The sequence below is a fragment of the Excalfactoria chinensis genome, chromosome 1, assembly GCF_039878825.1.
Source record: "Excalfactoria chinensis isolate bCotChi1 chromosome 1, bCotChi1.hap2, whole genome shotgun sequence".
NCBI classification, from domain to species: Eukaryota; Metazoa; Chordata; class Aves; order Galliformes; family Phasianidae; genus Excalfactoria; species Excalfactoria chinensis.
This window is the reverse complement of record NC_092825.1, coordinates 61,590,200-62,113,266: the sequence shown is the minus strand read 5'-3', so window position 1 is coordinate 62,113,266 and position 523,067 is coordinate 61,590,200. Positions and strand designations below refer to the sequence as shown.

The following is a 523,067-nucleotide window of genomic DNA, read 5'->3' as shown; positions in this document are numbered from 1 at the left end:
GAGCTTCTTAAGCCATTTGATTACAGCTGCTGGAAGCACAAAAACCAAATCAACCAACCAACCAAAAACAACAAATAAACCCCAGCCCTGATTACTATTCCGTACTGCACAGGGCATGAAGGGAGTTTCTTGATATGTATTCTATGCTATAGGTCAACTGGTCTATACCATACACTAAAATTGCAGTAGTTGCAAATGTTTCCTGTGCATTTAGTCTATGTGACATGGATTCACTGCCATTTTATCCATCTGGGACCTTCTGAAGCCACAGGATAGCAGGAAGTACATTTTCTAAAGGTAGTTATGTCAGTTTATATTCTGTTTTGCCTTGGGGTATCTTATTAACTCTCTGTGCATATGTGCTTGGAATTTTGCCTGTCCCTCACAGAATCAAAGACAGAAGATCAATTTATTTGCATAGAGCAGGAGTTTATCTCCAGAGTTTAAAGTTTCTTTAACTGTGCTACTTCCTTACAATTAATTATTTTGGAAAGATGGGTCACAGCCCCTGTCTGCGTCAATTAATGGAGCTGAAAAGGTATGGAATCATAGAATCATAGCATTACTCAGGTTGGAAAAGACCTAAAAGATCATCAAGTCCAACTGCAGCCTAACCATAGTACCCTAACAACCCTCTGCTAAATCATATCTCTGAACAACACAGGCAAGAACAGTGACTCAACCATCTCCCTGGGGAGCCTATGAATAGAATAGCCATCAAACATTATCAAGTCACACTGCAGTTTAGGGCTAGCCTAAATCTGGCATTATCCAAATACCTCTTAAGCACTGACAGGCATTGGGCATCAACCACCTCTCTGGGGAACCTGTTCTGCTGTTTGACTGCCCTCATAGTAAAGAACATTCTCCCTTACATACAGTCTGACTGTCTTGCAAGGCAGCTTTGTGCTGTTCCCTTCCTGTCATCAGTAGCAGGAGCAGAGCCTGGAACCTCTCTCTACTTCCCCTTCTCAGGGAACTGCAGAGCAATGAGATTGCTCCCAGTTCTCTGGACTGGATAACCCCAACAGGGTAACTTGATGAAGGGTTGTACAGTGACAATAGTATAAAGATAGTAGTAAATATCCAAAAGGTTATTTACAGGAAAAACTCAACTATATGGAAGCCTTCAGTCAGCTGAGAAATGCTGAGACAATCTCCACCAAGGAGCAATCTCCAAAAAATGCTGCCTTAGTGGTGGTCAGCCCTTAAATGAGGTCTAGGAGAGGTGGAATCAAGCTCCACCCCTTCCGTGAGCACAGCTAAATTACTCTCACCTGTGCTCCCACAGCTGACCCAACACTCGTCTCAGATGATTAATCAGAGGTTCAGGCTGTGATTGCTAATTTCTCATACAAGGGAAATAGAATGAAAAAGAAAAATGTGATACAGTTTGTGACAGAGCAAAGAGTGTAGACCTTGGTTATGCCCAGGACCTTCAGAGGCCTCTTGAGCACAGCTGATTTTAAGCATTGCTCTTGCTGCTCTGGGGAATTCACTGAAAGCCATAATTCAGTTCATATTAGGTATTATATTCTCTCAAATCTGCAGTTAAAAGTATTTTGCAGGCATTGGCATGGTTTGGTGCCAAGGTAACCTGGGAAACTGGAAAGATACAATGCACTGAGGTTTCACAGCTGTAGCAAACAAAAGGGCTTTGTTAGGTAGACAAACCTGTGCCATTGAAATGGAAGGCTGCCAAAGAGTCAGGCCTAGTTAACTCACTGTGCTTTGAAATGGAAGGAAGCAGATAAGAAAGTCTCCAATTTAGTCTTTCAGTACATGCATTTATTTTCCTTTTAATTGTTCCAGTTCATTTGCCTGAGAACATGGCAGTGTTACAAGCCACCTTCCCCAGGTGCTTTGAAATCATTAGCCTGCTATTCGATCTGTTTATCAGCTCAGCAGATGCTGGCTGAGTGATGGCATGGCAGAGAGGTTTCTTAGAGTAAGTGAAGGGTGGGAGCATCATTTCTGCAGGGCAAAACCAGGAAATGGAGAGTACAGGACGTTCCAAAGCAATTGTAATAAAACCTTTATGATACACTGTATCTGGTGCAACAGATATTCCTAGGATTAGATCAGGAGGTTAGAAGAATAATCTTGGAGCTATTCCTTCAAATTTAAATCCAAAACTTAGGCTTGATCCTTCCAAGTTCTGAGCATGCTGACCTTGTTCAGGAAGCAAATTTGTGTGTGTTTGATACAAAAATGAATGGCTTCATTAAGATTTATTGTTTAAGTAGGCAACTTTGGAGATTTAAAGACTGACCCCCAGCTGCCATTGTTGTGATGCTCCTCTGAACAGAAGCTACTTACTCTGAGGGCTGCAATAGGAATTCAGATGGTATACTCTCTTCTTGTACGTTTGGGCACTATGGGTAACACAAGCCACAAATAACAATAATGCCAATAAAAGGCTGTGTGAAGTTAATTTTTGTGTGCATGTTTGCTATTTTGTTTTGTCTTGTTGTTTATAAAATAGTAGCATATGAAAGTTGGAGCTGATCAAGTCCCCTATCAAATTAATGAAAATAGACAGTATGTTTCTTTTCCAAGTGCCTGGGAACTGGGAAAGTGCTTTTCACAGCCAACAAAGTTTCAGCTCAGTGAAGAGTGCCTAGGAGGAGATTTTTGTCCTTATACCCATCGGGTGGAAGACGAGGTGCTGGCTACAGATGCTACTAGACTCTGAAAAACATATGCTTGATGTTTTTTCTGGCACTATGACCAATGCAATCATCTTGGAGATATTTTAAAGACAATGGTACAGAAACTGTATGCGTATCAGATATTTGTCTAGCATTTTGCACTCAATGCATTTTGTAATTCCTGATGTTCAATTGCTTACATCTTTTGGATCATGACTGGGTACTCTGATGATGTTTTTAAAAAGGAAACCACAAAGTTGCCAGTGTCTCATTGAAAAATGTCAACCACAGCACACCTCTGTGCTTGTGTAGGGTATGCCATTGTTTGGCTTTTTCATTTTTGGGTTTTCTTTTTGTCTTTCATGTTGATGTTATTCTGTCAGCTATTTTATTTCCAACTTTCAGTATTTTACAAGACATTATTAAGTTTTATATACGTTTTGGAAAATGGTATGCTGCATCTTCACACAATAATTTTGTTAAGGATGTGGCCTTCCAGTTTATGGTATGAATGTTGGCTTTGTGCTTGTGATGTAAGCATACTACGTTAACATGCATTGCTTCTAAATATACAAGCATTACAGTTCTGGATAAGTCTTGCTGGCAGATCAAATTCACTTTGTTTTTTCAGGCATTTAATCCACAGCAAATGGTAGGTTGCTTCTTTATTCTTTCTACATCAGGTTGAGTTTTAGCAGATAGCTCCTCCCTACAGATTCTTTTAATCCAAGTAAACCTCCCAGAACCCAGGACTAATTCAGTCTGTGGAGGTGGAGAAAGGAACACTCTGGTTACTTACAGTGTGATTTGGAACACAAAAACTCTAAATTACTTTTTATTTTATTTAAATGTGGTCGCATGATAAAAACTGGATCTATCCAGCAGGTTCTTAGTTACCATAGCTTTTTTATTTCAACAGAATTTTGTTAGTTTCTTCCATTCTTAATTAGGTATAAAGTGTTCCCAGTTAATGCTGGTTAGGATTTTGAACTTTCATTGTGTTTAGGACTTTCTTTGAGAATGTGAAAAATTACCAGGTAATTGCCTCTCTCTTGCTTTGTTCAGTGAGGCAGTGCCATAGATTGCTTATAAGGGATTTAAAGAACAACAGGAGAAAAAATCAGTAGATCCCATTCAAAGGTGAAATTTTAGGCATTGCAATGTCTAATGTCACCTGAGGATGAGCCTGTGCTTTAAGTGTGATATATGACTGCTCATTTCCAAGAGAGGTGCTTAGGGAATGCAAACAGCAGATGGTAGGACACAAGTAGATGTGTCTGCATGTGCTATAGCTGGCATCTTGCTGGATCCTTACAGCCTGGACAGTATGGGGGGAAGGTCCACACCTATGGGGCACAAAGTTCAATATGGTCGTACAAAAGAAAAAGTCAAGTACAGAGGCTTGTTTTCATGTGAGGTATTTCACAAAGGCTGCCTACCTTCATAATGTTATCATTTAAACAGCTCCAAGATGGGTTTGGAAAAAAAACAAAGATGAATGGAAAACACAGTGGTCCAGTTCATTCTGTACCTTTGTTGTTACCATTGTTTCAAGGCAGCCCGGTGGAAGGCCAGAGTGCAGGCAGCTGCATGCTGTCTGGCACAAAATTTTTCTTTCTTCTGTAGGTAGTAAACTGATCTCAAGAAAACTTTATGGAATTAAGACAGAGGCAGATTTTAAAAAAAAATCTCAAGTTTCAGAAGAAATTCCTGGAATTTCAGAAGTTTGTTAATTAGGCACAATCCCTGCTTTTGATTTATTTATTTATGTATATTTGCTTTGGTTTTCAACCTAGTACTGTGTTGTAACTCTCAACATTCCTTCTGGTGGATCTGAATCATCAGATGCTGGAAAAGAAAGTGCAGTGAGTGCCCAGCCTCAGTGTGTTTATTTGCACAAATAATTCCATTAAGGAAAAAACAAAACAAAACAAAACAAAAAGGTGGTGAGGGGGAATAGGAGAGAAAGGAGTACTGAATTTACACTGCAGGACCAGGCCCAGTGCTTTGGCTTCCTATGGTGAATTACACTGGATATGATTGATTGTTACGGAGAAAAGTTAATATTTAAGGTCCCAGATCTCTAATTGGTGAATGCACCATATTCAATTTGTGTCTTGTGCCTGCAGTATCAGATAGTGAGCACAGTGATTGTGGGAAAGTAGCCCTGTCTGAGTTGTTTCATCCATCCGGAGAGCTGGATGGCTGGGGAAGTGCTTGTGTGGAAGAGTTAATGTTTCTGCGTAGTGTGGTAAGCCAGTGCTAATCATAGCAGGCTGCTCAGATACAGAGCTGCTGTTCTGACACTGGCATGGGATGCACAGAGCAGCAGCGCTCTTCCTGCTTGTGTGAATTTTCAGTGTACTGTGCCCAGTTCTGTGCAGGTTTCTCTCAGAATGCAACAAAAAAGCCTCTAGATAAATCAGGCAGAAGTCGGGTACAACCTCCAAAGGAGAAAAACACTGCAGATAAAAGCTTCTTTCTGCCTTGGATTATGTAAGTTGTGAATCAAGTTTGCTTTTTCAGATGAGCCTGGAAGGAACAGGCTATCTATTCAAACTTCCATAGAAATATATGTACTATTTGGAATCAAAACCAAACATAGAAATCTTTAGGTTTGGCATGCAGTTGGCACCGAGAAGCACGAAGAACTCTACATTTTTCCATCCTCGGTCATGTCAGCACAGGATTCACACTGAATTAGGCACTCAGATTGAAAGCAGTTTTCTTGACACTCCTGCTCTTTTGTTAGGTATTGCCTGACCCTGTGTCAGCATCTTCTGGTAGGTTGCCAGCTTCTGTGCACAGGGAGAAGTCAACGGGAGAATAGCATGCTCAGCACTTGTTGACTTCCTTGCTGGCAATTCAAGTACCTTCCACATAGCTGTTTTTCGGAACCAGTTTTGATGCTCCCATGTGAATAACATTCTGCAAGTACTGCTGCTGAACTGAACTTTGCACAAAGAGAATAGTATAAAGTAAAGTCAGTATATCAGAGTCTGACCAACAATGACTTATTTTCCAAGATATTTTTCATCCAAATGAAGACTCGATGCTTCATACTTGTCTCCTTTGTTCTCTTTCATTCCTACAAAACCTCTGCAGACCAGAGTATGCCTGTATAGCAGATGCAGTTCTAGAAATGATACCTACTGTGCCCTGTGTCTCGTGTTCCATATGAACACGAGAAAAAATTTCTTTAATGTGAGGATTACAGAACAGTAGAAGAGGCTGTCCAGAGAGGCTGTGGGGTTGTCTCCTTCCCTGGAGATACTCAGAACTCGCATGGACATCTTCCTGTGTAACCGACATTGGGAAACCTCAGTTAGGATGGGGGTGGGTTTGAATATGATGATAATCTCTATAGAGGACCCTTGCAACCCATAAAATCCGGAGGCACTGTGTAATATTTTTTCCAACTTTATTTTTTTAATATAAGAGAAGTGCCATCCCTGCTAGTGCTTCCGAGGGGGCGGCTTCTTGCAGGGCTGCTGTGGGTCCAGGTCACTGCCAGCCCTCCTCTTACGGGGCCGCCGGTCCCTCCCAGCTGAGCGGCCAGGAGCGGAGGGGCTGCTGCCCTGAGCAGAGGGATCTGCTGCTGCCAGCTGCTCCGTCTCCGCCTGGGGCTCCTCCCGTTGACTTGGGATGTGCACAGCAGGGATGTGACTGGGATCCACACGGAGAACAGCCTGTGATGTGCTGGGCTGCTCCTCTCCGTTGGGACTTCCGGTGATGCCGTTGGGTCCAGGCGTTGCTGTAAGGGTTCCTCGTTGGGAGGCTGCGGGGCCAGGGGCGGCCACAGAGCTGTCCTCCTGCCCGCTGGCTGCAGGGCCCTCCTCCTGCCCTCCGGACACGTGGGTGCCCTGGAGACCCAGCTGCCCGTGGGCCTCCTCGCCCCACCGGCTCACAACGGCGTCCACAAGGCCCTGGATGAGCGTCTCCGCTCTGTCCCCCAGGGCAGGCCGCAGCAGCCGGATCAGGGCCTCGCCGTCCAGCCCGATGTTACACAGGGCGGTGAGGATGTGGTTCTCCACCGCCATTGCCTGCCACCACTGCGTCCCAAGGATGGCTCGCAGCTCCTGGCGCAGCCATGGCAGCACAGGGTCGAGGATCTCCCGGTGCTGCCTGAACAGGGCTGCCCAGACCTCCAGCAGCAGGCCGCCCACCATACGCCCCTCCTGCGCCTCCACAGCCTCCTGCTCCTCCGGCAGCATCAGAAGGGCTGGAGGGGATGGCGCATCGTCCTGGGGGCTGTAGGTGCGGGCGATGGCTGCCTGGAAGCAGGCAGGAACTGGTGGTGCTGGGGGACAGATGATGAAATCCAGGTCGTCGTCGTCCCACGCAGCAACCTTGACGACTTCCATGGCTCTCCTGCAGAGCGGGCAGGTCTCTTTCTGCTTGGCCCAGCGCAGGATGCAGCCGAGGCAGAACTCGTGACGGCACGGCACTGCGTAGGCAATGTCCTTTTGCACGTCACGGCAGATGGGACATGTCCACGCCTCCTCTGCTGCCATGGTCTTCACGCTGTGGCCTGATGGGGAGTGAAGATGAATTGCTCTCCCTCGACAGCGCCTCAGCGGTGAAAGTTGTGCACTGCAAGAGGGAGAGAGGCCGTGGTCATTCTCTGTCTCTGGGACAGGCAGAAGAAACGTCCTGCTCCCTCAGCAGGAAACCCTCCTAACCCCACACCTGTGCCACCAATGCCCCACGCCCTCACAGGGTCAGACTGCTGCCCCGGTCCTGGCAGCTCCCCCATCCCAGAGCTCACCCCCTTACCACCCTGAGGGACACCTCCCCACCCAGCTCACCTGTGCTGCTGCACGTGCACCCCGTGGGACCCCGGCTGCCTGAACCAGGCAGGCCAGGGGATTACAGGTGATGGCTGTAGGGATGGGCACTGAGAGCAGCTGCCAGCAGTCCCCAAAGCACAGCCCACCACACAAGAAAAATTCTCGCTCCACCTCCAAGCCGCACACACTCGCTCGGCAGGAGTCCAGGCTCGAGACTGACTGGGCCAGGCCCTGCCAGCGCCCAAAGCTGGGTGGCATCACAGCCTGTTGCTCAGTGATGTCATCGCAGTCCTTGTGCCATCACAGCACTCACCCCAGCAGCACTGCATTCATGTGTCTGCACATGGAGCATTGCTCTTATGAGTAAAGGATAAGGGACCTGGGACTCTTTAGCACTGAGAAGATCGAGGGGGGATCTTATTAATGCTTATAAATACCGAATGAAAGAGAGTCAAGTGGGTGTGGCCAGATTTTTTTTCAGCAGTTCCCAATGCCAGAACAAGGGGCAGTGGGGAGAAACTGGAGCATGAGAAGTTCCATTGGAACATGAGGAAAAATTTCCCTCATTTGAGGAAAACAGAACAATAGAACAGGCTGCAGAGAGGTTGTGGGATTGTGTTTTCTCCTTCTCCGGTGATATTCAGAGCCCACCCGATCAGCGTCCTGTGAAACCTACTGTGGAGAACCTGTTTTAGTCAGTGGGGGTTAAATGTGGTGGTCTCTGTAGACGTCCCTTCCAGCCCATATTGAAAATGACAGTGGATTTGTCTCTTTAGTCTTATCTAATTTATACTTTGCTAACGACTGTGACACATTTTCTTCAAAGATATAAATAAATAACAGGTTGAATGCTTAAACTGTTATGGCACTGAAATATCAGGGTTTTCCTGAAAGTAAATGCAAGCGTGACTCGTTCCAGTAATGTATGTGATAGCCTACTCTTAGCTACTGGGTTTCTTTTTCCGTTTGGGGTTAACTGTAAGTTCTCAAGGCTGATGCTAGAGAAACGTAATTAGAATCATAGAATCACCAAGGTTGGAAAAGACCTAAAAGATCATCCAGTCCAACCGTCCACCCATCACCAATAAGCTTCCACTAAACCATTTCCCTCAACACAACATCCAGTCGTTCCTTGAACACCCCCATGGTCGGTGACTCCACCACCTCCCGGGGGACCTTTTTAATGCAAATTAAGATATTAAATAAATCCCCTGGATATTTTTAATGAAATATCACTATGTATTTTGAAGATAAAAACTGGCAATAGTTTGTTGTTTGTTTTTTTTTTTCTCCCATGAGTTTGAATCTTGCGATCCTAGAATTCTGTTGCCATTACTAGTTTTCAAACACAACAGAGAATACTTACAGTGAGCTTTCCATGTGAAGGCTTGGGGGCTCCTGATATATCATATACATATAACACAAAATAAAGCATTCAGTGAAATTTCAGAATGCTTTTGTGGAAGAAAACTGAAGGTTTTTTTATGATTCAGGACAGCAGACCAGGAGGTGATGACTTGAATCTTGCAGGAAGTTTCCCAAAGGAAATGAAATGCAGCAAGAGGACAAACAGGGTATTTTAGATCAGAGAATGTACGCGTATGGAAATCTGTAAGCATGTGAAAGCATGCAGGGCTATCCTTAGCTTAAATGTAAAACACAAAACTCTTGCAAGTGCACAGACTGTGTTATAAATGATATATTATACAATATTCTGTCCCCTTCTGTTGCAGTTGGGAATTTTTTTCCTGTGGTATCTTCTGTCCTGCCTGTGGTCCTCCCAGCTTTAGTCGGACTGAGCTCTGCTCCTTCCTGTGTAACCGACAGTGGGAAACCTCCTTTAGGATAGGGGAGGGTTTGAACTTGATGATCTCTGTAGAGGACCCTTGCAACCCATAAAATCCGGAGGCACTGTGTAATATTTTTTCCAACTTTATTTTTTTAATATAAGAGAAGTGCCATCCCTGCTAGTGCTTCCGAGGGGGCGGCTTCTTGCAGGGCTGCTGTGGGTCCAGGTCACTGCCAGCCCTCCTCTTACGGGGCCGCCGGTCCCTCCCAGCTGAGCGGCCAGGAGCGGAGGGGCTGCTGCCCTGAGCAGAGGGATCTGCTGCTGCCAGCTGCTCCGTCTCCGCCTGGGGCTCCTCCCGTTGACTTGGGATGTGCACAGCAGGGATGTGACTGGGATCCACACGGAGAACAGCCTGTGATGTGCTGGGCTGCTCCTCTCCGTTGGGACTTCCGGTGATGCCGTTGGGTCCAGGCGTTGCTGTAAGGGTTCCTCGTTGGGAGGCTGCGGGGCCAGGGGCGGCCACAGAGCTGTCCTCCTGCCCGCTGGCTGCAGGGCCCTCCTCCTGCCCTCCGGACACGTGGGTGCCCTGGAGACCCAGCTGCCCGTGGGCCTCCTCGCCCCACCGGCTCACAACGGCGTCCACAAGGCCCTGGATGAGCGTCTCCGCTCTGTCCCCCAGGGCAGGCCGCAGCAGCCGGATCAGGGCCTCGCCGTCCAGCCCGATGTTACACAGGGCGGTGAGGATGTGGTTCTCCACCGCCATTGCCTGCCACCACTGCGTCCCAAGGATGGCTCGCAGCTCCTGGCGCAGCCATGGCAGCACAGGGTCGAGGATCTCCCGGTGCTGCCTGAACAGGGCTGCCCAGACCTCCAGCAGCAGGCCGCCCACCATACGCCCCTCCTGCGCCTCCACAGCCTCCTGCTCCTCCGGCAGCATCAGAAGGGCTGGAGGGGATGGCGCATCGTCCTGGGGGCTGTAGGTGCGGGCGATGGCTGCCTGGAAGCAGGCAGGAACTGGTGGTGCTGGGGGACAGATGATGAAATCCAGGTCGTCGTCGTCCCACGCAGCAACCTTGACGACTTCCATGGCTCTCCTGCAGAGCGGGCAGGTCTCTTTCTGCTTGGCCCAGCGCAGGATGCAGCCGAGGCAGAACTCGTGACGGCACGGCACTGCGTAGGCAATGTCCTTTTGCACGTCACGGCAGATGGGACATGTCCACGCCTCCTCTGCTGCCATGGTCTTCACGCTGTGGCCTGATGGGGAGTGAAGATGAATTGCTCTCCCTCGACAGCGCCTCAGCGGTGAAAGTTGTGCACTGCAAGAGGGAGAGAGGCCGTGGTCATTCTCTGTCTCTGGGACAGGCAGAAGAAACGTCCTGCTCCCTCAGCAGGAAACCCTCCTAACCCCACACCTGTGCCACCAATGCCCCACGCCCTCACAGGGTCAGACTGCTGCCCCGGTCCTGGCAGCTCCCCCATCCCAGAGCTCACCCCCTTACCACCCTGAGGGACACCTCCCCACCCAGCTCACCTGTGCTGCTGCACGTGCACCCCGTGGGACCCCGGCTGCCTGAACCAGGCAGGCCAGGGGATTACAGGTGATGGCTGTAGGGATGGGCACTGAGAGCAGCTGCCAGCAGTCCCCAAAGCACAGCCCACCACACAAGAAAAATTCTCGCTCCACCTCCAAGCCGCACACACTCGCTCGGCAGGAGTCCAGGCTCGAGACTGACTGGGCCAGGCCCTGCCAGCGCCCAAAGCTGGGTGGCATCACAGCCTGTTGCTCAGTGATGTCATCGCAGTCCTTGTGCCATCACAGCACTCACCCCAGCAGCACTGCATTCATGTGTCTGCACATGGAGCATTGCTCTTATGAGTAAAGGATAAGGGACCTGGGACTCTTTAGCACTGAGAAGATCGAGGGGGGATCTTATTAATGCTTATAAATACCGAATGAAAGAGAGTCAAGTGGGTGTGGCCAGATTTTTTTTCAGCAGTTCCCAATGCCAGAACAAGGGGCAGTGGGGAGAAACTGGAGCATGAGAAGTTCCATTGGAACATGAGGAAAAATTTCCCTCATTTGAGGAAAACAGAACAATAGAACAGGCTGCAGAGAGGTTGTGGGATTGTGTTTTCTCCTTCTCCGGTGATATTCAGAGCCCACCCGATCAGCGTCCTGTGAAACCTACTGTGGAGAACCTGTTTTAGTCAGTGGGGGTTAAATGTGGTGGTCTCTGTAGACGTCCCTTCCAGCCCATATTGAAAATGACAGTGGATTTGTCTCTTTAGTCTTATCTAATTTATACTTTGCTAACGACTGTGACACATTTTCTTCAAAGATATAAATAAATAACAGGTTGAATGCTTAAACTGTTATGGCACTGAAATATCAGGGTTTTCCTGAAAGTAAATGCAAGCGTGACTCGTTCCAGTAATGTATGTGATAGCCTACTCTTAGCTACTGGGTTTCTTTTTCTGTTTGGGGTTAACTGTAAGTTCTCAAGGCTGATGCTAGAGAAACGTAATTAGAATCATAGAATCACCAAGGTTGGAAAAGACCTAAAAGATCATCCAGTCCAACCGTCCACCCATCACCAATAAGCTTCCACTAAACCATTTCCCTCAACACAACATCCAGTCGTTCCTTGAACACCCCCATGGTCGGTGACTCCACCACCTCCCGGGGGACCTTTTTAATGCAAATTAAGATATTAAATAAATCCCCTGGATATTTTTAATGAAATATCACTATGTATTTTGAAGATAAAAACTGGCAATAGTTTGTTGTTTGTTTTTTTTTTTCTCCCATGAGTTTGAATCTTGCGATCCTAGAATTCTGTTGCCATTACTAGTTTTCAAACACAACAGAGAATACTTACAGTGAGCTTTCCATGTGAAGGCTTGGGGGCTCCTGATATATCATATACATATAACACAAAATAAAGCATTCAGTGAAATTTCAGAATGCTTTTGTGGAAGAAAACTGAAGGTTTTTTTATGATTCAGGACAGCAGACCAGGAGGTGATGACTTGAATCTTGCAGGAAGTTTCCCAAAGGAAATGAAATGCAGCAAGAGGACAAACAGGGTATTTTAGATCAGAGAATGTACGCGTATGGAAATCTGTAAGCATGTGAAAGCATGCAGGGCTATCCTTAGCTTAAATGTAAAACACAAAACTCTTGCAAGTGCACAGACTGTGTTATAAATGATATATTATACAATATTCTGTCCCCTTCTGTTGCAGTTGGGAATTTTTTTCCTGTGGTATCTTCTGTCCTGCCTGTGGTCCTCCCAGCTTTAGTCGGACTGAGCTCTGCTCCTTCCTGTGTAACCGACAGTGGGAAACCTCCTTTAGGATAGGGGAGGGTTTGAACTTGATGATCTCTGTAGAGGACCCTTGCAACCCATAAAATCCGGAGGCACTGTGTAATATTTTTTCCAACTTTATTTTTTTAATATAAGAGAAGTGCCATCCCTGCTAGTGCTTCCGAGGGGGCGGCTTCTTGCAGGGCTGCTGTGGGTCCAGGTCACTGCCAGCCCTCCTCTTACGGGGCCGCCGGTCCCTCCCAGCTGAGCGGCCAGGAGCGGAGGGGCTGCTGCCCTGAGCAGAGGGATCTGCTGCTGCCAGCTGCTCCGTCTCCGCCTGGGGCTCCTCCCGTTGACTTGGGATGTGCACAGCAGGGATGTGACTGGGATCCACACGGAGAACAGCCTGTGATGTGCTGGGCTGCTCCTCTCCGTTGGGACTTCCGGTGATGCCGTTGGGTCCAGGCGTTGCTGTAAGGGTTCCTCGTTGGGAGGCTGCGGGGCCAGGGGCGGCCACAGAGCTGTCCTCCTGCCCGCTGGCTGCAGGGCCCTCCTCCTGCCCTCCGGACACGTGGGTGCCCTGGAGACCCAGCTGCCCGTGGGCCTCCTCGCCCCACCGGCTCACAACGGCGTCCACAAGGCCCTGGATGAGCGTCTCCGCTCTGTCCCCCAGGGCAGGCCGCAGCAGCCGGATCAGGGCCTCGCCGTCCAGCCCGATGTTACACAGGGCGGTGAGGATGTGGTTCTCCACCGCCATTGCCTGCCACCACTGCGTCCCAAGGATGGCTCGCAGCTCCTGGCGCAGCCATGGCAGCACAGGGTCGAGGATCTCCCGGTGCTGCCTGAACAGGGCTGCCCAGACCTCCAGCAGCAGGCCGCCCACCATACGCCCCTCCTGCGCCTCCACAGCCTCCTGCTCCTCCGGCAGCATCAGAAGGGCTGGAGGGGATGGCGCATCGTCCTGGGGGCTGTAGGTGCGGGCGATGGCTGCCTGGAAGCAGGCAGGAACTGGTGGTGCTGGGGGACAGATGATGAAATCCAGGTCGTCGTCGTCCCACGCAGCAACCTTGACGACTTCCATGGCTCTCCTGCAGAGCGGGCAGGTCTCTTTCTGCTTGGCCCAGCGCAGGATGCAGCCGAGGCAGAACTCGTGACGGCACGGCACTGCGTAGGCAATGTCCTTTTGCACGTCACGGCAGATGGGACATGTCCACGCCTCCTCTGCTGCCATGGTCTTCACGCTGTGGCCTGATGGGGAGTGAAGATGAATTGCTCTCCCTCGACAGCGCCTCAGCGGTGAAAGTTGTGCACTGCAAGAGGGAGAGAGGCCGTGGTCATTCTCTGTCTCTGGGACAGGCAGAAGAAACGTCCTGCTCCCTCAGCAGGAAACCCTCCTAACCCCACACCTGTGCCACCAATGCCCCACGCCCTCACAGGGTCAGACTGCTGCCCCGGTCCTGGCAGCTCCCCCATCCCAGAGCTCACCCCCTTACCACCCTGAGGGACACCTCCCCACCCAGCTCACCTGTGCTGCTGCACGTGCACCCCGTGGGACCCCGGCTGCCTGAACCAGGCAGGCCAGGGGATTACAGGTGATGGCTGTAGGGATGGGCACTGAGAGCAGCTGCCAGCAGTCCCCAAAGCACAGCCCACCACACAAGAAAAATTCTCGCTCCACCTCCAAGCCGCACACACTCGCTCGGCAGGAGTCCAGGCTCGAGACTGACTGGGCCAGGCCCTGCCAGCGCCCAAAGCTGGGTGGCATCACAGCCTGTTGCTCAGTGATGTCATCGCAGTCCTTGTGCCATCACAGCACTCACCCCAGCAGCACTGCATTCATGTGTCTGCACATGGGGCATTGCTCTTATGAGTAAAGGATAAGGGACCTGGGACTCTTTAGCACTGAGAAGATCGAGGGGGGATCTTATTAATGCTTATAAATACCGAATGAAAGAGAGTCAAGTGGGTGTGGCCAGATTTTTTTTCAGCAGTTCCCAATGCCAGAACAAGGGGCAGTGGGGAGAAACTGGAGCATGAGAAGTTCCATTGGAACATGAGGAAAAATTTCCCTCATTTGAGGAAAACAGAACAATAGAACAGGCTGCAGAGAGGTTGTGGGATTGTGTTTTCTCCTTCTCCGGTGATATTCAGAGCCCACCCGATCAGCGTCCTGTGAAACCTACTGTGGAGAACCTGTTTTAGTCAGTGGGGGTTAAATGTGGTGGTCTCTGTAGACGTCCCTTCCAGCCCATATTGAAAATGACAGTGGATTTGTCTCTTTAGTCTTATCTAATTTATACTTTGCTAACGACTGTGACACATTTTCTTCAAAGATATAAATAAATAACAGGTTGAATGCTTAAACTGTTATGGCACTGAAATATCAGGGTTTTCCTGAAAGTAAATGCAAGCGTGACTCGTTCCAGTAATGTATGTGATAGCCTACTCTTAGCTACTGGGTTTCTTTTTCCGTTTGGGGTTAACTGTAAGTTCTCAAGGCTGATGCTAGAGAAACGTAATTAGAATCATAGAATCACCAAGGTTGGAAAAGACCTAAAAGATCATCCAGTCCAACCGTCCACCCATCACCAATAAGCTTCCACTAAACCATTTCCCTCAACACAACATCCAGTCGTTCCTTGAACACCCCCATGGTCGGTGACTCCACCACCTCCCGGGGGACCTTTTTAATGCAAATTAAGATATTAAATAAATCCCCTGGATATTTTTAATGAAATATCACTATGTATTTTGAAGATAAAAACTGGCAATAGTTTGTTGTTTGTTTTTTTTTTTCTCCCATGAGTTTGAATCTTGCGATCCTAGAATTCTGTTGCCATTACTAGTTTTCAAACACAACAGAGAATACTTACAGTGAGCTTTCCATGTGAAGGCTTGGGGGCTCCTGATATATCATATACATATAACACAAAATAAAGCATTCAGTGAAATTTCAGAATGCTTTTGTGGAAGAAAACTGAAGGTTTTTTTATGATTCAGGACAGCAGACCAGGAGGTGATGACTTGAATCTTGCAGGAAGTTTCCCAAAGGAAATGAAATGCAGCAAGAGGACAAACAGGGTATTTTAGATCAGAGAATGTACGCGTATGGAAATCTGTAAGCATGTGAAAGCATGCAGGGCTATCCTTAGCTTAAATGTAAAACACAAAACTCTTGCAAGTGCACAGACTGTGTTATAAATGATATATTATACAATATTCTGTCCCCTTCTGTTGCAGTTGGGAATTTTTTTCCTGTGGTATCTTCTGTCCTGCCTGTGGTCCTCCCAGCTTTAGTCGGACTGAGCTCTGCTCCTTCCTGTGTAACCGACAGTGGGAAACCTCCTTTAGGATAGGGGAGGGTTTGAACTTGATGATCTCTGTAGAGGACCCTTGCAACCCATAAAATCCGGAGGCACTGTGTAATATTTTTTCCAACTTTATTTTTTTAATATAAGAGAAGTGCCATCCCTGCTAGTGCTTCCGAGGGGGCGGCTTCTTGCAGGGCTGCTGTGGGTCCAGGTCACTGCCAGCCCTCCTCTTACGGGGCCGCCGGTCCCTCCCAGCTGAGCGGCCAGGAGCGGAGGGGCTGCTGCCCTGAGCAGAGGGATCTGCTGCTGCCAGCTGCTCCGTCTCCGCCTGGGGCTCCTCCCGTTGACTTGGGATGTGCACAGCAGGGATGTGACTGGGATCCACACGGAGAACAGCCTGTGATGTGCTGGGCTGCTCCTCTCCGTTGGGACTTCCGGTGATGCCGTTGGGTCCAGGCGTTGCTGTAAGGGTTCCTCGTTGGGAGGCTGCGGGGTCAGGGGCGACCACAGAGCTGTCCTCCTGCCCGCTGGCTGCAGGGCCCTCCTCCTGCCCTCCGGACACGTGGGTGCCCTGGAGACCCAGCTGCCCGTGGGCCTCCTCGCCCCACCGGCTCACAACGGCGTCCACAAGGCCCTGGATGAGCGTCTCCGCTCTGTCCCCCAGGGCAGGCCGCAGCAGCCGGATCAGGGCCTCGCCGTCCAGCCCGATGTTACACAGGGCAGTGAGGATGTGGTTCTCCACCGCCATTGCCTGCCACCACTGCGTCCCAAGGATGGCTCGCAGCTCCTGGCGCAGCCATGGCAGCACAGGGTCGAGGATCTCCCGGTGCTGCCTGAACAGGGCTGCCCAGACCTCCAGCAGCAGGCCGCCCACCATACGCCCCTCCTGCGCCTCCACAGCCTCCTGCTCCTCCGGCAGCATCAGAAGGGCTGGAGGGGATGGCGCATCGTCCTGGGGGCTGTAGGTGCGGGCGATGGCTGCCTGGAAGCAGGCAGGAACTGGTGGTGCTGGGGGACAGATGATGAAATCCAGGTCGTCGTCGTCCCACGCAGCAACCTTGACGACTTCCATGGCTCTCCTGCAGAGCGGGCAGGTCTCTTTCTGCTTGGCCCAGCGCAGGATGCAGCCGAGGCAGAACTCGTGATGGCACGGCACTGCGTAGGCAATGTCCTTTTGCACGTCACGGCAGATGGGACATGTCCACGCCTCCTCTGCTGCCATGGTCTTCACGCTGTGGCCTGATGGGGAGTGAAGATGAATTGCTCTCCCTCGACAGCGCCTCAGCGGTGAAAGTTGTGCACTGCAAGAGGGAGAGAGGCCGTGGTCATTCTCTGTCTCTGGGACAGGCAGAAGAAACGTCCTGCTCCCTCAGCAGGAAACCCTCCTAACCCCACACCTGTGCCACCAATGCCCCACGCCCTCACAGGGTCAGACTGCTGCCCCGGTCCTGGCAGCTCCCCCATCCCAGAGCTCACCCCCTTACCACCCTGGGGGACACCTCCCCACCCAGCTCACCTGTGCTGCTGCACGTGCACCCCGTGGGACCCCGGCTGCCTGAACCAGGCAGGCCAGGGGATTACAGGTGATGGCTGTAGGGATGGGCACTGAGAGCAGCTGCCAGCAGTCCCCAAAGCACAGCCCACCACACAAGAAAAATTCTCGCTCCACCTCCAAGCCGCACACACTCGCTCGGCAGGAGTCCAGGCTCGAGACTGACTGGGCCAGGCCCTGCCAGCGCCCAAAGCTGGGTGGCATCACAGCCTGTTGCTCAGTGATGTCATCGCAGTCCTTGTGCCATCACAGCACTCACCCCAGCAGCACTGCATTCATGTGTCTGCACATGGAGCATTGCTCTTATGAGTAAAGGATAAGGGACCTGGGACTCTTTAGCACTGAGAAGATCGAGGGGGGATCTTATTAATGCTTATAAATACCGAATGAAAGAGAGTCAAGTGGGTGTGGCCAGATTTTTTTTCAGCAGTTCCCAATGCCAGAACAAGGGGCAGTGGGGAGAAACTGGAGCATGAGAAGTTCCATTGGAACATGAGGAAAAATTTCCCTCATTTGAGGAAAACAGAACAATAGAACAGGCTGCAGAGAGGTTGTGGGATTGTGTTTTCTCCTTCTCCGGTGATATTCAGAGCCCACCCGATCAGCGTCCTGTGAAACCTACTGTGGAGAACCTGTTTTAGTCAGTGGGGGTTAAATGTGGTGGTCTCTGTAGACGTCCCTTCCAGCCCATATTGAAAATGACAGTGGATTTGTCTCTTTAGTCTTATCTAATTTATACTTTGCTAACGACTGTGACACATTTTCTTCAAAGATATAAATAAATAACAGGTTGAATGCTTAAACTGTTATGGCACTGAAATATCAGGGTTTTCCTGAAAGTAAATGCAAGCGTGACTCGTTCCAGTAATGTATGTGATAGCCTACTCTTAGCTACTGGGTTTCTTTTTCCGTTTGGGGTTAACTGTAAGTTCTCAAGGCTGATGCTAGAGAAACGTAATTAGAATCATAGAATCACCAAGGTTGGAAAAGACCTAAAAGATCATCCAGTCCAACCGTCCACCCATCACCAATAAGCTTCCACTAAACCATTTCCCTCAACACAACATCCAGTCGTTCCTTGAACACCCCCATGGTCGGTGACTCCACCACCTCCCGGGGGACCTTTTTAATGCAAATTAAGATATTAAATAAATCCCCTGGATATTTTTAATGAAATATCACTATGTATTTTGAAGATAAAAACTGGCAATAGTTTGTTGTTTGTTTTTTTTTTTCTCCCATGAGTTTGAATCTTGCGATCCTAGAATTCTGTTGCCATTACTAGTTTTCAAACACAACAGAGAATACTTACAGTGAGCTTTCCATGTGAAGGCTTGGGGGCTCCTGATATATCATATACATATAACACAAAATAAAGCATTCAGTGAAATTTCAGAATGCTTTTGTGGAAGAAAACTGAAGGTTTTTTTATGATTCAGGACAGCAGACCAGGAGGTGATGACTTGAATCTTGCAGGAAGTTTCCCAAAGGAAATGAAATGCAGCAAGAGGACAAACAGGGTATTTTAGATCAGAGAATGTACGCGTATGGAAATCTGTAAGCATGTGAAAGCATGCAGGGCTATCCTTAGCTTAAATGTAAAACACAAAACTCTTGCAAGTGCACAGACTGTGTTATAAATGATATATTATACAATATTCTGTCCCCTTCTGTTGCAGTTGGGAATTTTTTTCCTGTGGTATCTTCTGTCCTGCCTGTGGTCCTCCCAGCTTTAGTCGGACTGAGCTCTGCTCCTTCCTGTGTAACCGACAGTGGGAAACCTCCTTTAGGATAGGGGAGGGTTTGAACTTGATGATCTCTGTAGAGGACCCTTGCAACCCATAAAATCCGGAGGCACTGTGTAATATTTTTTCCAACTTTATTTTTTTAATATAAGAGAAGTGCCATCCCTGCTAGTGCTTCCGAGGGGGCGGCTTCTTGCAGGGCTGCTGTGGGTCCAGGTCACTGCCAGCCCTCCTCTTACGGGGCCGCCGGTCCCTCCCAGCTGAGCGGCCAGGAGCGGAGGGGCTGCTGCCCTGAGCAGAGGGATCTGCTGCTGCCAGCTGCTCCGTCTCCGCCTGGGGCTCCTCCCGTTGACTTGGGATGTGCACAGCAGGGATGTGACTGGGATCCACACGGAGAACAGCCTGTGATGTGCTGGGCTGCTCCTCTCCGTTGGGACTTCCGGTGATGCCGTTGGGTCCAGGCGTTGCTGTAAGGGTTCCTCGTTGGGAGGCTGCGGGGCCAGGGGCGGCCACAGAGCTGTCCTCCTGCCCGCTGGCTGCAGGGCCCTCCTCCTGCCCTCCGGACACGTGGGTGCCCTGGAGACCCAGCTGCCCGTGGGCCTCCTCGCCCCACCGGCTCACAACGGCGTCCACAAGGCCCTGGATGAGCGTCTCCGCTCTGTCCCCCAGGGCAGGCCGCAGCAGCCGGATCAGGGCCTCGCCGTCCAGCCCGATGTTACACAGGGCGGTGAGGATGTGGTTCTCCACCGCCATTGCCTGCCACCACTGCGTCCCAAGGATGGCTCGCAGCTCCTGGCGCAGCCATGGCAGCACAGGGTCGAGGATCTCCCGGTGCTGCCTGAACAGGGCTGCCCAGACCTCCAGCAGCAGGCCGCCCACCATACGCCCCTCCTGCGCCTCCACAGCCTCCTGCTCCTCCGGCAGCATCAGAAGGGCTGGAGGGGATGGCGCATCGTCCTGGGGGCTGTAGGTGCGGGCGATGGCTGCCTGGAAGCAGGCAGGAACTGGTGGTGCTGGGGGACAGATGATGAAATCCAGGTCGTCGTCGTCCCACGCAGCAACCTTGACGACTTCCATGGCTCTCCTGCAGAGCGGGCAGGTCTCTTTCTGCTTGGCCCAGCGCAGGATGCAGCCGAGGCAGAACTCGTGACGGCACGGCACTGCGTAGGCAATGTCCTTTTGCACGTCACGGCAGATGGGACATGTCCACGCCTCCTCTGCTGCCATGGTCTTCACGCTGTGGCCTGATGGGGAGTGAAGATGAATTGCTCTCCCTCGACAGCGCCTCAGCGGTGAAAGTTGTGCACTGCAAGAGGGAGAGAGGCCGTGGTCATTCTCTGTCTCTGGGACAGGCAGAAGAAACGTCCTGCTCCCTCAGCAGGAAACCCTCCTAACCCCACACCTGTGCCACCAATGCCCCACGCCCTCACAGGGTCAGACTGCTGCCCCGGTCCTGGCAGCTCCCCCATCCCAGAGCTCACCCCCTTACCACCCTGAGGGACACCTCCCCACCCAGCTCACCTGTGCTGCTGCACGTGCACCCCGTGGGACCCCGGCTGCCTGAACCAGGCAGGCCAGGGGATTACAGGTGATGGCTGTAGGGATGGGCACTGAGAGCAGCTGCCAGCAGTCCCCAAAGCACAGCCCACCACACAAGAAAAATTCTCGCTCCACCTCCAAGCCGCACACACTCGCTCGGCAGGAGTCCAGGCTCGAGACTGACTGGGCCAGGCCCTGCCAGCGCCCAAAGCTGGGTGGCATCACAGCCTGTTGCTCAGTGATGTCATCGCAGTCCTTGTGCCATCACAGCACTCACCCCAGCAGCACTGCATTCATGTGTCTGCACATGGAGCATTGCTCTTATGAGTAAAGGATAAGGGACCTGGGACTCTTTAGCACTGAGAAGATCGAGGGGGGATCTTATTAATGCTTATAAATACCGAATGAAAGAGAGTCAAGTGGGTGTGGCCAGATTTTTTTTCAGCAGTTCCCAATGCCAGAACAAGGGGCAGTGGGGAGAAACTGGAGCATGAGAAGTTCCATTGGAACATGAGGAAAAATTTCCCTCATTTGAGGAAAACAGAACAATAGAACAGGCTGCAGAGAGGTTGTGGGATTGTGTTTTCTCCTTCTCCGGTGATATTCAGAGCCCACCCGATCAGCGTCCTGTGAAACCTACTGTGGAGAACCTGTTTTAGTCAGTGGGGGTTAAATGTGGTGGTCTCTGTAGACGTCCCTTCCAGCCCATATTGAAAATGACAGTGGATTTGTCTCTTTAGTCTTATCTAATTTATACTTTGCTAACGACTGTGACACATTTTCTTCAAAGATATAAATAAATAACAGGTTGAATGCTTAAACTGTTATGGCACTGAAATATCAGGGTTTTCCTGAAAGTAAATGCAAGCGTGACTCGTTCCAGTAATGTATGTGATAGCCTACTCTTAGCTACTGGGTTTCTTTTTCTGTTTGGGGTTAACTGTAAGTTCTCAAGGCTGATGCTAGAGAAACGTAATTAGAATCATAGAATCACCAAGGTTGGAAAAGACCTAAAAGATCATCCAGTCCAACCGTCCACCCATCACCAATAAGCTTCCACTAAACCATTTCCCTCAACACAACATCCAGTCGTTCCTTGAACACCCCCATGGTCGGTGACTCCACCACCTCCCGGGGGACCTTTTTAATGCAAATTAAGATATTAAATAAATCCCCTGGATATTTTTAATGAAATATCACTATGTATTTTGAAGATAAAAACTGGCAATAGTTTGTTGTTTGTTTTTTTTTTTCTCCCATGAGTTTGAATCTTGCGATCCTAGAATTCTGTTGCCATTACTAGTTTTCAAACACAACAGAGAATACTTACAGTGAGCTTTCCATGTGAAGGCTTGGGGGCTCCTGATATATCATATACATATAACACAAAATAAAGCATTCAGTGAAATTTCAGAATGCTTTTGTGGAAGAAAACTGAAGGTTTTTTTATGATTCAGGACAGCAGACCAGGAGGTGATGACTTGAATCTTGCAGGAAGTTTCCCAAAGGAAATGAAATGCAGCAAGAGGACAAACAGGGTATTTTAGATCAGAGAATGTACGCGTATGGAAATCTGTAAGCATGTGAAAGCATGCAGGGCTATCCTTAGCTTAAATGTAAAACACAAAACTCTTGCAAGTGCACAGACTGTGTTATAAATGATATATTATACAATATTCTGTCCCCTTCTGTTGCAGTTGGGAATTTTTTTCCTGTGGTATCTTCTGTCCTGCCTGTGGTCCTCCCAGCTTTAGTCGGACTGAGCTCTGCTCCTTCCTGTGTAACCGACAGTGGGAAACCTCCTTTAGGATAGGGGAGGGTTTGAACTTGATGATCTCTGTAGAGGACCCTTGCAACCCATAAAATCCGGAGGCACTGTGTAATATTTTTTCCAACTTTATTTTTTTAATATAAGAGAAGTGCCATCCCTGCTAGTGCTTCCGAGGGGGCGGCTTCTTGCAGGGCTGCTGTGGGTCCAGGTCACTGCCAGCCCTCCTCTTACGGGGCCGCCGGTCCCTCCCAGCTGAGCGGCCAGGAGCGGAGGGGCTGCTGCCCTGAGCAGAGGGATCTGCTGCTGCCAGCTGCTCCGTCTCCGCCTGGGGCTCCTCCCGTTGACTTGGGATGTGCACAGCAGGGATGTGACTGGGATCCACACGGAGAACAGCCTGTGATGTGCTGGGCTGCTCCTCTCCGTTGGGACTTCCGGTGATGCCGTTGGGTCCAGGCGTTGCTGTAAGGGTTCCTCGTTGGGAGGCTGCGGGGCCAGGGGCGGCCACAGAGCTGTCCTCCTGCCCGCTGGCTGCAGGGCCCTCCTCCTGCCCTCCGGACACGTGGGTGCCCTGGAGACCCAGCTGCCCGTGGGCCTCCTCGCCCCACCGGCTCACAACGGCGTCCACAAGGCCCTGGATGAGCGTCTCCGCTCTGTCCCCCAGGGCAGGCCGCAGCAGCCGGATCAGGGCCTCGCCGTCCAGCCCGATGTTACACAGGGCGGTGAGGATGTGGTTCTCCACCGCCATTGCCTGCCACCACTGCGTCCCAAGGATGGCTCGCAGCTCCTGGCGCAGCCATGGCAGCACAGGGTCGAGGATCTCCCGGTGCTGCCTGAACAGGGCTGCCCAGACCTCCAGCAGCAGGCCGCCCACCATACGCCCCTCCTGCGCCTCCACAGCCTCCTGCTCCTCCGGCAGCATCAGAAGGGCTGGAGGGGATGGCGCATCGTCCTGGGGGCTGTAGGTGCGGGCGATGGCTGCCTGGAAGCAGGCAGGAACTGGTGGTGCTGGGGGACAGATGATGAAATCCAGGTCGTCGTCGTCCCACGCAGCAACCTTGACGACTTCCATGGCTCTCCTGCAGAGCGGGCAGGTCTCTTTCTGCTTGGCCCAGCGCAGGATGCAGCCGAGGCAGAACTCGTGACGGCACGGCACTGCGTAGGCAATGTCCTTTTGCACGTCACGGCAGATGGGACATGTCCACGCCTCCTCTGCTGCCATGGTCTTCACGCTGTGGCCTGATGGGGAGTGAAGATGAATTGCTCTCCCTCGACAGCGCCTCAGCGGTGAAAGTTGTGCACTGCAAGAGGGAGAGAGGCCGTGGTCATTCTCTGTCTCTGGGACAGGCAGAAGAAACGTCCTGCTCCCTCAGCAGGAAACCCTCCTAACCCCACACCTGTGCCACCAATGCCCCACGCCCTCACAGGGTCAGACTGCTGCCCCGGTCCTGGCAGCTCCCCCATCCCAGAGCTCACCCCCTTACCACCCTGGGGGACACCTCCCCACCCAGCTCACCTGTGCTGCTGCACGTGCACCCCGTGGGACCCCGGCTGCCTGAACCAGGCAGGCCAGGGGATTACAGGTGATGGCTGTAGGGATGGGCACTGAGAGCAGCTGCCAGCAGTCCCCAAAGCACAGCCCACCACACAAGAAAAATTCTCGCTCCACCTCCAAGCCGCACACACTCGCTCGGCAGGAGTCCAGGCTCGAGACTGACTGGGCCAGGCCCTGCCAGCGCCCAAAGCTGGGTGGCATCACAGCCTGTTGCTCAGTGATGTCATCGCAGTCCTTGTGCCATCACAGCACTCACCCCAGCAGCACTGCATTCATGTGTCTGCACATGGGGCATTGCTCTTATGAGTAAAGGATAAGGGACCTGGGACTCTTTAGCACTGAGAAGATCGAGGGGGGATCTTATTAATGCTTATAAATACCGAATGAAAGAGAGTCAAGTGGGTGTGGCCAGATTTTTTTTCAGCAGTTCCCAATGCCAGAACAAGGGGCAGTGGGGAGAAACTGGAGCATGAGAAGTTCCATTGGAACATGAGGAAAAATTTCCCTCATTTGAGGAAAACAGAACAATAGAACAGGCTGCAGAGAGGTTGTGGGATTGTGTTTTCTCCTTCTCCGGTGATATTCAGAGCCCACCCGATCAGCGTCCTGTGAAACCTACTGTGGAGAACCTGTTTTAGTCAGTGGGGGTTAAATGTGGTGGTCTCTGTAGACGTCCCTTCCAGCCCATATTGAAAATGACAGTGGATTTGTCTCTTTAGTCTTATCTAATTTATACTTTGCTAACGACTGTGACACATTTTCTTCAAAGATATAAATAAATAACAGGTTGAATGCTTAAACTGTTATGGCACTGAAATATCAGGGTTTTCCTGAAAGTAAATGCAAGCGTGACTCGTTCCAGTAATGTATGTGATAGCCTACTCTTAGCTACTGGGTTTCTTTTTCCGTTTGGGGTTAACTGTAAGTTCTCAAGGCTGATGCTAGAGAAACGTAATTAGAATCATAGAATCACCAAGGTTGGAAAAGACCTAAAAGATCATCCAGTCCAACCGTCCACCCATCACCAATAAGCTTCCACTAAACCATTTCCCTCAACACAACATCCAGTCGTTCCTTGAACACCCCCATGGTCGGTGACTCCACCACCTCCCGGGGGACCTTTTTAATGCAAATTAAGATATTAAATAAATCCCCTGGATATTTTTAATGAAATATCACTATGTATTTTGAAGATAAAAACTGGCAATAGTTTGTTGTTTGTTTTTTTTTTTCTCCCATGAGTTTGAATCTTGCGATCCTAGAATTCTGTTGCCATTACTAGTTTTCAAACACAACAGAGAATACTTACAGTGAGCTTTCCATGTGAAGGCTTGGGGGCTCCTGATATATCATATACATATAACACAAAATAAAGCATTCAGTGAAATTTCAGAATGCTTTTGTGGAAGAAAACTGAAGGTTTTTTTATGATTCAGGACAGCAGACCAGGAGGTGATGACTTGAATCTTGCAGGAAGTTTCCCAAAGGAAATGAAATGCAGCAAGAGGACAAACAGGGTATTTTAGATCAGAGAATGTACGCGTATGGAAATCTGTAAGCATGTGAAAGCATGCAGGGCTATCCTTAGCTTAAATGTAAAACACAAAACTCTTGCAAGTGCACAGACTGTGTTATAAATGATATATTATACAATATTCTGTCCCCTTCTGTTGCAGTTGGGAATTTTTTTCCTGTGGTATCTTCTGTCCTGCCTGTGGTCCTCCCAGCTTTAGTCGGACTGAGCTCTGCTCCTTCCTGTGTAACCGACAGTGGGAAACCTCCTTTAGGATAGGGGAGGGTTTGAACTTGATGATCTCTGTAGAGGACCCTTGCAACCCATAAAATCCGGAGGCACTGTGTAATATTTTTTCCAACTTTATTTTTTTAATATAAGAGAAGTGCCATCCCTGCTAGTGCTTCCGAGGGGGCGGCTTCTTGCAGGGCTGCTGTGGGTCCAGGTCACTGCCAGCCCTCCTCTTACGGGGCCGCCGGTCCCTCCCAGCTGAGCGGCCAGGAGCGGAGGGGCTGCTGCCCTGAGCAGAGGGATCTGCTGCTGCCAGCTGCTCCGTCTCCGCCTGGGGCTCCTCCCGTTGACTTGGGATGTGCACAGCAGGGATGTGACTGGGATCCACACGGAGAACAGCCTGTGATGTGCTGGGCTGCTCCTCTCCGTTGGGACTTCCGGTGATGCCGTTGGGTCCAGGCGTTGCTGTAAGGGTTCCTCGTTGGGAGGCTGCGGGGTCAGGGGCGGCCACAGAGCTGTCCTCCTGCCCGCTGGCTGCAGGGCCCTCCTCCTGCCCTCCGGACACGTGGGTGCCCTGGAGACCCAGCTGCCCGTGGGCCTCCTCGCCCCACCGGCTCACAACGGCGTCCACAAGGCCCTGGATGAGCGTCTCCGCTCTGTCCCCCAGGGCAGGCCGCAGCAGCCGGATCAGGGCCTCGCCGTCCAGCCCGATGTTACACAGGGCAGTGAGGATGTGGTTCTCCACCGCCATTGCCTGCCACCACTGCGTCCCAAGGATGGCTCGCAGCTCCTGGCGCAGCCATGGCAGCACAGGGTCGAGGATCTCCCGGTGCTGCCTGAACAGGGCTGCCCAGACCTCCAGCAGCAGGCCGCCCACCATACGCCCCTCCTGCGCCTCCACAGCCTCCTGCTCCTCCGGCAGCATCAGAAGGGCTGGAGGGGATGGCGCATCGTCCTGGGGGCTGTAGGTGCGGGCGATGGCTGCCTGGAAGCAGGCAGGAACTGGTGGTGCTGGGGGACAGATGATGAAATCCAGGTCGTCGTCGTCCCACGCAGCAACCTTGACGACTTCCATGGCTCTCCTGCAGAGCGGGCAGGTCTCTTTCTGCTTGGCCCAGCGCAGGATGCAGCCGAGGCAGAACTCGTGATGGCACGGCACTGCGTAGGCAATGTCCTTTTGCACGTCACGGCAGATGGGACATGTCCACGCCTCCTCTGCTGCCATGGTCTTCACGCTGTGGCCTGATGGGGAGTGAAGATGAATTGCTCTCCCTCGACAGCGCCTCAGCGGTGAAAGTTGTGCACTGCAAGAGGGAGAGAGGCCGTGGTCATTCTCTGTCTCTGGGACAGGCAGAAGAAACGTCCTGCTCCCTCAGCAGGAAACCCTCCTAACCCCACACCTGTGCCACCAATGCCCCACGCCCTCACAGGGTCAGACTGCTGCCCCGGTCCTGGCAGCTCCCCCATCCCAGAGCTCACCCCCTTACCACCCTGGGGGACACCTCCCCACCCAGCTCACCTGTGCTGCTGCACGTGCACCCCGTGGGACCCCGGCTGCCTGAACCAGGCAGGCCAGGGGATTACAGGTGATGGCTGTAGGGATGGGCACTGAGAGCAGCTGCCAGCAGTCCCCAAAGCACAGCCCACCACACAAGAAAAATTCTCGCTCCACCTCCAAGCCGCACACACTCGCTCGGCAGGAGTCCAGGCTCGAGACTGACTGGGCCAGGCCCTGCCAGCGCCCAAAGCTGGGTGGCATCACAGCCTGTTGCTCAGTGATGTCATCGCAGTCCTTGTGCCATCACAGCACTCACCCCAGCAGCACTGCATTCATGTGTCTGCACATGGAGCATTGCTCTTATGAGTAAAGGATAAGGGACCTGGGACTCTTTAGCACTGAGAAGATCGAGGGGGGATCTTATTAATGCTTATAAATACCGAATGAAAGAGAGTCAAGTGGGTGTGGCCAGATTTTTTTTCAGCAGTTCCCAATGCCAGAACAAGGGGCAGTGGGGAGAAACTGGAGCATGAGAAGTTCCATTGGAACATGAGGAAAAATTTCCCTCATTTGAGGAAAACAGAACAATAGAACAGGCTGCAGAGAGGTTGTGGGATTGTGTTTTCTCCTTCTCCGGTGATATTCAGAGCCCACCCGATCAGCGTCCTGTGAAACCTACTGTGGAGAACCTGTTTTAGTCAGTGGGGGTTAAATGTGGTGGTCTCTGTAGACGTCCCTTCCAGCCCATATTGAAAATGACAGTGGATTTGTCTCTTTAGTCTTATCTAATTTATACTTTGCTAACGACTGTGACACATTTTCTTCAAAGATATAAATAAATAACAGGTTGAATGCTTAAACTGTTATGGCACTGAAATATCAGGGTTTTCCTGAAAGTAAATGCAAGCGTGACTCGTTCCAGTAATGTATGTGATAGCCTACTCTTAGCTACTGGGTTTCTTTTTCCGTTTGGGGTTAACTGTAAGTTCTCAAGGCTGATGCTAGAGAAACGTAATTAGAATCATAGAATCACCAAGGTTGGAAAAGACCTAAAAGATCATCCAGTCCAACCGTCCACCCATCACCAATAAGCTTCCACTAAACCATTTCCCTCAACACAACATCCAGTCGTTCCTTGAACACCCCCATGGTCGGTGACTCCACCACCTCCCGGGGGACCTTTTTAATGCAAATTAAGATATTAAATAAATCCCCTGGATATTTTTAATGAAATATCACTATGTATTTTGAAGATAAAAACTGGCAATAGTTTGTTGTTTGTTTTTTTTTTTCTCCCATGAGTTTGAATCTTGCGATCCTAGAATTCTGTTGCCATTACTAGTTTTCAAACACAACAGAGAATACTTACAGTGAGCTTTCCATGTGAAGGCTTGGGGGCTCCTGATATATCATATACATATAACACAAAATAAAGCATTCAGTGAAATTTCAGAATGCTTTTGTGGAAGAAAACTGAAGGTTTTTTTATGATTCAGGACAGCAGACCAGGAGGTGATGACTTGAATCTTGCAGGAAGTTTCCCAAAGGAAATGAAATGCAGCAAGAGGACAAACAGGGTATTTTAGATCAGAGAATGTACGCGTATGGAAATCTGTAAGCATGTGAAAGCATGCAGGGCTATCCTTAGCTTAAATGTAAAACACAAAACTCTTGCAAGTGCACAGACTGTGTTATAAATGATATATTATACAATATTCTGTCCCCTTCTGTTGCAGTTGGGAATTTTTTTCCTGTGGTATCTTCTGTCCTGCCTGTGGTCCTCCCAGCTTTAGTCGGACTGAGCTCTGCTCCTTCCTGTGTAACCGACAGTGGGAAACCTCCTTTAGGATAGGGGAGGGTTTGAACTTGATGATCTCTGTAGAGGACCCTTGCAACCCATAAAATCCGGAGGCACTGTGTAATATTTTTTCCAACTTTATTTTTTTAATATAAGAGAAGTGCCATCCCTGCTAGTGCTTCCGAGGGGGCGGCTTCTTGCAGGGCTGCTGTGGGTCCAGGTCACTGCCAGCCCTCCTCTTACGGGGCCGCCGGTCCCTCCCAGCTGAGCGGCCAGGAGCGGAGGGGCTGCTGCCCTGAGCAGAGGGATCTGCTGCTGCCAGCTGCTCCGTCTCCGCCTGGGGCTCCTCCCGTTGACTTGGGATGTGCACAGCAGGGATGTGACTGGGATCCACACGGAGAACAGCCTGTGATGTGCTGGGCTGCTCCTCTCCGTTGGGACTTCCGGTGATGCCGTTGGGTCCAGGCGTTGCTGTAAGGGTTCCTCGTTGGGAGGCTGCGGGGCCAGGGGCGGCCACAGAGCTGTCCTCCTGCCCGCTGGCTGCAGGGCCCTCCTCCTGCCCTCCGGACACGTGGGTGCCCTGGAGACCCAGCTGCCCGTGGGCCTCCTCGCCCCACCGGCTCACAACGGCGTCCACAAGGCCCTGGATGAGCGTCTCCGCTCTGTCCCCCAGGGCAGGCCGCAGCAGCCGGATCAGGGCCTCGCCGTCCAGCCCGATGTTACACAGGGCGGTGAGGATGTGGTTCTCCACCGCCATTGCCTGCCACCACTGCGTCCCAAGGATGGCTCGCAGCTCCTGGCGCAGCCATGGCAGCACAGGGTCGAGGATCTCCCGGTGCTGCCTGAACAGGGCTGCCCAGACCTCCAGCAGCAGGCCGCCCACCATACGCCCCTCCTGCGCCTCCACAGCCTCCTGCTCCTCCGGCAGCATCAGAAGGGCTGGAGGGGATGGCGCATCGTCCTGGGGGCTGTAGGTGCGGGCGATGGCTGCCTGGAAGCAGGCAGGAACTGGTGGTGCTGGGGGACAGATGATGAAATCCAGGTCGTCGTCGTCCCACGCAGCAACCTTGACGACTTCCATGGCTCTCCTGCAGAGCGGGCAGGTCTCTTTCTGCTTGGCCCAGCGCAGGATGCAGCCGAGGCAGAACTCGTGACGGCACGGCACTGCGTAGGCAATGTCCTTTTGCACGTCACGGCAGATGGGACATGTCCACGCCTCCTCTGCTGCCATGGTCTTCACGCTGTGGCCTGATGGGGAGTGAAGATGAATTGCTCTCCCTCGACAGCGCCTCAGCGGTGAAAGTTGTGCACTGCAAGAGGGAGAGAGGCCGTGGTCATTCTCTGTCTCTGGGACAGGCAGAAGAAACGTCCTGCTCCCTCAGCAGGAAACCCTCCTAACCCCACACCTGTGCCACCAATGCCCCACGCCCTCACAGGGTCAGACTGCTGCCCCGGTCCTGGCAGCTCCCCCATCCCAGAGCTCACCCCCTTACCACCCTGGGGGACACCTCCCCACCCAGCTCACCTGTGCTGCTGCACGTGCACCCCGTGGGACCCCGGCTGCCTGAACCAGGCAGGCCAGGGGATTACAGGTGATGGCTGTAGGGATGGGCACTGAGAGCAGCTGCCAGCAGTCCCCAAAGCACAGCCCACCACACAAGAAAAATTCTCGCTCCACCTCCAAGCCGCACACACTCGCTCGGCAGGAGTCCAGGCTCGAGACTGACTGGGCCAGGCCCTGCCAGCGCCCAAAGCTGGGTGGCATCACAGCCTGTTGCTCAGTGATGTCATCGCAGTCCTTGTGCCATCACAGCACTCACCCCAGCAGCACTGCATTCATGTGTCTGCACATGGGGCATTGCTCTTATGAGTAAAGGATAAGGGACCTGGGACTCTTTAGCACTGAGAAGATCGAGGGGGGATCTTATTAATGCTTATAAATACCGAATGAAAGAGAGTCAAGTGGGTGTGGCCAGATTTTTTTTCAGCAGTTCCCAATGCCAGAACAAGGGGCAGTGGGGAGAAACTGGAGCATGAGAAGTTCCATTGGAACATGAGGAAAAATTTCCCTCATTTGAGGAAAACAGAACAATAGAACAGGCTGCAGAGAGGTTGTGGGATTGTGTTTTCTCCTTCTCCGGTGATATTCAGAGCCCACCCGATCAGCGTCCTGTGAAACCTACTGTGGAGAACCTGTTTTAGTCAGTGGGGGTTAAATGTGGTGGTCTCTGTAGACGTCCCTTCCAGCCCATATTGAAAATGACAGTGGATTTGTCTCTTTAGTCTTATCTAATTTATACTTTGCTAACGACTGTGACACATTTTCTTCAAAGATATAAATAAATAACAGGTTGAATGCTTAAACTGTTATGGCACTGAAATATCAGGGTTTTCCTGAAAGTAAATGCAAGCGTGACTCGTTCCAGTAATGTATGTGATAGCCTACTCTTAGCTACTGGGTTTCTTTTTCCGTTTGGGGTTAACTGTAAGTTCTCAAGGCTGATGCTAGAGAAACGTAATTAGAATCATAGAATCACCAAGGTTGGAAAAGACCTAAAAGATCATCCAGTCCAACCGTCCACCCATCACCAATAAGCTTCCACTAAACCATTTCCCTCAACACAACATCCAGTCGTTCCTTGAACACCCCCATGGTCGGTGACTCCACCACCTCCCGGGGGACCTTTTTAATGCAAATTAAGATATTAAATAAATCCCCTGGATATTTTTAATGAAATATCACTATGTATTTTGAAGATAAAAACTGGCAATAGTTTGTTGTTTGTTTTTTTTTTTCTCCCATGAGTTTGAATCTTGCGATCCTAGAATTCTGTTGCCATTACTAGTTTTCAAACACAACAGAGAATACTTACAGTGAGCTTTCCATGTGAAGGCTTGGGGGCTCCTGATATATCATATACATATAACACAAAATAAAGCATTCAGTGAAATTTCAGAATGCTTTTGTGGAAGAAAACTGAAGGTTTTTTTATGATTCAGGACAGCAGACCAGGAGGTGATGACTTGAATCTTGCAGGAAGTTTCCCAAAGGAAATGAAATGCAGCAAGAGGACAAACAGGGTATTTTAGATCAGAGAATGTACGCGTATGGAAATCTGTAAGCATGTGAAAGCATGCAGGGCTATCCTTAGCTTAAATGTAAAACACAAAACTCTTGCAAGTGCACAGACTGTGTTATAAATGATATATTATACAATATTCTGTCCCCTTCTGTTGCAGTTGGGAATTTTTTTCCTGTGGTATCTTCTGTCCTGCCTGTGGTCCTCCCAGCTTTAGTCGGACTGAGCTCTGCTCCTTCCTGTGTAACCGACAGTGGGAAACCTCCTTTAGGATAGGGGAGGGTTTGAACTTGATGATCTCTGTAGAGGACCCTTGCAACCCATAAAATCCGGAGGCACTGTGTAATATTTTTTCCAACTTTATTTTTTTAATATAAGAGAAGTGCCATCCCTGCTAGTGCTTCCGAGGGGGCGGCTTCTTGCAGGGCTGCTGTGGGTCCAGGTCACTGCCAGCCCTCCTCTTACGGGGCCGCCGGTCCCTCCCAGCTGAGCGGCCAGGAGCGGAGGGGCTGCTGCCCTGAGCAGAGGGATCTGCTGCTGCCAGCTGCTCCGTCTCCGCCTGGGGCTCCTCCCGTTGACTTGGGATGTGCACAGCAGGGATGTGACTGGGATCCACACGGAGAACAGCCTGTGATGTGCTGGGCTGCTCCTCTCCGCTGGGACTTCCGGTGATGCCGTTGGGTCCAGGCGTTGCTGTAAGGGTTCCTCGTTGGGAGGCTGCGGGGTCAGGGGCGGCCACAGAGCTGTCCTCCTGCCCGCTGGCTGCAGGGCCCTCCTCCTGCCCTCCGGACACGTGGGTGCCCTGGAGACCCAGCTGCCCGTGGGCCTCCTCGCCCCACCGGCTCACAACGGCGTCCACAAGGCCCTGGATGAGCGTCTCCGCTCTGTCCCCCAGGGCAGGCCGCAGCAGCCGGATCAGGGCCTCGCCGTCCAGCCCGATGTTACACAGGGCGGTGAGGATGTGGTTCTCCACCGCCATTGCCTGCCACCACTGCGTCCCAAGGATGGCTCGCAGCTCCTGGCGCAGCCATGGCAGCACAGGGTCGAGGATCTCCCGGTGCTGCCTGAACAGGGCTGCCCAGACCTCCAGCAGCAGGCCGCCCACCATACGCCCCTCCTGCGCCTCCACAGCCTCCTGCTCCTCCGGCAGCATCAGAAGGGCTGGAGGGGATGGCGCATCGTCCTGGGGGCTGTAGGTGCGGGCGATGGCTGCCTGGAAGCAGGCAGGAACTGGTGGTGCTGGGGGACAGATGATGAAATCCAGGTCGTCGTCGTCCCACGCAGCAACCTTGACGACTTCCATGGCTCTCCTGCAGAGCGGGCAGGTCTCTTTCTGCTTGGCCCAGCGCAGGATGCAGCCGAGGCAGAACTCGTGACGGCACGGCACTGCGTAGGCAATGTCCTTTTGCACGTCACGGCAGATGGGACATGTCCACGCCTCCTCTGCTGCCATGGTCTTCACGCTGTGGCCTGATGGGGAGTGAAGATGAATTGCTCTCCCTCGACAGCGCCTCAGCGGTGAAAGTTGTGCACTGCAAGAGGGAGAGAGGCCGTGGTCATTCTCTGTCTCTGGGACAGGCAGAAGAAACGTCCTGCTCCCTCAGCAGGAAACCCTCCTAACCCCACACCTGTGCCACCAATGCCCCACGCCCTCACAGGGTCAGACTGCTGCCCCGGTCCTGGCAGCTCCCCCATCCCAGAGCTCACCCCCTTACCACCCTGGGGGACACCTCCCCACCCAGCTCACCTGTGCTGCTGCACGTGCACCCCGTGGGACCCCGGCTGCCTGAACCAGGCAGGCCAGGGGATTACAGGTGATGGCTGTAGGGATGGGCACTGAGAGCAGCTGCCAGCAGTCCCCAAAGCACAGCCCACCACACAAGAAAAATTCTCGCTCCACCTCCAAGCCGCACACACTCGCTCGGCAGGAGTCCAGGCTCGAGACTGACTGGGCCAGGCCCTGCCAGCGCCCAAAGCTGGGTGGCATCACAGCCTGTTGCTCAGTGATGTCATCGCAGTCCTTGTGCCATCACAGCACTCACCCCAGCAGCACTGCATTCATGTGTCTGCACATGGGGCATTGCTCTTATGAGTAAAGGATAAGGGACCTGGGACTCTTTAGCACTGAGAAGATCGAGGGGGGATCTTATTAATGCTTATAAATACCGAATGAAAGAGAGTCAAGTGGGTGTGGCCAGATTTTTTTTCAGCAGTTCCCAATGCCAGAACAAGGGGCAGTGGGGAGAAACTGGAGCATGAGAAGTTCCATTGGAACATGAGGAAAAATTTCCCTCATTTGAGGAAAACAGAACAATAGAACAGGCTGCAGAGAGGTTGTGGGATTGTGTTTTCTCCTTCTCCGGTGATATTCAGAGCCCACCCGATCAGCGTCCTGTGAAACCTACTGTGGAGAACCTGTTTTAGTCAGTGGGGGTTAAATGTGGTGGTCTCTGTAGACGTCCCTTCCAGCCCATATTGAAAATGACAGTGGATTTGTCTCTTTAGTCTTATCTAATTTATACTTTGCTAACGACTGTGACACATTTTCTTCAAAGATATAAATAAATAACAGGTTGAATGCTTAAACTGTTATGGCACTGAAATATCAGGGTTTTCCTGAAAGTAAATGCAAGCGTGACTCGTTCCAGTAATGTATGTGATAGCCTACTCTTAGCTACTGGGTTTCTTTTTCTGTTTGGGGTTAACTGTAAGTTCTCAAGGCTGATGCTAGAGAAACGTAATTAGAATCATAGAATCACCAAGGTTGGAAAAGACCTAAAAGATCATCCAGTCCAACCGTCCACCCATCACCAATAAGCTTCCACTAAACCATTTCCCTCAACACAACATCCAGTCGTTCCTTGAACACCCCCATGGTCGGTGACTCCACCACCTCCCGGGGGACCTTTTTAATGCAAATTAAGATATTAAATAAATCCCCTGGATATTTTTAATGAAATATCACTATGTATTTTGAAGATAAAAACTGGCAATAGTTTGTTGTTTGTTTTTTTTTTTCTCCCATGAGTTTGAATCTTGCGATCCTAGAATTCTGTTGCCATTACTAGTTTTCAAACACAACAGAGAATACTTACAGTGAGCTTTCCATGTGAAGGCTTGGGGGCTCCTGATATATCATATACATATAACACAAAATAAAGCATTCAGTGAAATTTCAGAATGCTTTTGTGGAAGAAAACTGAAGGTTTTTTTATGATTCAGGACAGCAGACCAGGAGGTGATGACTTGAATCTTGCAGGAAGTTTCCCAAAGGAAATGAAATGCAGCAAGAGGACAAACAGGGTATTTTAGATCAGAGAATGTACGCGTATGGAAATCTGTAAGCATGTGAAAGCATGCAGGGCTATCCTTAGCTTAAATGTAAAACACAAAACTCTTGCAAGTGCACAGACTGTGTTATAAATGATATATTATACAATATTCTGTCCCCTTCTGTTGCAGTTGGGAATTTTTTTCCTGTGGTATCTTCTGTCCTGCCTGTGGTCCTCCCAGCTTTAGTCGGACTGAGCTCTGCTCCTTCCTGTGTAACCGACAGTGGGAAACCTCCTTTAGGATAGGGGAGGGTTTGAACTTGATGATCTCTGTAGAGGACCCTTGCAACCCATAAAATCCGGAGGCACTGTGTAATATTTTTTCCAACTTTATTTTTTTAATATAAGAGAAGTGCCATCCCTGCTAGTGCTTCCGAGGGGGCGGCTTCTTGCAGGGCTGCTGTGGGTCCAGGTCACTGCCAGCCCTCCTCTTACGGGGCCGCCGGTCCCTCCCAGCTGAGCGGCCAGGAGCGGAGGGGCTGCTGCCCTGAGCAGAGGGATCTGCTGCTGCCAGCTGCTCCGTCTCCGCCTGGGGCTCCTCCCGTTGACTTGGGATGTGCACAGCAGGGATGTGACTGGGATCCACACGGAGAACAGCCTGTGATGTGCTGGGCTGCTCCTCTCCGTTGGGACTTCCGGTGATGCCGTTGGGTCCAGGCGTTGCTGTAAGGGTTCCTCGTTGGGAGGCTGCGGGGCCAGGGGCGGCCACAGAGCTGTCCTCCTGCCCGCTGGCTGCAGGGCCCTCCTCCTGCCCTCCGGACACGTGGGTGCCCTGGAGACCCAGCTGCCCGTGGGCCTCCTCGCCCCACCGGCTCACAACGGCGTCCACAAGGCCCTGGATGAGCGTCTCCGCTCTGTCCCCCAGGGCAGGCCGCAGCAGCCGGATCAGGGCCTCGCCGTCCAGCCCGATGTTACACAGGGCGGTGAGGATGTGGTTCTCCACCGCCATTGCCTGCCACCACTGCGTCCCAAGGATGGCTCGCAGCTCCTGGCGCAGCCATGGCAGCACAGGGTCGAGGATCTCCCGGTGCTGCCTGAACAGGGCTGCCCAGACCTCCAGCAGCAGGCCGCCCACCATACGCCCCTCCTGCGCCTCCACAGCCTCCTGCTCCTCCGGCAGCATCAGAAGGGCTGGAGGGGATGGCGCATCGTCCTGGGGGCTGTAGGTGCGGGCGATGGCTGCCTGGAAGCAGGCAGGAACTGGTGGTGCTGGGGGACAGATGATGAAATCCAGGTCGTCGTCGTCCCACGCAGCAACCTTGACGACTTCCATGGCTCTCCTGCAGAGCGGGCAGGTCTCTTTCTGCTTGGCCCAGCGCAGGATGCAGCCGAGGCAGAACTCGTGACGGCACGGCACTGCGTAGGCAATGTCCTTTTGCACGTCACGGCAGATGGGACATGTCCACGCCTCCTCTGCTGCCATGGTCTTCACGCTGTGGCCTGATGGGGAGTGAAGATGAATTGCTCTCCCTCGACAGCGCCTCAGCGGTGAAAGTTGTGCACTGCAAGAGGGAGAGAGGCCGTGGTCATTCTCTGTCTCTGGGACAGGCAGAAGAAACGTCCTGCTCCCTCAGCAGGAAACCCTCCTAACCCCACACCTGTGCCACCAATGCCCCACGCCCTCACAGGGTCAGACTGCTGCCCCGGTCCTGGCAGCTCCCCCATCCCAGAGCTCACCCCCTTACCACCCTGGGGGACACCTCCCCACCCAGCTCACCTGTGCTGCTGCACGTGCACCCCGTGGGACCCCGGCTGCCTGAACCAGGCAGGCCAGGGGATTACAGGTGATGGCTGTAGGGATGGGCACTGAGAGCAGCTGCCAGCAGTCCCCAAAGCACAGCCCACCACACAAGAAAAATTCTCGCTCCACCTCCAAGCCGCACACACTCGCTCGGCAGGAGTCCAGGCTCGAGACTGACTGGGCCAGGCCCTGCCAGCGCCCAAAGCTGGGTGGCATCACAGCCTGTTGCTCAGTGATGTCATCGCAGTCCTTGTGCCATCACAGCACTCACCCCAGCAGCACTGCATTCATGTGTCTGCACATGGGGCATTGCTCTTATGAGTAAAGGATAAGGGACCTGGGACTCTTTAGCACTGAGAAGATCGAGGGGGGATCTTATTAATGCTTATAAATACCGAATGAAAGAGAGTCAAGTGGGTGTGGCCAGATTTTTTTTCAGCAGTTCCCAATGCCAGAACAAGGGGCAGTGGGGAGAAACTGGAGCATGAGAAGTTCCATTGGAACATGAGGAAAAATTTCCCTCATTTGAGGAAAACAGAACAATAGAACAGGCTGCAGAGAGGTTGTGGGATTGTGTTTTCTCCTTCTCCGGTGATATTCAGAGCCCACCCGATCAGCGTCCTGTGAAACCTACTGTGGAGAACCTGTTTTAGTCAGTGGGGGTTAAATGTGGTGGTCTCTGTAGACGTCCCTTCCAGCCCATATTGAAAATGACAGTGGATTTGTCTCTTTAGTCTTATCTAATTTATACTTTGCTAACGACTGTGACACATTTTCTTCAAAGATATAAATAAATAACAGGTTGAATGCTTAAACTGTTATGGCACTGAAATATCAGGGTTTTCCTGAAAGTAAATGCAAGCGTGACTCGTTCCAGTAATGTATGTGATAGCCTACTCTTAGCTACTGGGTTTCTTTTTCTGTTTGGGGTTAACTGTAAGTTCTCAAGGCTGATGCTAGAGAAACGTAATTAGAATCATAGAATCACCAAGGTTGGAAAAGACCTAAAAGATCATCCAGTCCAACCGTCCACCCATCACCAATAAGCTTCCACTAAACCATTTCCCTCAACACAACATCCAGTCGTTCCTTGAACACCCCCATGGTCGGTGACTCCACCACCTCCCGGGGGACCTTTTTAATGCAAATTAAGATATTAAATAAATCCCCTGGATATTTTTAATGAAATATCACTATGTATTTTGAAGATAAAAACTGGCAATAGTTTGTTGTTTGTTTTTTTTTTTCTCCCATGAGTTTGAATCTTGCGATCCTAGAATTCTGTTGCCATTACTAGTTTTCAAACACAACAGAGAATACTTACAGTGAGCTTTCCATGTGAAGGCTTGGGGGCTCCTGATATATCATATACATATAACACAAAATAAAGCATTCAGTGAAATTTCAGAATGCTTTTGTGGAAGAAAACTGAAGGTTTTTTTATGATTCAGGACAGCAGACCAGGAGGTGATGACTTGAATCTTGCAGGAAGTTTCCCAAAGGAAATGAAATGCAGCAAGAGGACAAACAGGGTATTTTAGATCAGAGAATGTACGCGTATGGAAATCTGTAAGCATGTGAAAGCATGCAGGGCTATCCTTAGCTTAAATGTAAAACACAAAACTCTTGCAAGTGCACAGACTGTGTTATAAATGATATATTATACAATATTCTGTCCCCTTCTGTTGCAGTTGGGAATTTTTTTCCTGTGGTATCTTCTGTCCTGCCTGTGGTCCTCCCAGCTTTAGTCGGACTGAGCTCTGCTCCTTCCTGTGTAACCGACAGTGGGAAACCTCCTTTAGGATAGGGGAGGGTTTGAACTTGATGATCTCTGTAGAGGACCCTTGCAACCCATAAAATCCGGAGGCACTGTGTAATATTTTTTCCAACTTTATTTTTTTAATATAAGAGAAGTGCCATCCCTGCTAGTGCTTCCGAGGGGGCGGCTTCTTGCAGGGCTGCTGTGGGTCCAGGTCACTGCCAGCCCTCCTCTTACGGGGCCGCCGGTCCCTCCCAGCTGAGCGGCCAGGAGCGGAGGGGCTGCTGCCCTGAGCAGAGGGATCTGCTGCTGCCAGCTGCTCCGTCTCCGCCTGGGGCTCCTCCCGTTGACTTGGGATGTGCACAGCAGGGATGTGACTGGGATCCACACGGAGAACAGCCTGTGATGTGCTGGGCTGCTCCTCTCCGTTGGGACTTCCGGTGATGCCGTTGGGTCCAGGCGTTGCTGTAAGGGTTCCTCGTTGGGAGGCTGCGGGGCCAGGGGCGGCCACAGAGCTGTCCTCCTGCCCGCTGGCTGCAGGGCCCTCCTCCTGCCCTCCGGACACGTGGGTGCCCTGGAGACCCAGCTGCCCGTGGGCCTCCTCGCCCCACCGGCTCACAACGGCGTCCACAAGGCCCTGGATGAGCGTCTCCGCTCTGTCCCCCAGGGCAGGCCGCAGCAGCCGGATCAGGGCCTCGCCGTCCAGCCCGATGTTACACAGGGCGGTGAGGATGTGGTTCTCCACCGCCATTGCCTGCCACCACTGCGTCCCAAGGATGGCTCGCAGCTCCTGGCGCAGCCATGGCAGCACAGGGTCGAGGATCTCCCGGTGCTGCCTGAACAGGGCTGCCCAGACCTCCAGCAGCAGGCCGCCCACCATACGCCCCTCCTGCGCCTCCACAGCCTCCTGCTCCTCCGGCAGCATCAGAAGGGCTGGAGGGGATGGCGCATCGTCCTGGGGGCTGTAGGTGCGGGCGATGGCTGCCTGGAAGCAGGCAGGAACTGGTGGTGCTGGGGGACAGATGATGAAATCCAGGTCGTCGTCGTCCCACGCAGCAACCTTGACGACTTCCATGGCTCTCCTGCAGAGCGGGCAGGTCTCTTTCTGCTTGGCCCAGCGCAGGATGCAGCCGAGGCAGAACTCGTGACGGCACGGCACTGCGTAGGCAATGTCCTTTTGCACGTCACGGCAGATGGGACATGTCCACGCCTCCTCTGCTGCCATGGTCTTCACGCTGTGGCCTGATGGGGAGTGAAGATGAATTGCTCTCCCTCGACAGCGCCTCAGCGGTGAAAGTTGTGCACTGCAAGAGGGAGAGAGGCCGTGGTCATTCTCTGTCTCTGGGACAGGCAGAAGAAACGTCCTGCTCCCTCAGCAGGAAACCCTCCTAACCCCACACCTGTGCCACCAATGCCCCACGCCCTCACAGGGTCAGACTGCTGCCCCGGTCCTGGCAGCTCCCCCATCCCAGAGCTCACCCCCTTACCACCCTGGGGGACACCTCCCCACCCAGCTCACCTGTGCTGCTGCACGTGCACCCCGTGGGACCCCGGCTGCCTGAACCAGGCAGGCCAGGGGATTACAGGTGATGGCTGTAGGGATGGGCACTGAGAGCAGCTGCCAGCAGTCCCCAAAGCACAGCCCACCACACAAGAAAAATTCTCGCTCCACCTCCAAGCCGCACACACTCGCTCGGCAGGAGTCCAGGCTCGAGACTGACTGGGCCAGGCCCTGCCAGCGCCCAAAGCTGGGTGGCATCACAGCCTGTTGCTCAGTGATGTCATCGCAGTCCTTGTGCCATCACAGCACTCACCCCAGCAGCACTGCATTCATGTGTCTGCACATGGGGCATTGCTCTTACGAGTAAAGGATAAGGGACTTGGGACTCTTTAGCACTGAGAAGATCGAGGGGGGATCTTATTAATGCTTATAAATACCGAATGAAAGAGAGTCAAGTGGGTGTGGCCAGATTTTTTTTCAGCAGTTCCCAATGCCAGAACAAGGGGCAGTGGGGAGAAACTGGAGCATGAGAAGTTCCATTGGAACATGAGGAAAAATTTCCCTCATTTGAGGAAAACAGAACAATAGAACAGGCTGCAGAGAGGTTGTGGGATTGTGTTTTCTCCTTCTCCGGTGATATTCAGAGCCCACCCGATCAGCGTCCTGTGAAACCTACTGTGGAGAACCTGTTTTAGTCAGTGGGGGTTAAATGTGGTGGTCTCTGTAGACGTCCCTTCCAGCCCATATTGAAAATGACAGTGGATTTGTCTCTTTAGTCTTATCTAATTTATACTTTGCTAACAACTGTGACACATTTTCTTCAAAGATATAAATAAATAACAGGTTGAATGCTTAAACTGTTATGGCACTGAAATATCAGGGTTTTCCTGAAAGTAAATGCAAGCGTGACTCGTTCCAGTAATGTATGTGATAGCCTACTCTTAGCTACTGGGTTTCTTTTTCCGTTTGGGGTTAACTGTAAGTTCTCAAGGCTGATGCTAGAGAAACGTAATTAGAATCATAGAATCACCAAGGTTGGAAAAGACCTAAAAGATCATCCAGTCCAACCGTCCACCCATCACCAATAAGCTTCCACTAAACCATTTCCCTCAACACAACATCCAGTCGTTCCTTGAACACCCCCATGGTCGGTGACTCCACCACCTCCCGGGGGACCTTTTTAATGCAAATTAAGATATTAAATAAATCCCCTGGATATTTTTAATGAAATATCACTATGTATTTTGAAGATAAAAACTGGCAATAGTTTGTTGTTTGTTTTTTTTTTTCTCCCATGAGTTTGAATCTTGCGATCCTAGAATTCTGTTGCCATTACTAGTTTTCAAACACAACAGAGAATACTTACAGTGAGCTTTCCATGTGAAGGCTTGGGGGCTCCTGATATATCATATACATATAACACAAAATAAAGCATTCAGTGAAATTTCAGAATGCTTTTGTGGAAGAAAACTGAAGGTTTTTTTTATGATTCAGGACAGCAGACCAGGAGGTGATGACTTGAATCTTGCAGGAAGTTTCCCAAAGGAAATGAAATGCAGCAAGAGGACAAACAGGGTATTTTAGATCAGAGAATGTACGCGTATGGAAATCTGTAAGCATGTGAAAGCATGCAGGGCTATCCTTAGCTTAAATGTAAAACACAAAACTCTTGCAAGTGCACAGACTGTGTTATAAATGATATATTATACAATATTCTGTCCCCTTCTGTTGCAGTTGGGAATTTTTTTCCTGTGGTATCTTCTGTCCTGCCTGTGGTCCTCCCAGCTTTAGTCGGACTGAGCTCTGCTCCTTCCTGTGTAACCGACAGTGGGAAACCTCCTTTAGGATAGGGGAGGGTTTGAACTTGATGATCTCTGTAGAGGACCCTTGCAACCCATAAAATCCGGAGGCACTGTGTAATATTTTTTCCAACTTTATTTTTTTAATATAAGAGAAGTGCCATCCCTGCTAGTGCTTCCGAGGGGGCGGCTTCTTGCAGGGCTGCTGTGGGTCCAGGTCACTGCCAGCCCTCCTCTTACGGGGCCGCCGGTCCCTCCCAGCTGAGCGGCCAGGAGCGGAGGGGCTGCTGCCCTGAGCAGAGGGATCTGCTGCTGCCAGCTGCTCCGTCTCCGCCTGGGGCTCCTCCCGTTGACTTGGGATGTGCACAGCAGGGATGTGACTGGGATCCACATGGAGAACAGCCTGTGGTGTGCTGGGCTGCTCCTCTCCGTTGGGACTTCCGGTGATGCCGTTGGGTCCAGGCGTTGCTGTAAGGGTTCCTCGTTGGGAGGCTGCGGGGCCAGGGGCGGCCACAGAGCTGTCCTCCTGCCCGCTGGCTGCAGGGCCCTCCTCCTGCCCTCCGGACACGTGGGTGCCCTGGAGACCCAGCTGCCCGTGGGCCTCCTCGCCCCACCGGCTCACAACGGCGTCCACAAGGCCCTGGATGAGCGTCTCCGCTCTGTCCCCCAGGGCAGGCCGCAGCAGCCGGATCAGGGCCTCGCCGTCCAGCCCGATGTTACACAGGGCGGTGAGGATGTGGTTCTCCACCGCCATTGCCTGCCACCACTGCGTCCCAAGGATGGCTCGCAGCTCCTGGCGCAGCCATGGCAGCACAGGGTCGAGGATCTCCCGGTGCTGCCTGAACAGGGCTGCCCAGACCTCCAGCAGCAGGCCGCCCACCATACGCCCCTCCTGCGCCTCCACAGCCTCCTGCTCCTCCGGCAGCATCAGAAGGGCTGGAGGGGATGGCGCATCGTCCTGGGGGCTGTAGGTGCGGGCGATGGCTGCCTGGAAGCAGGCAGGAACTGGTGGTGCTGGGGGACAGATGATGAAATCCAGGTCGTCTTCGTCCCACGCAGCAACCTTGACGACTTCCATGGCTCTCCTGCAGAGCGGGCAGGTCTCTTTCTGCTTGGCCCAGCGCAGGATGCAGCCGAGGCAGAACTTGTGACGGCACGGCACTGCGTAGGCAATGTCCTTTTGCACGTCACGGCAGATGGGACATGTCCACGCCTCCTCTGCTGCCATGGTCTTCACGCTGTGGCCTGATGGGGAGTGAAGATGAATTGCTCTCCCTCGACAGCGCCTCAGCGGTGAAAGTTGTGCACTGCAAGAGGGAGAGAGGCCGTGGTCATTCTCTGTCTCTGGGACAGGCAGAAGAAACGTCCTGCTCCCTCAGCAGGAAACCCTCCTAACCCCACACCTGTGCCACCAATGCCCCACGCCCTCACAGGGTCAGACTGCTGCCCCGGTCCTGGCAGCTCCCCCATCCCAGAGCTCACCCCCTTACCACCCTGGGGGACACCTCCCCACCCAGCTCACCTGTGCTGCTGCACGTGCACCCCGTGGGACCCCGGCTGCCTGAACCAGGCAGGCCAGGGGATTACAGGTGATGGCTGTAGGGATGGGCACTGAGAGCAGCTGCCAGCAGTCCCCAAAGCACAGCCCACCACACAAGTAAAATTCTCGCTCCACCTCCAAGCCGCACACACTCGCTCGGCAGGAGTCCAGGCTCGAGACTGACTGGGCCAGGCCCTGCCAGCGCCCAAAGCTGGGTGGCATCACAGCCTGTTGCTCAGTGATGTCATTGCAGTCCTTGTGCCATCACGGCACTCACTCATATGTTTACTCATGGAGCACTGATTTTCTTCCTTCCTTCCTTTTACCAGAGTACTCATTTTATATTAATGCACCGGTCTTATTTTTTCCTTTATTAAATTATCTCAAAATTTTTTTTGAGTTTATAGTTCCTCAGCTTTTGCGTGTGGAGATTGTAAACTTTTCACTGACATCTTGTACAGATGCAGTATCCTCTCTTCTATATATTTTTGTGTTCTTGCTTCTGGAATGCTTGGTCACTTCTTTTATCATGCTCTGATACGTCAGTCTTGCATATGAGAATTGTACTGCAAGCGGCAGAGCACCCCAGATGCCAAAGGTCGCAGATACTTCTGTCTTTTTGTAAGATGCTCACACTGCATAATGCAGGCAGTGGTGATGTTAGCAATATAGTTCCTGGACTCCATATTTCACTCTGATTGCATTGGTGTAGCTCCTCTTAGTTTATAAATTGAGAATATGCAATCAATTACATTCTCAACAGACAATATAAGAATATTTCTTGGCAAATATTTAGTAGAGTTTGTCAAATCAAATTTAATAATGTTGGTGGTATGACTTCCACTGCTTCTCTAGAAATCTGTTTATAGTCCGTTAATTTTATTATGTTGGATCTTTTCCTACGTCACAGCCACCCTGTTGTGTTCTTTTTATTACTTAATACAGATTTTTCCACCCAATTTAATAAAGAGTTTTTTGTTTGTTTGTTTGTTTAGTTTTTCATTTTTAACGTGCTTCACGTATTTTATTTATTTTTGCCTGGTGGAGGGTTTATCTCTTGAGCTCCCTGGAATTGTCTGCCTTTTGTTGACTAGGGCACTACAGCACATGGCAGTTATGCTTCCTTCTTACAGAAAGGTCACTCACCCACTCTCTGGCTCAGGCATATTTTTCCTTCCCACTGAGGGTGCATGCAGTAGGCTGATGGTCACATGCTGAGCTGAAGCTTAGAGAGATCTCAGCTTGATGCATGCATTGCTACTGATGGATTTTGTCATGATCTTCCATAGATTTACTTTATTTTCTTCATAATACTTCCTACTGGAAAAAAAAAATTAAAATAAAATAAAATAAAAAAATAAATAAATAAAATAACGGGGGAGGGGTGGGGGGATAATTTTCAAAGGCTAATTTTTCCCCTTAGTTTATTAGGCTTATTTTTAATATAGAAATATACTTGTAAAAGGTGATTTCCAGTGGCATACACTGATGTTGTGCATCCTTCTTTTGGAGGCTGTCAGTGGTTGTATTCTACTTCAGGAATTTTGAAAGCATCCCCAATGCACTTTTTGGGATTGTCCTAAAGCCATGATATTTGTTTGTACTTATGGAATACAAAAGATGAGTGATTCCCTTACTGAAGTTAAAGCCGTGATCCAGCAGCTGCTAGAGGCCTAGTCTAGAAGTCATGCATTTACAGTGACTAGTCTGACAAAACATTGACAATAACCTTATTTTTTTTTTAAATAACCTCTTATTTTTCAGAAGACAAAATAATTCAAGTACAGCTAATGACACAAGTTACATCTAAATTCAAAGGCACACACAGCACATATTACTATAAATTTTATGACTTGACGTGATTTTTTGTGTCTGTTCCTCCAAAATTAATACTTTTATTTCCAGCACGATCACACACATAATATCTGTCATAATTTGAACTGATCGGTAATGCTACCCTTCCACTTCTATTGTGTGGATGCTCTGAAAGTAGTGTCTCATATTTTATGATGCTGGCACGCAACATCAGAGGAAGGTTTTTTATGAGGGTTAGGGAGAAAATTCTTTGTCTGCATTATTCGTTGCACTAATTTTACAGGAGGCCTGAGAACAGGATAATTGCAGACTACAGGATAATATTATCATAGAAGAGCATTTTGAAATGGTTTTCCCACTTGAATCTTTGTCTTCTATTAATTCTCTCCAGCCATAAAGGAGCTAGAGTTACTAAAATAATATCATACAATATCTTATCAAGCCCAAATACTCTGTGCACATTTCTGGAAATAAAAAATTAACATCAAGAGGGAGACTGCACACTTCACACAGAACTGTAGGGGTTGGAGGTTACCTAGTCCAAATCCCTGCTAAAGCAGATTCCCTACTATAGGCTGCAAAGGAAAGTGTTCAGCCGTGTCCTGAATATCTCCAGAGAAGGAGACTCCACAACCTCTCTGGGCAGCCTGTTCCAGTGCTCTGTCACCTTCACAGTAAAGAAGTCCTCCTTTATGTTCAGATGAAACTTCCTGTGTTGCAGTTTGTGCCTGTGCAGGGGCTTCATAGAATCACAGAATCACAGAATCACAGAATCACAGGGTTGGAAAGGACCTACAAGATTATCTAGTCCAACCATCCTCCCATTACTGCAGCTACAGCAAACCACTAAACCGTATCTTGTAGCTCCTCATCCAGATGCCTCTTGAACACTGCCAGGGACGGCAACTCCACCACCTCCCTGGTCGACCTAACCTTATCTCTGTGTTCTTTTCACCCACTGTTTTGGTATTTTATTTTATTTTTTCCTTCTCACCTGATTGGTCACATCAAGTCCTGCAGGTGTCATGTAGTGCAGTTGGTTCTGTACATGAAATGCATGGAGACCTGAAGAGATCAAAATGAACTGGAGAGCCAGGACAGTACAGTGCGGTCCTTTAGGCCAGATCTGGACATTTTCAAGGGCAAAGTGCTGGCAGACATTCTCCCTGGTACATGAATGTTTGGCATGTTGTTTGGTATGTTCTTCAAGGATTGTGAATGTAGTAACTTTTTAAACCTTTCTGTAAATGCTCAAACCAGACTCTCTGGATTCTGTACTGTAAAGTATTATGTTGGATGGATACTTAATTACTTTGTTTTTCTTCTGCTGTTTCCCCCACACTATGTGCTGCACTCATGTTCTTTAATATCCTGATGATGACTTGAAAGTACTGAGACTTTAAAATGAACTGCTTTCCAAATTATAATTTTAGATCTCATTGGTTTGGGGTTTGTAAAATGAATCATGCTGCTAAAGTCAGAATTACTTTATATTTGTTTTTTATTTTAATTATCTAGATATACAGCTTTTAGGACATTTTTCTTCTTTTTTTTTTTCTTTTTTTCTTTTCTTTTATGTCAAGTGTTTTTCATAGGGTCATAAAATGGATGAACCTTTTCATTTCAACCTTGTATAATAGCTAGGAAGTCTGTCTGTACCCTGGGGTGCATCAGGCCCAGCACTGACACCAGGCAAAGAATGGAGCTCTGTTAGGGGAGAGTCAGGTGGATGTCAGGAATAAACTCTTCAACAGAGCGTGGTGGGCATGGAACAGGCTGCCCAGGGCAATGATCATGGTCCCAGGCTGCCAGAGTTCAAGCAGCATTTAGACAGTGCTCTCAGAAATATGGTCTGATTTTTGGGTGGTCCTGTGTGGAGACAGGAGTTGGAGCTGATGATCCTTATTGGTCCCTTCCAACAATTCTATGGTTACCCCTTGTCTTCTCGCTAAGTACACTGAAAGGAACCTAACCCCATCCCGTCTGGCTTGTGGGCTGAGCTGAGCTCTTTAAGTCTGAGCCTTGCAGCCATGTCAACCCAGAGATGGCATCAACACACCATCTCTTAGCTGTTAGCCTGGCTCCTGGCTCATGCCACTTCAGTCCAAAGCTGTTCTGGCAATCTATCTCAGTCAGTGCTTCTGGGTGCACATAACATGGTGACAAGCAGTGTCTGCTCACACTATGCTTTCCTGGTGATAGGCAAGGTGCAGCTTTGAACCTGAAGCCTCCTGAGTGGGGCTGTCATCTAGTTCAGCTCTGCATGGCAAGAGGCCAACCTCTACACTTCTGCAGGTTTGTGCATGATTGCCCACAAACCAGCCTCCTAGGGAAACCTGCCAGCTGAACCTGGGAATGTACACACACCTGATCTCAATGTCCTTTCTTGTGCTCAGCCCTAGAATATCTTGCTCCCATAGTCGCGGTTCACAACACACCAAGGGTATCAATGTGCAGCTTCGTTCAGCCAGGCACATTATGCCACGAATACCATGTCCTACTCTGGGATGATGGCAGGTGGATTTAGTCAGTGTAGCACCCTGGGGCTAAGTGAGCAGCTCCCACTGCTAAAGCCACACCTTGAACTGAGTGTTGGGGACACCTTTACCCACCTCTGATGCCCACCGTTCAGATGGTTGCTGTCATTCAGCCTGTCGTAGCTGGCTGTCACTGGGTCAGGCAGTGAGCAGATGCTGTTCACAGAATCACAGAATCACAGAATGACCTGGGTTGGAAGGTACCTCAAGGATCATGAAGTTCCAACCCCCCTGCCTGGCAGGGCCAACAAACTTCCACAATTACTAGATCAGGTTGCCCAGGGCCCCATCCAACCTGGCTTTGAACACGTCCAAGGACGGGGCATTCACAATCTCCCTGGGCAGCCTGTTCCAGGACCTCACCACTCTCCTAGTAAAGAACTTTCCCCTAACATCCAACTTAAATCTACCCTCTTTCAACTGAAATCCATTTCCCCTTGTCCTGCTATTATCAGCCCTTTTGAAGAGTTTATTCCCCTCCTGGATATAGGTTCCCTTCAGGTACTGAAAGGCTGCAATAAGGTCACCCCACAGCCTTCTTTTCTCCAGGCTGAACAAGCCCAGCTTCTTCAGCCTGTCTTCATAGGGGAGGTGCTCCAGCCCCCAGTCATCCTCATCGCTCTCCTCTGGACCCTTTCCAACAGCTCCACGTCTTTCTTGTACTGAGGGCTCCATACCTGGACACAGTACTCCATCCAGATGGGGCCTCACTGTTGTGTTCCTGTGTCACTGTGGGCCTTGCCAAACAGGTTCCCAGGGCTGGACTGAGGTGCAGGCAGCTGTCAAGCTGGTGTCTGGCTTAACAGCCCACATCAGGGCTGCTGTGTACTGCTGGTGTGCTCTGCCAGCACGTGCAGTGGGCTGGCCAGGGCCCAGTGTCTGTGGCTCACCTCACCAAACTGCCTGTCTGTAACAAGGGGCCAGGTCCTCCCATGTCTCTTAGCAGCTACTGCCTCAGGACAGAGCTGTGCTGACAGGCATGATGACAAATGGTGTCTCAGGCACCAAAGTTCAGTTTGCAAAAGCCACAGAAGACAATTTCTACAGCAGTGCTGAAATTTCCTACGGTGGGATTCATCTCTCCTGGCTCTCTGCTGTCAAAAGCTGATCTTGCTGCCTTGCTTCACAGCCACATCTGGAGTTCATTTCATCTCACTCTGAAGTAAGTATCTAAAACAGAGCAAAGAATTCAGCTTTGGAAATACTTCTTTTTCCTCTTGAGACTGTCTCATCCCAAGGGTTCTGCATTGAATTCATGTGGTGCTGCCACTTTGTTGGTTCCTATAATTTGTGTGTGACAATCACAAGAAATGACATTCCCTCTATAGATAAAACTCTTTGTATTCAATTTTAAAATGCATTTACAGAAGCACTGATGGGAAATTTCTGTGTGTCTCACTTTAAGAAATGTGCTCTGCTTTCTCTCCACATATACAAAGGGCTTGCAATTGCATTTCCAACAGACCTCTGTTCGTCAAGCTGATGGTAATGAAAATAGGGAACCACTGCTAATGTTTATATATGGTTTTCCTCAAACCTTGCAGTGTGCTGGTAGTTAAAGGCTGTCTAAATGTAGATTACAATATGTGTAGCTTTGAATTCTGATTTATTCAGATGAAGAATTCTAAGAAATTGGGGTTTTTTTTGTTTGTTTGTTTTGTTTTTGTTTTTATTTATTTTTTTTTTTTAGATAATTAAAGCACAAAGCACAAAGAAAAGATAACTCTTAATCTAAATGAATGTATGATATTAGTTTATCCGCAGTCTAGGTTTGATTGCATTTCCTGTATTCCATCCTTTTTTAGGAGAAGAAGAAATTTCAATTTATACATTCTTTCCTCATGTTAAAATTGAGTTAATTGTATGAGAAATTTATTGTTAAGAGCCTAATGAGGAAGCACTGCAATTGAAATTACTGTAAGTAACATTTTCTGTGTTGCATATCTTATAACTCAAAGGTAGAAGTAGGCTGAGTTTTAATCTGTTAATTATCTGGGACATGCTAAAGGGCAGAGTCCCACTGACAAAGTGGGAAAGTCAAAACTTTAAATGAACAAAACCAAGACCCATGATAAATCAATAAATATAAAATTATCCCCGTAAGTGCCAGAGAATGATACTAATTTATTCAGTAGCAAGTGTGAATATATCAGTTAAGGTGATTGTCTTCATTTAACTACTAAGCTTCAGGGGAAAACAAAACCTTGTGCATTTATGGGTTCTTGAGAATGTGCTGCTAAAGCTTGGAAAGACTACCTAGATCAGATTTTTTCCTTTGTGCTGTACAGTTCTGCTTTAATGAAGAACATGATGTGACAGTTTTGCACTTTGTATGAGCTCTGTTAGTCATGAGAACTGATTTCCTGTGTGTGGTTGGTTAGCAGTTGCGAGTTGGGCTAGCTCATCTTTCCTGTGTGGTCAGTCTGCAGCCAGTTTGTCATCCTACATTTCCTGTGGGCACCTGCAGGAACTACCTATAGCTACATCAGATATTCTTGATTTCTAATAGGCAGGCAGTCTACAATGGGAAGCTGCAATTTACTGAGGGCATTCACCTCTCTTTCAGACACCATGAGGGCAGCCCTCTTGCACTTCTGCATCAGGGTCATGACAATCAAGGGCCCATACCAAAAGCTGTCTGATGTAAATCTACAAATCATGTCCTCTTGAAGAGCTAATTAATCACAGTATCTCTCAAAAGCACCAATAGCTGCATGTCCCTGAGGTTGCAAGAAACAGCCTGCCTTCTCAGAGCAGCTCTGTATGAGCTGAGCCATTCCATGGTGGTAGAGAGTCACCTTTGGAGAGGTGCTTCAGCAGAGTTATTGTTTAGGCTTTTAAATTAAAATAAATAAATAAATAAATAAAAAGTGAGAAAACCAGTTGTTCCTCCTGGTAGAGGCTGGCACGACTAGCATGCAGGCGGGTAGGCTGCCAAAGGAATGGTAGCACGAGAAACCTGCTTTCTTTTGCAAAGCTGCAGGAAAATTTTGCAATCACCTTAAGAAGGAAATCCAAGGTTTAAAAAAAATGTGTTGGAGGGCTCCATTCCTCTGAGTAGGCAGCGCTTTTGCTGTGACGTTGCACTGGCTTCCAGCCTGAGAGCCCTAGGGCGCAGGAAAGAAACAGCCTGACGCAGAAGTGACACACAGTAAGTTCTCTCTCTGCCTCTCCCTCTCTCTGTCTCTCTTGCTGTGTCTCCTCTCTCTCATTTCCTTCTTCTGTTTGTTTGCTTGCTTAATTGCTAAGCACCAATGCACTGCAGACAAACTAGGATTTGTGTACATCTTGGAGTCACTAGGCTTGAAAGAGATTACATAAAGTGCAACAAAGGAACTCTGCAAATTAGACTTTTTAAAAGGATAAACTTGGTGGACTGCAGGTTGCTTTATCCCTTTGTAATAAAATTCTTCATTACAATTAATTGTTATTTTAAAACAGCTATTTCTATCATTCTTCTGGCCTCATTTAATTTTAAACAATGCTAGTGTCAATGATTCACTCTTTTGCCAAAGTTCAAGTTTTTCTTGAGTGGGCATGGAAACTGTTCTTTCATTAGGCATAAGAGAAGATGTGTTTATGCAGTTTAAGATTTGCTTAAAGTAGATTACTAGCTGGCAGTATGACATCAAATATTGTGAAAATAAAACCACGTCACTGATTTAAATGTTGTTTATTTAATGGAGGCAGGTATTTCACAAAGTTAATCATCAGCAAAATATAAGTCAATAAAGAATGTGTTTGGTATAGAGAACCTTGTCTTTCAGCTATCACCCTCTAACAATTGAATTAAGGCTGAATTCACCCTACGTAAATTATATAAAACCTTTTTTTTTTTTTTTTCAGTGCTTCTTGATTTGCAAGCTAAGATCATCTTTCATATCAATGATCCCTCCTTTCATATAATGTGGATCATTCTGAAATTTACGTGTTTGATATCTACAGTCAAATGACTGTGGAAATCAGTCATATTGGTCAAATATCAGTCAGGATCAATCAGGAAATCAGTCAAATTGGTGGATCCTACTGGATTAGGATTTAGAATTGAAAGCTGCAAAATTGAAACAAGAATGCTCCTGAGGCTTTATATCTCTGTATCAGACAATAGTGCCTATTATTTGCTATCAGTTAGTGCCTATTCGTTATAAGTAGGAGTAATTTTGGCGGAGAATTGTTACTTTTCTGGGCATCTGTGGATTTTCTCATGGAGTCCAAACTACTCCTCGATGTCTCATCTGGGAAAACTGCACACACCAGAGAAGTAATTTTTGTAGGCCGGCTCCAGGAAAACTGCCATGGCCCTGCAGCCCACAGAGTCTAAAAGCCCTTAGTTTGCCCACTCAGGGCTCAGCTGGCCTCCAGGACATGCAGGAGGAGAGCTCTGATAAGTTCCTAGAGGAATTAGACTGGAATATCTAAGGTGTCAGTGTCCAAGGTATCATAGTGATATTTTTCCAAACAGGAAGAACAAGAGATCGGATCTACAGGAGGAAAACCATGGACAAGATAATCACCACTGGCAAACTTCAGGACAAGCCACCTTTCCAGGACAGCAATAGTGCTGAGGTTACTGCCAAGGTTATGTGCCATAACTGTTCAAAACTAAAGGTATGGAAAGGAACCCTCACTATGTATTTTCTTTAGAATACTGATATTACCAAAGTTCAATAAATTCAGTACAGTAATGTTTTATACTACATGATTTGGAAACAATGCTCTATAATGTGATTCCTCAGTACAGGAGAGACACAGAACTTTTGGAGCACATACGGAGGAGGGCCACAAAAGTGATCCCAGGGATGGAATACCTTTCCTATGAGGACAGGCTGAAAATACTGTGGCTGTTCAGCCTGGAGAAGAGAAGGCTGCGAGGCGACATGATAGCAGCCTTTCCTTATTCAAAGGGGAGCTACAGGAAACAAGGGGACAGACTCTTTAACAGGGTCTGTGGTGATGGAACAAGGGAAAATGGCTTCAAGCTTAATGTGGGTAGATTCAGGTTGGATACAAGAAGTTTTTAACAGTGAGGGTGGCGAGGCACTGTAACATGTTGCCTAGAAATGTGGTTGATGCCCTGTCCCTGGAGACTTTCAAGGCAAGGCTGGATAAAGCCCTGGGCAACCTGATCTAGCTGTGTGTACCCATTTATTGCATGGAAGGTGGACTAGATGAGCTTTAAAAGTCCCTTACAACTCTAAGGATTCTATGATTCCAGGCATATAGAAATCAATAAATGTTTTCAACAGTTAAAAGATAAGGTCATGTTTTACTAGCAAATCAATTAAATGTGTGCTATAAGCAAAACTTAGTAGCTACTTATGCATCGTTTTGTACATATTTTTCAGAATAGGAGAAGTACGGCTAATTAAAACATTCCACAATCACAATACCAATAATAAACAGCTTTTTGCTGTAAGTTTTCCCTAAGGAAGGAAATGCCTAAAAGAGTATGTGGTAAAAACATAGAAGGTGCATGTCAACTTTTATTTTCATTGCAGTTGAAGAGGGTTTTCAAGCAGCCCTGAAGATGAAAGTAAAATCTTCTGTTTTAATTAAAAAAAAAAAAAAAATGGCAAGGACTTTTCCATGCAAAATTAAAAAGCAATGCACTTGATTTTTCTGCTGCTGAGGAATTCAGCCATGAAGAAAAATGTATTGTTTTCTAAACTCTATTATTTTCTCTCTTCAGATATTTCTTGGAGCTCTAGCTTTTTCCTTTTTTGCAAAAGGATTTTCTGGAAGCTACATGAAGAGCATGTCCAGTCAAATTGAAAGGAGATTTGAAATCTCATCATCAATATTTGGCATTATTGATGGCAGCTTTGAGTTAGGTATGTGTACTCTTTTTGAAAATGTAAAAATAGTACTTCTTAATATATCTTAACCCTACAAATCCTTTTTTTTTTCCTCTCATAATATTACTGATGATCTCTCCTGACGATGCAGGTAACTTAATGGTAATGGTACTGGTGAGCTATCTTGGTCCAAGAGTTCATCGACCGAAAGTAATTGCTGTTGGATGTCTCATCATGTCATTAGGAGCGTTTTTGTCAGTGATGCCTCAGTTCCTAATGGGACGGTAAATATGGAGAGTTTTCATATTGTGTATGAATTCACCTCAACCATATAAAGGGTTTGCTAATCACACATCTGAGCTGAGAATTGTGGTTTCTTCCAGATGCGTTAGTGTATTGTGGTGAGATCTTAGTGGAAGAGGTTTGTTTCTTCCTCCATGACAGCTCTTCATGCTAAGCTTTTTGAAATTATGAAGGTGTTCATTATTCTCCGCTGAATTCAGGGAGATTAAATATCTAAATACCCTTTCAGATCTAAGCAGTTGTACTTACACAGCTATCAAAACCAGTTCATACCTCTAATCCTTCAGCATCCTCTGAGAATAGTGGTTGAAAATATAGCTTCTCTGTCCCTCAAATAAAATCATTTTCCTGTGCTTTTAATATATATGTTCTTTAGCTCCAAGACCCTTATCTGTTATAAGGAGGTCATGAAAAGAATTGTATCTTGGGAGCATTGTTCGGAAAGAAGACACAGTCACTACTCTGTGAAGTAGCCAGGAAGCTGCACTGCAAGGGATAGCATGGGCCAGAACCAGATCAAAGGAAATTTCTGATTTAACCCAAACCTGTAATCAAACTCTGAAGACTGCCCATTCTCCACAACACTGAGCAAAACACGATGGCCATGGAGACCTAGCTGTCATCTGTCAAAATATTAAAGCTTAGAACTCAATTGCACAGCCAGATAGAATATCAACTCCTCATTTATCCCAGTGCAGCGTGAATATACTCAAGCTGGTTTCAATTTAATTAATTTCCTCTAGTAGAGACTACTTAAATACAAACTTGCACATTGGTTTTGAGGCCTGCATTAATCTCTTTATAAACAAAGACTGGTCAGTATTACATCCTGAACCTGCTAGTTTTAAACAAACACAGATATCTCTATGTTACCCATCTGTCACATAGGTAAGAAACCCAGGTGCCAGTATGGAAACAGTAGACTGATGTGAACAGACTCTGACTGTCCTTCAGGAAGAAGAATGATCGTTTAAGCCCAGGAAGAAGCTCTTTAACTTAATACTGGTATTAGAATGGTCACAGTATTCTGAAAAAGGTGCTAAGATAGATACCCTTTCTATTTTCAGTGAAAGTGCTAGAAGTGGGCGGCCCCTCCACTCTGCCTCTGTGTGGCAGGAACCCCATGAACACAAGGCTTATACATGCTTTCTGCAAAACATAGTCTTTGATATGTCAGTTGTATTTTACACAGTTGTTTTCCAGTTATAATTATGAAAGGATAGCTGTTACTGTGGACAACTCATCTACAAGTGTATCAGCTTGCTCCCCTGCATCCTCTGAGGGCCATCCAGTATCAGATGCTACAGAAACACCCAGCACAATGAAAAATTCAGGTAAGCTAAAGCTCTGGTGTTGGATTCCCCATTTTATGTCCCCTCTTTTTTTTTTTTTTTTTTTAATTCCCTTCCTGTACTTGTCCCCACTACAATTTATTTATTTATTTATTTTTAATTAAAAAATGTAATAGCAAATCCCTTACTAGAAATCATGACATATACAAACCCACACAATTATGAATGCATGTGAATATGAAAAACATAGTGATGTTATCTTTCTGTTGCAATAATGTACTTTCAGAATTATGCTCACAGAAATGTAAATATTTATGGCCTGCAGGATGTGAAAAAACATCGAATTCCTATCTTTGGCTCTTCGTGTTGGTGGGGAACCTTTTACGTGGAATTGGGGAAGCACCAGTTATGCCACTGGGGGTTTCATACATTGATGATTTTTCTAAAGAGGAAAACTCAGCATTTTACATAGGTAATATATGCATGAATTATTTTTATGCTCAGTATTCTTTTCTCTAACATTTTCAGCAAAAAAAAAAAAAAAAAAAAAAAGCTCTTACAAAGAAAATCTATCTTTCTGATGTGTGCTGGATAATTCGTGCTGTAGAGACAAAGAAGCAGTGAAAAAGTGATCTCATCTTTATCTTTGCAGAATATTTATCAAACTGTCCTTTTGCTTTCCTTGAGTGGCTGCTGCTACGTGTACTAATTTTGTCTGTGATGAAAAGAAACACAGTCAAATACTCTTTTCTCCAAAGTGAAATCATGCCTTCCTTCGCTAGCACATAATTTTCAGCACCACAGCTCAGAAAGTAAATTCTTCCTAGTGATGAATTATCTTTCATCACAGTAATGAAAGCATGTGTTTCAGAAGTTTTTATTTGACTTTTTAAAACTGACAAGGAGTTTTCCTAATGAAAGCCTTTAATAGTCACTAGTTACCCGAGGAAAAAATAAAACCTTTGAGAGGGTGTTGTAACAGGTTCCTTCTAATGAACATTTTGTTGTTGTTTTGATGAAAGATAATTTATTGCTCAAGACAGAACTACTTACACCCGACCTAATTTATTTATTGCCAAATTGATTTAATACCTTGGTATTTGCATGTGATGGAGGGAGCACAAAACTGTGGCCTGAAATAAGCTTGGTGAAGCTGGACCAGTCATAGAGATAACAAGACAGTTTCAGGAAGAGCTCAGTGAGAAGTACTACTGGGTTAGGCCACTGCAGATGTTTTGAGAGGGAGAGGTTACCCAAGGAGGCTGTGGCAGTAAAATTGGTTTACTTTATTCAGAGCATCACTTTTGGTGGTGTGATCTTTTAGGACAACTGCTCTGATGGAGAGGTTGCTTCATAAATACGCCCACACAATACGCATCTAATTTATTCAAGTATTTTATGATTTTTTGATATTTCGCTTCTGTTTAGGTCTATAGACTTGCCAATATATATGTATGAAGATAAGATCTGGCCTATACCACTAAAGATTCAAAAGCCATTTTTATAAATTAATTTTGAGTTTATTTGAAACTCAATGTTAATATAATTAATCAAGGGTAGTAGAGGTGTTCAAGCTAAAAATATAGTCAAGTTATTTCATTGATTTCTCACTGACACAGAAGGTTTGACTGAAGGAAATTTCATCAGTGAGTTGAGAACTAGTATATAAGCCTGTATCTGTTGAGTCTATGATTTCAATAAAATTATATATGAGGCTAAGTATATGCTACAAATTTTAAAGCTGGTTATATTACTCATTAATAGAAGGACTTGACTAAGCTGTTTAAATATACAGGGAATGACTAACTGATATGTCTGAGTGATTTACAGTTTATTTAGTCTGTTTATTAATTATAAAGGGTAAATACAAAACTGTGATAGGAGAATATCTCAGTGAACTAATTTGGCTTTGTGTTATCATAGTACAAGCATATTAACTTAGTGAAGTTCTTCTTGAATTTAAAGATTATGCAAGAGTGTAAATAATCTAAAAGCTTCATACTTATGCAGAATTACTGCATATACACCTCTTAGTTTACCTGTTAGCTTATAGTATCTTAATGAAATACGCTTACACTGCACAACACCTGGCCAGACCATTGGTATGGATGTACTGGTTTTTTAATCTGTTTATTTTAGAAATTTGTCACTGAGTTTTTGAATGTTGGAGATAGCTTAAATACTTCTGAATAGTAAGATCTGGCTTAGACTAGTGGATAAACCTAAAGAGCTAACTCCAGGCTTCTGCTCTCATATTCTTTTTTCTACTGAAGTCAGTAACTTTGTTTGCACCAGAATTTAATCTAAAAGGCAAGATCGTCCAGTGAAGTTAAATGAGAGATGTAAATGAAAACAGTTTGCAATTGGAGCAATGAAGCAAAGAGGAAATATTGTACAGTTAAATTATATACTAAGAGTTTATTATCCAAGTCCTCCATCACAAGCTGAGCAATCACTGCATTCAGAAGAGAGTTTGCAAAACAGGAGAAAAGTCTCTGCAGTAGAAAACATTAGGATTTACAAGGCATGTTGCCAACCATGGGCAAGAGCTAACAAGCAGGTCAAGAGTTCCTTTTTTTTTCAGAATAAGATTAAGCCTTCTGAAACTCCAAACATCTCCCAGGTGGCAATGCTACTCTAGAACTCAGAAATCTGAATAACTGACTGTTTTTTGAAACCATTACCACCTCATAGCTAGGTAATCTTCAACTGATCAAAATAAGTGGTGAGGACCTATGCATAAATTGTTTTGAGGACGTTTTTATCTTCTCCTGAATGCCTTGGTGGCCATATCCCAGATTACTCATATACTGTATCTGCAAAATACAAACCCAGCTTCATAGGTGTGTGCTAACCTTTGCAGATGATTCAGTTGCTTCTAGGTGCAACAGTCTTCTTCTGACCCTGTGATAAGCAGAGGCAGAGGGGGAAATGGGAGCCCCAGTGAGGCCAGCAGCAACACTGAAAGCTGATTTTAAAGAGGTCATGGCCTGATCACTAGATTTTGTGATATTTATAGAGCTGCATAAGCACCTATTAACACAGCTGCTAGCTGATTTGTTCATTCTGGTGCTTCATGAATCAACAAAGATGATGCCTAATGAATTTTGTTGAAATGCTGATATTTCCTTGTTGTGTTGCCTGATGAAAATTTTCTCAGGGTCCTGTGCCTAATCCCATGCTCATACACTTGTAGCATCCCTCCCATGCAAATGTGACTCCCAACTGCAAAAATTAGTGCCTTGTACACACATAATCAGAGCAACTACTGTTATTTAAAATTAAGCCAAGGACCAGAACAAAGAGAACAGGAAAAAGTCTTGAATTCTGCAATGAAAGAACGTCATGCAGATTGCAAATGTAGTTGCGAATATGCTTATGATACCTCTGGCAGGCCTAGAGTTGCATGTTCATTCATTAAAAGTCATAAATTGAATGATGCCACAATGAAAATCTGAAATTAGAGAGGAATAGGGATAAGTGTGATGTTCTCTTTCTTCCTGTTTCTTCTACAACCCTCACCTTGCCTGCTTCTTCAATGCAGCTTGTGGGTTTGGCCACTAACAGTTTATTTTCCTACCTGCCACTTAGCATTTTACAGTGAGTTGTCCCCTCACAACCTGTGCCTGCCTCTTTTGCCTCTCTTCTCTCTTTGTTTTTGCCAAGTGTTCTCCTCACTCTCCTACACTGTTCTTTTCTGTTGCAGGACTGGTGAGGTCCTCAGGAATGTTTGGGCCAACTCTGGGCTTCCTGCTTGGATCTTTCTGTGCCAGCCTCTGGGTAGATATTGGCATTGTGGATATCGGTAAGAAATGGTGAGGTGGTGCATTAGATGTATGCAGGAACCCGTGTGCTAGGAAGCATGTTCCCAGCTTACTGCTTCAAAAAGGGGAGCTCTTTGGAGAGATTTTCTATTCAAAAACTCATGTTATTTCCATTTTAATATATAAAGAACTGCAGTGTGACTGGAATAGCCCTTACTTTAAGCCCCTTACCCCCACTGTAGAAACATTTTGGGCCTCTTTATAGGCTTGTTAAAGCCCTTGGAGCACTCTTGTTGCACAACTGAGAACAAATGGGCAAATGCTCTCTGCGCTAGGAAAACAGTGCTTACATTTTTGATGGCAAAAAGTATGTTCTCCTAAAAAACACAGAATAGAAATTAATATGAAAACTCATTTCTTTTTCTAAATCACTTTCAAGTCCCTAATCCTGGTGAAAATTTGAGGAACTTCAAGGAAAGCTATTAAGCTTGGGAATGGAAGAAGGAGGAAACAGAAGGAGACTGAGAAAAGGAGGTTCTCTTTTGAATGTGAGGGTCCCTATTGCTGTCACTTGTCCCACAGAAAGTACTCAAAACATCTGTACTTGCACAAGCACATAGAGTGAAGCAAAAAAATGCCACCATGTGTTTAGATGAAGATATTGGCATGTCTAATGTCTGTCTGAAACTGATTTGATACAAGCTACATTCCAGTTCCTCATGTTCTTTGTGTATAACACAAATGACTTTGTTTTTAAATAGCGTATAAAAGGATGTGTATAAACAGTTTAATTATCTGCATAATATTTAATCTCTTTTTTCCTGTCTTCCCACACTTTACAGATGCTATTAACATAAATCCCAAGGATACTCGATGGGTTGGCGCCTGGTGGCTTGGATTGCTCATCTGTGGAGCAGTGAACTTCATTGCTTCATTGCCTTTCTTTTTTCTGCCTTACTCCTTAACAAAAGAAGGAGAGGATGAGAATCCAAAGAAAATCAGTCATCTGCCTGTTCAAGGAGATCACTGTAAAACAGACCCCCCAGCTCAGCCACAGTTAAAGTTCTCTGAGGCGGTAAAAGGTGAAAGATTATTGCCCAAATGTCTGCATGTGAATTCTCTCTCAGGGGTCCATTTTGCGCTAAGCATAAGTTTGCAAAACCTCCGCAAAATGCAAATTTTTGTAATGCAAATGGTGGACAAGAATGACTTCTCTCAATTGTTATGTTATTGCAATATTAATTATTAATAATATTAATTGCTAAAGATATGTTTCAGTCACAGATGAAATCTGTTCTTACATCAGACAGCTAGAAGAAGCTCATACTGTTGCTTTGAGCATAGCTATCATACAGATATAAGAATGACAAAGTGAAAAACAACCTATCTGTCATTTATGAGCTAGCAGGTTGTTGTTTACCTGTGGCCAACATATGGGAGGGAAACAAAGGAGGATAACCAGGTGGTCAGGCCCAGCCAGCATGGATTCATAAAAGGCAGGTCCTGCCTGATCAGCATCATCTCCTTCTATGACCAGGTGACCTGACTGGGAATGGCTGTTGACATAGTCTATGAGACTTCAGCAAAGCTTTTGACATTGTCTCTCCCATAGTATTCTCCTGGGGAAGCTGGCAGCTTGAGGCTTGAACAAGTACACACTTTGTTGGGTAAAGAAATGGCTGGCAGGCCAGGCCCACAGTGGTGGTGACTGGTCACAAGTGGTGTTCCCCAGGGGTCAGTACTGGAACTGGCCCTGTTTGATATCTTTATTGGTGATTTGGATGAGGGGAGTTGAGTGCACCCTCAGTAAGTTTGCAGATGTTACCAAGCTGGGAGAAGATGTTGATCTGTCTGAGGATGGAAGGGCCCTACAGAGGGACCTGGACAGGCTGGATCAGTGAATGGAGGCCAATGGGATGAGCTTCAACAAGACTAAGTATTGCATCCTGCACTTTAGTCACAACATTCCCATGGTAAGAAAGAGTGGCTGGAAAGTTGTGTGGAGGAAGAACATTTAGGGGTGTTGGTTGATGCTCTGCTGAATGTAAGCCAGCAGTGTGGTGAGGTAACAAGAAGGCCAATACCATCCTGGCTTGAATCAGAAATAGTGTATCCATCAGGACCAGGGAGATGGTCATTCCCCTGCAACACAGCCAGCTCTGGTGCAGCCATACCTTGAGTACTATGTTCAATCTTGGGCACCTCACTACAAGAAAGATGAGGAGACCCTGACCTATTTCCAGAGAAAGGCAACAAAGTTGATGAAGGGTCTGGAACACAAGTCTTAAGGGGAGTGGCTGAAGAAACTGAGATTGTTCAGTCTAGAGAAGAGGCTCAAAGGTGGCCTTATTGCTCTCTACAGCTCCCCTATATGATGTTGTGTTGAGGTAGGGTTGGTCTCTTCTCCCAGGTGTCAGTGATAAGATGGGAGGTAGTAGTCTTGAGTTGTGCCAGGGGAAGTTCAGGTTACATATTATGGAAAATATCTTAAAAAAAAGAATGGTTAGGAATTCGAACAGGCTGTCCAAGGAAATGGTGGAGCCACCATCCCTGTAGGTGTTTGAGGAAAGGGTAGATATAGTACTTAGGGACATTGTTTAGCAGGCAATATTGGCAGTAAGTGGATGGTTAGAATAGATAATCTTAGAGATTATCCTTAAGTATTCTATGATTCTAAAGGTGTTAGTACTACAGTTGGAGGAATTTCACTGAATTCATGGTTTCTATGTATGACCTCAGTGATGCTGAGTTAATTTAGTACATGCCAGATCAAGACCAAACTACTCATGGCTGTACTTAGTCCCCTGTGGCTTTAATTGGATGCATGCATGTGTAAGCGACGGGCAGGACATTGCCTGGTGAAGTACTTTTAAATTTGATTTGCAGTTGATAGACTATAAGCTCAGTGCAGGTTTTTGTCTTCACTGTCTTAATGTTATTGGTACGAGTGCTCCAGTCAAGGATCTCAGGAAATGTTCTAGCCTTTGCTTGGGCCATGTACTCCCCCCTTTTTCTGAATATCGACTGTTTGCAGGGCTTGTTTGTGGTTTGTCAAACTCCTGCCCTTAGGCACCAAAATTTTCAATTTGTATGTAATCAAGTCTTAAGGCTCTTCTCGGGGCACTGTCCTCTACACTGTTGCAAGTTTTAGTGCTGTATGCTGTCATATACAAGATAATGGGTGTGATGAGGCACATCCCAGAGTCCTGAGGGAACTGGCTGATGCAGTCACCAAGCTTCTCTCAATGATTTATGAAAAGTCATGTTACACCCATTTTTAAGAAGGGTAGAAAGGGTAGAAAGGACAACCCAGCTACCAACCTGTTAGCATGATTTCTTTGCTGGGGACCATAAGAAAGAAGAGGACAGACTCTTTAGCAGGATCTGTTATGATAAGGGTAAATGACTTCATACTAAAATATGGGAAATTTAAGCTGGATATAAGGAAGAAGCTTTTTACCATAAGGTTGGTAAAGTGCTAGAACAGGTTGCCCAGAAATATGGTGGAAGTACCGTCCCTGGAGAAATTCAAGAACAACCTGATCTAGCTGTAGATGTTACAGTTCATTGCAGGGGAGTTGGACTAGATGACCTTTGAAGGTACCTTCCAACTCTAAGGATCATGTGATTCTATAATCTAGGATTTCTCTTGCTCAATCCAGCATCCACTGTATCATTAGGCCTTGATGTGTCATGCAGTAATAGCTCTGTAGGTTGAGTGCTGGCAAAGGGAAACTCTCACTTGAACCATTGTATGTTTTGATTGCGAAAGAATTATGTCCTACAGTACAGACATTAATTAAATCAAGCTTAGTTTTACAGTCTAAAGGATGCCAAAACAACTCTTTGTGTTTAGCAGGGTGTACAGCATGTACCTCTCCATTGCAGATTTCCTACCAACTTTGAAGAAATTGTTTGGAAATCCAGTTTTCCTGGTGTATGTCTTCCTCACCATTCTGCAGTATAATTCTCTTGTTGGACTAATAACATATGAGACAAAGTTTATGGAGCAGCAATTTAATGTATCAGTAGCAAAAGCCATCTTTCTAGTTGGTAGGTACATGTCCTTATTTTAAATTCAAGTTTTGGAAAGGAGGTTTTCTTTTTATCCTTTTCTATGATGATCTTCTGTGAAGTTTTTGGTAATATATATATATATATATTAAAAAATGTAGAGATTTATTATTTTTCCACCATTTATTAAAACTGATATTAATTAGTTTTTAATTTAGTTTAGTTAAATAATGATGTTCATTTTCCCAGTCTACCTAATTTAGACAACTAGAGGGTTATTAGCACTGGATGGATGTTTTTGGCTGAAGCTTTTTTAAAAGACTGAGATTGGGATTATGTCTGTGTTTGTGAACAAAAAAATCCCACACAAACTACAACGAAGTAAGAACTAAAAGACCAAAACTGAGAAAATATCTAATGACATGTTTGATTTTCCTTTACAGAATAAAGCTCTACTATAAGTATTCTCCAGTTTTGATGACAAATGCAGATTTTATATGCAATGAGAAACTGAAAAGTAAAATACGAAGTCACTTCTTTCAGCTCAAAGTTCTTTCTCTGTTTGCTGGTTTCCTCAAAAATAAGTTCTTTGTAGTCTTTTTAAAACAAAACAAAACAAAAACCAGTGCTGAAGTGATATTAATCTTACAGTGATGAATTAATATGGTTTTATAATCTGGCAATAAGATCAGGGTATTTGAAGACACTGCAGAATTTGTATTCCATTACTTTAATTTGAAGGCAGTTTCCTTCACTGTTGGTCAGATACAAAAGTAGGAAGAACTTCCTTTTTCCTATCATTTTTGGATTACATAAACAAACCTCTCACAATTAAACCTTGCAAAAGCTCTATATTTTGCATGTGAGTATCAGGACTGGAGTTTGTGAAGTGCTGAATTGATTAGATCTAAATGCAAATCTTTAGATAATTCGCATTATTCACTCTTGAAACAAAATGGAACCCAAAGCAAAATGAGACAGAGTTTTCTTTCTTTTGTGTGTGTGTGTGTGTTGTTCCCCCCCCCCCCCCCTCCCAACTGTTAGAAAGTATGTTGCTTTAGATGAAGAAATGCCCATAAGCTAAGACACTTCTCTCATTTACTCAAGTTTCTAATAGACACCTGTTTTGGTATTCTTGCTTCAGTATGCATGCAAATGACAATGTAATTAAAAGGTAGGAAATGCTGAGGAGAAAAAAAAAAAAATTGAGCCTTAACAGGACTTGAATGAAAATGAAGAAGTAAACTAAATTATTTAAAGGTTATAAAAATTCTTAGAACCTGAAACGATCTGTCCAGAAAAGGTCTCTGATATTTTAGAAAGTACTAATACTACATATTTCTTCTAAAAAAACAGGTCTGTTCAAGCAGCAGCAGCAGTTAACACCTTTTTGTTACCTTTTATTTGCAGGTGTGATACTTTTACCCATTACAATCCTGGGGATGTTTCTAGGAGGCTATCTGATCAAGAAATTCAAACTTCACATAACTGGAATGGCAAAGTTTGCATGCATCTCCTTTATAGTAGCATACCTGTTAAACCTCTTGTACTTCATGTGCAATTGTGAGGTGCTCCAGCTGGCTGGTCTTACAGTGCCTTACTCTGGGTTTGTATACCCCTGGATTTGTGTTTGTTGCTCCTTGTGTCATGCAGAACATGGGACATGTCTTCCTCTGCTCTCATAAACTAATCTGAGTTTGTAGTCTCATCTGGACTATAAATCTTATAATCTAGGAAAAAAATTGAATTTGGGTGAGTTCCAAAACATTACCTTGCTGCTGATTTACTGCGTATATATATACAAATACGTCTGTTTAAGAGAATGTATTTTCATTCTAACTGAAGTGTATTAGGTCTTCCACATGTGTCAACCAGTGTGTTTTCTGCTGCAGTGTAGCTGCTGTGATTATACCACTCTATTGTTCCTTTGCAGGTTATATGAGAAAATCCTAGATAGTGAAATAGACTTGTCAGGATGGTAGATGCCTAGTGCTGGCACTGTGCAGAGTGATCTGATTTTGTTTTTCAAATTTAATTAGAGTCAGACAATTCCTTTTCCAAATTGTTTATTGCCAGATACTGGCAGTACGGAAAACACAGAAGACACAGAATTGTAGGGGTTGGAAGGGACCTTTGGAGATCATCAGGTCCAACCCCCCTGCAAAGCAGTCTCCCTGCAGCAGGTTGCAAAGGTAGACGTCCAGGCAGGTCTTGAATATCTCCAGAGAAGGAGAATCCGCCACCTCCCTGGGCAGCCTGTTCCAGTGCTCCGTCACCCTTACTGTGAAGAAGTTCCTTCACGTATTGGTGCAGAACTTCCTTGCTCCAGTTTATGGCTGTTCCCCACAAACCACTGAGAAGAGGTTGGCCATGTCCCTTTGACTCCCACACAACATATTTGGAAACATTAATAAGATCACCTCTCAGTCTTCTTTTCTTGAGGCCTAACAGACCCAGGTCGCCTAGACTTTCCTCATAGGGGAGGTGTTCCAGGCCTTTTTATCATCTTTGTGGCCCTCTACTGGACTCTCTCCAGGAAATCCCTGTCTTCTTTTGTACCAGAAAGCCCAGAAGTGGGTTCCAGGCGTGCCCAGGTGTGATACTCCAGGTGAGGCCTGACCAGGGCAGAGTAGAGGGGGAGGATCACCTCCCTTGACCTGCTGGCCATGCTCCTTTTAATGCACCCCAGGATCCTATTGGCCTTCTTGGACACCAGGGCAAACTGTTAGCTCATGGACAACTTGTTGTCCACCAAGACACCCAGATCCTTCTCCGCAGAGCTCCTTTCCAGCTGGTCAAGTTCCAACCTCTACTGATGCTTGCAGTTATTCCTTCCCAGGTGCAAGACAATGCACTTACTTTTGTTAAACCTCATCTGGTTTCTAGCTGTCCAGCTCTCCAGTCTGTCCAGGTCTTGCTGAATGGCAGAATCAGCCTTCCAGTGTGTCAGCCACTCCTCCCAATATACTCTTGTATGCTAACAGATGACTAATTAAATTCATCATAGACCGCTGAAATCTTTATACTCTATTTCAAAGCTTTAATTTAAAGTTTGTCCCTACTTCTACACAGGGAGTAGGAGATAAAAACATTGTGCAAAGTGGCTTTTCCAATATCCCCTCTAGTAGCTATGCCTCTAGAATGCACTGTCCTCTAGATGAGCAGTTGCCAGCCTGCATGGGTAGTTAGTTACCAGCCTCTCTAGGTACTTGGAGTTGCTGACCTGCCTCAGTCCATCTTTTCATCAGGGAAGTGGGAAGTGATGCTGCCAGGACAATGTGGTGAGCATGTAAATATTTCCCCTCCCTTACCAGGACCATGGCTGTGCATCCTGCATTTTGCTGACTCTAGCAGCCTGCCACAATTGCCTACTGTTTAAAGTTAGTTCAGTCAGGTCCAACAAATTTCAAGGGATTTAAAAGGATTAAACTGAATCCAGCAGGGCTTGCTAGATTTTCAGTACAGACAGAAGCTCAGGCCTGTGTTTTGTTTAGTTTTGTTTTTGAAGTGGAGTCTATGTTCAGAATATCTAGGTATTTGGAAAACCTGAAACCCAGTTCAGCTCTGAGGCTAGTTACATAAAAGATGTTGGATATTTGTCCAGTGGAGATACCTGTGCTTGAACACATAATCCAGTCTCGATATTTTACTTTCCAAAACTTTTAGGATAAATGTTGCCCACTTGAAAAGTGTTTTGGATAGAGGGGCAGGTAGAAAGAAAAGGCAAAAGGCAAAGAAACAGTGTTGAAACTTTTTCTTTAACTGGGGAAACTCTTCAAAGCAGAGGTGATTTGTGGGTAGTGAGCTCCTAATGCTTTCTGAAAATCAAGCCCTTCTACCATGTTCTTAGTATTTTGCTTTTTACGTTCTTGGTTCTAGTTGTCTTCCTATTAGTTTGGGTTGATCCAGATGCAAGGCTTCTGCTGAACAAAGTCAGAGCTGAGATGGAAGTAGCTATTCTCTTTCAGACTAGTGCAACTAGTCCGTATTGATTGTTTCACATTCTCATCATCTTTCCAGCCTACTCTCTTGTATTTTGTTTAAATATTTAATTTTACTATATAATTATTTTGTTTCTTGCTCTTTTTCTCCAGGTTTAAACAGCTTTCCTCCCCTAAAAACAGTTTCATGGCCAGTTGCAATGCTGACTGCAGCTGCAAGGTGGATCAGTGGGATCCTGTATGTGGGGACAATGGGATCACGTACATGACAGCCTGCTTTGCGGGATGTAAATCATCAACTGGGATGGGAAAGAATATGGTAAATGTGAAGTAAATGATTGTGTAGACAATTAGATTTCTCAGTACATTGTGTTTTTTTGGCCTTGCGATTAAGAAATTGCATGTCCATGTTTTACTGTTTAATTTGGTAGTAGAAACAGAATGAATTGTTGCAAGTTTTTAACAGAGTTTTGGTGAGGTAAATGAGCTACTCAGGCACGACATGAAACATAAGGCTTTTTCCTTACATTTCTTGATTTTTTTAAAAACTAGTTTTCTTTTCTGCAGTATAACTGTGAATTTGGCTTTATGTTTCTCACTAGGTCTTTTACTATGTCCATGTCTTCTGGCAGAAGCAGAATTGTCTTCATATAACAACACTGAAAAGACAGGCCGTATTTTCAAACTCATACTGTTGCATCAGTAGCTATATTCTCTTGCTTCATTCACTTCAGGGGATTTGTCTTTCAAACTCATGTCTCTTGCTAACTTCAAAAGCTATGAAACAGCTCACACTCAATTCAGCACTAAATGCTATTTTGGATGCATAGGTACCCTGATTTTTAGCATTCATTTCTGTGTTCATATCTACATATTTTTTATTTTTACTTGCGTACTTCATAGAATCCCTGAGAAAAATAACAGTTCACATCTGAATTTTATAGCTTTTACCTGCCTTCACTTTACACAGAGCACCATCATTCCTCGCAATGGCATGGCTGAAACTAGAATTACAGTTGCTTTGTGTCTCTGGAGCAGTGCAAAGCGACTGGAGCATACTAATGAACTTGGCCATCAGTCTGCAAAGATTACTAGGGAGGTCCTCTCACTGTAAACAACAGTCTGCCTGTTAAGGAGAGTGAAAAATCTAGCTACTAAAATCATCTTGAGTTACTGAATTCTGATTAAATGACTTCTCATCTTCACCTTTCAGGTGTTTCACAATTGCAGCTGTGTGGAAGGACAAGAGCATGGACACGGCAATGCATCTGCAGTTTTGGGACAGTGCCAAAGAGAGAGCTGTACCAAAGCATTTCCCTATTTTTTAGCATTACAGACTGCATGTGCATTTATTTTAGCCTTAGGAGGCACTCCTACATACATGATTATGTTTAGGTGAAATACTTTACCTTACCTTGACCATAAAACTTGGGGAAAGAGAAAAGGAATTTACCATTTGATTCAAAAAAGGAAAATACCATTTGATTCCTATTGTGAGGAATCTGACCACATTTGACCAAGTTGACCACACTGGGGCTTTGTACCTTTCCCTAATTCCAATTTAAGGCTGAGTTGGTACTTTGGTAAGGAGTGGGTAAGCCTTATGCTGACATTTCACTTCCAATGACAGAGATATGTTTAATAGAGCAATGAACTCAAAATGAGTGTGGTGCTATGTCCAAGGTGACTATGCTGTTCATGTTACCACAGAGAAAAGCATTCACCTTTGTAAAGCCTTGTTGGCTCAGAATGTTTTGTGTGTTCTGAGAAACTCACTACTCCCATTTTATACCAAGATAGACATGAACAGATTACAAACAGAACAATGTCAGCAGCAATAATTTTTTATTTTTATTCCTTTGGTTGTAATGCTATTTTGCTCTCAGAAGAAAAGACCGTGTTCTGTACCTTTTGCAGACACTTTCTTTCCAGTTATGCATATGGGTGAATTGCAATCATCAGCAGTCTGTGCACATGGCTAGTTAACTGTCTTCCCTAAGCTGCTCACTCTTTTGCAGTACTTCTGGGTTCAGACACTCTTGCCTGGATTATGGACAAGGATGGGCAAGGTTTCCAGAATACTAATGTGTATAATGAGTAGCCATTAAGGTTATTGCTGAAAAGATGATGATCTGGTGAAGTGTAGTGTAAATTCCTGTTCAGTCTGGCCACAGCAGGCCCCCTGCCTGCTCCTGTGCCAGCTCAGTATTCTGCTGCTTTTTGTGAATTCTTCTAGTTCCTCTGATGGACACAGGCTGTTTCTCCACTTGTAGGAATGAAATGGTTTTATAGCCAGGTAACTAAATTCCTCTGTTCCTGTGTAAAATGCTAGAGACAGAGGTGAGTTTTTTTTATCTCTATGTAGCTCTCAGGCATTTCCCAACCTCATTACTGCTCTCTGTTCACCACTCCTTGGCACAGCCCCTTCAGAAGAAAAGGCAGCTTCTTGGAGCTGAACTTATGGAACAAACTAACTACTTCTAGTTAGTTCACTTCAGTTTTCCTGTGCATTCTCTCCCAAAAATCGTTGCAATTTTCTCTTCTTTGTTTTAAGAGTAGTTTCTGTAAATACTCCCAACAATTTTGATGGGAGTTTATCCACTGAAATCAACAGAAGGAGGCTCAGCATCTGATTTATACCTTTGGTGAATATTTTCAATTGGTGTTAAGTGAGCTCTGCTAAGTTATCCACATTACTCTTTCAGTGCCATCAGCTATTAGCTGTCTTACTCTGTTGCTCCTCAAAATGTCAAAACAATGTGTTATTTTTGTTTCCTTTTTAGATCTGTTTCACCAGATCTGAAATCCTTTGCTGTTGGGATCGAAACTTTAGGTGGTAGAATACTAGGTAAAGCTTTATTTCCTTGTGTCATTCAAGTAGGCAATCCAAGAGATAGACCAAAACTAGGCAGTGCAAATTCCTTGCTCTGAGAGAGAAAATTTGGAGGAACTTTAATCATAAGCAGAAAATACATTTCAGAATGTTTGGAAGAGGTAGCTATATGTTTCCTGGTATGCAGTTTCTTATGATTATCTCCTCAGATTTTTTTCTGTGCAGTGAAGGGATTAGTCAAAGAAACAAAAGCGTATTGTACTCTTATTTGTTTTGTTTTTGGATGCATCTATCTAAGCATGGTTAGTTTGGATATCCTGGCTTTTGAAATCTCCCCAGCGAAGAAACACCCAAATAGTTATTTGGATCTTTCAGCTGAATGCTGCAGGGAATCAATCTCATGCTAACGATATTGCTAAAAGTTTTCATACCAAAATCACATAATAACTGAAACCTTACTAATATTATTAAAGCATCATAGCTATCTCATGGGAATCTTTCAGTACTCCATTAGTAACACATGCTGGGTGGTTGGTTTTGATTGAGAGTAAAATTGGAGCCCCTGGCATCATGCTAAACATTTTTTTACTTGCAAACTGACTGAACAGGTACATTTGTGTACATAGATATTAATATATGATGACATTTAATTTCCATACTGGGGACTGAAAATTTACTTATATTCATAGTATCATAGTATCATAGTATCATAGTATCGTGCGAGTTGGAAGGGACCTTAGAGATCATCGAGTCCAACTCCCGGGTTTCGAGCCCCCTGTGTAGCGAAGCGGCACTTCTACCCCTGCGCCACAGGGGGGATTCGAACCCAGACCCTCCAGTGCCGCAAGCAGCAGCTTATACCACTGCGCCACTGGGGGCACACATATTATTTCTTTATAGAAAAAATCAGAATTCTACTAAAATACCATTAAAGTGGAATTAGCAACATTCTCCCCCTCTCCCTTTCACCCTTGTATATGATCTTCTTTAGATACCTGTTTAAAAATTTTCACAAGTCTTTTGCTCTCAAAGCCAGTGCAGGATTTTTCATCCCATTCTAGGTAGCTATAATTCAGAAACTCTGCTTTTAATTTTATCCTTTTTCCACCATAATGTTAAACTCTGAGATCTGCATATATGAGATCACATAATAAGAATTTTCTTTGCAGGTGGACTCCCAGCCCCTATTTATTTTGGTGCCTTGATAGATGAGACCTGCTTGAAATGGGGGACAAAAAGCTGTGGGGGATCTGGGTCTTGCCGAATATATGACACAAAAGCATTCAGGTAAGCTAAAGTCTTCAGTAAGTGATTGGGAATTTGGCTTCTGAGACAACTTTGACCAGTAAGAACTGCAATACATTCTGCCCACAAGAATTTTTTAAGAAGTAGATTAGTAGGTACCGAAGCACCAAAATTATGTATTTTAACTAATCACTGATAGATCAAATAAGCCATATACTTTTAAAAAACAGTAGAATCACAGAATGGCCTGGGTTGAAAAGGACCATAAACGATCACCTAGTTTCAACTTCCCTGCCATGTGCAGGGTCACCAACCAGCAGACCAGGCTGCCCAGAGCCACACCCGGCCTTGCAAGTCTGATGTATGACATTGCTCTGCACTCCCTTATGTCACCAGAAACAGTTCCTTCAATGAAGACCTAGTGCACTGAATAATTCTGCAGTGCTTTGAGTTTGTGAGAGACCAAGGAACAGTAGAATAGTTATAGCACCAAGGATACTTTTCTTCAGCAGTCATTTCTCTGCTTCCTCACATGTAAGAAACTTCACCAGATTCACTTGGGGATGGGTGAAGGTGAAGGTTGGGTGAGCAGGCAAAGCCCTCCATCTGCTGAACTCTTCAGACAGGAGACATTTCCTTAAGGAGCATAGGACCAGATTAGGACCTGTCTGAGACTGAAAACTATGAGATTGATTGTTTTCTGCTTGTCATTTCCCAAAAGATGGAAAGATACCTTGCTAGGAATAAATGATTTTGGTATCATTCTTTTGGATGGTTAATTTATTTATTTATTTATTTATTTATTCCCACTCAGAAGTGGCAAATATTAATATAAATGTATTTTGTCATTCTTTTTAAATTTTTTTTATTTTTTTTTCCCCTAGAAATGTCTATCTTGGCCTCATTGCAGGACTACGGGCAGGGTGCTGTGTCTTGTACATGGTGCTCTGTGTTTTAATCATGAGACGCTTCAAAACAGATGGCAAAGATATGACAGATATTAAAAATGCAGAAGAAACAATCAACAAAGAATCAGTTATGGTGAACAAAAAAGATGCTCTTCCTGGTGCAAAAACCTCAGAAGAAAGTGAAGAAACTTGTATGTAAAAAGGAAACAAGGCTTTTTCTTAACTTTGTCTAGTTTCCAGTTTTTTCTAAGCACAACAGGGGTCTACCTGACTTCAACAGCTGGTTTACATTTGGAGGTTCAAAAAATACCTTTGACACACTGACTTTGAAGCTGCTTCACCCTATTCTCTTCTTCTCCTTATCTGAACAAAATAGAGGGAAAAGGTTTTCAAAATTTGGGGGGACTCTTCCATCCTCATATTCCCCGTCCTTTTCTAGTTTGCCTATAGGACTGATCAGGTTTTTTTTCAGTGTCATCATTTTGATTATAACTTAAAAATTAAAAAGATGAAATCTACAATAAGCTTATTTTCCATTTTTACCATCTTTATTCCGAGTCCAAGGTCTCTGTTGGCTTCTATGGTGTGGTTCCTTGTTACAAACTTGGTCCTATGGTATTTGCTCAGGTGAGAGCCGTAGGGCTGCCAGTGGTCATATGAACAAGGACTGTACAGAAACGCTAGGGTTTGGCTTGAACACATTTACAATCAAAATGGACTGCAAATAAAAGAAAATAGCATATTAATTTTGCAGCACTTCTCAGTTCTGAGTTTGAGTAAACATACTGTGAACTGAAGCAATAAATTGATAGATATTAAAGTTATGTTTCTTTTACTGGTTGTTTTTTGTTGTTGTTTTTCCCAATAGCCACTTCATTTATACCAAAGGTACATAGAACTCATTCCTTGTTTAAGGAACTACCAGCAAGACTTGAAATACAGTGCTGAAAGCTTGCAGTTTCACAGAATGCAGTAGGTAGATTAGTCCAGGGATGCTTCAGGTGACATGACTATCTCATCTTTCATGAACCACCAGCCCTGCATAGGTGCAAGCATGGAAATAGGGGAATGCTGATGTGGTACTTGCTGAAAGCAAGTTCTTCAGATCTTGTCCCTGCAGTTGAAGTTGCATGCACTTTTTTGCTAAAAGACAATGACCAGCACATTTAGCCCTTGTGTCTTTTGTAATCAGAACTCTGATTACAAACTGCCAAAAACAATAGAGAAGTAGTGTGCGTTTTAAGGAAGCGGGAATGAAAACTTATATAGTATAGATGATACAAACACTCTGTTTCAGTTTGGAAATAATTAAAGAAAAATCTAAGTTCCAGAAACCCCAGGAATTTTTCAGACAGAAAATAGTTGTGTGTCTCTCTCTTTCTACAAACAATGTTTTAACACAGAACAAATATATTGGCAGTTCCAGAAATACTCCTGACCTGCACTAGGCAAATAGACTCAGTCAGGTGACTCATACTAACATCATCTTCTCTGTACTTTTTGTTGTTTGGATATTTATTTTTGTACACAGTTTTGTTGTTGTTCTTTTGTTTGTTTGTTTTATTACAGTCATTTATTTATTTATTTATTTTTATGAAAGCATTTTTGCACCTATTGCTTGATTTTGCCAGTAAGAAATGCTTTGGCAAGCATGCACTGATAATTGATGTCAGACTAGAAATGAGATTCTGCTGATGCTGTGGCTTTTTTAGATAAATGAGACTTAACATTATTGTCCATAACAATCCCTACCATCAATAATAGCATAAATGCTGCCACTGGTAGTATTAAATGAGCCTCTGGCTCATTATGCTCTCAACTCCAAGGCTGTATCCCTTGCCTACTTTCTGATATACACTGATGTCTAAGTGCTACTGTAAGCCCTCCACTGTGAAGAGCAGGCAGAAGTTTCTTCAGGGGAAGACTTTGTTCTTCAATATGCAGCTTGCATAGAACATGTGAAAATTATGTAGGAGCTCAACTGTGTGGCGTTTTCTACAAGCATTTTTTCCACTTGCCTCTCACTTTTGGGGAGAAATAAGGGCACTCTCCATTTTAAGTCTTCCTGCTCCAAAGGGAAGGAATAGAGCACTGTGAAGATGGATTGAATGGAGAAGTGAAGAAGTCCTTGATAAACTCGACTTGAGTGAAAAGCTCTATTACCGATGCTAGAATCTCCCTGCTAATTTGCTGTTGGCTGTCCATCATGTAGTGAGGTATCGGCCTCTGTCATGCTAAGGAATGGACTGGTCCTTCATTTTGGTAAATTGTCACCTTTTGATTTTCACCACTGTTCTTAGCTATAGGTTGGTCAGCAGTTACAGTTCTCATTGCGCTTTCCCATTTTTTATTCTAGGCAGTTTAATCTCATGTTCTTCAAAGCTCAACAAGAGGTGGCTTTTTTTGTTACTGTTGTTTTGTGGGTTTTGTGTTGTTGTTGTTTTTCTCCACGATGTCACACAGCCATACTGTAGCAAAACTTATCAGTTTTGCTGGAACACAGTCAGCTGAGCCCTGGGTCTCAGGGTTTTATGTCACTGACCTTATCCTCAAATGGCCTCTTCAAAAAGCTAACACTGGGGCAAGCCCAAGAGTGAGGAATGCTGGACCTCCATCTGTGGGGGCATTCAAGGCCAAGCTGTATCCTGAGCAGCCTGATCTAGTGGTTGGCAACGCTGTCTGTGGTCTGGCAAACTCATCTCTCATGGCTGAGTGCTCTCAGGTGTGATCAGATATGCTTTCATGCCATGTATGCCTCTCCTCAGAAAATTGAATTGTCAGAGGTTAATTGATGACTGGACAGGTTATCTTCCTTGCTGACAAAATCTCCCTGCTGCTCTCTAAAAAGAAAGAGGAAACATTATATGCAGTAAGATAAATTGTTTAACATGAAAACTGCTCTAGAGGCATTTCAGTTTGCAGCTACAGGCATGGTTTTGAGTAGATACCACAAATCAGGTAGATAAGAGACCATTACAGACAGCTAGGTGGGCTGCCAGTTACAGTAGTTCTACTGAAATCAATGAGGAGTTAACTGAACAGGTGGATTTTTATCGGACTGTGAAGAGTTTAAGGGCATGAGCCTGGAGTTTACTCAACTCTTGTTTGAGTTTATCATGAAGCCCTTTACTGGCATTATCAAAGTCCTTCTGTCAGAATAGTTACAGAAGATAGAGCCTTATCTTAGAAGCTAATGCATTTATTTGGTGTTTCCTTACTTTTAGGTACATAATCAACTAGACACAATGACCTATGGCTTCTTCTTTTATGATATTCTTAAGTTGTTTGTCAAAGAAAAATACCCCACCAGAACCACAACAAACCAGCAGCCCTACACTCAGACTTTTCTGTATGCATTAGGATCATGTACCCTACAAAGAGCAAACCCTCCTACGGGTTTTGTGTCCTCATTTTCAAGAAGGCTTGTCTATCCTGGCACAAAAATAAATTGGGGCTACAGTACTAGCTGTCACAAAATAAACAGAAAATGCTTCAAACTGTCAAAATAAGTTTAAAGCATTTCAAATATTTTAACAAAAAAAACCAAAACAGCCGAAGAGTAATGTTAGAGTTAGTCTATCCATTTTTCACTGTGGAATATATTGTCATTTTGCTTGCAATATGGTCAAAATTCTTTCTAGCTTAAACTGTAAATACAGCTCTGAATCATACGTTATTTTCTCCATTGATGCATATATATCTTACTTTCTAATTAAATCATAGCTTTATTCCATGCTACTAAAGTGCAATTCACAGTTCAAGTCAGACAAAAAGTAAAAATAAAAATTCTTACTACAGATAAATCTGAATTTTGAGGCTGAACAGTCTCCTCCAGGAGACCCCTCTGCCCCAATATTAGATTGGTCTATAAGGCCAGAGATATTGTTTTTTTTAAAGAAAGTAATGATACCTTTATGTGTGGCCATGAATGAGGTGGAGAGCAAGTGGACAGAGGAAGAATGAAAGACAATGAAAATATACAGGTATGCTATGTGTAACATAAGAAGGTGTTTGTCCATCTCTTTGACCAGATCTACGTTGTGGTTTGGCTGGATCATTGAGACAGGGTCTTGCCTAATGCATTGGCAAAGCCCCATAGGAGGCTGTGACCCTCATCTTAGGTCTAACTGACACACGGTTGTGTGTCAGTGTCTCTAGTTCACAAAGTAAGAACACGGTTTCTCCCCTGTGTGGGCAGGACTCTTAAGGATCGAGTAAAAGCCAGGCTTTGCATGCATGACATGACCAGGAGCAGCACAATGTAGTTGTTCTGTGGATTCAAATTCACATGGAGTGAATTTGGTCTCCTCTGAGACCACCACGATATCATTACACTTATGTTCCTCCGTCAATTCCTGGGACTTGGCCATCCATCTTGGAATGAGCTGCTTGCGGCAGATGGGGATTTCCACTATCAGAGGTAGAGCAAAGAAAGACGGGTAATACTGGAAAGCCCATAAGGTTGAAGCTGATGGTTAAGAGCTTTCTTCACAGCCACACACCCATGCTTGGTGCTGGGAGTGTCCCTGCCCAACCCACCTGTTGTACACAGCAGCTTGTCACTACAGAGTAGAGAGAAAACAAGCGCTTGCCCAACTGCTGTCTGAGCCAGCCTCTCCATGGAGCTCAGGTGGCCTATCCCAGTTATCATCTGTGGCCTCTCACCTGAGATGCCTGCACAGGCCTGCAGTCATCCATGAGAAGCAGCCATACACCAGAATGTTGGTACAAGTAAAGCCCTGGGTTAGGCTTATGGCAGACATGCTTTAGGCACATAGCCTAGTAGGAATGAAGTGCGTTTTTTTTACCTAGATCTTCTAGACATGACATAATGTGATTGTCACATATAGTGAAAAATGAGGCAATAGGTCTCGAGTGATCAAGATTATCAGGATTCATCAGATTTCAGAAGCAAATTAAAATTGTGAGGCCTTATATAGAAATGGTTATGAAAAAATACATCTGGACAAAATGTATTCAAGAGGAAACCTAGAGATTTGTCAGAAAAAAAGAACTTACATAGTGCAATCTGAGAAGTATTTCTAGAACTACTGTAACAGGTATACATCTTAAGACAGAGACATTCTGAGTCATTGTTTATCATATCTAAATAATTCATCTCTTCAGCTGCATTACACTATAAGGGCATTCAAATAAAAATGGAGTATTTTCTTTTCTAAAATCAACAAGAAATCATCACAAGAGTGAAACTGTTTCTCAGTTGGACACTTGCTGAAAAGAATAAGTTATATAAGTTATATAAGAATTAGTTTATCTCACTTGAATGCATATTTATTATGTTATCATCTCATCAAGGGGATGCTAATGCCATGTGTTTGTATCTACTACATTTGCATTATACTCTGTCTCATGCTTGAATTTCATATTAGCAAATTCTGCCACTTCCGTAGTTCAGAAGGCATTTCCAGAGGAGGGATTTAATGTAGCCTCAGACAAGGCCAGAAGGCATGCTCAAAGGATACCCTTCTAGGTGTCTCAGTAGATCTTCTGGCACAGTTATTAAGCTACCTTATGGAGGGGTTATATGCAGCTCTTTGGGAGGGAGCTTTTCCCTTGTGGCCTGATTGGCTGAGAACCACAGTTTGTGCCCTTGATAGAAGAATTGGGTTGTTGCTTTGACTTACTTACACAGAGTTGCTGCTGTCTGCTATTACAGTGTGAGGTGGCCCTATCATATAATCATAGAATCACAGAATGGCCTGGATTGAAAAGGAACTCCAAGATGAGCTAGTTTCAAACACCCTGCCACAGGCAGGGTCACCAACCATTATAATGGTCAACAACCACTATGTTTTCTGCTCACTCACACCAAGAAGTAAGCGAGTGTGGCTCTGCTGACCCTTCTGCTGAGATGGTCACTCCTCTTTCCCACATCCTGTGGACTCCCTGCCGTTGCTGTGAGTCATGGCTAGAGCTGTTTGTGTCTGTATGGGTTTTCACAACAGGGCCTCAGGATGAGCCAGCTCCACCACTGCTGGAGTGCCCTTCCCAAAAGAAGTAGGCAGTTGCGATCTATCAGACTAGAACAAGGGCAAGACATATTAGTGATGTATTGTCATACAGTTTGTGCTCCAGTCCAGACCTCACATGGTTAGACCAAGGAAACCTAAAATATCACTCTAGTGCTACTAATAGGTTATTATTTTAATAGTGGTGAAGTTACCTGAAATACCTGAGCGATCCTACTGGGTAGCAGCTCACCCAATGGCAGCTCTCCCAGCCTTGCTAATATTTGGACCGTCCAAAGAACTAGATGAAAAGTGATGATGCCATCATTGTAGCGTCCATTCTAGACCATATGTGGAATATAAAGAGGAGTCAAAAGTTGGAGTAAAGGCAGTTATGAGCCCTGGCAGGCAAAAGCATTTCTTATTCTCCATAATGTTTCTGCTCAACAAACTCAATGCATTCCTAAAGTCAATGAAAAAAACAATTTAAATCCCTGGTATTCAAATGAGGATTAAAAAAAAAAAAATACTAGTGGGCTGAAATTAATGATGACTCATAAATGAATCAGCTACTGAACGCTCATTCAAAATCTGTTTTCAAGAAGGAAAAAATAGTATGAATAATTGGAAATTAAGGAGATTTTGCAAGCAAACTCTCGCAGATATTTAGTAAGTGTAAGTAAGGAATTCCAGAAAGTATGAAAGAGAGAGTGCACCAAGAAAATCAGCTAGTGATGTTACTGACCACTAGCATGGGCCTTTGAAAAAAGATATCAATGTAGCAAAGAATTTGACATTCACTTTTTGAAAGTCTTGAGAAAACCAACTGGGTATGAGACACTTGTCCTTGAAGTGAGTAGAACACATCAGTGGTCCGCTGCTGGTCAGGTTTGTGACCCTAATCCAACTGGTCACTCACTGTATGCATGCATTGTCCCGTATAGCATCCTTTTTGTTTTCACAGTACTCAAGGATATTTTACACGGATACATTAAATGCTTCTCATGCACCAAGGGCTCTCAGGACACAATATGTACAGAGCAGAGTTTTATCATAAGGTGAAATAAAGTGTCTGATTTGCTTTGATTTCACCTTTGGTCCATGACCTACTTCTGCTTTTTTTTTTTTTTTTTTTTTTTTTTTTTTTCCCCAATGATGGAGGAAAGAAGACCAAAGCTAGCACCAAAACAGAGTGTTACTGTCTCTGTCTCTCCATCACCTGCAGATCACCTGCAGATGCTAAGCCACAGTAGCACTCAAAGGCAGAGTGGAATAGCAGCTTCTCTCTAGCTAGAGCCATTTTTTCCCTTGTAAAGGGGAAGAAAACCCCAACAATTAAGCAGACTGTTATCTTCCTGTACAAGCCTTTGTTTATGCATCCAAAGAGGTGAGTCAATTGACACCCTCATAATCTCATAATCTACCATCTGAAGTTAGCCCTTCTTCCCAATTCATATCAATACTGGTATGCTTTTTCATATATAATATGTTTTCAGCGGTTTCAGATTTGGAGTTAAAAGTGCCTCACCCCAAACTCTGGCCATAGTCACCACAGGAAATCATATGCACCAAGACACATGAATAAAATATAATCTGGACAAAGCAACTGAAAGAAAAGCAGAAGTAAGCAGTTGCATTAATTTTCCTTGCCAAAACTCACTTCCAATTTCAGCAACCAGATAAGGTGGTTCATTCATTCGGGTCCCACAAAGTCATTCCTATGACTTTACCTGGATGAATTTAACGTCTGCAAATGCAGTTTGACCGAGTGAAGAGTCACATCAGTTCTGCTAGACAGCGAATCACTGCACCCGGTAAGTATCACTGAAATTTATAAACAAAAGTCCCTTCCTTTTCCCTTTAGCTGCTACATGCCAGACACCAAAGAACAGCTCAGCATTTCACTCAACATGCCTTTTTAGCTAACATGCATATTATCCGTATCCCACTGGACATTAAGCATCTGGTTTGAAGTATCAGCCGGAGAATTCAATCACTGCTGTGACGTGGTACACAAATATACATCTTTTTATTTGAAGTAGTAACAGGTGCCAAACTCTGAGGGATGCAAATACAATGAACTCAAACCAAGAGACAAGTGACTTTGAAAAGAGGAGCTAAAGTCTTGGTCTGAAAAAGTTTTAAGGTGCATGAGGACACAGCTGAATGTTTTGCCTACCTGACGATGAACTTCTCCCTAAAACATAAGGCCTGAACATGACCGATGCACTCCATGCAGTAGTCAGAGGTGTACTGCTATTGTTTGAGTGTCCTCTGCTGGACATATTGCTGCATAGCAATAAAGCCACGAACACGCATTGAATTTTGCTTAGAAAACAACGTAACTACAAAATTCAAAATAGTTCCTATGTTTCACACTCGCTTAGCTTTTAATAAAATGCTACAACTTTTGAGATTTAAAAAAAAAAAAAAATCATTTACAGTATAATTTTCTTTCTGCTGAACTAAGAGAAAAATGCCTACTGGAAAAATTCTGCTTTTGTCAATTTTGCAGTGGCAAAGGGTTGCAGTGGCTTGCTCAGATAAGGAGGAATAATTTGTCTCAAGGGCCTTGTTTTTCTTTTGAATTCCAATTGAACTTGATGAAATCAGAGCGCCGTTGTGAGACTTCTGCTTGCCATTCCGGCACGCATCCGCACATGGAATCAGCCTCACGTTTGGTGGGACTTTGGGATGTGGCTGTTCTGTCAGCACTCATCTTTGAGCCCATCCAAAAACTGTTGACCAGCTCTGCTGAGAACACCACAGGAAACGTTTCTTTACTTTTTGAGAACTTGGTTAGGTTCAAGTAGTTTATTTGGTCTGTTAAGCATAGCCAAGTACACGTGAGGTACTTTCACACCTGACTGTAAGATCTCCTTTTTGTTGACCATAGGTTTACTGTTCCTTTGCCTTTCTGAATTTTCTAAGCTATTAGTTAGTTATTCATGACATCATTAAAGTTGTTTTTAAAAGAAGCTGTCCTGATTCATGTTACACTGTTCCAGACAGCTTTCTAAGTATGTGACTCCTTTTCTGCCTCAGAAGGACTTGTCAAATGTTCACTGTTTTTGCAGTTGTCGTCTTTATTCATAGGAACATCTTCTCTTCCTCCATTTTCTGCAAGCCTGGAGTTCTTATTTTCAATGTTTTTCTTTAACAATATGAAGAAAAGGATCGCAAGCAAGTAGGAAGGAGCTCTCAACACTGCTGATAAACCAAGGTAGATATACCTGTCAGATAGAGAATAAAAGACAGTGTCCTTTTTTTCAAGTCAAAGAAAATAGCTTTTAAATACTTTCAAGGCTCACAGGGGTATAAAAGTCAGATAGATAGAAGCTCAGGGGAAGGCAACTCTGAAGCTCACTCTTTGTGGATGGTACCACAAAGTAAGCATTTTGACAACTATAATCATCTGCTAAAAAAATTAAAGATTTCTATTTGCTTATCAAAGATGTTACAGAGCTAGATTTGTGTACCTTCCCTCTCATTGGTAAATCATGCAGCCCTTGGTTCTTTAAACTGATTCAAAGGATATTAGAACAAACATTCCATTCCAAAAAGTTCCTATCCTTTATACTAAAGGACTTTTTGCACAATGTAAAAACTGAGTGAAGATCCAAGAATTTAAGATTTGATCTTAAAATTTCTCAATTTCAGGAATTCTGGTTTAACCAAAATCTGAGTTGAGACCATTATGTTTGATCAGTGGCCTCACACATTACAATATGACAGCTCAAGGAGGATCTGTACAGACAAAATGTTTGGTTCTTCTGGTGTGATACTTTGCCTTACCTGAATGCATTGGAGTCGTATAGCCTGCAAGCTCCTCGCTGCCCACATCTAGTGCTTGCCCATTTCAAGCACGTCTTATCAATTAGTGCCCCAAAATAAACTGGTGCAGGGATCCCAGCTAGAAGGGAATAAGTAAAAAATGTCTCAAGATAACAGAGGAAAAGACATTTTTTTTAAAGTTAGCATTATATTTACTTAGAAGCTAATCATCTGCTTTGAGGACCTTCCCTATATCAGAATAACATTAAGCTGGGACACTCTCTCTGTGCCATAGGGTTTGTCAGCCTCAAGGAATGTGGTCTGATGGTGGAGGTTTGGCTAGGCTTGTCGCATGCATGCTGCTTCTTCCATTATAATGGTTTCTCAAGCATGGCATCCAGTGCACACTAAGATGATATGGAGGAGAGCTGGACCGACTGCAGCACTGAACAGATGCAGAGGTCACATTTCCACATATAGCTTAAATTAACCATTCTGGCTCTTCATCTCTGTCAGACAGCAGCTGATAGATAGTATCTTCCATCTGGAGGGACACCACCAGGTATACATGACTAGAGATACTGAATATGCTTTTCAAAAATGTCTATGAGTGTAGAGCAACCAAAATCCTTAGCATGACTTGGCCAGATATGAGCTTATGCTTTACTGGAAAAAATGGCAGATGTGAGACAGAACCCTACCCTCAGTGAAACAAAAGTGAGTATTCAGATAAATGCAAGTTTCAATGTGGACAGGACCACATTTCACATTACCTTTGCTTCTACATGGGTATCTTGCATTCGTACATGGGAAATAATTTATGTTGTAGGAACGGGTATGTTCTCAGCCTGTTGTACCCTAGGTTTCTTGTGACAGTGTGAACACAATAAGCTGCCTATTGGTTTAGCTAGTCCCGAGTGATGGAGAAATTCTGCCCAAACACTGTATGGCAAGGAAAATGAAAAAGGACAAAACATTTGTACACCTTGCTGTCTCCAAACGTCTCATCACAATCATGACTAGAGACTACAGCCCAAATCTGTAAGCTGCTGTCAATTTTTTAGGCATCGTAGCAAATCCATGTAGCTTGATTCTTCACACACATTTCTCTATACCTTTGAAAAACTATTCCTATTGTGTCGAAAAAGAGAACAAAACACAGAGGTGCTTTCTTGCCTGTCTAGGCACCTTAATCAACTGTCTCATTAACAACTCTCAAATAAAAAAGGAAGAAAAGAAGAACATTGTCTCATGCTTAAAGGGAAATGAGATCCAATCTGTTGTGTCCCAGGAAAGCAAAATCACAGTGTGGAGAAAACAATCTGCTACAAGCAGAGATGTATTAGTGTTGAATGAAGAGCGTTTCTAGTTGGTCTTACATCATTGTGTCTCAGTTATCCATCAGGTGAATGATAAGTTTGAGACTTTACAGAATTATTTAGAAATCTTAGGCAGTATTTTAATTTTGCTGAGAATCTCTGCCTGTTTTGAAATGGAAGGCTCCCAGAGTGCACTATCATTTAATCAGCAAGTCAGAGCTTTTCAAAATTGTGTTAACTGACTTCTCAGTGAACTCTACACTGTATTTTAGACCTCCAGAAACAGAATTTTGGGGTATTTCAAGTATACATCTGGTTTACACAAGGTTGTTGCATTCATGTAATTTAAAGCCAAGCAAGAAAGCACCTTTGTTAGTCAGAAGGAAGTCTCTTACCTAGCACTCTCATAACAAGTGTGTACAGACCAACTGCAAGAGATTTCAACTCTGGCTGAACGCATCTGAAAGAGAGATGAACGAGTAAGAGGAATTTGCCTATTAAGTGTTTAGACATGCCTATTAAATTGATGTTAATTTAACCTATCATCTAAACACAATGACAGAAAACTAAGCTTTGGAAGGAGAGTGCTTCCTATGTCTGCTGATATGGTACAAAGTGGTATGAAAATGGGGAATTAATCTGTTGTTTTCTATCATGTATCTCCTGGGAAGTCCATTCACTGAGTATAGTGAAGTAAGAATTTTTAAAGGCATAATCATGGTCTGAACTAGTGTAATGAAATGGGTTTTTCAACTTCCTTAATTCCCTGGTATACACGTTCTTTACCTGATAGGAACAGAAAATACCATATAGTCCTAGGACAAACATTTTGCAAGTAGCAGAGGTGGTGCAGCACCTTTTTATGCACAAATGACATTCCTCTGTGTAACAACCCATCCTGAAGTATGCAATGCCCACCTGTTTCATGGGGAATCACATTTCAAACATCCAGACTGTTCACTGATCTTGAATCCATTGCATATCCAGTCTCTGATATCTCCTAACAAATATTAATGTGGTCAACGCTCAGAAAAATGTCACAGAGGTGAGTTCACCTTCCGTTTTCCATATTCATTAAGAATGACATAATGCCCTTAGGACTTCCACTAAGTTTGCCACTGATTGAAATTTCTCTTTTGGTTACTGAAAAGCATTTTCTAATTTGTAAACGTTGTTCTGAATCACATCCTGGTATGCCTGCACCTTTATACATCAACAGACATGAGAAACAAAGCTTCAAACTGAACTGTCAGATGTTCTGAATACCCTAACATCTGAGGAGCCCAATGTCAAACAACTCCACATCCAGAAACCCCAAAAAATACACACTATTTTAATTTTACATACAAAATATCCAAGCAGGGAAAGAGGGTATGTTTTGGAAAGCTAGTCATAAGAAAAAACATTATGTGGTATTTGGAAGAAACACACTAGAATCAACTTATTGGCAGTGGCCAAGTAAAGTTTGATATTAACAGCTGCAAATATAAGCAGAATGACAAAACACATTAGATAAATCATTTTATTCTGCAAGAGAGTTGTCTTCTCTCAAAGGAAAGAGAAAAAAGACTAGATATGACTTTGATCACCTCACTGTAAAGCCTGAGCCATCTTTGTACAGTTTAACTTACCTGTACATAATCAAGTATGCTGGAGTGCCTCCCAGTGCATAGCAAAAGCCACTTAAGACTTGTATTACTGTATAGTAAATAAACATCATTGAACAATCATCACTTTTTGGACATTGCCCCAAGGTGACAGTGTTATTTCCTGACCATGAACTGCTGGCTTCAAGACAGCTGCAGTTACGGAAGACCTGGAAGACACAAAACAGATTTGCTAGGACATTTCTCAGGCAATGAGGAATCCTGCCTTCATACATAGGCAGAGTCTGAAGCCTTACTCTTTTCTTGCTTGCCTCTCCTTGAGACAGCTTCTTTTCTTTACTACAAATTATGCTCAGATTAGAAAGGGATATTCAAGTATGTTCTTAACAGTGGACACAACATCAATTTTTGGAAGATGTATGGAGTATCTGCAGGACTATTTGTGTCCCTGAGGGGATGCTAGAAGGGATAGGGGTGTGCCTTTTGTTGCTAGTTGTTTTTGCCTGTTAATGGCTTCTTCTATGGACAGCACCTGGATCCCAGGTCCCCCTCTTCCAAAGCTGATCCACCAGCTGATCCACTAGAGGTACCTCAAAGCTGAAAGCAGCAGCACCTGTCAAGATGCAGCTTATACAGACTGCCTGAGAGCAGCAGCAGGTACAGATGTATATTTCATACAGATAGCATGAAAGCAATAGCTCTTAATTCACTTGAAGGCAAGAGAATCTACTAATATAAGGGGAATGGTGGTCCATGAACCTCAACCTCTACAGAGAAAGACTTCTATGCTGGCGCACAGTCTTAGTCTCACAGACCCTTAGAAACACCTATTAAAATGCTATCACATTAATGATGTGCATCATGGAGGATGGTATGACATGTTAGTGTCCTTCAACACTTGGCTAAAAACTTCAGGGCAGCCAAATTGTGGCTTATAAAAGGCAGACCACAAATAAACTTCAGAAAGAATGTAAATATTTTGAACTGTTATTTTCCCCCACTTATGTTCAATCCACAAAATTCTGTAGCCAGAAAGCATAAATACCTTAGTGACAGTTCCCCAGTCACTTTTCTATTAAGCACATTGTACTACTGAAAATCCCTGATGCTAAATAGAAAGCAAGCTAGTAAAAAGCTACAGAAACTTGAGCAGGCTCTTACCGTGTTCTTCCCATGCCCCTCTGAAATCGTGCATCCAGCCAGACATGCTGAAATGTATGTCAGTCCATTGCCTCCACACACAGGATCCCACACATTGGTGGCACATTTGCAGCCAGAATTGCAGTCAGTAAATATGGAATTTTCATGATATGGAATGGGTTTGCTTAGAAGTTGAGTTGAGACAGGAGTAAGAACAACTTTAATTCAGCAATGAGATCAGTGTAGTCCCTTCTGTGTGACAGTGACTTTGTTCCCATAAGACCAGAGCATACATTTTAATATTTGAATGTCTGAAGCACTGATCTTTTTGCTTCACATTTCATCTCACTCATGCTGATATTCAAGTGATCTAATAATTAATACTAATAATATTACTAATAATGCTATGACAAAAATTGCTGCTACTGATTTTAACTCCCAGGTATATACAGAAAAGAAAAAAAACTGAAAGTATTTGAGAGGTCAGCTGTACTTACAGCTAGGAACAGACAACACAGCCTCATCAGGTACCTCTTCAGCTGTTGGTAAAAATGCACCAGTGATAGAAACTACACTTCTGAGAGCATATGCCAATCCAAATGCTAGTGTTTTTCTGCGTGCCTTGGAAAACCACCTCCTAATGCACAACCCCTGTTCTAGCATCTTTGTTTGCTCAAAGAACTGATAATAACTTCTAACTTGTGAACATTTATTCTATCTTGACAGGAGAGAACATCTCCATTAGGCATAAAAGCTTCATTTTGTTTATCAGCAGGCTGGGAGTCTGATTTGTTGCAGTCTTTCCATATCCGTGCAGGATGTGCTACCGATGTATGATGAACATATTTTTCATCTTTTTACTGGGTCTGAATAAACTTTGCAAGAAACTGATTTCTGATGTAGAGATGTCTCAGTGTGAAACAGAAATATCACTCCCACATCAGCCAAAATTCCTGCATTAGTAATGATGTAATTTTGATAACGTGATTCTGACTGAACTTTTGCCTGTGCTGCACATTGTCAAGCTACCCTCTGCTGATCAACAGAACTATGACAATGACACTTGGTATTCTGTGCTCCCTCTAAGCATTGCAAAAGCATGTTTGTCTTTTATCTCTTATGTCCTTGTACAGTATTTGAACTATTGCTGCTGTAGAGAAAAACCTTCTCTTCATTTTATACTCACCCATCATATGATGCTGTAATTCCTGCTACCACCTGGTTCTCACAGCCAACAAAAAAATGCAAGAGAGTGAAGGAATAGGCAAAAAAAGACATGGTAAATGCAAACTTGGTTGCTGTGGTGATACTCATTTTATACTTTTTCATTATTATTCCTCCCAGGAAAATTCCTATTCCAACAGGTGGTAAAGTTGTCAGTCCTGAAAGGGATTATTGAAGAGGAATGTTAAAATAAGTTAGCCACATTGGGTTTAAGAGTCAAAATCCTTTCTTGAGTTGATGTCCCTGGCAGCGATATGTTGTATGACTGTAGGTGGCTTTCTGCTCAGCCTAATCTTTGGGTTGCATATACTATTTTGAAGTTCTTACATTTCAAAACAGACAGTATGTCTAGCAATGTCAACGATTTGTTCTCTCTTCAGTAGCAAGGTATCCCTCAATCAGATGTTAGAGAACTTAAAACTCCCCCAATTCCATTAATTGTGTATTTTGAGTACTCTTGCTAGAATATAATGCTACTGATACTATGCGATATAAAGATCATAATGTAGTATTTTAATCACAATTAAACATAAACATAAATAACCTAGTAGTCCCCATATACACTTATATGCTGCCTTCATATCATTCAAGTTCAGGAGTGTTCAGTCCCAGAAGAAGATGCCAGAACTTCTCCCAGTGCAACCATCATAACAAAAATTGTTATTGCAGTGTAACTCACCTATTAGGAAGTTAGATTTAGATGCAGATTGTCCATACTGTTGTTCCATGTACTTTGGCTTGTAAGTCAAGAAACCGATAAAGCTACTAAACTGTAACAGTGAGCAACACAAAAATGTAACGTACATTCGATTACTCAGTATTTTTTTCAGAGAGGTACAGAAATCTGAAAGAAAAGAGATAAATGAGTTGGCTTTAAAGCTGTATGAAATAATTACAGGTGAGTAGTTAATGAAATTTAGGGCAAAATCCCTCTTTTAACTGTCCAAGGTCAAATTGTACTGATCTTCATTTGCGTACCTGAAAGCAAAACCAGGCTATTGGAAAACTCTAGGTGTTGAGGTAAGTGGAGAGAACCTTAACAGAAGAGTGAACTTCAGGTTAGGGCCTGAGTTCTGTGCATGTGAAGACACAAGGGCTCCAACTCAGAAAAGACGTAATTCAGCTTACAAGTTTCAAGGCTAAGTGACTGGCGCCTTTTTAGAGAAGCATGTCTTTCATTGGGATCTGAACTTAGACTGGAGGAATTTCTGGTGACAGAAAGCACCTCTTCCTTTCATACCGTAAGGTCTGCACAATCAGAATTCAAGCCTGCCATGTTTTCCTCAGGCAGTAATGAGCTTCAGAGTCTTCGCAAGCTCTGTGATGACCAGAAAAATGATTTGGCTTTTCATAACACAAAAGGAGACTTCTAATATTTTCTTCAAGTCTTGATGCAGAAACAGTGTTTCCTCTACTCCAATTTCTATTGCTGAATTTGTGAAGTAGGTGCCATGCAGGCATACATGCACAGCCTCACAGTCATGAGGAAGCTCTTTGTCTTCTCGTATTTATTGGATAACTCCTTTCCTGGGGTTAGTTAACTCATTTACTCATTTAAGTGTAGGGCAGGTAAAATATTGTGCAGAAGTATCACATTTTTACTGTACATTTGCATTCCATAAATACCTCACACAAAACACACTTGCCTTTCAGCATTGTTGACCACTTTGTTGGCTTAGATTTTGCAGGAGGAAGTGTCTTTTTCGTGGCTCCTGTATCTTCCAGGAGACCAGGTGAAGTTTTGTCCTTACTGGTTTTCAGAGGCTTTTTCAGACTCTTTGGCAGGAAGCAAAATGGAATAGCAGCTAGAAAACTGATTGCTCCACCTATTAAAAAACCAAGCCACCAGGCACCCACCCAGCGAGAGTCCTGAGGAGTGATAGCAATTTTTCCTAGAATCCAATGAAACAGAACCGAGTTAACTGAGAGGATGGAACTTCCCACACTTAATTTGCTAAAATAGCCATATTTGTATAGTGCTTGAATTTCAGCAGTAACAATGAACACCCACTAAGAGACCTTTTATGCAGTGAAGGTATTAAAACTCATATCCTTTGCTGTGAGGGGATCATCTAGTTGGAAACTAGACATTTTAATGTCTCTTCCAACCCAAGTCAGTCTATGATTTTATGATCCATAAAAACTGTAAAACTAATGTACTAGCAGAATCTTCTCATTAAGACTGCAACTTAGAAAAATTTCTTTAGTCTCTGAGCATTCTTGTTATTAAATTCTAAGATTAAACATATATTTTATTATATTGTTAATGCCTAGAAGAATGTTCTAAAATGTCCCTTGTCTAATTAGACAGCCTTCAAACCAAAAGCTTCCAGTAATTTAATAAAATCATAACAAAGTATACAATACAATTAATAAAAATGATATAATTGAGGTAAATTAAATTCTATCAAATTAATACAAATAGTATTTAAAATACTCTTGTGCAAATATGTAGATGAATAGGTATTAACTTACTTTCACTTTGCCTATTTTGCTTACCTAAATCCACAAATCCAACATCCACGTAGAGTCTGGCACATAAGGATCCCAGCAGGAAACCAAACATTGGGCCCAACATGGCTATTGTGTGCAAACATGCTGAAAATATAACAAAGCAGATTATTTTAATGGGTGAATGTTTTCTCCTGCAGAGGATAATCAACCTCTTATGTTAAGAACCTCTCAGTTTATTTTATGTTGACATTACCTACATATACAGGAACATTCTCTTCTTTTGCAAAATCGTCAAGATAAGAGATGCCCAGTGGTGTTATTGGAGTCTCACCGATTCCACGTAACAGGTTTCCCAGTAAGATATATATCCACATATATGATGATGGTTCTTTCTCACAGGCTGTAGATAATGAGATGTTACATTTTCATTATAGAAGAGTTTAAGGGGAGAAATAGTGACAAATCACAGAAAATTCAACACATGGTTATAACTTAGCATTTAAGATTTGAACAGCATTCTCCTTATAGAGGATTAATGAAGGGCTGTCAACTTTGTTATATCTTTTAATAATCTTTATAAATCATATTTCTCCACCTTCACTGTATTTGATTTCTAAAGGTACAGGTAGGCATCACCCACCAGAAAAAAAAAGTCCATGTGGAGAAAAAAAACAACAACCAATAAAAGGCAGACTGATGCTATCATTACAATGTTACCTGGCATATAAAATGAGAAGTTTGAGATGGTTAGTGTGTATAGTTTGACTCCATCTCTACCCATTTCCCATGCAAAGCAATTCATATAACATCTGTATTCCATGTTGTAAGTAAGATCAGAGAAATCTAAACTTCCAGTTGACTCTGTACAACTTCTCTTCCCCTCTTGCCATCTCTTCCCCCAAAGCTGAGTAACTGAAACCCATAGAAATCTCTTTGCAAACAGACTCAGCATCTCCTTCATAGTTAGGGTCATTTTATAGAAATTTGGAAGTGTGAATATAGGAAAACTGTGACCTGTGTCCTAGCAATTTGTATTTGCTGGATGTTTCTTTTCCAGACAAAATGCATGAAGTGCACTGAAATATTAGTAATAGTCGCAGGAAGGTAGAGATTGAAGTTAGAAACCTATTTGATCATCTTGCACTGGGAAGTGATTTATTCCACATGTAACGAAAGGAAAAACTAACTCCTATATTGATGTTTACACAGGTCCTTACCAGACTGGGAGGTGTCCAAAAAGGTTTCATTCAAATCTTGATATGGAGAGCAGGGATTTATGCTTGAAGTTGAGTTGGCAGAAGATCTTGTGTCTGATGCTGTCTCATACTTATAACTGAAAACATTTAACAGTAACTTTAGAAGCAAGGTTCAGTATGGAAATGCTAGTATAGTAGGCTAGGAGTTGCTTGAGTGTTATTTCTGTGCAGATATTTTTGTTTAAGTACCAATCCAAAATGTGTTACTGAAGGAGTAAGAAGAAAATCTACTTAAGTATATTTTTAAAGCATGGAATATAAGAAATGAGCAGCAAATAAAATACTCATCTGGAAGATATAAGATTTTAAGCTGGAAATTACTTTTGAAAGTGATTCAGGCAGGACAGAGTAGGTGCTGTCAACTTTTAGGGTCTGTTCCAAGTTATATCCCTATGCTGACTGTACTAGCAGGGAGAAAAAGAACAATCTCTGGAGTCTGTGTCTCCCCTTCTCTCTTGGATATATATTTCTTGAAGATAGGAAAGAAGCAAGGAAGGTAGATGTAAGCCTAGCTGAGGAGCAAGTGCAATGAATTTATGCAGAACCACATGGTAAAGCACACAGTCTACTTCTAGGAACTAGGCTGTCTCTATTTGATAGGAAGTCTTATTTTTCAGGTTGAAACAAAAGGTGTCCATCACAGGAAAAAGTGAAGAATAGTTTCCTTATAAAAATTCAGGCTGAGATCCATCAGTTTCACTTAAGCAGTGAAAAATACAAGTCTGATGGCAAAACCTACCAACATAAAAAAATATTTAAGTTCCTCTAGAGCTTAGAGAAGATGAAGATAAATTAGTTTTAGCAGACATGGACATTCAAGGATGCAACAAGGAAGGCTAAGGCCCAATAGGAATTAAATCTAGTGAGGGAGGATAAGGAATGGAGGGAGGATTCCTTTAAGTGTATCAAAAGCAAAAGAGAGACTAGGGAAAATGTAGGCCCACTGCTGAACGAAGTATGTGCTCTGATAATGGGAGACACTGAGAAGATGGAGTTACTGAATGCCTTGCCTTCTTTGTTTCAGTCTTTAGTCGTAAGGCTGCCCCTCAGAAATCCCAGACTCTGGAATTAGGAGAGTCTGGTGGAAGGAAGACTCCCCCTTGGTCAAAAAGGATCTGGTCTGAGATCGTCTAGGCAAATTTAATGCACACAAATCCATGGGCCCCAATGTTATGTACCCATGAGTATAGAGAGAGCTGACATACATGACTTCCAAACTGCTCTCTATCATCTATAAAAGATCATGGAGAATGGGAAAGGTGCCTGAATACTAGAGGAAATCCAGTGTCACTCCAGTCTTCAATGGGGGTGAGAAGGAGGAAGCAGGAAACCATAGCTCAGTCAGCCTTGTCTCTGTCCTTGAGGAAGTGATGGAAAAGCTTATTCTAAATTTCATCCTTAAGCACATGGAAGAAAAGGAGGTTATCAAAAGGAGTCAGCATGCATGATTAATCAGGTAGCTATGAGTGGTTTGGCAGATGAGGGGAGAGCAATAGATATTGTCTATGTTCATTTCAGAAAAGCTTTTGTTACCCTCAACATCCTTGTAGTGAAGCTTAAGAAGAAAGGGCAGTGAGGTAGTCTGAGAACTGGCCAACTGGCAGAGCTCAGAGACTTGTGATCAGCATCTAGTCAGAGGCCTGTAATTAGTGGTGTTATACAGGGGTTGGTACTGGGTGTGGTCCTGTTGAATATCTTCATCAGTGACCTGGATGAACGTACAGAGCCCTCCTGTAGCAAGTTTGCTGATGATATGGAACGAGGAAGAGTGGCTGACATGCCTGAAGGCTGTGTTGCCATTCAGGAAGATCTGGATAGTCTGGAGAGCTGAGTGGAGAGGAAACTTGCTAGGTTCAACAAAGGCAAGTGTAGGGTCCTACATGTGGGAAGGAAAAACGGTATGCATCTACAGGTTTGGGGGTGACCTGCTGGAGAGAAGCACTGAAAAGAAAGAGATGAGTGCCTACTAGACAGTAGGTTGACTGTGCGCTGTTGTGGTCGAGAAGACTAATGGTATCCTGGGGTGCATTAAAAAGAGCATCTAGGCAGGTGATTTTTCACCTCTACTCTGCCCTGGTGAGGCCACATAACCACTTAACTTTGAGGTGACAGAGAACTGGAACAGGCCGCCCAAAGATGTTCTGGAGTCTCTTTCTCTGGAGACATTCAGAACCAGTCTGGACACTTTCCTGTGCAACCTACTCAAAAGGATCTACTTCAGCAGAAGATTGGACTACATGATCTCCAGAGATCCCTTGCAACACCTATGACTTTGTGATTCTGTGATTTGGAAGAGAAAATGAGCTGGGAACGATTCCATGAGCACCTGTAAATCTGCTGGCTCTGAAGCTGAAAGCTGCCTTCTGTAAGGATATGCTACAGGAAAGCACAGTCTGCTTCACAAATACTCCATCTTACACAAGGCTCTAGTTCCCTCAAGTCCAATATTATGTTACTCTAATCAGTCTTGATTTGTACTTACTATCCCATGAAGAAATGAGGCAATGCTGTTAAAACACTTCCCAAAGCCATAGTAAAGCATCCAACAGCAATTACTTTGGGCCTATGAAGTTTAGCTCCAAAGTAGCTCACAAATGCAATCACCAGTAAATTACCTGGAAAGTAACGAAGAAAATTAATACTTGACACCATGTCTCATATTCTTCTGAACAGTTTTCTGTATATTATAGAGTATTATTACCCATCTCAAAGCTTCCATCGATGAAACCAACAGTAGAGGATGGAAGGTCAAATCTTCGTTCAATTTGTGTGATGGAACTTTTCATAATTGTACCCGACAAAGCTTTACTGAAGTAGCTGAATGATAAAGCAGCAAGAAACACCTGAGGGAAGATGGAGATAGATAGGAAATGGTAGGTAGGAGTGAGGGAAGACGTCACGTAGAAGTCAAAGTATTTTTAAAACTATGTGGAGCAAATATCATGGTGTAAGCTTGTTACTCAAATTACACTGACAACACTGTGTTTGAATTTTCTGTACTCTTGTTATGAGAGTGGTGCCAGAATGTAATCAGTGATGTTTGTTTACCGCTCAGCTTTCTCCTGCTGGTGCTAGGTGTTGCACAGAAAGCTCTCACTTGCATTACTTATGTTCAGGGTTGCAACAGCCATCTTAGTGACCAGAAAGCCTGATCTGACCTGTGTTGTAAGCCAGAGGTGTTCCAAAGCAGAAATCCTGAGGCCTGTAGAACTTAATGGCAGTAAAAAAACTGGGGACCACTTGCTTTGCTGACATCCTGTGGTCACAGCTGAGGCCCATGCTGGGCAATAAAAAGAGTGAGATTTCTAGATGTTGCAGAAATGTAGATTTTGCCGCAGATGGCGTTCCTCATCAAGACTGATTTAATGAAACTAGTCTCACCTACAGTTAATCTCATCTCCAATTGTTTGCTGTTTGGGCCGCATGACACGTATTTTATGCCAGTTCATAACTGGTTCTAACTTAAGCATATAGCTAGCCATGGCAACAAAATAAAGCCTTTGCACAAGATGTTTCTGGAAATAATACAGGCTGGTTTGTGTTCACCATTGTCTAAAATATATTGATATATGTGGATTTTGTCTATGTCACTTTTATACCAAATATCTGACAACAAAAAGCTTGACATTCTTTGTAATTTTATAGTTGCTCCCACTAACACACATTTTGACTTTTGCAAATAAAAATGTATTTGATAAGAAGTTAAACTAAGTTTGTTTAAAGATTGTTTAACTATTTCAACATAATCTAAAAACAAATAGACTTACTGCTCAGTGGGTAAAAGTTCCAATACAACACAAGTAAAGTAAACAGAAGTAAATATAGGTTTAGACTTTGCAATTCTATCTGTCAATGTAAGAAATGCAGTCAACAACACGTTTGAAAATAGGTATATTTGTTTTCTATTGGTCTAGGAATGAAGATAAAATCTCACAAGTACAGACTTTGTCCTAATGTTTTAGATCTCCTGAGCATAACTGGCAAAAAAAAAAAAAAAAAAAGTCTGTAAGAATCAACTTTTTTTGCCTTGCACTGAGAGCAATGCTCTCCTAGATGTTTTGGCTGAAATCACAAACTGCTGATAAGCATGAAAATGCAAACAATGACTTAGATATTAAAGGTTTGAAGGTGCAGTTCCCATGTAAGCATAAAATATTTGACAAGATGAAGAGGTTGAAGAACAGTTTGTCTTGTACCACCAAAAGACTGTGTTCACTGAAGCCTAATTGCCGTAAAGTCATTCACAGAAACATACAGACATAGACCCACAGGCTTTCAGTGCTGCCTATGCATGCAATAGTGAAGTTAGTTTTGTGAGTCTTCCAGTGAGCTCAGATTCTGTATCTGTGGTGTATATGGGTGGCATCTCAGAGTCAGATAAAATAAATAATACAACAAACTTCACCTGATACTCAGTCCAAACCACTCCAGAAGTATAAGAAGTTTGCAACTGCCTATTTTTTTCCATTAATCTTTATTTCACAGAACTTTTTATAGAGGTGAACACATCCTAGCTCCACTGAGTCTATGGAATTTAATCTGAGATAAAGATGGCTGAAGAACTAGTTGAATTGGACAGTGGGAAGGTGACCAATGTCATTTACCTGGGCTTGAGCAAGGCCTTTGACATGGTCCCTCACCATATCTTTATCCCCAAATTGGAGGCATGTGGATTTGATGGATGGACCACCTGATGGATAAGGAATTGGCTGAAAGGCCGCAGAAAGAGGGTGGTGATCAATGGCTCTATGCCCAGGTGGAGGCCAGTAATGAGCAGTGTCCCCCAGGGGAATGTCTTGGGTCCAGTGCTCTTTAACATCTTTATCAATGACATTGATGATGGAATTGAGTGCACCCTCAGCAAGTTTGCTGATGACACCAAGCTGAGTGGTGCAGTTGACATGTTAGAAGAAAGGGAATCCATTCAGAGGCACTGTAGCAGACTTGAAAGGTGGGCTCGGGTGAATCTAATGAGGTTCAACACAGCAAAGTGCAAAGTTTTGCACTTGGGTCAGAGGAATCCCAGGCATATTTACAGACTGGGAGGAGCAGTCCTTGAGAGCAGCCCTGAAGAGAAGGACTTGGGGGTCCTGGTGGATGAAAACCTTAACATGGGTCGACAGTGTGCTCTTGCAGCTCATAAAACAAATGGTATCCTGGACTCCATCTAAAGAGGGGTGGCCAGTAGGGACAGGAAGGTGATTGACCCTCTCTACTCTTCCATTGTGAGGCCCCATCTGGAATACAGGACTGGAGCCCCCAATACAAAAAAGACAGAGAGTTGGAGAGGGTCCAGAGGAGGGCCACAGTGGTGATAAGAAGGTTGGAGCACCTCCCCTGCGAAGACAGGATGACAGAGCTGGGCTCGTACAACCTGGAGAAAAGAAAGCTGTGGGGAAACCTCACTGTAGCCTTTCAGTATCTAAAGGGGGCCTATGAACAGGAGAGGAGTCAACTCTTTGAAAGAGTAGATAATAGCAGCACAAATGGAAATTGTTTTAAGTTGAAGGAGGGAAGATTTAGGTTGGATATCAGGGGGAAGTTCTTTACCAAGAGAGTGGAGAGGTGCTGGAACAAGCTGTCCAGTGAGGTTGTGGATGCCCCATGCCTGGAGGTAATCAAGGCTAGGTTGGATGGGGCCCTGAGCAGCCTGGTCTAGTATTAGATGTGGAGGTTGATGGCCCTGCCTGTGGAGGGGGGTTGGAGATTCATGATCTTTCAGGTCCCTTCCAACCTGAGTCATTCTGTGATTCTATAAACCCAAACACATTGGTATCACAAGAAATCTTGCCCATGTAGTATTTATACCTCAGACAGAACCAATGAATATTAAAGGCTTTAACATGAAAGCATCATTCTCTTTGTTTTACTAGCTCTGTTCAATAAATTCTTCCTGTGCATCCCATCTTGGCCCTAAAAATGAGCTTTGAGAGCAAGCTCCAGACATCAGTGTATAATAGCCACCAGTTTTAGGATGCTTCATGTCCTCCATTGGAGACTGCTACCTCCGTTCAGTAACAAAAATGAGGACCTAACTGTGAGTAACTTGAGAGGAAGTACATTAGGTCTGCACTTCTTTTTGTTAGGTAAAAGATAAGATCCAACCATCCCCTGCACTCCTGGTTTATATTTAGATCCAGAGGAGATACATGGGAAAAAAAAAAAAAAAAAAAAAAAAAAAAAAAAAAAAAAAAAAAAAAAAAAAAAAAAGGAGGTAATCTATAATGTCAGACACCAAACAGCATTCCTTAACATAAAAAAGTGGCAATTTGTAGTGATAATAGTAAGCACCAAACCTTCAAGCCTGTGCAACAGGAGGCCTTCTTTTTGACTGGCAGATTTTCACTTGTCTCGTAGTCCAAAAGCTGGGAAGGTTCTTCTTCCTGGTTTGAGTCATCGATATTGCTGGATTCAGTTTCTGCTGTCATGGTTGATTTCTCTGCTGAGGGATCTGAACCCAAGAGAAAATGATAACAGATATAAAAACAACCATGCCCAAATGGAGTTGTTTGAGAATATCTCTGATGAAACAGTAGTCATGGGAAAGCACTGAGATGATGAAACTGAATTTTCCATTGGAAATATTTTGGTTTAATGACTTAGGTATTTCAAAGTGTGTACTTGTTTAAATTCTGGATTACTTTGTTTGGACATCTCAATTTTTAAAAAATGAAATATTTCTTCACTCTTCCCAATGCCCCCATCCCTCAGCAACATGTTTTTTTTTATGCCTAGAGTGATTTTTAATACTAAAAAGACTATTTCCACAAAAGCATAAGAGAAAAATTAAACCAGAGGGGTCAGTATGACATCAATACTGAAACATGGGGAGTACTAGGGAAACTCTGTGTTTGTGGGCCATGTTGCTTAAGACTCAATCAGAATTTTGGGAAGTCTTGTGTAATAATACATCCAACCTGCCCTTTTGCACCAATTTGCTGGCAACAACTCCTGGCAACAAAGAATTAGTTACTTTATCTATCTGACCTCCTTTAGGGAGTTTGTACTTTTTTTTTCTTCTTGCAGTGTTACACAAGGTGTCCCCTTCTGTCTGCAGAGTTCTAACTATATTCACTGATGCTTGAAAACCTTTGGAAATCAGGAATTTGGGAGAACTGCACTAGTTCCACTGGGAAGAGCACACCTTGTATTCAAATTATTTTCTCCTGTGAATTTTTTTTTTTTTTATGTTGAATGATTTGTTGCATGATTAAGTTGAATTTGGTTTTATTGCAATGAATACTACAGACTTCACTATTCTCTTTTCTCATTTCTTTCTTTTTTTTTTTTTATTTTATTTTATTTTTTTTTTAAATATATATATATATTTGAGAGATGTAAGTAATTAGAAAGGAGAATACTTCAGTGAAAGGCTACAAGGGAACTCTACATATCTATTCGCAGAATTTATTTAAAGAAGGAAAGCACTTGCCCGTTTGTGCATCTCCAACTACAAACAGAAAAGGTTTCTGAAGAAAGATCCAGATGACACTGAAGAGCCTCGTGGGAACAACAACAACAACAAAAAAAAGAATCACTTGAAAGGGAGCCTTCTTCAGATCCACAGATTTTGACACTCAGAGGAGATAAGAGTATTGGTAATAATGACCCCAAATCATAGCTGACTGGAACTGATTTATTTCACCTTTCACAGTACCCTCCTCATTTCAGAAAAGAGTGAGAATGATAGAGAGGGGAGGAAACTCATACAGAGAGAGATTTTCCACGGTTGAATGGAGCTGAAAAAAGTTGGATGAACTTTTTCAGTGCTGGAAAATGTCCATCTGCATTTGCAAATTGCTCTGCTGCAGTTCACATGGCAGAGTAAGGCTTTTCAGATCATTTAAAGGGTAGGCATTTCTTTAATGCACGATGGTGAAGAATGTTTCCTTACATTTAGATGGGGCAGGGTTAAGACCAAAGGATATTTAAAACAAGTACACACAAAGAGATTTGAATAATTTGGAGTTGTCCTTGCTTATGTTCATGTGTGTATCCTTAGATACTAATGCTGGCATAAGCAATACCTTTCCTTTCCCACTGTGTCCCACACTCTTGACTCATGCAAATACCACTGCTTCTGTGGCTGTGCTGTAAATATGGATGAGAACACAGGTCCACAAAGACTCATAACTTTTCTTTCTCCTTGGCTCCTCATACAGGTAGGATCAAGAAACAGAGGAAAGGATTTCCTCAGATCTGCACAACTACCAGCAGAAATGACTATGAAATAAAACTCTTAGTGTTCGGGGAGTTGGTAAATACTTATGAGCACCTTGTCCTCTGAAATTTAGCTTTTTCTGTGTATCATGACAATATTAGCTTCTCCCTCTCATAAAGACAGGCAAAGGACTACTTTGCAAGGGTAGTACTGGAAAAGGTGCTGCTTTTGCTGGAGAAGAGTGGGAGCATGGGAAAGAAGTGAAAAGGTGGTGCAGCTTGTGCTGGAGAGATGTCAGAGCGAGCTGTGTGCAAAGAGCAGCAGTTGGAGATGCTGGCAACATCTAATGCTGTCCTCAGTTGACCCTGACCTACATGGAAATTTATGAAAGACTGAAGAGAGAAGGGGTGGGAAAATGCCATGCCACAAGATAAGAAAATATGTGTATACATAAAAGGCTAATTTGTTATTGATATCAACACAAATTAGCTGTTTAGCCTAACAGCTTCAAGTATTGATGAAGTTCATGTTCTAGATTTATTTGATTAGTGTTCTTTATTTATTTTTTCTAATTTTAATTGATAGAGAAACTTGTTACAAGCAAGGATAAGAATGAAGCCTTCTGCAAAAAATATATTCATTCAGTTATATGATTTCTGTATAACTATTACACTTCCCTTGCACAAGCCATTCTGCTGTAGTACTAGCTTGAGACATATGCATTTGCAGAAGGGCAAGATCAGTCAAACAGTGTTTTAGGTTAGTTAGGTGGTCTTTCAGCCTAAATGAAAATCACCCTGGCTTCCATCATCAAGGAAGAAATCAATACTCAAATCAAAAGCAACCATAATAGAAGTAGCGAGCCATATTCTGAGAATGAACATTAACACTCTTCTAGTTCAGTTTTCAGTTGTATACAAACAACATTGGACTTATTTGGTCTTGTGCTCAATGCAGTGTTTCTCTTCTGAGAAACACTTCAGGTAAGGGAAGATCAACCGTCTTAATTACTAATCAGTGTGTATCAGATGTGTTGGTGAGAGCTGAGAGATTTCATGGCATGGCGGGAAGTACAAAGCATCCCTTGCAAACCGATTCCACAGGACAGCCGTCCTCTGGAGAAAAGAACAGCCACAGGATTCTTCAGTACTTTAGTGTATACAGTCTGATAGCGACTGTGGCCTAGCTCTCTTCCTGTAAGGTAAATCTGTTCCTTAATGAATATTTAAAAAGAAAAATTGACCTTGGTTTTCTACTTTCTAATTATATGCAAATTAAAGTAAATAAACATCTTAGCACAAACAACAGATAATTAGTTTAAAAAGATCAAGACAGTATTTTGCTATGGATTTTTACAGTTGTTATGAATCAAAAGTAAAATGATTAAGAGGAATTTTCAGGATCCACCAAGAACATTAAGTCCTTGGGCTGTGTCTCACTGCGGCTGCATTCTCAGCACCTGTACCACCATAGACATTACCACATTAAAAATAATACGATCAAGATTTCATCTAATCGCTTATGGAACTGAATTGATTTACACTAACTGCAATGTTAATCCAATTGCCTTGTTGATTCTTAAAGACATTATGGTTTGATAATAATACCTTTCAAGTCAAGGTAATATGACAAATGAACATCATAGTGCCATGCAGTTCTAAAGCTACTTGCATTGTTTATGATATATGATGTTTACTTTTCAGAAAGACACATAGGAATTCTAACACCATCACTAAAATGTTAATATTTACAACGTGAATGTTAGCAGTGTAGTTGTTCAAAGGAAACAGAGACAGTACCACACAGGCAATGTTCATTAGCTACAAACACTAAAGGACATTTTGAGATTAAGACAAACAAAAAGAATATTAAAGAGGTTCCTACCTAGGTTCTGTATCCACAACAACAGAAGTTATACTACCACACAAATGCTCAAAATCGGGAATATTCTCTCCTTAAGCAAGGCTGTGTTGGTACTTGGTAGAGGAATCATTAACTTCTAACACAAACTATGGTTTAAGCAGTTTTAATCCTGTCTCCTCCCAGTTCTGCCCTCTGTTAAAGGTCCCAAAATACATGTTTATCTACAGTGGTCAAAAATTAATTGGGTAGAAAATGTGCAAGTGTGTTCTATTTGTACACCCTTTTGTGAAATACCTGCTTTCCCAAGCTTATTCAGTTTATAAATTCAAGTCATTCAGACCTTCCTAATGTTTAAAAATGGGGTGTCTTGACTTCAGAGGTGTTCCTGATCATTAATAACTAAAATATATTTGAATAAGATGTTTATTTTCCTTTTCTGTGTCTAATATCCATCCATCTAAGACTGGCAGAGCCAGACAAGGACATGCAGGAGGAGAAAATGCCATGAATTAGGTGTATTGAACGAAGTGGTTGTTCAAGAAACAGTAAAGCTTTCAAGAATGCTCAGATTTATAACTTTAGTGTTACTGACAACACAGGCAAACCCAACCTGAAAGTGCACTGGGCTATGTGTACTTTGGATCAGCCCTTTGTCTGCTTACAGCTCTAGTTCAAGGAATCCTGTACTGGGTTTCTGACAAGTATTTTATTTGATCATGCTGTTATTATGAATGGCGATTTATCCCTAAGAGTAATTATAGTTAAAAGAGAGACTTCACAGCATGTGAACAATGACTGCTGCCTGCCTAGATGTTACACCAAAATGTGTCATTCCTTGCAGCTTGTGTACTCTGTACTGCTCTGGCAATCACCTCACCCATTCTTTTACCTGCTATGAACAACTATAGACTACTTAATAATGCTGACCTTTGGATAGCACTATTATCAGAGATATGTTGCACTGCTCTTTGCTTTTATTTCTGATGCTTAGTTACAGTTTCCATTTCTAGAATAAGAGACAACAATATCAAGGAAATGGTAGTGACCTCAAAGTTAAATGGTATGGCAATTCAAATGCCAACATTCTTAAAATTATAAAACAAGACCTCAAAGGGAATTGTATGTCACAAATACAGCTCACGAACTCCAGATCACTCTCTGTGACAAGATCGCAGCCTGCCTTGAAAACAATAAGAATTGTTTTCCTATTGACTTATAAGCTTACTGCAAAACATCGCTTCTCCGTTAAAAAAAGAAACATTTTAATTTCCAGAGTATTCATGATCAAATTAAGTCCTGGCTTTGCTCTAGCAAAAAGGGTTGTTTAACAGTAAAAGTTTTTCCATTCCATCTGATACTTAGCACTTAATCATAAATTAAGAATGCACAGATTTTCAAGTTGTTTTACTGCATGTACAAGCTAATCATGCTCAATCCCTTCCCCAAAATCAGACTTTCTTGATTCTGCAAGCACAACCTTGAAGCCCTTGACTACAACGCTTTCTGACTGCATCTGTATTTCATCAATGGCCACAGCGAAAAAATGTATGAATATTCCAGGAGTAATCTCACCAATGCTACATTCTGAGATACTATTTCTTATCTCAGGCCTTGCCTGATATATACTAAGGCTACAGAAAAAACTTTCAGAAAAACACTTTTTTTCAGATTGGCTCTTAGTTGTCTACAATTAAGAGATGCAATCAGGGCCTTCTAAATATTTCCAGCCTAGAAGCTCCTACCTTGGAGAAGAAATTCTTGTCACTGGCCACCAAGTGTGCCACTTTCTATGTAACACTGTATTCCACTCATCTTTCTCCATTCTCAGGTTCATTCCTCTCTTTTTTCCCCCTCTATGATATCCACGTTCTCCTGTTTTCAACTTTGTCATCCATATTTGTGTCTGTATTGTTGTTTCAAAAAATGAAGCTGGAACGTCATACATAATATATTTAGAAATCAATAATGAAAACTGAAAAGGCAGACTTGTGCTTAGCTAAGAACACTAAAATTAATGGGTCTTAATTGTTGTCTTCACTGAAGTTTGGGATGCTCTCCAAAATAAATAAATAAATATATAAATAAATAAAAAACATTAGAAAAAAGTGTTAAAGCACAATTTAGATCAGAACAAACCTCTGAAGCTCACCTCATTCGATTCTCCGTGCTAAAAGTAGGAATAACTTCAAAGCTTGATAAGATTGATCACATCTTGTCAAGTCAAGATTTGGATGGAAGTTCCACAGCATACCTCAGTACCTGGTTCAGTGTTTGACCTCTCTCATCTGTATATATGTGCATATGTGTATATATAACCAAAATCTTCTTTCTTGCAACTTCTGTCTATTGCATCTCACCTTATTGTGCAAGAGAGTGTTTGGAATTGTTTTCTGCATAAGCTCTTATTGGATAGCTAGAGAAAGCAATCAAATGCATCATCCACTCCCCTTGACTCAGTTTGCCAATGTCTTTCTTGTTTTGGACAGACTCAAATAAAATACAATATTCCAACTGCAGTTTATCAAATGATGAACAGGCAGAATCACTTCCTCAGACTTTTGTATCTTTTGTAACCATAACCCAATATGCAGTTAGTCGTGTAAGCTCAGAGGTGCACTGCTGTCTTGCTTTTAACTCACTGTCCACAAGGACACAAAGGTTTGTTTCTGTAAAGCTGCTTCCAGTATAGCTGGCTGGTATATTCCCAGTATACTCCCTTGTGTGGCTTTTTCCTATCCAATTACTATTCTAATACCACTCCACTGTGTGCCTATCAGTGGCTTCAAGGATAACTTGGTCCCTTGGTCCATAATCTTCCATAAATCTCCCTTGGTATTTTATGGATTTCTTTTAATTGTAGCCAAATCTCTTAAATACCTCTAGGGATGGCAACTCTGCCACTTCCCCAGACAACCTGTTCCAATGCTTGTCCCTTTTCATGAAGAAATTCTTCTTGATATCCAGTCTAAACTTCCCCGGCACAACGTGAGGCCATTTCCTATGTCCTACCACTTCTCACCAAAGTGAAAAGACACCCTCCACATTGCAGCCTCCTTTCAAGTAGTTGCATAGAGAGCTGAGGTCTCCCCTTGTCTTGCTCCCTTTTACAGGAGGGAGAGGAGGTTCTTTGATACCTGGCATGAGATTAAGAAACAACAGTTCAAATGTTGGTCCGACCGGTTTATTACAAATCTTAATCAGGGAGATGGGGAAGGGAAGGATGGAAATTATTATGATTTAGGGTGATGGGGAAGGGAAGGAAGGTGATAGAAAGGATAGGAAAGAAGCAAGAATTGTGTAAAGCGGGGATAGTCACCACCAGGATCCAGCAGCGGTCCCTGTGCATGCTTTTCTGATGGTCCGAGACGAAAGAACAGCAGGAGAGCAGCAGCAGCATGGCTGGTCTTGGTCAGCAAGCACGTACCAGGAAGAAGAGGCAGGGTAAGTCCAGGAAAAAGCAGCAGGTCTCAGGTAGCAGGCCCAGGAGAGAGTCCGTCAGCGTGCAGGCATCATGTCGTGAGGAATCTGATGTCAGACACTCCTTCTTCAGCATGCAGGTCTCAGGTCGTGAGAAATCTGTTGTCAGAAAACCCCAACTTCATGGTTATTGGTCCCCTTTTTTATCCTTCTTCTTCTGCCAACGTGGCATTCCTGTACACTTGGGTAAGAACCATCTGCTGCACCCCCTGAGATGGCCATTTTCCTTGAGATAAGCCTGCATAAAAGACTGCTTCCTGGCCATTAATTTCTCTCTCTCTCTCGTTGCCCCTGGCCTTGTCCATCAGTGTCCCTCAGACAAAGGATTTCTCAACCTTTGCCCAGGACTTGCCTGGACTTGTCCATCTTTGTCCTCAGCAAGCTTTGAGAAATGGTGCAAAAGAAAAATCTTCTTATACCTCTCAATTTACTTTTCTCCAGACTGAACAACTCCATTTCCCTCAGCCGCTTGTCACGTCCTTTCCTAGTCCTTTTGTCAGCTTCCTTGATCTTCCCCAAATACGTTCCAGCAACTCAAAATCTTTCTGTTAGCAGGTGACACAGAATAGAGACCCATACTTGAGGTGTAGTCTCACCACTGCCCACTACATGTACTGTCATAGTCTTGCTGGCCACACCATTTCTGTTGCAGACAAGGAAGCCTTTGGTCTTCTCGGCCATGCTGCTGGATTGTGCTCAGTGCTGTCATCCAGCATCTCCAGATCCTTTTCTGACAGGCAACTTTCTAGCCTCTCTTCCCATGTCTGCACCACTGCGTGGAGCTGTTATAATCTGAGCACAGCACCCAGCAAGCCTTGTTGAATGCCATGTGATTGAAGCCAGCCTGTTGATTCAGTCTTCCTACCTTCAAGCAGATCAGCACTCTCACCTGACTGGGTGTCATCTGCAAACTTAGTGAGTGTGCACCTCATCCACCCATCAACATGGAGAGCACCACTTTTGACCAGTCACTAACCAGGTTTAACTCCATTCATCAATAGCAGATATTTTCTATTCACAATGCATCTTGGCCCTGGTCTATTATCTTAATTAAAAGACCTATGGCAACTGTTGTACGGCACACAAACACTAACAATTGTTTCCTCATCTTTCATTGATACTGAGTCACAAGCTGTTATTATGCTCCTACCATGTCAAGATAAGTATGAAGAAATGGTATTTTTCAATGGAGTCTTCTGTTCCCATGGTTTTATTTCCGGGCTGCCTTCAAATGTATTAACAGACCCACTCAAAGCTATACATATTTTTGCCTTTTCATTTTAAAAGTATAAAAAAAAGTACTGAGTTAAACCCATTGTTGACCAAAATACCAGAATTGGAAATGGTAAAGTATTGAATGTGGGCCCAAGACTATGGCCTCATACCTGAAAAAAAGCATATCTCATCCTCTTTTTATTTTCCATCCAAACCCTCCCATACAACTTTAACTTATGCTCACGGGTAATAATTGGATTATGATAGCAAAATACCCTTAATAAAAACACCAATATATCAGTAATCACTGATTACTCTCCAGAATAGAAGCAATCCGTACAGAAGCCACACTAAACATCACCTTTACAGCAGGAGCAGGTTACGTGTCCTCCAGGCAGAGGATGGCAGCAGACTCCCAGCAGAAGTAGCCACTAAGCCACCCATTTGCAAGGCGTGAGCTGGCAGTAGCTGGGAGCAGTCAGCCAAGCAGGGGCCAACTGCAGTGGATAACTCGATTAGAGGCCTTTTTAATCTTGGGGCACTAATCACTTAATAAAGAAAACTGTTGGATTTTACATTTTAACTCTTACCTAACCAACTAGGTAAAAGGGATGGCATGCAGCTCAGAAAATATGTAAGCTGCTACAGAATTCCTGAGAATGTGAAAACCTTTATAATAACAAAAAGAGTTTCTGGAGTTCCTGTTCCAGTGCATCTCATTGCAGCTTGTTGCTGTAAAGCTATCAAGAAACAAAAACATACTATCAAGCTGATTTGGTGTTATCAAAATCTGTCTCCATTTTATCTGCTGTGTGAGACTTGTTCCTTCTGCTACACTGTGGGACTTTTGTTTTCATAAGGACTCAAAGATAATTTTGTCATTGATTTGTATCATATACCTTTCTGTATAAAGTAGAACTCTATTTTAGCACTATTATTTTTCCACTTGAAAGAAATAGGGTAGTTAGTCAGATTGATTGTACATCTTCTCTTTGCATTCAGTCTTCACCTGTATCTTGTTTTTTATCTCATTCAATTTCACCTTGCTCTGCAGCCATGAAAGAAAGCTTACTGACCTGGTTACCATCACGCTGTGCTAATGTGCTCTGTTTACTCTTTAAACCTTCTCCTTACTTGACAATTCAATGAATTCTTAATCTGTGATACACCATTAGTTAACACACCTCCTGGAGATATTAATCACAAGTTGCTTAATGAGCAGACTTAATCATCATTGAAAGACCCCACCTTTAAACTACTTCTATCATTTTTGTTTCAGAGACATATTAGCACCAGTGAGGAAGGATTTCTTCTGCAACTTGGTTAGCAATGACTCCAGGTTACTAGAAGAGGGGATCAACCTGAGGCAGACCTGTAAGTCCTCCAGCCTAAAGGCTCATGCTGAGTGGGGCTACTCCATGAGAAGGAAAAAGCTGAAAGCTGAGGATAAGCCTGTCATGACCTGTACTCCCACCACCTGATTAGGGTGAGCTGCAGCAGTCACTGGTCACAGTCTCAGTTCAGTGACAACCAACTGAAGGCAAGGTAGGAAGTCAGGCCCTAAAAAAATACTGGAAACCCAGACAATAACTCAAGCAAGTGGGAGGGCAGAATACTGGCACACATCTGAAATGGCTCAGGCTAGGACCAGTGCTTTTTATGAGATGAAGATGTATTAATAATGTTTTTACATGGCAGATAGCCCGTAAGTGCTTCTTAACAAGGCAATGAGTTACACTCTGTCCTCAGAGATTGACAACAGTGCTTAGGAAATCTGAGGAAATTATTTTAACAATCTCACCCTTGGAAATGAAAGGTATTTGCTTTCTTGCAGTCTTTCAAGCATGCTTTGATGCTGCTAATTCAAAAAAGTAATAATAACAAAATCCCTACATTTGTTGACCTTTGTGATACATTACTAGTTGTAGATTTAGTTTAAGGCAAGGAATTATGGTAGGAGGAATCTGGAGGGCTCAATTTAGTAATGAAACTATTTTTTCATCAATCATAACCAATCCAGAACCCGAATCTCTGATCAGACACCCATCTATCTGTGTTTCCACTTCTTAAATACCTAAAACACTGAAGTAAAGTAGCAGACTTGGAAATATTTCAAAGTAAAAATGGAGTATATCTGCTCGGTAACTTACAGTATGATCTTTACTGAAGAGTGAGAGGAAAAGAGTGCTCATTTTTAAACCACAACGAAAATGAGAGTTGCTGAAGTAAATTACTTTATATTACCATTTTTCCTTTTACATGTAAAGAAAGTGACTCATACAAGTAAAACCCATCCTTCAAAAGAATTATCCACTAAGTACAGCCTTTCGTACATAAACTTAGATCATAACTCAAAATGCTTTTTTTCACCATTTCTTTCTGAATTAGAGTAGGATACATTTATTTCTCTTAATTTATTTTCTTTCTCTGCTCATGTAATATTATGATTTCTTCCCTTTCCTTCAATTTTCTTTAAATTTCTGGAAATGTACTGATTTCTGATTGGCATTAAGTTTTGTAAGTAAGCAAAAGCTGCTGAAGCTTGCATTGTCTGAGACTGGGAATAAACCAATATTAAGTTTTAGTTAGCTTGAGACCTGATGATGTGAAGTATCTCTCTTAATCCTGGATACTAATACAGTTGGGTATTTTAGTTTGTTTATATATTGTGAATAAGATCTGAGATTAGGATGCCAATCTTTGTGATTCACCTTAGCCAGAATGCTTCAGGTAGTCCCATACTCCAAAAGCTTTCTCATTATTTTGTTTGTTTGGTTCCATACCCAGCCATGCAGGTCTGAGTGACCAGACACAGACCTACAGTGCTTTGTCACCTGGAGCCACTGATGCTCATTTGGCAGGACACCTGAGAGTCCCTGTCTCAACTCTCCAGTATCCAGAGTCACTACCTAAAAGACTCAATCACATGGAAAACAGTGGGCTACATCAGTTCTTCCTCTATCAACTGCATCTTCTGAGGAAATGGGTTTAAATCCTTACCAACTGCTGAAATAGGTGCTTAAGCAACACCCCTCTTCTAATTATATTTTTGTGTGAAAAGATCAGGTAGTTCCCTAAATAGCATGCTGTCAATATGTATCATCAATAAAGCTCAATAAGGCCTATTCTTCTGCCTCTGCCCCCTCCCATGCATCATGCAGAAGAGACTCAGCAAACTAAGTTGATCCGCAAACTAAGCAAGGCAGTGTGGTACTTGCAGTCACTGCTGAGATGCAAGTGATGCAGTACAAGATTGTTTTGATGATATTATGATGAAGTGTAAAACCTGCCTTTCATCACACACACCAAAGTATTAATTGCTTTAACAGATGTAATCTGTAGTGGTGCTGTCATCATCTTGTTCAGTGCAAGCATTCTTGAGATTTTGTTCCATACTAAGTAATCCATCATTGTACTCTCCACCTTAAATTCATTTAATACCAAAGATTGTCAAACTGCAAAATGTATGTACAAAAGAGTAATATGACACGTCTTAGTTTCAGCTAGCAAATGTAATAAATTAGAAAGGAAAGCCCCCACACACTCTGTCTTTAAATTCATTTTATTCTTCTGAAGCTGTCTTGTCATAGCTTTTTAAAAAATTAATCATATGTATCTCATATCAGGATGTTATTACACTGCATAGAATGCATGGAATTATTCAGTACACTGAGTACTAGCTAGAGACAAGAAACTGCTGGAGACTAAAGAAGCTTGATTTTGCAGTTTCCTTTGGATAATGCTCCTGTGGAATTGTCAACTGAAATGACCATGTTTCTTGCTGTTATTGCTATGCTGTAGCAGATTCTATTTGAAAAGAAATTCCTAACCTCAACATCTGATGGCTGAAGTGCTGTGGATTGTATGCAAGGGATGCCTAGAGTCTGTAGTTGATTTGTCCTTCCAGCAAACCCCTGTTCTCCTGGCCCACACTGGAGACCTTGCAAGGGTGAGCTATGTGCAACAATGGATGCAGAATACCCCTGTACTTTGCAGGCTGCCATTTCAGGCTAGTACTATGGCTGAAAGCTGCATTTCAGTCACCCTTGTACACAGAAGCTAGAAAAGGGGCAGCAGCAGCTGTTGCAGCTTGGCAAGGAGGCATGGAACTCTCATCAGCCACAAAACATGCCTGTAGAAATCTGCATCTCCTCAGCCATAGCAAGTCCCCCCACTTGAGTGCTTCTGACTCAACAGGACAAATGGTGAGTGGTGTTTTCAGAGTGTGACATGTGAAATACCTGTATCCTTCATTTTCATATTTACAGTGAAAATTACATGAAGGTCAACATTATTCAGGGTGAATACTAAAATACTGCTTCACTGTTGATGACTTTTTTCTTGAAACACCACTCACTGGATAACATTACATTGGAGATCTGCCTTCCTAAAGCCTAGTCTCCTTTTCTGGCCAGTAAGTTGTCTGAATTAAATGGTCACTATTGACAAAGTTATCTTTCCTGCTCTTTGTCACACAGGTGTCTCTTTCCCCGTTGGCCGAGAGGCTTTCATCTTGCAGAGCAGACCTCTTCCGGAGAACCCACAGGACAGCAGTACTGAAGAAAATGGACACAGTGCCCAATACCAGTGTCAGCCCCAGGTACACGTATCTGAGAGAGAAACAAACTGTCAGAGCCTATCTCCAAAGCAAGGCACAACTAGAAGGCAGTAATTTATATTTTCACATGATAAGGGTAAGTGAGGAACGTATTCAAGAAAAGTGGTAAGGAGATGACACTGCAGCTCACCCAGTTCACTTCATAGGCTATGGCCAAAAAGGGTCTCAGTCATTGTCTGACTTCTTCCTTTTTGACGTACATCAGTAAGCATACTAACATTTCCCGGGCAATTAATTTTTTGCTTGTCTCTTAAACATTTGGTAGGATTTTTGCTTCACCAACACAATGACAGTTGCAATATCAACAGCAATAATAGTATCGTTATTTTTTTTGTTAGGAATGAGTCCTAAATGAGTTTTTGTTCTTTTCTTAAAATTTCCAAAGCATGATGTACTCCTCTTTGTTTCTGTTTATTTGTTTGTTTTCCTGGCATTTGAACCTCAGCGGCTGACTTGTTCTCACTTTTCCCTTTTATCATTGCTGTTCCATTCTCAGTTTCTGCTAATGTCTTTCAGAAACACAGTTGAGACAATTGCTTTTCTCTAGCAATAAATCAACAGAGTTAGCAGCTCATTTTAAGACTTTTGATTATCTAGGTATGATGTGAAGCATCCTTCCCTTACTTTTCTTGGCCCATCTCCAGGAGGGAGCAGCAATGAGGTTTAACAGCCCTTCCACACATACACACAGAAGACTTGAGAAGAAAATTTGGGGAAGATTCAGTAGAAGATCGAGATTTTAACTGATTTTTTTTTTTTTCCTGAATATTTAGTGACTTCCATTACTATTGATATAGCATGGACTAATAAAAGTCTAAACTAGAAGACAATGCTAAAAACTAAGCATTTTTGCTATTTCTGCTAGCCAAATTCTTTCATTCAAGATCATTTTTCTTACCCAAATTTTCTGATAGAAATTCTACCAGTGCTGGCTGTATGTGTACTTAAAGAAAGCAAATTAAAGAATGAATGGAGAAGAGCAGTTACCTGAGTGCACTGGAGTCATAGAGTCTGCATGCTCCTCTTCCCCCACATCTTTTGCTTCCCCATTTCAGGCAAGTAGTATCTATTGCCACTCCAAAATATACTGGGGCTGGAATCCCAGCTGTGTGTATTTAACAAAAAAAACAGAGGCAAGATTACTTTTCATGGTGACCTTTTCTGATCTAGACACACACTAGCATAGAACATTAAGTTATATATTCAAATAGCAATGACACTTTCACCCTTTTGCTAATTAAAGAAGAACACGACTTGTGTTGCCCAAATGAACACTTTCCTCCCTATGAGAAATCAGGATGGGGTTGGAAATGAAGCTGATCATCAGAAAGCCTGCTGAAGTCAGCAAGCATCTTTACCAAAGGTGGTAGTGAACTCTGACCTCCAGTAAAACTCAGATTAATTCCCTCAGTAACTCATAAAAATATACCTGAAAAATTAATATGAATTCTAAGATTTATCTGTTCCGTTACGCTTGATGTTGAATAAAGAAAGAAAGGAAGTAGTTTTTGTGTTGGTTTCATAGTACAAAGGATCACTTGCCACCTCTGTATGTGTTAGCAGGGTACATTTTTTCTATAACTATGACACAGCAATAGGATTTACAAAGTCACAGTATTACAGCATGATTAATGCTGGTAGGGACCTCTGGGTCCATCTGCTCCAACTTCTGCTCATTCAGAGACACCCAGAGCAGGGTGCTCAAGACACATCCTGGAGGCTTTTGAAGATCTCCAGAAAAGACACTCCATAGCCTCTCCGGGCAACCTGTGCACAGATGTTTTCCATGATATTCTGAGGGACCCTCCTGTGCTCCAGTTTTTGCCCTTTGCCTCTGGTCTTGGCACTGGGCACCACTGAAAAGAGCCTAGCTCTTTGCAACCTCCCTTCAGGTATTTATACACATCAGTGAGATACCTCCTGAACACCTCTGAATGGAACAGTTCCAGCTCTCTCAACCTCTCCTCATACAAGAGATGCCCCAGTTATACAAAACTTGCACTCCCTCTCCAATCCTTTTCCTATATTTTTAAAAGTCATATAATATTAACTTGTTGATTAGAAGTTGTTCTTTCAGACAATCCAAGTTGAATTCTAGGATAAGTCATTAGTGAAGAATACATTAAAATACATCCAAGAATATGTCGGGACTTACCAAGTACTCTTATTGCCAATGTATAGATACCAAGTGCAAATGATTTCAAGTGCGGTTTAATGCATCTAAAAACAAAATGTTAAGTAGAAATATAGAATTGATTCTAAATAATTTGAACCAAATTAGAAATCATGAGGGAGGAAATAAATGTTACTTTTCTTTCCTTGATGGGTATTGACTTCAACAGAATCACAGAAATACATAGATAATGTGATGAAATCATAACAGCAGCAAGGAATTCTAAACAGCTATATTCAGTACCACATTTCAAGGTGTGATCTTTTCAGATAAGACCAACATTTTGCAGTTTCTAATACCAGACAAGAACACTGTAAAATCACACATCATTGGATAATCCTTTTCAGTTAAACACAACTGTGTTTAATGACCTGAACTCATAAAAGGCATTTAGGCACAATATTGCCCTTACCCTGTGTCCAGGAGCAAGATCAAACTTCCTGTAAAGGTAAATCATTCAAACCACTGTCTGACAGAACAGGCCATTTGCAGCTGGACATTTCTGAGTTGGTACAGGGGCCCAGCACAGATGTAAATGTTTCTTGCTTGAGAATAACCCTGCTCCAGCCTTGGGCATGTGGTTCACCCAGAAAAGCAGTAGTGGTAGGGCTGAGGACAGCTACTCTTCCTGTCCATGCTAGCAGTAAGGTGCACATGGAACCAATCTGAGTGTCCTGTTTCACCCAGTTTGCCTATTGCAAAACCTAATCCAGCTGGAGTCCATGTACATTGATGGTCGCAGTCACCTGGCTGAAATGGCATGTGCTTAATGTGTGTGGTGACTAACAGAGGTCCCTCATTATGCTATCTGATAAAATTCCCTACTGTTTCAGTCATTTCTTTCACTGTGAAACATAAGCTGAAATTCAATCACTACTTAGGAGGTCTGGTCTATGTGCTCTGAAAGAGGTAGGCTCAGCTTTCATAGAAATTCATGAAGTCAGGAACACCCTTCAAAATAAAGACACTGCAGAACTAGCTCTTTTGCTCCCCATCAGTTTTCTTTTGTTTTGTTTCTTCCCAGTGTAGTTGCCTGGACAGCAATAAGAACCCATATTATAGATTGTACTTGGGTCATTGTTCCTTTAATTTAGTGAAATAGCAAAATAGCATGAAGGTTATGCATGGAAGACAAAATTAAAGTACAGACAGTGAAAACAAACAAACAAACAAACACAAAAGAACAATACAACATTGTATGCGTCTCTTGTGATTCATGTGTTTTGTTCTCTGATGACCTGATCATGGTTTACCATCATACTGTCTGTTACTCAGGGTTTATATAGGCACTGACATCTATGCAGAACTGAATGCAATATGACAGTAATCTTTGTCCTCAATGGATATATGCTACACTAGCAAGCTTTAGTCTAGAAGTACTTCTAATCAAGTATAAGGACATGGAAAGCCAAGGATGGAAGATAAAAACTTCAATATTTATTATGTATTCTGTTGGATTTATATCCTTCTCTTTCAGATAGAAAAAAAAAAAATAATTGTTTGAGCATCTGTAATGCCTTTTCCACAGAGACTGTAGTTATGTGAGATCGTGAAGGCCAAATCTTTCAGGAGACCTGAGACTTCTTTTTCACTGCCTAATCACATTCTATTAATAGCTTGTGCTTAAACAACTGCTATCTGAAGAACAGGGTTTATTTCCTCCACAAGTTCAGGGCTTTCCCAAGTTCCCTGGCAATTGTAATTAGCTTAATACCTCTAAAAAAGACATTTCAGCAAATGACTCTGTCACCAGCTGCAAGTGTATTTCAATCATTTCAGTCTTGTAAACCCCTGAAGTAAATGTCACTAAATCTTACAGGCTTTTGGGGATTTAGCGGTATTTGTGTTCCATGGCGGCTGCAACAATGGCTGCTCATCTAAAACCATAAAACTGCTTGAGCTCTGGAACTGCAATACTGAATGACAATACTGAATAATTTTACAAACACTTGTAAAAAAAAAAAAAAACACAAAAAAACAATCCCAAAAAACCCACAACAAGCAAACCAAAACACCAAACTTAAATGAAGTCTGCAGCTTGACCTTGGGATTGCTTCCAAAGAGCATTTGGTGCTGTTTTTTTTTTATTTTCTGGGAACAAGAGCACACTTTTGGTTCAGACACATTTTCAGGGAAAGTGGTCAGTGATGGATTTCAGAAAAGTAAGCATGAGCTTAAAGTGGAATTGTGCCCACAGGTCACTTGCAGGGAACAAAGGAAGGGGACTGAACTTACTGAATTCTGTTTCATTTAGCTGCGGATTCTGACACCTTCAGTTCAGCAGAAAACCACTCAACTCCTCAGTTTCAATTAAGTGTATCTCAAAGTAAAATAATTTTCAACAGAAGCAAAAGGTACTGGAGCAGAACCAATAAAGCTGTTTTTTTTTCTGCTTTCATATAAAATATTTTAGGATTGTTACTGAAAAACCTCTCCAAGATTTTCTAAATACATCCACTAAGCAGTAAATCCCCTGGGAGCAAGTGGTTGGGGCTGCAAGGTGCAGGCATCTCTGTGCAATTCAAGCTCAGTTTCAGCTTAGTGCATCACCTTCCAACCATTTACGTGGTGGAGATGAGATGGATAGATGGAGGCTGAGCATTACAGAGATTGTGCAAAGGCCCTGTGATACCACAGCTGTACATTTTCACCCACTTGCTTCATGAATATAAGGTAAAAAAACATGTGGAGGGATATGGGAAGGAAACTGTATCCTAAGCACGTTTTACTCAACAGAAAATCCTGCTTTACTTGGAGCAACACAACAACTGAACTTGCCAGTTATCCTCTTCTTGGTGCATAGATTGTTTCATCAGTTCATAAGCTTCAGTAGGAAAGAAAAAAAAAAAAAGAAAAAGAAGATTTAAATATGATTTTTCTTCCTGCAGTTATTTCTTGGACAGACACCATCTGTTTTTGCAGTGATCAGTGTAACACCCTTCATGGTAAGTGGGGAAAGCTATGCAGTATGTGTGGGTTAAGGTGTAGACCTCACTGTCAGTGCCTGTGGAGATCAGTGGAGAAGCATCCTCACCTCAACCATTTCTGTAAGCCTCTGTATGAGCATTACTTCTGGCTCAAGTGTTGTGCTGGAACCAAAGCTGAAGTTACATTTCCTTATTTAGGCTTTTCCATGTAGTCTATATACAGCCAGTTCTAGCACTGGCTTTTTCCATGTGGTATAAAGACACTGTCTCTTTCCAGAAAAATTCATTCAAAAGCAAAGAAAATTTGGGTGTAAGAACAAACAAAAATAATAAATCTCAGTTAGAGAGTATTTCGTGTTGCTTTGTTTGCGAAGTAGAATGTACACGTCTGGAAATAATTTGGAAAAAGGAAGTGAGAAAGAAAGCCTTCCAAGGCAGAGTGAAGCAGCACTTAACTTAGAATCCAAAAATTGCAAGAAGCTGACAAAAAAAAAACCCAACAGATTAATCACTGTAAGTATTATGTTCCTTTTGCACTTTCTAAAATTAGTTTAGAAGCTTATACTTGGTGATGGCCAAACAGTCCTAGCAGTTAAATACATAGTGGAACAATCCTTTGGGACTAACTGTTAATAAACTCAGGATTGTTACAACAGAATAAAACTCCAAAACAAAAAGCCAGCTCATGCTAAATCTATCTTTCTTTTCTTTTCTTTTCTTTTCTTTTCTTTTCTTTTCTTTTCTTTTCTTTTCTTTTCTTTTCTTTTCTTTTCTTTTCTTTTCTTTTCTTTTCTTTTCTTTTCTTTTCTCTTCTCTTCTCTTCTCTTCTCTTCTCTTCTCTTCTCTTCTCTTCTCTTCTCTTCTCTTCTCTTCTCTTCTCTTCTCTTCTCTTCTCTTCTCTTCTCTTCTCTTTTTTTCATTTAAAGAGGGAAATGTAGGACGTAACAATGATATGGAACAATACAACAGACTTGAAGAGCTGAGTGTGTGTAGATGGTTTGGGTTAGGTCATGTCTGTGTACATGTATGCTTGGCATACATAGGAAGCAGGGAAAGCTAACTACCTATAAGCATATATATGCACACATTGTTGTGTGTAAAGCTCATTTCCATTCATGCCATGGCTGTATAACACTGTTCTGGTGGAGTAAAAGGTATGAAGTAGAACTTGACATAAATGATAGCTGGGCATCCTATATCACATTTAAAATCAGAAACATATAGCATGTATCTGTAACTATAAACATGCTCTTGTGTCAGGGGTAGAATAAAATAATTTAAAAGCAACCTCACGACTGACGACATTTCACAGTATTAGGGAAAGGAAGGAGACACAGTTGCATACATCAAAACACCTTGTAAACATTTGCCAATGTTAGCAGAAATAATGATTGCTTACCTTAGAAGAAGTATGTATCCTGGTGTGCCACCTACTGACAAAGTATATGAAGTGATAACTGATATTACCAGAAAATACAGAAACATTTTTGGACACTCATTTCCTTTTTGACATGGTCCCATCACAGCTGAGGAGCTTCTCGATGGAGATTCCAGAATCTCTACACAGCTGCAGTTAAAGAACACCTGTAAAGACAGCAGTTGAAAGCGTGTGATAACCAGAGTAGCAAGAAAGTGCTCAGGAATTGCTCATCGTGCTTTTTTGGTTAGCCAGAATTTTAAATCCCTACAGAAAAAGGCTTTCCAACAGGAAAAGGCTTCTTAGTTGAGGAAAAATTTATAAAGAAAATAGCTGCTTTTAATAAATGCATTTTCATATTTTATTTTATTTTATTTTTTAAAAAAATTTCAATATTTTTTTAAACTTATTTATTTTTTAATAGTTTTGTAGCCAGCAGCTAAAATAACTCCTACATTCTCTTCTTGGAATTTATACTGGTTGAGCAGTTGAGAAAGTTTTAAACATGGATGGCGGATCACTAAGAACCTCAGGAGTTTCTGTTTGGAGAGGACGTGCCTTACTCATCTCACAGAACTGGGCTATTAGGAAAGCTACTACATTGTGTATAGAAATGAAAGGCTCTCACAGTGTTTTTCCCACTGCCGTTGGATGCCTGGCACCCAGCAAGGCATGCAGAAATGTAGGTGATGCCATTCTCTCCACAGATAGGATCCCAGTCATTCTGGGAGCACGTGCAGCCCAAGTTGCACTCTGAGAACAGGCCTTGCTCATAACCAACCTTCTGCTTGGTCCTGCAGGAAAAAGAGTAATCATAGTGATGTTTTCTGGTACATGTGGAAGAAATTATCAGCTCATGGGGCTTTTGCCATTAAGGTGTAGTCTTTTCCTATCAGTACAGCAGGGTAGATTCTTATTTTTCTGTTGTCACAAGGATTTCACAATATCAGATGCCCACCGTGAAAGAGTAGTTACTTAATTAAGTGAGACTGCTAATGATTCTATTCAAGCATTTTCTCACATTTTGTAATATTATATTAGTCTGGATGCAGGCATAACAAAACTGGCCAAAAGAAGCTTAAAACTACTCCATTGACAAGGAGGGGAGTGAGTTATTCGTGGGAAACTGTCACTGCAAGATCCGAGGGGAAAAGATCAGAAAGGGATTTCAGAGAATCATAGAATGGCCTGGGTTGAAATGACTACAATTATCACTAGTTTCAATCCCCCTGCTATGTGCAGGGTCACCAACCACCAGACCAGGCTGCCCAGAGCCACATCCAGCCTGGCCTTAAATCCCTGCAGGGATGGGGCATCCACAACTTCTCTGGGCAACCTGTTCCAGTGTGTCATCACCCTCTGTGTGAAAATGCTGCTCCCAAGGGATTCTTCATTCAGTCTGTATAAATGTCTGGGACTGCCCCGACCCAAGTGCATTTATCCAAACTGAGGATACTACCTTTCATGACAACTCTATCTGTGCCTTCATCTAGCTGCTGATAAACACAGCCATCACACAGCTCCTGGGGCTGTAATAGTAAGGCTTGGTCCAAGTGTACCTCAGAGCTAACACCATGGTTAACTCATGGTTAATTCATTAAACCTTCAGTTTTGGGTTCAGAGGCTATTAAACAGCATGAGTTGCTCAGCAGCACACAGAGACAAGGAACAATTAATTGAATCTCACTCCCCTACTGAACTCTTCACATTTCCTGGAACCTTTTTGTTCAAAGCATGGGTCCCATGGCAATAATAATTAAAAAGTAATCAGAAAAATAATCTGCACTTGTGACACAAAACCCCGAGAGCTGAAGGCAGTAGTCACAAACAGGTTCTGACACAATCCCCACTGGAATAGATAGAATGGTTTCCACTGCTTTGAATCACACTTCTGAGAAGCATATTTAGGTAATTCATTTTTTCAACAACATATGCTTTGTGGAATACAACAATCATGGAGTTTTTTTTCACAATAGCACTTTATACTCAAGTTTGCCCTTCCTGGCATACCCATGGTAAGATATGGTCAGTCCAGCTACATCTGAGTTCTCACAGCCCATAGCAAACAATGAAAGCAACAGCAGGTAACCAAAAAAAGACGATGCTAGGGAGATTTTTGCAGCCCCTAAAACACTGATTCTGAATTTCTTCATGATCAGTCCCCCAGAGAATATGCCAAAGGCCACAGCAGGAATGTTGATAAGACCTGAAATCAAACAGAAAAATTGGCATTATTCAAAACTCTAGCTCAGTGGACTATCCTCCTCAGCAAATAAAGCAGCAACACTGATAAAATGAAGCAGTAAAATATGAATCTTCTTCAAGTTGGGCATTTTATTTGTCCAAATTTGGAGTGTTCCTGTGAATGTGCTGAGACTGTTTTTAGCTTGCTCCTAGGGAAATGCTTCATTGCTAGGTCTTTGAGAGGTTAGTGTCAGTGACATTTTATTTAAGGTCTAGATAACAACGTTCTAATTTCTTAAGCTAGGTGGTTTTCTGCACTGTAAGCTTGTCAGAGGAGGGATCATTGTAGTGTTGATTCAAATATTCCTAGTGCTGTTCCTCATGAATGGTGCTCTAGGCTCGGAGAAATTGCCTAGGACATTGTGCTGCTATGGACAACCAAGGTCCTGTGGGGATCTGGCACAGATCCTCCCTGTGGCTCTATTCATGTCCTTCACCACAGAGCAACAGCAGGAGCAGCAGGAGCCATGCTCCAGGGCTGTGCTGCCCAAAAAATCATAGAATCATAAAATGGCTTGGGTTGGAAGGGACCTTAATGGTCATCCAGTTCCAACTCCCTGCCATGGGCAGGGCTGTTACCCTCTAAATCAGCCTGCCCAGGGCATCAACCTGGCTCTGAACATCCCTTCAGGGATGGGGCACTAGAAGGATGTTCCCTTTCGTACTTGCAAGAGCACAAACTGTAATTCTCAGGGGCATATTCAGTTTTGCCTAATGTTACAAAGCCTGGAGAAAGATTTCTCCTTCTGTCTTTATTGAACCATAAAACTAATGATTCCCCAAAGAAGCCTCAGACAGGGAGAGAGCAAGCGATATGCCATGACCTTCACACAAAGGTGATTTATGTAGTTTCTCCAGTTTTGGTTGTTGGAAATGCTCCCCTAGCTGAGTTTTGCATCCCAAGAAGATACATATAACCCATGGGCACTCTTCTGGTAATAGGCTTCAGGCAAACAAGTGGAAGAGCAGTGAAGGAAATATGTAATATTGTGTGACTATCGACTTTTACTGGAACAGTTCTGCTCAAAGGCATCTCCATACTGATAGATATGGACAAGATAAAAAAAAAATAAATCCTTCTCACTACCGACCTATTTACATCAAAAAGATGTAAATAGAGACTACCATAAAAGAATCTGCACAATCAAGCAAGGTACACTTTTCTGAATTTCACAGTTACTGAAACTGATTTTCCTAGCTTTACTAGCTAGTTTTGGCACATTACGTTCTGGTTTGCACAGAGATCTGCATTTGTTTTGCAGCTTTTATTTCATGCTGACATCTAGCGGTGCTGAGCTGAGCGAGCGTACAAAACAAAAGCAAGTACAAAAGCATCTATGCCTTCAAATATATGATGAAGTTTCTGAAGTTTATTCAGATTTCAAGCGACTTGATGAAAAATACATATTCATGTTGGCATCTGATCTCCTCACTAGGAAGCGCACGGGGATCTCTTGAATCTCTGGCTTGAGTAAGTGTTAAATCTATTTGCATGCATGGAAAAAACAGTGCTGAGCATTGATGCTAGAAGTATGGTTGATGTTAGAAAGATAACTATTCCATCTGACAAAAGCATAAGTCAGTACTTTGGCAAGTATGAGAGCCCCATTCAATTACTGCTGACTTTCAGTAGACTTCACTGGGTGGCATTTTTCATCTGCATTCATGTGAAAATTGTATTTCAGGGGATTTCAGAAGTAGCATCCAAAGCGCAGCATACGTAAATGTAGAGTCATGACATAAGCTCTTGTGGGGGGCCCTGTTCAAACACTCTGAAGCTGCAGCTTTTCCTATTTGCTTTTTCTTGTAAGGGGATATAGAGACTTAGAATGGGAGCTGCACGTGAACCAGAAAGCACACACACCATGCTTGCCCATTCCTATGCACCTCTCTTGTTCATACATACGTTTTATGGCCTTACAGACCAACCTATTGCTTGATACTGGCATGATGGAAAACAACATTGTGCATACATTTACCGAAAACAATACAAATACCCTCTTTTTCTCTCTAGCACATTCCTTAGTTTGTGACTACTGAAAAATATCCTCTTTCAGCCTCCAGCATGCTTTGTTATTGATGTGCTTCAAATTGCTCTGACAATTCAGATGTCCTTCACATATATGGCAATAGAAATATATGATAATAGAAATTTAAAAAAAAAAAAAAAAAAAAGAAATAGAAAAAAAGGAAAGAGGAAGGGAAAGTGAAATAGGCACTGTTAGAACAAGCAAGGCCTCAAATTTCTTAGCAAGAGAAGATTGAAAGAGGAAGGAAATGAAGAAAGGGGAAAACCCCTTGTTTTAGAGATGATCACTTGGCCAGGAACCTTCCCCAGCCAAGCTGTCACATTTTCCCTGGTGGATATAGTCTGTATGCTTTGTGAAATCAGATGGATCTTAATCCTCACTCAGTTTGCACATACCTGAAAGCTTAGCTCCAGAAAATCTGTAAATACAATGAGAAGTACTGTGCTCAATGTAGGGATTGTTTTCAGGACTTTCTCTGGCCATTGCCTATGCCTGAAGATTTCTCCTTGCTTGTAGGGGTGTCGTGCCAGGAAATTCCAGCCTCTATCTTTAAGGAATTAACATAGCACAATGGATCACTACAGCTTTTCTGCATATATATACTTCGTTGCTGTGCAACTAATGCTGCTCTGAAATATGGCAGATCCCTCTGTATTCAACAGATGTAAACCTCTTTGCTGTCTAATACTGTTGAGTCACTGGACCTCAGAAACTGAGGCTGAGCCTGTAGGTTCAACAAAGTGGACAGTGAAGTTCATCAACCTGAAGGCATCCTCCAAAAGCAGCCATCTCAATACTCAACGCTGCCTCTGCAGCTAGATGAGAAAGGTATCTATCTTCTTCCTGTAGGGTCTGGCAGAGCAGAAGCTCAGTGATGCCAGCAGAAGCAACACTGCCCACTCAAGCTGTCCATACAGACAGGGGTGACTAACCTTACTATATAAAAAGGTTCTTCGGTAGAGTTAGGGCAGAAATATTTGATTTTCTTTCACCTGCATCACACTGAAATAATGTTAATTTTAATTAATATGTTACACAATCATTTATATGACTTTAACTTCCTTTTACTCAACACCAACCTCTCTGGAAAGTAAGAAAGCACTGGCAATATCACTGCTACTTTATGGTCAGTTCTTTAGCATGCACTGAGTTGACCTTCATTTTGTTGAAATCAGTGGGAAGCAACAAGGAAACCGATCTGTCTGATCAAATTATGTCAAATTTATGTCAAGTGTTTTGAAATTAATTGCTTTTCAATTTTTCTAGAAGAATTGGAAATGAAGAATCAAATTGTGCAATCTTTTTACAGTAACTCTTACTGTACAGATAAACTATGAGCTAACAAGTGCTAAAGCAGAAATAAAGTAACTTATCTTCTATGAGCTACTACTTAAAAGCCAGATAAGGAAGGAAGAGAAAAAAAACATAGCCTCAAGAGCAATTTTCCCTTTATGTATGCGTACGCCACTCCTAAAATGTCCATTTTTTAAGGAATCAAGAAGCAGATATAGCATTACCTATAACAAAATTAGTTTTTGAAGATGTTTGCCCATACTGTTGTTCAATATATTTTGGCTTATATGTCACCATGCCAATTAAAGAATTGAAGTGAAGGATACTTGCACACAAATACAGACTATAAACTGGATTTCCAAAGAGGTTCTTCAGCGATGGCAAGAAGTCTGTAAGACAAAACAGCAGAAATGACAACCAGACCAGAGAGAGAACAACTGCTGTGAATAATATTTTGTCATCTGTGTCTTCCAGAGGAGAAATGCAGGACATTTAGCGGGGGGATAGAGTCCCACTATGTTTGTAAGAAATGCGCTCCTGGATGGTGGGAGTAGTAGACTAGAATACTAAGAATCAGTTTTCCAGAACAGCCATCTTGATTTAGGTACCTTCTTTTGATCAGAAAACAGGACTGAGCTGTGTGTCCTCAACAGCCACAGCATCTTTCAGCTGAAATTAGGAGCAGAGGGTAATATGCACACCTGACAGTCAGCACACACACTGAGTTACAGATTGAAGTATTGAGGGAAAATACTTTTGGCAAATTAGGGCCAAGGAAATGCAGTTGTACAAAAAAAGCTTTTGTTAAAATAGAGATAGTCTCCTAAAGTACCGTACCTGGTATGTTCCTATCCTTATTCTGATCAGCCATTGTATGCATTTTATGAATGGATGACTATAAAGAAAAAGAAGGTTTACTAGAAACTGAGATTGTTAGTTTTTGACACCCCACATCTGCAACAGCCAAATTCTGGGAATGATAAACTTTTACAGTTTTGTGATATTTGCTGCAGCACTAGCATAATTTAAAAACTCTCAGCTGGATAAACTCTACATGCAAGAGCAGGTCTACAGAACAATTAAGAGGCCCTTTTTGTGCATACAAATTAGGTGGAAACTGACATCTGAGGGAAAAAAATAATTCTGAGGTCGTTAAGAAGCTTGAAAGCTAGTGAGAGAAAGACTCAGCAGTCAGGACAGAAGCTCCGACAACTTGCCTTTTGCCATCTCAGCAACCTTCATTTGCGGCTGATAAGATTTTTGTTGCTCTTTGTTATCCTGAGTGATGAACTTGGACTGCTCAGAAGATGTGCTGGAGTCCTTTCTGCTCTCTGGTTTTGGGAGGTGCTTGGGCAGGAACCAGAAGGGGATGCCAGCCAGAACACTGATCACACCTGCTATCAGGTAACCCAGCCACCAGGCTCCCACCCATTGCACATCCTTGTGAGTTATTGTTATGCTGTCTGGAGAAAGTCAAGAAAGAAAAAAAAAAAAAAAAAGACAGAAAGTTGGTTAAGGAAAGTTTGCTAACAGCAAGGAAGATGAATTGAATTGTGCCATTTGTCTCTATGGACATTATAAGAGCAATCTAGAAATTTCAGGGAGGTGACAAGGCATGCTGATTCCTGTGTCACACTGGTGTCCTTTCCCAAAACACTGCTCACACATTCCCAAAGAGACTGCGAGGATCAGGCCACAGAGTGGTCCAGTTAAGACCATCTGTTCTGTTCTGTTTAAGGGTCACAAGCCCAGCCAGAAGAAAGGTGTTCTATGAGGAGGAAGTTAGTTAAGAGCTCTTGCATGCACTGCAAGACCTGTTTTCTAGGCAATGGTGGTACACTGGAAAATGAAAAAGGAATTCTCTTGGCAGGAGCTTCAGTCCTGTCTCCTCCTGGTGACTACTGTCTGCCCATATCTCCTCACCAGAACAACTCCTGAGGGCACCAGATGAAGCTGTGCTGGGGCTGAAGGAGTATTGAGCCTCCTATTTCTTCCATACTTGGCGCTGTGGATAGACTTTACAGTATGAGGCACTGCATTTCAGTCATCCAGTTTATCTCAGAGAGTAGCTGCTCTGCCCTCATTAGCCTTTTACCTATAGAAGCTTACTTAATAGTTTTTTTAACTGGAATATATGCCTGATTGTTTTAAACTTGAATTTTTTGACTTACCAAGGTCTACAAAGCCAATGTCAACATAAAGTTTGGCACACAGAGATCCAAGAAGAAAGCCAAATACTGGACCTATAATTGCAAGTGTCTGTACGCAGCCTGTAATAGAAACCAGGGGATTGTTACTCTTGTGAGTGAAAATAAACACCAGCTCTTGCCGCACAAAGGAACAGACTACAGCATGATAGGTAACAAGTGACACAGTCTTAAAATACTAACCCACCTTTACTCTCTTGCACATCAGTTACTGAAACTAGCGTTTTTGCAAGAAGGAAAAATCAATAAAATTTCACCTACTTCACTGTCACATTGATATTTTGTTGTTAAAGAACAACTAAAGAACAAAATTCAGCCTAACATAATAAATCAGGGAACTAGATAGCCTAAACTTAATAATAGCACCAATCTATAATTACTATAAATGCTTCAGCCAGCTAGACTCAAGTAATTAGAAAACAAATACTGAAATAAACTTTAAATTGTGGTAGACAGTGAGCAGGCAGAAAAAACACTTTGGTTCAGTATCCAATCCTAACATATTTCAAAACTCCTTGAGCCAAACATTCCATATTTTGAATGTTCAAAACTGTTCTGGAAATCTGGGAAGACTGAATCTTTTAAGCAGAGATCCTGAGGTTTTCCCAAGATGGAAACTTAGTGAGATGAGACGCTGATGGAGACAGACCTTTTGGTAACATTCTGGGTGAATACACAGAGCTCTTCACACAATGAATAAAAGAAGAAAAAGGTGATATCTACTTTTTCATGCTTCAGGTACTATTGGTTGTGAACCTGTTTCAGTCTGAAGGGAAAGTCATGAGTGCCCACTGAAATTCTATTTTAAGTGCTTAAAATAACACGTTTTTATCACTTTCCAGAGAACTGAATGTGCACGGAGGCTCAGCAGTCTGCATTCAGAAGAATTAGGAAGATTAGGGTAACAGCAGGAACCTAAGGTCAAATTCTTTCCTCAAATTAAGATAATGGAACTGTGCTAGTACAATTAAAAGGGAACTTGGAACCTTTAATATATATGACTGTTAGATAAACTTTAATATTGGAAATAAAGCAAGTAAAACAATCAGTGCAAGTTAATTCAACAACAGTCACTCCATTAGTAAAAATGACTGTATTTACTCTAGGGAAAAATCCATTAGGAAAAAAAACCAATGAATTATTGACTTTACCAATGTATAAGGCAGCATTCTCTTCAATGGCATAATCATCAATGTATGTAATTCCCAGAGGCTGGATAGGAGTTTCACCTATTCCACGCAAAAGATTTCCCAGTAAGACATAGATCCACATGGAAGAGCCTGCTTCTTTTTCGCATCCTGGATATATCACAAGAGAGACAACAATGTGTTTTTACCACAACATTTTTACAACGAATGCGTGGGACTTCTAAAATGCTTTTAATGTGGGAAAAGCAGCAGGAAAACTGAAAAATATTCTGGGGCTAGAGGTGGTAGCAGTTTAAATCCCACTAGACTGAGGTGGACATTTGTCTAGCAAGAACTACTTCAGGTAAATAGTAAAACATGTTACAAGTTGGCTGGTTTTTAAAATATCTTAGCACTGCAGAACATTCAAAGTTGGACCTGCAAGGATCTTCAAGTCTACCTCCTGGCTGCATGCAGGACCACCCAAAATCCAAACCCCATGTTTGAGAGCGCTGTCCAAATGCTCCTTGAACTCCAGCACTTCGTGCCATGCCCACAGCCCTGTGCATCCCGTTCCATGCTCACTGCCCTGTGGTGCAGCCCCTTTCCCTGTCCCCCAGCTGTCCCTCCCCTGGCACAGCTCCATGCCGTTCCCTCGGGCCCTGTCGCTGTCACACAGAGCAGAGCTCAGCGCTGCCTTTCTGCTCCCTGTGAGGAGCTGCAGCCACCATCAGGCCTCCCCTCAGCTCCACTGCTATGCGCTGAGCACACCTCAGTGGGTTGAAAGCTTCCTGCTGTGCAAAACAGAGGGCAGTGTGCAGGAAGAGAAATGATGAAGTGGGTCTGCAGTCTGGAAGACCTAATCTGCTATTTCCAGCAAGACGAGGACCCTAAGGCTCATTTCCTGACAGAGGGAAGGCCAAAGCTTTCTAAGGGCCCTGTGAAAGTTTGGTGTTTCTGCAAGCCATGATGCTGCAGAAAGTTGCCAGAGAAGAGGTGCCATCCTGAAAAGACATCTTGTCTATGAGTAGTGGTAGATATTCATTTACTTTTAATAAATTAGTCTCATTAGGAAGATCTGGCTTTTTTCTGGGATAGATCCTTCTGATTCCAGTTTTGTTCATTCTAATAAAGTCAGCATTTGAGAGCCTTCTGATATGTTCTAGGGTGCTCCCCGCAATAAGTAAAATAGATTGCTCTCACCTGCATTTATTTTGGCTTGAGATTTTTCCAAGGCTGAGAGTGGAGTTTGGCTTTTCTCCTGCAGACATGGAGAGATGCTAACAGTTGAATTGATGGTGGAAGGAAATCTTTCATACTGATATCTGTTTACAAACCAAAGTTGTTTTTTACTCTCCCAACTTAGAAGAAAAAAGAAGCAAACACATCTCCTGCTACCATGGAGGAGAGCACTTAAACACAGCACTTGAATGCAGATTTTATCTGCATTTAGTATTACAAATGATCTGTTTGTAGTGAATAAATGACACTTGGTTTACACTGTAGTAGGGTATGAATATTCCCCATTTGATTCTCTTTGCGTCACGGTGATGCATTTCAGTTTAACAGGAAATCTACTCTACTGTGATATGTGAATCTGTACTAAAGAGTATCAGACAGTGGACACACTGGCTCTTGTTTGATACTCATATTTTCTTCATTACTTTAGTCATCACTTCACCAAATCTTCAAACATTTTTGAATCATGTCAAAACATGGCTGATATTTGATCTCATAGTCTAATAAAACTTAAGTTGATTAAAACTCAGAATAGCATATGTGTTAAGATATCAGCTCTGCTGTATTAAAATAAGTCTTTGTGATAAATATTAGATTAAGTATCCACACCTGTGCACAACTGTTTTTGAGGACCTTTTCACAGTCAGTGCTTACATATCTCAGTGAACTAGCATCCAGCATGCATCGCCCAGTTGGAAAATACCAACCACTTTGAGCTTACCGTCCCATGAAGAACTGGGGCATTGCAATTAGGAATGTTCCAGCTGACATAATTAAGCAGCCTGCTCCAATTATTCTTGGCCTGTGAAGCTTCGCTCCAAAGTAGCTTACAAAAACTATGATTAGGAGGTTCCCTTAGAGAGTACAAAACGAAAAGTAAGTTTTATGGCTTGTTGATAAAACACTCCCTAGCAAAATTATTCACAGTGTATGCAGCCATTTCAAGGGAGAGGGCTGACTGCATGTGGTTGGTACTTCAACCTCTTTCCAGGTATCTTTACAGGAGCCCAGTACCTTTCATGATAAGAAAACCAAAAACACTTGGAAAAAAACCTGAAAAGAAAGCTGTGTAAGATGATAGAGCAACAACACTTTATGTTCCAACTAAGATTTTATTCCCATGAATGCCACAGCTCACTGAACAGCCAAGAGACAAAATCAGTAATTTGAAATAGCAAGAGATGATGATGTCACACTCCTAACCTTAGCGTAACGCTGGACAATGAACACAGACTACATAGTTATGAACCCCTACTGAAGAAGAGAGAAGGATAAAATCTTTGCAAGTTGTCAAATTCTCATTTATCAGTTAACATGTCTATTAGTATTAATTAACTAGCAGATAAGCATATCAAAGCATAAAATATGTTGATTTTCTTGTGTTAGCAACCATATCCTGTCCAGTGTAATCATACTGATAGTCATACTGATTACTACTAAGTAAACCTTGCTCAGTTTTAATGGTCAGAGAAGAATCATGCAATCATTTTTTCACAACAGATTGCATCACTGTATTTTTTTTCTGAAAACAAAAATGAATTTATGCAGCACGTACCAATTTCAAAACTTCCATCAATAATGCCAACCAAAGAGGAAGGGATATCAAATCTTCTTTCTATTTGCGTGATGGTACTTTTTAGATAACTTCCTGACAGTGCTTTAGCAAAATAAACAAAAGACAGTGCACCAAGAAATATCTGTGAAAGAAATTGACAGTGATTAAAATCAGGCAGATTGTTTTACTCTGTTAGTTATTTCTAAGCTGCTTCACATCTGCTTTAATGTCCTAGTCTGACTCAGGATTGGGCTTTGGAAATGAAATTCTTGGCCCCAGTGGTTCACACTACAAACAAGCAGAATAAATTCCTTCCAAAATAGTTAAAGTACTCCAGAAAGGCACTTTAACAACTAAGGGCTCTTCAGTCTGTGGGACAGGATTATATCAAGCCTGAAATAACTCCCCACACTGAAATGCATGTAGGGTGAACACAGGGTCCTCAGCTGTTCCACTCCCACAGTGCTATTGCCTAATGTAAACACACCTTTACTAAGTTTACTAGTTCCAGGGATACACTCACACCATGCAGTTGGTGTTGCAAACCACAAATCTTCTACCTTCAAATACGAGCTGCATTAATTGAATATATATGTCTGCTCTTTGCAAAAAGTGTCAAGAACTGTAAACAAATAACTAGAAGACACAGTTTTGTGTGATGTACAGAGAGACCCAAACTCTTGTGCTACTCCTTGTGCCTGACCTCTGAGCAATCAGGCTGGAAGCTTTTCCAGCATGCTGGAACCCTGCCAGTGCAACGCTCCTTACAACATCACTTCTGACAAAGCACATTAGTAGCAATATTGACATCACTGTGGGATGCCAGTTCTCATGTCAAGGTTCAAAAATAGCTCTGTGTCACATTCAATGCATTTTTTCTTCATACAGGGCTGGTTATTTCTCTTTCAGAAGCACCTGTGTGTAAACAAGCAGCATCTTATTTCCCATGGTGAAGGCTCTCAAAAAGCTCTCTATTAAAAATACTGCCTTAATATTTTACATTTTCTGTGTTCACGCTCTTGGATTTTAAATAGCAATGTGAAAGCAAGTATGGTTTTCCACAAGAAAATCATACAGGTGAAATTAGAACTTCAAACTTCTCCATCTCTCTGGTACACAATTTTCCAGTGGGTTTGGAGCTGATCCCACAGAGAGATGTAGAACATGTGCAACAGTGGAAAAATGCTCCTGATTTAGATCAAGGACAGGAAGGTGCACAGGATTTCACTTTCTTCAGTGGTCTGTGAATGACTAAGTAAAACATCTAAACCTATCTTTTCTGTTTATGAAGGTAATTTTAAAACACAGGAATGCTGGTAATTAGTTAAAAAACAACAATACAAAACAAAACAAAAAGAAACAAATCACCACCAACAACAACTTATTGTTTTGGTTTGGTTTGGGTTTTTTTGTTTTTGTTTTTGTTTTTGTTTTTTTAGTCTAAAGGTTAATCACAACATTTTGGTTCTCAAAAGCAAAAAAATCTGGAACAGAAAATATCTGAGCTGAAATATTATTTATTTTCTATTCTTGGATCTCATAAGCTGATTCCTAACTGGCTAATCTATGACTGGAGTTTTATTCAGTGAGGGTATTGGATTATTTTAGAACAAATAGAAGAACAATGAAAAAATTATGATTATGCTACAAATTTAATTAATACAACTTATTTTCTGTTTCAAGATAGGATTCCAATTCTGGGCCTTTACAGGAGCAGGTAAAATCAGGAAGAATACTGAGGAAATAAAACGTTGATAGCAGTTATTAGACTTCATTAACATGAGTATATATTTATTGCTTTGCATGATTTGTAGACTTCAGTTAAATAGCCGTTGGTCTTGATGACTTAACTGGAAGATGAATCAGGATCTGTGAATAAATTGCCAGTTATCTTGGTTCACTTGGAAGAAACACAAAAATAATTGGGAAAAAAAAAAAATGCAGTCTGTAAAGAACTAGGCAAGACTGATGAATCGTTTTCTATCGAACTCAAATTATCTTTCTCACTGTTGTGTGCTGATTTACTGAGACCTCACCCAGGAGTCTCAGCATTTCACAGCTTGGCTTTGGAAAGTGGGTAGAGATGACATGCAAAGCATCATACTGTCTTCTGTACCCCAGTCTCCCAGAAAGTGGGGAATCCTCCTCCAAGGGCAATGGTCTGAGGTATAGCCTTGTTATAAGGGTAAAGCAGGGGGCTTCCATTGCATCACTAAAGTGCTGTGGGTACCAGGAATGCTGATAAAGCAGATACTTCAATTCAAAGTGCTTTCATACAGAACTCTCTTGAATGAAGAACGTTACAACAACACTGGACTCAGAACACACAGATAATAATACAAATAATATTTCCCAGAGCTTGGGAGGTTACAGTCTTTAAAATGCCATCTGTACTAACATCTGTCTGTCTGAATGTAGTATCTGGCTTCTTATACTCTGTTCTTAGCTTCACGAAAATAGCATGGTGCAATAAGGAGGATATTACTGACCTTTCAGGATGAAGATCTTGTAATATACAAGCATCAATCAGCATGTCATACTTGAATATTGCCAAGTGTTAGGCAAACACAGATCAGAGGCAGATATTTTTCTGGCTTTGAAGTATCTTTAATAATTTCGTACCGACTCACCAACACATCATCACAACTTACAAAGGGTTAGTTTACAGAAAAAAAAAAAAAAAAGAAAAAAAAAGAAAAAAAAAGAAGCTTTCTAAGTCTCTACCAGAATATTCAGAAGTTCTTACTCTACCTTTATACCTCCACAACACGATTGCTTTTCCTTGGAAGTAGAAGATTCAGATTTGAATGAAGATCGGTCAGCAGGCAGGATTGTGTTGTTGGAGAATAACTGAGCATTTTCTTTTGAAGAAATCTCCATGATGATATCCCCTGCCTCTAAACCAGAAAACACAAAGAACATTTTTAAAGGGCATCCTTTCAGCTCAGCCTCAAAAGTTTGTCATGTGACAGCAACACCCTCTTGTACTGTTTTCCCTACAACAGCAATTATCAAACTTTACAACAGAATCTGACCAGTGCACTGGATGTTTAATTAAGGAAAATTGCAATCCACTTGACTATAATAATGAAGATTAAATCGTACTCAGTAAACAATCTTCATCTTCATTCTCGTGCTATCATCATCAATGTGATTTCATTGAACATTTGGCCAAGCATCATCAGAAGACTAAGAGAGTCTCATTAACATTTTAAATCACATTTCTGGAACCTATACGTAAGTTTGCATTTCTAGATGTGACCATGTCTGCAGAGATTTCTCAGAGCTGATCTCTGAATTTCCCACATATGTGGGACATTGAGTAATTAGATCAAAGGAAATCTAGTCTTGTTAATGAGGGACTTGAATTGTTTTAGATTGAAACATTAGCTCTAATCGCCTGATGTTAGCTAATGAGTTACACAAGAATAAAGAGGTTTAGCTCCCTTTACCATATCAGATAGGGCCTTAGGGCTCAGTGGTTTTGTCATTTGTTAGAGGAAAAATGTGAATTTGCTTCTTTGCAGGTAAATACAATGAAGTAAAGAAAACCTAAATGCTGCACTTTGGGAACAAAAGGTATCAGTAATTCTTAAATCTCTACTTACATAGTACGGTACTTGGTTCTTAGTTTCAATCTCTCTAAATCAGATCTGAAAATATTTATGAAATCAGCTTCTGTGCTCACATCTGAGCAGCACTGTTTTATAGAACCATTGGCCGAAAATAGAAGTTCTTAGTCTTTTATGTTTGCCTAAATAACAGATCTTACACAAATAAAAGACATCAAAGGTTTTTAGAATATGTATGCTTGTATGTATATCCACTCATATTTGTGACTTCCAAGGATCTTGCGCTTGCAGGAAACTTACAGCCTTTTCCTTCTTTGTTGTGGTCTTGGGAAATGTCACACTGCATGCCACACTCCCAAACTTGTACAGTGGGGAATGACTGCATGTACCTCACAGCGCTCACATGGGGGTAAATTCATTCAAACTTATGAGTATGGGTGTGACTTGCATGACTGTGCACTGCCATGTAAGCACATTAAATAAGCCTTTATTTTAAAGAAACTGAAAGGATAACATTTGAAACGTGGATTAAGATAATTTTCCTTATTTTTGAGCAAAGCAAGGTCCAGTTTGGGAAGGTCCAGCAGGGCAGCAGGGACATGCATGGTCTCCTCCACTGCATCCCATATACAGGGCTGACGAAAAATGTGCCATGAAGCTGCTGAGATGGAATATAACACAAAAGTGCTTAACTGCATCACACAAGTTAATGCATGGTGCTTGAATGCATCATGCCACACTGAATACAATTTGTGAAAGGATGGTGGAGGATCAACAGCAGCGCTCAAACAACTCTTCTACTTGTCAGTACAAGCACATATCTTCAGATGTGCTGGTCGTGTCTCTGATGGAAGCTATTGAGACAGAGATATAACACTGTGCCCAGGGTACCATAAAATGATCCATTGTTAACTCCAGTCTTCCCTTTTTTGTTCAACAAGTAAAATATGGGTGTTTCTCTGACCACGAACTACTGCTGCTCAAAGGACTTTCTGGTTCCATTGATGCTATACTGGGAAAATTTGTAATGCAATCCCAGCTGCACCAGGGCGTCAGAGATATCAGACCAGGGAGTTACCCATGGAGTCTGACCTGGTTGGTTGCGGACCTGGGTGTAGCTTTTTGCCGTGTCATCCTGCATACCACATTTCTCCAGTTTGCCATGAAACATGAGGACAGATAGCCCATATTGGCTCTTCCATCCCAGACGTGGCAGGAATGTTGTCAAAGAATAACCCAAAGCAGAGGCACAATATTTCCCTGAGGCCAGGTTACTAGACCAGGTAAGCTGATAACTGTAACAAAAAATTAGAGTTCTGTCAACATGTGTGTGACTGCAGAAGGGATTAGGCATGGATGCATATACACATAAACAAAAATTTCTTAAGGTTGTGTCTTTTAGATAACAAACCCCTAACTGCACTAACAACTTGACACAAGATTTAGATTTGCATGCTGTTTTAAGGACATATCCTTTCCATGTAATATTTACAATAATAAAAACGCATTTCTTGATTTTAGCAGTCCTTATTGCTGTGCCTGTATACAATGCAGGTTTTCTGGCAGTAAAGATATTCAGTTCTTACATAAACAAGTAAACATACGGTGAGAAAAAAAAACAAGTATACTAAAGCATTAGCAGCTAAACGTGTACACACAGACAACACATTTTCTCTTCCTTCAATCAAACGCCATCTAAGCAGAATTTCCTAATTACAAGTAGTATCTACAGAAGCTTACTTAGCACTCTGAAGATATTCAGACATCTTCCATGGGTCTTTCTAAATCCATTTTGTAACTTTTATTAGAAATTAAGAAAGCACTGTATAAGGCTGTTTTCTGTCTTAAAAAAAAAAAAAAAAAAAAAAAAATCTTCCCCTATTTAAAACTGCTTTTTTCCATAATAGTCAAGAAAGAATAGGTGCCAAAGTGAGAGGACTGCCTAATTTGGCCGATACATTCTGTAATACTAATTGTGAAAAAGAAGAAGTGCTCTTGAACGTAGCTAAGCAGGAGCCATCATAACCAAGGACATTCTCATATCTGTGAGGATAGAAAAGGGAAGAGTGTGGTGCTTTACCACACTTATGAAGAATAAAATCAAACCCAATTCTACTTTAACATTGCCTTTTGAGGGAGTACTGAAATAAATAAAATGGGCAGAATACAAAAGTTACCACATCCATTCCACCTATGCACATCTGGGCTGGCGACACTGCCTGGAAAACAGTGACTGGCCATGGTCACAGCATCTCCTTGACCATCGCCAGGTCCCTCAGCCAGGTACCAGCCCCTGCTAACAGGACTGTCTCTGTCCCATTGTGAATTGGCCCCCCTGCTCACCTGTGGCACTGCGGGAGCAGCAGCAGTGTGTGCCCTCCCCAGGGCTGGCATGTGGGGCCAGCCAGGTGGTCAGGTCCAGGGAAGGGCCCGTCTCCGAACATGCATGCGGTGGGCTGAGGCTCCACCAGGCAGCTCCCGGAGTGCCTCTCTGTTCATTCAAAGCCCAGGCAATGAAAAAGTCCTTCCCCCAGTGGAAACACGTCTGCTCTGCAATAAGCCTCCTTAGACATGCCTTTGTTATGTGGCAGCCCACAGGCGTGGAAGCTGCACTTGCTAGACTAAGAGGAAACAGCAGACCAGGACAGAAACATCGTTTTGAAATGACAACTCAACAAGGAGAAGAAGACCCAACTCTTACCTGGCAGCGGAAAACCCCCCCAGATGGTGCCTACCTGTTGGTAAGCTCCCTCTATCGTTTATGCTTACCCATAAATGCACGCACGGTCTCTGGTCCCAACATAGAAGAGGGAAAAGTTGGAGGGGAACACCACCTCTTAGAAAGTACCCAGCCTAGGGATGTTCCATCTTATACTGGAGGTAGAGAAAGGAATAAACATATGGGTGGAGGAACTGCTGTCCCTTGTTCTGCCTGAACACTTGGTATTCGTCTCCCCCATCCTCCTCCCACACCTCCTCACTTTTTTCTTCCTTTCTCCCCTCCTATCAACTGTAGGTATATGGGCATGCTATGACACTGGGTGCCCTAGCTACAAAGTCTGAAGAGCACCTAAGCCCTCCCAGGGGTATTTTACTTTGCAATATGCTGCAAGTTTGATGGAGCACGTGACAAAGATTTTTTTTGAGACAAAAAATAATCCTCATCTTCTTAATTGCTCATTCTCAGGAAACAAAAGACTTAAGGGGGAAATGGGCCAGACAAGGGAAAGAGAGAGTGGTTGGGAGAAGATAGATAGGATGTGAGGTGAAGAGATTCTGCACTGAGCTTTCCAAACCTTTTCACTATGCCCAGTGCTCCCTGTTCCCCCAAAGCCCCGGGGCAAAGTCCCTGATGAAGTGATGGTAAACCAGTAGGAAAAGAAGTATTAAAGGAGAGAACAGAGATATGTGGGAGAATCACTCAAGTTGTTTTTTTTTGTTGGTTTTTTTTTTTTTTTCCAAATTCAAAGGAAAATCATGCAAACTTCATTCCAGCCCTGTGTTTCTGCTGCACAAGTTCTATGGCTGTTGAAATGGCAACTTTAATTATCAATTTTGTGTAATGGCAAGGGACGCAGCTAATTCTCAGCGCAGTCACTTGAAGTGAGGAATGTTACAGTGCCTGTGTTCTGCTAACCTGTGCGATTTCATTACACAGGGAGAGAAGGCACTAACACAAATTCTTCTTCCTTCCCCTACCTGCCCTCCCCCACCCTCTGCATAGGGTCTGTTGTCATGGCAGCTAAAACCCCACTGGTACTCCAAAGTGGGAGGTGCCAAACACCAACACTTGGAGCAAATTCCTGCTTTCCTAGGTTTACTACAAATTATTGCCTGTTACTTCATTATATCTCCATTTTGGGTTCTTAACACGGCTGGGATTTTATTATACTGCATGTAATTCACATTCTGTACTTTAATACATCTTATGTCCTTATTTGGCTGGTTTGGAAATCTCTTTTCCTCTTTTCTACAAGATATCAGGGTGCCTAGTAGTCTGCAGGAATTAATGATTAGGAGAATTAAGAGTTCTTTCAGCCTCTTTCTGAGAGCAGCTTCCAGCCTGTTTCCTTCAATTATTAGGAAAGCTGAGTTTACACAATACAGGATCTGTATTAGTTGTGCCTGATCTTAAATCTTTCTTGCTAGCCTTGTCTCCTCCAGTGATTTCTGACAAACTCCAGCTTTTCTGTTACTGCTAGCTTTCACCACACTGTCCTTTGAAATAGGTGAGGTTCCTATTCAGAATCCCAGATTTGTTGTAGAACTCTCTTTCACATAACTCATCCAAGCCTTCATTATGCTACAGATTGTATTGATGAACACTGAGGCATAGTCCTCAGAGGCAAAAATACCTAAAGAAAGGTTTGAGATGGAGTAATACTTTGACGAATGAGGTCTGCCAGGGTTATTGCAATATTCTCATTGTTTCTGGATTTCAGTTCACTGTAAATCCTCAACATCAGCTTTTTATCACAGGTATGCTTTTACTGGAATTTCATTATAGACCTTTCTCTGACTTTCTTATAGGTGTAGATAACATCTTAACTGGAACTTTAGCCAGACAACCCTGAGGGAGATATTTTCCATTATGGAAAGTTTTCTTACATCTTCCAAATGAGTATCACCATTCCACCACGAGCTAATTATAGCAGTTCCTCAGAAACAGTCATATTTATGTCCTGTACTTGGAGGACTGGGAGATGCTTGGAAAAAATGAACAAAAGATCCTCATTAAAACTAACTCAGTGAGTTCATCTGACAGAGAAGAAATTCTCGTCTAGGCAGGAACATATCAGTCTAACAGGCCTTCCATGCTATGGATGTTGCATAGGAATTCAGTTTACTGACAAGAACTGGGACATGGCAGACAAATCACTACCAGTCATGAAGCAGGACATGCCACCTCCTGAGGCAATGACCACCTTGATTTCTTTTTTCATTGCCTCCCACAGCAGAGCACTGCCTAAGTGCAGTGACACAAAACCCGCTGGAAGCTTGCTAGGCAGTCTATCAAAGAGAGGTTTTGCTTTCCCATAGTCCTAGAAGAAATTACTTACTTATATATACTTATTTTATAATAGAAACAAAGCCTTGGAAGCAGATACAGGACAAAGGACCAGACTAAAAGTTGTTCCTTGAGGTTAGTTTCCATTTTCTTTGCATTCCTAACTTGTATTAGTTACAGGAAATTAGAAGCCCGACCACCTTCATTTCTAAAGAACAGGGTTAAATTAATTACATTTACAAAGCCTAGTCTAGCCATAGTGAATAGCTGGGACAAGAGCAATGTTAATTCATAGCCATATCAATACACCCATCACACAGTGGGTTTGTGGGTCAGTCTTTAAATCATCTGACAACAGCAGGTCTCTGAGGTACAGCTCCAGGGAGCTGGCTGCTGCTTCTTCAAGTGCACGTCATGAACAAACACTAACCTTGCAAAGTCTCAAAGAAACAGTGCTGAGAAGCATGAAGCTTTTAAGAGACTTTTTGTTAAAACATATTCTAACAGGCATTTAAATCATAAGGTCTTGCCTGCAAATGTAAACTTCACACTGCAGCCTGAAGACAAACAAGAACACTACAAAGAAACTTTTTTTTTTCTGATAGAAGGAAAGTTTTGATTTTTTCTAAAAAAGAAAACATACATATATATAAAATAAGGATTTTAATAGACCACGTTTTCTTATAATTTCTATGATCTGACAGAAAACACATCCCCAAGCCTTACTATTTCACTGGAAAATAAAGCTGTGTACAGACTTTCAGTTGAATGAATCCTTAACTGCTTAGCTTGACACTTGGCCAGCTATTATTGTATCTATGCTAAAATGTAAATACTGACTCTGAGCTGCGTTGCTGTGCCTGGAACAACTCATGAAGAAGGACAAAGAGGTACAGCCCAAAGTCCTCTTACTGCAGTGATCTCCTAAATCTTCAGCGAGGGCAGTGCTGAAGAGAAGATGCAGTGGGCAAGACCCAGAAAACAGGCTAGTAAGTGATAATCACTTTTGAAGGAGATGATTTGCAGTCATTTATGTTTGCTGAAGGCCATGCAGGAAGCCTGTACATTGCTCAGGATAAAAACTCAAAAAGATCCATCTCTCTTGAATCCTCGTCCAGAGAGCAGTGAGCTCAAGGCATCCTGCCATTGTTGAGTCTGGAAAAACAGCTGCCAGAATAAAAGTAGCAGCATGATGATAGTCTGGAAGCAGCTGTTTGTTTCCACTGAATGTCTCTAAGTACTTAAACTTTAGAATAATTTAACATTATTAAATTATATTTTCTCTTTCTGTGATACTTAGGAAAACAGCCTGGAGTCAGCAACAAGCAGATACAACAAAGATGCTTATAGTTAACAAATAAAGCAATACAGTGTCACTGCCTGCATAATTTCTATTGCTTTAGCCACGCTCATCTATTGCTATGGATTCACTTTTTCTCCATATCAGCTTTCCTTTTCATTGCAGTCAAAAGAACATTCTTGTTAGGTGCATAAGTGAATAGGAAAACCACTCTCAGAAGAAACCTTACCCATCCCTTTCCCATCAGAGAACTAGAGACAAATACACATTTGTTGTTAGAAGCACTCAGAGAAATAGCAGTTAGGGTGCAGTTTAGTACTTCCTGCAGCCTTACCATGGAATGATACCACCTTTACACATATGTTCTCCATGCTTGGTGCCTAGGATAACATACAGGAAGAGTGTGTACTCAGTGGTTCTAGTTTATCTTGAAAGCAGCTGCAGAAGGTAACCCAGTAAAATATCAGGTAAAAGAGGCAGGAGGTTGTCCTTGAATGATGAGTAAAACCAAATGTTATCAACCCTTATATATACCTATGTAGAACCAAGTTTCGCAAAGATCCCAGCTCTGACACAGGCAGAAAGAGAGATCCAGCAACATGACACAGCTGTCAAGGCAGGAAGCATTTTTACCCATCAGAGCTCTGGGAAGAATTTTAGTTTGGAAGAACAGAATAAGAGAATCTGGAATTTGGCCAGCCACTAAAGATTAACACCATCAATCTTAATAAAATCCCAGAGCACTTTCTGTAATGCAAATTCTCTGAACTAGCTTTAAACACAAAGATTTGGGCTAAAAATGTGGGAAGAAAATGTGTAAAGAATTTAACAGAGGAGTTGATTACACTGAAGGTGCTGAGTTTGTTAAATACAATGCCTTTGGCAAGCACAGTAATAAACAACTGCCATGTGCAAAAGCTTGTGAAGGGAAGTAATTTACCAGCAACGACAACAAAAATCATTGTAAGTGAAGTCATCATGCAGATCAAACAGGACTTTCCTGCTTTGTTCTTCCTGGCTGCGGACAAGCAGATGTTGCAGCAACCTTTTATCCACATCAGACTTCCAAATCACTACAGCTGTGTCTGTCCCACATTATTTGGAGATGACAACCAGCAGGCTGGCCTGAGTGCAACACAAATCATCAAAGCCTTAGGTACAACTTTAAACTTGCATGTTTTCTTTCATGGCTCATGAACAAAGGCGGTGTTGGGGTATCAGCTTCTGACTGTGAGGCTGCCCAACAAAGCAGCTGACTTTAATGTTTTCTTTTTTTATTATTGGTTTTGTTGTTTTTTTTTTTTGTTTGTTTGTTTTTTTAACTGAACATACCACTTTTTGGGATCCCAGTGCAGAGTGTTGAGTGTTTAAAACCTTCCCTGAGATGGTGTGAGGTGCCTGTCCCGGAGCTACTCACTGCATCAGCCAAGGCAGCACCCAGAAGTTGGGCAGCTGACCATTAGTGTCCTTTGCTGCTATTACCTCTACATGAAGAGCCAATGAAATCCAGTGAGCCCAGGGTGGCACGAGGGATAATGCCTCTTGCCACAGGATTTGGGTCTGAGAACTGAAGGGAGGAAAAAAATAAAGAAAGCACTGTTAAGCAGAGTGCCAACAGTTCCCTGAGCTTTCTATTTATAGTGAAACACTTTAAGTGGGTTTTAGGAAAGTGGATTTGCTTGAGCAATTGAGAGTAATTTGAACACCTGGAAAACGCAGCATTTAATTGAGCTTCTACTGACTGTGCGTCATGGTCTCCTTTATGTTTTATCAGAGCAGTGGGAGAGCCATGCTCATGTGTGGTCTCATTAGCAGATTGACTGCTTCTGCTCTGTGTTTTGTTGCTCATCCCTTCCCATGGGAACCTCTTGCTGTTTGAAGAGGTCCAGAGAGAGTTCTGTGATTTCTAAAGACAAGTGCATTCTTACCTTGGTAGGCTCGTCTTTGTGATGAGGAGCACTGAATGAAAAGAGCTTTTCTTCTGTCACTCCAGCAGTGTGCTTTTCAGTCAGCAGCTGTGAATCTCTGGATTAAATAATTCCATATCGTGAAGTTATTAAATGCCTGAGACAGACCAGCTGCAGCCTTATGAGCATTTCGGTTAAAGTAGGGATAACTATTTTTCTTTCATATCAGGACCTTTCCCAACTAATACCTTCCTAATCATTGCCTGGTGCACATTTCCTTACATTTTTGCTGTTTCAAATTTAATCCAGAGGACAAATAAGCTGGTGGGCCTTAAAATCTGGCAGCCAGGTTTGTGGCTGATATTTTTTCCATATTTTGAAAATGGGAATTCTTACGCTATAGGAAAAGAGGCTTTGACTACATAACTGATCCAGAAAATCTGTATGCAGCCATTTCCAACAACTTGACTGAAAAGCTCTCCAGATCTTTGATTAAAGTAGGTAATAAGACTTAAGATAAAAAATAGGAAAAGTTTTAGATAGCTGTAAGATGGGTGGGTTTTGTTGTTTTTTTTTTTTTTATTATTTTTTTAAATTATAAACAGTGATTCAAGAAACCAGCTAGATATCAGTGGTAATATGTGCCATGGACTACCAAAATCTTTCACTCAAGGATGATGTTGTATTTGTCAATACAAGAGCATGAAAATTGATTTCACTTACTGATTTTGCTTTTGTGATTAATAAGGGAAATATTGTTAAGATAACACATTTCGTTTTCTCTGAAAGCCTCAGCTACCCTGCATTACTATGGCTAAATAGTTCCATACCCTGTAGAGTGCATTCAATCAATATGGTCCATATTGTATTGAAAAGCAGTCAGATGACAGATATTGAAATACTGGTCTTCATCAAAGAAGGATGTTTATAATGAGGCCTTCCACAGATTAGTTGAGTCACACAGCAGTTAACATGGGATTTATTAGTGAAATATAGCACAGAATTCTGCTGGTGAAGTTACAGATAATCAGGTACCAGTAAATGTGAACATGGGGCACAAACACACACAAAAGAAAACTGGCAGATTAAATGGCAATTAAACATATATCTGCTTTATGGTACAGACAGACAGTTCAGAAGAAGGACTGTATGATACATGTGCACCCACACAGCCCTGCCATACCCCAAAAATGAGCTGGAGAAAAGGTAAAATACCTCTTCCACATTGGCAGTTCACAGAGTGGCTGCATTTCCAAGCAGGTGCTGGCCAGCTGGTGGGACCCGCTACAAACCATGCTCAAGTCCTCCCACAGCCTGAGTGGGTGAGTGTCTGGAGAGGTAACAGGTCACCCCTCCTGGGCCCATCAGCAAAAAGCTGAACACCGAGAGCGAGTTTGTTTGATAAAGGAAAAAGAAACACAGCAAACAGGATACCACAGAATTATATTTATGTTGTACGTTTGTCTTCACATTGCAACATCCACATTGTTCATTTTGTGACAAGTATTTCTAATAATTTTGAATACATATTTACTGTATAATACATTTTACCAAGAGGCACTTCCAGTAATTCTGGCAAAAAAAGGAGCTTCATTATAGTGTCTAACTTACAAAACAGTAAAAATAAATAATGTTTATCTAAAAGATTTTTTTTTCCTGTACAGAATCTATTTTGTACAAAACATTGATCAGCCATTAACTAAATCACTTAACAAATACTTGTGAAGAGAATATATTAAGTATTGCTACATGTATTGAGTGCAAGATACTAGTGAAAGGAAAAGAATTATTCCATTTATGAAAATCACCTAAAAATACAAGGCCTTGTTCCTGAAGTGTTTAAAAAGGAGAAGCTCGGTTACAACAATATTGACAAGATATAAATATAAATTAACGTATGCAGTACTTAGTGAAAGGAACACTGTGTTAAAAACTGGCGTGTACAAATCCTGAACGAGATGGCACTTCTCTGCATTGCCACTTTGGTCGGCAGTTCTTTGTCAAAATATTGCTGCAAAGGAATTACAAAGGTACCCAAAGCCTCTTCAAATACAGCCGTATATAAAAGCCATATATGTAAATAGACGTATTTCCCCCCTCTTTCTCTCACCTTCCGAAGTGAACGATCCTGGGAGGGATTCATTTGGAGCTATGCTGGATCTGAGTGAGCATCACAAAGCCTGCCTGTGTCCCAGCACCCAGGGAAGCAGTGTAGTAGCCAAAGCCTGTGGGTTGGGACAGGAGAGGGTCGAATCCCTTGGGGCTTCATCAACTCAAAGGCCTTGGTAGGCCTCTGAGGAATTCAGAAATACAAGGCTTGAATGGCCAGCCCCAATGTTTACTGGGGCATTGACTACTTCATGCACATTTTCATTCAAAAAGTGTTTTGACCTTGCTGTACTGATTTCTTCACTACTTTGATTTCTTTCTTTCTTTATTTCTTTCTTTCTTTTTTTGGAAGTATAGCTTGTATGTGCTGTACATACTCGCACGTTTTTACCCCAGATGGCAAAACTGTGTTGGAAAGCTGTTGTTTTTGAAAGGTCCCACTCCTGCTGCAGTTGCTGAAGAAAAGGTTTCAGAATGTGATTCTGATGGAAAATGCCCCTGGTGTTCTACTGAAACCACTCACAAACAATAAACTGCCACCCCTCCATAAAAATGTTATCTGTTGAACAAACGTAGCCTACAGCACGAGTTGCATCTTTAAAAAAAGTGAACTTGAATTGCTTTCCGTCATGCAGACATCTTACATCGATTACTCAAGAAAAGCGCACTTACTTAACTTTAGAAAACTAACAACCAAACATATGCTGACATGGCTGAAATATTAGAAACACCACCAATGCCACAGAGCAGCTCTAAATGTCGCCTTTGATCTTTTCGATACCATCTGCAGTACTGTGTTCGGGCTTATAGACATCCAAAATGAAAACTTTGCATTCAAATACAGCTTCTCATTGATTGTCAGAATCAGGAAGGAACTTCAGAAAGGAAAGGCAGCTTGAAGAGACAGCAGGCTTCTACCTACAGAAGTATGGACGGGCATGGTGATCCCCAACTGTTTTCTCTCTGCTCACATCACGGAACTATTTGTATAAAAGCATGGGGGGAAAAATATTGGGAAATAGTGGGAAAATGAAAACAAACCTCTTTTAAATAAATATTTTAAAGCAATGAGCATGGTCTCTTTCTAAGTATTTGCTGTGGTGAAGAAAGACAGTGTTGGAAAGCAAAGCTTCTAAGCCCACAGTGCTGAGCCAGCTACGGCCAGGTGGGCAAGGGGTGGGATAGCATCACCGCAGGCATTTCTCCAGCTGCTCTGACAACAGCCTGCTGACACCCAACATTTGCTCCTCACTGTGCCTCATAACCATGCCACTCACCCTCCATGAAGCAGAGGATGCAACAGCATCCTCACACCTGCCTTGCTGGCATGACTCATGCTGCTCCTTGCCTGTTTGAGCTGATTTCTGCAACTCTTCAGCCAGCCCTGGGGATTTCAGTCATAAAGGATACACAGCTCATGGTTGTGACAAAGTCTTTTTTCTCTGCTCTATGCTTCCACACAGCTGGAAAGAAGAAATGCTTGCACTTTCCCACTCAGTTCACTGCTGGGAACACCACTTCCCAAGCCTGCAAATTCCAGCTTGCTCCTCAGCGCCCAGATCTCACACGCCACCATAACCAGCACAGGTCTCACCTCTTGTCCAGTTGACTGGACTGGATTTGCACGCTCTAGCAACCTGAAAATCTCAATTGAAATAAATACTATAACTGCTCCCCCCCCCCCCCCCCCCCCCCAGCACTAAGAAAAATGTTCTTAGATGACAGAAAACTGAAAAACTAAAACCCTCCTTGGCTTACTTCATACTTCAGCTCAACAGCCTGCCAACACAGCCCACTGGTTACACCCAACCCCATCACCTTGATGAAAGGATCCTTTCACATGTGCAAGCACTCAGGACTTGCTGCACACATCTCACGTGCTGCTGGCAGGCTTTCAACCTGCACAGTGCTTACTGTTGCTTCAGATTTATCAAAGAAGTACTGTGAGTGGCTCAAGCTTTTGCCCTGTTGTCACTGTGGGAAAGGGTTCTCCAGAAATATGCCAGCACTCTGCTGCCTGCTGGCTCCGAGGAGCTTCCATAGCCCCAAGGCTTTAGGCAGGGCTTCACACGGGTGACATGTGCACCCTGCTGAGGAGGCGTGATGTGTTTTTCATCAAAAATCACCTGCCTGCCAGGCAAATCACACTAAAAGCCTCTGAATAAATCATAATTGGGAAGTAAATGGAGGCAAACTCTAGCACTGCTGCCTCTGACGCTGGGATTCAATAACCACCACAGCATGAGCTAAAGCCCTGCTTTGATTTACTTTCAGAGGAATGTTGTTTTGCTGAATGAAAGCGATGAAATTCAAAGAAAGATTTATCATGTTCAGTTGTTCTCAAATGCACTGGTGCTATTTTGCCCTAATTCAAGGTTTGCCTTTAATAATCAATATTTTTTCTAACTCTTCCACTGATTGCTTAAGATAGCTGTCACCTCAATTTCAATTATTGCCCCATACATTCAGTAACACTTAACAGGTGTGCTTTCCTCAGGAGGCCTGGAAACTGAGAATGCATTCAAAGACACATTTCCTCCTTCCTTTCATATTTCCAGGCTTGAACTCCTACTAACGTTAGAAAATAATAAACAAATAAAAGCCATTCAGATGTCAAAGGATGGTTTGTTTGTTGAGCTACTTAAACACATATATATATATGAAAATTAATCTGCCCTAATTACTGGGAACAGTTCCCTTTAATGCTGCCACCAATTTGACTAATGCTGCAACACCAAACTGATTAAAACCCCAGGAAACCTAGGCTTACTCCAGTCCAATGGGGCTACATTTGATTTTGAAACAAAAGTTAGCGTGTTGCACAAAGTTCGTTTCATAGCGTATTACATTTTTCTTTTCTCTTTCCCATGAATGGCCACTCTGACTCCATTTGCCACAACTCAAGGACTAATTACAGAAGTGCTGAGCTGAGGAACACCCATATTCTCAGACCAATATCCAGTTCAGAGCCTTGCACTGCCTATCAGCTGCAGCAGATAGGAGATGCAGGCATCTGATTTCATCTGCCTGTATAACAGAGGGATGCTTGAGATTCTCTTGCTCATGCTTATATTGAACCTTTTCTGCTTTAAACAGTGATGCAGGAACATTTCAACCATAACAGTACTTGAAAAAGCAATTGAAACTATTATATCTTTTATGAATCATAGATTTTCCAGCAGGCAAAAGCCTCTGCTTTCTGAGAAGAAAAACCCACAAACTCATTGCTGCCATTCCAACCTACTGAGCACTGTTTCTCTTAGATGGTTCCTCTCCAGTATGAGCTGGAACTCTCCCACATGCGGACCATTGGGCGATGATTGATCAAGCACCTGGTGGTTTCTGTGGGTCCCAGCCATTTGGCTCATTCAAAATCAGGTTCATTTTGAAAATGGACAAAACTCTCTAAAATCCCAAGTCCTATCAAGTATCTAAACTGACAGCCACCTCACAGCTATTCAGTTCATAGCTCAGCATGGATGCAGTATTGGATGCGGAGGTGCCCAGGCTGGGGCATTGGCTGGACAACCCTCATGAACTGTACCACAAACCAGTGCTCACTTACGCAGGAACAGAAGGACGGAAGGACGGAAGGACGGAAGGACGGACGGAAGGGAGGAAGGGAGGAAGGGAGGAAGGGAGGAAGGGAGGAAGGGAGGAAGGGAGGAAGGGAGGAAGGGAGGAAGGGAGGAAGGAAGGAAGGAAGGAAGGAAGGAAGGAAGGAAGGAAGGAAGGAAGGAAGGAAGGAAGGAAGGAAGGAAGGAAGGAAGGAAGGAAGGAAGGAAGGAAGGAAGGAAGGAAGGAAGGAAGGAAGGAAGGAAGGAAGGGCCAGACTCTATCTACAATGGCAGACAGGACTTGAGAACTTGCTAAAGAAAACAAATGATCTTAAAGTCGAGAATGGAAAGCATGAGAAAGGATTTGGGAATGGAACTTGATTAGATCCCGGATGACATTTTTAGAAGTACCTATCTGAAATATTACAGACTTAGCTTCCTTCCTCATTCAGACAGAATGTTCAGAACTTCTAATAGTAGAACATTAAGAGCATAAGCCCCCAAACCACCAGTCAGAAGGTTCTGAGCAAATTCTCCTGTGATCTGGGATTATAACTTGATGATGTAGAGATGTTTACACATGATACCGGGGTAAAAACCAATGACTAACTATACCTGCATTGGTGAAAAACACATCCTTTGATCACAACTGCCTGGGAACCACCCACAACCTGAACGTGACAGGCATTTACTCTGAGAGCCAGCATTAGGTTGCAGGTATTGGTGATGCATAGCCATTTCTCCAGCTTTCTGTGGGGGACTTTGTTCACAGAATAAGCAAAATAAAAATGCTCCAAGGAGAACTGGAGAATTCCTTCGTCATAGTAAATTATTTTCTTATTTCTCAGGTATGGGTATATTTTTTAACTGCAAAACACTAGATAGGGCTTTCTCTAGCATTTAACCAACCCTTTTGCATAACATACATACAGAAACACATATTAACACTTAAAATACCCTACCTGAGATATGAATGCTTTGATGAAAGAATACAATTTTCTTTTCCAAAAATATTGCACAGGTTGTCGTTTATTTGGGGTTTGCACTACTGAAGGACTGCACAAAGTGGGAAACCATCAAGGTCTGGCCTCAGGAACATTGCTGCAACTGCAGCTCGAAAGTTTTGCCTCCTTTGGACTAGAAATCAGTACATAAAAAAAACAACCCAAAATTCCAACCACTGAAAAACAGCCTGCTCCGCTAGCTACTAACAACAAAAACCAACCAAAGAAAAAACTGTATTCACACATTTGATACAAAATCTCTCTGGCATTTCTTTGTGTCATATGTAAATCAACCTTGGGAATTCCCTGATTGTTTCCCGCCAGAAATGCAGATTGATAAGGAGTGCAGAAATTGGATTCTACCAGTAACTACATGGAGTGTAAAAAAATGTTGCTTCCTACCCAGTTAACCAGTCCCAGCTACTTCTGATTCCTTGCAGGCACTGCTTCCAGCTGGGATAAAATCAAAGATTATCTGATTTTAAACCTGTCAGCAATCCTTCACTGTATAAGACCTGAGTTAATAAAACTGCACTGTGAAATAGTGCAAGCTGGAAATGGGAGAGATTTGCTGGGATCTTGGAGAACACGTGAGATGTCTCTTTCTTTTGAATGAATTCTATCCTTTCAATTGAAAATAATAGATCAGTTTGGACCTTTACTTTTTGGATATCATTGAAAACCACTGTCTAAATCTTTCTGCTGCTAAGAGCATTCAGACCTAGAGTCATTCTGTCCAAATGCAAACATCTCTACTGATGAGAAACCAAACTCCTTCCTTCCAGCAAATCTCACTCTATCAGAAATGCAAAGCAGAGAGATTCTCTGTGACAACAGAGTGACAACATACTTTGGCTTTGACAGAGAATGCTTTGGGGAAAGATATCAATAGGACCATAAAGTACAGTGAATGCATAGCAACAGCAAAAAGTGATGGATGCAATGTCAGCTATTTAACATTGAAAGGACTTCTCCTACAAACTCTTCCTTTCACAAGCCTTCTTACTCCCACAGGCAATCCTCGTCTTGGCAAGGGGCTGCAGGATTAGGATAAAAAAAAATACGTAGCCTAATCATTTTTGAGAGATACTGAGCTTTACATATATGTATATATACACATATATAGCTCTTCTTGTGGGGAAAAAAAGCGCTCTAGATGTTGTGGTACTGGATGGTGTTGCCAGTCCCAAAGCGCATTAATATGTAAAAGCCATGACCCTGCAGACCAATGGCTCCCAAGGAGGGTCTGTATATATTCCTTAAGACCTTTTTGTAGGGTTTGAAAATGGCTACACTATATAAAAATGCCTTTGAATTTATTTTTAAAAAATTAGCTTTACAAAAAAAACCTTTTCCCTTTTTTTCTTTTTTTCTTTTTTTTTTTTTTTTTTTTTTTTTTTTCTTAAAGATATCATTATCTACAGGAACCCATAAAAATTTTTCCATATTTACATCTAGATAGCTAATCATTGACAAATATAATATCGTGAAATAAAATATTGAAAGTGAATATCCAACCTTTTAAATAGACATTTGGCTCACAGCATCAACAACAGAGAAAAAAAACAAACAGAACAAAACAAAAAGATCTGCTCTTCTACAGGACCGATCTTTTCCTCTCAATTGAAAAAGAAAAGTAAAAAGAAAAAAAAAAACAAAACCATTAAGTATACTGGTGGGATCAAACACGCTGCTTCTAGGCAGAACACCAGCAACAAACTGCTCCCAGCCAGCACCTTGCACTGAAATCCAAGCTCTCCGAATCTCCTGTGAGTGGTTGCTGAGACATCCGCAGGACTGGCACCGTTCTCCATCCCTTCTCCTAATGCATCGTTTGCATTTTATTCTGAGAAGGGGCATGATCTCCACGCTTCCCTTACTTTGCTCTCAAGAGATGGTGCTTAGCTTCACTCTTATACAGTATATTTGGCCACTGGTGAGTGGAGGCATAAGGTCTGGGTGGAAAGATGGCAGTGTTGCCTCTAGTTTCTGCACACGCGCACGTTTGCTCTTTTCTGCCTCCTGCTCAAACATATATGCCATTCTTGCACTCGGAGGCAGACAGAGGGTCAGGGCCTTTCACAGGCAGCATGCTGCACAACCCCTTGTAACCCTCCTGGAATAAGTACCCCGGCACATCCCTTTGCCAGCAGTTCAGGAGGTGCTGGAGGAGGAGGAGGAGAAGGAGGAAGATGAGCTGGAGTCACACAGCCAGCATGCAGCTTGGTCCTCAGAGGAGGATGTGAATGCAGAGCTCCTCACAAAGGGCTCCAGCCTCCTCATGGGCACAAATTCTTAAGATTTAGGCCTCCTGTTCATTGTCGTGTGTTGGGATGTGCTACAGCTAGTCTCAAACTCTGCTATATGACATTACATCAACCCATACACATGAGCAACCCTCTCACACACATATATGTTGGCAGGATATAAGTAAAGCTTTGGAACTTTTATCCCTCAGTATTAAGAGCAAAAGCTACTTAACTGGTACCTCACTGTTAACTGCAAATGAGCTTTAGAAACAGCATTTCTTCAGATAACTTCCTTCTGTAAATATCACAGTGACCATAATATATCATTAAATGTATTTTGCTGAAGTGCGCAGCCAAAAATCCTGGCTATATATATACATATATATATATGTATGTATATATATATATATATTTATATAATTTCACTCCCCACCCCCACCCCAAATCTCTTTAAAGAAAGTCTGTAAAAGCCGGTGTAGCAGTGTGAAAAGCTTCCTTGAGCACAGGAGTTTAAACAATGTACCTCACCATAAAAAGGAAAGAGAAACAAATTAAACAGATGTAGGCGCAATAATCCCATACTTCTACAGTGTGGTGTCTAAATGCTGTGCTGGCTTGAGAAAGAGTCTGTGCACGAGTCAATCTGTCTTAAAATACTGCTGTAAATATTGTCATTGGTTCCGTTCTACAGTTGTGTTCTCTTCTTCATCTCTTTTGGGTTTCCCCTTCTCCTCCTCCTCTTCCCTGATGGCCTGAATTTGTTCTGAAGATGGGTGCAGTGTGGATTGCTCCGTGCCTTGCTTCTCTGTCCCAGCTAACCTCTCCTCATCCTCGATTACTTTCTTCCACATTTTATGGTTCTGAAGCAGGTGCTGAGTGATCTGACAGTAGATTTTCCTTCTCTTGAACTTCTTCTTTCCTGCAAAATACCATGTGATATTAGTGTACTGATTTCTGTGAGGGAAGGAGAATGGACTGAAGGTGCAGGAGGTAGACAGGGTGCACGATGACAAACAGGGACTGCACTGATAGATTTTTAAAAGCATGAACTTAAACACTCCTAAAAACTCAGACAGTCATGTCTTCCCAGACCTCTGAGAAAGAACACTGACTTCCTGCATTATTTGAACCCCAACCTACTCCTGCCATAGTCTGCATACCATCCCTGACCATTCAGCTCACAGAAACATCTAGTGCCTGAATGCCTGTACACAACAAAGGTTTCTGAACTGTTTCCACCCATTTTCTTGGAATCAAGTGCTTCAAGGCAATGGGCAACTTGCTCTATACACCCACATTAATCCCTCATCCCCAATTGGATCTCTGCTCACCACTCTGAAAAAATAACCTTGATTTTGTTTTCTCACATTTTACCTTAGTTCTGAGCAGGAGGAAAACTAATGTGCATTAGTAATCAATGGATGGAACATGTTCTTGTGTTGCCTTTTCAAAGACAGAGATCTACTGCTGCAACACTGCAATAAAGATTACCTTACAGCTTTTGCACAACACTGCTCCAGTGGCAGTTTGACCACTGATGAAGTTGTCATGCAGCTAAATACTAGCAGGGAACTTGCTTATCACCGGTTTTGAAGCAGTCTTCTGTTAATTTACAGAAGGTTTTAGCCACTGTTAGTTCTCGAGAATCCCGACACAACTGCATCACAAGTGTTTTGCTGTCTGAAGTGTTTTCATAGCCTGTCCAACACAAAGTACCTCACCACAAAAAGAGAAGTGTCTTTTTTCCAGCGTCTCTATAGCTTGTCCAACATAATGCGCCACAAAAATGAGAGAGAAGATTCTTAGTTCAAACTACAAAGCTCGAAGTTTTCCTGATCATTAACATTGGCAACGGTGGTCACAGAACTGAAATAATAACCTCTCCAAAGACAACTGCTGATTTCTGTTTTTAAAGAAGGTGACGTAGAGGAATGTTTTGTACCAAATAAATTTGCGTGGATTAGTATTTGCAGGTTGCCTGAAGTATGTCTGTGTCAGGGTCCAAAACGTTTAGCCCTTGAAGCTTTTGAACTGGAAACAAAGAGCTTTTCACTGAGCACAGACCAAATCCAACTCAATCCTTCATTAGAAAGCCCTTGGTTCCCTGTAGGAAACCTTCAGGTTTAGCACTAATAAGAAGCCCCTGCTCTGCCAATGCCACAGCAGGACATTCTCTCCTTCGTTTCCCGGGTGACCCTGCATCTTGCTGCTCCCTCAGAGACCAGTGAGCACTTGCTTGTGGTGTTAAAATTTGCCTGAATAACCAAAGAATGTGTCTGTTTAATTTGCATCCTTGCAACAAAAAATTGGGAAAATCAGATGTTCCTTTATAGTGATAAAAGCAAGAACTGACTTTAAGCTACCTTCAGTTTCATAACTCTAAATTTAACTCAGCTTCTGCAGAGAATTACCAGGGCCTACGTTTTCTGCAAAAACTATATTTCCATCTACCTAAATGGCATCTCCATCAAGAAAAAGATCTCCACCAAAACAACACTTAATATCTACACAGCTTACATCTCAACCTTTTATTTTGTTTCATAGAGAAAAACTTATAACGTCCAAAACTTTGTTGATCATAGGATAAAATTTCCAATGACTGTACCCACACAACAGATCCTGCAGATATGTAATTAACATTCACACAGAAAATGCAGGGAGTCAGAGGAAAGCAGATTTTAACATGTATGTATGACTGAGATCAGCACCACACTTTCAGAAAGAAGAAAGGAGGAAGAAATTGTTTGGATATTTCAAATCTTTTGATACATTTATTTTTAGGCTTTTGAAAAAGATACAGAGCCTAAAAGCAACAGCATGAATAATAAATATTATCACAGGGTAGAACGTGAAAAAGAAAACAGAAGATGACTAAAAAATGGTCTGTTTTCAAAGTGACAAGCGTTAATGCTCTGTGCTTTTAACTTAAAAGCAGCATTGTTTAACTCGTAGATACAAAAGAGAATACAACAATGAGGCAAATGGTAACTAAGGATTTAAAAGTAAGGCAAGACCTTAGAATGGATAAGTGAGGAGAATTTTCTTAATCTTCCTTTTAATATGGCAACATTAATTCCAGTTCTCTGGGGTCTCAGTTGGTTACCAGCCTCATAGCTTTCCCCCAATTAGCAAAGAAGCCTGAATCTGCCATGGAAATGTGTAGTTCTGCCTGCTATTACAAAGATTATCCTGAAGATCTGGTAGATCACAAGGTGTTAAAATAAACCAATGCATGCTTATTTAATGCCTGTTGTCCTCAACAACATTTTTGGGCACGTTATCCGGCTAAACTTAAAATGTGTGTGTGTGTTAACAAGAGCAACGTTAAACTAAGTGTTCCTGAATCTTACTAGAGAATAAAGGTCATTTCTGCACATCAGGAGACCAATATTTTAGCTCTAGGCCCTAATATGACTTATAGTAATTACTTTTTTTTTTTTTTTTTTCACTTCTCATCTTTCCCAACAGAAAATGGATATGAGATTCAGTAGGCCATGGAAGGGTGTAGGGAAGAAGAGAAAAGGTGAGGTTGTTAAAGAAAAGGCTGCATATCAGTGTTTCATTAGAGCAATGAAGTCTAATGCTTTTTAGACATGAGATGAGATATAGGGGAGGGAGTGCCAATGCAACCGACCCTGTGATGATTTCACCACACCGGACAGCACTGAATCACTTTGGTTCACCTTGAACCTGATCTGTGCTTCTATATTTTGACTGTTTAGTTTTTGGCCACAGTATGGAACTTCTTCTGCTGGAAAAAAATAAAAAATTAAATAATAAAATAGAAAAAGTGTGAGCAACTTACTGGATTCAGCATTTTCACAAGTTTCCATTTCTGCTGTTTCTTCCTCTTCGTGCTCATCAGTGTCTCCCGATTCATCACTATCTTCTATCCATTTTCCTGGCATCAACCCAGCTGAGTCATAGGAGTTACATAGTGGTCCCACAATGTGAGTGATGAAGGATTCCTGGAGGTGTGCCAGCTGAGGAGCAGAGCGATCCATGAAAGGGCTGATAGGCAGGCCCAGGCTGGCCTCTTCATCACCCTGGAGATGAAAAATAGCGGTAATTTCTCTGAAGTGAATGGAAGAAAAAATGTGACACAAAAAGGAGCAATGCACATCAAACCAATTAAAAATGATGAAAGAAAAATACTCCTACGGGAATGCCACTTCTATAGCATGCCAGCACGACATTATGACAGTACCATTACATCAAATGCGTAATTGAATTACAGCTCTTCTCTTGCAAGAAGATCTGCTACCAATAGCATGAATTTAACAAAGTTACTTGGTAACTATTCAAAATGATGTCCACTACCATTGACCTGCACTTTACACTGAATGTGAAAGTTGGAAAACCAATGTTTACTTTCTTTCTTCACATTATTTTCAGAAATGTTTTCTGATTTTGATTCTTAGCTCATTCTCCTTGTACTCAGCCATCTGTTTGCAGTGGATGAGACTGAACTGCTACAAGCCCCAGCCATCTCACTGACCTAGTTCCCTTATGGATTTTGTCCTTATTACACATATCTGTAAACAAAGAACTACTTTTGGTTTTTGGTCATAATTAACTGTTTCCTGGGAATACCAGAATGATCCTCATCAAAGCAGGCATTACTCAGAAGCAATAAATCTTTCCCAGAAAGCTTTTTGGTAGCTTTTCTTGGGGAGAGAGGGCAAAGGGGAGGAGAGGTATATGGAGACTTTTATCTCCTTCTTCCTATGACACAAAAGAAAACTGAACTTTCCTGCAGTACAAAGTCTGCTACTCTTTCTCACCCCTATAACAGCAAAGCTTCTGGTAATACCAGTGAGCATTCAGCTGAGTAGACACGTCAAGATTAAATGTCACCTCCATTAAAAAAAATCTCCTTAACCAATCTTGTTATGCAAATCAATGCATTAATGCAACACAGGTATCTATATTTGAGAGCACAGATTAGAATCTGGACAGTTTCAGTTTCCATGAAGTTACGTATTGTCTGAGTTTACCTCCTGGCAACCTCAATTTTCCAAAAGCCAAAGACAGAAAATGTTACCTGATCAAAAACCCGCTGGTATCTTGAAAGGTCAATGAATGAAAGTTCAGTGTTGGAGCACAGACCGAAGATAGCTCACTTCCATGTATAGTTTTCATTTTATTTATTTTTATAATAATCTTCACCAAAATGTTATACTTTGCGGACACATCAGAAGCTTCAGTGCCAAATACCACTGAAGGTCACTGGTCCAGCGAAAGGATGGACTAGTTGAAATCTAGGCAACTCCATCAGCCCTGTTCTCCGCGATTTTCACTCAGCACTAGCACTAGCATATTGTAGGACTGTTTCATACACAACATGCAACCACAAGATATTATTTTGAACATTCATTTATTTACCTGTTCATAAAACTCATTGACAATGCCTTCTGTCCACTGTAGATGTAAATCTTTGCATTTTGCAGGCCCATTTATGTCAGCAAGTTTGATACACATTTGGCAAACCAGTAAGCGGTCATTCTCATTAGTCCAGTCAATCCCAACATCATCATTCACCTAGCAGATAGAGGAAGGAAAACTATGACAGTAATCATGGGTAAAAATGCATTCACAGATAAAATTCTGCTCTGGGATATCTTGCTTTTCATCTGCTTAACACAGTCATGAGTGTGAGCAGATAAGCTAAGCTGAGACTGGACTTAACAGTCATCTGTACAATGATCTGTAGATCAATCTATAAAAAGAAAAATAAGTGAAAAACGATGAATGTTGAGATGTATTATGATAAACCAATATTTAGCAAATAATGTCTCAGTCTGAAAGCATTACTAGGAAAATAGGCAAACACAACCTTTCCCTGACATTTTCCCAAAAGCTGCTAGCTAATTAGTGTACAAAGATAAATTACCATCAAATGCCACAGTGATTTTGTTACAGCATGAAGATGGATCTAACAGACCTACTTCCCTGTTAAATTTTTTCTGATGGATTCACTTCTTTATCCATCTTACTTTCTCCTATACCTCCCACAATAAAATGCGCTGTGTGCTTTAAACTTCTCTAAAGCCAAAGGGTCACCTTGAAAGAGTCACAGAAAGGTTGAAGTTGGAAAGCACCTCTGGAATTTATACTGTCCATTCCTCTTGCACAAACATGGGCCAGTCAAAGTAGGCTATTCACGACTGTGTCCAGTTGGGTTTTGAATATCTCCAACCATCTCTCTGAGTAACTTTTTACCAGTATATGATCCCTTCCACAAGAAGCAAATCCATTCTGCTCTTAAACAGAAATTCCTGCATTTCAGTTTTGACCTTTGTCACTCATCCCCTCACAAGACAACAATAAAGTAGGCTCCACCTACTTTACTCCCTCCACCAAGCAGCTATGCACATGGCTGCATCCTATCAAATCCTATGAACTCTTGTATGCCAGTTTGTTTAACCCGATCCCCTTCCCTGAGGACAAGCCTTCATTGCTCCAGACTTTCTTGCACATCTCAGGGATATGGGATTCCCGAAGCTACATTTTACACAAAAAGACTGGCAAAAAAAAGCAGTGAACACTTCAGCCTTTTCCATCTCCAAACAATCAGTGAAATCAACCTTTGCTGCTGTTAGCCACATTTTCCCACCTCAGCTTTTTCATCTAGATAATTGGGATTTATCTTACTATCTATTTATCTATTGGGAGGGATTTATCTTACTATCAACTTAGTTTTTTAAACTCAAATCCCTCCTTGCAACATAGCTTTAATTTTCAAGCTTGTAATAGTTGAAAACAGATAGAAAGTTGTGCTATGACTAAATGAAACTTAAGTGTTCTCAGTCACCAGGTCCTCTGCTCCATGCAGCAGTGGGTTCACAATGGTGAGGGTTTTGCTATTAATATATATGATCTAATATAACTAGTGTCAGAGAGTAACTGCTCCAGTACATTAATATCACCAAAGTGACAGACAGCGAACTTCCTTCATTATTTCTTGTTGGTATTTTCCAGATTGCAAGCATTTATGGTAGAAGGATGCTTACATTACATGAGTTTACATTGACTTCTACAGTCTCTCTGGCTGTGGTCCCAGTACAATGAACTGCAGTTCAGCTACTCAATCAATAACACGATAACTTTGAGCTCAATTTATCAGAGTTACAACATGTCCACCCAAAGAAACATGTGAGGTCTCCTGTCTGAGAACACTCTGGTCCAAAAGAGCTTTTTCTAACAAACCACAAATAACCTCTTTCAAGGCAGTATTACTCAGGGAAAGCTAGGGTTGACCACAAACACTTGTTAGTATTGAACCTTCTCCTCCACTTTTTATTCCAAGCATGGCCAATTGGTTATTCAAGCAATCAGGACAAAGAAGGAGGTAAATATCTTTCCTTACAAATCTATAGTGAATTAACACGACGTGATACAGCAACCTGTTCTCTTATTTACCTTCAGTGTCTCAGGTATCACCATGCTTGATTACAGAGTGATCGCGTCTACTGTTGTCCTGATAGATTTACGACAAATACAGTTTTCAACAGTTGTAATTAATGTTTATTACTCTGTATTTACTGCTGGTCAAGCTTGTTCTCTTCTACAGTCAAGACAGTTTATACCGCTGTCAAGGTTTGACTTATTTGTTGTATTTTCTTTGTTGTTGTTATTGTTTTTTGTTTGTTTTGTTTTCATACCTTACTTATGTTCACAGAAATGAATTATTTTGTCCAAACTGTCATAACCAAAGGGTATATCCAGACAGCCTAAATTCTCTGTGCTCAATATTGAAAGACAAAGTTAGTCTCATTATATGAAAATGGCCCTGGGGTTTAAAAGACAAAGAGAATCCCCTCTAATATCACCAAGGGAATCTGGAACATGAGTAACAGAAGTGAGGAGTGAATTAACATGTTTATGGATCTGCAAATAAGTTTTCTCTCTACCCTGAACCATAATTTAAGGCCTTTTTTTACACCTTGGAGCCTAACAAAGAGAAATGTTACAGGATAATGGAAAACAAAACCGATTTGTAGGCTTCTAACTTTCAACGTACAGATCCAGACTAAGCAATACCATAAGAAAACATTATAGGTATGTCACTAAATCAGCTAGGAGGTCCTAGCTGGGGACAGGAAACACACTGTGCTTGGTTTTATTCAGGGAATGAGAAGGCAATACTACAGCTCCCAAACAGATATTATTTAGGTAATTTACTTACAGTTTTGATGGGCAACAGAGTTTATTAAAGTAACCTGACAAGTGGCAACTTCCATAAACTGAAACTAGATTGAAACTGTACAATAATTTTTAAGGTATACTCCCAGAGTTGTGATTTTATATTCCCTGAACAGAGTGTAAAGGAAAGATGTCTAGTGATCTCTTTCTCAGGGGGATACCCATTTAGAATAAAGCAGGAGAGAAGGACCATCCTTCCACTACATTCAAATTAGAATTTCAAAATCTTTATGATTTCTGTGCTTTGCTAAGGGAACAGTATGATTAAACAGGTAAAAAGTCACATTAATATTCAGATGCTATGGAAACTTGGTAATACCTCTGTTTATTTTCCCTGAGTGCTCTGCTAATACATCTAAAATGTCAGAGAACAAGCAAAAAATGCTGAAAAGTGGAACTTAAGTGGGATTTTCATGAAATTGTCTCATATTGCATAATATCTTCATCAACAGGGTACGTTAGCCTTTCATAATGTCCTTATGTATGTTACCAACAAGACAACAGAGCCTACCTTAAACCAACTTCTGGAAAAACAACAGCAACAACAAAAAACCAAACAACCATATGAAGGAAGCTAAGGTACTAAACTGAAATAATTTAAAAATGACAACATAAGTGCTAAATTAATATTCATCGGAATGGCTTGTAGCAGCTGAAAGGAAATTCAGAAGAAAAAGCAACACAGCACGGTTTTTGAGTCATTTCAACTGTGATGCTAACAAGCCTCAGAAACTTTTCTGACCACCCACCAGAAATCCAAATGGATCTTGTTACCTTGGCATTGAATTTGGTAACAAAATCAAAGTGTTTCTTCAGGTCAGTAGCCAAAATTGCCTCGATGACAAGGAAGCGGAAATGCTTGAACTCCACGTGGTCGAGGTTGACCAAGAAGTTGTATTCTGGCCTCGACATGAAAAGGTTCCAGGCAGCAGCAGCATGATGGTTCTCCAGGACAGAGCGGTCGTTGTACAGCACTGCCTGTGAAAGCAATATGGGAAACTGCTCAGAAAAATAACACTGCAATTACAGAAATAAAAATGATGTGCGTGTAATGAATGAAGGATGTTCTGGTTTGGTTGATTAATTTTGTAAGGAATATCCTGAGTTTTCATGATATGATTTAGGCAGAAATAGAAGCAGACAGATGATCTGCTGTGACAGTTAAGATCCATTTTAAAATCTATTTTTTGTGCTTAAGGGTCTTTGGTTCCATGCTAAACCACATCACCTGACAATGGATATCTAATATAATTGTGGCACATTTTTTCATTTATTTGTTTTTGTTTTCAACACATATAAGCCTGATCAGTATTATCACATTGCACTTCCCTGTTTTCCAGAGCCAGCCTTAGTACTAACAGAAATTACTGCCTTTTGTGTTTGTATCTGACAATTTTGTCAATATTAGACTTATTCCAGACTCAAGGGAAAAAAAAAAGAAAAAGAAAAAGAAAAAGAAAAGAAATTCCACTTTGAAACTCAACAATGCACAACAATCCAAAATTGGTTAAATATATACGAAGCCAAGATGCAATAACTTATTGTGACAGCAATTCCATTCAGAAATGTAACAAGAAAAAGAGGTAGAAAATGGACTTGGTAGGACAAGAACAATCTAAGAAGAATTCACTTCAGCCACTGCAGCAGCATGCAGTCTCTTGATTATTTCCTCTGTGGAAACATGTTTCTGTGTAAAGTTTTGTATATTTTTTACAGAAATATAAACACATTTCTTCCAGCGTTAAGACTTCCTTCAATATTTTCCACTCCAATTATGTATTGCCATTGAGAAGTAAAAAATTCTGCCTTATCCGGAAGAACAGAATCTATTATTTCTCGCAGAGATACGTTAGCTGAAGTAATGCAGGTTTGCAGTCTATCTTGTTTAATTGCACAGTAAGAGTTTAACGTAGAAATATTTTGCTGCCCAGACCTCACTCAAGGCATATTTTTTGTCCACCAGCACTTTAGCTTTATTGAAAGCTCATACAGCTTGTGGTGAAAAAGTACAGATGTATATTTATAAATTATATGTACACATATATGTACAAAACAGATTCTGAATACAACTGTCCAAAATTTCAGGTGACGCTAGATTAAAAAAAAAGCAACATGAAACAAGAAAACAACAAAAGGACACAAACAAAACCAAGAAGAATTCAAACTTTGTCCATCAACTTCTTCTCAAACTATAGGCAATACATCAAAGCTAATTAGCTAAATTTGTTGACTTTAAAAAATGGGCTTAAGAATAGCATGTTTCCCATCAGGCCATTTATCTCTCAAGACTGTCAGTTATTGATCACAAAAACATGTTGCGAAGACGAGGAGCATTACTATCAGTTTATAGACAGAAACTGGCACAGAGCATGGCCAGATGATTTGCTCTTGGTGAGAAAGAGGTCTGAATCCAAGTTAGTGAGCAGATAAAGAATTTCTGCATCCCCAACCAACTTTGCACCATCACATCACCTTTCTTTGTTTCTTTGTGCACAAAACTACCTTTCTGCATGGCATGCTGAAGCCAAGCAGGTTGGCTATGTAAAGTAAATAAAGATGATCTCATAATTAAGCCAATAAACAGTGACTCAGAATTGCTGAATTTCACTGCCAGCACTGGCAGCAACTTCCATGTAAACCTTAGGTAAGTCTCAGTTACTCATTTGTAAAACTAAGATGATTTTTTTCCCTGATAGAGCCAGAGTATAAAGATACATTCATAAAAGACTGCAGCTGTTCATATTCTGCAGGAGCAACAGAAAATATTCATTATGGTTATGCAGAATCTTACTTGCCTGGTGCACACGGCAACTAGGCAGGTGGTGGTATATTTTTGCCAGCATGGTTTTATTGGATTTTTTGTTTGTTTGTTTCTTTTTATCTTTCTGTGCCTTACTGTGCAGAATAAAATCCCCTTTATTTTCCAGTTACAAATTGTGTCAGTCTTCTCCTTCACCATGACATTTTATCTACTGCTTTGTTAGCAGTACAAGTAATAGAATGCGGTAAGGGTGTGTAAGGAGGCTTACTGGCAATCCCCAAGGTAAGTGATTATTTCTGTCATCTTGATAAGTTACTTCAAAATGTTCAGTAGAATTGTGCTTAATGCAAGATGCAGGCACCAGTGGCAACTGAAATATGTTACATTCCAAACTTAACAGTGATGTCTTAATTACCTGAGGAGCACTTGTTGCTACCAAAAAGGCATTAGTCCTTCCTGGATGATCATAATCATGCATGGCTGCAGCTACATAAAGAGCCATCAACTCAAGAGCTGGGATGTTGCCAGCAAGGCATCCGTAGCTGTCATCTGTAGGCGTGTATGTCTTCGAAAACACATAACCCATATGGCCGTGAGTGATTCCACTGTCAGAATCTGAAAAGAAATAAATATATTTAGAAAATTCCTTACACTTTTTTATTTTATTTTTTATTTTTTCAGTGACTTACTGAAACATATGGGAGCAGCAGAGCAGAAGGAACGGAGAATACACAGTAGCTAACTGAAGAGTAAACATGTTCTGACCTGAATGCTTTCCGATGCATACCTGACCTGGTGCAATAAGGCAAGCAATTGGAAAGGTACAATTTCAGATCCCCCCAGGGATGTTCTCGCCATCCAGCAGTCTGGTCTCAAACTACAAAAGGTACTGACAATAAGATACGACCATGATGGAGCTTTGTGGGTAACTCGATCTTTCCAACACCTTCATCTAATTGCTTTACCATACAGATTAGTCTATGAAATACTATCAGTTCTTAAAGTTGTGGAATAGTATTTATGAATTCATTTGCTATAGTCAAAGGTCTAGACTTTTACTTCTTTGCTGCTAATCCTTTCACCAGCCTCTTTTAGAATTAGCTTGAATGTGTCTCTGTCAGTGGCAGATTTTGAATGAGATGCATTGAATGAATTTACATGCAGCTGAACAAACTGTGGGGTGACCTCACCGCAGCCTTCCAGTACCTAAAGGGAGCCTACAGACAGGAGGGGAGTCAACTATTTACAAGGGTAGATAATGGCAGGACAAGGGGGAATGGTTTTAAGTTGAAGGAGGGAAGATTTAGGTTGGATATCAGTGGGAGGTTCTTTACCAAGAGAGTAGTGAGGTGCTGTAACAGGCTGCCCAGAGAGGCTGTGGATGCCCCATCCCTGGAGGTGCTCAAGGCCAGGTTGGATGGTAGTCTTGGCAGTCTGGTATAGTATTAGATGTGGAGGTTGGCCGACCTACCTGTGGCAGGAGGAGCTGGAGCTTGATGGTACTTGAGGTCCCTTCCGACCCAAGCCATTCTATGATTCTATGAACATATTTCAAATAACACCAATATCCCCCAAATTCAATCTCTTTCATTTGACCCATTTCCTCTGATCTACAATTGGAGGCTGGTATGATATCCCCCACTGTTGTGATCACTGTCAAATTTTCCAGGAATGTTTCCAGGAACCCTTTCCACCACCAAAACATCCTGAAGAGTTTCACAAATGGCATGTGTGTGCCACAAAAACACCAGCAAGTAGAAATGTTCCCTGTGGAATAAACCCCTGCTTTAACAGCAAATCTCTCAGAATGCCCACAAAATACAGACAGGCTCCCTAGTTGCTACACCTCAAGCTGGGTAAGTTAAAACAAAGGTGCAATAAGAAAATCAGCCTGTAAGTAGCAATCATAAGACGGCAGTATTGCAGGGTAGTAGCAAGTCTCTTTGGAGACAGTGAGGAATGGCAAAGAGGCGCTTCACAACCACCAAGCAGCAGCAGTGCATGCCTCCTCCACTTGTCTGTTCCTGTGCCTTCATAATAGCAAAATAATGCAGGGTTTGAAGACTTAGAAGTTTACATTTCTTGTAGGAGCAATAAAAAACACTGCTAAAACAGTTTCTTAGAAGAAAACCTATTGTAAAATTCAAATGGTACTAAACACCTGTTACTGAGGATGACCACAGAGGTTTGCATTCACACACTGAATATAAAATATTAGGTTTTGCAAGACCAATTCTATTCTCTTCTAGGTTAGATAAACATACATTCAGCATCCAATGTGCTACTCAACTTAGAAGTCTTTATAACAACAAGTACTGCACTCACTCCTCAGCTGTTGGCTTCCTTTCAGCAAATTTTGTCAAAAGCTTTAAAAAGCACAACATATATACTTGTGTATTTAAATATACCTGAATCACTTGCTGACCCATGATCATTAATCACAGTTGGGAGTCCTGGAATGGGCTGAGTAGTAAGGTACCACACGGCATGCAGAACATCAGTTGCGTGGATTCGATTGTGATCTGTGATACAAAACAAGTGACTTTGCCATTAAACATGAATATTTCCGACAGAGGGAAATCAGCACCATCTAGTGGGTACTGCATGGCAGTCAGCTGAGCCAGAGACAAATCCAGTGTTATCACATGAAAAACAGCTGTATTTTGTAAATGCTCAGCCTTTCTTTTACCATACATGAAGCAAATTCAAATCTAAGTTTTCATATCAGTCCAGAAAGAGAAAAATAGCAACAGAGCAGTTGTATTTGTACCGTAGGAAACTATGCAAAGAAAGTATTAAACATTGTGTCTCCTAACTCTATTCCTTTACTCCAGAGGCTGCCTTTTACTAGTTAAATGCCACTGAGTTGAATATTCATTGTTAATCTCTGATTCTAATCAAATCAGTTGAAAATGGTTATCCTCTTCAATAGCCAGATTTCAACCAACTTGCTAATGGTAGCTCCACAAAATCAAGCTCAGGATATGTGCATATTGCACAGTTATATCAGGTTGTTTCTGTGGTTTTGTGACCAAAGCTTAAGAGTTCAGGCCTCAGCTCCTGTAATCTGACTTGCTACAAGTTCTCTCTGCAGAAATGAGAGACAAGTCATGTCAAGGCTTTTCCCACAAATCCTTCACAGCCAGATAAACAATCCTACAATCAACACAAGTAATTGTACACTAGTTCACTGCAGAGCATCACTTAAATATACACTGGCAAGAGCAAACCTGATGCTCGAAGAGGAGCAATACTGCTGCACCACAACCATAGCTTACATCTGGGGTAGAATCATCCAAAGACAAGTATTTCAACTTGTGATTTAGGCTAATTTGGGGCAGCATAGCGATAACACTCACAGAAATCTGCTTCTCTGAATTATGATCTGTGGTTATGCTACTTCTGTTGGACTTCTGGAAAAGTCCATCCCAGGGAGCAAAGCAGAAATATATGGGATTCCACTGGAAGGCCACCCCCATCCCTATAGCTCAGAGGAGCTGGCTATATCTCTACGCAGTTGTTCACTTTAGAGGGAGACGCCTTGATAACGCTAATCAGCCATATGTGTCTCATAATCAAACTAAATGCTGGAACAGTCTTCATGGGAACAGAATTATATTACAGTAAGAAGGTAATAATCAAGAGTTGGTATAGCACTGGAGATGCCATATATCTATCATTAGGAAGAACTACCAACACAAGTTCAGAACTCCTTTCAATGAAGCAGTAAGTAAAGTTGATTGCATTAATTAGAGGTGGAAAAAAACTCTGTACTCTGTGGGAGTAGAAGATGGTAGCATGACATATAAGCAGCCTGATTTTATATCTGTGACACCCCCATCTCAAGCATATGGGAAGCACAGAAAGACTTCACCTTCTTTGTGTATGCCTAAAGTCAGCCTAAAATTCTACCTGCCAAGGGCAGATGGATGTAACACACAAACGTTTACTATATTTACAGTTTGCAGTCACTTTGTCTGCTCATTAAAAGTGAGCATAATGTCATTGCCACTTGACCCTAGTATTTACCCCTCACTCTCCTCTCTTGCCCTCCTGTGACCCTCCCCTTTAAATATTTGTTAGTGATCATTAGCTACAATTCTTTAATTATGTATTTTTAAACAATAAAAGAGTAAGCAGTGTAGGAATGGATCTATTTTGGAAATAAAAAAAAGAAAATAAAGAAGAGATCTCCTTCCTGTCTTTCTTGAAGTACTAATTTCCTCATGAAGAACTGAGTTCTGGACAGGGCTCTAAAGCTTTTCAATGGGATAAAAGCTGGATGAACATCTTGGGAAACGTGTGCTAATTTAATCCAACTGGAATAGTCATCATCTTTCAGTTCAGCAACCAGACAAAAATATTGGTTCAGTCAAAGCAAGTTGATTTGTTTTCTACTCCTTCAGAGAAGTGAAAAATTGAAAGATAAATCAGTTATGTATTAAACAAAATATTCCACTTGGCTATAAAATGGAACACACGTAAGAAAAGCCACAGTAACGGAGGGCTAGATCCACAAAAATTCCTGGGCTCCTACAAGTAGAGGAGTGTTGAAAACAAAGAGGAAAGACTGCCAGACATTCATATACAGCTATAATATGCTGTTTATAATCCCTCTCAGATTCAAACACACGGAAAGACTTGAAATTTGTTCTCCTGCTTTCCCAGCAGAGTCCAAACAGCTGGCTGGAGGGCATTCTGAGGTAGCTTGCTTTCAGTTCCTCACAGTCTAGCTGTTCCTATTTGTATTTAATATTTTAAGAGTGAGATTATCTGACTTATTATAGCAATACTTCAGATATTTTTTTTTCTGGGAGGTGGGAGTAAACAGGGTGTCCTGTATTTCTCAGCACAGAGTTTATTTGCCAGCTAGCAGAGGGGTAACTCCCTCTCTTCTCCAGAGAAAAGAACAGTCCTTCGCAGTTGAAGTGGTTTGTTAAGTTTGATTTGAATTAGTGAATACTTAGGGGATGGCTGAAAGCAGGTTTTTCAGTAAATAAATGATTCGCACTGAAAAATATCAGCCTAGCTGTAGTTATGGAAGAGCAGGAGGCACCCAACTGCTTTGTCTATCTTTTCTGCTTTACAAAGCATGTCTGTTTTGGTAACAGTGCTATTTCTGTGTAAAAAATACAAATCTCTCACAAGGGGGGAATGTTTCAATGAACTCCAGCTAGGACAGGAGTATGCTTGCATCATCAGAAAACATGTCATCAGGAAACTGTTCTTTGTACATATGGTAGTTCCATGTGGTTGCAGGCTTGCAAAAAAAAATTCCCATGAATTATTATTAAACAATGTGAAACAGCAAATGCAGTGAAAGGGGATGAGTGAGGCTATGGAGTAAAACCAGCCTCTGACTAAAGAGCTGCCCATTTGTCAGTGATGCAGCAGAAGTCAGAAAAAATATTCCTTTCTTAGTAATCAAGAAAGCATGAATGATTTCATGCATGCAGTACGGTCATCTATTGCTACCGACCCTTTTCTGTTATTTGAGTTAGACAATGCACAACTGACTTCTGAAACAATATGCAGTGGTACCTGTAATATAAGAGTGGAGAATGTATGGTCTCAGTCAACATATATGAAGTTTTAATGAAAAAGGGCATCTTAGTTAAAAAAAAGAAGCACCTGGTGTAATAAGAGAATAAAAGCTTCAATAAAGTGTATGGAAAATACCCAGTGCTTTAAAGAAGCACTATTATCAGCTGGGAATGTTTACTTACAAGGTATCTCTCGGTATCCACATTCCAAGGCATGGAAGTAGTTCATAAATTCCCTCACTGGAATTTTAAAGGTTTCGAACAACCCCATGTCTTCAAAAAGCCTGTATGATACCTGAAAACAAAACAAAAAAACAGCATTCTGCTAAGTCACCTGGAAAGAATTTAAAAATTACATATAAAAATCATTCTGTCAAATCATCCCACAAAAATCTGCTTTCTTGGTAGTATTTTCTCAAGCACATCATCCGATCCAGCCACAGCAGCAGCTACTTGCATTTCCGAAGTGATGTGGTTACACAAACAGACAACATACCAAACTGTTCTCCTCATTCCTTCAATACATCCTTCTAGATGTTCTTCTCTTCCTTTCAGGCACATAGATGTCCCACATTCTGCAAGCACCTCAGAAGCATACACGCAGGTAGACAGCCAGAGCTCCTTAGTGTCTTAGGGAAAATTTCCTCACAAACTCCTTCAAGAAGCATTCGTGAGTCAATTCATTTCCCAGAAAATGGGGGAGTAAGTGAAGGAATGAGAAAAAGGACAGAACGATTCGGATCCTCAGCATTACCTCCTTCCTTTAATTCCCATTTTGGTAATAAAATGGGAAAAATGACTTTAGGATTTCAGAGGCAGCAAGCAGCTTAGAGTCACTGTAGACATTCAAGAGAAGATAGATCAAAAAGGAGAATGTGCTGGCTGAGTGAGGGGGGTGTTTGGAAAGAGACAAGAGTTCAGAGATGCAGACAGGAGCAGTTACAAAATGGAAATGATGCACAATAAGCTTGAACACACAAAATAATGATACATTTTAAAATTACTGTATCACTTCTTCACTTCTTTCTCAGATCAGGCCCTGAAGGCTTCTTTATTTATTTACTGCTGTTGGCAAAATATTGTCCTTTTAATGCCATTTATCAGGTAACTGTCTAGAGCTAAACAATTTAAGACACATTTGAAAGCATGAGTGCTAGACTGATAAGAAATTATTACCAATCTTGCTCTGTGCTTCACACCCTAACGTAAACCAAATGGCTATCCGCAGCTATTTTCTACTGTAAACTTTGAGCAGTGCCTTCCAAAAGTTTAAGGAATGGATCTTCCCCCTCTACTCTGTGCTGGTGAGGCCACATCTGGAATACTGTACCCAGTTCTGCGCTCCTCAGTTCAGAAAATAAGGATCTCCTAGAAAAAATCCTGCAAAGGTCTACAAGGATGATTAAGGGCCTGCAGCATCTCCCAAGTGAGAAAAGGGGAAGAGACCCAGGACGCTTCAATCTGGAGAAGAGAGGGCTGAGAGAGGATCTCATCACTGTTTCTAAATATCTGAAATGCAGGAGTCAAGTTGATGGGGACAGACCTTTTGGATGTGAGCAACAATGGCACAAAGGGGCAATGGGCACACACCGGAACACAGAAAGTTCCAGACAAACACAAGGAAGAACTTCTTCATTTTGAGGGGGACAGCACTGGAACAGGCTGCCCATAGAGGCTGTGATGTCTCCCCCTCTGGAGATATTCAAGACCCACCAGCACACTATCCTGTGTGACCTGCAGTAGGGAACATACTTTAGCAGGAGGCTGGACTTGATGATGTCTAGAGGTCCCTTCCAACCCATACGATTCTGTGATTTCCAATGTTCTGTATTTTAAATGGATTCAGTCTACAAAGGAGGGAGACAGCCCAGGTGAAAACCAGTAATGTCATTTCACAAAAGGAAAATAAAATGTATGGTTGAGGAAGGCAAAACTGGGATCCTGCTCTCCTGAGGCTGAACAAAGAGACTGTCTTTATGCATAATTTGGATTAGAAGGTACAAACAATACTGCTTATCTATCTGGAATGGTGGTTGAAGTAAATTAGTCTAAATTCAGTCTTTCGCATACACAGAGATTATGTATTTCACACAACAGTCCTAGATCTCTGAATGATGAGCTCCATATTTCCAGCTAAATGCCTCTGTCCTCAAAGAGAAAGCATAAAGAAATATTAACCTACAAGAACAAACCTTACAGGGCTACACTACCAACACTGATCAGGCATCTTAAGTACAACATGCAATAAAAGCATGTTTTTCTATCCCTTTGGATTTTCTGGGGAAAACTGGGCAGCTGGTGAGAAAAGAAGCTGGCTGAGATGGATATGAATAATAGCTCTTCTCCATGACTTAGAATGAAATGGTATTATTTTCTCTGGTCATCAGAGAAACAGCCACGCAAGATGTTTAATCATTCAGCCTCACAGCTGTGGTGCAGTCCCCACATTCTAGGACAAGCCTTGAGGAAGCTGTGACAGTGTCCAGCCACTTGGTGCTGCCTGCTCTCATGGCCTCCTCCCTCCTGCCTCTATCTTCTGTTTGTCTCTGCTACAGCTGCTAATGCCTGGGTGAATCATTTATAACACGGCAACCCCTCATGCTGCTGCCTGAACAGGAACAAGTGATTTTCCCTTGTGATTTCTAATGGAAGTTTTTTTATAAGTGGAGATCGTCATTCACACGTACCTCCTCTCCCAGAATCTATGGGGCACACACTGAAGTCTCAGAGAACTAGTACAAGGTTTAAGTTAGCATTTCCCTACTCCCTCATATAATTTTTGCAGTTTCTCTCTTCAGAAGTTATGCACGATCATGAGATAGCCAAATATTCCTCTTGGCACCATCTAGAGACCAACCTATGTGCACTGCAATGATAGCACTCCATCTCAATGCTGCTGATGTACAAAAATTGCAGGAGTACCACCTATGTTCTGTATTTCTCGGGGGCTTGCAATAAAAGCTGGAGAGAGAGCTTGACTTCAGCCTATCCTTTAACACATTCTTTATTTGCTTTATGGCCTGTTGTGAAGCATCAGCTCAGTTGGAAGCTTTGCTGTTCCTTTCTGAAATGAGAATGGTATGCAAATTCTTCCCTATCCCCTATGATGCATATTGGCTAGTGTCACATTTAGGGTGCTTTCCACTGTATTTTGCATAGATGCCTCTATGGCCACTGACTGGTTCAGGGTCTTTTTATATGCCTAAATAAATTTAACATTACTAAAAGGAGAAACAGACATCTTGAGCAGCTTTAAAGATGCTATGCCAGCATTTGCTTTCTAAACCGAATGCCTCCCTCGAGGCACATGTCAACTCCACTTTATTCCATCTCATAAATTTAACCTAGCAAGACAAACATAGTTAATTCAACTTGTTAATTTACTTATTTTTTAATGGATGAGTCCACTTAATGGCAAAAAGCAGAGAATAAATCATTAGGGCTTTTGTTTTCCTTTGTTGACCCTATCCCAGCATTTTGAAATCATACGAGAAAAAGACAATATGTTTTATCTGCAGAAAACAGATTACTTATTTTGGATCTCTTACTTCTGAAAATAATTTTGTTCAGAACATCTTAGTAGGCGGGGGAAAAAGCTATAGGAATTATCTTTATTTTAAGAACAAGGTTGAACTTGCTACATTTTGCTCAAAGAAGGTGAGAGTTATTGTGAACAGCTGCTACAGAGGATGGTGAAGTTTCACTAATATTACTTATTTAAGCTTCACTATAATATTTCACAGGCCTCATTTTGTGATGCTGCAACAGTGAGAATGTGCACAGAATAATGTGCTCAGGAAGCAAATGTTGAGAAACATAGTATGACACTAGAAATGTTCTACCTTTCCTTATGTATCACTTATGAGTCTGTAAAACCCTCAGCTGCTAAACAAAACCATGATGAAAAACTTGTAGAAGAGAGTGTTAATCACATGCCTACTGTGTATTACAAGGTTGTCTGAATAAACGGTGAATAAATACCAATACCCATATCCAGCCACAGTTTGCCTGTTTCTCCAAAGCTAGCCTAGAGATGGCAGACACATATGGTTACTTGCTAACTACAAAATGATTAAAGGCAGACCATGCTCTCAGATCTGATTGACTAGCCACTGTGTTTGAGTGTGGGTATTAATTTTCCCACATACCAATAAACATAAATACTTCTTTCCAGTGTTAATCACTGCATAATACCTTGTAAAGTGATACTATATCAATCTCCTCTGTTGTTGTTGTTTTGTTTTTTTTTTTTTCCTCACAATCCTAAATATAATTACTTGATTTTCCATTTAATAAACTTTAATACCTCCAGAAGAGAAACAATGTCTGATTTGTCAGTATGCTAGGAAAAGGGGAACTACAAGGCAGAGCTCAGCCAAGAAGGTGATTATGGAACTGATATCAGGGCTGTGTCAGTACCTGCATTCAACATATAGAAAGGAATGAAAAATCAACAGCTGAAAAGAAAGAGCAGAAGGCTCTCACATCCCCATTCATAGAAAATTAGTCTTTACAGAATAACAATCTCAATTTACTATCAAAATGCTCATTCTTTAAAGGTGAGGAAAGACTATCTTCTTTCCACTTCTTGAAACCTTACTTTCTTGAACTGCCTGACCTAAAACTCCAATTTAAAAAATAATTTCCTGCATTACACCGAGTATTTTACTGTTTAGCACTCCCACAGTGGACCCCATGAGAAATCCTTTCACAAAATACTTGGTAAGGGATGAAAGCAGATCCTGCAGATAGGAAAGGATATTTGAAAGGGTTTATGCAAATTCTTTTGTGGACAGAAGCAGGCAAAATAGGTATCTATCTTTTTTTCTTTCACGTTGTTAAATTACAAGAGATGAGAATTTAAAAGTAAGGAATTTATTGACAAGGAGTTCATGTTGTCAGCTCTGATTTACATGTCAGGGATCATCATTTATTGGATAACCAGCTTATGGGTCTTAGCACTATTTCAGATAGATCGTATCTTAAAAAATAGCCAGTCATCACAGATGAGCTGTCATTCTTACCTGACTGAGAATCCGACCACATTTCTTTCCAATTTTTTCCACCAAATCAAAGATTGGGAAGTTCCAGCTGTTGAGCTGCTCCATTAGAGGATCCAAGTTGTCCATAACCAGAGGCTCAGGAGCAAGAACAGGCTTGTCCTGTGCCAGAAATTAGAATAAAATTAATATCAGTTCTGTGGAGCAACTCATGTAAAAGATTTATGTTCTGAAAAACTAAGGTCATGTTAGAATCATTTCTAAGCCAATGGTGTTTTATTCAGCTCAGCAGAGCTGTCCTCATTTCTACCAGCCCTGCAGCCAGACATTCCTTTATAATTTGTTTCGCTCATATTAATAGGAAATTCTGCATTATGAAAAATCAGTCTCTGAACTTATCCATGACATTCATTCATTCATTCATTCATGGGAATCATTCATCATTTCCAAGTGAGCCTTCTTCATTGTAAAATTTGTTGCAGTACAGAGAGGAAAATGTTCAGTTTCTCCTTCTGCATCAGGATACATCCGTTACAGTCTATCCTGGTTAATGGAGCATGTTGTGAGGGAAGACTTGTCAAATCAAGACCTACCGCCTTTCCAGGCCTGCAAACAAAAGATGGGGTGTTCCCCTGCTATCACATTTCTCCTGAACTCTTCTTTGTATTTTTTTACTTCTATGAAACTGTAAATGAGTAAATATCTCAGAAAAAATGCTTCTTTTCAGCATGTCCAACTCCAGTTCAACAGATTAGAATAATTTTTTCAAGAGCTCAAGCCAACTTAAATTTGTTAATCCAGTTGTACAGCAGACTGTAAAAAATAACTGAACTTAACCTCTGAATCAAATTCACAGCTGAATACAGAAGTTGTGAGAAGATCAACACTTGTCAGTGTCCTTATATTCAGGACATATGATGATGATAATATCATGCAGTAACCTCAGGAAAGTGTTTACTTATTTTAAACTAATGCTTGCTATATATTAGTCGAGATTGCAAGGCCATTGAGAAGCTAAAGTGGCTGAGCAGGAAGACAGTACATCATGCTGGTAGTCTGAGATGATCATTTCTTTTCCTTCCAATCTATTCCCTTTAAAGGCAACACTAACACAAAAGCCAAACTTTTCACAAGTGCCAAATGACAGATCCATCAGCTTATACTAATTCATCAAAATATATGGTTAGCATCTTAGAAGTTGCCAGTGCTTAGAAGTTACTAAAAGGTATGAGCCTGATGATTTTTTATATGTTTTTTTGCTTAAAACCATGAACTTAATCTTTAGATTGTCCAAGAGGGTTGTCTATTTTTTTTCTTTCTTTCTTCTTTTTTTGAGATTCTGCATGCATTCAGTCTGTGTTGACAACAAAATTTAAACAAGCTACCTCAGGTGGTATCAAAGGATGCAGAATGATGGTCTCAGGTGCATATGTCCTACAGACAGATCCCTTCCGTGCCTTTTCTTTGGAGCAATCTGTCTCATCATCATTTTGTACAATATCACTGCTGTCACTGTTGTTGGTCTCATAGTCAGAAGTGGCTTGCGCAGGATCATCTAGAAAACAAGTAACGAAGCTGGTTGTATGAACAGCAAGGGCTGCAAGAACGTCATCCTGTGACCTTCTGAATATTAACAACAGGATCTCTGACTCATAATACATATGTGCTGCTTGGCTGGGTCTAAAGTTGAACAAGCTGTCCAAAGGTATTAAGCATATATCCTGCAGAGTGTAAAAAATTGGAACAGAGACTGAAAACCAGGAAAAATGTTGATGGCCATTATTTGTGCTGGCGAGGTTAGATTAAACTATATGGGAAACAATGTTTATTTTTGCAATGTATCTGTATTCTTCATGAGACTTTTCCAGATGTTGAAAGGAAAGAAGTCTCAAAGGCAGTTTGTATGGTTTCACCTTCATATGTTTTCTTTCTGTGAGACTGAGGCATACCTGCCCTTTCAGTGAATTACTATTACATTTTAAAGGATGAGGAGCATTTGTTCAACAAATAATTACCTGTTCTATTTAGGGTGTGGGTGGTACCATCGCTTCTATCTAGTGTACCATCACCAGCTTCTATTTGGTTATAGGGTCTGCCGCAGCTGAAACAACATCAAGAAACATACACAGTATAAATACCATGCACATTGGATAGTCTTATGCAAAAAGAATTCCTGCTGGCAGCATATGACTATGTCATATACTGCAAACTATAGCATTGACTGTTTTCTAAAGAGAAAATTACAAGAGTGAGCTGAAATATTATTGGAAGACAGAGATGGAAAAGGACAGGTTTATACCCTATATTGTCTGATCAATGCAATGAATTTGTGTTAAACTAAATGACACCTTCTTTTAATTTTCTAAATTTATCAGTATAAAACACAAAACAAACAAAACCTCTATTTGTACCACAGCTGCACTACGAGCATGGATTAAAGAAAACAGTGAAAATTTGCCAGAGTGCCATACAATGCTATATAATGCAATTTCAACATCACTATTTTGTGGCTTTCTTGCTTAAAACTTGAATACGTTTCTCTGTAATAATGCAAAAAGTTGTTTTGCCATTACTGCAGTGACAACAAAACAACTACAGCAGAATGAAGGGGGAGTTTGGGATAGAACACAAGGTGACTGATTTGGCATTCAGACATTTAGCAGAAAATCAAATGCAACAGAGTTTGCTTCATCACTGCCAGAACAGACACTGTGGGAAGGACTGCAATAGTAAGACTTTTCCAAATGCCTGGCTCTTTATTTCCACTAAAATGCTTTACTCCTTCTATGTGATTCCCTTTAAGCAGGAATACAGTGTTATCTGGAACATCTCAGGTAACAATGTTCCAATATCAGTGTATCTCAGACCTGATGGAAGACTGTTTAGAAGCATTATAACAAATCTTCCTGTGAATAACTGACATTTTAACATCTTTCTCTGGTTGGACTTCATATTTTGTGGCACAAATAGTCTTTGCAAAGAGAAAATTAAAAAAAGGGTTTAAATTGGTCAAACTTTGGACAAGAAGCTTTACATCATTGTAAGTGCACCATACAAAAACGGCTGAAACCCTATTAGTCAGAGTCATCAAAAACATATTCTGGAATTTGGTATGCCCTGCAATCATGAATATCTGAAAGAATTTAAAATAAAACTACAAATCCATATATTATGATATGCACGGCATAATTTCCACAAGGTCAATGAAAACAAGCCAAAATGTACATAAGAGGAACAGAGCCTTTGACTGTGTCATAAGGCTTCTGTGTTAATATGAGTGCACCTCTTTACCTTCAGGTGACGCACAAATTCACACTTTTTAGTATGTGTGACCCAAATAAAACACTAAGAACCAATCCCCTTTATTTGTAGGGATTATAATGTAGTTCTTAATCACAGGTTTGTTAACATTATTTCACTGGATACCTGCCTTACCCACTACACAAAATTAAGAGACACAAATTAAATGTTATTTTAACAGCACTGCCTAGTACACACTCATGTTTAATAATACCTTCACACTCGGTTGTCCTGTCATATTTCACTTTGTGTGAAAGCAAAACTGCTGTCTTGATGCCATTGCCTGGATGGATCTGATTTAAAACACAGAATCCATTGAGAGTTTATTACCTCTATTGTTGTTGTTTGGGAAGGGAGCTGGTTTGTTGGTTACAGTGGTTTCCTGAGTTGCTACTATTCTGTGGCAAGGCAAGTTTTTTTCAGTAACTATAGAGCAACATGTACCACAAATACAGCAATCTACATTGCTCAAACATGGTGCCTGCTGGCTAGCCAATACTCACAAACAACTTACTACTATATTAAAAGTAACAACTAATAGATAAGATCATCCTGAAATTGTACTGGAGCCAGCTTCTAAATACCAGTGTTTACAGCTATTCTGAGCTGGACATATACTGAAAGCTCCAGTAGCCTAATTTGACAAATCTAATAATTAGATGCATTAAAGTGTGAAATTAAACAGTTACTGTAACTCATGGCAGTAAGAGGAACTCGGCAGCAGCTGAAAAAAAATCCCAGTGCCACACAGACTGACTCTACTTCAGGAAAGACGAGTTCCACTCCTTCTGAGCCAGCCCTCAAAACTCCTTACTCTTCAGGCACTGCTGGAACACTTCTATCAGACACTAAGCAGAGGCTTATAGGCCAGAAGATTTTAAACCCTAGAAGTTATGTATTTTTGTATCTAACCTCAGGTGCCTGTTTTGAAAGACTTGGCCTATGATCTCAAAGTGACTGCTCATGTTGGCGGCATGGCGTGAGAAACTCAAGCTGTTAACACAAAATCCAACTTTCAGGTCTGAACGCTGCTGATGAAGCATTTGCTCGTGAAGCAGACATGTAAAAGCTGTAAATGCAGCTAACAGTCTTGCACTATAAAATCACTTTGTAGCAGCAACCTAACAATTATATACTGAGAATTGCTTAAATGTGGTAAAATATCAATATTGGAGCAGAGTACAAGAACTTGTACATGTGTGAAGTTTGTGAGGACAATGTGAAATGATCCAACATATGTCAAACTACTATCTTACCTGCTGCAAATAACAGAGGGGCTGATGTTAGGTTCTGACAGACTAGGTGCGCTCTGAGTAGCAGTTAAGACTTTGTGTGGCTTTAAACCTTGCTTGGTGTCAGTATCTGTAGAGTCTGGAAATGACACAGAAGATGTTTTTCCGGTAGGACTTGTAGCAGGCGTCCCTTGAAGAGGTGAATGGCATGGCGAGGTGAGTGGTGAAATATTTGGTGGGATACCTGGCAAGAGGAGAGTCTTGTCAATTAACAGTAAATGGTTGTTGGAGTTCTCTGGGTGCACAGATAGTCCTCTCTTAACACACAGGCAGAAGTATAGCTTCCAAAATGAAAAACAGAGAGAAAACTTTTCTCTACTCTGAGCCAATCTCATGGCCGTGACAGAATGATGAAGCTTCATTACTATCAGCTGCTTCCACCTGCTGAAGATCTTGCTCAAAGCATGGAATGTATTCTCCCTGTTGAGTAGGATGCATTAACTAGAAGGCATGAAATGAAAAGCATGCATTGGAGACATCAGTATTGGTATCAGTATCTTCCAGTGTCAGAGGCACCAAACTCCAACAAGCCAGTTCTAAGACTTATCTACAGATTCTCCTTGCTGTACTGTCTTCATCTGTACAAAAGGGACAAGAACGGCTGACTCACATTCCCAGCAAATTTGGATTTCTACACATGAAATTATTAGCAATATATAAAAATAATACTAATAAAGCAATTCTTTGTAATTATACATTATGTTAATATAAAATATTGAACTTATGGTGCCATTTCTGCATTTCTTCCTGATTCTAGCTTTTATTTGATGCAGTCTGAACTTATTTTCAATTATGTCTTCCTCACAATGGGAAACTTATATCCATTACCTGTACCACAAGGTATTTTACTTCTGAGCCACAATCTAGTAATATTCACATGTGCAAATATTAGCATGACATTGTTCTTCCTTTCCTCAATTCTATCTGCGCACGACTCCCAAGATGAAATGCATCAGTGAACCCAGTGTGTGATATAAAGTGTTGCTGTTTCTTCAAATCTCCCTTACATTTTCTAGTCTCAGGCAAAAAGGTTCCATTATAATAAAGCACGGGAGTGCAAACAGTATCTCTTTTTAATGGAAATGCATTTAAACAGGCATACCTCCTGAGCTTGGCTATAAAGTCTATAGGAACTCAGTCCCAGCTCATTTACCAGGTTCATCTCAGAGCTGAATGATGTAAAGAGCTCTAACTGGTTATATGCTTGAATTGTGTAAGCTATCTAAATGCATTCCAGATACAATTAACTTAGAATGAGCCCATATGTTGACCAAAGTTTATGAAATACTAATCCTGCGGGATAAATGTCTTTAGTTCCAATGCTTTTTCCTGATAGCTTACTGTGATGTGAGGTTAAAATATGATTACTGTTGCACATCCATGAGTAATAAATAAACTTCGACAGTTGCTATACCGCAATTTTGAGATATTCAACATCACTTAAGTTTTAGATTATGGAATTTCCTTGGAAAACATGATTCATGCTGCTGTCTTAATTCAGTGATTTCCACTCAGATAATACACTAGTTTTGAGATCAGAAAGCTACAGCCTATGGAGCAGTTAAAAAGTCATCAGATGGCCACGACGTGGAAATTCAATTAAAGAAATGCTCTGTTCTACAGATACTAATCCAATGAGAAATCTGCTTTCTATCCAACAAAAATATGTTTTAAAAATATTTCTAAGTCTTCTAGTTGAACAAGGGATTGAGTTGGATTATTAACTATCTTTGAGGTAGAAGCTATCAGGTAATTTTTATGATTGCCACAGAATGCAACAGAATGCAACACAGAATGCAACAACTTAAAGCAAGTTTCAGAATTCATACAATGACTTTCACGGCAACATTTCTAATCAATGCTGGCTTTCTTTTGCTAGTCCAGACTTCTATTTTTTGAACATTTTCCTACTAGGGTAGGTTAAAAAAAACCCCAAAAACTAAAACCAAGAACAAACAGAAAAATGTAAACTATTTGATATAATCTGACATATAAGCATTTATTGCCAGAAGTGAAAGCATGTTTTGCTACCAGAAGGAGTTTTAACAAAGAGAAAATGACTGACACAAACTTTTTTTTTTTTTTAAGTGTATCCATCTGCAGAAATTTTTAACATTCAGGGTTGAAAAAATAAAACAGTAACTTTGATGCAACGTGAAATTATACTTGAGAGCTTTGCCAAAACAAATACAGCTAGCAGTACTTCAAAATGCTATGCTTCCAAGCATAATTTAAGACACATTTTGTAAATTAATAGGGTTACAAATTTATCTAGAGCAACTCCGAGCAAGAATTGTTACGCATTGCCAATGGAGCCAATATACAAAAGACTAATTGGTAATAATTACTGCAAATTGAAACAATTCGTTATTCAGAACACAAAAGCAAATCATAATTAAAAATCCATCATTTTAAACAGTTTAAAGCATCAAAGTATCGATCTTGAGCGTCAAAAATTGCTTGTGATGGAACAGAGCTCTCCTTTACCAGTAGGGAGCTCATGTCTTTGGGCAATCAGATTACTACTAATGCTTTCTGGAAGCAGAACGCATGAATGTAAAAGTGAATGATAGGAGTGCTAGGTCTTGTTTTCTCAGTACAAAATATTAACTATGCATTTTCAAGTTAATGTGCTCATCTCTGAAAATCTTAAGTCTAAATTGGATTTGTTACGTTCCACAGTAAACCCCTGGACCCTTGGTGCTACATCTCCATTATATTTAAATGTTTCTAATTTGCTGGTTTGCTATTCTTGTAAGACAATATTCTGTTAGTGAATCTTCATTATGGTGTAACAAGTCTTCTGTACAAAAGGAGATTAAATAGACTTCCCAGTTTGAAAAAGAGATGTGATGTGACAGAGCTAGATATGCAGAATAATTGCACAGCTATATATTCAAACTCTAAGTTTGGATTCCTTGACTTTTTTAATGCCGAGCCTCAGGCATCTATCAATATCCACCTGGTGTCTGGCTGGACAGTACCTCTAAACAACATTATCTTAACATTACTCCATGTTTGGGAAAACAAACAAACAAACAAACATGGGGAGATTAAAAAAAAAAAAAAAAAAAAAAAAAAAAAGCATTGTGATCAACTGTAATTTAAAATATGGGTAAATGTTATCTCCCATTTGTACAGGGAAGAGGACCACACTACTGTGGATTAAGACTGCTTCCTATCTGTTAAACTGCACATTCCATGATCAGTTAAGAAGTCGTCTATGCTAAATCAGTCTCAGTTGTTACAAAAATCATTTCTTTAAAGGTCCCATGTGCCAAGTAAAGAACAACAATAAAAACAACATATTCTTCTTCTCTAAACATCAGTAAGAGCTACAAGGACTTTCTCGACAAAGAACATAGACAGACCTCTGAGAGAGAAATCTTTTTTGTCTTGGATATGGCTGCAGTAAGAAGGGTCAGCTGCTGCCTGTAACTCCAAATGGCATTATGCAGATCTTGTTTCAGAAAATCTCAGTCAGGCAATTTACAGAAACATTTAATTGAACAAATGTTACAGAAAACACACTCTTCTCAGCCCCACTGTAGTCAAGTGAATTTCATCGATCAAAACACACTTCAGTATAGCAGTTGCTTTATCATGTCATGACTAGCCTCTATAAATTATAAAGTCAAAACATTTACAATGGCATCATTGTGAGTTTTAGTTTCTTAAGCCACTGCTTTTTTAAAATAAAGTAAATGAATATATTCATATTGATGGAAAAATAACAAAATATACAGATTGGGCAGAGAATAAAAGCAGCTGCATGTTCTAGTCACTGAGTTCTCAGGAAGAAGTTGATTGAGTTCAACAAGACCATGGGTAACCACTCACCTTGGCGGCCCTGCCTTTTGGCATTCAGGTGGTTGGTAGGAGACATGGCATAAGACGTAGAGAAGGACCTGCTCTTTGTGATTGTCATCAGAAGGGAGCTGTTCCAAGAATCAGTGCTGTGAAGTGAGAGAGCAAACAAGCCTTTTTCAACACAGTATAACCTACGAGGAAAATCTGAAGATAACAGAAGACAGAGCAAGAACTTTTTGGTACTGAGATGGCACAAAATCTCTGATGAGGAAAACAACACCTGTCTGCTAGCTGGATTACTATTTGTGACAAATACTGTATTTAGCAAACATATCTTCAACGAAGGTACTCCTGGACATACTTCAGTGCTCATTCCCATTCACTTTACTCACACAAAGATGTCTTTAGTATATTGTTCTGACAGTTAAAAAGAGGCTTCAAAATTGGCCTGAAATATATTAAATTCATATGGTCTTTTAGCGTCACTTTACAACAAACAGAAGTGTCAGAAATTCTCAGTGTAAATGAAATATCAGTCTCCTTGATATCTCTGCTGTAATTGTGAAGACAGATACCCATTAACACTTTGGGCAATAGAACAGACTTCAGGAGACCAGAAGAGGCTTAGCAGAGCACTGCCTCACTGCTGCTGTTGGTGTGCCTCTTCTCTGGGTGGAGCACTTTGTGCTCTGGGTAACTAGTGCTGCATCTCAGAAGTAAATCCTACTGACAGATCCAGAGAACACTGATTACTGATCCAAGTAAAAAGATGTGTATTTTGCAGGGTGTGGTAAAGCAACAACGTTTGTCACCTACACAAGAAAGGGGACACTTTTTTTCCTGAAGGGCATTCATCAAAAGTCAGCTTCTTGCAGTGATGCAGCACTGGCTTTTATTACTAAGACAAAGACTTCTCTGAACAGATCCACTAGGTCTCTCAGTCTTCACAATTCTCAAAGCCTCATGTTCACATTCTTCCCACACCAAGTGATGAAAAGACATACAAGGCAGAAGACTGGCTTTTAAAGCAGCTTAGTCTCAGCCAAACTTGTGGAAAAGAAAAAAAAGAAGCATAAATGTGTCTTAATTCCAATAACACTTTACTTCGATGGACAAGCAAGCGCTGCCTTGTCAATAACATTTGCCAGTTGTCTTAATTGGTTCAAATTTCTGCAATATGTAATGATGCAGAAAGAAAGAAACAAGCTCATTTATTTATTTATTTGCTTTGTTATGGAGTGGTGGAGGGTTGTCAGTTGGCAGAAAGAATGTAAAACACTGGTCCACCATAAAGAAAAACAAAAAAAGGCAAAGAAGTAAACCATCACAACTCTTATTATTTGACTTCTTAAGGAAGATTCACTGGATAGCAATATGACTGAGAGCAGGAATAGGGAAGATGTTTTTCCCCAAATCATTTAAAGCTAAAAGAGGACTATGAATTCACTGTTTTTGTGACAAAGGGATCTAGGAATATGACTCCTAATCTTAAACAGATATTTAAGGGGGATTTTTGCAAATCTGTGACTATGGAAATCTAGTGCATAGGGAACAAGTTGAAGAGTTTCTTATTGCAGAAACAACCACAGACCAACTGCACTGTCACTCCTTCTCTTCTCCAATTCATGAAACAATCCCTTTTTTATGATCTTTGGCATGCTTGCTTTTGGTAAAGGGGAAGTGGCAGATAATCAGGATTTTCTTTTTCCCCTTCAGTTCAAAATTGTTTTCCTTGAAAGTAAATCTGTACTGCTCTGCCAACATTTTTAAAGCTAGACTTACTTATGGCCTTCATTTTTCCCCCTTCTGGAATACACATTCTTTCTCCTACTGTAAAAGAAGAACTGCAAACAGTAGGCTAGGAGGCTTGACGGAGCTATAATTACACAATTGGCGACATTAAATGCAGGAAGAATTGATATCCTGCTCAGTTGGCTCATCAAGCACAGTTATATAACAACTGTAGAAAAGGACCAACAATAATATTTAATTGCTGTCCTTCTCCCTCTTATTCCCATCTTAGGATGCTTAAATAGTGTGTGAGAATTTGGGATCAACAGTATAAATCAAATGCACCCTGCAAACCACAGACTGATGACTGGAATAATATTTCCATTTGATTACAGCTTCTTTGTATTTACTTTTACTGAGATACATGGGACTCCTTATAAAGGGAAGTTTGGCTAACCATGTATTTTTGTTGCACCAGACATTCAGTGTACTCTGCAAGCTGCCTTGAGTACCTAGGCTCCCTGTATGATAGAAAGGCTGATAAAAGCAGTGCTCTGGGGCTATATTCAACCAAACTATCCATCTGTGGATGTTGGGCCTTCTCAGGTCCTGTCTTCTCTGTTACTGCCAACAAATTTTGAAATGCAGAAGAAACACTCAATTTTTATGAAACCTCTGCTTTGCAAGAATAAACAGTTTGTTTTTTGTAGTCGTTTTTCATTTTGCTTCCTGGTAATAGTAATAGTTACAGCGTGACCTGACTAAAATTGGGAATGACGCTTCCTTGGTAACCTGACTTACTGCGATATGTAGAAGCTGTTCTAACACAGTTTGGAGTTATAACTTTTAAATGATGGACATCATCACACTGAACCAAAGAAATGTCATCAAAGATGGGCATAAAAGAGAGATGAAGTAGTATGTAACCTGGATGAAGACGATTCGTGAGGTTTGATGCTGGCACTGCGATCTCTTCTCACTGGGGCTGGCTCCAGTGTGGGTAAACCTGTGGCTGATGTTGTTGTGGTCCAAGTGGAGGACACTCGTCTCAGCAGTCCTGGAGGTAAACTTCTCCGTAAGCGCTAGAGAAAAATCAGTTGCTTAGAGTATATACAGGCTTCTGAAAACTTTAAACATGCAGAAGAAAAACATTTTATGGCATTTAATTCTACCTGGCAGTACCTGGTAAAGCACTTTTGTTCTGAATTTGTACATATAATATGGTGCCTGTCTTCTACTGAACTCAGCAAGGTCTGTCTCTCTCGGTGCTTGGAGGGTATAGGATTTCCTCCCTATTCAAGTTTAAGGGAAGCTATACATTCACAGCCCCACAGCCATAAGTGTTCAGCACTTGGGAGTTCAGTGGAGACAGACAACATCAATGGTGTTCTTTGGAAATGTTAATCTTATACAATAAGGCCAAAGGCACTTAAACAAGTCATCAGGTCTATAAAAATGAGTGAGGGATTGGGGAACTTGCCATAAAACAACAGGCTGAGAGAGCCATGATTGTTCAGTCTGGAGAAGTCTCAAAGGGAGATCCTATCAATGTGAATAAATACATGAATGCAAGAAGAGGGAGGATGATGGATCAGCTCTTTGAAGTGGCACCCAGTGACAAGAGACAGTGGGCACAAATGGAAATACACAAAATTTCATTCAAATGTAAAACAGACAAAGAAACAAACAAATAAATAAATACAGTGTGGGTGATCAAATACTGGAAATTGTTCCCAGAGGAGTTGTAGAGTCTGCAATTATGGAGATCTAAAACACTCAACTGGAAAATGCTTCTGAAAAGCTTCATGAGAGCATCATCCTTTACATAAGATTTTTCTTGACCACCCTGCATTTGTCTTTCACCTGACTCCTCTCTAATATGACATGATTCATGGTCACTGATAATAAGAGATGACAACAGAGACCCTCTGCAGTGGGTACTACCACTATCTATTGTAAGATGTTTCTCTTATAGTTATACTGTAGTTTTTATAGTTAAGAACTAAAATAAACATGTTGCTGTGATGAAGAACTTTGACTTTGCCAGAGGGTTGAGAAAGTTAAGATGGAAGATATTCTTAGGTCTGAAGCTCAAGCACACACACAAATATGTTAAGCATGTTAACTTCTTACCCCAAATACTCTGTGTCAGATGCTTAAGGTAAAGACTCTAAATCTATATTTAGACACATAAATAAATGACTGCAAACTATTAGTTTTATGAACCATGATTCATTCAGGTCAGTGATTTCTTCAGTCAAATTACTCCTCTGTAACATTAACTTATTTCTTCATCCTTCATTTCTCTGCTCCACACTAGGTACTATGCAACTACAAACGGACATCTGTTCACTGTGTCTGCTCATGTGATGGCAGTGTTCTTCCACGTAATCTTTCCTCTAAGAGTCTAGAGTACAGTCACTGCACAGACATGCACTAAACTCAACTAGAACACGTGCTTCAAGACCTGCAAACACCCATTCCATATATGCAGCTGTTACACTGGCAAGCAGGGTAATAATTATCATAATACTAAAATAAATTAAAAAGAATCAAAAGTGTTGCAGTTCAGATGCCAGAAAATTCTAGAATGAATGCTGGCTGTGTCATTTCAGCTGTTAAAAGTTAAAAGCATTCACTAGGCAATATACTCTGACTATATTTAATTTTACAAGTGAGATTGCACGGCAAAAGTATTTTGGTTTGGCTTTGAAAGTGAAATGCAGTCTTTGCAGGACAGTTAATCAGCACTGAGCATACAATTCATAGTACTTCAAAGCTGATCTGTTTTTTCTAGCTGCTAACTTCCTAAACATCGACAGTTAACAGTGATTACATCCCTGTTGAACTCCCAAGCATTCATAAAGCCATCTGTCAAGGCAGTAATATATTTTTCTGGTCGCCCCACATGCAGTGTCAAAAATCTTTGTAGTGGGAGGGTAAACTCCTTGTGAGAACTAATGAGTCAGACTTGTGAGTCTGGTTGTTGGAAGGCTTTTGCTTGCCCTACTCCTGATCATTTCTTCTCTCTTAAGATCCATCATGGAAACATGTGAATCTACGTGAAATTTTTGTGTCAAAAATCATCTTCTAAAGATGCCTGAACAAAGGTTTAGCTGGCCACGTGTTGTAGAATATGCAGGGATTGTTTTACTGTGAAATAAGCAGTCTATTTAATTTTCTTTTTATAAAAAACTATGATTAATACATAAAATGGCAATCTGAATCAAACAAGGAAAAAGCTCAGTGAGATTTCCCACTAGCATAATGCTGTTCCTTAGGGGAGAGCCAAGTCATAAGATGACAGATGGAGTTACTGTCCAGTACTCACCTTGGGAATAGCCAGTTTTTCTCCTTTCTCTGGACATTCCTCTGAGTCAGAGCATGTGTAATTCTCACTGAAGGAGACCAAAGGGTTCACCCTTGGCTTGTGGATGGCCTGGAAGGTTAACTGTGTATTAAGCAGGTTGCTCACTGTTCTCAGCGAAGTACATACGTTGGGAGGCAGTGAAGGATCTGCCAGAAGGTCTGTAATGAGCCCATGTGCTTCTCCCATGACTGCAATATCCACTGTGATACTGGTACCAGAGGACTGAAGAAGACAAGAAATAAGAAGTAAAGGTAAGAGAGCAGAAGTTTGCAACCTCTTGGAGCAGTATCTGAGGCAATGGTGAACTTTCTCAGCAACGTCTATTAAAGCAGTTATCAACAGAATGGAAAAATAATAACATGAAATAATTATTTAAATAAGGAGAATCATGCTGAGTAGATTGAGCATCATGCATCAGAGTATGCAAAGAGTCCAGAAACTCGTTATATCTAATTTCTTGGCTTTTGGCATCTGAAGTTGACTTAATCCATTTGAATGAATTGCTCAGGCTTCCCTAAAGAGACACATTCAATGGCTTAGGGGTTATTTGGTCAAATAAATTTCATTGCATAACTTAGGATGGGAAGAGTCCCTCTTGCATGATGCCTTTCTTCTGTCCACAGAGGGATCTGGGACAACTAATTTTTGTTCAGTACTTATGCTTAGATGAATGGAATGAATCCCAGGTATATATTGAGATTTTTAAAATATTGCCATGATGTTAAAATACAGCATTCTGGTGCAGTGGTAACAACTTTCAACTTTAAGCAATACTGCAGTTAAAACAAAAGCAAAATAGAGAAAAAAAAAAGCACAAAATGTGTCATATCTGTGAAATGACAACTATACGATACAATTGCAAAAGACTGAAGATCTTTGAAGTGTGCTGAGAGAGAGACTGGATGTGTGTAGAAGCAGCAGGCACATCTGTCAGTGCTGAACTTTGAATACAGAAGTGACATTTCAGCCACAATAGGTGGTGTTCTATCAGTTGTCATAAACTCTAAGTGGAGTCACTGATTCAAGACACTCCCAAGACTGAACATCTACTGAAATATAAACTCAATCTTATTATTTATTTATTTGTGTGTATATTTTAATGAAATCTGAATTCCAAATGAGGAAGTAATATCTGTGAAAAGAGCATATGGGTTTCCTGGAGTGTCAGGTATGTAGCATGGAGAACTGGGCAGACTGCTTAGCAGGAGGGCCAGGAATGACTCACCACTGACATCATTTATACTTCAAAATATACCAAAAGACAGCAAAACAGAACTTGACGCAGCTTCTTGCTCACAAAGGGCCTTACACGTACCTGAAGAAAGTGCTATTTTAGCTAAGCAGAGCTCAGCATCTCCTTTCTGCTTTCCCATTTGCATAGTGAGGCTATCAGGTCCCAGCAATAGCTGTTTTACTCCACTGCTCCTCTCCTCACACCCTACTACTTGCTCAAGCAAAGCCAAGCCACAGGATCAGAAGATGGCACTCCATGCTCATCACACTGTCATGCAACTAGAAGATCAGCCTCTTTTCCCAATACTTGTGGTTTATTTCATCTGGTATCACGACAAAGAAAGCATTTGATACACTGCATGTTATTTCATCTTAATTAAAAAAAAAAAAATTAATTGCTCAAGTTAATTTAGTGGTTGTCTTCATTGCTTAACCTCTCAGTGTTCCACAGTGATGATTCTGGCCAATGCTAAAGAAAATTCTTAAATTAAAAGACAAGGCTTTGGATAGGAGGAATTAATTATCTATCTTTGCCTCTGCCATGGAAAACAGACCAAAGGGGAGTGAGGGAGAATATCTAATTCAGAGCACGATAGAAGTCTCATACTTTCGGCAAAACTGCATAATCTACAGTTGGAAATTCTATTAAGCCTGGAGCCTGGAGTTGTTGCCTGCCGATTAGAGACAGAAATTAATACTTCAACAAAGTAAACAAGTCTGACTCAGCAGGCCATAGGCAGGCGCCCAGATTTTGTGCAGCAGTACTAATATTTTGCAAAGCAGCCAGCATTGTTCTCAGTGATTAGCACCAAGCGGGGTGAGGGAGAGCTCTTCTCAATAGCGTATTTCTGCCATACGGCCTCTGACATGCATGGAGGCTGTGAATCTGTGGCCTACCATGTTCCTGCCTGACTGTAGGGCTGAACTTCACAGAGTTTTATGACAGGCTGGTCCCTCAAACAGGAACGCAGCACTCTGGGTCTCATCCTGCCCCTCAACTGTACCAGCACCTCTCTGCCCAGCATAGCCTGTACTTGGGTCACGTTAGGCCCACATCTCCATAGCCTGCATCCCTACCAGGGGAGAATGGGGAATGTATGTGATTTCCACTTTGCAAGTTTGCACTTGACACCACTCGATACAGTACGGGTAATACCACCTCATGTGTGACCCTATGAGCTCTTCATACAGCACTGTGACAGTACCTTCTTGTATTTTTGGCTCAAAAAGTACTACCTGCAGATCAGACACTTTTGATTGGTACCTCACATGAAGGCTATGTGGCTTTCCAACCTGCTCAGGTGATGAACAACCCTGACTCAGCTCCACACATGTATGGACCTATCACGAGACATATATCCACATAACATGGATATAAATGGCACATCACAGCCAGAATCACCACAAAACACTAGAAGTTACCACTATCTGCAATGTGACATATGGCACTGCACAGTTATCTGTGACAGAATACACTTCATGCAGTATTTCAAAGATCACTCTACTGTAGTGAGCTGCTTCAAAGAGCAACATATTCTGTATCTATACAGTTTGCAGGCTGTAATTTAATTGCACTGAACCTGGATACAGGAAAATACTTCTCAGCAGTTTGAAGATTTGCTCAATTTCAGAATGAATTTTATATTATCAAATATTCTCACTTGATAAAATTACAGATATTTAAACTATTATTTTCTTGAAGCAGTTTGAATTTGAATGCATGAAAACATATTAACATATGGGATTTTAAACACTACGCTATAGTTAAAAAAGAACTATAAAACAGTAAATAGATGGTTTATGTTAAGTGATTTTTAAACTCTTACTGAGAACATAAACTGAGTTTCCTTAAAGGATAGGGAAATGTTGATTTTTTTTCTTTTTACAAAATACACATGGTGATATGTTTTAGGCAAGACAGTAAATTGCTGAAAATTTTATATTGGTGTCATAGGATATATGCATACACATGAGCAAATACATATACATGCACTTTTTCTTAGGGTAAAAGTGCGTACAAAATCCACGCTTAGATTTGTTATGCACTTTTCTACATTCTTCATAACCTCTGCATGAACTGATCTGGATTCTGCCCAAACCACTTTGCTCATCTAAACCCAAAGGCAGGATACTTGGGAACAGAGGCATGAATAACATGTCTGCAATCAACATAAACAAACAACTCTCTAACTTGATAATAATAATAAAAAACAAAAACAAACCACAACCAAGAAACACATCAAACCAAAAGGAGAGCAAAAAGCAGGTAAGCTATGGGGAATTTTACTTTTGCACTGGTCCATATTCATATACATGTCTATGCTAACAATTGTGAATGCAGTTTCCTCCCACGATTTTTAAGAAGTCTACCTTACTGCTCATTTGTGACTTATTCCTATTGCCAATTTAGGAAATATCACATGGTGACTAAAATCAAAGTGTTTTAGGGCAAGAGAACAAGAAACTCAACAGACTACAAAGGCTGTAGACCGGAGGCAGATATCATTGATAAGACAACAGAGAATGGTTTTAAATTAAAAGATGAGATTCAGATTAGATGTTAGGAGGAAATTCTTTACCCAGAGGGCAGTGAGTCCCTGGCACAGCTCCCCAGAGAAGCTGTGGGTGCCTCATTCCTGGAGGCAGGTTGGATGTGGCCCAGGGCAGCCTGAGCTGTTGGGGGGCAGCCCTGCCCACAACAGTGGGTTTGGGGTTGAGGGGGCTTTAAGGTTCCTTCCAAACCAAGCTATTCTATAATTCAGTGACTCTATGAAATAAAACCAAAACCTTCTTCTCCCCCCCTACTCTCTCTTTCCCTTTATTTTCCCTGTTTTTAAATTGGCAATCAGGTGGTTGTTTGAGGCTGTGATACCACTTGCAATTCCTAACCAGGACCAAATCCACTTCTTGACTTTCTGGGGTCTTCTTTTCACATATAAAATCAAGGGTTTCTTCCCCTAAATTCAAATGAAAACAAAACAAAACATGGGCAGATATCATAGTAGGAAGCATTGTACAGTAGCGAGAGATCTGCACAGTTCCTAGCACCCACTGCAATCATCTGGGTTTGCATGGCTGGGAGATTACGGAGAACTTGCAAGAAAACTTTCACATATGAAGAAATGCTCATACTGCCGCAACTGCAGGACCAAATCACAGGCAGTACATCCCACTGTCACACAGACAAATTTTTCCCAGAGCAGGGCATTTTGATCTTCTAGGAACAGACTTAAATATAATCTGAAAACAATGTTCTGCTAAACTCTAACGATCACTTCAAATTTTTAGACCTGGATATTGTATTTGGGATTCTGTAACATGGCTGCAACAAAAACTTTCAACCTTCTGTAGGCTTTGCTTGCTTGTTTGTTTTACATTTTACAGAATCCCATTTGTTTTCTTCTACTGAATTGTATTATGCATAAAAATCTGAGAATAGTTTCTTATCCACTAAGAAATATAAAATGATTTATGAAGAAGACATTTAGGAAAATAAGAATAACAAATTATTTTATCCATAATATCTGGTGAATAAACTTAGTTTATGAAATGATCCTGGTTATGAAGCGGTTGACCCTACCTATGAAGCAGATTTCATACCCCATAATAAGTGCCCTATTGCCTCCTCCTTCCCTCAGTTGGAGTTCTGCACATGATTTCCATGAAACTGGACTGGTTCAGATCAACTAAATAACACTGCTCTCTCTCCACCTCAAGGCTACACAAACATGACCATACAAAACAATCAAAACATAGTAACATTATCATAAAAAACAAGGACAAAGAAAAAAAGTTATCAATCAGAAACTAGAAATCAATTCACATGATCTCACATTTAAAAAATAAAATACTAATTTGCTGGGGCTTGTAGAAAGAAAAGCCATGAAGGCAGAGGTGCTGGCCTTTCACCACATTACACTCAAGAATACTCTGTAAGTGAAAGAATGGGGGAGGCAGGAGGAGAAAAAGGGAAAGAGCAGCATCCAGCATATCTTCAATCTTCACACAATTACAAGCAACAGTAAATCACAATGCGATATAGTTTCCAAGTCACATCATGAACACTCAAGCCAAGCTGTCTGGAAACAAAATTAAAAGCAAATATAATTCTCCATTATTTTAATGTCCACAGAGCGATTTGAGGAGTAAACATGAATTGGCTTCTATGGAAATAATGAATCATTTTAAAGGCGCCACAAACTTAACTACTCCACCTTTCAGTGGATGACTAAGGAGAAAAGAAAAGCATGTGGACAGTCCTGTGACATTCCACTTTTCTGTGCTTAAGGCTGCAGAAATGACTCTTACCCACACTTTCTATTTTTATTTTATTCTTAGCTTGTCCAAATTCAAGATTTGGGGTTTTCTCTTCAGAAGTAGGAAATTTCTGAGGACTTTTACTCCACCTTAATGAAGGACAGCAGTTCCACTTCTCCCTGGAGGTGGATAAACTTTGCCATATTCTTTGGTGGGACTAAATATTGCACCCTCCTTTTGTCTCAGCACACCAATCAGAGAAAACCTTTCCCAGTCACCAACATAACCACTGGGTTTGCTGTTGATGCTTGAAAGCATCCAGAAGCACGTAACCACAAAATCAGGAGTAGTTCTGCAAAGAGAAGGTCTAATAAAATGGTTCTCACTGAAGAGTTGTCATTTTGGCCCCTTCAGCACTTGCAGTGCCAACACACCATTGCTTGACAACAGCCCTATAGCTGCACAGCCAGCAGGAGGTAGGCAGGCTGGGGGCCATGGGCACTGCAGCAAGCAGGTTTCTAGTTTTCTCCCCTATAATGTCTCTCTGCATGAACCCGCCTGTCATCTATTACTACAAAACCACTAATTAGTGTCCCATTCTACGTCCCATCATCTCTGATGCTTCTCCCTGTCTATCCAGCAATCTTGAAGTCATCAGAAGCACTATCACATAAGCATTATTTGTTCAATCTGCTAGCTTTATGTTCTTGTTGCACTAGTTTTTTATATTTTAATAATTTTTAAGTGTTTTTTTTTTTTCTTTCAATATACATTAACTGTACTATATATTTTATATATACATGACTCAGGACATCTTCTCTTCACTCAATACGTCTCAGGCAAGCCAAAAGGTTGGACACTTACAATATAACCCTACTTCCTTCAGAAAAATCAGGGTGAAAGCAACTCCATTTTTAATGTTTCTAAAATTTAAACTATTCAGATTAATCGCAACATTGCAAATATTTGGAATCTTTCAGAGAAAGACATGGTTTAGGGAGGAAATGCTTTGTTTTCATACAAGAACTGTGGAATGCATCTCACCATTTACAGCAAATCTCATTTGGTGGCAAGCACCATCCCTAAATCCTGCACCCCTACCTTAGGTGACAGTGCTCAAAAAGCTCATGGCTACAGCTGACTAAACTTCCATTACAGGATCTTAGAGTTTGTGATACCTTTGTCAGCCAAAAAGCTCAGACTGAACTGGCCCACATCAGGTATTTGCCTGGGGTGGATAATTTCAACATTTGAGAAGAAACGTTCAGACATTTATGTGAACGCTGTTGGAGTGTTTATTCAAGCTAAGAATTCTTAGTAAACTGACACCATTTAATCCACAGCAGGCATGGTGTGTGCAGTACAGCCCTTCACTTTCCCTGGGAAAAACCAAAACCAGAGCTGGTCTTGCATGAAGTCTGTGGTGTGCCAGAAACCAAAATGTGCCTTATGCATGCACACCTCCACACACTGCCCACATGTTGTGCACTGTGCACAACATAGCAAGTGGTAAAGGAACACAACCCAAAATCGCACTGTCAGTCTGCAGCTCAGATTTACACCTTGGTTATTCATAGAACCACAGAATGGCTCGGATTGGAAAGGGCTTGAAAAATCATCTAGCTCCCACCCCCAGCTGTGGGCAGGGCTGCCACCCACCGCATCAGCCTGTCCAAGGCCCCATGCAACCTGGCCTTGAATGCCTCCAGGGATGGGGCATCCACAGTTTCTCTGGGCAGCTGTGCCAGCGCCTCATTGCTCTCTGCGTGAAAAATTTCCTTGTAATATCTAATCTAAGTTTCCCCTCTTTTAGTTTTAAACTGTACCCATTGTTCTGTCACTATCAGACTATGTAAAAAGTCAGTCTCCTTCCTGTTTATAAGCTCCCTTTAATTACCAGAAAGCCTGTGTGGTCTCCTCTGTGACTTCTGTTTACCAGGCTGAACAAGCTCAGCTCCCTCAGCCCTTCTTCGAAGGTGCTCCAGTCCTCTGATCATCCTCATGGCCTCCTCTGAACAAAATATTCCACCCTTTTGCTAAGGGATGAGGTCATGGTAATTGTTATCACTGCACTGATTACTCCTCTCTTCAGAGCTCAGGATTGTGTGAGCATCTCACTTGATGGCCCACAGCTGCTCAGAGGGAAGTCTAGCTCAGAGCTTTAGCAGGGATATCACCATTAAAGGAACAATAAGCAGGAGAGCTTGCATATATTACAGAATAGGCAACTTGAGATTATGAATACCCAGGAGAACTTAAAAACAAAACAAAACAAAACCAACCAACCAACCAAACAAAAAAACCCAACAGATAGATAGATAGATAGATAGATAGATAGATAGAAAAAGAGAATTACTTATAGTACCTCATTGCAGTAGTTGGCAACCAACCAAAGTCCCCCCAGAAAATCATCTCAAGGAGTGAGGTGTTAAGTTTTGGTTAAGATTTGTGGCTTAAGAGTAGGAAAGTCTGTACCTAAATGGATTTGAGTACTCTAATCCCATTTGAGTAATCTAATGCCAGCAAAGAATTCCTCACTATTTACATTTGATGGAAGACAACTCCAGTTTATTAACTCCACTGCTACTGATGCAGTTTTCCATATTCCCTTCTGCTATATTTCCCCCTAGAAATCATAGGGAAAAGGGACAGGAGGTTTTACCCAGTGTGCCTCCGGTGGCACAGCGGTAGAATTCCCGTTTGCAACACCAGGGGGCCCGGGTTCGAATCCCCCCCTGTGGAGCAGGGGGTAGAAGTGCCGCTCTGCTACACAGAGGGCTCGAATCCCGGGAGTTGGACTCGATGATCTCTAAGGTCCCTTCCAACTCACACAATACTATGATGATGATATGGTGGAGGTGGCACTGCAGGACACTAGAATGTCATGGGATGAGCTGGAAACAGCTAGGCCTTGAGTTCCATGGGAAGCCCCAGTTCAAATGAAGATAGCTGGAGTTTTGTTGACTTTCTGCATATGACATCATGCAAAAAGGATTCAAGGAGAGCAACTCCTGGTTGCAGGTGACAGCACGGAGCAAACTTCTGGCTAATACTGCTGGTTGCAGCTCAGAAACCTCGTGGAAACACTGAGACTGGAGCTTGGTGCTCCCAGCAGAGGCATGGAGACTCAGTCATCCAGTTCCCAGAGACTTTCTGTGTGATTTGGCTGCCTTAAAAACCTTCAGCTATCATGACTATCCCAGACTGAAAAACTATTTGATGATGTAGAGCAAATCGCAGAGACAATCAGGTTTTATTATGTATAAAGTAGAAAACACTCCAGCTAAACTCAGGATTTTAAAAATTAGTACTTTTCTTTAAGACATGTCAGCTGAAAAAAACTGAATGTTAAATGGGGCTCAAATCTGCTTTGAATAACACAGACCGAGGAGTACAGTTCTGTACTGCAGAGACTGTTCTCAATTGTTTTACATTATTGTTCTTCAATTTGTACATCAGATGGTCACAAATTGGTAGCTTGAAGCTGTTAGTTTGCATTCATGCAAAGAAAACAGTGACAACTGTCTTGAGTCTCAACTTGAGACACAGCAATAACAGCTGGGGCCCAGCAGGAGCAGCATGCTAGGTGCACACATTGCAGAGGATGTGCCACCAATTAATACCTGGTGATTGCACCCGTTTGAGTTTACAGCTTCAACAACCCAACTGTGAATGCCTAGCGCAGGAAGGTATTTTGGTTCTATGGTGAACTGAAACATAGCAGCCAACTACCCAGCATGAGTTTAAAAAAGATCCACTGAAAGCAATAATCACCATTCTGCCTCCTGCAAACTAACTAATCCTCCCACATTTCCAACTTGACAGTGTCAGCTACACTAGAAAAAAGCCACAGGAACTGTATCCTCCTGTATTTTCTCCCTTTCCAAATATGTCAGCCTTTTTCAGGATACAGCTTGGGAAGTGACATCGCAACTAGCAGCAAGTTGTAGAAATAACACACGAACACTAACCCATCTAAAAAATTACGCCCATCGCGGTCCTTCACCACAAATTGTTTAATGGGATTTAAAGGAACAGCATTATTAAATATTACTCTACCACAATGCAAATAAACAGAGCTTCCAAATGAAGAAGAAAAGAGAAAGAATTGCTGCTGAGAGAATAAAATGTGTATATGAAAACCAGAGGTGAATTGATGTTTAAAGAGCTGTTCACTAAGTGTTGAAAATCAGAGTAAGACAATTAGAATCTAGAATATAATCATCACTGAAGTAGCAAATAAAGTGTCCTTAAACTTCAAACTGCTCTTACTGAAACTATGGCAGGGATTTGAAAATCACAGCAAGAGCCAGATGCATACCCTAGGCCATAATTTGCATGTGCTGAAGGAACAGGGGCAGAAGATCTCACGAACCTCTCCATGCGATCAGAACACCAATGGTAGTTAGTGACTGTTTGTTTAGAATATGCTTTCACTTTAGCCAAAGGAGGCTGTACAAGACAAATCTTGATGTTATAAAAATCAAGTGATTGTCTCACTGCAATTAAATTGGTCAAATTTTACCACTATTTTCTTATTTTCTTCTCTATGAGACCTTGCAGCTTGCATTACTTTTGTTCTCCTAATTTAGAGTGATCACACTAATACCATTTAATAACCATCTCATATTACAGATGCCTCCTCCCCCTTCTCATGACTTTATTTCACTAATGAATTCCTCTGTGAAAAGAATTAATCATTTTTCTTTAAGACTCGGCTTCAAATTCTTACACTATGACTCATTCAAGAAAAGCAATTTTAGCCTTAGGGACTTCCAGCCTCCAAATCCTTCATCATCAGCACTGCAGAGCTACGATTTCTCTAATTTATAAGCTACTTCAATGTCTGAAGCCAGGAACTGCTAGTGGCACACCAAGCACTCACTATATGTGAAAATCACCCACCTCTCCTAGGTGATATATGAGCAGATACTTCAATGAAGAACAGAGTAGAGAGAAACAGTAATTCATGTACAAGTAAAACAAGACACTATTCTCTACATGTCTTCTGTGATGCTGAAATGATTTTCTTTGCTTAGCATAGATGTAAGCTGACAGACCAGCAAGCCCTGAGGACTGCTTCCAACCTACTTCAGTCTTGGCCTGCAAGGATCTATGTAAAGACACACTAGGTTAGCTTATACTGTAGGCTTATTTTGCTTTTGTTGCCACAACTGAAAAAAAACTATTTCCCTGTTGAGATATAAGGTACAGTTGATCACATTAAGAGGTCGTTGGCTGCACAAGATGAACATTTTCAGTCTACAACTACTGTACAATGTGCGAATCAGACACTAAGGGCCCTATGACTTTGTTAGAAATCTCAGTCATCACTAATTTCTTTCTTGAATCTGGTGACTGATTAGTACTGGGTAACTGCATGGTTTTTGTCTAAGGAAAGGCCTCTTTTCAGGGAGGTGGTTGAATCGCCATCAGCGATTTTCAGCTTGGATGTAGGTATTAAGAGAAAAAATCAACTGCAGCTTATACGTATTTATTTAAAACACTAAACACAGTTGTGAAGCTGAATTTCAGTGGTTCATCTAAATATACAGAAAGAAATGAATAAAGATATGTCATTGAGTGCAAAAGAAGCCCTTATGATAATTGAAAAAAATAGGTAGACTGAATTTGAGGGACAAGACAACCCACTTAAACGCCATCATGGGACTCCTACTGAGTTATCACAAGAGAAATAGTGAAATCACATTTAAAGAAAAAAAGTGAACAGTGTTTGCTTAAGGTATTGCTTCTCTCTTAGTACAACTGACAGACAGATACACTACTGGCATCTTTTAAAGTTACAGGTTCAAAGTGCTCCTGCTGCTGACCACTAAGAAACAGGAGCAAGCTGCAGTGAAGCTGGAAGATAGGTGTCAAGTCCTACATGACCACAGAGTCAACTCAAAAGAAATAGCACTGTGCGATGGGTAAGTCATCTGCAGCACTGGCATCTACTACTTTTCAGGCAAATAGTAAGGTATCCATGCCTGCATGCATGCACATGCATACAGAACTGCACATTTTAGAGTATGCAAACTCTGCCACCACCAAGCACATCAGCCCTGGCTACAAGCTGAAGCTGAGGGCGGGAAGAATAAGGGAAATACAGAAACGTACAAAAATGTAGGGGAGGACTTAGAAGAATGGAGAACACATGAAGAGAAGTTCAGGGTTTTTGGAGAAAAGGATGATGTATTGCTAAGTTGAAATCAAAGAGGAGGACACAAAGAAGGTTACTTTCAAAACAGCTGGTTTTAGTTTTTAGTGCCTTAAAACCACACAGAAGTTCTTGATTCCTGGCAGACAGGTTAATAGACTGCTCTGAAAAGGTGGTACAGGAAAGCTGAATCAACACAGAAATTTCTCCTTGAACACAGAAAATCAACCTCTTGAAAAGAAACATCAGTAGCAAGTCCTGGTATAACTCAAGAGGAATCCAGTGGACATATTACTGAGTTGTTAAATGATAGCACTTCATTTTCAATCAAATAAATTTGCCAGGGGTATTTTTCACTGAGAACAATAATGTCCTCACAAACAAGAAAGTGGGTTTCAAAACAGGCAGTTCAGAACCTTGCTTTATTGACAACTTTATTGCCAATATTATGTACCATAACAGAAAGTTGTTGCTTTGGGAATTTCCAGCAACTTGAAGTTACTTGTTTTGGCTTTGTTTCAGTACTTTTAAAGCATTCTGATTTAAGTATAGGACTAAGATGTCATTTCAACTTTGCAAAAATGTAAGAAGGCAGAAAATGATGAAACAATGCTGAAAACAAACTTATTTTTCCTTTTCTTTTTTCTTTCTTTTTTATTATTATTATTATTATTATTATTATTATTATTATTATTATTTTTAACATCAGATTTCTGCAGAGCCTCAGTGTGTCTCTCGCAGTCAGAGGCTCTTTGTTGACTTAAGTGGGGCTCATCCATAATGGATTAGACCTTGAAGATGACTTCAGAATTCAGGTTTGCTAAGAGTAGTGACCTAGCGTGAGATATTTCAGTTAAGTCTCACTCCACAGTCAGTTTAACTCTGGGAGGTGACTCAGAACAACAAACACGTAAGACCACTTTAATCACAAGGGAACACTTGAGTTCGTACCATTGACCTTGTGGAAGAGTCATGTACATCCCTCACTGAAATGCTTTATGTCAACATCTTTGCTAACATGTTGAAACAGACCACAAGCAAAACTGTTTGCCATACGGTACTCTGACAAAGCTGATGAAGTACGTGGGTTCAGCCTTCCTTCATCTACATTATCTCCCCAACTGCTTCAATCCAGTGTTTCCACTGGCTCCAGGCACCCTGTTTATCCTATTAAAGCAGAAATACATACGTATCTACACATACTGAACAACTTTCTGCTTCTAATGCATATAGGGAGATTTTCAGGAATAACAAACAAAAGTAATGTTCTCCAGAAGAAAAAGAGTTAATTATTTTCTTCTTTTAAAAGGGCAAATTCCCAGCAAAATGTGAGTTCCTATAATTCTTAGCAATGTGCTCACAAAGACCAGGAAACATCTATTGGTGATGCTCACACTGTGCAACACTCCAGTAGGTTGCTGGTAACATGAAGCCTGCGCACAAACTGAGTACAAATTTATTGGTATCCATTTCATCTTTCATTGCAAGTAAGAACTGCTGTAGAGACCAAAGCTGAATTCTGATATTACAGTTAGATGAAATTTTGGCTAACCAAAATAAACAGGCACAAAACTTTATTCACTTGCCCTTTCTATCTTCTTTGACAGGTCAAAGAAATGGGTTGGATTTTTATCAGAAAAATAAAGGTAGCACACAAGGGGAACAAAATGAGGCTCCACTTCATTTTGTTTTTTAGGAAAGATGCTTTCAATTAGGATTTCTCTGACATAATAGAAATATGCCTATAAGCCATAACTAATTGCCTAATGATCCAATTCTATATGAAATAAGATACCTTAAACTTAAACATGTTAATAGCTCAGCTTAAATGGGGGGGAGGGAAATTAATTGGAAAGAAAGGAATTAACATTTAGTTGGCCTTTTTTAAGCAGAGAAGAAAATGCAAATCAAAAGCCATCTCTAAAGACTAACTAATCCTTTGTGTATAGAGAGAGCCAGATGAGCCCGTGCCAGTTAAAAACAAACAGACAAGTTACAAACAGGACTTTATGTTTAACTCCGAAGCGTGATTTGTGTGGATTTAGGTGTACTTAGTAACCAGGCAAAAAAGATAAGAATCACATTCTGACTCAATGTATGATTTAGGGGTTTCAGCTCTGCTTTAACTTCTTGCTTGTGTGATCAGCTTAAATGAAAACCAATTAAAAGCTCTTTTGCCAAGCGCACAGAATAAATTATTTCAAACAAAGCCCATCCACCAACATACTTCTACTACACACACAGTGACTATTTTTGCTTGTAAAATGACATTCATTTTGCTCTGCATAAGCTATTTACGAATTCACCTTCACCACAGCACAATGTTTCCTCTCCACTGACAGCAGTGGAGATGGGAGCTCCCAGTGGGATGGAACAGAGAAACCATGTGGGTCATCTCTCCCTGATGGCCTGCTTGTGTCCCATAGGATCAGCAGCACAAAGACAGGGGAGAGGGCAAGAGTCAGGGCTATGAGGCACGAGTGTGAGCACATCCAGCTGCTGTCATGAAAAGCACAGCTGGAAAAGGAGATACATCTCAGGGAAGACAGGGAGAGCAGTGCAAAACAACTGGCTCAAATACAGCTAAAGCAAATACTTCCATTTATAAGCACACTACCCGGATACCTCATGCTAGCTTCAAGTGAGTCAGTGCTTCAGAAGAGGCTGTAGCATAACAAAAGCAGCGTAGCAGAGTAGAACTCTTAACACAGCCCTGTAGGACTGTGCAGTTTTAGGGGTGGAAAAGCCTTTCCCAGGGATCACCAGATGGCACTATTCTTCCTTCAAACTGCAACTGCGCCTCTGCCATGCACACAAAATGCTACCACCAGTTTAGGAGGAAAAAGCTCTTCATCCTTCTATTTTATTTTTTTTAATATATTAGACTAGTAGTCTCTCACTGCTTGCATTCTTTCCAGTGATCTTAAAAACCTTGTATAAACAACAAAGAAATCACTGTATCTGGGGGAGATGGAGGGAATCTCATAACATTTTGGCCTGACTCTCACGCAAAAATGCTCTGTAGCAGGATTACAGATATTTCTGTAGGAACACAAAACTCCCTGGCTATATATGCCATGCTCAACAACTGTATTAAGAAAGCAGAGCCTCCTTCAGACAACTGAGTCAAAGGTATAAGGATAGCACATATATACCCTTCCACCCTCCATTTCTAGTTTTCTACCAGAGCTGGTAAAAGTGCTAAATTCCATCCACAATCACGCAGCATTTAGTAAAAAAGCACTCCCTACATTTGGTTGAATATTATTTTACCTTTTTTTTTTTTTTTTTTTTTTTTTTTTTTTTGAGTAACCACATACAAAGAATAGTGCAAGAGAGAAAATGAAACAATACTGCAAAAAATGCTAATAAGGAAACATCAAAGTAAAAGAAAAAGTGTTTGCCTGTGAATGCTGGTGTAAGCATGCTTTATTTCAGTATCACTAATGCAGTTTTCAAGAGGATGCAAAGCATTTAGCAACATGTGTGCTGAAAGATACAGGCATCAATGGCTGTAGAATTACAGCAAGAATGCAGCTGATTTGGCATGGAAGTGCAGAAGGGGTACATTATAACTGAAGTCTCAAAATCCTCTGATCTTATACAGGAAAGGGTATCTTTTTCTTTCTTTCTTTCTTTCTTTCTTTCTTTCTTTCTTTCTTTCTTTCTTTCTTTCTTTCTTTCTTTCTTTCTTTCTTTCTTTCTTTCTTTCTTTTTTTCTTTCTTTCTTTCTTTCTTTCTTTCTTTCTCTCTCTCTCTTTCTTTCTTTCTCTCTCTCCCTCTCTCTCTCTTTCTTTCTTTCTTTCTTTCTTTCTTTCTTTCTTTCTTTCTTTCTTTCTTTCTTTCTTTCTTTCTTTCTTTCTTTCTTTCTTTCTTTCTTTCTTTCTTTCTTTCTTTCTTTTCTTTCTCTCTCTCTCTCTTTCTCTCTCTTTCCCTTCCTTCCTTCCTTCCTTCCTTCCTTCCTTCCTTCCTTCCTTCCTTCCTTCCTTCCTTCCTTCCTTCCTTCCTTCCTTCCTTCCTTCCTTCCTTCCTTCCTTCCTTCCTTCCTTCCTTCCTTCCTTCCTTCCTTCCTTCCTTCCTTCCTTCCTTCCTTCCTCTCTTTCTTCCTCTCTTTCTTCCTCTCTTTCTTTCTCTCTTTCTCTCCTTCTTCTTCCTCCAGTCTAACGATTCACTCATTCGCACTCAAGAGTCTGCACACTAGTAACTTTGGGTGCAAATTTCCCTCTAACCTCAGCCAGAGTCAAAGCAGAACTGAAATTGTCCTGCTGTACTCAAGAGCTGAATTCCCTCTCAAACTGTATTTTTGTTTTTCTCTAAGCAACCCCCCCTTTCAGCTCCTCGAAGTTGACAGGCTGCTTCCTGCTCCGTGATCTGTGAATCATGATGCGAACGCCAATCGCTATTCCCCTGTGAAATTAAATTAGGTATCAGAGCACAGTGTGAGCAGTAGGTTTCCCTAAGACGCCAGCCCTAAAGAAACTGTACTCTCTCTTCCCCCAGCTGAAGAATCATGGAGTTATGAAAGCAGGGTCAAGTTAGTCATTACTCTTTATAGTCCGCAACCTCAACCAGTCTGCTTTGAGCCAGCTTAAAATAACTTCTTCACTTCCTTGTCATGAGTATAATGGTACCAAATTTAAAGAGTCCAGTAATTCACTATATTTATTCGTGTGTTCTTCTGTAACCACTTAACGCCATGTGAATTACAGCAATGCTTAACATACACAGAATACCATGATAAATCACCAGAATTTAGAGCATGTCATACAGCTGGAAAATTGGTAAGACAAGGGTAAGCAATATTAACACATGGCTTATTGAGCAGGAACAGGGGGTAGATGTGGTGTTGCCGTTTCATGCCTTTCAATAGCACTTTGTTAAGCCAGAAAATATTCACGCTTGCAAAGATCATGGGGTTACTCTACCCCATGTTCTTTGCAGACAGATGGCCCTCGGTAACTCAAATGCATCTTAGTAACTGCAGTGTTCCCTGAGCAAAGAAACACTATGGGGGCATGCTTAGAAACTGAAACTGGTAGAAAATAAAACATAATAAATGAAAAGCTGATATGAGAGCAGAGGTTATTGCCCATTCTGGAGCCTATGTTAATCTCACATCAGTTCAGGGGAGTTTTAAACTGTGATGTCTGAATTCAAACCAGACTTCTTAGCCTCCTTTCTGCATCACCGCAGAGCCCATGGGATCCAGCCACGATTCTCACACTTGCTTCAGGGAAAAATAAAAAGCACTCCAACATTTCATTTTCAGACAAAAGTGAGAATGTTGGAGACATTTGTTTGACCTGAGAAACCAGTTCAAGTCCCATCTTGGTCATATGCAATAAACAAAATGCTTCCGTTGCCACATGCTTCCCAAACATCCATGTGCTCCCCTGCAGGCTTTGCAAGTTCATCCAGGATCATTTCTTCAAGGTCTCAGTCCACTAGAAATCTAATCACATGCACGTCCTCCCCTGGTTTAGCTATCAAATAAGGGCTGCTGCCAGAGGTACGACGTCAGTAGGGGACTGATCTGTCCTTCAAGCACTGCCATGGCCCCTGCCCAGCTGCTGTAGGGATGGCTCAGGAACAGCAAACTGTTTTAATCTTGTGCATCTGCTACAGAGTTCCCAGTCAAGTGCTCCAAAGTGTAAAGGACTAAGTCTCATCTCAATGAATAGGTCACATCATAATCCATGCTCCAGTGGTAGTGCCCGAAATCTTCAAAACCTAAATACAAATAGCTGCTTTTCTATGCTAATATTTATCACAGTGCTTGGATTGTACATTTGTTCTGCAAGTTACTGAGCACCTACATGCAAGAGTCTATGAGTAACATTTTATAAACTAAGCTATAGGTCCGTTTATTGCCCTAAATTCTCAAAAGTATCCTTTTGCCATTAGCAAGCAAGTAAACAAAAAGCAAACAAACAACAACAACAAACTCTGCAAAGCACAACCATCTGGAAGCTTTCAATATTTGGTAGCCAAATGAATGCAAAGCAAAACTTTCACCTATGCATGCCCTTTATTAGGTCTGCTTAAGGTAACAATATCCCACAAAAGGCCCTCTGGGTCTCCAGAAGGTGCAGAGCATTCATTGCCTGTACAGTTAGCAAAAGCTTTAGACCACTTCTGGGAATGCAAATGAATGAGATCCACGTGACCTCAGTAATAAAAGGCTCCTGTCTCTTTGCAAAGCATTGAAATGCCATCTGGCAATTTAGTTGACGTCAGCAAGCGCAGAAAAACAACAACCGCCTCCTCCAAAAAAGCAAAAGCCATGGGCAGGAGGGGGAGGAATGCAGCTTTCCTCCGTGTGTGTGCACTTCAGGCTGCTGTTCCCAAAAACCTGCAGTAGCAGCAGTACTTGCCAGGCAGTGCAGGCAAGAACGCTGTTCTCTCCTGCTCTTGCATTTGCAGATCTCCTTGGGACAAAAAAACAACCCACAAACTATTAAGCCCTACTCTCTAATGTCTCTCCTTTACTCTTCCGTGTCACTGTAAGGATGCTGCAAGTTTGTATTCAGGGAACAAATCTACTACAGGGAAAGACAGAAGGCTTTCAGCAACACCCTGGCACATTTGCAGAGTATGGAAAAAGCACCACTCGTGTTAGCTAATTTTGCCTAGTTTTCTTGCAAATACATGCAAGGAAGTTCTGTATTATTTATGTGAAATCTCACACAAATTTCTCATGTTGACAAGCAATAAATGACCCAAGACACTGTATAAATGATATTCAAATCCTGCAGGGATAATATTCATAGAATCATAGAATCACCAAGGTTGGAAAAGACCTAAAAGATCATCCAGTCCAACTGTTCACCTATTATCAATATATCCTACTAAACCATGTCCCTCAACACAACATCCAGTCTTTCCTTGAATATCCCCAGGGTCGGTGACTCCACCCCCTCCTTGGGCAGTCCATTCCAGTGCCTGACCACCCTTTCTGAGAAGTAATACTCCCTAATGTCCAGCTTGAATCTCTCCTGCCATTGAAACCACTCCCTCTGGTCCTATTGTAAGCTGTCGTTACTAATTTTACATTATATTTAATAGAAGGCACAATATTCCTCCTAAGAATTACATACCAATGAGCACAGAACAAAAACACCACCACACATATGAAATACACACAATGCCTACATTTTAAGTCCTTATTATAAGCTACGTTACCTGCGATGAGCTAAAATAGCGATATACCATCATATGTGCATGCAAACAAAGCCCGCCAATTACTTGCATTAAAGGATCTTTTGCTGTTAGCAAAGACTCCTCCAGTTATTTCTGATTTCCACGAACAATCCACATTAAAATGCTGAAAGAGGCAACAGCCCAGCACCAGAACCAGAATCCATCAAGAGGATGGATGTGTCCTCCATATGCTACATTTAAATCCTGAAGCAAGAAGCTTCTCAATTACTTCTAGCGAGAGATGTAAAATGTTATGAAAGCTTTGAGAAAGAAACTGAATCCCCACAACAATTTCTCAAAAGAAGACCCAGGCCCACACCAACAGGGTGATGACGAGGAGGGAGAGATGAAGGGAGGAGGCCACATACAAGTTGCCTCACTGAAGTAGTGCCACATAATGCATATTCCTAAGGCTCTGAAGGACCACATCTCCCTGCCTATGTACACAAACCTGCCTGAAGCAATAATTCCTTTTCCCCCTTGCTCACTCCTCCTTTCTCCCTCCTCCACTACATGTTCTCTTACTGAATGAAACCAAGGCATTTTTGCTTACAAAACCACTCTTTGAATTCCTAATCTCTGCCTTAGTGTAATTTTTTAGGAGCAAGTCAAAGCAACACTGTGTAAATAACTGCAATGAGGAGACAGCTCTGCCTGGAAATCATAAAGTTTTCCTTGCTCACATCTTAAGCTTGAAAGTTTATGCTCAGTTCAGTTCAGCCAACCCAGAAATGAACAAGACTCGCAACAATTGACTACTGTCTGCCAGCATAGGGGCAGTTACAAGGAAAGTGTGTGTTTAATTGAGTTAGTTGTAAATTATCATACAGGAGTAAATCAGAGGATGAAGGGGAGATACAGCCATTTCCTGCTACCATTTCAGATACACACACTTATAAGTAATACTTCTTTAATGATTTTGTAAAATACATAAATAATAAAAACTTCATTCCATAATTTCTGGGTACTGAGTCTCCACTTGTAGCTATAAAAAAATAAGCTTCCAATTACAAAGGTGACAGAATGGACACAGATTTTCTGATTTTTCCTCCTATCTCTCAGGTCAGCATCAATTTAAACAGTCTACAAATGACACAACTAATTCCCACCAAGTGATTCTGCCTACAGCAATCTGCAGCAGAGCTTACATTCAGCAATATATAAGAAACTACCATGCCTTCTTTCACTTGTTCTAGAATGAAACATTCAAGGAACCCATGAGAAGCACAGCCTAGGTGTCTGCCCACACAATTGCAAGAGAGCGCAAGATACCCCTCCACTCATTCCAGTCCTTCACTCAAAACAAACACAGCTTCTAGGTGGCAATGTGATAAATGTGAGTTTCATCTCCTGAAGCTCTCATAGATCCTGGTGTTCCTCAGCCACATGTCCCAAGGAAACTCTTAGAAGCTCCACTCTAATGAGCTTTCAGTTCCCAATTATCACATCAGCTTTCAGCTCCTAATTATCACAGAGACCAAACAGACAGACAGACAACATGCTGAATTCTCAAATGGATCTTGTTCCAAGCTTTGTGAGGAGTATTCAGACGTTGCAACATGCGTACACTAAATGTAACTTATTCAAAGGGATGTCTTCATTTACTAAAGGAAACCAGCTTCACGTGCAGATTTTTTCCCCACAAACTTTTGCTCATTCTTGTACAGACAGCAATTGTTAGTTTTTGCAACTTGTTTTTGGGAGTTTTAATAGTTCAAGTTATCAATCAACAGATAAATCCGCTGTTTAATACTGTGATAGGCACCCAGATGCCTCCTCCTAATCCTTACATTTACCTCCCCAACAATTTCATTGCCACAGACTTTTGAAAATCAGATATTAAGGTTTTGCATTTGGGCACTGAAGCAAAACCAAAAACAAATGAACCCCAAAATAAACAAGGCAAAAAGGATGAGCATCCCAGTTTCTGTACAACAAGGACTTCATATGGCCCTCTGGGCTGGAGGTAGCACCATGCAACCTGATTACAGTAGGGGACCATTACAGCCAGTTCTTAGAGGCCATCAGCCCAGGAGTCTTAACATATGCCTTACTGATAGACAGTTTTATAGGATTCTGGCTGACTGTGGTAATAGCTGAAAACATCCTCAGATGTTCTTTAACCAGTTAGCTGCCACTCAGAGTACTACACCATATGGCACCCACTCAGCCACCGAGAACTTTATTTTTAGGAGGCTGGCGTTGAGAGAGAGGGGGAAGAGGTGCACAGAGGGCTTGTAAAGTGCTGAGAAGATGAAGAGAAAACTCATATGTATATAAGCCTACAGAATGATTACATGTTGACACACAACAGTCACACACTGCAGCAGCATTTTGGGCTTTTCCTCATGTCTGCTGATAACTGGAACAATTTGTAATGGACTATTTCATGCTTGGCATGACAATTTTTCATCAATATTATTATATAATAGACTGGATTTGAAGGTCAGAAATGAATGCTCGTTTTGTTTTTAACCCCAAAGGGAACATTTTCAGGTTGTCAGTGATCTACTATGGATTTTGACAGAAGCACTTTATCTTTTTGCCTTTTCAGTCCTGAGAATAGAGTTGAGCAAGCCAAAACCCATGGGGGCATCATGTGAGCCAGTACATTTCCTCTGGCCATTAAAGGAATAAATTCCTTACAGCAGGGTGACAGGTGATCCTAAAGCATTTCTGTTAGCTAGAAGGCCTGGTGGGTATTCACTCATCTGATATTCCAATAACAGCATAGATAGACCCAGCATTATATTAACTGCTTTCCTTATGTTGTCCTCATAAGGATTCTCACCCCTCATTTCAGGTCCCCAAAAGTGAAAAGCAGCATGAGGGGGAAGCATCATGAGGCTTGTTCTCCCCAGGGGGCTGTGCCAACCCCCTTCCTGTCAGATCCCAGCATGTCCTCATGAGACCCTCTTGATGCCTCAAAGCCATGAGGAGGCTACAGACTTCAACCCCATATTACCAATAAAAAAAACCCAAAACTCTGAAGAATGTTTTTAACCTCCTGAATTTAATATGGAGGCATTCATTAAAAAGTTAATGTAAAACCAAGACATCCATGTGCTTGTGTCATTTAGGATGCCTCCTCTCTGGGTCTCTCTCTGCTGAGAGCTCTGCATTTCCCAGCTCACAGCTGGCAGCCTGGCAGGAATGTGACCTCGACACAATGTGGGCAGCCACCACAAAGCCAGCAGTGGAAGGTGACACAGAAATCCTGGCCTCATGCACTAAAGGGTGAAATGCTTGCAAGGCCACCTATTGTTGCATTGTTGGTGGAGCACACCACTCCTACCATGTGCCTGTGGCTGTGTCCCATGTAGCACTCACCTGAGCAAACTTCACAGAGGTCTGTGACACTACTCACCACTATAAATCACAGACAGGAACAAAGATATACAATTCAAGTGCTACGCTTGCATTTTTAAAGGCCATTAGCAAACAGGCTAACCAGATTTTCCAGCAGACCAGAAGTGCCAAAATCTTACTATCCTAGGAAGAAAAAAAATGACAAAGGCTCCAGATGAAATCTTTATATTAGGATAAACAACAGTAAAACAATAGAAATACTTTAGTTACACTACCGACATAATGCCCATGCATTTTTTTTAAAGCAGGTGTTTACCCTAATTAGTAAATTTATTAATAATGATATTACCAAACTTGGTTCTCATACTGAAAGTCCTTTGACACCTCCTTGTCAGCCTTCAGAAACATAAACACAGGTACGTTCACAGCTATATACAACTGTAATTTTTTCAAAGGAACATACTTTCAGTTTGATTACTGACAGCAGTAACTAACACCTAACTTCAGCCCCATTTTGACTATCACCACAAGGTCAGTGATTCATCATGGCAAGGGTCATGTGCAAATTTCAAGCCATAACTGTGCTTACATTCAAGCACCTCGCCCAACCAGGGCCACTACAAGTGTGAGTTGGAAGTCCGTGAGCTTAGACTGCAACAGCAATGCTATATTTGTAGCTGAGCTCTGTCACCACTGATTTTTTTTTAACTTTCCCATTAATAAAGCAAAATTATTTCTGAAAACGGGTAGCTAAATCACAGTTCTGAGCTTGCCTTTTTGCTAACCCCTGTGTTCTCTGCCATGTGAGTCAAGCCAGAATATATTTCATGTCAAAGAGCTTTAAATTTACTTACCAGTGTGTTAAAGTCTTTAGCATGGAGCAATGTGACAAATTTTACCAACACTTATTAAAAATTAAAACGGAAGGGAGCAAGCCATAAATAAAATAATGCACTGGCAAAGCCTGGAGCGCAATGAATACATCTGCACTTGCAGCACTGGCCAAACCATAGTGCTTTATCACAGAAAAGTAGCTTGAAATAACTTTCCAGTGTATTTGATATATGACACTGCTTTTTTTAAAGCTGAGACTAGAGCAAGTTTTGGAGCTTCAAAGAGAAGTTATTTCCGGTGGGAGGTTTATTTTGTTGTGAACTTGACACGCTGTAGCTGTGACACTGAACAGAGTTGCGACGTCAACCTTTGGGAAGTTCACCCACACTGTAATGACAGCAGATCACATGAGCCTGACGGCAAAAAGTGTCACGCGTGGAGGGGGGTTCTTCCAAAGTTTAACTTCCCAAACAGTTTATCTTCTAGAGACACCTCCCCCCATACTCAAATCTCAGCACAGAACGAGGGTTGGAGTGAAATGTTTGAATTTCTTTCTGCTTGGTGTATAATAAATCTAGTTCGTGTTCGGCAGTTTTGGCACCGAGCTATGTATTTGCACATTTCTGTTGGCTGAAGTCACACTTTCTGTTAGGAAAGCTGTTCAGAAAAGGTTTATTTCCTCCACTCTTATAAACTGTTGGCATAAACAGCCATTCAAAATCTAACCTCAGTTATTTGGCATTCTAATAATTTACACTGAAGCCCACAGACTCAGTTTTCCTGTTAAGAATCAGTGCATGAATGTAAGTGAATTAACCTTCAAAATATTTAAATTCAAGCTAAGAGAATATGGGGGTGGATGACATCTGCCAAGCTAGAACTTTCACTTCTCGCTGCTGATTCACTGGAGAGTGGCACGGGATAACCCATGCAGATGAATTTTGAGTTGGCAGGAAGATGAGCTGGGGAGACATCGTCGTTCTTTTTCCACTTCCATTCCTATCTAGGCTCCCCTGCAACACAGCGCTCCCTGTTTCAGCGCTACCTCTTCCTCAGTAGCTCTCTCTTCATCCATTTTTGGGAGTAAGGCGGGGGAGGGGAAGATCTCCACAAACACAGTAAATATTTTTGAGAACAGGCTACACAGTAACTTCAGACAGGAGGGTAGTCAGATGAGGCCAGCAGTTCCCTGTTAAACACCAGAGTACTTCAGCAGTTGCGCAGATCCACCTGAGTCATGCTTGCTGAGTGTCGCAGCAGCGCCTGGTTGAAAACAGCTAGACGAATAAAACATGCATTCATGCACTGATTCATACGCAGGCAAATAGACGTGCTTTTTGGGATATCTCCCTCTCTGAAATAATGGAAAAATAATAATAATAATAGTAATAAATCCAAACAGTATCAGGAAACTTCCTTTGTGCTTCAGAAGATATGTTACAGTAAAGACTTATGTACAAGAGAAGCATTTGTGTGTGCTGGAGAAATGATTAAGTCTTTAGGATCTCATTAACCTAAAACTTGATTAGCAAAGTGACATGCAAAGCAGACACTTCCCATCAAGTTTTACAAAACAATCTCATACCATTTCTAGTTGCTACACCTCTGGTCAGTTAGCTGATCCTTGAATAATGTTCCTGACATCTTTGCTACATCATCTGAGACTGGGAATTTAAACGCAGCTTTCTTCTTGGCCCACACAGCTTCACTGGTGATAAACACTCTGCAGCCAGCCATGAAGACAGCACTGGTAATAACTCATGGGCAAAACTGAAGCTAGTTCCCTTTCTGAGGGCACTTTACTGTGTCTTGCTGGAGAGTGAGGAAGGAGGCAGCAGACCAGCAGGGTCAGGGGCACTTCTCAAGGAGCCATCCCCTCCAGCATGATCTGCATGGTTACTGCTGAAGCAGCAGTTGACAGTGCAGGAGGTCAGGAAGAGCAACCTATCCACTGTCACTTTCTACACCAGGTGTGTGTTATATCAGACCCTCTCCTTACAATATAAACACAAGGCACTTTGATCTGAAGTGGAAACAAAGGTGTTGATGTCAATCAGCATGAGGATGGAGTCCCTATCATGTTCTGAACCAGGCCCTGGGGAAGGTTCACATCAGACATGGACCCCTCCTCTCAACTCCCTGCCAACCCAACTGCTCAGGGGCTCATACAATTAGGTTGTTCAAGAAATTCCTAATACCAAAGATAATTTTCCTTCTATCCACACATCACTGTTCAGCCAAAACAGGTTGACTTCAATGAGGCAGGGAAGCAAACCCACCAGACTAGAATATAACAGCTTCTTCTTATAATTGCTTGTGAGTCAGCTCCAAAGACTTTCTATTTCATCTTTTCCCCTATGCTCTTCAGTGCTATTTTCCATACAGTTTTATGCTGTTCAGAAGCTTTTTAAACAAACGAAAAGAAAAATTCAAGTAGTGAATGGGCACTACTATTTCAAGATAGCCTAAGCAAATTAGACATGAGAGAGAAGAAACAGAAGAACAGTCTTCTGTTCTGCAACTATTCCAGGTAGGTAACCCTTCCAATGCTCTTCACTGCCCCCTCAAAAACAACCCATCCCAGAATGAAAGAGGACATCCACTTCAGCAACAAAAACTGTCAGACCAAAATCTCTCTTTGAAAACATTAAAAAAAGCAACAACCACTTCAATTCCTAGTTTAAATATGAAGATTTATAGTTTGTCTTATGAATGAATACAAAGTCTGGGCTCACAAGGAGGCCAGCACCATGTAGGCTGCACAAAAGATGGTATCTGCTTTGAAATCTGTTTTGTCAGTGTGCCCCCTTGCTGTGGTCATATGTTCCTTTTGTTCTTTTTAATGTTAATGTAATTGCATTAATTTTATCAGACGACATAGGGAGGGAAGGTGATCTAATTTCAGTGGGACAGTCAAAGGAAATTTGTATCTGCTGTGGCACCAACTAATGATGCGTCTGTATCAAAGAAAAAATGCAGTTCTTTCAACTGTCCTCCTGCTGGCAACTGCAAAACTTGTTCTGAAAGACCTAAGACCCTGTTCTCTAATTTGTGCGTTTTACGCAGATGCTACCAAGAATATTATTCACTTTACACTCAATCAGGGAAGTAATCAGGACAATAATTACAGATACATACTAATCCGTGATTAATGAGCACTTCTGGAAGTATTATATGCTCCTTTGTATATCAACAAACCCCAACATACTGCAACCAGAAAATTTACCTAAGGAGTTCAAGAAATGCTCTAGTCACAACAAAATATTTTTTGCTGGAAATCTCATCAGTTATTTATCTAACAGATACAAAATACCCCCAATTTTTATTCAAAGGCAGTATTTGACTAAAGTAAAGCTAATGCGGATGTCTTTCTGACTGTCCCTCAACAGCTCTCTCATGAAACAGCTGAAACGGTTGCTTTTAACTCAGTCTAAAAGCACAAAAAAGTCAAAGATATTCCAATTCTTTCAAGACTCCCTTGTGCGGCCATGAGCTCTGATGAGGTAACTATGCCTTGGTGAGACTACCGAAGCAGAGAGGAAAGGACTCACCACAAGGCCTAGCCTGGCGAGCCACACTGACCCTCTGCTGTCCAACTGGTTCACAGTGGTTACAGTAATGTCAGGCACCAGGGAACTGGGGTGTATATGGCATGGGAAACAAATTACTGACTAATTAGGCTTAATTAGATTTTCTGCCTGTACAGCAGCCCATTTAGGTTAAACTGTATTTGCAAGCCATCTAATCCTAACTGATTACATTTACACTAGGAGTGCTGCCTAGCTGCTCTCCATCTGTACTCACCCCGTGCTCCAAAAGGAAACAATCCATTCTTTCCTAGATTAGTACTTTCTGCCTTTCTTTCTAACAGGTAATAAAATGACAGCTGCTGCTGTGTTCAATCAACAGAAATTGAAACACCATTAAAATAAAACAATATCGCCACTTCTCAGAAAACTTCCAACAATAAGAAATGAGTTTCACGTGACTAGCTGGAGAGCCAGAAGACCTGGAGCTGCAGACCCATTTCAAAGCTGTTGTAGCCAAAAACAGTTTTGAAAACTTACTTAACTTCTGTGACACTTCTCAATGGAATTACAATCAGGGAGAAAACAGCAAATAAGAACTTGTTATAAAGTCACAGAATCACAGAATGGCTTGGGTTGGAAGGGACCCTAAAGATCATCTAGTTTGTCAAGTTCCAACCCCCCTGCTGTGGACATGTCTGCACTGCAGATTTCACAGTCATGAAGTAATTTCCAGATCTGAAAGTACAGGGTCTGCAGAGACGCTGCTTCTGCTTTGTCTCTGCCCAGGCCTGGAACCAAACAGCCCAGCAGAACATTCACCAAAGCTGTAATTGATTCTGCAGAGCAGATCTGTCTGGTATATCAGATCCAAATAATAAACAACAGAAATAAAGTCTCTGTAGCAAAGACATGACATTTACTCATATTTCAAAATATATATATTTTTGCATTATATAAGATAGTTTTTTAAATGCAGGGCACATTCACAGTCCTACATGCTACATATATGATCTATCCAGATACCTATGGAAAGCATACTATTTTAAACATTATTCACAAAAACTGCAAATCTGGAGGAACTACAACTTGACAGAAAAGGCTAAAAAAAAAAAAAAAAATTAAAAAAAAAATGCAGCACTGAACTGCCATATTTGTCCCAGAGTATCTGGCAACCCTATGTATGAGAAAGGGATTGTATCTAACACTCTTTCTTAGACACATTAAAAATATACTACGGGTTGCACAGTATGAGGTCATCCAACATCACAAGCATTGAAGGCTGTCACTCTCTCTCTGAGCTCCTGCCAGGAATGCCTTTCTTTGGTAATGCCTGCCAGAAGGACTTCGTGTTTGACAATGCTAGCTCTCCAAACAGCTCATGCAGCTTGCTGAGAACAATGACAAAGGTTCCCAAACTTGCTTTGAGTTACACCACAATTATCTGTCTCCACTCTTGATTTGTGCCATTCAACAACCAAAAATAAAGTTTCCAACTTCTCAGTTATTGGCATTCAGCGTTGAACACCAGATAGAACAAACAACAAAAAAAGTACACCTTAGCAAAGCAACAAAGTTCCTTATTACAAATCTGGCAGCGAAGCTGTGAGAAAAATATAACAATAAAATGCAATTCTCAATTATGTTTAAGGGGTAGATGCCTCTTTAACCAGTACAGGGACAGCAAAGCTAACCAGGGGGACAGAGACAGATGACTTTCGACTTACTCCAACTTTCTTTTTCTCTTGAATCAAATTACAAAATGTGAATGCAGCAAGCACAATACCTTCTGCCTTTTGGAGTTTTGCCAACTTTACACCCCTTTTTTGTTTGCTAATTAGCAGATGTATATGCATATGTATGGTATGGCATAACTTAAGAGTTCCGGTTTTCTGTTTCCAAGAATGGTATCACTTATGCATATCGCATTTTGCAAAACTTCTGCCTTGCTCTTTATGCACCGAAGAAAACTAATATTAGGCACATTAACCTGCTAGATTGGACCGCAAATTTCTGTTATTCATCCCTGAAGAACTTTATCTGTATGCGGTTGAATGACATCCTCTCCTATCACTACAGTCCTCAAGACAGCTGATAGATTAAGTGTCTGAGTCCCCTGGCATGGTACACTTCTGCCACCACACAGTTTTTCTTCACAGTTCTGTTGCTTCCATTAGCTACATCAGATGGAAACCTATTGGTCTAGATGTTGTAGAGGAAATTGGTTACAATTCTGAGTAACTGGCTATGAGAAAGGGTCAGTGTAAACTGTAGAGATTATTTTTCCAGTTTCTCAAAGGCAAGTCTTAGGAAATACTTCAGTTAATAATATTTTCAGTGACACTTCACAATAAGAAGAGTCAGCAAATGATAAGTGCATTTGACAGCTCAGGAAGACACTGCTCACACTACGGATAACTGGGGCACCGTAACAGAAGGAAGCTGAATGAGGGGTTGAATAACAGAAATGGAAAAAAAAAAAAAAAAAAAAAAATAGTAATGCAGTTAAAATTGTACCCCTGGGGTCTACCAATAAGAGCATTCAATCAGACTCAAAGATTCTCCATTCATCCACAGATGGCCAGTATCATGTTCACAATTCAGTTCAGGACCATTCATACATGGCATTGATGTAATGGAGTTGCAACAACAGAACACAATATTCAGATAATTCAGAAAAGGTACTTCCCACTATGCACAGGGAAGTTTCAAGCCATTGTACAAAGCCCAGGCCACTGCATAGAGGAAAAGCATTATTCTTTGAAGTTGAACAAGAAGGTAAAAATATAGATTTATACTTGACTTACATTCTTTCCCTTAAAAACATACCTAGGTGGACTATAATTTATACACAATCTATGAAGAAAGTTGAATTCTATCTAACTGCAACAATGAAGAAAAGAGCCTTTGGAGGAAGGAAAAAAATATCCTATGGGTAGATTAGAAAAAGCAAACTCTATTAGAAGTGGCAGAGTGATGGCTGAGAGGGAATGTGATTGCTCTTCAAAGTACTTCAGAAAGGGGCTTGTTTATGCTACAGGGTAATGTTGGACTATAACAAATGGGATGCACACAAATGTAGGTAAGAAATGAAGACTGTAGAGGGGAAAAAAAATGAAGCAACAGTAAGATATGAAAGGATTATGTAGCACTCCTGTTAGCAGGAGGCAGCACCAGAAGAATTTCTCTTGCTCACTAACTCAAAAGTAAGTACTCCCAATTGCTTCCTATTTCTTCCTTTTACACTGTATCAGACATGGAGCATGGGAAAAATCTCTTGCAGTAGGAAAGCTAAACAGGCAGAGTTTTGCATGTGGCCTCAAAATTTAAACCACAGAGTCATGAAGTGGACAACATGATGCAAATGGTGATGTCAACTACTCGCAATACACCCACTCACGTCTATATTGGTCTTAAATGAATAATTGAGAAGCTTTCTGACAATGACTGAGCTCAGAAAGCAATAGCTGCTGAAGAGATGGATTCACTGACACAGCATAGGAGAGATTTCTGCCAAATTTTGTTTTGGAACCTGAATACACAGCAAGTGCTCTGGCATCCTAGTAGCAGCAGAAATTCACAAATTGGGTCGCCGTCCCCACAACAGCCTCACCCTGTGGCATACTCAGTGCACAGAAGAAATTTGGATGCAATGACACTGACCATATTCTAAAAAAGAAAAGAAGAAAAGGGAGTGAGTCATTTTCTTGCACTTATGCAAAAATCTTATTTGACGTTCGTATAATATCCTTACACGCAGACATAACAAATTAAGGCATCACCTGGATGGCAATTCTCACTGAGCAATATTTTCAGCTGCCAGGAATTTAGAAACCAGGTTACACCCTGCTAAGGCATCTAGAGCTCACTATACACAGGGCAGCCTATTCCATCCCCCTAAACACAGTGGCAACGCCACCTTGGAATTCCAGAGATTTCACCACCTAATCCTGTTTATTCCCCTAGTAATGCCAAATTATGCGTCCTTGCTAATGAATCGTAATAAAATAAAATTAAAAACATTTGCTGAGTGCTGACTTTTTTAACAGAAAGAAAGCAAATAAAATAAAGTTGAAATACTTTAAAGACAAAGAATGTATTATTATAAACTGAAAGAGCAACGCCAAATTCACTTTGTTCTCTCAGTGACAAGCCAAAAAAAAAAATTGCAGAAAGCAGTAAAAACATGGTCACATCAGCTGTTATGATTTATTATTATTATTATTATTATTTAATTTTTTATATTTTTGGTGAAAGAACTGTTCCAAAGACGGGCATTTTTGTCATCTAAGTAAATTCAGCTACCCTATGACAGATAATTTTTGGTCTGTAAACTATGAGTATTCTCATGTAAGGTAACAGGTGTTGTAGTACAATAAAGGCCATAGCATTTGGTTTATGAAATGGAATAGCAACAAAAATGAAAAAACAAACAAACAACAACAAACATTCTGAATAGAAAAACAAACTGCAGAAACAAAATGAAGTTATAAAGAAATCTGAGTCAAGTTTTGTTTTCCTGTTTTAGAGAGACATGATATAGTCATTTACCATTGTGAAAGAATTAAGTTTAGACATGGGATGAAAGCTGAAAAGTTCTGATGGAAGCAGATCAAACTACTAAAAGCTGTATCTGATAGACAGGAGTTACAAGAATCATTTGCAGATTTGTCCTTAGCTGAAAGGGGCATGTTCAAATATCAAAGCAATAGACCTTTCAGGGATTAAGGTTTAAGTAGTGAGAACCTAGACTTCATTTTGTGGATGGGAAAAGTTCCAGATTAGAAATGTTACACAAGGAAAAAAATGGTTGGCAAGGATAAGACAACCTTGCTTGGATTCAAAGGCCTATGCAGAACCAAAGATGATACAAAGGAGATGAGTGAGAAATTTAGAAGGGTACTGATAGGAAGAATTTCCGCCTGGTTTCCTAATAGTAGTTGGCTTCCGGCAAATCAAAAGGTAACATTAAGAGACTTTAGAACTTTTCTGAAGAAAGAAGGAAAAAAAAGAGTTAGAGACTCTAATACAGTAAGCATTCAAGAAGACCATGAAGCATCGAGCTGAAAAAAAGCTTCTAAGTGCTGACATACACAACAGTCAGATGAAAACATCTGTCCAGTATGCCAATAATATAAAGTAACTTTCACAGAAGACTGAGTAGGCATTACAGTTGAATAGGAAAAGTAGACAAGGGTCTCATAAGTAGTATCTGGAAAAATGACAACGGTGTATTACTGAACGAAACACTTCTAAAACAGATTTGGGAACAATACGTATATGAGAATTCATGGTACTGTGAGAAATTTACAGAAAAGACTAAGTTAAATTCTAATCTTATGATAACAGCCAAAAAGACTCCACGAAGTCAACAGTGTTACTGAAACATGACAAGGCACACAAGTGGAACAGGTTCTAACTAGTTAAGGTCATACCAGGAGGGAATCACAGAATCATCGAATTGCTCAGGTTGGAAAAGACCTTAAAGATCATCAAGTTCAATCACAACCGAACCATACTACCCCAACTCAAACAACCCTCCTCTAAATCATGTCCCTGAGCACCACATCCAAACAGTTTTTCAACACATTCAGGGATGGTGACTCAACCACCTCCCCGGGGAGCCTATTCCAGTGCTTAACAACCCTTTCTGTAAAAAAGTTTTTTCTGATATCCAACCTAAACCTCCCCAGATGCAACTTGAGGCCATTTCCCCTCGTCCTGTCTCTCTCACCAGTAAAAAGTGAGCAATCCCACTCTCAGTGCAATCACCTTTCAGGTATTAGAAGACAGAAATAAGGTCTCCCCTCAGCCTTCTTTTCCCCAGACTAAACAGCCCCAGTTCCCTCAGTCTCTCCTCACAGGGCATATTCTCCAAGCCCTTCACAAGCATTGTTGCCCTTCTTTGGACCTGCTCCAGCACCTACATGTCCTTTCTGTACTGAGGTGCCCAAAACTGAACACCGAATCAGGCAAATGAGAGGAAAAAAAGTACTCCAAATGAGAAGTACCACAATGGAAGAACTATGCCAATTAAAATAATACAGATTATCTATTTCCCTTGCAAAGGCAACTGAGATCAAGAAACTCAATGTCTAATTAAAGAGAATCGTAAGTGAACATTCTGATCCCCAAACTGTGCCATGTCCTTATGTGATTGCTATGTCCAGTGGTTCTCTCTGGAACACATGTGAGATTCTAGGAAAGGAAAGATCACCAACCCTACTAAGGACTCTGAAAAACACATCTTGAGGGGTTTATATACCCATTACACAGTAAACACCTTGCAAGCACTGAAATACTGTGGTAGAGTTTTCTGTGAAAGACAGCTGACCAGTACTAACTGGACTGGAATCACCAAATTATTTCTCTCAAGTCAGTTGTTGCTAACATTATCTTGACATTTAAGTAGAGCACTTCCCTTTGGCAACAGCAGAACTATGTGTGCCATATTAAAATATCTTGGATTTGTTTCTTTCTGCTCCCATGGTGAGGACTTGCTAAAAATTCCTGGACTTCAGAACTCCAGCAATAATTCCAAAACAAAATGTTGGAAGCACATTTTTTTAAATGCCTGCAGGAACAAAAATAGCACATCCCTACGACCTTGAGCATCTTAGGAATCCATCAACCAGTTGCATAACTTTTCCATTTTCTCCTTCCCAACTCTAAGACTCAGTACTGGGGTAGTGGGATAGGAGAACTGCAAACCTGAAAGAAAGGTGCTAGCTTTGCAGTCCCAAAGCCAATGGGATATCCCACACCACGAGATTATGAGTTTTATTCTGAAAAATGTGTCTGATACAGGACCAGATTATGTACCTTACTGACTCACAACCATCTACAACCACTACAATTTACATTTAACATTTACATTTCAGTTTCCACTTTTCCTTCTCTTGCATGCTCTGTTTGCTCTTCAGTAATAAACAAACAAGCAAACATACTGCACTATAAAGCAGGCCCTACTATACCCTATGCATATTTTGGAGCGTTATCACAACTGATTGCACCATATGCTTTGATGAAGGAAAAAGCTGTGCCTTGTGCTTTTCCTCCACCAACATCAAGCTATACCCATGTTGACATTAATAACAGCACAAACAAGAAAGTTGGTCTCTTTATAAGACAGGAGGTAGGAGCTAAACAGAGAAACCACTGGGACAATCGTATTTTCTAGTGACTCCTATCTGGACAGAAATGAGTCAAAATCTACCTGTTTCTGTGACAAGAATTCAACCACATGAAAATCCCAGTAATGATCCCCATTCTGAGAGAGCCCTTTCTCAAAGGAAACCTCGATCCTTTGAGATGCTAATCATGGACTTCTGATATTGATCACTTTCACTTCCCACAGAGTTGTAAGGAATAGAAAATACTGCCACAACTCCATCTGTCAGCTACTTCCCTATTCTATTCACTACATCTTAATGAATAACTTAATACAAAATAATTATTCGCAGATTGTTCTCTGAACTCCAACTGTTAATTTAAAAGAAGCAAATACATAAAACCCTCCAGGAGTCCTAAAACACAATCCCTATGTACAGACAGTTATTATTTTTAGACACCTATAAAAACTAGCTTGTGATTCTATGACATGCAAAAAGCCCATTTTCATTCCACATCTCTGTCACATCTGCCACCTAACTTTGAAGATTTAAGTCTCTCTATCCTGCATGTGAATACTGAAAATGCCACATGTGTGGGGTTTACTCAGAAGCTGTGGGCATGTGCGTGAGAAAAGCACAAGGACTTTCAAAACTACATGCGAAAGAAAACTTCAAATTGTCTGTCAGATACCAGTAGAATAATAGATGGTATTAACATTTTTTTTTTTTCCCCCTCATTTTTAGAGCTCATTTTTTGAGAACTGAGTTCTTTTGCTTCAGAAGCAAAGTTACTGGAAACAGAACGTTTACCTGGGTTTCTACCAAAATACTATCTAAGTAGTCTGAGAAGGGATTACATGCTTTAAATCACTACCTTGGTAGCCAGTTTTTAATAAAGTTCCAGCTCTGTTTGGAAAGATTTTTTTCTGGCTTCTCCATCTACAGCTTGTCCTTGTGGTGTGGTGTGTGTGAGGGGAGATGTAGGGAAAATGAAAAGGGAAACATCTGCTACTGCCACGTGTCTTCCAGCTACTTCCAGGGGCTGAGATGTAGAGAGGAAGAGAATTTGCAACTCTGCAGCTCACCTTTTACTTCCACAACTCAACAAGCAGGATAAGGTTATAAACAACACAACCCCCTCTCTCTGGAGTTTTCTGTCCCTCTTACCAGCATTATCCAGAAATGGGAAGGACATCAGCTGATGAATTAAGAACTGCAAAGGTCACAGAACAGTACACTGCAGCATTACTTTCAGTAAGACCTTCTTGGCAGTTTTGCATTTAGTAAATATATGAATGTTATCAGTGACAAGCACAGGGTAGTAATAATTCTTCTCATCATAAACTTGAACTGCTAAAGTTACTGAAAGAAAAACACTTGCTTGCAATTTAGGGGCAAAAAGAGTGTCATACAGACACCTATCTTCACAGCTACACAGGACAGAGGACAGCAGATGGGCTGAGGGCAGGAAAGGACCACTGAAGATCACCCTGTTCAGCAACCTTGATCAAAGCTGTGACAGAGCAGGTTGTTCTGAACCATGCTTAGTTGAGTTTTTAATATCTCCAAGGATGGAGACTCCACAACTTCCCTTGGTTACTTCTTGGAGCGTCCCACTCCCCTCTCAGTAAATGAGTTCTTTCTTACATTTAAGTAGGAATTCCTATTTATGCCCATTACCTTTTTTCTTCTAACCGGGCTCTACTGAAAAGTAGACTAGCTCTGGCTCCTTTACTCAACCCATGGTGTCCACCAGAACCCCAAGATACTTCCTTGCTAAGTTGCTCCCCACCAGTAAGTCCCTAGACTGGTGCCTGGGGTTACTAATCCCCATGTGGGGAAAGATTCTGCATTTCCCTCTTTTGAATTCCATGAATTTCTACCAGCCCATTTCTCCAGAGTGCTGAGGTCCTCCTGATGGGCAGTACAAGACTCTGGTGTATCAGCCACTTCTCCCAGACCTGTATCATCTGCAAGCTTGCTGAAGTTGCACTTTGTTCATTGCCCAGGTCATTAATGAAGATATCTTTTCAAGCAGATTAATTTTTATTATTTTTTTTTTCAGTTTAATAACTGATGCCTCTACCTTTTCTTGAGAGGCTTGCCTATTCACAATGACAAGTAGCTCTTTTAGTTCCCCATAAAGTCCAATAAATCAAAATTTATGAACTCTAGATTCAAGTCTGATAATCTCCAGACTTCCTTTATGGACTACAAGAATTCATACTGCTCTTATAACATTCAAGGTTATTCAGGAATCGAAAATTGAGCAATGCAGACCTATTACACAATGAACCTTTGATCTGTAAAATCCAACCCAACATGAAATTTTCTTTTTTATGACTTGACTTTAAGATTTACTACAGCTATGGCTTATTCAAAAATCTCAGGAGGTTGCTCCAATAATTCATTTTGAAATTCTAAACGCTGATCCATCAGACACAGAACAAAATTACAGCACTCCACTAAAATCAAGCAGAAAAAGAACATCTGGTGTTGAGGACAGAGCCGATCAGCTGTGAGCTTTTCCACTGGGAAACTCATAAAATGAGCTACTAGAGTCAGGATGTGTTTCTGTAAGGAAAGAACAATAGGAAATGCTTTACCTTATTTATTCCTTATAACTATCCCAAAGAGCAGCAGTTACAACATACATGTTTTCCCCAGTACCAAAACAAAGCACAGAATAATAATAATTTAAAAAAAAAAAAAAAAAAAAAAAAAGGATAATAATAATAATAAAAACATTTTTGAACCAACTTTACAGTGGAAAATCAGTCCATTTTGCCCTCATTATTTAAGACCTCTTCCAACAAGAAAGGACTGTTACGCCATGAAATTGCAAGGAAGGTTAGAGCCACCCACATTCTCTAGTAATGTTACTGTTAACATACCAGTGGAAGTAGCCTGGCTGAAGACCAGACCCAATTACTGCTCAGTAAAAACTGAGAAAATTAACCATGTTCATTCCATAATTGGGTTCATCTCTGAAAACAGGAAAGCAAAAAAATTATGACTGTGTTCAACACTTGGGAAGGTGACAAACACCTGGGACTCACATCAACAGTAAGTGAAATCTGAGATGCTACTATAAATAAAAAGGACACCTTGTGGCACAACTCTCAGCTTTTAATAGCTGAGGAGAGTTGAAAATTAGTTTCTCCATCATCTCAGAAGATAAAGTGCTATAAATTTTACTTTTTAAAAAACATTATTACAAGAAAACTATCTGTTATTGCCCATTATTACATTGGTCATCAATTCCTTTCATAAGATCCTGTCATCAGTTTTCTATACTTTTCAAACAACCTTTCAGCATTTGCACTGAAGACTTCCATGTTTTTCAAGATTTAACCTGTGTCTGGAAAATTTCATCCAGCATAGCTATTTCCAGAAGATGAAGGGACATTTTTTTTTTTAATCATTATTAATTGCTAATCTTTTTGAGATGCAGTGTGGGCTCAGAACTTTCTTGGTCTATTTTTTGTTGCAGAGATTGGCATTAGCACGCCCAAATTTTGGCAATTTGAGGAACATGCAATTTGAAAACCTGCAGATGGCTTTAGATTGCATTAAAGCTCAGAATTTTAACACTCTCTGAAAGACTCCAAGATTCTGCATAGGCACTTAAAGGTAGCTGGTAACTCTTGCTATCAGAAGCCAGCATATTTCAGCACCCCTATACCAATAAACAAATGTAACTGATGCACCAGGTTTTGTTGTTGTTACAGTTTGCAAGTGGATAACTGAAAAAGGAAAAATACACATGGATTGTCTCTCCTAACTGTGGTTTTTTGAGCTGAAGATTGTAAGCCAGAAGACTAGGAAATAGAATCTGTTGTCAGAAAACTTACATAGCTTAAAACATAGGTAATAGTGAAAAATGTTGGACTGTTAAGATACACTGTGATGATGAGAGAAATGAAGGGTAATATATGAGTATTTCAGGAACATGATCACCCCAAAGAGAAAAACGTACTGATCCTTTGTTCCAAATGAAGATGGTTCACAATCTTGTCCTCCAGATCCAGCTGTCACAATCAACCTATCTCTGCATCACAGAAGTAGATATGCACTCTCTAGTCTAAGGTAATGCTTGGGACAAAGAAGGCAGCACGTCAGCTCCTCCCACTATCTCTGCTTTTAAAATACAAAATAAAATGTCGTGCCTCCTAGCTATTTATTGTCTTCACATGCAGTTTCAAGGAATCATTTCACTTGGATGTCATTTCAGATTGTCATTTGCATCTCAACTTCGATTTATTCTGCAAAATGCAGTATGACTACGATCCTTCAAATTGCAGCCTTCCTGAGCTGGGAACATCATTCTTGCTCACCCAATAAATAAAATATTCGATTGAAGTTGAGTATCATCAGCAAGTTTCTTTTCCACACAAGTGTACTGACACAACAGCATGAGGGCTTGCTCTGCAAACCTGAGAGAATCAATGTTAGACGAAGGTTTTCAAAAAGATAGGCAGTATTTGCAGAAATCTGTTTTTAGATCCTGCTTAGCTACATAGAATACTGATATGACAAAGTGACTGAGTTTTTAGAAGAAGGCTGTCATTATCAAGATACCAATCCACTCCTGATACGCCACTGCCAATCATATTGGAATGGAGAAATTTTTGGGGAAGGTAATTCAGAGAGCGGCTGATGCCATTTAAAAGGTTTTTTCTTCACTCTACAAATTATGGACACGGAAGGCTATAGAAGGTTCCCCTGCTTCATCTGTGTCTCAGCTGCTACTCAAACTTATCCTATCTTTTGCTTTCCCAGCCTCTTTCAGCTCTACAACAGAATATGCTATTTCTTTTATCACACTTCAGTTTCTTTTGAATCACTTTGGACCTTTTGCTGCCACTTGCCAGTATGGAAGAATGTTCAATGACAGGACATCCCCCCAGCTCCTGATTGGCCAAAGGCATGCAAGATGACAGGCATATTTCTGGAGCTGATCCTACTGAAATGAACGGCGTCTCTGTTGCATTTTGGAAACATTGGCTCCTAGTTCTAAAAGTACATTCTGGCAAGCCTGATTGCCTCCAGAACATCTGCGATCACCACCGGTCATCTGGGAGTACATGGGCACTCTCTTTGGTGCCAAGCTCACTTCCACCCCATTCACCCTCTGCACATTCATTACAGCAGCAGGGTAGAAAGCCTGGGGCCAAACAGAAATGGTCCCTCAGCCATAACTAGTGCCTGTGTCTCAACTTTTTAATTCTGAGTGAAGCAATGTGCAATCTGAGGCAGTTTATTTCTTTGAGGTAGCTTTCTGTATTATAATATTTATTTACTGCGCTGGAAAGCAAGGTAGTATTTTATAGATTATTTCTCATCCCAGCCTCATCTTTCTGTACCTTGTCTTCTGTGCAAAAGTGATTCTTCTCTCCCAGACTCAGCTCCATTCCTACCAACCCACAATCCTCCCTTAAGACCTCTTTCTCATAACAGCCTGAAGTCCATAAATCCCTTCTCTGCTGTAAGAGCTGTGAAATCTACTGAATGAGAGGTTAAGCTTTTGTAAACAATGAGTAGCAGAAAATTGCAAAAATTTTCTTTACGGGAAGCAATTTTTTGACCTGTTTTCAGGTAGGGTTAGATACAAGAATTGCTGTTGTGATGTATACCAGCAGAAACTCTGTTTCAGGAATGTATTCTCTTTCTGATGTGGAGAAGGGGAAGGGATGAACTATGAAAGAAAAAGCTGTAAAATCTAGGTGCATGTACTGGAATAAGATAGAGAGGTACAATGAAGATACAATGGCAGCTTGTAATTTGGTCACTCATGCTGTTGCTCCTGCAGCCCATCAGACTGACTGCTGATGTGATACCTCCATTCCATGTATTGCACACAGATGTGCGTGTTTTTTCTGCTGTCACTAAAACCTCCTACAAGGACTGCATGCTGTTGTGATGGTGGTGCCATGGCAGACTTTCTGGGAGATGTTTTGTGGAACAACCAAGCACAACCTGCTGACCATGGGTATGTCAAAGGAGAGTGAGATTCTTGGCTCCAGCTGACTACAGCTCTGTTGTTCATCCTCAGGCAGTTTCTGCCAAGGAACCCTACACATGCTCACTCATCAGCTGCTCCTTGCCCATACCAACTGCTTACCTCCTTTTCTACAAAGAAGTTAATGACTTTTGCATAGAAATGAGGCAGGTTCCAAGAATCCCTGATGCACCAAGGGTTTTAATTGTGGTCCAAAAGATGGCAGGATGGTGTACCTTTCAACAGAGACAGAGACACTGTTTGCCCTGTCATCTGTCCTGGGCCTGCTTGTGAGTCAACCTCAGCCACTGCTGTCCCCTATGCAAATATCCTTACCACCATCAAGAAGCAAGAAGTGTTGCCTCACAGGGGCAACAGCTCCCAGTATAAAAGACTTAAGGGCTTTGAACGAAGACAACTGGCAGTGCCACACTGCTGCCAAACCTTGGGGTGCAGCTGGGAGCAAGTACAGAAAACTTTTGACAGTAAAATAAAGCACAGGAGCTCCAGCATTCTCACAAACGTATTAGGAAGGATGTACCCATCCTCAGGGATGTACAGAAGCTATAAGTAAGGATTGTTCAGAGCAAAAAGGCAAAACACAACAAGGAAGAAAGGCCAACAATCCCAGAAAAAAGTTCCCAATCCTGACAATGTAAAATTCTTCCATTTCATCAAGACAGTTTTAATCCAGCAGAATAAAATCATACATGAACAGACTGAAAATATGATGTAACCTCGTATCAGACTCCCAAAAATTCCCTGCATTTGTAATTTCTATTATCACTTAAGTCAGGCTGGGATCAATTTATTTGCTGTTTAACACTCTGCATAGGTTATAGGCTATGGGATTTTCTTCTACCTACTGGAATAATGGTAAGGAGCAGGATACAGAACCTTAAATGTAAACTACCCTAGGCATATATTTATGCTGTAAACCACTGGCAGGTAAGCGGCATCACTTCCCTGGATTTACACAAATCCATAAAAACCTAAATTGATGACTTAAAGGTACCAAAAGCATTACCATTGTTTAGACTCTTATGAGCATGCATTTCTAGCTGAAGAAATACTACCAATATTTTTATTTACCTTACATCCCTTTGAACTAAGTATCTACATGCATCCGTGTATCAATTATTTGGCTTCTATAATCCTGTTCCTGTTTTTAAATTCAAATAAATACAGACAATCTCATTAAAATGTTACATCAAGGGCTAACATGCAAAGATTTTTTCTGTCTTAGGATATGTAGAAAGCTAACTTATACTCAAAGAGTACGGCTCATGAAGTCTACAGGGAATTTTAGGCAGGAGGAAATACTCATCATCCTTACAGCAAGTATTTAACACCTCATCACCTTTGGCTCATTTGGTTACCACAGCATTTTAAATGCATATCTGTTCCGTGAAATAATTCTCAGTTGTAGCTATCAGGGATAAAAAAATACAATCAGTCCAAAAAACAAGATCCTCAGACACATACACCAAATAAAAGCAACATTGAAAGACCTTTCCCTCAAAACCATACTAAAACTTGAAGCCTAACAGCCTTAAAAACTATTTTCTAATGCAGATGATGTTCAGGCAATCCTAACTGTTGGATGTGCGAGGAAAACAAAACAAACAGATTACTATATTGTTCCCTCATATCTAAAAAAAAACAACACAGCTTCTTCTGCAGTTATAGAGAGATATGGATATGCAGATAATCAAGATTCAAGCACTATGAGATACTAAAGTTTCTTTAAGACATTAACATATAATTCATCACCATATTGCTTACATCTACCCATGCAAAACGCCCACTGGATCAGGCTCTCCCACACATAAAAATATTTAACTAGGTAAGACTTTCCTTATCAACTGAAATCATAAAGCTTTAATACAGGGTTCAAATCAAACCCACCTTTCTCACTCTTTCATATACACAAAAAGAAAACAAGTGACTAAAAAGAAATTGCTTAGTGTGCCAGCCCCTGGAAACCATGGAGACTTCTGTGATGAGTCTGTAAGCTTACATGATGAACCTCAAATTAAAAATGAAATTATGTAACACTGCCATACCCCTCCAAAAGTACTGTTTATCCATTGTAACTACTCATGTTTTTTCTCTACCCCTAATTTCAACCTGCTCACTTTTGTCTTTCCCGAATGGGTGTCATTCGATCTGATGGAAAGTTTGTAGGATGAGGAATAAAAATCTCTGGGTCACTGTTTTAAGATTATATGATACATTCAAACAGAGTATCAAGATTCACTGTGAAGTTATGGCTTTATTTCCTTCTCTTAGGATGCTGTGGAGTTATTTATTTCTTTGTTTATTTTTCTTTATGCATGTTGACATTGTAGTTTTGTAATAAAAATTTTAAAAAAAGAATGAAAATAAAGGTAAATCAGTTTGGAGGGTTTTTGTCATTCAGTAAAATAAATACATTTCATATTGTATGAATAGAGAAATAACCTACAGTGTTACGGACTGCTTATCTAACAAGCTATAATGTGATTTATTCAAGGTTATTCTGGACCATAATAAGCTAGCACACCCTTTGTAGAGCTGAGTAACAAACTGGCACCAGAAGGCAGTACTATTATTTTGCATAATAACTATTTAGCACCATCAACCTAAAATGCTGAAGAATTTGCCTGTTCCCTTGTGCTGATGATCTCAGACAGTGAGTGCATCTTCCTGCAAGGTGCTGTCAAACAAGGAAAGGCTCCTACTATGCAGCAGCCCCACTACACCTGTGCTGCTCAGCACAACATCGGTTCAGCAGCCAGAAATCTCTATGGGACTGAAGCAAAACACCATTTTGCTCTCTTAGTGTACCTTCAAAAAATCCTTACAGGTTCAGTTAACATAGCCACAAAGAATCACAGGGGTTGAAATGGATCTCAAGAGATCACTGAAATTCAACACCCCTGTCAAAGCAGGTACCCTGCAACAGGTTGCTCAGGTAGGTGTCCAGATGGGTATACAGAGTATCTCCATAGAAGAAGACTCTACAACCTCTCTGGGCAACCTGTTTCTGTGCTTATTCATCCTTACAATAAAGATGTTATTCTGCATACTTGTATGGAACTTCCTATGTTCAAGTTTTAGGACATTGCTCCTTGCCCTACCACTACACACCACTAAGAAGAGTCTGGCTGCATCCATTTGCCTTCCACCTCACTGAAGTTATTTATAAACATTTATCAGATCTCCTCTCAATCTTCTTTTCCCCAGGCTGAACAGACCCAGGTTACTCAACCTTTACTCATACAGGAGATGCTCCAGCCTTAATAATCTTTATGGTCCTCTACTGGACTCCTTCTAGGAGATTCCTGTCTTTTTGCACTGGGGAGCCCAGTTCAAAATGCGGCCTCACCAGGGCAGACTAGAGGTCAGCTCCATCTACATGTTTCACTTACTGAATCTCGCTTTTCCCCAAGTGGTAGATGGGCCAGGGAAATTTTCCCTTCTCTTTTAAAGCCTTCCAGAGTCATTCAGAGGCTCGTGATGAAAAGGATACACAGTTCAGCAAGGTCAAGGAAACACATCACACCTAGGTAAGGACTATCTGTTTCTTCCAGGTACTTCATACCTAACAGAGCTAGAGTGATTTAAAGGAAACACTGGAAAAATGAAGTGATTAACAATCAAAATACTGCAGGGATCCCTTGATAGTAAAGTATTTGATCATAACAAACCAAGGAGCCGCATTTATATCAGAGGAAGAAGGAAATCAAGAGGCAGCTTAACACTATATCCTTATGTCTTCCTAACAGAAACAACAAATGAGACACTCGCAATACAGCATTTATTTACCCCTCTTTTACCAGGATATTTATGAACACCTGACTGAGCTGGATCAATATTTTCAGTTAGCAGAACTTCTGATTCCTTTGAAACTTAGTATTTCAGCTAGGTTAAATGATAGCTAGAAATCAGAAGAATAGCCTGGGTACCTGTTCAGCAAAAATAAATAAATAAATAAATAGTTTCTGAAAGAAAGCTTTTTTATTTTTATCATTCAAAGCTGTAGCAAATTAATATGGTTACAGATTTAAATTAGGCAAAGTCATATGTGCAACATTCATGTGTATATTAAACAAAATGAGAAAACTTATCAAGAGAATATGTTAAATTGTTATTCATCTGAAGCCTTTAAATTAGGAAAAGGCATATTCTTATTTAAACAGAAAACATAGGAAGGAGATGACATCATGATATTTTTCTGACTATTACTATGCTTGAGATCTCTAGATGTTCACATCAGTCCAATTTGGTTTCAAAATCTACAGCCCTATAGAATACGGCATGGAACCTCCCTTCCTTGCCCCCTCTCAACAAAAAGAGTACAAGAGAATACTTCTGAAAAACTGAGAAGTATTTCTGCTTTCCTTCTTTGCTTCCAGTGAAAAAAATTCTACCATATTGTTGTTTTTCCATCAGTAACAGCACCCAAAGACGCACTTCATAGTCAACTGCTCTACAAAGAGAATGTAATGTGCATGTAATAAGCCACTTCCTCCATTATCCTTTATATATTATTTCTCAAATTATTTCTTTTAGTGCCTTCACATGCCAACTATGAAAATGAAAAAAAAAAAAAGAAGAAAAAAAAGGCCCACAGAACTCTACAGGACTTGGTGCAAGAGCAGGTTATGTATTAATCCTACTCCCATTTATGACATATTAGTCTTACCTATGGTTTACAGTTTTTACATTACATCTGGTCTATATCATTTACTTCTGCTGTATTCTAGTCCTTGTTAAAATACTTGAAATGATGCATCAACCAAGATAATGCTGGAAAAGCTGATGTTCTGCTAGTGCATTTCATCCATGTGTAACCAGGGATTTCACACACACATAGATACATATATGTAAGATTAGAAATGCAACAAAGATATGCACCAAGAAACCACCAGGAGTAGATTACACAATTCCTCAGCTGATTTGTTTAAAATACTTGCAATTCACACCTTCCTTTTAATTAAACCTTTAACAAACATTTAATTTGGGAACAGGAACATTCTTTTGGTTACTTAAGCCTGCAATAGTGAGCTGCAGTGGCACCTCCACACTCACAAGCACATGCTCTCGTAAAATTGGCTTTGTCTGCATTATTGTGCTATTAATCATGGAATCAACAGGCAAAAATCAGCTGGATCTCACTGTATTTGGAGAACCTCAAGCATCACAACTAAATCACTGCAGGTCTATTTGCAGTGGCATTGCAAGGGAGCACAGTAACACAACAGATTCACCAGAACACAGTACCTGGTCAGTAGCGGGAATCGACTCCCATCTACGCTTCAGCAAGTACAGAGATTTCCGGCTCATGGTTTTGAATCTGCTCTAGAGGCTTTTCACACTCAAGAAAAACGCTTCTTCCAAACCAGTGCCGAGAACCTTATTTCTGACTCCTCTGCTTCATGGCTGTAGATGGCAGAGCTCCCCGACGTACAGAAGTTTTGTATGCTGCAGGGTTCAGACCAGTTTTGCCCAAGCTTCCTCCGTTTCTTTAAAGCATCTGTCTCCTTACAGTGCCATGACAAAGGGAATCAGGCGAGATAGTGAAAAGCCTAGCTTTCACTGACGAATTACCTCGCAGAAGCATGAAGTAGGTAGACAACACCAGACGCACTCAATCTGAAAATAGCTGTTGCTTAGGAACTAGAGGGGTAAAACGCAGCACCTCAGATATATAATTGAGAGCTTTTTATATTTAAAGAGAATTAAAAACACTGGACCTCACTGTTTCTCTCCCTGATCACCATCCCTTTACGATGCTGGAAGAACGATCACTCGATTCCACTGAATCCTGGGGCTACGCCTACATCTTCAGCAAGCCAAACAAGGCTTGATGACAGAGCAGCAAACTACTCCCATGCACTCAAGGTCCTTGAAAATGTCTGCAGAAAGTGTATTATGGATGCCACTTGAAATACTGTAGAACAATTAAAATACAATTTGCCTAAATGCCAAGAATTGATTCCAGTAGTCACATTTCCTTTTTACACGTACTGACATAAGAAATAAGCAAGGATATTTTCCCCTTGCACAAGTTAGACGATGTGGTTTTACAGACCACCTGAATACATGTCAGAAAGATTTCCTTCGGTGAGGTAAAAATTCCTAAACATTTAGGAATTTTTCTAACTTGGAATTCTAATTTTGAAGTTTCAGTTGTGGATCTCAATCCGTATTAATCTTAAAACTTAAGCACGGAACATAATAAAATCCACTTTGCACTTTCTGCATGATATCACATCTAGAGAATAAATTCTTTGCAGGAAGAATTAACAGCAGGAAGTCTTATCTCTAGAGATTAAAAAATGAAGGAATAAATGAAGAGGTATGTACCCCCATTTACTCTTTGTAAATCAATGCGTGATTCAAGCTAGTAACAAGAGCTTTAAAGAAAAGCTGTTCTAACTGAAAACTATAACACGTGTTTACAACTATTCAAGGGCTGCTCTGAAAGTAATGCCTCCTACTTTACTGTATTGGCTCACAATGTCAGACGTGGATATAGTAGAGGCTGAACCTTCCCACCAATATCCTGTTACAGTTTGTTGCTGTGTGGGAGATGACAGCAGAGGGACAGTCTGACAAAATGCTGTTTGACATAGAAGTGCATGTGAAGCAGAGGTGGGGCACCGAATTCCACCATGCAGGAAAAATGGAAGACAGTGATTCATTCATGTTTCCTGAGTGCTCATGAAGGCCAAAGAGTAGATATGAGCACAGTGAGGGTGGTAGGTAATGCGTTTTGAACAAATATGAGGCTGAAGATAACAGTTTTCTGGTCCACAGTGTTAACTGGTAACCACTACAAGCTGGAGTCAAAAGGGCAGTCCTTGGAACGGCAATGTGGGAACTCCCCATCAAAGTTCAAGGCATAGTCCTTGGTGGGTAAAGTGATGCTCACTATCTTGTAGAATAGGAAGGGTTGATCATTCTGTATTTCTTGGAAACCTTATAAACCATCAACTCTGACACTGACTAAGCTGAAGTTTCAAACTTTCAGAGTCAGGCCAAAGAAGAAGACACCCTTTCTCTTACAACATGATAACACCAGGCCCCATACCAGTTTGAAGACCGTGAAGTACACTGCCAATCTTGGCTGGACTGGCCTACCACACCCACTGTATGGTCTAAATTTGGTGCCTTCTGACTTCTGTCTGTTGGAGACAATGAAAAATGAACTGTGTGAGCAACATTTTCCTAGCAATGGCACTGTCGCAGAAGCTATGAAACAGTGGATCAGTTCTGCTGGTGCAGGTTTTTATGGGCATGACATGAATACTCTTCTTCATCGCTGGCAAAAAATGCATAGCTAATGCTGGTGACTGCTGGAAAATTGCATTTTGTAGCTGAGAACTTGCTCTACCAAATAGTGATGTTGTGCTCTTTCTATGGAAATAAATTACTTTCAGAGTAAGTTTTACTTACATTTTTACAATTACTTTCAGAGTAAGCATTACTTTCAGAGTAATCTCTGTACTTAGGTGTACAATCTGTAAAGGACCGAGTGAGGTGCTGGTATAGAAGTCAGGAGCAAGTTAAACACTGTAAAGCTTTTTACCTATCCCATACATTCTACTGAATTACAGATGCTTATCAGGAGACAACCTCCTGCAAGCAGAAATTCCCATAAGACTAAGACTATCTGACATCAAGTGCTACTACCAACTTCTTCAGTTTGCTTTTAACTCCTACAAGCAGAAAAATTAACATATTTTTGAAAATTATTAAGAACTATGACACACACAGGAATATTTTCCTCTTATATTTCAAACATAAACCATAGAAAATCTACTAGTTCTAAAACAAATCATGACAGGATTAGAGTTCTATTTAATGAGTCTAGATAGAATAATATGATGAGTTTATATGGGTTTTAGCTTTACATTATGGTAACCCAGTGGTTCCACTTCCTTTCAAGTGACACACAGGAGGCTTCTTGTCTTCCCACTTTTCTCATAAGATCTAAATGATCACTGAAGACCAGGAGAAGCCATGCCCCCTTTCTCCCCCTCTTATTACTTGCCCAGTCACTGGCCAACAAACACCTCTCTTTCCATGTTCCATATTTTTCTGCTGGAGGAAAGCCCCTCAGACCTAGGGAAACCCCACAAGCAATCACATGGCAGTTCCCACAGGCAATTTCCAGTCCATCTTTAAAGAAGATTACTAACCTTAATTTTTAAACAGGATATTATTTAATAAAGGGTAAGTTTATTAAGGACAGAAATGAGAAACAATGCAACTGAATCACAAAATGATTAAGCTTCCAGTCTTTTATATTGTATGTAAAAATTCTCCTCAGCTCTTCCTCACCTTCAAAGGAATTATGTTAAACATCTGCTATCATGAGACAGTTTTCATAGTCATATAAAAAAGTCTGAGGCTACAGCACAATGAAATAAGCTTCTTTTTGTTCTCCTGCTGAAAAATTTCTCCTTATTTCCTGTGATGGAGTATTAGGACACCACATGCTGCTTTGAGAGCCTGGATCATTTCTTTTTCCATCCTATTCAAGAGCCCGTAACATTTCTGTGGTATATACTGATTGACAGATTTACAACATTCTTCCAAGATTTATAATACTTTCTAGAAATTTGGATAGCACCCACACATGGAAAAAAATGAAATAAAAGAGTACTGAGAAATAACTTGATCAAAATTATGTACTTAAAGATGAACATCTATGCAGATTTTCATAGAACCATAGAATGGCTTGGGTAGAAAAGGACCTACCTCAAAGATTCTCAAATTTCAACCTCCATGCCAAGCCAGAGCTGTCAACCACTAAATCAGGCATTAGGTTGGATTGCCCAGGACCCCATCCAACCTGGCCTTGAACACCTCCAGGGACGGGGCATCCACAACCTCTCTGGTCAACCTGTTCCAGCTCCTCACTGCTCTCTTAATAAATTTTCCCCCCCCTAATCTAAATCTCCCCTCTTTGAGTTCAAAACCAGTCTCCCTTGTTCTATCACCATCTACCTGTGTAAAAAGCTTATTTTCCTCAGACAGTTTTCTGCAGTTTTTAAGGAACACACTTTTCAGAGGGTACCATGACTTAGCAGTTTTGAAAAGTTCTCAAATAACTGGATAGAATTTGCTGAATTTTCTATCTTCATCAAAAACTAGCTTGCTGTTATCAGAAAAATCAGACCATAACCCACCTTACACTGTGTAATGAAATGCTAAACATCCTGCAAATTTCAATATGGATTTGAAATAAGCTGTGAGGCAGAAGATTAAAAGTCTTAGGAAAAAAAATGTAGAATTCTACAACTAAAAGGACAAGAAAGAAAAAGGACAGCTTAGTAAAGAGCTCTGCACTGGAAATAGCAAACCTTGTATATTAACAAACAAGTAGCATCTTTTAGATTAACATACAGTATTTTGTTAATAAAAAGGCTGCTTCTCCAGTGATTTTTGCAAGGGAAAATATGAAGGATACTCCAGGAACTACCCTACTGAAATTAAGGCTGCAAATAGCAGGTAGCTTCTTAGCAGTAGGGATTGTTTATTATCAATTTAGACATAGGTATTCACAGATCTTTCATCTGAAAGAAAAGCGAATCTAAAATACAGAAACCCTAATAGCACATGTATATAATTTCAGTACCAGATGGGAGATACTGCTTTTCCCAAGCGTGAAAATTCATGAGCATCATATTAGTAGCAATATCTCCCTTGCAGTATGTCATTATAATTCTACAGATAATTGTAAAGAGTTTCAGCGTGATGCTATTAACTGTAATAGCGTAACTTCCTTTCAGCGATGAGTCAACAGCAAACCAGTAAATACACATAGTTTCCCCCCACCTCCCTTAACAGTTCTAACACCACTAATCCCTTTATTATTGAACAAGATGAGAAGGCCATCCAAGTTTTACAAGTTTGTCAGGATTTTTTTAAAGAACGCACATTATCTGAAATTGCATTCCTTTGCGTTGCTATCCTGTTGAAGACAGCAGGGTAAGAAATGCTTTTTCAGCACATGTAATCCATCCTTCTGATGCTAAAATAAACTTCTTTCTGCTGTAATACTCAGCTCTGCTTGGTTCAACTGCTTGGATTAGAGCTCAGAAATTACAGTAGAGAAAGCTAACACAATGTTATGCTTTTTTTCTACTGGTTCAATCCTTCACACACTGATAAAATGAACAATTTTGTCAATCTTAGAAAACCTTCTCAAATACCTCAGACTTATAAAAAATAAAATACACAATGTCAAGTAACTGACCTGTGATCCTCTGGGTCCTCGTTTGTGATCCCATTCAGAATGTCCCATAAGCTAAGAATAGAGCACAAAGAAAAGCACAGGTAAGTGATAAATTGCACCAATTTGCTTTTGTCGAAACATTCACGTTTTGATGTCCACTAAGAAATCCCTTTGGGAAAAAATAAAATAAAATAAAATTATGATTTAATTCACACAGTTTTTAGCTTCATAATGAGTGAGGAGTCATCAGACGCGTCATTCTAAGTTTGTACCTGTATGGTCAGAGCCAAATCACATCGAGCACCACCACAAGCACAACACTACTCATGCCAATAAAATTTCCACTGTCAGATTCAGTGTTAGCCAAACGTTTGCAGTTGAACTGGCAAAAGGAGAGCTGACATTTCAATGAGATCAACAAAACCAGTGGACACTTGGTTAAGTAGCAGTGTATTTTTTCATACCAGGCATGAAAGTCAGCAACAGCTTTAATTCTGTCTCACCACTGAATTATTCTAGAACTTCTCTAGGTAATAAATGAATGGAGGTGCATCGTCAAAAGGTAAGTTGGGACTCATTGCATAAAAGAGGAAAGTAAAGACAGAGCACAGAGATGATGGATTCTTGGGGAAATTATGAAGATGTGCAATGGTAGTATGCTGCTCTCGAGTTAAAGAGAAGCAATAATTAAAGCCCAACTTAAGCTCTCAAATCCTCTGCAAAGCACTTCAGGGGGCTGTGTTGTGAAATGTATTCAGGCACTGGTTTGTGTAAGATGGACTCCAGAAGAAAAGAGTCTTCATCTTTTTCTTTTACACTTCATAATATACTTCATACACTTTCATACACTTCATAATGATGTCAGGGGGAAATTTTTTACTGAGAGAGCAGTGAGGTGCTGGAACAGACTGCCCAGTGAGGCTGTGGATACCCCATCCCTGAAGGTGTTCAAGGCCAGGTTGGATGGGGCCCTGGACAATCTGATCTAGTACTTGATCTAGCAGCTGGCTGCCCTGCCTGTGGCTGGAGAGTTGGGATCTGATGATCCTTGAGGCCCCTTCCAACCCAAACCATTATATGATTTTCTGATAACTGTATATTAACACAGTCAGTCACTCTCTTTCTCTAATCAACATACAATTTGCATACATCTGTTCTTTCCATGTGTCATGGTGAGGGAATAGAAAAGAGGAAACTGTACATGCAGTAGCTTTCACTGCTGCTTTATGTACCTGCAGGTTATGTGTAAATGTGAACCACTGACACTAAAGCTATTCTCCAACCTGCCAAAAAACTGTGGAAGACCCCAGCAAGGGACCAGGCACAGTGCTCTGCCAACACATGTGCCAGCCTAGGAGCTCACTGCTCCACAGTTGCCTAGGATTCTCTTTCAGGTAAGTTTTGCCTTACCCTTAAAAGCACAGCTTAATGCAAATATTAAAATACAATGATGAAAACAGAAGGGTTAATGTGACGCTCAATGACTTATAGTTGTATGCATTTTCTTACTTCTTTCCCCTCCCCCAGAATTCCTTCCTAAAGGAAAAGCCTTCTCCCATATTAGAGGTAGGCAAAGAGATTTACAACCTATGCTTATTGCAAAACAGTCATCCTAGAACAAAAGAGACTAAAAGTACTTTGGAAAAAAAGAGGAAAGACAGAGACATCTCATATGAAATCTGCATTTTCTCCATCAGCTGTTCCTAGTTATCCTCTTATCTGTTAAGTTACTACATATAATTGCCCACTGCCATAACTGGAAAAAAAACTAGCCACACAGGTTAAGAATCAAAGATCAGAAGTTTCATGCTGTAAAAAAACCCAAACTGATACAGCTTTATGATAACCTTGTTTTAATACAATTATTTTTCTTTCTCATATTCTCTTGGTGGAAATACTTGCAGTGTCAGGCTTCCCGAGTGTTTCTCCATATTGTAGTGTTTGCTCATTTCTGTATTAAACAGTTTATGAAAACTGGCCTCTTGGTAGATGGTTGGTATGGGAAGGATACAAGATACCTGCTACTTCCAGCATGATAAAAGACATCTTTACTAACAGTGTCCTAATAGTGAACTTAACACAAAAAACATGGGTGCCATTTCACAGTTTAAAAAAAAAAGCATAATGCTACAGGTCTGACTGTGGTTGTTGTGGTTCCCTTCTAGACACTGGGAAGCACATATCACACCCTCAAAAAATAATGCAGCATGAGATCCCACTGCTACTACCCTCACTGAGTCCACAGTCTACTGAAGAGCAAAGGATGGCCTAACTAACAACACGAAGATTAAGAAACATAATTAAGTGTCAAGCTCAATTACGATTCCCATTGAAGGAGCTGGTAAGTTGGCTGCTGTTCCAGTAAGACCCAAGGAAGCAGGCTGATGTGTGGCAAAGGCGATTACATGTGACCACCACCAATCCTCAAGCTCACATCCAGTCCTCTGCAACATGTAGTCACTTCAAGCACAACTGACCCTGTTCTTCAGTCATAGTCTGATGTTTTGCATCTCTGACAGCTCCTAGAGCACTTTCCTGCAATTCCTTAGCCCTGCTACCACCCCCTGTTGTGCCCTGCTGCTCCTCCTGTGTCTTTCCAGGGCCTTTTGGCTAGGTCAGATAAGGCAGCTAAGATGACAGTCATTGCCTCTAATAACTAGTCATTTCTCCCCTTTTCAGCATTTAACTATCAAAACCACTTACTGAAGAGAGGACAAAATCACCAATGGGGCAACCCATGATAAATGTATTGGGACCAGTGGAGCAACCCCTTGCTTATTCTGGCAATGAATCTGGTATTGTTTTATTAGCAAACAGCTGCCTCCTTATAGCAGATGACACAATTCATGTTTCATTTAATTTCTCCACATTGATAGATGCCCTCTCAGCCTTCTCTTCTCCAGCCTGAGCAGTCCCAGGTCTCTCAACCCTTCCTCAGAAGAGAGATACTCCAGGCTTCCTCATCACCTTTGTGGCCCTTTGGTGAACTCTCTCCAGAAGTTCCTTATCTTTCCTGAACAAAGGAACCCAGAACTGGACATAGAACTCCAGATGTGGCCTCACCAAGGCAGAGTAGACGTGGAGGATCAACATCTTCAATGCTCTCTTTAACACACCACAGGATACCACTGGCCTTCTTGGCCACAAGAGCACACTGTCGGCTCATGGCCAACCTGTTATCAATAAGAACATCCTGTTCTTCTCTGCAAAGCTCTTTTGTAGCTCCTTTTCTAAACCTGTACTTATGCATGCAGTTATTCCCCCCCCGCCACAGGTGCAGGACCCTACACTTGCCCTTGCTGTATTTCATCTGATCCGTCCTCCACACAGCTCTCCAGTGTGTCCAGGTCTTGCTGAAGGGCAGCACAGCCCTCTAGTTTGTTAGCCATAATAACAACAGTCAGAGAGAATGCACATAAACTACCTGAGTCAGAGTCAATCTTCTGAAACCAGAACATGAGGGAAAAATTATATATTTAATTGGTGTGTGCAAGAAAACAGAGAGGCAGACATAAAAGCACACTTGGAAGTAGAAGGATTTATGTTTATCACTAACAGAAGAGTTTGTTTCAGACCCTCCAATTTCCTCCCAAAACTGCTAGGAATTGATTTGATCCAGAGTCATGGTAAATGACTTCAGATTACTCAGTTACTGACCATACTGGAGTATAAGTGTACCAGCAGCGGAAAAGGTAGGATAAATCCAAAATCAAATTCACATATGCTGACATGAAGTTTATCTTGCTCAGAAGGCAAGCATCTACTTTGAATTTCATCCAAAACTGCCCTGGAAGCCTAGATCTGACAGTTTTAACACTTAAAGAGGAAAGCAGCTTTCAATAGCAAGAAGAATTCCTGCATGTTTAAGAATGTTTAAAAAGATGGGCTCCATGGAAGCCAACTGGCTCACTCTAACCTACAAACTGGTGAACAGATCTTGAGGTAAAACAGCCTCTCTTTTTCTCCTGGATCAACTGGACATGAGGGTCAGGAATTGAGGAGGGCAGGAATGGAAAGACCCTAATGTCAAAATCATAGTCAGAGAGAGAAAAAGAGGTGTGAAACAGAGCTAGTTCACTCTCTACATTTAATGTGGGATCCTGTGCACTACAGTGCAGGGGTTCTTTTTTTGTTTGTTTTTTATAAACACTATGAAGTCTTCAGACTTTGTGCCCGTAAAACTAAAATTTGATTGTAAAACAGATGTACACTACTGCAATTATACCTGCAAAGGAACAAGGAACAGTATGAGGGGCTGAGATACCTATGCTAAAGCAGAACAATTAGCATCTTTGGCTCAGTTCTCACCTCTCTATGTGCACTTCTATTTGGAGATTTAGTGAAACTCCCAGCATACGATTACATAAAAATCTCAACTTTCATTAAAATTCATAAGCCATATTTCTAACCCTCTTCAGTATTAGAGAACTGCAGGCAAATGTGAGCTATGCATACTGCAAAAGATCTGAATAAATCAAAAGAGAAAGTGAAGAATGACAAGTCAAATCTTCATAAACAGTTTTTTAGGTCTCTTCATAGTCTTTTCTGCCTCGGTTTTGATTTTGGCACCTTTGAACTGGCAATACTAACTATGCTAAGGCTTCAAAAAAAGAAAAAAGATAGAAAAGGCATATTCTTTATAAAGGAACTTCTACAATTAGGCATAAATAGCATGTGGGGGGAATAAAGCATTTAAAATACGAGCAGTTTCATGCATATTATTAGGAAGGGGTAGGAGACCAGTAGCAGAAGGCAACACCATTCGGAAACCACAGGTTTTTTTATTTAAGCAAATATAATATTGAGCAGAATTTTATTAGAGGGAATGAGCAAATCTTTTCATGTTAAGTACTTCTGAGAACCAATGAAGCAGAAATACTTAATGTTTAATAGAAGACTTTAAACCAATTCAGAGCCTACTCTAATTCTATTCATATTATAGAGTCTATTGCTCTGGAATTTTATTTGGTACACATTCACAAGTACACAGTATTTTTACAGCTATAAAGATAATTAGATAGAGATGACTATGAAAGGTGAATACAAAGCAGAACACAGGAATGGTAGAGAAACAGGTCCTCTGCCCTGTCTGAATGCAAGCCGACCACTTAGCATCCAGTATTCTCTGGTGAACTGTTTGCAATACACAAATAGGATCACCTGAGCTCCTCAGAACAGCTGAGAACCTGGAAAAAACCTGCCTTTTTATCACTCCAATTAGCATTGAGGTCACGCAGCAACAGTAAAATTAATTACTGATGAGCTTCTGAGAAGTTCTGTCTGGGTGTCAGCCAGCAATTTTAGGAGTTGCTTATACTTTGGGAACCAGTGTCCAGCAGCGCTAGATATGAGCATCCAACCATTTTACAGGCTGGCACCAGGCCTCAACCTTTGCCAAAGAGCAGAGCCTGTATATAAACATGAGCATAACATCTTCCCTCTTCGGAAGAGATTTTGTTGAATGAGCATGTTGAGGATGTGAAACAGTGTCTCACTGTTGAGTTCTCTGACACTGCCTCCTTACATCTCCCACTGAATGCTGCACAGTCTGATACATATTCTCCGGCTGAATGGGTATTAGCTACGCTTCGGTCTGGATCATATTTCTACCGGTAAAAAGAAACTGTTTGTAACAAGCATGTAGGCACAAAATGTTCCCAATACATTTCTTTTTCAGTAACAAAAAAAAAAAAAAAAAAAAAAAAAAAAAAAAAAAAAAAAGGCACAAATTATATCCCCGATTGCATATTAGAAGAAACATTTCTTAGAGGAGTCAGGTACATATTATTTTGTACACGCTGCTTTGAATGGGACTACTCCTATGCAACAGGCTGACCCCTGTGCTCTGCTGGTACTAAGCAAGGTGATCTGCTGACCTCACTGACGTAGGGAGCATCAGTTTGGCGTGGACACCATCCTTGCTGCATGATGAGCGTGAATGTACAGAGACACACAAGGGCACGACACAGAGAAAGCAGAATGCTCCAATATTTGGGAAACAATCCCTTTCCCACCGCCGCTCGCCAGCTCCCAGGGTCAGCCACAGGCATGAGCTGTCAGAGCCAGAGCTGGGAGCCACATGCTTGCCCCATCGATTGCTCCGGCTGTGTCATCAGTGGGAAGAAAGCTCTCCACCCAAATGATCCCAATGCTTCACAGCCCTATGAACCATCAAGGTCAGCCCCTGTTCTGAGGCTGGTTAAAGAAAGTAAACCAATAAGTCAAAATGAAAAAGACAACTAGCTAACTAAATGAATAAATTATGTAGAAAAAGCAGACATTCAGCTGCCTCCTCATCAAGTAAGTCATTTCAAAAGTTTGTGGGCTGCTGGACCACAGTTGGAAGCAGAGATACAGTTTCTAAGCCATGGCACAGCCAGAAAAATTGCTTTGCTTGGTGCTGCTTGAAACTGTAGGTAAGGACAGGGAGGTGGAAGGACAGGCCTTGTGCACTGCAGCAGCGGGCAGTTTCCCCATAGAAGCATCCCTTGTAGACAGGGGTTGAAGCCCCCGAAGCTGGGGTGCTGGGGAACAACACAGGCAGCACGAAGAGAACATGACACAGAGCCACGGTGGCAGGATGGAAGGGAAGAAGCAGGGCACTGTGCGAATTGGGTGGATGTTGTGGCAGAGGAGAACAACCAGAAAGGCAAGAGGAGAAACCACCCTGAGTGCTTACCAAGGGACTCTGCTCCAAAAGAATAAAAGCCATGAGATCATATCTGGCGCTGGGTGAGACAGAAAGAGAGACCACATTTTTGAGAACTTTTCTCATGGCTGCGTATGACCTTTTAGAGTATTTCCAGACAATAAACTGCATCTGACTTCTTCAGGGATGTTGGCTTCATTGCATGGAGGCAGGGAGATGTATGGCAAAGCAAAATGGCCCGTCAGGAAACTGCTGTGCCCATTGCTCCCTGCCATCTTTTGAAATGAGCAGGTTTAGCTTTCAATAGCATGAAGTGAAATAAAAAATGTAGGTGGGGAAAAGAAAAGGCAGGGGAATATCCACCTCCACACCCTGTCTCTGGATTTATATAAATTTTTGTCACAACTACTTAAACAGATGACAGCAATAAAACAAATCCCTACAGGTTTTTCTCATTTTGAGTCCTACCATTCAATTTCACAGGTACCTATTAATCTTTCAGACATCAAAAGGGATTTTAAACAACAGGTTTTGAAGGCAAAGCTGTAAGAAGCTACTGAAAAGATCTGGATTTTTTTTTTAATTATTATTCTTATTTATTTTTATTTTTGTTGTTTTTAAAGAAAAGCAACTGTTTTAATTCAGTGATCCTCTAAGTACGGAACAGATGTGGATCTGTTATGGATGCAGATGTGGAACAGATTTCTCCTAGCAAAGGCTTCCTAAGTTAATAGCCTTATCTGGATATTTAAAAGATTTCCGTAATGAATGAACAAAACAATTTAAATGACCATAAGCAGATTTCTTATCCACTTAAACTGATCCGGTGGATGAATAATCAGCATGTTGACTTGCTGGACAAGTATTCGACAAGCCAAAGCATTCACCAAATTTTCCATTTACTCACTTTCCCATTTTGAGCACTGTGATGAAAACTAATGCTCTAGAAAAAAAAATCTGTTCTAGTGAAATAAAAATGAGCCTCTGATATTTTCCTGCCTTAGCCATGGCCATAATTCACCAGTAGTAGCACACAGAAGAAGACTGCTTGGTATGGCAGCACTACCAAGACTCCTAAGTCTACCACCAAGCTGGCAAAAGAGCAAGAATAGAAAATTAAAAAGAAGAAAACAAATTACTATTTAAACCTTGCTTACTATTCAGAGTAGACACAGTAAGTGACTTGATTTCAAAGCTACGCAGTCAAGTCCATTCTGGTGTAATTGAGTTTCTCAAAAAAGTCAGAAAGCTTATTTACTTTTTTCCATTGGGAATCATTAACTACGCATTAAGTACCCCAGTTGCAATACCAAACCTGGCACAGGCTTGATAAAGCTTGCTAGCAGCTGCAGCAAAGCCAGCATACAGCCTGAAAGCACTAAAGCACTTTTTAGGTACGTAATTATGATTTTTTTCTTCTTCTTCTTTTTTTTTTTTTTTTTCTTTTTTTCTTTTTTCAAGGAATCTGAACACTTCTACCAGAAATCTGCTGTGTAATATATGCTTGTCATACTGTTTTTGCTTCAGTTTTCCCTCTCAATCTTTTCAGAAATTCCAGTTTGCTATACAGTTTTTCTGCTCTTTCTGTTGTTACTCAACAAAAACTTTGAAGGCAATGTATTCTTTGTTGCTCACCCATGCACAGGAGTCTGAGTCCCGAGGAGGGCCACAAAGATTATCAGAGAGATGGATCATCACTCCTATGAAAAAAGGCTGAGTGAGTTCAGCTTGTTCAGCTTGGAGAAGGCTGCGGGGAAACCTCACTGCAGCCTTCCAGTCCTGGAAATGAACTTATAAGCAGGAGGGGAACCAACTTGTTACACAGTCTGATACTGACAGAACAAGGAAGAATGGCTTTAAACTAAAAGAGGAGGGATTTAGATTAGGTACTAGAAGGAAATTTTTTTACTCAGAGGGCAGTGAGGCACTGGCACAGACTGCCCAGAGATGCTGTGGATGCCCCATCCCTGCAAGGCCAAGTTGTGTGGGGCCCTGGGCAGCCTGATCCAGTGGGTGGCAGGAATATGGAACTGAATTATTTTTAAGATCCCCTGATTCTATGATGATATGAGTGCCTGCTTCCTGAGAAATCAGTTCCTTGAAGAGACAGAGGACTCTCTTTGCATAGCAATCACAAACACTTTGGAGGCACAGAAAGACTAAACTCCTGCTTAGTGGTACATGAGCTATTTGCTGTTGCGATCTGAGCATTGGAATTGTCACAAGGTATTTCATAGAATCATGGAGTCATGGAGATTGAAAAAGAACTCTGATATCATCTAGTCCAACCATCCACCTGTTTCTCCTTTGCTGTTTCACAACAAATCCATGCAGCAAATTTAAGGTTTGATTAAACATAATTATGCAATCCTCCAAAGAAAGGAGGATTTTATTATTGGAATGTCTGCAAATAGCAGAGCTGAACAACTTAAAAGTTATTGCTTCTTTTGCCGCTTTTTATACTTCCAAGCTTCATGAGGATGCCCGGAGAAGCTGCCAGTGCCCTGTGTTTAAGTGTTTCTCAGTCAAGCTCTCAGTATATTAGGTGAATTACAATGCTAACTCAAAACATGAAAGGTCATAGTGAAGGCAGCTGAGTCTCAATTAGTTCAATCAGCGCACTAAGTTGAGTACTTTCTGGCACACGTTATATAAACAGGAATTTCCCAATGCAATTCCCAGTGGATAACTGTCTACCTCATAGGAAAAAAAAAAAAGAAAAAAAGAGAAAACCTTGTCAAATTGATATCCCTACTGGCAATCTCAACAGAGTGAAAAAGAAACAACAAAAAACTTAGAACTGAGTAGGCACGGAAGCTCGAGCAGAACCTTCAGAAGTGGTTCTTCTGTGAGGGAGTCTAGCCACAGTGATGTGGGAAGGATGAAGCATGACTCGCTTATGTATCTGTTGCATATTCTTTGTGCACACTGGAGGGTGTTTTGTCATGGCTGCCAACTTGGAACCTCTCACCAGAACAGACAGCTGCTTAAAGAAGGAAGGGCACGAAGGGGACCAAACGCTTTGGTCTGAAAAGCTGAACAAGCACTGCACTGCCGTTCCCCCACAGAAATGGAAATCCAGTAAGCAGCAGAACAAATCAGGTCTCTGCTGCTACTGCATGCACTCACTGAAAAGAGAAAACCAAACATTTTAATGCGGCAACATGATGTCTGACTGGTGTGAAACACAAAGCCCAACAATCACAACAGTCAGCCCTTGGTGAGGCAAAAGAAGGTGTGGCAGAGAGGCATAAAGAGAGGCATAAACACCAGCGGGTTTTGTTCGTTTGGTTTTGAGTATCAGAAGATAATTTTCCTGAAGCCCATTAACATAAATAGCACAGTGAGGGAGAGCTGGGCTTTATTAATAAAAATGTCAAGACTTCAAGAACGAGGCCTCTCTTGAATGTATTAGAAGGACAGTCCAGCAGTGCCTTCCACCAGCATGGGAGCAGCGCTGCGCCTGCCCAGGTGAAGCCTCGGCTCCCAGGGCTGCCTGGAAAACAGAGAACATCATCCTGCCAACCCTCATTCCAGCCTGACGCCCACACAAACTTCTATCATTAATACCACGTTTTCGTAGCTATGAGGTTTCCCAACACAGAAGAATATCACTGACATTTCAACAGCCAGATCCCAGCTAACAAATGTCCTAAAATCACAGCACACAGCCTGGTAGCTCGCTAAAAAACCTCAATGTCAAAACTCAAAAGTACATTCAGTTTAAACACACCCTTGGGGGGATTTTATACTAACTACTTTCTATTTCAGACTATTCACTTTAAGCTCGACCAGCAGTGCCTCATCACTCACCCAGGAAAACTTCCCTCTCTGCCACCCAATCTCAATCAATCTGCCAAATTAATTATCACCCTGCATTTGTCTATTGCTAAGGGGGGGAGGAGGGAGGGAAGCAAATAGATGAATGTAGCAGTGACCCGAGCAAAAATGAATCCTGTGAAACAGAACTAATTAAATCAGCTCAGTGATCTTCTCCCAGCACGACGTGTTTTGCCCACCCCTTCCCCAGCAGCCCGGCTCCTGCATCTTTTCCAGCTGTCCTAGGCAGAGCACTCACGTGGGATCAGAGCCCTGCCCAGCAGTAAGCTGGGGTCTTTGCCATTCATTGTGATCATTTCACACAAGCATTCACACGAAGTTTCCTGGCTACCAAGTATGTCTGAAGCCAAAAACACAAGGATTGGATCGCCCACTTCAGACTTTGGGGCTCAAAGACACCCAATGGTGACGCTTCCCCATCTCAGTGAGGTTCTGCCTTGGCACTCCAGTGCAGCCTCACACCAGAGCTGGCAGTACTAACACACAGAGAAGTGAAAGAACAGACACCAGACCCTGCACTGTCTGCACTGCTAGCACGGTGAGCACATCCACATGTGTGACCGCAGCACTTCTCACCCTGCTGACGTTCACCAGACTGACTCAGGAGAGCAAATTACATGCAGGTTTTAGATCTCTCTGTCCAAAGATGTGGAACGACAGTGCACATAAAAAATACATTTCATAATAAAATATTATAAATAAATATAAATTTATTTTAAATTTCACTGCTGCTCAAAGTGGCGGTATTTTCATGCCCTTGGAGAAGGTGTGAAGCCCTGTACTGGCTGATAAGGGCACGCCCATGCAGCAAGGACATCAAAAGCTCTTGGTGTACAACAGCAGCAGAAACACCCACCCCTTCTCTCAGCAAACTTCCCACTGCTTTTCTCTTTACACAGCACACATTCAGAGCAAGAGCAGGAGAGGGAATGGCAGCTCAAACAGGGCAAGAGATGCAGGATGACAGGCCCGTGTGGGAACAACAAAGCACCAATGTGGGATATCTTTACTGGGGAGCTGCAGTGCAGAGTCAATCCCACCTTGCTCTTCCGCCTCTGTTTTTTAACACGATGGATGCTCCTTCAGATGGCAGGCACATCACTGATTGATTGCCGTACTGAAAGGCAGCAGAATGGGGATGCCTGCTCAGGATCTCTGTCAGGTTAGGTGAGGCCTTGCATGCCAGAGCCTTCTCTGATAAAGGTGCATGGGAACAAAACAACAACACACAGAGGCAGGACTGAGTAATCTCTAGGTAGGTGCCTACACAGGCAACAGTTTGTCACTCGCACCCATCTGCTGCTCCAAATCACACACACGCTGTCACACGTGCTCTTCCCCATCTGGATTGCAGAGATACTGGATATAAACAGACAAAAGTCAGGCACAGGAATGCTGGGCTTGTGCTGCATGGGGGGAAGCACCACTCAGCTTCTCCCCCTCCAACAGGAGCAGCTTCAGTGGAGGTTTCTGGAAGTCAAAGTAGATTTTCACAATGGCTGCATGGCTTTTTTTCCATGATTTTAAATCCTGCCTTTCAAACCAGTACATCTCTTCAAAGGCTTTATTTCTAAGATTTTATTTTTAAAGTAATAAAAGAGTGCGCATTGTCCTACAGGGATATCATAAAATACATTCCCTTGCAACACTGTCTGCCAGCATTTAATTCCACGTGGTCACCCGGGCAGTGTTTCCATAGCGTCACACTGCTAACAGCAAAACCAGAGCCCACGAGCAGCAGAGTCTATCATAGTGCAGGTATAAGAGATGTACAGAATATATGCCATTTGGGGGTGTCACAGTGCAAATGAACACAGTGGGTGGACTTCTGGAGTGACAACATGGCAAGGAAGGGACCCCCTATAGAAAGAGGGATTTTGATGTAGAAAGATAACAGTGAGCTTGAAATGTGTGACTGCCCCTGTTCTCAGTTTCAGGACAGCATTTTTGGTTCTGCTAATGTGGATGGCTGGAAAGTTGTTGAAACATTCTTTTATTTGAGAGACTCTGCTACTGAAAAAAACCATCTGCCTAAGCTATGTTTATCAAATAGGCTTGACAAAATTAAGAAGCACTTCTGTGGTTGCATATCAAAAAGTTCCATCTATTTCAAATAGAAAACTCTGAAATTTGCTTTCTTTCGTATGAACAACTACCTGCCCCTTCACCACTGGCCCTTTCTTACCCAGACATTTATTTCTCACATAATGTGACTTTGTGTGTTGCTGAAATACAGTTCTAAAACAAACTTGATAAAGAAAACCAACAGAACTTCCTTTTCTAATGACAAGCTGTTCTGCAGTCCCTCAAAAACAGAGCTTTCTTTTCCATTCAACCTCATTACAAAGGCTTCAGCCCCTATCATCTTTGATGAAGAAGTAATTTAAACTACTTCTTTCTGTGTCCCCAATATTTTTCTTTCATCTTCGTATGTTCAACTTGGGTAAAATATGTATTTTTCTTCACCAAGTATCATATTATGGAAGACAGTAGCATACATCACTTTACTTTAACCCTGAGAGTCCAAATGGAAAGGTACTTGTATTTCTAGCTAGAAGGAAAAGAAAAGGGGAAGGGGAAAGGGAAGGGAAATGGAAAGAAGGAAGAGAAGAAAAAACTATAGCACTGCTAAGTGCTAAGAAGTAGAGGAGATCTGGTCCTGTGACTATCTGAAAGAGATCTCTAGATCTGATGACAGATGCACTAATGCTAATAACAGTATTTCCATCAATGCAGCATGGCCTAATGTTGTCCTTTATTTTTGCTCCTGTGCCTGGGAACCAGGCTGGTCCAGGAGATTAGGTTAAATGCAATTATCCTGACTCTGTAAGATAGCTTTGAGTCTCTCCCTATTATTATGGATCAGCCGCAAATCAGATAAGTCTTAGCAGCAACCACTTCTAAAGCACTTATTTCCAGATCACCATACAAACTTGTGGAAAACATTTGATTTACCTCCCTTTCACAGATGGATAACTGAGGCATTTACCCAGCACAGTTCTGTAAAACTGAGAACAGAAATTAAATACCTCCAGCTCATGAGACCAGACCATAGGCTTCTTTTTGACCAACTATTTATGTCCAAGTTCTTTTTTGGGGGAGTCGAGGCAATACACCAGGGAACTCAATTATTCTCATGTTCAGCTGCCAGGAGATCTTATCGCTCTTCTGGAAAATGTACTGTTCAGCCCTCTAAATATCAGGGAGAGGACAGGCTTCAAATATCAACAGCCTTCCTTTTTTAAGAAAGCACTGAAGTAAAATGGGAAAGTTAGGAAACCTCAAAGGATCAAAAATAGTGCAACTTTCTCCCCTGTGCTTGCAGCAGAACAGCCTGCAATCCTCTTTACTCAGCAAGGGCCTTAGTTAGAGAAAACTACTTGAATGAAGAAGAAAACCAACAGCTGTGCCCCAAACCTGACCTAAACCTTTATCAAGCTTTAAACATGGTGAAACCACTTCAGCTTCACACCAGGACACAGAGATTAACAGTGGGAGGAAGGGCTGCAGAGTCGAAATGCCAAGAGAATAAAGCATCCTCATGAAGCTTTCCAGTTTACTCATAGCAATCAAGCGATCGTGGTACATGAGGCATCTCTGGCACAGAAGCATTCCCTCCAAGAGCTTCATGAATTGAAAAGTATTTTCACCCACCCCCTTTCCATTTTTTCCATGTGATTTCTTTTTCAAAAGGAAAAATGGTAGACTAACTGCAGTTTATCTATTTTATTAGCACCAACCCCCCCATTCCATAAACGTGTCAAAACAGGAGGAAAACAGGGTTGAAAGCAGGGTGCCTGTGCACCTCTGATAGGCTCAATGGGTCCTTGATCAGAACAGACTCCTTGAAGGGGAACCAGGGCCACCAGCAATCTTGCTTCAAGCAGCAGTGACAAAAGGTGAGAAACAGATGCCTTATGAGCTTAAGAGAACTGCAGAAGAGAAAAAAAAAAAAAAAATCACTTCCCTTCTCATACCTAAACATAGAACGTAAACAAAAATGTATACTTACTAAATATTTTTCCTAACCTAATACTTTTCTTCCCCCACATCCGTCCCCTCTTCTCTAGCACACACGGTGTGGCCCTGGGACCAGGGCTTACAGACGTCCTCAGTGAAAGGCAGGTCATGTTGAACACCAGCGTTGGTTAGAAATAAATCCAGAAAGCTCAGGTTAGACTGGGTGTGACAGCCAATCTGGTGGGAAGAAATGGATTTTGTACCAAGAAGCTGCACAGAAGTGAATAGTTGCAGTGAAGAGAAAATGCCCTCCTCTGCGGCAGCCTGCGGTGTGAAGACAAGGAAGATATGGCCATAAAAAAAGCAGAAGGGCTGCCAGGCAACCATTTGCTTAAAGCATATAATGGCATGCTTTGCTGACCCTATGACTAAGAAGTAGGGTTCAGTCTCCATATATGTGATGCTATCAGCATTTTCCACAATGTTAAACACAGAGGTGCAAAAAATAAGGAGGTAAAAATACAGAGAGATAAAATACTTGCAAACCTCTTCCTGTGGTATTACTAAACACTCCCATTACAAGTTACAGAAGATGCATGTGCTGATTTTCTGCAGTTGTACAGATTATATCTGAAGAGACAATAATTCTCAAAGCATTTCATGTTTTCTTAGAAATTCCAGTTCCTGGAATCTGAATTGCAGGGGGAAAAGAGGAAGAGATAAATTTCCTCTTTGTCAGAAAGGAGCCTTCCAACTAGCAGGACTGTACAGGGAGAAACAAACAAACATGTGGATTGAAACCTGAGGGTTTGTAGCAGCTCCAGAACACAGCCGGTTGCCCTTGTGCTGGTGGGAAAGCCCTGAAGGGCAAAGCTCAGCTCTGCTAAATATCGAAAGCTAGGACAGTAGATATGGTAAACCATAACAAACAAGCTGCATCCTTCCACCCTGTGAGGAGGATGGATAGGACAGAACAAAATGCCAGAACCAAAGCAAGAGATTGCTAAGAATAACTTTCTCTCTTCTTCTTTATCTCAGGGGCCAGATTATCTTGGTTGCTACTTGAGAAGACAAGCCAGTGCCAGCATCAGAAAGGTCAGAAAGCATGTGAAAATTTACCCAGTAGCTTATCCACTGCCTAACTATCTACTGTTGCAAAAGGACAGACTACCATGAAATTCCTACCGACTTGCTGCGCAAATATACGCTGAGTTTTGATTTCAAGAGCTTGGGAGAGAGTTAAAAATGTGCTACATGGATGCCATAGCTCTAAAGTCTTCACATATTAGTAAGCAAATTCATTATGGTTTCAGTTTGAGGAAACTAAAACCATAATGAACTTATGAAATACTTCATTTTGAATGCAAATACTGGAAGGAAGCAGAAGGACACTCACAGGACACCAGAGCCTCCTGTTCCAATATCTAGGAATAACAGCATTACATATATATATATATATATATATTGTTTTACTACATAGCATTGGAATTAAAAATTTGAAAAATAAGAGGAAAAAACCCACGGTATCGTTTCAGGCTCAAAAGGGTTTACTGACCCAAATCAGTTTTTCTGCTCTGGTGGTAATGAAACTTCACTCACAGAGTATTTCAACATATTCAAGCTACTTCTTTTGGACAACAACAAATTGCATTTGGAAACCTTTCCTGAAATCCCTGCACAAATCCAGCCGTTGGGTATCTCTCTATGTTGTGAGAGCAGCCAAACTCCCCACCTCCCAGACCAGCCAACCTTCCCAAGGCCAAGGGGTACCAGGCATGCACCCAGCAACCAGCTCAGCTCTGCACTCGTGGCTGAGGATGCTGCAGCTTAGTGCAATGGGATGGCATCGAGAGACAGCCCTAGGGAGAAAGGACCCAGCAGATTTCACAGAATGCAGACATCAGGGAGCAACGACAGAATGAGGTCAGAGTCTGATCTACAACCCATGGAGCACGGCAAGCTGTATCTAGGCCAACAGTTTGCTGTAATCTTGTTACTTAATGGGAGGCAGAGGAGAAGAGGGAATATCCTTGGAGCTCATACAAGAACCAAGTAATAAGCGCTTAAAAGCAGGCTTGAGCTGGGGCACAAACTTAGAGAACTCTCAGTCTCAGCACAAACACTTCAGTTAGCTGGCACTGCCTGTCACATAGCAACAAGGTGCAAAATGATGGGGGACTGTGTCTGCATGTCTTTCTGCCTGTGACGCACCTTGACAGCCATCTCCTGCAGGAACCCCCCCGGCCACAGACTCACCTCTGCTTGAGGCCCTGCATCTAGAACAGGTTCCTTCATCTTCACGGCACAGAATAGGGCTGCAGTTATTCCAAGAGCAGTCTTTAGTTTTGATTACCATCTATGTTAATATCCTAGTAGTAGGAGGTTGGAAGTAGGATGTCAACTTTCTTGGAAGAAAGAAGGAGAAAAAACAACAAACCCCAAACAGGAATGTACTAAGAACATGGCAAACAGATGGCTGTTTTTATTTTGCTGCATGTGGGGGAGTCATAGGTCTAGAATTTCATAGCAGGGAGGAATTTCACTTGTACAGATATCAACAGAAAGCCTTTCTAATGCTGCTTACATGCTGACTTGAGCCAAACATCTCCTGTGTACATCACACACATCTGATACGCTGGCTGCGTCACTCGATGCCAGCCCATCCTGTGCAGAGGGTGATGCTTGAGGACTGGGAGGTTGGCTTGCTGAGGAGAGAATGCATTTCCTCTCCAACCCTTAGTAAGCGAGCCAAGAATCTTCCAGCTCTTCCATTATTAATTAATATGTATCTTACATAATGGTGGGAACATCTGCAGAATGAAACATTTACTGAACATCAGATCATCTAAACCTCTGTGATCAGGAAGAGCCACAATCAGCCCTTCAATTCTGCTCTGAAGAAACAAAGGAAGGATGAGGATGGACAGAGCACAGAGCTCGTGTTTTGTCTCATACACCTAACTGCTCAGATTAACAGAAAAGTGTTCCCTTCCTTTCCCTTCCTTTCCCTTCCTTTCCCTTCCTTTCCCTTCCTTTCCTTTCCTTTCCCTTCCCTTCCCTTCCCTTCCCTTCCCTTCCCTTCCCTTCCCTTCCCTTCCCTTCCCTTCCCTTCCCTTCCCTTCCCTTCCCTTCCCTTCCCTTCCCTTCCCTTCCCTTCCCTTCCCTTCCCTTCCCTTCCCTTCCCTTCCCCTTTCTTCTTTAAGGGCCACCCTACTACTGTGGGATCCTTAAGCAAGCTAGAAAGAGATAGAGATTAAAAGGGCAATCTTCGGTGCTCCATTCTTCTTCACCAATCTCCTCTGGTTGACCCCAAGTCTCAGAGGGAACAAGAGGAAGCAGAAGCTTCACTTGAGACTACAGACCCATGAGACTAGCTGAACCAGGATGCAGTTAATCTCTGATTTTTTGTCAGATCTTAGCTGAGACTGGTAGAAAAAGCCTGTTTCACTCATGTGATAGAAAGTGGCTTGAAGGCTCCTCACTTGAATAGATAAAAATGGCTCTGTTGAGAAAAACTCCACAGAATAATCGCAGAGGGATTCAGTGGTGCACAGTTGCCTGCCTGATGGCGTGTGAGCACAGCCCACACTCACACACCCGACTGTTCTGCCTTTTGCTCTGGGCTCTCCATTGCTCACACAGGGGATCCCACCCACTCCTTCCATGAGAAGGGAGATGAAAAGCAACCTGCAAGTCACTTGTGATGCACAAGGATTTGAAATAACAGTCCACAATAGCTCAGCAATTTCATTTGCAAGCACAAGGGAATGAAGGTATCTTTTTAAGGCAAACTGAAAACTATTAAGTCTACTGTCACTGTGCAGGTTGTTTCTACCACACAGCAGATAAAGCAAAGGAAACTAAAATACAGTGATTAAAACAATAATTTACTGCAAAGTTTTGTGTTTTTGTTTGTTTTGTTTTTTTTTTTTTTGTTTTTGTTTTTTTTTTTCAGAATACAGGTATTTTGTGTGTGCTTTACAATCAGCTGTAGAAATAACTACAGAGACTTAAGATATGGAGGTGGTACAGTGCATTGTCCAACAAACCTTTGACTGCTAAAAAGTCACACCAGGTTGACTACTAGGTACTGCTGGATAATTTGTACAGCCCTAAGAGCTGCCGGTGTACTGCCTGTGCTACAGCGACAGCTCAGCCTCCAGCAGTCAAATAGATGCTCTAACAACAACTACAGCTGTAAAGAGCCATAAATGCAACTTTCAGAGTAAGCAAATGGAGGGACGCACCCTCATGCCATACATATTATTTGGGGCTGGGAGTAGCGTTGAAACAGTTGACGATAAAACGTTCCTCAAGCCCCAGCTCAGTTTGACTGTGAGTTCTACAGGGCTGAAGGAAGGGTCCTGGTTTTATGCAGCTTCTAAGGGGCTGTATCCCAGTTCGAAGAACTTAGGGGCTAATGTCCTGAAAATAACAAGCTCTCAAAGCAGCAGTCACACCAGACCCAAGGCCTCTTTGGCTATTGATAGAACTATAGATTTCACTGAGCAATCACCCTGAATGACGTATAAAGTTCAAGCACGAGCATTTGAAGTGCCAGTTATAAAAGTAATTGATAGAAGAACAGCATGATCATGCGAGTCTTAATGCCTAGATCTGGGAAAAGCTTATTAAGGTTAGCTTGCAAGGGAAAGAAGTTTTGAAAACATATCCAAATAGCAACAATCCTCCTCAAAAACAACTATGCTTATACTATCCTGTAATGATAAACTAACATAGGAAAAACAAGCAAGCAACAATCTTGAATATCTGCACCAAAAAAAGAAGAAGAAAACAGCAAGAGATACTTGGTCTATTCCGAGAAAGGTCTCAAAAATAAAATTTTCTTCTCATTACAGAAATGATTGCTCCTGACAAACTGCCTTCACTTTATATATGAAACAGAGCTAAAATAGCATAACTCCAGCCTGAAAAATCTAAGGAAAAAATAATATCGATATCAAGTTTCTGCTTCTCAGACTCCCTGACCTACAAGCTGATTAGGTTAAACAACAATATGATGAAAAAAGAGGCCGTGCCCCTGGCATATGGTATTATAAACACGGGGAAGTGCCAGTATAAACCTTTATCAGGAGACTGGGTTCTTTGTCAAGCAGTGCCTTTCTCTCAAAACATCCCTGCTGCCATACGCCTGCAACCAGCCAGCTGCAGAACCTCATAAGAGAGTTCTTATTTGCCGTGCATAATGCTTTACAGCTTCGCCACAGGGTTGCTGCTACAAGCCCTGACGTCACCACCTCGACTGGAGGCTGGAGGCCGGGAAGTGGCAGCTGAGGAGAGGCGGTGAAGGGAGACCACAGGGAGTGGGGATGGAATGGCAGGCCTCCCTGTTGGGCCTTCAGCTCTCAAACAGACAGCAGAAAAGCAGAAATGAAAGGCAAACACATCTGATAATGTCTGTGAAGTCCACAAGATGGGGAGCCTTGCACAGATGCTCACCTTTATTTCATTTTTTTTTTTTTTTTTCTTCTCAGATGCTAAGAAGTCAACAAGCAAAACATTTTACCTTGTAGGGGAACAACTGCAACTGAAAGTTAGTTGGAAAACATGAGGCAAGTATTTCCATGGAAAGCTTAATTACTTCAGAAGTTGGTCTGATAAAACTCTTAATGCTTAAATGCACTTTTTTTTTTTTTTTTTTTTTTTTTTCAGAGAAGAGACAGAAGATTTCTACATCCTTGTCTCTCATGCGATCCCTGCAGCCATGGCTTGAAAAGGAGCATCAGAACACTGCATGAACTCCTAGGGTCATACAATCACATAAGCACTGCAGTTAACACTTTGGAATAATGACTGCCTTCCAGCGTGAGCATGACCTGTTGGAACAAACAAAACTTAGAAAACCAGCATAGGCACATGAAGGTGAAAAGAGCACCTAAAGAGGCAAGAGAGAATGAAAGGGCCTATTGTATCATCTCCTATGGTTAAATTTATGCAGCACCAGTAGTATAGTAGAGCACTTGCAGGCTATAAATGCAACATCTGCACAAAGGCAACAAACCCATGTGCATCCCCTCCCATCCCCATCTTCTGTAGGAAGGGAAAGCAATGGAGGAGTAAAGCATTGTTGAGAAATCCAGAAATACACTGCTGAACTCAAGAAACCTCTTGGTGGAGAAATACGGATCTTTCAGTTCAGTAATCAAGGCTGCAAATATCACTTCAGAGTTGTGATGCATTGTACAGCAGCATGTTAAAATGACTGTTATGAGCACTCAAACTACAGTAGCTCTACTCAGAGTCCAGTTAATGAATGTACAGGAAGCGTTGTACTAAACTCCTGTGGCACGTACAAATGCATACGCTCCTGTCAGCTAACCAATAAACACTGTGCGCACTAAATCCAAAGTCACAGTCCTGGTCTATTTTTTGCCATTCTTCCCATAAGAAAAACTAAAAATAGGCCCATGGGAACTGTGCATGGGACTCTAATCTTCAAATGTTTAACTCTTACAGTAAAAACTGCCTAGCAATGCTCCTGAAGGGATTCTTCATGGAATTTGCATAATATATTTATGTATCTAGGCACACACGTATACAGGGATACAAACCTCTGCAGGGATAATGACAGCCATGAGAAACTGTGGATGCACGCTATGACTAGTTGCACACATTTCCAAAGTTTGCTCATAAATGATCTATGAAGCTAAAAATAAAGATACGGGGAAACCTGGGCATGACCTCTTGCAGCTCTCAACTCCTGCTCACAGGCACAGGCCTAGGGGGGAAGAAACAAAAAAGCCAGCTCTTCTGAAGAACTGCTGGTATGCTATCAAGCAAGGCTACAGAGCTGGGTGTGAAAGGATATTGCCGATACTCTGCAGAAAAGAAATTCTTAAATTTAAAATAAAAGATACATCAGTAAGGAGAAAAAAAAAACCAACAACCAACAAATCAGCTCCCTGCATAAGCAGCACTTACTGTCTGTGCTACAAGGTTTTTTGAATGCACTATCTGAGGCAGCCATTCAGGAGGATTACCCTCAAATGCTGCAAGTGGCAAGTATGAAAACCAACAGACCTCTTCCTTCACCCCTGCTGCTCCTCCAGAGAAATGCTGCCTTGGTGTTAGGATAGATAATCCTCCCCTTGCTATGTCTCACCCATTGGAAAGGGCACTTACAGTTTCTGGCTGCGGCAAGCTGAGGGAAGCATATGGCAGCAAGCGCAGATGGCCGCACACACAGGTTCAGGCAGCTCAGAACACGCAGTGCTGAATTATCCAGCAAAGAAAACAAATGTTAGGAGACATCACATTGAGGCTGACTTGACATCCCCAAATCCAGCAATGTTTATTCTTTGGGGCCAATGCTTTGAGGAAAAATGCTGCTAGATTTCTGCAGCACTGCCCAGCACTAGAACGGCATGAAAGCCTCCCTGTGCCTTTGTGGAAAATTACCTGAGCACTTGCTATGGACTACAACCACTAACTTCACATTGGTTTTATTTCCTTTCATTCATTAACAGTGGTGCTTAGTGCTTACAGACTGCTGAATTACTCCTTCATGGATTTTTAAATACTTTTGAGAAGATGACTAAACAGCAATTTCTCCCTGATAAAAGATGGAAATGCAGGGCAGAGAGTCCTTCATTTTCCATCTTGTTCTGGGAAAGCTGAGGGGCACTGCCAGAATCACAAGTCACTGCCTGAGCATCACAAATCTGGAGTCAGGCTGCACCCACTGCAAAATGATATGGATATAGGAAACCAGAGGGGTGAGGGAATGGTCCTGGGAAGAAACGTGCAGTATCAAAGGTTTGGAGCATGTACAAGTTTGGGGAAACGTGGTGGTACTCAGAAAGGAGCAGATTTTGCCAGGTTGTGGTAGGAGCTGATGGGGTGAGAGACATGGAGCCAACACAGTGCAGTGGATAACAACAGGATGGAGTAAGGACGTGTAGGCCAAGGTCTCCCACAACACACGTCAGTGGTGAACTCCTTAACGCTAAGAACAGGCTAGGATGATGAACCAACAATAGAAATCTGACCTAGAGAAAAGACTAGTAGGAATTGTCATGAGCTGTGAGAACTGGGAGGAGCATCCACCTGACAGAGTGCATGCTCATTTTCAGCTCTTATGGCCTGAATCATTAAAAACTCAGGAATGAAAAAAAAAAAAAAAAAAAAAAAGAAATCTGGGGGAAAATAAATAAAAAAACCCACAGGGAATTTTTAACTTAAAAAGTCCAATTCTACTTCATTCTTTCTTCTACTGCATGGCATACAGCTTAATTAAGTGACCACAGAGCACCTCACTACAGAGTCATTTCTCATTCAGCACCCGTTCTGTGTGCTGCCTACAAATGCTCAAATGCTTCTGAATGTTCTATTTTCTTCAGTGTGTACAGCACTGAGATGTCTTAACTCCAAGCTACGACAATTCTCCTGTTTTCTTTTTCAGGATTCATAACCACAGTATCTGTGAGCTTTGGAAATATTTATTTTAATAAGACTTCCTTAAGGAAGAAGGCTAAGACAAAGAGCGTCAGGTCAAACACATCTACTGATTTGAAAGGTACAGTATGAAAAATCCGAGGCTTATTTCTGAGAATTTCTGGTGTTATATAACACTTTCCACATTCAAAACAGTTCCCATTGATCTCTGGAAGCATTCAGTAAATAAGATAAGGAGTCAGGCAGTCATAAAAACAGGAACTCACTTATAAGAATCAGGATTTTAAACAAATTGCCTTATACTGCACAAAAAGTCAGCACTCTAGGGCATCATTCACCTATCTTAACCCTGAATTTTTCCTTCTGCAGTCTCCTGACTCATTCTCTAAACACATACTGACAGCCTCAAAAATGCGATCCAAGAAAATACTGCTTCCCTCAGTAGAGAACACGGATTTACACTCAACACGGGTTTCTATGCAATGACTGGATCAAGGAAGCTGTAGGAAAATAAATATGCAGGTATGTGTAGGAGCTGCATATTGTTTAAAGGCTTTGGACATAGGGTGAAAATGAAAGGGTAACGTAATGTGGGCTAGTTAAGTTCATGTAAGCTATCCCAATTCTAACCTTCTCCTTTCTGAAAGCTCAATAAATTCTTTTATAATGTTTTTCAGAGAAATTTTATGAGGTATACAATCAGAAAAGTGAGACCTTTCTGTTTCTGCTTCAAGTTTTGCAAACATTTAAAAGCAGGAGCAAGGGAAATTATTCAATGTGAACAGGCTCAGAAATGGTGGCCTGGTAGAATATAATCAAAAACGATTTTAGGCTCATGTTTGTTTTTTGTTTGCATGTTTTTTCTTACATTTAGACAGGATGACTTCTATTTACCTAAAGGCTGTTGATGTAATCTGTCTATACTTCAGCAAGGCCTTCAACATTGTATCCCACAGCATTCTCCTGGAGGAGCTGCCAGTCCGTGGCTCGGACAGGTATACTCTGCTGAGTAAAGAACTGGCTGGAGGGACAGGCTCAGGGAGTGGTGGTAAATGGAGTTAAATCCAGCCGGTCACTGGTCATGAGTGGTGTTCCAGGGGTCAGTACTGGGGCCTGTCCTGTTCAGTATCTTTATTGATGACCTGGCATTGAGTGCACCCTCAGTAAGTCTGCAGATGACATCAAGTCAGCAGAAGTGCTGATCTGCCTGAAGATAAAAAGGCCCTACAGAGTGATGTGCACAGGTTGCATGGTTGGGCTGAAGCCAATGGGATGAAGTTCAACAAGACCAAGTGCTGAGTCTTGCACTTTGGTCACGACAACCCCATGCAGCACTACAGACTTGGGACAGAATGGTTGGAAGACTGTGTAGAGGAAGTGGACCTGGGGGTACTGGCTAACACTCAGCTGAGCACAAGCCAGCAGTGTGTGTCCAGGTGGCCTAGGAGGCCACTGGCACCCTGGCTTGTATCAGAAAAAGCACTGCGAGTAGGAGCAGGGAAGTGATTATCCCTCTGTACTCAGCGCTGGTGAGGCCACACCTTGAGTACAACATTCAGTTTTGGGACTCTCACTACAAAAAAGACATAGAGGCCCTGGAGCGTGTCCAGAGAAGGGCAGCAAAGCTGGTGACACATTTGGAGTTAAAAGCCTTAAGAGAATCAGCTGAGGGAACTAGGATTGTTTAGTCTGGAGAAGAGGCTCATGGGTGACCTGATTGCTCTCTATAACTACCTGAAGGCAGTTTGTGTTGAGGTGGGATCAGCCTCTTCTCTTATGTAACTAGCAATAGGACTACAGGGAATGGCCTCAAGTTGCACTAGGGGTGATTTATGTTGGATGTTAGGAAATACTTCCCTGAGAGTGTGATCAGGCACTGGAATGGGCTGCCAGAGAGGTGCTGGAGTCACCAACACTGGATGTTTTCAAGAAATGTTTAGAAGTTGTACTGAGGGACATGGTTTAGTGGGAAATATTGGTGATAGGTGGACAGTTGGACTGGATGATCTTAGAGGTCTTTTCCAACTTTGGTGATTCTCTGATTCTACGATTCCATCTGATTCAGTAGAACCATCTGACTCCAACTGAAGGAAGAAACGACCCATTCATGAGCTTATGAAACTATGTGCTGCCTTTAAGAAAAAAGAAAAGAAAAAAGTTAAACACTTCTCATAGTTTCTAAATGTATGTCTTCATTAATTTGCTTTCCTAACAGTCTATTTTTCCAGAACCTTGTCCTTTAGTCTAATAGCTTGTTAACTTGAGCTTTCAAGAATGCTTTCCCAGAGGGTTTTCTGACATGCACTGTTGTTCAGTTATAGGTACTTCTACATAATTTACTACTTTAGAGGAAAGAAAAGTGAGAAACAGTGTTATAACAGAGACTTGCTCTTAGTAAATGGGCAGCTGCATTTTAGGCTACTTCTTTATCAGATCTCTGATTTAATGAAAAATGTTTGTGCTCAGGTCAAGGGAAAGACAGAAGGAATGAATATTTATTTGTCCAGTTTGCATTACATTAATTAGCTGAGTACATGCAGACTGTAAAAACAAGGAAGGTTTAACATTCAATTTGCTTTTCATGCCTTTAGAGAAGTGACTTTCTCCCCCTCACTCACAAAATTGAGGTAGTTATTATTTTTGTACAACAAATAAGTCTGTAAGGCCTGTACATATTCTGAGTTCCAGGAACAAAATCTGAAAGTATCAGAACAACTAATTACAAAAAAGATGAAACATAAATCCTTCCTACAGCATCCTTACTACTTGCGGCAGCTCTAGTGACCTGGTCAACATGAAAAGACCTGCTTTATTAAAAAAAAGTACCTTTTCATATTCCACATCAGACATTTTCTCTCACCATCAATAGCTCCTGAATTTGACCTTAAACCAGCTCTTACTTTCCACCGTCTTTCAAAGACTAATGGTATGCACTTCTGCACACATAGCATTAAGAAGTTGCATAGTATAAGCACGTCTCAAAAAAAACCCACAAAGTTTCTGCAGAAGTGAATAATCTTTAACTAAATATGTTCTAGTGCCAAGAATTACTTACGCCTTAAAATTTAAATTCTATCAAAAAATCTAAGCTGCTTTCCCTTAATAAATAAATAAATACATAAATTAAAAATTCCTCATGCTTCTCACTTCAAAACAAAATATGCCAAATAACTGTACTGAGACCCAGCTAACCTGCTGTTACTAATATCATCATCATCATAGTATCATAGTATCGTGCGAGTTGGAAGGGACCTTAGAGATCATCGAGTCCAACCCCCGGGATTCGAGCCCTCTAGTGTAGCAGAGCGGCAGTTTTACCACTTGCGCCACAGGGGGGATTCGAACCCAGGCCCTTCGGTGTTGCAAGCGGCGGTTCTAACACCGTGCGCCACCGGGGGCACACAATATGAGCCCATCATGTGCAGTGACAGCATGGTAGTGACATGATAGTGTTAACATGACTGTTACAATAACAGTCATCTGTATGGTAACCACAACATAAGAAATATTCAATTAAGGGGGACTTATAAAGGCTAAAACATCATTGCTTTATCCTTTCCTATGCATAAAGGCTCCCGTGCAGAAAAGCGAATCTGTTCAGAGGGAGGAAGGTTCATTTCTGAGCCAAGAAGCTGAGGAATGGTTGGCAAAACTGAAATGCTGTTGCCTCCAAGGCCCCTTCTCATGGCTGAAATGAGGGTAGGTGGCCCCATACCCCTTCCTAAAAGGCAAGAAAAGGCAGTGAAGAGATAGGGCAGAAATTGCACCTGTCTCTCCCTCCTCTGCACCCATCCACCTGGACAGGACAAAATTATAGCAAGAAGCAAAGAACTGGAACAAGAAAAAAATCTATCACGTTTTCCCAAAGCATTATTTAAAGTTCAGACTTTCTACTATGCTTTGGGAAGCTTGAAATGGAAGAAGGAAATTAAGCAATATCTTTTGATTATTGCCATGAGCATAGTGATATCACAAGTCACATCCAGTTTGCCAAGGTCAGCTTGCACATTTTAACATAAGTAAATTCTATAACGCAAAAAATCTGCTAACTTGCTCAACAGAGGCCACCCAGAATTATTCCTTTGACAAGACTGCGTAAAAGATACAAAAGGTCTTGACTTCAGATAATTATTAATTCTCTGGAGAAACACAGAAACTTTTAAGGGTAGGAAAACCTTTTCAAGCTGAAGATACAGAGCATTTTGCTTTCCTACATCACGACCCAATGGACAGCCTTCAGTCAGTAGGTATGTACTGCAGAGCTGCCATTGCAGTCACTTTATAAAGATTGTTTTAAGGTGTGTTTTTTTCCTTTTTTTCTCCAATGAACTGCCTTCTGCTGGAGGGATAACAAAATGAAAAAGAGGAAAAACAGAAAGGAATCCAAAGAAGTCAACCACACATCAGTGCCTCTCCTGTCAGGAGAGATCATACTTTCCAAAGTCAACATTTTTCTTCCCTCTCTCTGGTTTCAGGGGAGGGTAGAAGGGGAGAATCTATCAAGAGTTTATGAAGCAAAACAAGATAAGGCTGAATGTTTTTGGCTTTCATCTATACAGTGACAAATATGGGCTATAAACAGTCCTTCGTTTCTTTTATCCAGGGCTGGAGCTGCTAGAGAGTGAGATTTGAAAAATACCACTTCCACATTTTTATTCATTACATCACTAAATATGACTCTACAAGCAAAGGAGCACACATGATGCAAGCTAAACCACTTTGGAGAGGAAGACTGTTTCTCTTGGACTTCCTTACAACTTTCTGAGGCCAACAGCACAGTTGAAATTCAAGTGTCTGAAAATCCAAACATGGCATTTTCTTATTTGAATGCTCTACCTGGTTCTAGCACCATTCGCCCAAGGAAGAGGGAGAAAAATTGATTCCTCCCATCAATCTTTCTTAAAATTTTCATTTATTTATATATATTTATTTATTTATTCCACTTCCACAAAAGAAATCTCCTCCCTTCCCTCCTTTTTTTTTTTTTTTTTTTGTGGGCAGGGATAGGGAAATAGGAACCTGAAGCAGTTTCCCAGCCCATTCTAAACATGTGGGCAGCCTGTTAGCTTCTCCAGCTCTCTAGCTGGCTCTTTTCCATAATGAGCTCAGAAAACACAGAGCCATCCCCAAACATTACAAACACCAGACTGTTCTGCTTCTGCAGACTCCATCAGTGAAAATGATGAAGCAAGGCAGGAAAATATCCCTCCTTCCTCTACCATTCATTTATAATTGACCTCTTTGATCTTCTTCCTGGAAGGGTCTGAACTTTTCCTTCAGGTAGGCCAGTGTAATGACAGTAAAAACAAAAACTCAGCATTCACTCTGAGAAATGTCAGGGGTGAAAAAAATGTCCTTGAGAGAAATGTGAAAAGGAAAAGTTGGGGAGTGGTAAGGCTCCCAATCTCCTAAAAGAATAAATCCATGACAGTGTTGTCTTTCTTTCAAGCAAGAAAATCTCTTTGCATTTTCTAGGTTACTCAGGCATTACTTTTGAATCCTAATTGCTAGGGAAACAAGTAACAAGAAGGAAAAATATCCAGCAAATTAGTACTTTTAGTACTTTTTTTTTTTTTTAAATCACTTTTTGTTGCTGTTATTTTTGTCAGAAGGAACATGAGAGATCCATGGGATGGACAAGAGATAGGGTTAATGGCACCTGAGGTACAAAGGGTTAGATAAAAAGTGAGTGAGTCTTTCTGGTATTACAGAGCGTACAAAACTCAATACGTCTGTCTAAAATGATTTCTAACCTTTATTATTGCAAAAAACAAACACCTGGAGTGACACAGAACTCTATTAATTGCTGTATTTGGCTTGCAGAGTGCATACTACCACTACTGCAAAAACCATGTGGCCACAAAGCCCCACAACGCTAGGTACAACTTTGGAGATTCTATGCAGAAAAGAAGCTGGTACATCACTGCCACAGCTCCTGGGGAGGACGTGTACTCCCAAAGTAGCAAACATAGCAACGTATGGTCACAGCCTACAGTCCAAAGCACAAACCCACACAATTCAGCCCTCTGTAATCTCACTTCCTTCAAATGCAGTTTTTATGTCTTACGAATGCTAACAGAAACCTTGCTCTACTAATCCAGACATGTAGCCGTCAAGCTTAGAAATCTCAGAGTTCTTGAAGAAAGAAGTACAATTAAAGCATTACGGGTAAATCTCAGTTTGGATTAAATGCAAGGTTTTGCTGGTTTTGTAATCACTGACAGAGAACCCACTCAAATAGGTAATTTATTGTATAACGAGAAATATAGCTTGAAATGGACCTTTGGAGGTGTTTTATTCCAAGTGCCTGTTTAAAGTACTAGGTTCTTCAGTGTTAGATTAGTTCAGGTCGCTGGTTCAGGTAAGCTTTCCATCTCCAAGTAAATGTGTCGCAGTCATTCTGGAAGGAAAGAACTACCCACAATGAGAAAAACTCTAATTTTCTCTTGCTCTAACAACTATATCTATATATTGTAGCATACATGTCTGTGTAAAACCTGGTTCCACCTTCCTCATAATCCACTTTTAGGAAGACTGAAGGGAGCAAAAAGATCTCAGCCATCTCCTAAACATCTCCTCGCAGTCTTAGTGGTGACCTCCTTCTGTTTATTGAGATTTCTTGCACAAGCAGCACATTGTGGGCAGTCTTAGGAGCCCCAGAGGGAAGGATCCCTTCCATCAGCTGGCCAGCTATGCTCTTGTAAGGGCAATGGGTTCCTGGTGAGGTTCCACAGCTGGGTGGTGCGGTGCTGACTCAAGGTTTGGCTTGACTCACTGCTGACTCATTTCTCTGGAGCCCTTGGTGCTTTTTGAGCTAATCAGTCAAGAGTGCTAATGGACTGCTGAAAAGGGTAAGTTGCTACTTTTGTCCTTATTAATGTACTATAATTAACAGTATTCTGCCTACCGCTAATAACAGAGCACTTCGACTGAGTGCATCAGAATTGACTGATACCATATTTGTGACAACTCTCACAGAATGGATTTTCTAAAATATAAAACAACAACAACAAAAAAGCATCGGCACTGGGTGTAACACTGTCACCTATGGAACAATAAAAACTGTGAAAAAAAACATGTAGCCATAAGGCTGACAGCTGTTCAACAGATACTGGACTAATGCCACAGTCCTATATAAATCTATCCTTCTAAATTAAAGAGTTCTTAGCGCTACAAAACAGGAGACCTGAAATAGCACCCTGAAATACCTCTCTTTCCTTCCCGTTCCCAGTATGCAACAAAACAAGAAAGCCACAGCAACTTTTCCTCATACAGAATATCTGACTCCCACACAACCCCCAGCTCGGCACTCAATCACAGTTTTGAACTTGTCATACCATGAACCTGGAGGAAATACTTTAATTTGAAAGGTATTTGTAATTATAATCAAGAAAGCAAGCAAGTGTTCAATCTACCGGCATCATTGCTACATTTAACTTCCTCCCAGCTGTTTCTTCATATATAGAGGCATTTTACCTTCATCGCACTAAAGCAAGCAATTTTTCATACTGTGCAGAGAATGAGTGAGAGGCTTCAACATCCTCCCAAAGAACGCCTCTCTTACAACAGGTACAGAATAACACTACCTTCATTGTCTGAAGGGCCAGAATGCCAAGAACCTTTGAGGTTCTGCCAAGAATACTTTAGTGTATTCCCTTAGAAAGGCAGTTAATTTTTTTTTAATTACCTTTTAATGTATAAATATATATATAAATATATATGAATGTATTAATATATGCCTTTTAATATGTAAACCACCCCGCAAACTAATAAGGTTAAAGAGAAGAAGATAAGGTCCTTCTTTATTCGCATCTGATAATTATAGAGAACACCTCAGTCTGATGAAGGATAACAGACCTCCGTGTAAGAAACAGAATATTGGGCTTTTTCCATAGCAATGACTTGAGCAACAAGACCGGAGGTGGCTTAAATTAAAATATCAGCCTCAAAAAAACTTCTCAACACTATCTGACTAGTATGATTGAAAGTATCTGACCAGTGTTTGGTCTTTCAGAGTGGCAAGTGAAAAGGACACTGTAGACATCACTAAGCTGTATGACTGCTCCGTAAATCAGACTCTAAAAATGGTGGAATTCACATGAGGTAGCTTCATCTCAGTTAACTTTCACTCAGGGAAGAATTAAATGATGTTTAATTCTTCCTTCTGCTGAGGGTAGAGGAGAGTGGGCACCTGCAAACAACCAAGACCACACATCTCTAGCAAGGGGTAGTTCAGATGGTTTTTACTGTAACACACAAAGAGTTCTTTTAAAATTAATTTTAACATGATGTTTTTATGACATTTTCAAAATGAACTGTAACAAATTTCTCAGAGTTCAAAGCCAGAATATTAATATTTCTCAGACTTTCTCCAGGAAACTGTCAACAATCTTCCAATCTTCATCTTATAGAGCAACACGCCTGACTATCTTAAAAGAAAGAACAGAAAATCTACTTAAAATGGCAGTGGCAACATGGTAGCTAGTGAACTTTCCATATCCTCAGACTAGGCTGAACTGGTGCTTATTTCCTTCATACTTTACCCCTAAAATTAAATTCCACTTATTAGACCTTTTCCTCCCCCCCATTCTGGATTCTTCAGCATAAAACAGAGCTCTCATATATGTGATGTACTAATAGTACCTGATAAATAGTTTCTTTCTCTATGTGGAATAAAATAAACAGAGCTCCTGGAATATTTTTTTTTCTTCACTTTGCTTTTGTGACGCTACTGTAGCCTTTAAATACAATGCAGGATGCTACACATACCATAGTGGCACACACACCATTTTGTTACAGACTTTTGCCTTTCACATGTATCACATATATTCCAACATTCATCCCAGTGCACTTCAGATCCCACTTCAAGTAAAGCAGATAAATGATCACTGACGTGGTTATTGGGAAATTTATTGTACTGTCAGTCTAACTGACAAGAGGAATTTGCTCTCAGTACAGAACCACAGTATCTTTTTTGTAAATTCAGCAGGCACCTCCACGTCATATTAAAACATCTTGAGTACTCTAAACCCACATCAATTACCACATTGGATATTATGAGCAAAACTATGATTCAGTGCTCTTTTGAAAACCAAGGTAAGCAGAATAAAAAACGTCTCACACATTTGTCCACTGCATGTTGTTGAGGAGATATGAACTACTGAAGGTTCAGTTTCAGCGCAGCTGAAGGTCAGAGGAGTAAATAACGGAAGCCAGGTTAGGATCAGAGAAGAGGGAGTCAGAAGATCTTCCAGTTTCTAGGAGATGACATGTTGTTTAGGCATGCCACCAATCAATACGTTAAGGAGGAATTAATAACTTTTACCTGTAACTCTCGTCTTTATAATCACAGCATGGTATCTAAGCATAGCTGGAACTGAACAATTATGGACATGTGCTGGCAACCAAAGGAGCATACACCTTTTGTAAAGAAAGACCTTTTTCAAGCATCCTTCCCTGTTTACAGCACAACCAAAGCTATGTTCATTCTTAACACCAACCAGCTACTGTTTTTCCCCTTAGATCTCATCCCAGGATTGGGACAACTTTCTAGTATTTCTTTGCTAGAAACAATAAGCAGAGTGTACCAGGTACCAGGTATATGCATGTCTTCTGTACCTACAGATGAGTATCCACGTTGCCAGGCTAACTTTACCAGCCAGCTAAACACAGATGCCAAAGACTAGAAGAAAGGAAACTGATAGCAGTGAGACTACTAGCAGAATCACAGCTATTATTCTTCCTTTTTGGGAGGGATGTGCAGAGGTCATGGATGACAGTGGGAAATAGGAAGCCGATCGCTCCTCTAGAAAAGGCTCAAATATTTATAGCATATTACATGGATCACTGCTGTTCTTCCTTTCTGATAGTATCTGAAAACATGAACTATGTAGTTACTGTCTGGTTGTTAAATGGTTCAATCTATTGTTTAGAACTGCATATGGCTTGTGCGTGACAAGGTATGGATTGTCCCATAACTGTTGGGGCTGCTGTAGACATTTAGCAATGCAGTGATAAATAGACACGTCTGACAGGTGTTGATAAGTACTCACAGTATCCTTGATTTCCACTACAGAAATTTTTGTCAGTAAAAAAAAAACTTCTAAATGAAATAAGGCCAATAAAGAAACCAACTTTTCTAGAAATCTAGCCTTTAAAGGAAATAGACAAGCTAGAAAAATGAGTAGTTTTTTTAATGTGACTGGGTAACGTTTTAACAACTTGCCTGTGGTGCCGATGAACTGGAATATCGAAGATTAGTTGGATGAATAAACTGTATTACATCACGAAGAAAATGAAGTGCTTAAATAGAATAGTCAATCCAAATTTTACTGATTTTATTGCATTTTAAAGGGCTTGGTTTGTGTGTGCATGTTCACAGACAAGCACATACTGACTAGCAGAGGTTTGGGAACAGAAAAGCACACATACCTATATATGGCTCTGTTAGACAGAACTACAAATAAGTGCAAAAACAAGTACAGTAAAATATATTGAAAGACTCCTATGCCGAACAAAATAACAGAGCAGACAGATTGGAGCGTTTCCCACCAAAACAGAATTCATTCCTGAGGTATTCATTTCAATGGAAATATGCTTTTTCTTGTATTGAATTTAATAAGAAGATCTGCCAGTTATTACAAATGCAGAAGAAACAGCTACCCTGAGAGACCAAGCTGGTCAAGAACATTAAATCCTACAAGTCTCAAAAGGTTAGTTCCTTTTAATAAACGGCTCAGACACTGTCTTTAGTAATCACAGCAATCCATAACAACTATTATGCTACACATCTCTGGAAATAGGATGTAGAACTTATAGGTATCAGGTCAAATCTCTCCCACATCACTACCAGCCAGAATCATTACCAGACCAGTAACTGTTCAGGGCTCCTGCAAAACAAGTTAGGTAAGTCTACACTGCATAATTACAACATTGTGCAAGGCTCCAGGAGCCAGTCCAGGTGCAGGAAGCTGCCTGGCCATGTCAGTGTGGCACACTGTCCAGCCTAATTAGCGGCTGCTCAGGGCACAACCATGCTGCTTTCCAAGACCACAGCTGTATTCCTGCACGGCACTTCACTGTCTGGACACACTGGCTGATTCAAACCTAGTCCTCCTGGCAAGGAAGGCTCCAGACCACTAACAGCCATTGCGCACTTGCCCTGGCTCTGCTTGAGACCCTGACTCAAGCAAATGTGCAGAGGACAGAGCAGACATGAGCCCAATCTATGACACTTCCTAAAGATGCTCTCTGCTGAACAGGCATACAATCAAGCACATGTAGGGCATGCATCTGTACAAACCTACTCTGACTCCCCCAGTTTGGCAGTAAGTAGGTCTGTGCAGCCAGACAGGCATGTGATAGTTAGGCATCCTATGGAACGCTGTCAAGAGACTGGTGACTTTCTGCTGGAAATTGTAAAGAACACTACTGTTCTGCTTCATGTTATGAAAGACAGAAGTATCGGGTGATGCTGTGAGCACATAGGAGTGCCTCAGGCAATTCCAATTAACCTATGCATCGTGATACCCTCATGAGAAAAATACCAATTTAGCAGTTGACAGAGTTGTTAAGAAACTGAACAGTATGGTGTCTAATGGATAGCAGAGTGCTGGTCATCCTTTGCTCTGGCCAATTTATTATGTGTTGGATTTGAAAGCAAAGAGCAATTTCCTTTCTGCTCTCTGTTGGTAAAGCAAATGTGGTAATGAATACAGTATTAAACATCTCAACTAACAAGCCCAATAAGTGGCAGAAATGCAGATTTGCTTGCTTGCACTGCTAAGCTTGGAAGTAAAGCAACAGATGACATCCTCATGCCTCAGTGCCTCGTGGTACTTTTCTTAACAAGGATGAAGACGACACTCATGGCACATGTTTATGCCATTAAAAATCTTACATCTGATGCTCTTTAAAAACAGTTTCAAAAAGCAAGCAAACAAAAAAAGCCCAACCCATCATTTCAAATGATGAGTACAGTAGGACAGTGATTGTCTTCTACCCTGATAGTAGAAAGGCATTGAAAATTAAAGCAATATGTATATACATATATCAGTATGTATTGTAGCAACAGTTGAATTGCTTTCCATGATCAATTCAGTAACAAATCATAAACAATTCATATATTTAAATGTAAGATATTAAGCAATCATTTTTAAGAATCTATCTATAGCTCCTAGACTCAATGAAACTATTCACCTTTGCATTCTATTTCAGAAATTTAGCTACATGAATATGCATTAGTGCTAATGGTCACCTAGATAAAATGAAGTAGTAAATAAGGTGCATCAGTAAACAAATAGAAGTGGGAAGTACTAGTGTTTTAGCAGAAATCTTAGTTACAGTTTTACCTCCCAGTATTTTTACAGCATATTTCTCCCTTTCTATCTCAAAGCTGAACAGCTGCTTCTAAAACCTGTGTTGTGTTTTTTGTTGTTTTTTTTTTTTTTTTTTTTTTTTTTAACAGCTCACATTTCTCTTTACAGTTTGTAACTTCACTGCAGAAACAGTTTTCTACATCAAGCTCTAATTAAGAGGGAGAGCATTCATCTCGATATTTCTTAAAGGAAAAATTATGGGCAAACTTCACCCAAAAGGAAACTTCAAAAGACTCAAACTACAAATCATTCACATGGATGCAATCAAAGAGACAAAATAAAGTGCTCTTAAGAATTTGATAAGTTACATATGTATGTATGAGTGTATTCTTCTCCAAGTTAGCTTTGATCTAGAGAGCAAAATCACAGTATAAAGAATTTTAGAGATTGGTCATCAACACATATATGTGCATAACTATTGCAAGGCACTGAAGTAAGTGAGAAACTGCCAGCCCACATAGAAGAAGAGGTTCATTTTGAGCACGAGGCTGACAACACTCTTCTCTCAACCATCCTTTTCTGCTCCGTGTTTTTCTCTGACAAAATTTAACATCAGTTTAGGATTTGAAAAGAGCAAGAGTCAGTTACAAACTATCATCTGGAATCACATTCAGTGGTCTCCACTGCCAAAAGTTATGGTACTATGCTGGGGGTCAGCGCATGGTCATCACTGAATCAATTGATGACTGGCAGGAGCCTCTAAGTTACCTGAGGTCATACATCCCCACCTTGAATCAGGATCACTTGTGGTGGTGACATTCCTGACAGACACTCAGCTCCCTTTGTTTGACAGCTCTGGTTCCACTGCCAGTGCAAATAATCCTATTCTCTGTTAACTTATGCAATAGATGACTATTTCCTCTTTGTGGGAACCTTTTAAAGACTCATGTTACTCCTCCAGCTTTTTTCGACTCAGCTCAAATTCTGTCAATCTTTCTTCAGAGCTCATGTTTTCTTTATCTCCAGTCATTTTAAGTACTTGCCTCTGGACTTGGGTTTATATCTTTCCTGGAGCGTGAGGCCCAAAATTAGACATAGGCCCTCTGAAGCCAAATAACTTCAGAGTGAAGCAGAAAGGTTATGTGATTTGTCTTGCTGACACAACAGTTTAGCTTAGGTATTCATTATAGCACTAACCTTTTTCACAACCACATAACATTATTTTTCCAGGTACGGGCTGTGATCCACAACAAAATCAGATTCTTTTCTAAATAGCTGCTCTGAGCAAATTGTTCCTTGTCCTCGTTACTATTGTCTAGCTACAGTATTCTACACTTATCAAACTGAATTGTGCTGCATTTGCCACACTGCAAGTGCGGTCTGTCCAGATCAATTTTGACATTCAAATCTGGTCTGCAAGGCAGTGACAATCTCCCCTAGCTCCATGCATTCTTCAAAGTTAATGAATGTTCCTGGAAGTGCATCATTTAGATTGTTTGTGCACTCTTCACATGAATTGTGTCAGCCATCTTCTATATGACTGACCTTTTCCATAAAGATAGTCACTAGACGGCTAAATTTTGTAAATCTTGATGGTCTATCAGGAGCTCTGTCATTCCACAAAGAACTGGATTGACCTTTTGTTGCTCTCTGAACACTTCTTATCACCATTCCTTGTTATTTTGGCTATATCTGACTAGATTTAACTTACTTTTTGGCTTAGCTGTTCTACTTTTGTACATCTCCCCTTATGCCCCTAGGTGTTTGACTTAGTTTCCATGTACTGTATATGTGTGTATATATATGCACGCATAAAACTCCAATTTTTCCTTTGCTGTCTGTCATTTTCATTCATGTCATATTCTGGATATACTCAACCCTTTGACTCCTATTGATTGCATCCGTATTTGAGAAAGTCTCCTGTTTTTGCTGTGCCCTCCAACTCCTAAAATAAAAGCCTCTTCCACCACTTGGTGTCTCCTCGTGCACCTAGCTAAACAGAGCTGCGTGCTGCAAATAGGCCTGCCATCAGATCCTTCTGACTGTGTACATGCACCACTGCGAATTCTGTGTTCTTTTCTTCTTTAGTTGTCCCACAAAGACTTTGGGCAAAGTTTCTCCTCCTATACACAGGATCTTAGAACAAGTATGTAACTGATGTACAAGGATGTGACCCTATGGTCTGCTTGTCCTTCTTGAGCCAAATTAGAACTTCAATATTTATGTTCTGATCAAATTACTCAGTACTTCAGATGCCTGCCCAGGGCAATACTGCTTATAGTCATCCAGGGTTTCTTTTATGGAACCTCTTCTCATTATATTAATAAGCTCATGTACAAGGAGGCTCTTTTTTTCCCTCGTTTTCTCTCTTTTTTTTCCCCCCTCCTTTAATGCTGAAAGATTCACTTATATTTGATCCGCCAGGTCAGAGTTCATCTGAGAATTTTGGTTTAAGTGATTCCCTTTCCTTCTAGTCATGAGAAAAAAGGATGCTTTAGCAAGATCAGTGTGTGCCATTTACCTATTATAACAATTATTTCAAAGATACAAATGAATTGCCAAATAAGTGCTACAGACCATGCAGTGGAGAAATGAAATCAAGAGGCTATAAATAAGTAAGGCAATGAGAGAAGTACATGCCAGTAGAGAATTCAGTCACACAGACTAAGCTCATTGTAATGCTGATGCTCTCGTTCTACTCTCTACAGCAATGATGAGTACTGCCTATATAGTCAATAGGATTACAAGCCAAATAACTTGATAACTGCAGCAGTTTGGAATTGGCTGATATAATGCCTCTGAGATTTCCCTGCAATGTTCTGCTTCTGATAAGGCAAATTTAAGTTGGGAAGATTGAAGCTTCTGAATTATCCATGTTCTCACTGTTCCCAGTATATCATTAATGGCTGTTCTTCCCACATGATCTACACTGTATGACATCACAGCTTTCAGGAAATGGAGTGTAAATTAAAATTACCGCACAGGTATCAAAGCAGTGTCTGTGACCTGAAAGACAATTAGCCAGTAATTCCATGCCAGGAAGGCATCATCATTTCCTGTTAAGCTCACAACATGGATGCAGTACACAGCTCTGTTCCTAAGAGACTGTATTTCAAATGGTGTCCTTCCTGCATCATGAGTCAGACAGCAGTCCCACACCGCCAGAATAATTAGCCACAGCTTTTTGTTCTTTGACAAAGATGTACAGCCTAACAGCTTGATTTTAATTCCTCACCGGAACAAGTAACTAATTATGACCCGCATTAAAAGTTAGCTGCAATAATTTAGTAGGATAATTTTAGAGATCTGAAAGACTTCCAAATTGTATGTAAATAGATTACTATAAATGCTTTAGAAATACAAACTTAAAACTACCTAGAGAGCGAGATGAAGCCCTCCTACCTACCTACGTGAATCCTTCATCAGAGCAATTTCAGAAATCCCCATCACTGCATTTAATAAAGCTAACAGTTCCCTATAGCTCCCAGCCTAAATAAATCATTAGCTGTCCAAAGACAGATGCAGCCTTCCTGAATGGAGAAAGGTCACTAAAGAAAAAAAAAAACAAACAACAAATTACATGAAGCAAAACAAACCTTCTAGAGAAGAAAATGGTAACTCTGCATTTTTAAAAGTACAGAATTTTACCATTATGGGAAGAAGGAGACAATCTTTAGTCTTTGTCCCCAACAGCTGATGGTCATCTAACAGAATAACTTTCCAACAAGCAGGACCAACTGCACTTTAGGCTTATTAGTACTACTACAACTAGATACAGGAGCCAGCAGTGGCTGTTCTTTGGTGCTAATGAACACTTTCACAAATGGAAGGTGAAGGGTTAGTGCAGGGAACGGAGAGGCATATTGTCTTACGTAGCATTATTTTAAGAAGTGGAAATGGGAGGATATTATCTAGAGAATTGCTGAGAGTAAATAGAACACCTGCAAATTTCATAGTTCAGCAGAAACTGTTATTTAAGTTAGAAATCACATTACCACACACTGTGATCTCATGAAGTTGAACAGAAAGAATAAAATCACTGCAGAATGTAACATGAAGAGATAAGGTTTTGTGCTCTCATGGTCATTGTACGCAAGATGAAAAAGAGGAGTTATAGATCAGTTTTGAGTTCCTAAGAGCCTTAAGCATCTCACCTTGCACTTGCATGGCTATGTGAGAAAAGCTTGACCAAGACAATACTGTTGAGCTTCAACTCTAAATTCAACTCAACTTTCATACTACATTAGAATTCATTCATTCTTAAGTCTTCTACTTTCTCAATGGCAATTCACTGAGTATGGCATATTTCCTGATTTTTACTCACAGAAATGGTTCCATTTCTTTTCTATTTTCTCTCACGCTTTGCCTCTGCACCTGCTTAGACCTACTTTCTTTTTCCTCAGCATGTTACAGATATAGTGTGTGCCACTCAGAACTCATTTGAGAACTCCTGGGTCCAAAAGCTCAACTACTGAAAGCCATTCCTTACAAGAGCTGAGCAAAGCATTCCCTGAGCTCTGCGAGCTTCCCAGCTACACAGAGTACCATACTGATGACTCTTGCTGTCAGCAACAGGCAAATTAAAAAGGTTCAACAACTTAATCCAAGGAATAGAAAAAATTAACAGCAATGGCACAGTGTGTTAGATATTAGAAAGGACACTGACATAGCAACTTTATCAAAAAGAGTGCAAACACTTTAGACAATCACATAGTGTTTTGACATTATTAGCTATTCACACTCTCAATACTTCCCCTTCACAAGAGAACATACCCTGAAATAACAGACTGCCACATTTGGTTTCACAGCACGAGGAGAAGCAGCATTTTTCCTGAACTCCAGTGAACTCAAGACATTTTCTAATGCAAACTTTCCTAAATCCTGCCCAGAGTACAAGCAATAAATAGAACATATTTTCACTTGCAGGAGAACAATCCTATCCCTTTAAGCCACTGCAGATTTCTTTCTTGTGTGTATGGGTTTTTTAAATAATACATTTTATTTTTTTTATTTATATCAAACATTAGCAGTTCAGGAGTTAATTACATCCTTAAAACTTTCCCCACACTTGGTCCTTTCACATCAGCATCCACTGTGGTAAGACGAAACTCCAGATAAGACAGCCCTGTTCCTTCTTGCCCTGTCACTAGTGGCTATCACAGTGCACCTCTACGAAGTGCCTGAATTCTCCATGCATGGTCCAAATAGCTTCGAGCAGCACAAGTGAGGGAAAGTGCACCTGAAAAGTATTTCAGACCAAGTACAAAGCTAAAAGATCTAGGGCAAAAATGAAGTTGCTGCTGGTAAGTTGCCTTTTATCTCACTGGATGCATGAACATTCTTCTTGCAAAGTTCTCAAATAAACTCACAGGAGGAGAATGAGCTTCAAATAAGATATATGTCTAGGTAAAACCTTCTGCTTTCAGACTTCATTTTTTTTCCCCGATGCTGATCTTCAACAAGAAAACTGCAGTACAAAGACAGTCTTATTTACCACTGGTCACAGGCTCCCAAGAAGGCTGCTAGAAATATTAAACTCCCTCAGACCTATCGGTCGCTCTTACCCACATGGACACATGTACTGCTACCCACACATCTCCTAGTTATGCTGCAGAGAAGGCAGAATGCAGTGTTGACATACAGCAAAATCTGCTCATGATATCACAGAATGTTCAAAAATGCAGTTTCTTTTGTAACTGCTAAAAAGTTACAATTTTGAAGTGAGATATATGCAGTTACTCTGAATTAATCGGAACTGTAGTCCCTAGAAACTGTTCAACCCACTATAAGTAGCTCAAAGCAGATTACTGTGCATGGAACTGACAATAAGGTTTAAGTATCCTTCAGCTTCTAGAAAGCCTTTTTTTGAAAACCCTTAGCACATAAAGCCAAAAGGCACTTCCAGAAAACTCACCTCAGAGCACATTTCAGAAATCATAGTTTTACTGAAAACTGTATGATTAGATATAGCTATGCTATAAAATTTTAGCTAGGGGTTAGCCATACATTATTTCATTACACTTAATTTATCTTTCCCTCTCCACTGTGGTTGCTGAATTATCAAAATATATTATGACACACTGCTTATCATCAGTTTCTACAAAACAATTCTTTTGGTCCTTCCAGGACATGTGCTTTCTGTTCCTGGATTCATTATTTAGACATCAGAACACCTTTCTGTGCTGGTGGTCATGCGTGTTCTGGCTTTAGAACCAGTCTCATAGTCTGTAGAAAACTCCCTTTCTTCATGGTTTTATCCCACATACAGAACAGTTAGGGGTGCCAGAAGCAATTCCCTTCAGAACCTACAGCTCAAGGAAGCCCTAGAGAACATGGCAGATGCAAATGTATCTACCACCACTACATTCTCAGTGAGGCTGGGAAATCTGGCCATGTCACTAATATCCCTCAACAACAACAATTCTATAGTTCATGCACTTGTCACTACTTCTACTTTTCAACACTGAAAAGCAATCTCTGTCCCATTTTGCTGGAATGCAGTTATTCCAGGCTATCTTGTCTCACCTATATGTAGGCCAACTTACTCACTTTCATCCCTGGACTCTGGTATCAGACTCCACACAAGATCTATCTTATCAGCTTTCCAAGCTCAAATTACTTTTTGTGTTCTTTTCAAGGCTTTGATTTAACATGTAAAAATACCCCTTGAAACATGTTTAATACTGGTCTCCGGAGGCACAGCTTCCTCTTGCTGCCTCCTTCTACTCTCACAGAGCAAACCTGAAATACCCAAACTCTGCTCCCACCACATGCTGATCTGGGCATGCTCAAGTGACCCCAGCGAGAGGAGAAGGCCTCTGCTTCAGACATGTGAGAGCTGCTGCTTAAAGGGTGAAAAAGGTACCTGATCTGGAACCGGTAGCACTAGGGAGATAAGGGCATCATCAGACAGAATCCTCAACAGTGTAGCTGATAAACCTGCTATCTACTATAGCTACCAGATAATGTATGAATCCGGTATTTCAGCCACTCGAAGAAACACACAGTCTCAGCTTTCTGGATTTAACACACTTCAGAAATTACTCAGTCGTGTGCTCCAGACAATGATTGGCTCCTACTAGGCTGTCAGCAAGTGCTCCACACATCCAACCCTCTCTCAAGATGACTATAACACCTCCGCAGTCAAGTAATCATAGGTAAGCTGTGCAAGAAATTGAGATTTTCTTTAACGACCAAAATCACCAAACTAATACTTCCAAAAGAGCGTATCTCAAGGAAGACCATCACACAATGCAGTGAACAGAAAAAATCCCTGAAGTAAAACATAAGTAAGCAACATAATCTTTTATTTTAGCAACCTGGAAATTGTCTCATGCAACATCTAACAAAAGCACCGTTCAGAAGAGAGATATGGCATAACTCTCCGATATAAACTATATTCGCTGAATTAATATACGCATCGAGTCTGTAAGATACCTTGGGAACATAAATCTTTAACATCATCTGGACATTCGTTATTTGGAAATGCATTCAAATAAGCTTCATTTTGGATTCTCCACTATCCCTACAAGGAATCTTGACAAACTAGCCAAAACAGCCCCCTTAAACTGATCCTGTAACTTCCACACAAACCCACCTATCTCACACTCCACAAAAAGGAACTCATCCAACTGACTACAAAAGTCATGGTGAAAAACAACCTTTTGACACATAGTCAACAACAACAAACAAAAAAACCCATAAACCTCACTAAGCCCATCTGGTCATAACTGAAAGCACAACCCTATTTTCCTATGGAACAGGCTGCCCAGAGAGGTTGTGGACGCCCCATCCCTGGAAGTGTTCAAGGCCGGGCTGGGTGGGGCCCTGAGCAGCCCAGTTTAGTACCAGATACAGAGGCTGATGGCCCTGCCTACAGGAGGGGAGGTTTGAACTTGATGATCCTTGAGGCCCCTTCCAACCCAAGCCATTCTATGATTCCATGACTCTATGATTTAGAAGGTAAGGCAAAAAAAAAACTTATTTCAGAGAGACACTGCGCAGCAGTCTCAACAAGAAGATGGACTAGACATCTCCAGCTCAAGTATGGCTCTCTTTCTTTCTCAAGTCTACCAGAATTTGTTTTGATTTACACTGACAAAGGTTCCATCCCACTCTACTCAACAGTTTCAGTATTGGACATAATGCCCAACCCTCTGTCTCCAATTATCTGCTCACTTGGTTGAATGTACATCAAGGGGAAGATGGTCAGTTCACCAATTTTCTAAGCCTGTTCCCTAAGACTCTGAAGATTTCTTACAGAGCATTAAGAGAAAGTTTCCCTATTTTCAAACAACTGCCATCAATTCACAGCTCAGCCTTTATGGCAAAGTCCACGTGTTAATGGCAAGCAGGAAACAAAAAGCATGCCATTAGAATAGGCAGAGAACAAAGAAAGAATTTCGCTGGTATATCTGATGCAGGTATCTGATGCTGGTATATTTCATGCAGGCATCTTGCAGCACTGCCTACCTTAGAATTACATTCAGACTTCAGCATTTTCTGATGCCACATCTTTAACCTCTGCTGCAAGCCAATGTCCGCATGACTTCTATCTTGTCTCAGAAATAAGTTGAGGGAAAAAAATAATGGAAAAAGGACTGTCTAGTAGGAATGGGAGAATTATGAGCTATCCAGAAGATGACACAGAGGAATGAGAAGTAGCAGGTTCAGAGAAAGACCACTGCATGTAGAAAGCTTAAGAAAAGAAATAATGCCATGGGAACCCAAGCTCAGGTTGTTTCAAAGGACAGTGAAAGAAAGTGATTCGCAGAGCTGGATTTTGAGCATTTGTACATTTCAAGCCAAGAACATAAGCACTCACTGGTGCAAAGTTTCTTCATTAGCATAAACAAAACCATACATCACACATACACATATGGAATAGTTTGTGTGTTTAAGATAATTTTTGGTTTCTCTTTAGAGGGATTAAATCACAGTTGACACTTCAGGACTGCCAGTGTGTGACCTTACACAGCATATGTGTTGCAATGCCTACATGGGTTGCTAGGGTGAGCTAAGGACAGAGTTAAGCTTCAGCTCTAAATTTCCTGGCTTTTTTCAACTCATGTCAGCCCTTATTGTTATTTCCACACAGGGAAAGGAAGGTGCGATTAAAAGAAAGAACACTGTTGCTCGGCTTGACTGTTTCTTGGCAATTGGTGATTTTGCTAAAAGCTTATCAGAGTAAACCTAATTCTTGCTTCCATGTCATACAGAGGAAGCATTTCCACCTACAGAAAAAGATAGGCTGTAAATGAGCCGCTCCCCCCAGCACTACAGGTCACTTCCCTGTCAGCAGGGGTTTGATCCCCACAACTTGCACATGGGAAAGGGAGGCGGAGGTGGAATGATTTGAAGTAGCCCTTTTCCAAAGTTCAGCATGTTGTGGGAAATAAAACACAAGCACACCTAGGCTGGCAGGTGGTTCACTTCCAGCTCTACCACTACCTCAATTTACCTTTCCTGGAAACACAACCTCCCCAGTATATTTTTGTTCTTTTCAGTCTCCCAGAAGCACAGTTAATACTTATTCAATTATAGACACCTGCATCCCTAAACAACGAAAAGTGAAAAACATATTATGAACAATTTCAAAGTCTGCAGACAATGCTTGTTGTTCCTAGTAGGCAATAAAGAGGGACGAAAATTAATCACTGTCTGCTATCTGCACTTTAAAAGTGGCAATTATTGATAAATGTGTTCCCACTTCAAGCACATTACTTGGAACTGTTGCTGGTGAGAAGTCTGGACTACTACAAAGCCTTAAAATGTTAACTGGTCAAATAGCTTTTTAGGCCAGAACACAAATAAGAGCTCACTAATTGGAAAGATGACGTCATTGGACTGATTTATGAAAAGCACTGCTGATGTTTAGATTTGGAAAATTTACTTGAGGTGGCCAAAGTAAACTTCATGGCCTTTGTTTTGGATACTCCAGTTTATGAAGCTGTCATTTAAAAGAGCCATTAGAAATAAACAGATGCATAGCGATAGAAGCTATTGAAGGGGTTGGGTGGGGGCTGGCATTGTAGGGTTTTTTAAGCCCACGTACAGCTAGCACAGTGGTGCTGCCCATAGGATCCTGCTCTTTTCTAAATTAAAAGCTTTCAATTTAGCTTTCTGCCTCAAATATTGCTACAATGATAGCAGCATTTATGACACGGGTCTGCTTGGTGATCCAACAACTGAAAATTTATGAATATTTTACATTTCAAACAGCAGCAGGCTGAAAAGCTTCTCCTCATATCACAGCTTTTAGCTAACCCACAATTCAGTTAGCTTCCACAGACTTCAAGTTTACCAGTGGCTGAAATTGATTTATAGTCAAGATGGGTGAATTAAAACAGTTGTAAAGCACTGAAGCTATTATTGGTTTAGAGAATTCAATTATAAGTCATTTTCTTTTCTTAGTAATTTTAGGGTTTGGTTGTTGTTTTTTGCTATGTAATGTATTCAACATTTACTACTCTATCCCAGCTGCGGACAGGATAGCAAGAGTGTTTTAAGGCAACATACCCTCAGAGCCTGGAGCCTTCCTTGTTTCCTTCTGCGAAAATAAACCCCATGCCCTCCTGTGCACTATTTCATTGAGACAGGGCCAAGAACAGAAGCAACCAAGTGACACTCATTCTCACAATAAAGGGCAGGAACGAACGCAGCACCTAAGCACCAGACACTGCTGTGCACATATAGAAAGGCAGACTCATGCAATAAACTAAACTCGTTCTGCTTTTACATAAATTTACCTGTGTAACACACCCATACATGAAGTTAAAAGTGTGGAAGCTGCTGCCCAACTAAAACGAGGAGGCTATCAACCACAAATAAATAACTCCCTGCTGTCAGTGGATCTAAAAACTATAAAACCTGTAAAGGACCACCAAGGCATCAGGCCCAGCTGCTCAACACAAAGCAAAGCGAAGAAAGAAAACCACAAAAAACCCATTAAAATATGCTTCACTGCTCACATAGACTTCAGACAGTCATCTCTAAATAAGAGTTGTTGTGAATTTGCAGAGCCATTCACCTGTCTTTGGAGTGGGGTCTCTTTGAGCAAAAAGGAGAAGGAGTATTTGTGTCTACTGTAGGAAGAACAGTGAAAGAAAACTAGTAGACAGACTTGCAATGGCAGTGGAAATACGTAAAATACACTGCAAAAAGTCCTACATATGCTGAATAATTTTAACAGCAATGGTGTGTATGTATATATATATATATATATATATAAATATAAAAGTCTCCACCTTATTATTAATGCAACTGAAAAGCAAACATGCCTCAAAATTTCCAGCAATTTACAATCCTTGGGAGAATTTAAATCAACAAACAAGTAATTCCCAGGAATTTTAGATAAGTTAAGCACTAACTGTTGAAAGGAAAACAGACTCATCTGAATAAGCTTCTCCTGTTTTCTACTCACTGAACCACAGTGGTATCTACTACATCCTGTAAGAAGTAAAAGCAGTTCCAGTTGATTTCAGTAGTTTACACTGGGACTGAATTTATAACCTATATTAATCAACTGGCTTGCCAAGTCCTAGTGCAGCACAAAGACATTTCATGTATTTTACACCAAACAGGAATTAAATAGATTAAATCTAAAGGTGAATAGCACACCTATTAAAACATAAACAACAAAAAAGCAATTACACAACTTTCCAAAGGTGAGGTCTAGGGGAACAACAACAACCCCCTGAAATACTTCCCTTATGTTTTTAATATATTTTGTAGGCAATTAAACAATTTATCCCTTCAACAGGAAGACAGAATGCCTTTTCCAAGGTGAATCAGCAAATCATCAGCAGAGCCAAGATTAAAACCTTATTTTTCTCAATGGCGTGAATTTAGGAAGTTCACTGTTTAGAAGGGGATTGTTAGGGAGGGGAAAAAAAATGTCTCCCAAACAGACATGCACACACTCCCATTTGAAAATACCAAACAGCATTCCATTCCATTTTCCCCAAAACCCTTTGGAATGAGAATAAGGAAAAAAAATCAGCCCTGAATTGCCTGAAAGTTAGCAGCTTCTGTTTTCACATACTTCTAACAAAAAAAAAAGCCCAACCCTCATTACGTATGTACAGCGTTGTTCTTGCCATAGGAAATCTTTCAAATTACTTCCATGCTGCATGTGGCGGGTCATGCCCTCACTGGAATAAACACAGATAGCTCCAGCAAATCTGTGTTTCAGCTAACTGAAAATTGTAACCAACTTCCGTATCCCTCAAAAGCTCTCACAGTAGTGTCCCAGATCCACTGCAGTTGTGCCTGCTCCAATGTAACAAACTTCAGACCTCGATTTTCTAAGATTTGTCTCTTTTCCCAGTAAAAAATGCTCTGCTTGGATTGACTGCGCTTACCCCCTGCAACCAACACAAATCAGTAAGCAATTGGTGTCAATGGACCCTTTGGTACAGCTGCACCCATTTAGGAGAACAGCTGCTCAAGAAATAAAAGAATGTTCTTTTCATCGAGCCACAAAACTTTCAGAAACTTGAGTGACAAATCTGCCTAAGTGGATATTTATTAGCAACAGTAAGGGCTCCTCCTTAGATCCCCAGTGTTTTGTTCCAGGCCCAAATCTTCCCTAAGCATAAAATTACTCATTTTTGTGACTGTCCCAGCATCTACAAGCAGCTGCCTTTGCCAAACAATAATAATACAGATTTGTATTCCAGTACCATTTCTCACATACTAAGTGCAGACCATATACTGACAGCACACATGTGACTGCATCACAGAACAACCCCAAACGCCAGCTGCTCCCCATAGCTGCCCCACGCCTACCTACATAGCCTCCTCACTGCACCCACCCCACCAAGATCTACATCCCTTTGGTTTGAAAGAGGAACATCGGCATCTGGGATCGTGGCAAATGGGGAGATTTTACTTTTTCCCATGGCCTCTGTGTCATATCCTGTCTCTCAGAGTCCTCCCATTCCTCTAAACATGACTTATCTCCCCAGCACTTCTCTTTCTCAGATTCCGGGCTGACTATCCTGCTGGCAGTGGAGCAATCAGAATGCCAGCTTTGCATATAATAAGAGTAAGACTCCAGCCACGCTCCATCGTTTCCCAGCAAGTCACTTTCAAGTACAGTAATTCTTATAAAAACTTGAGAATCTGAGGGTTTTTGAGTGTTTTGTTATCGCAAGACGATAAAGTACCAGACAGAAGTACTATTCATTTTCTTGTAATGTAATTTAGTTCAAATAAACCTGGTAAGTGATAGAAGTAAATCTGCATTCATTTGCAAAACTCCACTAGATGGCTAAAATATGTGTTTCCATGCTGAGCTGTAGGTCACAAAAAAAGCAAGGTCCAAATTCAGCTATCCTTGATCAAGTACATGGACTCCAAAGCAGCTTCAAGTCTGAGGCTGCTTACATCAAGAAGAAACTGGAACAGAGTGTTTGAAAAGTGCTTGGCAGTCACCCCATATAAAGACACATAGGAGCCTAAGAACCAATGCTAGAAAGTGCTGAATCTGGGGTAAGTTTGGGTGGGTTTGGGTTGGTTGGGGGTTTTTGTAGTGTTTGGGGTTTTTCCCTCCCCCCTGATTTTATTTTATTTTTTCCTGGAAATAATCCAGGGACAGCATATGGAAAATAGAACAGAGATTACAGAAAGGAAGAATTGTTCCTGAGAAAAACAGTATTCTCAATAGATTTATGCACGGCTCAGGAAATGGACAAATGACCCCTGCTCGCAAAAGATTTTATCAATGAATAGCTGTTTGGTTTTATAATCAACATCACTGCAGAAGGGTGGAGAAAGACTATACAGATTATGATATCTGTTGTATTATTTCTCAGCTTTACACAGGAGATTTAAAACATCACTATCTAAATACTGGCCATTAGTATGCAAAAACCTTTTAAGGAGGAACTCAGAGCAGGGGTGAGTATCTGCTAAGCAGTTCCATCTGCTGAAGCCAGCAGTCCAAGCAGCCTCTGTGTAATCTGAGTCCTTTTCCAAACACACACTTTGCCCTGCTAGCCAAAAAATAAATACAAGATGTGCTCACATTTGGACCCAAATTAAAGCCTAGAAATTATTAAGAGTTCTAGAGAACATCAGTAAAAACAATCCATTTTCTGTTTTACAATCCTCCCCCCCACACACACCTCTCAGGAACAACAAACGCTAGAGCAGAAATCATCTCAGTATTTACTTGGAACTACAAAGATTGCACGTAAGCCAACAAAAATCAGGTGATCCAGTAGTTCCAAAACAGGGGAACCCAGAAGCACCACTGGATGAAGTGCCTGGAAGACAGGATGGAGATGAAGGGGAAAAAAAAAACAACGCAATGCAAGTGACAAAAATCAGGGCTTGATGCCAAGTCTGAGCTCAGTTCTGTTCTCTAGTATGTAGGCACACATCATTACTTTGTGAAATGAACTACTGCGTTTACACACCAGAGCAGCAGTTGCTAACTTGAGAAGACACACTAAGAAATACACCGGAAGGTGCACGCAAATTCGACATTACGTAGAGCCCATCCTGGACTCTGGTGAAACGAACAACTTACTTTCCACTATAAACAGCTATATCAGAACCGCACAGGCAGCTCATAAAATAATGATTATGTATTTTCCTGTGTTAAACTCATGGAAGAAAGCACTGGCTACAGGCTTAAGGCTCACATTATTGGGCTCAGTTCAAATATTCCCAAAGTTCAGGCCACAGACCTCAAAAATGGGTCTCCTCATTTTTCTTTTCCTCATTTTTGAAAACACATGGCTGTAAGTCAGACACGCAACCATGGGAAATGATCAACTTTTAGAAGGATTCTTCACACAAGTTAAGGTATCACAAGAGGTCTTGAAACCATTGAGTTCCTACCAACACACTGTTACCAACTTTCAGAGGTGTACCATATCAACACTGCTACAGAAACAGAGATAGGAGACAATACACACTTTTTAAATTGAATGATCTGATGCAGTGCAAGGGATTTAAAAAGTAACTAAATAAGAGAGATAGAAAGAGAGAGGCAGAGAGAATGGTAGGCCTGTAAAACGAGATATCTCTAGGACTGTCAGGTAGTTTTTCATCCTTGGATCATAGATGATCTACTTCTCCATTCCTTTAGGAGATCACTTTCAAACACACAGATCAAGATTGAATGCATTTGCTACCTTTTGCAGATTCCTTAAAGTTCAGCCCCCAAAAAACAAACAACCCAGTAATTTAAAACCAAAATATTGAGAATGAAGATAGATGGATAGCAAAACAACTGCTTATTTAATCAATAACTTGAATCTATAAAAAGGGCTGAGGTTTGTACTAGGACAAAAGCCAGCACACAATATAGCAATCTTACATTAGATTAAGTAGCAATTTTACTGAAAGGAAAAAATAAAAGTGAACCCCAGTGCGGTTTAGAGGAATGAACTAGAGTCTGGCACTGTTGAACAAAAGTGAAATTCTTTCTAAAGAAAGCCCCATGAACCAACTTAGGGATCTAGGAGGAACCTAAAAATTATCAGAGTGAAGTTGCTAAGAAGTAATCAGCAAAATGTATGTTACATTCAGTGTCATTTAACTCTGAGCCAGGGAACAGACACAAACCACTATCATCATTGGCACGTTAGACGTAATATTTTGTCATCTTTGTGGACTGTAGGAAAACATTCTTCTTTAACAACAGAGGATATTTAACAGTAAATTTGTTTCTGAACTACAGTTCCACATCTCCACATCAAGTTCAGTCATCTTGGGCAGCACAAAAATGCCATGCAGCTTTATCATCAGCCTGCTTTATAGGCAGTGGTAGCAATGCTCTAAAGTTCAAAGTTCCCAGTTCTACCAACAGCACACGTGGACCAGTATGTGAGCCATCTGAAAACTCTCAGAGAAGATTTTCAATCCCTCTTTGTTACAGCCACTTGGTTTGTTGTTGTTTAAATTCAATCTTCAAGGCTTTGACACTCTGGGGACTCCAGAGTCTGGCACCGGGTTGCTCCTGCTACAAGAGGCTGCCAGGGGCTCAGCTGGAGAATCAAGACGGAGAGGCAAGCTGCCGAAATCCACACCAGCACGTTCTTGCATTTCAAGGACAACCTGGTCAACTTCCTTTTTTTGGTGTGATTTTAGAGCAGGGATGATTTTTGAATGGTTTTATCAAAACAAATGCAAAAGGCTGTTAGTCACTTTTAGGACCATCAGTGCCATGATCTGAGAATGCATACTCCATTACTCCTGCTATTTGACATATTTTCCCCTTGCCTTGAGACATTCTTTCCATTGAATTTGCAAAGGAATGAACATAAAACAGATTAAAAAAGAAGAAAGAAAAAGGGCAATTACTCTGAAATAATATCAAACAGACAAAGCTGTAGTAATTTCTTTTGTCATAGAACAAACTAGTGAAATTTAACAAATAGCCTCCCACCAAAGAACTAACTACATATAGACGAAAAGGATTACTCAGCTCAAAAATTATTATTAAGTAAACTTGAACTTTAAAGGAAAGCTTCAACCAAACACTAAAAGCATTTACAATGCCATCAGAGTGCCACACGTTTTTAGTAAGTCAAGAATTAGAAACTTGTTTGTTTTACGAAGAGGAATGCATAACATGCTTGACCACGATAGGGAAGAATTGGAACAAATCACACCATATGTCCTTTCCAGAACTAAGATTTGAAGATGACTGGGTATTGAAAGCAAAACGATCCAGATGGTTATTTGACAGTCTGCAACCCTGTCCTCATGATTCCTCCTTTCTTTCTGCATTTAGTGCATTTTCTCTCAGCTTCAACTGTTCACTCAAATTCACATGAAACGTGGTCTCAGGAAACAGTACATTACTATAGAGCTCTAGGCTTTATGTAATTTATTAGTGGAACGGGATATTTTTAATGATCAATTAATCTGTTTAGCATTCTGAAGTGCCCAATTATATGGTTAACATAAGCATGTTAAGAGCTTGAAAGCAGAGCAAAATGAGTAACTGAATTCTCTGGCTTGGTGACTGAGTTAAAATAAAAGAGAAGGTAAGGGAGCAGAAATCACCTTAGGCCAAAAAAACAACATTTCAAATTAACCCAAGAGCAGTTTGTACTGAAAAACAAACTCTTTACATCATTTTGGTTAGCATCTTTTCTAGTAATTTCTGCTAATTTAACATAACACAAGTGGCAAATTCTTTTAATAAGTAAGACTTTACAATTTTTTTTTTAACCAGATTGGTCTGACATTTCTAGATTTCCTTGTACTGCCCTCTTTAATTGCATGTCTGAAATGAACTGAACCATGCTAGTTCTCTTACTTTTCACAAAATAACTGAACTGCCAAACTGGTTCAAAGGGTTGGAAAGGAAGTCTGGCAATCACCTAGTCCAACCCCAATGCTGAAGCAGGTCTCCTGGAGTAGGTTACACAAGAAAGTGTCCTGGAGGGTTCTGGATATCTCCAGAGGAGACTCTGCAACCTTCCTGGGCATCCTGTTCCAGTGCTCTGTTACCATCAAAGTGAAGAAGCTTTTCTTCATGTTTAGATGGAAACTTCCTGTGTTGCAGTTTGTGCTCATTGCTCCTTGTTCTGTCTTCTCCAGGCTGAATAGTCTTCACCCCTTCCTCAAAAGAGAGATGCTCCAGGTCCCTAATAATCATCTCTGTGGCCCTCTACTGGACTCTCTTCAGAAGTTCCCTGTCTTTCTTGAACTGGAGAGTCCAGAACTGGACACAATACTCCAGATGTGGCCTCACCGGGGCAGAGTAGAGGGGAAGGATCACCTCTTTTGACTTGCTGGCCATGCTCTTTTTAATGCACACCAGGATAACATTGGTCTTATTGGCCACAAGGACACACTGCTGGCTCACAACCAACCTATTATCCAGGAGGACATCCAGGTCCTTCTCTGTAGAGCTCCTTTCCATCATATCAGTCCCTAACCTGCACTGACGTATATGGTTATTCCTCCCCAGGTGCAGAACACTACATTTACCCTTGCTGAATCTCCTCAGGTTCTGTCTTCCCAGCTCTCCTGGTGTACCAGCCATTCCTCCCAGCTATGTATTATCAGCATATTTGCTGAGGGTGCACTCTATCCCTTCATTGGGGCAAAGTACTGACGAAGGGGGAACAGCACTAGATACAGGTCTCTAACGAGACTGGATATTTGGATGCCATTCTCAAGAATGCTGTTCTGCATTCTTTTCCAATTCAAAGGTTTGCTCTTTAAAAAAGAAAAGAAAAGAAAAAAAAAAAACAAAAAAAAACCATACCACCTAAACATTATTTCTTTTGTTAAGCTCAGACCACCATAGTTGAGAGAGATCAGGAAGCTCACACATCATGTGATTAATTTACTTGTATACCATTAAGTTCAAAGGTACAAACAGACTGAAGTCTTAGATGCATGCACCTGGGCTTTTGTCAGTGCACTTGTGTCTGCACATGACCCGAGAGAAAAACAAAGTCCTCCTATATGACCTTTAACAGGAATCTCAGGCAGGATTATTTCATACAAGTTGCTGAATATGCACTGCGTTAGATTAAACTAGACAAGCAGAACCCTCCTATAATTAGTAGAGACACACAAGACAGTCCAGCAAGTAATTCACCTTAGTGTAAAACAAGAAGAAAATTGAGAACAGGAAGTAGAGGAAGCTAATATAAGTTTTCAAAATAAGACAGAGAATACTGATTTTCCCTTCAGCCTTCTGAAGTCTTTGACATGGATTTAAACACACATGTATGCAGGAAGGCTAAGAACAAACATAACACAGTCTCAAGGAAATCAAGGCTAGATCTCAGGAGATGTTTTGTTTTTTTTTCTGAAAAATTCTCTCTGCAATGAGAGATATATATTTCATTTAGAACCAACCATGCTTAACTGTGCAATTTCATATTCAATACAACTTGAGACTGTACTGTTCAATACTTATTTTGTGCATAATTAACTTTAGATACCGCAGAACAAAACCTGTTTTGGAACGTGAATGGCAGCAGAACATGCTTTACACTATTTCTCCTTTTTAAACATGTCGTTACACTTCACTTAAAAATGTAGAATGGGAGCATAATACCTCATTCATTGCTAACAGCACTGTGAATGAAAGGCTCTCAGAACATCTGTTCAACAATATTTAGTGCATGGTCTAATAAGTATTGGCATTTCCCACTCACAGATTTGTAGGAATTACATATGGGCTACAATTCTGTTGACAGATCCTTGCTCTTCTGGAAAGATTCTCTGCCCAGAGCTCAAGGCTTTAGTTCAATTCCTTATGGTCATTACCATATGTTTGCAACTCCGGCTAGTTACACTAAGCCAGGTTTGATCATGGCACTGGATACACACTGTCTGAATACCATACAGCATCAAAAACCACTTCCCAAATAAGCTGTTGCTAGGAGAGAAAGCGACGTCACAAAAACACAGGAATGGAACATAAAACAAAATGAACCAGAGTGAGTTTTTTAAAGGAAACTGAAACGAATAGAGTTTCTTTACAGAGCAAGCATTTCTTAGGCATTACTAAAGAACTTATCTGCTCAGGTTCTCAGCCTCTTCCAGTTAGACTTCCTTTAAGTCACAGCACAGTTAAGGCAGCTATCACAGATAAGCAGCAAGGAAGCTCAAAAACGACTTTTCTCATTCTGATCAAACAGCAGAATATAAGGAGCACCTCAGTTTTTCACAGTTCTGTACTCTGAACTGCAAAATCCCACAAGCTAGTTCTAAGTTGTAAATGATGGTATGTTTACCCCTATTTGTTCTTTTATAATCTAGTAGAGAAAGTAGGTTTCATGTTTCAGGGTTTAATTTTGGGGTAGTGGAAGGACAAGCAATAGAGGAAGCTTTTCAAGTTTTACTCTTAGCATTTGAGCACACAAAAAGACAAAAATAAGATTTGAAATTTGTGCAATATTAGTCACACTAAAGAGATCCAAGATAATGACAATGCAAGAGCTCACACAACATCTGCATGGAAAGAAATCTGACCCGGCATAAGTAATATCTTTCTTGGTTTGTAAAGCTCCCTATGGACTTCATCCAACATACTTCGTAGATCTGCTCTCTTCCTATTCCCCCTGCTACAAGTTTGCACTCATCTCAAGCTGGCTCCCTTCTCTGCTCTCCGGATAACCTCACTGCTTCTGCTACATAAGCCAACTCCTCTGCAGCTTCTGCTATCTGCAGTGATCTTCCTGTATACTTACACCTGTATAGCTCTCCTCCCCCATACCTTCCCTCTCCAATTATTCAGATTCATGAATGATATTATACAGCCTTGTGAAGTAGTTTCAAAACACAGTTCATAGCAAGAAAAAAGAAAACCTTCAGTGAAAATAAAGCCACTGGAAACAATGTGGTATTATCCAGCATATACAGCTGTACACAGAAATGACTGAGCAGGAAAAATACAGGGATGAAAGCATTAGTGCATGCAACATTCAGAATAAGGAAAGACTGAAAAACGAGCCAGCTGAAAGCACTTAACAGATACAGAATTTTCTGCATTGATCTTCACTGTTCAATGTTTGTTATCCTCTTGGGCCCTGCATATAATTCCCCAAACAGACCCTTAGAAATCTTCCCTAGATGAAGGCATTGTTTAAATATGAGCAATCTCCTTTGTACTCTTAGTACAGAAGTCTTTTTTGATGGTGATTGGCTGCCTGAATGTTTCGGTACAAGGCCATCCTGCTTCTTACTCAGATTAGCAAAACATATGGCCGCCACCTAAAATGTGTGCCATCCTTATTTACTGCTCAGTGACCAAACCTGGTTGGCCATTCAAATGGAGACAGATTTTTGAAGACTAAATGAGCAACGAAGAGCACCTTCCTTTCTAGCAACAGTCAGCTGCTATGTTGAAATCAAGGCTGAAGCACAAGGAGAAAGTTTTGCACCTTTCTCATTCATATATAAATTTACCTGGCATCATCTCTCACTGATGTCAATTTCTTGAGAAGTACTACAATGCATTCTTTCAGTATCTGAAGGGGAACTACAGTAAAGAAGGAGAAAGACCCATTAGCAGGGTCTGTGGTGTCAGGACAAGAGGAAATGGTTTTAAACTTAAAGAGGGTAGATTTAGGTTGAATATTATATATATTCTATATATTATATAGAATATAAAAAGTCTTTTACAGTGAGGGTGGTGAGGCACTGGAACAGGTTACCCAGAGATGCAGTGGATACCCCATCCCTGGAGATATTTAAGGCCAGGCTGGACCAGGCTCTAAGCAACCTGATCTAGCTGCAGGGGAGTTGGACTGGACGACCTTTAAAGGTCCCTTCCAACTCTAAGGATTCTATGACTCTGATTCTAGCACTGCCTAGGGAAGCCACACCCAGACCACATCTTTCCTAAAAAGCAATGATAATTCTTTGCACTTTCAGGAAATGCGTAATAGAAATGGAGTAAGATATCTTTTAGTTAAATATGTCTAGATGTAGAAAGAATGCTGAAGCCATCCAGTTCAGCAAATCAAAAAGTAATAGCCTGAATTATACTCCTCATAATCAGGTTTGTGTAAATAGCACATACCATTCCTCCAATAATATACCACTGTGCATTTTCCACAGTGCACCTTCTTGTTACCCTATGTGTTGCTAAATGAAGAAATCCCACAGAAATTTCCCATAGGGAAGCACAAGATAAACACTACTTGCACCCAGTTTTTCATATATACAACAAAGCAACAGTGGAATTTGGGGGGGACAGTTCTTATACATGGACAGCTTATTAACCATTAACCATTTCATTTCAAGACACTAGGTGTGAAACGAATGGTAGAAGTCTTACATATTTGGTCACCAGGCCCTCCATGTTAGGTAAGCAGCAAGGATTGCCATAAGCTTATTAATAACATCTTGACACAAAAGATTACTTAAGGCATGCAGAAAGCCCTCCTGGTCTGAGGTTTTTTCTTCTGAAAAATCAATTAATAAAGTTGAAAGAACAACTAAAAGCATGAAATAAAGTGATGCATCACTTTTCCCTTCACACTTGATATTCAGGTGGTGATCAGAAGATATTAAATGATGCTTTGCTTTCACTGAAGTAGAACAGTTGGATTCCCTAAAGGGACAGGTAAAAAAAAACAAAGCAACAAAACAACAACAACAACAACAAAAGCCATCAAGCCACTCATCTTCAAAAAACCACATATTTCATAGCTGTGGCATTAAATCTGAGAAATGGAAAAATACAAACCTTTACTGAGCGCTTCATACAAACAGGATGGAAAAAATGTACTGAAATTCAGACATACTCTGAAAAGTGAATGGCCTGATTAAATATTTTTGCATTACTGAGTCTGCCTCAATTGCTCCTAGTAAACTGAAAGGCGTTTTTAGACAAGCTTCAACTTCAGGATGGCTGAAATAAAGTGAAACAAATTCCCTCAGTCAGTGCCACAACAGACACCTCAACAAAACATTTGTGCCCTGCAGCACAAGCACACCACAGAGACCTTGATCTTACAAGAGCCTACAAACATCCTGAAGCCAAAAGCTTAAGCAAATATTCTCATGATAGCTGGGAGAACTGAAGCTAACTAAATAAAGCAGATACACAGCTGGTGAGGGGGGAACTGCTTGTATCATTCCAGCTTACATGAATTCCCTTTCTGAAGCAATTGTTTTGTTTGTTTCGGGATCCAATGTTACTGACAAAAGAAAGAGGAGCCACAACCTTCCTTAAGCCAAAGTCTTTAAGCTCTTTAAAAGAGAATAACAATTCAGAAGGACAGGCAAATAATACCAGTTCAGTGGGAACTTGAAGACTGAAAATTTCTCTCAGTGCTGGTATTTAGAGACAGGAACGTTATCCCTAAAGCAGGTAGAACCTACGAGAAGCAGAACTGTGCCTAGCAAACCAGGTGACTAGAAGAGTCCATGGCACAGCTTCCCCTATGCTTGACATTTGCTATGGCACCTCAGCATGACCACCACCACTTGCTGGTCCAGACACTGGCAGCACTGCCACAAGGGAAAGAGGCAAAGCAGACAGCAGGACATACAATCACCTCCTCTTATTGAAAATAGGAACAGAATGAAAACTGTGTGTAAAATAAAACAACAAAAGTAAAACCAACAGTATTTTTAATTAGAAAGCACTTTCTTTAAAACAAAGCAAAACCTCACACACTAAACCTTCCAAATGAATGATGAGGAGGTTCAGCATTCATTTAAAGGTTTTGCTGTCAACCACTGGTGACCTAACTGCTATTATTTTAAAGTCATATATCACTCACTGCTACGTATTGCAAGGAATAGAGGAGAATAAATAGGGGAAAGCCATTTAATGACAGTAAGCAGAGTACTTACTAACTTACTTACACTGAAATGTTCTTAACTACTGAACAAACATTCCACTGTTTTAATTAAGTCAAGTAGACAGAGATCAGATGAAGACATATATTGCAATCTGGGAGTAGCACACAGCTGTGCAAGATGCGCTTTTGTTCCTGAAGCCAAGCAGAGCCTTGAAGTCTTCCCTTCCCCCTTGAAATCAGAGTACAAGAGGAAAAATACACTAGAAAATAAGCCACAGAGAAGCTTGTTAAAGTAGTTTGCTGCTTACTAGAAAAAATACTTTCAGCATGTCGACAAATAGATAAATCACTGGCATCACTATTACTCAAAAATAAATCAGCTGTTCGTGAGGCACAGCATTCAGTAGTACACGCTTCAAGGATTCAAACAGAATTACCAACTACTGATCAAAACAAGGGGTTAACATCACAGTATTTAAAGTCTACTTACATTGCTTTTTTTCCATTGGTGTGGCAAGATGGAGACCAGTCTAAACCATGACAGCCTCCCTGACTTGGAACTGTATACCCACAAATGTGAGTGCCTTTGAACATGCATAACCAAGCTTTCAAAAGAAAGCTAATTTGCTTGCTCAGCATCTGTCACAGATGAATTCAGCACCAAAATTACACACGGGTACACAATGCAAGGCTCAGATAGCCATAAAACGGCTCTAGCAGTTTGCCTACATAGGAGGTGAGGAAGCAAGAAGACCACTCTGAAGTTCAGATCTTCCTCATGCTCTTAACTAAACAACAAAGAGCTAGGAGGAGAGAACAACATGGGCTTAAGCACTCGTAAAAGTCTTGGAATTAAAACTCAAGACGGGTGTGCCCCTGCAGCCTGTAGATGTTGGGTTGCTTGATTAAATGGGGCAGAGGGGGGAAATGTCTGTTTCTGAGATGAAAGTAACAAGAATGTGAGTTGGGCTTCTTGGAAATCATCTCCAATTACACTTCTGCCCTCTAAGTACTCAAATTTTGCTGAAGATAATCAAGCAAACACAAAAGTCTTTGCTCAAGTTTTTCTTCTAAGTGCTTTGGAACATCTGCATGAACTTGCTGACTTTGAAATCATTATTTCTGTTAACCTTTCTAAAAGAAATGGTTTATCAGTGGTGAGGCACTGGCACAGGCTGCCCAGGAAAGCTGTGATGCCCCATCCCTGGAAGAATTCAAGGCCAGGGTAGATGGGGCCTGGGGCAACCTGATCCAGTGGGTGTCAACCATGCCCACAGTGGGGATTAGAACTAGACGATCACTAAGGTCCTGTTCAACTTAAACCATTCTATGATCCTGTTATCTCTAACACGCACAACAGGAATAACACATCATCAGTCGTAACCTGCTATGGCCCTTTGAGTCTTGAGCAAAGCTGTGACAACATGCTATATGTTATAGAACGTAAGTGTGTGAGTGTGGTGGTGGTGGGGGGAGGTTAAGTTCATCTTTAACAACTATTTCTCCATATGATGGAAAAACAAATTAACAGGCATTCTGAAACATAGGCAAAAAGAAGAAGGTGCAAAGACATGCAGTAAGATTGCAGTCATCTCAGAATGAAATGATGCCCTTCAATGATTGAATAAGGGTATAGTGAAACAAATCTAGGTACAAAAACATTGTTTAAAGTATCCTTCAAAACAGAGGAAAAACGTACTGCCCCCAAAGCCTATGTATGAATACACATCAGAAACTGACTTCTGCAAAAGACCAAGAGGGGATATTGACAGTGTAAGACAGTTCTTCCACTATTTGACAAAACAACTCACTCCTTCAGAGCAGGAAAGACACTTTTGCACCACTGTTCCACTGCATCACAAAATTGTTATGGAATGCTCTACTTCTGATTTCCTACATCAGCATAATAATTTCAGCTGCAATCGACACCTAACCAGAAAATTAATGTCTTACAGATGTCTTTACCTTATCATCAATCATACAAATATCAGAGGCCTTTATTTAAAAAAAAAAAAAAAAAAAAAAAAAAAAAAAAAAAAGATTTAAATGCTTCCACTAGTCAATTAAAAAAAAAAAAAAAAAAAAATTGTGAGAAAATACAAGTTACATATAGGTCAATTTAAAAGCCACAGTTCTATACAGATTTCACTGCAATTACTGGAAAACATCAAATCACTTCTACAGCATTCAAAGAAGCCCAATCAAATTACAATATTCATCTGAAAAAATGAAGACTAGTGAACTCATAGATTTATTTCACGTTTACATTTACAATCCAGGAGTCAAGAATTGAGACCCAAACTCACTGAACTTGAATTCCAGTTTAGGCACGGGACTTAGGGGATGGGGAAGCAAGAGGCAAGTAGTGGAGAGGGAACCCCCGCAACAAAGGAGACATGTGATGATTCCAAGCAGTTTTTCCTGAGTCTGCAACAGAGACAGAAAGCCAGTAGCCTCCCGGCTGCATCAACAGGGGCATGGCCACTAAACTGGGGAAAGCAAGCGATTGTCACCTCTACTCAGAACTTCTTAGACCACACCTGGAATGCCACATGTACAATTTTTGGCCCTGAGTACAAGAATGTTGTGGACAAACTATCACAAGCTCAGCAGATTGCCACCAGGATGGCTGTGACCTGCAGCAGCTGACCTGTGAGGAGTGTCTGAGAGAGCTGGGATGATTCAGCCTAGGGATAACATGGCTTTAGGCTGCATCCAGGGAGGGCATCCAAGAAATGAAGCCAGCCTCTTCATGGTTGTCAAGAGACAACAGACCTGAATGAAAACAGAGTTTCAAACTGGATGTGAAGAAGAATTTCTTAATGTGGGGCAGTCAGGAGGTGAGGCAGGCAGCCCAGAAAGGCTGTGCGGTCTCTGTCTTTACAAACTCTCAGGACTCAACAGGATAAGGCCTTGAGCAGCGTGGTCTGAGCTCAGAGCTGAGACTGCTTTGTACAGCTTGTATCAGGGACCTGAGATCTCTTACAACCCAACTCATTCTGTGGTACTATGCTATGCCTCAGAATATCAGTTAAGTGCGATTGGCCACATGCTGTGAGGCAAAGAGATGATGTACTCACAGTAAAAATGTCTAAATTGTTAATAGAACTGTACTCTTACTGATTTCCCCACTAACATAATTTAAATACTTTCATCTGGACAACCTAGTGTCTTGAAAAGCAACATGCAGATACTGTTGAAAACAGCATTAGACCAGAGGAAGATAGAGAAAAACATTTTAATTAGAAGGCTTCTCAAGTTCATAAGGCAAACTGACATTGTTTTATAGCAATAAATGTAACTTTCTCAATCAACTACCTTATACTATTTTTCTACTTAAAAGATGTTGAGGAGTCTAAAAATGAAGAGTCCATCTCAAGTTCACAGAGGAGAGGAGACAGTACTATTCTGCAGAAGGGAACATTTACCAATTCAGTTCCCTTGTGAACAGGGGTGTTTAAGACCTAGATAAACTACCTGCTTCACTATAAACAGCTTTCAAAGGGTTGACCATGCAATACAATTAATATAATATTAATATAATTGATATATAAAAGCTTGTAAGATCACCACCTCCTTCACCTCAGCTTTGGCCCAGACCAGACTTCCTCTAGTCTCTAGTATCAGAGTAGCCCCTGCATATTTCTTGTTGACAGAAGAGAGATGAATTCTGTTTGTTTTTATGGAGTATTTTGGTCTTTGTTTTTATTATGTTAACTATGCACATCAATAGTTAGTAACTAGCATTTCCAAATTCAATTTCTCTGTTAGTTTAACAGCAATATGACATGAGATGGATCACTCAATGAGACTAGTACGTCACTTGTTTTTCCTCCGTAAGTAGAGACACAAAGGAGGGCCATTTATAATCAGCAAATAGAGCAGGCACTCAGCACAAGAAATAGGAAAGATCTGAGATGTGGAAAGCAAAGGTAGAAATGGAAAAACACACTGAGAAGTGCTTCCTAAGATCTATTGCCAACATAAAGTAGATGTTGCTCACAGATGAGTCTGTCTCAAGAGATATCAGTGACTGCTCTTAAAAATACAGTTCAGGTATTCAAAATAGCACAGCAACACTGCTGCAGCATCTATCTTGGCTGGCTGCTATTGTGTGAACAGCATTTTCACCCACTCAGCTTTGTAAGGTCAGCCACCACTCTGTTGATTACTTACCAGGAATAACCTTTCCCTTCCGTTGCTACAAGCAGAAAAGGTGGGGACAGGCTCTGAGGAACAAGTCAGTTGGCATCAGCCTGTTCAGCAAAGAAGTCCGTTTTTAAGGCCAACACATTGCAATTGCCAGTTTTCATAAACTCCAATTCTCAATCAGTCAAGCTCTGATGGAAAACAAAAACTAGCCAAAAGCAATGAAAAGACCCCTTCATAGGAATCCCCCACAGAATAGGCAATTTTCAGAGGGTTTAGTTCACAAACAGCCGCAATGACGTAAAAAGCAACGTTGCCCTGGCCCTCTGACATCCAGGTTGATGTCTGCTAGGAACAGCATGTGGGCAGTTTTCACAAGAAGCATTGCATAACGGTGCAGGGCTCAGCACTGGACTAAAGGGTGGGACTGGGAGCTCACAGGGAGTATTTGGACATGATTTGAGAAAACAGATTTTCAAGCAGGCCATATTAAAGAAGCTTCCAAGCTGTACAAGCCCCAAGAGCAGACGTTGTTTTATCCAGCCTAAACCAGAACAACTTACTGATTGCATTATTTTTTTCCTTCCTGCAAAGAGATGGAACCAGTCTGGCATATTGATTCCTGGCGTTACTGCAGTCGGTGGCTTTCTTCAGCTGCAGCACTCCTTTAGCAATCCATGAACGGCTATAAAAATAAGTAAATCACAAGAACTATCTGTCCTCTATAGAGAGGGGTGAATGGGAAACTTCAGTGGGTTCCCTTCTTGTGGCACTGTGCTGACCTCTTCCTGTTTGTGAGATCAACCTGCATTATCCTGACGGCTGAACACTTACAACCAATATACAATATTTTGTTTGCCTAGCTAAACTTCAAGTTGCACAGAAAGAAGTATAAGCTTGACGCCCACCCCATGGGACATAAGTCAGCATAATGGTTATACAGTGAGAAAGAACATTATCTGTTTATTCCCTTCCCAAAAAGAACTTAATCAGTTGGTTGGTTTTTTTGTTTGTTTTACATTATGCCATCTTCTTCCACTTTAGTCGATAGCCTTGAGAAAAGAAGGCTGAGAGGGGACTTGATCCAGGTTTATAAATACCTGGGGTGTGGGAGCTATAGTGGCGAGGCTGGTCTCTTTTCAGTAGTGCGTGGGGACAGGACTAGGGGCAACGGGCTGAAACTCCAGCATAGGAAGTTCCGCACGAATGTGCGCAAGAACTTCTTTACGGTGAGGGTGACGGAGCACTGGAACAGGCTGCCCAGGGAGGTGGTGGAGTCTCCTTCTCTGGAGATATTCAAGACACGCCTGGACGCCTACCTGTGCGACGTGGTATAGGGAGCCTGCTTTGGCAGGGGGGTTGGACTCGATGATCTATAGAGGTCCCTTCCAACCCCTATAATTCTGTGATTCTGTGATTCTGTGATCCTTCCTTACGACTAAAAGAAAACACTAGTAATTATTAAATATATATGTATATTTGCAACTATTTTTATAGGTAGAGAAAAATACGGTTTTCAATGAAAAATCACCACTTACAAGTGTCTGCTCCCAGTTCTGAAACATTTCACAGAATTTTTATTCACGCCGAAAGAATGCATTTCTGCTTTGTTTGCTCTTCTGCTATCAACAAAGCAGTGAAAGACCACATTTAAGGAAGGATACACTTAAGTAAACGTGGAAACAAGAAAATGTAACACACCTGTAAATGAAAGTGAAGAAGGATGGAGGAAAAAAAACATCCAACGAAACAAAACAGTCACTTTTGAAAATATCTTTTAAGAACAGTATGTTTTTGCTTTTAGATAGGCATCTAATCCTTTGTGCCTCATTAGGGGGAAACACTACTTGTCATCAAAGGAAGTTATTGTTCCTAGTTAATTAATGACCGTAACACGCCTTGGGATCTTGGAATGTAACTTATCATTGCTATTACACAATGCTGAGGTCTTTTCCATCAGTTAAGTATTTCTATTAATGCATATAACTCAAGTCTATTGCACTGTTTACTTCAAGCATATTCTTTCTAGGCAATTTCATAATCTTCCCCCAGTCCTGCAAAATATGGTTTGCAAAATCTGCAAAAAGCAACACAATATCAACTCTGATTGATCCTCAAATAAAACCACAGCCTACAGATATTTTTAAGATGCCGCCACTTACTCCAGCCATTTTGCTGGAGGTGGGTTATCCAGTGGCATGATTGTACACAGTATGACAACATTTTGCAGACAAAAAAAATCCTTTTATGACTCTCTATATTAAACACAGCTGCGGTGAACTTGCAGAGATACACACACGGATGCCTTTTTTCTGTTCCTGCAGCAGCCAGTGCACACATATCCCTCAGTACTCCAAGAACATCCTGACTCGGTGGAACAACACATAGCATGTGAGAGTAGAAGAATGGGAACTTGAGAATGTCCAAGTCATTAAGGCAGAAAACATTCATTACTCTCTATCAAACGCACACATGGCAAATTTCTGAATTATTATTATTTTTTACTTAAGAACAAATGAAAATACTACGGTAGATACTGTCTAAACTACCTCTTCTGACCTAGAGTGTGGATACAAAAGGAATGGAATAAGTAGTATATGCTGCAGTACTTCCCTAATTAACGTGAACAGATTTTACCTCATGGATATCTTTACAATTTCATATTTACTTTACTAATCATCCTTTCCTACCTCACGGTTTGAAAGACTTTGTGACTTCTTTAAGAAGAAAGGGAGACTAAAACATGTTGATCATTGCCAAGTGGTGCTAGACATGCACAAATATTACTTAGGGCAATCAAAATGATAAAAGGGATCAATACACAGAGTGCACACTTGAAACACTGAAGTTTAGAGACATGGAATATCTTCCCAAAGGTTTAAGAATTAGAGGAACATAAAATGCTTCTATTCACAGACACAGAAAATTTCTGTTATGCCTGAAGCATTTGCCAACAGAACAAATTGAAACTTGATTGCTGGAACCACATAGCCACAAAGAGCACCCCAGTCAGAACCAGCATAAAACCACAAATTAAAATCAGTCTCCTGTGCCAAAGGTCTCCTGAAACCAGGAGGATGCTAAAGCTCTTTATGTATTAAAAGAGAGAGAAAGAGAGAGAGAGACAGTCTGATGTGGTTGTCAGAGAGGAACACAGATGTGCGGAGGTACAGCCATGCCCTTCCATAGATTCCCAGCACCAAGGAAAGTGCCCCAGCTCCTTTCACACAGCCCTGCACTGCAGTGCCAGTTTCTGGCTTTAAGGCCACAACTGAAAAAGCCTGATGCCAAGGAACCACTGCAAACAAAAGTACTTTCAGGAAGAATATAAAGGGTCAGCACTGAGGAAAAGCTGTCCTCTACTGGTTGCAGAACGCTGAGTAGTCAGCAATTAGACAGGCATGAAGACTTAAGTTTAGAAATGAATTTAACTCTTGGAACTGGAAAGATAGTGCAACTTGTCAGGTGTAGCCAAGTGGAGCCCAAAACCTGGTGGTGGGCTTTAAGGTCGTAAATCTTCTGTTTGCTACATCAGGAAAACAGAGTGGTAAACTGGGATTGCTGAGGACTCAGCCTCACTTGCTGGGTCATACACAAAGATGTTACCTCAGTTGGCCCCAGCGTAATTTGCAAAGCACAGATGTCACAAAAACTGCCTTGACAACATATGCCATTGGGGATGTGCTGGATTCTCTTCATTCAAGCTAAGAAAAGCATTCATCAAACTGCACTTGCACTTCTCATTCGGGGCCTATAGCCTGAGAAGATAAGCTGTCAGAAAAGCGCAGCGTTTAACATTTGAGGACAGTGCATTCCTTCAACTATTTTATTTTATTTTTTCTGTGAGAAAGTTTTAATGTGCAAGCAGCAGAGCTATGACATCAAAGGCTCTGTGCAGCCTTGCTGCAATCCCAGTGAGCAACAGCACAGAAAAAAAAACAGAGAAAAAGATCACACAGCAAGCACCACCTATGCTGACTGACTTGGAAAATTGTTCTCCTGGAGGTCAATGAGGTTTATGTATTGTTCTGAGGAACCACATATTACAAAAACACATCTACATAAACAAATTAAAAAGTCAGTAATAGTAACATGGTAACAAGGATGACAATGTCAAAAACAATGGAAGAGATGTGCAACGTGGTGCTGTTACCAAACCCTGACTGTCACTATAGGAGAAGGAACACATTAAACAGATAATCTAAACTTGTGTATCTCCTTCTTGCAATTTTGTTTTTTTGCTTTGTCTTTACACACACTATTTCATGGTTTATGTCTGTTAAGGGGCTTTCACTACAAGAAATACATACAGTGACAGTTACATATGCTTGTATTTTACAGATGTGGCACAGATAATTCACCTATATTGTACACATATGCATACATAAACAGAGCATTCAAGAACCTGCACTGAAAGAGCCACCACACTTACTTAAGAACCTTGTGATAGAGCTCACACAAAATAACTCACTTATTGCTTACTAGAATGAAAGTTGTTTCTAAGACTAAAACTGATGCTGAAATACGAGCAAACAGGAACAACTTTAACACACTATTTTCAAAGAAATCTTGTTGAATACTAACTTCTCCAAAGACTCTTTTACTCATATACAATGACGCATTTTTAAACACACATTTTCCCTATGGTGAAATACTACAAGTTAATTCAGCTATCAGGTACTGGTTTAGAAGTACTATTGTTTATATTGCAGACATAAATAAAGTACAGCATTTTAGACCCTTACGAAGGTACATTTTAACCAAACTCGTAGGCCAAAAGATGAAACAACATGTCAACTCTCACTTTCATCAAAAGCATACTTTTGGAATCTACTCTATTAATAGAGAATTCTTAAAAAAAAAATGCTCTTACATGCCCAAAAGAACATAAGAGTATATTAGTAACATTATTTTCTCAATAACACTTATTTTAGGACACATGACCTACGGACATGAGCGTGCCACTTACTGAGTACAGATCTGGATCTGCCTGAAAACCCCACAACTTATCCAAATATTTTCCTAATCTGATTTCCACACAATAATGTGCTACAGCATAAATCACTTTTTGACGCAATGTGGGATGAATGTTCCATTCCTTAGGGCAGAAAAAAACAGCAGAATATGCAAAATGAGAGCAGAATATTTAGTAACACAGAGCCCGCTATATACATAGTGAGAGAGAACTGGTTCTAGCATAAACCTGCACTTCTTGTCCTTTTTGTTATAACAATCACAAAGAACAAGACTCTACTTAACACAGCAGAATTCTGAGTATTTCTTTTAAACAAACACACCCATCGAGTCCCAGCTTAAAACAATTACAGACCCTTGTTCACCAGTAAACTTAAAGTTGACTGAGTCAGATAAAAAACTCAGCTGCACTAAATGTCTAGTCAACCCCAAGCCAAAATAAGCTCAGATTTGTTTTAATGTGCACTTCTGTTGGTTTTACTGTTGCTACTACACCAAATTCCCTAAGTAAAATCCAAATGCAGGCGCAAAGTCAGATTATGGTAGCTCCTTGTCTCCAAGACTCTTCCAAGCAAACCAGAACTTACCTCAAACTTTCAATTTAACTTCCCAGGACTAAATAAAATTCTACTTTTATGTTTGTATATAAAAGAACAGAATTAATACAATTTCAGAAATCCATAAAGTTCCAGATAGTCTATTTAGCAGCTGTTAATGCAGCTGATAGTGTCTCCCAACAGCAGTTGGGAGACTGCCTATACAGCAGTTTCTAGCCACACCAGCTAGGTCTGCTGCTGTAACACTAAAGCCATCATCATGCAATTAGTAGCTTTGAAAGGTGATAACACTCATACTCTGAGTAGATACTAGAACAAGTATTCTTATCTCTTTCTTTCTTACTACAAAGTGACCAATTCTTGCTTCGCCACTCACCTGGAGAAAAAGTACTCCAGATATTTTTCTCAGGGTTCTGAAATTAAGGTGAGCTAACTTCAGTATCTTTAAGGAACTGATGGACAGGATCTTCTGGGAAGCTGTCCTTAGACTTAAAGGAGTGGAGCAAAGCTTGCTACTCTCTAAGGATGCCTTTTTGAGAGCACCAAGAGCTCTCTACCCCTAATGATAAGAAAGGCAGAGAAGGCAGGAAACCAGCATGGCTTGGCAAGGACCTAATGGTCACACTGAGGGAAAAGAAGGAAATGTACAGGCGGAGTCACCTGGGAAGAATACAGGGATGCAGTTCAGACATGCAGAGATGGGATTAGGAGAGCCAAGGCACAGATAGAACTGAACTTGGCAAGGGATGTTAAAAACGAGGAACAGGTTCCATAGGTACATGAGTCAGAAGAGACAGGCCACAGGGAGAATACCTCCTCTGATAAATGGTTAAGAAGAACTAGCTACAACAGATATGGAGAAGGCTGTGGGGAAACCTCATTGCAGTCTTCCAGTATTTAAAGGGAGATTATAAACAGGAAGGAAATAAACTCTTTGCATGGGCAGATAGTGATAGGACAAGGGGGAATGGCTTTAAACTAGAGGGAATATTTACATTATGTGTTGGAGAATGTTTTTCATGGATAGGGCAGTGAGATGCTGGTACAGGTTGCCCAAAGATGCTGAGGATACACTGTCCCTGGAGGGATTCAAGACCAGGTTGGATGGTGCCCTGGACAACCCTGTCTGCATCAGCAGGGTTGGAACCTGATGACCTTTAGGTACTCTTCAATCCAAGGCATTCTATGATTCCATGAAAAAGAGAACCTCAAATCTACATTGTTTTGTATCTGCCTTTTTTTCCCCTGCATGATACAACCTCATCTGGCTTATGTTTCAGTAGCTAGAGAGATTTTTTACAAAGGCATCATCATTAATAGGTCCTATCTGAAAAAAGCAGAAAAAATCTGCCCAGCTGGAAAGGGAAGAGTACACAGCACAAGTTGAGAGGGAAATATTCTGAGCCCTACGCTATCCTAAAATCATTTCTTTCCAGTAAGATGGCTTTTTCAGAAGAAGAGCCACCTAAAGAAACAAAAACGGGTTTATATTCCTGGAGAAACAAGAGTTCTACTATTCAGATGCTGTAGTGAGCACCTCCCAAGAGTTGAGTGACTGGCAGGACTGCCTGTTAAGACAAGGCTCCATAGCTGCTTCCACTTACCCTTTAGGCTTGGCAGGGGCCTCCTTCTCATCAGATTGCTGCCTGGGAGAGCATAGCTGTCCCCAGGAGCCCTACTGAAGCCAGTGCTCCCTGGGAAGGGTCACACTGGCTGCAGCAGGTCTACGTTCCCACCTTTTGCACTAGACTATAAATTCTTTGTGTTATGAGCAAACTGGACCAGTAAAGTTAATCTTCCATTGGCCAACCACTTCTAAATACAGTAGCGACATCCAGATAGCTTACTAGGTCTTGCTAAAATAGAGAAACAATGCAATTTCCTGCAACCACTGAGCCAGTGCAATAACTGACTGATGACATAACAGTCTCAAACATGTCGACACTCAAGCACTCTCTTTAGGACAGTAAGTAGGGGGACAAAATGCATCTCATCTTGCATTAATTAAATCACACTCACACGCACTTTCTTAGCGTATTTCTTGATTGCCTAGATTACTTTTGAAGTTTCCAAACTAAGTCTTTGCAAATCCCCCATAAGACACCATGATTACAAGGGATATATAAAATAGTCAAATGGGAAAAAAAAAGGGGTATTAGATTTTATTCAGCAGGACACAAGACCAGAGGTTCTAAACTCACTTCCTCATATTGCTCCTGGTGTCCTCCTCCTAATGTTGTTGCTTTGATCTCATGGATAGAGCATTACTGTTACCCTTCACAGCCTGAACTTTCAGTTTCACGAAAGGTTACAAAACTCACACTTCCTGACAATGATGGGAAAAAGCAGTAGGCATGAAAATCTAAACATGAGCCTTTATAGGATACTATTTTAACAGAAAGGCAGTAACAGTAAGATACAGGATTTTGCTTTTATTTTATTTTTATTTTTTCTTCCAAGAAATCTCCCAAGAGCAGATTTCAGCCAGAAGAAGTGAAAAAATAAAATAAATAAATAAATAAATAAAAATAGGCGGAAATACAAATCAGACCTCCTGAAGTTAAAACATGAAATCTACAGGCAACAAAACATCTGTTTATGAAAGTCCGCCAAATGCTCATGGCCTTTCATTAGAGATACAGAGCACGTGTCATGTCAACCAGAATCTCACCTGCAGCGAGAAGAAATTTAAATGAGGTTGCAAAAGACGGCTAAGATCTCTAATCCAACTGTCATCCCATTATAGCAATACCCACAAAACTATGTCACTAAGTGCCACATCTACCCTCTTGCAGAAAACCCCCAGGGATGGTAACTTTACCACCTCCCTGGGCAGCCGGGTCCAATACCTCATCACTCCTTCTGAGAAGTTTTTCCTAATATTCAGCCTGAACTTCCCATGGTGCAACTTAAGGCCATTACCTCTCATTACTAGTTAACTAAAAGAAGAGGCTACACTATCTTGCCACAACCTCCTTTCAGGGAGCTGCAGAGAGCAATAAGGTCACCTCTGAGCTTCCTCCAGACCAAACAGGCCCAATTCCCTCAGCTGTTCCTCATAAGACTTGTGCTCCAGATCCTTCACCAGCTTTGTTGCCCTTCTCTGGACATAATCCAGGGTCTTGACATCTTTCTTGTAGTGAGTTTCATCAGTGCTGAGTACAGAGGGACTATCACCTCCCTGGACTGTTGACTACATTATTTCTGATACAAGCCAGGATGCCATTGTCCTTCTTGGCCATCTGGGCACACTGCTGGCTCATATCCAGCCTATCCAGATCCTTCTCTGGGATCTTTCTACCCTCAGGCAGATCAACACATCCATCCAGCTTGGTGTCACCTGTAAAATTACTAAGGGTAGACTCAATTCCCTCACACAGCTCCTCAATAAAGATGTTAAGCAGATCCAGCCCCAGTAGTGATTCCTCAGGACCACTTGTGACCAGTCATCAGCTGGGTTTAACTCCATTCACCATCACTCTCTGGGCCTGGCCTTCCAGCCAGTTCTTTATCCAGCAAAGAGCACATATGTCCAAGCCCTGGGCCACCAGCACCTCCAAGAGAACAATGTGGGAGACAGAGTTTAAGGGTTTACTAAAGTCTGGGCAGACTACATCCTCTGCCTTTCCCTCATTCACTAGGTATTCATAGAAGGATATGAATTTGGTCAAGCAAGACCTGCCTCTCATGAACTAATACTAGCTGCACCTAATTCTCTTTGTAGGGAAAAAATGAAGAGTTAAATATACCTCCTTGAAATAAAAGTTTGATTCATCTCAACTTCAAGGAGTTGCATAAAAAAAACAAGGGAGGGGCAAGCCATAAAAATGAAGACATGTAATGGAAAATCAGTGAGCCCTTTCATGTTGTCTGTGTATGAACAGAGTTTGTTGAGCCCACTGTAATAATAAAAGGTACCCAAATTAATATATGTGCTGTCTTGTGACTATACAAATACCATTACATTTTAAGTTGGTGACAAAGATTAAACAACTCGAACAAAAAATAAAAATCAAAATATCAGTTTTCATTAGGATCAGTCCTGATAGCTTACAATGCAACTGATCTGTGGGGAGTTGGACTAGACGACCTTTAAGAGTCCCTTCCAACTGAAACGACTCCATGATTTAACAGCAGTGTTCATATAGAATGGAGCCACTTGAGTTTAAGAAGACCGCTGTGGTTGGGCAATAAATAAATAAATAACCACAACGACAGCGACAACAACGATTACAAAAAGCCATTAGAAAATAGAGAGGGAGTAAGGCAGCATGTAATAATCTTCATTTGCAAAAGAAATACATTTGTCTCTGTTTTGCTCTGAACAAAGCCTCACATTTCTAGATAAACACAGTATCAGCTACAAAGCAAACTCCGCTTCCCTCCATTGCGACATTTTATCTAATAATCCATGCAGCTCTATAATTATTTTCACTCTTCAAAACAAAAGGAAGTCACGCAATTTTTTCCATTCATTGAAAAATTAAAACTTTGATGAAGTAATAAATAAAGTTCTTTTCACAAGACAAACAGGCTTGACTGTATTACGACGCAGACATAATAATTTATAGATTGGTTCAGGTGACTTTCTTTATAACGTGCTCTTCAAACTGCATCACTTTTTTTGTTAATGCACTCAACACATTAGGAAAGAGTACACTCAAACATCTGGAAAATGGATTCTGTGATTGTGAAATCCAGTTTGTAAGCAGAAAAATCCCTCTTCTGGGAGAGAAAAGAAAATGGACAGCCAAAGCGCTTCCAAAGGAGGCAGAGATGGGAGTTTTGCCTGCATTGAAATTCAGCATGGGTGAATAAAAACAGTTAGATAATCCATCCATCCAATTTACTTAAAAAGAAAAACAGTAAGGCCCAGAAGTGGGACTGCCACTCAATGAAAGCCAAGGCGCTTGCGTATTCCTGACAAGGGTTCTTCTGGATGGAGATTTCTGTGGAAAGACCAGGAAATAAACTAAGCTCCAAAACTGAACACAGCTACCTTTATATTGGCACTCAAGAGGAAGAACAAAAACACCACGATCGTTTCTAGTTTGTTTTTTTTGTTTCTGTTTGTACAGATAGTTGGTTTGATCGCTATGGTGTTTTTTTTATTGTTCTTTGTTCGTTTTGTTTTGGTTTTTGCTGTTTTTTTTTACATAGGAGTGACTGAATCTCCCTGGCGTTCCAACTCTGGCTGACATAGAGCAACTCCATCAAGAAAATGCATGGCTCATCCTTTACCACAGCTAGAACTGGCTGCAGACACAAACTCTCTAAAACGCAGTTCAAATTCTCACTTAATGTGCAAATTGCCCGGTCCATCAAAACCATCTGGAAAACTTCTCATATTAGGTAATAAGGTTCAGTCATCCACATTGGCCCTGTTATAGAATGTCTGGTTTAAACATGACAGCATCATAGCACTGTAGCAGAAAGTCTCAGTAGCGTTGTATTAAAAAGCTTGTGTTGGTATATATTAAATAAGTAAATAGATAAATAACTGCAGAGATGAGATCTAAAAAAAAAAAATGGAAACTGCATCTTCCAAATTGCTGAAAATGCCACCAGCATTCAAGTTCTGTAAAAAAAAAAAATAATAATACAGTAAAAAAAAAGAACAATTAAGTCTGTGTATTTATTGAGGAAGATGAAAAGCCAGGGATCAGATATTGGGCCAATACACCAAAAAGTATCTGCAGAGAGTATCTTCTGACATAAACCAATACGAATGCTTGATTTGCAGGCAAGAGGCTGTCGAAGTAAAGTAGCTGTAGCGTCACAGGAAGGGGAGAAAAAAGCATCAGCTGTTGGTATGAGAAAAATCACAGGAACTACACAAGACAGACTGGATTGTGGTTTCCTTTGGGTTAGCAGAAATCATAAGAGTACTCCACCGATTGCCTTAGAGTTAAGTATTTGCCAGTAAATTACCACAATTGTTTCCACTTAAGAATAAAGCGTGCAGTCGCATTATGATCCTATGTCACTAAAACAGACAATCTGTTATTGATTTGAAGTTATTAGCAAAAAAAACCACGTACTAAATTCTTTGTATTGAATCTCTGTAGGGGCAGAGCTTACACAAAAGTGAAAAGGTAGAGAGGACTTTATAGAAACAAGCTAAAAATGTGCTGTGTGGTAAATTTTGGCAAACGCTATCACTATAAACAGTGACCATGATAGAAAGTAGAACTTTTTTCCTCTAAGCCTTGGGGAAAAGAAATACACGGACATTTCTCTAGGTGTACATATATTAGTCTTTGTACGTCATTACGATATTTGTGTGTCAAGACCTTGCCTTACAACAGCTGCTCGCCTATTTAGACGAATGTATTGTCACATTGATTTTGTGCTAAAAAGGAAATGAGACACACACAACTTTTTCAGTTCACCGAAAGAAGTTTTCGACTCACAAATGATGTGGAGGGAGGGAAGATGATACTGCCTAATAAACACATAACAAAACATCAACTGAATTTTGATCTGATATTTTTGGCTACTTTTTTTTTTTTTTCCCAAGTATATCTGTTTAGAAACTACAATTAAATTACTTTCCCTTGAAGCTAGCATGGGAAAGAAGTTCAGCTACGAAAAATGGTGATAGCTACTAAATAAAAATGGCTTCTTCAGGAAAGTAAAGGAGTCTGGTAACCTTTTTCTTTTTCAACTTCAAGTCTAAAAGTACTTACTGAGTTGTAAATGACCTTTCAAGTATGCTGTGGCAAAGGAAAATATTCTGTGCTGAAAAGTATTGTCTAGATCACATGTTTAAGTGGCACCACACATACCCAGTGTAACACTTGCTATTTAAAACTGATGTCTTTGAAACCCCACCACTGCCTCAATCTCCTTTCAGCAGATGCAGCAGAACAGCCCAGCCTCCAGCTGGCTCTGTCCCACTCATTAAAATGAACTCATTTGCCTTCATTAAAGATGCGAACTGCATGATTAAATAAGATTTTCAGCTTTTAGTCTTTGAGCACAGGCTTTTGCATCAATATGCCCTGCATGTACTTATGGTCAACAGAGTTCCCACTCTGCTTGGACATCAGCAGTTTGTCTATACAAAAGTGTCAGTGAATAATTTTGATCAGAAGAGACCTCCAGAGGTCATCCAGTCCAAACCCTTACTCTACGAAGAAACAGATCTCAGTGTGAGATAAAAGAATAAGCATTCATACTGAAACAACCTTATTACACAGTACTCAAAAAAAAGAAAAAAAAAAAAAAAAAAGGTTTCTCAAAGTGATTTAACATCTCAGAGAAATGGCAAGAGACTTTACTAGAAATTCAATCATTTCTGCTGGGTACAGAGCTCCCAAAGGGCCAGGAAGCCACAGACCTGTTTCTTTGATCTGAGGGGAAACCCAGCATGATTCAACTCTTAGTCATCAGCAGGCCTAGTTCTCAGCCTCCAAAATCTCACCAACTGGACTGGAATTGCATGAGAATATTTCTTTTCAGATTGTATGACAGTTAGTATCACTATTTCCTCAAGAAAATTCAATCTGAAGAGAACTCTACCATTCTATATGGTTTCTTAGGCAAGGTTTTTGTAGCAGGAAGCAGCAGAGGCGGCTGCTGTGAGCAGCGCCCAGCACTGCCCCATGTCAGATCATAGCCAGCTCCAGCTGCTCCAACACAGACTTGGCACTGCCACAGCAGAGCCATGAGTCACACCAGGTGTGCTCTGGGAGAGCTGAGTTAAGGAAGGGAATAACTGTGCAACAGCAGCCAGGAGAGGGGACCAAGAAACTGGGAGAAGCAGCCCTGTAGGCACTAAGGAGGGCAGGAGGTGCCCAGGTGCAGAACAGCAGCTCCCTGCAGCCCAGGAGAGGCCCAACAGAGGAGCAGGCTGTGCCCCTGCAGCCCATGGGCACCACATGGAGCAGATCTCCTCATGCAGGTACAGAAGAGCCTGTGGTGCAGCAGAGGATGGGGCCTGAAGGAGCTGCAGCCCATGGGTACCCCGATAGGAACAGCCCTGGGCTGGAGCTGCCACCTGTGGGGAGAGTCCCTGGTGGGGCAGAGGCAGAGTGACCATGAAGGACCAGCAGAGACAAAGCACTGTGTAGTGATCACTGATCCCATTCTTCATTCCCTTACCCCTCTTGGGGAGGAAGTGGTAGAATAGGGTTTACGTCAAGGAAGGTGCTTTTAGTTTACTTTGAGTTTCTCACTGCTGTAGTCTGTTAGCAATAGGCAATAAATTACTTTCCCTGCACTGAGTCTGTTTTGCCCATGATGGTAGTTGGTGAGTGATCTCCCTACCCTTATCTAATTCCCGAGACCTTCTCTATTGTATTTTCTCCCCCTTTACCTTTGAAGAGGACAAATAAGAGAGCGGTCTGATGGAGTTCAGCTACCCATCAGGATGAAACCACCACCAGGATATAGTCATTGCTCTTGCATAATACCTACCACACCCATCAGTAAAACTTATAAGAACAACCACAGAAAAATAAAATTACATAGCCCCCTCAAATCCAACATCATCTGTGAGTCACCTCTAGAAGGAAGCTGTAGTTAGGAATCTTACAATTCTGAATCAAACTACTGTTTTCATTATTTTATACCCTGCTGCCATCCCGCAGTAAGGTACTGCTTTCAGCTGCAAAGAATCCTGTGTTCTTGAGCAGTCACAGAGCTCAACAAGAAAGCATGTGTAGGGGAAGCTTTATGACCTGGAAAGCAGACGTACTGTTTGAATGATGCACAGAACCCAGAGAGTAAGACGTCATCATTCTATTTATACCTATAGGCAGAGAAAAAAATGAGTCCAGTGTAATGATGCTGTATTTCATACTGTAAGATTTTTTATGTTTCTACAAACAGATCAGAAAATAAATAAATCACAAAGCATCCTTATGATGCAAAAAATAAATTGTCAAATACTGATCAAATTGCCTAGTATTGGTCAGTTTGTTCTCCTGGGCATTCAGTTTGCCAGTCACCACCTGTCTAACATGAAGCAACAATCTCTCCAATCTGCAGTTTATAACACTGCTATCAAGGCCCATTTAAAACTTTTGTTCATCTGTTCCTGGTAATCTCATCAAATATTTGGAAATACAGTTCTTTTTTTTCCCCCGTTTTTCTTCAATGAACATACATTTGCTTTCCTCTCCTTTGGCTGCATACTCAGATGGGCATGTGAGCCAGAAACACTAGAACAGGTGAGGTCTGTCAGACCAAAGCAATGCCTGGATAGTTTGTGGAATGGCTTTCAGAGTTTACTGGAAACAGCAGAATTCATTTTGATTTTATTTTGATGCAGATTAGTAAAGTGCAAGGAGGAAGGGCAGGATGACATGAGGAAAACCCATCACTGACAGGAAATCACAAGGAAAGATAGCCTCAGTGTCCTCAGATCCCAGTGTAACTCACTAGGCGCTTTTAGCATTATGTTTCCTTACGCTCTCTACTTAAGAAATAGAATCATCACTGAGTAGAGGAAAAACCTCCAAATTTTATTGCTTGATATCGCTGAGTCCATTTGTAAGAAGTAGCTGTCATGACAAGAAGAATTTCCCTCCTAATTCTGCTATTCATTTAAGCCTAAATTCACACAATTGCCTCTCCCATTTTCATAATGTTCTGCGAGATCACTGGCAAGTACAAAAGAGTTGAGAGACCCACTCAAACACATTTAACCTACATACAAAGAGCTCAGGGAGCTATTACAGTGCTGTTATCCAAAAAAAATAAAAGCACATGCAAAATCAATTACCAGTTCTGACTTCTTGAGCCTCTGGATCCAGCGGATATAGCTTACAGACTTTCTCGTATCACATGCTTATACGACAGCCCTGAGAGTACGTATTTTAGTCATGGAAAAAACAAAACCGTGATTTCCATTTCAGCTGTTTTCAAAACAGACTGAAACTTTATCTGCTTTTAGTCTGCATTTCCTTCCTTGTGTTCACCAGATCAGCGAAATCTCTAGAAGATAAACTCTCAAAATATCTTTTCTAGAGGATGCCCAACCTGCAATACTATGAGAAGCTGCACTGGTTTTCACAAGCACATCTTCTGACGTAGGCCTGAAATACATTTCCTCTGCATTATTCTTTAAGCACGAGGCATGTTCTGTTGGTGTACAACTGAAGTTGCCACCGACTAGTGAGCAGGTCTAAACTCTTAAGAAACCCTCCACGAGACTACTGAAACATAACTAACCAGTCACATAGCAGTATTTCTTGCAGAACCAGGGTACTAAGAGAGAATGCACACAACTTCTAAATGTTCCACCTTAATAAAAATGCCAGTAAATACCACTATTTGCCTTCTTCAATAGCCACCAAAAGACCTTAGTGACCACAACATTTCTGTAGTTTCAAGTAGTTAATAGCTTATAGGATAAGAGAAAGTTTCCAGTGGGATGGGAGCTCAGAAGGAAATTAAATCTGACATCCTAACACATATTTGACTATAATCTTAAATCCAGTTAAAAACCAACATTAATTCCCTACAATCAAATACATGCCTGATGGAAAGAGTTAAACAACCAATTTCAGAAGCTTCCAGCACCTACAAAATCTGTTCTTTGTATATTTTTCCTCATGTTTGGTTTGCCCACATTTTTCAGTGGAAACTATCGTTTGCCTCAGATGCCAGCAGAATCTAGGCTAAAGGCTGCCAGCTCCGCACCACACCATGTGTTGCGTTCGGCATGCTGAAAAACGTTTGGTACAGTGAGACCTAAGAGTGCCAACTCATGGCCATGGAAAACAACAACTACACAAGCTAAGGACTGTTTTGTTGTTGTTGGTTTTTTATTGCCTTTTGTTGTTTTTTTAAATCCTTTGCAGATTAAAGAACCTCATTAAAAAGTGGTAAGTTATATCTGTTTCTTATATCTGGCCTACATGCGTACAAAAAATAAACTAAAGAGCATGCAGTCCACGATGTTTGCTCTGTGCAGGCAGTGAAGTTAACAAATACAACTTTTTCTTGAGTCCTTGAGTTCAAAACTAAATAACTTCTTTTACGAAGAAGAAACTTAGGGCTACACTTAAACAGCAACATGAAAATAGGTCAGTTTTTGACAAGTCTGAGTTACATCACAGAAAGTCTATGAGGAAATTGGAGATTTTTCTGGGAAACTAACCTACATCATATTTCCATTACTGAACAAATAATAAAATCATGAAAACAGAAATGAAGCTTCTCACTGTAGACTACTGCATTTGTTTCTTTGTCTTCTATTACATTTCACATCCTGTAGATACTTTTGAGTCCATTTATTCCTAGAATAAAAATGTCATTTTTTATTTACTTATATACACAGTAATACAAAAAATATACTTTTAGAACAACCAACAGAAAAGTAAACCTTGAAAATCTAAGTTATTTCTTTTCAGTGAGCCAACCTGTACATTTTATGGCAATATATATATATATGTATATATATATATATATATATATTTATTTTTTTTTCTCAAGGAAAAATTAGTGATAAAATCTAAATTTTCAATCTTTCATATTTTAGGCTGAGAACACAAATGTAGGTAGGTATGAAGTCACGAATGACAAGGTTTCTATTAGGAAAGCATCTGGGAATGAATAACTTTGGTACACAAGAAGATCATCTGACATACAAGAAGGACATGCTAGAAAACATCTGGCATGACTTCACCCTTTGTGGAACTCCAGTGAAGCATGACCAGGAATGAATCTCTGTCTGCAGAAACCAAACTGTTTCACCACTTTTAGGACAAACTTATTCAAGTGAGGACATGGGGACAAAGAAAGAAGTCCATTTAGGATATGCCAAACAGAGGACAGCCAATGTCAGGCAAACAGAGCTTAGAGATTTGCAGTTTCCCGTTCTTCCCTTCCCCAAGATCTATCCAATATGGGCCACAGTCCACAAAACCACATAAGGAGGTGCCCAAATTTAAGCAAGGAAAGAAAGCCTTACTGAAATCACTGCAGTCTTCATTTCTATACTTTTGAGCTTTACACTCAGAGTTATAGAGCTCTTCTGGTTCAAGTCCAAAGTATTCAGTTTTTACTCAATCATGCCCATAAAAAAGATTATCAATGATCTACTTAAAATGTTCCTTTGCAGTGTTTCCATCCTTCTGACTCCTCACCTATCTCTGTTGAAGATAACCTTTTTTACAATGATTTCGAGTTAATGATTCTCATTAGCGTACAAGGTGTACACTGTGTGCTTGGAAGAGATAAAGCCTTGTGCCCCATAAAAACTTACGATCAAAATAGACAAAAAGTATGTTACTTTCACATTACTTTGTCTCAAATAGATCAAAATCTAAACAAAATAGTTTTAAGCATATTTTATTTCTTGAAATAATTATGAACAAAAAAATAGCAGGAGGATGGGAGAAGAGAAGAACCAAGTCTGACAGTACATAACAACTTAAAGACTCAGTACATACAAACTTAAGGCTCTGTGGCTAATCTCATGCTGTCTGACAGGTTTGAAGTCAGACCCAAAACCCACACTTCTTGAACAGAAGAATTTCAATCCTTGCCTTTATACAAAGCTTTAAGACTTCAGCAAGTATATAAGGAGTAGGAAAAGAAGCTGATTTAATTGTCTACTGGCAATATGAAAATCCAGAATAAAATGCATGTCCTGCAAGCATGGATGGAACTACAGTATACCAAAGTAAGCACAGTTGAAGTAGACGGGGAAAGAAACTCTGCCAGAGGAACATGCCATACTTTCCAGAAGCACACTGTACACATGCTATATAGTGTACCCTCCCCTGGGTATGCCACAGGCTCAACACCTGCAAAAATTCAACCAGTGCCAAAAGACAGAGAAGCAAGCAATTACACTTCCTCAGTGGTTGTTTCATATCAGAAGACCTTTAACTTACGTCAGACTTTTAGGTTTCATTTATGAAAACAGGAAGCAATTTGTTTCAAAACCTTCAGTTTCCTAGTCTGCTGCTGTCTGAATTCAGGCACCTTCCATTTAGTACAGTCAGCTGTCATGAAGATCTGATACACTCCTCTCAACAATCACCATTTCAACAAAACGCAGGTTTCCAAATCCTTGCTAATCCCAAAAGACAATCTGAAATCAGGCTGCAAATTCCTTATTTTCTTCAACATTCACTGCTTTCAGTTCTGCAGAAAGTCTCACGGTGGCTGAGGTCCTCTGAAAAATACTCATCTGCTGAAATCTCAAATACAAGACAAGACCTTTCCTTTCACTTAGGGGAAAAAAAAAAATCATTAGCCCGAGTCTTGTATTTAAAGATTCTGAAAAACAAACTTCTGCAGGGATTGTGTGTGTTAGTAAGCATATTTATTTAAACAAAATACCCTCAGAATAGTTCCTCTCTCATGATTTCCAAATGCCTCTCGTGAGTATAAAGATGTTACATTAGCCTGTTTTGGCTTTTAAGACTGTTACATGTTGATTGTATACAAATATTTATGCAAGAAACTGAATTGCTCAAGTTAGAGGCTGTTATACCAGCAGAGGGAGCACTCACTAGGAATCAGATTCAAGGGCATCCCTTTGAGGAACTTCCATAAACTCTAATTGCAGGGGCAATAAACACAGAGCGCCAGCTCACATTAACTAGAATAATAAAACAATGAGGTGATTTCTCCATAATGCTTATCAACATTTTATCTCAGGTAAATGATTTATAGTACTAGATTCTCTCAGGCTGCTCCCTTTTCCATGCAGTCAAGCTATAGCTCACTGGCTCTTAAGGAGAGATACCCTTCAAAAGAAGAAGAGACAATCTTCCCTCAGTTTGACAGTTGACATTCTTCAACGATATGATAAGATAATGTCTCAAACACACATCATCTTTTAAAAGGTCTGTTTTCCCTCCTGAAACTAGACACAAAAATCAATGAAGCATCTGTTGATACTTCACTATCTGCACTGATTCTCACAATGGTGTAAGTATGCCTTTTACGCACTGTGCAGGTGGCCAGGGCTTATTGGATAACTGATCCTGTTCATTTGCACTTGAAAATAAATGAGCCCTTTGAGTGTAATCATCTCTGTTTGTCACTTCTCACACTTTTCTATTTTGAGGGTTATAAAGGATGCAATGTGCTCTCTTCTTTTGCTCCACAGGCCAGGCTTCTATAGTGCACACCAGAATAAAAGAGACAAAGACACAGGATTGGAGAGAAAACCAAGACACCTCACTCAGTTCACCTTCACCAGCACCCTTCTGCTTCCAATAGGTTACTGCTGCAGCTCCCTCCCAATGATCTACAAACAGGTGAGATATGTTAGTGGCCAATTCTGCTTTTGAGAGCTTGTAGCAGAGGTGCCATTTTCTTCCTTAGTGATACAACATATGTTCACACGTACATGAAGAGCATAAGTTTGTTTGTATACCTTCTGCACTTGTCTGGCCATATTATAATGAGAGACCAGAGCCTGCTCTTCCTGCCCCATGCACCTCCACTACTACAGGCTATTGAAGAATTGCTTCATCCAGTTCAGAGATGATGACATTTCAGGCAGAGAAGTGGAAATTATGCATAAGCAGTTGGTAAAATAATTCAAAAGCATAACTTCTGATTTACAAGAACCCAAAGGTATTTATTTTACTTGTCACTGAAATGAACAGAGACACTGACTTCAACTGCAGCGCTGAACCAAAGGACACACAGCAAAGGACAGTGTTACCTGAAACTGTGCAACACTAAGAACTCCAGATTATTTTGACAGGGATGCAGGGTGACCTGGGAATGCTTGCCCTCAGCATCAGTTATGTAAGTTTATTGAGTGTTAAACTTTTCTTGTCTAGGATGAAACTTGTCATATGACATTGTCACCAAAGCTAATTATCTGAAGCTCACTGTGTAATTTGCACAAGTTGTCTAACAGCTTAGCCTGTTTATTTGTATTTTTTCTTTTCCTTACTGACTTCTTAACCTCTGTTTTCACAGGTAAGGACAAATAAAATGAAAACAACAACAAACAAATCTGCACTGCACTTTCCTCTCTTGTCCTCCCCCAGCCCACGTCATTTGAACCACGAGGGGAAAGGAAAGCTCTGTTTGGAGGCAGGAGCAAGGAGGAGAGGTTAGGAGATACACCCATGGTTGTGCAGAAAGAAGCGTGAGAACCTGGAACTGAATGCTGCCGCCCCCACTAATTAAAACATTCAAACGACCACACTGTTTACCCCTCCACCCCCCAGTGTTCTTCATTATTGACACTATATGTGAAGCTGCACTTCATAGCCCTTGTGGGTCATTTTCTGCTTCTACATATTCTCTTTTCCCCATGAGAGGCTTATGCAATATCCTGATGTTCAAACAAGAATGGAGTCACGGAAAATGTGCTCTTGCATGACAACTTGAGGGGGATGGGAGGTGATGGAGAATTGTCCTATTATCCTCAAAGTTTCAATTTAAAACAGCTGTACAATAAATAACTTCCTGCACTCTGCCACACTGAAAGGCTGCTCTTTGAAAACAGATAATTTTGGGTCAAGTGTGTATATCCACTCTAATGATAACACCATGAGTACTTCCTGCTAACTCAGCGACAGCCAGATGGGATTCCGCACAACATCGCTACTTCTGGAGACTGTTCTGCCTCAGAATCACAATCTCCCTCCATACCCTTTCACCATGAGCAAGCAGTTTTCCCTAATCCTAAGTGAGTGCCCTTTGCTATGGAAATCTGTCTGCAATCTCTTCTATTTGTTGGTGCACATGCTGCAAAGCCCAAGTGTTATCCCATGACAAGAGACTTAAACATCTCTGTCCCGCACGGATGATCTCATGTAATACTCAAGATTAAGTCATTTTCTGTTTCTGCCTTCAATTGTGAGAGGGAGGGAACGTGTCCCTTTCTCTCTCCTTTGCCCAAACACCACTTTCCCCACAGAACTCATAGCAACTGAATTCCATTCACTTCTATTGTCTGATCAGTTTGGCTGCAAACAGTCCATAGGCTCTATAGCTCTTAGCATACACAGCAAAAACCATGAATAATACAAGCACTCTCGTCCAAGTGTGGATCTGTTATCATGAGTTAATGTACTTTCCATACAAAGAAGGCAACCATCAATATTCTCTAGCAAGATATCACAGTGCACAAAAATTACCTAGAAGTTGTATCTCTTTCCAGACCATATAAGTTCATATAAATAATTCAGCATAAATACTGTAACTTCCCTTTTTCTTTTTTCTATAATGGAAAGCAGGATTCTTAAAGCTCAGTTTTCTGTGTAGAACCACTATCACACTCCTACTACAAGTATCTTTTTGAGATTTGCTATATATATTTGCTATTTTGCCCAGAAATCTCAGTGTCTACTGAAAAGTAATAGTGATAAAATATCTTAGGTTTAAAAAGAAAGTTTAACAAGAAAATAGTTTAGGAAAAGTTAAATAAATGTACATTAAAAAAAAAAAAAAACAACCAAACAAACAAAAGAGCAAAAATCAGTATATGCACATTGATTAATATTAATACACACAAGTATAGCAAGTATATATTAACAAATATATACAATCTACACAAAGGCTGTCTCTTTGTTTTTGTAACTATGGAATGCCAACACTCATTGAAGTAAATACCACAATTATACATAATATACTTGTATGGGAAAGTGGAGCTGTGTTTCTTTTCTATCAAAACTTCTTGTGTTTGTATTGAGTTATGCCGTCCAGTTTTGCCAACTAAGGAAGCTGATAAATGAGTCCGATCAAACAACCATGCAAAATACACATTTCATATCTAACCTGAATCTATCTGTCAAGTCTTTGTGGTTTCAACAGTCTTGACTATGACTTTCTTATTCTCTTTAAAATCCTGTTACCACTGAAGGCTTTTATAAGACTGTTACACAGAGCATCAAAGCACAAGACCAGTCATGCTACAGAAGATCGAATATCTTCTGGAAGAACATCATCCTGCCACCAATAGGAGGTGGGAGCAATCATGTCTGTATGGCCTCCACTGACCTCAAGTAGCTGTGCAAGCCCCATTTCTCAGAGGTCACTCTTTTTGGACTTCTGACCTTAATCCAAAAGCAGGGCAATTAGTTGCTGATCCAGGCAGCTCAGCTGTTCAAGACATCACAGTGGACAAATGTACCATTAAATCACTTTTCCATGCACAGACAATAAGTGAAGATATAGTCCATATTAGGCAAGAAAAAATACAGATGTTTTGTGCAGACAGATTGTATATGATTAACATATGAGCTAAGTTGACCATCATGGTGACACAGGACCTACTGCTCTTCAATCCGATATGACACCCTTTTGTCTACTCTGAAACTATAGTGAGACAGACATTGATGGCCTGGTCACTTTGACATCTATGTGACGCTGACATAGCTACTTGCCAGCCACAGGGAAACCGTGGTGGCAGACTGCAGTCCTTCTGCCACTATGACACCTCTACCCTGGTACCCACAGTGATCCTTTACCAGCTGTCACCGACTGAGCAGCCATGGAAATTTACCACACAGCAAGTCTCTCCCCAAATCAAGATTTTTTAAACCCACTGCTCACTATTTTTTATTACTAAAGAGGTGAAAAGATCTTTCTGTAGGTTGCTCCAACCTCTTATTTATTTCCATGGAAACTGCAACAGATACAAAGAGCACAATAACACCATTTGATAGAGCAAATTCTCAGCTACAAAACACTATTTTGCAACAGCCATCACTGTCAGCTGTGAATTTTTGCCAGTGAGCACACATGCTGCACTTGTAAAAATCTGCACTAATGAAGGTGACTCACAGTTTTACAGCTGCTACAACAGTGTCATTGCTAGAAAAACGTTGCCCATGCAATCCAACTTTCACTTTGCTCACATCCACTGTTTGGTCTCCATAAACATTCAGAAAGTGTAAATGAATGTCAATGGGTGCCATTTTTTCTGCATGGAGGAATTCAATGACATACCTTCTGCGTAAGATGACCTTCTGCCACATTGCCCCTCTGCTGTCATTTGTTGAAGGACAACAAAACATAACGGAGTATCGGTGGGAAGGTTCGACCTCTACTGCCATACCACCAGTGTACACATCTGATGCCACAGGCCAACACAATAAAATAAGAGGCATTACTTTCGGGGCAGCATTTGAAGGTTCTCTTTTCCTTGATACTAAATGTTTGTATTGATTACCACCTTACCCTCCTTTGAACTCTGATAGCTAAGCTAATTGCTGAAAGAAGCAGGTCACTGACCTTTCTGCAGTGCTTCTGCTATACAAGTCAGCTGCCTTTTTACCTTTCTTCTATTTATTTATTTATTTCTAAAGCCTCCATATGTGGAAAGTACAACAAAAGGCAGCTACAGAACTTGTAAGCATGAAGGCCAATGAGCACTGGTACTCGGTTACAGTAACCTGACAAATGCCAGCCTCTGCCTTCTAGCTCACCTCCTGCTCTCCAGAGCCACCACCAATGCCCCTCTATAACCTCTTCTTCCTTTAATGTTTTAGCATTCACCTCTCAACACTGGTACAATGAAAACAGCTACTGGAGATTTTCCTGCTAATTTATTAATAACAACAACCCAGAAGATGACTTGAAACAGCAAACAAAAAACAACCCTTCATTTGCTTTTAGCAACTATCTCAGGATACATCTGATAGTTCCTTCTGTACAGTCTTCTCTGTTAAGCCTGGGGCAAAAAGCAGAAACATAAGGCGTGGAGGTTAGCACTGCCAAAGATGTTGGGAACAAAACCACAGAAGCCCTGGGGTCTGGCTACCTCAGTGCAAAAGATCCAGGCCCCTGAAGCCCTAAACCTGACTCTTCACAGGGGAAACTCAGAGTGACGGCAAGCGCACTGCCCTACCAGGTGCTCAGCACACTTACCAGGAGTAAATGGGAGCCAAGGCCTGCCCCTGCCTCAGCCCCAGCTGCCCAGTCCCTCCAGACCTCCCTCAGCAACTGAACCCCTCTGGCTGTTGGTCCCTGCAGCACAGCTGTAGTCTGTCCATGCCACATGCTGCTGGCTTCTCCCTGCAGCCCACTTTTCCCATCTGAAGGGAAGCTTCTACCAGTGGGGCCATTAAAACATTGCTATTTACTTAGCCTGACAAAATCTTGATGGCAAAACGGACCAGGTTTGCTGGCAAAGCACAAGAAGATAAACAGGCATAAAATAACCAGAGTTAAAATGGTGCTTTTCATCCCGGTTTGAAAAAGTCTGCAAAATCAACATATCAAATGTTCAGCCCAGTGAACATCTCCACAGAACCAGGAGGAGGGACACATGTGGCCTGCTGCAGAATTTACCTGTACAGCATCACAACAGAACTCAGAAGTAGAACAAAAATCACTTCAAAACTGGATCTAAAAGATGATACATGAACATGCTGGAAATAAAAATCACAATAAAAAATTACTCTGGTGAGTTCCCCACTTTTTTTTTCTTTCATTTCTCATCTACATTTTTCCTCATTTGTGCTTATAATCACCTTTAAAAACACTGTGTTCTAAATTTCTTTGTTTTAGATCTCCTCCCTCACTGAAAGGGAAGGCTGGAGTAAAGTGGAAGGAGCTGGTGCTTTTTAATTCCTCATTCCCAAATAATAAGATTGACCATCACCTTTGGATAGGAAGACACTGTATTGTGTGTACGTATCTCCACGTGTATGCATGTGTATGGTAACAACTGGTTTTTCACTGTTAGAACTATTTGCTTTAAGACTGGAACACTGTGATCCTGACAAAATGATGTGACTTATTAGTGGCAAGAAGTGACTCAGTGCCTTGCACTATCTTAGAGAGCCAGATAAGTTGATCATTAAGTCTGCTTCTTCAAGTTCGCACGCATTTCTAAATTCAAACTTTATTGTGGGAAAAAAGGAGGAAAAAATAGAAGTTCAGTGGAAAAACTTCCAAATACACCCATAAGAAAGTACAAAGAATACTACAGATCCTTCAACTTTTTCAGGTTGAGAATGAGAAAATACAAGTACCTGACTGACTGTATCTCGTAATGAGCTCTCCTTCAAAAGAAAAAGACTGCTAGATGCCATGGAGAATGAGCAGGGTTTACTAAGAAAGTCAAGCCTTTTCTCCATCTATAGCTCCTTTAAAAAGCAACATGGAGATCCACTTAACCCACCTTTATCCACGTCACACAAATGTAATTGCTACCCTCTGCCAGAGAAAGGTGATTGTAATCAGGAATCTGCCACTTACTCAACAAATTAGCCTGACTTGCAAAGGCATCTGTTAGCAGATGTGTACCATGGATTAATCAGTGCACTTATTACACAAAAATACGTTTATCTCAGGAAGCAAGATTAGACTGAATCAAAAACATAAAACCAACTCTCTCAAAAACGATTTAAATCAGGCACTGCATTATTTCAGACAGTAATATTTTCAACCCAAAACACTATCAGGTATGAACTGTTGAGATTAACTGGAAGACTACGATCTGGAAACACACAATCCCCAGCCTTCTGGCTTAAACTGGGTGAAAATTGATGGAAGTCGACACACTCCCTAGAAGGGAACTGTAATGTGCCTGTGTGTTTTATTCCACATTCATCATCAGCCTCCCACATCGGGGCTCCCACGTAAACACACAAATCCATTACATGCTGTGGAAATGTGGTTCCTCTGCAAGCCAGGCCAGGTCTGATGAGGCCCTGGGCAGTGTGACCTAGTGAATGGCAACCCTGCCCATGTCAGGGGGCTGCAAGTGCATGGCCTTTAAGATACTTTACTTCCCCAGACATTCTGAGATTCTACAGCTCTTTCATCTGCTATCAGGCCTGGCACGTCACACCCTCTGCTCCTAACATCTCCCCAGGGAAGGTCATCTGGCTGAGGGCTGCCTGAGCTTGGACAGCCACACATTCCCATACACACCCAAAAGCAAAATTGAATAGAGGCGGGGAACAGCTCTTACCACAGGCTCTAGAGAACACAATGGTGGCCATAGCCTGCCAATGGACTGTAAATTCTTCACCCCAGAACATACCACTCAGCCCCACAGGACTAGTGGCTGAACTGCAAGATCATGCATGTGAGGGAAAGCATAACTATAACCTATCATTAAAATAGATTTTTGTTTTCACCTTAAGCTGTGAGTGCCCCAATTTGGGCCTATACCATTAAGCCTCCAGAGGCTGATTAGCTTTTTGTTGCCACCTTCTTACCTTTCGCTATCTACTTCTACTTGCCAAACCAGAAGAACAGCTTGTCTTCAGCTCCCAAAACTCAATCTGGGGACTCATAAATACAGACTAGAAATGCAAAATCACCCATCACTACATGGGGGAAATCCAAACAAAACAAAAACAAAACACCAGGGATACACTGTAGATAGTTGCATGTTGTTCCACAGCTCAGCAAAAGCATCCTAATGTTTAAAACAAATGTATAGAAAATGGACTTTTGTCCAACTCTCAACTATAGCACTGATTTACTGACCAGATCATTCAATATCTTTTTTATTCAGCAGCTGCAATGTGAGATAAAGACCTATAGGGCTTGGTCTGAAGAAGCTAGAAAATGCTTTGAAGAATAAGAAAGAAAGAGAAACAGTACAAATCATAAACGTATGGTAGTGAAACAGCCACTATGTACTCAAATATTTCTCTTTTAGAACAACAAAAAAAGGTAAGGGTCAATGGAAGAAGTTAACTCAAATTCTACCATACTATAGTACACAGCTGGGATGTTCTGAAAGTTCTCTAAACAGTGAATTTACATCTCAGGGAGAGCACTGTTCCAGAAACACAGCTTTCTAATGAATTTATAACAGCATTCAGATATTCCTGATCTGTTAAGGTTTCGATTCTACCTGCTCCAATGCATGTGCATTTTTGATCTTTTCTACTCATTCTTTGCTATTTGCTCAAGCATTTGGCAAATCCAGGTACTAAACATGGGAAACTTTGTCTCACGTGCTAAGTATACCCTAAAAATCCTGAATTGTTTAGTACAGACAAGCAAATACGCATGACTGTGTAATATGAGACTTTGTACATTTGACGTGGTTTGGAAACGACCACCTCTTTTTCCAGCTGGTTTCTGTTCTTTCCATTTGTACGGACACTGTCCTGCCCTCCCAGATTTTAGTTTCTCTGTTTAAAGAACGAATACCAATCATTCTCTGCTCCATAAATCCAACCTTCCCCCATCCTTTTTTAAGCAATACATTTGAATGAAAGGATGAATGTCAATGGATGAAAATCCCATCTATGCTGCAGTCATTTTGGCACTTCTAAACACATCAAGGAACAGAGCCATAGTCATAGCAGTTACCATATGGTCAGCCTCTCCCTGAATCTCACAAAAAGACAGGATAAATGTGTCTGTAATCTGTATGTTTTATTCTTTGCATTACTGCCTTTTTCTTTTGATTTACAACACTAGCCATTCAACCAACAGCCACAGGCATTCAGCTTCTGAAATAAAACAGTGAACTGCTCTGTTTACCCTGAACACCATTAAATCCACCACAATAAAAACAAGTGGAAGAAGGGGAAAGCCTGCAGAAATGCAGGTAGCAGCATTTAACTTTGTCAGCTCAGAGATTAATTTATTCCAAAAATGTGTTAAATCAGGAGCATATCCCTGTAATTGACTCCACCCAGAATGTGCTACACAGCGTTCACCCAACAGACTTGCTCTGTAACGCTTTGCTTACTCATACACATACAGCACCAGGATCCCCTGGTCTTTAAAGTACACACGCTGCAGCCTGACTTCTTGCCAAGAAGGGATTTTGCACACTATATTAGCTGACTGTACACTTTTAAAACTTCAGTTTTTCAGTTCCAGTTAAGAGAAAAATTCCATTCTTTTGACTGCTTTCTTGGGCTGACCTCTGCAACTGGGTAAGTAAAGCTCTTAAAATTACAGCATTTCAGCTGCCATCCCTTACCCTATACTTCCCTCTGATAGCAAAGCAGCGAGCACTCCAGACAAGAGCCTCCTCACTTGTTAGCCCCAAACCCCTTCTCAGAAAAATAGATTTTTGTTGTGCAGCCCCTTGACAGTTCTCTTTAATCGCCAGCATCCACCTTACAAGTGAGCAGCTCTGGTGTTTAACAACACACACAATTAGCTGGCCCTGCTACTGTTTATCTGAGAGGCAGGCACGGAAATTTCCAAGCGTGCGGTGTCTGCCGTACCCATTAGGAGGAAGAGCGAGGACATTAGTCTTTGTGACATATGGTATTCAGATGCACCCCACTGACACAGAACATAAATGGCCTTGGGGCACTGATGGCGAACACGTAACTCTTGAAGCCATCATGGTCCAACTGTCCACCAATTTATCACCGTGTTACAAAAGCCATGTGTACTCAGTCACTTCTGTTAGCTATCAGTTCAAGGGGGGCAGTGGGGGGGCAGCATGTCACGACGAAAGGGACAGTCAATAACTGCCATGTACTCCTGAGCTTTTTCCACACCGAGTGCTTTGTTGCATGCCGAATTTTTTCCCAAGATGGGAATCACCAGAAGTTCTTCATGGCCACCTCCTCTCCCGGCCTACAAACTTACCTTTGAGAGCAAACATTTAAAAGATCTCCTCTGGGTTCAATGAAAATGAAAGCCAAAGTTCTCACCTCTCATTTCATTTCTTATACCCTGAGAATCCTCTCAGAAACTTCTTGTAACACAGCACAGAAAAAGAGATGCAAATGCAAGCAGAGGAACTAGTAAATAATTGACTGTCTGATTACTGTTGTCTGCTCCCGTGCAAGGCTCATTTGATAATTACACGGAACTGCAAGTAAGCCACATGCTGCTCTATGCATGAATTTAAAATCAACACATTTGGCAAAAATGAAGTGCTTTGGATCACACCTTGTGCATCGTTCTCCCTTTCCACTGCTTTTCTTGTTTTGTGCTCATGAAGGGCACTCAGTCAAAGATAAGTGTTCTGGCTGATGCATTTAAGAGACATGAAAATCTTGCAGTAATATCCTAGGATGCCGTGTAAGATGGTCACTCAATGACTGTTCTTGCATTCTTGTTTATCTTAAATTACATGTTTTCAAGATCAGTTTCCTTTCAGACACAATGCATAGCAGTCCTATGGTTGGCACAGGAAAATGGTACATATCTAGTGCAAAACAACATAAAACAGGCCTTTGGCGTTGCCCCTAAACCAAAAATTTTCCCATGCTGTTGATAATGACTGACAGGAAAAAAGAGAGATCAAATAACAGAGAAAGAAAAGAAGATCAGAAGGTGAAAGCTGAAGATGTTATGCTCACTAAAACATACACATAACCTTTCTGTCTACAGAGATAGAACCCTATCAGAAGCCCTCTGCATTTGTTCTCTGAAATATCTTTCACCAAAGGCAACAGAAGTTAAATGTGGGTGCTAACTAAGGCCCCTTATGCAGATGACAGTTGTGTGCTTGTGTATCTGGATCCATTGGCGGAGGTCTTCTGAAGTTACCACATATATGCAAAGCAAATGGAGAACCTTCTGAATACAGTCAGATATTTTTAATGTTCGTTTGTGAAAATGGGAAAGAGCTACATTGACATGAACAGAGAACAGAATCAACGTATTTCAGAAATCCCCTTAGATCAATAAAGGGCTGTCATTAGTAGGAAAAAAAAAATTTAATTGAAACAACTTCTCTTTCATGTCTAGAATTTCTGGTAGATGTAATATAGTTATAATTGCAAATGAGTGTAATTCTGATTCCTGCCTCTTTTTAACCTTTTCTTTCCAGTCACTCTAAAAGTGGTCTTATTTAGCCAGGTAAGTATGCACAGACTATTCCAGCACAAATCCACAAAGTCACGGTGCTAGATAGGATTCTCGGCATTTCAGCCAACATTTTAAATAGTCAGAGAGCAAATAAGGAAAAGAAATCTGATTGCTCCCGTGACGGCATTCTAACATGTTAAGTTAGGTAAAAAGAACGGAGTAGAACCCTAAGTTCCTGCCCATGAGTGTATCCAAGAGGAAGAAGCAACCAAACAACAACAAAAAATTAGAAAGTTAAATACCAAACGCTGAAAGTAATGGAAAAACAAGTTTAACTGCAGTTCATATAAAAACAGAGAAATGCAAAGCAAAGTTATTTTGAAAAGATACACAAACAGATTTAGAAAACAGAACACTTTAGCATTCAAATCTGTCACATTTCTATTAGACTGATCCTGATATGATTCTTAGTATTTGAAGGCTTGAATTTGGAAAAATAATATGCAAATGCCAAAGATCCAAGCACCCAAATAATCACTTGTTACTGACTAATGCAACTGCTTAAGTTTCCAAACAAAGGAGATCACAGCCAGGACTAAAAATGCTTTTGCTGCAAGGTACAAAAACTGTCCCAGTCCCTATTACAATTAGTAGGCACAGCTACATCACCCTTGGTGATGAAAACATACCAGCACAACATAGGTAATACTTTTCAGATTATGTAGGATGTACACTGTGCTCAGTTATCACAAGCCTCAGGGGAAAAAAATATCCAGCACTTAAATAAAATGCCCTTGCAGACTGAAGTATGGATGTGGTTATGGCCAGTACTTCCCTGCTCACCATGCCAGACTAAAGCAGCTGCAGAGAACAGAAACACTGGTATTTTTGAACCACTTAGGACTCAGCTATTCTATTCTTTCCCAGATCTCTGCATGAGGAGCTGGAGCTGAGAGGCACTCGCCTTCTCTCCCCCACCGTGCTTTTATTTCAGTACCAAATCTATAAGCCTGAAAGTGATTCTCGTGGCATTCCATAAAAATTGAATCTGGTTATCAGTGCTTTTTTTCTGAATGCAAGATTACAGGGGCACAAACGTGGATAACTGGGATGCCTTAAGCAAGGTCTCCTCAGAGATTAACAGCAGAGATGAAATAAGACTGTAAGGAAATACCTGCTAATTAACTGAAAGGCTGCCAAAACATTTTTTGTAGCATATTCTTTCCAATTGTCATCTCTGCTAGAGGAGGGGATCCTAAAAGCAGCTTATGTTATTCAGCAGTGCTCAACATGGTTGCCTAATTGCCATGTCATAAAGCTCTATCTGACCACAATTCCACTGCCAAAACGCAACATCAATGACAATCATCCATACATTTGACAGTCTAATTAATACAAATTTCAGAGATGTTGCGAGACAGCAGAGAATCCATACTCTTCTTTGGAAGTTACGGAAAAGCTTTACTGTACTTGTACAGTAATGTACTTTTTCTTTACAGGCATAATTTCTACGGAGTGCACAATCTGTGAGAGGAGGAGAAAGCAAAAAGAAGGGGAAAACAGTAGTAAGAAACTTTTCACTTCAGTAGGCCAACAGAAATTTATTTAAAACCCCATAAAATTAGCACAGGTTTCAGTATGCATTTAAAATCACAGAGCCTCAAAATAAAATTAAAATGCATTTTCATTTCTGTTTAGAGCAAGCTTGAATTACAAGTGTGAGAGCACCTCCTGTACAAATCTAATACGTCACCTTCCCCAGTAAGTGACCCAGGGGACCAGACTACAGAGTTATACCGCAGATGTAGATCAAACATTTTTACTACCGGTGAACAAATCTTGACGTGTTCAAGGCTTTCCTCATGCATAGAAAAAGGCTTTGGAGCAGCGTTTGAAACTAAGTTATTTAGAAACAAGGTCTTTTCCCTAAAAAGGCCCTGAATTGCTGACAAAATCAAAACGTATTTACGTAGGTTTGCAGAATTAGGACATCTACCCTAAATATTGTTACAAAACTGGGTATGGAGAAAAAAGAATTGATTCTTTGAATATTAAAAAAGAGATAGTTTTATTTAGCACAGAAAGTTGAATACAAAGTGGGAGGGCTCGAAATGCCTTTGGCAAGACAACTAATGAAGCTGCTTACGTTTTCTGAGCTTTAGTAGACCTGATTTCATCCCTTAACTAATATTACTCAAGGTCCTGAGTGACTTTAATCCACTAATTTTACTGAGCTGGACTGAATAGCTTCACCAAGTCCTGCTAATTTGCAATAGATCGCCTTACCAGAGGGTGAACGTGCCTCAACCCAGCCAAGTGCTGTTGGTCATGGTGCCTGCACAGCGAGAAACCACTGCTCTGCACTTCTGCAGCACTACACACACACTGAAATCAATTGTAAATAAATAATTACATAGATAAGGACATCTCCCTCAAGACAAGGTGTTTCAGATCCTGATATGCGGCCTATTCTTTGTGTAGATGTGGTCCAGAGTACTATGGAGTTAAGTTAAAAGCTGCACATGGACAGTACTACCAGAGGAAAGCAGGATTGTGAATGACACAGCAACAACCTAATCATCACCAAAAATAATAACAATAATAATAATAATGAATCCTTTCAGAATTTCACCTTCAGTTGCATTTAACAGTGATGACCGGAAAAAAAAATACAACCACAAGCAGTAAGTTTGCCCACTGATAAATGAGTATCAAATCCTACAAATAGGAGCAAGGTCTTTTGGTGCTCAATGCTAAGACTGGCTGAGATGAATCCAGTTTGAGGGTGATTAGAAGCAGGAAGCAATAAAGAAAGAGAGCCAGCTCAGACTCAGTAGAAAGTTTTTAGCACTCCATTACTATAACTATAAACAGCAGGAAAAGTTTTAAATTTTATTGAAATCAGGCTAACGATGCATGTATCCCCATGTAGGTTGTTTGGTTGGGGTTTTTTTTGTTTTTTTGATGAAACACCCTGCCACATTGATCAGCTTAAAGAAATAACTAGCAAATTTTAACACTGAACTTGCTATTAACAGCAGGAATTATTGGGCTTGCTATTGATTTGCCAATATAAGGTTAATGAGTCCTCATTACCTTACCGATTACAAGCAGAATTTATAGAAAACAAAGATTAGAAAACAGAGTTAATAAACAGCAAATATATTGTAGAACTCCAACTTCCCTTCACAAAAGGGGGAAATCCTAACAATGTTTCAACCCTAATCCTAATTTAGCTTGCCACAATGGGTACAACTGGATCAAGCAGAAAGAAATATTCTTACTCTGAACTACAGTGTGCCTCCGGTGGCGCAGCGGTAGAATTCCCGTCTGCAACACCAGGGGGCCCGGGTTCGAATCCCCCTCTGTGGAGCAGGGGGTAGAAGTGCCGCTCTGCTACACAGAGGGCTCGAATCCCGGGAGTTGGACTCGATGATCTCTAAGGTCCCTTCCAACTCGCACAATACTATGATACTATGATACTATGATACATCTAAACATGAAAAATACATTAAAAGGCAAAACCTGTGAAAATACGCTAATGTCACATACAGTTGAGCCATAACTTAAGCACATTTACAGGAAGAAGATCCTATTGATCCCATACATAAAATATTACAATGCTTTAGGAATAAAGAATAAATGTAGCTAGATCATTTGTGTACTACCCAATAAGATGCAGATGCCTGAAAAGCTCCCAAGTAGTTTGTGGATCTTGCCCTAAAAGTACCATTACAAGCACCCTTACTTCCCTAGCCTCCAGTCAAGACGACAAAGATCCAGCTACCAGCAAAGGAGTCAACGAGCTTATTTATTATCAATAAAATTCTTAGGAGCAAGCATATAAACATATTTTGAAGCTAATTCCATATCTTAAGTCACTTTCTGTAAACTAGTTAGATTGATGGTAATTGGTCAATCCCCTACAATCCAGTTTTGCCTTGACTAACAAAATAAAGCTGGAGCTAAAACAGAAAACAAAAAAAGTTAAAAAGCAAACAAACAAACAGAAAACCTTCAATTTCAGTCTTGCAATAAATGTGGATTTGTTTCCTATTACAGTGTATGGGTTTGTTGATGCAAGCACCACCAAAAGAAGTCTAGACTTAATTCAGTACTTCATGCACAGGCAACTGTAGTTGTGTAGAGTATATTCACAAGCAGGGCTACAAGCATCAGCTTGCCCAATACTTCCTATGATATGGTTCATTTTAAGTTACATCTACAGCAACTGATTCTTCTTTTTTTTTTGGCCTGAGATTATGTATACATATGGCTGAATGTTCATTATGATTCACAACAGAGAAACACGTTGTTTTGCTCATGGAGTCTTGGTTTGGATTATAAATCTGAGAGGTTGTAATGAGATATGCTATCGGATACATGCTGTTTGTTATCCCTTTAACAAGCTCCCTCAAACTGACCACAAAGTAAGATAATAAAAGTTCATTTCATTATCTTCATTAGCTAACCTGGAAGAACTTCCCACTCACTGTTCAGGCACCTTTGATGCCCCAGTGAAGTTCTAGCTTCTTCCTAGTGTGTCCCATATAAAAGCTGCAAAAATTATCTTTAATAAAAGATAAAGGAAATTTAGTCTACGCAGCTCAGGCAAATATGGAAGAATTCAAAATGACCACACAAATCACCCTAGAAGCTTGCAGAGAAAGCTATAAATTGGTTGTGATTCAGGTCATCTCAACATTACCCTTTGATTGCTGTATGACCTCAAACAAGTTATTCCCCTGTCTCCAGGGCTCTGCTTTTTTACACCATGCTTGCCTCTGTTTCCTTATAATTTCCTTCTGTTGTGGACATTTTAAGAGCTGTACAAGAAATAAAAAGATGAGGTTACTCAATAGGGGCAGAGAATTAGGGATGATATTGAAACACATGGAAAAAAGGATTCAAATAAGACAGTTAAAAAATTAAGTTAACTGTAAAATTAAGTTAACTGGGGTTAACTGTAAGCTGTTTGATAATACAGAGAATCCAACTACTGTACGCATCAGAATTCCTCTGAGCAAGAGAAAATTTACAGTCCTACATATTTTTCCTTTGGTAACTCGTTATTTCTTTTGACATTCACAGTTTTATTTCCCTTTGCACTGAAGAAGAGGCACCTGTGTATCTTCAGTCATTTATAATATTCAAATCCTGCCTTTAAACTTTCCTTTGCCCCAGTTTCTTGTCATCACTGCTTAGCTATCAGCGCAGGGAAGCAAGCAAGTAGCTTTCTCTCTCCCTTCAGGCAATACCATTGCTGCACTTTGATTTGCGTCACAGAGACAAAAAAAAAGTAGAACAGCTGCAGCCCTTAATTGCAGAAACCACGTATGCAAAGCTGTAGCTCTGTTTCACTGTTGTTCTTTCAGCTAGAAAAATTATTAAAGGCCCAGTGCCGCTTGCCCCAAATCATTCTTACTGAGCTGCACAGCAACAGTGAAGCACAGTAAAAGAAAGAAAAACAACATTTTAAAAACAAATTAAAGGCAATTTTGAGAAATAGAGGTATCTATATGAGATTCGTCACTTTCACATTCCCCAAAAGACAGCATAACTATTATTGCTTCTTCTCCATCTCTCTCCTCTGGAATGGATAATGCACAAATAATGGAGGCTGAAAAGAAGATGGAGCCAGACTCTTTTCAGTGTGATCCAGTGCCCGGAAAAGAGGTTCCCTCAGAACACCAGGCAGCACTTCTGTGCTGTGCAGGTGACAAAACACTGACGTGGTTTGCCCAGAGGGGCAGTGGAATCTCCTCTGTGGAGATCTTCAAAAGCTGCTAGGATGTGTTCTTGGGCACCCTGCTCTGGGCATCCCTACTAGAGCAAGGCTCAGACCACATGGACACAGAGGTCCCTTCCAGCTTCAGCCATCTCCTATTTCTGAAATATACTAATATCAGAGAAAAAGAGTGTGGGTAAGGCTGAGTGAAAACTTTTTCTTTAAGCTGTACAGGATTCTCATTTAGTCCAAGCAGTTTTAAAAAGTATGTTTTCATATAGAAGAACAAATTGAGTAACAAAGTAAGAAAGAGAGGACTATCATTTAAGATCAGAAACAACACTGATTTATTAGGAAGAAAGCCTGCAGTAACTCAAGCCATCAGCAAATCACTATCACTAAGCAAATTCAGATGCAAAATGCAGTCAGACTGTGTAGTGAAGGGTGAGATCCATCTGCAGAAGCCACATGCTGGTGATGCAACAGCTAGATAAATCCACTCCCCCATCCAACCTATACCAGCTGACTCAAAAACAACATAGAGCATGAGACATCTTTCATTACATTGTGATCTTTTGCATGTTACAGATGCTTACGTTGTTCTGCTTTCATGAGGGAAAAAAACACACACACACACAAAAGCCTAAAGTAAGAATATCTTTAAAAAGCACTCTGCTCTAGTTGCATTTAGGTTGCTACAGAAGTGTAAGGCTTGTATTACGAACATGGGCTATTCATCAGATTCCCGGAAAAAATGTAAAGTATGAAAGATTTTGCCTTATTCAACTTCTTCAAGAAAAGATAAATCCCTTCTAGACAATTCTGTAGCCTTGTTTAAACATGTTGCAATGCAGATAAAATTTGCATTTCACACACACAAAAAAAAAAAAACACAACCACCCACTTGCATTACCTTTCCAAAAGTCACCTCCAAAGCCTTATGCCATTGGCTTAAAGAACAAACATCCAGTAACGCAAAAACATGTCACTAAGGTAGGTTGCTGGGATTTTCAAGACTAAGTCTCCCACATTATTTATTCTGCACAGGTGAGCATGCTGAGGGGTTTCATCTTTAATGTCAGCAAGTCCAGCCCTCCTTTGGAGAGAGCTCAATTCTGCCATGGCAGCTGTTACTGCATAATGGTCAGGCAGAAATACAGCTTTTTCCATTTGTTTTTAACAAACTCGGGCTTAAAGCACAGACCTGTACATTTTTCTAAGTACTTGTTTTTGTGCTTCATGGTCAAGTTATTGCTCTGAGCCGTTTCTATGACTTGTGCCCATGAACATGCTTTGTTTCCAAATCTCCTTCCAGACATCAGGAAGAAAGAGTCTGATAGAAGAAAGGGAAAGGAGAGGGAAAGACGGAGGCAGAAATGTCTGCATCAGGGCATTTTTAAACATCTGCTGCCAGGTCTAGAATGTACTTTTGGATTCATGGTTACTAGTTTCTTTTAATTAAGTTTGTCATGGGAAATTTTGACTGACATGGAAGATAACCCTGTAATGTTCCAAAAGTCAAAATGTTTGGCAGCTAATTTTCTCCTTTTGGTAAACATGCATATAGCCTGTCTTTTGTTTTTTGCTTGGATTATATTTAAAGTGTTTTTAGAGCAGCCACTCTTCTATTTTCTGAAATACCAACATCCTTACTTTCCATGTCTGCTCTCCAAAATTCAGTTCTACTGATGTCTTTGATCAGACACCCATCCCCACACCTTCAGGGCAGCTCACAGTACAAAACAGCCCATCTTGGCATTTGACTACCAAAGCAATACTTCAACAAGTAGCACCACCTAGACACTCCACTTATTAGTCTTACCTGTCCAGCAGACAAAACAGTGCAGTGCTATTTCTACTCGGCACAGGATTATGGACAAGAGACAGACCAATGGGACCACATCCAGATGAATGGGACAAGTAGCCAGAGGAGATCTGTAGCGTGACAAGTTCATTCTGCCGCAGGCAACATAAGTGTCACACCAAGATGAACCCAACTCTGAAGAGCATTGGCTGAATTCCATTTCTATCTTTCAGATAAGTACCTAATGTACCCTAATTTCATTCAAGTTTAGCAAAAGCATCACATAGGAACAAGGCGTGCATGCTGGAAAGGCACCAAATGGTGACATGTTTGTACTGCTGTCTCGCTAGAACAATACAGCATTTATCAAAAGTTAAACATTTACTCAAAACAAGGCTTCTGAACACTTTCTTTTGCAGTGTTAATTACTGTAATACGACATGAAGTTCCATGCAGAGGAGCACACACAATAGGAGAGGTAAAACAATCCTGCTAACTTGACCCAATGTTTTTCATTTTTCAATTTTTATTTATTTATTTATGTATTTATTTGGAGAGCCAGGAGAAAAAAAAAAAATGGGATAGAATTATTCCATGTTTGTCTTCAAGTAGATAATAAATTACAATAACACCTTTTCCTCTTGGATTTCACCTTGATTTAATGCAGGTAATGAAAGAAATGAAGAACAAAGACAATCGTGCAACAAAGAAGGTAATGGAGTTAGGCTTTGTTAACCTCATGACCCTGTTCCAGTTGCAGCTTTTCTGTTTAGGCAGCTAAACAGAAGAGCCAGAAAAAACACTTGCTATTCTAAACAATCTATACAGCATTGATCAGTAAATTTTCAATCAAATTATCTGGCTTCTGGATGATGTGGAATTTATTTGAGGGCAGCATACTGCAAGCTGACCATCAGCAATTTAAGGCCCTGGTCTAAAACCCTTTTACTCTCACTTCCTGTTGTAGAAGGGTAGAGGTCAGTTTGTAAAGGGTTCACCAAGCAGCTCTGCCATATGAAACCTTGTCAGCGTGCAAATGTGTAAGACTGCTGTTGTTCCAACACTGTATTGCCAGTTGAGCGGTGCTGATTTTCGTGAGTGCTACAGTGAGCACTCAAGGAGTTTATTCTTAGCTTTACATGAGCTAATTATTAAGACACAAATGTTCCCAGCCTCCAGAGGCAAGGGGATGGCCTGATACCTTTGGGAAAAAAACAAACAAACAAGCAGTAACTTGTGTGCTCCTTCCAGCCACCATTACTCCAGTGTTTACGCATAATGTAGATGGCCTAGTCATCTGAAACTTTCCCAGCGCAGAAAATGGCAAGAAAGCCTACCCCTGTGCCCAGGAAGTATAATCTGGAAGAGCTATAAGCTGTCATCATAGAGCTAAAAGGTGGTTTTTTTTCCCCAAAAGTCTTGGCTGCCCTGCCCTGCTGCCAGTATTGTTTATCTCCTGTTGAACTACCATCTGACCAATACTAGCATGAATTTGCCCATCCACAGAACTTTGTCAGCACTTAAAACAGGCACCGTGGAGGCATTTCCATAATTACCTAGCACACAGGTCACAATGTGCTGTACTGACTCCTTCATGTATTGTAAACATGCAATTTCTGCAGGACAGAAGCACAGGCAACATTGTTTTGCTTACCTATTACAACGTCTCATCAAAACCATCATTACAAGAACAGAATACATAAGCAGAGAACAAAGTGATCTAAATGTCATCTTTCCTCCTCCACCTCTCTTGGCACCGCTGGAATCACAGTGGTAACCGTGCTTCTCATTACATTCAACAGATCTCAGACCGATTCGGTCAGTTTCTGTCACAGTCGCTCACTTACAGAAAGTTTTAGAAAAAAATAAAATGATGCACGCCCCCCTTTTTTGTACACCCAGGGATGACGCTCATTCTATGCCTGCTGGCAAGCCAGTCCTCTCAGTCCCTACCCTCTCAGCCTGCTCCCAGCCCTGGGGTTTCATTTACACAGTGCTCGTGTTTCTGCCATCTGCCCACCATATTGGTGGTAAAGTTTGAAAAAGCACAGAACAAAGCAGAGCTTGTCTCTCTCCAACAGCCAATATGAAGCCTGTACTGGCACCCAGCAGGCAGTCTCTACATCAACAACTAGTCAGCAGTCTGCGAGGGCTAAAAACAGCAAAAGATCTTCTAGTTTCTAAGAAAGAATTTAAACGGAGTTAAGACTATAGCAAGGGTTGGAAAAGAGCCTACTAAATAGATATATATATAAAAGAAAAAGGAAAAAAAAAGAAGAAGAAGACCTCATTAAATACATCTGTAATAGAAGTAAGACAGAACGAAAATCAAAATGACATACAGATTTATTCTTCCCACTTCTGTGAAGCTCCTTGATTCATACCTCTCTAGACGTGTATCCACATTCCAGTTACTGACTGGTTGTGCTGGCACCACCTCTTGAAAAAGCAATAAATTTACCAGCGCTCCTATTTCTGAGCTAGTTTCTACATGTATTGTCATAGACTACCCTGAAGTTCAGAAAGCAGCTCCAAGTTCAGGACCATGCTTCCACAGCTTCTGGAGCAGCAGAGACACTCAACATACTCCTGAGTGACACAGTCCAGGGGTCCGGGTTGTCAGTATTGTAATAAATGTGCTGTCTAATTGACTGCTCCTTCTTGACTGGTGTAATTGCATCACAGACCTGCTAACAGCATCACAGTTCAGTCACGGTCCTGCTACTGAGAATAAACCATAATTAAAAAAGCAAATACGTTGATGTGAAATGAGTTAACACAGGCAAAAACTACATAAGAAGAGGGAACAGAGCTTAAATGTGTTCAATATCTTTTCCAGAAATAGCAATTCTTTGCTGGAGGCTTAGAGGGTAGGCCCACAGGTTACCTCCAATGACTCTAGGCAAGAAACTAGGACTGAAGACACTGGCGTGTCAGTAAAGTCACCTGCTTCATGCTAAAAGTAGACACTGCCACAATAATGGGTGATGTCTGACACTACTGTAAGAAGATTTTTTGAGCAGACTAGAAGGAAATTTCCAAAACTAGATCTTACGTCAGTGAAGAACAAAAATATCACAGGGTTCTCAGTCACTCCCTCAGCTTGCAGTTTACCTTTTTCTAGTGAGAATGGTTGTAAAACATTAAACAGCAACAACATGGGTTCTACACAAAACTAAACATTTCTGAATAGGCGCTAACAATCTGGAGCCCTAGTTGGATGTTTAATAAACAACTGCTGGAATAAAAATCATACGTGACCCAAACCAACCAGAATACATACGCTGATCCTGACGTCTCCAAGGGAGTCTTAGCATATACTACATTACACAGCTCCTTTACCAGTTATCAAGGGTGGAGAACGAAAGTCTGACTGGGGACTGGAAAGAGTTAATTGTTTCCAAAAAAGCAAAGAAAAAGCAAATAAGAAGTATTAAAAGAAGCAATAAATTGGAGAACTGAAACAAATCTTGTAATTTTCAGATTAAAATAAGTTAACATGGTCTGAAAATTAAAAACATCCCAGATTAAAACTCAGTCAGCCACACCATTAATACATTCCTCCCAGACCAAGTGGTCTGAGGAATTTATACATTTGGCATCGTATAAAATGCACTATTCCTGGCAGGACATAGAAACACGGGAAGTGAGAGGGCCAGCAAGACAAGCAGAGCACCAGGGCCAGCCTCAGGAGTGGGGGAAGGAGCTGTAGGGCTGCTGGGCCAGGTTTTAATCACAGACTGCCTGTTGTCTCCCACCACTAAGCCCAATCTCAAGCGCGTTCTACTTAAGCCTTCCCAAGTCAGCTCCTTTTCTGCTCCCTTGTTCTCCTCTCCTACATAAAAGGCTAATAAGCTTTCAGTTGTTTTTAACAAGTGCATTAAGGACCCTGTAACACAACAGTCAGCACTGCAAGTGCTAATGAACTACCCACATCACGCAGAACTTTACTACATGCACTGGCTGCAGTTTCCACTTCAGCCATCTGCTACTGGGCTAACTGGGTTGAAAACCGGTTACAATGCCTGAGCATTGCTGTGGCCTAAGTATTTTATTTCCCAATCCCAGAGCATCAAAGAGTGTTAACACAGTGCGCTTATCAGCCTGCACTCTGCTCCTGGACCTGTTGCAAACTGTGGGAAATAGACAGCAAGTTTAGTCATGTTGTATTTTCAAATAGCAACATGTCGTCTCTTTTTAGTCATTTAATTTAAAAGTACAAAAGTCATGAATAGGTAGAGATATCCATTTTAAGAGATATCCCTTTAAGGAGGTTTAACATAGAGCAATTCTGAACTAGAAGACATTAAATCTCTTCCTTTTTCTGTGCTAAACCAATACTTCTGAAAAAAAAACACTGAAAGCAATACAACATTCTTTTCCCATAAAAATAAGTCTCAATGTATAAAGTTACCTTCCACAGACCAAGCAGTTAGTCTGCAACAGGACAGAAAGACCTGGGAGGTATCTGTCACACACACCAGCAAAAAACGAGACTGCAAGGAACACACAGAAGAACAAACCGCCCAACTAGCAAATTGCAGGGTTTTTCTTCCCAGAGCAACAGCATCAACATAGGAACAACAAAGCACTTCTTGGTAGGGTTGGATCTTTTTATGTTCTAAACATTCATTGCAAGTATAGAGCTCCTCCCAGATTTTGGGAAGATCTTCAAAAAGTAGGCAACTCTCATCCAGTATACAAAACAGCTCCATTACTGACTTCCTGACTGAAAGGAAAGGGACCATGGAGTCAGTTGGCATCTGCCCCAACAAGTTACATGGCTGTCAGCCGTACCAACTGCATCATACAGCTCCAGTAACTGAGTTTGTTGACACAGATCAATCTCGCACCAGTCCAGGTGCACAGCAATCGTTCACTCCAGCAAAAGTGGGAGAAATGCTACACTGTGCTTGAAAACAGGTTTGTTCTGCATCTTGGCAATTAAATCTTCTGCAGTTAAACAGGATTTTATTATTATTATTATTATTATTTTTATTATTATTATTTTGCCTATGGTAAGAAGCCTCACAACTACTACTTACTGAAAGGAGTGCTATATATAATGTGCTTACACCTATTCCAAAGCATGCTCAGGAGAGCCAAGCTGTCTCAGGGCAGCCTGAACACTCTGGCCAGCAGGTTTGAAACCAGGAATTCGGGCTACAGTGTGGCTTGTGTCCATCCCGGGAACTGGGAGGAAGGAAGAGAGCTGTGGGTTGTGAGATGAACAGAAATACAGTGTGCCTGTAGGTCAGCTCCTCAAAAGGCATTTCGGAACCAGTTCACCAGCTGTTCCTGACATACACCAAAAGTTAAAGAAGACACAAACTGAAGCAAGCAGCAGTTCTGTTTCTGCATCACACCCACACAATAGCTTCTTCAAACCCTTTGGCATACCTGCCATCACATCCCAGCCCTCTCCTCAAATGCCTAGAAGATGAAGCTTTGTTTGCAGAAGACAGAATAGCTGTAGATAACAAGGATCCTACATGCTTAGAGGCTTGGGAATCCTTGCACTTTTCTATTACAACAAACAAGGAAGGGCAAACACAACGTTTTAAATCAGAGGCACAATGTCGAGGCAAAAGCACAGACTTGAAGGATAAAGAAGGGAATGCTAACAACCAGAGGAAGAAATTCCCCAAACTTCACACATCCTCATGTTCCCCACTTCCTTTGCACTCCCTTAATTCAATTTTTTGTCCGTCTGAATAAACATGTGTAATGGGAACTCAGCTCGTGGCCTTGCTCCCATTACTGTATCTCGCATTTAATTTCAATGTGTAATCTCACAGAAGCCCAGACATTTAACCCATTTGGGTGGGGTGACTTTTAATAAAAGCTTGGTGTTTTTTCCTAAAGCTCCAGCTGCTAGAGCTCAGTGAAAATCCAAGGGTCTCGGTTTCAGGACTTTTGCTTTGTTTATTTTAAGATATCTCAAGTTCTCATGCTTGTGGAGAAAAAAATAAATATATTTTTTTTAAAGCTTGAAAACATGGTTTGCGAGTCCCTTAAAGGCTCAGGAACAAGAAGAGGAGATAAAAACTTTCCATCTAAAAAGTTTTTTTATGTTAGTCTCCTAGCTGTTAGCTCCTGTTTTGGGGGATGGGGTGTTTGTTTTTTCAATGTTTTATCTCCAATGGAATTTTACTGCAGAATCAAATTATTCCTAATGAAAGCAATGGATGATGGGCCATTCCTTCTGATGGGCCATTCCTTCTGTGGCTTTGCTGAAGATGATTATCCATTTAGTGTGTCCAAAGTAATTTCTCTTCTGAGCGTATAAGGAGATGCAAAGCTATTTCAGGAGTTAATTGAGACCGCAGTACAGCAGGTGAGGCGGACAGACATATGGATCTATCACAAGATTTTTTAGATAAAATATTAAAAGGGTAACAAAGTGTGCAGCTTCAAAACAAAGGAACTGGGCCAAAGCTGATCTGTAGCTATCATCCAGTCAGTGCCAATGATAAACAAATGCCTGAACTAAGCTACTCTTTACAGGCATCTCAACTGGAATTCACTGGAATGCCTTACCTGCAATACCAACAACATTCAATTCAAGAAATAAAACTACAAAACTACTTTAAAAGTTGCTTCATTACTTTTTAATGGGAATTTCAAGTTATTTCCTGACTATGTTTTAAGTTTAATTGCCTGATTTATGGTGTTTTTTTGTTTTGTTTTGTTTTGAATGTGAACTTTAGAACTGCAATAGCAGCTTATGCAATGTTCTTTACTCCATAGCACAAGAAGTCATTACATGCAACATGGTAGCAGTACAGCTAGTTGTAGCCCCTGCACTGGAAAAGAGAACTCATTTTCTTCCTTGTTGTTATGAGAGAATTAACATATACTTTGCCCAGCTCTAGCATGTTTTCAGTTTTATTTGAGAAAATGAAATCAACATATTTTCTAAACAATTTCCATCTTCAGGAGTCTCAAGCTAGATAATTTAAGTCCACGAAGTGCAACGAGCTGACTGGCAATAGAGATGATAGAAACAGAGCATGAGAGTGCAAGGAAGAGAGCACATGTTTATGTGTCTAATATTACACAGTATCACAGTATCACAGTATCGTGCGAGTTGGAAGGGACCTTAGAGATCATCGAGTCCAACTCCTGGGATTCGAGCCTTCTGTGTAGCAGAGCAGCACTTCTACCACTTGCGCCACAGGGGGGATTCGAACCCCGTCCTCTGGTGTTGCAGTCGGCACTTTTTACCACTGTGCCACACGGGGCACAATAATACACAATAATAATATTGTATTAAGCTATGAATAAGCACAGCTTGGACAAATTAATTTATCAATTAAACTCCCATTACTGAAACATAGATTACATACAGTTAATTTAAAAATACCTTTTAATGATGCTTGCTGAGTAAAGTACACTACAGCTACATATTGGCAATGTAAACCTTTACCAAAATTCAGATAAATCACTGTGGTACTTAAATAGGTTAAATATTATAAAAGAGAGTGGACTGGTTCACTGCAGTCTCACCATTATGTTGCAACCTCAGGAAGTCTAGTTGGCTGAAATGGACTAACCCAGTTGCTACAGCTGCATCCAAGCAGATCTAGCCATTCACGTGTGCTTACAGTATTCCTGTCTCTTCTCTGGGGCATCATCAGCTTTCTAGCTGACCGCAGCTGGAACGGTGATCCAGAATGGACTGAGCATGCACTTCAGGGCAGTGACTTTTCAGACCAACTAATGAAGGAAGGAATTGTTTCATTGGTCAATCTCTTTTATCAGAACATTTACCAAACAGCTTTTACATAGACCCTGTCCTGGTGACGCATTTTATTGCATCCAAGCCCCTCATGCTGCCTCAATAGGTATTTCAACTTCAAAGGAATCATGAAGCCCCTGAATGCCAGGTAGCATAAAGAACTTAATTGTCCATCAGAGGAGTTTCAGAAAGAAACAAAACAAAACAAAACAAAACAAACAAAACAAAAAATGTGCCACCATTATTTCGGGGACTGGGAAAAAAATTAGGAAACAAATCAATAATGAATAAATAATGTTGAAGTAAACAAAGTCCTTGTTGTGTTGAGCACAGCTGTTCTACAGCATTTCTGAAGTCTCTGGTTACACTGAGAGAGCTGTTTCCCAAGAAAGGCACTGTATTGTACAAAAGGGATATACACCTACTAGCGGGGGAAAAGAAGATCAGCAATCTACAGCAATTCTAAGAAAATAACCAACCTGATGCTGTCACTGGGTTTACGCTAGGATGATTACACAGGAGGCAGAATTCTTGCAATGTCAACATTCAACTTACCGCGTCAGGCATCTACTTATGTGCAACAAATTTACCTCCTGGAAGCAGTTATATGGATTACAGAACAAACTATTATATAAATGGTAGACGCAGAGTAAATCATTGCCCTTGCTCAATTCTAGAAGAGAGAACAGGTTGTTCTACTTTGTTCTGGACTTCTCATCCCTTTTCAGTACATACATCATTGACTTCATGTATGTGTAATCTGTTGACCTATCCATTCCTGCACAGAGATGTGAAGACAAGTAAAAGATGTTCAAGAGAGCAAATACGTAGAAAACTGAAGAGGTATGAACTGTAGTGTTCACACTGATCATCATACTGATGAACCATAGGATTGTTCAGTTTAAACTACATTAAATCAGAGTAGAATTTTCCTCTGAACTCAGAACAATTCATAGGCAACGAAGCTCTCTCCTTTCTCAAGGCAAAAATAATCAAGTAAAAAAGCAGCAAATTAAGTGGGAAATTATCTTTTCAGGCAAGCATGGAAGCATACTGGAACACACTTTCCATCTCTGAAGATGGATGGATGTTCACATGTAGCTAAAAGCACAATCTTTTAATGTCTAAGACTTGATCTTCTCAATCTGATGCAGTGTTAGTTCAGTTACAGTTAGTTCAAATAGCCCTAACAGCAGAGGTGGACCTTTGAACCAGGGTTCATCAGTCTCAGTCAGAGAGATGTTCCTTCTGATATGGAAAACAGCTTAGATGGTTGCTTATAGTATTTATAAAGTGCTAAATATATATATATGTGTGTGTGTGTGTATACACACATATTTACACACATATATACACAAACACTAAGAAACAGGTAAATCTTACTCCTGTGTTTACTACCTTTGGATTTATTGCTCCAAGTCATCCCATCTTGCAAAATCGGGTTTTCTGCATAACATTTACAGATGATTGTGGTGTAACAATTTCATTCTGAAAATGAAAAACCCATGCTTTCCAGTTCAAGAAAGCAAACCATTAGTCAGAGCAATCTCCTGGCGGTAAGAAACCGCTGATTGAGTTTTTACTCCACCCAATTCAAAGGTCAGAGAGTAGTTTTCCATCCCACATCTCTCTGTACCACACAGACCAGGAAGCTGAACCAAGTCTTCCACATCTCAAGCCAGTCCCTTAGCTGCCCACCGCACTTTACAAGTCTGCACACCCACGAACCCATACGATCTCTCTGGATTTTTTCACAACTCTCTCTTTCAAACACACTTGTCCCCAGAAGACAGTATCAAAACTGATGAGTCTTGCAAAAGACTTTGGCTCCAAAAGGAAAAAGCATTTCAACAAAATTTCAAATCCAAGTTTTCTGAGTAACGCTTGTATCACCAACAACTGCCAAGATAACAAAACCAAAGTGCACTGGCAGAGGAAATCTAATAGTATGAGACCATGAGCTAATTAGGATGGGAAACAGACTTCTGTGGTATTAGGTTTGTATTGCTCAATTCTTGTGAGGTTTCAGGTGGTGTTAAATAGATCCGTATTCTGTGCTGTTTTACTGGCACACATCTAGAGCAACTATTACACACACATAATAATGTCACTTTAATACTCTCAGGGAAGGGGGCAAAGGCAGGTGAATCAAAAGTAGTCAGAAAGTAAAAATCTAACAGTCTGTTCTTTAAAATGTCAAGAGAATATTGCACCAAAAAGGCATTATATTTAGAAAGCCATTTTACTCTGATTGACCAGAGTGAGAGAGAAGCGAAAGAGAAGGGAAAAAAAGAATCAGAAGCCACATTCCTACTCCTTTGCCTTCTTGAATGAATCCATTATGAAGCTGACTTAATTAAATCAGTTCCACTTACCAACCAAACCCTACCTATTTCTTTGCCAGAGACACCATTCCTTCTTGTTCCCAAGGGGTTGTTGGGAGGAGGCAGAAAAGAGGAGCAAACTGGATTTTAAGAGCAGGAAAGCAGACGGTTATCCAATTTAAAAATAAATAAAAAAAAAAGTAAAAATAAAAATAAAAACCAAGCAGTGACATCAAGGCGTTTGTTAGTGCCAAGGCACTGCCGCTAGGATTCTTCTCATGAGGATGTACGGTACCACATGCAGAACTCCTGGATACTAAAAATAAGTACATATTCAGAAAGGGCTTCTGCTGAATTGTACTTTCACAGCACAAGCTGGACCAGTTCCAAGAAGAACCATGAAACTAAGGCTTTCTGTATATTACAGCCACTAAAATATGCGGTATGTTAAAGGACTGCAAGGAAAGCCTGTACTGTGGTAGCCTCTGCTAAACCTCATAACCACCTCTTTCTTCCCAGCTGTTGTACTAGGGGGGAAAAATATCATTATCACTGAAAATCAAGTATCAACTTCTTTAAACAGATGAGTCAGCAGCTGCAAACTTAGCAAAACTAATTCTCCAAGTGGCTGACATCACCACACACAAGTGAGACCACCTAGGAATTACTGCAAGTATTTTACAGGCCTGAAAATCAGGGGATGATGCAGAACAATCTCTGTGATGCTACATAGGTTTTGTTTTACCATCCAATTGTGATTACCCAGGGAAAGTGTCTCTGGTTATCCTAGATATTCTGAGCGCTATGGGTTTTGTTACTTAGACTTTCCATATTGCATCAGTTCACACCTATTAGCTGTTGACTATGTGCCTGGCCTTGCTCCCCCATCTGAGCAAACAGCATAGGTCCTCACACCATCCAAAGCTCTGTCGTAGCATCTGAGGGTAGATGAGAATTTGCTTCTGCAGAGGAACATCCCCATGCACCCATAATCTCAGCTCAGCAGCTCATCATTTCCCAGGCTCATGCCATGGCAGCTGCCTTTACAGACTGCTTGGAGGTGGCTCATGTCACCAGTGCTCTGCAGTCAGGGAACCTTCACAGCCAAATTATCCAGTCCTCAGTGTGTGGGAGGAGTGGTATAACACAGGACCACAGGGGTGGCTCAGCACAGAACCAGACTGTGACACAATCCCTCACTGTGGGGCTGAACCCAGGTTTCACTTCTACAGAAACCCAAGGTCAATTGTCCCTCAACCTCTGTGGGATGCCTGAGCTTCTCAAAGCTCAACAGTCGCCTAGTGCTGTCATAAATCATGCTGCCGTCTCTGCTGTGACATTACAATGTAGGTTCACATTCACTACTGGACACATACCGCACCGCAGCAGGACGCCAATTCTCACGAACAAAGGATCCAGCTAGTTAAACAGAAAAATAAATCTCAGTTGCTAATAGGAGAAAAGTGAATTTTCAGTTTAAGTAGCTGCAACATTTCTTAGGATTGTTGTGGGTTGTTTTTTGTTTTTTGGTTTTTTTTTGTCCTTGTTTTTAAGGCTAGAATAACTCAGACCTTAAAGAGTCGAGAGTCCTACTATGCCAAACACGGAAAGTTAAATCCCAAACCACACTCAATTTAGGCACCTAGCTTGCTAAGAAGACTGCATTTTTCAGCCTATCTGAATGACAGCATAGATCTCACCATGGTTATGGCTACAGTTCCTTTGACAGTAAAAACTTAGCACCTTGTAGACATAGAAAACTGTATTTATAATACAGATTAAAATACGTATAACATTATAAAATATCTCATCAAACCATACTTCTACTTCTCTTAGCAAAGGTGGGAAAAAGTAGATGAAGGAGTTGTTCACTATCTGTTTTGGAGATTAGAGTGACACTGACAAATGAACAGTCAATTTGCCAAAAATTTGAAGAACTTTGTAAAAGGAAAGAGATTCTGAGTGTATTACAGCCTGTCACTAACTTTGTAATACAAAACACTGTGCTTACCCATGAAAATCAGAAAGCCACTCTGACTTGAAAACAGATAAGTCTACAATTTATTGTAAGTAGTAAACAAGTGAAAGGTTTCTTCTTGATGATTTTTAAGTATACTATAATAAACAGATAGTTGTACTTTTTCCCACCCACCATCAACAACTATCTGCCTTTTGATATTTGTGCGTTCAACAGCAAATTAATCACTTTCAAAACAAGTATTCAGAGCCTCTCCAGAAATTTTGTAGTCAGTTTATCCTTGAGATGCCTGTGCAACACATGCATTACCTGCCTGAGATAAAAGCTCATCCCTAGTCAAATAAAGCACAAAGAAAAGTTTGGCTACTTAGCTATGTAAGCAAACGAGATCATCAGAAGATTCAGTGTACATGATTTTACATTCTTAACAAAAGCTTAAAATCAGGTTCTATGGTGTTCTAGGTTAAGAATGATCCCTACAGCTACACAGCAACCCGCCAACAGAATAAAAATGAGCAAGATAATGACTACTCACATATACTGACAGTGTTACGTAGAAAAATCTACATTATTTACCCACAAGTCATATCAACCAATGCTGCTACAGCTTTCAAATTAAAAAGAAAAAAAGCAGTGTAAACTTTTACATGACAATCCACTAAACTGACATGACCAAAATTAAGAGCATTTGTTTCAATTTATACAGATATATAGATCCCTTGTCCTCCTTTCATGATGCACTTTTGCATTCTGCCCTCACTGAGGATTAAAAAGACTAACAAAACACAATAATACTGCATAACATGGCTGAGAATAGAGAGCCTCTGTTCACGTTCAAGAACCACGGAGTGTTTTCAAAACGTTGCAGGCTCCCCTGACAGCTCGCGGAGGAAACAGAGAGATTCACGTTGCACATCGGTGTCACTTCCAAGTTGTCACACAGCATACCATGGAGATAAACACTGCACATGTGAATTAGCTGTCAGTTACTTGAGACTGTCAAACATTTCAATGGAACATTGTCATCTTAGTGACAGATGAGCAAAATAACTGTGTTTATTCCAGTCTACAGTCATCCAAAACACACCTCATGAAATCCCAAGCTCTCAAGAGGGGGCAGTGGGAGGACAGATAGAAGGCAGCCTTCATTTGTTCTTATCACATGTCAGAAGTTCATGACAAAGCCCTTAATACCACATTTAATATCTATTTGCATAGCATTAACTCCAATTACTACAAATCCCTCGAGCACAGTAGTGCAACTCTGGTATCTCAATGTCATGCCCACCGCCCTGTGGTGCAGCCCCTGTCCCTGACCCCCAGCTGCCCCTCCCCTGGCACAGCTCCATGCCGTTCCCTCGGGCCCTGTCGCTGTCACACAGAGCAGAAGCTCAGCACTGCTCTTCTGCTCCCTGTGAGGAGCTGCAGCCGCCATCAGGCCTCCCCTCAGCTCCTCTGTTCTGGGCTCAAAACACCAAGGGACCTCAACTGCTTCTCACACACCTTGCTCTCTGGATCCTCCCCCATCTTCATAGCCCTTCAAAACTGTGCACCTTAAAAGCCTTGTTATTTCAGTTGGCAAAGACAAAATGAAACTACAAGAGACAGACAGGTATGCAGGCAGGCTAGATTGGACCTACACTATTTTTAATGGGATGAAGAAGGTTCAAAATCTACCACGGAGACAAAGCTGGTGCCAGTGCAGCACTATCTGGCAACATTGACATCTTGGGCATTCACCATAGGGTCTCTGGCTAGTTTCGGGCAAAGAACACAGCACAGATGAATGCTTGATGTTGAAGCACAAACCCAGCTATGGTATCCATTGAGACACCTCACCACGGAGAGAAGCATGTGCATGGGGGCTTCATTAACTCTACTCCTTAATTCCACTCAAGCTATAGGAAAGTGAGCCCTGAGAATGAGTGTCTGGTGAACATGTGCTGTTCTCCACAAGGGGAAGAGATATCAGACAATTCTTTCACTGGGTCACAGAGAGAGAAACAACTCAGATTGCAACATATGACATCAGCCACTGCAATTCAATACATGATGCTCATATGCTTACTCCATCCATTCTGGTAGGTTGATATGCAGAATCAAGACCATGTGTAATGATACGTGTATAAAGATAAGAGAGAAAAAAAATATATATATATATATATATGGACCTTTTACACTTCTCTTAGAGGTAAATTCTTCTACTCAAACAGCCAATTCATAACCAACTTCATACAGATGCAATGTGTGTAAAAGTTGCTTCCAACAAATACACCTCCATTTCACAAGTACAGCTTAATCCACACTGAGTAAATACATTTGTAAGAGGGAAGTTGTGATTATTTATCTATGAAGGGAGAACTAAAATGACAACACATGCACAGCCACTAGCTAAGCTCCTTCTCTTCTTTCATGCTTCTTCCCTGTTCATTTTCTTTCATCTTTTTTTCATCCCTACTTCTTACTCTGTTCTCCCTCTCCATTTTCCTTTGAAAGATTTAAGAGAAAAGACAGAAATAGCTCCCTTTCTCTTTTGCATGATGTGTCCAGACCTAGCCATTGCTTGTGCTTCCATCCACATACAAGATTCAACACAAAAACTGAGGTAACTGAAACTCTGGGCATCAGCAGATTCATTTATTCATTTATTCAAATGGGCGGGTGCCCATTTCAGTACTACCTGTTCAGACTACACACAAACGTTAAGCACTGGCCAGCGTTGCATGCACCCTTTATTACCAAAACAAAGTCATCTGATTTTAACTAGGCACTCTCCATCAAAAATCTGTAACTTAGTAAAATGGTATAACAAATTTTCTTTGGGCATCAATGGAACTGCAAAGCTGTTAAAATATGGCTTGGGAATTTCTAGTCACTCAGATTCCACAAGCCTAAGCCAAACCCTTCAGGCCTTCTACAGGGATTTATCTTTTAGTAAGATTCACCACACTGTCAGAGACCACATAAATATCAAGAAAGCTGTTTTCTTCCCCACACCCTAATTGCGGTACAAAAATCAGATGGTGCAGACTATTCACATAACTACAGATCACAGAAACCCCACTCACTTATCATCCTTTGCCACCATGAAATGCAGTCAAGGCCACATCAGTATTTTGTGCCAAAAAAGCAACAAGATCACCTTCGCTTACAGAGAACTCTCCTGCAAGCAACTTACAAGAGACTTTGCAGACTAGGAACTGATTGCATAAGTCTAGAAAACTGAATATTTTAAGTACCCATTAAAGAATGACAAGACTATGAAGAGACACAGCAAGAAACTTCTTAAACATTAAAAAGATAGAGCAAACAGCCCAACATGCCCACTGGAACTTTATATGCAGAAAGATTCCAGCTGGCCATTAAAAGAGCCGTGGTGGAGAAGGAATACTGAAGCCCTGGGCTAGGTTCCTCTGCTTCCCTGAACGTCACTGCAATCATCAGTCCAGAACGTTTTAGGTAAAATTAGTCCCACTGCAATGGAAAATAATAAACTGAATAGCCTCCTAGATGTTACTTTCCAAACCTATTATTTATTTATTTATTTATTTATTTTTAATTATGAGCAAAATACTCTATTTTATTAGACTACAAGAGAAGGTTGATCTTGTCATGTGTCACAGAAGCCCTAATTAACACAAACATGGGAGGCAAAATACTCTTTGACTCTTTTGGTAAGTCCATGCCTGGATTTTCTGATTTAAGTACAGACAAGTCAACTATTATCTCTCCACCAGAACGTATCTACTTCAAACAGGACCGAACATAAGGTATTTTTTTCTCCCCACCAGCTGCTTGCAATATACCGCACAGCCCTCAAGGCTAAGACTACTTACTACTGCAAGTAGTGCAAGGCCTGACACACGATGTCCTGACCTCAGCTGTTACCTTCAGAAAGAGCTTTTCAGATTGTATCAGTACTTTACCATTTAACAGCGAACACATCTTAGGTTGCAAACAATTACATCAATTAAATGAAGAATTTTTGGAAGGGTTCTCCTGCTCTGGAAAAGCTGGGAGATTTTACAACAGGACCACAAATGGCCACAAATTGCTTCTTCAACAACACTTAACATCTAAACCACTAGCATCATTAAAAAGAAAATACTTTAGTTAACTAAAGTATGGCAAATAAAATTACTTATTTTAAAGAATAAGCCAGTCTCTTGGTTTCTGGAGGCCTGATTTTCATTAATGTAATATTTCTGTTAACAGCCTCGTCTATGTAAGGCATCTGTAGAAAGTTTTTATTGTTAACTTAATAGTGAAAATCTAATAAAGGTTGTATTTGAATTTTCCTATTAAACTGACGTCAATGGCAGTCTGAGAATCAGATTGTTACAACCCAGACTATGAAACAAACATTCAAGTCAGATGCTATAAATGTAGCCATTGCATGCTGGTGAGTGTGTTTTAACATTTTTAATCAGGTCTCCGGGTAGAGCCAAGATACACTTGGCATAGAGAAGAGGGGGGAAATTATAAAAATGTACACATTTTTACTTGGAAAGTTGATTATAATTTATTTCCAGGAAAATGGAATGAAAATTTAGAATACACACACACATACAGAGTTGCACTTGTGCAAGTGTATGTACAAATACTGGAACATGGTCAAGTTGCTGGATTTTGATGTGACTGTCAGTACTTGCCACAAGACAGACTAACGCTGACATGTTATCATCCTTGCAAGGTTCCATCCAGGAACCCGTGTGGCACATGGCACCCTAAAAAGAGAAAGGAAAGATGAGAACCAATGGCGCTGTTAAAGCAGCACAGGAAACAACATGCTGGTATGATGCAGAAATAAGAAAAGGAAGGTGTGTGTGTAGGGAGAGGTGCTTGTGGTTGGGGATCTCAAGAGTTTCCTGAGAGCAAGGTTACAGGAAATTTGAAAATTCCACCTGGGATTTCTATCAAAGGGAAGAAAGGGTCCTACACCTACTCAAAACCCTTGCTCTGTTTGGGAAAAAAATTCACCTTCTTCAGTGTTTCAGACTTTTAAAATGACAAAAAAACAAAACAAAACAAAACAAAAAAAAAAAAAAAAACCCAACAAATAAAAGAAAACCAGATAAAACTATCAGAACAGGAAGGCTGTGGTAAGGAAGAGCTGGTTGGGAGTTGAAAATGGCTTTGTTGGCCATTGCCATTTTGGTCTCTGGAAATCTGCCACTATGGGTTGCCATATCTGCCACATACTGGTTGCCCACAAGCACACTGCAGATCTCCTGGCAGAGCAGCACACAGCGGGGCACCAACAAGTACCACGCTCCTGTATGTGCTGACGGTTTTTCTTGCCAGAAGCCATGATAAGATCAAAGAGAGGCTGGAAGAGTAAACAAAAAGTCAACACACACGTACATATGGCCGTATGATCTGGAATTGTTTATTGCTACCATACAGAGCCCGATCCTTATCAGATTTCAAAACCTTTCAAATGTGTGAAAGATGGATATAATGGAGCAGACAACTCTCCATTTTTTCCCCACAGAGAAGGATTATGCGTTTGTATTTTTAACTCAAACAGAAAGGAAAAGCGCTGGAGCTTTGTAATAATTACTTTGAATATAATCCCAAACACGGATTATTTCATTAACTAGAAAATTAGTGTTTAAAGCTTTCTCCTCTTTCAACCCACAATGTACTTCTAAAGCCTGCAATAATTAAGTTTGAAATCAAGGAGAAAAACAAACAAACAAAAACAAACAAACAAAAAGTCTGCTTTAAAGATCAACTACAGTTCACAGAACTTTGGGCTATTTTTTATTTGATGCTAAAGAAGCAGCAATTTACAGATAAATGTCAGAAAACTGAATTCTGTTGCCAAATATATTCAAGACTCTTGGCAGTAATTAGCAGCTCGGTCTTGGATGCCAGATTGGGAAGGGATGCAGCACAGAAGGAAAAGGGGCCCTGTGCCCCACGCTGTGTGTAAAGTTAGGACCAAGAAATGGCAGTGCCAGTGCAGAATCAGTTTGCCTGCTGCAAGCTATCTGCAAGCTAGGGGCATGCTCTGACATTGTATTGGAGAATGGAGTGATGCCAATACTTCAGAAGAGGATGGAAATGCTGAAGTCCCTTCAATCCCTTCCCTTTTAAAGCCACATCTGTAAAAAGCAAAGTCACAGTAAAGGAGAATAAAGAATATTCTCTTGAATAATGTATTTACTTGATGTGAAAATAAAAACATTCAACTTCCTTCCAGTCAGTGGTACACTGAGACGCTGCAGATGCTGAAGCTGTGGCTTATCACAGCCTGCTGGAGCACAGCCTGGTTCTGGTTACACCAATGGATGTTTGCACTGTGCAGAGCACTGGGGAGAAGGTTTCCTGTGCAAGGCTGAAATGATCTCAAGCTTGATTTACGGTATATTGTTACACCACCGTCTAGACGTGACTAGCTAGCTCAGGAACCGATAACAGCAAGCCCCTGACAATAAGCTCAACAGAGGCTAAAATATCCTGCCAACACTATGGAGTTGGCATACCTCTGTGGGACAAAACCTCTCTTGCACAGAACCACCTCAGCAGACCAGTCTCCTATTCTTGAGTTTCTCTGGGTGAGGGAAATGCAAAGTAAACTTTCGGAAGCTGTGACGCAGTTCGCACAATCTCCCTGAGGTCAGCTATGGGAATTTTACAGCCCCTTTATGACATCTTGCCCAAATGCAAAAGGGAAGGGTTGTTCAAGTTATGGTTCCAGCTTACAGAGTCTCTCTGGTGCAGGTCAGGCATACTAGGAAAGTGCCGCGTGACTGCTTCAGGGTCTTGGAAAGGATCTGATGGATTAGTTCTGAAATACCAGTAAGTGGCATTGTCTAGCCAAGGTGGAGCTTATTTTGGCAGAAGATTCTGCAGGAGGATTAGCAACAGCACCAAAAGGACTTCCATGCTTGGAATAAGTGCAGCTACACCTGGGCTTCTGTTGACAGAATTATGCTGGTAAGAGTGGAGCAGGAGGGAAAAAAAAAGAAATCACTTCCTGACCAACCCAAATGTGCCAGTGAAATGTGTAAGCATTGATTCAGGCTTTAGAAGAAAGCACTCTGCAACTCCTGACACCTGTCATTATAGTGGAAGTTTCAATCACAGTAACCTGCAGTAATTAAATGGACCACAGAAGGACTTGTGCCCTCAGGGAAGGGATAAGAAGAATAATATTTCCTTCAGCAAGATGGAGTACATCCAGCACCGGTACAACTGGGCAGGACTGGGTGCAAAGGAATCAGTGTCTCACGTGTCAGCTGCTGGCACAGAAATCAGATACAGGAGGTGTGGGAAATCTGAGTCATGTAGCTTTTCATCTTTACCAGAAGCTCCTATTCCACTGTAAGAAAAGCAACTTACCACAGCTGGCCAAGAAGTCAGCTGCAAAGCACTGCTGCATGAAAAGCTAGGTGTGAAGTTGAACAGCAAGGTTAGAATGTTCTTGGAGAAGCACGTGTCTGCCCTTCCTTCCTGCAGGAAGCTCATTTAAAACTTCAATTCATCGACAGCAGGTCCTGGGCATGGCTGGTCAGCCAAGACAGCTCTCAGAGGATGGAATGCAGAAGACCCCAATAAGGAGGAAGAGCCAGGTAAGTTTCCAGTAGGTTCCTAGGAACTTCTGCAATCCAAGCTGCATGTGACAAGAATAGCAAGGGTCCAGCAATAACGTGTCATCAGTTTCATATGCTCAATTCTCAGGTATGAGCAGAAAGAGAAATTTCAGGACCACCGCACAAATATCTAAAAGCTCAACATTTTGAAATTAGTCTTCATTTTCAAAAGCTGAAGACCTCATCGAACGTAGTTTAACAGCCATTTTTCAACCAGACCCACTTATTTATCCAACATGTAAGCCTTCAAAATATGATAGGATGCATTGTTTTCCTATTCCCACCAGAATACCAGCTTTCATTGAAACTACGCATCTTCAAAGATAAACAGTTACCAGTCTCCATATGGTAACATCCATCCTATTTTGTCATTCCATTGCAGACTTGTTAAAGATAAGTGTTATTCTGAGCTGAATTTAGTTCTTTCTGGTTGACTTAGCAAATCTTGCCCAAATCAAATGTTAGTCACAGATATATTCTATAAAACGTAATGCTTAGTAACATCCAAAATAATAAACTCAAGAGTATTTTTATGGGTCAATTCATCTAAACTCTTGCCTACTAAACATTCTAAAACTTCTCTGATGATCTGGCGCTGGCTACTACGGCTAACCCTGTGGCCACACTCATGCATTTAGGAGAGCTTTTTATATTTCTTTTCTCATGTATTTAGAAGTTTTCAGGGGGAAAAAAAAATCCACACACAAAGTTGGTGACTTCCAATAAAGTATGTAAGAGAGTGAAAAAATAAAGCAGGCTATGTTAGCAGAAATATAACTGGAGATCTGCTTGTTTTCTTCACTATTTAAGTCTGTCTGTCACTACCATTTCAGTACTCCAGTGGCCTCTCGTTTCTCAAGGAAATTCTGACTCATCATATACAAAGTGAGACGTTAGAAAAGAGATGGAAAAGGAAAATGACATGAATTTATTACTTTTAATTTTAGGGATGCTGTTCCTCCCTAACACAGCAATTCACATTGGATCAGCTGCCGTACATTCAGGGGAAACTGTTCTAGAGACAGGGATTTGGATAAGGCTGTAAAAGTGCCCAGCTAGTACATTTGCTAAGCAGAAATGTGTTAGCTCCATGAGGAAGTTTAATACAAAGCCAGCAGGGGCAAGTTTCTAAACAGTACTGGTAGCAGCAAAATAAATCTTCAGTAAGCCACCTAGATGGTCAATAGCACATTGTATCACCTCTCTAGGAGCTTGCAATAAGCCTTTCAGCTACATATGAAAGATACACTAAGTGGCAGATCTCTTGGTACCAAAAAGCTATTTTATTGTTATTCTGTTATTCTTCATATTTGTCAAAAGATTCAAAGTACACTCAACAACTCTGAGTTCAACAGAGAGAGCAAGATCTTTCACAGAGCTAAGATAATAGACATATATGAATAGCAGAACCAAGTATTTTTAAAGTATATTACTAAACAACAGCAATTTGGAGCTGAGGCAACAACCTGCAGCACTGTTGACATCAAAGAAACAAGACCACTACAGCAGGCCAGACTCTCACCAAGAGCTTTTCTCCACGCAGGGCAATCTGTAGCAGCACAAGGGTGAGAGACACCCTTAAAGAAACCCCATAAAACAGGTTGACGCCAAAGGACCTAAGCTGCCTGGAACTAAGTCCAAGAGCTCACAGATGGCAAAGACAACAATCATGTGCTGATTTACAAGCAGAGATCTTTGGAAACTTCTTCTACTGAAAGTACAGATTCTCTTCCTTCTGCTTATAAACTTCTCAGACAGTTCCTCAAAGTATCTAGCTATCACCAAGCCAGTAGCCAACACTAATCTTCAGTAAGCCAAGCCTCTGTGATTGAAAGGTACATTTAAAAGCAACCTGGGAAACAAGCAAACAAACAAAAACAACAACACATCACTGAACACAAATCCTACCAAATTCCTAAACACAGTCAATTACAAATATAAGTTCAATGGAGACATAAGCATCGTTAATATTTACAATACATAATACAAAGTATAGAACAAAATTTGTCTCTCTAGAGGAGCTGGCTAGAAACAGGCAGCTCTAGCAGCTGTAATCAACTTAGTTCTCAGGACCAGGAACAAAGTTTCTATTTCCACTGGCTTTTTAATCTTTCTTGAGAAACATCTTGCAGCAAGTGAGAACCTCACTTTATAAAGTTGGAACTAGAAGTAAACACTTCAAGGTTTTTTTGCTGAAAACATATTGTATATTACATGAAACATGATATCAAAGTCTGTGTCATCCGGATACAATGAAAATGAACAGTATCACAAACAGAGAGAGTTTCTGAGAAAAAAACATATGGAATACAACTCAGAGAAAGAAGAAGTTGAACACACCTATGAAGTGAAAACTAAATGGGCTTAATGATCAAAACCTTCTGTCAAGCAGGAAGGGCTAACACTGCTTTTATCAACAAGGGAAGGAATCACACCAGCAAGGATATCACTAGCAGAAGCTGTCACCAGCATGCATTGCTGTCCCCCAGGTCACCACCATTGGTATAACCATGGGCAAAGAAAGGGGTAAAATCTCCTTTCACCAATCAGTGAGTCCTGGTTCCAGCAGCTACCTGTAATGGAAGTGCACATATCTCTAGGTTAGAGACCAGAGGTAATAATCACGTTAGGAAGTTCAACTTTGCCCTGTTGTATCACTGTTTATTTATACTATAAAAAAGAAAAATCAGATTAAGGTACATCTCTTAAGCACACGTATACACACCGCCAGGTACAAGGTGATCTTGGTTTGCCTGGGGCCTCTAAATATCATCGTAACATCATGAACAATAAAGAGGTATGTTTGCCTCTTGATCTGAATAGTTTCTTCATCAGAAGAAAGAAATATCTGAAATAAAATACAAAAATATCCTATTCTTAATTACAAGCATGTTCCTCTAAGGTTCAAAACCAAAAGGAACCCATATACCCTACTCTCATTCAAGTACACTTACGTACTAGCACCTTCCAATTACATAATGAAATTTGCCTCTTGTTGAAACAGAAGAACCACCAACCTGTTTCAAAATCCATGCAGCTGAATGCGTCAGTGTAAGGATCTGCAAACTTCCCCTCAGGAAGTAACAAAAAATGTATACAAACGATTCCCAGCCAATGCTTTCATCAAATGTCATCTGCATGTTCTTCACAAGCAAAAAAATTTCTACAGGGATAACAACCTAATGGAACACCTTAATGTAGCTCAAATTGTTGTTCAGAGCTCACTATATTGCATTTCCCATCAGACAAATCATCCTCTTACTATAGTACTGTTTGTGCTAAGGATCCAGTGCATTGTGTCCCTTCAAGTCTTTAATCAGCTGTCAACATACAAAGTATTAATGCTGGAACCCATCCTCTGTGCTTCAGTTTGATTGCAAGACAGCACTCAAGTACCAAAGTACCCAAGTAAGCAAGAGCTTTACATCAAGATGCACATATATGCAGTACAATATCACTACATGTAAGTATAAAATCAGTATAAATAATGCAGATGTTGCTCAGAAGCAGAAAAACTCTTCAATAAATAAGCAATTAACATTCAGTAACCAGAGTAACACATGTACTTGTGCTTCATGCACAAACTCAAAGCATCCTGACTATTGCTTCTGCAAAGACCAAAATCAGCTTGCAGTCAGACACCACTCTGGGATAGATGCTCCACATGCAGGAGTTGTGCACAGAAGGTCTTGTAAGAAAGAATCAATCTGAAAGCTACAGGATGATTTTTGCACCAATGTCCACAAAGCTTCCAGAAAACTGTAAATAGAGAAGGCAGAAAAAATCCAGCAGACATAATCCCTTCAAGCAATTTGCTGTTGCAATCAAACTTTAAACATGCAATCAATAAATAAAACTCAAAGCTTACACATGTGTATTTAATTCATAACTTTTTTCATTGAGAATCATGAATCGAGACACACATCCTTCTTTTGTTAACAAAGATAATTATTCATTACGCTCAATGCTATGGAAATGTCATAAAACAAGGCATCTCAGTTTTGATTAGCAGACCATCACCATTTAAGCTTTCCTTATTACTGAAGAGGTTTCTTAAGATAAAAAGATCTTAAGTCCCTTAAAGCCAGTTAATGCCTGTTCTAGTGGAAAAAGTTAACCTTTTCCAGCTGCAAAGCAACCCTAAACTCCTAGAGGAATAAAGTCCCACAGTAAGATTTTACTTGAGAGGGTTTTCAGGACCAAAGAATTGTTTTGAGCTCAGGGTGCACTGTCAGGCCACAGTAAAAGGAAAATGAATGCAATATGCTGGAAATACAACAGTAGTTACACACACACACAAAATAATCCAACACTTTCTTACAGTGTTAACGATGCCACTGTGCCTGCCAGTCTTATCAGACACAACCACACTACAGACTGCTAGGCTGTCATATGAGGGATGACAACACAGCAACAGGAAGCCACAGAAGAGAAAGCAATGTTGAGTCGCACTGTGTACATCACAAACTCCTGGGCTGCAGTGCATGGCTGAGATGTATGCTGGGTGCGGTGGGCCAGCCCAGTCCCTCCAGCTGGAGTAGAACCATAGGCATAAGGTGTGAATGCTACTGGACCGTGCAGGGCTCTGCCACACAACCTGCCACCAGGACAACAAGTTCCCAGACAGAGGTGGAATCTGTGTTCACAGGATTGTGGGGATTGAAAGGGACTCCCACAGATGACGGAGTCCAACTCCCTGCTAAAGCAGTTCCTTACAGAAGATCACACAGGAAGGCATCCAGACAGGTCTTTAACATCTCCAAAGTAGGGGATTCCACAACCTCTCTAGGCAGCCTGTTCCTGTGCCCCTTGTTCTGCTGTTGCCCACTCACGGACATGGCTCTTGCATTTCAGATATTTATAAGCAGTGATAAGATCCTCTCTCAGCTTTCTCTTCCCCAGCCCTCTCAGCACTTCCCCAGAAGGGAGATGCTCCAGACACTTAAATCATCTTCATCACCCTCTGCTGGACTCTTTCCATGAGATCCCTGTCTTTTTTGAACAAGGGAGCCCAGACCTGGACACAGAACTCCACATGTGGTTTCACCAAGGCAGAGTAAAGGGGAGGATCACCTCCTTTGACCAGCTAACCACACTCTTGTAGGGACTGGAGTTCACTGAAGAAAGTTTGACAAAACAGTTAATTTGATCAAGGCCAGTTCTTCCTTCGTAGTGAAGCAATAACCTTATTGTACAATAAATCACTGTCACGCACAGCAACACTCCCTGTTAACAGATTCCAAGTATGTGGTATTCCTTTTACAACACTGCTTTTAAAGAAACACCCCCAGGTACAAGCACACACCCCAAACAGAACGCCCAGGTTACAACATCAAGCAGCAGCAGTTCATAGTTAGCATTGTACAAGGAAGCAATATACATATCTGCACTTTTATTCCAACCACAATGAAGAGATGAAACAAATATACAACTGGGTGTGTGAGCTAGCTGGAGTTTTTCCTGTATGCATAATCACTGTAACTCAGTTCCTAGAAACAACCTGCTGCCCTGAGAACCCTGCAGATGCTGCTGCCTCATTTGTCAGCAGTCACAATGTCTGCCGCTCCTTTTTAAATGTGCACCATGTCCTCTGCCTGGCCATCCTGCAGTGCCTAGTCTTAAAAGTATTTCTTTTTCTTTTCTTCCTTTTTTTTTTCCCCACCATTTTCAATTTTAAAAATACAAATGCTTTCCCAATGTCAGTAAGCATGCCAATAATCACTTTCAACTCTCAAGCCTTTTCCCATTTTGTTGTAGCAATTGGTCCAGCCTGTGATTACAGTTTGACACATCTGGCATGTCAGTAGTTGAAACTGTCTTTTAGAAGTTGCACTCACTGAAATTACACAAGTCCCCTTTTAAATTAGTAAATCATTTCTTCTGTTTAAAATTTAAATGTAAGAGAGAGAGTGCAATAATAATGAATCTCTGATGGGAGTTAAGGAAGCAGTTGGCAGCCTCTTGCCTTTTCCAGCATAAAAGAAGGGAGCTGCTCGATTTTTGCATCTCAAACCAACTGAGTTAAATACTGTATTATACTGTATATAAATTTTTGTGGAGCCGTTTGGATGTGGTACTCAGGGATATGATTTAGCAGAGATTTGTTGTTGTTAGGCTACTGGTTAGGCTGCAGTTGGACTTGATGATCTTCAAGGTCTTTTCCAACCTGGGTAATTCTATGATTCTATGATTCTGTACCCATACACTACATACCACTTGCTCTTTGAGCAAACTGATTCCAGGCAATTGCTACAAAACCTTAGAAATTTGTCATATAAAAGAGCTGCTAATTGGGGAGGGGGGGGGGGGGGGGGGACTGAGGGGGGACTGCACTAGAGAAATGCAGTAAATTGCTTGGTCTTCAAGTATTCATGAAAACTTTAGTCTATATGGAAAAGTTAAAGGTTCCAAAATGCTTCTGTTCTTCTTGCTTGGAAAGGAGACACAACATCTAGCATAAACTGAAAGAATACCAAAAATAAGGTTTGAAGAGGAACAGGCTGAATAAACCTTAAGAGACAGCAGAAGTGTGCTTCATTTCAGAGCCCATTACTGCATAAGTTATTACAGTCATTTTGTTGGTTTCTTGCACTCCAATTCCATACTACTGCACGAAGTAAAAAGCAGAAGACTGCATAAAACAAGTTATAGAGAAGAACTGAGACAGCTTCGTCTCTGATATTCAGCTTTGCCTGTAAAAAATGCCCTCAAGTATTAGTCTTTTGGTGGCAGAATGCACAGAAAAAAATAAACCAAAAGCTGACATTTAATATGAAGGGATGACACACAGCACATCACCGATCTTGAACAGCAAATGACATCACACCTGCTAAGCCACTTAAGCCAATAGTGTTTGCCATCAAGAAAAAAATAAAAGTAAATAAATAAATAAAAACTTGATTATTATTATCTCAATGGAATTTGACTTTGCTATGACCCATCCCAACAGTCTCTCCTCAGCTCTGCAGCTCCAGACTGTAATGCTATAACATGATAGAACATGCTATAACGTGATAGAAAGTAGAGCAGTTATACAGGGTAAATAAGTCACTGGCTACAGCAAATGACGGCAAACCCAAATGCAGCAGCTGTGGACACAGAAACAAAGGAAGGTCTCAGGTACATAAGCATCTCCAGTGAGATACTCTTACCTCCACTGCCAATCTTTAAGTGAGGTCTAGGAAGGGATGAATCCTGACTCCACCCCCTCTGGTCACTCAGGTGCACTGCATGCACCAGCTCCCCTAGGTTGGCTCTGCCTTCTCATGAGGTCCTCAATCAGGAGTTTAGGCCTTGACTTAGCATCTCTGTTACAAGTCCATCATGGGGGCTACTGCCTGTCCCCACAGCACCCTCCACCTCACCATGAGAGACAGCAGAATTAACCACAGGTCAAATCATAGATTCATTAGAAGATTATAGAATTGTAAGGCTGACAGAAAGAACAGCCTGCTTTGGAAATTAAAACCCCTCTGTTGACCTACTTCCGCTGCTACTTATTCCTTTCCATTCTTAGGTATGGTGGTTGAGGATGCTGATCTCCCTCCTTCACTGCTTCTCACCATGAGGGATGCCAGCCAAGCCCAGGATCTTTGGAGCTCGTTGCCAACTAGCTGCTGCAAGTTTAAAAGGCAGACCCAGAGCACTTAAAAAACAGGTTCTCATTCACCGAGTAAACTCATCACCCTATTTTCACTGCTGATGTCATGAGAAAAACATACAGTCCTCCTTTTATCTTCACTAAGATAGGATTTTATTGTAGCTTGACAGCATGAACTTTTATCTTGAATGAAAGTCACCATGGGCCTTAGCATGGCCACACAGTTGCCAAGTGAAGCCTTTTGCATGCTGGTTAGGTACACATCTCCCACCTGTGCTAATGGCACAGCTCTCCTGCTAGCTGGAGCTACTCCTCTCTATGCAGAGGAGCTGCTTTCCCCGCCAAAGCCCCTCCTAGGTATCTCCTTGTCCTTTTCCTACACTTCAATTTTGTAAAATCAAGAAACGTGCTTACAAAGTGTCCTTGAAATAAATTATTTGTATCAAGCAGAATAAAGTTTTACTAGCATTTTCCCCAAAACAAACATTCCAGATGAATTTCAGTTTTGGTCAAAAAGCTATTCATAGTTACTTTGATTAGGTATCCCTTTTTATAAATAAGGAGGCAATTTAAAACACCTGGAATATAAAATACTTCTTTGTATGCAATGTTTTGAGTACGAGGCCATTAATTTCATGAAATTTACCTTGTGCTTCAAAGTTAACTGAGGTGACTGAACTAGGTGTTACCTTTGAGCAGCTGAGCAACAGTTCAGTGCTTGTGTGCAGAGCCCTGCCATCACCATGCAGCAGCCAGCAGTCCTTGGGAAGGATCACACCACCACTGGCTTAGGAAGCAGGGATATAAGCTGCACAGAACAGCCCCAAGCACAACAGCAGCACCAGAAACCTAAGCAATCTCACAAACATTTCTTTTAGGAAGAAAAATGCAGGAGCATCAGCCTGTCAGAGAACAAAATTATGTACCTGATCTGATGAGATATGATAAGTGATAGGGCACTTTAGGGCTACCAACTGCAAGGTTGCTGCCAGGTCTCTGGTCCCTTCAGCCTGTTTTAATACATCCCCCCTTGGATAATGAAGACTGTAAGTGGTGGTTATGCTACTGCTGAACAACATGTAGAGAAAGTCTGAGCCACAATGTGACAGAAAAAGGAGAAGGGCACCTCACCACAGAGCCTCCAGGAAGGCTGCTGCCTGTAGTGAGGTAAGCGCCCTGCCACCCAGTAAGTGTGTCTGTCTGAAGTTGCTTTGCCTCATGGTTACTCATATTTGAGTGTGAGAGGACAGAAGAGTCAGGATTTGGGCTGGTGGCTTTGTAAAAGTTTCCCTATTTATTTCAGAAGCATGAGTAGTTTGGGGTTGATTGCTTCACTCCAGCACCCAGTACACCATCAGGAATGGATTTAATTCTATGAAGCAATGCTAGCACAAGCTAGGCTTTCCAAGTTTCCCCAAGGCACCACGCAGGGCAGCAGGTCTGTTAGAGATCCCTTTGCTTTGTCCTGCAGGAGCTGGCCCACCTGCTAGCACTTTGCAGCCTCATACAATGATAATGATTCAGGCTGGGGAGACCCGGTGAGCTGTGAAGACTACACCGCTGTCTGGGCTGAATCCCTTCCCCCTTTTACCTCATTAAAGTTCTGCAAAGCAATGGCCCTCTCCAGAGGTATTCTCCTATGTAATTTCCCGCAATTACAAATTCCTTCCGACACCAGGGACCCGTGTGTGTCAGCTATCATTATATGCACATCCCTTGTCAGGCCCTCCCCCAGAAAGACTCACACCACAGCTTTGACTTAAGATCTAAATTAATAAAGCAAAGGATGTGGAAAATGACACAGTAATTCCATTTATAAAGGAAGTCACAGATACTTCAACATAAGCTGCCCAAAGCAGTTGAGCAACAGGCGAGAACTGATGTCAAATCTGATTCCCAGGCTGAAGTTTAATCCCCAAACCATGCAGAATGCTGAATAAAAGCACCCTACTGATGCCGTTCTCCAAAGCTATTCCATCTCTGACTGCAATTTCCTGACCTGTTCCCACATCAAGAGGAATTTCCGTTACCTTCACGCTGACTCCCGCTCCTACACAGGCAAATGACTGAGTTCTTTTCCCTCCCCGTCCTCCTTTCACGCAGCCTCAGTAACCAGTGTGCTCCAAAAAGACTGCTTTCATAGTATTTTTGCTAGACTTTGCCCACACAGCAAGACAGACGGACCAACAGCCACACAACATGCGGTACATACAGGGTCCGCTGTATCCAGGGTAAAAAGGGTTGGGGGCCCAACATTGCCATGCTCCCTACCAGTGTGGTTTTAATCACCGGGGAAGAACCCAAAGAACTCCCCACGAGGCCATCTCGGCCGTGATGCAGCAGAAAATGCCCTTTAACCACAGACCCCCTCAAAGACCTCTGATTCCTTTAAATGCTGGAGCCACTTCAACACATGCGCAAGTAGTTGGCCCTCATTCTTTCACCTTTCCCCCCAAGTCAGTCTTTTATGCTACACTTACAATCTGAACTGGCATTTGGAAACATCAGTCTCATCATCAAATGTTAAGATGATCACTGGAGAGAAATATGAAAAGCCCCAGTATGACGTCTTTGGCTTAGTGCTCATCTACCATTCCTTTCATATGGGCATGCTCAGTTACAGGATAGAGAAGACCTCCAGGATATGTTTCTTGCAAATGCTTTCCCATCTTGCACTGTGCCACCACAATACCTACAGCTCCATGCAGAAACAGCATCTCAATAGGTTTTTAAGGGCAATTGTGGGGTTTCTGTTGTTTGTTTGTTTGTTAAATCAAGTCAGGTCATGGATTATATTAACAAGATTTGTTTTCATTCCCAGTTACCCTTCAAATTATTAATATGATTCCCTGCAGATAGATCGAGTGTTTGTGGTTTGCAGTGCACGCTGACAGAAGTTTATTAGGACAAGGCATTCAAAGCCTTGCTGCCAAAAAATAAACAAACAAAGCAAAACAAAATTAAAAATAAATAAATGGGGAAACTTCTCTGGGCAGCAGAAAGTAGAGCTTCTGAAGTACTTCCCTTTCCTCCCTTCTCTCCCCTCCCTCCCCTCTCTCCCCTCTCTCCTCTCCCTCCTCACTTTCTTTTTTTCCCTTTCTTTTTATTCCCTTTTTTCTTTCACTTTTTTTTCCCCACCTTTTTTTACCTAATAAAGTCCCTGGCTTGTATTTTCTTAATCCTCATCTTTGACAGACCATTGAAACAGGAATCTTATTAAGTGAAGTTAGGGACATCTTTTTTAATAGCAATGACAAAGATAATTGAATGCAAGACAGCTTTAGGGACTAGCAGGGTGTTAACCAGAGTGCAGCCCTCAGGCAATTGACATTGTATGGGATGAGCCTGAGATGCCCTAAGAGCTATCTATCTTCAGCCCTTCATTGCACCCTATGTTTTCCAGGTGACTATGCTCAAGTTGCTTCCCTCCATTACTCCAATCATATATGGTGCCTGGAACATTTCACAGTTAAATGCTGAACTAAACCAATGAATATTACGGATGCAGTTTCACACACTGTGTCAAAAGATCAGCTAAGAACCATTTAACAAGAGAAAAGGAAAAAGATCAAGAACAAACTAAAAACCAACAGTAAAACCCAATATCAACAGAAATGGGGGAGCGGAGAAATAGTTACTTGGAAGTGACCCTTGAGGGGGACAGCAAGGAAGTCTGTCTGATTTTCTTTGGATGCAGCAAGGCAGGAAATCGTTGAGGTGGGTTAAAATACCTTTCTTGTACATGCTTTACAAAGAATTTCCTCTGATTACCAGAGTAATATTTGTTTTCACATCAATCTTTATAAATCACAGCTGTGGTGCTTTATTTCCTCTCTCCCCTCCCTTTATTTTCATCTATTAATAGGTCTGCAGGTACCCACGCATCAATTAAAAATAGGCATATATACTTATTCTATATATAAACACTTTCACTTTGCAAACACGTTCTCTGCGTAACACAGCCCTGCTCCTGAACTGTGTCATTTGCACTTGTACTGCTGAGACCACAGCACAACCCTCCCATCCCTGTTTCTTAGCCCAGAATGCCCAGATCCACAGAGCCCCATGCATAGGGAGTCATAAATATCAAGGATGTAATTCAATTAACAGCCCTCTAACCACTGCAGAAACACAACTGGACACACCAGAATGACAGAAGTATCATCCTAAGCAATATTCCCTGTTTTTGATGTTGGTGGTCAGTTTTTTGGGGGGAGGTTGTTTTATTTTTTAATTACTTCTGTTTTCCCAGTTTAGGGGAAGGAAGGTAAGACATATAAAGGAACTTACTTAAATACAATGTAGAGCTATAGAGTTTTGCATTTTCAAAGCTACAGAAGTCTCTGGAAATAATTTTAACCAGGTATTTTAAGCCACTAGTGTGGTCAGCATCACTCTCCAAATGCCAGGGAGGGAAGGAGGGAGGGAAGGAGGGAAGGAGGGAAGGAGGGAAGGAGGGAGGGAGGGAGGGAGGGAGGGAGGGAGGAAGGAAGGAAGGAAGGAAGGAAGGAAGGAAGGAAGGAAGGAAGGAAGGAAGGAAGGAAGGAAGGAAGGAAGGAAGGAAGGAAGGAAGGAAGGAAGGAAGGAAGGAAGGAAGGAAGGAAGGAAGGAAGGAAGGAAGGAAGGAAGGAAGGAAGGAAGGAAGGAAGGAAGGAAGGAAGGAAGGAAGGAAGGAAGGAAGGAAGGAAGGAAGGAAGGAAGGAAGGAAGGAAGGAAGGAAGGAAGGAAGGAAGGAAGGAAGGAAGGGAGGGAGGGAGGGAGGGAGGGAGGGAGGGAGGGAGGGAGGGAGGGGTTTATCTTTCAAGTTCAATAGATCAAAACACACCGCACTCTCTTCTTCCTTTGACCTAAAGGAGAATCATGAAAATCTTAGTTCTTGTCACAGCTTATCCTCCCCAAGGGCATCATCACCCCACTGAATACACAGCTCAGACCTCAGACCCCAACTCGTTGTGCTCCCCAGACTCCTACGGAAGGTGTAATGCTCCAGTTCTGGACTACACTGCCCCAGCCTACTGACATTCATCCAGCTGAGAAACTCTTCCTCATCTGAGGCATTTTTGAAAAAAAAAAAAACCTCACAGTCAAAGCAGCTGCTTTATTTCTACGATGAGCAGTGTTAACTAGGCAGTTCTTTAAGAGGATTTAACACAACTTTAAAAGAGGGCTTTCATTACAGGTCCTAGTACAGGTACTTAGTTCTTAACAAGGCAGTTAAGTTTTGGAAAACTATACTCCTTTCTCAGAAAGATACCTGAGGGCATCTGATGTATTCCTAATGACTGCTAAAGCATTCAGAGGTATCCTATGGGAATTATTATCTCCTGGAGTCGATTGGGCAATTTTACAGTTGGCAAGCAGAGATTCTAACAGCCATTTAAGAACCATACAGTGAGCTCTGACTGAAGGAACTCCAGGGAGTTCCTTCTCCTCCTGAGGGAGGGAAGGGAAGGGAAGGGAAGGGAAGGGAAGGGAAGGGAAGGGAAGGGAAGGGAAGGGAAGGGAAGGGAAGGGAAGGGAAGGGAAGGGAAGGGAAGGGAAGGGGAAAGAAAGAAGAGGGAGAGGGAGAGGGAGAGGGAGAGGGAGAGGGAGAGGGAGAGGGAGAGGGAGAGGGAGAGGGAGAGGGAGAGGGAGAGGGAGAGGGAGAGGGAGAGGGAGAGGGGAGGGAGGGGAAAAGAGAGGAGAGGAGAATGAACGAGGGGAAAAAAATAATCAAAGAAAGAGAGAAAGAAAAGGAAAAAAAAGAGATAATAAAAAGAAACAACCCAATATGGAGTGACAAGCAGGCATACAAAAAACCAACCATGCAAGAACTGCTAGGTGGGGTGGAGGGGTGTCACACCTTGAACGTGCTGTACTTGACCTGAACATATCCCCAGGCACTTCCTCACGTGCAAGCTCTCCCCTGACTAGAGCTCTGCTAGCTGACGTAAGCAAAGACAGAAAGACCTGGCCCTTGGTGCTTTGTCACGTCCTTCAGACTTCCGTCTCTTACCCAGGTCCCGGCCACTCCATCTCACTCACACCACACAGTGCTCTGCTGGCAGCCACAGAGGCACTGAGCTAACAAGCGAGCTTCATAAATCAACCTGTAGCTCGGCCAAAACAAAGAGCAGTGAGAAGCCTACCTGGGACCCAAAGCTACCACTGAAAGGGAAGAAAAAAGAAAAGTAAACAAAACTCTGCCACCAATCACAACTTGATAATGCAAACCAAACAGCACAGCAGCTCCTGAATCAGGGACGGGTAAAGCAGCAGAGGCATGAAACTCTCTGTTTATTTTCTGGGAACACTGGCCTAAGAAAAAACAGGCATCCAGATCTGCATGGAAGAATATCCAAAGGTTTATTTTAAGAAAAGCCTCTCACGTACACATGAAATTTCCTTTGTGCTTTACTACCATTACTGCTAGAAAGGCTTTCCCCAACATCCAAACCAATCCTCCTTTGTTACAAAATAAGCAGGATGAAAAAGAAGTCAACTACCAGCAGACGCAGAGCACACTATTCTTTTCTGGTATCTTCCGACATATCAGAAAAGATCTGGGTTTTGTTTGTAGCCATTTCCACCCTCTCCAGTCCCCTCAAAGAATGTTGTTTGTATATACAAAGCAGGGAGGAGCTGTCAAGTACGAGAAGAATTCAGGGGGAACTCTGGACTTCCAGCGGACACCGGATGCGATGCATTTGGCCTCTGTGGCAGGCAAGGGGAGACTGAGAAACATGTTTCCCTTCAAAATAAGTATAATTCAAATTCCTCAACAGGCTCATTTTGCTGAGCATGAAGCTAGCCAGTCTCAGGCAAGTCACACATTTGAAGGATGGAAGATTAGATGTGACAAATGAAGAATATGGCACTGATTCTTCAACTCCCTTAATGTGGTATTTTAATTGCCTCAATGTTGGCCAACAAGATGGAGCTCATTCGAGAAGAGTTCAGCTTCCTGGCAACCTAAAGAGAAGCACTGCAGCCCTTCAACTTGGAGTAGCTCAATATTAAAAAAGAGTTCACAACTTAAGTGCCTCACCTCTCACCCCTGCCCCTGGGACAACAAGAACTAAGCCTAACTTCTACAGCTTTTCCACAACCATGTTTAATAATAAATCTGACATGAGATGAGTCTATCTGCAGGTTCATTCTCACTGCTCACCAAGTTCAACATAGTCTGAACACAAGATGAACCACACAAGGTTAGGCCAGAAGTATGTAGGGCTTGCTAAAGGTGAGGAGAACTGTAAAAACGCTACATAAAACCAGCAGAGGGGAACACCAATTCAACACTTGGTATTAAACATCAAAGGAGATCTCAATACTGGCAGCTCTATTCAGGAGCATCTGAAAAAGCAACTTAAAACCTACTGGCCCAACAAAGTGTCTTTTCTTGTAGCACTTCTGCTCTCCAAGGTGACACAAAAGAAGCAAAAACAGAAGTAGAAGACAGGTGATGATGACATTTCAGAATTTTTACCAATAGTTAATGAAGAAGAACTACGCCGTCTTAGGAACCCGAAGAGCATCATGGCAAGTGCTACCATCATAGGAGCACAGCCCTGGGACTTCAGATATGAACCTCCATCATCTGCGGGATATCAATCCCACCAGTGGTGGGGCAAAGATGTACCCCTCATACTGTCACCAGATGAAGGAAAGAGACCAAAGACGAGCTGTCTCTCCAGCTCCATAAGCAGCAGCTCATGGAAAAGATTTTTGTAAAATACAAATGATTTTCTCACCCAAACAGTGATTCCTTCCCGTTTTCTCCTTACTTTTCCTGTTGCGTTATTCCTCTGAAAGGGTTATAACATCAAGGGAAGTGCTAAGAGCAGAACAAAAATTTACATGCATTTAAGATGTAGAAGTAAATAAAGACAAAGATCTTGCTCATAAGCCAGCCCTGAGAGCTACGTTTTTGCTTCCTATTTCTAATCAGTATGTGCTCACATCAAGAGTGAGCTTGGCATACTGTTCTCATTGGGAAAAATAATACACATACGGAAAAAGTACAAGATGCTCACTGGCACATGGATCACTTAAAGATCTAAAACAAAATGTCTTGCCTAATTACATGTCTAGCTCATTAAAGAAATAATTTAAAGGAAACCAGGAATTGTTTCAATTCCATATGCAACAGGAATTGGGAAGAAATAATGTTCAGAATATTAGAAACCACTTCCACAATGAAAAGCTCTACCCACATGCAAAGAACACATTCAGGTATTTTGTTTATAACAGATTTTTGTCTGAATGTACTATGCATTATAGTAAAAATTGAGAATAATAATTTTAAGTGGAAACCCCACTGTAGCTACACAGACAAGCCCATGTAGCTCAGCATACACCAAGCATCACAGGGATCTTCCCAGGCCAGTATCAAAACCACTAGGAAGAACCTTTCAGCTGACTGCTGGCCCTGGACTTGCTCTTCTCTTACTGCACACACATTTCAGTACACACCACACAGCAGGCTGAATGAATTAAAGGCTGTAGGAGGATTTCTTTCAACAGTATGATAGAGGGACTTGTGCTGTCAACAGCAAACGTGAAATAAGTCTGCTGATTGTGCCACGCAGGGCACTCTTCTTGGGAGCGTTGCTACCAGCGGCAGGGGAGCCAGTGAGGGTCCCAGAGCTATAGACTGGCTAAAATGAATATATACAAACAAGCATTGCTCAATTAAGTCCCAGAGTGACAAAACTAGAGCCACCTACTATAAGGTTTGGAACCACAAAACCCATTATAAACAGATGAACCTCCGCTATGAAATTCAGATCTCAGAGTCAGCGTAAGTTCAGATCCAAGCACCAAGGACATGAATTATGATTTCCCATCCATGATGCAGTTTCTTTCCAGCCATCACATTCTGTAGCTGAACAATATCCCTTGTAAATCGCCTTAATTATGAAAGCAACATACAACATCTTGGGACATTTGGTGGAAGATATCACAGCAAGGCAACTCTTAAATCTTTGCTAAGAAACAAAAAAAGACATCTGTTTTGCACTGTCTTTGAAATAATTAACTGATTTGTGCCTTACCAAAGTGAAAATTAATTTCATTCTACTGTGAGAAAGTTAGGGAAAAGTGGAAGTTTTCAGTAATCTTTAAAAGGAGGAAAAAAATGAATTGAGATTAGGCCAGACAAAGAGCCAGTTCCCACAAAAGGCATGATGGAGCTGTGCCAAATGCTTCTAAGAACAGAGCATTTTTTGGTTGCTCTTTCGGAGCCAAATTTCTTATGCCTTCATTCTGTCTTTTATGGGTATTAATAAGATTTCCACATAAATCTGTCTCTACTTAGTCATCTTCACCACTGTCAGATTACAGAGTCTTTCATCAGGAACAACTGCCAACAAAAATGTTTCTGATGTCACAGGAGCCGTGCTATCGCTTCAGCCATCACTCAGAACAAACAGTCCCATAAAGGTGAAAGGCCACTACTGTGTATGGAAAGCACTAAAAAAGAGCAGTGTTAAAATTAAGAGATTCCATAAAGAGGAGGAGAGGTTAAACAAGAAAGTAAGAGTGGTAATCAACTGAATGCATTTCTTGATTTGGTGCTAGCAAATGGGAAACTTTCAAACATCTTTTTCAAATGAATATACATTCTTAAGTCAGACATCACATAACACTTAGAAATTATAGCACTGAAAGTGCCTTTTTTTTTTTTTCTTTAACTCTCCTTCTATTTATTTACATGCCCTTCACACTCATATCAAATATTATAACCAGAGCACATCCGTCATCATTGTATGGAAGTTTCTGACAAGGCATCAAAGGATTCTTGAATTCAAGCCTTTGCATTTCTTAGAACAAGATAACTTGCCCCTTGCTCTAGAATCCGATTGAAAGGAAAGCGGTGAGATGAGCTAAGGAAAAGCTATCAACAGGCAAGATGTTAATGTTTCATGGGCAGCAGTCACACTCTGAAGCAAGTCTAACTTGGCTTCCTTACTTACACATGTAAGCAGAACTGAGTGTCCAAAGCCCACCCTTCACTTTTTTTGGCCTGTTTTGAATGTAGGGGGATAGATTTCAGATTTCCTGGACTGTAAGACAGAGAATAAGAAAGGAACACTCAGCTCATTGATGGCAACCATTCCTATCTTAAAATGCAACACTGAACCACTCATCGCATCTCAGAAGAGTGGCACTAAGTAAGCTGCTAACTCAGAGCATGTGGGTATCAAAGCTATGGGATTCTTCCTACAGTTATTTTTTACTGAACAAAAAATAATGAATCTGCCTCATGGTCAATTCTGCCCCCAAATCATTACCTTCCATCTAATCAGAAGAAGAACATCCCACATTTTGGGACTAGATTGATTCAGCAGGCACATGAGAAAAGAAATGTGAAATAAAGATTGGATAGATTTAAGAGGAAGGAGATGAACAATCTTTCTTCACCGCTTCACTTAAAAATGTTTGGTTTTGCCATCTCTCTCTCACCACATCACACGTACCCAGAAAGCTCGGTTTGGATGTCCTAAATTTCAGCTAAGCCCCAGTGCTGTGTATTTCCTATTAGCTGGCTCTGACTCCAAAGGTGCCTTGCCAAGAGGAAACAACAGGCTTGGATCCTCAAGTGGAATTTAAGCTTGACTATGTGCTGAAGTGCTGGCACCCCGACCCATCGAATTGTTGCACTATCATCATATGCTCCTCTATTACACTGCTCGACACAAAGACGGCAAGCTCAGTAAGAATGAGCATGTTGTTTTCTGCAACCCAGAAGGCAGTTTTCAATATCAGTTCAACACAGACGATATTTCTATTTGCCACTGAGCGGTTTCTCGGGGCAGACTGTAGCAAGACCAGGACACAGCCAGCACTGTCTGAAACAAAGCAATCCAGCTGCATACCCCTAGTTTTAGACCTGCATGCTCCTGGGAGTTATGGAAACAAAAGAGCTCTGCACATCTAAGCAGAGAACTTTCACTGGGAAGGGTAAGGTTCCCCTTCCACCTTCATGCCCCCTCTAATCCCTGAGCCTCTGGCTGAGTCCTCTTCACCACTCAGCTCCTCACAGACATGCAGGCTGCAAAGCACCAAATCCTGCAGTAAGAGATGTTTATTCATTTGAGCTTTTTATGAAATCAGTAGACAATTAGGACTGCATTTAAGAATGAACCATGCATATGAATTAAGCTTAAAATAAAAGCCAGTAATGGAGTAAGAATTATGTTGCAACGTTTGACCTCCTAAAGAATTTAGAAGTCGACAGAAACAGTGAATCTCTGGGAATAAAGTCTACAGAGGTGGCATTTCTGCCACTCATTTTCAGAGCCGTCTTAATAAATAACAAATGCTAATCAGTTGACAGCTGCTTTGAAACTAGGTATGCTGCAGCAGTAATATATTCATTATACAGAACAGAACAAGTATTGCCAGCTGAAGATCATCATTCTTATCTGCAAAAATTTAAGTCTCCTATTTATTTCAGCTGCTCTTATCGCACTTCTGACCAGGCAGAGCTCCACACTGAACAAGCTCCCATTTATGCCCATGAGAACATCGCTGGCTCTGGCAGCGTGGAGAGCTTATCAGTTGCTCACGTCTGGCCAGCTCTCAGCCCCACGTCACGGCCAAAATTAGTGGTAAGCCAGGCTAGGTACCAAAGGCACCATATAAAGCAAGCACCTAGTGCCAGGCGCCTTTAGAACTAAGCTGCAGCACCAAGTTCAGCTGTCATATTGGAATGTATGCACTTAGAGCACGTAAGTATGCGTGCACTTACCGAAGTCACCACTGAAGCGCTTAGCAGCAAAAAAAGGAAAAAATTAGCAGGTTGGAAAAAAAAGAGAGAAAGTTAAAACTATCAAAAGTCAAGCGGTGGTTACAGAGGGTGCGGTACTAAAAACATGCCTACCTGTGACATCAGAAATCACTGTTAAATATCTGGGAAGGATGGTGTCATATGTAACTTAGTCTGCAGACTGTACTCTCGAAGACAAACAGTGCCATCCCCATATGATACCGTAACAATTGCTCTTGGGAAACACCAGAGGAAAAAATGACCAAAAAACCCCATGATCGTTCCATTTCTAATTTGAATATGTACTATTCTGAGAAGCTGGAAAAGGATCTGCAGCACAGGTCTAATGAGGAGTAGCTGGGAGCACTGAAATTGTTCAGTATGGAGAATAGCTCAGGGGAGAACTCATTGCACTCTACAGTTCCCTGGAAGGAGGTTGTATTGAGGTTGGGGTCAGCCTCTTCTCCCAGGTAACAGCAGTAGGACAAGAGGGAATGGCCTCATGTTGTGCCAGGGGAGGTTCATGCTGGATATTAGGAAACATTTCTCCTAAGAGCAGTGATACATTAGAACAGGCTGCTTAAGGAGGTGGTGCAGTCACCATTCCTGGACATTTATCCAGAACAAACATGTGGATATAGCACTAAGGGACATGGCAGGTGGGTATGGTAGTGGTGGGCTGCTGGTGGGACTAGATGATCTCAGAAGTCTTTTCCAACCTTAATGATTCTATGCTTCAGTGATTCTACATTTACACACACACCTGTATATGAATATGTACACATAAAGGTATGATTTCTGAATATGCATGTACGTGCACACACAAAAATAAGACACAAGATCTCAGATGACAATCCAAGCAGCACAACCAACAGTCGTTTTGAATTTCATCCTTTAAGAAGACAAAATGAATAGCTATCTGCTACAAAATAATAAATAAATAAAATAAAATACTCCTGAGCAGCCTCCAAGTCTCCATGAGGAATTAAAGGTGTTCACTGTCTCACACGAGTGAGATGCGGAGCTACAGCTCCGCATTGTTACAACCGCATTTGCAGATTCAAACATCCAATTTGTTACCTTACAACTATAAATTTACCCAAACACAATGAAATTCCTTATCAGTGCAAGATACAGCAATCACGCATTTTCAATTGCGACCCGTTGCCAACATTGCTACTAAAATCAAAAAGAAATACATCTTAGAACTTCACCAGCATCTACCACTTTTTGCTGCTCACCTGGTGAATGTCCGGACAAGGATTTCAGGCTCCCCAACACAGAAATGGACATAACAGGTGAGCTTTATCAGGCTATGATAAGAAAAAACAAAAATCTCCTACTAAAAGTACTTCAAGTCATGCAGTAACGGGAGGGATAACACATAAAAGGTGATTGTGCAGCCCTTTTGGATCTGCTCTTCTGCAGAGGTTTGCACCTTTCTAGCTGTCATCTGAAGTGACATCTAATAGACAAAAACAGACGAGGTACTGTTTTATTCTTCAGGCTATGCAAAGTTTGGGCTGGTCTACCTGGATTAGAAGTAGAAAAACACATTGCTCAGAAGCAGCTTCTCAGCTGCTACCTCATCCTTCCCATGTTCCTTCTTTTCCTGCTGGTCAGATACACAAGCAGTGCTCCTGAGGGTCTCTTTGCAGACTGCCATCCCAGCGACATCACTGCTGCTGCATTTTAAGGTTGATTTGAGGTTTGTTTTTTTGCTGAAAATCTCTACTTGCACTCAACTTAGGTTACAATATACAACAGTGTTCTGCCTGTGCTCCACAACACTGATCACAAACACCCCTTGGTTTATTTAAAACTATAGCAAAATGATTCTATGATTCTATGAAAAGCAAGTGCAAGAGACAAGCAGAAGTGTCTGTTCTTTGGGGTAAGGAAAAGCTCTGGTTCTTGCTGGTGCCATGGGTGCAGCTCCAGCAGACAGAGATGTATGAAAATATAATCACCCTGCTGGAACTCTTTAAGTGCAGGAACTCAAAAAAAATGGTTAACCTTTGGCATTCAAACACTCACACCTTTCCATATGGATTTCATTTCACGAGCAAGCTCGTGAACAAACAGCAGCTAGAAAGATGCCACTCCGAATAAGCAACATTCAGTTTTAAAGTTAAGTTACACCATTTCCCTACAGTTTTGATGCTTTTACACTGAGGAAGCTGGAGCCCATCAGGTTATTCTAGTACACATGTTTAGTTAAACCAAAAGAAGAAAACAACAGAAATCCAACAGCTATCAGTGAATCGATCCTCAGAAAATGACAAGTTCTACAGCTTTCCAATAGACACTGATGCAGTAATACCTTACACAGCTCTTAGTCAGACTTAAGGTGTTTCTAAGAGAAATATTTAGCCACCCAAAGAGGAATGGTTAACCAAAGGTTAATCAGTTTTTAGTTACTGAACTTAAATATAGAGTTTTACATATACATATATACATAAATGTATATGTGTATATATACATATAAATAGGTGAAGTAGTCAAGACACACACACACACAGTTTCTCACTGCCCAACGCTGCCAGCTGACACAAAGACTTTTTCCTGGTGGGTTTCAGAAGTAACAATGCAAAGTCACCAGCCAAACTCGCACAGCCGATATCTTTCCTGCAGGCTCTATTTCACCTTCTGTTTGGCAGCACCGTAGGGTGGCACCAGGACCACAGGGCTGCCTTCTGCATGCAGAAGGACAAAAAGACCAGAATAACAGTGCTGTTCCATCAGCATCTCTTTGCATAGCATTTCCAGTTTTATTTATTAATAAACACCTGTACAGACAAAGAACTGTGAGATGCCACCATACATTAAGCAACGGTGACTTCTGTTCTTGCAGATTCTTCGCATCCTCTCTGCACCAGGATTTCCAGTTACTCACGTGGCTTTGTAAGAAGACTTCCAAAAGCCTAAACGAAAGTTTCAAAGACTTTCAAAAAGAAAAAGAAGAAAGAGAAGAAGAAAAAGAAGAAGAAAAAGAAGAAAAAGAAGAAAAAGTAAAAGAAAAGGAAAAGGAAAAAAAAAAGAAAAAGAAAAAGAAAAAGAAAAAGAAAAAGAAAAAGAAAAAGAAAAAGAAAAAGAAAAAGAAAAAGAAAAAGAAAAAGAAAAAGAAAAAGAAAAAGAAAAAGAAAAAGAAAAGGAAAAAGAAAAAGAAAAATAGCAAAGCAGTTATAATCACGTGGATATGTGAGGGGTGGGGGGTGGGGGGTGGGGGGGGGAGAGAAAAAAAAGGGGGGGGGGGGTCGGGGAAGGAAAAGTAAAAAAAAGAAGAAAAAGCCATTCCGTTAAGTACCACGGACAGATTTTAGCGCTGCCGGGGCCGCGCAGGGGCTCGCGTGCCCCCTAGGGGAGCGGTGCGGCCACGGCCCGGCCCAGCCCGCGATGCGGCTTGCGGCGGGAGGGCAGCGGGAGAGAGCGGCCCTTCCTCGGCCCGTCTCATTTCGTCTCCCGGATTCAGATGAAAGAGGAAAACACTGATACAAACACCGATACATCTCCCCACCTGGGCAGACACGGAGTTTTTAATCTTCCTGTTTGCTGTACCTTTTCCCTTCTCTTCACAGATCCATGATCCGATGCTGATGATCCGGCTGCACTCCGGGCAGGGCTCACAGCAAAAAACACACACACACAACCCAAAACCTGAAAAACGGGTCCAAAGCTGCAGTGCTCAATGCTGAGAGGGGACTCCAAAGAGCAGCTCTCACTTTGCTCTCTGAGTTTTCACCTTTATTCCCCCATCTGCTCTAAGCTGCACATCTCTACCTACACAAATCACTGCCCCTCGCCCAACGCTTTCATTGCAGCAGCCCTCTCCTTCCTCCAAAAGCACTGCTTTCCCCTCCAGCCCCAGGAAGCTCCGCAGAACACCTCTCTCACACACACAGGTCACTGTTGGGCTGTTTATTTAATTAACACGATGGCCGGCACACACAGGATGGCTTTCAGTCAGTCCCACAGCTCCGTGTTTTCACACCGTGCAGAAAGAGCTGAAAGTCACTGCTGGACTTCACTTTTTTTTGGCCAATCCATTTCTGGATTCATCCGATTGGGTCAGAACTCTATTTCTGTCTATTGTGAGAGTTCAATCAGCAGTTTCTTTAATTATTTTTGTGAGGTTGAAAGAGTAAAAAACCACATAGGTGGGTTTGCCTAAACAAAACCGTGCAATAAACAAATAAATAAATATGTATGTAATGTATATATGAAACATCTGGAATCACAGCGTGATTCCTCCTGGAGCCTTACGTAGAGATCACAGCCAGCTGGGTTACAGCAGTCACTGGGTGACAGCTATGCAGTGTTATGCAGCTTCTGGTGACCCCAACAGTACCGGCGGTAAATCTTATTAGAGTAATTACAGCTCAGTAACACATATTAGAAGAAGGAGGTTAATAAACCCCATGTCTAATAGGAGACGTGCATCAGGAAGTGTCCACATTTAGCTGTTTTTAATTCTCCAGTGGTTAAAATCTGAGTGTGTTGCACGCAGACCAACCCTACCCCCCATGCCAAGGGGCAGGATATGCAGCACTAAGCATTGGTTATAAGAGACGGGTATATCAGAGAGCCAGGAAAGAGGGGAGAGGGGGGAAGTGTTATGTTCCTTGCACTGACAGAGCTCCCACTGTCAAAACAATGAGAAGAATGGATAAAGGCTTCATTTCTCCTTAAAAAATAAATAAATAAATAAAAAATAAATAAATTAAAAAAAAAAAAAAATCTAACAAATCCATTTCTTTTTCTCATCCACTTCCCTGATCTTATTGCTGGAACGCCATCTCTGACCATGCAAACTGTCACAGCACTGTCTCCCAGACCTGTGATAAGGAGCTCACGGCTCATGGAGGCTTTCCATGAGGACAGGCAGGGCCACCTCCACTGCCACCAGCACGGTCAGGCCAGGCTCCCACAGCTGCTGGTTGATGGCAGGGCAGGTGGCACCAGCACTGCTTATTAGCCTCCAGAATACAACGGCCATACAAGGCTGTAAACATCAAGGCACAGACCACTCTGTAAAAACATCTGCAAAAACCTGAAGAAGCTCTGAAAGCTGCTTGTGCATCTGCCGGGAAAAAAAAAAAAAAACAGAACTTGCTCATTCATTCATTCATTGTCTGTCTCATTCTCACCCATTCACAATTTCTCCCTGCTCTGAGCTGGGTGAGCTGAGTTGAGCCCTGCAGGAGCTGCACATCCTCAGCAGTGCCGGCAGAACCATCAGAGCAGCGCTCAGCTGCAGGCAGGAGAGGGCTGGGAATGGGAAATACACACATGGCAGCACGGAACCTTTCATCCAGGGAACGGGCTGGAGTGGAGGGAGAGAAGGCATCAAAATGAGCCCCCAACAAGAATGAAATCAGAACTTGTTAAGAGCTCCTTTAGAAAGAAAAGAAGGTTCTGAGTGTAAGCGTGTGCATCGGTAGCAGCGGTGTTTCTCTTAATTAAACTTTCTCAGTTCCTTTTGGAACTGACAAGCGATTCAGATGAGATGTTTCAGCAGACTGAGTAATATACAGTGACACGCACGTGCAGCTATTCCTATGAGCGGCTTGAACACAGCTTATGTACTCTTAATCGTATTGATGCACCTCTCTGTGATGTCGTTTTGTGAGACCTGGTACGGCTCTTTGTATCACAAGGCCAAAGAAATCCACATTTGTGTTCTAGTGGGGAAAAAAATCAGAATGTAACCGAAATATGTGTGACCAAACAAAACTCAGTTCAGTTGGAGAAAGCTCCAACTTTTGCAGACTCTCCTATTCACAGAAGCAAACAGGGAGGGGGGGAAAGTAAAAGTTTAAGGGCTCAGCAATGGGAAAGCATACATGGGCAGAGATGGGAAGCACCTCTAAAACCTCTCCTACAGTTACCCAGCAGCTGTGCACAGACGTTTCAGTGCAACGACACAGATCCATTTCCTGATAGAGATGGGTGGTGGCTCTTGGACACACCACCAAGTGCCTTTGGGCCCAGGGCATGGTTTCTAATGTCCGGGGTAAGGGCAAGCCCGCTCTGGCTTGTCAAGCCCTCCTCTCTATTTTTAACAAGTTATATTTAAAAGCTGTCCAAAAGAGAAACATTTACCTATGGTTTCTGTAAGTCTGCAGGGAGATGATGTTTGGCTACAAACAGACGTGCTGTTTGCTGGGAGAGCCCCACTGCCCACAGCACTTCCCCAAGATCCGGGGTCTCTGTTCCTCCGCGCTGCCACACTTATTGAGGAAGTCCATTCACATAAGGACAAAACGCTCTTAAAGACGAGAGAAAAACTCTCCCTAGCCGTGGAAGTAGTGATCCATTTCAAACCACGCAGTGACGCAGGCGACACCAGATCTTGCTATTGATTAATACCGAGCGAGAACAAAAGAAAGCAGAATTTGCCAAAATTCTTCAGCGGGTGCACAGAGCAGCACCAGCACCCAGCAGATCAACCTGGCACGGGGTCACAGCCAGCACTGCTCTACAGGGAGCACAAGAAAGGTGTGATACCACCTTGGGTCCACAGCAGCCCTCCATGGTGCCAGTGCCTCCCATCACAGGGAGAACGATGTGACCACAACCAGGGAGCCCCATCCCCAAATGGTTACACTCAAACACACGGACTGGAGAAGTGTGAGAGTGGATGGAAATGCATTTAAAACATTACAAGTGCCTGCTGTAAAAAGCCACCAGAAAAGCTGAGCGTCATTGAGGAGAAGCGGTGTTAATTCCTTGCCTTACATATTGCATTTACCAATCATTCTCATCCCCTCCTCTCACGGTTTGTGAGAAAACAGAGTCAGAACTAATTCCAACTTCTATTTTTTCACACCGTATTTGCTGGGACGCCGCGGTCAATATTTGGTTCATCTAAACAGAAACACTAAATCAATAAGTACATTGGTTGTAAAATAAGCCTCAGGTGTATCAGGCTGTCGGGCCCTCCGCTAGCAAATGTCAGAACCAACCACAGAGGGATGCAACCAAACCATGTCCAGAAACAAACCACCCACCCTCACCGTTTGGTTCAGTGCCATTATCGAGAAAAGACGGCAGCGCTCATCCACCGAATGACCCACTGAAACCTTTGGTGTGGGGCAGCAGCTCCAGGTGAGCGCTGCTCACAGAGTCCTTTGCAAAACCGACTGGAAAAGAAAGTTTTGTCCGGGTCTCCCCCTTGCACCACCGCACAGGGCTGCACACCCGGCCGGGGACAGCTCTGTTGGGGTTCAGCCCTACAGCCCCAAAAACAAGGGCGCGCTTCGGGCAGGCAACTCTGCCGAACTCGTGCCCGCGGCAGGGCTCTCTGCAGCCGTGCGGTAAAGATGCCCGTGTGTTTCTTCCCTCGTTTTTTCAGGTGCGCATTTATAAGGCTGCGTGACCGGCGAGAAAGTTTTCCCCGCTCCGTGCGAATCGCGGCCACTTAAGGGCAGCGAAGTTGAGATGAACGGCAGCACCCCGTGTCGGTTCGCACGCCGAGCCGAGGGACGGCGTCAGGAACAGCCCCGGGGAGGCAAAGTGCAGCGAAGCACGGCGGGCCGCTCGCAGGGGAGGCGATCCGCGTCCCGATCAGGGGCCGCTCCCGCCGCGCCCCGAACGCACCCTGCCGGCTCCGAGCCGGTCCACCGGGGCGGCCGAGACTCCGGGGGCACGGCGGTGCGGTACTGTAACATCCACCTCAACTTTCTGCCGCGCTCCCGAAGAGCAAACAGCGCTCCGGGCTGTGAGACGCCAACCGCTCCGAGCTCCGTCCCCAGCGCCCGGGACGGAGCGGCCCGGGTCCGCCCGCGGCTCCGACCCTCCGGCTCCCGGCGCCGCGTGCCCGTCCCCTCGGGGCAGCAGTCACCCTCCGCTCCCCGCCGCCCTCCCCGCCGCCGCGCGCCGCGTCTTACCTGCTCGCGGGGGATGCAGGGCAGCGAGGTCCGCCGGTGGCTCTTGCCGCCGCCGCCGCCCGACATCTCGGCGGAGATCATGGAGCTGGACCGCCGCCGCCGCCTGAGCGCCGGGGCTTCGTCCGCGGCCGGGGGGGCGGCGGGAGGCTCCGCCAGCGGGGCGGCCCGCCGCGGGGGCCAGAGCCGCTCGGCGTAGCCGGCCAGCAGGACGCCCAGCAGCCCCAGCAGGTAGGCCAGGTAGGGCCGCCAGGACGCCGGGACCCTCTCCAAGGCGACGAGGGACGTGGTCCTGGCCGCGCTAGTGACGGCGAGCATGAGGACGCCCTGCCGCAGCCTCAGCACCAGCCATGTCGCGGCGGCCAGGCAGCTCAGCACCACCCCCGCGGCGGCCAGGGAGCGCCGCCGGTCCTCCCCCGCCGCCAGCGCCGTCCGCGCCACCGCCTCCCCCCCGCAGCAGGCGGCCAGCAGCAGCGCCGCCGTCCGCGGCCGCGCGCCGCCTCGCAGCAGGTAGCGGCCCGCGCCCAGGAAGGCGCCCGCCAGCCCTAGGGGCACGGCGCCGGGGGGCAGCCAACCCCAGCCCCGGCCCCGCAGCCCCGCGCCGCCCTCGGCCGCCAGCTCCCCCCGCGCCGGCCGCGCCGCCAGCGCCAGCGGCAGCCGGAGCGAGCCCGGGGCCGCCCCGAAGCCGCCCCAACGCCCCGGTGCCGTCCGGCAGCGCCCGCCGGAGGATGCCCCGCCGCCGCCGGCGGCCGCGGCCCCGACGGCCCCGTCGCCGGAGGGGGGTTTGTCCGGCCCGGTCAGCGCCGAGAGCCGGGGGGACGGCGGGTCGGGGCCGCCCCCAGCGCCGGCGTTCCTCGCGGGGCGCCCCCCGGCAGCCTGAGAGCCTCCGCGCCGCGCATGGGGGGCACGGGGCTCCCCCGCTGCTCCGCGACCGCCGCGAGAGGAGAGGGAGAGCCGCGGGCAGCGAGAGAGGGGAGCGGCGCAACCGTACCGCCGCGGAGCGCCGCGCGGTTTCTAGGCCATCACCTCCCCCCGGGCGCTGCCCGCCGGAGGGGCCCGGCCGTGCCCCGCGGGGGGGGGGAGGACAAACAGCCGAACCTCGGCGAGAATAGGGCACGGGGCCGGGGGTCGGGAGTGCTGCTGGGAGAGCGGGAGCCGCGGGAAGAAGCGGGAGGCAGCCTGCCTGGGAAGCGGGGAAAGGGAAAGAGGAAGAGAGAGGGAAAGCGCTTCCCTTTCGAACTGCGCCGGGACGGTCCGTGACTTTTGCACGGAAAATTCAGGTGATGGGAGCGAGGCCCGCTCCTCGTCCCGGGACCGGAGGCAGCTGAGAGTCCGGCAGCAAGCCCCAGCACGATCGGAGCAACAGAGAGAGCAGCGCGGGGGGCTGCAGGAGGCGACAGTTCGGCAGAAGGCGGACTGGCGGGGTTGGGGGGTTAAGGCTGCAGCCGCTCCGCGTTCCCCTGCAGGAGCCGGCGGTGCCAGGCGGGCAGCGGAGCTCCCCGTACCGGGCCAGGCATAAATCCTCCTGTCAGAGAGGGGGCAATTACAAGGCCGTAAAAAAGTCAGGAAGATGGATGCTCTTGAATGATGACTGATTGCTATTTGTGGTGGTGTTCTAATGGGAAGCCCGAAGCTGGATCCCGAAGCCTGCGGGCGACGCTCCTGCCAACGCTCCGGGCTCTCCGGCTCAGCGCTGTGCCCGCCGCCGGGTGCAGCCGTAGGGCAGGGGCAGCCCGCAGCCCCCCACTGCAGGGCACGGAGCAGCATGCAGTGCACCAACCACGGAGGAATGGAATCGGCAATTGGGAAGTTACAGAACACTAAGAGCCAGGAAATGAGCAGATTAGAAAACTGAATTTCCTCGCTCTCTTCCCCCCTCGCATGTACACAAATAGCTAATCTGAGACAGGTTTATAGCCTTCACTTATTTACTGGTGTGTCTCTCTGGCTATCGTACCCATCATCTGGGATGTAAGCAGCAGAAGGGGAGCATCAGAAAGGTGCAGTTGGGATTTTTACTAGAAATGGGTCGTAAAAAACGAGTATGTTTTTAAATAATGGCCTTCCAGCCTATTATGGGATATAGATTTATTAGTCACTTTTATGTTTGAAGCCAGGTTTGAAAACAACCTAGATGTTGTTAGCGAAGTTTGGCTCTGAGGAACGGAAAGCTGGTGTGTTATGTTTGTGGGGTGTTGTTTTATTAAAGGTTAAGGGACCAGATTAAGAACAGCTGGAAAGGGTCACAGCTTGCGCGGGTGAGAGAGCGATCAGCAGATTGCCAGATACACCTCGAGAAACAGAGCTGGTTTCCGTCTGCGCAATAAGCCAACTTCATGGAGGCAGAAGCAGGGCCCCGAGAGCAGTGAGCACGTGACTCCTAAAGGCTTCCCAGCATTTGGTAAATAACCGTGCCCAAGAGATGCCTTTTAAGCCTAGGTGCATCAAAACAGCACAGATGTATTGCAATACTGGATGGAATCATTGAACCATTAAGGTCATAGAAGACCTCTAAGATCATCCAGTCTAATTGTCTACTTACCACCTATATTGCCCACTAAACCATTTCCCTCAGCACTGCATCACCACATTTCTTGAACACCTCCAGGGACAGTGAGTGACTCTACCACCTCCCTTGGCAACCTGTTCTGGACTTTACCACTCTTTCTGGGAAGACATTTTTCCTAACATCTAATCTGAACCTCCCCTGGCACAACTTAAGGCCATTACCTCTCATCACTGTTACCAAGAAGGCCAACTCTCACCACACTACAATCTCCTTTCCAGGAGCTATAGAGAGCTCCTCTTCTCCAAACTGAACAACCGCAGCTCCCTCAGCCCCTCCTCATAAGACTTGTGCTCCAGACCCATCACAGCTTCACTTCCCTTCTCTGAACACACTCCAGCGCTTCAGTGTTTTTTTTGTAGTGAGAGGCCCCAAACTGAACATAGTACTGGAGATGCGGCCTCACCAGCGGATGACAACACATACCAACAGCTGCAGTTCAGGTAGATCAAACCTTTGTCATTCACTGAAATCTTAGTTTATCTCCCCTTTGTTACCTTTGCACCATTTTTTTAGCTGGACACATTCTAGGCTGATTTAATGGAACAGCTTTGCAATAGCACTTACAGCGGTGGTTGGACCCTACCAGCAAGGGAAAGCTTCTTGCTGCAACCCCAGTTGTTGTGACTGAAGCATCTTGCTGAGCTTTGCTGTCTGGATCCTTGAGGTCACCACCAGTTGAAAAACTCTTAGGAGTGGTGAGCTTCGCTGAGGATCAGGGTTTCAGCCACCAACAGCTGAGCTTGCCTGAAGCTGGCAATCATGCCAACGGCAGGACCTTTCCAGCCTCATGTGATAGGCATCAGACAGCCTCAAGCCATCTGCTGAGTCTTACTGAACTCAAGTATATGTTTTTTCTTGGTATCTTGATTTTCACATCAGGGAGATTTTTATTATCATTATTATTACTTAAAATAAGAACCTCTAGATTTCCTCAAAGCACACTCAAACTTGTATCAGTTCACGTGTCCACAATACCAAGTTGCTGAATACTGTGCTCTGTACCGTGTGAGAAATGACTGCAAATGCTTTTTGACTTTCCTGAATTAAACAAAGTAATTGTCTCTTACTCGTCTCCTGACTACAGGTGTTTTGCACATACTGTTTCTGAAGGTCTCCACCAAAAAGGCAGCAGTCATTTAATGCTGTAGATGATGAGCCAAGTAAAAGATAAGTTTTACAGAAGACAAGGAACACTTCCCATTTTGGAGACTTCTCATGCACTGGACAAAAAACACAAAAGTTGTTGATTATAGTTCATTATTCATGATACTGTTCTACCAGATGGCTATCAACAGGTAAGAACATCTCAAGCAATATCTTGAACAAATAGTTACAGGCAACTGAAAATCCTATCTTTCTCCTCTGGTGAAGAGACCTTTTGGGAAGGCTCATTCTTATCCTCCATTAAGTGAACAGCTCAGTAATTCACTGAAGTTCTGGGAATGTGGGCTTTTCAGTACTTGTGGAATCAGGCTCCTTATAATGAAGAGACAAATAACCCAGAGAAACGTTTTCATATAATTAGGCTATCAGAGCAATGTATTTAAATGTCATTTTCCTGTTGTTTTAAAAAGAATGAGATCCCAGAGATGAAGCTTGGGTATATTAAAAAGCAAATAGAAATAAATATGATGTTCCATGGTTATGATTTTGTTCAAAATCATAGAATCACCAAGGTTGGAAAAGACCCACAAGATCATCCAGTCCAACCATCCACCTGTCACCAGTAGCTCACACTAAATGTCCCTCAACACAATGTTCAAATGTTCCTTGAACACCTCCAGGGTCGGTGACTCCACCACCTCCCTGGGCATCCCACTCCACTGCCTGACCATTCTTTCAGAGAAGCAGTAGTTCCTAACATCCAGCCTCAACCTCCCCTGGCACAACTTAAGGCCATTCCCTCTAGTCCTATCACCAGTTACACAATATGCCGACCCCCAGCTCACTACAACCTCCCTTCAGATACGTGAGGTAGGCGAAAACTCTATGCAGTGATCTGTCTGTCTCACACATCTCACTTTTGGGCAAGTATTTGCCAGATAGCGAAGAGGTACCATCGATAGAATCTGCTACCATAAATAAAACCTATTCAGGAAGGCTTTCTTGGAAGCATCCATTCTGGAATAAAATAAACAAAAAACAGTCAGCAACCTAACAGAAGATATCACAGAGTTAAGAATTAAAGTATTTAATCCACCAAATGGAGGCATTAGTGATACCCCATTGTATAAATGTGCTGGTGTAATATCACCATCCACCAGAGAAACTGCCTCTTGTTGAATATTATGCTATGGTACAAACCTAGCAAATCCCTTCCATCTTCTGCCCAGAGAACCATCTCTCTTAGTAATGGTAGATGTTTCCTCTAGACTTTAAAGAAGATGAAACCATGAAGCTTTTTGGGTACCATCTCTGGAAGGTCTAGGGGAGAAGAAAGGCAAATGTCCAATAACATAAGAAAGTCAAAATACATTCACTTGATGAAAAAACATAATACAAAACAAAAGCAATTTGCTCTGAACAACAAAGAGATCTCAGGGGATCTGGGGCAACCAATACTTCCCCAAGTCATAATTGTCTGTCTCAGCATCAGTCCTTTCTTAATAGTCATGGGTTCTGTCTGTCAGTTCTTGATAAAGCAACCCATCTTTTTTTTCCAAGTTAAATGTTAAATGAGTGGAGAAATTAAGGTACCTTTCATTCATTACCATGTCCAGCAGGTTGTACTCTTATCTAACCTACCCAAGGGACTTTGTCATGAAGTACCTGTGCAGAACACATGATTCTCTATCTAAACGAGGGAAATAGCTTCCCTGGCCAGTTCTTAAGGAAGGCAGGAAAAATTTCATAACAGGACTACTTAGCCCAACTACATGCCCCTCCTGTCTGTCCAGGATTGGGTAGCCACCACTTGTTTGGTTTGTCCACCCTTCCCTAGGGGCTCATCTCATACTGCTGCTGGTTTGTGGTTATAGTCAGTGGCCCGCAGCTGTCTAGGAAACCACAATAAGCACATACATTAGCAGGTTGCACAGACTGTCCTCCCAAAAGAAATACAACAAAAGGGAAGTTCCAGTTCATGCAGCAGTGCTGTTGTTAAGCTGAAGTGATGAGAGACACTACTGGGGGTAAAAGAACTGTGGAGAGAAACAAATCCACACTGCATCATCTTGGAGAGTACCATGGGAGGAAAGAGAAATAGAGACAGTCTCCATGGCTTATTCACCCAGCTTTACATGTGTCTATAGTTCATTTTCATACATTTTGATCATTTTTATCACTTCTTTCTTCCTTATAATTTATTTTTTCTTACATTCTTTTGACTTTGCACAGCATGCGTGGATAGTTCTACCTGCATTTCGATCTCTCTGTTTTTTGAATATTACTTTAACAACTGTAGTTGAGTTTCCCCTATTTGTGAAACACACTGCAATTAATATCTATACAGAATGGCAACAGTTTGGACAGTAGTGACACTTTTCTCTCTTAGGAGCTCAAATAATTGTACTAATATTTTTCAGAACATTTTAAAACCTTACCAAACAATTCTTGTCACCTCTAGGTCATCTAAATTCTGGGAAGGTTAGCTGAAGACCAGTAGATTGCATGACATTTATGGTTGTCTGTCTAATGGAGAATGTAAAAGTATGTTGTTGTTGTCATTTTAAACAGGTGTTTTTCTGACTTCATTGGCAGTTCACAACAAAAATCACATGAAATCCAAGTTAAAGATTTGACAATGATAAATGTGTCATGTAGCCCTAACCACCAAGTAAAAGATTTTTCCAAGTGAGTTGTCTCACTGACTCGGTGATTTTGATAGTCAAAGTGTCACTGTAATGTAGTTGATGTATGAGTTACATCATCTTTCATCCAATCTGTCAGCAGGAAAGTAGTAAATAATGCTGTTTTGAGGTTAAGTGCAGGCATGCTCACAACGTCAACACTGCATTAGCTTCATTTCATTCACGTTTTCAAGAATCTTTTGTTCATAATGGGATGGTTGTGGCACGCGTTGAACAAAACTGAAGTCCTACATGGAGGAGAGGATCCATTTGATGAATAGAACCTTCATCAGATATATTAAGTCATGAAAATTTCCATTGGCATACTGGAGTAGACTTGCTATAATAAAAGAGTAATATTCTGATTTGGGAAAGAAAGGATGTGGCTGAATCCTTCTTTTATAACTATTTTGTAGTATTTTTTTGTGGGTATATCTTTTATCAATACACGTGTATGCATTGGGGAGGGTCTTTTTATAAGGGCATGGTAGTGACAGGATGAGGGAAAATGGTTTTAAACTGAAAGAAGGTAGATTTAGACTAAACTTCATGAAGGAATTCTTTACTGTAAATGTGGTAACACTGGAGCAGGTTGCCCAGAGAAGTTGTGAATGCTCCCTCCCTGGAAGCATTCAAGACCAGGCTGAATGGGGCTTTGAGCTACCTGCTGTAGAGGAAGGTGTCCCTACCTGTAGCAGGGGGTTGGAACTAGGTGATCTTAAAGGCCTCTTTCAACCCAAACCATTCTATGATTCTACGATATATAGATTACTGTGCTCAGGTAGATTCCAGGTGAAGGCAATGCATCCTGGCACCATGGAGCTGCTTACAAGGTCAAGGGTGAAGCATTCAGGAATTTTTTCCTTATTTTAAATGCAAACATCCATCTAGTTTTAGCTGCAGGATTGTCAAAGGATGTTCACAACTGACATGTAATTTAACAGCTTTTAAAAATACAGTGTATTCAATGCTTCCCATGAAACAAAACTAATCTTCAAAGGGTGATAGTATTTTATCGCATCTGAGAGTTCACATTATGCATAAGTTTTTACTTCAATATTGAACATGACGCTACTCTACAGAAAATTAATATACTGTGCTTATTCATATGTATATAAGCAATACCTTAGAAACACCCTCCTCTGGAGCAAGGCCTATTTTATGCTTAGTTTTGTTGTACAAACAAGTCATAGAGCAAAGTTGAACTATGAGAAAATGAGGCATGTAAATGCAGACTTGAGTCCTTCAGAAAAGTTCTGCCTCATTGTGAAGGGTCTGTCCCTGTCCCCTGGGGGTTGGAAGAAACAAAATCCAATGAATGTATGAATATTTGCAGGATGGGGCCATACTTCCCATAGGTTTTCATTTCAGTGTAGGATCCAGCTACTGCACCTATAAAGACAGAGTATTGGATTTTCTCATAGTCTGTTTTCTTTCAAATGCTTAAAAATATTCTGCAGAAGGCTCAAGAAGGTCACCAGTTAATCAAACAGGAATTTCAAAGCTGATGTTCAGCTTGCCTCTGACATAACCTGTTTTGTGACAGTCCTGGGTGATGACCCTGAAAACTCATGTGGTATTTACTAACATGCAGCAGCGTCTTTGGGCTAGTTCCATATTATCGCGTGTCTCAGAATGTATGCTGCCAAAATTGCTAGCAGAAAATGATTATTTTTAAATAATTGTTTACGTACAGTAGCATTTTATGGTGTTTTGGTTTTTTTCTTCTGTTTTTGTGATATATAAGCGTGCACGCAACCCCTTATAGGAGAGGTATTTTCAAAGTGCCTTTTCCTGGTAAGACAAACAAAATGCATTTCTGTTTTAGTAGGTGCAAAACAGTACTATATGCTGTTCCAGCTAACGTATTTCAAACAAAAGGATCAGATCTCTCAGAGTAAAAGGAAGCTGAGCATGAATTTTTGTCCTACTGATTAGGGAAAGAAAGAAAAAAAAAAAGTAATTTATTTCATTGAAATAATTCTTGCTTGACATGTAATGAACACAATCAAAATTACAGGCTCATTAATGACTTACTAATGACAGTCTCCCTCTGAGTCACATTAGGAAACCACTTTTAGAGTCTGAAAAAAAATTGCTAAGGGAAAAGTCTTAAAATAACATGCAAGAAGCACAGGTATTTAAATTGAGCTGAAATCAAACTGTTGCAGTTATTTAGGTACCTAATGCAAATAAGTATTTAGTAAGATTTTTAAAATATATGGTTGATCTTAAGGTGCCTGCATCCAAATATTATATGTATTATATAAGATTTCTAATGTAGATGTTAAATATAAGATAAAAATATACTTTATATACATAAGCCAACCAGTAAAGCAAGGACTGGGAGCCAGGTGTCTATACTTACTCCCAAGTGTCTCCACTTTTTGTGGATGCCACCTTCTTTGCCTCTGTGAGCTGCTTTAAATGGCTGGAGGCCACAACACACACACATGCTACTAATGCAGGTAGGCTGAGGGAAGTGGAAGCTCTCAGGAGGAGCTGATGATGGCTCATTAGGAATCCCACCAGTCCATTTCAGGGTCAGACTGGATTAGCCATGCAGTTCAATCATAGAATGAAGGAAATAATATCAGCCCCAAAAGCCTCGGCTGCCAGACTTCCTCCTGCAAATAGAAGTTGAGATTATTCCATAATCCACTGCAACAATTCATAGCACCAGCACTTACCATACAGCCAAGGTGCCCCTAGGAACCATCTGCTGCTCAAGAACTGTATGTGGTACAGGGCGTGTGGAGTCATTGAGGAGACACTCTTGTTTTCTCTTGATTTGGAAAACAACTTCTAGCAATACATCAAAGTTTGAGGCAATTACATTTTTCAGTGCACATTTTTATGTGCATTGACTGCTCTGAAAGTAATGCCTCCAATTTATTTCTATGGAAACAACAACAGATACAAGGAGCACAGTAACAGTGTTTGATAAAGCAAATTCTTAGCTACAAAACACTATTTTTCAACATAATCACCACCATTAGCTAATTCCTGTGTGGATGAGCTGATAGAGACAGTCTTCATTTCATGATGTGACAGCTGGGCATGGCCATTGGAATGTGACTTGTCTTTCACATTGCTGACACCACTGCTAAAACGCACCACCCTCATCCTCACTGTGCTCCCATCCACTGTTTGGTCTCCAGAAACATTCAGCAAGCATCACCAAATGTCAGTGAGTACACTTTTTCCACATGGAGGAATTCAGTGACACACCTTTGCTTACACACTTCCATGCCAGACATTTTGTCAGACTGCCCCTCTGCTGCCATCTGTTGCATATCATGTAATGGAATATTGGTGGAAAGGTTCAACCTCTACCGCCATACTGCCAATGTCTGTCTCTGTCATAGTTTGCCAACAAAATAAAATGGGAAGCATTACTTTCGGAGCAGACCTTATAGTATGCCAGTGTTGCATAGGTGAGCCATGCTGACTTTTGAAACCAAATAATTCTTTCTTCTTTCTGGAATGAGAACATCTTCTATCCACTCCCAAATTTTATTTATTTATTTATTTATTCTGGTCATTTATTCTATCATTTTTCAATGTAAAATCCATGAGCTAACCCTGAAGATGGGGCAAGGACCCAAGACTTGCTTCTCCTTTTTCCCTGTTTGCAGGGCTGCTGCTGGATGGTATGTTCTTGATCATTTCCTTTTGGGTTTTGTGCATCTCTCTTGTTGTAGCTCTCTCTTGGGGATTTGGCATCAAGGGACTGAGAAATTAATACACTAAAAACAGCTGTAAAGTAATTCCAGCCTGTAGGTATTTAGGAAGCTGTTTCACTGAATGCTAGAGCAGTGTAGTACAGTAGTATGCTTGTAGAATCATGGAGTCATGGAATTGCTCAGACTGGAAAAGACTTTAAAGATCATTGAGTCCAACCAGTGAAAACTATACTCATAGACCTTTATAGGCTTCTTTTGAGAATGCTATTCTAAATCCTAAAATTTAGACATTTTTGAGCAGCCCCTTTTAACCACAAATAATACATACCTAAAACTAAGATGATCTAAGCACATCCTTTTTAATATCAGGTTGTTTTATATGTTTAAATATATCTACCACCACCACCAAAAGGAGCAAGCAACATCCATTTCTAGGGCTGTGTAGTCCTGCATCATGTCAGAATATTTAGATATATATTAATGCAGCAAGATCTCACGCTTGCTTTGAGACGATTTTAATGAGAAAATGAGAAACTGAAGAGTGTGCTCAAGTGGCTTGCAAGCTCATGCACCATACTGTAACATTTCTATGTGATACAGGTAGTTGTAACCTTACGAACATCAGGGGAGCTGCATATTCCCATCTTGGGTCTGAAATGACTCAGCCACTCTTGTATCAGTAGAACACAGCAATTTTTAATAGCAACTTTGTGGAGCTTAATGGAATTCACTTCCTATTCATACTACCTCCTTCAGTTAGTTTCCAGGCCTAACACAGGAACCATATGGAGGAAAGCACAGGAAGATAAGTAGGCATTGCATGCCATTACTCACCATCTGCTTAGGTGTGCTGTGCTGAGCTGAACAAGGAACAGGTTGTGGCTCTGGCAACATTCACATTTGGACTGCAAGAGCATCCCCTGCTAGGGAATGCATGGGAAGGTTTTCCTGGGGTTTCTGTGTGAGATAAGGGTGGCAAGCGGCTGACTGATGAGGGAGGAACAGTGACTGAAGACAAAAAGCAGCTGAGAAATTAGAGCCTGTGTTGAGAGAAGGGATGAAAAGTGAATGAGGGTAGGCAGATGGCAAAGGCATTAACGATATGGCAGCATGTGATGTTGGGATGTAGATTTTGATGACAATACATAGTTCTACACTCACTGAAAGTTTGCAGGTTTTGCCGTAAGTTTCTTAACTGATATTATTCCACCTGGCATTTTATCAGTGAGATCCTCTCTCTGCAAAATTTATATGAAACTGAAAATGTATGTTAAATCATATGGCATGCATTTGCTTGAGATTTATAGGTGAACTTACCCACCGTAAAGCTGTGCTCTCACAGAACCTTCACCACACTTCCCTGCACCTGCAAAGGGCTGGGAATGGGAGGATAATTACAAGCATTGAGAGGCTCAGCCAGATGTTCCAGGAATGGAGGAATTTCATCTTTGGTTGGCTGGCCTCTCTGGGCAGGAAAACAGAAAGAGGAAGCAGCCTTGTTTGAGCTGGCCTGCGCCATGCAGTCCAGGCCTGGTGAGCGCCAGGCCTCATTGTTACCACAGACCAGGCAAAGCCAAACACTGAGGGGATGGGGAAGGCTGAAGTGTTAAAGGAAACATGGATGTGAGATAGGAGTGTGTGCAGATGATGAGAGCACAAGCCTGACATGATACAATAAGCTAACACATTCCGCAGTCCGTTGTGCCAAAAAGATGAGGTGTCACTTCTGCGACTCTTAGACATATGTAGTTCAGCTTTCTACCTGAACAAAAGTAGATAAATTATCCAGCAAGTACCTTTTCACCTTATATCTTTTTGTTTTGTTACCAAGATGAATCATATTTTCCTTTAAAGGACCAACTTTGAGCTCATATTTTTCACAGCATTGAAATATCCATTTTTACTTCCTTGCAGCATATATTAGGCATACCAGTAAGGCAGTCCTGAGTGCAATTCAGAAGAAGGATTTCTGCCTCCAGGCAGCAGCCTTAATTTTTAAAGCTATTCGTTATAAATTGAAGAATATATTCTTAATCATACATTGCGGCTGATACTTTCTTTCAGTTCCTCCTTCTCTTGCTTTTCTTTTCAGTAGAGCAACTTAGATTCACTGTTAGTTTAATAATAATAAACAAATCTTCGTCAGTCACTTCTGACTCCTTTTACATTAATTCGTGTAAAACTGTCAACATGTCAGCGGGCTGCAGTGCTTGATTTCAGAGAGGTCTGAAGGAGGAAGGAAAGCATTTTATGGACAATGTATTATTGAAAACAGAAATATCTCAACTGAATTGCACAGAGGGGCATTTTAAGATTAAAATAACAAATGCATAGAATGAATGAAAATGCCCAGATGATGCAGCAGTGACAGGCAATGGAATGAGGCTTCTATGATGCTGACTGTGGTTGGAATGTATTGTGACAGGGCTTACGCTTTTTCACTTCAATGTGAAGGACACAGAATATTTTTTGATGGATTGTTACCAAGTGATTGCAGTGCAAATCCTGTGACGTGTAACTGTAGCCTTGGGATGGAGAAAGACCCCTTCATCTCAATGACAGGCAACCTCTGGTCCTTGCCTGTGGGATACTTGCTGCAGGAGCTGCATCCAGGGTTTCCACACCACCACATACCTGTCTGCTGCATACCCTTCACTTCTCCCACTCCACACATTTGAAGGATGGCTTTGAGGATGACATTACAACTGTTATCAAGCTGTTGTTCTGCTCAGACAGAAGGTGGATGAGCCACTACAGAAAGTGAGCCATTTACTGTAGTTAACATCTGTTCTGCTGTTCCTCCAGAGAGGCAGTGATGTCCAGAAGGCAGTCAGAGTGGTCAGGATCCTGCACATAAAGGAAGGGGGAAATGTCAGTGAGAAGGGCAATCCCTAAAACGCTCTGATTACATGGTATACAGGCTTGGTTTAACCAGAACTGCTACAGGGTATCTATCTGTACTATTGTTAGCAGTTGTGGTGGGCTACAGTTTTTGGAGAAGTTTGTTAAAATTTGTTGTTGTTGTTCTTGTTTGTAAATGTAGAAGAGAAAAAATAAAAGTTTAGGGAAAATAGAAAACATCAGCAAAGGGCTTCATGATTAAGGGTGAAAAAAGACTGAAGGGTAAATTAAGATAATGCTTCTGTAAAATAAGGGGACAACAGTAGTACACCATGGGCTGAAGTCTTTTCCCTCAGAACCACATTTAATTAATTATCAGTGATTGAGCAACCATTTTTGAAGCAAATTTGAGGGACAGTCTGTCCTTACTTTAATAGTTGAAAATTGCATAGATCAGTTCTTAAAGGTGATGAACTTAATTTCATCACCTCTACAGGAGATTTCAGTAAGCCATAGTTAACTACCACAATTTAGTTTGATTGTTGTTCCAGTGACACACATGTAGTCTAGAAGGTTTTAGAACGTAAATAGAAGTTCCATTCACTTTTCAGCTCATTTCTGGCTAAATGAACATTCATTCCCAAGTAAATTTTGGAGAACTTGAGCAATTTTCCTTTTCTAAGCGACAAATATTGGGAACAGTTTCTTAGAAGATGAAACACAGTTTAGTTCTTGCCTGGTGCCTATGCAAGGAGTAGATCAGTTGTCTAGATGAAGTTCTGAGTACAGGAGTTGGATTTAATCTGTGACTCCAGTCCATGTGCAGCAGCTTGATGAGGCTTAACCAGTCATAGGGACGACAGTTAGGCAGCAGCAATGTTTCCTCAGCCAGCAAGAGAGATGCTGAGCTGCTGGACTGGTGCTTACATCTAATGCACTGCAAAAAGTTTTTCTGTGTAGATGTGCAGATGTGTAACCAAACTGAATGAAAAATACCAAGAACAATTTTGGGAGTTAGTCTCTTATGCTGCTCAAAACATTGCTATTACATGTGGAAGCTGCTGAACATAGTACGCTGAGGAATGTACCCAAAACTGAGTGAACCGGAGCCTGGACTGTTACAAACTCAGAGCCTTATCAGATTTTCCAAGTTTCACAAAATGTTTTAATCAACTTTGACTATTCCAAATATGTCTAAAATTTCCTTTCTCTTTCCTTACTTTCCTCTTACTAGGTTCTTGATAATTTGAGAGGGAGGAGTGTGAATGTATTTTGGGATACCGAACTGTGGAGAGAAGAACTAGAGAAAACAGAAATCCATTACCATATTGGGTAATTCAAGATGCAGAAAGACAAAAGAGATAATTTTTTAATATGTCATTCCCTCAAGGAAAAGGTACAATAACAGGAGACTGATATGAAAGAATTAAAGTCGAAGAACAATTTCTCATTCATAAATACAGTGCAAAAGAAAAATCAACATGTAAGACATTGTTTTGCTCATCAATGTTCAGTAGCCATCACAAGAAAGATGAAAAGCACTGTGAGGTTAAGTTATCACTGATGTATAAATCCCATTCAAAGCAGCTACTGTAACTTAACTGTGGGTGAAATGCAGTCTGTTCCACTGTTTATGCATGCTTTCAAAACCATGCCATAATAGAAAGAAAATTTAGACATGTATATTTCAAACATTGAGACTTAATTCTGAGCAAAAGTGAAACATAAGATCCACACTGAGACCACAGGGCTCCCTTCTCCATGAATTTCCTCTCATTTACACAACCATAATGCAAGTAGGTGCAGATATGTCAGTCAAGAGGCATTTTCTTAGCTCTTAAGCTTCAGCACCTTGCCCAGGTACCCAAGAACAGTCTGTGGATCTATTCCAGAGATCTGAAATAACTACCAGAAAATGTTAGTTTTGTTGTGTTTTTCTTTTTGGTTTGTTTTGTTGTTGTTGTTTACTTCTGCAGGAAGAGTTCACCCACAGGGGATTTAATGACATACTTTGAGTTCAAGCATTCGGCTTTGCATTTCCTTTCCCCTACCTTAAAATGAGTTTTTGTATTACCTTAAATATTAGAGTTAAATTTGTCAAGAGCCTCTACATCTAAAAACCTCAAGCAGAGATCTTGCTTTTTATCTAACAGGTTTTACAAATAAAAGTTCAGTCTGAAAAAATAAACAGATTCTGAAAAGAAAACAAAGTATTTCTTATACTTTCATTCCTTTTAGGTAGTTGGTGATGCAAAGCACAATATAGAATCATAGAATCATACAATTACCCAGGTTGGAAAAGACCTCAAAGATCATCAAGTCCAACCGCAGCCTAACCATAGTACACTAACTCTAACAGCCCTCTGCTAAATCATATCTCTGAGCACCACATCCAAACGGCTCTTAAATGCTTCCAGGGATGGTGACTCAACCACCTCCATGCAAGAGCCTGTGAAATTTTTCATCCGGTGCATCTTCCTATAAATTGAAAAATGAAATATGTTATGGAAAAGAAGTCTTGTTTTATCTATTATTTAAGAAGAAAAGAAATCATGTTGTTTAAGTAAAAGAAAAAAATAGACACAAGTTTGAAATGAAGTCTAATTTACACAGCTATACATTGAATCAAACAAATTTAGGTTGCTCGTGGCTCAACAGAGGCTGATTCCACAAGGAATATGGAGGATTGTGTTAAAATAAGACTCTGACATTTTAGTTCCACCCTTTCCCTTCTTTCTCTGTATTCAGGTGTATTCAACTGACATGTTTATTGTGCATTCCTCCTAGAGGGCTTACTGCAATGCCATTCATATTTGAACTGAGTGTTTTAACAAGTCACTACCAAATTATGATGAAAAGACTTCTTATTTAGAATGGGATCTCACATGGGAAGAAAGGAGCATTTTCAGTGGTTTTGCTAAAAATTAGTGTACTCCAATATTCTTCACGTCCAAAAGAAGTGAGTGAGTCTTTGAAGTGGAGAGTTCAGCCTTTCCTCTCTGTGCACTGGATTTAAGCCTAACATCAAACAAAACTGCGAATTGAGGTGTTCTTCATGTTGTACTTTAGCTTGAAGCTAGGTCTGATACATGATGAAGAAACTGCCGAAGTCTATCTGAGAAGTCTCGAGAAGTCTTAAGACAGTCTCTCAAATCTGAGTCATTTCAATTTCATCATGAAATCTTAAACCACGTAAGCTGACCCTGATGTAAACACAACTGATAAAGATGGGGAGAGAACAGTTATCTGCAAAGCAGGAAACATCCAGCAATGATGGATCACTATACGGTAGTTAATAATAAGTCATGGTAGATATGGTTTAACAAGCTGAATTAGATATCTATTATCATGTGGCCATTACCTCTATTTTGTGTGACAGAAAAAGGAAAACTTGAAAAAAAAATTACTGTGAATAGAAGGCCAATTAAGTGCAATGTAGAATTTGAGTAAACAAAATGTTAGCACACAGCCACACTCTGGATATTGTTGTATTATCTTATAGAACAACGAAAGAGACTTTGATAAAGCACTGAGAAATAACATGCTGCTTCCCAGTCAGTAAACATGACGGTAATTATATTATCTTAGTTATTAATTGGCATTCCTATGCTTGCTCACAGGTGTGTGTAATGGAACAGGCTAGGACTGATACTGCTGTAGGTGTTAGTTCTAAGTTTAGATCTCAAAAATCTATAACAACAAAGACAAAAGTCTTTTAAAGAATCATATTTATAAAGCTTATGAATTAATATGCTGACTGGGACTCGCTTCTGACAGGCCCAGCACATTAGTTTCAGATATACTGGCACGATCAAGTCTATCAGGAGCCTGAAAGTCTCTGAGAACATTCAGAATGACGTTTGGGATAACGACAGTGAATTTGGGCCAGGTCCTTCATATGCCCATTTGCTGTTCTATATTTTTGGCTCCAAATGTGTGCCAAGTTGAAATTCCCAGACTTTCTCAGTGCCTGAGAAAATATTGTTAAACCCAGATTTGGAACATTCATAAAACACAGACACAGCATGTTAACGTACATGCCTGTTGTTACACAAACGCAGTCAGAGAGAGGCTCAGAAACCAAAGAAGATGGTGTGTTGAGCTTCATGTAGCTTTGATGTGTTGTATTCCATGAATAGTGAGATTGCATTTCAGTGATGCCATGTGATGAGATATTCACAAAAGCTTTGTCCCAGCGAGGTTAACCTCCTGTGTTTCCTTCAACAAGCTTAAAGAGGAGGAGATGTGTTCCTTGTGGCAGCAGTTTAGTGACTAAATTGGAATCTTACTCTCATCTCCTTCTGGGGGAACCTCTCTCTCCCTCTTGGCTACAGGAAAAGCCTAGAATGTTGAGCCTGGCTCAGTTAACAAAAGCTAGCAAAAGACTAGGATCAATTTCAGAAGTCAGATCAACATTTCCTTCTTTCCTCCCTACCTATTTAGCTAATAGATGATGTCAGATAAAATTGTCATGACAGTGCACTTGGGAGTTATGGCAGGCTGCTCTCACAGTACAGTGCCTAAAATCAAGGCTAGATTTTATGCTTACGTCAAGAAGGGCTTTAGGGGCAGGAACAGTCCACGTCACTGCTAACTTACAGCAGAGGATTCAGCCAAGAATATGTGCAGATGTCTAAGATGCCTTCTGCCATGTTGCTGACTAAGCCTCATTATCTTTCATGAGAAAGATTCCACTGCCTCCATTTATGATGAACTCCTACAAGGCATTTTAAGCATTCATAGAAATTAACTATTATTTCCAAAGACAAATTCCTCCCACCCTGGTTACTGAGGCTCTCTTCTTCCACAGAAAATAGGCTAACACCTTCACTTATTTCTTCAGAGCAATAACTTCAGAAAAATAAAAGTAATAGATTATAATTGTTGTATGGGGAAAAAAGTATATATGTTTTAAATGTTTCTAATTAAAAGAGATAGAACAAGTCCTGCCTCAGTGAGTGCTTGATGGAGATCTAACAGTAACTCCACATCTGTCATCATTGGGATAGAAAGTACAGAACTTATCAGGGTTCCTTTGTCTTCCCTTTTATAACCTTCTATCTTTTTCTGCAAGGCTTGGTTCACCTAGCTAAAATTATTTGGTTCTCTTGTCCTGGATTTATAGCAGTTATCAATTTAAGGTGAAGTCACAGGAAGTGAAAAAGTAGGAAAAAAATGTGAAGGAAATCTTAGTATTCACATGGTTTGGTAGAGTGATGAGGACATGGTCATATGGGCTCCCAGCCAATGCTTCTGATGTGTTCTAGTCTAGAGACTGAAACAGTTAAGGTTATTATAGTATCCCCTGTCTTTATTTTCCTCCAAATACTAAAAAAAAAGACCCCACTGACAATGAAAATGGTGGAATAGAGTTCCAAAGCAGCATTCTTTTCAGGAAACATTGAATTGTTTCTACCAAAAAGGAAAATTAATCCTTTTTTTTAAAGGGAGAGAGAAAAAAGAAAACAAAACTAGCAGCACAACTAAATAAAATAAAAATAAAACATTAATAGAAACCCTAAAGTGACAAGCCCTATCTTGGCTGGTGGAAGAATTGATCCTGAATAAGCCACCAAACTGGAATTTACTGTCAGAGTGAAAGTTGCTTTTCAAGATTAAAAAACAACCAAACTGATACAGTCATGTGTTTAGTGCCAACGTTAACACAGTCATGCTCAATCACTTCAAAATGAGAGAGGCTATGTAAGAGTTCATAAAATGAGTCCACTTGTAAACGGAAATGCAGATCAAGAAGGAGAAGGGTGGCATGATAGACCTCTTTGGCTTTTTGACTTAACGTCTTCATAAAATATTCAAAAGGATCTGAATATTTCTTCTTACCTCACTTTGATCACATGAAAAATGTGTATGTATGCAAGAAAGATTTTCTTCCAAAGATATGAAAATCCATTCAGTATATAAAAAAACGTCTCTCATCATAGGCAATCATGAAATGTTTCTGAGTCTCCTTATGATACTAGAGAGTGATAATATGAAAAGAAAATAAGACATTGCTGCATCCTACACATGCGGTTGCAGTTGATTTTGGCTATGTCTGCAAAGGAACATTCAAAATTGAGATACATCAGCTGAAGAGATGAAACCTCTTACTTTCTTACAGACCAACATTTAGATATCATTATACCACAATAAAAGCTTCAGTTTCTTCTGTATGCATCATAAAAAAAAAAAATGTTCCTAAGCATAACATTTGGAGCATAAATCCCCGAAAGATCATTTCATCAGGTTACTTATAATTCTTATCTTAATAAAGAAAGGAAAAGAATATTCATTTGTGTTCAAAGGCTGTCTTTTTTTGTTTGTTTTATTTTGTTTTTATTTTATGAATCTGAAAATGTTTGACATGGAGAAAAAATTGCTGTATTCAAAGCAGATATATCCATTAGGATAACAGTTACTAAACAAAGAAAGCGCTACATCATGCTTTCATCAGACAGTTAGACTGCAGTACAAGATCATGTATAACCTAACTATACTTACAATCTGATGTTATCATTCACTGGGCAGCAACATTAGAAATGTAAGGGCTGCTCTTAAAGTAATGTCTCCCATTTTATTACACTGGCCCATGATGTCAGAGGTGGATGTTGGTGGTATGGCAGTAGAGGTTGAACCTTCCCATCAGTATTCTGTTACATTGTGTTGCCATGTGACAGATGGCAGCAGAGGGGCAGTGAGACAGAAAGGAGTCTGGTATGGAAATGTATATGATGTAAAGGCATGTCACTGCATTCCTTCATGTGGAAAAAATGGCACACATTGACATCCATCAACACTTACTGAACATTAATGGAGATCAAACAGTGGAAGTGAGCACGGTGAGGCGATGGGTGGTGTGCTTCAGTAGTGATGACAGTGATGTGAAAGACAGGTCAGATTCTGGATCTCCATGCACAGTTATCACACCTCAAAATAAGGAGCGTCTAGATCAGCTCATTTACATCAGTCTGGGAATTATGACCAGGGGACTCTATACAAAGCTGCATATTGGCTTCAATGTGTTAGAAATGATTTTGGAAATGTTAGGATATAGCAAAGTTTGTGCCGTGTGAGTCCCACAGATGCTCATACTGTATTCAAGTTTGACAGGACTTACTGAACCAATACAAAGCTGAAGGGGTTAGCCTTCTGGATCACGTCATTACCAGTGTTGAGATGTAATGTCATCATTACAAGCCAGCATCAAAACTGAAGTTCTTGTAGCAGTGATGTGGGAATTCCCCATTAAAAAAGTTCAAGGCATAGCCCTTGGCATGTAAAGTGATATCCACTGCCTTTTGGGATAAGAAAGTGGAGAACCTTCTGGATTTCCTAATTCTTAAACTGCAAATGTGGCAGCATTAAGCAGAAAAAAAAATTATCTACCTATATACACATATATGTATATGCATATGTACATGCATATTTATATGCCATTTAAGATGGTATATGGAAGCTCACTGCAGCTACAGTTTTATCAAACGTAAACTGAGCCCTCAGTAAAAATGGAGTGGAAAGGACATTTAAATGTAAAAAACAAACAAACAAACAAAATACAGATGGCTTCCATTACCTATATTTCTTATTTAGAAAACTAGCTTTGTTAGGTTGAATGAGGTAATGAATTTATGACTCAGTATAAGCATGTTTTGGCTCTACCTTTTATTGTTAGGGACAAAGGCATGGTTTTGTAGATGGTGCCATTTGTTTGATTTACTGATAAGCATAAATTTCCTGGAAGTTTCCTAGTATTTGAAGGATATGAATAGATTTTGAATTTTATCGCTGCTTCAAGAAGCTGAAGAAATTAGGACATTTGTTTTTTTTCTATGTTAGAGCAGAACTAACTGAACTAACTTATCAACCGTTGCCACTTTAATTGCATTCTTTCACTAGTTCCTTTAATGGTTCTAAGGGAAAATCCAAGTTGAATCTTAATTAGTGTGAGGTTCTAAAGGCTCATTATTCAGATTAAGAAAGAACATTTAATTAATTTTTTTTCCCATGCCTAGCATTGATAAGACCTCCACATGGCAGTGAGGGATCTTCCTAACATTTTATAGGTGTGTATGGTACAGATTTCAGAGAGGTCTCTTTTGTTGATGTATGGCTTTGATATTTCTTTTATGTATAAAGACAGAGAAAGAATATTCTCCTAAAAATAGCTCCTCGTTTTTCTCTCTCCAGGACCTTATCCTCCAGATATCAGATCACATTTAGAAAACAACATTTGTTGCTAAGTTTTAGAAGCATTCCATACTTCCAAAATCAAGATAAGGAGGAAGGCAGTTTGGAAAAGCTTTCCTGAATTTCATTAGGGTGTCTCAGAAAAGCATGTGACGTTCTTAATGAACCCAATGGAAGTTTCATTTATTTGTACCACGGTTCAACTGCTTCGGCTCTGACTGAGAAGCACAGAGATATGAAATCATGTCTTCAATAGCTGTCATTAGACAGATCAACAAAACAATACAAAATGTGCCAGTCAGAGGCCAAATTCCTGTTGTATGTAAATATGAAAACATTAGAATACTGTCCAAAATTGTAGTCCTTCTCTAGATAAAACTCTAACTGTTCCCTGGGCAGCTATGTCACAGATGTACACCCTGGAAGCCACTTATTTTGAGAAACTGTTGATTTTTAACTTCTAATGACAGACATAATTCATTATTGTTTTCAGGGAGAGTAGCTTTGAACAGATGTGTAAAGTTACTCTACCCTATGTGCACCCATACTAGTGACAGGGATAAATTATTGATTTGGTGTTGTACCCTTCTTTTTTTGTGTGTGGTAAGTCCCTGTTTCAGTAGTTGCAGAACAAAACAGAGAACAGAGCACAAGATAGCTAAAATGGAACTGTAAATTCTAGTCATGAATGTACTTATATCATTTATCATCTTTTATCAAAATAGTTTAAATAATTTTGAAATTTAGATCATTTCAGAGACGGTAAGGAATTAACATCTGCATGGGAAAGCTTAACGTTTCCATCATTTCTCTCCTTATAATGCAGGGGGTGAGGAGGGTGGGGAGAAGAAGGTGAGGAAGCTGTCGAAAAGGGAAGGTGATTAACATAAAATAAGGTTTAGTTAAAATGTAATTTTCACCAAAATGTTTTCTCAGCAGAAGAGCTGTCTATCACTCTAGTGATGAGAAATCAACACTAATTTTACACAAGCTATAAAAAGAGAATGAAAACTAAGGTAATTGCTATAAATCAACCGTGAAGTGCCAAGAATCTTCCAATAATTCAGAAAGAGTTTTTTCTCACACTTTGGGGTTAGCATATCCCAACTGTAATTTACCACTGAAATAATGTACAGATGCCAGTAATTCCAAGATTAGGCACATTCCCTGAACAAGATCAACAGGGAATAGAATTTATTATTGCACTTGATATCCAAAGTTAGAAAGGTTTAAGAAGAAAAAATATACTGGCAGTTAAAGCTTCTTTAAATTAGGAATATTCCCTGTAGTTGGACTATCCCCAAGAAACTTAGTAATTGCTTGCTTTATATCACTATTAGAATCTTCTTGCTGATAGAAACCCGTTGGGCCATCTACTTCTACAAAATTACAGCAACAATCAGGAAAGCTTACTAGATGTGGTGATGAGAACGGAATACAGCTTGACTGCACTTTTATGAAGCCCATACTTTGGTCAACAAATAAAGTATATCTAAACACAGAATCTCCTTGGTAGGAAAGTGCAAGCATGATAGCATTCTCCAAATGACTACATAAAAGTGAATTAAGAGTAGGGAAAGATGGGAAATAGGATTGTGATATGATTTTGGTTTCAAAATCTCCATGAAATGAATAAACATAAACATCTTCTTCCCCTCAGTAGGACAAGGAAAATTACATTAGTAACATGATCATGTTTGGATAAGGAATGATCTAGAATAGTAGGAGAAGACATCCAGGAACTTGGTCCAATAAACTAGATTACAGACAACCTAAGAAATGACAGCACAAGGCAGCAATGGTATTATGTAATTAAATTCCTTTCAGCAAATGGATTTAGTCAGAGAAAAAGTTTTTATGATGCCCGCTCCAGTGCATTCAACAAACTGGGGTCAATTTTTCATTTAGCAATAACATGAAGAGCATCAGAAAATATACTGTAAGAGTATGTATGTATGTACATATGTTTTGTGTTCCCATTACCCTCGTAAGATAACTGAGAGACTGAAGGTGAGCTGTCACATAAGAAAAGTGGAAGGAAGAGAAGGGAGCATCATGCTTTGCCTTGTGCAAAAACTTCTGGTTTACATTTTGATTTCCCTGCTGCCTGTGAATTCACAGAAGTTCTCTTGATTCCTCTTTAAAATAATGCTACTTTCTGCAGTTATATATTTATTTTACCTTTCACATAGCTATAAAGCACTTATTTCAACAGATGAGACACATTCCAACTTGCAGGTGTGTCCCGGCGCAGATCCCACTAGTGCTGGCTGTGAAGGCTGTAATTATACCCAGGTCACACAAAAGTCTCCCATAGCAGGATCAAAGGCCACAGGCAGTTTTTGCAGTGTATGGAAGAAATATATGGTTGAAAAGTGTCTTTACACAGCTCTATTGGAAGGTATTGCGTCTGTTAGCAGCATAGGCCAGATACTCTTGTTTGTTTCTATGTAAAAACTTTTTGAAAAAATGCAGATTATTTTGTTGGAGTCATTAGTGGCACAAGGAGAAAGCTGTAGAGGAAAACAGCTGAACAACTCAGCAGGCAGCAGTGGGCTCTAAGAAGTATTAGCAACAGAAAGCTGAAACCCGCTACTGGAAGGTTCCCTTATGAACTTTAAGAGTGATTGTCACTAGGTCTTTTTTCTTCCTTATAGTTTGTTTCTAGTAACAGTATCTAAATCCACATAGCCACACAGGTAGGTGCATTTCTTTTTGACTTTTGGTCCAGACAGGTAATTATATTTTGTGTATTTGGACCAGAGCTTCTCAAATTCACGTAACTATCAAATCTGGAGTTTTATTTCAAGTATAGCTTTATTATATTTAAGACTTGGTTTAATGAGTTGGAGACCAAGACTCCTACAACATGCATTTTTCATATAAACTTTGCTACTTGGATTCTAAGACAAGCAGCCAAAAGGATCATTTCCTTAAGAAAATGCTTCAGTGTCATATCTATGCCAATTGCTGAAGAGACAGCACCTGCCTTACATACTCATGGAGTTTTGGCTATCAGCAATGTAAACAAGCAGTGGGTCTGATTTGATAGTTTCCATGCCTGCGAGATCCCACCAGCTTTCTCTTCATCTCAGAAACCCTCCTCCTTCCATCCCCAGCAAACAAATCCCCATGTTTCAGCTTTTGGCAATGAATCCAGTACAAATACTCACGAATACCTAATTACTGGAATTACATATCTGTGTTGCCTGTTGCAATTCACTCCTATCATTTTTCAGCAGGAAAATAAATGTGCTTTCTGTCATTTGGGTAGTAGTTAGTTACTCCTGTGGAAAGGCAGCTGCGTGCTGGCACTTAGAGCCAATGCAAGTCCAGCTCCTCACTGGTGTTAGCACACAGCGTGTCAGGGTCAGGGTACAGAGGGAAGTTGTCTCATTAGCATCTCTTGACTGAAAAGGGATAAACTTTAAAATGAACCCATCTGTTTTCAGTACGGCTTTGTTTATACTTTCTAATGCTGCGTTTTGGCAGTTCGAGGCACTATTTATTCATCACTGTTGTCACTTATCCATTCATCTAGCCACAGAATTTTGAATAGGAGCATTCACTTATTTAGGCAAAATTTTCTCTGCTTATTTGCTTGTCTTCCTGGATACAAGTGCAAACATATTTTTTTGAAAGTAAAATCCTGAACGAGCAGACATTTGCAAAAGGAACACTGGGCCAAAAAAGGAACAAGGAATGTTTGATGGCACTTACGGCGTAGTTTCTGTCAACAGATCCTACCTTTTTCTGCATAATGATATTCCTTTGCTGCACTGGGTACCTCTCCCTTATGCTGGGAAACTTCAAGATGTTTTGGCACTTGTTCACAAGCTGCATGTTTGGCAAGTGGATTTTTTTAGACATATGCATTTTTTAGACCTTTCCTCCGATCTGCAGAAAGCAGTCCCTGTGAGACCCAAATTGGGGAAGAGGGAAACTGCAAGGTAAACGGGCATACCTAAAACTATGGAAAAGCTGACAGCTTACAGAGGGACCGTGCGTTGTAAGAGGGAAAGCAAAGTGGCAGTAAATTTGGTATGTATGTTGCACAATCTCTCAACAAAGATAATAGTTGTGGGAAACACTTGCTGAAAAGGATTTCCTGAGGTTACCGATAAATGATTGCATCCACTCAGGGCTTGAGTGACTTCTCAGTCAGGGTGCAGATGATGGTTTCAAACACAGTCATTAGGGTTAATGTTTAGAGAAAGTATGGCTAAACTATCTAATAAAAAAAGTCTTAACAGATAATGGAATTGCTGAAATCACAGCTAAAAGTTGTTTATTCACCAGTTGCATTATACATACACATATATATATATTACCCCTAAATCTTTATCATACAAAGGTCAGAAGAGAAAACAAATGAGGAGAGATTAAAATAAATTCTGTAGACTTTAAAACTCAAGGTCCTTGGGAGATGTTTGCTTTTTTTTATTTAAAGTCTGAAATGTCAGAAGTTAATGTTAAGAAGTATTGTGCCTGTTCTCCAAGTAGCATCTTTCTGCAGCTGCCTTGACTGTTCTAGTTGTATTGAACAGCAGTGCAATATTAAGATTGCAAAATGAAGATCCCAGACAAACAAACAAACAGAAAAAAAAGCCAAAATAAAACAAAAATAAAATAACTTTGCTCTTCAAATTTCATCCAAGTCCATTGAGAGTTCACATATTCTACTACAAACCTTCAGAAGAAAAGAACAAAGAAAATAGTCCCTTTGGCCTGAGATTAGTAAAAATTCAGAGATTCTTTGCATTGCAGGGAGAAGCTGAGTGTTATGATATATTTGGCAAAATACACACTGCTTGTAATGGGCAGAGTTAGCAGGAGGTAGCTGGACTCTTTGTTGCAGTGGGGTGGTCCATAAAGCTCTGATGTGACCTACATGCAGGCTAATGGCAGCAAATCCATCTCCCCATCGCTTTTTGTTACACGAAGAGCTCTTGGTCATCCCTCCAGTTGAGCTTGTTAAATGTACTTTGCCCATTAACTGGCTTTAATGCAAACTGCAGTTCTCTTTGGGTCCTCAGCCACTTCCCTCTTTAGTGCAGCAGTTCAGCATATAGGCCATCTATCTCCCCTCATTTATTGCTGATTTAACAGGCTATTAAAACTGCTGTATAATTACAGTGATATGTAGCAAATAGTATACAAAATAGATGTTTAAGGGCTCAGCAGCATTATATTAATGACGACATTCATTAAGATCAGTCTTCTACTGTTAAACTTATTTTAAAATGGTCATTAAAATTGAGTCAACAAATAGCTATAATGAATAATTAGACTTGGAAAATATTTGGGTTTGAATTCACTACTCCTGGAAGTACTAAATTTCATCCTGAAAAATGTTACCCATATATTCAGTAGATCCCTGTAATTGTTATGCTGAGTTTAATACGTGTAGAATCTCAGTTTCAAATAGATAACATATCTGGAACATTATATAAGCGGGCTTAAATCAAATTATTATCCAGTTCTTATTTTTCATTCATTTCTTTTGGGAGAGGGGAGATGGGAAGGGGAACAGATGGAGGTAGCTTGAACACAGTATCTGGAAATCCTGAATCTGATATGGCATCTCTCCGTAATCAGCATCAATTGTCATGGTTTGTCCCCATTTTCCTGTTAGACTGTTTCACTCACCATAAAAAAGATTGTAAAAAAGTGTCATTTCACATTTTGTTGCCTTAGGAGGCATTTGTACATTGGCATTTTCAGCTAGCGAGCAATCTTATTCATGTCTCCTTGTCAACAGAGATCAGCCTCCGTTCCTTGAGAGGATAAGGTGATATTAAAGATTTCAGTTTTCGTCATTCAACTGATATCACCTTTCCCCACAGCAAACCCTTTCATTAGCTTAGAGCCTTGCTAGTTCTGATGTTTGAGGCTCTGCCTGTTCAACTTAAAGTAAAACTAGATCCTTTGTGCATCAGACACACATTTTTCTTCCCATCTATTAAATTCTTTAAGGGGAGCCTAATTTCTGGCTTCATTGATGTAAATGACAGTTCAGAAGATACTCTCTCCCACTTCCTTCCTTGGACCTTTGTTCCCAGTCACCACTTTTCTTAACTTGTTTGGATATCCTGTTAAATTTCTAAAATTCAAATTAAGAAAGAACATAGTCCTTGTGCTTTGAATGCTTACGTTTGTTTTGGACACAGAAGAAGGGAAATTCCCTCTTTAAAATTGTATCTATAGATAATCTTGTAGCGGAGAACTGGTTCTTTCTTCCTGCCAGTTGAAAAAACTATTTTAGCTGTACTCAAACAAAACTGAGCACTTTGCTGCGCAACCTACTGTAGGGAATCCGCTTTATCAGGGGAACTGGATGAGGTGATCCCTAGAAGTCCTTTCCAACACCTACAATTCTCTGCTTCTGTGGAAAATCACTGGTTCAGGCAGACAGGCAAAGCAGGCCCTGCTTGCACACATCTTTTTATTTTGAAGGGAAGGATTAAGAAATTGGAGTTGCATTAAGTTTGTGCATATGAATATGCCCTCAGCTTTACAATCCCATGTACTTTGTGCGCTGTTGGTTCACATATCAACATGGCTCCCAAAAATCACAGAAATGTCTGTGCAAGCTAATTTTTCACCGGGGTGGGAAAAGGGTGTTGAGAAGTTGTGCTATAAAGCAGCCTTCATATCATGCTAGATTTCTAGCTTTGCTTCAGTCCTCAGAAGTCTCTCTGTGGAGGAGGTGGAGCCAGAGATGGTGTTCTTGTTTGGCACATACAAGACTGATAATGCTAAGGGTTAATTTGAAATTACACATAAGAGCCACAAGTGTTGTTTTTAGTGTTAAGAGACACTAAGTGTTTGCTTAATGTCAGCAAGAAAGGTGCATTTGAAGGAGTCCCTGTACTAAAGAGGCTGGCAGATCAGCAGACCGATGCTTTCCCTTCTATGGAGAAGGACAGGGAACAGTAGTTTCTAGAGATAAAATGAAAATCTTGGATGGTTTTCAACACAGTTTTTTGGTCCTTGTATAAAGACCTACAGCCCATGAAGCTGCACGGTGGGGCCATCTCAGGTGTTGATGAAAGAGGAGCCAAGGACTGTCAGTACTCCACCCAGTGCATGACGTCCCACAAGCCAGGGTGACAACAAAGGCAGGTCCACATCAACAGTCACAAACAAGGCAAGGCAGTGTAATGAGTCAGGTCTAGGAGTCAGAAATATCTGTCAGAAGCCTGAGGTCGAACCCAGAGGCATGCTGCCTGCAAAAACAGAACCATAAGACTAGTGGGATTCGTGATTGTGTTTTTGTGAAACTAATGTATCACCCTTGTTTGACGGCACTTGTTGCAATTCTCATTGAGCTCTAAGGGTGCTCATCAGAGATTACTAACAAAATTTTACTCTTCATGTAATTCATCCTTCAAAATAGTCATTCATAGATGAATGTACTGCCAAAAAGAGGTGGCATGAATAAGGCATGGTTGTGAAGTAAGGGCTATTTCACTTTTCGTAAGACAGGGCTTATAAAAGTCTGGTAAAAGGACATGATCAGATTTTTGATTGTAACTCTAAACAGTCCATTTGAAAATTCCCAAGTAATGTATTTATGCTGACAGAAAATGGAGCTGCAAATGAATGAAGAATGTGATAATTTCTTTGTCAATCTTAAAACTTATTCTCAAATTTCTTTATAAAAATGGGAAATGCAGCTTTTTTGCTATTCACAGGATTGTGTTTAGTCAACGTATGAAAATCCATAAACTTATTTGCAGTCACTTGAGCTGTCACTGCACTGCACCCTATGCCCTTGTCTCAGCCCAGATGGGGTTAAGAGAGCACCAGTGCTAAGTTGGTGCTGAGGGGTTGAGCCAATCAGTGGATCAGAGCCACCATGATGGCATGGGGCAGGGAGCAGCTATGGTGTGAGGTGGGCTGGGCTGCGTATTGGACATGCCTGTGTTAATGCAATAATGGTGAAGAAGTAATGAGAAGGATGAAATTCTTTTGCTGTTTTTTTCATCATCCTCTATCTTTTTCACCCTTTCACACTGGAATGATCTCACTTTTTTTCTGTTAAACTTAAGTGCGCATAAAATTCAAACTTTTTGCACAGCTACTCTGGTCTTATGTTTAGCTGCTCAGATCTAGAATGTTGATCTGTGTAATCTGCTCCAGTTTCACGGAGCTACTTTGTTTTTCTACTCCAATTTCATCTCTAAACTAAGTGCCAGTCACATTTTTCTTTTTCACACTAACTCAACCATTAAGAGCTGTTATGCAGATTCTTTTCAGGATGAGTACGTATATATTCTGTTTGTTTCTGATCCTGTTTGATTTTCACATGGTACTACAGTTTTATTGTGTGGGGTAAACCTTCCTCAGCTCATGTGGGAAGCTCCACTTTGAAGTCACTGGAACTAATTGCATGTGTAAAGTAAGTGTGATACAACATGCATAAGCCAAAGGTACTTAATGTGCAGTAAGATGTCCTACTTTCGTAGAATTGTCCTACTTTTCAGCATTTTGCTTTCTTTCTCTAAAATAAATTGGCCAGATATCCTACTTTTTGACATTACATCTTAGTTTTCTTTCCTTGGGGGAAAGTAAGGATGATAAAGCAGACAGGGAATGTGCACGTGCAGAACATTATTTTCCAGGATATTGGGTAGTGTTCATCCTGTACTTCTCCTTTTTTGATCTCTCAACATTTGTCTCAGCACTTGTGAATAGTAAGAGTGGATTTTTCTCCAGTGATGCCTTGCATTTGAACAAACTGATCAGAGCTGTTGAGAGAAATTTGTAAAGCTTAATTAAGATGAGGACAGGTATAAATACATATAAACTTGACTTGTTACTGGAGCAGGAAAGGTTAAATAACTTCCATGAGGTCATTCTAGTCAGTCATAGAAACAAATATGTCAGAATTACTACACTGCTCCCTTTCTCAAATCACCTCTGCTTCACAAGCTTTATGTACAAGGACCTTTACTGACATGGTGCAGCATTTACTACAATGTCCATTGGAGTCTGGTTCATGTGTATAAGGGGAGACTTTTGTAACTAATACAGGGAAGTGAGTGGGGCCTAGGTAGGAAAAAAATTACTGGCTAATCACAGTTTAACTACAAACATAATTAAACCATCATGAGTGTTTTTCTATTCCAAACTATGCACGTATCAAGGACTAATTAAATAAACGACTGAAATTACTAGTAACTGCCATGAGAAAAAGAGAAGTGTTGACAAAGTCAGCATGAACTTAAAAACAGGGCTGAACATTTCTATAACTTCTCCCCAGTATTCCATTCTCTATTCCTCTATTCCTTCAGTTCTGGGCTCCTAAAGCTCAGCTCTCTTTCCACAAATAACCTTTTTTAAAACATACCAACAAAGTGGACTTTAAAATCTTTTCAGGTTGTTGCTTTTTTTGTTTTTTGTTTGTTTTTTTTTTTGGAAGAATGCCCTGAAAGAGTGGCCCCAAAAGACCTTTCAGCTGGGTAATGCAGGCCTGTCATCATTCCCTCTGTTTTTACACAAACACATTCCTCCTTTCCACTCCCTCACACCAGGAAATGTCTAAGACTCTTCTCCCACACCTGCCTGAGAAACAGACTAGTATCTCTCTTGCTATTCAGCTGTAAAGTGTCTGAACTGCTATTTGTGATGACACTTTCCATGCAGACAGAGGATAAGGCCATTGTGTTGAATTCGATATAATGTATGGCAAAATTATACAGATATATTTTTTCCCACGTTTACAGTGAACCTTTCTTCCTGAAATTGTATCAGTTGTGTGATGCACTGAATTCCAAGGATCTGACTGAAACTAAGGATCAGTTTGAGCTCACTTGTAACATGAACAAAAATACTTTGTCTGGTTTCTCATCTGAGAAATTTTCATCAGTCATCTGTCTGAATTATGAAAGTTCTCTTTGCTGACCACTGTGAAAAGAAAGAGAACATACATGTGAGGACACATGTATGAGCACAAGAAACTCAACTATGTCTCTCTGGAGTGTAGAATTGTGGATGCTGAAACTAAGGACTTAATCATTGTTAATTGAAACAATGACCTCTCCTCAGAGAATTTGAGCTAGTATCCATGCACAGAGATTTCCCATCCTAGATCAGAACTGTACTACAATTCTGGGTAAGAAGGATCTGTTTAAGAGAATGCTGCCCTTGCAGAAGCTTGTAATGAACTGATCTTTGACTTGCTTATTTGCTCATTGATTTCTTTGTAGGAGTGTTTTTTGTTACAGAATTGTTGAAACTTGGGCATATTTGCAACGGAACAGGCTAGCATACCTATTTCACAAAGATACAGAGCAATAATGAAACAGTGCTAAGTCCAGCTACCAAAGGACTGCTGAATGCAAACTGCTAACCATTATCAGATTCTTCATGGCTTTGTCTCATATTTACAACTCTCTTAGTCAGCCAACATCTTGACATGCTTTCCAAATGACCTGACTGCTTAGGAAACACCTGTCAAGATGTCTCATTACAAGTGTTTCAAGTAAGGTATGACTTCACATCCATGAGCTGTATCCTTTATCCCTGATAACTATCAAATTTTGCATACTTTCTGGAAGAATAAAATAGTCTTTTGCCCTTTAGTTCTGTATACTATACTAAAATCACATTATTCTTAGCGGAATCTTTCCTGCAGCTGCTGTAATTAAATCGTACTCACAACAGCTGCTGAGAGCTCATCAGCCATTTCAGTATGGAAGCTAGCTGAAGTGTTCATACCTGTTCATTGAAATCTCCATTTCTCAGTAGAGCTTAATTTAAAAATTCAGCCCAGAGTTCAAAGGAATGTTGCACACCAGAGATGACAACCAATTATTCACTTACGAGTAATCAACCTATTTCCCTGAAGAATAACATATATTCTAATAGTATGTTGTTACTATTAATTAGCCTTTAGCCCTCACTATATTATTGGTGAATCCCATTTTAGACAGTGTGTGACCAGATACAAACCAACATACTAGTGCCCTCTGCTGCACATATTTAAGTGAAAGGGCTCAAGGCCAGCTTTTTCATTTCTGTGTTGGCAGAAGTTTGTTCAGCAACCCAAATCCCTCTAATTCAATCCAAGCCACTTCTATTTTGTGTTCAGCCTCATGTTTCAAAGGCCTACCTCATCAAAACGTTATAACATCCACAGCAAACACATGCTGGGCCAGATATGTTGTAGGCAGCCACTGGACTGCTTTTCACCCTAAAAATATTCTTCTCCCCAAAGTCTTGCATTTAAGCAAGAGTACTACCCAGATCTTCTGATGATCAGACTGAGGACAGGCCTCACAAACCCCTTCACAGCGCTACTTGGGTCCCACTGAAATAACGGGGTTTCCCCACAGAGTCTAGAAATTGAATTCCTCATGTTCACTAGTGGTTGTTGCCCTGGAATCAGGCTGTGGTACAGTGGATGCTCCAGGGTCATCGAGTGCATTAATAGATCCTACTGGCCTCAACTCCTTCCACTGAATCTTCCATGTGGAGTGGATCCACCATATGTATCCTCTGAGATCCTCTTGTGTGAGGGTTGCCCACACAGCCGTAGCTGCAAACTCCAGCATTGCTTCACACCTTAATTCCTGTACTACCTTCCTTGTCTTCCCCTGTCACCTCAACACCACCACCTGAAAAGTGTGTGCAGCAGCAGGGTCTCCCCATTGCAGTCAGCCTAACTACTGTGACACCTCCTTGCATTTAGCCATACATCTATCTTGACAGCTACTAGTAAGGAATTGTTCCACAGGCAGAAAGATGCCATAAATGAGCTATTATGATTCACATAAGTGACAACAGAGACATGCCAAATGCTTTCAATCTCACTACGCTTTTTTTCTTTTTTTTTCTTTTTTTTTTCTTTTATTTTTTGGTAATATTTAGTCAGTAATCTGAGAAATGCAGTGAGTCATTCAGGCAGCCTGCAAAAACTGACCAGCACCTTGCCATTTTGGCACCATGTTTGAAAGAATTTGTCTAGGAATGGATAACTGAGAGGAGCCAGAATAAATGTAGGTAGAAGTAGCTGCTTTTCCAGGCAGACTCCCTTCCTCAGTCTAACAGAAGCTGCACACATTCGGGCTGCCAAACTGATATCTAGCTTCAATGTCTGCTCCCTTCACACAGATATAAGGGGTGTCCCACGGGTTCTTCACCCCAAGCCCAGAAGTGAGCAGTATGGATCAAAGCCAAGAAACCAGCAGCTTTCTGGAAGCTGTTGTTTTTCCTTGTACCTCCCAAACTTGGCTTCTTGCTCAACAGTTTAGCTCCTACTTCTCTGTGATGAGCAGGAACACTGAATCTGATAACTGATATCCCACTTACTCCTTGCACCATATTTGATCTCAGCTTCATTTGGAGTTTGGCAGAGTTCTAACTTCTAGTTCTCCTGCCTGTCATTAACAGGCTCACATCATAGAAGGCAACACGTTGGACAGATCATGATCTTTTTTGGTTACAGTTTCATCATTGCTTCAGGGTTTCTCTATTCCTAACAGTTTTGTCTGATTCTTCTTTGCTGCCTAGCAAAGGCTTCTACAAAGCAACACATGCGCTGTTACACTGCAGAGGTACATGATGTGATCATTGCATGTTATAAATTTGAAGCACACCCCAAGAGTGACACAGATTAATATCTACTTCCAGAATTTACCAGAAAATATTGCTATAGAGGTACGTATCTCTGCTATTCAATCTTAAAACAGAAGAAATAATTCAGAAGTCTCCTTCCCCTACCTAAAGGGGGGCTTTAAGAAAGAAGGGGACACACTCCTTGGCAGGGTCTGTTTTGGTGGGACAAGAGGAAATGGTTTCAAACTAAAAGGGGAGATTTAGATTGGATATAATAAAAATATTTTTTAAAGGTGGTCAGGCACTGGCACAGGTTGCCCAAGGTGGATCTCTGTCCCCGGAGTGGTTCAAAGTCAGTCTGGACAGGGCTCTGAGCAACCTGACATATATCTGTAGGTATCCCTGCTCATTGCAGGGGAGTTAGATGAGATGACCATTAACAGTCCATTTCAATTCAAATGATTCTGTGATTCTAAGCCCATTATCAAAGAGCAAAGCAGCATATAGTGCATTTGAGCCCTAGATGCACATGGACCCTGGGAGCAGTTTGCACTGAAATTTGGGGGGAAAAAATAAAGATCTAACTGCAGATTACCAGACTCTCCCTAACCTCCTTTTGGTAGCAAAGATAATAAATACTCAAACTGCATAATTCTGTCTTCTCCTTCAGCAGGAAAGCAGTTTTTAAGAACTATCACTATAAACCTCAGATTTATGAGTACTCTGAGATTCTCAGATGAAAAAGCAAAGTACCTTATAAAGGCCTCTGTGATTCTTGCAGCCTTGTATCATCCATTTAGCAGAACTGTTATGTATTTTGTGATCATGAAGTGACAAAAGCTCCTTGCAAGACTTTCTCTTCCAGTAGGCCCAGAGCCACATACCACAGCCCACAAAGTGATCAGGCTTGGTGGGGGAGATGCTCTGGTGCAGTTCTTCTTTTGGACAGCACCCATCTAGGAGGGCTCCAAGGAAAGCCTGGCAGCAGTTTTAAACTTCTCCCCCAGTGAAACCTCAAGAAAAAACTGCAGTGGTACTTCTGCTCCTGATAATTCCATTAGTACAGTGGGGACCAGTTTGCATCCTTTGTGAAAGCTCTCTACTTCCCACATTAAGTACTGATCTGCATGTCACACACGTCTGCTGGTCCTCAGGGAGATAACTTTAATATTTTCTCAGAGAGGGAACTGCTATTTTTACTCCATTTGTATTCAGAAGGCAATACTGCCCTCTTACTTCATTGAGACTACTCAAGGATGAAGGACCAGGTCTGTAGCTGTGTGTAAACATCTGTCTGCCCTTCAAGGCCTGGTCTCTGGGAATACTGTCATGTAAAAGCATCATGGCACTAACTGAGAATTCCCTTCTGCCACAGTTACTTTACTCCTGCCCTTTTTATTTTCTCATGCCCCAAGTTTCTACTCCATGTAGAACAGACTTGCAGACCATGTACAGTCATGGTAACCTTTTCAGGCTAGATCTATTATTATACATCTCCACAGATGTATAACAACTGCTGATACGAGCAATAAAAAGCTTGCAATTAAAGGTTAGGCATCTGCAAATGTTGTCAATCATGTACTGATTGATAATTGCAGTGACTGCTTACACAACCTTTCCTCTACATAAAGTTGACTGAAGTATGTCTCTACAGATACCACAGTTTCAATAATAATCACTTTGTAGAGGCTTAAGCTATTATCCACCGTTAGTGTTTGTTTTTCTGAATAAAACTCATCAAAAGCTGTGTTCTTTTCTTGAAAGTCTTTTATCTGGTTGACCAAAACATAATTCAGCAAACAAAAGTAAACCAGAAATACATTCATATAGCACTCTCTGTGTAAATTAAACCTTCTTTAGAAGTGTGACTAGAGGAAAGAGAGAGTACACTGTAGATCCATTTGGCACATAATGGCTGAATGTTTATAATGTCAAAAACAGTTGCGCAAGTTAAATGAGACTTAAGATAGCACTACAGTAAAAATGCACCCAAAATAGCCACTAATCCATCATTTTGAATGCGTGTAGACAAGTAGACAAGGTAGATGTTGCGATAGTTTTTATAGTAACAAGAATATTTCAGAACATTTGAGCTTGAGGACTCAGAAGTTCATCTGCTGAATGTATTATTATAAAGATTACATGAATAATTCTTGGTTCAATAAAAGATATCGTGTTATCTGTACTGTCTGAAGTTGGCAGTTCACACTCTTGGACCGACACAGCTACAAATATCTTTTTTATACTGTCAGATATTTTCCATTATTCTGGATAAACCCTGCAGTATTCAAACACTTCTTTGAAAAAACAGTTAAGTATTCCCAAAAGACACTTTTACATAAAGATTCAGGGCTGCCTTTGAGTCGGTTTCACAGCCAGCAAAGCAGCTCACTGAAATCAGAGAGAAATTAAGGTCTAAATTTTCTGTTAGACCTGCAGAATACTACCCAAACCACTTTATCTTATAAAGTTTTTTTTTGCCTTCTTTTTTCTCTGTTTACAATTAAACACTATCTTTATTAATAAATAAATTCAGACAAAGCTAGGATGAGTACATGGAGTAAGTGCAATGAAAATTTTGGCTCACAATGAGAGCACCTTTTGCCAAAACACAATTTGGGTTTTGATACATGAAACTTTGGAACTTAGAAACTTTTAATTAAACACTCATCTACTGCTATTACCACCTAAATGAATGAGCCTATGCTTGAAAGTGTATGAGCCTTCGTATTCTGCATCTTCACAGTAGAGTTACCTCCTCCAGGCCCAGGAGTGCATGGGTTCAAAGATGTATTAGAATTCCCACACAATGCAGATTTAACTGCTTGACTAATGGCATAGCCTCATGGCTTTTCTTTTTTCTTAAGCTATTAAAAATGGGTTTAAAAGTTCAGTTCAGCTACTTAAAAATTTGTTAATGTAACCAGCAGATGAATTAGGCCATGAGATCTTCACAAATGCATTGATTTCAGTAATAACACTAGATAATCCACAAGCCAATTTATTACTAAGAATTCTAAGTTTGAACTTACAGCTTTTGCTGGAAGATGGCATTGAGAGAAGAGGCCTTTCTTTTGCATTTTGTAGACATACTTCAGCTCAGTTTTGCTCATGCTAAGTTGAATTGTAGTACATTGTTCTATCTCCTTGCATAAACAACAGCTGTATAGTTACATTAAAAATTTCACTAAAATTGCACTATAAGTCTATGTTCATCTCTTTTTGAAGACAGAAAAGGCAGTTCCAACTCTTTTATAAAGCCTGCTCTTGTGAAGAGTTGCCTAAAATCTAGCCACGTGGCAACAGGGATTTTTCTTTCCAAAAGTGCTCTTAGGAGAAATGTACAGTATGGTGTTGAAAAGTTTGACAGTGCAAACACATCAGGACTCTTTCTTCACCACTCAAACCACAAAGTAATTTAGCTGTGTAAGAAGGCCAGAAACATTATCATAACGGGGTCTTAAAAGGAACATCGCCAAGCCATGCTTGATTTTGTTTCAGCTAAGCTAATCAAGAACTTCCTTGGTATCCTTAGCATCGAGATATAAAAATACAAGCAAACAAGCAAAGAAAAACAAACAAACAAATCTGAACAGAGTAACAAGAAAGAAAAAATATTACATAAAACTGTAATCCAGAGACACTTGGAAGAATAGACACCAGCTAAGCAGAAAGTCATTTCTTCTATAACTTAAGTCATTCTTATAAATCTTGTTTTCAGTAACTGACAAAGGGAACCTGAGAGAAGCTTTAATGTATACACACTCGTGCACTCTTTGTCCTCTGTTGGCAGATGAGATACTTATCTGCCCTGTATGGGTCTTGGTTGAAGAATTGGCAGTGAGTCCAGATGCAATAAGTACTATCATCATGCCAGAGAAAAGGAGGAGGGTGGTGTTTCCCTCCAGCTGTGAGTAAAAGTAATCCTTTTCTGTCATGACATAAGATGCTTTTACAGAATCTTTTTTGTACTTGCAAAAATCAGAACAATGGCAGCACCCAAGCCAATAGGGAAGAGAACCGAATGGAAACTTTTAACTGTAACTTTTATTCTTTTCAAAATATTCTGAAAACAATTACGTTCTGTCAGTAGTGGGAAAGTTTTATCATTGCCTTGTTTTAGCTCCAGGGAAAGGATTAGAGCTTAACCTTTGCGCTAGGAGAACATTAAGACTCTTTCCTGGAACTGGGAGTCCATCTCACAGCAAAATCAACTTAATTTCTCATTCTTAAAGAGTAAATGGGAAAAGTAACATGCCTGTATGCACAAAGAGGCCAGTTAACATTACTGTGCTAGGATCATTGAAACTGTGGCAGAAAAAGGTCAGGAATTAACCTAATTAATTTGTTTCTCCCATTTCTTTTCTTTTTATCTTCTTCTCATGTAGTCTTCTCGGTTAAAAACAAAACAAAACAAAAACAAACAAACAAAAAAACACCAACAGATTCCACCCTAAACCATTACATAGGCCACTACCTCAGACTCCTGCCACGCAGCGCTATAGAACAGTCTCATCAGTTGTCACTTATGTGGACCAACACACTGAGGGCACTGGGGCACCCTGCTGTTAAAATTTGTGCATATTTGCTAGCCAAGGGTGAGCACTACCACTCATGGGGCTGGTTGAAGTCCTCACTCATGGGAAGAATGCTGGTGGGATGAACAGTTATTCCATGTTCTTAATCTGAGGGAGAATCATCACTGTACATCTCAGGCCTGGCTGGGTCTGCCACCCTCTTTTTGTCATTGTGGTCTCTTCAGCTATCTGACAGTCTCTGCTAACCAAGTTTTTCACCCAGATCCATTTTTTGCAGCCAGCGTCTTAAGTAGCAAGCGTCTGGGAACTAGAGAAGCAGCGCTGCCACCAGGACTCCTATGAGTGAATGTATAAATGGAAGTTTCAGGTTGCCTATTGAAGTATGATATCGCCACCATTTTTTGTAGAGCTAAGTAAGTAGCACTATTCCTATTGATTTTAGAGGAATAAAAATATGATGACAAAAAGACTTGGAAGTTTTCCTTCCTCTTGGGGTCTAACGAAATGACCAAATACTATGAGTCACTTAGTAAAAATTTTATACTGAACTTCTTTTAACGTCAGTGAAGTTTCCACTAATATGGAAAAGTCTTCAGTCCTTTGGACCACTGTTTTACTGGAGCTAAAAGCACTTCAAAAATGGCTGAAAGAACATATGAAATTTATGGGCAGGATGTAGCCCCTGGCTTGCTTTAATTTCTTTTATTTTTTCCAATTTTAACTTCACTGTCCTGCTTTCATCATCCTGCTTTCACAAACGAGCCCCTGCTTTTTCTGTCTTCTTAAGAAAGATGATTTTTTAAAGCTGACTTCTACTTTGCTTGCAGCAGTTTCACTGACAGACGATTCCTCATTTTACTGTCCTTTTGGGAAGTAGCTCTTTCTCTCAAGTCCCAGCTTCTTAGTTTCTCACTTAGTCTTTATAGCTTTCACATTCATCACTAGCTCTGAAGAAAGACACTAATGTACTCAAACAGAAGAGAGAACTGCCTCTTCCTTTCATTAATCCTCTGGGCTTCAGCTGCACTTTCTCAGCTGCTACTCTCACTGAGGTGAAATGTACAAGTGAAAAGGCGCAGGAATGAGAACTTCAACGCTTCCTTTAAAAAAAAATAATCACTTTAAAACTTCCTCTCAGATTTCATAACACTTTCTGAGGAACTGACTTCAAATAGTGTTAATTTTATTGCACAGCTCCGTGCTTTCCTGTAACAATCAAGCTGTTCTGAGTAAGTGTGGGGTTGTAGTGTCTTGTCATTTAAATGGATTTCTTCCAAATACATCTCTGCAAGTTTAGTAAAATTCAGGTCTAATGGTTTCAAAGCCACATTTTCTTTGAGAATTCAAACAGTAAGGAACTAAATGAAGCCTGTTATGAAGATGAAGTTTCATTAATTAATTACTTGCACCTACAGTATTGTAGTTTTAGCACTCTTCAACATGAAGTACAGTGGAACAATGACATTGAATGCTCATTGATACTCAACTCACAGATTTGGGGGGCTCCAGTCAGTGTAACTACTCTGTGGGAAAAAGGTGCAGAACTTACATAGCAAGTTTCCTGGGTACAAATATAGGATGCCTTATCAGTCCTCACCAGCCTGGAGCACATTAAGTCACTTGGTAAGACTTCACACTGCTCTGATCTCACACGCCGTAGAGAGTGACTACTTTAACTTACTAGTTTACTGTGTTAACTGTTTTATGATACTGCTAGATTCAATGTCTGAAGGTGCCCTCCATGGTTTCCTCATGCCATCACCTGGGAGTGTCCAAGATGCTGAACTGTTATCCTTCAGCCTCATGACTCCCATGCCTTTTATTTGCATTTCTTGTGATGAGTCTTTAGGTGGACTTCAGCCTTTTGACTGTTGAGCAAGAGTACAGGATCCAAATTTTCCACTAGTGACAACAAAACCCATTGATACCAAAATGGTTTGCCCTAGTTTATGGGAAGGGACCGCTGAATTTGAACCTTCATCTAACTGACATTGTAGAATATGATAACAAGAAAATACAAATTTAGTAGTAAACTGTTAACAGTTACCACCAGCACCAAAAGATGTCTTTCACCTGAAAGGCACATGAAACCACCTGTTGTAGAAGGCATTAGTGAGGATTTGGGTTGTGATGCAGCAGGACCCCCCGGCTCTGTCCCCTGCTCTGTGATGTAAATTTGGCGCATGTTTTTGATGTATGCTTAAGGGCCGTAGACGAAACTAGTAATGTATTTAAGGTGTTAACTGCACTACAATAAGTGCCATTTTGCTATTCATCATATTGATTTCAGTGTAGTTGATGGCCCTGGTGAGGTGATGGTGCCAGTTTGAGGGCAGGGGGTGGTTGAACCATAGGAGAACAGGGTAACACCACCTGACATCAGACAGAGCACAGTTCATAGGTACTCATCACCTTGACACAGAAACACAATCAAACAATACCTATGGGAAGAGTTGGCAGGAGTAAACGGCAACAGGTCTTCATTACAATGAATAGCTCAAGCTTGCATGATCACCGTTTGCTAAATATGTTAGAAAAGTCACAGCAGAAGTTAATGTTCAGTGAAAGCTCAATAGTGATCGTTGGCTCAACACCACAGCAGGGAATCTTCCTCTTATTTTGCAAATACCCATACTGACAAAACACAGAATATCTAATGGCTGCACATCTTTGTCTAGATAACTGCATGGCAGATGAAGTGGAGGCTGACCCTGCATTGCTCTTTTAATGTAACTCAATATTAACAACATAATTCTCATATAACCTGAAGCTTCTCCAACTATGCAAGGTGCCAATGCAGCAGCCCACTTTGCATTTCCAAAGCTGAGAATGAGAGCTGTAGATTTTGCTGGTCCAGCAGACTGAGCTCTGCTCCAGATAGAATTCTAACTGTGGTCATTCATTGTGTGAAGTTAATGTTGCACTAAAAAGCTCCAACAAAATGTTTTCATGGACATTTTAATAACATCAGATGTGCAAACAACTCTCTTCAGCAGACAAGATGCTAGTGAAGCTCCCACAGACTCAGCTAAAGGGAGACTCCTTCTTTAACATATACTATCCATGAGTGCAACTCTGCTAAAATCTACAAAGCCTTCAAAGTATCACCATTTCTTGTCAAGAAGAATGATGATGTTCTGAATTCTGGAAAAGAATTTGGCCGATTCCGAGAAAGAGAGGAAATTCAGGAGTTTTAACACTTCTTTCAATTGATTCCAATTCTTCAAATAACCTCCTATGAGTTCCCAAAAATCACTGGAGGAACAGAACCATAGTGCAGTGTCAAGATCTCCGTCTGTTAACAGACAAGAACCAGAATGTGATCTGCTAAAATGACATGTGAATTGCAGGGTTGTCCCTGGTTACACAGTTACGTGAATCCATGAGATTACGCATAGATCTGAGATAGGACCCTACAGTTCAGTTGCAAGGACACCAGACTGTTCAATATGATTAACCCTAGCTAGCAGAAGATAACTGAGATTGTCATGTTTATAAACCTTTTGCTGTCTCTCAGATTCAGTTTCTGGATGGCTCCACTTGAGTTGCCAGTAATTCTACCTTTGAGATCATAACACTCTCTGCGTAGAAATTATGGGAAAAATATCAAAAGTATCGAAGACTATAAAAAAACTAAAAATAAGAGCCTACAACCTTTAACAATATTTTTGCTAGCTCTATCATCAAATAACCACTGCCCCTTTAGTGCTGAAATTTCTGTGTTTCCTACAGTTTCTTCTGAAAGAATAGACGGTCTTATTTCCCCTCACATAATTCATTTTTCATTATTTTAACTTCGCTCTCAAATTATTAATGCAAATAAGATTACGTCTAATTATATGCAAACTGGAAAATATATTGCTTTCTAATATAGGTACTAAAATCTTTGAATTACTGTGTGCGTCACTGTTACCTAGAAAGAAACTGTGATCAGTTCAACAGATTCATCTCATGGTTTCTAAAGCTTTCATAGCAGTATAGCTCCACAACAGTAATATATGCAGATTATGTATCAGAGGTATGAAAAATAAATCTATGCTGAACAGGTTTGATTTAATCTGCTGTTAGGAAGCTGAAAAACCCAGACTAGGTTTAAACAAAATAAGAAGGTATTGCATAGAGTCATAGAATCATTAAGCTTGGAAAAGACCACTAAGACTATCTAGTCCAACCATCAATGCATTACCACCATACCTACTAACCACATCCCTCTGTGTCACACCTCCTTCCTTCTTGAACACTCCCAAGGATGGTGACTCCACCACCTCCTGGGGCATATTGTCTTGACCTAAGAATTGAGATTTACAGCTATATTCAAAGATCAACACCAACACACATAGCATAGTATATGCTTGGATTCCATGCTAAGCAAAATTTCAACTCTGGAGCTCAACTCTGCAGTGCATGCTCCAGTTCTGGAGGGGATCAAGTCAAGCCTCTGGATTTAAAATAGTACCAACTCTTAGTAAACCAAATTGTCTTGCAGGACAATAGCTTGCTATGCGGTACCATAGAACCTAATTTTAGCACTAATTTGCAGCTTATCTCTTGCAATACTCCACACAGGGTGCGATGTAAGAAAGCAACATAAAGAGTTTCTTCCCTTTTATGGGAATTTATCCATAAAAGCAAAAAAAATGATGAAGGAATCAATTCACTCCTAATATATTCAACTGCATCTGATTATGTTAATTCAGAAAACTCAGGAACAGAACAAAGTGTGGTCACTGATATTCTATTCTATTGTATAGACAGCAATTAGTGGTGCAGCTATTTCAAATAAAAGTTTGCATTACATGAACTGTCATAAAAACTGTACAATATAATTACAGTAAAACAAAACACATAGATCAACTCAGTATATTTACTATTGCAACTTCTAATTAATCCATGGCTATATCACAAAGTTTTATGCTCTAGATGCTACGCTCAGAGTGGTAGCAAGCATGCACAGCCCCATCTACTTTCCTTGGAAGCAGTCAGTGATTGGCACCTTAGCAGGAGACCAAGAAGCTTAAAAAGAATAATCAATCAATTAGTATGGGAGGAGCTGTGATGTAGGCTGGTTTGTTTAGCAATAGGGATCAGTATATTAGCTTAAGGATCAATATACTAGTTTAGCAAAAGGAATCAGTGAGTGCTAGTTCTAAAACTTTCCATTTCAGCTTTGCTTGGTGTGTGAACAGCATTGTTTTCCTCAACAATTCTACTTCAGAAGAAGTACTGGAGTCATAATAGACTACTTTTATCTTTTGCATCCACCAGGTGCAAGGACATTTCCCTCAGATTTTACACATATAGTTTTGGAAGTTGCTCATTATGGCCTAACAAGCAATGAAAGTTTGCCAAATTGGGGAAAAACAACTAGAGGTCAGCCAAAAGTCTCTGTGATGAAGTTGATGATGGGAAAATGGGGATAAAGTAGGTGATCATACCGCCACCCTGGATGAAACAGCACATGCTCAGAGGGATATCAGCATATATTATGATTTAATGGAAAAGAATGAATATGTATGACAATGTATTGCATATGTATGTTTTAACTGTTTAAATGTAGAACCCGAATTCTGAGAAAGCATGCCTATTTTGTCAAGTCACCTGGTACATACTGTGAGGAATAAAGGAATGCTGCTTTCTAACATCACATTGAAGTTAGAGAGTTTTCTTCTTGGATTTTGAATGACAGCTGCAACACTGAAGATGGAATCATACAGCTCATATTTAACTTAATCCCTGAAATCATTTGTGACCTAGGAGGAAGTGATTTTACAAAATGTTATCAAGTGTGCATTGTAAATGTAATTCTTTCTTTGACAGTAGTTTTTTCATAAGAAATAGACTTCAGGACATAACTGTGAAAAGCAGACATGCCCCAGCTGTCTTCTACCGCATGGGAGATGTCAGCAAAGCTCACAGCAAAATATGGCTTGTATTAAAAAAGCCCAGAATAAGTATCTATTAATAATAGATTCTCAGTATTCCAAACAGTACCTTTCAGAGATTTCTGAAATGTTTATAAAACATTAATCTTTGAAACATGTGCTACTTTAAGGGAAGTATGGAACATTTTATCACAAATATATTACTTTGCAACTAGACTTCCAGGTGCTTTAATACGGTTGTGTAAAAAAGGCTGTTAGCCACAATCTGCAAGTGAGGGAACTGAGACGAAAGATGCATGTCTCAAAGTCTCACATCAGATCAGTGACAGGGCTTGAAACTTGGTTCATATCTCTTGGTTTTCAGAGGTGGCTTACTGATCATGGAATTTTGGGAAAATTGGACAGGTTCCTGAAAATGAATTTAGAAAGCTCAGTGTCTATGAACATAAGTAATTAAATGAAAAATGGGTACATCAAAGCTTCACAAAGTTGCCTTGAATGCTTTTCTTACAGCAGGTCTGTTCAAGGAAAGTTCCATAGTATCTATAGTAAGCAGAGGATGATGAAAAAAGAAATACAGTGATCTTGTGGGAACACTGGAAAACAAGAAAACAAAATGCAGCAGCTGAGACAAATCAACAGCCTACAGTGCTTAGGACTGAAGCTGTACTGTCTGATAGCTTCAGATTAGACAGAGTCATGGCAACCTTTTTTATTGACTCTCCATTTGGGATACACTTCATAACTTGCCTTTACTAGAAGGAAACATGTCTTTGTGGATGTTTAACCCAGGCTGAATAACTCAAATTTAAAATGAAGAATTCTCTGCTCTTTAATTAAGTTTGTCAGAAGGAGAATTTGAACTAGCTATTTACTTGTTTAAAAATCCAATAAACTCATTTTACTGTTGTTTTAGTTCAGGTAAACCATATCTTCACTAATCTGTAGGATAAATACGCAGCTGATATGAAGTGAATACTCTTTGAGTACCATGCTACAAACATACCCAAGAGATCAAATCAGCATTGTTTTTCACTTTTGCTTTTAATATCTGTGGCTTGATTTGGTTAAGTCATAAAGTTTTTTTAGAAGACAAATCTTACTTAGTGGATGCTTTATTTGGGAATTCTATTGATATCTGTTGACAGAAGCAGTAGATACTGGTGGTTACAGATTATTACATCTGTGGATTATTTTACTGAATTATTCACAGCAGTCAAAAGGGCCATTTTCCCAGGAAATCAGAACAAAGTTTTAGGGGAAATCTGTCTCTGATTCCTTTGTATTTGATAATGTCAATTTATAGAAACTATCATTTAAAAGAAAGGGACAGTGTACAGAGGTGGAAGAAGAAACCCAGTACAACTAAAATTTGTTTTTGCAATACATGATTCACTATGTTTTGGGGAAAAAAACACAGAAAATCAGTTTAAGTTTAAAAAAGAAAGCCTGTCTCTCTTTCCCCCTTGTCTTACTGAAATACTAGAAGGCCAGCAGTAAATCACAGGAAACTCATTTTTAATAATCAGAGCATATCTAGGAATTTCAGTTATGCTACCTGGTTTGTTGTGAACAGTCTCGTAACATAGTCTGCTATTAAGATTGCATAATACTTCCAATTTATATAAGATTGTTTGAAGTAAAAGAAAGCTGTAATGCAGTGAAGCCTCCTTTACTTACATTACCTATGCTGAGCATATGCCTTAGGCTGATTTTGTGTGGAAATTTTCAGCCAAAATGGTTTGGTGAATCCTAAGCACACAGTCAGGAAAAGATCTGTTGTTACTTGAGCCCTATCTCTCCCCCTTCTGCTTAGAGAGCTAAGTGCTCATTCCTCAGGTCATTTAAATACTTCAAAGCATTAATCAAATTTTGAATAATTTAATGTAACTTGGTGGTCTGATGCCAGAAGGCACATCATTTCATCCCCTTGAACCATGGTCCAACTCAAACATGTTGCAAGTACTTGAAAAACCGCAATGCACATTTTCAGTGGAATTTTCTTCAATTTGATAGTGAAAATCCCCCCAGAGATGTCAGTACTGAGCATGTGACCAATATTTTCAGCTAGTGAAGGATGGGCATCTGAATGTCCTCTGTGCTCTTCATTCCCGCACCTTCCAGCCCTGTGAGCAATCTCACCAAATGCAACACAGACAAGAGAGTTTGATGCAGAAAAAGAGAGGATTGGACAAGGACAGACAGCTGGGACAAAGGAGAGAAAAGACAGTGGGGCTAGCTGGGGCAACCATGAAGGAGGAAGAATTTCTGGTGTTTCAATAATCCCTCAGTTTTGCTTTGACCTGTCAGACAGAGAGCCAGGAAGGAGGAGAATACAACTTGCTTCCAAAACACTGAACTGTTTGTGTGATGAAAACAGTCTCTGCTTACTGAAATGAAATATTGCTGAGTTGTGGATGGGCAAAAAATGCAGTGGCTGGGTGCTAGGAGAAAAGGTGGAGGGAATATCTGTCAGCTTGGATTTGAAAGTACGAATCCCTGGAGCTCAAGGAAATATAAATTTGGAACATTGTTTCTTGATTTGGTATTAAGAGTTATAGAGGAAGGAAAAGAAAAATCTTGCGACAGATGAAAGCTGACCAGATAACTGGATTTTGATCCTGTCTCTGTTAAAGACTGAGTAAACATTAAAAATATATAATTTTAGAAGAGCCGTTAACACTGCACCTTGATTTCACAGATGTTGAACTTATAGTTCCACAGAAATCCTGGTCATAACTCATGTTGGGAAAGTATTGGCTTCCCATATTAGGCATCAAAAAATATTGTGTAGTTTCAAATTAATTCTAACTGGGCTTCATTTATTTTATTTTTTATTTTATTTTATTTTATTTTTATAAAAAGGTAGTGATATCGACCCCCTTACATCACAGGCCTCTGGTGAAAATAAAAGAAACCCTGAGCATTACTCAAACACTCATTACTGGGCACCACCAAAAAGCAAGAGTAGAAATAAATTCTCCCTTCTGACAGTGTTTTAGTAGTGGTGGCCAAACAATGAAGTTAACACAAGATTACAAAATGAGCACTATTCATCTTGTACACCAAATGAAGCACAGATCCTGTCAGAAAAACAATATAGGAACATCATTAAAAATAGTCTTTTAATACGTACAGCAAAGATGCTGAACTGAAACTGTAGACAGGAGCATACAGGCAGGGAATTGCTTTGTGGGGGCTCATTTTGAAGGATTAATAAAGTGTTTTTTTAAAACCTCAGTTGTCACTACTGTTTTGAAATCTATGATGAAGGAATGGGCAATTTCTACACACATGCATATAGCCTCTTTCACTTGACTTAGCTGTACTTTTAATTGACTATGCAGAGTTAAAGCTAGGTCACACAATAATAACGAGCACAGACTTGCAGAGAATGCATATTCCCAATTGTACACAACCCACTTACATCTATTATAGATGACTCCAAAATGTCTGAGTCTACACTGATACTTTTAACAAGGTCCACAGTCAGCTCCTCCCATTTCAGTAGCGCACAGCATTAAAGCTCTTAGCTTCTATAGTTTTGGTAATAAAACTCTCAAAGTAATTACCAGTATTTTTAAATGAGCCTTTCTGCTTCCTTTGAATCTCATTTTTCAGACATGAAAGGCACAATTGACTGAAGGATGTTTGCATCTTCCCCCAAAGGATGTTCAGTTTTGTCACAAAAGCACTTCTAGAGCACAGAGTGTTCACAGGAATTGCTGTACCTGTGTTGTGAATATATCCACCTCTGGATCTTACGAAAGCAGCTGTGTAACGTATCATACAAACTTTAGAGTGAGAAATGAAGCCTGAATAAAAGGAAATGACCGTGTTTAACTGCAGACTGTTGGAAAGACAGAACAGAATTAACCAACAAAGATTTTTTTTCCTTGTACCCTAAAATTGTCACACCTAAACTAAAACAAAAAGAAGATGCAATAATATACTTACATTTCCAGAAACAGATCGGACTTTAGGCTTTTCTATTGCCTTAAATGCTGTAATTCCAGCAGGAAAGTTTTACAAGGCACAAATTCAGTATAACCTTCAGAACAGTCTCTGTTACAAATGCAAGAAGGAAATAACTTGTATTTTTGTTTTGACAGTTTTGTTATATCTAATCCAAGAAAGTGAGTAATAGAACACATTCTCTACTAGAGAAAGCCAGAATTTTAACCAGCTCCTTAATCAGACTTAAATGAATCCATTGTTCATATCTCTCTGAACACGTAGATGGTTTCCGACTTATCTTTTTAAAAGCAAGCCTTCACCACCAAAAATCTTCAAAAAAACAGAAGAATAAATGCAAGCTGATTAAAATAAGTAAATAAATACACTGATGATACTCACTTTCCTACAGTGAAAACAACAGCTTTTCTCAAACTAAATAAATATCTCAAAAGTCAAAAGACATTCATAACCTAAAGACTGCTCAAACTGTTCGGCATGAACTCAGCATATAATCACAGAGAAAGAGTCAGGTTTACAGCTACTGAGCTTACTATGGGAGCCCGTCTGCTTCTGCAAGAGTATTTTGGCTTTGTGCAATTTGCAATTCGATAGTACTTGCATAAAACATAGCTACTTATTATATCTGCACAATAGAAAGTGACACATCTGTTCCATTTATTCATGCAGTCTTATTGTCTTCCAGCCTTATAGATGAAGAATGTAGTGTTCAAAATTTTTTCCTAACTAAAGGGAAGAAAGGCAAAATATCAGCCCTTGGTCTTTGTGGCAGATAAGAGCAACAGCGGGAGGAATTTGTTCATAAGCTTTTCAAACCTCTGGATTTCAAATACTTTCCAGCTTTTGGACACTGAAATACTCACAGAAGACTTTCATTCATATCTGAGTTTAAGAAAAAAGAAAAAAAAAGGGCTAGAGTATGCCACACCTGGTGGAAGACTGAACTTTGGATTTTTCTGTGTTTGTTCTTTAGCACAAAAAAAATTGGGCTAAAGTAACAAGTAACTTCTAGGATGCTACTCTCTATTCAATCAGAGCTGAATTCAGTATGTTTGGATATGGTTGTATCAAATTAAATGAAGAACTAATCTGTTAAGTATTTGAAAAACAAATAGAAAATAACTATGATATTGAAAAAGGATTGTGAAAAAAGACCATTTCTGAATATTTGAAATTAGCTAGTCAACTCAATAGAATGTTGAACTGATCCTGATGTTTTCTGCACTGCCATCATCTGTGACATATTTTTGATATGGAGGAGACTGAAAAGAAAGCAGTGGCTTGGAGTTTGGTTTCAATAAAATATGTATATATATACATATACATATAATAAACCTTAAGCCATTAACATATTTCACAGGAAGATAAACCTCATGGCTTCAGATACGTCCAGGGTATTACATTATTCTTTGGTAAAGAAATAATTGTATTATCAACCTCATTTCAAGAGATTGTTCCTTTCTAAGCTATAGTTCTTAAGAAAAAAAAAAAAAAAAAATATATATATATATATATATATTATATATCTATTCATGAAAGTAAAATTCACAAGGCTAAAGCTTTAGCCCCCAAGCCTAATACCAGATGATTCTGCACACAAAAGTAGTTGTTCTGATTTTATCTGAACACTCAACAAACTACAGGGGAGAAAGTCCAGTGGAGTCAATGCTGAAGTCATTCAAGCTCACAAGTCTATTCAAGATCAATGCATTGTTTTGCAATCTGGGAAATGTCAGGAGTTGACCTGTTATATAAACTTCTGAGGAACTTCAATATTACTTTGTTTATTCAATTAGTCTAGTAAGCTATAGAAACTAATTTTTATGCAAGAATAATTTCCATTCTACAGCCCCAGATGTTTTCCTGGATGTAATTTTAACATTGTGTATTGTATTTGATGCCTTTGATTAAATTTGTAATGCATTTAAAATATCAGTTTGTTCAATCAAGGGTAAAGAGAAGTGAAAATGAAGTGAGTCATGCAACAGGAATTAAATCTAACACTACTTTGTCACCTATACTTTTAGGGATGGATTTCATTTACAACTTAAGTGAATCTGTGCTTCTGTCACACATCACCAGCAACGCAAACAGTCTAGAAAACACTGCATATGTATGTTAGGTTTGAAGTCTCATGTTAACATGTTAAATTTTGTAGATGAACCATAATCATTATTTCTTCCACGAGAAGTACATAAATGCTCACAATTAGAACTTTATTTCAACAATTTTGTAGAAATACCATAATTAAAACTTGCAAAGCTCCTTTATAAAGATAATTAAATCAGCAGTAGACTGTCAGTACAAACAGTAGGCTTGTCAGAAGCCACTATTTCCAAAGCATCTTCATACCAAAGTTTAAAGGTGGAAAAGCCATTTCTGAATTCAGAGATGAGAAAATTGTGAGTCGGACCTTAACTCTCAGCAAACTGAAAGCAACAGAGCAAAGCTGATGATGGTGAAAGAGAGATGAAGTATACAAGATACTGAATTACACCTTTAACTAAGGAAAACAAAATAGAATGGCATGGACAAGAATAGTAAGTTTCCCTAGTGCTGCTCTGTGGTCTGTTTCCTCTTCTCCTCCATTTCCACCAATGTTTATAATTCAATTAAAAAAAGTTTCTGTGCTTCCTTTTGTTTCTTACCCTATGTACACAAGGAACATCAAGAACAATGGCAAAACAAAACCTGCCTAATCCACTCTGTGATGCCATGACAGTCCAAAACAGGAGATGTACCCAAAATTCAGCTTAGCAATGTAAACTTATGTGAGTGTTAAGGGGCATCGCGATGTTGTGGCCTTGCATTAGGCATGCATGTTGCTGGAGTTACTCAATTCCTTTAGCTATTGCTGATACATTAGCATGAAAAGCCACCAGTTCACTAAAATTCAAATTCAGTCTGTGAAGCTTCAGGTCTCTATTGTGAAAAAGTCTCTAGCACTGCGTGTGCTCACTGGTCACACAGGGGCAGCCCGGAGGCTGCTCGGGACTGGGCTTCTCCTTCAAGACCGCTAAGGCTGAGGTAGTGGAGTTTGCAGTCAGACCATCTGGCCACTAGAATGACATCAACCACCTTCTTCCCACAGGCAGTCAGGAATCAGGAATTTTGCTCTGGGGTGAGAAGAGGGGAGAATGTGGAACAGCAGTGAAGAACAAGCAGGTTTAACAACTTAAACGAGCACTAACATATAAAAGCTGTCCAAAGCTCCAACTTCTCTCAGATTTATTTACACACGCTATCTTCATCACAGGTATTATGATGCTGCTTACAAGGTTAATTAATGAAAGGAACAATGCTGAATTACCAAAAATGTGATATATTTTGTGTCTTTCTAGGCTGATGGAACGAAATTAAATACATAATCATCACATCTGTGATCCTTTATTTTGATAATGCCAGGAAGTGATTTCATTGACATCCATTTTGTAGTGATTCTGGATTGCAAAATTCACTGTGTGTGGTTGTGTTCATTTGAATAGTATGCTAAGTAAATATATTAAACATTTTCCAGAGTTACAACACTTGTGGATTTGAGTTATGTTGAAGCACGCATATCTATCCTGAGATAACTGGTGTCACATAGAAGCAGCACTGGGCAGAGAAGTGAGAATTCCAAAGTAATTATGCTGACAATATTTTTCTGTTTTCTCTTGTTACTACCGTGATTGTATTTACTTGATCACAGACTCTTCCTTTTCTCAACCCAAAACACTCTTTGTCTTAATAATTTCACAAGCATGTGTTTACAAACTCAGTCTATTGTCTAGGGCACGAGTTTATGTGGACGGTTGTCTTTTTTTTTTTTTTTAAGTCTTTATGCAAAAACCTGGGAAAACAGCACAAATAGCTGTGTTGACTAAAAGTACACTGGAAATAGAAGAACTCTTTCCCTGGCAGATTTAATTCCAGAACACGTTCCATCGCTACAAGATTGAGTAATTTTAGTAGGTATATCCCATTCCTTAAAATAAGCATGCTTAAGCAACTATTTTACATATAGTATATATCAATATACTAATTAGTTTGCTTCCCCACCTCACCTTTGGAGTCCTAAAAGCAGAGCACCAGAGGGGTCCATTAGCAGTACAGCCCCAACCGCTATAAGATGCATATGCTGCCCCTTCCTCTCTCTTAGCCCTATGCTAGTAGATACCACACACAACAACAGAAGTCAAGCCAGAAAAACTTTATCAGCCCTCAAGCTGTCTTTTCCATCTGTGCATTTCTGCATAACTTCTGATCAGTTTTTTCCCCCCACTGTTACTAGTTTTCAGAATTTGCTGTGATATACGTGACATTTGTTTTGACTGACATTCTGAATATCTGAAATGAAGCAGGCCAAGGTTTCACATTTGCTTTCTTTTCATTTCTCCAAGAAGGACCCGTTATTCTCAACCATAACTTAGAAATCTCAAAAAGAAGGATGCACCAGAATGACTTTGAAACACGAAAGAAATAAAAAGGAAAAGTCACAGTTTGAACAGGAAGGGAGAGAGAAAGTCAGGCTTCAACTTAAGAAGTCATAACACACGGGCAAGTAACATTTCTTTTACTCACTGGAAGAGACACAGCTGCTCTTAACATGAGCAAACTTTTGCAGAGAAAGATGCTGTTTTCAGCTGGATAAAAACCATTCCTCCAGAGCTACTGGAAACTGGAGAAGTGAAGATATGCATATGCTATTCATATGTGTAGCACAAAAATAAGTCTAGACCTGAACATTCAAATAGTTTATGAAACTTCCAGGTAACTTCTGTTTATGAATACGGATTTAGATGGGCAAATTCACACGTTTTATTGGGTTACTAATAATTTTTACTTACACTTACATGAAATTCAGGAAGCACTAGAAACTGTGATTACCGTCACAAAACCTGCAGGTTTTTTTCTTCAACTATATTTTCACCTTTCACTGAGATGTAATTACTTTAACATCTTCTAGGTTAGAGGAATCATAATGCCCTCATGATCTGTCCTCAAAAGAGCCTGAGAAACACTGAAACCTGTAAGATGGCAGCAAAGAAAGATAGTATTGATTACAACCTAAGTGCAAATAAAATTTGATTATTTTTTTTTGTCTCCATTTCTTTCTGAAACACTTGAAGCAGAAATCCTCTCTAAAGGAGAGTGACATTCTCCCTGCTTCCTCACTGAGGGTAGTGTTAAAGGGAGACTATGGAAGCAACACTGCAACCACTTCTACTTCCAGACTGAGCTCCATGTTTTAAGCTTGGCAGGTCTTTGGCTTTTGCTGGCAGCACTGGGTGGCACGGGGCTATCATTCCTCAAAGCCTTGAGCTCCAGCAGCAGTCTTCAAGGCTTCTTTGCTGCGAAGAGCACAGAGGCCAGCCTCAGGCCACCTTTTCACCACCAGTCTCTAAGGAAGACACTTCATTTCTGTCTCTTGAAAGTCAGAACTTTTATGTTAAGAAATTTTTCACGTGTCCCCATATTTATGCATCCCTTCAGGCAAATCGTTTTCTGCTAAGTTCGGAAAAATCACTCTGGAAAATTAGCAACAGAACCAGCAGAGCCCAATGGCCTTTATTTCCTAGCTAGACACCAAAGACATTCTGCTGATATAAACAGTAAAACCTCAGGGTCATGACTCCTTTCCCTTCCCTAAAATAAGTTTTCAGAAGCCAGCCTTATGCATGAATCTTTTGTGATAAAGCAAAAAGTAGTTCAGAAACTTCCTGCAAACAGCTCAACTCAGAAACACTGAAACTACCTTGAGGGAAGCTCTCTTCCCTTGTTAATAATAGATTAAACTGGAGAACAAGGGAGACACTAAAAGGAGCTCTGACTTACGGCGGCAGCTCATAAAGAAAACTTAAACTCCTCAAAAAAAAAAAAAAAAAAAAATACAGGCTTCTGCAAAAGAGTGTACCTATTTTCTTCTCAGAACTTTGTGACAACTAAAGAAAATTAAGATCAGGTTTGTCAAAGTAAAGCAGGGAAAAGAGTGATCCTTGTTATCTTGTATTACTAAGCTAATATTTAACAGATAGTAAAATCAGAACCTCAGATGCCTTGGATCTGCTTAGAAGAGAGCTAAGCAATAATTTCTCGAACTTTTCTTGGACCAGCTAGTTTAACTGCTGATTTTAATTACCTCTGGCCCACAGCAGCTTCTTCCTTGTGCTGAGGGATGTATAAACATCACTTCATGTCTGATTTGAAACATTCCAGGCCACCTGAAGTTTAAAGAGGCCTTCTGGGGTATGTTGAACTGGATCTCTCCCTTTAGACCGATGGCCATTTACACCCACCCTATACTTCCCTAGCACTCAGGGACCATCCATACATTCTTGAAACACAGGTGGCTAGTAGGAGACTAAATTCAAGAGGAGGATCAGGAGTTAATTTTAATAGATATATTTATCATTGTAAAAGATTGTACAGCCAAATGATGCTTTTCAAATATGTAGATGTAGAGCATACAAGTTCACATTTTTCTCCTTAAAGAAATAACCCATTTAAAAACACTCAGAAAATTTAGAGAAAACTAATTATACCCTGTTCCTGATAGCACTGGAGATTTTAGCAGAGTTTAATATAAAATGTACCAAGCAGGTGGTTTTTATTAAGACTGCTGATGTCATGTGTTACTTGGAAGTCACACAAAGCATGCAGGGAACATTGTGAAATGAAGTTAATGTGGGGGTCACAAACTCTGTAGCTTCTGTAAGATGAGCTTAAAGCATGCCATAGAAGTTAATTGCTTTCCTTCAGAGTCTCTCCTTCACAGTCCAAATGAGTTTTGCTACAAATCCTTCTTCACTCCCAGCCATTCTCTGTCTTTCACATCACTGTCACTTCTACTGCTTCAGTGAAGATAAAGAATTTCTCCTCATTCCCTTGCATTGTCCCATTCCAAAGCAGCAAGTCCTCTCCACCACTAGCACAGCAGTGTACCTTACCAAACCTGCTCTTACTGCAGACCTCTGACACGCTACACACACTACAGCCTCCTTTTCTGGCCTTGAACTTGTCCCGACATTACTTCCTTCCTGGAAGCTGAATATCCAAATCACTCTGGCTCAAAAGGGCTAGAAGCTACCTTTGGTACTGCCCATTTTTATTCTGTAACACCAGTCTCTTCTCTTGGGTCTGCATATTCCTGTTCACTCTCTTTCACTGCTGGCATTGGCAATGTTGGTTCTCACTCTTAGGAAGGGCATTCTAATTCTCAACAGACTATCTAGGTGGCACTTCATGACATCCCCCATTTTCTCCTCCATCTCTCACCATCGACAGTTTCCTAGGAGGCAGTTAATCAGAATAACATTTCAAACTACTACAAGAAGCAGCATTTTTTCTCAATTACGCTTGTGCCATTAAACAAGTCTTTGATTTAACAAGACCGAAATTGTGCCTGTACTTGAGAGAGAGCAGAAGCTCCATATGTCTCCCATTTTCTGTTACTGCTTTTCTGCAAAATCAGCAAGGTTCTGGCTATCAAAGGCTGGAACTTTCCCTTAAAGTTTTGAAAGCAAACAGGTTTGATATTTGGAAGTTACTGTTTTACAGATAAATGCCACTGAGATGAGCTTCTGGCCTCTTGAGCTAAGCCAAAAACCAGTATAGATGTCCTCCTGAAATAATTCCACTCCAGTTCAAAAGGAAAATAAGACCCTGCTCAGTTCCAAAACACAAACAGTAAGATTTCTGAAAGTGCACTTGCATAAGACTTTAAGAATAAATGTTGACCCCCATTTCATGATCAAAGCTGACAGTTAAATCCCACTGACATAAGGGTTTTCAGCACACAACTGATTTCCTGGATCCAGTTGTAGGTCTTCTTATTTAATTGGCTTTATATGTATAGTTCTGTGTAAATCAGAGTCAGATCCAGTCATCTATAAAGCCTGGGCGTAAGAGTTGCATTTAGGGCTCTTTACCATCTCATTTCCTAGATGGAGACCAACAAAAAAACTTAAACCAAACACAGTTCTTGACTCAGAAGTTCAAAGGTTTCCATCTTAGATCATATCTGCTCACTCATTTTAATTAACAGCAAAAAATTACTAGTTTTTTATATAACAGAAAAGGAAATTCTGGCATGATTTAGAATTGTGTTTTTGAAGTAGAACGCAGAATAATAAAAACACACGCACCAAAAACAAAAAAACCAAGCTGGAGCTGTACACTTCAAAGACTCTGTTCCACTCAGACTTTCAGTCAGCACTTTGTAATGTGAAGACCTTATGTGGAAAGTGACAGTGCTGTTCTTTGAAAATCAAAGACAACCCATGGGATCCTGCATACTGTACTACTAAACACACAGGCACCTATTCATATTCTGATGGATGTATTTACTGTGCTCAGTAATGCAGAAGAAATAGCTCCATAGCTGAGTGTTAAGCAGAGTTCCACTTTTAAAGCTGTGCTCCAAGAAGAACTTGAAAGCATAATATCACTAGTGCACTTTCATTCGCCATTACCAACTTCTGTTCACCATGTTCAAAAGAAGAGAAACACATTTATTCTGTGATCTAGGTGCATTTGATATTCCCTTAGACCCTCAGCAACAAATATCCCCCTCAAATATTGCTGACAAAATCGTGAGTGAGAAAACACATAAGAAGTTTTACAAGGTTCACAGATGCTCCTAGGCTCCCTTACATCAAAGGGATTCCAGATTTAGCATTTCTGTCTTGAACTGGTATGCAGAAGGTTAGGCAACCATCAAATTATATAGGAGCTTACAGAATAAAAGTCAACATTTCAGCCAATTGAAAATCTGAGTTAGCAATTGCAATGCTATCAGATCAGGAAAGACTTCAGCAAATAACTATCTATTTGCTTCCAAGTACATTTAAGATATTATCCCAAACAAAAACAACAAAAAACCTGGAATAGCTAGATTCCCAGAGAGAGATATGATTTAGGAGCAGGGATCTGGCAGCCAATAGTAAAGACCTTGTATCAACTACAGCCAAATTCAAACAAAAGAAAGATGTCCTGGCCACTGTTCAATCATTGTCACACAAAGAGAGCTGCAAAAGTTGAATTCCCAAGCATGCCTGAAAGTGCTCCTGATCAGAGAGGCAAAAATTGAATTTTTCAATAATTTTCAACCTTCCAAGAGTAGACACATGTTTCCCAAGAGACTGGGATGTAACCATCCGTGAGAAAGAAAATTAAATATCTTTCGCATGTGAGTGAAATAATCAACTACTTACTCTTCATTAGCATTCTGACCAGATTTTTGGACATCCCAGCATGTAAAAGCAAGGTAAGACAAAATGAACCTTCTTCAAAGAACCTGATTATAGCACACATCAGAAATTAAAATAATAATAATTAAAAAAAAAAAAAAAAAAAAAAACTTTCTTGAAATGTTTTCTCTAGAATCTCTCCTAGAAGGGATTCTAGAGAAAAGAGAATGACATGAATGTGCATCAAGCTGGCTACTTTCTTCCAGCCCTGAAAGAGAAATCATCGCATTCTTGGGGTAAAAAGTAACACAAACAAAAACGATACTGATACCATCAGGATTTTAAGACAATACATTAAAAGATCAAATTCACCATCTGTGTGACACCTGGACTGCTATCCAGACTGTCTGAGCTTAGAAGTCCAAGTAACTCAACTGAAGCTTTTCTCATGAACTCAAACAGTAATACCTAACTTGAATATTGATATCCCACAACCATCCTATAAACAGCGTCTCTATTCATGTTTCCTGGGGGGAAAAAAAAACAATAATTATAAAAATTGTTTCCCCAAGAGTAGGAGACAGAAACAGCCACTGATCAGTATAACAGGTTTTTTTCTTTTCTGCTGATATCAGACAGTCAGCACCTGTGGATCCAGAGTTTCAAGTTCTTGCTTGAATCAGATCACAGCCATCTTAGTCAACATTGTACTAAGCACTGCTGATTGGTCAAAATTAACTTTAAAAAAAATATATCCCTATGACTTCTGGCATCTTTCTGAAAAGAATAAGGCAATAAAAAGAATTGCAAGTGAAGAAGTGAAAAAGAAGGCAAAAATCACAATGCCCCAGAAAACACAACAAACAGTAGGTGTCTCATTTTTCCCTCTTCTAATTGATGTGATTCCTTTCCATGTAATACTTCTCATCCCAAACAGCTGGAATAATCAGCTGCCCTGATTCCTTCATCTCTTACAATTAAGTACTGAAGTTACACCAGCATAAAAAAATAAATAAATAAATAAATAAATAAAAAATACCAACATTTATTACTGTTTCACATATTTCTTTATAATTTCTCGTCTTTCTTGCCTTATAATACATCTATTATAGATTTATTAAGTTTAGCTTTCAAGAAGAACAGGTTCCTTAGTGGTCTATGTGTTTTATTTTTTTGTTTATCTTTCACATATTTGTATTCTGATAAACACTGCTTAGAGATTATAAATTACTCTGATGATGCAGATTGCAAGTGGGCTTTAGCCGCATACTCTGCTGAAAACTGTAAGACAGTTGCTGGAAATTATTTACTGTCTTCAGCAAGTGCCTATTTGGGTTTCACAAATATAAATAAGGTGCTCCCTACAACACAGGTATATTCATTCCTGTTTGCTTCATGGCTTAAGATCTCATCTAATATTAACCTTTTTTTTTTTTGGCTTCTTCCAGTTAGAATTACAATTTCATGAGCTTTACTGCAGTATCGTTACTATTGGAAGGAATAGGGAGACAGCCATCTATAAGCAAAAGATGCTTAGGGATTTTGGGGTTATTTCAGAAAGTAAATATTTTTCTCCAGACTGTATTTGAATATATTGTAAATGCTGGTGTATAGTTGAAATAACACAAATGTGTAGTTGTAATTACAGAGTAAATGAATAACCAGAAGGTATCTAGAAAAGAGTCACCAGTGCTAAGGCTTTCAGTCAAGATGGATGCTCATGGAGGTTGAGGCTCACCACAAAAACTCAAGAAAGAGATGCTACCTTAGTGGTGGTCAGCTCTTAAATGTGAACTAGGAGAGGTGGAGTCAAGCTCTACCCCTTCCGGGAGCACAGCTGAATTACCTTCACCTGTTGCTTGCCTCATCTGGTTAATCAGAGGTTCAGGCTGTGATCAACAGTTTCCCTTACACTGATCGTATAATTAATATAGTTGCATGACACATACTGTTAATGTGTAGGGTTCTTTAAAATTAGATTCTACTGACATAAACACATTTTTATCAAGAGCATGCTAATTGGCTGGCCTAAATTTTCCTAAAAAAGCCTTTGAAAATCCATGGTTCTTAATAAATGCTGTATAAAAAGCATCTTTCCTTGAGAAGAAGCAATTCAGTTTGTTTTTCTATTTCTCAAAATTTTGCCATGACTATACAAGTAATAAAGATTATTAAGACTAGCAGGGTGTCTATTTCTCTTAAAAATGTAGCTCTATATTTCTGCTAATAACAATCATTGGGTGTGCTCTCAGAAAAACCAACCACACAAAAACAGCACAGCAATATCCTCTCTCAAACTGAGCTGAAGCATTGAAAAGTCACTTTTAATATTCCTCATTACTTCTGGGAGCACCAATTTGTGTCCTTTGCCTTAGAAATTCTGTTTTATCTTTCCCAAAGCTGGGTGAAAACAAAAAAACAACTCATTTCAATCTAGCCCTTAACTAACAATCTTTTTATAAGATTGGTACCGCTCATCTTTTATCTCTTTATAAGAGTTATACCATTCATCCTTTTCTACTCCTTTGAGGCAAGACTGCAATTCAAAGTTCTTTTTAAGACTCAAAACTGGGAAACAAGAGACCCTACCCTTGTCTTCAGCAATGTGTGCTGTCTCATTCCCCATGGGGCTTGTATACTTGGGTACACCTTTAAAAGGAACTGTTTACAGTGTTACAAACATCATCAGACAAACAACTCACAGTGGTACCTCTCTTAAGTGACAGGTTCTTGGTAATTTCTTTACCACTCAAAGGGTATAATTTTGTCAGTGTATTACCCTGCTGCTGTAGTTTGCCAGTTTGTAGTCCTGCCAGCCTCCAGTAGATTTGGCACATGTATATGGATGGGCTATTATTGACCAAGTGTTGGAAATCAGAGCAAAGCAAACATTCACACTGCCTGGACTTGATATCTGTTTATTGCTGGCATTGCTGCCACTGGGCACATCACTGTGTGACACAGTCCTCAGAGCTGACATTTTGAGAGGAACATTAGTGTAGTCCCATTAAATTAGGTTTTCATGTTAAATCCTTCTAAGAAAGAAAAGGAAAATCATTAACATTTGAGTTTTTTATTTGGAGCATTCTGAGCATTCTGAAAGGCAGGGCTTTCTTCCCAATATGTTCAGGCTCTACAAACAGGAAACTAAATAGTATTCTCAGGTCCTGAAACAAGCAGACCTTTCAGCACAACAGGAAGCAATATTTTCCTAAGCAGCACCTCGTGCACATCTGAACATTTAGTTCACTGTGGTTAATAATGTCCTACACCTTGCATACCTTGTTTGATATCCTTGCTTCTGTTAAAACAGTAAAGATGCCATCATATTTGGCTTGATTTAATATTTTCTGGAATTAAATATTAATGTTCGGAGTACCAATGTTGTCCAGTATCTACTAAAGCAATCCTCACTGATTTTATTTTCAGAATATCTTCTTGTATATAGTTACACATCCTTGAATATCCATCCAGAGATCTTTGTAATACATTTTGATTTAGGAGCTTAGTTCTGAACCTGAATTCTATTTTTGAGGTTTTGGACCCCACAGATCTTTCGTATTTCAGATTAGTCCCAGATTTGCAGAGTTTCAATTTGCTCATTTGTTCTAACAACAGACAGAATAAGAAAGAATGTCAGCTGAAGCTATCACAGAAGTACAGCATTTTCAAGTGTGTCCTGTGGAGCAGCTCAGCCTGCCCTCGGTCTCTGCAGGCCTGCCTCTGAGCCAGGGCTGGTGCTGTGCACACAAACATTTGACTTCCCCAAGGTAGTAATTATCCATGTTAACGAGCTATAGGTCCTAACTCTGCATGGTGTTTCAGACATATTATATCAGCCTGTTACAATTTAATTTTAACAGATGCCATGAAGCTTTATGGCATAGGTAGTCCAAAGCACGTAAGAGAACAACAAAGTGGCTGAGGTTTAAACTTTAACAGGCAGGAACTGAACTGCAGTGCCCTGTGTTTAATCACTTTGGTAACAAGTCCTGTGTAAAGAGCCTACAGGCAGAGTGGTTTTTACTCCGTGAGATTTGAAATAAGAATGTAAAGCCAGAAAGGACTTACAATAAAAATGCATTAAAAATAAATAAATAAATAAATAAAGCAGACTTATGAGAATTCTTATCACAGAATCACAGAATGACCCGGGTTGGAAGGGACCTCAAGGATCATGAAGTTCCAACCCCCCTGCCTGGCAGGGCCACCAAACTTCCACATTTACTAGATCAGGTTGCCCAGGGCCCCATCCAACCTGGCCCTGAACACCTCTAAGGACGGGACATTCACAACCTCCCTGGGCAGCCTGTTCCAGGACCTCACCACTCTCCTAATAAAGAACTTCCCCCTAACATCCAACCTAAATCTACCCTCTTTCAACTTAATTCCATTTCCCCTTGTCCTGCTATTATCAGCCCTTTTGAAGAGTTTACTCCCCTTCTGAATATAGGTTCCCTTCAGGTACTGAAAGGCTGCAATGAGGTCACCCCGCAGCCTTCTTTTCCCCAGGCTGAACAAGCCCAGCTCCCTCAGCCTGTCTTCATAGGGGAGGTGCTCCACCCGCAAACAAGATGTGTCTTTCTTTGAAACATTATTATCTCAAAATAGTACTAAAGTACTAATTTAACAGATTAATAATTCAACAAACTATAGACAAATCTCTCACTGGAAGTACTAATAGAAACAGTCTGGTGTTGCAAGCAGCACCTTATACCACTGCGCCACCAGAGGCACACGACAATTTGGAACAGGTGCCCACACACATAGTAATAAGATAATTTTGGGTACATGGGAGAAGCAAAGACACTGGATAGAATAATGTCTTATCAGTCTAAGTATTGTATGACTGTATGGGGAGACAGGACAAAATATGTGTCACAGGGAGTGCATAAAGGTGAACTCTACACCTTATCTTAAAAACAATTATAAAAATACATATTTTAAAATATATATATATATGTGTATATATTTATTGTTTGAATGCACACCCTGAAACAAATAGTTATAAACAAATTCTTTCCGGAAAGCATCAAGCAGTTTTTGCATGGGAATAATTTGGACTGTGGCTCTGGAATAGGTGCACTGTAGGAACATGTTTTCATTATAAACACTTCCATCACTTTTACATTCAAGGCTCCGAAATCAATTTAAATCAATTCAGAACATTACTGTGTGATAGCACACATGAAGAGAAGTTAAAAGAATTGTTGAGGTTCCAAAATAAAATACTGAACAATATTCTGAATATAAAGATCTTGAGACATCAACAGCTGCATTTGTAGGGACAGTCTAGGTCAGAAAGCCTAGGCTTTCTTTGTGAAAACCGTGGGGAATGTATTTGCCAAAATCAGAGGCTGAATACAGGAGATGTGGATTACTATTGAAAGGAGTAGGCGACTCACTGACAGTGGGCAGATAAGGTGTACTCACAGCCTTCTTTGATCCAGTCTGTACCAACAAGGTCTTCCTGGTCTCTAAAAGTGCAGTATGTGGTAGAAAGAAAATATGAGAAGTGGGAGCAAACTGAGTCAGCGACTGTGAGAACTCTGATCATACTGGCCCATGAGACTAGATGGGCTACATCTAAGGATGCTGAGGGAGCTGGCCAGTGTTATAGTGAGGCCACTCTCTATTATCTTTGAAAAGTCATGGAGATCAGGGGAAGTCCTGATGCCTAGTGGAAAGCAGACTTCATGTCCATCTTCAAAAGATGTCCAAAAGAACAACTGGAGGAATTACAGCCTGGCCAGCTTCACTTCAATCCCTAGAAAAACCTTGGAGTAAGCCTTTTAAGAAGAATTCACTTCTGGACAGATGAAAGAGACTGAACAGTCAGTATAGATTTACCAGGGGTAAATGATACCTGGCCAAAAGCCTTCTGGTTGCATCAAACGGGCACAGCCAGTAGCTTGTGGAAAGTAATAATCATCTCCTCAACTTGTCGCTCTTTAGCCTCAGAGATGTATCACAGAGCCCTGGCATGTCTGTCCTTCCAAACCCAAACTGAACTCTGAAGTGTCAGGTCTTCTCCCTTCTGCACCCTTCATATAACACTGCAATTTGCTGGGGCATTTTTCTCCTCCTAGAAAGGAGATGATGCAGTCCCCCTACAAACTCCATCACAACAGGGCTGTCTCATGGAGGCCTTCCCTTTGGCTAGGACTGACTCCATGTATCACACCAAACTTCCTCAAATAACTGATGAGTCAGAGAATCACATAATCAGATTGGGTTGGAAGGGACCCTTAAAAGTCATCTAGTCCAACTCTCCGGCAATGAAAAGGGGCATTCACAGCTTGATTAGGTTGCTTGGGGCCCTGTTCAGCCTGGTATCAGATGTTGCATGTAGAAATATCTTCCTTCCAGCTAAAGCTGGTACAGGAGTAATGACAGAAACCCCTCAGTTTGAGTCAGCTGCTTACTAGAACAAAATACAGCACCATTTGGGTTTTTAACCTGGCTCCACAAGTAACAAAAGCCAAACTATTTCATTATTTAAAAACAAAAAATCACCTCTCTCCTTTGGACAAAATACAAGCTACTGCTTGCTTCTGACCTCACCTGGCAAGAGTGCCATGGGGAGACAAAGACTGTCAGCTTATAAGCCAGCCACATCACATTGGGAACAAATAAAGGAGTTTGAAGCATTGAAAAAAAGCACCTCATTCACTTGCTGGACTGGAACCTGTGTGTGGCAGCTACTCAACAAGCACTCAGACTTTCAGCAGGATGTGTATTACATGCAGAACTGACATTAAATAACATTGAGAGTGCAAAGTCAAACACTTAAGAGTTAGGAAACACAATGGAGTTGCGATTGCCCTGGAGCATATCCTGTTGTAATTCTAAAAACATTCACATAAAGGAAGTACCATTCAAAGAAAAACAAACAGAACAATTAAAAAAATAAGGTAATTTTTTTTTCTGTATCATATTGTTTTTGGTATCTGAAGCATGCGAAGGAAAAATGTATGGTTTTCTGTGTGGAAGTACTACAAATTAGCATTGATAAAGAATATAATTTGGCATGTGTGCAGGCCATTCCACATAAAAATATCTGTCACTTCAACAAATTAGCATGGTTTTTAGTGGTTCTCTCTTATACTAGCAGACAGCATTTTCAAGATCATTCTAAATTAGGAAATTAACAAAAAACAAATTACAATTATATCCAACTTGTGTTTACCTATAACATAGATACTGGATGCAAACAGCAGTCTAACATGTCTTGTTATACACCTTTCGAACCCTATGGCCTGGTTCCTTGCTAATAGGAAAGAATTAGTAGAAGAATCCCTGTTGAAAACTACTCATTTAAACTGAGCAAAAAACACTTCCTTTTTTGAATATTCGTTGATGCAATATATTTTGGGAAGATAAATACCATTTGGTGTTAAAGAGCTGTTCCAATAGGTTTTATTTTGTTTTTCTTCCCCAGTATTTTCACATGCAGTGTTTTATTTTATAGACAATATTCAGAAAACAGCTCCTAAGCTGAGAGAGAAAGAGAGGCAGAAGGTTCCTAATGAAAGACTAAACCATGGAATACACCATACAAAACCCATACCAATTACAATCTGTGGTGTGGCAGTTCTGTACAAACGTTTAATGAAAGGTGCATTTAAGGTGCACTTCATTTCATCCTTAAACAAGTATCTAAAAATCAATAAAATGAGCCAACCTCGATACTCAGTGCTTTCTTCTTTCCTCTGTTTACTATTAAAAGACTGAATACTAACTCAAAAGTGAATATTTCCCACAACCCATTCCTAAGCTACTGCAGCCACAGGACTTTTATGGTGTTAGTTCTACAAAAAACTTTTTAGGTTTCAAATAAAAATTCACTGGATTGATTTTAACATTTGAAAATTATTCTGCCACAGATTTATCCATCTTTTTAGTGATGTTTATTTATATTTAGTATATCTTTCAACTGGGATTTCAGCTTTCTAGTAGCCCAGCTGCTGTACCTCCTGTGACTCCAGGAGCTGCTGCAAATTTTCTCCTCATTCTGTGCCAATGGAAAACTCATGACATTCAAGCTTGTTCATGCTGTAGGATGAAGTCTAATAAGCATGTCAAGTGCCCTTCTCAGGGCTTGGAGTGCTGACAATTTCTTATAATCTTTCTTCTGAACATTCCCTGGGCAGCGCTGAAGAGACTTGCCCAGGTCTACATGTGTATCCTTGAGCTATCAGTACAAATGCTAAACAACAGCCAGAAAACTAGTATCTTTAGCAATCCTCTCTACCAGCATCTTTTAGAAAGGTGGAAATCCTAGAAAAACCCACATGGTCTTCGGTCGTGTATTTGAGGATAGGTTTTCCACATAACCTACAAGGCCAAAGACAGAACCAAGTACAGGCATACTCAATCCAATGGAAATACAGGCTTGTCATCTCACTCTCCTTCAAGCAGTAATAATATACATCTCCAGTGACCCACTCTTGAAATTATCAAGAGCTAATGATGTTCAACCCAGCACCTGAAGAGCACTACAAAATTACTGTGACATTTCAAAGCCAGATCAAACGTAAAGAAGCAACAACCCAGAGTCCCAAGATACCTCTCAGGGTTTGGTTGTTTTAATAGTTCTGGCTCCATTAGCATTGTTAAATTTTGGTCTGCTTTACATAATTAATGCACTCTCCCAAGAGTAAAATTCAAAGTCCAGTAACATAATAAACCTACAGTGTGCTTTCAGAAATTCCATTTGGATTCTATCAAAGCACTTTACACTGAGAGAATATTGTTCTTATTCTGAAGCTGAAAAAATGAGAAGGAAAAAATAAGCCATTCTCAAAGTGCCACAGCAAATAAAGACTATAATAGACCTTATATCTACTGAAATGTGTCTTTTAGTCTAATGTTGAATGCATACCCAGATTCTTGTTCCAGGGCTGAAAAAAAAAGTCAGGCCTATAGCATCAGTACCATGCCTGGTTCTGCTGTTATGCCATAAAATGCTGAATAAAAACCAAACATTCAGATGAATTAATCAGTTCAGAAGCACTTCAATTCAGATTCTAGGATCATAAATTTGGTCACTCACAAAACCAAGGAAGGTCCTCCTGTCCCTACTTGATTTTCTACCAGGTAAGCTAAGGTACTAGCAGTAAGGATGAGAGCATCCTGCGATTAACAGCCCTACAGCCCTGAGAGTTTTAATTACTGGCTTTACTGGATGAAAAAACAAACAAACAAACAAACAACAACAACAAAAAAAGAACTATGAATCCATTTGATTTGACAGGTGGGACAGTTTTCCAGTCACCAGAACTGTTGCATGGAATATAAAAACCATTAAAAACCTTGCCCTGAGCAGCTTAAATGAGTCTGCGAGTCATGTAATAGGACTGTGCTTAAACAGAACCTTGAGGTGCTTCTGCCTGAGCCTCTTCCAACAGTGGAAGGTACAGAAAAGGGAAGGTTCCTGTCTGCCTCTCCACAGGCAACCAAGAAGTTTTTAAAAATAAATAAATAAACAAAAAGAAAAAGGCGTATTTTACAAGGATGAAAGCTATTAAAGGCAACTTCTAAACACAGAGTTACTAGGTAAGGGGAGATAAACTCTATGAGCAAATGGCTGTTTTCTAGCAGACGGAGATCTTCTTCCAGATTTGATTTTAGTTTTTCCATGTCCTCGATTTTCAGCAAACACAATCCATTTTGCTGTGATTTTCAGAAACCTCCCTTCCAAAACCTGCAAAACTTGGACATCATGTATTGTCTCTAAATGATCCTTGGGCTCCTTTTTCCTTCTGGTACCTCCCTGATCTGCCCTGTGCAGCCATGTCTGGAAGCAAGCTCAGTAGCTCCATGGCACAGAAATCCACCAAGGGAAAAGAACCTTCTGCAGTTGATTACAGAAATAAAAAATGAAAAAACAATCAGCATTATGAATAAGAGTAGAAACAAATGACACATCAGCCACAAGAAATTTCCTCATAGATATGGGATGTCACACATGAGTGCAGGCACTCAATATCTCGAGGTCAGATACCACCAGAAGATGAAGATGCCCCTTTCAGGCTTAGTGGGAACGGGACAGTACTTGACATATCTATTGGGATAGCAACGCACCTTAGGATCAGATCTAAAGCCCAAAACTTCTCCTTACTTATATTTACTAAGGCAGCAGCATGGGAAAAGCAGCTAGATCTGCCCCTCTGAGTTCCAAACATTTAATGGATGGGGAAAAACCACAATATTGTTTCTGTATTCTGTTCCTGATGCACTGCATGAAAGTGCCCCGTGTTTCCTACAGGCTGGGTTCACCAAACATTTTCTTCCTGAAGGAGTGGCAATGAAAGTCCTCCCAAAAAATAGCTCAACAAAAAAACAGTTGAATCAGGTTGGTCTCATTTGGTTTTGTGTTAAAACTCTGGACTTTTGTATATAAAACACAATGGAACTACCGAACAGACCATGTTCACTTTGGAACAGGTTATACTGAGGCTGTACAGTGTTTTTTCATATTCACACTCTATGCGAGTTCACTCAGGATCAGAATGAAAAAGATTTCAAAATCACAAAAATTTACAGGATTCAGCTCAGTGCAGGAAGGAAGGGAAACACAGAAGAGTATTAGCTGAGATGTTAGGTAAGAAAAAGCAATGCAAGACTGTGTCGAATTAAAAGAGACTTATTTTGAGCAGAAGCATCTTGTAATCGTGGGAAGAAAACTTTCCCCTGGGAACAGTGATGTTCTCTTCTTCCACTGCAGTAACAGAGTTGTTTTGGGTTAAATATCAGGCAAACAGTTATCATAAAAGATAAACAGAAAGATCTTCTCAGGAAAAACACTGGAGATATCCAGGTGAGAAACTGAGATTTCATAAGCAGGGGCAGGAAGGCTAGAATGAGGCATCTAGATCCATAGCAATATATACTGGAATTTTCAGAGGTGTTGAACATCTGTGCCTCTTTGCTGTTCATTAATTTAACTGGATTTAAAATTCCTTCTCCTACAAATTGATTACTCTTGCCAGTGTGAGACATTTATACATTTGCTCTACCATTTGCACCTGCTGGAGTCCAGCCACTGTATTGAAGAGTGGCAGCAATATTAATGAAATCCTGGGGACCAGCTAATGTATTCTGGCCTATACAGCAACACACCAGCTTAACTAAATGACCCCTGAGGCTTCTTGTACCTGTATAGCTCAGCCTTTCCATGGTCACCGGGTCTGATTGGCACACCACCTTTTTGTCTTCACAGAGCCCTTTTCCCCACTGCTGCACTCAACAAGACTGGTGCTCCCTAGAGAAGTGCTCAAAACATAGTAAGTGACACAAAGACTTGTAAGCAGTCATCATTCACAAAAACCTCTTAATCTTGTCCTGTGCCAGGCTGGATCACTGTGTAAAAGCTGCAGTTAGTGTAGGTGACTGCTGTTCTCCCAGGAACCCAGGAGAGACACTTCTCTGTCTTCTTTCTGAGACTGCATGATCTGTGCCTTGAGGATGCCAGAGAAGCTGTCCACCACCATCAGAGTTTAATCAAATTTTGAGAGCTCTTATGAGTAGATAATGGGGTCTTTTATCTTCCTTCCTTTCCCTTTTGGAGGAAGCAAGAAATCAGCAGGTGCTTGCTTTGGCTGTACTGGGGGATCACCACAAGGGACTGAAAAGGGTCAGCACACATGGAAGTGCTGACCTGACTGTGTGTTTTGCTTAGCAGGAGAAACATAAGCATTCTAAAATTCAGTATTGCTCAACACCAGCAACAGGTCTATAGATTAATATTTTTACTAACCACAAAACTTCATTCCTGGTTGCAAAAGTATGTAATACCCTCTATAAAGTGTGACACTTTTACATTATGTAAAATTCCAGTATTTACAGGGTTCCTATGCAGCATGGGGTTGTATAAACGATTCCTTGTTTTGCTAAGGATATTATTACACTATGTACACTGCACAGTAGGGCTGAAGCTAGTTCAAAACTACTGTGTATGCTTTTTCTTTTCTTCCCAACTTAAAAATCTATATAAACCGTACTTCTGTATAGTGGAAGGAAAAAAAAAAAAACAAAAAACAAACAAACAAAAAAAAACCCTGCAAATAACGATCTATCTATCTTTCTTAGAAGAATAATTAACTACCCACTTTTTCCATGATAAAACAATTTGTTGTCTATTGTTTCTCTGCTTGCTTTGGAATTTGTTCCCCTGAAGTCATCTAAGGCATAATATTTGTTCAGGTTACTTGTGGATAAAGGGAGTCCAAGCTGCTAACCAAAATAAAAAGCAAAGAGTTTGTCTAGTTTGCAGCTCGAAATGAGCACAGTATTTTCTTTCTGACATTACCAGAGGTCTTTTTTCTGAAGGAGAAGGGGTAAAAAAAAAAAACAACAACCTGTTTATTTATTTATATTTATATATTTAATATTATATTTACTTATTTATATATTTAATATTAGAGGGTTTTTCATTTGTTTATTTTTCGAATTACATCATTATTCTGTTTAAAATACTAAATATGGAATTTTGCGTGCAAAGAGGAAAGGTGTTTTGGAACGCTACCTTTGTGGAGCACTTTCACATTATAAACTTCCTTCATAGCACTGGAGGATGATCTTAGCACTTCTTCAATTTCAGTCTTTGACAGAAGAAGTGAGCATTTTTGTAGGAAAGAGCTATGGATATAGTGGCTCTAAAACCACACTGGATTTAAGTACTTTGTGTTTTATATGATGGTGAGCGATGCTAGTTGATCTGGTCTTGTCTTGGTATTCAGTAGATGTTACTGAGTATTATGTCTGCACACTTTACGTGTTAGAGCAAGATGCCTGCTACAGGCCAGTAGCCTGACTGCTGCGTTTGAATCACTGGATGACAGAAAGGGGGCTTTTGCCATTCCCATGCCAACGTGTGTTTTGGATACACTGCCCCCTGGGTTTGCGTACTGCTCCCTTCACTCTGATGTTGATGTTTAGAGTGTGCTAGTTGCTACTCACACTACTGAAAAGTTACTCTTTACCCCAACAAGCTTAGAAGGGCAAAAGTAAGGCAACAAGCTTTTGACAGGAAATGGCTTCCAGGAGTTATTGGGCTCTCTCCTAGAGTATTTTATTAAAACGATATTCTTCCGCTTACTCTGGGATAACTTCACAAAGCAGCACTGTGAAGCAATTTTCTTTTCTTTACATATTTCTTTTTAAGAGAAGCAAGCCATAGAATGGAGGCAATATATCCCTACACACCTTACTTTCCCTTCAGTCTTCATACCATCGCTGTTACAAAAACACTAGCTATATTGTTTGAGGTGAAATACTGGTGTGTTAAAATATTAAATACAATGAATTTTTGGAACAAGATACTGAATCTTTTATGTGACAGCCAGACATTTCTTCCTCAAAAAGTAAATGAAGAATACTGCAGCATTCCAGACCCTTGGAATAAAATACGAAGAACCAGCAAGGAAATAATGAAGCAAGAGATTCTAGTGAGAAACTCCTGGCTTCTGAGAAATCATTTGAAGAAAGAGAAGAAAAAAGAAGAAGAAAAAGATTAAAGCACTTGTATCAACTTTTCTGAAGGACTGATGGACTGTTAGGTAGCTACCATAAGTCTGTAAAAGTTTATCTAGGGCAAATTGTGCTGAACTTATGGAAATCTGTCTGAAAGACAGTTCTTTCATATTTCAGCTGCACATAACCTCAAAGAATAAAAGTATTAGATGGTTTGAGTATTCTATAGCAAAGTCTGGTAAATAACGCTCAAATAAATATCCTGAAGATTTTTTTCTTATTAAGCTACAGTACAAGAAACAACTTAATTCTGTTAGTATGTGAATCAAGTCCATCACAGAAGCAATGCAGAGGAGTAAACCTCCACTTTTGCAACAAACCAGAAAGTGTGAAAACAGAAAAGAGATGTTGTTTGACCTATGTATAGAGGTGTTTCAATAGCTAAACTGACAGGTGTGGGTAAAGGTGTGAGTTGAGTATTTTTGTTTGATTGGTTTGTGCACACCTATCTATGCCCTATAAAAACTTCCCAACAAAATGTTTTGCATTATTGATACATGCTGCAAATCCAAAGTAGTCTGAACAGAGAGAATGTTTCTGCTCCCACAAGGCTGAGAACACACACTGAGAAGGCAGGCAGCATGCCATCAGTCATGTCTCCAGTGAAGAGCAAGAAAAGCTCACTTTGCTCTGGTTTGCCTTATCCTCTTATCCCAGGGAAGAAAGGGCACTGAATCTGTGCCTGATGCTTCTCAGCCCTCATTGCTGCATCTCCCCAATCATTTGCACCCTTGCAACCTCTCCCTACCCCACAGCCTCACGTCTTCTGCTACATCAGTGAGGCAATCAGGTGGTACCCCAGGGCTATCTGAGGAGTTTGGAAGAGAGGGTCTGTCCTAAGGCTGATCCAGGTGCTACTCTTTTATTTTTTTTATTATTATGTTGCTTTTTTTTTCCCCTTCAGATTTGGAGCAGGACAATATCTTCAAGTGACATCTCTAGGCAGCCTGCCTCATGGAAGTCAGCAGCAGTATATCCCCTATGCTTCCTATCTCCTGTGGATGATCTTATCTTCTACATTAATATTTTTCACCAGTCATTCATTGCCATTTGAATTTTCATGTTCTTGAGCATTTTCAGTGCTCATTGCTATCTCTTCCCTTTCCACATGATTACAGTAACATGGTGAGAAATTTACCATCTAGCAGTTATGCATATCATAATTCATGAGTGTGAATTCATAATTCACACTCAGCTCCAGGTTGTCAGTGAAGAACTTGGAACCTTTCATCTAATTTCCACCCATCTTCCCCAACTAAAGTAAGTAAATCTGCCTAGTTAATACCATGTGTTATCATCTGACTGATACACCATCTGCAAGGTATTTGTTCTCACTTAACAGAGAGCGCAGGCAAAGAAACAGAATACAACCCCATCTTCCTAGAGACATTAGGATATGGCTACTCTGTGTTTCTACAACTTCATGACAAGAGAACCATGAATCAATTTTCAATGTTACCTACACATCCTTTACACTTTCCTCTGTCAGTTGAATGTTGAGCAATAGATGCCAATATTAAACATCGAGATTTTCCTGCAACTTCCATACCCTAAACAGATGAGTAGGCCCATAATAAAGCAGGCAGAGATCAATCACTACATGCTACCACATACATTCCCTTTCCCTTTGTACTTCGTACTTTGCCCATTAGGCAGCCTACCAATGTTCTCCTGAGTGGCTATTCAACATTTCTTTTTCCTTTTATCTAAACACATAGAACAATACCCTCTTCAAATGGATTTCCACTGATCTGGTATACCCAGTGATGTTCTCCCCCAACATACGGGCTCGTTTAACATCACCTAAGCCCTTTTTAATTTTCATTTTTATGTTGCAACTACAGTACTATTGATGACTGTAGCAGTAGATGTCCGAGCCAAAGTCGATTGCAGTCTATTGAGTTTTTCCATTGACTAGACTTTGGACTGTATGCTTCAATTCTCTGTACTGACAATTAAGAAGTTAATTAAATAACCCTAAACACAAATAAAAGCTGTATCCAGGCAACACATGAATTGACATTTGTTAGTACATCCCACACTTTACTTGTAAAATGTGCTCTTTATTTGTCTACTACAGGGCAATTAGTTAGCGTGTCGGAGAATGCCAGATGATAGTTCAGTAATCTGAGACTGAGAGCATGAGAAAGGAAATTGGTGGCTAACCAAATAACCACCATCATATTTTTAATACCCTATGATAAATTCGCATTTAGGTCACACAACAGAAATGGTCTTGTTGAGTTTTACAACACATGTAAAATTAAAAATTGAAACAAAGAATAAGAATATGGGCTGAATAGTGAGTTTATTTTGCACTTAACAGTGAGAGTCAGAGCTGATTCTACAGAAAAGATCAATATGAAGAAAAAAATAATTTAACCTTATAGGACATTTTTCTTCCTAACTCCCTAGGGTTTCTGGTGGAAACTCTGAAAAAAAAATAATTCCCTGTTGTGAAGGTCCTAAAAGTCTTGATGGAATATACACAATGAGTAATTCCATGTTCTTATTAAAAAGGTGTTGTTTTTTTTCCAAGTTCATGTCTTGTATTTTGCTCTGTCATTCTCTTTGAAATCTCTCTATACCATTACCTACAGTACAAAATATTTCTTGTTCCTAGTGTTACTGAATAATTATAGAATGGTGATACTGGAAATAGTCTGAAATGCAAGCATTGAACCTTTTCTGTCACATCAAAAGAAAATGGTAAGCAATTAAAGTCTTATGAACTATGTTTCCAAAACAAATAACTGTATTCCATCATTACTGCCATAGAGCTGCAAAACACTGAGATGCATTTTCACAGTTATTCACAATAAATTTGAATGTTCCTTATGAACAGAAATGTGTGGTAAACCAATAAGAAATTCAACAACAAAAGAAGGCAGCATTCAAAAACAATCTAAAGCACTATCAGTTGTCTCCTGAAAAAGTCCAAGAAGTCAGAAGATGCAGAGGAGTAGCTGAAAAGTGGATAACAGCCAGAGAAGAGATGGAAGATAAGTGGTATTCCAGCACATAGCAGTAACCAGCTATAACAGGACAGCTACGCACAGAGCTAATGTGACAGAGATGTTTAAAAATACTGCTTGTTTGTACTCATAAAAGAAAAGGATTGAATGAAGTAGTATCCCTGTGTTCCCGCTCTGCATAGATGTTACTTACAATACTATGATTTTTTTGAGACTCTTAACACATGTTTTTGGTTTTTTTTTTTTTGTATTAAGGAATATGTAAGACTACAGAATTATATTAACTTTTTGATATTTAAACATTCATTATTTTTCATATATATTTAAAAGCACTTCAATCACTTTTATACAGAAGGTAAGCCGATGACAGCTGCCAGGACTGAAATATCTCATATCTCAAACTTATCAGCTAATGCCTAATGCAAATAGTGAAAACAGCCTGTTAGTCACCGAACAATTACCTCCAGCTGTCAAAAAACCCTGAATATTGAAATTGTGGTACTCAAAAGGTGAAGTTATCTACATCCTAATGGGCCATGAGAAAAGCATTCCTGCTTGTACTTAACATAATCCCATCTTTATATACAAATCAAATGATGGGAAATCACACTAAAGATATTATATGTGATAAATTATCTACAATTTAGCTACTTAGCAAATTTTCCTAAATAAAAGATGGTAGTTGGCAGAATACTGTGGTTGGTTTTGTTTGTTTTTTGCCTGGGTTAACAGAAGGTGAAGAGATAGTGAATCACTTTGGGGACGTTTTAGCTGACATTTCATGAACTGATCTGTGCAACATGTCAAGTAATCCTAACCACCTGAAGCACCAGCTTACTTATTCCACAAAAACAAAAACAAAAAAACAAAAAACAAAAACAAACAAGCAAAAAAACCCACAAATATATTGATTTGGAGAGTGCCTTAGCAGCCTACTTTATTAGGCCTACAAGGGTCTTTAAATAAAACCAAGTAGACATGAACACACTGCAGGCCAGAAATCTACACTGCCAACATATGACAAAGCTAAAACCAATTAGACATATTCTGCTGAGATATATACAAAATAAAAATATCTGCTTTCTGGAAAATAATAATAATGTTTTTTTACAGACATGCCTTTCTTCTATTAGAATAAAAGAATTATCTGTTCCTACTCAGATATATTGTTGCACTTTTTCTTATCTAGATTAACTAATAGTAAGAAAGACACATACTTTTATTCAGGCAGATATGGACATAAGTCATATCTGCTGTACATTCAAGTCGGTCCTTCTTCTGTAGCCTTCTGAGTGTGGTACATGCTTGCTGGCTCCAACTTTAGACACAGATCCAAGCTACAGTTGTGGGATCCAAATGTGAGACTATGCGGATCCACCTTGCTACTTTCAACCTCTCTACCAAATCATTTCCACCGAAGAAAAGGTCACTTTCTTTGGCTACAGAATTTTCTGGCAAAGTAATTTTAATTGCTTTTCATGTTACCATTTCTTTTCCATCTCTCTCATTATGCCTGGGGAGATGGAATTAAGTGTACTGAATTAATTTTAAGCTAACATCTAGTTCTCACTTCTTTAAAAAGCTCTGTTACATGTTCCCAGTATTTGACAATCTATCCTTTACATATTGAGTGCTGTAGAGAACTTGAAGTAATAGCTGTGTGGGTCAAGCTGCACTAAAATCTGTTTTCAAAATGACTTAAAGTTTTCCTCATATCAACAAACATTTAAATGATGCAGGAGGTAGGTAGGAAACATGTTACATTACCCACATAGGCAGCCAATTGGTCCAAGTTGTTAGGACATCTAGAACCTGCTAGTTAGTCAAACAGCACTTGTACCCTGGATCAAAAGCTATGCCCCATGCCATGTTGCTGTTCCTGTTAAGGAATCTACAGATGTATTTCTGGTTGTGGACTTTATTTTATTCTTCTTAAAACAAGCAAACAAAACAATAAAGTAATTTTCATAATAGAATAAGCTGCATTTCCCCTACACAGAGACAATGAGTCAGGTTCTGTATAAAAAGCCTTGTATAAAAAATATAGCTTGTTTATGCATTGAGAATCCAAACGTAGCTAACTGTAAACACTTAAAGCCATTAATCAGGATTAGAATAACAAAAGGTTTTCTTTGTTTACATATTGAAGGGAGTCTTTGGTAATACCCCCATAGATAATGACATAGCAAGTAAAAAGGACTTCATTTGTCACTGGTAGACCTTCTGTTCCAGCTTTCCTATAGATAAGCACTTGACCACTTCTGTATGTGAATAAGGCAGTGGTCTCAATAATATCCTTGATGACCTGATATTACAGTAACAAAGTGTTGAGAAACTTCCATCTGCAACACCAAGAAATAGCAGGTCCTGCACTCTGCCCATGACACAGGCAGGGAACCTGTGAGCTGGTCACCTAAGGTTTCAGTCTCCAGTACTTCTCAAAACTGTAGATGATCATGCATGTCCACAGTTAAGTCCTGTTTCTGGCGCCATGACTCATCGTGAGAGAATTAATGACAATCTGCAATTTAAAAAAAAATACTTCTTGTGTACCTTTATTTTTTGAGGTCATTTGCTTTCTAGTGAATTTTTAGTCAGGGGATATTTCCTTATTATATTCCACCTCCCCCCACCCCTTTTTCTTTTGGTGACCAATAGATTCTATATTTTGTTGTACTGAATGTTTGAACTACAACTGTTCAAACACAAGCGCCTTCAGGAAAGAGTTGCCTTTTCTGGGTTATACCGACAGCTAATTTCACCACAGAACAAAGTCGTGGACACAAAGAGTGTCCATCACCAAATCTTAACCTTACAGTCTTAGTTTCACACTAATAGAAAACAAGAATAAATCTATTATCTGGTTTACAATCTGTAAGTGTTAACAGTTAATATGGAACATATAGTGTCTTATTGGAAATGAACTGCAATTGAGGAATGCAATAATCCTCTTAGAATGGAGGCAATAGACTTTTGAATGAGTAAAATAATAAAAGTATACACAGAAACACATACGTAAGAAGGCTTAAAGAGGCAAATAAAAAGATTTTTCTGATACAGTGGTTTTTGAACCAGTTCTTGGTTCAAAGTGATTTGACAGTTTGTCATTGATTTCAATGTGAGTAGAATTAGCTCTCCGACATTGGAGTTTTGGAAGCTGCATGGCTCCTCCTTGCATAGTTTTACAACTGTGTGTATTTTCTAGCTTCTCAGACTCATTTTGATTTTGATTTGTGAAGCCAACTCATTAGCAGTGTTCTTGCTAGAAGGTGATTTCTTTTTGTCTAATTTCTCTATCAGGTATAAAAAAGGCTAAATAACCTCCAATGACACACAGCCCTTTACTGACAGTTCTTCAAAATGACATTCCCGATTTGAATGTCTGTGCCAAAAGGATTGCTAGCCTAAATCAGTCTACATTGTCAGTCTTCAAAGTCTGGCCTAAGACATCCTGACAATAATTTTTACCACTCCACCAGGTTTCCAGTCACAGACAGACAAATACAGTGTTGGGAAAGTTTCCAAACTGTTCAGTTATTTAAGATCCTTTGTAGAACTTGGGAAAACATTTCAGGCATTAGGAGTGCTTACCTTGTTGGAGGAAGGGTACAAACTCATAGATCACTGGAAGAATGTTATTTGGTTATGAACTCGCATATGTAAAACCAAGAAAATTCTATTAAGAGGAAAATCAGTTTCCACCTTTGTCATCATATAGTAAAAATCACAATTTCTACCACTGTCTTCTCTGTGATGGTATTACTGCCCACACTGCTGCCACAAGAGAAAATAGTTTATTTTTATATTATTACTTTTAATAATAATTCCACTCTAAGACAGTTTTCTACTTTTGCCCATAGCTTTTATTTGTACCCCATAAGCATATACTACCCATCAAAGAGAAAGTCACTAGTGTGTAACACAGGGTGACATGAGTTAAAGCTCTGCATTACCTTGGAAGAAAACCAAGTCAAAATTAAACTATGTGATTTCTTCAGAAGTTCAGGGGAGAGCACACACTGTTGCAGGCTCCTTGGCAGGGCAGCAGGGAGACTTTTGCAGTCCTGTACATTCCTGGGAACATTATTTTTTAAAGGATGGTAGAGTGTCGGTCCCTCATTCCAAGTCTGTGACTGGAACTCCCAAACCAGATGTGCCTGGCCTTCACACGGCTGCACAGATTTAAATTCAATAAATGTTTCCAATCATTAGAGGGCAGGATGAGGACCAAGTACACTCACAGACTTTGTGCTCAGCTCATCTCTGTTAGACATGCATGAAAAGGTAGGGAGCAGGCAGGGAGGAGGGAGAAGGGGAACGGAATGAGCATATGCACAGAAGCAGTGCATGAGAAAACATTGCCAAGGCCAGCAGGGCAAATGTCCCTGGTGTGCTAAAACATTCAAGCACTGTGTTCTCATCCTGATCTCTCTGGCTGTGTGCTCTGCCTATTCCAGTAAGCACAACAAAGCCAGGACGCAAACTGAGTGCTGGGCCACAGTCATCTGCACCATCTTGCTCTTAGCATGTTCCCTGGCATGGCTGTGGTGCATTTGAAGGCACGCTCTCCCCAGTCAGTGCTTGGTCCTGGCTCAGGGGATAGCTCATATGAACACTGCCCATGGTTTGAAGCCTGGATGCAGTCATGCAACTCGAAAGAGACAGAAGCAGGGGGCATGAGGAGGGACATGAGTTTAAGCTTACAGACACAAGACACACTGTGTTGTACCACTTGGCCATATAGCCACGGAATCACACCTGGCCTTTTAAATAGTACAGATACCTCTGTTCTGAAAGTTAGGAGGTACACCAGGTCTCATACATTGCTCTGGCAAAGTACATGAAATTAATACATTCAGGTAATTGAATACATATTTACAGGTACAGTTGATTAAAACAGGCTGCCAACAAGCAATGCATGGTGTGTTCACCTTCTGTCTCTGCTGGCTCCAAGGCTGCTTTTCAGATACTGTGAACCCTCTCTCCTGACACCAGAATTTAACAAAGGGCGGGAAAGCCTTTTCTGTGAGGACTTTCCTCTTCTGTGTCTACCCAAGGACTGCCTATGGCCACTTTGCAATATGGAGTTGTATGGCATCTCAGAAAAGGAAGTAGAAATGAGAGTGGTAGAAGTATGAGCAAATACCCTGTGTGCTCATGCAAGACTTTGAAAGCCATGCAGAAGGGTTTACTGTGAAATGCCCTCCTCTATTTGGAGGATTTCTAACTGACGGTGGATTGAATGAAGTCTCACTGTGCTGCCATACACTGCTGTTCAGAACAGCAATCTTGGCATAAATTCTGCTTTGGATTTTGCAGGGATTCCTTTCTTTTGCTCATTTGTTTTTGCAAGGTGCCTCACTCTGACTTGTCAGCTCAGAACACACTTCCTACTCATCACTTTCCCGGCAAAAGCATGGTTCAGCTGGCAAATTAATAAGGCTGTGTTGAAAAACAATATTCTTCTAAAGCTGCCTATAGGTTCTTCTGAAGAGAATCTGTACTTTGAAATATATGTTTTATTTATGGAATGTCCCTTGGAAACCAGGCCAGGAAGTTGCAGCTGCTGAGAAGTTTGATGTTCTGTTTAATTTTTAAACAAAATTCTAAACAATATATTCTAGTATAAAGAAGGCTTTTATGAATCATGAGTCATTTTCTGCTGATGGAAATATGATTGGTATCTCATATAAGTTATTACTTCCCCGTCCTGCCTCCGCTCTTTCCTACTGAATGTATCTAACAATCTATTCTTGCTATTTATAACACACCAAGGTACTCTGATAACTGAAAAGCAAAAAAGTCTGTTCCCATTCAAAAAGTCTTTCTAACTGCTTAGTTCCTCATCACCTGCCACATGCCATCACCTTAAACTACAGAAAAATGTAAACAGAACTGAGGTAAAGAGTGTGTACTGCTGAACAAATTCTGAATCTTTTACCTACAAGCTGTATTACCAAAACATAAAATAAATTATCATTTCAATCACTTACATGATCTTTTACACTGAAATATCTCAGTATAGCCATCTTTTTCAGGTGAATCATAGCACCAAATATTTATTCTCTACTCCCTTACGCAACTGTCTCTGCACTAGTTCCATGTTACCTCAAGACAGTACCTTTCTCAGGTCCCTGATAAGCTTATTGCATAAGAAGACTTATTTCATTTATATATATTGTACTTTTAACCCATGTCAAAAGTTGGCATGTAATCCTGCAGCAGGCTCAGGAAAACAGCTGGAATAAACCAAGATGTTATGCTTCTTCTGTCTGGGCTTTAAACATTACAATAACTGAAGTCTATTTTAATACATTAAAATAAATAACATAAAAATAAAATGAAATGTTCGTAAAAAAAAAAAAAAAAAAAAAAAAAACAACAACAACAACAAAAAAAAAACATTGCAGCATGGCAAAAAATAGCCTTTACTACAGAAGGCATAATTTATTGGGTTGGCAAACTCAGCATAGCAACACTCTAATACTGCTGCCTTATTTCTGAATCAGAATGCATGCATGAGTGTAGCAGATGAGCTAAGTGAATGCAGCACTATATGCACATTTCTATTAACATACCCTGTCTTTTCTGAGGGACCTTTCTTTTGGCTGTTCCACCACTTCCTCAGAGAGAAAAACTAGCTGTATCCAAATGGAAATAAGGTTCATCCATTATTTGAGATGTTGAAAACATGGACTAATTTTAGATAGGTACCCATTTAAATAGGGGTTTTCCTTAAGAAGCTTAAACCTCAAAGTAGTGGCAACTTTGATAGCTGCAATAGTGAAGTCTGCTATTGTAAGAGGAAACAAGTAATAGCTAATAAAGCAGCACAGTAAAGCAATGTTAAGGTTTAAGAAATAACAACAACAGGAGGAGTGGGAAAAAGGAAAAAGAAGTACTTTCACATCTTCAGGAAGGAAGGATGAGATTTTATTTCACAGGTTATTCTTTTTATCTTCATCTCCCCCTGCAAGCATGCCTGGATGCACAGAGCCTATTATACTATACTGGTATGGTCTTTATTACTCTAAAATGGTCTCCCATCAGAGTGTCAGTCCTTCTATATGAAAATACAAAGAAAAGAGTCTCTGAAACTTTGGCCTTAAATCAGTTCCAGCAGGCAGCATACCCTCATGTAGAAGGAAAAGTTATGACCAGAACAAGGAGAAAAACAGAGCCTGGGCACAATGGTGACAGATCCCTCTATTGAAGTCAAGGCCTCGTATCCCTAGAAGGCATCAGAGGTACCACTGTTGTTGACATCTAGGGTGGACTCAGAACCACATAGAGAAACAACTGGAAAGTTGTGGCAGCTGAGCAACCTAAAACATCTGAAACCTTGTACACCAGCAGATATAAGGGGCTGACCTTGGCTGTAACAGGCAGCAGACTTGGCATCACACAAATAGTCCAGGCCCCAGGGCATCTTAGGCTTTGACTTTGTCTAGAATTAGTTTACCTAAATCTTTGCTTGTTGGTTGCAATAGAAATTATCTAATAACCTTGTGATTGTTAACCTGGTTTCTTGCATCATTCACATGCTTAGCACTGTACATTTGTGTGATGTTGTATCAAAGACCCCAGCACAAAGACACAGCACACTGATCACATGCCAAGTACTGTCCCTACCATACTGATGGTTTCAATCTTAACACAGTGAGGGCAATTGGCAGGTCAACAAAAAACACCAAAAAAAGAAGAGCTGCAGAGTTTCTTTGTATATGAACCACATATAATTTCAAGTATAAATATTAGTATCATCTCAATATGACTATAATGTGTATTTGATTAGGCTAACAATCAACCCCTGTCTTTGCACATAAAGTCCTTAAAACAATAGTGAGTGAAACAAAACAGTGGGAATTCAAGCAGCTTTTCAGTAACTTAAACTCAGCAAACAGGTAACCTTACAAGGCAAGAGAAGAACATAGATCTCTAAACAGCTCCCTGCAGGAAAATGTGTTTTCAATATTTTTTTCTGTTTCTTAGAAGTGGTGTTGTACGGAAGGGAGGTTGACTGCAATAAGGCATAAGCCCGTCTATCTTTACAGACAAACAAAACTCTGAAGCAACTGGAATCTGCTAGGATGTACAAAATTTATCAAGGGAGTATATAAATATACAAGTATATATTAGAGAGATACATAGACAAATAGTAAAGTGGAATTAAGATTCACCCAGAAGGGGCAAATGCTTTATTTGCATAACTCTCAGCTAGCTCTTATGCATAACTCTCAGGTACTGAATCTATAGTGTACACTTACTGACCGCATACAACACAAACTTGATCACTGAATTACTCTGTCAGTTTCTCTCCACCCTGAAAAATGAAGTGCATGGAACTGTAATAGTTCAGCAGCAAGCTTCTCATCTACAGTAAAATCTCTTAATAATGAAGTAGGTAAGGAAGCCTCCTTTCATCAAGACATGCTGGCATCCAGATTTACTTTTTCTCTTCTTGAAGTTGGAGCAGACTTTCCTTTACTCTTCTGACAAGATCCTACTGGTTGCTTCCTTTCTCTTTTTGAAAGAATCCATCTCTATTTGGTATCCTTTCTTAGTCTGCTCTTTCTCTTCTTCCACTCTGTTTACTCATATGAATGATGATATTCAATTTTCTTGGTTTGCCTTTCTCTATTGCTTTGCCTTTAATGACACTGTGTATCATTAAATACCACTCAGTTAAAATTTTGAAAAAGAAAATGATAAAGAAGTTAGAGTTCTTGATTAAATTCACTTTTTAATCAAAAACTGGATTTTCCATTACCTATGTTAGTTTTTTCATTTTACAATCTGCTTATTAACAAAAATAGTGGTTTGAAAAGGAAAGAAATACCCTGTCTTCTTACTTTGTCTTTCCTATTACTCAAAATCTCTGCCACTATAGGAAGTCTACAGACAGTTTAACAAGAAAATAAAATATCGACTTCTTGTTTGCAGAATACTGCTACTTAATTAATAAGCCTGTAGGGAAAATCTTATTTATTTCATAATCTTGTATAATCAAAGTCAAGTATCTAAAAACAAAATTTAAAGTGAGACATACTCAAAACCTCCAAAAGGCTGGTTAAGTATATGCATTTGAAATTTTTACATAGTACAAGCAGAAACATAAAAAATTAGGCTAGATATAAATTACAGACTGTAAATATTTCCTTTGTGGTTGAGATACAATAAGCTTTCCCTGGGATTCCTAATCTGTTGTTAGAAAATTAAACTGATGATATATGAAATAAACATAGCGTCTTATCTAATAATAATTTCTATAAAGATGGTAAAAACCTAATGAATTAAGAAAATTAGTATTTTTCTTTTCCTCTGTGGATTATTGAGTGTACCTCTGAAGCTGCTGAATTAAAACTAGGGCAAATTAGCTGGATGAATGGATGGGGCAAACAAACACAGCATAATTCAATCATTATCTATCTTCTATCATCCTTGCTCAGTAATTTAATGGATAAATGCATTATTAACTCATACTTAATGCTCATGGTCTTAACTCATACTCATGCTCATGGTCATTTTCTCCATTGTGTGTGATACTGAACATGTCACAAGACAAAACTGAATGATATGTTAAGGCATCTGCTTTGAAATTTTTCGAAGATACAAGGGAATATCCTGATTTATCACCCTCATCCTCTTCAATTGCTTCATTTCTTTTACACAGAATCATAGGATGGCTTAGATCAGAAGAGTTCCTGCCCTCACTGTGGGCAGCTTTACCATCCATGAGGTTGCTCCTGGCCTTGAAGACCACCAGGGATGGGGCATCCACAACTTTTCTGGGCAGCCTCTGCCAGTGTCACACCACTCTCTGTGTTTAAAAAAAAAAAAAAAAATCCTCCTAATATCTAACCTAAACCTCCCCTCTTTTAGTTTACAGCCTTTCCTATTCGTACTATCACTATCAGACTGTAAAAAGCCAGTCTCACTCTGTTTATAAGCCACCTTTAAGTAATGCAAAGCCACAATTGTGTCACCCCAGAGCCTTCTCTTCTCCCAGCAAAACAAGTCCAGACCCTCAATCTTTCTTCATAAGAAACGTTATCTAGCTCTCTAAGTATCCATGTGGCCCTTCTTCGGACCCTCTCCAACAACTCCACATCTTTCTTGTGTTACACACTCTAGGGGACACTACTTGTAACCAGCCCTCACTTGAACATGGAGTTGTTGACCACAAATCTGTGACTGTGACCATCCAGCCAGTTTCACCAAACAGTCTACCCTTCAAATCCACAAGAATGTGGTGTGGGATCATGTGAAAGGCCTTGCACAAGTCAAGGCAGATGACATCAATTATCTTTCTTTTGTCTACCGATGTCATCACTCCATTGTAGAAGGACACCGGATTTGTCAAGTGCAATCTGCCCTTGGTGAAGCCATGCTGGTTGTCCTGGATCACATCCCTCTCTTTCTTGTGTCCTTAACATTGCTTCCAGGAAGATCTGCTTCATGATCTTCCCAGGCACAGATCTGAGGCTCACTGGCTTATAATTGCCCTGCCTTCCTCGGCCCTTTTTTAAAAATGGGAATGATGTTTCCCTTTATCCAGTCACCATAGATTTCACCTGACAGTCACAACTTTTCAAATATGTCAGAAAGCAGCTCAGCTGCTGCATCAGTCAGTTCATTCAGAACCCTGGGATGCATATCATCTGGTGCCATAGACTTGTACAAATTCAGTCTCATGAGGTGGTCTCACATTTTTTCTTCTCTTACACTGGGAGGGAATTCACCCTCCTGATCCCCGCCTAAAGGTTCACGGATGTGAGAGGTGTGGGAAACCCATCTACCAGTGAAGTCAGAATCAAATAACTTGTTGAGTACTTCATCCTACTCTATTACAACCGGTTCCCTTTTTTCACTTATCAGAGTTCTTACTCTCTCCTTCCTGTGTCTCTTCTGACCAATTTACCTGTAGAGCCCCTTGTGATTTTTCACATCAATTTCACCTCACCAAATTCAGTTCCAAGTCTTCTTTCCTAATTCCATCTCTGCATTTCCAGATAACATCCCTGTATTATTCCCAGAGCACACACTCCTGGTTCTACTGCCTGTATATTTCCTTCTTCTCCCTCAGGTTGCTCGACCATGCCTATTTCCTGCCTCCTCTGCTTGATTTCTTATGCTGGGGGATGGAACATGCTGTCAGGATGGCATCCATAAAGAGCTGCCAGCTTTGTTCTGTTCCGACATCCCAAGGACAGTTCCCAATTTCCCAGGGGTTCCAATAAAATAAATCTTTAAACAGACTGGTTTTCAGGGTCCTGACTCTGCTCTTTGCCATGCCCATATTCTTCATGATCGTGAACTCAACTATGGCATGGTCTCTACAACCCAGATTGCCTCCAGTCTTAACCTCTTTAATAATCCTCTGAATTGGTGAGCACCAGGTCCAGTAATGCGTCACTTCTGGTTGATTTGCCCAATATCTGGATCAGTAAGTTATTCTCAATGGGCCCCGGGAGTGTCCTGGATTGCTTGCAGCTTGTTGTGTATTTTTTGTTGTTGTTGTTGTTATTGTTGTTTGTTGTTGTTTTTTTTTTTTTTTTTTTTTTTTTTTCCCAAGAGAAATCTGAGAGGTTGAAATCCCCAATCAGAATAAGTGCCTGCAAGCACAACATCTCTTGAAGCAGGAGCAAAAGGTCTCATCAACAGGTTTCCCTTGATCAGACATCCTGTAGTAGATCTTGACCAACAGATGTCCTTCACTGGTCTGATCCCTAATTCTAACTCACAAGCTTTCAACCTGTTCATGACTGTTTCTCAGAGATAGCTCTTCACTTTACATCCACTTAGCATAGAAGGCAACAGCCCTGCCCATCCTGCCTTGTCTATTCTTTCTAAGAACTTGTAGCCCCCAGCCTTAGTATTCCAGTTGCATAATTCTCCCATCTTGTGTCTGTGATAGCAATTAGATCATAGTTTACTCATGGGACCACAGTTTTCATCTCCTTTTTACTTCCCATACTGTGTACACTGGTGTAGAGGCACTTCAGCTGGTCTACTGGCCACACTACCTTCTATGTACCAGCATCTAGCAGCTAAGTGTATTTTCTCAATGTTCTCCAAGTATGGGCCAGGTTCTGTACCTCTATTGAAGACAAAGCCAATTTAAATCATTCTCAACACTAGATTGGACCCAATACACCACTGTTCCTATTTTATTTTGTTACCTTGCAAGTGCTTTAACTATACACTTGTGATTTTTATATTATAACAGACAAGGTAGGAAATTGCCTCTAAAGTTTATTTGTTTTAGACTCACTGCTGCTTGCCAGAGATGCAGATGGATGTAGCACTCTTGGCACAAAGGCAGGCAACTATCATGCTTTTGGTTTGGTCAAGAGGCTATTTCCTTTATCACTAGTGTGCAAAGTACACTGGTATTAGGCTGCACTCTCCTGCTTCCTTATCTCCTCTTGATGTTGATAACCATTACTACATAACAGACAAGTACATAGAGCTTTTATTTCAAATATCAGGGAATTTTCAATTCTTATTGGGTAAAACTCCCAAACTGTTACTTTTTTTCTTTCTTTTTATTTTTTTTCCCCACTCATAGCAGCCTAAGTCTACAGAAACTCCCCTAGAATCATTGCAATTCCTCTGCTGCAAGGCATAAAAATCCATGGATGCCTGGAGTTGTGAGCTTAAATTTCATGAAGCTAACAAGAAGTCTCTTCTTTTAAAATCTAGCAATTGAAACTCCTATGTAGTGAAGTAGTAAACTGGCAAAAGTCGAAACAAGGTAACATAATAAAAGAACTTTTTTAAGTTGTAATGATGGCAAACTGTATGCATATAGAACTGTAGCATATTCTGACATGGAAAAGGACAAGGACCACAGAATTCAATTGCTGACTCCACATAGTACCATCCAAAATTCAAACCTCATGTCTGAGAGTATTGTCCAAACACTCCTCGAACTCTGGCACTTGGTGCCATGCCCACTGACCCCTGGTGCAGAACATTTTCCTAACACCAACATGAGCCTCCCCTGACATAGCTCCATGCTATTCCCTCAGTTACTGTTGCTGTCAGTGCCTGCCCTTCTGCTCCCCTGTGAGGAGCTGTAGAATGCCATGAAGCATCGCCACAGGCTCTGCTTGTATGGGTTGAGCAAACCAAGGGACCTCAGCCATTCTTCACAAATCATCCCCTCTAGATACTGCCTTCATAGCCCTCACCTGGACAGTCTCTTATAGCTTTATATCCTTATATCACAAGCCCCAAACCTGCACGGAATGCTCGAGGTGACTCAGTACAGAGCAGATCAGGATAACCCCTTCCCTGTTGCACTCCAGGGCATGGTTTGTCCTTTTGGCTGTCAGGGTGCACTGCTGAATCAAATTCAACTTGCTGTCAGACAGAACACCGAGATCTCTTTGCATGAGGCTGCTCTCATGCCTCTTATCCCCTTCACATGTATGTCTAGGGTTTGTCCATCTCAGGTATAGGAGCTGGCACTCACTCTTGTTAAATTTATTGGTGGTTGGTGATTTCCCAACCCTTTACTTTGTCAAGATTTCTCTGCAAGGCCTCTCTACCCTCAAGGGATTCTACAGCTTCTCTCAATTTACTGAATTAACTTCCTGTAACTGCTTTGCTGAGATTTTAAAGAAACTTGATTGCTCTGCAATGGTCCTGAATTCCTGCACAAAGCAGGAACTATGTAATAGTTATTCAGTATTAGTGGCGAATAAACTGTGCATATGAAAAATTAATAATATGAAGAAAATGCTAACAAATCTCTGTGTACATCTTAAAACCCTGTATAAAACAATATCTTGCTGAATCTCTGCATTTAAAACGACTTATAGACTGTAGGAAAGTATTTTTCCATAGACTGTAACAACCATCCATTTCTTGGATCTAGTATAGTGGAAAATCTAATAAATATTAATTTTTAACTCTTTATGATGAATGAGTTTCATGCACAAAAGGCAGAAGAATACTGAAATATTATTTTCTAGACAAAAACATTATGTCAGTTGTAGAATGACATTTGAATGATACTGAATACAATCAAATGCCTTTCAGTCACTGAAAATAGGGACAGCAACTTCAATTACAGTCTAAGAAGTGCAGATCTGATGCTAAACATAAAGCAGAAGCTCACCTGACAGCTCTTCAGTTTGTATCTAAATGGTAGAGAAATTTGAGCTATGATTAGTTGCATTAGATCTCAATACTAACTCATTACATGTCTGAATACAGAAGACCCAGAAATGTAAGACAGCTAATGTAAGTATCTCTTGAAGAAGTCGCAAGGGTAAGTTTGAAAAATAAGTGTTCAGTCATTAGAAACTTGGAGAGTTCCATCAGTTCTGAAAGTTTGGCAAGTATCTCAGTAGGCTTTGTTTCCAGAGCAAACGCATGGAGCCCAGAGCAACTGATATGTTGGATATGTACATGTGATAACCTTGGCTGAGATCTACCCTTCTGATCTAAAGAGCTTCAGTGATGGACTATATCTTCCACTGAACTATTTCTTGAGGTCTATTCTTTCCCCTCTTTTACTTCTTCCATGTCACTAGCTATTTATTTTGTCTGTATGAAAGACAATACTTTGTTCTTGTTATCAGTTACACAATGCTCTTGTTATCACTTTGAAGGTTCTATCTATCTCCACCTATTTCGGAGTTAAAAAATCAATATCACAGTAAAGACAGTTTAATATTTCAGTGAAAGTACCTGTTGTGCTTCTGTGGAGGGCAATCTTAGAGATAATGTTGTCAACATTTGTACTGTTCCAAGTGTGTCTCCACAATAATTTATTTTCAAACTCTCACAATGCTAGATTTACTATAACAACTATATTTTCACCAATTTTCAAGAAAGAGGAAAAATCCTTCATTATTCATCGACAGTATTTAAAGCATGTAAGGTGGTTCCGTTAACATAACTATTTTTTTGCTTTCAGGGTGTCACTAATAGTTTTTGTTACTCTTCCACATCCCTAGCTCTGCTAAATTCCAGCTCCACTTCAGCCTAACACTTACTTTCCCTTTTTCATGTTTCTCCTTCAGAATATTTCCATGATCAGGCCAGTGTTCCCCACTCTTCATGTTTTTTGTTTTGTTTCTTTTTTTCCATGGTACTTCTTTCTTCATATTTTAGCCAAATCCTCCCTCCAGGGGAACTGAGTTCTATGCCTGTACTTAGAGTTTTCCTCCTTTCATCCTCTCCAGCTGTCTGATTCAGTGTCTCAGAAATAACATACCTCCTTCATCTCATCAGTTTTCTTCAAGAAAGTGTTGAAAGGATGTGTAATTTCACTGCTCCCATCTTCCCTCTGTCTTCTAGTGTATTTTTTATTCATTTGTATTTTCAGAATGTCATCCATTATTTTAAAGATCAGAAACTTTTGAAATAAGTGAAAATGGCATTCTTCAATTAAATCACAAGGTTCTTGAAGTTGACTTCAAAAATACATTCAACCTGATGATAAATATTGGAAGTATGGACATTAGGAAGACAAAGTATGCTTCAGAATTATGGAAAACTTTGGATTATAACCAGTACGCCATTAGAGGTGCTCTGGAGACTATGATATGGGAAGGTTCCCATTTCTCACTACATTTTTTGTAGATAAGGCACATGTATCTCTCCAATCTTTTCAAAAAACCATCCTGATATTCTTAAAGAGAAGGTTTATTGTGTCTAGCACAATCTTTAATGTAGAAGTGAGTGCCTATCATCTACAGCTTCATAAAAAGGAAGTGGCAGGTCTTCATGGAGAGGAATAAATGCTGAATGTACTAAGATACTTTAGAGGCTGGAAGAATTGTTTGCAGTAAGGCAAAATAATGGTTTAATTGACTGGCTTGCAGGGAATATGTACTTCACAAATTAAGAATTTTGTGCATTAGGAACATGCTCTGCTACAGAGAAGTTATGAGACACATCCTGGGCAAGAGCTTGGTAACCATAGGACTAACTGTATTTATTGAATGCAAAGTATACCTGTCAACAACTGAAGCGCACGGATGTTAAAAATGTTACACTGTCATGATCTAACTAATCTACCTAGTTCCATTATCAGAGAGTCTATTTCACTTTATTTATCTTCAACACCCTTTCTGAAGGGTGTTCATGGTTGTTTTTTAAGAGATAGGCTACTGGTTAGGCTGCGGTTGGACTTGATGATCTTCAAGGTCTTTTCCAACCTGAGTAATTCTATGATTCTATGATTCTATGAAAACCAGAGAATCTTACAGGTGAGAGGTCATGCCTGGAGGTCACCTAATCCAACCTGCTGCTCAAAGTTGCAGCAGCTTTGTGTCTCTGTAAGTTAAGTTTTAATATCACCATTCAGTCACCACCTTCAAAGTCAGAAAACCTGCCCAGTTCCATCGAACTCATTACTCATTTACCCAACTCCATATCTCACCGATTTGTCTATAGTAATGCTATAGGAGGCCATGCTGGATAAATCTATTTGTCCCTCCAGACAAGCCTTTGGAACATTTATCATGGCAGAGGAAATACTTGTGATCTCTCAAAATACAGTAAAATTCATGGGATAAATCACACATCAAATATTTCACTTGCAGCAATTCACCTTCATGTAGCTCTAGACAGAAATTCTTCTGAACTGTCATAACTGCAAAAATGACGTGGTGAAGTTCCCTTGGCCAGAGACAAGTTGTATAGCAGTAATACCTTAAAATTCAACAGTCTTATAACTAATTCTCCTTCTTTTACAAAATCTCTGTTAAATGGTGTAGGAAGGTTAATTTGCATATGTTCTCCAAATCACATCATTTGTTTAGGTGTTACAGGTTTATTTCTGCAGAGGAGTAGGAATTTCCTGTTGATTTCAATAAATCAATGTTTTGACATCCCTCCATATCAATATATAAATTCTCAAAAACATCCTTGAGCTCCTCAAAATATGTAAATTTCACAAAATTTGTTTCCACTGTGTACTACTTAGATGGACTTCATTCAGAAATGTTACATGAACTGTGTTCCTATCTTTGAAATTTATTATAAAATCCAAATGTCAATTTGATTTACTTTTAAAATTTCTCATGAATCCCTTATTAGGTAAGAATGCAGTTCTACAAAGTACAGCAGAGAAAAAAATAGATCCTCAAAAGCTGTAGGGGATGCACACACTGTTCTGCACAAAAGCACCTGATTCAATTACTTTCAACGCAAAATAAAAACTATCAAAATAATTTAGAAATATGAAAATGACATCATCTGTATCTTTTCTTTTTATAAGTTCTCCAAAGAGTATCCAGAACTACTTCTTTGACTTTTAAACATGTTTGTAGGCTCTCATAAGAGTACAGCAATTAAAAAAAAACCTTTCATTTTACGTAAGCAGTATTCAAAATGCTTGAAAAATTGGCTCTGACAGTATTCCCATTTTATGTATACACTCCATTAATTTCTGCACTGTCTTTGCTGTACGAACTAACTTTAAAGGTAGGATAAAGTAAACCATTCTTGCACCCCTTTAAATATCTAGCTAACCTTTAACTTTTATTAAAATCAAGTTTTCAAGAGCCTTGTCTTCAGTCTGTAGAAAGTAAACATACTCTTTACAATGGAGCATTTAGGTCTTGGCTGTTCAGAGCTTTGTAAGTATGCATGCTCAGAGCCAAACAGCAGGAGTCTGCACTGCACAACCTAAGCCTTAGCAGGAAGGCCCTTCCACAAGGGAGATTTTTTTCCTAGTAACTTCTCAAATCTCATAAACCAGTTCAAGACTGCTCGCTACTTAGAGGGATGTTTGTACAAAGGGCTAGAGTAAGAAAAGACAGTCACTATGACCATTTGTAGCATATGTCAACAGTGTGGGAAAGCCTAGTTTGGATATGTTGAACATAAATGGTAGATGTTGTTATTTTATTTGTTCGAATTAGCAAAGTCATATTACATCCTTCAACTAAGCCTGTGAACAGTGATAGTTATTTTAACAAACCACTCAGACACATACTAAAAGGTTTTGCACTCACTGTGTACAGCATTGAAGCAAATGACAAAACTAAGGGCAGTACTAATGGCATGATTTTTTGTTGTTTTTTTGAGGTGTCTGGGTGGGAGCTCTGACAATCTGAACAATAGCTTAGTTGCTGTGTTTATTTTTTCCATAAGCCTTCGTACTACACTACATGACTACATAGCAATCCTTTGCTTAATTAACAAAAGGTAGCTTGGTTAATCCAACATCTTATATTAGACAAACAATTTAAGAGAGACTGTTTGCCCAAAGGCGTCTGCTACTGTAAACTGAATGTAGGGCTCTATGAAATATATTGTGTTGTCACTGTTGGACGTCAGCAGACATTCTCAAGATTTACATTAGCATTATCTTAATAAAGAACCTAGTCCTGTATTTACATGTACAAGATTTTTTCTTTTGCTTAGCCTAACAATCCCGATCACTTAATAAATGGTTTCTTAGGAAAACACGTAACTACTGATCAATTCCACACTTTCCTGCCCCTTGGTATTATAAGTAGTTCTAATAATCATTCAGCCAACAGCCACTCACAAACTTTCTTAATGTGACTCTCTAAGAAGACTTGGATTGGTGGTACATTTTTTAATCCCTGAGCCCACATCTAAACTAAGACCCGAAATAGAGAAAAGAGGGTTCTTTTACTGGATGGGAAAAAATGAAAATGAACAACTACAAAAAAACCTCAAGGAAACATTCAAGGACAGCTCCTCATCTGCTGGCTTGCTTTTATTTCCATTCCTATGAACACACACACCTCTAAAACAAAACCTCCTGGCAGATCAAAGGCGATCTACAGTAACAGGCCTTATTTTGCAATTAAAATTGCATTCAAGGTCCTTTATCAATATTGCCTTCATGTTTCTTAAAACATGCAGCAGGTTTTAATCACAAACCATGTGCCAGTATGCTGCTCATCATGCATATGAGCAGCCACTCCAAAACTCTAAAGGCACAGAGGAATTTACACAGAAAAATATGGAAAGATTCAGTTAGTTCTAGTGCCTAACTGGGAATAGATGAGACTTGGTACTCTGCTATCATAAGAAAATTTTAGAAGATGCTAAAAACCAACAAATCCACCAATGTGGCATGCTTTTGGAGCATGAATTTCTAGCTTTTGCTCAAGACCTCAGGAACATGTTGTACACAGGCTGCACAAACTGTGAGCCAGATAACTCCATGACAAATCCTCTATTCCCTTAAGTAACTGTAGTTGCAGGTACAACTTCAGTACAGTGAAAGCAGAGGCTCCTATTCACTTAACAGATTCAGCTTTTTAATGGGAAACCAAAGAACTTCCTACTGCTTGGAAGAAAAAGTAGCTAAAGCATCCCCACCAAACACAACAAAATGAACACCAGACTATGATAGCAGACCCCTAAGTATCAACAGCTCATAGAGATATGAGAGCTGACAGGCAAAGTCAGAAAGGTTTCCCAAAGTCTAAATGATTTTGAAGCTACGACAGAAGCAAAAAATTGCAACTCTGTGGTTTATGATATAAAACCGATACAAGAATTTGCTCACAGACATACATTAATGCCCTCACAAAAATTCAGAATTATTTCTGAGATGTGATAAAACCTTAGAAAAAGTCTACCTGCTGACAGTTCCCTGCCCCTCCCAGACATTCAGCATCCACAAGTGAGTCTCTCCTATTTCCATGGCACTCGGGCTATTGCTGTTTTTGAGATGTTAACAACAGAATATTAGCAGAAGCTAATCTTAAGCCTTGTACTAGACAATGTCAATTTATTGAGCATGTCTATGTTGCGTAAATCTCTATATTATCTGCAGATAACAACTTTTAGCAGTCCAACAAAGGCAAACCTAAGTAAAAGCAAGCTAAGTTTTGACTCTTGAATATATGTATACATATATTTATCCTGCATAATCACTATCAAATGATGCCTGTCTAAAGGCCGCGATTTACTGGTTTCACCAAAAGCAACCATGTGCTCAGAAATAAGGTATGATAACAAATAAGCACAAGACAGAGCATCTTCTGAATGGAAATCTGACAAGTTTCAGGCAAAAAAGGAAGATGCATGCTGAAGACAGAAAGTACTATGAAATACTGAAACTTAACAAGTTCTCTTGGATACTATAGCCTGTTACTATATAAAGAAAACAAAAAAAAATGTTTATATAAGTCCTGCCCAGCCGAATTTTTAAAAAGTTTTTTTGTTTTTTTGTTTTTTTCCTCCTCAAATAGTAGGGTAGAAAGCAGCTTAAACAACCTAAAGAGAAACTCTAAACAAACTGGAACCCAAAAGCTGCTGAGTGCCAATGCTGACAGGGAGAGGTGGGGTACATTAGATTTTTTATTCCCATCAAAACTATTGCACAGATCTTGAATAAATACTGAGCAACAACTCACAGCATGAGAAAGAGTGGAGAGATAGATGCCATGTGTGATTGTGACATTTACCTCCTTGCAAGTGTAACTCTGCTACTTGCTATTTTGCTACCTTAATGCCTCCATTAAATTGCAAAGTGTATGAATTGCATCCATGGTGATTACTGGGGCACTGAGGAATATTAGCATGGTACTTTGGACAAGAATTCATCAACTAGCATATTTCTAATGTGATCACTGTCAGGTATGAAATCTGTTTATACACCACATAGCCTGTTGCTGAGATGGTGATAACACCAATGGCAATCAGGACCATGGGGCAATTCAATACTGCAAAACCACAGAACTCCTCAGAAACCAGAGAATTGCTAATTGAAGACAGAGATTTGTCTAGAACATACTACAAAAATATGTCAAACTTAGAGAATTCCCTTATGAGGAAAGGCTGAGCAACCTGTGTCTTCTGCCTGGGGAAAAGAAGGCTGAGAGAAATTCTGATAAATGTTTATAAATATCTAATGGGAGGTGGGAGGCAAATGGATGTGGCAAGGCTCTTTTCAGTGGCGTGTAGTGTTAGGACAAGGAACAATGGCCTTGAATTTGAACATAGGAAGTTCCAGACAAACATGCAGAAGAACTTATTTATGGTAAAGGTGACAGAGCACTGGAGCAGACTGCATAGAGAATCTCCTTCTCTGGAGATATTCAAGACCTATTCGGATGTCTTCAGTCACAACCTATTGTAGGAAACTCGATCTCTTGAGGTCCCTTCCCGCCCAGAATTTGGTGATTCCATGATTTGTTTTTAAATACACATTTTCTTTGCAATACCTTAAATAAATTTTTGGATTTTACCTTAATGAGTTAATTCTGCGTTGATGGTTGAATAAGCAACTACTACTTGCCAAGACACCCTTGTAAAAGCAGCTGTTGAAATCAAGTGGCTATTTCCTGCCTATTTTTAAGATTTAAATAAACAATGTTTTTATCAACAAAGCAGCCTCATTTGTGAATTATAGACTGAGCAGTCATAGACTGAAGACAAAAAAAGATGATTTTCAGTGTAAAGAGCAATGCACAGTGAAGTAGGGAGTGTGGTTTTCCACTCTATATTAACTCTAAGTTAAACACTATTTACACAAGCAGAATAGGCTAATCATAAAACCTTGTTAAACATTGGCTAATAATTATACCTTTTACTTATTAAGTGCTTTTCTCTTGATCATCTCAGAGCCTTCTGCAAACACACATTCATTTTTACAACACTGTAGGAGTACCTAAACAATAGCTGAAGATACCAGATCCTTATAGTGGAAATGGGCCCTCTATTCTATAGAACAGGAAGATATTCAACACCTTTCAGAGGCAAGGGAGGATTCAGTAACATTGCTGTGAACTGTATGAATCTGATTATCAGCTCTCATGGAGTTTTTATGTTAAAGGTAACATAAAAAAATGAACCTATAATTTTTTTGTGCTCTGTTCGTAACAACAACAACAACAACAAAAAAAAAAAAAAAAAAACACGTTTCTCATAATTACATGTCCAGTTCTTCATCCAGTGACACAAAAGCATCCCACTAAACAAACCACAGACCAGAAAAAGTTTGAAGCATAAACATTAGGAAGGCCAGTCAGATGTCTTAATCTGATAAACCACTTCTGGAAACAAAACAGTTGTTACTTGTTTGTGGGCAGTTTTTAATTTTTTGTTGTTGTTGTTGTTGCATTTTAAGGTGCTGACTTTCAGTTTTATGACAGGAAATGAACTGAATTATTTTTCATCTGTATTTTTTGTTTTGTTTTGTTTTGTTTAATAGCGATGATGCCGTGACTACAGAGAAACAACAAAACCCTTGTCTTTGTTGGAACCAGTGGAGAAACACAATACATAAATTACACATCAGCTATTACATGAATAGTAACATGAAAGATCTCCAAGCAATTTGTATGGCTAGCAGATGGTACAGGCTCAACTTCATTAAAAAGCAGGAATGTGGGAGACCAGACTCTAGGTTAAGATTTCCACTTGACAGTCTCTCTAAAAACAGTAGTATGGAAACAATCATCTTCTCCAAATATTCATGTGTGTAGTAATATAGGCACCAACTCTGACTAACTAAAACATTATCAATATTAAAAGATACACCTTATTTCAATGTTGCTATGGACAGAGTTTTAATATGAAGAAAAGAATAAAAGAGAGGCATGAGAACCAAGTATCAAACACTATGGAAAACACTCAGCAACCAGATGTGCATTTTCCAGGGCTTTCCTTTTTCAAACTACTTTCCCTTAGCAAACTACATGTACCATTCCTTTAAATCTTTTTCTCTTCTTCCCTTCAGGGCTCACTTCAATGCTTCTTGAGTCTTCTCATTGTTTTCCTAATCAAATAATCTCCTTCCACTTTTATTGAGCAACATCTACTTTAAATTTAATCAAATTAAATAAACCAAACAAAAACCTGCTGTGGCTGTGCACTACTTATTTTGTTTGTTTTCTATAATCCATTGCTGATGGCACACTTGAAGCTGAAATCTTCAGCCACTGACTATCTTATTCTGTTTATACAGGGCCTCTTCAAAAAAGATCATACTCTTAAATGGCACCGAGGTCTTATCAAAATACGGATAAGCAACAGGATTAATCAATTGCACCAATGGTTCATCCATGAGGGAAGGTCTAGAGAGATAGAAACAAAACCAAAACAAAGAAACACAATCACTCAGAACAATTTATATAAAGTATATTTTAAAAACTATAAACCCTTAAAAAATTTTTTTTAAGCTAACAATGAACTAAAACACAGTTATTAAAGTAAGTTCCTTTCTCAGAAACTTCTAATCTAAACCATTATAAATTATTTCTGTTTTGGGCTGAAGTTCCAAGAAGTTTGAATCAGTTTTACATCTTCCAGCAGCTAATGAAGACTGGATATGCGTAGACAAAACATTCTGCTGTTATCTCAGTAGACAGAAAAAACAAACAGAATATTTTATATCCTAAAATAATTTCTCTGCAGAACATTTTTGATACCACATGACTGCGCTAGGAAAATATATCAAGTTATTTTGTTGTTTTGGTTTGAAATATACAGATGGCTCTTCTGCCATTTCTCAAAATACTGAAGTCGTTTTCCATTGGCTGTACAAAAAGCTTGGTGCACATACACTTTAACACTGCTGAATATACAGTGTTTTAGAAAAGGCAGTTTAATGGATAAAAACATATGCCCTTTTAGTGCCATCAGTCACTTAACCAAAAGCCAGCCATGGCTACAAAGAACAGGTCAGACCATAAAGATGGAGATGAGGGCTTTCTTCTTCAGCCATGGATTCTGGCCAGATAAAATAATGACTCCACACTGTGGGAGAAATGCCTGCTACATCTCCCCAGGCATGGCAGGGCTCTGGGCAATGCAGTACCAATGGCAGTGTTCAGGATCCCCACAGTGCACATTGCCGCTGGGGCCCTCTACCTCTGCACCCTTTACTTCCCAGTCTGCAGCAAACCTGATCACAGTATTAATCTTCCTTTAATGATGTTTCCTTGTGTGCATGTATTTATTCCTGCAGAAAGTCACACACACATACAAACCGGATCAAACATGCAGGCATGTGATTACTTATAAGGCAGAACTTGCTAGTGCAGACATCCACTGCACTACTGTGGCCATACTTGCAAGGACACCAGTCTGGTTTCCAACGTGGTACAGTAAAAGCCTTGTAGTCAGCACTAGTATGCAAGATGCAATCTTATAATTTAGAGTCATAACAAAACAAATAAATATAATGGCTGCTAAGCCTGCAGTAAGTTATTAATATCAAGCCAGTAAAATACCAATACAGAAAGAAACGACTCTCAACTCTGACTGATTTGATTTCACTTGGATTTAAAAAAAAAAAAAAAAAAACAACAACAACAACAACAACAAAACCTGTTGTCTTTAAAAATCAGATTATTTCCTTTGCAGACTTTCCTAATTTAATACACATTTTTAAAAGATACTTCTTCTCTGTCTCCAACTGTATCTATTCCCCACTGTGAAAAACATATTCTCTTCCAAATTTACATGTACCCCACTACAGACTGAAGGGAACCTCACCCTCTTCAACTTAAGTCTTTGCTGAAATAATGAAGAACCTTTAATATATCTGATAACAAAGTTAGGAACAAGGAGGTTGTTTTCCTTATATTCAGGGGAAATTTACATAAAACAGGGAAATTAATGCAGATTTGCAAGTCTTAACATCAGTCATCAGACAGCCTTTCCCTTAGCTGCTGACCACAGGACACTCACCCTTTACTTTTTCCACCTAGGTTAAAGAACAGGCAGGGAAGACCTGCTGAAAGGTCTCCAGATGGGGAGATAACTGTAAAACAAGTGTCTGCACTAGCTGCAGAAGCCACCTCCTATTCCACTTTCTCCTTGGGTTGCTTCATGGCAGCATCTTGCTCCCTGAAGTCCAAGATATCACCCACTCACTGCTTTTCCCATTATACCCATACTATGGGCCTCTCACATTGTTTCTGCAACCTCTTCTTTCCTCCATAGTTCCATTTCTGTTCTAGCTTGTCTTTGCTTTCCTCAAAGTGTAAAAGAGGACTTATAGTCACTCTGCTCAGATATCTAGAAAACAACTATTAGACCAACAATGGCTATGGTACAAATATTAGAGCTGCTGTTCTAAGTAAATATAGGGATGTCATTCAGAACCTTTCCATCAAGTACTTTGAATCAGCACCTACAGAACAATGTCTGTAGCTACTCTATGTCTCAGCTTTGACTCATGCCAAAGTCTACTTACATCTACAGAGGACTTGATAGCTCTAGACAAGATTTTAAGCTACACAGGCTTCCAGAATTGTTGGCCCCAGTATTTTAAAGTGTAGGACACAAACATGAGAATCAAAATAGCTTGTGAATCTAATGATTTCATCTTTTGATGTCAGAAGTGTTTTCAGATTCTTTAATTTAGTCACCTCTGCCAGCTAGCTAATAAGATGATTCTTGGTGCAAATCAAAAGTTTCTGGTAAATTTCTGCAAAGCAAAACTATGATATTTAGGATACTGGCACACTACTTCAGGCACAGTTTATCAGGGCACAGGAGACATTTCACAAACTGCCTACAGCTGGCTTTACAGTTTTACAGTAGACAAAGTAGTCTATGGCTGTGTGCTAAATGAAAAGTGCAGCATTACATTTCCTGAGGAGGGTTACAGTACCTCGTTAGAGAACAGAACTATCATTTTTCCATCTCCAGTGGCTGATGACTGAGTAACCCTCCTTCATGTCACTTGGCACACGTGCAGCAGTGTCAGTGTAAAGTGCACTGAACAATGGGGAGAAGCATATCCAATAATAACATCCATTATTGCTTTCATACATAACATCAGCTTTCCTCAGCACCATCTGCTGGACATCAGCAGATGCTGGAGGCCATCAGTGAAAAGATCCACTTTTCTGAGTTTTTTAATCATCCTCTAAAATGGTTATTTTTCCCACAGCAAAATCTCCATAGAAAGATAAAGTCCTTATTAAATGTCAGTCTGAGGTGGTTGTTTTTGTTTGTTCAAATCCATAGCACTTTAGCAATATCTAGCCAACATCTTTTCAATTCCCAGTACTTCTACACATCTTTTCTCAGGGGAGTTAAACACATTGTATTCACTCCTCTCGTAGGTGATCATACTCACCTGGCACAGTCGATCTCTGCTACATGTTCTTATCCCAAATTGTTTCTAGGAAGAATTAGCTGAAAAAGGGAGACAACAAGGAGGTGCTCCAGACAGAATTCTTACACAGTGTCTAGCCCACATTCCACATTTTAAAGGAGTCAAGGAAACTATTAAGTAGAGGCTACAACCAGAAAGCAGCAATGTGTTCATCTAATCTGATTTCCTGAATAATACAGACCACTAATCCAGATGTTTCAGAACTGACAACATCTGAGAAGTGTTTGCATCAAGGATTTTATTCCCCAAATTATCTAGAGACAAAAGAGCAAACATTAAACACATTTTTATGCCATAAATTACTATGTGGTACCTGGAGTTGCTGGAGTAGAGCACAGAAGTGTGCATTCTCTTTTTCTTTTTACAGAAACGCTATGTGATGCAGCATGCCAAAAGCAGTTTGATTGAGGGTTTGCTAATGATTGGGTTTACTTTTGTCAGAAACCATTGACTCATAAAAAAGCAAAACTTTTCATGGAACAGTACCTGGCATAAAGCAAGTTTCATTAGGAAAAGTGTAATTTCCAGTTAAAACCATAGAGACAGAATAACGGACATGGAGAAGTAAAGTAACAGCAGAAAAATCCAGTACTTAGGGTACTTAAAATCACAGAAACACCAAGGTTGGAAAAGACCTCCAAAGACATCCAGTTCAGCCATCCACATTACCATCAATATTTCCCCACTAAACCTTGTTCCTTCATACTACCTCCATAATACAAGGGAGTTTCAGATTTCCCTTTCCCCTGTCCCCTGTCAGTACTTACAGAAGCTACCTTAATGTTAGTGCCAGTTGCTTGGCCTTATTGCTGGATACTTTTGGTCTGTTCTCTTCTCCTGTTTCTACAGCACTTCTGTCCTTGGAAGCAGCTAAAACCCACTGGGCCTTGATGTGAAATGGTCCCACAGTCCTGTTGTCACAGAACATCCATTTACTATGGACACTGGACTCAATGAGGTATAAACCACCTTCTCCAGTAAATGTTTCTTTAAAGAAAATGAAACTACTTCAAAGTGTTCATAGAAAAAAATATGCCAGAGAAGCCAGTAATACAGTGGACCTTGGCACTCATCCTGAACAAGGAAGATTCTGGTTCAAGTCTTTCTTGATTTCTTGATCATCCCCCTACCTCTTTTCTCTCTATGACCACTTTTTAAAAAACATAAAATAAAGGTAACAGGCTTGGTTTTATCCCAATATGGAACTGGATTCTCCACTCTCCCCCCTTCAATAAAGAAGTATATTGTTTTTATGCCAAGTCCCACTTTTAGTAGTTTTGTTTGGATAGAGCAGTGCTGCACTTGCTTCATGTCCCTGAGGTAAAAGGCACAGGAAAATCTCTTAACCAATATTTTAATATTGGACTCAAATATCTGAGTGGAGGAAATATTACACTTAGAATTTCAGTTGCAAAATGAAGGCTCAGGCTTCTGTCGAGCACATTCCCTCTGAGTCCGGGTCTGTGTTCGTTTCCATACGCACATTCACTCTCATAGATTTTTACAAGTCTGGAAAACAGTCTCTTCAAACAACTTCTGTTGGGTTGAGCAGGACAGGCAACATTACAAGTATGATTTCACAGCAAATAAATAAATAAATAATCAATCCCTCGCCTATCCTCATCTCTAATTTATGTATTGAATAAAGCAAATTAAATTATTTAGAGCTGGGATTTCAAGGTAACCACCTCTATCTTGGAAATCACGTGCATTTAAGCAAAAGGCATTTGTTTTTCCCTGGATGCTTATCTTGCTCCAAATGATGGATTTGCAAAAAAGGGCAGCTGCAATGCCTGCTAGAAAAGTTTTGTGCCTTTAACTGATTCTTAGCTTCCGCAGGTTTAATTATGATTAACTAAGTGATTTATGCCTTCTTGAAGTGCATAACTCTCCTCTGACAGTTTCACGATCAGCTGCAGGGTCAAGGAGGAACTTCATCTGTTGGCTTATTGCAAGTAAGATAAGCTATGAATGGTCTAAAGTTCTTTTATACAGTGGGAGCCAACTGCTGGTAGGCAGTAATAAAGGGGAGGAAAGGGTCACATGGCTTCCTAAGGTTGTTGAGTATTACAGAATGAGTATTTATGAGAAAAGGAATTGATAAGAAAAACTATACAGTGGCAGAAAAAAAAAATAAAAAAATAAAAAAATAAAAACAAACTACTATGATTTTATTTTGTTAACAGTGCAAGAGCAAGGTGAAGGCTCACAGCCTCTGGAGAAAGGACTGTGGCAAGCAGAGGCCAAAGATCTTTCAAGGTGGTGCTCTGACGAGTGAAAGTTTAGATTTCCATGACAGGCCATAGTGGATGTAGAGCTATTGGTCCTCTACAATTAAGGAAAAGTATGAGGAAAACTAAGATAATAATTTCACGTGATATAGTGCAGCTTGCAACATCTTCAAAATTTTTCAGGGAATTTTCTTAGGAAAAAAACAAGAAAGTGAAACCTAACTCTGACCCAGGGCAGATCCAAAAGTAAAGAGCAAAACAGCATCTGCAGTTGCTGAAGCAGACAAACCTGAAACTGTATCTGACTGTATCTCTTAAAATCCCAGCTGTAGCACTGAATTCAACTACTGTGAAAATAAAAACTTAAAGTAGTATAAGTATTCATGAAAGTATAAACCTTCCAAATGCCTCATAAGTCAAGCATTTCTTTGTCATGTTAGTTACAAATTCATTTTTTAATTGCCTGGTGAATGAACACGATTTTCTATGGTAGTTAGTAATTTTTGTGGATGTTATGATTCATTCATAACATATAGGTTAAATATATGTTAAACATTCCAGGGCTTTCACATTTTACCTCTAGACTCCACTGCATGAGTGACTCTTAGCATGTATCTTTGTGTCATGTGTACATATATATTTGTTTTAAAGCTAAGAACTGGGAATGGCTCCAATTTGAAACAAATGATTGTTTTTGTTCCAGAACTGTGATAGGAAATATCTTAAACTTAGCAGCTATTGATTTAGATAGCAGCTTTATCTGCTGAATAGATGAAGGAAACAGGAGTGGTTCCTAAGTGAGTAAATGTGAACTCTGTCCTAAAATCCACAATACACTGAATACCCTTCCAGCTTTCCATTATCACAAAAAATTAGAGTATATCTCAACTTCTTCTACTTTTTAAATTATTCATATTCAGAGAAATTCAATTAAATCACAAGCATGCAACACAGAACCATATTTTAGCATAGATCTTCGTGTTATTCAAATTTCATTAATACTGTTGACTGAAATTGCCATTGGGTTTTCACATTGGTCCTGCACATGGAGAGGAGTAAACACATGCATCAGTGCAGGTTAGAGGCTGACCTGATGGAAAGAAGCTCAGTGGAGAAGCACCTGGTTGTCCTGGTGTAAAGAGGGTGGCCATGAGATCACAGTGTGACCTCATGGCCAAGGAGGCCAATGGTATCCTGGGGTACATTAAAAAACATGTGGCCAGCAGGTCGAGGGAAGTTATCCTTCCGCTCTACTCTGCAGAAGTGAGGCCTCATTTGGTGTACTGTGTTCAGTCCTGGGCTCATCATTTCAAAAAAAACAGAGAACTTCTGGAGATAATCCATCAGAAGGCCACGAAGCAGATTATTAGGGCTTTGCTTGTGAGGAAAAGCTGAAAGACCTGGGCCTGTTCAGCCTGAAGAGAAGACTGAAACAGGATAAATCCTGCTAGAAATCTGTAGTCAAATAATGGAGCCAGAATTCTTACAGTGGTGCCAAGTGACAGAAAAAGGAGCAATGGGAACAGACAGGAACATAAGTTCCATCTGAACATGAGCAAAAATTTCTTCACTTTGAGGATTATAGAACAATGGAACAGGCTGCAAAGGTATGATGTGGAGTCTCCTACTCCAGACTTATACAAAACCTTACTGGATAATTTCCAGTGTAACCTACTAGAGGAGATCAGCTTTGGGAGGGGGATGTGAATAGATGATATCCATAGGTCCATTCCAAGCTACAAAATTTTATAATTTTGAGTTTTATTTATTTATTTATCAATCTATCTATCTACTAAAGAGAAATGCACTCCCTGCTAGTGCTTCCGAGGGGGCGGCTTCTTGCAGGGCTGCTGTGGGTCCAGGTCACTGCCAGCCCTCCTCTTACGGGGCCGCCGGGCCCTCCCAGCTGAGCGGCCAGGAGCGGAGGGGCTGCTGCCCTGAGCAGAGGGATCTGCTGCTGCCAGCTGCTCCGTCTCCGCCTGGGGCTCCTCCCGTTGACTTGGGATGTGCACAGCAGGGATGTGACTGGTATCCCCATGGAGGACAGCCTGTGGTGTGCTGGGCTGCTCCTCTCTGTTGGGACTTCCGGTGCTGCCGCTGGGTCCGGGAATTGATGTAACAGTCCCGCGTTGGGAGGCTGCGGGGCCAGGGGCGGCCACAGAGCTGTCCTCCTGCCCGCTGGCTGCAGGGCCCTCCTCCTGCTCTCCAGACACGTGGACGCCCTGGAGACCCAGCTGCCCGTGGGCCTCCTCGCCCCACCGGCTCACAATGGCGTCCACAAGGCCCTGGATGAGCGTCTCCGCTCTGTCCCCCAGGGCAGGCCGCAGCAGCCGGATCAGGGCCTCGCCGTCCAGCCCGATGTTACACAGGGCGGTGAGGATGTGGTTCTCCACCGCCATTGCCTGCCACCACTGCGTCCCAAGGATGGCTCGCAGCTCCTGGCGCAGCCATGGCAGCACAGGGTCGAGGATCTCCCGGTGCTGCCTGAACAGGGCCGCCCAGACCTCCAGCAGCAGGCCGCCCACCATACGCCCCTCCTGTGCCTCCACAGCCTCCTGCTCCTCCGGCATCATCAGAAGGGCTGGAGGGGATGGCGCATCGTCCTGGGGGCTGTAGATGCGGGCGATGCCTGCCTGGAAGCAGGCAGGAACTGGTGGTGCTGGGGGACAGATGATGAAATCCAAGTCGTCGTCGTCCCACGCAGCAACCTTGACGACTTCCATGGCCCTGCGGCAGAGCGGGCAGGTCTCTTTCTGCTTGGCCCAGCGCAGGATGCAGCCGAGGCAGAACTCGTGACGGCACGGCACTGCGTAGGCAATGTCCTTTTGCACGTCACGGCAGATGGGACATGTCCACGCCTCCTCTGCTGCCATGGTCTTCACGCTGTGGCCTGATGGGGAGTGAAGATGAATTGCTCTCCCTCGACAGCGCCTCAGCGGTGAAAGTTGTGCACTGCAAGAGGGAGAGAGGCCGTGGTCATTCTCTGTCTCTGGGACAGGCAGAAGAAACGTCCTGCTCCCTCAGCAGGAAACCCTCCTAACCCCACACCTGTGCCACCAATGCCCCACGCCCTCACAGGGTCAGACTGCTGCCCCGGTCCTGGCAGCTCCCCCATCCCAGAGCTCACCCCCTTACCACCCTGGTGGGGACGCGTGCCCACCCAGCTCACCTGTGCTGCTGCACGTGCACCCCGTCGGACCCCGGCTGCCTGAACCAGGCAGGCCAGGGGATTACAGGTGATGGCTGTAGGGATGGGCACTGAGAGCAGCTGCCAGCAGTCCCCAAAGCACAGCCCACCACACAAGTAATATTCTCGCTCCACCTCCAAGCCGCACACACTCGCTCGGCAGGAGTCCAGGCTCGAGACTGACTGGGCCAGGCCCTGCCAGCGCCCAAAGCTGGGTGGCACCACACCCTGTTGCTCAGTGATGTCACCGCAGTCCTTGTGCCATCACAGCACTCACCCCAGCAGCACTGCATTCATGTGTCTGCACATGGGGCATTGCTCTTACGAGTAAAGGATAAGGGACCTGGGACTCTTTAGCACTGAGAAGATCGAGGGGGGATCTTATTAATGCTTATAAATACCGAATGAAAGAGAGTCAAGTGGGTGTGGCCAGATTTTTTTTCAGCAGTTCCCAATGCCAGAACAAGGGGCAGTGGGGAGAAACTGGAGCATGAGAAGTTCCACTGGAACATGAGGAAAAATTTCCCTCATTTGAGGAAAACAGAACAATAGAACAGGCTGCAGAGAGGTTGTGGGATTGTGTTTTCTCCTTCTCCGGTGATATTCAGAGCCCACCCGATCAGCGTCCTGTGAAACCTACTGTGGAGAACCTGTTTTAGTCAGTGGGGGTTAAATGTGGTGGTCTCTGTAGACGTCCCTTCCAGCCCATATTGAAAATGACAGTGGATTTGTCTCTTTAGTCTTATCTAATTTATACTTTACTAACGACTGTGACACATTTTCTTCAAAGATATAAATAAATAACAGGTTGAATGCTTAAATTGTTATGGCTCTGAAATATCAGGGTTTTCCTGAAAGTAAATGCAAGCGTGACTCGTTCCAGTAATGTAATGTATGTGATAACCTACTCTTAGCTACTGGGTTTCTTTTTCTGTTTTGGGTTAACTGTAAGTTCTCAAGGCTGATGTTAGAGAAACGTAATTAGAATCATAGAATCACCAAGGTTGGAAAAGACCTAAAAGATCGCCCAGTCCAACCGTCCACCCATCACCAATAAGCTTCCACTAAACCATTTCCCTCAACACAACATCCAGTCGTTCCTTGAACACCCCCATGGTCGGCGACTCCACCACCTCCCTGGGGAGCTTTTTAGTGCAAATTAAGATATTAAATAAATCCCCTGGATATTTTTAATGAAATACCACTATGTATTTTGAAGATAAAAACTGGCAATATATATATAATTTTTTCTCCCATGAGTTTGAATCTTGCGATCCTAGAATTCTGTTGCCATTACTAGTTTTCAAACACAACAGAGAATATTTACAGTGAGCTTTCCATGTGAAGGCTTGGGGGCTCCTGATATATCATATACATATAACACAAAATAAAGCATTCAGTGAAATTTCAGAATGCTTTTGTGGAAGAAAACTGAAGGTTTTTTTATGATTCAGGACAGCAGACCAGGAGGTGATTACTTGAATCTTGCAGGAAGTTTCCCAAAGGAAATGAAATGCAGCAAGAGGACAAACAGGGTATTTTAGATCAGAGAATGTACGCGTATGGAAATTTGTAAGCTTGTGAAAGCACGCAGGGCTATCCTTAGCTTAAATGTAAAACACAAAACTCTTGCAAGTGCACAGACTGTGTTATAAATGATATATTATACGATATTCTGTCCCCTTCTGTTGCAGTTGGGAATTTTTTTCCTGTGGTATCTTCTGTCCTGCCTGTGGTCCTTCCAGCTTTAGTCGGACTGAGCTCTGCTCCTTCTTGTGTAACCGACAGTGGGAAACCTCCTTTAGGATAGGGGAGGGTTTGAACTTGATGATCTCTGTAGAGGACCCTTGCAACCCATAAAATCCGGAGGCACTGTGTAATATCTTTTCCAACTTTATTTTTTTAATACAAGAGAAGTGCCATCCCTGCTAGTGCTTCCGAGGGGGCGGCTTCTTGCAGGGCTGCTGTGGGTCCAGGTCACTGCCAGCCCTCCTCTTACGGGGCCGCCGGTCCCTCCCAGCTGAGCGGCCAGGAGCGGAGGGGCTGCTGCCCTGAGCAGAGGGATCTGCTGCTGCCAGCTGCTCCGTCTCCGCCTGGGGCTCCTCCCGTTGACTTGGGATGTGCACAGCAGGGATGTGACTGGTATCCCCATGGAGGACAGCCTGTGGTGTGCTGGGCTGCTCCTCTCTGTTGGGACTTCCGGTGCTGCCGCTGGGTCCGGGAATTGATGTAACAGTCCCGCGTTGGGAGGCTGCGGGGCCAGGGGCGGCCACAGAGCTGTCCTCCTGCCCGCTGGCTGCAGGGCCCTCCTCCTGCTCTCCAGACACGTGGACGCCCTGGAGACCCAGCTGCCCGTGGGCCTCCTCACCCCACCGGCTCACAATGGCGTCCACAAGGCCCTGGATGAGCGTCTCCGCTCTGTCCCCCAGGGCAGGCCGCAGCAGCCGGATCAGGGCCTCGCCGTCCAGCCCGATGTTACACAGGGCGGTGAGGATGTGGTTCTCCACCGCCATTGCCTGCCACCACTGCGTCCCAAGGATGGCTCGCAGCTCCTGGCGCAGCCATGGCAGCACAGGGTCGAGGATCTCCCGGTGCTGCCTGAACAGGGCCGCCCAGACCTCCAGCAGCAGGCCGCCCACCATACGCCCCTCCTGTGCCTCCACAGCCTCCTGCTCCTCCGGCATCATCAGAAGGGCTGGAGGGGATGGCGCATCGTCCTGGGGGCTGTAGATGCGGGCGATGCCTGCCTGGAAGCAGGCAGGAACTGGTGGTGCTGGGGGACAGATGATGAAATCCAAGTCGTCGTCGTCCCACGCAGCAACCTTGACGACTTCCATGGCCCTGCGGCAGAGCGGGCAGGTCTCTTTCTGCTTGGCCCAGCGCAGGATGCAGCCGAGGCAGAACTCGTGACGGCACGGCACTGCGTAGGCAATGTCCTTTTGCACGTCACGGCAGATGGGACATGTCCACGCCTCCTCTGCTGCCATGGTCTTCACGCTGTGGCCTGATGGGGAGTGAAGATGAATTGCTCTCCCTCGACAGCGCCTCAGCGGTGAAAGTTGTGCACTGCAAGAGGGAGAGAGGCCGTGGTCATTCTCTGTCTCTGGGACAGGCAGAAGAAACGTCCTGCTCCCTCAGCAGGAAACCCTCCTAACCCCACACCTGTGCCACCAATGCCCCACGCCCTCACAGGGTCAGACTGCTGCCCCGGTCCTGGCAGCTCCCCCATCCCAGAGCTCACCCCCTTACCACCCTGGTGGGGACGCGTGCCCACCCAGCTCACCTGTGCTGCTGCACGTGCACCCCGTCGGACCCCGGCTGCCTGAACCAGGCAGGCCAGGGGATTACAGGTGATGGCTGTAGGGATGGGCACTGAGAGCAGCTGCCAGCAGTCCCCAAAGCACAGCCCACCACACAAGTAATATTCTCGCTCCACCTCCAAGCCGCACACACTCGCTCGGCAGGAGTCCAGGCTCGAGACTGACTGGGCCAGGCCCTGCCAGCGCCCAAAGCTGGGTGGCACCACACCCTGTTGCTCAGTGATGTCACCGCAGTCCTTGTGCCATCACAGCACTCACCCCAGCAGCACTGCATTCATGTGTCTGCACATGGGGCATTGCTCTTACGAGTAAAGGATAAGGGACCTGGGACTCTTTAGCACTGAGAAGATCGAGGGGGGATCTTATTAATGCTTATAAATACCGAATGAAAGAGAGTCAAGTGGGTGTGGCCAGATTTTTTTTCAGCAGTTCCCAATGCCAGAACAAGGGGCAGTGGGGAGAAACTGGAGCATGAGAAGTTCCACTGGAACATGAGGAAAAATTTCCCTCATTTGAGGAAAACAGAACAATAGAACAGGCTGCAGAGAGGTTGTGGGATTGTGTTTTCTCCTTCTCCGGTGATATTCAGAGCCCACCCGATCAGCGTCCTGTGAAACCTACTGTGGAGAACCTGTTTTAGTCAGTGGGGGTTAAATGTGGTGGTCTCTGTAGACGTCCCTTCCAGCCCATATTGAAAATGACAGTGGATTTGTCTCTTTAGTCTTATCTAATTTATACTTTACTAACGACTGTGACACATTTTCTTCAAAGATATAAATAAATAACAGGTTGAATGCTTAAATTGTTATGGCTCTGAAATATCAGGGTTTTCCTGAAAGTAAATGCAAGCGTGACTCGTTCCAGTAATGTAATGTATGTGATAACCTACTCTTAGCTACTGGGTTTCTTTTTCTGTTTTGGGTTAACTGTAAGTTCTCAAGGCTGATGTTAGAGAAACGTAATTAGAATCATAGAATCACCAAGGTTGGAAAAGACCTAAAAGATCGCCCAGTCCAACCGTCCACCCATCACCAATAAGCTTCCACTAAACCATTTCCCTCAACACAACATCCAGTCGTTCCTTGAACACCCCCATGGTCGGCGACTCCACCACCTCCCTGGGGACCTTTTTAGTGCAAATTAAGATATTAAATAAATCCCCTGGATATTTTTAATGAAATACCACTATGTATTTTGAAGATAAAAACTGGCAATATATATATAATTTTTTCTCCCATGAGTTTGAATCTTGCGATCCTAGAATTCTGTTGCCATTACTAGTTTTCAAACACAACAGAGAATATTTACAGTGAGCTTTCCATGTGAAGGCTTGGGGGCTCCTGATATATCATATACATATAACACAAAATAAAGCATTCAGTGAAATTTCAGAATGCTTTTGTGGAAGAAAACTGAAGGTTTTTTTATGATTCAGGACAGCAGACCAGGAGGTGATTACTTGAATCTTGCAGGAAGTTTCCCAAAGGAAATGAAATGCAGCAAGAGGACAAACAGGGTATTTTAGATCAGAGAATGTACGCGTATGGAAATTTGTAAGCTTGTGAAAGCACGCAGGGCTATCCTTAGCTTAAATGTAAAACACAAAACTCTTGCAAGTGCACAGACTGTGTTATAAATGATATATTATACGATATTCTGTCCCCTTCTGTTGCAGTTGGGAATTTTTTTCCTGTGGTATCTTCTGTCCTGCCTGTGGTCCTTCCAGCTTTAGTCGGACTGAGCTCTGCTCCTTCTTGTGTAACCGACAGTGGGAAACCTCCTTTAGGATAGGGGAGGGTTTGAACTTGATGATCTCTGTAGAGGACCCTTGCAACCCATAAAATCCGGAGGCACTGTGTAATATTTTTTCCAACTTTATTTTTTTAATACAAGAGAAGTGCCATCCCTGCTAGTGCTTCCGAGGGGGCGGCTTCTTGCAGGGTTGCTGTGGGTCCAGGTCACTGCCAGCCCTCCTCTTACGGGGCCGCCGGTCCCTCCCAGCTGAGCGGCCAGGAGCGGAGGGGCTGCTGCCCTGAGCAGAGGGATCTGCTGCTGCCAGCTGCTCCGTCTCCGCCTGGGGCTCCTCCCGTTGACTTGGGATGTGCACAGCAGGGATGTGACTGGTATCCCCATGGAGGACAGCCTGTGGTGTGCTGGGCTGCTCCTCTCTGTTGGGACTTCCGGTGCTGCCGCTGGGTCCGGGAATTGATGTAACAGTCCCGCGTTGGGAGGCTGCGGGGCCAGGGGCGGCCACAGAGCTGTCCTCCTGCCCGCTGGCTGCAGGGCCCTCCTCCTGCTCTCCAGACACGTGGACGCCCTGGAGACCCAGCTGCCCGTGGGCCTCCTCACCCCACCGGCTCACAATGGCGTCCACAAGGCCCTGGATGAGCGTCTCCGCTCTGTCCCCCAGGGCAGGCCGCAGCAGCCGGATCAGGGCCTCGCCGTCCAGCCCGATGTTACACAGGGCGGTGAGGATGTGGTTCTCCACCGCCATTGCCTGCCACCACTGCGTCCCAAGGATGGCTCGCAGCTCCTGGCGCAGCCATGGCAGCACAGGGTCGAGGATCTCCCGGTGCTGCCTGAACAGGGCCGCCCAGACCTCCAGCAGCAGGCCGCCCACCATACGCCCCTCCTGTGCCTCCACAGCCTCCTGCTCCTCCGGCATCATCAGAAGGGCTGGAGGGGATGGCGCATCGTCCTGGGGGCTGTAGATGCGGGCGATGCCTGCCTGGAAGCAGGCAGGAACTGGTGGTGCTGGGGGACAGATGATGAAATCCAAGTCGTCGTCGTCCCACGCAGCAACCTTGACGACTTCCATGGCCCTGCGGCAGAGCGGGCAGGTCTCTTTCTGCTTGGCCCAGCGCAGGATGCAGCCGAGGCAGAACTCGTGACGGCACGGCACTGCGTAGGCAATGTCCTTTTGCACGTCACGGCAGATGGGACATGTCCACGCCTCCTCTGCTGCCATGGTCTTCACGCTGTGGCCTGATGGGGAGTGAAGATGAATTGCTCTCCCTCGACAGCGCCTCAGCGGTGAAAGTTGTGCACTGCAAGAGGGAGAGAGGCCGTGGTCATTCTCTGTCTCTGGGACAGGCAGAAGAAACGTCCTGCTCCCTCAGCAGGAAACCCTCCTAACCCCACACCTGTGCCACCAATGCCCCACGCCCTCACAGGGTCAGACTGCTGCCCCGGTCCTGGCAGCTCCCCCATCCCAGAGCTCACCCCCTTACCACCCTGGTGGGGACGCGTGCCCACCCAGCTCACCTGTGCTGCTGCACGTGCACCCCGTCGGACCCCGGCTGCCTGAACCAGGCAGGCCAGGGGATTACAGGTGATGGCTGTAGGGATGGGCACTGAGAGCAGCTGCCAGCAGTCCCCAAAGCACAGCCCACCACACAAGTAATATTCTCGCTCCACCTCCAAGCCGCACACACTCGCTCGGCAGGAGTCCAGGCTCGAGACTGACTGGGCCAGGCCCTGCCAGCGCCCAAAGCTGGGTGGCACCACACCCTGTTGCTCAGTGATGTCACCGCAGTCCTTGTGCCATCACAGCACTCACCCCAGCAGCACTGCATTCATGTGTCTGCACATGGGGCATTGCTCTTACGAGTAAAGGATAAGGGACCTGGGACTCTTTAGCACTGAGAAGATCGAGGGGGGATCTTATTAATGCTTATAAATACCGAATGAAAGAGAGTCAAGTGGGTGTGGCCAGATTTTTTTTCAGCAGTTCCCAATGCCAGAACAAGGGGCAGTGGGGAGAAACTGGAGCATGAGAAGTTCCACTGGAACATGAGGAAAAATTTCCCTCATTTGAGGAAAACAGAACAATAGAACAGGCTGCAGAGAGGTTGTGGGATTGTGTTTTCTCCTTCTCCGGTGATATTCAGAGCCCACCCGATCAGCGTCCTGTGAAACCTACTGTGGAGAACCTGTTTTAGTCAGTGGGGGTTAAATGTGGTGGTCTCTGTAGACGTCCCTTCCAGCCCATATTGAAAATGACAGTGGATTTGTCTCTTTAGTCTTATCTAATTTATACTTTACTAACGACTGTGACACATTTTCTTCAAAGATATAAATAAATAACAGGTTGAATGCTTAAATTGTTATGGCTCTGAAATATCAGGGTTTTCCTGAAAGTAAATGCAAGCGTGACTCGTTCCAGTAATGTAATGTATGTGATAACCTACTCTTAGCTACTGGGTTTCTTTTTCTGTTTTGGGTTAACTGTAAGTTCTCAAGGCTGATGTTAGAGAAACGTAATTAGAATCATAGAATCACCAAGGTTGGAAAAGACCTAAAAGATCGCCCAGTCCAACCGTCCACCCATCACCAATAAGCTTCCACTAAACCATTTCCCTCAACACAACATCCAGTCGTTCCTTGAACACCCCCATGGTCGGCGACTCCACCACCTCCCTGGGGACCTTTTTAGTGCAAATTAAGATATTAAATAAATCCCCTGGATATTTTTAATGAAATACCACTATGTATTTTGAAGATAAAAACTGGCAATATATATATAATTTTTTCTCCCATGAGTTTGAATCTTGCGATCCTAGAATTCTGTTGCCATTACTAGTTTTCAAACACAACAGAGAATATTTACAGTGAGCTTTCCATGTGAAGGCTTGGGGGCTCCTGATATATCATATACATATAACACAAAATAAAGCATTCAGTGAAATTTCAGAATGCTTTTGTGGAAGAAAACTGAAGGTTTTTTTATGATTCAGGACAGCAGACCAGGAGGTGATTACTTGAATCTTGCAGGAAGTTTCCCAAAGGAAATGAAATGCAGCAAGAGGACAAACAGGGTATTTTAGATCAGAGAATGTACGCGTATGGAAATTTGTAAGCTTGTGAAAGCACGCAGGGCTATCCTTAGCTTAAATGTAAAACACAAAACTCTTGCAAGTGCACAGACTGTGTTATAAATGATATATTATACGATATTCTGTCCCCTTCTATTGCAGTTGGGAATTTTTTTCCTGTGGTATCTTCTGTCCTGCCTGTGGTCCTTCCAGCTTTAGTCGGACTGAGCTCTGCTCCTTCTTGTGTAACCGACAGTGGGAAACCTCCTTTAGGATAGGGGAGGGTTTGAACTTGATGATCTCTGTAGAGGACCCTTGCAACCCATAAAATCCGGAGGCACTGTGTAATATCTTTTCCAACTTTATTTTTTTAATACAAGAGAAGTGCCATCCCTGCTAGTGCTTCCGAGGGGGCGGCTTCTTGCAGGGCTGCTGTGGGTCCAGGTCACTGCCAGCCCTCCTCTTACGGGGCCGCCGGTCCCTCCCAGCTGAGCGGCCAGGAGCGGAGGGGCTGCTGCCCTGAGCAGAGGGATCTGCTGCTGCCAGCTGCTCCGTCTCCGCCTGGGGCTCCTCCCGTTGACTTGGGATGTGCACAGCAGGGATGTGACTGGTATCCCCATGGAGGACAGCCTGTGGTGTGCTGGGCTGCTCCTCTCTGTTGGGACTTCCGGTGCTGACGATGGGTCCGGGAATTGATGTAACAGTCCCGCGTTGGGAGGCTGCGGGGCCAGGGGCGGCCACAGAGCTGTCCTCCTGCCCGCTGGCTGCAGGGCCCTCCTCCTGCTCTCCAGACACGTGGACGCCCTGGAGACCCAGCTGCCCGTGGGCCTCCTCACCCCACCGGCTCACAATGGCGTCCACAAGGCCCTGGATGAGCGTCTCCGCTCTGTCCCCCAGGGCAGGCCGCAGCAGCCGGATCAGGGCCTCGCCGTCCAGCCCGATGTTACACAGGGCGGTGAGGATGTGGTTCTCCACCGCCATTGCCTGCCACCACTGCGTCCCAAGGATGGCTCGCAGCTCCTGGCGCAGCCATGGCAGCACAGGGTCGAGGATCTCCCGGTGCTGCCTGAACAGGGCCGCCCAGACCTCCAGCAGCAGGCCGCCCACCATACGCCCCTCCTGTGCCTCCACAGCCTCCTGCTCCTCCGGCATCATCAGAAGGGCTGGAGGGGATGGCGCATCATCCTGGGGGCTGTAGATGCGGGCGATGCCTGCCTGGAAGCAGGCAGGAACTGGTGGTGCTGGGGGACAGATGATGAAATCCAAGTCGTCGTCGTCCCACGCAGCAACCTTGACGACTTCCATGGCCCTGCGGCAGAGCGGGCAGGTCTCTTTCTGCTTGGCCCAGCGCAGGATGCAGCCGAGGCAGAACTCGTGACGGCACGGCACTGCGTAGGCAATGTCCTTTTGCACGTCACGGCAGATGGGACATGTCCACGCCTCCTCTGCTGCCATGGTCTTCACGCTGTGGCCTGATGGGGAGTGAAGATGAATTGCTCTCCCTCGACAGCGCCTCAGCGGTGAAAGTTGTGCACTGCAAGAGGGAGAGAGGCCGTGGTCATTCTCTGTCTCTGGGACAGGCAGAAGAAACGTCCTGCTCCCTCAGCAGGAAACCCTCCTAACCCCACACCTGTGCCACCAATGCCCCACGCCCTCACAGGGTCAGACTGCTGCCCCGGTCCTGGCAGCTCCCCCATCCCAGAGCTCACCCCCTTACCACCCTGGTGGGGACGCGTGCCCACCCAGCTCACCTGTGCTGCTGCACGTGCACCCCGTGGGACCCCGGCTGCCTGAACCAGGCAGGCCAGGGGATTACAGGTGATGGCTGTAGGGATGGGCACTGAGAGCAGCTGCCAGCAGTCCCCAAAGCACAGCCCACCACACAAGTAATATTCTCGCTCCACCTCCAAGCCGCACACACTCGCTCGGCAGGAGTCCAGGCTCGAGACTGACTGGGCCAGGCCCTGCCAGCGCCCAAAGCTGGGTGGCACCACACCCTGTTGCTCAGTGATGTCACCGCAGTCCTTGTGCCATCACAGCACTCACCCCAGCAGCACTGCATTCATGTGTCTGCACATGGGGCATTGCTCTTACGAGTAAAGGATAAGGGACCTGGGACTCTTTAGCACTGAGAAGATCGAGGGGGGATCTTATTAATGCTTATAAATACCGAATGAAAGAGAGTCAAGTGGGTGTGGCCAGATTTTTTTTCAGCAGTTCCCAATGCCAGAACAAGGGGCAGTGGGGAGAAACTGGAGCATGAGAAGTTCCACTGGAACATGAGGAAAAATTTCCCTCATTTGAGGAAAACAGAACAATAGAACAGGCTGCAGAGAGGTTGTGGGATTGTGTTTTCTCCTTCTCCGGTGATATTCAGAGCCCACCCGATCAGCGTCCTGTGAAACCTACTGTGGAGAACCTGTTTTAGTCAGTGGGGGTTAAATGTGGTGGTCTCTGTAGACGTCCCTTCCAGCCCATATTGAAAATGACAGTGGATTTGTCTCTTTAGTCTTATCTAATTTATACTTTACTAACGACTGTGACACATTTTCTTCAAAGATATAAATAAATAACAGGTTGAATGCTTAAATTGTTATGGCTCTGAAATATCAGGGTTTTCCTGAAAGTAAATGCAAGCGTGACTCGTTCCAGTAATGTAATGTATGTGATAACCTACTCTTAGCTACTGGGTTTCTTTTTCTGTTTTGGGTTAACTGTAAGTTCTCAAGGCTGATGTTAGAGAAACGTAATTAGAATCATAGAATCACCAAGGTTGGAAAAGACCTAAAAGATCGCCCAGTCCAACCGTCCACCCATCACCAATAAGCTTCCACTAAACCATTTCCCTCAACACAACATCCAGTCGTTCCTTGAACACCCCCATGGTCGGCGACTCCACCACCTCCCTGGGGACCTTTTTAGTGCAAATTAAGATATTAAATAAATCCCCTGGATATTTTTAATGAAATACCACTATGTATTTTGAAGATAAAAACTGGCAATATATATATAATTTTTTCTCCCATGAGTTTGAATCTTGCGATCCTAGAATTCTGTTGCCATTACTAGTTTTCAAACACAACAGAGAATATTTACAGTGAGCTTTCCATGTGAAGGCTTGGGGGCTCCTGATATATCATATACATATAACACAAAATAAAGCATTCAGTGAAATTTCAGAATGCTTTTGTGGAAGAAAACTGAAGGTTTTTTTATGATTCAGGACAGCAGACCAGGAGGTGATTACTTGAATCTTGCAGGAAGTTTCCCAAAGGAAATGAAATGCAGCAAGAGGACAAACAGGGTATTTTAGATCAGAGAATGTACGCGTATGGAAATTTGTAAGCTTGTGAAAGCACGCAGGGCTATCCTTAGCTTAAATGTAAAACACAAAACTCTTGCAAGTGCACAGACTGTGTTATAAATGATATATTATACGATATTCTGTCCCCTTCTATTGCAGTTGGGAATTTTTTTCCTGTGGTATCTTCTGTCCTGCCTGTGGTCCTTCCAGCTTTAGTCGGACTGAGCTCTGCTCCTTCTTGTGTAACCGACAGTGGGAAACCTCCTTTAGGATAGGGGAGGGTTTGAACTTGATGATCTCTGTAGAGGACCCTTGCAACCCATAAAATCCGGAGGCACTGTGTAATATCTTTTCCAACTTTATTTTTTTAATACAAGAGAAGTGCCATCCCTGCTAGTGCTTCCGAGGGGGCGGCTTCTTGCAGGGCTGCTGTGGGTCCAGGTCACTGCCAGCCCTCCTCTTACGGGGCCGCCGGTCCCTCCCAGCTGAGCGGCCAGGAGCGGAGGGGCTGCTGCCCTGAGCAGAGGGATCTGCTGCTGCCAGCTGCTCCGTCTCCGCCTGGGGCTCCTCCCGTTGACTTGGGATGTGCACAGCAGGGATGTGACTGGTATCCCCATGGAGGACAGCCTGTGGTGTGCTGGGCTGCTCCTCTCTGTTGGGACTTCCGGTGCTGACGATGGGTCCGGGAATTGATGTAACAGTCCCGCGTTGGGAGGCTGCGGGGCCAGGGGCGGCCACAGAGCTGTCCTCCTGCCCGCTGGCTGCAGGGCCCTCCTCCTGCTCTCCAGACACGTGGACGCCCTGGAGACCCAGCTGCCCGTGGGCCTCCTCACCCCACCGGCTCACAATGGCGTCCACAAGGCCCTGGATGAGCGTCTCCGCTCTGTCCCCCAGGGCAGGCCGCAGCAGCCGGATCAGGGCCTCGCCGTCCAGCCCGATGTTACACAGGGCGGTGAGGATGTGGTTCTCCACCGCCATTGCCTGCCACCACTGCGTCCCAAGGATGGCTCGCAGCTCCTGGCGCAGCCATGGCAGCACAGGGTCGAGGATCTCCCGGTGCTGCCTGAACAGGGCCGCCCAGACCTCCAGCAGCAGGCCGCCCACCATACGCCCCTCCTGTGCCTCCACAGCCTCCTGCTCCTCCGGCATCATCAGAAGGGCTGGAGGGGATGGCGCATCATCCTGGGGGCTGTAGATGCGGGCGATGCCTGCCTGGAAGCAGGCAGGAACTGGTGGTGCTGGGGGACAGATGATGAAATCCAAGTCGTCGTCGTCCCACGCAGCAACCTTGACGACTTCCATGGCCCTGCGGCAGAGCGGGCAGGTCTCTTTCTGCTTGGCCCAGCGCAGGATGCAGCCGAGGCAGAACTCGTGACGGCACGGCACTGCGTAGGCAATGTCCTTTTGCACGTCACGGCAGATGGGACATGTCCACGCCTCCTCTGCTGCCATGGTCTTCACGCTGTGGCCTGATGGGGAGTGAAGATGAATTGCTCTCCCTCGACAGCGCCTCAGCGGTGAAAGTTGTGCACTGCAAGAGGGAGAGAGGCCGTGGTCATTCTCTGTCTCTGGGACAGGCAGAAGAAACGTCCTGCTCCCTCAGCAGGAAACCCTCCTAACCCCACACCTGTGCCACCAATGCCCCACGCCCTCACAGGGTCAGACTGCTGCCCCGGTCCTGGCAGCTCCCCCATCCCAGAGCTCACCCCCTTACCACCCTGGTGGGGACGCGTGCCCACCCAGCTCACCTGTGCTGCTGCACGTGCACCCCGTCGGACCCCGGCTGCCTGAACCAGGCAGGCCAGGGGATTACAGGTGATGGCTGTAGGGATGGGCACTGAGAGCAGCTGCCAGCAGTCCCCAAAGCACAGCCCACCACACAAGTAATATTCTCGCTCCACCTCCAAGCCGCACACACTCGCTCGGCAGGAGTCCAGGCTCGAGACTGACTGGGCCAGGCCCTGCCAGCGCCCAAAGCTGGGTGGCACCACACCCTGTTGCTCAGTGATGTCACCGCAGTCCTTGTGCCATCACAGCACTCACCCCAGCAGCACTGCATTCATGTGTCTGCACATGGGGCATTGCTCTTACGAGTAAAGGATAAGGGACCTGGGACTCTTTAGCACTGAGAAGATCGAGGGGGGATCTTATTAATGCTTATAAATACCGAATGAAAGAGAGTCAAGTGGGTGTGGCCAGATTTTTTTTCAGCAGTTCCCAATGCCAGAACAAGGGGCAGTGGGGAGAAACTGGAGCATGAGAAGTTCCACTGGAACATGAGGAAAAATTTCCCTCATTTGAGGAAAACAGAACAATAGAACAGGCTGCAGAGAGGTTGTGGGATTGTGTTTTCTCCTTCTCCGGTGATATTCAGAGCCCACCCGATCAGCGTCCTGTGAAACCTACTGTGGAGAACCTGTTTTAGTCAGTGGGGGTTAAATGTGGTGGTCTCTGTAGACGTCCCTTCCAGCCCATATTGAAAATGACAGTGGATTTGTCTCTTTAGTCTTATCTAATTTATACTTTACTAACGACTGTGACACATTTTCTTCAAAGATATAAATAAATAACAGGTTGAATGCTTAAATTGTTATGGCTCTGAAATATCAGGGTTTTCCTGAAAGTAAATGCAAGCGTGACTCGTTCCAGTAATGTAATGTATGTGATAACCTACTCTTAGCTACTGGGTTTCTTTTTCTGTTTTGGGTTAACTGTAAGTTCTCAAGGCTGATGTTAGAGAAACGTAATTAGAATCATAGAATCACCAAGGTTGGAAAAGACCTAAAAGATCGCCCAGTCCAACCGTCCACCCATCACCAATAAGCTTCCACTAAACCATTTCCCTCAACACAACATCCAGTCGTTCCTTGAACACCCCCATGGTCGGCGACTCCACCACCTCCCTGGGGACCTTTTTAGTGCAAATTAAGATATTAAATAAATCCCCTGGATATTTTTAATGAAATACCACTATGTATTTTGAAGATAAAAACTGGCAATATATATATAATTTTTTCTCCCATGAGTTTGAATCTTGCGATCCTAGAATTCTGTTGCCATTACTAGTTTTCAAACACAACAGAGAATATTTACAGTGAGCTTTCCATGTGAAGGCTTGGGGGCTCCTGATATATCATATACATATAACACAAAATAAAGCATTCAGTGAAATTTCAGAATGCTTTTGTGGAAGAAAACTGAAGGTTTTTTTATGATTCAGGACAGCAGACCAGGAGGTGATTACTTGAATCTTGCAGGAAGTTTCCCAAAGGAAATGAAATGCAGCAAGAGGACAAACAGGGTATTTTAGATCAGAGAATGTACGCGTATGGAAATTTGTAAGCTTGTGAAAGCACGCAGGGCTATCCTTAGCTTAAATGTAAAACACAAAACTCTTGCAAGTGCACAGACTGTGTTATAAATGATATATTATACGATATTCTGTCCCCTTCTATTGCAGTTGGGAATTTTTTTCCTGTGGTATCTTCTGTCCTGCCTGTGGTCCTTCCAGCTTTAGTCGGACTGAGCTCTGCTCCTTCTTGTGTAACCGACAGTGGGAAACCTCCTTTAGGATAGGGGAGGGTTTGAACTTGATGATCTCTGTAGAGGACCCTTGCAACCCATAAAATCCGGAGGCACTGTGTAATATCTTTTCCAACTTTATTTTTTTAATACAAGAGAAGTGCCATCCCTGCTAGTGCTTCCGAGGGGGCGGCTTCTTGCAGGGCTGCTGTGGGTCCAGGTCACTGCCAGCCCTCCTCTTACGGGGCCGCCGGTCCCTCCCAGCTGAGCGGCCAGGAGCGGAGGGGCTGCTGCCCTGAGCAGAGGGATCTGCTGCTGCCAGCTGCTCCGTCTCCGCCTGGGGCTCCTCCCGTTGACTTGGGATGTGCACAGCAGGGATGTGACTGGTATCCCCATGGAGGACAGCCTGTGGTGTGCTGGGCTGCTCCTCTCTGTTGGGACTTCCGGTGCTGCCGCTGGGTCCGGGAATTGATGTAACAGTCCCGCGTTGGGAGGCTGCGGGGCCAGGGGCGGCCACAGAGCTGTCCTCCTGCCCGCTGGCTGCAGGGCCCTCCTCCTGCTCTCCAGACACGTGGACGCCCTGGAGACCCAGCTGCCCGTGGGCCTCCTCACCCCACCGGCTCACAATGGCGTCCACAAGGCCCTGGATGAGCGTCTCCGCTCTGTCCCCCAGGGCAGGCCGCAGCAGCCGGATCAGGGCCTCGCCGTCCAGCCCGATGTTACACAGGGCGGTGAGGATGTGGTTCTCCACCGCCATTGCCTGCCACCACTGCGTCCCAAGGATGGCTCGCAGCTCCTGGCGCAGCCATGGCAGCACAGGGTCGAGGATCTCCCGGTGCTGCCTGAACAGGGCCGCCCAGACCTCCAGCAGCAGGCCGCCCACCATACGCCCCTCCTGTGCCTCCACAGCCTCCTGCTCCTCCGGCATCATCAGAAGGGCTGGAGGGGATGGCGCATCGTCCTGGGGGCTGTAGATGCGGGCGATGCCTGCCTGGAAGCAGGCAGGAACTGGTGGTGCTGGGGGACAGATGATGAAATCCAAGTCGTCGTCGTCCCACGCAGCAACCTTGACGACTTCCATGGCCCTGCGGCAGAGCGGGCAGGTCTCTTTCTGCTTGGCCCAGCGCAGGATGCAGCCGAGGCAGAACTCGTGACGGCACGGCACTGCGTAGGCAATGTCCTTTTGCACGTCACGGCAGATGGGACATGTCCACGCCTCCTCTGCTGCCATGGTCTTCACGCTGTGGCCTGATGGGGAGTGAAGATGAATTGCTCTCCCTCGACAGCGCCTCAGCGGTGAAAGTTGTGCACTGCAAGAGGGAGAGAGGCCGTGGTCATTCTCTGTCTCTGGGACAGGCAGAAGAAACGTCCTGCTCCCTCAGCAGGAAACCCTCCTAACCCCACACCTGTGCCACCAATGCCCCACGCCCTCACAGGGTCAGACTGCTGCCCCGGTCCTGGCAGCTCCCCCATCCCAGAGCTCACCCCCTTACCACCCTGGTGGGGACGCGTGCCCACCCAGCTCACCTGTGCTGCTGCACGTGCACCCCGTCGGACCCCGGCTGCCTGAACCAGGCAGGCCAGGGGATTACAGGTGATGGCTGTAGGGATGGGCACTGAGAGCAGCTGCCAGCAGTCCCCAAAGCACAGCCCACCACACAAGTAATATTCTCGCTCCACCTCCAAGCCGCACACACTCGCTCGGCAGGAGTCCAGGCTCGAGACTGACTGGGCCAGGCCCTGCCAGCGCCCAAAGCTGGGTGGCACCACACCCTGTTGCTCAGTGATGTCACCGCAGTCCTTGTGCCATCACAGCACTCACCCCAGCAGCACTGCATTCATGTGTCTGCACATGGGGCATTGCTCTTACGAGTAAAGGATAAGGGACCTGGGACTCTTTAGCACTGAGAAGATCGAGGGGGGATCTTATTAATGCTTATAAATACCGAATGAAAGAGAGTCAAGTGGGTGTGGCCAGATTTTTTTTCAGCAGTTCCCAATGCCAGAACAAGGGGCAGTGGGGAGAAACTGGAGCATGAGAAGTTCCACTGGAACATGAGGAAAAATTTCCCTCATTTGAGGAAAACAGAACAATAGAACAGGCTGCAGAGAGGTTGTGGGATTGTGTTTTCTCCTTCTCCGGTGATATTCAGAGCCCACCCGATCAGCGTCCTGTGAAACCTACTGTGGAGAACCTGTTTTAGTCAGTGGGGGTTAAATGTGGTGGTCTCTGTAGACGTCCCTTCCAGCCCATATTGAAAATGACAGTGGATTTGTCTCTTTAGTCTTATCTAATTTATACTTTACTAACGACTGTGACACATTTTCTTCAAAGATATAAATAAATAACAGGTTGAATGCTTAAATTGTTATGGCTCTGAAATATCAGGGTTTTCCTGAAAGTAAATGCAAGCGTGACTCGTTCCAGTAATGTAATGTATGTGATAACCTACTCTTAGCTACTGGGTTTCTTTTTCTGTTTTGGGTTAACTGTAAGTTCTCAAGGCTGATGTTAGAGAAACGTAATTAGAATCATAGAATCACCAAGGTTGGAAAAGACCTAAAAGATCGCCCAGTCCAACCGTCCACCCATCACCAATAAGCTTCCACTAAACCATTTCCCTCAACACAACATCCAGTCGTTCCTTGAACACCCCCATGGTCGGCGACTCCACCACCTCCCTGGGGACCTTTTTAGTGCAAATTAAGATATTAAATAAATCCCCTGGATATTTTTAATGAAATACCACTATGTATTTTGAAGATAAAAACTGGCAATATATATATAATTTTTTCTCCCATGAGTTTGAATCTTGCGATCCTAGAATTCTGTTGCCATTACTAGTTTTCAAACACAACAGAGAATATTTACAGTGAGCTTTCCATGTGAAGGCTTGGGGGCTCCTGATATATCATATACATATAACACAAAATAAAGCATTCAGTGAAATTTCAGAATGCTTTTGTGGAAGAAAACTGAAGGTTTTTTTATGATTCAGGACAGCAGACCAGGAGGTGATTACTTGAATCTTGCAGGAAGTTTCCCAAAGGAAATGAAATGCAGCAAGAGGACAAACAGGGTATTTTAGATCAGAGAATGTACGCGTATGGAAATTTGTAAGCTTGTGAAAGCACGCAGGGCTATCCTTAGCTTAAATGTAAAACACAAAACTCTTGCAAGTGCACAGACTGTGTTATAAATGATATATTATACGATATTCTGTCCCCTTCTGTTGCAGTTGGGAATTTTTTTCCTGTGGTATCTTCTGTCCTGCCTGTGGTCCTTCCAGCTTTAGTCGGACTGAGCTCTGCTCCTTCTTGTGTAACCGACAGTGGGAAACCTCCTTTAGGATAGGGGAGGGTTTGAACTTGATGATCTCTGTAGAGGACCCTTGCAACCCATAAAATCCGGAGGCACTGTGTAATATTTTTTCCAACTTTATTTTTTTAATATAAGAGAAGTGCCATCCCTGCTAGTGCTTCCGAGGGGGCGGCTTCTTGCAGGGCTGCTGTGGGTCCAGGTCACTGCCAGCCCTCCTCTTACGGGGCCGCCGGTCCCTCCCAGCTGAGCGGCCAGGAGCGGAGGGGCTGCTGCCCTGAGCAGAGGGATCTGCTGCTGCCAGCTGCTCCGTCTCCGCCTGGGGCTCCTCCCGTTGACTTGGGATGTGCACAGCAGGGATGTGACTGGTATCCCCATGGAGGACAGCCTGTGGTGTGCTGGGCTGCTCCTCTCTGTTGGGACTTCCGGTGCTGCCGCTGGGTCCGGGAATTGATGTAACAGTCCCGCGTTGGGAGGCTGCGGGGCCAGGGGCGGCCACAGAGCTGTCCTCCTGCCCGCTGGCTGCAGGGCCCTCCTCCTGCTCTCCAGACACGTGGACGCCCTGGAGACCCAGCTGCCCGTGGGCCTCCTCACCCCACCGGCTCACAATGGCGTCCACAAGGCCCTGGATGAGCGTCTCCGCTCTGTCCCCCAGGGCAGGCCGCAGCAGCCGGATCAGGGCCTCGCTGTCCAGCCCGATGTTACACAGGGCGGTGAGGATGTGGTTCTCCACCGCCATTGCCTGCCACCACTGCGTCCCAAGGATGGCTCGCAGCTCCTGGCGCAGCCATGGCAGCACAGGGTCGAGGATCTCCCGGTGCTGCCTGAACAGGGCCGCCCAGACCTCCAGCAGCAGGCCGCCCACCATACGCACCTCCTGTGCCTCCACAGCCTCCTGCTCCTCCGGCAGCATCAGAAGGGCTGGAGGGGATGGCGCATCGTCCTGGGGGCTGTAGATGCGGGCGATGCCTGCCTGGAAGCAGGCAGGAACTGGTGGTGCTGGGGGACAGATGATGAAATCCAAGTCGTCGTCGTCCCACGCAGCAACCTTGACGACTTCCATGGCCCTGCGGCAGAGCGGGCAGGTCTCTTTCTGCTTGGCCCAGCGCAGGATGCAGCCGAGGCAGAACTCGTGACGGCACGGCACTGCGTAGGCAATGTCCTTTTGCACGTCACGGCAGATGGGACATGTCCACGCCTCCTCTGCTGCCATGGTCTTCACGCTGTGGCCTGATGGGGAGTGAAGATGAATTGCTCTCCCTCGACAGCGCCTCAGCGGTGAAAGTTGTGCACTGCAAGAGGGAGAGAGGCCGTGGTCATTCTCTGTCTCTGGGACAGGCAGAAGAAACGTCCTGCTCCCTCAGCAGGAAACCCTCCTAACCCCACACCTGTGCCACCAATGCCCCACGCCCTCACAGGGTCAGACTGCTGCCCCGGTCCTGGCAGCTCCCCCATCCCAGAGCTCACCCCCTTACCACCCTGGTGGGGACGCGTGCCCACCCAGCTCACCTGTGCTGCTGCACGTGCACCCCGTCGGACCCCGGCTGCCTGAACCAGGCAGGCCAGGGGATTACAGGTGATGGCTGTAGGGATGGGCACTGAGAGCAGCTGCCAGCAGTCCCCAAAGCACAGCCCACCACACAAGTAATATTCTCGCTCCACCTCCAAGCCGCACACACTCGCTCGGCAGGAGTCCAGGCTCGAGACTGACTGGGCCAGGCCCTGCCAGCGCCTAAAGCTGGGTGGCACCACACCCTGTTCTCAGTGATGTCACCGCAGTCCTTGTGCCATCACAGCACTCACCCCAGCAGCACTGCATTCATGTGTCTGCACATGGGGCATTGCTCTTACGAGTAAAGGATAAGGGACCTGGGACTCTTTAGCACTGAGAAGATCGAGGGGGGATCTTATTAATGCTTATAAATACCGAATGAAAGAGAGTCAAGTGGGTGTGGCCAGATTTTTTTTCAGCAGTTCCCAATGCCAGAACAAGGGGCAGTGGGGAGAAACTGGAGCATGAGAAGTTCCATTGGAACATGAGGAAAAATTTCCCTCATTTGAGGAAAACAGAACAATAGAACAGGCTGCAGAGAGGTTGTGGGATTGTGTTTTCTCCTTCTCCGGTGATATTCAGAGCCCACCCGATCAGCGTCCTGTGAAACCTACTGTGGAGAACCTGTTTTAGTCAGTGGGGGTTAAATGTGGTGGTCTCTGTAGACGTCCCTTCCAGCCCATATTGAAAATGACAGTGGATTTGTCTCTTTAGTCTTATCTAATTTATACTTTACTAACGACTGTGACACATTTTCTTCAAAGATATAAATAAATAACAGGTTGAATGCTTAAATTGTTATGGCTCTGAAATATCAGGGTTTTCCTGAAAGTAAATGCAAGCGTGACTCGTTCCAGTAATGTAATGTATGTGATAACCTACTCTTAGCTACTGGGTTTCTTTTTCTGTTTTGGGCTAACTGTAAGTTCTCAAGGCTGATGTTAGAGAAATGTAATTAGAATCATAGAATCACCAAGGTTGTAAAAGACCTAAAAGATCGCCCAGTCCAACCGTCCACCCATCACCAATAAGCTTCCACTAAACCATTTCCCTCAACACAACATCCAGTCGTTCCTTGAACACCCCCATGGTCGGTGACTCCACCACCTCCCTGGGGACCTTTTTAGTGCAAATTAAGATATTAAATAAATCCCCTGGATATTTTTAATGAAATACCACTATGTATTTTGAAGATAAAAACTGGCAATATATATATAATTTTTTCTCCCATGAGTTTGAATCTTGCGATCCTAGAATTCTGTTGCCATTACTAGTTTTCAAACACAACAGAGAATATTTACAGTGAGCTTTCCATGTGAAGGCTTGGGGGCTCCTGATATATCATATACATATAACACAAAATAAAGCATTCAGTGAAATTTCAGAATGCTTTTGTGGAAGAAAACTGAAGGTTTTTTTATGATTCAGGACAGCAGACCAGGAGGTGATTACTTGAATCTTGCAGGAAGTTTCCCAAAGGAAATGAAATGCAGCAAGAGGACAAACAGGGTATTTTAGATCAGAGAATGTACGCGTATGGAAATTTGTAAGCATGTGAAAGCACGCAGGGCTATCCTTAGCTTAAATGTAAAACACAAAACTCTTGCAAGTGCACAGACTGTGTTATAAATGATATATTATACAATATTCTGTCCCCTTCTGTTGCAGTTGGGAATTTTTTTCCTGTGGTATCTTCTGTCCTGCCTGTGGTCCTTCCAGCTTTAGTCGGACTGAGCTCTGCTCCTTCCTGTGTAACCGACAGTGGGAAACCTCCTTTAGGATAGGGGAGGGTTTGAACTTGATGATCTCTGTAGAGGACCCTTGCAACCCATAAAATCCGGAGGCACTGTGTAATATTTTTTCCAACTTTATTTTTTTAATATAAGAGAAGTGCCATCCCTGCTAGTGCTTCCGAGGGGGCGGCTTCTTGCAGGGCTGCTGTGGGTCCAGGTCACTGCCAGCCCTCCTCTTACGGGGCCGCCGGTCCCTCCCAGCTGAGCGGCCAGGAGCGGAGGGGCTGCTGCCCTGAGCAGAGGGATCTGCTGCTGCCAGCTGCTCCGTCTCCGCCTGGGGCTCCTCCCGTTGACTTGGGATGTGCACAGCAGGGATGTGACTGGTATCCCCATGGAGGACAGCCTGTGGTGTGCTGGGCTGCTCCTCTCTGTTGGGACTTCCGGTGCTGCCGCTGGGTCCGGGAATTGATGTAACAGTCCCGCGTTGGGAGGCTGCGGGGCCAGGGGCGGCCACAGAGCTGTCCTCCTGCCCGCTGGCTGCAGGGCCCTCCTCCTGCTCTCCAGACACGTGGACGCCCTGGAGACCCAGCTGCCCGTGGGCCTCCTCACCCCACCGGCTCACAATGGTGTCCACAAGGCCCTGGATGAGCGTCTCCGCTCTGTCCCCCAGGGCAGGCCGCAGCAGCCGGATCAGGGCCTCGCTGTCCAGCCCGATGTTACACAGGGCGGTGAGGATGTGGTTCTCCACCGCCATTGCCTGCCACCACTGCATCCCAAGGATGGCTCGCAGCTCCTGGCGCAGCCATGGCAGCACAGGGTCGAGGATCTCCCGGTGCTGCCTGAACAGGGCCGCCCAGACCTCCAGCAGCAGGCCGCCCACCATACGCACCTCCTGTGCCTCCACAGCCTCCTGCTCCTCCGGCAGCATCAGAAGGGCTGGAGGGGATGGCGCATCGTCCTGGGGGCTGTAGATGCGGGCGATGCCTGCCTGGAAGCAGGCAGGAACTGGTGGTGCTGGGGGACAGATGATGAAATCCAAGTCGTCGTCGTCCCACGCAGCAACCTTGACGACTTCCATGGCCCTGCGGCAGAGCGGGCAGGTCTCTTTCTGCTTGGCCCAGCGCAGGATGCAGCCGAGGCAGAACTCGTGACGGCACGGCACTGCGTAGGCAATGTCCTTTTGCACGTCACGGCAGATGGGACATGTCCACGCCTCCTCTGCTGCCATGGTCTTCACGCTGTGGCCTGATGGGGAGTGAAGATGAATTGCTCTCCCTCGACAGCGCCTCAGCGGTGAAAGTTGTGCACTGCAAGAGGGAGAGAGGCCGTGGTCATTCTCTGTCTCTGGGACAGGCAGAAGAAACGTCCTGCTCCCTCAGCAGGAAACCCTCCTAACCCCACACCTGTGCCACCAATGCCCCACGCCCTCACAGGGTCAGACTGCTGCCCCGGTCCTGGCAGCTCCCCCATCCCAGAGCTCACCCCCTTACCACCCTGGTGGGGACGCGTGCCCACCCAGCTCACCTGTGCTGCTGCACGTGCACCCCGTCGGACCCCGGCTGCCTGAACCAGGCAGGCCAGGGGATTACAGGTGATGGCTGTAGGGATGGGCACTGAGAGCAGCTGCCAGCAGTCCCCAAAGCACAGCCCACCACACAAGTAATATTCTCGCTCCACCTCCAAGCCGCACACACTCGCTCGGCAGGAGTCCAGGCTCGAGACTGACTGGGCCAGGCCCTGCCAGCGCCTAAAGCTGGGTGGCACCACACCCTGTTCTCAGTGATGTCACCGCAGTCCTTGTGCCATCACAGCACTCACCCCAGCAGCACTGCATTCATGTGTCTGCACATGGGGCATTGCTCTTACAAGTAAAGGATAAGGGACCTGGGACTCTTTAGCACTGAGAAGATCGAGGGGGGATCTTATTAATGCTTATAAATACCGAATGAAAGAGAGTCAAGTGGGTGTGGCCAGATTTTTTTTCAGCAGTTCCCAATGCCAGAACAAGGGGCAGTGGGGAGAAACTGGAGCATGAGAAGTTCCACTGGAACATGAGGAAAAATTTCCCTCATTTGAGGAAAACAGAACAATAGAACAGGCTGCAGAGAGGTTGTGGGATTGTGTTTTCTCCTTCTCCGGTGATATTCAGAGCCCACCCGATCAGCGTCCTGTGAAACCTACTGTGGAGAACCTGTTTTAGTCAGTGGGGGTTAAATGTGGTGGTCTCTGTAGACGTCCCTTCCAGCCCATATTGAAAATGACAGTGGATTTGTCTCTTTAGTCTTATCTAATTTATACTTTACTAACGACTGTGACACATTTTCTTCAAAGATATAAATAAATAACAGGTTGAATGCTTAAATTGTTATGGCTCTGAAATATCAGGGTTTTCCTGAAAGTAAATGCAAGCGTGACTCGTTCCAGTAATGTAATGTATGTGATAACCTACTCTTAGCTACTGGGTTTCTTTTTCTGTTTTGGGCTAACTGTAAGTTCTCAAGGCTGATGTTAGAGAAATGTAATTAGAATCATAGAATCACCAAGGTTGTAAAAGACCTAAAAGATCGCCCAGTCCAACCGTCCACCCATCACCAATAAGCTTCCACTAAACCATTTCCCTCAACACAACATCCAGTCGTTCCTTGAACACCCCCATGGTCGGTGACTCCACCACCTCCCTGGGGACCTTTTTAGTGCAAATTAAGATATTAAATAAATCCCCTGGATATTTTTAATGAAATACCACTATGTATTTTGAAGATAAAAACTGGCAATATATATAAAATTTTTTCTCCCATGAGTTTGAATCTTGCGATCCTAGAATTCTGTTGCCATTACTAGTTTTCAAACACAACAGAGAATATTTACAGTGAGCTTTCCATGTGAAGGCTTGGGGGCTCCTGATATATCATATACATATAACACAAAATAAAGCATTCAGTGAAATTTCAGAATGCTTTTGTGGAAGAAAACTGAAGGTTTTTTTATGATTCAGGACAGCAGACCAGGAGGTGATTACTTGAATCTTGCAGGAAGTTTCCCAAAGGAAATGAAATGCAGCAAGAGGACAAACAGGGTATTTTAGATCAGAGAATGTACGCGTATGGAAATTTGTAAGCATGTGAAAGCACGCAGGGCTATCCTTAGCTTAAATGTAAAACACAAAACTCTTGCAAGTGCACAGACTGTGTTATAAATGATATATTATACAATATTCTGTCCCCTTCTGTTGCAGTTGGGAATTTTTTTCCTGTGGTATCTTCTGTCCTGCCTGTGGTCCTTCCAGCTTTAGTCGGACTGAGCTCTGCTCCTTCCTGTGTAACCGACAGTGGGAAACCTCCTTTAGGATAGGGGAGGGTTTGAACTTGATGATCTCTGTAGAGGACCCTTGCAACCCATAAAATCCGGAGGCACTGTGTAATATTTTTTCCAACTTTATTTTTTTAATATAAGAGAAGTGCCATCCCTGCTAGTGCTTCCGAGGGGGCGGCTTCTTGCAGGGCTGCTGTGGGTCCAGGTCACTGCCAGCCCTCCTCTTACGGGGCCGCCGGTCCCTCCCAGCTGAGCGGCCAGGAGCGGAGGGGCTGCTGCCCTGAGCAGAGGGATCTGCTGCTGCCAGCTGCTCCGTCTCCGCCTGGGGCTCCTCCCGTTGACTTGGGATGTGCACAGCAGGGATGTGACTGGTATCCCCATGGAGGACAGCCTGTGATGTCCTGGGCTGCTCCTCTCCGCTGGGACTTCCGGTGCTGCCGCTGGGTCCGGGAATTGATGTAACAGTCCCGCGTTGGGAGGCTGCGGGGCCAGGGGCGGCCACAGAGCTGTCCTCCTGCCCGCTGGCTGCAGGGCCCTCCTCCTGCTCTCCAGACACGTGGACGCCCTGGAGACCCAGCTGCCCGTGGGCCTCCTCACCCCACCGGCTCACAATGGCGTCCACAAGGCCCTGGATGAGCGTCTCCGCTCTGTCCCCCAGGGCAGGCCGCAGCAGCCGGATCAGGGCCTCGCTGTCCAGCCCGATGTTACACAGGGCGGTGAGGATGTGGTTCTCCACCGCCATTGCCTGCCACCACTGCGTCCCAAGGATGGCTCGCAGCTCCTGGCGCAGCCATGGCAGCACAGGGTCGAGGATCTCCCGGTGCTGCCTGAACAGGGCCGCCCAGACCTCCAGCAGCAGGCCGCCCACCATACGCACCTCCTGTGCCTCCTGCTCCTCCGGCAGCATCAGAAGGGCTGGAGGGGATGGCGCATCGTCCTGGGGGCTGTAGATGCGGGCGATGCCTGCCTGGAAGCAGGCAGGAACTGGTGGTGCTGGGGGACAGATGATGAAATCCAAGTCGTCGTCGTCCCACGCAGCAACCTTGACGACTTCCATGGCCCTGCGGCAGAGCGGGCAGGTCTCTTTCTGCTTGGCCCAGCGCAGGATGCAGCCGAGGCAGAACTCGTGACGGCACGGCACTGCGTAGGCAATGTCCTTTTGCACGTCACGGCAGATGGGACATGTCCACGCCTCCTCTGCTGCCATGGTCTTCACGCTGTGGCCTGATGGGGAGTGAAGATGAATTGCTCTCCCTCGACAGCGCCTCAGCGGTGAAAGTTGTGCACTGCAAGAGGGAGAGAGGCCGTGGTCATTCTCTGTCTCTGGGACAGGCAGAAGAAACGTCCTGCTCCCTCAGCAGGAAACCCTCCTAACCCCACACCTGTGCCACCAATGCCCCACGCCCTCACAGGGTCAGACTGCTGCCCCGGTCCTGGCAGCTCCCCCATCCCAGAGCTCACCCCCTTACCACCCTGGTGGGGACGCGTGCCCACCCAGCTCACCTGTGCTGCTGCACGTGCACCCCGTCGGACCCCGGCTGCCTGAACCAGGCAGGCCAGGGGATTACAGGTGATGGCTGTAGGGATGGGCACTGAGAGCAGCTGCCAGCAGTCCCCAAAGCACAGCCCACCACACAAGTAATATTCTCGCTCCACCTCCAAGCCGCACACACTCGCTCGGCAGGAGTCCAGGCTCGAGACTGACTGGGCCAGGCCCTGCCAGCGCCCAAAGCTGGGTGGCACCACACCCTGTTGCTCAGTGATGTCACCGCAGTCCTTGTGCCATCACAGCACTCACCCCAGCAGCACTGCATTCATGTGTCTGCACATGGGGCATTGCTCTTACAAGTAAAGGATAAGGGACCTGGGACTCTTTAGCACTGAGAAGATCGAGGGGGGATCTTATTAATGCTTATAAATACCGAATGAAAGAGATCAAGTGGGTGTGGCCCGATTTTTTTTCAGCAGAATATTTTAAGCATGTGAAAGCATGCAGGGCTATCCTTAGCTTAAATGTAAAACATAAAAATCTTGCTAGTGCACAGACTGTGTTATAAATGATATATTATATAATATTCTGTCCCCTTCTGTTGCAGTTGGGAATTTTTTTCCTGTGGTATCTTCTGTCCTGCCTGTGGTCCTTCCAGCTTTAGTTGGACTGAGCTCTGCTCCTCCTTTAGGATAGGGGAGGGTTTGAACTTGATGATCTCCATAGAGGACCCTTGCAACCCATAAAATCCAGCTGCACTGTGTAATATTTTTTCCAGCTTTATTTTTTTAATATAACTGCACATGAGTTGCTGCTCTTTGCATTCATGTGTCAGCACATGGAGGAAAAGATCAGAGATCTGTGACTTTTCAGCACAGAAAAGACCAACATGGGATCTTACTAATGCTTATTAATACCATGCTGCCTAAACTGGGCTTGCCAGACCTGCAGCAGGAGACTGTCCACCATAGGCCCTTCTTCTGCCTCCACATGTCCTGATTAGGAAGCCATGACCTAGAATGCTTCAAATCGTTCTCCTCTTTTCTTTCTTTCTTTTTTTTTTTTTTTTTTTTTTTTTTTTTTACTGTACAGATGCATGCTATCTGATTTCCACTGCCCTTAAAGAAATAAGTAGCTTCTTAGGGATTCTCTCTGAAGCAGTTTGCTTGGAGTCTTTCTCAGCACAAATTCTTGAACAAGTCATTTTTTCCTCCTTCGTTTAATTTCTTGGAAGTTTTTCTTAGGACAAATTTCTATACCAACAGTTCTTTTTCTTTATGTAGAGGCAGGATGTCTTATAATGCAAAAAAAGGTCTAAGCTACAGCACCTTAAATATTTTTAAAACATATTAGAAATTAAAATCAAATTGCCTTGTTCTTTGTTGTCAACACAACTTCTGATGTTTCATGACTATGATTGGGCTATCATATTCACATTGAGTCTTAGGTCTGTAAGAGAAAAAAATATACATAATGATACTTTTCTTAGCCTTCAGAAGTCCTAGAAGACTGTACTTATCCAGTACCAAGACCTGGATTCCCACGTCACTGGGGACTCTTTAGTGAAGGGATGAACCATCATGATGATTCATAGAATCCTGCCTTCTGAGAACAGCTGTTTTCTGTCTTTGCTGCATACAGTTCTTGCATTTCTATTAGGCAAGCAAGGGAAACTGTGAAACCACTTTATGCAGGTACAGAAAGCACTTAGACTGTGTAGAGCCTGAAAGGCTCTTTTATTTCTTCTCCCTACATTTTTAATCCCAAGTCATTAGCAATCCAGACACATTTATATTCATTTCTGCCAAGTATTTAGATGGGATTAGATTTTTTGAGTTCTGCTTTTTTCTTTCTTTTTTTTTTCTTTCTTTCTTTCTCTTTTTTTTCTTTTTTTTTTAAATTTATTTATTTATTTATTTATTTATTATTTCAGATTGTGCCTCATAACCTATCATATTCTTCAGCAGTATTAGTTATGCACACAGTGCTGCTCTGAATAGTACATTCAATGGATCTTCATGGATGCTATGAGGAAATTGGCTGGAGATTCATACAGCAGGCAGAAGACTTTTGGATCTGATTACAACTCATGTGGGTGGCCTACTTGTAAAGGAAAGAAAACGTTAAGTCCCAAAACAGAGCAATCTTAAGGTTTAGGGAATTTCAGATTTGGCCATTGCATAGACTCCTAGAATCAGTCTGAAAGCATGCTGAGCCTTGTCTGAGCTCTTCCCTTTCACTTCTGGACAGAGTTCTCTGAATGTAAATACCAGATATGAATTTACCCATAAGAAACACAAGGTAAGAGAATCTGTTAGTGTAGCTACATAGACCTCCAGTGTGAAAGTTGAATGTACAGTCTAAAAAATGAGTAACTGTTTAATAAGCATTTTATTAAGGGATCTGCACAGGGAGCCCAGAACAACTCTTACTATTGGCAGCTTCACAGAGTTAAGTCAAAGGAAACACAACAATGTTATCTAAAATTCACAAAGGACATGAACTGATATGGATAATGGCAAACAGACTACATAAATAATCTTAAGAAGATGTAATTAAAAGCTAATGCTTTTTCACAGCCCATGAAACATGAGAGACAATGTTGTTTGCCATTCCTTTTCAATTGAATTATAATGGAAGCTAGTTATTTCTTACTCCTACCCTCAACATCAGTAGCAGAGGTTCCACCAAAGCAAAGCAGCTTGCAAATGATGCTGGTAATCACAGGGTATCCCTCATTGCTTAGCATAACTCACACATCTGAGAAGTGATGAAGGCTGACAGGCTCTTCCAGCCCCACAATCCAACATGAAAGAAAATATGGCAAGAGAAAATGAGCAACAAGTACTTCTATTCCAAGGGGCTGGAAAGAAGATTGGTTCCCATTTTGTGCTTTGCTTTTCTTAGGTGCTTTACCTTCCCTATACTTCAGTAAGTAGTATTCTGATACTGACATCTTACTTGTTCTCACTTTTGTCTTCTTGACATTAGAGGAAATTCTTAGCATCTTCTTCTCCATCTTTATTATTATTATTATTATTATTATTTTCCCCAGGGAGAAATATATCGATTGTAGGAGCCAGATTAGCTTTGGACCTAAGTAGGGGAGAGACAAAGAGAGAGAAAAATCAGGTATATAAATCCCAAGAGAAGACAAAATGTTTCCAGGAACTAGAAACATTTCTCATTCACAGTCTGTTAAAAAGTCCTAGGTCTGTTCATTGTCATTCATCCTCTAGAGAAGAGGTAATAAGCATTACCCTTTTCTAACAGTGACATAAACAAATATAAATTCACACGCATTAGTAGAGCTGCTTCTGATATAAGACTCAAATCACATTTAATCTATACTCTTGAAGTACAATATAATTTGCCTTACTTTAGACAAGAACATAGTTAAAGCATATCAATTATCATATACGATACTTGAATCTTAATAGCACATATTTACATAAATGCAGATCACTCTCCCATTTTGCGATCAGCGTACAGAAACCATACAGATAATTGCAAGAGATTCCCTACCTCTCCTCTCACCCAGATGTAAATTGCTACAGGAAAAAGCAATGCTACTTCTAATAGAGCCTTGCACAGAAGAAAAAAGCTAAGAAAAGATGTTTTGTTATGTTTTAAACAAAATGCAAGTGCTCTTCTTTTCAAGTTTTTTTTTTTTTTTTTTTTATTAATAAACTCTTGCTGATGCTGCTGGCACCTTGTTTCTGTTGTTGAGATGAGTCCTCCCAGCTTCCAACTATGCTGGTGTTTTCTCTTGGAAAGGGATATGATCTACAAGAGTTCCATTAGTATAAAGGAGAAACATCTGCCTGGAGTATGGAGCAATCTACTGGCTGAGCTTAGCAGTAGGTTAACTGCAGCTGGGCAGTCCTGTCCTATCTTGTGTGCGTCATGGAGACCAAAATGAATTTGCATGAACTGTTTTTTAGTGGATTCTTAAAAAGAGATATGATTCAGATTAAAAGGATTATAATGATTATGTTGGCCATTTCCCTTTAAAGTATCACTGAATTACATGAGCTTGTTTTTCAGAAAGACAACACTGTTGAACTATGAAGAAGAAACCTTTATTGTCTTTTCTTTTTTTTTTCTTCTCTTCTCTCTCTCTCTCTTTTTTTTTTTTTTTTTTTTTTTTTTTTTTTTTTTTTTTTTTCACTAGACACGGAATTCTAAGTGTCTGAATCCAAAACCAGGCTAGAAAATTACAAGGGTGGGACTACTTGAACATTGTTTTGGCTCCAAACCATCCTGGTGGCCACTCATAACATTAAAGAATGCATTGCCTGTAAATCAAGAAAATTCTGTTCATATAATTTGGAATTGCCTTCACATCATGAGGTGCTTAATAGGTTTTGTTCCATATAAAAAAACTTATGGCACAGTCTCTACTTCCTATGAAACATTAGTCAGACTTAACTTTTTTTTTCTTTAATAAGATTCTTTCCATCTTAACAGTTAGGTAGCCCTTAAAGTACTATCTGTTTAGATTCACAATTTTAAATTCCGTAATTCATAATTCACACGTTATTCAATTTTACAATGGTGTAGTGCCCTAAAAATCAGTTACTTAAAAATGGGCTCAATTAAATTCTCTGCTACACTGTTGAACTCTGCTGGTTACTTCAACGTGTACAATCCAGACTGATAAACCTGATGTTACCTGCTTAACTTTGGTTGTTTTAATGGAACTACTGAAGAAACCTTGACAACCATGATTATGTATGTCTCACACTGAAAATGCAGGCTGTTTTATTAAGGATAAAAAAAAAGTGTGGAGAAAAAAAAAAATATATATATATATTATCTGTGTTTACTCCACACTGGTTATCTGTGGGGATAACACGGTGACCATACAAAGGCTTATTTGTTTTCCTATAGATGGATGCTTTTATAAGGTGCTTTGGGATCTATTGGTATATATTAATATTACTACCTGCACTGCTTTTTTCCAAAACTTTCCAAAAGTCTTACAGAAGAAAGAGTTCTTTTCTGGAGACTAGATGTGAATTTCCAAATACTGCCATTAAAACAGTGAGCTTGTTTATAGGGAGCTCCAAGGTTTTTCTCTCTGTATCCTCCTTGTGGAGACAGCATCAGCATATTATCTCAGGCCTGCCATGCACAGCTTTCACACCCAAATCAGTCTTCCCTGTTATTGTGTCATATGACACAAAGAATATGGTACTAAAAACAAGTTCCCTCTTCTTTTCACTCTGTAAACATTACAGGTCCACTAAGAACAGCAACTGGAGGATAATAAACTGGGAATGCAAATATACACATGCTAAAGAAGGAAGTTTTATATGCAGAAAGCGCAATCAAAATAACCTGCTCTAAAAAGTATGATTGTGAGTCAATTCTTCAGAGACAAGAAAAGCTTTCTGATCACCCCAAAGTGGTTGAAGGAAAGACTTGAACTTGAATTGATATTTTTTCTTTCACTAGTGGAGTTAGGAAGAAAAAGTATGAGTTGAATACTCTTTTTAAGATTAATTAGCCTGTTCCATTTTTATTTTTTTTTTAAATATTACTTCTAGCAGACCGAGAGTTAGAACACCCTCAACATCTGCTCTAAATTCAATAATTGGATGGTTTTGGGCCAGACATTCGAACAGCTATCAGACAAAAATTTCAGGAGACAGGACAAGACTCTGGTATTTTACATCTATCAAGAGACTGATACTCATTCTAAAAGAGGTAATCGTATGCTATGAGTAAAAAATGAATCACAGTAGAGCTAGAATGTTTTAGTAAAGAAGTATGATTTTTGCTAGCATTAGGCTTGTGCAAGGAGACATTTTGTACTGTGTTAGAGCCAACTGGAAGAAGCAACTGCTGTTCTGTAACAAGGGTAACCCTAAAAACACTGAAAACATTTGGAAGTAAATTTCCATTGAGTAATGTGGTATTTCAGTTTGGGTTTTGGTTGCCTTTTTTCTTCTTGAACAACCAATCCAACACATTGAATCCAGTGCATGACAGAGGGGAAGTTCTCTCAGACTGTAGTGAAAAGTGACTTACTCCTCCAGAGAATTCAGCAATAAAGGCATAATAGTTTTTGCTCAGCATGCACATAAGCAAACTCTGGCTGACAATTTAGATGCTATCCAAGTGAAAAGTGAAGTGAAGGACTCTGTCAAATTCAGTTACATGGGGTTTTTTTTGTGTGTTTATTTTTTCCTAAACTCTGGAGAATGATGAATATGGACATCAAAAGCTACTTATGAAAACCTCAACAAGGCTCCAAGATTTGGCTCAGATATAACAGCTATCACTCCCATTTGTACTTTCAACTGTTTTTCTAGGCGGGAACAAGTATTATTATCCCCATTTTTAAAGAGGAGGAAACTGAGGTGGAGTGTTGTGAAGAGATTTGCACAGAGAAAACTATCTTCAGGACTGAGAACACAGGTGGCAAAACCCAACTTTTCTCCAAGAAACATTTCTCTGCTGTTAATAAAATTTTGAAAATTGGCATCATGCACCAGTCTTGATCTCATTTCCTGTTGGAAAAACACAGGCAAATCATGCTACTAGCAAAAGTTCTTGGAAAATTAATAAAACCATAAATCAAATAAACTCCTGAAAAACAAACTGAGAAAAATCCTAAGAAGATTAAAGAAGCATGAGTTTGCAGGGGGAAAAAAATGGGAACAGTAGGTACTTTTCTGTTTTGCTGCAAATTGTTTATAACTGCAGATGGAACTGCTGTTGAACATCACAGAATATTATTATTGGATGCTGTTCTTATACTCCTCAGATGGCAGGCTCTGACAGGCAGGTCTACATGGCGTCCAGGAAGTTTCAGCGCAGTCTGTATGCTAGCGAACTTGGGCAGAGTGCAGTTGTCCAACTGCTCCTGAAAACTTGTGCCACTTACATTGATGTGCATGTCATGGTATTCTTATGTGGAGGACTTACTCACAAGTGAGCTTGGGAATGCTGCTGCATAGTGAAGTTACCTTGACTACAAAGTTGGTGTACAAGATAAAAGAATCACAGGAGTCAGCTTAATGACAATGACTTGGAGCACCTAAGAAGCAGTACAATGTGGTCTGACCAGGAGGCCATTTAACAGAAATCATCTGTGAAAATGCAAGGCAGACCTCACTTGAGATAACATTAATATTGTGGGTGTCATTCCATGTTAATGGAATGTTTCGGTGGATTTTTTTTGTTTGTTTGATTGATTTTTTTTGTTGGTTTTTTTTTTCTGTTTATAAACATTAGCTAATATGCATTTTGAGAACGAATTTTTTTATACTTTTTAATTTCTATAATTTTTATACTTTTTTTTTTTTTTTTTTTTTTTTTTTTTTTTTTTGCAAAACCATAGGACATCCTTCCAAACAAAAACTACTTAAAATTTAGATATGCCTTTTCATTTTCAGCTACATATCACACATTCCATTGGTGCATAAATATTGTAAAAGTGTAGACTGTTCAAACACAAGTAAGCAGTAAAGTCCCAAAATAAAACTGTTACTGTGTTACTTCCTGATCACAAAATACCACAAAGTGAAAGGATACATTTAAATCCTGGACTATGTCATGGTAATGACAACATTCAGTGCAGATTCTTCACTCTCATGTTGATTACTATGTTGATCCCATAAGTAGTCTCAGGAACTAAATTAAAAATTCTGGGGAAAGATGTATGTTACTCACAGAGTGTGTTTCACCCCAAGGAAGTGAGGCAGAATACACAGAATTCAGTAGAAAGATTGCAGCTGAGTATTTGCATATTCACTGACACCAACCCACTTTCATCAAGTTTGAAATGCCATTGGAAGGGTCATAGTCCTAAAGCTAAAAAGATTTTTGATTAATACAAAAGTTGAAGACCACGATGAAATGCAGGTCTAAATTTATACACACACAGAAAAATTCTCAAAGAGATGGCATTTTAAGTCTTCAGCCACCCCAAATCTGCAGACACCCAGATTCATGACCAATAACAGCCACCAATAATAAAACCAATTCAGAATTTTTACTCCAGCAATTGTATAATGTATGAACCCCCTCCTTTAACACGTCTTCTGAAGACTGAGCAGTTCTTTTGTTGTTTACTGACAATTGGTCCAGCTTCCAAATGAAAATATGGTTGTTAGGATTAATAGGTTTACTTTGCCATAAACCTCTAGATTACAGATAGGGGAATGAGCTAGCAAACAAATACTGAAAAGAGCAAAAGCCCAGATGGTTGAAATATACATATTACTTGCTTCTGGATTTACATCATCTGTCTCTCAGTTTAACAGTCTCTCTAACGCTACACTTAAAGTTTAGCAGAAAAATGGTAGCTGTTTTGCTACACTGTAGCAATAGCATGTGATAATTCACTCCCAGAAATAGCAGTCAAGGTGCATATGTTTTGTTGTTTTTGTTTTGTTTATTTTTAACTGCATGCTTTTTAAAAGTATGGGGGTTTATAACAGAAGAAGGAATATGTTTTGCTCTGAAGTCCAGATCTTTCATTTTAGGGAACAGAAATAACTACAAAGTATTTAACTGAACATATCAGATGCCAGCATATGACCAAAAAAAAAAAAAAAAAAAACCAAAAAACAACAACAACAAAAAAAAAAAACAGCGTACAGCGTATTTCCTTGAAAGGAAAATGATACTAAGATCAGTTTTAGTTCAGTGCAAATCTTTGTAAGCAGACAATTAAAAACTGGCTCAGCTATTTTACAAGGAAATCAACATGTTACTACATGCCATAATTTATTTTATTTGCAAGAGGGATCAGATCCCAGAAAAGTTCTCTTGACAGAATTTTTCTTCTTTTCCTTCCTATTTTGCTTTCACATAATATTGTTAAAATCTTCATGTAACCAATATGCATTCTGCCATGCAAGGAAAAGTAATAGACCAAAAAAACTGAAGCAACTTTTTGTCATTCAGATCTTGACAAACCTGTATTTTGCAGTCACATGGTGTCATGCATGAGCACCCCACAAAGAATAATGTAGTCTTCCAACAATTTTGTTCAGGAGTAGCCTAATTTTCCACGTGCAGAAGCAGTCCGAGAAAAAGTAAACTGTTCACACTGAGTCAAGAAACCTCTATCAGAAGTGAAAATAGAGCTCAGGTCCTCAAACGCCAGACCTGGTGCCCTGATGTTCCTCCAGCTAGAGAAAACAAATTTGGGAAAACTTCCTGTCTTTTTTCTAACCAGTATGCACATGTATAACATGCTAGCACGTGGTTTCAGTTTCTTTTTAATTTCTCCACGCTGAGTACTACCACCACCTCTTATGTGACTGATAATGTAAACAAACTTTTCCAATTAGGGATAATTCTCCCATTCACCTACGCCCTCCCACCTCTTGCACAGAAGATTAAAGTACTGAAAATCAGAAATGAAATCAAAATAGGCACCTGAAATTTGATTAAAGCCTAAAATTGACTGATGAAGCTTACAGAGTCTTACAGAAATGAAATTACTAATGAACCTATACATTCCACTGTTCATGAGCATTCTCAGAATCACCAGTTTAACTCTTGGACTTCATAGAGATGTGATAGGCAGAAGGAATTCAAACTGTTCATGTACCAGGACGCACAAACCAACAACCATGATGGACAGATTCTGCCCATGTCAATTTTGATGTTAGGAACATTAGAGAAGCAGCCTTCTGAGACATCTGTAATTCTGTGTACAGTGATTATACTTCTCCGAAAAGATGCAAAAAAATAACCTGAGCAACTAAATCTAGGCTGTAATTAAAAAAAAAAAAAAAAAAAAAAAAAAAAAAAGTCACTGATGAGAAAAGAGCAACAACATTCAAAGGTGCACAGTCTCCTCACATGTTTTCCAGAGCCAGACTTTTCAGATAGCCATCCATACTGTAGTTACTGTGCTAGCTCCACAGTGCTAGAGGGTCTCACTTGGAATTCAACTAAAAGTAGCACATATTTGGGAAAAGCAGGAGCATCTACAGCCCTGTGAACTAATCAAACTTCCTTGAGAGACTAATAGAGAAAGAAGAAAACACCCATTCCATCCCTGGAATCCATCTTTAAAATAATCTGGGTAAATTACCCTCTGACAGTTTTTTCTTTCTCTGGTAACTTGACAAAGTCAGAAGCATTGACGACAATCTTAGACTGAGGCCTAACATTTGGACAGCCAAAATTAGAATCCATGAATCCAGTTCTTATCCACTGTATTTTAGACTTGCAGAA

At 41.5% G+C, this 523,067-nt stretch overlaps 4 protein-coding genes across 8 annotated transcripts; 1 reads left to right on the top strand and 3 right to left on the bottom strand.

Moving 5' to 3' along the window:
- Positions 1-51,192: 51,192 nt before the first annotated feature.
- LOC140250177 (solute carrier organic anion transporter family member 1C1-like) lies at positions 51,193-73,069 on the top strand. The gene is made up of 15 exons (XM_072332702.1): positions 51,193-51,303; positions 52,615-52,760; positions 53,842-53,983; positions 54,099-54,231; positions 55,454-55,584; positions 55,868-56,014; positions 59,249-59,347; positions 60,149-60,388; positions 63,195-63,359; positions 64,731-64,926; positions 67,415-67,580; positions 68,475-68,656; positions 70,045-70,109; positions 71,264-71,381; positions 72,224-73,069. The coding sequence occupies exons 2-15, from the start codon at positions 52,650-52,652 to the stop codon at positions 72,444-72,446; spliced, it is 2,118 nt and encodes a 705-aa protein (XP_072188803.1). The 5' UTR covers positions 51,193-51,303; positions 52,615-52,649; the 3' UTR covers positions 72,447-73,069.
- A 7,142-nt stretch (positions 73,070-80,211) lies between these two features.
- On the bottom strand, positions 80,212-106,207 carry LOC140265505 (solute carrier organic anion transporter family member 1C1-like). Of its 2 annotated transcripts, none has more exons than XM_072361491.1 (15): positions 98,423-98,669; positions 97,287-97,441; positions 93,692-93,833; positions 93,473-93,605; positions 90,952-91,067; positions 89,988-90,134; positions 89,780-89,878; positions 88,927-89,172; positions 87,960-88,124; positions 87,243-87,438; positions 86,078-86,240; positions 84,941-85,125; positions 83,705-83,769; positions 82,012-82,129; positions 80,212-81,449 (listed from the first exon to the last, which is right to left on the bottom strand). In XM_072361491.1, exons 2-15 carry the CDS (start codon positions 97,416-97,418, stop codon positions 81,233-81,235), a joined length of 2,124 nt encoding a protein of 707 aa, XP_072217592.1. In that variant the 5' UTR covers positions 97,419-97,441; positions 98,423-98,669; the 3' UTR covers positions 80,212-81,232. The 2 variants fall into 2 exon arrangements, with proteins under 2 accessions (XP_072217592.1, XP_072217593.1); XM_072361492.1 differs by lacking the exon at positions 98,423-98,669 and adding an exon at positions 106,068-106,207 and having other exon boundaries at positions 80,225-81,449.
- A 1,158-nt stretch (positions 106,208-107,365) lies between these two features.
- On the bottom strand, positions 107,366-135,169 carry SLCO1C1 (solute carrier organic anion transporter family member 1C1). 2 transcript variants are annotated; one of them, XM_072361489.1, is made up of 15 exons: positions 134,452-134,617; positions 131,288-131,433; positions 128,537-128,678; positions 127,703-127,835; positions 126,946-127,067; positions 125,767-125,913; positions 124,580-124,678; positions 123,626-123,871; positions 122,633-122,797; positions 118,852-119,047; positions 117,470-117,635; positions 116,824-117,008; positions 112,480-112,544; positions 111,312-111,429; positions 107,366-110,316 (listed from the first exon to the last, which is right to left on the bottom strand). In XM_072361489.1, exons 2-15 carry the CDS (start codon positions 131,414-131,416, stop codon positions 110,094-110,096), a joined length of 2,136 nt encoding a protein of 711 aa, XP_072217590.1. In that variant the 5' UTR covers positions 131,417-131,433; positions 134,452-134,617; the 3' UTR covers positions 107,366-110,093. The 2 variants fall into 2 exon arrangements, with proteins under 2 accessions (XP_072217590.1, XP_072217589.1); XM_072361488.1 differs by lacking the exon at positions 134,452-134,617 and adding an exon at positions 134,878-135,169 and having other exon boundaries at positions 109,260-110,316.
- A 14,606-nt stretch (positions 135,170-149,775) lies between these two features.
- Positions 149,776-381,737, bottom strand: PDE3A (phosphodiesterase 3A). 3 transcript variants are annotated; one of them, XM_072361486.1, is made up of 16 exons: positions 381,282-381,737; positions 234,143-234,193; positions 184,216-184,476; positions 181,812-181,966; positions 179,184-179,299; positions 175,308-175,527; positions 172,767-172,852; positions 172,137-172,306; positions 170,776-170,913; positions 165,935-166,046; positions 162,617-162,730; positions 160,624-160,823; positions 158,222-158,425; positions 154,628-154,783; positions 153,048-153,288; positions 149,776-150,161 (listed from the first exon to the last, which is right to left on the bottom strand). In XM_072361486.1, the coding sequence occupies exons 1-16, from the start codon at positions 381,594-381,596 to the stop codon at positions 149,914-149,916; spliced, it is 2,787 nt and encodes a 928-aa protein (XP_072217587.1). In that variant the 5' UTR covers positions 381,597-381,737; the 3' UTR covers positions 149,776-149,913. The 3 variants fall into 3 exon arrangements, with proteins under 3 accessions (XP_072217587.1, XP_072217586.1, XP_072217588.1); XM_072361485.1 differs by lacking the exon at positions 381,282-381,737 and adding an exon at positions 250,827-250,929; XM_072361487.1 differs by lacking the exons at positions 234,143-234,193; positions 381,282-381,737 and adding an exon at positions 229,156-229,685.
- Between the last annotated feature and the right edge of the window lie 141,330 nt (positions 381,738-523,067).

What these genes read in the sequence shown, in the direction of transcription:
- LOC140250177 (XM_072332702.1), top strand. Translation starts at nt 52,650, where the DNA reads ATGGACAAGATAATCACCACTGGCAAACTTCAGGACAAGCCACCTTTC. An exon ending in ATAACTGTTCAAAACTAAAG is followed by an intron (nt 52,761 to 53,841) that starts GTATGGAAAGGA and finishes TTCTCTCTTCAG; the next exon opens with ATATTTCTTGGAGCTCTAGC. An exon ending in TATTGGCATTGTGGATATCG is followed by an intron (nt 59,348 to 60,148) that starts GTAAGAAATGGT and finishes CACACTTTACAG; the next exon opens with ATGCTATTAACATAAATCCC.
- PDE3A (XM_072361486.1), bottom strand. Translation starts at nt 381,596, where the DNA reads ATGCTCGCCGTCACTAGCGCGGCCAGGACCACGTCCCTCGTCGCCTTG. An exon ending in GTGGTCGGATTCTCAGTCAG is followed by an intron (nt 166,047 to 170,775) that starts GTAAGAATGACA and finishes TTTTGTTTTCAG; the next exon opens with GTATCATACAGGCTTTTTGA. An exon ending in TGGGTCAGCAAGTGATTCAG is followed by an intron (nt 160,824 to 162,616) that starts GTATATTTAAAT and finishes ATTTCTTTTCAG; the next exon opens with ATTCTGACAGTGGAATCACT.
- LOC140265505 (XM_072361492.1), bottom strand. Translation starts at nt 97,418, where the DNA reads ATGACAGCAGAAACTGAATCCAGCAATATCGATGACTCAAACCAGGAA. An exon ending in GTGGTCAACAATGCTGAAAG is followed by an intron (nt 88,125 to 88,926) that starts GCAAGTGTGTTT and finishes CTTTTCTTTCAG; the next exon opens with ATTTCTGTACCTCTCTGAAA. An exon ending in TACGACTCCAATGCATTCAG is followed by an intron (nt 81,450 to 82,011) that starts GTAAGGCAAAGT and finishes TCTATCTGACAG; the next exon opens with GTATATCTACCTTGGTTTAT.
- SLCO1C1 (XM_072361488.1), bottom strand. Translation starts at nt 134,911, where the DNA reads ATGTTGGGACCAGAGACCGTGCGTGCATTTATGG. An exon ending in CATTGGCTTTGTAGACCTTG is followed by an intron (nt 123,872 to 124,579) that starts GTAAGTCAAAAA and finishes GACTTTCTCCAG; the next exon opens with ACAGCATAACAATAACTCAC. An exon ending in TATGACTCCAGTGCACTCAG is followed by an intron (nt 110,317 to 111,311) that starts GTAACTGCTCTT and finishes TTTCTCTCTCAG; the next exon opens with ATACGTGTACCTGGGGCTGA.